Genomic DNA, 519,546 nt, shown 5'->3' on the forward strand with positions numbered 1-519,546 from the left:
TATCTTCTTTTGAGAAATGTCTATTCAGGTCCTGTGCACATTTTAAAATTAAATTATAAGTGTTGATTTCTTTTTTTTCTATTGAGTTATATGAGTTCTTTATATATTTTGGATATTAACCCCTTAGCAGATAGATGATTCACAGATATTTTCTCTCATTCTTTAGGTTGACTTTTTTATTCTATTGACTGTTTCATTTGTGAAGAGGCTCTTAAGTTGGATACAACCCCCCATGTCTATTTTTGCTTTTGTTGCCTGTGCTTTGGGGGTCATATCAAAAATACTATTCTTACCAATGTTAAGAAGTCTTCCCTACCCCTGTGCATAAACCCTTCTTTTACCCTCAAAATATCCTTTGTTGTTGCTAGAGCATCTGTTGCCTTCTTCAGTAACTGTCTTCCTCTCTCATGTCATTTTATAGTTACCATTTGTTGAGTATTACTAGGTACCAGCTACATCCCTTTAGAAAACAAAACCTTATAAAAAATTCAAAACAATTCTGGTTACTAAAGTTACTCCTGACTAGGTCAATTGCCAACGAATGAATGACACATTGGTTGCAAGCCTGCACCCAGCTGGATGGGAGAGTAAATTTCCATGCACTTGTGGTTTTCTGTGCTTGCAGCCAAAGTGAGTGCTGGCAGTGTGAGCCTGCCCCTGGAAGAAGAAATGCAGGTGCTAGCTTTGGGAGTAGAATTACACCACAGGCTGATGCAAGAAAATGGCTAAGTGAACCAAGCAGATACGTTGAGAGCACCATGTAGCTTCTGCTGCAATCATACATCTTTTCTGCTTAGGCTTCTCTTGGTTGTAATTTTGTGGGATTCCTTGGTTAGTGATGGTCCACATTTGTGAGTCATGAGCCCAGTGAGTGCAGAAAACTTGTGTATATCTATGAAACTTTATAGAATCCAGTATAAATGGCACTAACTTTCATTGAATAAATGATTAAATGCCTATTCCTAAATGAAGAAATTAAGGCTCAAATAAATGAAATGACATTGCTATTGACCAGATGGATTCTTTGGGGGAACTCAGGATATGAACTTGAGGTTCGTAGGGATGCAAACGCCTTGCTCTTAGTCAACGTAATAGGCTCTTTACGAATCCAGTGCCATTGTATGAAATGTCTGTGAGTCTTGGTTCACGTGCATAATTAGGAGAGTCAATAATTATTTCATGTCTTAAGATGCAGATAATTACAAAAATTCAGATTAATATGTGGAAAATACAAAGTATATCCCTTGCTCATAGCAGATGAGCATTGATGTCAGTTGTTATCATTATATCATCATTGCTTCTTTCTGTTCTGCCTACTTCTGTTGCTAGTCTTTGGGAACTCTAACATCTTAATACATTGTTATTCTTGGTTTAACAGACAAGTCCTAGGAAATTTTTCTGAAAATAAGAAAAACATTAAAACTTCATCAGATGATTCTTAAGGCAGATTTTAAAAAATATTTCATAAAATCCACAAGACATGAAAGAACAGTGTGTCCACAATTCTTTCCTCTAAGTATTTTTTCCTATTAAGCAGTAGGATAGAAAGAAGGGGATAATACCCAATTAGTTTTTCCTACCTTCTGCCCTCTCCAACCCTAGCCTTATCATGGATATTTTTCCCTCTTGGGATAGAGATGACTGCAAATACAGATGTTGCTGCTCCTGCCAAACTCTTAAAAGTAGGTCGAACAAGTCACGTGTAATGCCAATGGCAGAGCCCCATCACCGCGACTGTTTTCTGCAACCTGAGTTCAGAATCTTGAACTCTTGTCCGCAGAAACAGGCTTGCTCCTGTGAGGACCCTGTCATTGACATCACAACAACAATAGGTGTGAGCACAGATAGTCCTCATTGCAAGCATATTCTTTTTATTTAAACAGTTTTATTGAGATATAACTTACATACCATAAAATTCACCCATTGAGTGTCTAGTGGTTTTAGTATAAAGTTTGCAACATTCAATGTTATTCTTAATTCATGGTTCAAAGCAAAGTAAGCAATAGTTCAGTTCCCTGAAGATATTTGACTTTTGGAAAGGGAATGGGTCAGATAGTTTTAAAAATGGATAATTTCATAATGTCACCTTTTCCCTACACAGAGGGAGGATGATAGATTTCATAATGTCACCTTTTCCCTACACAGAGGGAGGATGATAGATTTCATAATGTCACCTTTTCCCTACACAGAGGGAGGATGACAATATTCTTGTGTTTTTTATGGTAGCAGAGCATTTTTTTGGGGGAAAGGGAACTTCAGATAATATCATATATATGAATTAAGAAATGTTTCTTACTAGGTTTTTATTTTAAACTCACTATTCATCAAACTTGTCCTTAAGCTCAACAAAAATATCTACCTGTCAGGCAAAAATCAATATTTTTATAATACAGCAAAAAGTATGCTTACCTAAAAATTGTCCCTTAATTGACCTAACTTTTAAATCTCTGAGTAATCTTAGGAAAGGCTCTAAGATATTTGGGTGTCATTTTCTATACCTGTGAAATGGGGGAGATAAATGAGCTCTAAATTCTCTTCCAGTTCTTCATTTCTATCAATTTTCAAGTGGACTCCTTTCTGCTTAATGCGATAATTTTGTGATATTATTATTTTGGAGGAGGTTAAAAACACTTTTGCATGATCCTGCTGTGCATATATGATATTCACAATTACAGACTGAAACAAGCATTTTAAAATGCTAACCGGATCAGTGTAAAAGTGAGGTTCTTTTTGTTTTTGTTTTTAATATTAGGACTATATGACCTTGTAACATTGCCTTCTGTATTTTTAAGTAAAGTCCATTTGGGTCAGGAACAAGATATTTTTCTGTGCTTGGAGCTCACATTGCAGTTGACACTCAATACATACTCGTCAAAAGAATAAATGCATTTTAGTTAGCAAAAATGCAAGAAAAATATTAGTTAAGGCAGACCAAACTATGAAAGGGTGACTCTGCATGTCAGAGGGACTTATAGCACTAAAACAAATATAACGTCTAAGAAAATGTGAAATGTCTATCTTCTCAGCAGGCCTAGCTGTGAGTAATAAAAGCCCTCACAATATGGGCATCATAACAAAGAAAGAAATTTGCTGAAAACAATAACAGTTATTTCTTTATTGGTTTCAGACTATGTGGATATATAAATAAACAACACGTTAATATTTAAATATCTGGAATCAATCTTAAAAAATACAAAGACTGTGAATTAATAAAATTAGCCATTAAACAGAAATCAGAGGCCAAGTAAAGCACAAACAATGAACCTAACTTCTTGAGCTGGGCCAAAAACATCATTCTAGTGGCTTTTCCCTATATAACTTTTTTTTTGTTATTTTTTTTGTTTTTTTGGTTTTCTGTTGTATAAAACCTGAAGTTACCATTTCATTTAGTCAAGGCAACCAATGCATTTCTCGCAATTTATAAGGATGTTGACAGTTGGCACCATCCATTAAAAAATGATTAATTCACCTCTTGGCACCTAATGACCAAGCAGGAAATAGGAGAGCAGCTGTCATTCTGTCTTGACTGCGCATTTCTCTGTAAACACTCACACATGAAGCCTTGGGAGTAGCTTGCGAAAGGCATATTCCAATGGGTATTTCTTCAGCTTTTCTATTATACACTCTTTTTTAAAAAAAGTATTTTTTTTTAAAGCACAGTAATCTAGCTCTTGCATGTGGGTGCTTTACTGAGAAAAATGGTCAATTGTTTTCAATGTTTCTGCTCCCCACCCTCCAAACCTGAGTGAGTGCAGGTGCTCCTGGCTTGCCTGAGAGTGAGAATAAACTAAGATCACCAACACGTGCGGTCTCTGCCTGTGAATTCTTATTTTGACCAACTAATAGTTTACTGGTGAAATGTACATGCAGGTGAAATATACATGCAGAAGTTGAGAGAGGCAAAGGGTCACTTGATTATTAGCTACATTTGGCCCAACCACTGCACAGCTGCATGGGATGGCATGCAACCACAGGCACTCCTTTGTCTAAGAAAACACATCCAAGCACTTCCTATTTTATTTTTTGGCCTCAGACCAGTGGTTCCAAACCTAGCTATTCTTGAGAAAAACTTGAGTGCCTTTTAAAATATAAATTCCCAGGCCCCACCCTCAGGCTTAATGAATTCTATTTCTTGAAAGGGACCTGGAAAGTTTTTGTATAAAATAACTTTAGGTGATAGTGATGCAGCTAGTTACTTAGAAACCATTGTCCTGCATTTTACTCTGCAGCCAGCTTGGCTTTCAAAAGGCATGGGGACAGGGGAGAGAAGACCTCCTTTCTAGGAAGAGGAGACTCTCAGCTGCTAGGATATGGAGAGTCTGCAGGAACTGAGGGACACACTGAAGAATAGTAGAGCTAGGCCTTCTGCCAAGTGGGTGCTGCCCGCTCCTTCCTGTAGTCCAGCCACATGAAAGAAGGGATAGGAAGAGACAAAGGGGGAACTGGGCCTGGGCCTTGTCTCCATGAGGAACAGCCCATGTCTCTGGTTCATCTTCAGAGATCATCTCCCCAAGTGCTGTGACTGTTAATGGACCACTCCTTGTACTGCACACCAGTTTTAAAAAGTCTATTTGCCATCAGAATGGAGGGTTGAGGAAGACCACATGGTTTGATCTAGAATAGCATTTTCCATTGTGTGGCATGGGCATTGCAGTGCAACAGGGTACAATGTCAAGCGATCTCCTAACCTGTATGGGGCAGAGATGGCCTAAATGGGGAGGCCAAGGCTGTGTGAAGAAGAGAAGAACAGGGGTTGAATGAAACAGGGGTGGGAAGAAGAGACATGCAGGATCTCCTTTTCCTAGATATTGGTGTCTCTTTTTAATCCCAATTATAATGTTGGGAACAATTTTTAAACCTAATTTGTTCATTAAACCAACCAACAATTATAAAAATGACTTTTTGTGATTGAATGAACTGATTACAAACTTGACTGTGTCCCTCATTAAACAAAGTTTAAGGAAGCCGAGCACAGTGGTTCATACCTGTAATACCAGAACTTTGAGAGACCAAGGCAGGCAGATAGCTTGACGCCAGGAGTTCGAGACTAGCCTGGCCAACATGGCGAAACCCTGTCTCTACTAAAAATAGAAAATTAGCTGGGCATGGTGGCATACGCCTGTTGTCCCAGCTACTTGGGAGGCTGAGGCAGGAGAATCTCTTGAGCCTGGGAGGCAGAGGTTGCAGTGAACCGAGATTGTGCCACTGCACCCCAGCCTGAATGACAGAGCAAGATTCTGACTCAAGAAAAAAAAAAATAGTATAAGGAAACACTTAGGACACTCTGCAAGTATCTCTTCATGACTTTCAAACAATATGGTGGTTGTAGATGAGTAAGGCACTATGCCACTGTGGAAACTAACAAATATCTGGGCAGATTCAGAGAAACACACTGTAGATATTGCTTTTGAAGTCTTTTCTACAAAAATTGGTTGAACAAATGTCGCTTACATCATGATCCTCAATGTCGAGCTCTATCAGCAAAGGCACAATTAAGTGGACATAATTTGCTTTTTCTCTGTGCAATTGTGAATTGGGATTCAAGATAATCTTACATAAAATCCCATCTTTATTCTAAACTTAGTGATATTAAACTGACTATTCTTGAGAAACTATGAACAGGTCACTTAGTGTCATTGAGGAATTCTTTTATTTTCAGAAGGGTTTTGTAAACCAGTTGTAGTGACTGTATTTTATTTTGTAATTAAAATTAACAAATGTAAATATTTGGCTTTTGCGGCTACCCTTTATGCCATGTTCTATCGATTCTATGTTTAAAGGAGTTATAAAACAGTTGATTTTAAAATAATTTCTTTTTTTTAGAGAAAATAAGTTTTTTTTTACTTTTTTTTTTTAATTATACTTTAAGCTCTCGGGTACACGTGCAAATCATGCAGTTTTGTTACATACACTTGCCATGGTTGTTTGCTGCACCCATCTACCCATCAACTACATTAGGTATTTCTGCTAATGTTATCCCTCCCCTAGCCACCCCCCGCCCCCTGACAGGCCCTGGTGTGTGATGCTCCCCTCCCTGTGTCCATGTGTTCTCATTGTGCAACTCCCACTTATGAGTGAGAACATGCAGTGTTTGGTATTCTGTTCTTGTGTTAGTTTGCTGAGAATGATGGTTTCCAGATGGAGTCTCACTCTATCCCCCGGGCTGGAGTGCAATGATGCGATCTCGGCTCACTGCAACCTCCGCCTCCTGGGTTCAAGTGATTCTCCTGCCTCAACATCCCGAGTATCTGGGACTACAGGTGCCACCACCAAGCCCGGCTGATTTTTGTATTGTTAGTAGAGACAGGGTTTCACCATGTTGGCCAGGCTGGTCTTGAATTCCTGACCTCAGGTGATCGGCCTGCCTCAGCCTCCCACAGTGCTGGGATTATAGGCATGAGCCGCCGTGCCTGGCTGAAATATTTTTTACAGCAAATCATATTTTTACTTAAATAGACTTAAAAGTTGGTAGAGGTGATACGTGCTTATGGGGAAAACTCATGATGATAGCAATTGAGTGACAACAGTTTGAGAATCACCTCTCAGGAGTCTGTGGTCCGCTCAGGAGGAAGAAGGTGTCAGTCACCCATATCCAGGGGTGACTGATGAAAACCATCTTAAGTGTTAACCCTCAGCACCAGTGGAGACCACAGAGGTATTCAAGGAATTAAGTTCTTAGGGGGAAGATAAGGTAAAACAGACAAAGCATGGAATCCTTATGCATATTTTTACATTTTCAAAGATAAAACCATGTAGCACATAATTAGATGACCTTTTACACATCACACTTAGCAATAATGGGTTCTGTGTTACAAATTTTCATAAACCATGTCTTATGTAATACATGCTGGTGTATTGTGAGGTATTGTGGTGTATTGGGCTATTGTGAGGATTAAATGAGATAACATATATAAATAGTTTATTATAATATCTGATTCCCATTAAACACTAATATGTGGTTGCTTCTTACCAAAAGGTATAAAGACAACTTTTTTTTTTTCTCCTGGTGTGGTATTGTCTTTCTACCATTAGCATATAGAACCCATGCCAAGAGAATTCTCGCTCATGCTTTCCCTCCATCTTAATGGACTTGGAGTTGCAGGCTCCAGATACTCTGGTGTGATTGCCCAGGAAATACTATCATCCCAGAGCAAAGCAATTATTACGGATAAAGACTTAGATATGCAACAAGTCTTTAAGTATACTTTGTTGAAAAAACTAGGTAAGGATTTATTACTTCTCAACCCCAGTTCCCCATCTGAAATTCCCAGCTCTGCCCGTAATTTATCATTGTTAAATCACTTATTGTCAAACTCCATTCACATGCATGTCAGGGGGCAAAAAGTAGAGTTCTAAGGCCTGCATGCCCTTCTTTTTCTTTCTCTATCCCAGGGTAACGCAGCACAGTGACGAGAACCCCAATGGATTTGGGTTTGAGTCCTGACCCCATCACTCAGTGACTGTGTACTAGGGCTAAATACGTAATGTCTCTGAATCCGAGTTGTCACCTGCCAACAAAGAATAATAGTATCTTCCTAAGTGGGCTATTGTTAGGATTAAATGAGATAACATATATAAATAGTTCAGTACAATATCTGATTCCCATTAAACACTAATATGTGGTTGCTTATTACCAAAAGGTATAAAGACAATTTTTTTTTCTGGGCGTGGCGGTGGGCACCTGTAATCCCAGCTACTTGGGAGGCTGAGGCAGGAAAATCGCTTGAACCCAGGAGGCGGAGGTTGCAGTGAGTTGAGATCGTATCATTGCACTCCAGCCTGGGCAACAAGAGTGAAACTCTGTCTCAAAAAAAGAACAAAATATCTTTTTTTCTGTCACCTATTTTATCTGCATCTATTCCATTTTCCATTCTTAATCATAATTTTTTGTTTGCTAAATAGCAATAATTTATATAAAAATTCTCTTAACTATAAAGATATGCATATGAACATATGTAGACACATATGTAATCAGAGATGCATGGAAAAATACAGTATTTTCAGATCAATTGGACATAACTTTGCCCAGTTCTTATTCTCCACTGGTTTAATGATTGAAAATTTCAAAAAGCCAAGAACAATTACTTTTTATTTTTTTCTTGTTTTCCTGCCCATCCTTCCCTTCCCCCTCTTTATTTTTACAAAAATATTTTACTAGAATGATTTTTAAATGTAAAAATACATTTACGGTAGTTTTATCTTAGATGATTTCCACAAATGTTTTCATGACAATTACAGGGGAACAAAATAGTGTGTCCTCAAGAGGGTAAATGTGTCATCTGTTTCATCCTAGCATTTCATACTTTGATTTCTTCAAAGGCAAAAAGAAAAATCACTAGTTGTTGAATAGCTTATCTATCTTTCCTCTTCTCAATGAAGTTACTCTGTAGATTTGTTGTTGTTGAGACAGAGTCTCTGTCTGTCACCCAGCGGGGAGTGGTGTGGCCCAATCTCCTCTCACTGCAGCCTCAGCCTCCCAAGTAGCTGGGACTACAGCTGTGTGCCACCACAGCTGGCTACTTTTTTTATATTTTCAACAGAGACAGGGTTTTGCCATGTTGGCCAGGCTGGTCTCGAACTTCTGGACTCAGGTGATCCGTCTGCCTTGGCCTCCCGAAGTGCTGGGATTACCGAGGTGAACCACTGCACCCAACCATTCTCTGAGAGTCCTGAGTGACATTTATACAGTTAAATTACCTTTGAAATTATGGACTTTTCACTAACTTATTCAAGAACTTAACAAGTGTCAAAGATAAAGAAATGGAATACTTTATTATAAAACTTATAAAATAATTAAATATTACACATATATTTTGACTTTTCTCTATAATCCATGGTTTTATTCAACATTTTTTCTCAAAATATTACTTAGAGAAGCAAGTGAGAACACATAATAGGCTATTAATTAATAAATTAATTTTCCATAAAATAATAAAATGATAATTATATAAAGAAATAACTTGCTGTTTTTCAGAAGGCAATGGGGTTGTAGTAGAGAAATTTTTTTTTTTTTCCTGTTGATAAAATGGCCACTCCTCCAGGCCAAGCCAAGCAGATTGAGAGAAGTTCCTAAGCATTATTTCTCTGGGATTCAAGAACTCATGATTTTAATTAGAATGGGAACGAAGTATGCTGCTAAATTTAACAAACCACTGTCTAGTTGATTATGCTGAGCTGGCTAATCCAGCTTGAATTGAGACTTTTTAAAGAAGTAAAATTGGGTTACATTCATCAAAGAAGTTGAGGAAAAAAGTAGAATTTATGTAAATATGCCCTTTATAACCACTTCTCGAAAAATTACAGGAGGACACAGTATTATAATTACTTTGGTTTTGGCAAAATAGTGTGATGTTTTTTCAATTGAGAACAATTTTAAACTCATTAATGCCTACCAACAGCTGGCTTCTGATGACTGAAAATTCTCTTCTTCAGTGAGGGTCTTGTCATATTATGATTTATTAATATTAACATAGCAAGAAGACAGATGGATTTTTTTATTACCACTGTTTCCTCCTTTCTTTCTCTCTCTCTCTTTTTTTTTTGCTGTTAGCTCAATCCTAGGGCAAATTTAAACATATCAGTTGGTAGGAAAAAGCCACAAGTGGCCTTTAATTTTCCAAGCAGCTCTGGTAGTATGTACAGAGCATTATAAATGATGGTCCCTTCTCCCTCAAAACACTGCTGTTTTGTCATTTAGCTCCTCCTAGATATTTTTTAAATACCAGAAATGGGTATGTTGCCAAGTCTCATTCCCAAAGAGCGGGCTGTAGCTTTTCATGGACTGATTCAGCAAGCACCAAAAGTTAAAAGTTACGAGGTGGATAATATGTGAAGGGCATCCATATTTATCTTTTCTATGAGTTGTTTCCTTGCATGAATTTCAATTACATGGAGATCTTAAACAGCCCATGTTGCCCTATTTTCATAATATTCCTTGGAATACTTTTCAAGTTGTCAATTTTAGTCTCAGAGACTCTCTATAAGCAGAATATAGTTTACACAAAATAATAAAGACACACTCACACCAAATAAACATAACATGAAGCTTGCCAGTCCAGCAGCAAGCACAATTGCGAGCACCATTTGGCTTCTCATAGAACTCCTGGCTTGGGTGTTCACAGGGTTAGTCAAACTGTGAACTCCACGCAACAGTTAGGCAAGGTATTCCATCCAGATTTGAAAGTTCTGAGTCTCAGTCTTTGACCTGAAGTCATAAAGGACCTTTTTAAAACAGATGTCTTTGCCCTTGAACCCTTTGAAGTTCAAAAGGGGGGTCTCTCCCCAATCGACATATCTCAGTGTGATTCACCACTTCTTGCATACAACAGTGCAAATCAAAGATTTTTTTTAAAGTCAGATTTGTCATCGCTTCCCATTTTCAAGTGCTTCAGAGTACCACGTGCTTCAGGGAATTGAGCTAGAAGCCTACTGGCAACCTGTCTGTTCCTCAGAGCAGGCTCCTTCATCACAGCGGCAGCTCACAAATGGTTCTCGGTGCTCAGCTCCGGGTCTCAAAGGCAGCTGGTCTCTCTAGAGGTTGAAAGGTAAGCCCCTGGCCCTAAGGTGTTGGGGAGGACACCAAGATCAGATCTTCCTTGTGCATGACTTGCAGCATTGTTTTCCATAAAACTTGTGGTTGCAGACACCATGCTGAGGAACTAGGTGACACCAGTTGAAGAAATCTACACAGGATGGATCCTCTAAAATAAGAAAATACATTTAGCATGTTGGCTAGGGTGTCTATCCTTTTTCTTTTTCTTTCTTTTTTTTTTTTTTTTTGAGATGGAGTCTCACTCTGTCACCTAGGCTGGAGTGCCGTGGTGTGATCTCGGCTCACTGCAATCTCTGCCGCCCAGGTTCAAGCTATTCTCCTGCCTAAGCTTCCCAAGTAGCGGGGACTATAGGCAAGTGCTACCAAGCCCAGCTAATTTTTGTATTTTTAGTAGAGAGAGAGATGGGGTTTTCCACCATGCTGGCCAGGCTGGTCTCGAATTCCTGAGCTCAAGTGATCTGCCTGCTTTGGCCTCCCAAAGTACTGGGATTACAGGTGTGATCCACCGGGCCCAGCCTTTGGTGATTTGCATATTATGATTTATTAATATTAACATAGCACCTTTTTCTTAAGGTGAGGGCCTACAGAACAAAGGTCTTGGGCCCACCTCCCTTGTGCCTCTATGTGGTTTTTCCCATTAAACATTGGGACTTTGGTAGGGGGGTGAGGTAGGGGCAGGATTTAGATGCCAAGAAAAGACTGTGACCATTAGCAAAATTAAATGATTTGTTTTTAAAAAATGTCACATCTAATCCAAGATCAATGTTTGATCCTCCGTATGTAGCCTGGGAGCTACCATGGAATTCAGTGTCCAGGGAAATACCCTAAAATGGTGCTTTAGGAATCCCCTAAGGAATTTTTTGTACCACTAGTACCGCTGGTTCTGATTCAGAAGGGCTGTCAGAGGGGAGCATTAAGGGAGGGTGTGCTGCTGGTCCATGAACTATAATTTTAGGAGCAAGAAGCCTGATGTATTGGGAGTCAAGCCACCTTATTTGCCTGCAAATGGGTTGAGATTAACTGAAAAAGCCGGGTCTCCAACAGTCTGTGTAGGTTTAAGTCAATCTCAACCAATTTGCAAGTAAATAAATTTAGGTCAACACCAGTCCTTTCTAATTTCTTTAGTTGTTCAATGAGCAGGACAGATGTGATTATTTCACTGTACATCAAGAATTCTTACTCAGATGGGCCTCAGGAGATAGGAAATGCATGTGAATGGGTATGTAAACATAAGTGCATGTTGTAGGAGCAAGGGCTCAGTCATTTCACTGTTTTGTTTGAGATGGAATTTTGCTCTTGTTGCCCAGGCTGGAGTGCAATGGTATAATCTCGGCTCACTGCATCCTCCGCCTCATGTGTTCAAATGGTTCTCCTGCCTAAGCCTCCTGGGTAGCTGGGATGACAGGCACCCACCACCACGCCCAGTTAATTTTTGTATTTTTAGTAGAGATGGGGTTTCACCATGTTGGTCACGCTGGTCTCAAACTCCTGACCTCAGCTGATCCGTCTGCCTCAGCCTCCCAAAGTGCTGGAATTACAGGTGTGAGGCACACCCCTGGCCCATTTTACTGTATTTTTAAGGCACAGTTTTGACTTTAAAAATATTTAGAGTCTACACTACACATAATTCAGAAATGCTTAGAGTTCCTTCTTCAAGCCTTGATTTTTCTGCCTAAAATTCCTTTTTATACACCCCCTTCATGTAAGTCAGGCAGCAGAAGTGAGATGTATTAATATTCTGTCAGTATAAGTGCTTTTTTGATTATAATTACTAACAGCTGGTTGTTTGAGCTTCTACTGTGAGTCAGGTATTTACACTATTGAAGATGACCTTGGAATCATTTCTTTGCTTCACGTTCTCCATGCAATCAGCAGATACTCTTGGCTCAATCTTTAAAATGCACCCAGCATCCAACCTCTTCAGTACTGCCACTGCTCTAGTGGAACCTCCTCCATCCACTTCCTGGCAGAGTTGACAAGTCCTTGTTCTACTCTAGACAACCTGCAACTCCTTTCACCTTAACTGCCAGTAATCTTCCTAAAGCTAGATCCTATTACTCTTCTGCTCAAAGTTCTCCATTGGCTTCCATCGTACTCAGCGTTAAATCTGAAATCCTTACACTGACTGACAAGGCCTCCAGTCCCACTTTTCATGTATTGCTTAACCACTCTTCACCTTGTTTCTTGTACTCCAAGCATCGTGCCATTCCTCAGTTAGATTAGTATACTCCTGCCTCGGGGACTTTGGGGGCTCTCTGCCAGGAACACTCTCCTAGATCCATACGTGGTTCACCTTCCTTGAGGTCTCTGTTTAAGTGGTAAATAATCAAGTGGTCGTGCCTGATCATTATAATCTGAAGGTGTTTTCCCATTTCCTCACCCCTTCACCCCTGCTACTTTACTTTCTGACAACTTTACTTTCTGACACTGTGTGCTAATTGGTTGATTTGTTGTCTGTTTCCATTTTGAAGCTAGCTTGTCATAAGGTGGGAGCCGTGCCTGTTTATTTTGTAATCAGACCGCAGAAGAGTTTCTGGTTCATAGTAAGCACTAAAGACATGTGTGAAAAATTGAATTACCTTCTTTAATACTCAAAACAATCTTTCGAAGTAAGCATTATTTCCCGGTTTTATGAATGCTCAGAAAGTTCAAAACTTGCTCAAGAAAGTTCAAAACTTGCTCAACGCTCCATAGCCTCTGAGTATCAAGTTAGTGTGGATTCAACTCTGTTTTTATGATTTTAGGGTCCTTGCTCCTTCCACCATACAATGCTGCCTGCCCCGATCTGAAGATGTGGGATTCCATGAGGAGCAGCTTATTAGTATTGAGTGCCTGCTCATCCTTAACTTAATATGACTAGTCTGCAGCCCAGTAAATTCCAGACACGTAAACAACCAGTTTCAATGCAGTGTGACACAAGTCTCTGGGTGGTATGACTGGTTTAGGGCCTTCTCTCTTTTCTGAAGAGAGAATTTTATGTATAATATGTACAGTGCAACCATAAGGATGGTTTCCCCAAGGTGGAGATCCAATCAAGATACCCAGATAAGGCATCACACACTGATGATGATATACAATGACTGCCCCTAGACTGGCACTCAGTATGGGCAGGGATCTGGGGGACAACAAAGCTGTTTGGTGACACTGGATGACAGGATGATGCCACCATGGGCAGAATGGTCTTCTCTAGTTTAAGTGACTACAATGGGTGGAAACTCCATAAGGGGAGGAAACTCTCACAGTGCCTAGCAGAGTACCTGGTCCACAGTGGGGGGCTCAGAGAAGAGGCAAAGAACGGAATCTTCTTCCATCACCATGCGCCTCCTTACTGCTCACTAATGTTTTCTGAAAACTCACAGCCAGAAAATACACTCATTCATAGTAGTCACCCTGCCAAGCATGTAATCATCCCTATACTTGGGATGGGAATGGGAGAAAATCCTCAACTTAGTAAACTGTAGGCCACATTTTTGGGTCAGAACAAACACTTGGGCTTGTATCCTTTATTCTTCCAAAAGCGACCTGACTCAGCCATGAGGCACAGAGAGAAGCTCCTCTTTTTGAGACGGGGTCTCAAAAAAAGCCCAGGTTGGAGTGCAGTGGTGCAATCTCGGGTCACTGCAACCTTCACCTCCTGGGTTCAACAGATCCTCCCACCTCCCCAGTAGCTAGGCCTACAGGCGCCTGCCACCACACCCAGCTAGTTTTTATATTCTTAGTAGAGACGGGGTTTCACCATGTTAACCAGGCTGGTCTCAAACTCCTGACCTCAGGTGATCCACCCGCCTCAGCCTCCCAAAGTGTTGGGATTACAGGTGTGAGCCACAGCACTCAGCCAAGCTCCTCTTTTAACTCAGCCAAGCTCCTCTTTTAATAAGCCATTTCTCATATGCACCCTATGACTCCCCTCATTCCAGCACCACAGGTAGAACTGACCATCACTGTAACACTGTGAATATTCCACCACTTATTTGTTGTTGTAGCTTTCTTTTAAGAACAGGACCCAGCTCTATTCTTTCATACTTCTTTCATACCTAGAAGAGTGCTGGAGGTATATAAGGTGCTTGGTGACTTGGCTTTGAACAAGATCGAGGACTTCACAGCACTTTTCACACGATCTTTCATGTAGCCATACACTCATGCATTTATTCATTTAAGACTTATTGAGTACCTGTTGCGTGCGCATTGTGGTATTAGGTGCTGGGTGAGCAAAAAATAACAAGACACATGGCCTCCTTGGGCCATACGTGCATGCTGACTCTCCCCATCCTGTCCAGGAGATACTGTTGGGCAATTTCATAATTGGTCATTGTCGTTGGGGGTGCTGGTGGCCTTCTAGGCTGAATCTTTGGTAATTAAGGGTGGAAATGAGAAATCACTGATAGTGAAGAAAGGAGGACAGAGTCTGGAAGAACATGACCGCTTGCTCATTTCTTCCCTATGTAGTATCCCAGCATGGACTAGGATGATCTGGCTCTGAGTAACTGCTACAGAGCTTTTTTTTTAGTCTTGTGCAAGATTCTTTAGCACAGGGCAAGCAGATTAGGCTGAAAGATATTTCCTGGCATTTGTCAGATTACTTTAAATAGTGAAGAATGGTACAGTTTACTCAGACTTTCCATTTTCCTATCAGTACTACTGCACTTCCTTTAAGAAAACATTTAGGTATAGTCCTAGGGCAATACATATTCACTGATGAATATATTAAAAATTCAGAAATCAAAAGTAATAGTCATCAGTTAAAATATGAGCTCCTTGAGGGCTATTCTTGTTCACCTTTATGTTCCCATTTTCAAATTAATAATGGTTAAAAAGCATTATTGTGGCAATTAAATATTCCCTTCAGACCCATGCAAACAAGATCACTAGGATAGGCTGGGCATGTGGCTTGTGACTATAAACCCAGAACTTGAGGCCAGGAGTTCAAGATCAGCCTGGCCAACATGGTGAAACCCTGTCTCTACTAAAAATTCAAAAATTAGCCAGGCGTGGTGGTGCTGGTGGTGCACACCTATAATCCCAGCTACTCAGGAGGCTGAGGCAGTAGAATCGCTTGAACCCGGGAGGCGGAGGTTACAGTGAGCTGTGTACTCCCGCCTGCGTGACAGAGTGAGATTGTCTGAAAAAGATCATTTGGACAGGAACTTCCCCAGAGTGGTGCCTTATACAACTCCAGGGAGCACTGTCACATAGACTTTGGGTGAATGGCTCACCCTAGAGTTGTACAATGTCACAGGCTGCACCACCAACACAGTAGGCTTTGAAAAAATTATCTAAAGACTAGTAAAGTTGACTGGAGCATGGTGCCTTTTTACCTCTCTTTTCAGGAGCTGGACAGAAGTTTGTATTACAGGCTCGTAGCACCGGAGGTTTCTGATGGAGCAGACAACTTGAGGAAGGCCGGCCTTGCTGAACACAGTGGACTGACCGGGTCTGGACCCCTCCCCCACAGGTGACTGTGCACTGCAGGAGAGAGAAGAGGAAGGAGTCAGAAACACTCTACTGAGGTCAGTGACATCAAACAGAAGGAATTCCCATGCTTCATGACATTACCAAGATGCCTGCTGATGAAACAGATTGGCTGGAGCCAGGCACATGTGCTTACAGTCCACAGCATCTATCCTAACAAGTGTGATCCCTTTGATCTGATTAGAAGGGTTTTAGGCAAATGCTATCTATCTAGCCCAAGAGTGTGTGTCTCCCAGTTAAGTGACTCACTCATAAAGAAGAGAAGCTCCAGAAATACAGAAGCTGCTCTAAGAATGCAGAAACAAATACAGACACATCTAGGGAGTTAATCACAGGATTTAAAGAATTCCAGACAATCTGTGCAGCTGCAGTAGTGGAGGACATAGTTCAAAACTGGGACAGAAAAAGAAATGGTCAGAGACAACTCTGGAATTAGGTCCTCAGTGCCCAGCCACATTCTGAGTTGGCATGATAGAGTTGGTGCTTCTTAGGAGTCGCTGATTTCAGTGTACAATTAAAAATTTCAAAAGTAGACAACTCAACTGTCTTTCTTCCAGATAGCCATATGAAAAGTTTATAAAGATACTTCATAACAAAAGGAAAACCAGGGAAAAATGTAGCCCTTTAAATGGATTTTTCTTATTTTAAAAAGTTACATTTAAGAAAAATGTACATATGCATTAATGTACATATGCATTATAATTGACTGTAGTTTCTGTCTCAATTAAAATTTAAGGGCAAGTCTTGTTATCAAATTATTTAAACTAGGAGTTTGTAAACCTTTTCCTTTAAAGGGCAAGATAGTAAATATTTCAGGCTGTATAGGCATACGGCCTCTATTGCAAGTACTCCTCACTGCCTTTGTAGCACTAAAGCAGCTGTGGTCAATATATTAAGCAAATGAACATGGCTACATTCCAGTTAAACTTTATAAAAACAGGCAGGTATTGGGGGAGCAGATTTGGCCAGGTGGCAACTATTTGCTGACCCCTTAATCTAAAAAAACTTATTAGAGTCAGTTTTAAAAAGAAATCCCCAGCAATATGTGTAACACCTAGCACAATGCCTGGCCAGAGAAAATCAGGCTAATTTCTAATTTCATGTGTTGGTTTCCAGATCCTCCCGAATAGATAATGTACGTACATATTTATACCTCTACCCGGACTCTGTGATTAATGGTGAGGTGGGGAGCACCCGAGTCCTCTGAACTGAACAGCTGTGCAGCAACATCTGCTGGGTGGAATGCTGGAAGGACCGCATCACACACCAATCCTAGCTAAAGTTTCACCCAAGTCTTCTGAAAAGAAGGGTGCCTCTAGCATCTGATAAAAGTTTAAAAGCAAAGTATCCTTGGCTGAATTGCCTGACATTCTGAGCTTTAGGGACCATACTACCCCTGAATAGGAGTACTTAGCACCGTGCATACTAATAGCTTGACAAATATTAGCTATTACATTGTTCAGAAACATGATGTAAGAACCAAATGAGTAAAGGCTGTGAGCAGCATTTCTAAAACAGAAAGACTAGAATGGTAGTTTCAGTAGCAACAGCAATGACCAACATTAGCAGTGTATAACTGGCCTGGTGCTAAGTGTTTTACATACATTTTCTGATGAACATCAACTCTGCCAGATAATGATTTTCCCAGATAATAATTTTCTAGATGTGAAAACTGAGGTTTATAGGTTGTTACCTGCCCAGGGCCACATGGGCAGAGATGGCCAAAGAAAAAAACCCATTCTGCCTCAGAACTTGAGCCCTTAGTTGTTTTTACTTAGACAACCACAACCATTAACAGACTAAGAGCAGCTGTTTGCAGAATGCCTCATTTTTTGACATCTCACTTGAATAGACACCTCCTCAATCGGCCTGTACCCACCTGCTGCCACGGCGATGAATACCATCCAGCTACCACGTTGTACACTGGATGCGCTGGGCAAGCCCGTCGGTTGCAGGTCTCTTCCAAGTCCAGGTTTGGTTTCTTAATATTACGGCATCTTCGCTCTGGGAAAGTTATCAGCTTTCCCTGGAAGCCCTTCTCGCTGCACTTCATCTCCCTCTTCCTCACACCCAAACCACAGGTTGCAGAACACTAGGAGCCAAGACAGGATGTGTAAAAGTGAAGACTGCCAGGATGACATCTTCTGAACAGAGGCAGTTTGACATAAGGTTGCACCATCCACATGAAATAGGAGGGATGGGATTACACAAGGTCAACCACACTCACTCAAGGATCTTAAAGATACAGCAGCCAAGTACCTCACGCTATAGGTAAGGAAACCAAAGTTCAGAGAACGGAACTGACTTTCCCAAAATCACACAGATCATTAGCCTCATAAAGCAAAAAAGGAAACTTGGGATGCCACATGGGTGTGAGATGGAGTCCAGGAGAAAGGCAAGATGGGCAAAAGAATTTCCAGGTTTAGGGTTACACACTGACAGGTCCAGGTCTACCTAAGGCCTGAGGAGTTAGGAATCTGAGTTGAAGAGGGTAAGGGCCAGAGAAAAGGATTCAGAGCTTAATGGGGAAAACCACTGTACAGCAAATAATTGCTCTTTAAATTTACCCAACGTCTCACACACAGGAGGTAACATGATGAGGGTCAAAAGTATCCTTTTAGGAAAAATATCCTTTTAGGCTGGGTGCAGTGGCTCAGGCTGGTAATCACAGCAGTTTGGAAGTCTGGGGCAGGTGGATCACTTGAGCCCAGGAGTTCAAGACCAGCCTCAGCAACATGGTGAAGCCTCACCAACATGGTGAAACCACATCTCTACAAAAATTAGCCAGGTGTAGTGGTGCATGCCTCCAGTCCGAGGTAGCAGATTACCTGAGCTAGGGAGGTGGAGGCTGCAGTGAGCTGAGATCGTGCCACTGCACTCTAGGGCAACAGAGCAAGACCCTGTCTCAAAAGTAAAAAATTTACTCCCCAGTATTTGTGAGAGATACTTCTAGTGTGTCACCCAAGGCCCTCATGATTTTTCCACCCCATCCCATGTCCCTTCTTTACTAAATGTGCAGTCCCCTGTCATCACTCCTGTGTAGAGGCTGCACCCTCTGTCTGGGACAACCTTGCCCCAAATCCCCTTTTGCTTTGATTCCTGCTCATCTTTCAGGCCATGCTCCCTAGAAAGTCTCTTCTGACAAGGGTTCTTCCCAAAGACCGGCTTGGGTGAAGCTTGAGCTGTCCCATAAAATGACAGACTTCTATCAAGGCACTTGACGTGTGCTTTCTCTGCGTGTGCTTTATGAAGTCTTGCGCTCCTACTGCCCAGACATAGGCTTGATCAATGTGGGGGTGCTTTAGCAATGTTTCGTGAAGAAATCAGGAGAGAACTGGGAAGTAGCAGGCATTTGGTATCAATGTGTGCAACACAAAGGAGTTTTGTGAGCCTAGATGCTAGCAGGTCAGCTGAGCATCTCAAGAAACCTCCAGCAGTGACTTTTTTTTTTTTGAGACAGAGTCTCACTCTGTCGCCCAGGCTGGAGTGCAGTGGCGCAATCTCAGCTCACTGCAAACTCCGCCTCCTGGGTTCACGCCATTCTCCTGCCTCAGCCTCCCCAGTAGATCAGACTACAGGCGCCTGCCACCTTGCCTGGCTAATTTTTTGTATTTTTAGTAGAGACAGGGTTTCACCGTGTTAGCCAGGATGGTCTCAATCTCCTGACCCAGCAGTGACTTCTAATCCATACCTCGCTCCACGAAGAAGCGACCCACTGTAGCCGGTTGTTCTTGGGGCATCGTCCAAGCACACAGCCCTCCTGCAGCTCAGGTCTGGGGAGACTGGTACACTGGCTCTCGGGGAGAGTTTCTGCGGCAGAGCCCTTGCAGAGGAGTTCACGCTTCCTCACCCCTCTTCCGCAGCTCTTGGAACACTTGAGAAGAAAAAAAAGTTCTATTTGCATTCCCATTAGGTTTCAGTAGCCACATAAAAAAAAAAAAAAAAAAAAAAAAACACTAAATATATTCCTGTGAAAGGTGGGATAAACTCCATGAACTAAAGCTCTTTTTATGAGTTCTACTTAACCACCCCCATTCCCATTACCCACCATATATATCTGGCTAAAACAATTATTTGAATTCTTTTTGTAACTTATATTGCTAACTGCAAAGAAAGAGACTAGACTCAACACCATGTACTACTTAGATTTACCCTCTGCTATAAAGGAATGTATTCTCTCATTTGAAAGAACCCCTAAACAAGCTCAAAAATATTCTCTCTCCCTCCTGACCCCTAATTCCCTAACATATCAGTCTCCAATTTCTTTGGCACCAGGGACGGCTTTTGCAGAACACTGTATTTCCATGGACGGGCAGGGTGGTGCTTTTGGGATAAAACTGTTCCGCCTCAGATCATCACGCATTAGATTCTCATAAGTAACATGCATCCTAGATCCCTCACCTGTGCAGTTCACAACAGGGTTCAAACTCCTCTGAGAATCTAACGCTGCCACTGATTTGACAGGAGGCGGAGTTTAGCCTGTGATGCTGGCCTGCTGCTCATCTCCTGCTGGGCAGCCCAGTTCCTTACAGACCACAAACAGGTACTTGTTCATGACCTGGGGGTTGGGGACACTTGTGCTAACAGATATGTCCTAACATTAAAAAATAAAGCCCTACTCTGACCTCTGGTAGGGGATATGGTAGTATATTGCTGAAATTAATCAGAAAGCAGCACCCTCCAGCATGTAATATACGCTAAAGGAAAACACAGCAGAACTGTCATCAGTGGCTGCTACCTGGCCTCATGGTTTAGGTGGTAAAACTCTTGCCGTTTTTTCATTCTTCCCCATAATTTGTTTGCCAGCAGTGGTCGAGCAGCGGTTGAGCTATCATCTGCAAGGGAGGCTCTAGGGAAGGGCTTCTTCCCTTCGACATTTTGGATCAGATAATTCTTTGTGGTGAGGAGCTGGCCTGGGCTGTGTAGGACATTCACCTCTACCCACTAGATGCCAGGAGCACTCATCTCCCCAAGTTGTGACATCAAAATGTCCCCTGGTAGGCAAACTTACCCACGGTTGAGAACCTTTGCTTTAGAGGGAATTCTGAGCTGTGAACGACAGGTAGCTCTCTGTCCCTTCTAACTTTAAAATTTTATGGCTTTCACTGGGAATTTGTGACCATAGCAAACTTTATGCCCTACTTTTCTCTGCATTCTTGTAACTTCACCTCTTTCCTATTGAAGCAAGAGTTAAGTATCTCTTTGATGCTTCATTCTTTGTATTTGCGTTTCCCATTTGCTTTGGAGAATTCAGTAGCCGGTCTTCTGACACTGGAATCCTTTCTAGCTGTGCTCACGAGTCTGGCCTAAATGGCCCCCACACTCCAATTTCTGTTCCTCTAAGGAGGATTCTAAGCTCTGGGAGAGGGGTGCCAAAACTTCAGATTTCCTAAAGAACATTAGTTAAAATGCAGATTCCCAGGCACATGAACTCAGGGTGATTTCCATGAACATGTAAACTGCCAACAGCCCAGTGGAGAGCAAAGACACCTGTACTTTTGCCTTCATGGGGACCGAGAATAGTAACTCCCAAGTTTTCTCCTGTTACCTGAGACCAGGGTCCAAGGCTCCATTCTGGAGGGCAGGCATGGCTGTTGCAGGCTTGGACCTGAGTGGGTGTACTCACTGGACAGAGAGAATGCAACACTGCTTCCTCCTTTTGGAAGGGCTTCTTTTGCACACACTGGATCTTTCGGCTCTGCTGGCCTCCAGCACAGGACTTGCTGCATGTACTCCATTCACCTGGCATCCAGCTTTCAGTGCAAAACAAACATTACCAATGAAGCCAAACTTTGTACGATAACTTCCAAAGCAGTTATTGTGAAAGGTAAACCACCTATGGAAGCCATGAATCAATTTCAGAACCAATAAGATAAGTTATTCTAATTGTTCTTTGATGGATCCAGAGGCTTATACTAATGTGATTGAGATATAAATAATCACATTTAATCATCCCACAGTTCTACAAATATACTCCTGCCTCTGCATGAGAAGAAATCCATGTCACTTTAAAATCTGCACAATTCATTGAGCCAAATTTGTTGGGATTTTAACTGTGTGTCAGGGACTCTCCTAAGCATTAGGATTAGAAAAATTAAGGCAGCAGCCTTCTTTCCGTTAAGGAGCCTATAACACAGTAAAGAGGTGGATATGTGAACAAATAAAGACAGTAGTTTCTGATAAGTGCTGCAATGGAAGTCAACATAGAATACAATGAGGAGGCTCATGGAAGAGTCATCAATGAGAGAGAAAGAGAGGGAGGTTTGTGCAGGAGAGAGGGGTACATTTAGAGAAGGTCTCACAGAGGATATTTTTAAGTGGGTACTTCCCCAAATTACTTTTCTGATTACACCTGAATTTAGTGATAGGTTAAATACCTACCCTCATTTTCTTTAAAATTTGCCAGACCAGTTTTTTTTTTAATAGCTATCTGTCTGAGACTTGGTATATATTTGAACGGTTATCAATTGAAACTTTTTTTGTTTTTGAGATGGAGCTCTTGTTGCCCAGGCTGGAGTGCAATGGCACGATCTCAGCTCACTGCAACCTCTGCCTCCCAGGCTCAAGTGATTCTCCTGCCTCAGCCTCAGATTATGACAAATGCACTTTTACAAGAAAAAAAAGTGTGTGTGTGTGTGTGTGTGTGTATATATATACACACACACACATATACACACATCTTTATATATAAAGACTGTGTAATACGATTGCATCACCACAAACCAAACACTACTTATGAAGATGATCTAAAACATTGGTGAATGCAACACTGCTTTAGAAGAAACTCCGTCCATTTTATATAAATATATTTGGCAGAAGATAAATCACATGAAAGAGACTCCCTTTAACTGGGAAGATTACTTAAAATTAGTCTTCAAACAATAGTGTGGCTAAAGTCAATCCAAGAACAAACTCACTGAGCCCCTCCAAGGCTGCCATCATCAGCGGTGGAGTTACCACTTGGCCTATACCCCATTCTTTTTATTTTGTGTCTTGCTACTGTGTAATTTTGCATTTGGGGTTTCATGGCCTGCATAATATTATGATTTTTAAATTCTTGGACCATTTACAAAAAAGTTAGGCACACAACCACACACAAATTGAACTAATTTAGGATTCTGTGTTATTTAAATATCTGTCTGATTCCATTCAGAGAAGAGGAATCCCTATGCAAAGGTTAAAAGAAAAAAGCACCTCATGCCTGTAATGCCAGAACTTTGGGATGCTGAAAACAGGCAGATCACTTGAGGCCAGCCTGGCCAACATGGCCAAACCACGTCTCTACTAAAAACACAACAATTAGCCAGGTGTGGTGACGTGCACCTGTAATCCCAGCTACTAAGGTGGTTGAGGCACAATAATTGCTTGAATCCAGTAGGCAGAGGTGGCAGTGAGCTATCATGAGGCCACTGTACTCCAGCCTGGGCAACAGAGTGAGACTCCTTGTTCCTCCTCCCCTCCAAAGAAAAAGATGCCTTCATATCCCAAGCAAGCTTGCTTTTAAATAGCCAGTAAATTTATTCCTGGCTATCAAGCCAAAGTCAAGTGAGTACCAAAAGTAAATTTGTATTTTTCAACTCAAATTTAAACTTCAACCATCTTTTTTAAAAAAATTTCTTTTAGAGACAAGATCTCACTCTTTCACCCAGGCTAATATGTAAGTGGCACAATCATGGCTCACTGGAGCCTGGAACTCCTGGGTTCAACTGATCTTCCCTCTTCAGCCTCCCAAGTAGCTGGGACCACACACGTGCCACCACGCCTAGCTCATCATCTTCTATTACTTTTTAAAGTATTGCGTCTACCTTTGAATCACTTTCCATTAGCAGTATTCACAGTGAGCTTTCATCATCTCATAACAACAATGAAGGCATACAAGTACAAAACTAAACAAAAAGACATTTCCAAATGACTTACTAAGCCGGGCAGGAGAAAGCGTTGCAGATTTTGGGTTCAGTTACTGGCTTGGTTTTTGCACTGCAGAATGAGGAATTGACTTGAGTATTTTGATCTCGCAAGCAAATGGCCTTTACATTTATGTAACCTGGTAAGACATCAGAAGTGACAAAGTGAAAATTACAGATTATTATTTCAATTTGGTTCTAAGTTTAGCTTCTGATTTACCAGCATTGTGATATTTTATTTCAGATATGGAATCCAAATATTTTGTGGAAGCACCTCCTTTTGATGAAATTTGCAACTAATTTGAATTCCATTCTCCTCCCCAAAATAATATATTTTATATTTTAATAATTGTAACATGTAGATTACTGGTTTTCAAGACTGATGTGGATACTAGAACCATAAAGTGATAAATACAACCTTTTGAAAACAGAATGACTATAAAGGGAAACATCCCAGGCAAACTTTATTATCAGATGAATGTTCTTCAAAAAAAAACCATTAGTGAATTATATATGGAAACCCTAAGATTTTGCCTTAACATGAAATATCTCATACTACCTAAGAGCATGGGGCACATAAAAGCAAAGAATAGAACTCACTAAATATGTATTAAAACCTATCAGCCAGGGCTCTGCTTTTGCTTTTTTTTTTTTTTTTTTTTTTTTTGAGATGGAGTCTCGTTCTGTCACCCAGGCTGGAGTGCAGTGGCATGATCTTGGCTCACTGCAACCTCTGCCTCCCGGGTTCAAGCGATTCTCCTGCCTCAGCCTCCCAGATAGCCGGGATTACAGATGTGTGACACCATACCCAGCTAATTTTTGTATTTTTAGCAGAGACGGCCATGTTAGTCAGGCTGGTCTTGAACTCCTGACCTCAGTGATTCACCGGCCTCAGCCTCCCAAAGTGCTGGTATTATAGTCATGAGCCACTGCACCCGGCCTCTGCTTTTGCTTCCTTAGTGGCATCCCACTGCCTTGCTTTCAGCATTAATTTCAGGACTTCTTATCAGGGGCATATATTTTTTAAAAAATGTGTGAATAATTGTATTTTTTGGTTCCCCAAATAGAGATGCTGCCTCCCCTTTGAATTGTGTTTTTTATTTACATTGGAACGTTGTCTTCAAATATAATCTGAGAAAGAATAAGTCACTCCTGCTATAATGATTAGCAGTTAGTCCAGCTCCTGGGGCTGAAGTAGGTTTGCTTTCAGGAGGCACTTATGAAAACCACATCCAGGCCGGGCACGGTGGCTCACACTGATAATCCCAGCACTTTGGGAGGTCAAGGAAGGCAGATTGCTTGAGGCCAGGAGTTTGAGACCAGCCTGGGCAACATGGTGAAACCCCATCTCTATAAAAAAGAAAAAAACGGGCCAGCCATAGTGGCAGGCACCTGCAGTCCAAGCTACTTGGGACGGTGAGGTAGGAGGATCGCTTGAGCCCCAGAGGTCGAGGCAGCAGTGAGCCATAATTGTGCCACTGCATTCCAGCCTGGATGACAGAGTAAGACTCTATCTCAAAAAAAACAAAAACAAAAACAAAAAATCAACATTCCTTGAAGTTAACCGTTGACTTTAATAGGACTTATTCATCTGAATTCTTTTTCTCTTGGACACAGGACACACCAGGGTCTGTGAGTCATGCGAAGGGGTTGCTAAGGCAGGGCAAGGCGAGAATTTCACAACTGGCTTCCTCTGCATCCTCCTCTTGGCTGGATTTAGTTTCTGTAAATGGAAAGCAAATCAAACTTCTCTCCTTCCCAAGGCACTGTGCTCTCCCTGGAATACCAGAAAGCTGTTGGAAATGTTCTCAAGAAACACTGGATATGAGAAAGACCTCATAATCTGTGACTAAATGAAACAGTGTGAAGAGATGTCTATAACATGATTTCAGTACAGAGGGATACAAAATGATACTCATGGTATGTGAGTCTGTCAAACACATGTTTGCTTACATGTGCATAGGGAAAAAAATGATATAGATCAAAATATTAACATTGGCTATTGCCTGTTTACAAATTATGGGGATTACCTTTCTTCTTAATAGCCCATTGCCTTTAAAATGTGTATTACTAGAAAATGTATTACCTTTTAATTATTTTATATATGTATCCTAAAAAAGTATTTTTTCATATTTTGTTAATTAGCATGGACCTACAGATAGGCCTTTCAGATATAAGAATTTCTTCATTTTCTGTATCTTTGCTCTGTCTCTGATTCTAAGCCTTATTATGTTTAGTGGGATGGAACCAGTAGCAAGTCTCACTGTCACCAGGTGCTCTGAATAATAGGAAATGAGAGACCAACATTCATGCTTTGATTTCAGGAACTTATTTTGGGGCACTTGTTCTTCCTCCCAAATGGGCAAGTGTGACAATTGTTTAACCCCCAAATATGTGACATTGTTCACATCTAAATAAAATGCCTTCCTTCTACTCATCGAGTAGATGATTGCTGTTGTTCCTTCCAAGGGTTGTCTCAGATTTAATCCATTCCTCTAGCGAGAGAACCTTTGCTGACCTTACCCCTGAGGGGATATCCATGTTTCAGATAGACATCTTAAGTTTGCCATGTATGCGTCCTCACTTGCCTTGACCCTAGCTTTTATAACTTCCAAATGGAAGGTTTATAATGACAGAAAAGCCAAGATTGGCGGAAACTAAAAGCTGAAAATTAAACATATATATATAATATAAATATGCTTCTATTTGTAAATAATTCAATATATTTTATATGTTTTTCCCATAAGTTTTAGATGTGTAACTTTTGAGCCTTGGTTGTGGTTGATTTGAGCTTTGTGAGAATTGATTCCTTACCACATAGGAAAACCCTTAACTAATGCCATAATATTTGCATTTATGGTGATGGTTCTCATAAAAGACAGTTCTTGGGTGGCTTATTTAAACCATATTATGTTAAAGACGCCTGGAGTGAAAGAACCTGTTTTAAGAGAGACAGACTTTGGAGACAGAATGGGAAAATCATCTACCTCCACCGCAGGAGACGGAGCACTCTGACTGCACGATACTCCAGGCATAGGCAGGTCTTTTTGTGGCTGGTGGAGTTCCATTCATGACCTTGGGAAGTGCATACTTCCAAGCTATCCCTGGATTTTTGCCTTGCATCAGAATCTGGACAGTGTAAGATAAAAATCAGAGATCAAGATACAGGTCAGACCCTGGAATTCCAGAAATCTTACTGAACATTTTAAAGATATTTACATGACATTTTGACCTTAACACTGGTATACTTCATTGTTCCCAAGTATGTTTTATGTTGACTTAAAGTTTTCCCAGGACACTTTAAAATGTGTACCTTCATGTTATCAAAACTGTGATTTAGGTAGATGCTAAAGAGCAAAACACGATTGACATTTGCCATAAGCCCATAACGTATACACAAACACATACATACACACACACACTCACACACACTCACACACGTATATGTATCATAATGAAGAAAGAAAGGTTATACTGTTGGGTCTAAACCCTAACTTAAAAACCTAGCATGGTGAACACACATAGTCGTACCCTACAGAAAATAGTTAAAACTGAATCTACATATATATATATTTTTATGATCTATCTTAGGTCACAATTTACAAGCTCTCTCCTGGGTGCTAGTGGAAGTTGAAACAAGGGAAACACTCCAAAACCCACAGAATACCCCACTTAGAGTTGCTATCATCAACTTCAGAATCCAAATGTGTTTCTAATATACTTTCCATAGAAAATTTTCCCAAAGAGAATTTGTTAACTGTGTGCTAGGATGAGCAGGTAAGAAGAAAAGAAACATGTTCAGAATCAGCAATTGGAATACATGCATTAGAATAGACTTAACCTCCAAAAAGGCAACAACTTAGGATAAATCTGATCCCATAAAGTCTGACTACTAAAATAAGAGCAATCACATATTGGGCACTTCCCAAGTGCCAAGCACTCTGCAGCCATTCTTAATGCATCATAAAACATTCTTCTAACAACTCTATAATGTAGCTGCCTATATTTTCATTGAAAAAAAAAACTGGAGAGAAACAACTTGTGCAAGATCACACAAGTGACTAGGGACTGAGCTTAAGTAAAGCCACCAACCAAAATGTGCCTACACAATGCAATGTATCACCTTGTTTTTGATGTAGGAAACATATCTGTCTGCCTTCTTAATGCCCTCTTAACTACTTCTCTTTCTTCTTTTTTCTTTTCCAAGCTGAAAGCATGAATATAAATAGCTGGTTCTTTCCCACTCCATGAATCTTGTGGAAAATTCTTTACCACTAGAACTGGGCATTCATGCCCAAGAGGCAAAGCTGACTGCCAGTTAAAAATAGGAACCCCTGACTCTATCTCCCTCTGGTGGGATCCCACCTCCATTAGAGTTTGGTGGGTGGCAGCTGTTCAAGGCCCTTCATTTCACCAGATCACTCTTTAGGATGGTACAAAATGACTTCTATTTTGCTACTGGCTTAAATGTCTCCAGGAGTATTATGACTGACTCTTAAGATCTTAAGATTCCATGGTGTACACATCAATTTGTAGAGCAACAAAACAAACCTTGATGCCTCCTAGAAATAATCAAATGTTAATAGATGGATCTGTGTTCCCCCATCCAAAACCAAATCAATACAAAACACAACAGGTAGTACCATTACATGAACAAATGCCCAATTATCAGTTGCCAATAAAAAAAATCTCGAAATCAAAGTCTTAGGAGTCTTTTAGTTTAGAAGATCTTTCTAGTCTTTGCTTTTTTTTTTTTTTTTTTAACTTTCGCAGATAAGTCATACAGCTGTTCTTGGAATCCTGTGTTCAACTTAACACAACATTTCACACATGTTGAATAAATACTATGCTTTCCTTATTTCCACAGTATTTTTGAATAAATAGTATGCTTTCCTGCAGTGTTTCTGTTAATGTTTTCATCTGATATTAAGTAAATACAGAAACTTTACAGTTTTATTCATGGTCAAACTAGAATTGTGAGAGCAGCTTTACATTCAGAAGATGATCCTGATGCTGGTTAATAATTCAATTTCATATTTGGTTAAAGCAGTATTTCAAATGTAGCACTTATTTTGCTTTTTTTTTTAATGCAACAAAAATGCAGAGACCTTGTACCAGAGAAAATTACGCACTGTACCGTATTTACTTGTGTGGCAATACAATGTGGGTGCAATGCATAAGAGTTATGGTGCGCTGAGGCCCACAAGGCAGAATGGTACTGCAGTACAAAGAGGTCGCATCACACACATACGCACATAGTAGGGGCAAGCTTAAGTATAAATGCTATACAGAAAGAAATTAACTTACTCAACTGCACTTTCTAGTATCACCCCATTCCTCCCATTCAAACTAGATCCTAATATTTTCTGCCATAGGGGAACAGATCCCCAATAAAAACGCAAAGAAAATATAAAAGAACATTAGTTCTTGCCTTTTGAGCTTCTAGGACTTAAGTTCTGCTGATTAAAAAAGTAGTTTGCAAATTTTCAACAGACATTTGAAATATATGCCCCTTTCACCTTTTAGACAGATTATACAGCCTAAGCCATACATGGCCTGTGGTTTCACTGCAAAACATTTTTAAATGTTGCTGTGAACAGCAGGATGTGTTCAAGAAAAAAAAATGTGTTTAGGAAAAAGACTGTGATGATAAAAGTGTCACCAGTATTAAGCAAAAACAACCACATGTCAAGCTTCCCCAGACCTTCACTCAAGCCAACCATAAAAAATTATCAATGCAGCCCACAAGAAGGGAACTCACACAATCTCCCATTGTCAAATGTTTCTCTGTGTCTGTATCCGTATCCTCCTCTTCCTCCCCTGCTGTCACTCAAGATGCCCTGTCCTGGCTCCAAGTCCAAGTTCTTTACTACACACTGATTCCATCTCCCCTCATCTCCACCAGGATGTGACCACCGTAGTTGCCCCACATATGGCTACTGAGCGCTTGAAATGCACTCGTGTGGTCGAAGTCAAAAGCCTTTTAATTTAAATTTAAATAACCACGTGTGACTAATGGCTACCATACTGGATGCATGGCTACAGATGACACCCCGCCTCTGACACCCATCTTCCATACTACATTGTCTACTTGGCATCTCCACTTGAATGCTTAAAAGTATATCAATGTCTAACTTTTTTCTGCCTCTCCCTGAAAGGCTGCTCATAGGCAATACCCTTCCAGTTGTTTAGGCCAAAATAAAAACTTGGAGCCATTTTAGTCTTCTCTTTTTCTGACACTCACATTTAATAGATCAGAAATGGTGTTATTTTAACTTTTACCCTCTCTCATATCTTACTACCTCATATGTTGTTGCTCCTGCCCTGATCTAAGCCACCATCATGTCTCTTGTGACCTCCACGGTCAAGACAATAAAAAAAAAATGACTTTCAAGAGGAGAAGAAGTGATATCCCCCAGTGGAGAAGATGAGACAGATTCATATATTAAAAAAACACAGTCACAGTTACTTGGGTTAAAAATCAAGTGCTAGGGCCGGACGCGGTGACTCACGCCTGTAATCCCAGTACTTTGGGAGGCCAAGGTGGGTGGATCACGAGGTTAGGAGATCGAGACCATCCTAACATGGTGAAACCCCATCTCTACTAAAAATATTAAAAAATAAGCCAGGCCTGGTGGTGGGCACCTGTAGTCCCACCTACTCGGGAGGCTGAGGCAGGAGAACGGCATGAACTCAGGAGGCGGAGCTTGCAGTGAGCCGAGATAGCCCAACTGCCCTCCAGCCTGGGCGACAGAGCAACACTCCATCTCAAAAAATCAAATGCTACAGATCCTATAAAAGGAATTCAAATGTTTTAGTAAATCTGAGGTGGGGGAGGAAATCACATTATCATCTAAAGAAGCTTTGTAGCTATCACTTATTAATAACAAATCTTGGTGATGATTACAGCAAAGAAGACACAAAGCAACAAAATTTGAGTTTCTGGCCAGGCACTTTGGGAAGCTGAGGCAGGAGGATCTTTTGAGCTCAGAAGTTCAATATCAGCCTGGGCAACACAGCAAGACCCCATTTCTAAAATAAAATTTTAAAAAACTAGCTAGGTGTTGTACTGTGTGCCTATAGTCCCAGCTACTTGGGAGGCTGAGGCAGGGGACTGCTTGAGCTCAGGAGTTGGAAGCTGCAGTGAGCTATAGTCACACCACTGCACTCCAGCCTGGGCCATAGAGTGAGACACTGTCTCAAAAACAAAAACAATCAAATACTTCTGTTTTCTTTGAAGATTTCTATTCCCCCTCTGAAAAAGACAAACTGTTACACTGTGTTTCCCACATCCCTTTTCCTAAACTTGAAAATGAGGATCTTCAGCAAAGTAAAATCCTTGAACTAAAGGTAAGACCAGCAATGATCAGAATATTAAACAGCAGTAAGGGAACAAATCCATTTCATAATATCATGGTAATACAAAACTCATGTATCTGGCCAAAGGAAAAAGAGAAATAACTTACACAATTTGCTGTACATGTTCTTAGGAATGTGCAGCTTTAAATTAACTCATAAAATACACAGTAGCTATTTGTATGCCTGTGTATGTGTGTTACTATTACAGTTTTATGGCCAGTAGCATATAGAGCATATTGTTTATAGTTTATTTCCTTAACATATTAATGCATTCAATGAATACATAAATGAAGGCCTCTTAACTTTACAAAAATCAAATGACTCAAGGTTTGCCTTTAATGTCTGTGTAGCTATAAATTCACATGCAGAGTTCAATGTGTTATCATGTAGACTGAAAGACAATATTTGTACAAACCAGCAGAAAGCTGATGTAAGAATTTACTTAACATCAGCTCATAAAGGCCTTGTAAAGGAAGTAAAAACTTAAACAAATAAGTACCAAGACCAAATATATAAAAGATAAGTATGTGCCAATTGTAGTATATTATTTGCTTCTCAATAAGTAAGATGCTCTTTGCCCCCATCTTTATCCTGTGTTGAGAAGAACAGTGACCAAGAGTATCCTAGAAATCCTCTTATCTCTTACTGTTTGATGCCTGCAAATACTTAAACCTTTGGAGATTATTGTCCACTTGTCTCATAGAATCTCTGTGGGAAAGTTTCTCTTTCACCCTGTTCTTAAAAAAACATCAGAATTTTCTTAAATCAAATCCACCCTCAAAAACTGCTACATAATTTATAAAGCCCAGTGCAAAATGAAAATTCAACAGTCATTGTTTGAAAAAATTAAGAATTTCAAGACAGTGACAGTGAAGCATTAAACCACAGGGCCCTTCTAAGCACAACGTCCTCTGCAGCTGGGCAGGTCCCATGCCCATGAAGCTAGCCCTGCCCAGCTAAATCCAGGTTTTCTCACCTGGATCAGTTTTAAGACACAATTTAAAAATTTTCAAATTCTAAATGACCCTGCAATCTGACAATGACTTCTCTCTCGTTTCATGGTTGGAGAATACAGCCCCAATTTGGTGGCCTTGATTATATCTCAGCACGTGCTTTAGTGTGTCCATCACCATCAACCAAACCACAGACAGCCTCTCCCACTGATGTGGGGAAACAGGACAACCCTGGAGAGGTGTGCATAGAACCACCTAAGATGCTAACTTCCTCTACGAATGCCAGGGAACACATCTTGGGCAATATGTAACTTGAAAATGATCATTCCCATTGTTCACATTTTAAAACACTTTCGGTGACCATGTCAAGAGTAGTCCATGCTTTTCTCAGCATTCCTGAAGAACACAAACACGCTCAGGGCACAGGAGCACCGCATCCCTCCCGTAATGGCACCACATCACAATAATGTCATTGCTTACAACCCCGTGCCGCATGTCGGAGTGTATAGCCAAGCTGTTAAATGCACAAATTTGGAAAGACCGCCAGTGATTCAATCTACTTAACTGGACTTAGTCCAGAGAATTTTCCAGCCAACTGGCATGGAGTCTCTAATTTACAGCTGGCAAGCAACCTCCTTAAATGCTTCCAGGTCCTCCATAGAGCTGTTTAATGTCTACCTTTAACACACAAACCACCTGACTTCAGACACAACACTCAGCAGCTCTAACCGCAGGGTGCAGAGTTATAAAATTTACAGCTTCTTAAGTTGGAAAACCACAGACAGGGGCTGGAATCTACCAACCACTCTCTGAAGGAAGGGGATGCAGTTTCTGTTTAGGGCACATAAAATTAAAACAAAGGATATCTTCAATAATCACAGGTAAATGATTCTCTTTCTTTAGTCCCCACTTTTAATTTTTAATGTTAAAACTTTTTAAAATTCCTTCAGTCAGCTTTGTATTTGTTTCATTATTTAAGGCCTCTTTTTTTCTTCTTCTTCAAGAAGTTGTCCTCATTTTACCATAAAGGTTATGGATAAATTTTAAAGACTAGCTTTTTATTTAATGCATGCTAGGAAACTCAATTCCTGTCCTCAATAATGTATTCGATTGCTTTAAAATTAACAATGCCTATTAAGTGCTTATTATGTGCCAGGCAAAGCATTGTACATGCATTATCTCATTTAAAATTGATAATGACATTAAGAAGAAGGCGCTATTAATTCCAATAGTGTAGACTAATAAACCAATACTCAAAGTCACATAGCTAATAAGTCACAGCAGTGGGACTCAAGTCTCTGGTCTTGTTTAACCCTAAAACCTCACATCTTCACTCCCACAACATTCCCTCTCAAGCTTTGAAACACCAAGCCGAGGATTCTAATTTAAAATTCTAAAAACTGTGTTAACCGTTGGAAAGACAACACTGGGCCTCCCTAGCGTGCTGTGACATTTACTTTGTGACAATGGGTTTGAACCTAAGAATTTTATTTCTTGAACATACTGGCATCTAATTTAAGAATATTGATCTCCTCAATCCATTTTCCCCTGGATATATTTATAATCATTGTTTTAACAACTGAAATATAATAGACTTTATTGGTTGGCCTTTTCTTGATAAAGCCCAAATTGCACCTTACACTCCTGTGTCTCATGGAAGGAATGGTTTTGTGGTGTGGATTCATGTTTTTGTAAGCTCATGTGATTTTTGGAAACTTTTGTGATGTTAGAATTCAGTCCGTTTTCTTCGACTTATTTGCTTCAAAGCTGGAAGAACATGACCAGGTATCATCATTGCTATTATGTGTGAGTGATTGAATTTGACAAGAGACAGTAATACAAAGAACCCTGATTGGGGATTTGGAAATGCATCTGTTAGGCAGCTTCAAAGGTGTGGGCTGACACATTGAACCTTGACTACAGTTCTAATTCAACTCATCAACATTCCTCAGAGTGTAGTGGGGAGAAATAAATAGTGTTCTCTAACCCGTCACAAAAGTATTTGCCATGAATTAACTGGAGGCCCCCACTTCAAATAGCAAATGGCAATCTCTAGACAAATGACGTGCCATCGCAAAAGTACCTCTGAATCGTCCTCTCGAGCCTGACTTTTCTATCATCTGTTCTGAATTAATTCTCCATTACTTCTCTGCTTCTTTTGTGTCTTGTGTCTTCACTCAGTCCATGCTACTTGGCTAATCTCCCTTCCCTTACACTGATTGTATCTTGAGGCACTTCCTTACTCATTTCAGCCCCTTTACCTTGGGGAGAATTCAGCAGGCAGGGTCACAAAGGAGCTGGATGACAAGGTAATACTTCGTCAGTGGTGCTCACACTGTCATCTCATTGATCAATGTGCCTGTCCACCTGGTCCCCACCACCCTGTCATCTCCTTTGGCCAAAGAGTGCAGGAAGTTGTTTATTATAGTAATTTTCTTTAGATGTCTCTTCCTGCCTTGAAACTAGGCTGTGGTTAACCTATTTCTCACTTACTGTCATGAGAAAGGCTGCTGTCGTTTTCAGCTTCAGGATTCTCCCTTATTACACTAGGAATGGGCTTTCAAAGAGTTAAACGCCCTCTTCTTCTGCTAAACATAGAGAAAAAAATTCCTAAGGTAAACGAGAGCTTTTCTATTTTTTAAAACTTTTTAAAAAAGGAATGCTGTAAAAACACAGGTGGTCATATTTCAGCCATACAATAGCAACCTGTATTATCATGTCATACTGAATCACTTTGTTTATCAGACAGGGATGAAGTTACTTCATAATGAAACACTCATGATGAATTTCCTCACCTCCACTCCAACTGCATGACAGCTTGATAGAGAATGTGACTCATTCATTGTTGTGTGTGTGTATGTGTGTGAGAGAGATACAGACAAAGAGACAGAGAAAGATTGAAATGGGGGAAAAGGAAGAGGAGAGAAAGGAGGAGCATGAACTAGTAAGATACCTCATCTCTAGTCACTTCTAGAGAATGTGTCATCTCTAAGTGGATACCTTAGCTAATCATGAAAAAAAAAAACTTGTGTACACTTTAATCCTTATTGCCAAGGTCTCCTAAAACTGTGTTTGAAACAGGCCTTTTCCATATTGCTTAAACAAAGGACAAAGTCAGTGACCTTAAATTACCTACACCTAAACCTCAAGATGGAAAAACATTGTTTTCAGGCATACTCAAAAAGCCCAGCGTATGTATGTATCTACTTCAGATGAACTGTCAACAAAGCCTTGTGTAAAGTTTCACTCTGATCTTCAGTTTTCACAATTCAATCACTTGAAAATTTAATTTCTTACAACACACACACTTAATTTAGATATTCAGGGGTGGAGAATTAAAATAGATTTAGTTTTTCTCAGTATTCCCAAACCCAATAAAATAAACATAATGCAGTCACTGATACATAATATCCTAAACTCTATTAAAATAAAAGCTAACTTTTAAATCTTCTGGATGACTAACAAGTACACTAGTTCAGTGAGAGATTCCTTAGTCTTTATGCCGGACTTATGTTGTAGAAAATAAGTTGAAATACATGGAAAGTATTTAGTTTTATATTAACTATATTCACAGTGATCTCAGAAACTATGTGACTGCCAAATCAATATTTATTTTTATGCTAACGTGTGCATGTAGCTGGCTAGTTTTTTTTTTCTGGGAAATACAGAAATATAACACATGCTCAAGAAAATTATCTCCTTTTCTCCAAGTCACTTATATGCATATATGTGTACGTATTTCAAGATCAAAAACTTGATTGATTTAAATAATGCCTAAAAAATTTAAGACCTAAGACAATCATACAAATCCTTGATTACCCTGAGGTATATCCCTTTGACACCAAGGAAATCAATGGGGCCAGCACTGTATAAATTGTCATCCACCTGTTGCACATGTTGAAACCATCTAGAACCAAGGACCCAAGGAGAACGGATGTCTGTAATACAGACTGCATTTTAAAATTGGACTGGCATGTGACTTAGTGATAAAAGTGAAGGTCTGTTTTCTATTTAGCTTAAATTTTTAGCTTCCCAGGAAGACATCCTATAAAGTTTTGACATATAAAAATAACCAGAAGCAGAAGACACTTTTATTTGGCATCAAACCATGCACTTATTTCTTGGGGTTAACTGACAGCAGTCAATTATTTCCAGGATCGCATTATCCTGCCTTGTACTACAAAACACCAAGAAATAAGTGGAATGATTGGCAAACTCAACACCTTGAAAGGGTAAATTGCTATTCATCTAGATTGAGGTAAGTCCACCGTGAACTAACTGGTCAGTGACTTCCTAGGTGTAAGTTATTCACTTCAGGAAAGCAAGTGTTTTAGGAAGCACATTGATTCCTCAAATGCATTTTAGGAGATCAAATTTCATTACTTTAAATGCTATTTGCTGTACTTAACTTTAAACCATGTGGTTGTCAAGGCCAGTCTCAAGAGATGATCAGATACAGTCGTTTTTAAAATGTGTATTACAGAAGACTCGGGATCTTCAGAGTATTTCAGTGCGGAAATGGGGTAAGGACAGGCTGGGTTCTGGTCCCTTCACTCCTGGCTTCAGTGAAAGAAGCTCTCCTTTTATGTTTTGCTTCCATGTAAAATTTTTCAATTTGAAAGAAGATTGCAACAAATGAATTTTATCACTGGATGTTGTTCACTCCATACATTTTCTTAAACATCCCACGATGTTCCAGACACTGTGCCAATTGTGGAAGCTACAAGTATAAATAAGTCTTTGTCTGATAACATAGGGTTTGGGGGTGCTCTAAAAGTACTTCAGGACAGTACTATAGACACAGTGGAAGACATTAGTTCAGTCTGGGGAAATCATTTCTGAAATGAGGAAACTGGGACCCTGATCATTTCAGTGATTTTTCCAAAGTCACATAGTTTGTAGCAGAGCAACCTATATCCCAACTATTTATGCAGATGCTTCTTGTCTAACCCATGTTGCTTCCCAAAAGAATGGAATCCACGTACCAACGCTTGTTTTTTACATTATTTAAAGACTTAAGGCTGTAAAGTTTTGGTGACAAGATTTATGTCTTAACCTTTTTTTCTTTTTTTTTGGAGACAGGGTCTCTGTTGCCCAGGCTGGAGTACAGTGGCACAATCACAGCTTACTGCAGTCTCAGCCTCCTGGGTTCAAGGGATCCTCCCTCCTCAGCCTCTGGAATAGCTGGGACTAGCAGCATGCACCACAACTCCCAGCTGATTTTTGTATTCTCATGGAGACGGGGGTTTTTTCATGTTTCCTAGGCTGGTCTCAAACACCCGTGCTCAAGCAATCCACCTGCCTCAGCCTTCCAAAGTGCTGGAATTTTTGCACCTGGCCTGATTGTGCATCTCCAATATCTAACACAGGGCTGGACACTGAATGTTTTTTAAACCAGACAATGAGAGGAAGTGAACAGAAGAAAATTATTTTGATGGTAATTACCTACATTGATACACATGAAGGCAGATGAAAATGAAATTTAGCTAAGATATGGGGAGAATATGATGTCATACATATGAAAGGAAAAAAAAGAGGAACATTACTCTCACAGTGCCATCCTCACGTGTTTTGGGAAACAGACACTTCTGCTGAATTTTACATCATCATAAGGACTTAGTGAATATACAATAATTTTAGGTGGCCAAAAGAGATGGTGTTTTCATTCACAGATTTATTCTTTCTGTGGATGGAACAGCATTTTTCATTTTAGTAGGTTCCCATAATGACTTTAGCATTTCACAAGATTATAAAATAGATTTAACATTTTTGTATTGGAGTCAATATATGTTCGGCTCCAAAAGTATTCATTTTGGCTCAATTCATAGCTGTTGTATGGAAAGGCCTATGAACTTTATTTAACTTCCTTTAAAGAATACAGCCATGGATCACTTGGATATCAATATACAGTCCACTTTTGGGAAAATATAATTTATTATTATAATTTTATGTTTTTAGAATATCTGTGTTGCATCCATTTTAGAGAGATACAAGCATGTGCTAAAAACTGACCAGCAATTTGATGATGTTCTCTAGAGAACAATAAAGTGTAATTTAAATACCAAAGGCATTAACCTAAATTATTTGAAAAGACATCATAGACAAAATACTAGATTACTGGAGGTTTTTTTTTTTTTGCTTCGAATATATTTGCAACTTTTGAATGAAACCATAACTCCTTTAAAAATACAAGCAAGGCACGTCCAATTAATCATACAAGTTTCCATTTAGATTGCTTTCAGATAGGTCAAATTCCTTGGACATTAAGTTTTTCTTGAATCTATTGGTAGAATGAGTGCATAAAGAAAGATTTTGGAAAACAATAGCCAGGCAAATATGACCTTATTCCACTGTGGTGAAACTACAATTTTGTATTACTGGAGATATTGCTGTAGTTCTTATTCTTTTACGTAGTAGTAAATAATTATTTTTAAAAACATATTATACATCTCCAACTGAACCTGGGGAAGACTTCGTTTTTATGATTTTATTTAGATCTACTCAACATTTGTCCTTACATCTTATTTTTGTTGTTGTTGTCACTCAAGGTGCTGTCCGTATTATTTACAAAGAGATAGATTGATGAACCGGATCAATTTGAGAGAACTCTATCACCAATGGAGGCCAATCTTCCATTCCTCAAAAAAAACTTTTCTTTTTTGTTTTTTTTGAGACGGAGTTTTGTTCTCATCGCCCAGGCTGGAGTGCAATGGCACAGTCTTGGCTCACCGCAACCTCTGCCTCCTGGGTTCAAGAAATTCTCCCTGCCTCAGCCTCCCCAGTACCTAGGATTATAGGCGCCCGCCACCATGCCCAGCTAATTTTTGTATTTTTAATAGAGACAAGGGTTCACCATGTTGGCTGGGCTGGTCTCGAACTCCTGACCTCAGGTAATCTACCCGCCTTGGCCTCCCAAAGTGCTGGGATTGCAGGCGTGAGCCACCGCACCCGGCCGTCTCAAAAAAAACTTCTAACTATCAGGAAAAATCTTACACCTGGTGAAAAATCTTAAAGTTTAGTTTTTGTCAGGGCTAAATCATGTTGATGAATGACATATAGAGCTGTGCATGGATTAAATAAAGTACGAATATGCAGCCAAATATGAAAAAATGCTCATCATCACTGGCCATCAGAGACATGCAAATCAAAACCACAGTAAGATACCATCTCACACCAGTTAGAATGGCGATCATTAAAAAGTCAGGAAACAACAGGTGCTGGGGAGGATGTGGAGAAATAGGAACACTTTTACACTGTTGGTGGGACTGTAAACTAGTTCAACCATTGTGGAAGTCAGTGTGGTGATTCCTCAGGGATCTTGAACTAGAAATACCATTTGACCCAGCAATCCCATTACTGGGTATATACCCAAAGGATTATAAATCATGATGCTATAAAGACACACACACACGTATGTTTATTGCGGCACTATTCACAATAGCAAAGACTCGGAACCAACCCAAATGTCCAAGAATGATGGACTGGATTAAGAAAATGTGGCACATATGCACCATGGAATACTATGCAGCCATAAAAAATGATGAGTTCATGTCCTTTGCAGGGACATGGATGGAGCTGGAAACCATCATTCTCAGCAAACTGTCACAAGGACAAAAAACCAAACACCACATGTTCTCACTCATAAGTGGGAATTGAACAATAAGAATACTTGGACACAGGAAGGGGAACATCACACACCGGGGCCTGTCGTGGGGTGGGGGCAGGGGGGAGGGATAGCATTAGGAGATATACCTAATGTAAATGACGAGTTAATGGGTACAGCACACCAACATGGCACATGTATACATATGTAACAAACCTGTACATTGTGCACATGTGCCCTAGAACTTAAAGTATAATAAAAATAAAATAAATAAATAAATAAATAAATAAATGACTGAAGGCTTAAAAAAAAAAAAGCTTAAATTACAAACAGATTGTGGAAGACTGCTGGAATGGTTCTGTGTTTATGACCAAAACTGGAGAGACGAACAACAGAAAAAATGGTTGCTTGTCATGAAGCGGTAAAAAACGCATTTCTCATCAGGAATGATTTGCACTTTGTTCTGATTGCACACGGCTGAGACTGTCAGATGCATATACCCACTTCCCTATTCAGGTTCACTTTCAGCCACAGAACTTGGTTTGTGTACATATGCTTTGAGGTGGATCGAAGGCCTCTTGGCAAAAATTAATGAAGTCCTGCTCTCTAAAACTGATACCTTCAAGCCGAAAAAGCCCCTCAAAAGAAAAAGAAGTCTGCTGCTCAGATGCTTAGTAGAAAAGAAATAGGTAACACAATGTATCTAAAAAAGGACTTAAAAAATCCAGAAATCTTTAATAAGAGAGTTCAACTCCTGTGCCTTAGGTTTAATTAAAGTATAATATCAGGGGCTGGATTCACTGTTGAGCTCCAAACTATCCTGGACATAGTCTATTCTGATTGGGAAATGCTAGTATCTTCCTCTCAAATAAAAATGCTGAGAGGGCTGGAGGAACATTTCCTAATAACAGCTTCTCTCGAGTAGGTGGTAAGAGATCTTTGAGGGACGTCCACCAAACAGATGGACTGATGGGACTGGGTATCTCCAGTTAGGAAGATGATGGGAGTTAACTCACGATCGAGGCTGCAAACTCAAGTATCTCCTGGGACTAGAGGTTTTCTTAAGAGTTTCAAAAATTCATATGTATAAGTCACCTGATATTAAAGCATTAATCTATTTTCTCCATTTTAATATTATACATGGCTGGGCGTGGTGCACACCAGTAATCCCAGCACTTTGGGAGGCCGAGGCGGGTGGATTACTTGAGGTCAGGAGTTCCAGACCAGCCTGACCAACATGGTGAAACCCCATCTCTACTAAAAAACGTATACAAAATTAGCTGGGCATGGTAGCGCACGCCTGTAATCCCAGCTACTTGGGAGGCTGAGGCAGAAGAATCGCTTGGACCCAGTAGGCGGAGGTTGCAGTGAGCCAAGATTGTGCCATTGCACTCCAGCCTGGGCAACAAGAGCAAAACTCTGTCTCAAAAAAAAAAAAAAAAAGTGTGTGTGTGTGCACGTGCATGTGTGTGTGTGTGTGTACATATATGTACATATATACATACGATTGATAATGTGAGCCTAAGGCTGAACTTGACTTGTGATCACCAGTTTGCTAAATATGGTCTCAGGTTTCATATATATATATAAAATATATGTGATATGCTCAGAAGGCAAAATAATGGCAATAGTAATTAACATTATGGGCTAAGTATTTTGTAGGCACTGAACTTATCTTCAGTTATCCTTATAATGGCCCTGATAAGTAGCTGGTATTGTTTGCCCGTTTTCCAAATATAGACATTAAGTGACACAGAGATTAAGAAACTTGCCCAAGTTATATAGCTAGTTAAGAGTCTGTACTCTCAGCCATTCTGTGTGTAGAACATCTTGGAATTTAAGGTTATGTGTTTTATTTTTAATTGTCTGCTACTGTTCTTCCTTAGTAAATATTTAAGGCTAGTGCTACTTAATCACTACTCTTGGAGACTAATCCTTCATTTTCTACCACCATGGCCTAAAAAAAATATTTCTCTATCATCTACTAATAGTCCTTTGACATTATGGAAAATGCTACACTTTTGAAATCTGAATAATAGACTGCATGGTCTTAAAACTATGAACCTGGCACTTAGTGGGTTTCTCTGATTGCCTCCACAGAGGGTCTCACATGTCATCAAGGGAATAAAGTAGCAAAGCCTATTGTAAACTGAATTTGCATAGCTCTTGCGTATGAGATTCAGACAGATTTTAAATACCTTAAAATCTGGATAGAAACATATAAGATTGGAGCAACAGCAGGAAGAACAGCTAGGATGCCATCCCTGTTGCCATGAATGAGGGCATCTCCACTCACGCCTGTGGGTGTGCAGGTGCAGGGCAAAAATACATGACAAGATGCCAGCGTGATGAGAGATTTGCATCTACATACAAATCCCATGACATCTTTGAAGATCCTGTTTCCAGCACAAGCACACCTCTCCATGACAGGTGCATGCTCCTCTTTCTTGGTGGTGTCAACCAAGGCTCAACATTTCTTCACAAGGCACATTCTGGATATTGCAATTATTTGGCTACTCCCAGGAGGCAGCTTATCAAAGAAAACTTGGATCCAAGTGCCCTGCTCAGTTAACAAATGATATACTACTATACTACTTTAGGTATTTTTAGGAACTGATTTGCATATTCATTCCAAGGCTTTTTTCATGCATTTTAAACACACACTCAACCGCCTACTTGACAACTACTCTTGAATATCTAAGATACATTGCAAATATATGGTGGCTAAAATGGAATTTTTCCCCATCCCTAAACCTGTTTCCAGTCATCCTCAAGACAATGATAGTGGTAAAACCATCCTCCAAATGCTCAGGGAAGAAACCTGAGACTCTCTCACATCTTTCTCCCTCAGAGTTCATTTCTTATACACGTCTAGTAACTTTTCTAGCTTCCAATTCTCTACCATAATACTCTGCAAACAGATCCACTTCCTGCCACCTTCACAGTCACCATCTGTTTCAGCGTCTATTACTCCTTACCCGGAATTCTAGAACCATTTTCCTATTTCCCCAGTTTACTTCTTGCCTCTCCAATCACTTATTTACATAGCAGCCTGGTTGAATTTTTTTTTTTTTTTTTTTTGAGACAGAGTCTCGCTGTGATGCCAGGCTGGAGTGCAGCAGTGCAATCTCGGCTCACTGCCACCTCTGCCTCCTGGGTTCAAGCGCTTCTTCTGCCTCAGCCTGTTGAGTAGCTGGGACTATAGGCATGCGCCACCATACCCAGCTAATTTTTGTATTTTTTAGTAGAGATGAGGTTTCATCATATTGGCCAGGATGGTGTAAACCACCCTCTTCCTTGACATCCTGATGTTGTTATTGGGATGAAATCCAAACTCCTTACCATGGTTTGTATTATGTGTGGGCCACCCCCTGACTATACCCATCTCACACCTCAATACTTTCTTTTCTGACTACGCTATAGCTAGATTCTCCTATTTTTTAGTTCTTCTAAAATATTAAGTTGATTCTCCACATCAGGTTTTATTTATTTATTTGGAGACAGTCTCACTCTGCCACCCAGGCTGGAGTGCAGTGGTGCGATCTCGGCTTATTGCAGCCTCTGCCTCCCAAGCTCAAATGATTCTCTTGCCTCATCCTCCCAAGTAGCTGGGACTACAGGCATGCACCACCACGCCTGGCTAATTTTTGTTTCAGTAGAAACAGGGCTTCACCATGTAGGCCAGTCTAGTCTCACACTCCTGGTCTCAAGCAATCCACCTACCTCAGCATCCCAAAGTGCTGGGATTACAGGGGTGAGCCACCATACCCAGCCCACATGGGGTTTTAAACTGTTGCTTCCTCTGCCTGAATTTCCTCTACTCTTTACCCGGTTGGGTCTTCTCATCCTTCAAGTTTCACCTCACATGGTAATTCTCCGATACTTCCTCACCAACTCTCTAATTCAAAAAGTCTAGTTTTTTTTCCTCATACTTTATTTTCACTCAAAGAACCTACCACAATCTATACATCTGCCTTCATTTATATATTCATTTGTGTAGTGCTGTACTGTACCCTCCAACTCTCTAAGTTTCATTATAGCAGGAGGATTTTCTTTTCTGTTTATCCACTACTATATACCCAGTTTACTGTCAATGTGAAACTCAAGAGCAGCTCAGTGCATGTGACACAGAGGAACGCAGTGATTTCTTTTGTTAGAGATGGAGTCTCACTCACTCTTTTGCCCAGGCTAGAGTGCAGTGATGCAATCTCGGCTCACTGCAACCTGTGCCTCCCAGGTTCAAGTGATTCTCCTGCCTCAGCCTCTCGACTAGCTGGGATTACAGGCATGCACCACCACACCCAGCTAATTTTTGTATTTTTAGTAGAGATGGGGTTCCGCCATGTTGGCCCAGCTGGTCTCGAACTCCTGGCCTCAAGTGATCCACCTGCCTCGGGTGATTTCTTAATGTGTGGACATGTTCACTATTCTGCTTTCTGAAGTTCTAGCAAATCTAAGAATCCATGAGGGAAATTTCAAGATGTCATCTAATTTCACCTACCATAACTCAACACACAGAACACAAACTCCCACACAGTGGGTAAGAGAAATTCATTTCTATTGCTTTCCCCATGAACCAGTGTGAGCTGCAGAAGGTCATTACCAATATCATGGTAGCACGGTATTTGTTCAAAGAATTATCCAGGCTCACTCTGCATGGAACTGAGAAAGATGATAAATTGAGTGCTTCAGTTTAGACAGAAGAAGTAGCTACCTCTGAAAAATTGCCTTATTCATCACTAATCTGACCAAAATACCCTGAGATGATTGAGGACACAGCATGCTGTCAGCCCAGAAAACAAGCACTATGTCGCTATCCTCAGCACCAAGAACACAGTAAGTGCCAATAGTCTTATGTGAATTAACATATATAAGATAGAGGAAAATAACTTATTTTAAGTAAAAATCATCAGACAAGTTTATGAACACAATCTTCCTAATAGTCAGTTTTCAGATCAACCCTCTAGTTACCACAGATCTATGTCAGTGTTGGTCAAAATACATGGGTATGTTCTCAGTGTTTCATGCATTCAAATCTGGATGACAGATGTCTCCAAAGAGCAAACTATCTATTTCCCACCTCTAGTAGGCTTTGTACCTCCCACAGAGGCAACCATTTCGCAATGAGAAAAACCATATAATGACAAGTAGCTGAGCCTTGCCAGTATTGGTGATATATTAAGATAATGGTGTGGGCAAGTGAGCCAGCAAGACTTATGTTCAAACCTCAGTCCTACCACTTACATGTAACACAGTCTGTTTAAGGCTCGGTTTTCTCATCTGTACAATGGGGATTAAGTAACAATACCTACCTTCCTAAGGTGGTTGTGGGCATTCAGGAAATGAATGCATGAAACTGATCACAGAATGCCTGAACCTACTCTATTACAGTCATGATAACAATGATAATAATAATAACAGTTACATTGATCCTGTGTTTATTTGAGAAGAGAACAGTAATCTGAGTGTTACATAGATCTCATACTCTTGGGTGGAAAAGACTTTGACTCCAGTTCAGCTCTGTTTTTTCCCTAGCTGTATGAGATAGGCAAGTCTTTTAATCTTTTTTCACACTTGATTCCTTATTTTTCTGGTTAGTGAAGTCCATTTTCTACCTTAGTTTCACAGGTAACAAACTGAAACTTAACATGACTCCTAAGAGTAGCTGGATATGCAAGTGCTCAGTATCATTTCTATACAAACTGAAGCAAATCGCTTGCCTGTAACAGCCAACAGTCAGCCCCATTTTACAAATGGAGAAAAAGCACTCAGAGACATCATGAAGACTAAAGAAAATGTTTCTATGATAACAGCCTTGCAGAGTCATATCCAGATACGTTGGTTCTTTTAATTATCATTTTTATTACCTTTTTTCCCTTTTCTTACCTATGGGGAAGCTACAAACTACAAAATCATGGTAGTTTAGTATGATGAAACTCTGCTGACACCCAGGCAAGCATTTTCTCTACTATTAATCCCTTCTCCTAGGCCAGTTGACCTATGTTATGAATAGCTACAATGGAGCATCCAAATGGCAGACACAGACAAACCAGCATAATATAAAAAGTATTCTTGCTACATTCTTTGGCGTTCTTGAAACCCAAGCATATTGGTGAAAGGTTGACCTCTAAACATGAAAACCAACCCATTCTCTTGGAGGCCATTTGGGTTCCTGTCCTCTTCCCCCAAATGGAATCACTGTCTTCTCCCCTTTACACTTTGAAATTTAGCCTATTAGGAAACACCTTTTGTTGTTGTTGTTGTTTTGAAACAGTCTTGCTCTGTTGCCCAGGCTGGAGTGCAGTGGCGCATGTTGGCTCACCGCAACTTCCGCCTCCTAGGTTCAAGCAATTCTCCCGCCTCAGCCCCCACTAATAGCTGGGATTACAGGCGCGTGCCACCACACCTGGCTAATTTTTGTATTTTTAATAGAGATGGGTTTTCACCACGTTGGCTAGGCTGGTCTCCAACTCCTGACCTCAGCTGATCCGCCCACCTCAGCCTCCCAAAGTGCTGGGATTACAGGCATGAGCCACCGTGCCCGGCCAGGAAACACCTTTGAACTAGAAGGATTGGAGTTCTGGCTCAAATTGCAGTCATCGATATAAATGTAGCAAGAAGCACTGAGAACTGAATACACAGAAGGGGCTTACTTCAAAGACCAGCGTCTCATTTGTGGGCCCTGGCGCGTACAGACGTTCCGGGCGGTTGAAAGAGCGCTGGTATTCAAACGTGGTCCCAGCGAAGGGGAACTCCCCGGGCCAGTCGATGCTCCAGCCCCCGGTGAGGTAATACTTTTGACTGAGGCTTCGAACTGCGAGGTAACTGGAGGAAACCTGCAGCTCCTGGACTTCGATGCTTCGGGCGCCAGCTGGAATGATGACCACCGGATAATATTCTAAATGGAAAGAAGAGAACATGTCTGAATTCCACCCCGTGCACTGCAGAAAAGGGACTAGAAATGGCCCGACATGTAGTGTTCAGTTTTATAGAGTGAGGTTTTTGAATCATTATCTAAATTCATTCTTACTCTATGAAGTAAACATGATCAATGATTTCATTGTCCAAATAGTAAGAACACTAGAGAAAATGTATGTGGCTTCTCAAAGCCTTCCAACTATGTTTTCTGTGGACAAGAAATACACTCTTCTCCTTCCCAGACCAAAAAAGGCCACAAAATTCAAGAAGACTTTTAAAAAATCTAAGACCAAAGTGGGCAGATCACCCAAGGTCAGGAGTTTGAGACCAGCCTGGCCAGTGTGGTGAAACCCTATCTTTACTAAAAATACAAAAATTAGCTGGACATGGTGGCAGGTGCCTGTAATCCCAGCTACTCAAGAGGGTGAGGTAGGAGAATTGCTTGAACCTGGGATGTGGAGGTTGCAGTGAGCTGAGATCACACTACTGCACTCCAGCCTGGGTGACAGAGCAAGACTCTGTCTCAAAAAAAAAAATCTGTCTGGAAGAAACTTAGAACCATGTATCTTCAGTGACGAAATTCAGAAAACAGGGATCAAAAGTTTAATTTCACTCAACATATTTAGATAACTGCTTCAAGTATTCATTTAGTGCTGTGAGTAGAGATCACATAAGTTTCACAATGTTTCTTTGCTTAACAAATGCACTTGGACATACATGGGGCCTGGTCGGCATACTAAAAATGCAAAGCAGAAAGGCATTTATTTAGCATGTTTCTACGAGGTAATGTATCGACGAAATTCCTCACAACTATCTCCCTTACTCTTGCACAAGTGAAAAATGCCACCATCACTAGTGTGTCCAGTGAACTAGTAAAAGGCTCAACCACATTTGGCATGACTCAAACTTGTTTGGTAGCAAAAGTTGTATCTCATTAACAATAACAAACAGCAGCATCTCTCACCATTTGCTTTATGCTGGTTGAGGTACAGGCCTTTATAAAACTTGCAAGTTGAATTATCACCTTTGCAAACACCACATGCATCTGAAACTGCTTTAGAGCCTAGTTCATGATCACATCCCACTAGCTGTGACAAAAACAAAAAACGTGAGAAAATAAAAGATCAGAGAAGCCAGAGGCTGGGAATAATTAAGAGGTATATGGTTCTCTGTATTTACAGAACATTAGGGAAGCAGTACAGCTTATGGTTAAAAATCACAGCCTCAATTGGACTCACTTGGGGTTCAAATCCCTCCCCTGACATTATTAGATGACTGGGCAAGTTGTATAACTCATCTAAGGCTTAGACTCTTCATCAATGAAACTGGAATAAAAAGTCACTATTGCTACTAATACCAGCTGAGATTATTCAGGCCAGCTGTGTAACTCAAATATGAAAATGCTGGACAATACACATGCATGCATGTGTACAAACACACACCCTTAAAAGATCAAAGGGCTCAAACTAAAATTAAAATGGAAGAGAAAATGAGCACTCAAAGTGAAAGGAAAAATAACTGGGGAAAAATAGTATTTCAAAATACATTTGTGAGATTCTAATCATATAGTAAAGGTACTTAGTACACATGCAATGAAAGTTTATTATTTACATTCTTATTTCATTCTTACAACTCCTATGCAAAGCAGGATATAGCATCATCTCCATTCTATATATGTGCAAGTAGAGTAAAAAATAAACTAAAATAATTGGACAAGGCTCATGCAACAAGTAAATGAGGAATGTAGATATGGTGCTCGGCCAGACGTGATGGCTCACGCCTATAATCCCAGCACTTTGGGAGGCTGAAGCGGGCAGATCACCTGAAGTCAGGAGTTCAAGACCAGTCTGGCCAACATGGTGAAATCCCGTCTCTACTAAAAATACAAAATTAACCAGGTGTGGTGGCATGCACCTGTAATCCCAGCTACTCAGGAGGCTGAGGCAGGAGAATCACTTGAACCCAGGAGGCAGAGGTTACAGTGAGCTGAGATCGCACCACTGCACTCCAGCCTGGGCGACAGAGTGAAATTTCATCTCAAAAAAAAAAAAAAAAGATATGGTGCTCGAATCCAGTGAAACACTTTGCCCTTTCCCTCTATGCCACCTGCTCTTCTCCAGACACACAATCTCTCACACCACTGTTCACCGTACACACGATATGATGAAACACAAGCATGCTCATACATTCCAAAGCAGAAACGTTCTCTTACTTCACAAACCCCGTCAATACAAACATCATTTTTGTTTGGGGAGCAGGGAGTTCCATCTTTCACTTTGCCGGACATTGCAAAAAAAAATTCAAAGTTCTCAGCCTTGCAGTACAGTTTGCATCGATCTTCCTCTAGAAACAAAGAGATCAAGATAGGAAATGGTCAAGAGGAAACTAAGGAAAAATGATACGATTGCCAAAAGAATGAATTAAATTTACTTAGCTATCATGATGAAAATGGAAAATGTGTGTGTTTGCACATATAAGCCCATATGATGTGGCTTTCGAAGCATGAGTCCCATGTAACAATCCATATAAAACTAATTTAAGAGTAATACGTAACAATTTTATTTTTCTCATCCTTAGGGATAGTCACCATACACATGATCGATGGGTTACTTTCCAGCCTCCCTGGATAGTAAACCTTTCAGGTTTCAAAGGCCTGATGGTCAGCCACTGACAATACAGAAATGAAGTAGTGTGGCTGTGTTCTAATAAAATCTGATGAAACAAATACACACCAGATTTGGCCAGCAGCCCATAGTTTGATGACCCTGATTTAGAGCATGGATTACTTTAGATATTTACTCAGTCTATTAAGAGAAAAGGTTTCAGGCACCAGGGAGAAAAGGCATATGGTTAGTCATGTTTGTAAAACATATAGAGAAAAAAAACCATGTCATAAAAATGAAGAGAAAGCAAATAAACTCGTCCTGAAGGCTACAAAAAGGTAACTTCTCTTGGCCCTTAAGTCCCTGAGACGTTTCTGATATCAAAGGCAAAAATTAAAGAAAATTATATTTATAGAGCTCTTGTTATCAGAAAGGAGTTCCTATGCCAATTTCTCAAATAGAAAGAGCTCTTCTTGGCCAGGAATTCCAGATAACGTTTCTCACAAGAGACCTTCTGTGGGCGATATTGAGCGATATCCCTAACAACAGTTTTACAAACGTGTAAACAGTTTGCAAATAGTTGTGCTTCATAAAACCTCTCAATAAAAGACAAACTAAAAACTCAAACGTGAAAGGAGTTAAATTATCACAGTCCAAATATGCAGATGTGTGGGTGGGTTAAAAGGTTCTCTCCCATCTATAATTTTTTTTAATAGCAGCTTTATTTAATGCCTAATTTTTGCACATGAGATTAGGGAGTTGGATGACATGTATGCCCTTTCTTTTCTCTATCATTTCCAGGAATTAACAAGTTTTAGAAAGTTCTTTTTTTTTAAAGCACAGATTCCTCGGTGAGTTTATGAGTCCATTAAAAACACAGAGGAAAGAAGGGAAAAAACCTCACTCCTGTAGCACAGAGATTGTCCACATTTATGAAAAAGTCTTCCCTTGTTCTTCTAAATTGCAGGAATGTCACAAGACGTTCAAGTCATGGTCAGTCTCCCCTGATATAAGTATCAAAAGGAGACAAGGAGAGACTAGAAAGCCTTAACGTTTCTGTCTCCCTCCACTGAGAGGTAAGATCCTAAGGCAGGGAGTCTATGTTTGATTCAGTGCATTCTCCTATGTATCTAGCAAAGTGTCTCCTACACAAAAAGAGCTCAGTAAACATCTGTTGCATGCATGAATGAAATTGCATGCTCCCTACTCAGTGGAAACTGCAATAAAATTAGTGAAAGAACTTTGAAACCAGCAAGCATTTTCTAAATTGCAAAATTTATTTGTTTAACTTTCTCCTTATATCTTCAACACAGAATTTCTTTAAGGGTGATAACAGGACTGATTTCATAAATACTATGTTTGAATGAAAGATGTAATGTGATAAAGGCCAAGGAATATCCACGAAGCCAAACCAAAAGCAAAGAACAGAAGAGGAAGTAAAAGCAGGGACAACAGAGTCATGGAGAAAGAACCACAGGTAGGAAGCATGGGACCTCAAGAGTATACAACCAACAGAAAGGAAATCTTCCAAGTTTGGAATAAGAAGCAACTGCAGCATCCGCTGGGACCTGCTGTGCAGCAAGCTTCCTACGAAATCACTCAGCTCCTGGTAGAATGCCTCTAGTGATGGGGACCTTGTTACTTACAGAGGGAGTATATTTTCATTTTGGACAGTTAATATTTATTTACTTATTCATTCATTTCAAAAGTTATAACCATTACATAAATATATACCAAGTGCTGTTCTTGGATGCTGGAGATATAAGCAAGCTCAAGATAGACAAAGGCTTAGTCCTTGTGGAACCTAAATTCTTGTGGGGAGGAAGATAACAAATAAATGACTATATAATACATCCATGCACTGAGAAGAGCTATGAAGAATAAAACGGGGTAAAGGGTTCAGAAAACAACATGAAGGAAGAATATGTTGACAGGCTGTTAAGGAAGGTCTCTCTGAGGAGACAATATCGCTAGAATGTTCTCAGCCCTTGAATTAATTCTGTTATCTAAAGCAATTTGAAATAAATCGAACATCCTTCCTATTCAACAGCTCTTTGAAGTTTTGAATGTAACTCGTTTCTCATGTACAGTAAACCTCTATAGGTCCCTCATTACTTCCTCCTAAGACACAGCTTTGGAATTGTCATGTCTGTCTCTACCTATACTTCCTGGACAAACAGTCATACCCAGAACCACATCAGTGCTCCTGAAATGGCTAGGCTGATACTGAGCAAAGCTGCACAATCCTCTCTTTCGATTTGGAGGCTCTACTTGTTATAGTGATGCCTGTAATTATATTAGCTTCCTTTATGATCACTGATTAATATAGGTTCATGTTGAGCTTTTGCACAGAACAGCCCATGAATTGTCATTAAACTTAGTCTCTTTCCATTCTACACATGGGCAGTTGGGATTCACATATAATCCTGTTTGAAGACAGCATAACAGTTTTGATAAATCTAATGGATGGAAGTAATGAAACAACTAGGATGATGACAGCTTATTCTACATAGGTAAGAGCAACTACATTAAACTCTTCTGCTGTAACTAATGTTTTATTATTCAGTCAAAATAAAGACATATTAATTTAAAAAGTAAAATATAAGCCATAACTTTAAGTATAGTAAGTACCCAGAACCTAGTATAATTTTTATTTATGATTCTGTGTGTGTGTCTGCGTGCATGCACACACTCTACACACAGGCCTTCCCATGCTTGTAATCAACTGACATGTCAGTTACTGTGTATGGTGCCTCTATGGGGTATATATGGTTTCATGAGTTTTTGGTCTGGACAGTTCATACCAATTTCAATCAAGATCCCTGGGAGACATAACTGCCAAAATGTCAAAGGTAAGTTGAGAAACATGAGTTCATTCCAAACATATGAAACCTTGGGTTTACAGATGTGGGAGACAAGAGGTATCTTATAGGGGGGAAAAAAAACAGTGGAAAAATAAACAAAACCCATGGAATGAAACACTGAGCCAGGATGGGTCTGGGGAGTGAAAGGTAAACATTCAAACTCTTTGATACAAGCAGCAATTTCTTCTGTATTGGTCAATCACATTATTATCCACATAGAGACTTATTTGAATGTCATAGAGACCAAATTACCTTCCACTTTTGTATAGGGTTTCCACTGGTAGAACCATCCACGGAAAGGTTTGCTGTTATATTCTGCACACTGTTGAGCCCGAAAATCCAAGCTATTTTCATTGCAAGGGTTAATGTTGCACAGCTGATAAATACGGCTAGAACCTGGACAGAATTTGCCACCATACTGAGGCCTGAAAATGAAATTAATGAACTTTAATGTTAGTAATCAAAGGGCTCATTATTAGTCACATGCAATAATATGAAGAGAGGCAATTAAGATGAGCATTGCCACAGTGTATGCAAAGGCACACAGTCTATTACAGGAATGGAAGTACATAGCATACAACTTAACACCTTCCTTCTTGAATCTAGGCTAGACATAACTAATCAATCAGGGGATTTTTTTCTAGTTCTTTTCATTACCACTGTTCACTCATTAAAATTGGCATGCTAAATCAAATTTATTTGCCATCACCAATCCAATATTTACATTCTGTTCATTTCCTTAAACACTGATGAAAGAAGTTTTACTTTTCATTTTATTATTATTTTTGAGGTAGGGTCTCACACTGTTGCCCAGTCTGGAATGCAGTGGCGTGATCTTGGCTCACTGCTGCCTCCACCTCTCTGGCTCAGGTTAGCCTCCTACCTCAGCCTCCCAAGTAGCTGGGACTGGAGGCATGCACCACTACATCTGGCTAATTTTTGTACTTTTTGTTGAGATGTGGTTTCGCCATGTTGCCCAGGCCAGTCTCAAACTCCTTGGTTCAAGTGATCCACCCCTATCAGGCTCCCAAAGTGTGGGGATTACAGGTGTGAACCAATGCACCCAGCCTGAAAGGATATTGTTTTGTTTTTAAATTTTTAAAATTTTTTAAAACTTTTATTTTAGGTTCAGGGGTACATGTAAAGGTTTGTTATACAGTTAAATTGTGTCTCGCAGGGGTTTGGTATACAGACTGTTTCATCGCCCAGGTAATAAGCATAATATCTGATATGTAGTTTTTCAATCCTCTTCCTCCTCCAACCCTCCACTCTCAATCTTTGGGTTCATATGTACTCAATGTTTAGCTCCCACTTATAAGGAAGAATATGTGACATTTGGTTTTCTGTTCCCGCCTTAGTTGGCTTACAAGAATGACCTCCAGCTCTATCCATCTGACAGCAAAGGACATGATCTCATTCTTTTGTTTTAGCTGCATAGTATTCCATGGTGTATATGTACCACATTTCTTTATCCAGTCTACTGTTGATGGGCATTCAGGTTGATCCCATGCCTTTGCTATCACGACTAGTGCTACAATGAACATATATGTGCATGTGTCTTTATGGTAGAACAATTTTTTAATTTTTGATTTTTTTATTTCAATAGGTTGTTTGGTTACATAAAAAAGTTCTTTAGTAGTCATTTCTGAGATTTTAGTACACCCCTCACCCGATCAGTGTACCCTGTACCCAATGTGTAGTCTTTTATCCCTTGCCACCCCCTACCCTTTCCCTTGAGTTCCCAGAGTCCAATGTATCATTCTTATGCCTTTGCGTCCTCATAGCTTAGCTCCCACAGATGAGTGAGAACATACAATGTTTGGTTTTCCATTCCTGAGTTTATGGCAGCACAATTTGCAATTGCAAAAATATGGAACCAGCCCAAATGCCCATCAATCAACGAGTAAAGAAAATGTGGTGTATATAGACCATGGACTACTACCCAGCCGTAAAAAAGTAATGAAATAATGACATTCACAGCAACCTGGATAAAACTGGAGACCGTTATTCTAACTGAAGGGATATTCTTGACCCTCATCATATTAGCCCCTGTGTTAAGGAAATCTGTAAACACACCTAAATGTTCTTTTACTGTATATGTGTGCTCGTGTGCTACATGCACATACCCTATCTCTTGGCATCAAAAGCTGTTCAGACATGGACCCAAGCTACCTCTCCAGCTTTCTCCCATTTCCTAATACTCTCAGTATCTTCCCACACTTTGCCATGTACCTGCTATTACATAGAACGTCAGCACATTGGGGAGAAGGAACAGAAAGCACCATTTGCTGCTCTCCCCAATCCAGCTGTCAGTCATTGAGATATTTTGAGTATAATATGACTGTTGTGTGTTTCTTCTGATTGATTCTGAAACCAGAGGGAAAACATTCTCTTGTTTTCATCAGCATAGTCACTTTTCAGCTTTGCAGGTGGCCTACTCCTTTCCTGCCAAGCACAATGGGAAATGGATTTCCAGAGTAGACAATTCCATTAGAACATAAATAATTATGATGTAAAGGCAAGCTCTTTAAGATCTTGGTAGGCAGATTCTAATCTGCAAAAACCAGAAAGCAAAACAAAGGAAAAAAGAGCACCACCACATTGAAAATTACGCATAACATCGTACCCAGCTTACTCCGTGCACAAAGATATGGCTTCTTGTCACTCCTCCCATTTTGAGGTTGTCTCTGAAGGCCAAAACTCAACTATGGATCATCTTGTATAACATGAAAGGCGGCTCCAGGTTAATAAATTTATGTGATTAAAATTCCTTGTCTCTTTAGGAGGCACAAGCACGCTCTAAAACAGCCCTGGAATTGCTTCAGCATAATTAATTTATCCCATCCTCCTATAACTGTAGGCTAAAATGGATTCAACAGAAACGGGAAATGTCACGCTGCCAGAATGAGATTTTTATGCTATTTTAAAACACTCTGGAGCAACTACTTAAACATGCTGCAGCCATTGTGATAAATCAAATCCCTGAAGACTTCTTAAATGATTATCTGAAAAGCACTTAGAAAAATCTTAAAGTGCTATATCATAGCCTCAATATTCCGGTCATCTTTACAAGGCATATTTAAAACTTATTTCTCAGTTTAAGACTTTCTGTGATTTAACGAATAAACCTCATTTGGGCTCTATGTAGTTAATGAAGTGAAAGAGGACTGCAAGGTGTTACTTTATCGACTTATAGAACTTGTAACGCGGAAAAGACCACCAAATTCATACAGCCATTGTCCTCCTTTCATAGATGAAGTGAGAACCAGCTGACAAGAGCTTATAAAACTTGTTGAAAGAGGGTCACACAGCTAGAAAGAAACAGAGACGAGCTCAAGCTCAGGCCTGTGGACTCAGTCCAGGATTTTTTTCGTACTTAACTATGCCTGCATTTAACTGAGTTCTTAGGCCATGGGGCCGGGCATGGAAAGAAAGAATAGACAGTAAGGTGCAATGTTCAGGGAGGTGGCCTTTTACAATGAGGGAGATTCTTTTTTTTTTTTTAATTTTGAGACGGAGTCTTGCTCTATCACCCAGGCTGGAGTGAACTGGCACAATCATGGCTCACTGCAGCCTCAAATTCCTGAACTCAAGTAATCCTCCTGCCTCAGCCTCCTGAGTAGTTAGGACTACAGGCATGTGCCACCATGCCTGGCAAATTTTTAAAATTTTTATAGAGATGAGGGGCTGTGTTGCCCAGGCTGGTCTCAAACTCCTGGCCTCAAGCAATACTTCTGCCTTGGCCTTCCCAAGTGCTGGAATTACAAGCATGATCCATCAAACCTGGCCAGACCCTGATTTAAATACAGTATTCTCTGCCTCCTCCCAGCTTAAATTTAGGTGATCTTATTTAACCTCCTCATTTGCAAAATAGGAACAGTTGTGACAATTAACTGATCCAACCTTTGTAAAGAATGTAGGGCAGTATCTAGGGCAGAGTCAGAATAAATAAATTATAACTATTTTTAAATGCCTTATGCTTTTGTATTGAGTACCCACCCTGTGCTGAGTATTATGTGATCTGATTTTTATATACTAATACATTTCATTTTTAATTATGGGATATGGTCAAAGTGATCAAAAGTAATTGCTAGCAAGCATTTGGCCATTTCCATAAAAATATAGGCAATATTTTTCTGCAGCTTTGAACATAAATGTTAGCCTAACAGACAATTCTATCATGATATGTCTTGGTGTAAGAAATTCTTTAATATTAAAAGGAAATATAGAAACAGAAAACAAAAACCTAGGCACATGATTTTGTCCTTTATATTAGACAACTATAAAGAGCATACCATCATTTGCTTCTGCATCATTTATCAAGTCCTGACTACAAATAGTTACAATGGTGTTGCTTGGAAGAGTATTAGAATCACTTGGAGAGCTCTGTTAAACTATATACATATACAGATTCCTGAGGACCTCCACCTACTTTCTCAATAAGAATATGAGATATGGAAGATTCAGAAATCAGTATTTTTAAAAACACACCTGGTGATTCTGATAACCAGCTGAGCCGTGATATTACTGGTGGGAAAATACACCACCAATTAGATTCAATTATTCTTCTGGGGCCATGATTTTCCTCCTAACTCCATGAGCTAAGTTGTGTTAGAGTTAGCAGACAATTCTTTCTCAAATAGACTCAGGTTTTAGAAAAGTTCTAGAACACCTTAGCATATCACTAAGAATTTTCTTGGAGAGTTTATAGGAATTTCACTAGGATCCCTTACGGGGTGATAGTTTAACAAACAAGGAACCAGAAAAAAATGAAAAATGTCAAAGGATTAAGACTATGGGAACTTATCTGACTCTGCCATTACCAGCATGGGGACTTGAGCAAGAGCTGCTACCGTGAATGGGGCCCTCTGCCTTCCCTGGTTACTCATCTGTGAAATAATTGGATTAGGCAGCAGGTTTCAACTCATGTGTCACTTCTAACCTGATTGAGAACAAATGCCTAAAGAAGGACATTGGGAAGGTCCCTGAGGCATAGGAGGGCTCAATGAAAAACAGGGCTTCCATCAGTTAAAACTATTTACCACTTACATGGGACAAAGGATGTCCCTGTGTGCCTGGCATTGGCCATTCCAGAGCCAGATAGCCGTCAACAAAAAAAAATTGGTAAATCTATGAATCAGCCAAGAATCATTCATTTTTTAAGAAATAAAGTCTGTTCTGGGAAAAACACCTTTATATGAAACAGAAACCTCACACTGCTTCTCGGATGAGACAATGAAAATGGCTACACTGAGTGATGTGAATAGAACCAAATGCTTAAACTGAAGCAAGAAAGAAATCCGTAACTTGAAATAGGGAGAAAAAACAGCATTACTGCAACAGAGTGAAATAAGAACAGAGACAGAACAATTAATTCAGTTGTCTTGGGAGAGCCTATCATCTACTTGTTTTATTTTTGGCTTCATGCAGAGTTAAAGTAAACAGTATCCTGATTTATTTTTCATCTTGTTTTAAATGATAAAACTGCACTGAATGAAAATACTTTAGTGATTATTCTATTAGGCATCTCTAAATTACAATATGTTGTTTCCATGAACAATGCCCTATTATAATGAGAGCTCTCAATCCTACAGATACCAGAGAGGTTTTAATTTAAATCTCAGGGGCATCATTCATGCACTTTACCAGCAGAGCTATTGAATTAGGTAATCTGTGTCTTTCTTGGGAAAACATCGAGATTGTAAAATGTTGAAATGTATGAAAACCAGATCCATGAACTATACTTCACAAATGTAAAGTAATATGATGATTTTAACAACTCAACTTAAGACATGGCTGCATTCAAAGTATCAGGAGGCTAAAAACTACCCTCCTGCTTAAACCAGGAGATACTAAAACAACATCATTAATTGTTTTAATATTGTTATTAAAACAATAACCTGGTATAAGTTGCAAATGCATCACCAGCCTCCTTATCATTATATTCAGTCACTGGGCCTGATTACATCTGTGAGTCCCAATCAGAGATTATTTTGTCCCATATAGGACATTTGGCAATGTCTGCAGACATTTTTGGTTGTCACAGTTTGGTGGGTGGTGGGAAGAAGAGTGGATCCTACTGGTACTAGTAGGTCAAGGGCAGGGATGCTGCTAGACATCTTACCATGTACAGGACAAACCTCCACAACAAAGAATTTTCCAGCCCATGTCAATAGTGCTGAAATTGAAAAGCTCTATTTTAGCCTGCGATATTCCAAGTAGCACCTAACACGTGATGGGCAAAGTGTCTCCAAACTCTGCTTTATATTTTGGGAAAAAAATAGAATTTTTATCGAACTCAGACTGCTGACTCAAATGAAGTACCATTCATCTTTTTAAAAATTTCCTTTTGCTCTAGTGTCATTATTTCTCAATTTACCAAATAGTTACGCAATGCTAACGACATGTCAGACCCTCTTCTAAAGCACTTCACAAACGTTAACTCAGTTGACATAGGTACTATCGTTATCCCGTTTTTATAAGTGAGGAATCTGGAGCAGGAAGACTAAGTTGTCTGTGGTCATAGATCAGAAGTGTTAGGGTCAGGATGCGGAAATGGTCTGTCAAACTTCAGCATCTATGTTCTCATCCTCTGCACTATGCTACCAACTTAAATTTTGTTGTAAATTAAATCTGTTTTCCAAGTTTCCATCACATTCTTCTCACTCCATCACATTCTTCAAAAGTCAGTTTTGTCAGTAAAGGCTCTGCCTCTCCACCCTGCTTCGGTGGGCTGACCCTCTGTGACCCCGTCCTCCTGGTGAGCTTGGGATGAGGATGATGAAAACCACACAGACCCCAGAACCTTTCGGTGAATGCCCACTGAATGTTCCCCAGTCTGTCAGGCATTCTAAAGATGCAATTTCTAATCCTCCTCCAACCTTCCAAGGTTATCTTCTACATTTTTTTATACATAAACCCAAGTCAAATGACTTTTACAAAGCCACAGAGTTTAGAAGCGGCAGACACAGGGTTTAGAGTCTTTCTATCTATCGCCAAAATCTGGGCTCTGTCTACATCATTCTGCCAACTGGAAAAGCTACATCTCACACATATTTCATGTGGGAGTTAGAGCATATAAAAGTAACATAAAACCACCTTCATGTGCACAGAGCACAAACTGCAGTTCAGACTCCAGTATGACCAGACCAAAGAGTGCCCACAGGTGACCACAGGCCAACTGCAATCCACAGCTGATTTGACTAGTTGTCACAGTGGGACTTTCTGTCTTTGAAGAAAATTGAATTTGCTGTCAATATTTTTAAAATTGGGAAATTTCACATGCAGCATTTTTCCGTATTTCTGGTTTCTCTTGAAAAGTCAGGCAGATCTGTCAACACGTGTTGATGTACATTCCTGCAAGGCAAATCAGCATACTTTCTGCAGTTCACCAGTTTGAGAGACACTCACAAGGTTTGCCGACCAAACTTTTCTGTTCTACAATAGCACAAGTATTTAATTATATGACTGTAGAAACCTAGTTTAGATGAAGAGAGTAGCTCAGAGTCTTACTGGATCATCACAGTCCCGTAGAGAATGACTCCTCTGCTGTGTTTTGGTTTCTGCCCACCATACCTTCCCTTGGTGCACATGGACTTTATATGCAAACAGTAAAACTCTGGTTGATTGTTACTAACCGGAGGGAAGAAAATGGCACTTTAAAACAGTGTTTTCTCACACTAGGGCCTGTCGCATGGTGGGGAGCAAGGGGAGGGAGAGCTTTACAACAAATACCTAACGCACGTGGGGCTTAAAGCTTAGATGATGGGTTGATAGGTGCAGCAAACCACCATGGCACTATATACCTATATAACAAACCTGCACATTCTGCACATGTATCCTGGAACTTAAAGTAAAATAATAACAAAAAAAGAAATACCAAAAAAATAAAAATAAAACAGTGTGTTCTGTTGGTGGGAATGTAAATCAGCACGGTGGTTCCTCAAAAAACTAAAAGCAATCCCAAAAAAATCCCAAAAGGAAGGAATACCCCAAAGAAGGGAAATCAGTGTATAGAGATATCTGTATTCCCATGATCATTGCAGCATTATTCACAATAACCAAGACATGGAAGTAACCTAAGAGTCCCTCAGTGGATGAATAAGTAAAGAAAATATGGCACATATACATAATTGAATAGTGTGCCATGTTTTCTTTATCCATTCATCCTACTAATGCTGCTAGATAGTATAGTATAGATACTATATATTAATAGTATATATTAATAGTATAATATAGTATACTATTATACTATGTTATATATAGTATATTAGTATAATATATTTATAGTATAATATATAGTGTCATATATACTAAATATAAATACTGTAATATATAGTGTCATATATACTATATATAATAGTGTCATATATGCTATATATAATATATAGTGCAACATATGCTATATAATATAGTGTTATATATGCTATATATAATAGTGTCATATATGCTATATATAATAGTGCTATATATTATATATAATATATAGTATATATGCTATATATAATATAAAGTATAAATGATACTACATATATTTTGCTATTATATATTATATAATACTACATATTTATATTATATATAGTATATATATTATATAGTATATATACTGTATATTATAGTATATATTATGTAGTATATATACTGGATATTATAGTATATATTATATAGTATATATACTGGATATTATAGTATATATTATATAGTAGTATATATACTATATATTATAGTATATATACTGTATATTATAGTATATAGTAGTATATATACTGTATATTAATAGTATATATACTGTATATTAATAGTATATATACTGTATATTAATAGTATATAGTAGTACATATACTATATATTAATAGTAATTATATATAATGTAGTATAATAGTATTATTTGAATTAATGGTATTCAGCCTATTATGATAGTATTAATCCTACTTAATACTATGAATCCTATTTAATACTATTCAGCCATTATAAAAATGAAATCCTGTTATTTGCAGCAACATGGATGGAACTCGAGGACATTATATTAAGTGAAATAAGCCAAATGGAGAAAGACAAATATTGTATCTTCTCCCATGTGAGAGCTAAAAAAAAAAAAAAAAAAAATTGAACTCACAGAGCTAGAGCTAGAGAGTGCATTGACAGAGCTGGGAAGGGTAGTGGGGAGGGAGAACGGTAATGTCAGCATGGTTAATGGGTACAAAAATATAGTTAGAATGAGTAAGATCTAGTATTCAGTAGCACAAATAGGGTGACTATAGTTAACAATTCATTGTATATCTTAAAATAACTAAAACAGTGGAATGGGCCTAATAAAGAAATGATATTGGAATTTTTTTTAATAAAGAAACAATAAAGGCTTGAAGTGATGGATACCTCATTATGCTGATTTGATCATTCCACATTGTATACCTGTATCAACACATCACATGTACCCCGTAAATATGTATAATCATTATGTAGCCATAATAATTAAAAATAAAAAAATAAACTTAAAGCATGAACAAGAAAAACCGGTGTGTTACAGGCTGAAGGTTAAGGCCTTGCAAAGACTAACTTTCTGCTGGAGGCTTACTTGGGGTTATTGCAGTGTCTCTCCTGGAACTTGACTCCTCCACCACATGTCCGGGAACATTCTGACCACTTCGACCAGGCGGACCACTGGCCGTGGATGGGCCGGGGCCCGAGCTCCCCAAACTTTACGCACTGGCCTTGCCGACACCACTGTGAAAAGAACGTGTAAGATAGTTCCTGTCAGAGACCACCTGGGAAAGCGCAGGGAGTTGCCAACACCTGCACAGTAACAGGAAAAACAGGTCTGTTGGGAGAAAAGGAAAATGCCTGATACCTTGATAAATTCCTTTGCTGTGCTCTAAAAACACTCAACTATTCTGCATTGACCACATACATTTTGAAAGGCTGACATCTAGAGAGAAGTGGCATTGCTCACCAACAGGCTGAGTATGATAGGCTTTGTGAGCTGTGGAGGTGACATGTTCAGATAAGATTCCACCTAACAGCCAAGGGAGCCAGTATAAAGTTACAAGGAAGCCTGCCTTGCCACTTAGAGACAACACTACTTAAAGAACAATTGGAATCACTCATTCAGGAAGAAACAGTTAAGATATTAACACAATTTATCATTCTGAAAGAACAACTGGGATCACTCATTCACGAAGTAACAGTTAAGATATTCACACGATTTATCATTCTGAATGATTATCTTATCATAAAATAGATACAATTACACATACATTATATTTTTGCTTATTCCAAACCCATCACTATAGAGCATTTCTTACAAAGCTGAACAACTCAGTCTGTACAAATTGTTCTCTTCGGATAGCATCCTTTTTCCTTTGTCTACATAAAAGGTGCCCACTTCAGATGCTCTGATGACTTTGAGCTCTTTCAGTGTCTTTGATGAATTAGCCCAGGGTCTTTCATTTGCCCATGATCTGTACAAGCTAGATGGAGGGGTTTTTTCTGTATTAACCTTTCCATTTTAGTTCTCCTTTGTAACAAATTCCCGGCTTTGCTGGTCATCTCTCCCTAGGGGATGCATTAGCCTCTGGTAGTGTTTCTTTTGTTTTTGTTTTATTTTTTGTTGTTGTTGCCTACCCCCCATCCCCGACCCCTGCAGTGCTTTGATTATGAGAAAGTTCTGCATGACTTAGCATAACTGCTCTTTTCTAAAAGCCTCTGCAATTAGATCCAAAGGGTTGGGGTTTGGACCATGCCAGGTTTTGCTGAGGAATTGGGGGATCGGTTACAGAATTATGGGAAGGTTGTTTGACTTTCAAATCTTCACTTATCCCCTGTGATACATTTGGCTTCATGACTGTTTATTGTGTGGCTTGGTTGCTAGCGCACTTTATCTAGGTTAAGATATTGCTTCCTTTCTTCAAATTCTTGCCATGTGCTGATTAATTCTTCTGTTTTTAATTTTTCTTTTCCCTGGATTAATTGCCATTTCAGAGTTTGCATGAAATCATATAACATTATTGAGAAGTTTTTGGGGAAGGCAATCGGTCATTTGAGGATTTTGCCTACCATAAGCATGCATCTTTTCTACCGGGAATCACGAGGACTCTATTGGACTGAGTTCAGTGGCTGAGACAAAATTACAATAGCCAATAACAGTAACAGCAGCAGCAGCCACAGGTTATCAAGCTGCTTCTATGTGCCAAAAATGGTGCAGAGAGCTTCACATGCAGTATCTCATCTAATCCTTGCAAAGCACTGAATTAAAAGCTGTTTTCCTCAGTAGGAGAAATTCAGCAAAGAAATACTAGCTAACTTGCTCAGAGTGACACAAACTACCCAAACAGATCTATTCAAATAACTATGCAAGTATAAGAGACTGGATTTAACTCAGTAGCCAGAACTCCTAAGCAGGACACTTCTACTTCTCATCTTGGAGGCAAATTACTGACCAATGTACCTTAATTCTAATCTAATTTCTTTTTGGAAAATGTGTTTTTTAGATCTCTTCCAGTCATTCAATTAACTTGATGTCCTATTACTTCAGTATTCATTCTAGTATTAGGTTAGGCTGCTATCACATTGTCTCCGTTTGGCCTTTTAATCAGTGTAGAAATCAGGAATATAAAGGAATGTACACACAGACCTGCACACATTCACATGTATAGATAAAATTCTACATAGAAAATGCAAATTTAGAATATATATACCTGTAATTTTATCCATCTTTTCTTTTCTTTTCTTTTCTTTTTTTTGAGACAAAGTTTCACTCTTGTTGCCCATGCTGGAGTGCAGTGGTGCGATCTCGGCTCACTGCAACCTCCGCCTCCCAGGTTCAAGCGATTCTCCTGCCTCAGCCTTCCAAGTAGCTAGGATTATAGGCGCCTGCCACTACGCCCAGCTAATTTTTTTATTTTTAGCAGAGACAGGTTTTCACCACCTTGGCCAGGCTGGCCTTGAACTCCTGACATCAGGCGATCCACCCACCTTGGCCTCCGAAAGTGCTGGGATTATAGGCGTGAGCCACCGCGCCTGGCTCCATCTTTTCATACATACATATTTTTCTTTGTTGTTGTTGTTGTTGTTTTTAGACAGGTTATCACTCTGTCACCCAGGCTGGAGTGCAGTGGCACGATCTTGGCACACTGCACCCTCCACCTCCCGGGTTTAATTAATTCTTGTGCCTCAGCTTCCTGAGTAGCTGGGATTACAGGCGTGCACCAGCATGTCCAGGTAATTTTTTGTATTTTTAGTAGAGATGGAATTTCACCATGTTGACCAGTGTAGTCTCGAACTCCTGGCCTAAAGTGATTTGCCCGCCAAGGCCCCCCAAAGTGCTGAGATTACAGGCATGAGCCACCACGTCCAGGCCCAGCATACATATTTCTGGCACTACATCTAATTTCCAATTGAATGGCCATGACTTAGGCCATTATCTTTTTATAGACAGCATGTACAAACCTTTCTTTCCGTGCACACATATTTCTAGATAAAAGTAAGTGGCTTGGCCGGGCGCGGTGGCTCAGGCCTGTAATCCCAGCACTTTGGGAGGCCAAGGCGGGTGGATCACGAGGTCAGGAGACCGAGAGCATCCTGGCTAACACGGTGAAACCTCGTCTCTAATCAAAAATAGAAAAAATTAGCCGGGCGTGGTGGCGGGCACCTGTAGTTCCAGCTACTCGGGAGGCTGAGGCAGGAGAATGACGTGAACCCGGGAGATGGAGCCTGCAGTGAGCCAAGATCATGCCACTGCACTCCAGCCTGGGCGACAGAGCAAGACTCCATCTCAAAAAAAAAAAAAAAAAAAAAAAAAAAGTAAGTGACTTTCATACTGCCTCATGTTGGCTGAGTATTCACAGTACAAATATCGCTGAAGGACAAGGGACTGGAGAAGAAAGAGGAAGGACAGAACTGGGTTCCAGTTACAGAGAAACAAATAAAACACTGAGTACCTGCTACTGTGTGTCAGACACTCCAGATGAAACGAGTAAAACCAGGGCACTGGCCCTCATGAAATTTACAGTCTAACAAGCAGCCAGTGATATCCCCTGGTGAAGGAAGAATCTGAGGAACCCGTATATGAATGTAATAATCATTACACTGGAGTGATGATGGATGGAACTTATTAAGATGCTTTCTGTTGAGGGTGACATTACACTTAAGGGCTTTTCACCAGTATGTAACTATAGCCTGGTGTTTTAAAATAACGTGGTGTGGCAGTTGTATCAAGATATTTGTTTTCTCACTTCTGATGTTATTTATCTTGTGTTCTGTTTACTGAAGCCTAACACAAGTATGTTTTATCCCCCTTGGAACTTAGATACCTGATGTGCTTATGTAATAAATCTTTAGACCTAGGTGATGTATCACTTATTTTTCTCATTCATTGTATAAATATTTTCCTGTGTATCCCTTATAGGTAACGCTGTTGCTTTTTCAATTAAAAAAAAAAAACAAAACACTAATCCTTAAGTCACAAGTTCTAAGTTGTGATGCCTCAAAAGTAAAAAGGACTTGAGCACTGTTTATATTTTAAATTATTCCACTAATTCATTGTTTTGTATCATCATGGCCCCAACACTTCTATTAACATTTTCAAGAACAGTCCTCATTGGGAATCCCTAAGACCACTATTGGATTAAAAATTGCACATAACTCCTCAATTTTTAAAATGTTCATTTTCTTTAAAATAAAGAGTTAAAAATTACAAGTCTTTTTAAGAGATAGTGAATAAACGTCCTAACAAATATTAGAAATCTGTGCCTTTGCCTCTGATGTTGGCCTCTCTCTGACAAGTCCTTTTTATCATCCAACTGAAGAACTTTAACCCACAACCCAACAACCATCTTGATGCGCATACTTGTTGTGGTTTATTCTAAGTGCATAGCTAATCTCAAGCAAGATTCAGCTCTCATTTCACCTGGGCCCCGAGAGCAACTACTGCTTAGAGAAGGCGTGTTTACAGAGAGAATTAGTTATTTGCTTCTGTATATGTTTCCCCTGCTAGACTGTAAATTTTTATATTTTTAATTTATTTTTGAGAGTCTTGCTCTGTCACCCAGGCTGGAATTCAGTGGCACAATCTCCACTTCCTGCAACCTCTGCCTCCAGGATGCAAGTGATTCTCATACCTCAGCCTCCCAAGTAGCTGGGATTTCAGGTGTGTGACACCACGCCCAGCAAATTTTTGTATTTTTAGTAGTCCCAAGGTCTCACCCCGTTGGCCAGGCTAGTCTTGAACTTCTGACCTCAAGGGATCCACCCACCTTGGCCTCTCAAAGTGATGGGATTACAGGCATGAGCCACTGTGCCCCGCCTGGACTGTAAATTTTTAAAGAAGTACAACTGTGGTTTATTTATCTCTACATCCCCAGAGTCTCCTGTTCCCCATATCTAGTAGTCAATAAATTATTGTGGAATGAAATAACTTTTTCTTTTTTAGAGACAGGGCCTAGCTCTGTGGCCCAGGATGGAGTGCAGTGGCATAATCACAGCACACTACAGCCTCAAACTCCTGGGTTGAAGCGATCCTCCTCCCTCAACCTCCCAAATTGCTGGGACTACAGGCACGCACCACAAGCCTGTTTAAGCTTTTGTAGAGATAGGGTCTCGCTGTGTTACCTGTTCTTGAACTCCTGGCTTCAAGCAATCCTCCCTGCTCAGCCTCCCAAAGTGTTGGGATTACAGGTATGAGCTATCACACCCAGCCTTGACATAACTTTAAAGGACCAATGACCATTTTTTTCTGTATAGGTCTATACTGCCTTGAGACAGAGTCAATAATTAAGATCAGCAAACCTGTAACATCTCATTATCTCTTGTCATTCATAGCTCCTCTTTGATTGGTCTTTCAAATGAACTTCCCAAATCTGGATCATTTACTAGTAGCCCAAATGCAACCTGCCCTCCCTCCAGACTCTATTGAGAAAGAGGAAGAAAAATAGAAATATATGAGAGTTCTTCATTAAAAATATTGATATCTCCTATAATCTTTCAAAATGGAGGTGGTTCTCTGCGTAGGAGATGCTCACCTTAGGTACACACTAGGTGGAGGCGTCTCTTACCCTTCAATAGGAAAGTCACTGTACATGATGGGAATCTATAGGGCATGTCAGAAGCTCAATGACAGGTCCTGTGAGTTGAGCTGAGTAGCTGAAGCCTTGGTCTGGAGGGACAGTCATTTCTTGACTAACAAGACATCTGATCCCTGAGACTTTTTAAATACCACAAGTTTAAAAGGAAAATGGTATGCAATGAAACCTGTAAGCTCATTGAAATAGAGATATTTTGAGCCAAGCCACCATCTAAAACAGGAAGACAAAAAAGAAAAAAAAAATCTTCTTAAACAATTGAGCTACCTGGGTTATATGAGCATTAAGCTTTGTAATTGCTGCTATATAATGTTGTTAATATGAAGAGAAGTCAGAGAATATAAACTACCAAAGCATTCATCCTAAGGTCACAATACAAACAGTTCGAATTCTATGCCTTATCAAATTTCTGGAGCTAAAAACTAACAAGTATGCAGTTTACCATACTCAAGCCACAAACGGTCCCTTCCGCTGCGGGCATAAACTTGGTCTCACACCTGTGGCCTACTCGGTGGCACCAAAGTGATTTGCAAATATCCTGAAATAAAAAAAAAGGGGGGTGCTATTAATGGTGATATACAATAAAAACAAAAATATTCAAAGATGTTGTATACAATATTATATTTTGGGGTAGCTGAAATCAGAGCAATTATTCAGAAAGTAGAGGCCAGTGAAGTTGGTAACACCAAAGTTAATATGTTTTAGCAACTATATAAGTGGGGGGTTTCTACAGTATCCAGATATTCATGTGTGTTTCTTAACAGCTGGTAGGTAGCAACAGTAATTTAGAGAACACTTGGCTTGGAAGTGATAGATCTGGTTTCTCATGATAGTGATGATAATAACTGTCGTAGCAGAATACATCAAGATTGGAATAAAGCAAGTCGGATTCAAGTCTTCATCCTGAAATGCCTGGTTTCATGCCCTATGGACAAGTTATGGAATCCCTTTCAGTTGCAGTTTTCTCACCAGTACAATAGCCATCAAATGAGCCCTTGACTCTATAGACTTATTCTCAAGGATAAATGAGGAACTACATGTAAAGTGATGGTTTTGCCTGGCACATGCAGTTCTCAAAAATACTGCCTATCATTACTACCTTTTTCATCTTTTTAAAAAATGTTCTACAGTTGCTTTTTCAAGGTCCTATATGTGCTTACCTGAAGCATTTTCTATGAGTGCTGTTCATAGTTTATTGACTGACTGACTGTAGAGACAGATTCTTGCTTTGTTGCCCAGGCTGATCTCAAACTCCTAACCTAAAGTGATCCTCCCACCTCAGTCTCCCAAACTGTTGGGATTACAAGCATAAGCCACCAGGCCTGGCCACCTTCTTCGTCTCTATTACAATTTTCAAATATGTAGACAATTTAACTCTCAAACCAGGCCTATGAAATAATTTCATTCTCATGCTAGACTGTGGTACACAGAATAATGGCCCCCAAAGATGTTCGCATCCTAATCCTGGGATCCTGTGAATATGTGAAGTTGTGTAGCAAAGGAGAATTAAAGTTACAGATGCAATTGAGGTCGTCATCAATTGAAATGGAGAGGCAGAGACTGTCCTAAATTTTCCAGGTGGGCCTAACATAGTCACAAGAGTCCTTATATGGGAAAGAGGAGCTTAGAAGAGACCCAGAGAGATGACAGCTTGAGAAAGACCTAGGAGAATGTTGCTGGCTTTGAAGATGAAGGAGGGGCCATGAGCCAAGGAATGCAGGCAGCTTCCAGAAGCTGAAAAAGGCATGAAAATGACTTCTCCCCTAAGGCCTTCAAAACCCTGCTAACGCACTGATTTTACACCTTACTTTCTTTTTTTTTTTTTTTTTGAGAGTGAGTTTCACTCTTGTCACCCAGGCTGGAGTGCAATGGCACCAACTCGGCTCACTGCAACCCCCGCCTCCTGGGTTCAAGCAATTATCCCTGCCTCAGCCTCCTGAGTAACTGGGATTACAAGCATGCACCACCATGTCAGGCCAGTTTTTGTATTTTTAGTAGAGATGGGGTTTCACCACATTGGCCAGGCTGGTCTCGAACTCCCAACCTCAGGTGATCTGCCCGCCTTGGCCTCCCAAAGTGCTGGGATTGCTCACAGGAGCCACCTTGCCTGGCCTGATTTTAGCCCCTTCAAATATCTACTTCCAGAAGTATAAGATAATAAATGTGTGTTGCCTTAAGTCACACTAAGTTTGTGGAAATTTATTTAGATAGGGAACTAATACTTTTACTACCATTTTAGTGGTGGAAACTGAACTAATTCTTCATCTAAACTCATTTAGCTGAAAAAACTGAGCAAGCTTCTGATGCTGTTGAAGTTTTAAAATCACACAGCTGGCCAGGAACAAACGCAGACCTCAAGCTGGCCTGACTTCTGAGTCTAGTAACAACCACTACACTGGGCCTGGATTTGCCACTGATGGATATTGGAAGGCTCTCAAATTCTCCAGGCCTCAGTTTTCTAGTCTATAAAGAAACGGAACCAGATTACTTTCCGTTCTAACAGTTAAAGTTGATATTTAGAATTATAGCACTAATGGAATGTTGTGAAACATTGTGAAAGGTCAAAGTCACTCCATTTTGGTGGCCACATTCTATTTCCGAAGATAAAAATGTGAAGATGGACATTTTGGAGAAAATATAAGCAACCAGAGAGGAGAAAAATAATTTTCGTCGTTACTTGTTGTAATCCTGAAAATTCAATGAACCAGGCACCTAATTCCCCAAACACTCCATTTCATGTAGATTTTACAGTTAGAAAATATGGCAAGAATATGCTTAGAAATATTTCACAAACACTCAAAAAAAAAAAATCTTTCCATGGGACTGAGAAAAGAAAACATAGGGAAACCAGATGTATATATATATATATATATGTATATATATGTATATATGTGTGTGTGTGTATATATATGTATATATACATACACATACATATATATGTATATATACGTACATACATACATATACATATATATACATACAGTAATTTTGGTCTTGTAGACCATAAAATTCTTCCCCTAAAAGGAGAATGGAAGAATATTGAGGACACTACTTAGAAACACCAACACCACCAGCTGCCCCAGATGTGGGGATGTGTACCATTCCCAAATCTCAAAACAGCTCCTAAGCTAGAATATATACATATTCCCATGAACCTGCCACTGACATTAGCAGAAAGCATGAGGCAGCCTCCCAGCAAACTGAATCAGGGTCATCATCGTTACGTGTTGTCGTATTGAGTCACCCTCAGTTTGAGGGAAATCAATCAATGTGGGTAAGAGAGCCGCCTATGTGAAATGGGAGGCATGAGAGATAGCACTGAAATGATTAAACCTACACTTAGAAAGCCTTTCAGAACTAAATTGTTTTTCTTCTTACAGCCAGGAAAAAGCCATAACCCACACCCAGTGCCTATGTGGCAGCCACCAAAATGGCCCTAGGGCAGACCAAAGAAAAGGAGGGCTAGCTGTCGTAGCCAATGCCAAGCCACAGAACCAAGAGAAGGGGCAGCTGGAGAGAACCAGGAAAACAAAGCAAAACAAAAAAACACAGGGATTCCAGAGTGAAGTAAGACAGGCTGCATGAACATGTTATTTCTTCTGCGGTGGAGTGCAGAAGTCAAGGGTAATTATAGCCAACTACATACTCTGACGACCATGAAAACCCCTTGAGAAGGCTCCCTTTCAAAGGAAACGCAAATCAGAGTTTGCACTTTTTTTGCTTGTACCTCCCCCCTCTTTTTACCAGCATATTCAAATAACTTTCCCTTATCTATAATTCCCTGGACTTAAGTCATAATTTAAGGGAAAAAAAGAAATAACCACAGAGACTCCAAGGTCTCATGCTGCCTGCATATGATTTTTTTGAACTAGGCAACATTTTAAAGGAAAGAGTCCCAATGCTATCCATTATTCTGTCCTGTCACTTGCTGTGTCCTCTAGTTGTATTCTATAGGCTGGATACCCCTTCAAGTAAAACCTGACATGCTGAAAATGTTAATGGATTTTGCAAACCAAATTTTACGAAGCATTACAAACTGAACACATCCAAAATAAAAGTTCTTCATCGGCTCCTCCAAACCTGTCCCATGTTTCACTGTCCCATCTCACTCTAAGACACCTCTATATTCCCAATGGTTCTGGTAAAAAAAGTCCTAGAGTCATCTTTGACTCTTCTGTTTCTTTCACATTCTATCAAGAAATCTCCCACCAGATCATGAAATCATATTGGCTTTGCCTTCAAAATATTTCCAGAATCTGAACAATTATGTCCTCCTTCCATTTCTACTACCCTGTTCCAAGCCACCCGACATGCAGCTCACTGCCAGATCCTCCTCACAAGCCTCAAAGGCTTTTACCCGCACCCTTGCCCAGTTTATTCTCAACACAGTGACTAGAGCTGTATTGTCCAATATGATAGTTACTTTCCACATGCGGCTTGTTAAACCTGAATTTACATTACTTAAAATCAAATTAAGAATTCACTTCCTCAGGCACACTGGTCACATTTCAGGTTCATGTGTAGTAAGTACCTACCATATTGGATAACAGAGAACATTTGCATCATTACAGAGCATTCTGCTGGATGGCACTCAGTTAGGGAGAGCCTTCCAAATCAACTCAGTGTCGGTCAGCTCATGGCACTTTTCTGCTCAAAACCCTGTTATGTCTTGTCAATTCATCACGACAAAAATCCAAAGTCCTAACTGTCATCCATGAAGTCATATGCACTCAAGCCCCCTGTATCTCCCTGACACTGTATCCTACCAGTTTAGGTCTTGCTCACTCTGGTTTAGCCACACTGGCTCCCTGATGCTCTGCAAACACTCAAATTTTGCTCCCAAAGTGGGTCTTTGGACTGGCTGTTCCACTTCTTCAACTATCTGCATCTCTCTTTTACCTCCTTCAAGTCTTTGCCTAAATTTCACCTCCTGTGACCTCCCTATTAACAAATTTAATCAGCCACCAACCAGTCAGTCTTCCAATTTTCCTTATCTTATTCCAAACTTACTTAGCACTTGTGGCTTCATTTACAACATCACTGACTTATTTATAACGTTTATTGTGTTTTGTTTTCTCCCCCACTAGACACGAGAGTACAGAACTGTGTTTTCTCTCTGATGTATCCCAAGCACCCAAAACAGTGCCTGGTACAAAGTAGGCTTCAGTAAATTTTTTTTTTAGTAAATCAATATATGAATAAAAATGACAGACTTTATATTTTAAAATAGTCTTCATTTGTAATAAAGACTCTGGAATTTTTAAAAGCTTTCAAGAATTAAAAAAAAATAATAACATGAAAGAACCTGGCAAACAGTATATGCTAAAAAACTGGATAATGAGTTTTGCATAAATTATTTCATTGTATCATCATTGTGGCCATATGACGAAAGTATGACTATCTCCTCAACATGCTCATGAGAAAATTGAGACTCAGAGAAGTTAAGAAACTTCTTCCAACTTCTTTTAGCAGTTAAGTCTCTAGTTGGCCTGGATTTAAGCCCATGTATGCCTGAGTTTATTGCCCAAGTTTTTAAGCCAAGCAATAATTTAAAAGTAACAAATAACAATTAACAAGTAGGAGTCACCAAGAATTGCCCCGATGCCATTTTAAAAATCAACTTTACCGAGGTATGATTTATACAATAATATGCATTCATTTTAAGTGTACTGTTCCATGCGTTTTGGCAGATATATACACCACTATAAACACCACCACATTCAAGGCAGAATATTTCCATCACTCCAAAAAGTTCCCCTGTCCCCTTTTGCAGTCAATTCCCTTCTTAGGGCAACCACTATTCTGATTTCGGTCACCAATAGGTGAGTGTTGCCTATTCTCTTAAATTTCATATAAATGGAACCATACAGAATGTACTCTTTTGTTCGGCATGTTTTTCAGTCATCCTTGTTTTTGTGTGTATCAATAGTTCATTCTTCTTTATTGATGAATGGAGTTCCATTGTATGAATACAGCAAAATCTAATCTGCTTGCACATTCACCTTTTGCAGGACGTTTAAGTAGTATCTAGTCTTTGGCTTCTATGAATCAAATAGTAGCTGAGAATGTTCTTGGACAAGCCTTTTTATGAACACAGGCCTTTATTTATTTCAGGTAAATACCATGGAGTACATTTGCTGGGTCAAAGGGTAAAGGTAGGTTTAACTTTCTACATTGAAACAACTCTGTCAAACCATTTCCAAAATGATTATACCACTTGACACACTCATCAGCAATATGCAGACTTCCAGTTGCTTCTGGTCTTCAGTATCATTTGGTATTGTCAATCTTTTTAATATTCTCCATTCCAGTCAGTGTGCAGTGGTGCCCCATTGTAATTTATTTCATATATTCCTGAGAGCAATTGATATTGAGTACCATTTCATGCATTTATTGACTATGTGTATGTCTCCTTCTGTGATATATTAATTTATTTGATATATTCCTGAGAGCAATTGATATTGAGTACCATTTCATGCATTTATTGACTATGTGTATGTCTCCTTCTGTGATATATTAATTTAGTATTTTGCTCCTCCCCTCCTTTTTTGGTAAGGGGATTGGCACTGGTACCATTTTATATTTTTTCTAGTTAGACAATATGAGAGGCAGTATAGTATAATGGTTAATAGAATGTGCTACCCAGATCCAATTTTAGTTCTGCCATTTGCTCATATAAAGCTTAGTAAAACATTTATTTTTATGTACTTTAGATTTCTTATCCAGAAAATGTTAATAATAGCACATGCCCCAAAGATATGGAAGCATTAATATGTATCGTGTGCTTAAAGTACTATTTGATACATAATAAGCACTGAATAAATATTAGTTATTATTATAGGATGGAAAGAGTATCTTACCCTCAATTTTCTATGAGTTCATTCACATATAGATGTCACTACAATTTTGACTCTAAAACCTGGGCCTTTTGTTTTCCTGTATACTAGCACTTTCTGCCTAATCTTGCTCAGATTATTTAACTTCAATTTCCTTTCTGCTGGATTCAGGGGGTCAATAAATAATGTTCCTGTCTCTTCCACCACTAGATAAAGAAGACAATGGAGTCCAAGAAACGGAAATCTAGATAATAACCTTATTACTGATAATCATGAATTGGGGAATGTGGCTGAGATCTGTGGCCAAATAGGTCTTCCAACACTATCTCCACTGCGTTAGACCAACTATCCCTTCACACTTGCAGGTAGAGGAGGCAAACACAAGTCTCTCATCCGAGGCAGGCAACCTCCAGGGTGGCAGAAGAGAAGTGTGCATCCTGCAGACAGGCAGCACAAGAGAGAAGATGCTGAGACGGTACCGTGGCAGTGGCATGCCTGCTCAGATATAGTCTTAAACTGGTCGATCAGGTAAGTCACTCCTGCTTCTTTGAGGAGGGATGAGAGAAGAGGCAGAGGGGACATCTTCCATTTTATGGAAGTGGGAGTGCTAAAACATGTGAGCTTTGGTTATCACTGTAAGCCCAATAAATAACACTGACTATCTGATATGACATCCAGCACATGCTAGGCATGGCAGATACTCTCTACCAACTGAGGCAAGAGATGTGTATACACTGTTACAATGTATCACAAGTTTTTAAAAGTGACACGTAAGCTGGAATTGGAGCCCAGAGAAAGAAAAGTTTAAATCTCCCTGAGGAAATAAGGAGGTAACACTTGAATTCAATCTTTAACAACAATAAAAAAATGATTAAGTGTCACTGGGTGGCCACACAGCATACTAGAATAACAAACATATACAAAGGCTTATAGACATGGAAAAGGAAATATTTGGAAAACACACAAGAACATCAACATCACTGGAGCATAAGTGCATGGGAGAAAGTTAATAGAAGTTAAAACGTGATGCAGTAAACTTGGTATGTTACAAAGTAATAGTATAATAGTATCAAATAGTATGATTCCATGCTAGGAAGTTTCTAGTTATTCTCCATTCATTAATCCTGATGTCAAATTCTTAAAGAAGTTTGAAAGGAAGTTAAATGTTGGAACCCCAAACTCATTAAGCCAAAGAGAAAAGTCAAGCTGGGAACTCAGTCACACAAACCTGTCTCCCCCTTTTGGTTCCTAAATAAGATGGCTACAAGATGAAAAACTACACGCCTCCCCCATATTTTGCCTACAAGGAGATTCCTAGTGAGCTGTTAAAATTTCACCATGGCAATGGAAATTGATAGCTTATCTTTACAGGTGCAGTCACCCCAGCCCACCAGACACAAATGCATATCTGATTGTTCCCCTGCCCCACTGTGTCTGTATTTATCTTATGTAAAATGCAGTTTCACTGCATTTTTCCTCTGCCCCATTTGTTTATGTCATCTTATGTAAAAAAAAAAAAAAAAAAAAAAAAAAAATGCCGGTTCACTGAGCCAAAGGCATGAATAACTATTGTTCCCTACCCTGCTCTTACATGAAAATCGTGTACTTCTCAATTTCCCGCCATTTCCCATTTAAAGTTGGAGCCCTCAAAATCATCTTCAGGGAAAGGCATAGACCTGTCTTCCAGGTGCATCCTTAACTTTGGCAGATAAATCTCCTAAAATTCTTAAGACTTGTCTCGTCATTTTTCTTGATTGACAGAAGAAATATACACCGATCCTGCTATCCTTCCAATACAATGCTCTCTAGAATGATGGGCCTGAGAACATTCACAAGAATTTAAATATCTTCCCCATGATTTCTACTCAGCTTCAAACTCTCAGTGGGTCTATGAATAAACATTAAAACTGAGCTCCTGCTATGTGACAGTAACTGTGCTGGCTACTGAGGTACAGGGTCAGCTAAAGAGGATGCATTTGTTCAGCTGCTCACTTCTAGCTTAGTAAAATAACCAGCACAGAAGCCTTGATCAGTCTGTGACAGCGCTTGGGACCCTCTGACAAACAGCATCAGCTCACTCATGGAGTCAGTAAGCATTTCTAAAGTGCAGAATAATCAAATGGGCGCTCTCTCCACTTGTTACAGAGGGAATCCTGCTTTGAGTCTTTCCAGATAACAGAACCATTAGAAAGATTCGTAACTCATTTTCTTGAACACTTTGGATGAGAATAGAGATCAAGTCTGGCATGCTGAAGACACAGAAAACTTGTGGTTGGGAAAGGAGGGGAGGATGGGGATGAGTGATCCAAAAGAGCCAGCCCCAGAGCCTTTACCAGGGCAGCCACTGGGGAAGAAGAGTCAAATGTGATGGTGGCGATGACGCTGAAGACATAAGGAAGAGAGTTAGAAGAAACCGTATTGTTTATCAAGTGATGCGACTGTACCAAGAGATGAATCCTCACCAATGAGCCACGGAGGAACTATTGTAATCTTCATCTTTCAAAGGTGAACTCTAAGGCTAAGGGAGGTTGAGTCATTTCCCCAAGCTTATAGGAAATCTCGGAACAAAATTTTAAAGCTAGGTCTTTGTGACTCCCAAATCCAGAGATTTGTGTGTGCAAATGTGTATGTGTGAACGTTCAAAATTGAAGACTGTCTAACTCAGCGACCCTCAATCTTGACTGAGCATCATGGTCATCTAGAGCTTTTGTTAGAATATGGGTTTCTGGGTCCTAGCCCCAAAATTTCTCATTCCTTAGGCCTGGGACGAGACATTTCTCACAAGTTTCAGGTCTTGCCGATACACTGCACCTGCTGGTCTGAGAGGACACTTTGAGAATTAGTTCCTTTTCGTTGTTGTTCTTCTAATCACTATGCAACTCTTTCACTATGCAATGCTTTCTAGGAGGCATGGAGGAAAAAAAAAAAGTAAAGTGAGGGGAAAAGATTAGAAAGTAATAATGGGACAATAAAAGCCCTGAAGACAAACTTCACCTCTTTCCTGCGTTGCCAGAGCGGGTCTAAACTGTTTCTACTAGACAGGATGAATAAGAGATTTTGTTGCTTTGGAAATCCCTCCTGGTTAGAGCCTGACAATATTTATGATCCTCAGAGGTATGGCCATGGGTTCAAGTTATAAGTAGGTTTAAAAATAATACCAAAAGCTAAGGTGTGGGGAAAACAAGCTTCAGAATCTATCAAACCACCCTACCTTCTCCATTAACCTCATCACCATCTTAAATCATTTCTCTCTTAAACAAGTCTTTCTCACCTTCCTGTCCTTGTTTGACTCAATCTTTTACTTTGGAATTTTCATTTCTCTTTGCTCTGCTTCCCATGAAAGACCATCAGAATGAGAAGCTGTCTTTTAAAAATATAGTGAGGTCCCAGAAAGCAATCTATAATGTAAAAAGGTTATTTAAACCCTGCACACTGCCTGACACAGACCAGGTACCCCACAAATACATGGTTCTGAAGGAATGATAGTAATTTTAGGAACCTCCTTTGTATTTCTAAAGAAAATCATACTTATTACCGACTGTGCTTTTGCTGCGTAGTATGTAATAAATTTGTGATTAATAAATAACATAAGGAATCCTTTAGAATGAAGTGAACAAGAGGCAAATTAGGATACAAACTTTTTCAACAAAGTGAATGGCTACTTAACTTCTGCCAAAACCATCAACTTAACAGGAAAATAGAACAGTCTGTTAATTTTTTTTTCTTAGAGATAGGGTCTCAGTCTGTTGCCTGACTGTACTGACTGGAGTACAGTAGTGCTATCACCCTTCACTTCAGCCTCAAACTCCTGGGCTCAAGTGATCCCCCTGCCTCAGCCTCCCTAGTAGTTGGAACTACAGGTACATGCCACTAGCCCAGCTAACTTTTTTATTTTTTGTAAAGAGGGGGTCTAACTTTGTTGCCCAGGTTGTTCTCAAACTGCTGGCCTCAAGTGATCCTCCCACCTTGGCCTCCCCAAATCTTGGAATTATAGGTATAAGCCACTACATCCAGCCAATTTGTTAGTTTTTACATATGGCTCACCAGCATTTCTGAAAGTAAGGTCCATGTGTCATGAAGGATACACCAAAAAAATGTGAATGACATCTGGAAAATTTTTTAATAGTTATGCATTGAAACTGTAATAGAAAAAAATGTAATCCCATCTCAAACCTATGATTTGATGAATATTATTTATTAGGACTGGAGTTATATTTTGAATGTGAATTGGTTTCTAGAAAAGCAATAAATGAATAATAATATGGAGATAACACAACTAAAGAAGGTAGTTATTAATGACTGAATATTAATGACTGAAGTTTAGGAAACACTAGTAATAGTGACTGGTACCAGTCACCGGTGAAGAAGAGGAAATTTCACATCAATGTGTGTGACTTGTTTTGTTAAATTCCACCATTTAAAAGTTTGTGGCTTTGGGCAAGTTGAAAATATTTTCTGAGCTCCAGGTCAAAAGAGGTAATAATTCTTCCTTGAAGGGTTTTTGTGAAGATTGAGGTAAAGTAAAATAAATCTTTAAGTAGAATGCCTTATGTGGGGCACAGGCTCACTTAGCAACTACTGGAGATGATAGTAAATGGTGATAGTGATGGTGATGGTGGTGGTGGTGGCAGAGAAGGAGGAACAGGGAGATAAAGAGGAGGAAGAAGAGGAACAGGAGCAGAGGGGGAAAGAGGAGCTATAAACCTCCACAATTTCCATGCATTTTTCAGTTACTTAGAACTTTCATATTTCTCTTTGGATATTGGGAATAAACCAACTTAAAAATGATTCTACTTTTTAGTATGGGCTGGGCGCGGTGGCTCATGCCCGTAATCCCAGCACTTTGGGAGGCCGAGGCGGGAGATCACGAGGTCAGGAGATCAAGACCACGGTGAAATCCCTTCTCTACTAAAAAAAACACAAAAAATTAGCCGAGCATGGTGGCGGTCACCTGTAGTCCCAGCTACTCAGGAGGCTGAGGCAGGAGAATGGCGTGAACCTGGGAGGCGGAGCTTGCAGTGAGCCAAGATCGTGCCACTGCCCTCCAGCCTGGGCAACACAGTGAGACTCCGTCTCAAAACAACAACAACAACAACAACAAATTTACTTTTTAGTAAAGTTGAGATTGTAATACTGTCAGTAAAATGTCATTCTTGACCAAGTGTAACAAGGTGTCTCTCATTTCTATAACCTGGACTTTTGTACTTTCCCAATTATCTTTTTTATAATTCTTTGAAGAAAAGATGACACAAAAATCTTATTAATATTACTAAAGATGTACCTTGAATTTATAGACAATATTAAAAAAGCTAGCTGCTAATAGTTTTCCCATATTATAAAAGGCATATAATGTATTTGGGTATGGTGATGATTTGAAACGTATTAAATTAACAGGGAATAGGATCATATAGAGAACAAAAGCAGTGATTAGCAGCAGGTACAAACTATTGTTCCCAGGTTTACTAGTAGGGATAAAGTCTTCATTTAAAGAGAAAGAATTTTCTACCAAGCAGTATTTAAACCAGGCATGGTCTATGTGGATAGGCCTGGATAATTCATTGACAGTAAAATTGCCACTTAATTATCATGCCAAACAACTGACATGGTAGAGATAACCCAGAACCTAACCCTTGGCCTTGGCAAACCAAATGTTTACACTTCTGTTAGGGACACAGACACATTGCAGAGTCTTAATGTAAGTTTGAAATCACAAGCAAACATACCTTCACAAAACCAAGGCTGCATAACTTGGCTTTTGCTCCAAATTGCCATTTACACTGTGTGTCAGCATCATAAATCTGTCCTGGTAGTTTGTCCGGATATTTATACTGTCCTGCTTGCTTGGGCTCATCCACTAGACACCCCGCCTGAGGTGTGCTGTAATGACAATACATGCTTCTTAATTATTCTGTTGATCTGTGATCTTTCCATTTACAACAACACACTTCTGAATGCATTCATGCAAAGAAAAATAGAACATGGTTCCAGAAACAGGTATATGTTGAAAGTTCAAATCTATGTTTATGCCAAAGAGTGAGTCCTGTCTAAGAGGATGGAATGTACACAGCCAGGAAGGGTTTTACAGGATGCTGAAAATTCTAGTCATCCAAGTGATTTGGCTTGGGATTTGACAGGAGACAGGAAAGGTTAATACATTTGAAAACTCCCATCAACAATCTTATTCAACAATATTTGACAATTTGTACTGAGTCCCTACTCTGTGGCAAACCTTAGACAAAGCACTGAAGGTACAAAATAAACCAGACAGACACAGTACCTGTCTTCATGGAGTTTTAAATCAAGTATTTTCTTTTTTTACACAGATAATGGAGCAGAGGTCAAAGATGTACTTTAACTCACAATAAGCCTTACAGACAAAAATAAATAACATTCCTAAAGAATCAAGAGGAATAATGAACTGAGGAATGAGGCAGAAAAATTTCCTTCAGATATGTTTGACTGTGACCTGTTGAGAGCAAAAATCAGTCCTGATGGCATGGATATTCTTAGTACCTTATCTCCACTTACTTAAATAATTAAAATGTGGTACCACCGAGAGGTTAATTATCGTGGTGGTTAAGCGTAATTTTGTAGTGAGACAGATGTGGGTCCTAATCAACCATGCAACCAAGACCAAGTTATGTAGCTCTTACACAGCTCATGAGTGACAATGACTCTCATAAAGGTTGTTACACAGTTCAAATGAGAAAATATAACATGCTTCATAAAGCATAATAAGCAAAGTTAGCTGCTGCTGTTATCATTATTATAACATTTAACTACAAAAGCATTTAACTACATACTAATGGAAATTCAACCTATGTTAAGTTGATCTTGATTTTAATACTTATTAATTGCATTCTTACATGAGTTGGAAAAAATAATTTTAGTCACCAAACCATGAATTTAAAACTAATAAGAAAATCTTCATGGCAAAGCTTACTAACAAAAAGTCTGTTGATTTTTTACCACCCTTTGGGCATATGTGGTTAGATATCTTCCCGTTTAATATGCTTTGTGTATAGATCTTACTAATTCTTTAAACGTTTGCAAATAATATACAGTGGTACAGGTTAAAAATAAAGTATCAAAAGTGTCAATTCCCAAAGAAATTTCACTAACATCTGTTCAAAGAGATATGGGATTAGCATCTAAGTGTCCTTGTGGGTCAACATAGATTAAAAAGGTAGGGGTGTGTGTGTGTGTGTGTGTGTGTGTGTGTGTGTGTATTTCAACTTTGGGTTAATTGTTTAATATGAATTAAATAGTACAACTTTCCTAACTCCTACTTTTACTAATGCAACTTAAGGTTTCTGTGTTATTAAAAGCATTTTATATAGCCACCATCTTCTTTGGCTATCATTTGGACATAAAGCTAGCTCCTGGCCATTTCAAACACAATAGTCAAACAAGAAAATGCTCTATTCATTAAAACACAAACACACACTCATACCATTTGAGCATTTTTAAAATACTCTATGACACATTGATCGATTAGATTGAAATAATTGTCACAGTAAAAAGACAATATACCTAGCAGCCTCTGGAAGTCACAGGGGAGAGATGGTTGAGTACAGATGCTAGAGTCAGAACAGATCTAAGTTTGAGTCTTCTGTCTGCAACTTACCAGCGATAGTACCTTATGCAACACAATTAACCTAAGACTTGATTTCTCAACTCTAGATTGAGGATAATAGTATTGCCGTGAGGATTGAAAGAGGAAATATGTGGAGAACATTTAGCACAGTATTAAGCTTCAATCTATTTTCTTCAACAATAATGTCATCATCATCATCATCATTATCATCATCATTTGTCTTTCTGTTTATTGAGAGATCAAAAGGTATTTCCACTGAGTATTTGTTTTCAGGTCTATGGAGCACAATTCTGTCATCACCCCAAACCTAGGAGCACCCCTGGATTTAACCTGTCATACCTGAGGAATTTCTTGAGATACTGGCGGCTGCAGGAAGACCATGAAAACACTCCATTGTTTCCGGTCAGTGTGGGAGACATGATATTGCCTTCAGCCTTTCTGCAGGGATTCCCTTCTCCGTCGTGAATCATACCAAAGCTGAAACAGAATGAAGAAAACAAAATCCTGCTTTGTGAACCCATTTTTCTGAAGGATAATCTGAGGAAGAAAAAAGATGTATTGATCAACAAAACCAAGTGAGAGACAGAGTTATTAAAACTGGAAAAGAGAAAGACAAATTACTATAGACTGTTATAAAATTCACGCAGAAAATTTTAAAAAGGCTGAGGGCTTTGTTATGTTATTTCCTGACCACAGAATCAAAGAATGGTCTAGCTGCTACATGTTTTATGGGCTGGAAAATTTTGGTCAAGTTAAAATTTAGGTATAAGCTAAGCCAAAGTGATGGAACAGCCAAATTATTTAGTTTCAAACAGTAAAATTCTTTTCTTGTCACCAACTATGGAACTATGGTAAAGAAGTTCAGAATGAGTAGGAAGTAAGTACAGAGAGATGATGATTATAAGTTGTTCATGAACTGTTCATATATAAGGCTAGCATGGTATAAAAACTTCTCTCCAACTATGATCAATTTATTAGCTGAAATCACAAACTCTAATTGTAATTAAACTCTCTTATAATAAACATTTTTTTAACATGCTTGAACCCCTTTATTGAAGGCTATTAAATCTTGACCATTACTGTTATCTTTCAGATGTATTATATGAGAAAACTTTAATTTGTTTCATCACAGAAGGGTCTAGTAATTATAGAAGAAAAACTTTAGGTGGTCTACTGTCTAGAAATCATGCATATTATACCTGAAGAATTCTCAAATTTCCTGACAGGAAGAATAAATGTGACATTAATGTGCATACCCACATAGGATACATACCATAAAGACAAAGCTTACTTCAGGCGATGTTAAAGTGGTAGAAGATGGGGAAATAAGAGTCTTTGATCTTCTCTAAAAAATTCAGCGCAGAGAAAAGTCTTTTCTGAATTTTTTTTTTTTTTTTAGGGATGCAGAGGACGGAAGGATATAAATATGAATTTCATCATTAATTTAAATTGTTCTTAATCTCATTATTTAAAAGAATAAAACTTGTTTCTTAGACCATATATTTATAAGGCAGATATGATTCCTATGTAAATAAATATGTTATCCTGATATAATTTCATTTATAGAGTTAGCCTTTGAAAGTAGTCTATACCAAATAAATATGTTACGATAAAAGATACGACGTTTTTGTGACCCATGTCTATAATATGGCCATTTTTCCAGCATTCCTTCCACTTTGTCAGGAAAATAGTAGCAGGGCAGCTGTATGCTATCCTATCAGTGACTTCCTTGGGTATTCAGAGGTGACCACTCAAAAAATAGGTATTGACTAACCTCAATGTATACTCAGGGAAAGCATTTTCTTATCCTCAGCTTTTCCCAGTTTAATTCTTCTTCTCACCTAACCAAGACATTAAGGGGATTTGTTTGGGAGACACCCTTTCTAAATATATTTGTGAAAGTAAAAAACAGAAAGAAACCTATAAATAAAGCACCAGAAGAAAGAGCAAGAATCCCAGAAACAGAGATGGGGTAGGAGAGATTGAAGCCATTACGCTAGAGGAAAAGAACTTACTTAGAACTTCAGTGGAATTTTATGTGCGTAAGAAAATCAAGTTGGAATTTAATTTTGAACTTAACAATCTTAAATTTAATTTAATAACATTTTAGAAGATGATAAGATATTTTCTTTAGCACATGCCAAATGCCATATAAATAGCTCAGGAATTGTCTGTTTCAGAACTTCTTAAGTCCATGTTATTTAGAACTTAGGTATGTATTTTATTTTACCATCTGTCCTTCCCCCAACCTCTGACTTCTCTCCCGAATCCTACCTGAGGAATATGCTCTGCTTTTCCTTATCTAAAATGTTGGATTTTGATTTTGGATAATTTTAACACATATGCAAAGATAATGACATTTTTCAATGACCAGTATTTTGAAAAGTGACACCTGTTCGGTTGGACTACATGCTGGTAAAACAAACTTAGACATACATTTGATATGCACACATATTTTGTTTCCTGCTTTGTATGAGAAGCATTGTTCTTAATGAGCATTTTTGCTTCTCCATTTACAATTTTAAAAATTGGCTTATTCATATCTAGGAAAGTGTGCGTGTGTGTCTAAATGTGTGTGTGTGTGTATAATAATGTTGGAAATTTGTTGGATAACAATAACAACAATGATCAAGATTTAAACTTCCTAAAGATAATAAATGTAGCTCATAGAAGATACTGGCACTGTCCGGGCATGGTGGCTCACACCTGTAATCTCAGCACTTTGGGAAACCGAGGTCGGCAGATCACCTGTAGTCAGCCTGACCAACATGGTGAAACCTCATCTCTACTAAAACTATAAAAATTAGCCAGGCATGGTAGTGGGCACTGGTAATCCCAGCTACTCAGGAGGCAGAGGCAGGAGAATCACTTGAACCCGGGAGGCGGAGGTTGCACCGAGCTGAGATCGTGCCACTGCACTCCAGCCGGGGCGACAGACGGAGACTCTGTCTCAAAAAAAGAAAAAAGATAGCAGCACCAACATATAAAAATACCAACTATGGTTACTGAATGATGTTTGCTTTTAAGTCAAAAATTAACTAGATGCTTTGAAAATATATGAGTTATTTCCTGTATGTTGAATAAAATATACACACAAGTACACACACACAAACATTCCTCAACTGGTATATCTGAAGAGTACTACACATTGAAATCATTATTTTGTAAAGTATTATACTTGCTCCAATGCAGCTGCTATTGCTCAAATGTTTGAAAATTCTCTATAGCGTTGTCTCCATCATAAAAGGAAGATTTAGTAACACCAATCAAAAGAATATTAAGTACATGCAATGTTGCCAACTAAAAGAATATTCAGTACATACAGCAAAAGTTTTTTTAAAAAGCAGCATGCCATTATACTCTGGGAATTTATTTTTCTCCATGATTACTTCCTGTGCATAAAGAATCAGCTAGAAGTGTCTTCATTGCTGCAAAACATGAACAAAAATAACAAATGCCTAGCAGCCCAGAGACTCCATCTGTGCACACGAAGGAGTACTGTGTGGCTATTAAGTGCTGCTGTTTAAAGAGGATGAAATCAACAACAGCTAGCCTTTATTGAGCCCTTTGTATAGTCAGAAACTATTCTAAGCTTTACACAAGACTGATCCTCTTTGTTCTGCCTAAGTCAACAACAACGGTTAGAGGAACGCCAATGAATCACCCAACTAGTTTTCACATAAAGTAGTGGGTCAAAGAGCCACTTACTTGTGCCCTGACTCATGAGCGATGGTGAAGGCAAGGCCAAGTCCTGTGTCCTCATTGATGGTACAACTTCGGTACTTAGAGCACATTCCACTGATGGGGGCAAACCCTATTGAAAGAGCAGTTTCAAATGTGAATCCAAAGGTTGCACACACAGATACATGATGATGATTTATGTCCTCAAAATGTTCTACACAGTTTTAGTTGAATAGATCAATGCATTCAATGTTTTTGCAAAAAAAAAAAAAAAAAAAAAGATCTATAGTTCTTTGTCCTGTGTAATGATAATGTATAAATGCAACATTTCCTATTTTCTTGCTTTTGTTACATATTGTTATCAATTGATCCTCGTAAGAGCCCTGTAAGGTCAGTATGAGTACTGTAATTCCCATTTTACATTTAGTTTAGTAAGTTACCAAATATTTATATGCCTCGTCTGAGTTTATCATTCAGGTCAGAGCAACGGATAGAATGATAGCAAAACCAATGCAAAATGCTCACTGAACAGTGGCATTAACGTCACAGCTCAGGGTGTATTTTCCAAGGAAAAACACATATCCTGGTCTTTTACTAGAGCATAAAACATGAAAATGTCTAAGCAATGTATGCAGGTTAAATTCATTTTTCTCTGGTTCTTTATAATGTGGTAAGTGCTTCTGTTCCCAAAGTTACCTCCCTCTAAGAGCCGTTATAAAAGCATCCCGGCCAGCCCTTAAGTCTATCTTCAAATACAATGCAGTGTGTGAGAACATCTTTCTTTCCAGTTTTGGGTCCTAATAATCAGTAGAACAAATCTATGTACCCATCTAATATTAAATGCATGCTTGTGAATGGATTGTACCCACTTCATTGTCAAGACGGAAGTGAGATCAGCTGGGAAATCTAATACAAAGGCACAAACAAGGGGTGGGATCATTATCATTACTGCCATCATCATCATCACTAAATAAATGGTTGCAAATTCACACACTGTGCTATATGTCTATTATATATCTGTGTGTGCATGTATTTATAGCTTAGGAAACCAAAGCTCAGAGAGGTGAATTAACTTGTTCAAGATCTCAGAGTCATAAATTCTACACTCAGGAATCAACCACAGACATATGGGAAGTCAAAGCCCATGCCCTTTGCATTAGGACACACTGCTTAAAGTAAGTGACCTTTTCCACAGTTGGTGGAATTTCTGGTGTTTTGTTTTTTCCAAGCTTTTTAGTACATTTTGGTCTCTGGATAACAGATAACACTGTCTGCTTCTCAGAATCTCTCTTGAAAACATCAACAATGCACTGGATTATCATATGTCACTTTGCACATTCCAAATTCAGAATATGAATGGATATATACCATCTTTCATTATAAAAACCCTTTCTATGGAACAATTCCCAAAATAGTTGTGTTTTTGAAGACTGTGACTAATGGTTAATTGTTAAAATAAACTTATTTATAGGACATAACAGAGAAACTGCACACAATTTAAGAAACATAAAAAAAATTTCTGCCCTGGCACAGTGGCTCATGCCTGTAATCCCAGCACTCTGGGAGGCTGAGGTGGGTGGATCATTTGAGGTCAGGAGTTCGAGACCAGCCTGGCCAACATGGTGAAACCCGTCTCTACTAAAAATACAAAAATTAGCCAGGTGTGGTGGTGGGTGCCTGTAAACCCAGCTATTCTGGAGGCTGAGGCAGGAGAGTCACTTGAACATGTGAGGCAGAGGTTGCAGTGAGCCGAAATCGCACCACTGCACTCCAGCCTGAGTGATAAGAACAAGACACCATCTCAAAAAAATTAAAAAAATTCATAAAGTTTTATTAAAACACATCTGGATTCACTTATTTACATATTACTTGTGGCTGCATTTGAACAATACAGCTGAAATGACTAGTTGCCACAGAGACCTGTGGCCTGCATAGCTTAACATATTAACTATCTGGCCCTTCACAGAGAAAGTTTGCTGACTCCTGATTTAGACAGCCATCCATCAACTTTTAAAAAATGTTGAATTCCTATTATGTGCAATGGAATATACTAGAATATAGTATAGATATAAAAGATGCAATTCTTGCTATCACTGTCTTGTACAAATATGGAAGAACTGAGTACTTCAAAGTCAAGTAACTTCTAAAAAAGGCACTGTTACCTAGTGGCACAGTTAGGTACCATGGAGCCCAGTAAAATCCTCTTCAGCTACCTGATTCTGTGGTCCTGATGCTTACGGAATAACCTACAAGTTTCTAGTTAAATAAAGTATCTCACACCTCAATGATCATCAGTAGGATCAATAAAGAAAAATACAAGCCAGGCGAGGTGGCTCATGCCTGTAGTCCCAGGAGTTTGGGAGACCAAGGCGGGCGGATCACATGAGGTCAGGAGTTCGAGACCAGCCTGGCCAACATGGTGGAAACCCGTCTCTACTAAAAATACAAAAATTAGCCAGGCATGGTGGCAGGTGCCTGTAATCCCAGCTACTTGGGAGGCTGAGGCAGAAGAATTGCTTGAACCCAGGAGGCGGAGGTTGTAGTGAACCGAGATTGTGCCATTACACTACAGCCTGGGCAACAAGAGTGAAACTCCATCTTATATTAAAAAAAAATACAAAATGAATAAACTAAGTGGGCTCCCCACATTCTAAGTTCAGTTAAAAGAACAATAGTCACCACAGGGTACATGAGGTTACTCCACAATTTAAACATTACGTCTCTTTATTAAGGAACATAAGGGCTATCCATCATCCATAGAAAGTTTGCATACTGTGTTTTCAGCTAACAGGTGTGTGTGAAGGATCTGTTCATACCATACCTAGAGTGTCACATGGTTCATTCTTCCAAGAACAAATATCAAATCCTGTTAGTAAGATGGCATGATCATGTCTCTTGCCATTCTTTCCAATGAGGGCAGACTGCCATTGACAAAAACTATTCAGAGACTGGTCTGCATGATGGTTGATCAATAATCCTCCCTATGGGAAACCCACACAAATCAAAGTGTGAATTTGTCACAGAGATGAGAATGCTGAATCATTCCATTTGTACAGGCAAACACAGAAACGTATTTCTAGGGGAAAAGATCAGTAAACACTTGAGCTAAGGTAGGAGACATGAAAATCTCTATTTTAGGTAAATGCTCACAATATTTAAAGCAACTACAAAGTTTCTGTAGTGTGGTTTATGACTGATTATAGTTCTACAAAAAATAACCTGGCATCAGTTAGAACACCTTTGTTCATCTCACCTAGTACTACCTTTATAACACCGTTACAACTTTTAAAACATGATAATAAATTAATGGTGATGAAGTTCAATGGCTTTTCCATAAAGCCTCATCATTATTTCCATAGATGTCAGAATTCCCAGCAAAGCATCTGGCACATCATAGATTACAATCAATCAATCAATATAATGAAAATTCACTGAATGAATAAACAAATGATGATATGATTCCAAAGGACAAGAGAGGACCTACCCTTAAAATAATCATTTGTCAAATGTTTGCTTGGTCAAAGCTGTTGACTTGGCCAAGTTGAAGGTTTTTAGACAAGATCTTTAATTATCAGTTAATTAGGATGTGGCTGGCTTCAATGTCCTTGGGCAACCTATTAGTAGGCTAAACACAAAAGAATCTCCTAACCAGCACATGTCTTTTCTATCTTTCTAAAATTCCAAAAACCATTTGACAAGCTGTTAACTTCTGTAGCTCTCCACACCTGGGCAATTAGATCAATTTTTGTCTTGTCTGTGTCTTCCTGCTTTTTATGTTTTTTATTGGCGTTACAGAAGAGGAAAAGCCTCAGGGGACTTAAAAAACAGCCATTTGAATGGTAATCGCTATCTCAGAGAAACAGAGTTTAAACATCAAAACACTACAAAGCAGTGAGTACCATGTAATTTAACACTTTATTACATGTTCTGGTTTTCATAATTTGCCCCATGTTTGTGTCTTGCATCTCACTGTGATCAATCCAAGGGCAGTTAAATATCCCTTGTTTATTCCCTGTATTACCTAAGATGGTAGTGGTGATACAGTAGGTTTACTACAACAATTTTCTGATGTCTTATTTTCAGTATATTTTTGAAATATCCCTCTGCATCTACCAGCAATTACTCAGCATATCAAACTTGCAAAATCTAGCTAATCCTTAAATCTATGACCAAATTCACCTGCTTTGCGAAGCCTACATACGATTTATTTTATGTAACATATTTATATTTCATATTTTTATTTATATTATCTATTTGTATATTATTTAATACTTACGTACCATTATTTATGTATACATATGCATATATAAATACATTTAAATATAAATATTTTTCTGGTGCTTTAGTTTAATTGTGTGATTACACAATCTTTTAAAATTGTACTTTGAGGAGAGTCAGCCTAGTTTCAAATTTGAGCAGCTAACGACTAGTACATGGATTAGTGAACACAGTAGGTGTTCAAGAAATGTATTCTGAATGGCAGACTGAATGAAGACATAAATGAAGTTTGCCACTTACAGGTTCTTGTTCCAGAAGAATTAGGCTCACCACAACCACGTTTATGTCACTTCCAATAGTCCCATCTTTAAATAGGCCAGAAACCTGTTGGAACAATGGAACTGAAACAAAATCTCAAAATTTTCAAAACCTTAGGGGGAATCAATCAGACATATTGACTGAAGTATGCAGGCTTCAATTTTACCAAATATATGTACATATAAAGACAATTTCCTCAAAACTCAACTTAAAAAAATAAAACCACATATGTAGCTATTAAAAGTAATGGCAGAAACTGCAATTACATTTGCACCAACCTAATACACCTGCTATTCAACCCATGCAAAAGAATTCCATGACATTTATCTTCTTTGGAGAGCCAGAAGGTTCGTGACACCCCCCCTTACCATGTTCATTACTGTGAGAATGTACGTGGTGACATTTCCCTGGCCATGCTTTTCCACCATTTTCTTGTCTGCCACCACGAGGGTTTCCACATTGAGGCCCTTTTGTGATTTTCCAGCTGATCTCCTGGGTCGCCCAGAGCTCCCATATTCATCAAACCTTAGATAGGTGTCCTCTGTGGGAGGCTTGGGAGCATCTACGATGAACAGAAGAGCATTTGGAAGGGATATTAGAGAATATCTGGATAAGACAGTTGAGAGAGAAACTGAAACAAGGTAAGAAGAGAAACTATGTAATCAACACTCCACCAATCCATTAACAAGTGATGCTATCAGTGCCTGCCCGGGTGCCTTGCATCTAGTATGTGGTCAAGAAGGGCCTACTCAATAAATGTTTGGATGCACAGATGGGTAGATGGATGCACTGGACAGGATAGATGGATGGATGAGTGGATGGATGGATGGTGGATGGATAAATGGGTAGGTGGGTAGAAATAAATGGATGATGGATGAACTTAGTAACTCAAAAATGCTCTAAAAGGAAAAAACAGAAAGAAAGAAAAGAAAAGAAAAAAGAAAAGGAAAGCAAAGGAAAGTAAAGAAAAGAAAAGAAAAGAAAAGAGCTCTAGGCCAGGCGTGGTGGCTCACGCCCGTAATCCCAGCAATTTGAGACGCAAAGATGGGTGGATCACTTGAGGTCAGGAGTTTGAGACCAGCCTGGCCAACATGGTGAAACCCCACCTCTACTAAAATTACAAAAATTAGTCAGGCATGGTGGTGCATGCTTGTAATCCTAGCTACTTGGGAGGCTGAGGCAGGAGGATCACTTGAACCCAGCAGGCAGAAGTTGCAGTGAGCCAAGATCACCCCACTGCACTCCACAAGCAAGTCTCTCCTTTACGTCCTCAAAAGAAACACCCAACCACACCTACGCATTTACCTTTAAGATAAAGTCTCTGGGTGACAGAGTGAGATTTCATCTCAAAAAACAACAACAACAAAAACAAAAACAAGCTATAATTCTAGTTAGTAGAATGGATCAACAAAAATCAATTTTGTGGGGAGAAACTTTGAAAGCAGAAAATGCTCATTTTACTACTCAAAAACTGCAGAAATAGTGTTAATCCTTTGGATCTAAATTTATTATTTATGAATTCATTAAATATACCACTTTATACATTATTTTCTAAATAAAATGTAAACAGCTCTAAAATACTGGGCATGTCTTAAACTCTCATTTCATCAACACAGACTTTAACATAGCACATAAGAAGCACTCAATAAGAACTCTTTGATGTGACACTGACTTAGTTATTAGGGAAACAGCATAGTTGGGGATGATATTAAAAACTGTATTAAACACTTTTCATAACTGGCAAAGTGTGGGCACCAAGTTAACAGAATGGATACTGGCCATAGCCATTGAGCAGAGACCTAGAAGTGCCTGCTCGGCCAGACATGATGCCTTTAGTTAATGGACAGCAACAACTATGAGCATTCCTGGGAAGAAAAATGGCACCTGGAAAGCTCAGGGAAGTAACCGTGTACTAACTAGTACAGAAATAGTTTAGTACTGCAACACTGGTCCAGCCATAATAGTGAAACTAGCTCCCTACAGAGTAAAATTAAAAGATAAAATTATTTAGAGTTAGATTTAAAAACTCAGGTTGGCCACTTATGAGCACAGTGACCTTGAGCCTCAGTTTCCTTATCTATGAAAACAGGTGACACTTGTTTATAAGGTTGTTGTGAAGATTTGCTTTGATGTCTCATATCAAACATGTCTTACCACTATAAACATCATTACTCTCATTAATACAGGCTAAATCATTACTCTATATATGCTAAATGGATGCCCCTTAATGAGGATATTTCAATAATACCAAAAACTCAAAAACCAGTTAAAATGGTAGAAACTCTTTCATTATTCCTCCTGATTAATATCTTAGTGATACCAGTTCCTCTTCTCCATGAGAATAAACTTCTTCTGGCTGTGCTATCCAACTTGGCGCACAATTTCGATGCGCAGCTACTGAGCCACAGAAGAATTTAAAAGTTTAAAAACCAATACTTGATTCAGGTATTGAAAATCTTTTGGCTGGGCACAGTGGCTCATGCCTTTAATGCTAACAATTGGGAGACCGAGGCAGGTGGATCACCCGAGGTCAGGAGTTTGAGACCAGCCTGGCCAACACAGGGAAACCCCATCTCTACTAAAAATACAAAAATTAGCTGGGCGTGGTGGCGTGCGCCTATAATTCCAGCTAATGGGGAGTCTGAGGCAGGAGAATTGCTTGAACCTGGGGGGTGGAGGTTGCAGTGAACAGAGATCGCACCACTTCACTCCAGCCTGGGTGAAAGAGTGAAACTGTCTCAAACAAAACAAAACAAAAACAAAAACAAAAAAAACAAGCAAAAAGAAAATGTTTTAAATGTTTTAAGTATGTCCCAAACAACTTGAGTATGTAAATCTACTTTTTTGACCTTAATTTTATGCAAGTTAAATGCAGATTAAGTATTTCCAATAAAAATTTATCATCTGAATCGACTGGTTTAAGTGCTGTAAGTTTAAAATAAACGCTGGATTTCCAAAACTTAATAGGAAAAAATAATGTAACTCTCTCACTAATAATTTGTTATCCTGATTACATGTTGAGATAATATTTTGTATATGTTGGGTTAAATAAAATGTTGTTAAAATTCATTTACCCTTTTTTTAACTTTTAAAACTTGTGGCTATTAGAAAATGTAAAATTGTATTTAAGGCTTGTGTTACATTTCTATTGGACATCGCTGGTCTGGAAACGGCCGAAGGTTGTACCTAAGTCACAAACCATGCTCAAGGATACCTGTGTTTCACAGCTACCTCCCTCACATGCTAATGTTCTTGTTTCTGGAAGTCTCTCCTTTGTGTCCTCAAAGGAGACATCCAACCACACCTAGACATTTACCTCTGATTTCTTTTGTCATTGGAAATCTAGGTACTTTTCTCGGAAGCACAGAAATCAAGACTGGGACCTATGGCATGAAAGTAGGAGATACTAAAAGAGTAAAAAAGAAACCTTATCTAAATCTTTCCTAGTTTAACCTAGAATAATTGATCATCCAGCATTTGCCTGAGAGAGATAATTACTGGTCCTACACCAAGACAGATGCTCAGGGTAGCCCCATTTTGACTTGCAAAGCTTGTACACCCAACAGCACTCAGGAAAACCTGTCGAGGCCCACATAAGAACAGAAAAAGAAAAAGTTTCCTTACATACATTTCTTGCGTCGTCCACAAAAATGCTGCTTTTGCAACCTTCGATGATGATACTCTGTCTCTCGACTCTGAGATGCATGGGGAATGTGACTTGGGGAGTAACCAGGATAATTCCGGCCGGAGCCGGGGTAGCCACGGTACCGCTGGATCTTCTCCTCTGCTGTCCTTTTGTACAGTACGTGAGGATGGTGACCCGCAGGGGAGCTGTAGTTGTGTTCCTGGGCCAGAAGCTGAGGTAATGGCGAGATGAGGAATTCATTTTTTCGTGTCCTTATTAAACCTGACTAAAAAGCCAAACACAAAGCAAACAGTCATGATTCCATGCATCCCTGTGCCAAGGGTTGGTTTTCAACAACTGCTTCTGACTAATTCCTGTATGTGGGCACAGGAGCTAAAAGCTTCACACATATTGCTTCATTTTTATTTGCACCATTACAACGAGTTGCTATTAATATTGAGACAGGTCTCACTTTAAAACCAAAGCTGGAGAGCAGTGGCGCAAACATGGCCCACTGCAGCCTTGACCTCCTGGGCTCAAGTGATCCTCCCAGCTCAGCCTCTGGAGTAGCTGAGACTACAGGCACATGCTACCATGGCCAGATCACTTTTACACTTTTTATAGAAACAGGGTCAATGTGGCCCAAGCTGGTTTTGAACTCTTGGCCTCCCAAAATGCTGGGACTACAGGCATGACTCACCGTACCTGGCTGGACAAGTTGCTATTATCACCACCCCCATTTACAAAGGAGAAAACTGAAGCTAAGAGAGTAAGTAGGAAAGCTAGCATGCGCACCCAGAGTTCTCTACTTTCAGAGGCAGGGCTCACAACCACTGGGCTGCCAGCCCTGATGTTTGTGCCTGAAGGGCTGAGCCATGGACATTCTGCTGCATTGCATTTATGACCTGGCAGATGCCATGTTCACCACTGGATAGAGTGATGAATATAAAAACACCCCCACTCATTCTCAAGTGGTTCACACTTGATTTTTCTTTTTTTTTTTTTTTTTTTGAGATTAGGTTTCATTCTGTCCCTTAGGTTGGAGTACAATAGCACTATCATGGCTCACTGTAGCCTTGACCTACTGGGCTCAAGCAATCCTCCTGCCTCAGCCTCCTGAATAGCTGGGACTACAGGTACACACCACTATGCTCAGAAATGCGGTCTATATTGCCCAGGCTTGTCTCAAACTCCTGGCTTCAAGTGATCCTCCTACCTCAGCCTCCTAAAGTGCTCGGATTACAGGTGTGAGCCACCACTTCTGGCCCATCTTGATTCACAGTTGCTAAATCAATTTTTTTAAAAAAAATTAGCAAGGATGGCAGAGAAAGGCATGAGTGATGTGATCTCTAAGTGGGGGTCTAGACAATCTGATGAGTGGTGCTATAATGAAGAGACATATTTACCAAATCAAGAAGAAAGGGGAGACCCTGGGAAGCCCATTTAATCACAATTTCATTTTCCAAGTTGATGGCACAGTATGGATATCTTCGTACCTGATTTCGCAGCCAAGATGCACCCTTGTCTTTCTTTCAGCAAATGCTGTACTCTATCTTCTCTAGATATCAGAGTTCCCTGATACCCAAGACCCTGCTGGGGAAAGTGTAGTCTGCAGACTAGTAGCTTCAGCCTCACCCAGGAACCTGTGGGATTCAGAATCGTGGGCCTCACCCCAAACCTGCTGGATCAAAGTCTGTGCTTTACTGATATCCTCACATGTTTATGGGATCCTTTTTATTTCTGTGGTATCAGTTATGTCACATTTTTTCATTTCTGACTTTATTTTAATCTTTTTTTCATAGTCTAAGCTAAAGGTTTGTCAATTTTATCTTTTTAAAAAACCAACTTTTTGTTTCATGAACTTTTACATTCTTTTTTCAGTCTAAATTTCATTTATTACTGCTTGGATCTTTATTATTTCTTTCCTTTAATTAATTTTGGGTTTAGTTTGTTGTTATTTTTCAAATTCCTTGAGGTGCAACATTAAGTTGGGTTATTTCTGGGATCTAATTTTGGATGTAGGTGGTTAACGCCAATGAATTTGAAAACTTAGAAAGAATAGAGAAATCCTGGACAAACACAGTCTACCAAAACTGAATCATGAAGAAACAGAAAATGTGAACAAACCAATAATGAGTTAAGGAGATTGAATCTGTAATAAAAAGTCTCCCATCAAAGAAAAGCCCAGGGCCAGATGGCTTCCCTGATGATTTCTACCAAATTTAAGGAAGAACTAATACCAATCCTTTGCAAACTATTGAAAACAAATTGAAGAGGGGGTAGTTTTCCAAACTCATTCTACATGGCCTGCATCACCCTGATACCCAAATCAGACAAGAACAAAAAGAAATCTACAGGTCAGTATACCTGATGAACACAGATGTGGAAATCCTCAACAAAATACTAGCAAACCAAATTCAACAGCACATTAAACAGATCATTCACCATGATCGAGTGGAATTCATCTCAGGGTTGCAATAGTTTAACATACATTAATCAACAAACATGATATATCACATTAACAGAATCAACAACAAAAAACATAATTTTAATAGATGCAAAAAAAATGCATTGGATAAAATTTAACATCTCTTCATGATAAAAACTCTCAACAAATTAGGTATAGAAAAAGTGCATCTCAACACAATAAAGTCCATATATGACAAACTCCCAGCTAACATCCTACAGAATGGGGAAAAGTTGAAAGAAAGCCTTTCCTCTAAGATCCAGAACAAGACAAAGATGCCCACTTTCACCACTTCTATTCTACATAGTACTGGAAGTCCTGGGTAGAGCAATTAGGCAAGAGAAAGAAATAAAGGGCATTCAACTTAGAAAGGAAGAAGCCAAATTGTCCCTGTTTTCAGATAACATGATCTTATAAAGAGAAAACTCTAAAGAAACCATCAAAAAACTATAAGAATAGAGGAACACAGTAGAGTTGTAGGACGCAAAAATCAACACAAAACACCAGTAGCATTTCTATATGCCAACAGTGAGCTATCTGAAAAAGAAATCAAGAAGGTGGCCAAGTGCAGTGGCTCACACCTGTAATCTCAGGACTTTGGGAGGCCGAGGTGGGTGGATCACTTGAGGTCAGGAGTCTGAGACCAGCTGGCCAACATGGTGAAACCATGTCTCTACTAAAAATACAAAAATTAGCCGGTCGTGATGGTGGGCATCTGTAGTCGCAAATACTCAGGAGGCTGAGGCAGGAGAATCGCTTGAACTCAGGAGGCAGAGGTTACAGTGAGCAGAGATCATGCCACTGCACTCCAGCGCGGGCATTAAGAGCAAAACTCTGTCTCAAAAAAAATCAAGAAAACAATCCCATTTATAATAGCTACCATATATATATATATATATATACACACACACACAAATAAATTTAACCAAGGAGGTGAAGATCTCTACAATGAAAACTATAAAACACTGATGAAACAAATTGAAGAGGATGCAAATAAATAAGAAGATATTCTGTGTTCATGGATTGAAAGAATATTTTTAAAATGTTTATACAAGGCTGGATGCAGTGGCTTATGCCTATAATCCCAGCACTTTGGGATTTGAGATCAGCCTGGGCAACATAGTGAAACCCTGTCTCTACAAAAACTACAAATATTAGCCAGGTGTGGTGGTGCATGCCTGTGGTACCAGCTTCTTGGAAGGGTGAGCTGGGAGGATTGCCTTAGTCTGAAAGGTGGAGGCTGCAGTGAGCCAAAATCATTCTATTGCACTCCAGCCTGGGTGACAGAGCAAGACCCTGACTCAATAAAAAAATAATAATAATAATAAAAATTTAAAAAAAACAGAAAAAAAGGAAAAAGAAAACACAATCCTAATATTCATATGGAACCACAACAAGACCCTGAAGAGCAAATGCAATCTTGAGCAAAAAGGAACACAGCTGGAAACATCACATTACTCAACTTCGAAATATACTAGAAAGCTACGGTAACCATAAAAACATGGCATAGGAATAAAATAGACACATAAAACAATGGAACAGAAGATAACCCTGAAATAAATCTACTCATCTACAGCCAATTAATTTTTAACAAAGGCACTAAAAACACAGTGGGGAAAGGACAGTTTCTTCAACAAATAATGCTGGGAAAACTGGATATTCATATACAGAAGAATGAAATTTGACTCTTACCTCTCACCATATGTCAAAATCAACTCAAAGTGGATTAAAGACTTAAGTAAGAGATCTGAAACTACTAGAAGAAAACACAGGGAAAATACTTCATGACATAGGTCTGCGCAAGGATTTTTTGGAGAAAAACTCAAAAGCACAGGCAACAAAAGCAAAAACAGAGAAATGGAAGTATATCAATCTAAAAAGCCTCTGTACAACAAAGGAAATAATCAACAGACTAAAGAGACAACCCACAGATGGAGAAAATATTTGTAAACTATGTATCCGATAAGAGTTAATATCCAGAATATGTAAGGAACTCAAACAACTCATCAGTAAAAGATAACAATAATAATCTGATTTTTAAGATGGCCAAAAAACCTAAATAAATACATCTCAAAAGACATATACATGGCCAACAGGGGTATATGAAAAAAATGCTCAACATCACTAATTTTCAGGGAAATGCAAATCAAAACCATATGAGATATTACCTCACCCCAATTAGAATGACTATTATCACAATGATAATAAATGCTAGCATGGATGTGGAGAAATGAGAACTGTTACACATTGTGGGCAGGAATGTAAATTAGTATAGCCATTATGGAAAATGGTATGAAGGATCCTTTAAAAATTAAATATAGTTCTACCATATGATCCAGCAATCCCACTACCGGGTATTTATTCAAAGGATATGAACTCAGTATGTTGAAGAAATATCTGCACTCCAGTGTTTATTGCAGTACTAGTCACAATAGCCAAGACACAGAATCAATCTAAGTGTCTGTCAACAAACAAATAAAAATGTGGTATATATACACAATGGAATACTATCCAGCCATTAAGATCATGAAATCTTGTAATTTGTGGTAACACAGGATAGTCATCTCAGGAGCTGTGGCATCGACATGATGTGTAGAGCTTGAAATCAAAGACGGAGTCTTCATTCACAAGCACATGCTGGGCACCTGAGTCCTGGTCCTGTTTCAGGCATTGCCATAAACAAGAGTGGTACACAAGTAAATGAAATGGTTCACATTCGTGGCCTTATGAAGATTATGGGACAAGAGAATCAATAGGCAAGATAAGTAAAATCTCACAACCCGAGAAATCCCAGCCATCATATCTTCAGGATATACCTCAGAGAAGCCCACCCTTCCAGATCTAGCACACATCATGCTGGTAGATGCTCGCGTCTCTTATTTGGACACTTTCTATTAACATCCCAAATCCCACCTGTCCTATCCAATAGGGTTTCCCTACATCAGCCAGAGTCCTTGTCCAGCACTAATCAACTTCTTCCATTCACTCTGGTATTAATCACAAATTCCTGACCCACTAATCTCTGCATAATCAACTCCCTGCAGAACCTGCCAGCTTTATCTGTCCTCTCTTCCTCTTCTCACACCATTCTAAACAGGACGCTCCTTTCACTTTTTGAACCTAGTAAGTTCTTCCATACTAAATGGCATTTTCACACATTTTTTTTTCTTTCCCCTACAGTCTTCTCCTACCAATTCACTTGGCTTTCTGGTGCTCATTGCTGATGTCTCAATTTTAACACCATCTTCTCAGAGAAGCCGTACTCATGACCCTATTGAAAATTATCCTCTCAGCCAGGTGCGGTGTTTCATGCCTGTAATCCCAGCACTTTGGGAGGCTGAGGTCAGGAATTGAGACCATCCTAGCTAACACAGTGAAACCCCGTCTCTACTAAAAATACAAAAACTAGCCAGGCATATAGCCCCAGCTACTCGGGAGGCTGAGGCAGGACAATCGCTTGAACACGGGAAGCGGAGGTTGCAGTGAGCTGAGATCGCACCACTGCACTCCAGCCTGGGCGGCGGGGCAAGACCCCGCCTCAAAAAAGAAAAAAAAAAAAAGAAAGAAATAAAAGAAAAGAAAAAGAAGTTATCCTCTCTCATGCAAAGGCTTAAGAACGATATAATGGATTATGAGGACTTGGGAGAAAGAGTAGGAGTAGAGATGAGGGACAAAAGTGTACAAATTGGGTGCAGTGTATACTGCTCAGGTGGTGATGGGTGCACCAAAATCTCACAAATCACCACTAAAGAACTTACTTATGTAACCAAACACCATCTGTCCCCCAAAAACCTATGGAAATAAAAAAATAACATAAAGAAAATTATCCTCTCTCACTTCCAAATAATCTCAGGTCACAGTTTACTGGCTTTATGTCTATCTTCAATAAGGAAACAAACAAAATGCAACCCTCTCCCCACCATCCCTCATATGCAGTTTTATTGCACACTCTCTGACAGCAGGGGCCACCTGAGTATCTCTGATGCATGCCACTTGTTATCAGCTAGTAAATATTTGTTTCTCCAGGCAGGGCGTGGTGGCTTACACCTGTAATCCCAGCACTTCAGGAGGCCAAGAAGTGCAGATCACGTGAGGTCAGGAGTTACAGACCAGCCTAGCCAACATGGTGAAACCTCATCTCTACTAAAAATATGAAAATTAGCCCGGCGTGGTGGCAGGCACCTGTAATCCCAGCTACTCAGGAGGCTGAGGCAGGAGAATCGCTTGACCCCAGGAGGAGCAGTTTGCAGTGCACTGAGATTGCACCACCACATTCCAACGTGGGCAACAGAGTGAGACTCCATCTCAAAAAAAAAAAAAAAAATTGTTTCTTCATCCTCAGACTTTTTTCAGAGTGGAGGTGATGCTGAAGGCATGCCAACATCAGAGAAGGAAACCAGACATAGGAAGTGACAATTTCAAGACTATAATGCACAAGAACTTGTCTATATTTCAGACATGAAGCCATAAGCATTCATTGCAATACCTTAACCTAACCTTAAAACTCCCTGGGAGGAAAACCCAGCAGGAAGCACAGGCAGAATTCAGGTCCCTCATTCTCTAAGAAGGACCCTCTCCATGCCCTCACCTCTTTCAAGCTGCATGCAGACCAAAAACACCATTTAAAGTCCCTCACAGAATAGAAGGAAAAAAAAAGTGAATTATCCCTGAAAGCCCTCCAGCCTTACTAACTTCCTTACTTGGCTCAACTAATATCAAATGCTTAAGCCACTTAAGTGCTTTAACTGGACTAACCGGTTTGGAAGCTTTCTATTTTCTCCCTGTTACTTGCAAACTGCAGACAACTCAAATGCATAGAGAAAACTTCCACACTGAGAAAGCAATTTAAAAAATAATAATAATGGGCATCCTATATTGAGACAAACACTTTGTCTCACATAGCCTGTCATCTTCCTATTCAGAGCGACAAAGACAAAAATCTAGAAGAATTCTTTATAACAAAACAAGAATTTTACAGTGCTAGATATTAAAAAAGTATTATTTTTCTGCTTTAGTTTGATAGAAAACCTTGGAATCTAACCAAATAAATACATTTTATTGCTTAAAAATATAAACCCAATACACCCAAAAGAAACCATCTGTTTATTTGTGGAGTGTGTAAAGCATTTTGAGATACCAAAAACAAGCAAAGTTCTGGCTGAGTAACAGTGAATGAGACAGATCTGTGGTCTCCCGTGGCCTCCAATTCAATGGGGGAAACAGGGGCTAAACCAGCAAATATCACAAATGGGAATGAAATATTATTCCTCTGTATAAAGTGTGAAGAAAAAGACGGGGTTTCACCACTTTGGTCAGGCTGATCCCGAACTCCTGATCTCAGGGGATCCGCCCACCTCAGCCTCCCGAAGTGCTGGAATTACAGGCATGAAAACCCGTCTTTACTAAAAATACAAAAGATCGCACCACCGCACTCTGGCTTGGGTGAAAGAGAGAGAGTCCGTCTCAAAAAAATAAGTATGAAGAAAAAGAGCAAAGTTCTATGAGAGAAAATAATACAAGGGGTGAGAGGAGCGGGGAAGCTAATTTTAGAGGGGAGGTAACGGAACACTTTTCTGAGGAGGCAATTCTTGTGACACCGGAAGTCCTCTCCTGGTCCATGATGGGGAAGTCTAGATGGAACTGAGAGACTGACGTCTCAGAGCTAAGGAGCGGAAGGGGTGGTGAGAACAGGAAGAAAACAGAGACCCAGTGGCCTGCTAAGAAGGAGATGGACTGGGGACACCCTTAGGCTCCTCCTACAATAAAGGACAGGAAAGGCCTGGATTCATCCGTTCTCTCATCGCTATAAAGAACTACCTGAGAATCGGGTATTTATAAAGAAAAGAGGTATAATTGGCTCATGTTTTCACAGGCTGTACAAGAAGCATGGCTGGAAGCCTCAGGAAACTTTCAAAACTTCCAATCATGGCAGAAGGCAAAGGGTTTTACGTCTTTTTTTTTTTTTTTTTTTTTTTTTGAGACGGAGTTTCGCTCTTGTTGCCCAGTTTGGAGTGCAATGGCACGATCTCGGCTCACTGCAACCGCCGCCTCCCGGGTTCAAGTGATTCTCCTGCCTCAGTCTCCTGAGTAGCTGAGATTACAGGCATGGGCCACCATGCCCGGCTAATTTTGTATTTTTAGTAAAGACGGGGTTTCTCCATGTTGATCGGGCTGGTCTTGAACTCCCGATCTCAGGTGATCCACCCGCCTCAGACTCCCAAAGTGCTGGGATTACAGGCATGAGCCACTGCACCCGGCCGCAGACACATCTTACATGGCTGGAGCAGGAGGAAGAGAGAGTGAAGGGGTATGTGCTACACACTTTTAAACAACCAGATCTCATGCAAACTCACTATCATGAGAATAGCAAGGGGGAAATCCACCCCCAAGATCCAATCACCTCCCACCCTTCTTCCAACACTGGGTATTACAAATCCACATGAGATTTGGGTGGGGACACAAAGCCAAACCATATCAGGCCCCAAGTCCACTTAGATGTGGCTGCCAAAGGTTGATGGTGGTGGAAGAGCTGTCCCCAACTCTCCACCCAGGGAACCAACCCCTTTCCCTCAAGAGACAAGAGTCAAGCCTACGGAAAGGACTGGGTTGCGCCCCCTACTGGACTCTGTGTGCTGCAGGGTCAACTCACATTGCTTCTTCCTGCATTGTGTTTTGTCTTTTCCAGAAGATACAGAAATTCTATTCTGTGACTTAGCTGCTAAAGCTTAAAAATTAAATTGATTCTGACCCAGAGTCAATATTCTATTTAAATAGTTTAATGTTTTATTCTTTAAAATAAGATAAAAACAAGTGTTTTATTTGTGAACAGGTGTTTTCTATTTTAGATTTCAAGGGCCTAAATCATTTTTTTACTTTTATTTTTATTTTTTTTTTGAGACAGGGTCTCCCTGCAACACCCAGGCTGGAGTTCAGTGGGGTGATCTCAGCTCACTGCAACCTCCGTCTCCCAGGTTCAAGCGATTCTTCTGCCTCAGCCTCCTGAGTAGCTGGGATTACAAGCTCCCACCACCACTATCGCCTAGGTTTTGTATTTTTAGTAGAGATGAGGTTTCATCACATTGGCCAGGCTGGTCTTGAACTCCTGACTTCAAGTGATCCATCTGCCTCAGCCTCCCAAAGATCTGGGATTACAGGCATGAGCCACCTCACCCGGCCTCAAGGGCCAAAATAATTCTTAAAGGACTCATGCCAGGTATAAATTACACTTTATGAATTTTCCCTAAAGTTTCCTTTAAAATATACTCTTCATTGGTCATATTTCAATCCGTCACAGGCTTTAGATTTAACAGAAAAAGGGAGACTGCAGCTTCCAGATGTAACTGACAAATTTAGTGTTAGGATGAGGGCACAATTAATTTTTAAATAGTTCAGTGTGAAGAGCTTTAAAGATCAAGGAAATTAGGAAGCTATAAATAAGCTTCCTGAAGGCAGGGACCATGTCTTAAGTGATTTGTATCCCACTATTTCTACCTATTAAATAATCAAAATTTAAAAGATCTAATGAACGAATCATGTTTGTAACAATAGAGCCAGAACTTCAAATAGAATGATATAAGCATACCTTAAAGAAGTATTTGAAATAATAATAAAAACAGCCCCATGGGCAGTATCATTATTCTGTTTTTATTTTTAGTAAAAACTAATTGACAGATAGAATAAAGTAGTCCCAGTACGCTGCCTGGAAAAATACTAGCAAAGACATATTTGTGGTCATCAATAATTAATTTGTTTTTCACTTTTTAATTTTGAATCTATCTGCAACAACTAAAAAATGCTCTTACCTCAGTCAAGATGTCACATTCTTTAAAAATTTTTTTAAATCTAAGCAAGAACACTAAACAGTAAGTCATTGATTTGTTGCCCAACATGTACGAGAATACCCCCAAATGAGAAATCTCAGTTCAGAATAAGGGAAAGACTTAAAGTATAATCAATATGAAATAGAAATTCATGGTCCAGGGGTTGGGGTGAGGAAGCAGAGAAAGAAACATCAGAAAAATTAAAGACTAAGTAAAGAAAATGCTGAGAAAGTCTTTGAGGAAAACCATTGGTATAAGGATGTTTAGGATTTTATTCAGCAGCAATGGGCCAGGTGTTATAGCACATGCCTGTAATCCCAGCACTTTGTGAGTCTAAGGCAGGAGGATCACTGGAGCCCAGGAGTTTATCAGCCTGGGAAACATCACAGGATCCATCTCTACTAAAATAAAATATTAGCCAGGTGTGTGTGGTGGCATGTGGTATAGTCCCAGCTACTCAGGAGGTTGAGGTAGGAGAATTGCATTAACCTAAGAGGTTGAGGCTGCAGTGAGCTATGATTGCACCACTGCTGTCCAGTGGGTGACAGAGTGAGGCCTTGTCTCCAAAAAAAAAACAAGCCCTTTACTCAGATGATTTTTTAGAGGATTAAATGAGTTAATACTTTTAAAGTGCTAAAAACAGGCTGGGCACAGTAGCTCACATCTGTAATCCCAGCATGTTGGGAGGCTGAGGCAGGTGGATCACTTGATGTCAGGAGTTTAAGACAAGCCTGGCTAAAATGGCGAAACCCTGACTCTACTGAAAATACAAAAATTACCCAAGCATGGCGGTGTGAGCCTGTAATCCCAGCTACTTGGGAGGCTGAGGCACAAGAATCACTTGAACCCAGGTGACGGAGGTTGCAGTGAGCCCAGATCACACCACTGCACTCCAGCCTGGGTGACAGAGTGAAACTGTGTCTCAAAAAAATAAAAATAAAAAAAGAAATAAAAGTGCTAAAAATAGTGCTCAGCACATATATAACACTCATTACATATTTATTATCATTATGATTATTACAGCTGACTATTTGAGGGAACAAGAAGTCAAGAAGTCTGGCCTTTTTCTAACAGTGTGTTTATATTATAACTTTCCCCTTCAATTGGACTTGAAATTCTGGGAAGTAGCATAAATATTCTTTCAGTTTATTGAGAAAAACAATGAAAGAACTAAGCAAGGTTTGAAGACCTGAAAAGACACATATTGATGAAATTCTTACAGAGGTAACTGAAGATATTTAAAGACAGAAGAGAAACCATAAATTTTTCTACCTTCGAGAGATGATCAATCCAAGGACTCTAGGTTTTAGTTTTGACTGGTTGGTGTGTTTTGGTGGGGATGGGAAAGAGAAGTGACCAATGGCAAGGAAATTATGAGGCTGCTTCTCTCATGAGACGCCTTCTTGGGCCTATTAACTTCACCACCATAAGGTTCACCAATTCAAATGTTTAACTCCAGCCTTCATCCATACTGAAGGCTCAATCTCTTATCCTCCTGCTCCACTGAAAAGCAGTAACAATCTCTTTTTGGTTTGGCTAGCATCATGCGGAGAAGAACGCCTGCTACTGGCCTTAAAGAGTAAATGAATGGCTACTGCTGGGAGAACTAAGCAAAGTGGACTTTATGGAGAATGTGGCAGAATAGACTGTGACCATGGACTAGAGTTGTCACCTTATATGCTGGCCATCTGTTTGTTTATTTTTGTTTTATTTATTTTTTGAGACAAAGTCTCACTCTGTCACCCAGGCTGGAGTACAGTGGAGCTATTTCAGCTCACTGCAACCTCCACCTCCCAGGTTCAAGCGATTCTCCCACCTCAGCCTCCTGAGTAGCTGGAACTACAGGTGCGTGCCACCACACCTGGCTAATATTTTGTATTTTTTGGTAGAAACTGGGTTTTAGCATGTTGGCCAGGGTGATCTCAAAGTCCTGACCTCAAGTAATCCACCCACCTCGGCCTCTCAAAGTACTGGCATTAAAGGTGTGAGCCACCTTGTCTGGCCCTATCTGTTTAAGATGAGACAGGTAAAGGCCCTCCCCTTCCCAGTGAACACCTGAGCACTTCAAGGTCACTCCACAGATGTTCACTGAGTCCTCTCTGCCTGTGGTTCACGCAGCTGCATCACTGGGCAAAGGTGATTTGTCCAAGCAATCCTGATCTCCAATCTTGGCAGGCAGTGTCTATGCACTCTCAGTCTCTGTGACTTTCTGAGTCATGCTGATAACGGTAGACTAGAAAAAAGGTTCCAAAAATCTTGCTGCCGAGGTCCTCAGAAATGCTTGGGTTTCTTCTCTTCCCTCACCTGGGATGTTCAGCTACTTCAAATACCCCAATAGGCTCAAAATGAATCATCCTTTCACTTTACTCACTAACCCATTGGGGCTCCAGAACAACATTAACTAACATGACTTTGACTATATGCAGTGGTTTATGCTCCTGACACAAAGATTAACAGATTCAGTCTCTGTCTTCAAAGCCCTTCAACTATAACCGTCTGTACGGATGTAAATGTCATCTAGCAGCTCTTAATAGATATTAATAACATATTGACGAAAATTGATTTAGCTAATTATAATTTCTACTGAAATAAACACTTAATGACTTCAACAGCTCAAATCCCATGAGACCAGAATACAGCGTCATGGCTGTATTCAAAACTCTGTATTGGTTTGGAAAGTATAAGCAGATTCTGTCCAAGTTATGCCTGTGCCCATTCTCAAAAGAGTATGTACCTCTAAGAAACTCTTTTTAAGCTCTATGTACTAATATCAAAATGGTTGATATTCTTAACATCTATTGCACACATTTTAATATTAAAAAATTAAATGTAAAAATGTTAAAATGCATATAGTTTATAAGCAGCCATAACCTATGCTTCAGCATTTATAAATTAATCTCAGTGGTTTAATCATAATCAACAGATGTTGGTATGGCCCCTTCCTTCTTATTCTCCCTGCCTTCCTTTAACATACCCATCTGGGGGTCAGTGTTTCCTATGCACCAGACACCGCACATAGCATTTTATCTGCAGAATTTCAACTGACTCTCACTGCAGCTCTATTTGTTATTTGTTGTTTTAATTTTATATTTTATTTTATTTATTGAGACAGGGTCTTGCTCTGTCACCCATGCTGGAGTACAGTGACACGATATCAGCTCACTGCAACCTCCACTTCCTAGGTTCAAGCAACCCTCCCTGCCTCAGCCTCCGGAGTAACTGGGATTACGAGTGCTGCCATCATGCCTGGTGAATTTTTGTATTTTTAGTAGAGACGGGGTTTCACTATGTTGGTCAGGCTGGTCTCAAACTCCTGAGCTCAGGTAATCCACCTGCCTTGGCCTCCAAAAGAGCTGGGATTAGAGGCGTGAGTCACCATGCCTGGCCTTGCAGCTCTACTTGATGGGTACTTTATTAACACTTCTGTATCAGGGGGCTGTCTGACTCCATGGCCTGCCCACACTCTTAAAAAACACACATTCTGTTCAGATTCAGGAAAGGTTCCAGAGAGGGTGGGGGTGGGGGACAGCTGAAATGCTGGACTCTGAAGGTATCACTCTTTAACAACAAACCAGTTTTGGGCTGGCATAATGGCAGAAGGTCCTAGCCTCCTGCCAACTACCTGCTGTTCCTTTCCCTGCTTCAAAAGGACCAGAAAAACAAAGAGATGCAAGTAAACTCAGGTCATTCTCAGAAGTGAGGGCTGAGGTTAAGTGGCATTAAAATCAGAGAGTCGGCTGGGTGGGGTGGCTCACGCCTGTAATCCCAGCACTTTGGGAGGCCGCGGCAGGTGGATCACGAGGTCAGAAGTTCGAGACCAGCCTGACCAACATGGTGAAACCTCGTCTCTACTAAAAATACAAAAATTAGCCAGCTGTAGTGGCGCACGCCTGTAATCCCAGCTACTCAGGAGGCTGAGGCAGGGGAATCACTTGAACCCAGGAGGCGGAGGTTGCGGTGAGCCGAGATCATGCCACTGCAGTCCACCCTGGGTGACAGAGCGAGACTCCGTCTCAAAAAAATAAATAATAAATAAATAAATCAGAGTCCTCTCAATTTTCACACCAAAAAGTATGAAAAAAGAAAGTCCTGTGTTTAGCGGAGACACTGAGAAAGCTTCCCCCATGGATCCAGACATACCTGGCTCAATTGTTCTCTGGAATGTGTCCTTACTGGTCATCACCAATCTAGTTCAGATTTCACCCTGCAATGCTCTTATTCTCTCTTTTGTGGGATATATTCTACGTACTTTCAGGGCAGAACTGGACTACTCTGCCTTGCAACAGCCGCGCCACATCCTGAATGCCAGAGATACTCCACATATATTTGGGAGAGACATATCCACAATAATAAAAGATACCATATCTTCCCAGCCCCTGAGATAGCCAAATACACACTAACAACCAGTTTTTGTTTTTGTTTTTTTTAAAGGTGATCTTTTAATCTTTTTTTTTTTTTTTTTTTTTTTTTGAGACAGAGTCTTGCTCTGTCACCCAGGCTGGAGTGCAGTGGCGCGATCTCGGCTCACTGCAAGCTCCGCTGCCCTGGTTCACGCCATTCTCCTGCCTCAGCCTCCTGAGTAGCTGGGACTACACCCCGCCACCACGCCTGGCTAATTTTTTGTATTATTAGTAGAGACGGGGTTTCACCGTGTTAGCCTGGATGGTCTCGATCTCCTGACCTCGTGATCTGCCCCCCTCGGCCTCCCAAAGTGCTGGGATTACAGGTGTGAGCCACCGCGCCTGGTCCCTAACAACCAGTTAAAAGGACAGATACTGAAGCTACATGACCTTTACAAGTGGTTTGGTCATGAAGACTTTCTCAATCTAGGGAAGACGAAGGAAAGCTGTTTGACACCCTTGTGCCTCATAATCCTCTTTCCTCCATGCTTATGAATGTGATCATTTCAAACGAAGCTTAAGGGTATCATTTGGAAAACACATGACTGCCACAAAGGCTGTTGGTGAACTGTGAATGACCAAGACGACAGCTAGCATGTCTCGATTTAATGGAAACCAGACTTTCCATGAAGTTCACATGGGAACATGCAGCCAACCTTCCCCCTGGATCATTCCAGGCTTTGCTGCTGGGTCTGCTAATAACACTCCTCTTCACACCTCAGCATCCTTGGAAAGCGGGGGCTTGAATGTCTGGGAGGAGAAGATCCTACCTCATATCCATGTAAGTTGTGTGTTTTAATGTGAATTTTGTGATCCAATTTTGTGTTCCCCTCCTCCAATCCTTCTTTGCTCCAAACTGACATCCTGTGGAATGCGGCATTATGCAGTTAAGAATACTGACAAATTGCAATGAACAACTAATCTCTTGAGCTCCTCTCTCTGTCCTTCCTGTGTTCTCATTCCAGTCTGGTCATGTATTGCCCCAAGCCTAGACTAAGCAGTGGTCTCCTATCTCCTCTCCCTGTTGACAATCTCTCTTCTCCCTTGCTCCAGAGTTGTTTTTTCCAAAGCATCGCTTTTAATGGGTCATTCACCATCATGCTCTATCACTACAAGATGAATTCTTGACCAAGAGAAATGGATTTCAAGCCACTTTGCAGCCCAGTCCAATCCAAATGCAGCATCTAGTAGCTTCTCTAGCATCTTCTACCCCTTATTTTTTCTTTTAACTGAATTCCAGCTACATTCACTCCATTGCTGTTCTATAAATAAAAAAGCCAAGTTCCCATCTCAGAATTTTTTCATTTGCTGTTTCTTGTGCCTAGAATGCTCTTCCCCTAGATATCCCACTTCATGTAGGTTTCTGTCCAAAGGCGACCTCTTTTTTGTTGTTGTTGTTGTTGGAGACAGAGTCTCCCTCTGTCACCCAGGCTGGATTGCAGTGACGCAATCTCAGCTCACTACAACCTCCACCTCCCAGGTTCAAGCAATTATCTGCCTCAGCCTCCCAAGTAGCTGGGATTACAGACACCCACCACCATGCCTGGCTAATTTTTGTGACTTTAGTAGAGATGGGGTTTCACCATCTTGGTCAGGCTGGTCTTGAACTCGTGACATCGTGATCCGCCCTCCTTGACCTCCCAAAGTGCTGGGATTATAGACGTGAGCCACCGTGCCTGGCCCAAAAAGCTGACTGAGGAAACAAGGTTGGCTTTGTTTCAATAGGATGCTTCAAAGGCCACCTGTTCAAAGCATCCTTTCAAACGAAACAAAGCCAACCTTGTCATTTTCTCAGTCAGCCTTTTTTCCCCCATAACAGCCTTTATCATGACATGAGAGTGCCACACGCAGCTGTTTCCTTCTGTGTTTATTGTTCATCCCTCCTATTAGCTCCTTAAAGGCTGGGACTTTGTGCCTGTTCTGCCGACTTCCCTATGTCCATTGTTTGGCAGCTGGTAGGAGCTCTGTAAATATTTTTGGTATTAATCAACTAAAAATAAAGCAATATGTATGGTGCTAAGGGAGACATAAAAACAAGCAAGACTTCAATGTCTACATTTAAGAAACTCCTCTACTTCTGGAGCTAAACACATCCAATTAATCAGAAACATTATATCCTTTTCCCATTTCATCATTCTGATTTACACAGCCCCCTCGTAGGCTTCCATACCATTCACAGCACAAATCAAGGAAACAATTATTTCTCTAGTTTCTCTCTCCTTCCCTGTAACAAAAATCCCTGGCAAAGCAGAGTTGATGTTGTATTTGATTTTGTGCCCTTAGAACTCAGAAGGTATTGGCGTGACACTCAAATCATACTGACTGAACAGGGGAATATGCAAAATTCTCTAAGAGTACAAAGTTAGGGCAGACCACCTCTGAGGACAGTGTTTGAACTTCTGTACATTGGGGAATGTCTGAAGGTTTTGAATGGAAAAGCCATAAAAACCAATGTACGTTATAGAAAACCCTGGCTAACACCCAACTTATGGGGCATTTCTACTGCCTGTAGCAGTGAAGATTGTACTAATTTAACACTTTATATTCTGCCTGGCATTACTGTGAAATATGACAAAAATTTAGACAAGAAGAGAAACGTACATAGTAAGCTACCTTATCTAACATCCAGTTCATCAGCTCTTCTTCTGATACCATTTTTGCTTCAGATTTTTTTTTTAAAATCTCAACATTTCATATATAGTTATTAAAATATTTAAATCTAACCTCCCCATAACAAATCAATTCACATAAGGTTTTTTTTGTTGTTGTTGTTTTGTTTTTTTTTTGTTTTTTTCTGAGACAGCGTCTTGTTCTGTTGCCCAAGCTGGAATGCAGTGGAATGATCTCAGCTCACTGCAACCTCCGCTTCCCAGGTTCAAGCCATTCTCCTGCCTCAGCCTCCCAAGTAGCTGGCATTACAGGCGTGCACCACCATGCCTGTCTAATTTTTGGATTTTCAGTAGAGACGGGGTTTCACCATGTTGACCAGGCTGGTCTCGAACTCCTGACCTTAAGTGATCCACTCACCTCAGCCTCCCAAAGTGTTGGAATTACAGGAGTGAGCCACCATACCTGGCCATAGATAAATATTTTGATATAAGATTAGTATCCCTTGTCATCGAAAGTCTAACTCCTTTGCTATTTAAATTATCATTATCCAAATGTATTTGGTTTCTAAGTTTGGATAGTAAGGAATTTATACTTGATTCTCAATGCATGTTTGCTGAAAATAGTGACTTTCTGAGAAGGAATAGTTGACTTGTATTCTGTAACTAAGCTGGTGCTGCATAAATAGCATCTACCACATTTGCAAGACAGGGATTCCAATTTTTGGAATAAGTGATGCTCTCCCTTCCCAAGGCTGCTGGCTGCTGATGCACACTATCAGAAAGACACGTGTTTTTACTTGTTTCTGTGGTGGTAATGGGTTATGTCAAGCTCTCCACCCAACCCTGCCCTGCCTCCCTTGGAACTGACAGCGTTTATTTTTTAAACAGACAGCTGGAGCTGGAAGTCTAGGAATCAGCTGTTAAGAGATGTGATTAAGTACGCTACGTGGCATCAACCCATTGGGCAGGTGCACAGTGGAGCTGGATGATTGACAGGACTTCCCAAGCTCTCCCAGGTGTAGGGTGGAAGAGCCAGACATGACCACCATGTTGCAAACAGCTGGTCCCAATTTTTTCTCAGTTATTTATCTTTTCCTGCCCCTCCTCACCCCCTGCCTTGAGGTAAAACAAAGAAAAATAATCATAGGATTAAGAGATGTTAGCAATTGTGCAGTCCATCCCCCTGATTTTACAGAGGAAGGAAATGGGATCTGGGGAGAACAAAGAACTGTCCAAAGTCTCAAAACTGATTAGTAGCAGAACATTTCTGGCTAGCATTTAGTTTTCCCATCTATTTGATGAAGTGATTGGACTTGGTAACTTAGGGGTTATTCCACATCTGAAATTCTATTTCTTTTTCACTTGGGATGTATGTAACTTGCCGTGATACAAAGTACAATTTCTGCGCAAGACAGCAAGCTCCCTGGATAGCCTCATGTACACTCAGCAGTAAAAGTGTTTTGATGCTGCTGCATATTGTCAGAGCCCAGTTAAGGGGCTCAGAGCTCATCATCAACCTGGCTGACCACCAGGCTTAAAGATGCAAATACCTGTACCCAACTTGGACTTCAGGATCAAAATTTCTAAGGTTTTAAAACCAATTTTATAAAATAGACTACAAACCTATACCTGCAGGCCCAACCTGGACTTTGACAGGTTTTGTTTGTTCCTCTGTGTGCTAACTTTTCCCTAAAGGAATTTGAGCCCAATATTGTCATTTCATCCAATTTTTCAAGAGAAGCCATAAATTCCATTTTGTGTGTACAACTGCTGGGCAGCAGCTAGAGAGTGGCCGCCCCATAAAGATGTGGCATAAGCTCTCCAGTTCATCAAAGCCCTACCCCTTCTGCATCCCTCATTATATTACTAGTCTGGTGCCTATGAACATTTGACTTTGTGACCCCTGCCCTAATTCAACCTTATACTTGAAGCATTTCTTATGCAAAAGTCATATCTTGCTAGCTAGGGCCTTTCTTTTTCCTTCTTTTATAGCTGTCAGATCACCTATCACAAAGCTAAGAAATCCATATATACCCAAAGATAGTTTTTCCTCAGTAATTACACTTGCATGTAACTTATTACATGCAAATATGAGAAAACATGAGGAAAGTTGGAATAGAAGCATAGTTTATTTAACTTTGAGAAATCTGTGAGTCTGCAAATTCTTGGTGCTGTCCTGCAGCAACAAACTACAGAAGCCTGCAAATGGGTAAACACTTCTGTTGGGTGAACTATGCTTGCCTTCTGTAGCATCCAAAATGTCACTCCAAACAGATGCTGGGGATGATAGCAGAGGGCTATTTGCATACTAATATCCCCCACCCAGATTCAGATGCAGAAGGACATAGATAAGATGTGTTAGGCAAATGCACATGCGGTTAACTCGCTAACATGTAACTGAGAGATAAATGGAACGTATGCAGTGATTTCCAAGTTTTTCCTCCTGCTGTCATCGATTTTCTTGGCTCACCTAACCGTCATGCAAATTCTCTTCCTGTTACAAGCACAGTGTGGCAGGAAGAAAAGTGGCTTTCTTGCCAAACTCTGGCTCATTTCCATCTCATGTCGGATAGTCATGGGTCATGGATCACTTTACAATGTTTTTCAAAATTTAAGATGGCTCAGGTCATCGCTGTCACGGGATAAATTATATTTCATAAACCAAATACATCTAGGCTTCCAGATTACCAATAAAAGCAGATAACCAGCTTCTTGGAAACAATCTCAAAATGCACTACTCAAGAGTACACACACAGAGGAAGCTCTATCCTAACTCTGACCATTCATACCTCCTTCACTGCAAATTACTCCATATCCCTTTTCATTTTAATGTAAAGCATTTGAATGCAAACTGCTTCCACTGCCATGTCTTTCTTGTAATGAGGCGATTACACGCTGCGTATCAGTGGCTTGCCATGATCACATTAAGAAAATCAGCAGCTGGATGTTGAGTTTTTTAACTTCTGCCAAAAAAATTTTAAAAAGTTTTGATTCTCCAACCATAGCTAAGATAACATGTGAACTGAGATGGCAGCCAATGTCTTACATTTGTCCATCGACAAGACTGTGAGTAAAGCAACCTTTTCTATCCAGGAGTTTATTTATTTAACTGATGACTGCTGCCCCCATTTGGGTGCTGCAGACTCATCCATGAAGCTGGAATGAGAAAGATGGTGCCTGCTCCTGTATTCTCTGTGGCGCTATCTCTCACCACTATACTTACTCCCAACCCCCATCCTTTACTGCTTCCTAGGATGGCAGAGCTTTCCACTGTTCTTTAAACCTGCTAAACCTGTTTCTGTCTTTCTCTGGTAGAAGCTGTAGGCACTACGCACTCTGCAAGGCTAGACTCACCTACTCAGAAAGCTTTTCTTCTTTTGAGATGCAGTCTTACTCTGTTGCCCAGGCTGGAGTGCAGTGGCACCATCTCAGCTCACTGCAACCTCCGCCTCCTGGGTTCAAGTGATTCTACTACCTCAGCCTCCTGAGTCGCTGAGATTATAGGTGCCTGCCACTGTGCCCAGCTAATTTTTGTATTTTTATTAGAGACGGGGTTTCACCATGTTGGCCAGACTAGGTCTGAACTCATGACCTCAAGTGATCCGCCTGCCTCAGCCTCCCAAAGTGCTGGGATTACAGGTATGAGCCACTGTGCCTGGCCAGAAAGCTCTTCTATGACCATCTCATCAAAAACACTTCTCTTTAAGTCATAATATCAAAAAACATCGTGATCACACCACAGACTGGAACCAAATGTGTGGGTTCAAATTCTGACTCTACTGCTTGTAAGGCGTATGAACTTGGATGAGTTACTGATTTTTGTGCCTCAGTTTATTGAACACAAAATGAGGATAAACGAAGGATACAGGCTTGCTCTGAGCACTGAAGGCATAAATATATATAAATCACTTACAGTAATGCCTGCCACACAGTGAGTGACTAGTGGGCCCATTTCATTTGCTGCTTCACTGTCTGAAAATACTGGGTTTCTTGAATGACTGGTTGTTTTCTTCCCCTCGGCAATGTTCAGGGAAGCAGAAAGGAGAAACCTTGTATATTCTGGTCCAGTTTTTTAATCCCCAGATTCCTGGTACCAGGAGTAGTATCTCATGCCTAACAGATTCTGAATAAGTGTTTGTCGATTTAATGACTAATGTCCGAATGGTACTTTTGTGTCAAGGTAGCAACTTCTAATGAAGCTGGCAGCAGTCAACTAAATGAAGAAGTCATTAGGTGGAGAATCAGTGATGTGATTAAGCAACAAATAAAAACAAGAGTAGGCTGGGCACAGTGGCTCACACGTGTAGTCCCAGCACTTTGGGAGGCCAAGGTTGGTGGATAGTTTCAGCTCAGGAGTCTGAGATCAGCCTGGGCAACATGGCGAAACCCCATCTCTACCAAAAATACAAAAAATTAGCGAGGCATGGTTGCACACACCTGTGGTCTCAGCTAGTCAAGAAGGAGGCTGAGGCAGGAGCATCACTTGAGCCTGGAAGGTCAAGTCTTCAGTAAGCCTTGATGGTGCCACTGCACTCCAGTCTAGGGGACAGAGTGAGACTTTATCTCAAAAAACAAAGAGTAGTCCAATCTTTACATGATCTAATTCCATGAAATGCATCTAAGATTATAGCTTAAGTGAGGGGGTAGGTTTTGTTTGTTACTGTTTTGTTTTGTGGGAGTGGCATGGTGTTACGGAAAATGCCTTTCATGACAGTGTGTGTCTGTCAGGTTAATTCGTTCAACAAACGTTTGTATTTATAATGGGCCAGGCACTGAAGTAGGCCCTGCGAACAAGGAATGGAGCAGGGCTGAATGAAGCCCTCAGGGTAGTCAGTTTCTTACCAGGAAGACCTCTAGCTGCACGGACATCACAAGATAGCCGTTTTCTGCCTACTTGGAAGACCACTCAAGCCACCTGATAAATTCTTTGAAAGGTCTCTTAGAAGAGGTGAATCTTTGCCTTCCTTAAAGAGGCTAACATTAGCCAAGTGAACAGAGAGAGAATGGGGGAAGGAACTCCAGGTGAGGGAGCAGAGGTGAAATAGAGACAGGAGCTCAGTTGCTTGCAGCTATTTGATTTTTTAAGCATAGAATTGATCTGTGCACTGGTATGCATAGGCTGTTAGGAGTAAAAAGTGGTAGATTGTTTTTAGAAGCCCTAAATATTAATAAGATAACGTGTGCCCACATGTGATTCAAAATAAAAATATTAGCAAAACTGATGTTCAGCCAACACTGAAATAGCCAGAATTCTACAACTTGGAATAAAATCTACAAAATCTACTATGCTCATTAATGCTAAGGACTTTGAGCTTTACCCTAAGAAAAATGCAGACTCCTCAGGGATTTTAAAGAGAAGAGTGGCTGTGGCTGCACTGTGGAGGATGGATTAAAAGAAAGACAAAAACTGAGACCAGGAAATCAATCAGAAGCTATTGCCTGGGTTTCTGCAAGAGATAACGGCAGTGGAAACCAAGCAATGATGGTAAAGATAAAGTAAACAAATTAAAAAATAATAATAAATGTAGATTTATCAAGGTTCAACTACTGGTAATATGTGGAGAAGAAAATTTAAGGAGGGTACTCAGATCTTTTTTGCAGGTAACTGTGTAGATCAGAGAAGAGCCATTGGTCTCATTTTTTATCACCTGCAAAGAATCACCCCGCCCTTGCCAGGTGAGATGGCTCACATCTGTAATCCCAGTACTTTCGGAGGCCGAGGCGGGCAGATCACAAGGTCAGAGTTTGAGACCAGCCTGACTGAAATGGTGAAATGCCGTCTCTACTAAAAACACAAAAATTAGCCGGGCATGGTGGCGTGTGCCTGTAATCCCAGCTACTCAGCAGGCTGAGGCAGGAGAATTGCTTGAACCCGGGAGATGGAGGTTGCAGTGAGTGGAGATCGCACCACTGCACTTCAGCCTGGGTGACAGAGCAAGACTCCATCTCAAAAAAAAAAAGAAAAAAAAAAAAAAGAACAATCACCCAGCCCTGATGGCTTCCTTTAGACACTCCCTTTACCCCATTGGGTATGCACTGTTCAGTACAGTAGTCACTACCCATATGTGGTTATTTAAATTTGATCCATTACAATGAAATAAAATGAGAAATTCAGTGCCTCAGTTATACTAGGCATATTTCAAGTGCCCAGTAGCCACGTGGTTGGCAGCTACCATACTAAACAGTCTGGAAAGTTCTATGGAACAGCATTGCAAATTATTGCCAAATATGTCAGTGATGCTGCCATTTCTCATGCCACCATCCTTCCATCGACTCTATCCAATCTCAATTGTGCGTGACTCCTTTCAACGTTTACATTTTGTTTTTCCTTTTCATCTAAAAGACATCAAGCCACTTCTGAAATCAGGAGTGTCTATCTACCTAAAGGCATAAGTTAAACGCACAAATAGTTTGGAAGAGAAATGTGCCAGATTAGAAACCAAACCTTTATAAGTCCTTTGTTTTATATAAGACTAAAAGACAGGCCAGGCATGGTGGCTCATGCCTGTAATCCCAGCACTTTGGGAGGCCAAAGCGGGCAGATCACCTGAGGTCAGGAGTTCGAGACCAAACTGGCCAACATGGTGAAACCCTGTCTCTACTAAAAATACCAAAATAAGGTGCATGCCTGTAGTCCCAGCTACTCGGGAGGCTGAAGCAGAAGAATCGCTTAAACCCGGGAGGTGGAAGTTGCAGTTAAGTCGAGATGACACCACTGCACTCCAGCCTGGCCAACAGCGCAAGACTCGGTCTCAAAAAAAAAAAGAGGCTTGGGACAAATGAGCTGGAACCTGTCAATGTCAAATAACAAGTACTTGTTTGAGTATTCCTAACAGAGTACCAATGGCCAGGAAGAGGGGGAAGAGTCATCCTAATGAGATTCAATTCATCTTCCTTTTAATAGTTGCAAAGAAATTTGTAAATAACCTATAATCTGCTGGGGTTAGAAATAGAATGACAATATCTGAAAATGACAACAAGAACTACAACTCTACTCGATTTCAAGTTAAACAGAAAGAAAAGGTATTGTTTTCTTAATGAAGGGGTCAGGCAAGGGGACCCAGGAATTCATTTTAGATCAAATGATACAGATATTTCACTTTCTGAGTTTCTAAAGAGCCTCACAAAGGGATCCATCCACGTCATGGAAAGAAGGTGGTTTGGTGAAACAGACAGAGGTGCTCTAACTTTAATAAATGTAATTGATACTGCCATTGAAAAAATGCATTTCATTGATTACCTATGTTCCCAGAAACTTTAGTATCAGAAAAACACTCTCTCCACATTGAAGATGCCCAGTCATTGTGCAGAAAAATTGAACAACACCAAGACAATCATGTAATCAATTGCTGACCACACAGATGTGCCAGGCACACCTGATAATGCTCTGGGACAGAAGACAGAATCGCGTGATACCATCCACTCCTCTGCTCCAAACCCTTGGCTGGCTCCTGTTCAGCTCGGAGTAAAGGCTGAAGCTCTCATCACGGTGTCACATTAATTTTGTGATTTGCATGACCTGAACTCACCCCTTCTTCTTTGACTTCATTTCCTAGTGCCCATCCCTCGTTAAATGAGTCCCAGCTACACTGGCCTGATGGCTAATCTTGGAATATGCCCAGTATGGTGCTCCAGTGTGGAGCATTTTAAAGTCCTGCTTATTCTGCCCTAAACACTTCTCCCCATTGGGTTCACACTCTCATTTCCTCCTACACGCGTCCACCTCAGAGAAAACTTCCCTGAACACCCTGTATGAAATCTCCACCCCATCACTTCCCATGCCTGCCCCCTGCTTCACTTTCCTTCATTACACTTTACCCCCAACAGATTCGATAGATTCTAAATGCCTTTGCCTACGGTCCATTTCTACACTAGAGGGCAGGCACCAGGGATACAGGCACTGCTGTATTCCCAGTGCCGAGCCCCGTTCCTAGCATAGGGTAGACGTCGTAAATATTGGTTGAATAAATGAGTGCCTCTGTCCTGATGGAATTTACATCCTAGATGGCAGATCTCTGTGCAAAAATATCAAGTGCTAAAATTACATCTTTCTGACGCTACAGGAATGTCTTTCATTTACTCTTCAGTTTAATCAGGCAATAAATGAGAAGGCGTAAATGGCATCTATTAAATCCTTTTCTATGCTGACTTGATGAGTGGGCTGGCAGAGGGAACTTTTAGACAGTATGGAGAGCTCATGGTATCTGAAAAAGCAGAAAAATGTAGGCAATAAAGAAAAAAAAGGACCCAGAATCAGGAATCGATGGGTGCCATCAAAGGGTTAATGCGCTGGTCATGATTTCACTGAAAGTCAGCTGCATTTTGATGAATCGTATTTAAAGCACTCTAAAACTGAAAGAGTACCCAGGGACCATCTGGTCACCATGGAGGTGAAAACGGATGTCCAGAGCAGAACATGACTTGTTCAAGGTCATGGAGTGGCCACGCTCTGCCTAGAACCCAATGTGCAGCCCTCCTGGGTACAACTGTAAGTTCAGGGCAGTCATTATTACGCCATAGCCCTAATACTGGGGTCTCAACATGAAAGGCTGACTGAGGGTTTGCATTCAACCAAAAGGGGAAGCAGGCAGGTTTGAGCCAGCAGGGGCTAGGCTGCTTACACTGTTACACATGAACGAATGGACAGGGTTCTAAACCCTGAGCTGACATACAGACTAGCTGCTATGATCTGAATGTTTGTATCACTCCAACATTCACGTGTTGAAACCCAATCACCAAGATGATGGTCTTAGGAGGTAGGATCTCCTGGGAAGTGATTAGATCCAAAAGGCAGATGGAAAGATCAGTGCCCTTATAAAAGAGGTCCCAGAGAGCTGCCTTGCTTCTTCCACCACGTGAAGACACAGCAAGAAGGTGACAATCTATAACCCAGAAGACGGCCCTCTCCAGAACTGGACCGTGCTAGCATCCTGCCCTCAGACGTCCAGTTTCCAGAACTGTGAGAAATACATTTCTGCTGTTTATAAGTTACCCTGTTATAGCAGCCCAAGTGGACTAAGACACCATCCGAACAAAACACCTCTGTGGGCTGGGCCCATTATGGTCCAAAGGCCCCTACTGTCGACTCTTGCTGTAGGTCCTTTCTTTCTTCAACTGTCCTTTGACAAACAGAAGCCAAGCATGAGGAACACATCCATCCAGTAGGATTTACTTAGCCGGGATGTACACCATATTCTGCTGGTCCTGGCTATGAACCATACATGTGGTCTAATGGGATTATTGCTGCTGAGATATTTGATTCAAGTTAACAGGGCATTACATGATTGACGATGATTTTGTTTGTTTTTCAAGACCATCAGCTTCATTATAAAGATTGATCCCCTGGAATCCATTAAACTTGATATCACTGCACATTAAAATGCATCCTTAGCAGCCATTTGCTGGGGTGGAAGTGGGGAGGATAATGATCCCATTTCCAAAGGGTTTTTAAATACAGTCTAGTCCATTTAAGTGTGTTTGTTTATGGACTATTCATTGCTTTGTGTCTGGAGACAGCTGGTGGTCATAGAACAGGTAAGAAATAAGACCCAGTTTTAATTTCTGGTTACTAGCTAGGTGACATTTTTCAGTTACATATCCTCTCTGAGCTTCAGGGATCTTATTTAAAAGATGAAAAAGACAGTAGCTTTATTTGGGGGCCGGCATGAGGATTAGTTATTTGTCTAGTACCTGGTACACAGAAAAATGTTAGTTATTAGTGTTAATGGAGAAGAAAGTTTTCAGGGAAAGCAAAAAAAAACTAAACTATTAGAAATTTGTGTGAAAAGGAAGTGATCAGTATTTAAAAATACCTTAATAAACAGAAAGAGGAGGGTGGAAATCTATTACAGATTAAGATAAACACTTAAGTGCATTTGAAATTACTTTTTGAATAAGAATAAAATAGCGTTCTCACCCAAAATTTGACTTACCAGGAAAATTTCAAGAAAGCATTTAGCATAAAAAGCAGGCAATTCTTATATTTTTGGAATTCTACAACCTGATAATAAACTATAACTGATTAACATTAATGTAGGATTGCCATCATTAATTCATCAGCCTTGAGATGGTCCTTTAGCATCCGTGTTTTTACAAGCTCCATGGGTGAGCCAACTCGGCCATCCTCACTCTTGAGTGCACAGCAAAACTGCAAGACAACATGACCATCTGCTGGTAAGTTACAAGTCCATGTTCCTTCCACCATTTCTATCTAGGCTCTCAACATGCAGAAAACCCTACGCACATGAAGCTGCATTTACCTGTGGCTAGTGGGACTATGGATGATCTTCCCTCAACAGCAGAGCTTCACAACAACTTTATTTCTGGTCCAAGGAGGTCTGAGGAAGGATACAGCAAGCTGCCGTACCAGAGGAGACCTGAGGAAGGCTGGTGAAATTCACATTTGGGGAAACTGGAAACTCTTCTTAGGTCTTTCCGAATCAATTAGCAGTTAGTAAATGTGACCTGAGATGGGGATGGAAGGTGGGTAGGGAGCGTTTGTAGGGGAGGCCAAAGTTCTCTGGAAAACCAGTAAGGTCCTTAAGACTGGCCTCTGAGTACCTCTGCAGCCTCTCAAGGACTCTGTTACTTGGCTTTCTACTCAGTGTGGCTCCATCATGGTAGCCTCATTGGTTCCCCAAGTCAGCCATACTTCTTCCTCCTACAGAGCATCTGCACAAGTCATTCCCTCCACTGGGGCTGCTGGTGAGGTTTCCTCTCTGCCTAGTTAAGGTATCTTCCTATCACCTCTCAACTGAATCACCTTTTCCCTCAGGGCTGCTTTCACTCTCCATAAAGCATAACTTCATAGCACTATGCTCCTTTCTTTTGAAGCACTTGCCCCAGTTTTAAAAGCATAGCTCCATGATTCTTTAATGGAAACACTCACCTTGACAGTGTTTTAAGCTATACATTCCAGAAGGGCAAAGATCACACCTTTTAAAAAGTCAATCATTTTATCTCTAGCGTCTGCCCTGACACTAAGAATTTTAAAAAAATAGTAATAATGAAAGGATGGAAATAGACAATGGCAGTAAGACCCTCAAGAAATTTGAATTGGAAAAGCCTTTTGGTATTTTTAGGTCTAGAGAAATGTGATGGATATGAGTTGGATATGATATTATTAATACCACTGCTACTCCGAGCTTCAATGATAGTCATGATATTTTCTAATGTTTTTGAAGCATTTACCACTATGAGTCAGGCAGGGTACCCAGCTACTCAATGTCATTTAGTATTCCTAACAGCACCCTAGGGTAGGGACAAGACCATTAATATTTTGTAGACGACAAAATCGATCCTCAAAAGAAGTTTAGCAACATGCCGAGGCCACCCAACTCTTTTGGGAAAGCCAGAATTTTCACCAGCCATTGACGACCAAGCTCTGTTACTAAATCATAATCTATAACTGCCTATCATACTCCACCCAAGTTTTACCTAGAATCAGAGAATTTTTAATCTCTAGACATTCCAGTTGGGTAAATACAACTATTGCCACTTGACTGCAAGGGAAGTCAAAAGGTTAATCAACTTACTGTGTTTGCCGTAAAGGGAAATTTGAAATATCAGCAGAAAGAAATTTATCAATATGACTTCAAACTGCTGTAAATTTAAAACAGATCACAGCCTTTCTACAAAAAATATGACTGCACTTCAGCATAAAGTCATTTAAAAATAACTATTTCCAGATACCATATGGGTTATGAACCAGTTTCACATGAGTAGTATAATTTTTGAAGGAAGTCGTTATTAGAAACACAAGGCTGAAAAATCATTTTAGACCAAAACTACAGGAAATATTTGAAGGTAGATATCTTAATCGAAAAACAAATGTTGAAGGTAAGATAGCTGGTCAAGAGAAAACCTGCAGAGAGGAAGTTCAAAATTCCAGCAGACAGGAGAAATCCAAATTCCAAGAAGGCATGTAAGATATGGAGATTGTTTTGTAAAACACAGAGACCAGGTGAATTCCAAAAACATTACTGTTGTCAGAGAGCTACACATTAAAGGCTATTCCAGCTTTGTTCACTAAACAGGTGCCAGTCTTCATTGCCTTTTTTTTTTTTTTTTTTAATTTTTTGAGACACAGTCTCACCCTGTCTCCCAGGCTGCAGTGCAGTGGCGCAATCTTGGCTCACTGCAACCTCTGTCCCCTGGATTCAAGTGATTCTCTTGCCTCAGCCTCCTGAGTGGCTGGGATTACAGGCGCCCGCCACCAAGCTGGGCTAATTTTTTGTATTTTTAGTAGAGATAGGGTTTCACCATGTTGGCCAGGCTGGTCTCGAACTCCTGACCTAAGGTGATCCACCTGCCTCAGCCTCCCAAAGTGCTGGAATTTTAGGCGTGAGCCACCACGGCCGGCCTGGATTGCTTTTTAGGAGACCCATACTGTCCCAAATCTAACACAATTATTTCTACATGTAGAGTAAAGAAAAAATAGCTTTAGAATCTAAGTTAGACATGGGAAAGAAGAAAAATCAACTGTGTAGAAAGGAGAAACTTTGTGTATTTATTCCTACATAAGTGAAATACACGGTATACAAAAGAAGGGCAGAGTCCTCATTTTTCCAAGTTTCCCAAGTACAAATATAAAGGATGTTAGACTTCCCACAGGCCATGGCTATAATGTTAAAATGCTATAATTAATATAACTTTTCCACTGCAAACATTTTCATTATCATTCAGCAGATGTTATATTCAAAGAAAGAAATAACTCCATGCTAAAGGGAATGCTCTTCTTTTTGACAAGTTTAATGGGTTCTTCTTAACTAGATAGATATGTAGGTCTCACAGAATTTGGACTCATTAACACAGTGATGTTAATCTATTCCAAGAACTGAGTAAAACTGCCCACTATACACAGCATGAGAAGAAAACAGGATTTATACAAAAAAAGAGAAAATGTTGATATTTAGGATGATTGCAAACTGGTATCAGACATGTGCTTTGTTTTGCCCATGCAGAGCTTACAAAAAATGTTGAGTAAGTTGCCCACATTAAACATTGGAAGATCTCACATCATATCCAGATGTTGGCTTGTCTGGAAAACTCAAAGCAGGCAACACTTGGACCTTGATCCTGAAAAACTGAAGACAGTAAGCACCTTCCCTACTGAGATGTAGCCTCCTGTCCCTGTCTGCCACAGGGTCCTCTGTGTTGTCCTTTGTACAGCAAAATTGCCTTACCTACTTGTGTATCCTCCTTGACCTTAGGATTTGAGTTTGGGACACCCAATATAAAGGATGATAAGGGTAAGAAATCAGGAAGAAGTAATCTAAAGAAGAGGAAGGGCTGGGCGTGGTGGCTCACACCTATAATCCCAGCACTTTGGGAGGCCAAGGCAGGCAGATCACCTGAGGTTAGGAGTTCAAGACCAGCCTGGCCAACAATGGTGAAATATCGTCTCTACTAAAAATACAAAAATTAGCCGGATGTGGTGATGCATCCCTGTAATCCCAGCTGCGTGGGAGCCTGAGGCAGAAGAATCACTTGAACCTGAGAGGCAGAAGTTGCAGTGAGCCAAGATCACGCCACTGCACTGCAGCCTGAGAAACAGAGAGACACACTGTCTCAAAAACAACAACAACAACAACAACAAAAATAAATAAATAAAGAGAGAGAGAGAAAGACAGAGAGAAGAGCAGGAACCCCAGGGAGTGGTATAACAATCACACACGACAGAGAAACGGAGGGCTTCCAGAAGGCAGTGATCAAAGTTGCCAGACACTTCAGAAAAGTCAGATAACCTAAAGCCTGAGAGCAACCCACCACCTTTGCAACGAGGAGGCTGTGATAACTTTGGTAACAACCATTTTAAGGCATTAGTCTAGATCATGGTTTCTCAGTCTCTGCACTGTTGACATTTTGGGTCAGGTAAGTCTTTGCTGTTGGGGTTTGGGGGCTGTCAGTGCATTCATTACAGGAAGTTTAGCAGCATCCCTGGCCTCTACCCACTTGATGACATTAGTACCCACCCCGAAATATGATAACCTAAAATAACTCTAGTCATTGCTGAATACCCCCTGGGGTACAAAATTCCCCTTGGTTGAGAGCTACTGTTGTAGGTAGAAAACAGATGAAACTGTGTTAAGAAGTGTAAGTTTAAGACCCAAAGAGAGAGAAGACTGAAAATGTGCACCTAGATGTTTGGGTGGGATGAGAAAAACTGTCATAGGGTAGCTGCTGCAGGGAGATGTTGAAAATACAAAAAATAATTTACTTATGTATGTAGAAATAGAACTGACATGATCCTGTTCAGTGGCCATCAGCATCCTGACCTGACTGGTATCTTTTCTTGCAGGCCAAAAGGAACATTCCTTTGTGGGAAATGCCTCCCACCCCACTTTCAGTCCATGTGATTCAGCTAGCAGCTAGACCCACTACCAGCTGTGGGGGCTTCCACTTTACTCAGGCTTAGAGATGAGGCTATCTCAATCCCAGCCAAGGCACCAGCGCTGTGCACATTGCGTCTTTGGTCTGAAACTGTTAACTGATAGGTAGTAAGGCTAGGTGCCACTTCAGGCAGTGAGGGATGGTGAGGATGAAGCAGACAAGGAGGAAAGTAGGCCAGAGAGATGGAGAGACACCAAGTCCTTCTGACATCACTTAGCACCTGAATCCCCCAGAGTTAGAACTAGACACTTCTTTTTCACTTAAATTCAGGTGAACAAAGTATTTATCTCTTGAAAGAAAGCCTCAAAGAAGCTAGAGGAGTTCTGACTTAAGTTTTTATGTTGTTGTTCCCCTACTCTAGAAGAAGATAAAACTAAGTGATGTCTTTTGTTTCTTTTCATTAAGAGACTCTACTACTACTTGCTAGTATTAGGGTTCTAGAAAGTTGCTTAATCACACTGACCTTTTGCTGTTTCAATCGAGAAATGGAGAAGAAAACACTATACACTTCATAGAGTTGCCTGGGGCTGCAAGTAATATGCTGCTGAGCACAAAGTAGTAAAATGCCTTGGTTACACTAAGCATTCAAAACATGTCAATAGCTACTATTCAGGAAGCAACCATGACTTATATTCAGGATGCAACCATGACTTGATTACCACTACTGCTGCTGCTACTACCACTCCTACTAATGATGATATTTACAACTATAACTGTAATGTCCCTAAGTAATAGTCTCTGGTATAAACTAATTACAGATAGCTTTGTCTGTACAATCTGGAATCCTATAGGAGTCTATCTTTAGGAAGAGAGTGGCTTATATGAACATCTTGCCAGGTATGGTCTCTTTAAAATAAGCAAAAAGGCTTTCAAGGATCAAGAAATCTATGGTGGCACTGGTTAATCAACGCCCCATAGCCAGATATCTCAAATAAGCTAATACAATTTAAAATGGAATCTCTGACCCTGCATACTTGAAAATCTACCCCCCAATTTGGGGTCTCATAGAAGACCTCCATGGTCTTATACCCATTCCCTATAGGCTCCTCACATCTCAGCTCCAGCTGCAGTAGACAGTTCAGGGTAAGCTCAGCCTTGCCTCCAGCAGACCACATCCCACCTAGAGCCAGCATTGCATATCTTCGCACCTGTTCCCCATGGTTTTGTTCTATCCCAGAGTCTGCTTAGCCTCCAGCCATCCTTTGGGGATGGAGTGAGTTAAGACCCCTGGGACAACCCCTGATTAATGGAGGATAGAACCCAGTGAACATCTTATTTCAGGGGGAAGTGTGTGTCTGTGTGTGTGTGTGTGTGTGTGTGTGTGTGTGTGTGTGTGTGTGTTTTGAGACGGAGTCTCGCTCTGTCGCCCAGGCTGGAGTGCAGTGGCGCAATCCCAGCTCACTGCAAGCTCCGCCTCCCGGGTTCACGCCATTCTCCTGCCTCAGCCTCCTAAGTAGCTGGGACTACAGGCTCCCATCACCGCACCCGGCTAATTTTTTGTATTTTTAGTAGAGACAGGGTTTCACCGTGGTCTCGATCTCCTGACCTCGTGATCCGCCTGCCTCGGCCTCCCAGAGTGCTGGGATTACAGGAGTGAGCCACCACGCCTGGCCTCTCTGTGGTTCTTAAGAGATTATGGCAGAATTTAACTCACAGTGCCCTCAGAAGAATCCTCTAGAAAGCATTCTCATACTGTTGTTGTTCCTTCCTTATCTCATTCTGTCTGCTCACTTCTGCTTCCTGGGATCACCTCCCAAATAAACTACCTGCACCCAAATTCTTATCTCAGGCTCTATTTTGAAAGAAACCAAATTGCCAGGCATGGTGGCTCAGGCCTGTAATTCTAGCACTTTGGGAGGCTGAGGTGGGTGGATCACCTGAGGTCAGGAGTTTGAGACCAGCCTGGCCAACATGGAGAAACCACGTCTCTACTAAAAATACAAAATTAGCCAGGCATGGTGGCGGGTGCCTATAATACCAGCTACTCAGGAGTCTGAGGCAGGAGAATCGCTTGAACCCAGGGGCAGAGGTTGCAGTGAGCCGAGATCACGCCACTTCACTCCAGCCTGGGCAAAACAGCTAAACTCCATCTGAAAACAACAACAATAACAACAACAACAAAAGAAAGAAACCAAATTGTAACATAAATCAAGCCATAATAATCCAAGATAATAGCAAATATGTTCACTGTGTACTAGATGCCATTTTCAGACCTTTACTGAAATTAATTCATCATTCCTTTGAAATGGATGATATTACTGATTCCATTTCAGAGATATAGAAAGGAAGGCACAGAACATTTAAATAATTTGCCCAAATCCCACAGTCACCAAATGGTGAAGCCAGGTTTGGAATTCTGGCTGCAGAGCCTCAGTCACTGTACTATGCTCACCATCTCTACACTAGAATTGACAAGTTCTGTGTGAAGATGAACTTTATGTATCAAATTGACTGGGCTAAGGGATTCTCAGATAGCTGGTAAATGTTATTTCTGGGTGTGTCTATGAGGGCATTTAAGGAAAGGAAAGCATGCGAATCAGTAGACAAAGAGGATTCACCCTCACTGACACAGAGAAGCATCATCTAATTTCTTGAGGGTCTAGATAGAACGAAAATGAAGAGGAAGGATGAATTCGATCTCTCTCTCGCTCTCTTTTCTTGAGCAAGGATATCCATCTTCTTCTGCCCTAGGACATCCGCACTCCAGGTTCTTGGACTTCTGTAGTTTAGGACTTACATCAGCAGCCCCCACATTCTCAGGCTGTCAGCCTTGGAGTAAGAGTTACACCTTTGGCTCCCTTGGGTTTCAGGTGTTCGGACTCAGGTCAAATCACATCACTATCTTTTCTGGTTCTCTAGTTTGCAGACAGCATATTGTGGAAATTTTCAGCTTCCATAATGGCACGAGCCAATCCCTATAATAAATTCCCTAGCCACCTACCTACCTAATTGTATGTCCTATTGGTTCTGTTTTTCTACGGAACGCTGACTAATACACTCGGTCTCCTTCTAGAACCGTTGCAAACACACAGGTATACAACGAACTTTAGTTATATAATGAGATACTCAATTTCCTAAGTTTCCTGCTGCAGCACAAAATATGACCCATCAGTTGCTTCCTGCCCAGTGAAAGGAATATTCCACTGGCAGATGTCCAGTCCCTCCACCTCTGAGCACTCCTGTCCTCTTCTGGAAGCAGGCCTAGGGGCCAGCAATGTCTATTATCCCGATAGTCCTGGAACACCCTTCTACGTGTGTTAGGTTCTAACATAGAGGGGGCTTTTCCAGGCTCCTGCAAATCCCTGGGTGTGGCCTGGAGCATTTGAGGTTGAGAAGGAAAAAACTGAATCTACTTGTAAGCGGTGGCCGAGATCACTAATGGGGATTTCAACTCTGACAGCAAATTTAAGTCCCACATTTAGGCAGAATGTAAATAACTTTTAAAAATAACTTTAAGTAGAAGATTTGTTTACGTGCCTTCCCTTCCCTCATTTGATCAACTTGAATAATTAAAGACTAACAACAGAAAATACATTTTCACAAAACAAAGTGAAGGCTGGATGAGCACTGTTGGCCTCCAAAAAGCAAAGTTTTGACTTCCAGTTCTCATCTTTACAAAATTATTCTAACTCTCTGCCTTTTTAAAAGGTACCTGGCTCAAGACCAAGAACTCCAGCCATGGTTGAATGCCCTGAATTTTTTACCTTTGTGTCCAGCTTCCTCATGGGAAATGCCCCAAATGTCATTGAAACACAACCTCTCTCAAATACACATGGAGCAACTGCCGGACAGCAATCACATGGTGATACATTATTAATAATTTTTCACCATTACCATAAATTACAACAAACAGTAGCCGCTATATTAACCACTTATTATGTGCCAAGTACTGTTTAAACATTTGTACTTGTGTTAATGCAATTTCATACTCACTATAACGATGTGACAGATAACAATGTCAACTTTGTAGTTAAGGCAACTGACGCACAAAGAGGTCAAATGACTTACCCAGGGTCATATAGATAAGTGGGAAAGAAAAGAATTTATTATTAACAAAGTGTTAGTACCATTAGTCCAGAAAGAATTTTTTTATCCTTAGGCTAATTGTTAATAATAACGACCAGCACTTATTGAGCATCCTTTAAGTCACCTCATTTAATCCACATAATGAAATTCAGAGGTAGGCAGTATGAAGAGTTAAGCAACTTTCTCAATGTCACAACAATTTCATCAAGTGGCAGAGCCAGTATTTGAACTCAAGATTATCTATCCTCAGACCCTGTGCTTCTAACTCACTACACGTCCCACTATGATATGACATGAAAAGATAGAAAATCAGAGAATGGGAGGAGGGAAGGTTTAGGGACCAATATAGTTAAAAGTCAATAGTAATAGTTCCCTGCCCTCTGAATATCTCTGCCCCTCTGCCTGGAATACAGCCTGTTGATGCCTCAGTCAGGTCCTCTGAACAACACCTAAATGACCTGTGTGTCTCAGCCAGTTTACTATCTGTTAGGGGAGACTGAGTCATTCATTCATTCAAAATAGATATGTTGAATATTCATATACATCAGATATGCTGGGAAAAATCAGACACAGCCCTCCTCACAGCACTTACAGTCTAGTGAGAGACAAATAACCAAGGAATCACACAATTTCAAATAAGTAACTTGAAAGGAAGGGATACGATGCCATGAAAGTACAAAACAAAGGGACTTGAGTGAATCTAGTTGGAGAAGAGGGTTGGCTGGGAAGGAAGGCTTTCCTAAGAGTGTGACCTTGGAGCAGAGATCTGAATGACAATTGGAGTTTTACACTGGAAGCAACCCACCCTTCCTCCCTCCCTCCCTACCGTCCTCCCTTCCTCCCTTCCTCCGCTTTCTGCAGAGTACAATATGAAAATTCTTCAGAAGGTAATTCTTGTGAAACAAAAAGCTTTGCCCTTTAAAGACAACTGTGTCTCCTGACAGGAGGAAGAGGAGGAGGTGGAGGAGCAAAAAAACGTGAATGAATAAATCAAGAGCTTGAACTGACTTCTGCATTTCTGCTGAAACAATTATCAAACTCCACAAGCCAATAGATGCCTATGACCAAAGGGAAGGTGGAATTTCTCAGGGAAACAAGCAAATAGATTTGGAGGATAACTTTTCAGGGTCACAAAAAACTAGATTTAGGGGGGAAACAGATTTTGAGTGCAAACTTCAATTCCACTGTACTAAATAATCATATACACCTAGGATTTCTCTATAAGTTCTCCTCTATAAGTCTGCAGAACCAATGGCCATAATAAAATTACAAGAAAGAAGAAAGGAAATCATAGAAAATTTACTATGGGGCTAAATGTCGTCTAAGAATCAACATTGGAAATAAAAGCAAACATAATTTGACTCTCAAATACATAGTAGATGGAGTAGTTAACAGTGCTGGACTGTTTTGTTTGCTCTGTTTGTGTAATGAAAGGATATAACTTCCCTAAACCCAAACCATGTCATTCTGTCCATCTTGTTTTCTAATGTATTTCTCACAGAGTCCACTCTGTGATCCTTTGCGTCTAAGGTGACTGATTCTATGCTAGGCTCTGAAGCTGCAAAGATGAGAATAATCACTCTCTATCCTCAAGAAGTTCCTTATCTAGTAGGAAGATGGCCAAGTAAACTGGTAACTGCAGTGCAGCATGATGACAAAGATAAGCCCCAAGAGCTCAAAGCATGAATCCTTAACACAGTCTGGGAGTATCACAGAAGAATTTTTGCTGAAAAGGATGTTTGAACAGTGTCTTAATGAACAAGGCCAGAGCCCCCCAGAGGGGGGGAATGTTTTTAGCACTGCTGTTAATTACCTTAGCCACTGGTGAGGAAAAAATTCAGAGTGATTCTGGTCAGATCAGCTCTGACTAAAGGTGACATTAAAATCCAGACAAAGGGAGCATTTGTCTTGAAGCAGCACTTGGCCACCCCTGGGCTGTGACTGGGAGAGAAAATCTGGACTCCTCAGACACATGTTGACAGCTAAGCGGATCCAAATTCATGTCCAGACAAGCAGCTCATGGTCAATTGCATTCAAAATTTTTCAATCCTGAATGAAAATCAAACTGAAACAGCAGAATCCTTTTCAATACCTCGAGCACCTTTCCATCCCACTTGGGAGAACAGCTTGCAATGTCCAATCCTGCATCCAGTGCAGCTCTCATTTTGATCATCAATAGGACAGATTTATTGTAATGCTTTGAATGAGCAGATGGCCTGTAGTCAAGTTTCAACTCAATTTGATGTTGAAGAAATAAACCTTAGGAAATGATCCCTTCCTGTGTGTTCTTAATCTCAACTTTTCCTAAGTGAGAAAGCAGTATTAAGCCTACAAAAGTTATTCCTCTGCTTTAATAGATGGGAGATCTTGAGTGATTAACCTCTTGTATTGTCTGCCAGGACTTTCCTAACAAAATACCATACACCATGTGGCTTATACAACAGAAAGTTATTTTCTTACAGTTCTGGAGGCTGAAAAGTCTAATATCAAAGTTCTGGCCACTATGGTTCCTGATGAGGGCTGACTTCCTAGGTTACAGATGGTCACCTTTTCACTGTGTCCTCACATGGTAGAGAAGGAGATCTCTGGTATCTCTCCCTCTTCTTATAAAGACACACTGGTCCTATCAGATTAGAGCCCCTTCTTTATGACCTCATTTAACCTTCACTACACTCTCACAAATCCTACTTCCAAATACATCAGGGGTTGAAGATGAAAAAGTGATGATCTAATAATCTATATAAGAAAATGAAAGAAATATTAAACCCAAAGCAAGCAGTAGAAAAAAAATCCACATTTTTCAATTCACTTTATGAAGGTAGTCTAACTTTGATACCCAAACCTGACAAGGGTACAACAGTAAAATTATATACCAAATTTTCTCACAAACATACAGATGTGAAATCTTAAAAATTTACAAATGAAATCTAGCAATGACTAAAAGTGACACTACATCATAAGCAAGTAAGTTTTATACCAGAAAGCCAAAGCTGGCTTAACATTTGGAAAACCAATCCATTTACTGAGGAAAAAAAGAGAAAAATCATATGGTCAAAATAGATGCTGAAAATATAACGTATAGGTATAAATTATTAGAGAATTACAAATAAAACATGTTATCATCAATCTGATAGAGGGTATCTCCAAAGAAACCCACAGTTAACATCATGTATAATAGTGAAATAAAACCTTGCCCTCCAAGATCACGATTGAAACAAAGACGCTTGCTTTTATCACTTGTAATTATCACCACACTTGAGGTCCTTGACACTACAATAAACAATAAATAAATAAACAAATAAATCCATGAAGATTGGGGGAAGGGGAGAACTGTCATTATTCATAGGAAAAATGATTGTATATTAAAAAAACTGAAAAGAATTTATAACATTACCAGGTATATACCCAAAGGAAAATAAATCATTCTACCAAAAAGACACACGCACTCATATGTTCATCACGGCACTATACACAATAGCAAAGATGCAGAATCAACCTAAAAGCCCATCAGTAGTGAACTGGACAAATAAAATTTTGTACATACACACACAGCCATAAAATAGAATATCATTTTTTTTGCAGCAACATGAATGCAATTGGACACAATTATCCTAAGCAAATTAACACAGAAACAGAAAACCAAATACTGCATGTTCTCACAAGGGGGAGCTAAACATTGGGTATATATGGATATAAAGCAGGAAAATTAGACACTGGGGATTACTAGAAGGGAGAGGGAGGGAGAAGAGAAAGGGCTGAAAAACTACCTATTGGGTACTCTGCTCACGACCTGGGTGACAGGATTATTCATACCCCAGACCTCAACATCATGCAAAACACTCATGTAACAAACCTGCACATACATACCTCCTGAATCTAAATAAAAATTGAAGAGAAAGGAATTTATAAGTAAACTTCTACAATTGATAAGTGAGAGAGTTCTTAATAAGAGTCTATATACAAAAATCAACTTTATTTATACCTATCTGTAGCAGAAAATTAGAAAATAAATACAATTATTTCATTTTAAATAGCATAAAAATATCAAACAGGCACAAATAACAATCTAAGAATGAGCAAGATCTCTATAATGAAAACTACAAAACACCACTGAAAAGAATTTAAGACTTAACCAAATTAGATATACCATGTTCATAGACGGAAAAGCAATAACATAAATATTAGCCAGTAAATTCAATGCAGTCCAAATAAATATCCCAGCATAATTTTCGTAGAAATTGGCAAACTAACGCTAAAATGCAAAGAACACAATATAGTCAGGACAATCCAAAAGTACAAAGATGATGGACTTATACTCCTAAATACGTGTAAGACATGTTACAAAGCTACCATAATTAATAAGGTGTGGTATTAGAATAAAGACTTTTTTAAAAAGTGAAATAAAATACAGAACTCAGAAACAAACCAACACATACACAATCACCTATGACAAGTATCAGCTAGTAATGTAGTGTGCCTATAGTGTCTTTCTGATAAAATGCTGTATCAGGTGAATATCCAACTGGGAGAAAATGGTAGCTAGACCTGCATTTCCTATCATCCAAAAACTCAATTCCAAGCAGATTACAAACTAAATGTAAAGGCAAATAAATATAACTTATAGAATTTTACATTGGAAAATATTTTCATGATCTTGGATGTAAGAAAGCATTTTAATACAGGAAGCCAGAGACTGATAAATTGTGAGAAATTAAAATTTAAAAAGTGATTCATTATTAAAAAGCCATTAAAAGGATAAAAAGGCATACCAGGATGTACAAGAAAATACTATAATCCAAAGAGATGCCATACCCAGAAAAATCTACTAGAAAAATGGCAAAAAACTTAGGGAGATATTTGACAAAAGAGGATATCTAAATGTCCAGTAAATGTGAAAAATTTGCTCAACTTCTTTAGTCATCAGAGAGACACAGATTCACAATATGATATACTAAGCATACTCTAGATTAAACTTTAAAAACACAAAAATACCAAGTACTGGCAAAGATGAGGAACATGTGGAACTTGTGTGGACAGTTTGTGGGAATGTAAATTGGTAGAACCACTTCAGAAAACTGACATTTTCTACCGAAGCTGAATTTGCACATGCTAGATGACCGAGAAATTCCATTTCTAGATAAATACAGCCAACAGAAATGAGTACATCTGAACCATAAGACCTGCAAAAAGAATAGTCACAACAGCATTATTTGTAATATCCCCAAGCCAGAAACAACTCAAATGTCTGTTAACAAAAAAACAGATAAATAGTGGTTTATTCATGAGATGAGATACTTTGAAGAAACGAGAATAAACTACAGCTACATATAACAATATGGATGGATATTATGAACATACTGTTGAGCAAAAGAAACTCGACAAATTAGAGAATTAGAGCACTCTATTGATTGCATGTACACAAAGTTCAAGAAAAGGCAAAACTAACCTTCAGTGACAGAAGTCATGGTAGCAATTATGTTTGTGGAGTGAGACAATTTGGAACTGAGAGAAGGTATGAGTGAAGGCTTTTGCAATGATGGTGACATGATATATTTTCATCTGGTTGGTGGTTAGAGGAGTGTGGCCACTTTCTGAAAATCAATTAGCTGTATACAACAGTTCCTCCTTAACCACATTTCACTTTCCATGGTTTCAGTTACTCAGAGTCAACCACAGTCTTAAAATAGATGAGTAATTATAAGATACATTGAGAGAAAGGCCATAGTCACATAACTTTTAATACAGTATATGTTACACTTGTTCTATTTTATTATTATTGATAATCTCTTACTGTGCCTAATTTATAAGTTAAACTTTATCATAAGTATGTGTATATATATACACACATATATATAAAAATAAAGAAAAAACAGTTTAATATTGGGTGCAGTACCTTCTGCAGTTTCAGGCATCCACCGGAGGTATTGGAACATATCCTCTGAGGATAATGGGAGGGCTACATACTCATCATTTGTGTACCTTTCTAAACATATATGCTATTTCCATTAATTATTTTTAAAGCAGAAACTGAAATATTCTTCAAAGGAGAGAAAGCAGTACGCAGGATTGCAGAAGCACCTTGTAAACGAAGTGGCCACATTTTAGTCAAAATCTTTAGACTAAAGCTACATTGCCTGAAGCCTTGTCCTACGAAACAGACACCGAAGAAAATAGAGATAAGAAACTGCATTAGTGTCAAAAGTAGCATTTAACTGGGGACTGGCTTATTCCACAGAGAATAACAAAAAACTGTTCTCCTAAGCTGATATGACAGGATAAATAGTATCACAGACATTCTGCTCGCAGTAGCTGACTCAACAGCCAAGGCTGACAGATTTACAATAGAGAACTGAATCCTGAGATCAAAAACCATGTGCTCTGTTTGGGGCTTGATGACCTACAGTATACACTGAAACCCTTAAATCAACAGGTTTATGGCATTTATGGTGAACCACTCTGACGGGTCTGCTTCATCAAACAAGCCTTGTCTTGAATCTGAGCTCAGCTAAAAGCTAGGCTATCAAAGGCAAGCATTTACTAACATGGGAGGAAAAATGCTCCATTTTGGTTCAAATGCTTAATAGAAATCTTTCTTGTGCTTTTGGAGTAAAGAAAAAAAAATGGCACCAATGTATAGAGATGTTTATAATCTTTAAGACCTATAGTGCTAGAAAAGACTTATTCAGTGATTCCATACCTCCTGCTAATATTACCGTACTAGAATTCTCAGAATTTGTCTGGGTGGGATCAAATTGACTCACCCGATACTACTTAACTGGGGGACAATTACATATAGGACTGTATAGATCTATTAAATTTTGATGCTCTATAATAGTGTCTCAAACTATTTTGACTAAAAGCCATGGCTAAGAATTACCACACACACCCACACACATTTTATAACATGGCTCAGTGCACAAACACACTACAAAGTTTTATGACATACCCATTCTTCCTAGATATTATACAATCAGATATAGTCTCTTCTATTTTATGTTACTCTATGATATTTTCTTTCTTATTAATGTTGGTCATAACCAACTGAATTGATTTATGACCCAAGAATTGGTTGCAACCCAAAATTTGAAAAAAAAAAATTCCTACAAAGAATCAAAAATGTTTAAATGTAGGACTAGGCCTAATCTTTTTTAAAAAATTTCACTGATTCTCAAAATTTGTTGAGTATGAGGATCCTCTAGTGTACTATTGAAAATACAGATTCAATAGATCTGGAATGGGGCCTAGGAATCTGAATTTTTATCAAGTACTCCAAATAAGGCCTATGGAGGTACACTAAAGATGGCAGTTTGAGAACTGCATCCCTAATCCTATCTTCAAATGAGTAAACTGAAGCCTAGAAAGGGGAAATAATTTGCACAAGAACACAATATTTGTTGAGTCTTGGGACTAAAACCAAGTCTCTCGACCCCCCTACCATCTTAGCAGGTAGCCAGAGACCGCCCTTGCTTGTTGTAATCCCTGCTGAGAAACCGATGGTATAAGAACAATAAAATTGAGCATTAGAAAGGAGACACTAATAACACTGGATGTCCCTTTTCAGAAATGAGCTGGACCCAAACCCAGGACTGAGTACAGGTAGCTGGGAACCCCTTTTAGCACCCAGCCAATACGGCAACAGAAATGCATTTAGTGTAACAAATCATTCTAAAACCTTCCTTTTTATCATCAAACTTCACAGTATGGCAAAAAATATAACATTCTGGCCTTTCAGATACTCCCTGTTTATTCACTAGTTTTGGAAGGCCATTACATCTTTTCCATTGGCTCATTTATTCCAACTGAAACCCTCATTTTTCTGCAAATGCCAATGAAACATGAATATCAACTGACTACCTGCTTTAGGTGATGAGTGGAACAGAGTAGTATGGCAGCAATGATTTATTGTGATGCTTGATGCTTATTGAGTATTTGGGTTCCTGGAGTATACCAGTCATTCCACCTTGCCACAGGGCATTCACACTCACTGCCATCCTGCTGGGGTGCTCTTCCTGATCATAGCCACATAGCTGGCTCCCTGACATATATATATCCCCCCGGTCTCTGTCAATTCATCAGCAAGACCTTTCCTGGCATTCTGTATGAAAGAACATGCTGGAGTCAGTCTCATGCCAACGCCTTTTTGCAGGACCACTAGGGCCATATTGCTTTCTGGATACTCTCTGGTTGGACCTGCTTGACACTTGAGACATATTTCATGAGTCAGTAGATGGACTTGGACTTTAAAAATATTTAATAATAGATCATTATTTTGGAGTTCATACACTCATGACACTAGCCATCTAGTACAGGAGACAGGCATTATTCAAATAAGCACATGACTAAATGTGAAAACACAATTGGAGTGTGTTATGAAGAGGTGCAAAGTCAACTTTACCAATGAATGGTGAAAAGGCCTTGTGATGGTTAATTTTATTTGTCAACTTGATGGGCCACAGAATATCCAGAATTTTTTTTTTTTTTTTTTTTTTTTTTTTGTTTGAGACAGAGTCTCGCACTGTCACCTGGGCTGGAGTGCAGTGGCGCAATCTTGGCTCACTGCAACCTCTGCCTCTCAGGCTCAAGCAATTCTCCTGTCTCAGCCTCCTGAGTAGCTGGGATTATAGGTGCCCACCACCAAGCCCAGCTAATTTTTTGGTATTTTTACTAGAGACGGGGTTTCACCATGTTGGCCAGGATGGTCTTGAACTCCTGACCTCGTGTTTCACCCACCTTAGCCTCCCAAAAGCACTGGGATTACAGGCAGGAGCCACCAAGCCCAGCCAGTGCCCAAAGATTTAAGCATCATTCTGGGTGTGTCTGTGAGGGTGTTTCCAGGTGAAACAGACATTTGAACCAGTAGACTGAGTAAAGCAGATGGCCCTCCCCAGTGGGTCTCATTCATCCACCAGGTGGGTCTCATTCATCCACTGAAGGCCTAAATAGAACAAAAAGACTGAGTAAGGAAGAATCCCTCTGTCTCTGAGCTGGGATATACATCTTCTGCTGCCTTCTAACTCAGACTGTAACTCGTACCATTGGCTTTCCTGGGTCTCCATCTTCTCAACGAGTCTTGGGACTTCTCAGTCTTTATAATGCATGAGTCAAATAATATTATAATAGTATAATAAATTTCTTTTTTTGAGACAGGTTCTCGCTGTAACCCAGGCTAGAGTACAGTGGCACTATCATACTCACGGCAGCCTGCAATTCATGGACTCAAGCGATCCTCCTGCCTCAGCCTACCAAGTAGCTAGTACTACAGAAGTATGCCACCATACCCAGCTAATTTATTTCTTTCATGTTTTATAGAGATGGGGTGTATTAGTCTGTTTTCATTTTGCTAATAAAGACATACCCAACACAGGGTAATTTATAAAAGAAAAGAAGTTTAAGGGGCTCACAGTTCAACATGGCTGAGAAGGTCTCACAATCATGGTGGAAGGTGAAACGCACGTCTTACATGGCAGCAGGCAAGAGAGAATGAGAACCAATGGAAAGGGAAAACCCCTTATGAAACCATCAGATCACATGAGACTTATTCACTACCACAAGAACAGTATGGGTGAAAATGCCCCCATGATTCAATTATCTCCCACCAGGTCCCTCCCACAACACATAGAAATTATGGGAGCTACAGTTCTAGGTGAGATTTGGGTGGGGATACAGCCAAACCATATCACAGGGTCTCACTATGTTGCACAGGCTGGTCTTGAACTCCTGGTTTCAAGCAATGCTCCCGCCTCCGTCTTTGAAAGCTCTGATTGCAAGCATGAGACACCATGCCTGGCCCTTATAATGCATTTCTTTACACACTCACACACACATATACATTTATATGTATAAAAAAAACCTTGTTGGTTCTGTTTCTATGCAGAATTCTGGCTAATATGCACCCATTCATGCTCATCCTAGCAACAAGAATAGACAGAGAAAGGAGTCACACCTGAAGAGCACCCACTGCTATTTCCCTAAACTGATAATTCTTTCTGTAGAATAAAGGCCACCTGACCTGCTCCTCATTTCAAGTATTCCTGAGAAAACCCTTCCCTACTTTTTGGGCCTAAGGAAACCAGGACTCAGCAAGGGAATAAAACATTAAAACTAAAGACAGGCTCTAACTCTCCAGCTATGGAAGAAACCACCTTTAGGGTAGAGTGTAGAAAAACCTTACTCCTGGGGTGACTTCTCCTGCCTTTCTGTGGAAATTATCTGCTTCAGTGCTAGCATTGCCACCAGCAAGGAAAATTTGTTCAAATCCATTTGAGTAGAAATAGAAGTTAACTAAAATTTCTGATACACTAAATGTGACCTCAAGTCAGATACAATTTATTTTTGAATGCCCACTGCTCTGAATTATTTTTGTCACTCAACCCCTCTATTAGGGAGGGAAATTTATAATAGTGGGACATTGGGTTTTAATTTCCTGACCATGGATATTTTTAAAACTATAATTGCTTTGCTTTCTACATATGTTATTTAGTATACTTAAATATGTTATTTAGTATACTTAAATATGTTATTTAGTATACTTAAATATGTTATTTAGTATAGCTATTTAGTATAACTAAGAAAGTTATTACAAAAACAAACCATAAGGCTGACACTTAATAAAGAGGTTTCCATTTGAAAAAAAAAAAAAGCAAAAGTTAATTAAACTAGCAAGTTTTAACCAAACATAATTAGAAGAAAATCAACATGTACATTCTGAAAATGTTCAGAACATGGCCTATTTCATTTATCTTCAAAAGAAACATTTAATTTAGTCTCTATTTTAAATTCAGTTTTTGCCATCAGAATTGTACAGCTTTCTATACAACTACATAGAAATATGATGACATAGAAATTTCTGCATAGAAACTATATGACCCATATAATGGGTGCATATTAGCCAGAATTCTGCAGAGAAACAGAACCAACGTAAGTATATAATGGCCAAGTGCCTCCAAACCAAAATATCAACCTGTCCACATCAGAGTATTCAGCTGAAAACTGCATATTCTATGAAACTACTGTTTGAAGGACAAACAATTTTAGCAAACCAGTCAATACAAAGGGACTATTACTCAACCTGTTTGCTTTCACTGTCTCTGTTAGGGAACTTCAGGGTAGGAGATGGCTATACCTATACTGCCCAAGACAGTAGCCCTTACTGGACACTTGAAATGTGGCTCGTCTGAACTGAAAGTGCATTAAGTATAAAATGCACACTGGACTCTGAAGACTCATGTGAAAAATAAAAGTATTTCATTAATTTTTGCAGATTAGTATTTTGAAATACCAGTTTTAAGGAATTGGATTAAAATATAATACCAACATAAATTTTCCCTATTTCTTTTTGCTTTATTTTTTCCTATGGCTACTAAAAACTTTAAAATTATATAGGTTGACTTGCATTATATTTCTACTGTACAGCGCTAGCCTGAAGCAAAGAGATGGTAGAGTTCCATACAACACAAAAAAGAAATAGGAGATTTCATGGGGGAATAAAACAAACTTCTGTTGTCATTATTTAAAAATAAAGATCTACTGCATACTAAAATTAGATTCATTCAAATAAACATCTTCAAAGACACAAATGAACTGCATATGAAGGTTCAGCAATGGTAATCCATCAATAAGAATTCTTGGTTTACATCATTACCCCACATGTCATCATCCAAACAAATAAAAGAAATCAATTAAAAATGGTTATAGAGTGTGAAGTCATCCTCTAAGCCAACCATGAAGCCTCTGTCTCCCTCCAACTGCTCAGACAGGCACATAATGTGCTCACTTGTATTTACTACTTTAAAAGCATCTGCAGTTATTGTTGGCAGACACAGAGAGGTGAGTAATAACAAGACAACTGACATAGAAAGTAGTGAATCAACAAGACCAATAATGTATCCAAGATGCACTGTGAGGAACAAATATTGACAATGCTAGATGCCATAATACTCTGTGCTGTGGGCACTGCACCCAATAAATGTTGATTCATGAAGTGTGTAGGCAAATTGCCCATTGCGTCTACCTGTCAGCCAGTATATGCTCAATGCGCTTATTGCACTATGCTTGCCTGCTTCCTCTACGAGACTAGGAGCTCTTTGCGGAAAGTGTCTATAACTCATTCATTTCTATCATAGTTTGGACTTTCATTTCAAAATGACAGAAACGAAAGTTAAACTAGATTAACAGAAAAGTGGAGAGGGGTTTATGCATAAGAGACCCATAGTACTTTAATTTCAGGCATAGCTGCATATCACGACTATGATGACCCTACTCTCAGGGGGCAAGATGGTTGCCAGCAACCCTGGGATTATCTTCCATCCTCTTTGCTAACCCCAGGTGTCCCAGAATTTGATTTTTATTGGCACTGATCTTGTTGCGTGTTTATTTCTGAACCAACTACTCTAGGTCAACGATATCTGATGTTCTGACTAGTCAGTATGTAAAACATGTCACCTTCCCACAGACTGCATGGACTTGAGGAAGAGGTGGGGAGGGTAGATCCTTAAGGAAAGCTTCAACGTTATCAGATGACTGGACTAATGAATGCTGGGCGGGCAAAAAAAAAAAAAAATCAGAGGTGGCCACTGTCATTTTTGAGTCCCCACATAAAAGACACGCCATTGATGTTTTTCCCAATGGATGAAAAAATCAGAAATATCCAATGTATGATGCATTTCAAACATAGAAATAATTTATCTATTTCTAAATTGCCAGGATAATTACATACATTCATGTAACAAATGTTTGAGCGCCTATTACCTGCCAAGGATGACTCCAGCCACTGGAAATACAGCAGTGAAGAGCAGAGATAAAGCCTCAGCCCTCATGGAGCTGATATTCAAGGCAGAAGGCAGAATACGCCAGGCGATAAACAAGTGAGTCAAGCACTGGGCAATAAATAATATAAAGAAAATTACACCAGAGAAGGGGGTTGGGGAGTGATGGGAGTGTCAGGGAAGACCATTCTGGAATGACAGTATTTGCATAGGGAACTGAGGGAAGAAATAATCAGACGGATACTTGGGGGAAGAGCATTCCAAGTGCAGTCACTGAGGTAGGACATCTGGGGATGTTGAAAGGCAGTGGAGCCCAGTGGAAGAGCTCAGTGGCATGCACAATAACGGAAGAGATAGGAAGTTAGGTCCAAGGGACTTTGTAGGCCATGGTAAGAAATCTGGATTATATACTGATATGGTTGGGCTATGTCCCTACCCAAATGTCACCTTGAATTGTAATAATCCCCACATGTCAAGGGCAGGGCTAGGTGGAGATAACTGAATCATGGGGGTGGTTTTCCCCATACTGTTCTCATGGTAGTGAGTAAGACTCAGGAGATCTGACAGTTTTATAAATGGGAGTTCCCCTGCACAAGCTCTCTTGCCTGCCACCATGTAAGATGTGCTTTTGCTTCTCCTTTGCCTTCAGCCATGATTTTGAGACCTCTCCAGGCATGTGGAACTGTGAATCCATTAAACCTCTTTCCTTTATAAATTACCCAGTCTTGGGTATGTCTATTAGCAGCATGAGAACAGACTGATACATATACTATGCTCAATGTAAAGCCATGAGCTGGTGGAAAAGAGGAAAATGAAGTCATCTCACCACTATGAGAAGAATAGACTAAAGGGACAGAAGAGATGAAAGAGTCATTAGAGAAGAAGCTGCTACAGGAATCCAGGTGAGAGATGAGAATGATTTAGAACAGTGATAGCAGCAGTGGTAAGAAGTGGTCAGAATTGTGCATGTTTTTAACTGACCTGTGAGCAATGAAGTTTACATGGCCTTGAGCATAAGATTACTCGGTATTTATATATCGTGAAGGGCAGAGGCAGTTGCTTACATTGCTTGCCCTTTAAAAATTAGTCTCATCACTTATTTGTGTTCCCAGGGTCCTTTGCACATACCTTAACTGTAATATTAATTTTGTTGCAGCATCCTTATGACATCATTACTGCTCACCCTCACATTGAAATGTCCAAGAATTTAGGAATCAAACTATCATTTTGGTATTCTTATAGTCTGTCATAATGTGAAGACATACAGTAGGCAGAGAAAAATGTTTTAGAAGTGTGAATGGGAGGATAGGTGGGTGGGTGGATAGGTGGGTGGGTGAGTGGGTGTGTGGGTGGATGGATGGGAGAATGGAAGAAGGCATAGAGGGAAAAGAAAAAGAAATGTCAAGTTGTTAGTTACTGGCAGCTAGAAACACAAGCCCAAAGTGACTTTGACTTTGCTTACCTTATATATTTATAAAGATATTGACAAATTTAGAACACGCTGCTAATTATATAAATGCCTGTGTACTACTCACTGTTAGCTGATGGGTCTATTCAACGAAGGGATGGCAGAGAGAGGTTAAATGATTAGGTCAGCTCGTGAGTCTATGCAGATGGAAGAATTAGGTTCCACATCTAACAATCCAATTGCAAAAGAGCTCTTTGCCTCTTCAAGTATGGCAACTACTTTTAAAAGAACTAAAGCATAAGTGGCATATGTATACATGTGCCATGCTGGTGTGCTGCACCCACTAACTCATCATCTAGCATTAGGCTAAAACTTAAAGTATAATAATAATAATAATAATAATAAAAAAAAGTGTAAGTGGCCCAACTACATACAATAGATAGAAAAACCTAGTACACCTTTCCAAGGTTCTCAGGCAAGGGCACACATTTGCAAAACACAGGAAACATCCCTTATTTCATTTTCAGAACAGCTCATCGCTCCTGTTCTTACAGGTTAAGAGAATATAGAGGACATTTAACTTTGGTCTTAGGTCAACTGCAAAAGCCCAGAAACAGAATCCACATTTCAAATCTACATCCACGTGGTTAGGCCCCTTTCCTCATAAAAATGCAAGGGTGAATTTTATTATAAATACATCTCTGTTTCTTTAGAGATCCAGTCATTTTCAGGAGTCTGGGTTGTCATGCTGTGAAATTCAAAAGCAAATACACATCTATTAAAACATTCCCAGATGGGTTTTCTGCTGCCATCCAATCGACTCCCAGCCCACACACACCATTCATACGTAGTCTCAGCAGCTAAGTTCCTCAAACATAGATTACCTGAAATCATTATTCATAATGACAATGAAATAAACAGCAGGTTACTCTGAAAAAAATAAACTCATATAAATGCACTGTGGTAAAGAATAGAGTTTGTGATTGTGCTCTATGAGTAGTTCTCAGCTAGGGACAACTGTGCCCCCAGGAAAGATACTAGGCTATGTCTGGAGACATTTTTGGCTGACATAACTGGGGGTTGCTACTGGAATCTAAAGGGTAGAGAGGCCTGGAATGCTGCTAAACCTCCTACAATGCACAGACATGCCCTGCACAAGAAAGAATTATCCATCCTAACAAACCAATATGTCTCCAGACAGCTTCCCCCTAGAAAGAATTATCCATTCTAACACATCACGAATGCCCGACTGAGAAACCCTGCGCTAAACATAACAATTTCCTAAGCAATTTTAAATAGTGAATATCTAAGAAAACTTGCTTCTTCTCTTTGGGCTTACTGTCTTACAAGTCATTGACAAGATAATTTAAGATGGCCATGAATCTGAAAAGGGGACTATTTGGTGAACACCTGCCACAGAGTGGGCACTATAGATATTTTCTGTATTTGTTTTCTATTGCTGCCTAACAAATTACCACAAATTCAGCAGCTTAAAAACACCCAATTATTCGCCGAGTGCAGCAGCTCACGCCTGTAATCCCAGCACTTTGGGAGGTCCAGGCAGGTGGATCACAACGTCAGGAGTTCGAGACCAAGCCTGGCCAACATGGTGAAACACCGTCTCTACTAAAAATACAAAAATTAGCTGGGCGCGGTGGCAGGAGCCTGTAATCCCAGCTACTCAGAAGGCTGAGACAGGAGAATTGCTTGAACCCAGGAGGCGGAGACTGCAGTGAGCCAAGATCATGCTACTGCACTCCAGCCTGGGTGACAGAGCTAGACTCCATCTCAGGGGAAAAAAAAATCAATTATTAACTCACAGTTGTGTAAGTCTGAAGTGTGGGTACGGTGTGACTGTGTTCCCTGCTTAGGGTCTTCAGGATGTCACCCAGGCTACATTCCTTTTTGGAGGCTCCAAGAAAGATTCCACTGCTAAGCTCACTCAGGCTGTTGGCAGAATTCACTTCCCTCTGGTTGTAGAACTGAAGCCCCTTTCCCTGCTGTCAGCTAGAGGTCACTCAGCTCTCTGACACCCCCTTCTCACCCCTAGAGCCCCATGTGCCTTGTGACATGGCCTCTTCCATCTCCAAAGTCCACAATGGAGAATTTCTCATATGCTAAACCCCTCTAGCTATGAACCTCTCTGACTTCTTCTCCTCTCTTTGACCTCTGGACCCAATCAAATTTAAAGAGATCATGTAATTAGGTCAGACCTACCTGGAAAATCTTCCTATCTTAAAGTTAACCAATTTGCAGTCATGGTTACATCTGCGAAAACTCCTTCCCAGAAATAGACTGAATACTTGGAGAAAGTGTCGGTTTACTGGGAGCCAGCAATTTTGGGGGTGTCTTAGAAGCTGACCTCGCCAGGTGCGGTGACTCATGCCTATAATCCCAGCACTTTGACAGGCAGGTGAATCATGAGGTCCGGAGTTCGAGACCAGCCTGGCCAACATGGTGAAACCCCGTCTCTACTAAAAATAGAAAAAATTAGCTGGGTATGGTGGCGGCGCCTGTAATCCCAGCTACTCGAGAGGCCGAGGCAGGAGAATTGCTTGAACCCAGGAGGCGGAGGTTGCAGTAAACCACATCACGCCACTGCACTCCAGGCCGGGCAACAGTGTGAGACTCTGTCACAGATTAAAAAAAAAAAAACAAAGACGTCGACCTCCTACATTTTAGACACATTATCTCAATTCTCACAACACCCCTTCAAAGCCTTTTTTTTTTCCATCTCCACTTTACAGACGAGCAAACTAGATTCTCAGACAATTTGATAATTTCCCAAAGGTGGGTGAAGGGTACGTGGAAACTCTCTGCATACATGCTGCAACTAGTAACTCAAATTATTTCAAAATAATATGTCTTCAAAAAGTCATTTCTCCAAGATCAAATAACTGGCATTTGAACATACCATCGTGCCATGTTAAACTGTGACACCACCATGTCTAAGATGATTGCATCTCTAAAGCCCATAACATTTACCTAGCCCAGGGTTTCTCAAACTCAACTGTGCATTAGGACTACCCTGGGGAGTCTTTAAAATAACACAGATGTTTGGGCCCCGTCCTCAGACATTCTGCTCTAATTGTTCTGGGGTGAGACCTGAGCATAAGCGTCTGTGTTTTTTAAAGCTCCATGCACTAAGAATCACTGTTCTAGACTTATGTGCTAGTCATACACACCGAGGTTAAATATGTAATACTAAACAGACATTAGTTGTTTCACACACAAAAGAAACTTTTTACAAGGATGGAATTCATCCTACTTCCATGCATTTTACTGGAAAACAATGACAAAATGAAAACCCTGTGACAAGATGTAGAGATATTCATTAGCATATTTAAAGAGTGAAAGTGTATTGTGGTAATATTTTTTTCCGTTACGTCTCTTCACAGCATAAAACAGACGTAGACTCAATAATTAAGGTGGGGGGAAGAAAAGACTGCATGCAGTATTTACCCACAGAAAATTAATTTTGAGTAACACTTCATTTACCTCCTAGAAGAGGCAAAGTTAAATAGAAAAAGGAGATGAGGAATTGTAAAATCACAGGGTGAACCCATAGACACTAAAAAGTACTCTGTTATAGCAGAACTCGGTAAATCAGCAGAAAGATAATCGCCTTTTACCAGCTTATCTCAATCCCTTTCAAGTGCCGTCTCTCAAATAAGGGTGTGCACATAGCTGACTTGTAGTAAATTAGTGATGTGCACTACATAATTTATATTAGAAAGCATGCCCCCTTGACTTGTAGTGGTAATAAGGGGCAGATAAAATATTCCCAAGCTCAGCAGCATGAAAAAGCAATCAAAGGAATTCAGCTGAAAACGAAATCCTTAGATACATCAAAAGCATCCCTTCAGGAGAGGTGAGCTTGCTGTCCAGACAGAACACTCTCACCAGACTTGCATTATGGTATTTGAGTGTATTTTGCCCTGTAATTGGATAGAAAACCGTGGGAACGGGCTTTCATGGGAAAAACTTGATGTGACTGAAGAGGAACTCCTGGGTTTGTTCACAGAGACGTGTACAAAGTCCAAGCAAATGTTTTTGGTCACGAAAGCCTTAGTGCTATCATTAGGCCTGTTTATATTTAGACTTCAGATATTTATCAGTACTACTTTCTCTTAAACTGTTTATTGCTGATGGTGGGAAACCACACAATTTCACCCACATTTAGGGTCTTCTGGAGAGAACTTTCTAAGACACTGCCCTAGGCTCTTGGAAAACAAGGATGAAATGAGTTCTCCATAACTTTGCATGTTATACAAGCCAGGTATTAATGATGGTGATACTGGGTGGCTAACGTCAGTGTTGGTAAGCCATATTTGGCTATAGCTGATGTCCCATATGTATTTGACATGTCAGCTTTTCACAAAGTAGGTCTCTCTCTCCCTACCCTCCTCATAAAATATACAATTGCATGCAACTAAGAAGTCTCATATATCTCCATGTTATTTTCAGCAGCATCACAAAAAAATCCTGGAAAGAAACATTAATCAGAAGAAAATAAATATGCAGTAATTAAAAGAATAAGATAGATCTATACAAAAAATAGATCTATGCAAAAAAACCCTCCAAAATATACATTGTTTTTAATTAATCCCTCTTCCCCCACCAAACAAGATGTTTGGCTAATGCAATTTATGTATGTTTTAACCACACACACAACTTCCAGAAATAATAAGCTCTGGTTTCATGAAGAGTGTCCAGCCAAAAACTGTGCAGCTCTCAGTTTGCTATGCATCATTCCAGACCTGCTTCTGTGCATTAATTCACAGACCAATCCATAAATAAAAATATGGTTTAGTCTTGTTTGGATACAGAGACAAATTTAATGTAGTCCACTGAGGCCTGCAGACAGGTGAGAGACCATATAAAGCTCTCAGCCCCACATACTTCTTCTCAGGTATTATATAGGGTCCACCTGTGGAGTTATTGCTGAATAAGTCACAGGAGACGCCAGGTACCCAAGGAAGTGTTGAAATCTTCATCTCAGGTGGCCACACATGCAGAAGGAAGCCAAGCAGAAGCAAGAAGAGCCAAGAGAAAGAGAACAGTGGTGACATCATTGGATAGCTTGGATCTAGCCTTGCTGAAAGCTAGCCAATCCTAGTACAAGGGAGGAAGGAAGAGATGCAGGGAGATGGGGAGGGAGGGAAGAAGAGAGGAGAGTGAAAAAAAAAAAGAGGAAGGAAGGGAGAAAGGAAGGAGGTAGGGAGGAAGGAAAAGAAGAAAGGAGAGAAAAAAGGAGGAAGAAGGGAAGAAAGGAAAGAAGAAAGAAAGGAGGGAGGGATAGAGGAAGGAAAGGATGAATTAGGAATATTATTCCAGAGCCAAAAAAATGCATATTTTTTTATGCTTAACATAGCCTGAGATGAAATTTTCTACTTACTACTGAAAGTCTTACAATATATAAACGAGAACAATCTCTACATTTTGATTCACACTAGCCACCCCACTTCCCTCCTTAGAATACCTACCAGGTAATGATAGGCTGTGCATTCACAATCACACTTATATGGTGTGATGCATTCCACAAAGCAAAAACAACTCTCCCAGAGAGGTTCAGGCAGTCTCGTTTCCACTGAAGGTCCTGTTCAGACACCTTGAGGACAATGACTCTGAGTCCCCCATAGGTGAAGCTTTTCTTTCCTTTATTAAACTAGAATCCCTAGGCTCTACCCAGGACCTACTGAATTTTCAGAGGTGGGACCTACACATATTTTTCTTTTCAAGTGCCCAGGTCCTTTTGAAGTGCCTTACTAAAAAATATCCTACATCTCAGACGTTAACTACTTATAATGCCAGCTTGCAGTTAAATATTCTAAAGGCCTCCCTGTGTGTTTTAGCTGAATCTCTTCTCAATGGCTCCAGTGTTAATAGCCAGAGTAGTTAATAAATATTAACTGTTATGTTTTTATCTAGGCTGAAACTCTTTTCTGCCTGTGGATTGTAAGAACTGTCAGCAGTCAATTTTGAAAACTCCTCTGCAGAGGAAGGTCTGCAATAATGATAATTAGTACTATATCATTATCACAACTGATATTATTACTATGTGCCAGGTAATGATACTGGTTTTGATAATGATATAGTAATAATATCATTCTAACTATGCACATAGAATAATTTTCTTTCAATTAAGCATCCATAGCCCCCATGAGAGAAGTACTATCATTATCCTCGACTTATCATTGAAGAAATAAATCATAGCCAGGATAAAGAGTTTTCCCTGTGTTACGTAGCTAGCAAAGACAAGCAAGAGATGGAACTTCAGAGTCTCAGTCCAAAGACATTACACTATGCTGCTTCATCATACATGAATTGATGCAAATCATTATCTATCTGTTGATACTCCTCTTTGATTCTTTTTCTCTCATTTTATGTCTTCAGTTTATAAAGTAGTGGTTACTTTCCACTCCCACAAGATCTCCAAACATTCCCGCAAGGAGAATTGCCAGTATCAAAGTGTTCATTTCCTGTTCTGACAGGGTTGAACTTTAAAAGGCCTTAAGGCAAGACAGGGGTGGCAGCTGGTAAAGAGAGAGAGAGAATATGTGTGTGTTGTGGGTGACTTCAATGGCCATTTCCTTCCCAGACCTTCTCCTAGTTCAAAGTCAAGACTAATCAAGCATGGAGCTTCCACCAAACACCAAGGTAAGCAATCATAAATCTTCACAATCTTATGAGAGAAAAAGAGGTACCGTTCCCACTTTACAGATGAGAAAACCAAGGCCCAGAGACATGAAGGAAGCCCAATACTTACAACACAGGACTTGGGGAGCCTGATGCCTTAGTGGTCATACCCAAAAAGGCAGGCAGGCCGGGCGCGGTGGCTCACGCCTGTAATCCCAGCACTTTGGGAGGCCAAGGCAGGCGGATCACCTAAGGTCGGGAGTTCAAGACCAGCCTGACCAACATGGAGAAACCCCATTTCAACTAAAAATACAAAATTAGCTGGACACGGCAGTGCATGCCTGTAATCCTAGCTACTCGGGAAGCTGAGGCAGGAGAATTGCTCGAACCCGTGAGGCAGAGGTTGCAGTGAGCCGAGATCATGCCATTGCACTCCAGCCTGGGCAACAAGAGTGAAACTCCATCTCAAAAAAAAAAGCAGGCAACATAGGCAGGAAGGACTGGCCTTTCAGCCTCCCATGTGAGACCCCTCAAACTGGCCTTAGTCACCTTGGGGTCCTGCTCTCTGGCAAGAACCTTGGCTCTTCTTTTTAAAAAGAAGTTTGATCTGGCATTTTGCTTCAAGTTTGTTATGAGCAAATAATTCTCTTCACAAATCATGTCTGAAGAGGAGAGAAGCCACAACAAAATAACAAAAAAAAACCTTTTTAACCTTTCTTGATGAAATGAGTAATAGCCTAAGAAAACATCACTGATTTCAGTTTGTCTGTCTCACAAAACACATAAATACAACCCAGTCTAATCCTTAACGTCACATGATCCTCTCAAGTGACCGAAAAGCTCCAAGGGGGTATATGTAATTCAACAAACCCCTACTAGCTAACAAGGCCCTCCAAAGCAGCTGAGCCTAGTTTCTTTCTGCCCGCCATGGACGAAGGTCATTCAACTTCAGCCCTTTTATGAATAGAAATCAGCTTTGTAAAGACTGTTTGGCAGGCAGTGACCAGCAACAGACAACTCAATGACTGAGCTTTCTGAGTCATAAAATACTTTTGAAAGGGGGAGATCAAAGCGTCCCTACCGCCTATTGAAATCCAATTGCTTCCAAAGTTCTGCAAGAACCCAGGCTCTCTGGAGAATGGGTCACTGCAGTCATAGTCTAAAAAAGGCCACCACTAAAAAAAAGATACAATGGGGACATTAGTGCAGCCAGCCATGGGGGAGAAACGCCACTTACGGTTTAATTGTTGGGGACAAAGAAAAGAGAAACGAGGGGAAACTGAGTGACAAAATTGGATGATGCATCAGGAATTGAGGCTGGAGGGAGTTCTCATGGCAGCCTTGATCACGGTACATACTCCACTCAGAGCATCAGATGCAGTGCTAAGGCTGGATGGTAATCAGACACCAGGCAGAAGATCCAAGAGAAACAGCAAAGCAGTCCACTACTCTTGCCAGCTGGGCCTTCACTGAAGTTATTCATCAATGGTAAACTCACCCATGTATTACAAAGCTGGGCAGAAATGCAATATGACTGACAGTTGTTGCATGCCTTTTCAATCAATCTTCACATGAAGAATGGAGCTTGGTTTAGAATTTCTTAAGCAAGGGGTGCATTTCCCCAACCGGAACACATGTCCAGGTACAAGTAAAGTACAAATAATCTCAGACTTAGGAATTGCTCTTTTAGCGTGAACCGCAGAACCCTGGTACAAGATGTTGATGGAAGTGTGGTTCAAAAAGAGGAGGACTGGGCCAGGCACGGTGGCTCACACCTGTAATTCCGGCACTTTGGGAGGCTGAGGTAGGCAGATCACCTGAGGTGAGGAGTTCAAGACCAGCCTGGCCAAAACGGTGAAACCCCATCTCTACTAAAAATACCAAAAAAATTAGCCAGGCGTGGTGGTGGATGCCTGTAATCCCAGCTTCTTGGGAGGCTGAGGCAGGAGAATCGCTTGAATCTGGGAGACAGAGGTTGCAGTGAGCCGAGATCGCTGCACTCCAGCCTGGGCAACACAGCGAGACTCCATATCAAACAAACAAACAAACAGAAACGGGGGGTTGATGGGGAGGAGTGGTCAAATTAGTATGGAAATCCTACCTCTTGGCACTTCACAATGCATATTAGTGTATTAAAAGGAATGAAATATGTTAAAGATGTTTGTTTAGCTTCCTTTAAACCTCTAAATTTTCCCTAACTTGTATGACCATAAAGCACTTATTCCTGGAGCATCTCTTAACAGTTAAAAATTAATACATAATATTATAGTATCTATTTTGGGTACCATTGTGTTGATGTTTTTCATGTCACCACCAAACTGTGAAGAGATGCTCCTTGGGAAAAAAAAATTTTCATTGGCCAAAGAAGTTAGGGAAACTCTAGGTATAAACAGAGTTAAACAGGTGTCTTTAATATAAGACATTTCTGACTTGTCAATATGCTAATATGCATTGTACAGCTCAGAGAGGTTGCATTTTGGCAATAACTTCACCAGCTCCCCACTTTTCTAAAACCATACTGTGTAAACTCCTTGTTTCAGGGTTGAGTCACAGCTTGGTTCACAATAAAAATAGCAGTTTCCGGGTCTAAAACTATTGCTCCATTCTCTTCCCTAGATTGTAAGCTCTACGACCTGGATCTAACATGCATCTTGTTGGTAAGCTTCATCTACCATGCTGTCAACAGTGCCTGACACACTAGAGGCTAATAGTTGTCGAATGAAAAAAGGATAGGGTGGGGTGTGGTGGCTCAAGCCTGGTAATCCCAGCACTTTGGGAGGCTGAGGCAGGAAGATTGCTTGAGCTCAGAAATTTGAGGCCAGCCTGGGCAACATGGCAAAACCTCGCCTCTACAAAAATTGGCCTGGTGTGGTGGTACTTGCCTGTAGTCCCAGCTACTTGGGGGGCTGAGTTGGGAGTATCGCTTAAGCCTGGGAAGTTGAGGCTCCAGTGAGCCATGATTATACCACTGTACTCAAGCCCAGATGACAGAGTAAGACCCTGTCTCTAAAAATGTAAGAACAATAAAAAACGATGAGTCAATGTGTCTTTCTAACAAGTTCCAAGCATTTTCACTAAGTGGTTCTCAGATATTTGTATGCATCAGAATCATCTGGAGAATTAAAAATACACATTCCTGTGTCCAGCTTCCCTGAGCTTCTGTTGTAGACAAAGGAATTCACATTTCCAGCCCTTCAAGTGAAGCTAATCATAGTTGATCACACTCTGATAATCACTGTCCTGACAAAAAGGATCACTAAGACAGACTATTTTTTGAGCAGTAAAATTTCTTAGATCTCTTAGTACATAGGAAGAAACATGCAAGTTTGTTCTGTTGGAAGACAAAATTAATAAATACAGGTAAAAATTTTAAGACTGTGGTTCAGCAGCAAGATGAAGAGTCTCCACCAATGTCATGGCTTGCTGGAGGTAATGACTTTCTCATCCCTGTGCTAGTCAGAGGGAGGCTGGATATAGTAGAAAGGACAGACATGGCAGATCACCATTAGATTAGGTTAATCTGTGCCTCTGAGATTCTGGGACAAAGGCTGCAAATCCTAGCACCTTCACAGATTATAAGGTCACCTGGTATAAAAGACAGGGGTGACCTTTTCTAGGTTACCCTATAAGAGCATTCAAAATTTTAAAACAATCATCTCTAAACATAACAGTAGGCAGTATTTACTCAGGGAAGTGTGCAACCCCTGTTTCATGAATGAATTATTCCAAGTAAGTAACAACTACCTCAATTCTGGAATAAAGTGAGACCTGTGAGTTGGCAGGGGAGGTGGGTGCATTTTAAGAAATTACTACAAACATTTAAAACAGGTTAATTCTGAATTATTAAGGCTAACACTCTGCTAGGAAAATTTTAGCTGGAGTATGTATGCATGCATGTCTGCTTATATGTATGTATGTACATATGTATTCACTATTATAACCATTCTACCATTTTCCACTTTCCTTGGGGACTTCTCTAGCAGACAAGATAATGGTAGATTCCTATTAGTACTTTGTCAAATCATTTAAAGGTGACATCGCTTTCCTAATATACACTGCATGCACACTAGAAAATTGATACCACATCCAAAAGGACCCTAAGGCCAGTGGTCTGGCCCCACTCAGAGAAACACTGATATATAAACTTCAGGTGAAGAAGTTTCATATCCCAGTCTCATTCATCTCTTCTCGGTCTCTGTATTAATAGAAGAAGGGTGGCTGTCTCTCCTGGCATGTTAACTCGATGAGTCTCTCCAACAAGCCTGTTAAAGGCTTGTTCCTTTTCTGAACTCTTGAATCATCTATGATTCTGAATCTATTACTATAGTTGCTAATTAACTTTAGAGGAGTTATGAACCCCTGATTAACCAAAGAAGCTGAGCAATGTCTAAGAAAATGTAAACAAAAAAGTGCCTTCAATTTCATTAACCATCAGAACAATGCAAACTACACCCATAATGTGGTACTACTTCACACCTATCAATCAGAACAGCTAAAATAGAAAAATAGGCAATATCAAGTCTTCAGGAGGATTTGGAGCAACTGGAACTCTCATACACTGGTGATGAGAGTTTAAATTAGTACAACCACTTTGAAAAGCTGCTTGTCAGTACTCATTAAAGCTGAACATATACAAGTTGAGTACCCCTAACCCAAAAATTTGAAATCTGAAATGCTCCAAAATCTGCAACTTTTGAGTACTGATATGACACTCAAAGAAAATCCTTATTGGAGCATTTCAGATTTTTGCATTAGAGATGCTCAACCAGAATATATTCTGCAAATATTCCAAAATCCTCCCCAAACTGAAAATCCACAACACTTCTGGTCCCAAACATTTCAGATAAGGAATAACTCAATTTATACATACTCTATGACTCAACAACTTTATTCTTAGGCAGGTATCCAACAGAATGTGTCCATACGTTCATCAAAATGCATATACAAGAATGTTCAGTCATAACAGCCCCAAACTGCTGGTGGGGGTGTAAATTAGTTCAACCATTGTGGACAGCAGTATGGCAATTTTTCAAAGAGCTAAAAGCAGAACTACCATTCAACCTAGCCAGTCCCAGTACTAGGTATGAGAAGAACATAAACCATTCTACCATAAAGACACATGCATGTGAATGTTTATTGCTGCGCTATTCACCATAGCAAGGACATGGAATCAACATAAATGCCCATCAATGACAGATTGGATGAAGAAAATGTGGTACATATACACCATGGAATACTATGCAACCATAAAAATAAACGAGATCAGGTCTTTTGCAGGAACATGGATGGAGAGCAAGGCGATTATCATTAGCAAACTTACGTAGGAAGAGAAATTCAAATCCCATGTTCTCACTTAAAAGTGGGAGCTAAATGATGAGAACTCAGGAACACAAAGAAGGGAACAACAGACACTGAGGTCTACTTGGGGGTGGAGGGTGGGAGAAGACAGAGGAACAGAAAAGATAACCATTGGGTACTGGGCTTAACATCTGGGTGATGAAATAATCTGTACAACAAACCCTTGTGACATGAGTTCACGCACGTGACAAACCTTCACTTGTACCCCTGAACCTAAAAGTTTTTTAAAAAAGGATAAAAACATTGTAAAATCTTCATACAGAAAAATTTTATGATTCTACTCATGTGAAATTTTGATAATATTAATCTATTACTATGAGATTATTAATTTGAGACAATTGATCAGATTTCCCATCACTCACACAGTGAAGTCCTGAGAGTGCTAAACATGAGGAGGCTAAATTTTGCTGAAAATAGAACAGCTATAGAGAAATTATTCCCTGCCAGGAACTGCTATGGCACTTTCCACATAAGAAATCATTGAATCCCCACTGCCCTGTGATGTAAACTCTTGCTATTCCCATCTTAGAAATAAAGAAACTAAAGCATAGTTAACTCTACTTAACATAGAGTTAAACAATTTGTCTAAGGTCCTATGAGTAAATGCTGGTCTGAGAATTAGAACCTGGGCAGACTGCTTTTAACTACTGGTATGTGGAATGGGATAGTTTAAGCCACTACGGTGGGTTGTGTAAATTCCTCCTTTAGGACACCGGAATAGACAGAAGAAAGAGAAATACAGAGGGGATACTAAGTAAAGAGAAGGAGATGTGCCACAACAAAACAAACAAACAAACAAACAAACAAGATATAGTCGTGTGTGCACACACAGGGGCATGTAACCATGTTATAATATATACGTCAATGGTGAGCCATATTCATCATTTTAAATAGACCAAAGAAAGAATACCATGATTGTGGTTGTAATGAAAGGTTTTAGCTAAATTTCAGGCCATAATAGGGGGAAAAAATTAAAAAGTAACTGAAAGTTTCAACTAACAAAGAATATGGGAGTCCGCATTCACCCGCACCCAAGCCACCCCTCTTCCTTTGTGCCATGATGTACCATGTACATTACTCACTACATCCTCACTTGGGCTTTCTCACATTTTCCTTCTTCTGGCCATGCCAGAGCACAATCGCCATGTGTCTCAACACACACAAACTCTTCTGTCAATTCAAGACACTTCTCAATCACAACACAGAATGAAATCAACCCAGAACAACATTTACCACCTCGTATATTTGATTGAATCCTGAGAAGAGCATCATTTACACTGATATTCTTGGCCTGGTGCTCAGCAGATGAGGATTACATAGGGAGGAAATAACACTGGTCCCAAATGCTTTTAAAAGGTTCTGCTTCCCTGGATGCCACATTTAATCCTGCCAGCCCAGGAACACAGCACACCACATTCTAAAAGGATGTCTTATGTGAGCAGGACACCAGCAACAGATTAGTTCAAAGAAGACAAAAGGCCTCCCTTCAGCAAAGTGAAGGTTGATCTTACCAGGGCTGATGAATGCAATTTCGCATTGAAATACAGTTTTCCCATTTCAAAGCCATGTAGACGCATGAAGCTTGTTAGATTTATAGAATGCCTGGTCTCCCGGGACATTACAAAGCGAATGGCATCCATCAAGTTAATTTCCTTGGGGATCATCTCAAACATGGAGAATGAAAAGTCCCAGACCATTAAACATCAAAAGATTGTTCTAAATGGTAATTAAAGTTCTATTATATTTTCTTTTTCTGGGAGCAGATTAGATTAATTCAATTGAGAATATTAGAAGTATCAAGGCTGACAGTGTGAATGTGTGGAGTTGGCTGGAAGAGCACTTATATTGCAGACATCTGTTCATTCAAGTTACACAAAACACGAAAGAGGGAGCTCAACTCAGACTTGGGTGTACTTACCAAGCCAGCACACGTAGACACAGCGACAGAGGAGGAGCTGTCATTTCTGATAAATCCCTGATAGAAGCATTGCTGCACCTCGGGTTTCTGAGTCTCTGAAGCACCATCTTTTCCAAGTACCTGGACAATAAAGTGACTGCTCAAAATCGCCGAGGGCTTAAGTTCTAAGTGCAGTTCCTGTCCAAATGCTGAAAATCGGTAGTGCAGGGAGCTTCTGGCATTCTGCGCCGATCGCTTTTTCCTGCCGTTGTGCAAAATGTCGTGTGAAATATATGACCCGGCTGAGTCTACTTCTACTGGCGTGACAAAGACGTAATCTGCAATGGGAAAAGTTCAGCTGTCAGCACCCAGAGCCCACAATTCCAAATGGTCTCTTTCCAGCAAGCTGGCAAAGAGCAACACAAAGCTCAAAGATATCTTTGTTCCTGTTGCCTTGCACCTAGATCAAATATAATTCAGAGCAGCACAGGCAGCAGAAGACCTGTCTCTACAACTAACTCTACCACAGTCATTTCTACAGGTGCCCGAAAGCCAAGCACAATTTTGATGAATTTCATGGACGTCTGTGGAAAAATGTAACACCTCTCATTGTCTGGAGAGAGATTTAGAACATTCTTTTGATGTTTAATGGTCTGGGCCTTTTATAATATTGGCCACAGAACCATTCATATATATAAAATTTAATTTTTTTGAAGATAAAGTTAATAAACATAAAACTACAAAATCGGGAAATTTCTTCAAGGAGGTTAATTTCTCTGTGCTTAAACTGAATCGGGAGCATTTTGGCAGAGGCAGAGTTTACATTTCAAGTCCTAACTCACAGTGTGGGGTAGCTTCAGATGATATTTCAGATCATTAGCAAGCAACAGCATTTTCATTTTTCCAATATTATTTACGTGTGATAAGAAAACTCCGGCACTTATATCACCCTTAGCATTTTACTGTGAGCTTTCACAGGGATGATCCCATTTAATTGGAAGCATAAAATACAGTGCATGCACAAAAATGCCTCAAAATTGTCAGAACCCTCCTATATAGTCTGATGTATAAAATTGCTCAGGCATGTTGGTGGGGGAGTGGCAGATCAGGGGACACCTGGAAAGGCATGTTTAAAAATACCTTCACCACTGCTCCCTAGAGCAGCACTAATTGCTGAATGTTCCAAAGAGGAGGAGCTAAAATACAATTTGCTATTTGAAAAGCAAAGCCAGCACACTGTTTTCTTTCACCAAACATTGAAGCTGAAAAGCATCATCCCACAAAATGATTTGGAATATGCCCTCTGTGCATTAAAAAACAGCCTGCATTTCCACTTTCAAGGCACAGAATGGGAAACTACTTTGGAAAGTGTTTAGAAAGCTGTTGAATAATGGCGAGGTATGTTTTAGTCACTTGGGTCCCCAGTTACTGGAGGAGGAAAAGGAAGAGAAATTTCTCTTTTCCCTAAACAGTCAACAACGTTCCCCTTCCTCCAATAAAAAAAAAAAAACCTAAGGAATAGCGGAGCCCCTGTAGCAAGCAAAGATCAATGAGCGATGGCCTAATTAGGCTCACATTAAAAAAGAATTCTCCCCAACAGACAATAATTTTCTTCTGTTTATGAACCATCTGTGACTTATTCCTTGGGCAGCTTTCATTTTTATATTCTTTATGTCCTCCCACTCCCATTTTTCTTCTTGACTCCCTCCTTTAACTAAAAATGCTGTATAATTGACATACATATTTTACAATAATGGGGGGAAAAGTTTTTCCCTTCTCTTAACCTTGAAAATCTGAGCCAGACATACAATATTTTTCTTCTCTTAAAAATCTGATACATTGCTTTAAAGGGATGTGGTTCTTGATTATGTGCAATTTCTTAGAGAAAGTCTACCTTCTCCTTCTGTCAAACTAAAACTTAACTATGAAAAAGATTCCTGACATACGCAGGAAGTCTGTGTCTCACCTTCTTCTCCCAAATCATCTGAAACTCTGCCTGCTCTTACTTGGAAGGCTCTGTAGGAACGTTATCCAGCCAGCCTTCTATGGAACCAGCCATCAAGAGGCCCCAGACACCTGCTACCAGCTTGTTTCCAAGGGGAGAATAACAGGCTATTGGTTACATCCAGTTCTTGATGGAGGAAGGGCAGTCAGTGTCCCCTGTAAAGAGTGATCTCTAATTGACCACTTCAGGAGCTGAGTAAGGGTGAGGTCCTTACAAGGTTGTGGCTGGGTCGGATGTGGCCTCCAGCCATCTGATCCTGATATAAGAATGAGGGGTGGTTTTAGAAACTGCAGCCTCTCTGTTTGGACAAAAGGTGAATCCCTTCTCCATGACTCCATCCTGCCCCACTCCCCATTCCCCTGACAAGAAAAGGAGATGACCTTGCAAAACTAAAAACTACAGAATTCTAAAGAATCCAGGTTGAGCTGTAAGGGTTTCCTAGACACCGTGCATCAGGAATCAGCTGTTCTCCTGTAGCTGATGGGAAACAATCAAAACAAGGATTATCCCTCTGGGCTCCACTGGGAAGTTAATAAATGACAGAAGTGAGGGATTTTCTGGAAGTTTGTGGCTGGGGAACGTCAGAAAAGATGATAAAGGACTCAGAGACCTCAAGTCACCTACTTTCCTCTCTCTAAAAGCAGCCTTAGGCATCCGTAAAACAAGGGAAGCAGAAATGAAAAAAAAAGAAGAGATAGAAAAGGAACAGAAGTCGAGAGAAAAATGAGGAAAGATGGAGAGAGGAAAGAAGCTCACATTCTTTCATCTCCCACTAAGAATTCGCTTCCCCCAACAAGAGTTAGGAAAGGGAGGAAATAAGTAATTCCTTAGTTAATGTCCACTTCCCTTCGAATTTCTCACTGCAGTTAAGATTTTTTTTTTTTTTCTTGTTCTTCTTAACAAGCCACCTGTGAAGGAGGGAGAGTATTTGCTTTTATGTGACTTGCAGCTCGGGGCGTTGATTCTTTTGATAAGTTCAGTCCTTGCCAACCTTCCCCCCTCTCCAAACAGGAACCATTTCCAAGACAGCGCACACCTGCCAGGTTAGGGGGTGCGCTTTTCCATCTTTTCTCTTTTTGGGGGAAGGAAGGGTCAAAGTGCTGCGAAAGGCCCTTCTTGGGGGTGGGGGTTAAATACGAACCATCATTTAATCCGCTGGCGCCGCTGCTGCTGTCACTGGCTAAGGCCGCGGCGACCGACGCACAGCAGAGGCAGCACAGCTGGAGCGCCTGCAAGAGAAAAGGTGACATCGCGCGTGAGGGGCGCGGCGGGGCTGGCGTCGGGCGCCCCCTGCCACCCGCTCTCGGAGCTCCGCTCGGCGGCACCTGCCTTGGCCACGCGCCCTAGTCCCGCCAGGCCCCTCGGCGGGCCCGAACCCGCAGCCGGGAGGGCATACACGAGCAGGAGGGCGCACTCCATGGTCAGGTGCGGACGCGGCGGCTGCGGGTGGCCAGACGCGGCAGTCGGAGCGCACGGGCGGCTCGCATTCTTTCCGCGGCCTCGGAGCTCGGCGCCCCAGGTGCGGCTCCAGGTGAGAGCCGCCGCCGTTCACATCGCAGCGCCGGCGCGCTGGGACCTCCCCTCCTCCGGCCGCCTGCGCGCCCTCCCTTCTCCCGGCGCGGGCCTGCCGAGCTGCAGTTTGCCGCACCCCAGAGGGTGCGGGGGGCTCCCTGGGCCGGGACTGGAGCGCAAACGGTTGGGAGACTGTCGGTGTCTGCCCGCCCGTCTGTGCGTCTGTCTGTGTCGGTGTGAGCGTCTGAGGCTACGGGGAAGACAGCGCCAGCTGGCTCCCCCAGCGCGCCGGAGCCGAGCGCCCGCCTCTCCACCGCGCGGTGATTGGCGACCAGCGGCTCCCGGGCTCGTCCGAGCCCCCGGGCTGGTGCAAGGGCGTGGGATTCCCGGCTCCAGCTCCGAGGGAGGGGGCGAAGGGGGCGGGGAGGCTGGGTGGGAGTGATAGGGAGGGAGGGACCGACCGCCGTGAGAAGGAGGGGAGCGCCCAGGGTCAGGCTTGGAAAACGTAATTTAAGCGCACTGGGAGATGAGTTCGGAAGAGGAAAGGCTCAGGTGAGTGGCGCGACTTTTTCGCTGCCTGTGCAGACTTCTCATTTTCAACTCTTCTGGCAAAGAGTCAAGATAGCGTCCTCAACACCTCCTAAGTGCTGGGAGCTATCCCCTGCTGTATCGCATTTGCCTCAGGCCCTACCTTTTCAGGTGGGAATTATTAATTCCTTGATAAAGATGAGGAAAAGGAGGCTCAGATGCGCACAAGCTAACCTAGCTTCCCAGAGTCAGCAAATCTGAGGCAGCCGGGAGGACCAGAACAATGAGCCTGTCACTGTCTGCAGCATGTAAAAACTCATGGCACGCGGGGGCCTCCCTCTTCTCCCGGATCTCTCTCTCTCTTCTCGACGTGACCGTGCTTCCCACTCTTCGAGATTGAATCTTGGCCCCAGATACCCAAACCCACAGAAATCAGTTATAACAAACAGCGCGCGCCATCACCAGGAATGTGCATCCAGTTTGCTGTGTGCCTGTTCATTTACTGAAGACATTTATTTGATCCTTTGATCCCTGTTTGCAGAGGTGAACAAAATACAGTCTCACGGGCCAGTGGAAACGAATCTGATTGGATAGCTCCACAACGGTAATAGAAGCAAAATAAACACAAATACTAAAAAGGAAAAGAATAGTCTCCTAAATTAGATGGCAGCAGAATCCAATTTAGATGGGGGGGATAAGATGTGTGTGTGTGTGTGTGTGTGTGTATACACACACACACGCATACATACACGTGCAAGGCATCTGTTAGGAGCCGACACTTAAAATAAGGCCAGAGAGAGTGGATCGGTTTTATAAGGGAAGAGGGGAGTAGGATCTTGCATGTTAGGACAGGGGGCACAGCATAAGTGAAGGTCTCAAGGTAGTTAAGTGATTGCCACGTGAAAAGTGTTACAGGCCAGAGGAAGAAGCAAACACAGCAGTTGCTGGGTCAGCTGGACCTTGTAAGCTGGGGCGAAGCATGTTGGAAACCATTAGATTTAAATGAATGTGGGTTTGTGTATGTGTAGGAGGCAACATCATGTCCAATAATAAAAAAATGTGAATCATTTTTTGAGCGAGTGTAGGGATTGGATGCGCTGAGGCAGGGTCAGAGAGAAACAAACCAGGCAGCTGTTGCTGGCATGAAGGGGCACAATGACAGTGTCTTGCTTGGACCAGGGTAGTGGTAGTGGAGGTAGATGTATTACTCTGCTCAGTCCTGTGGGTACTGAAGTAGTTAACATGAGGTCTATGTCAAGCCTCGGTTAAGTGATAGCTCAATACACATAGTCGGTTTTATGGAATGCAGCTGGGAAAAGGTAAACCCAGGCTGTAGCGGCAGAGAAGGTGATGTGTCTGCCTAAGGAACATGAAGCTAGGCCTCGCAGAACATCAGGGCTAAACAAATCATTTGGGTTTCCCTACTTAATCTGGTTAAGCTCTGTGGCCTCTGTTTTATAAACTGTAAAATAGGAATCAACATGCTACATCAAAAGGATAGCCTGAGGGGTAAGTGAATATATTTTTCAAAGCACATTGTAAGTGGACTTTAAGAAGTGATGGTGTATTTCTGTTATTTCATACATCCTGTGTCAAACTTGAATGTACGTCAAAATCACCTGTAATGCTAGCTTAAAAATGCAGATTTCCAGGCCGTGAAGCACTGTGATTCTGACTCCATGGATTTGGTGTAGGGCCCAAGCATGCATTTGTAGTAAGCACTTGTGGGTGATTCAGACACAAGTGACTTAAGTGCTTTATATGATTCCATGAAGAACTGGACACAAGAGGAAACTGGACATCAAAGACATGCAGTAAAACACTGCTGGAGGTCACATCACCAAGCAACGGACTGAATAAAACAGGAGACTGGGATTGACAGCACTGTCAGCGACATCATCAGGTGAACACCGACGGAACCTGGAGGGTGAAGGGCTTGTCCACACTCAGCTAAAAATAACCATGGCCGTGATTTGTATCTCTCCATTAAGATACATTTGCATGAAATTGTCCATATTTTTCTGGTCCTCCTCTTTTAGGGCTAACAATATAGGTTAACTTGCCATGGTCAGGGCTGAAGTCTCGGAGAACAACCCTTAACTATGCTCTATGCTCAATTGTGGAATTTCTCAATCTCAGCAGTACTGAGATTTGGGCTGGATAATCATTTGTGGTAGGGGCTATCATCCTGTACATTATAAACATAGGATGTTTAGCAGCATCTCTGGCCTCTACTTCACTAAATGCCAGTAGCAGCCCCCAAAATGCAACAAAATGTTGTGAGATTTCCAAATGTTTCCTGGTGGGTAAAATTCCCCTAGGTGAGAACCTGGATAAATAGTACAGATTCCCAGTCCTATTCTGTGACATTTTTTTGTTGAGTGCCCGTTTTTTTTGAGAGTCTAGAGGGCTCCTCTTGAACCTAATGTAAGTAGTTTATCCTTAATTGATTTTACAGCTCTTCTTCCATACCCCAGTCAATCTTTGCTCTCCACAGATTCAAGTCCTCCATGATTGGGCACAGAAACTGAGACTCATTTCTTGCATAGTTCTAGACCTGGAAGATAAAAACTTGCAGTTCCATTCATTTGTAGATGTCTAGTCTCTTTTTCAGGGCTGATAAATACTTGCAAAGCCATAACTTCTGGGATGATTTTATACGTAGTTTTCCAGGAACTGGCCCTGCAATATGTATAAATTGTCTCTAGATGGTGACAGAGAATCATGAGCCCATGCTCCAGTCTTGGGGTTGTAAACTGCAAAGTAGCTTTTAAGTTACTTGGGAATGTCAGTCTTACCTGATTTTAAAATGATAAATCTAGGACACTACAATGGCTATCTGAAGTTTGCAATAAACTAATGGGGATATGGGGGGCAGAGCTCATCGCTGATGTGTTGTATTCTGTCAGACGTAGCCCAGAATATGCCACGTAACAGACATTCATAAATGTTTGTAAGAGGAGCAGAGGGAGGGAGGGAGGGAGGGAGGGAAGAATGGGGGGGAAATTTGAGATAGAGAGATCACAGTGTTTCACTCTTAACCACGAAAAATATTCCTCCTTTCTCTTCCTTTAAAATCAGTGGTACAGTTCTAGGCATTGATTTTCTTTTTCTACTGACATAAGCTTTTTTTATTTTTTTATTTTTATTTTTATTTATTTATTTATTTATTTTTTTGCTAAATAACATTAAGATACTTGCCTCCTCCTACACAGATCAAAAAACAAATGGCAAACCACGTTGCTCACTCACTTTCCTTTGTCCCTGGATTCATGAAGATGCAAACATCCCTTCCGTGGAAAGTAAGAAACATTTACTGCCTCTTCCGGTGCGGTTGACTTTCTGAGCTATGACTGACTGACTCCTTATTTGCTCCTCTCCTTTTCCGTCAGCGAGTAGAGGGAAACTCTTCCTCCTCTAGCTGCTCAAAGCTGCATCAAACAGTGGGCTGGGTCTTACTGAACAGGTGTCTGGTACTTTCTTGTAGAAAACATTTTGATGTCCAAAGAGATAGATGTCCATAGTCACACATCTAAACCTAGAAGAGGGTAAAATAGAACACAAGGCTTAACTTATTTCAACACAGTAGCCAAAAGGAAAAGAGAGAGATGGAAATGGATTTACCTCCTTGAAGGCCTAAGACCTAAGGGCTACTTTCTGGTCAATGTCTCAGAAATGCAGTCCAGTTAGCAACCCAGACCTCAAAAACAATGGGGACGAGAGAGAGGAGGTGAAAGAGAACAGAGCAGCAGGTCCTAACTGTTTTCCCTCCAGAGATAACCATCCAGAAAGATAAAGAGTTTATTTTGCCACACAAAGAATGAAATTCAAATGAGGGACAGGCAACAAACTTCTGTTTACTTATTAGCAACAATACAGGAAGCAGAACCCCTTAGTTTAAATAGTTTAGTAAATAGATCCATCATCACACACAATTTAGCAATTACCAACTCTTCTCCTTCACCTGCTATTTATTCTTCTACTTAACTTTCTGAGGACGTTGGTATCCATTTCTTCCCTTTAAAACCTGTGCTTGTCTGACTTATCTATATGATAAGGTTCTCTCTGCTCATCTCATTTTCTCTGTTTCTTCGTACTCTGGCTGCATGGGCTTGCTTTCCTTGGTCTATTTTTAGTCGTTTCCCAAGCCCTACTATTAAAAGTAGCATGCTTGCCAGAGGCTGAAGAGGTAGAATTAGAACTAGACTACTAATTTCCACAAGTGAACTGGAGGCCAAGTTCTGACCTCTCTGCACAGTGAACAGTGGAATATATTCTTTGTAAAAGCTCTGGAAAATATCAGGCTGCCTAAGAAGGGCAAATAACTTTTGTTTACATGGAGTATTTTCTCCTTCTTTTCCACTATCACGAGCCCATCATGAACAAGCTCAGATGTCTGCCCCAATGATTCTCAAACTCTCATCTCTAACACCATCTTGGCCCCACTAAGCCTTTGTCCTGGAACAGCAAGGATTGGGTACTACTGCTAATCAAGAACACCCAGAACATGGTTAGAAATACACATTCTTGGGCATCCCTATAAGTATTTCCATTAAATGGGTCAGGATTTCTGATGTAACTAAATATTATCACAAACCAAGAATTATGACCCACAGTACTTGCTCTTGAATGCCAGCAACACCTCCTAGTCAATAGGACTTAAAGGTTTTGGATGCTTTTGACTCATTTCTTATTCATGGAGGAAGCAAAATATAGCAGAAAGAATAAAGGGATTTAAACCTGGAGTTGTTGGCTGTCCTCCTGAGCTGCAAAAAGAAAATACAGATAAAAGTAGAAAAGAAATAGGAAAATACACAAGTTCCAGTCTGAGGCCAATATTTCTGTCTCTTCTCCTTTGATTCTTGAAATCACCACCAGTTAAGCCAAGAAATCTTTCTCCAACCCTATTTCCCCCTTTATATTAGTCTGTTGCATTTCTATTTCTTTCAATGAAAGTTGTGAGTACTTTTACTATGTGATGTTAAACATGAAGTCTTAGCATGGCCATCTCTAACACAGGTGAGCAATCCCTACCTCACATCTATTTATTTTCATGAGGATTGAATAAGGCAACATACGTAAAGTGTCTAATGCAAATCCTCAACCACTACTGCTCAATGAATGGTAGTGTTCTTCCTCTTTCTTAACTTTCCTTTGATTCTTATTCCTGTAGCCAATCCCTTCCTAAGGCTGTGAACTCTTGTGTAGAGGTGAATACTTCAGTCTGAGCCCTGATATTGCCCATTTGATTCCAGAATTGCAATTCCCAGAAACAGTGACTGGGTGAGCATTAGAAAATGATGTTCCCTTTTGCATAGGCACAAAAAACGTGACCAAAAATTGGAAGCTATGCAAATTAGGAAAAGAGCAACCCTCTGCGCTAATAAAGTCTTGTGGGGACAGAATGAAGAAGCCTAAGACCTACTGGATTTCATTTTAGCTCACCTCAAGGCAGGATACAGCCATTCATCATGCCCAGCATGGGTTGCAATCTCCTTAGCCCTTTTCTTTTTTTATTTTTTGAGACAGAGTTTCAAAAACTCTGTCACCCAGGTTGGAGTGCAGTGGCACCATCTCAGCTCACTGCAACCTCTGCCTCCCAGGTTGGAGTGCAGTGGCACCATCTCAGCTCACTGCAACCTCTGCCTCCCAGGTTCAAGCAATTCTCATGCCTCAGCCTCCTGAGTAGCTGGGATTACAGGCACCCGCCACCAAGCCCAGCTGATTTTTTGCATTTTAGTAGAGACCAGGTTTCACCATTTTGCCCAGGCTGGTCTCAAACTTCTGAGCTCAGACAATATGCTCGTCTCAGCCTCCCAAAGTGCTAGGATTACAGGCATGAGTTACTGCACCCAGCCAGGCCTTTTCTCATCTTAGATTGGGGAACTAAACAGGAGCAAAGATTCATTCCACCTACTTCTATGAACTGCATTACAATTTCTAAGCTACCAATTCTGCTTTTTTCTTCCATTTACATGCATCCTTTCCATGTACTCACACTGTCTCCGGGGGCTCTTTCAAAAGGCTTGGCTGTGAAGGTGAAGATAAGTACATTATATCCTTTGTCAATTAACATTCATTCTCAACAACCTGCAATCTGGCTTCTGTCCCCAGTCACATGTTCTTCTAAATAAAAGTGCAATAAAGTTTATGAATAAATGAATAGAAATAGAGAGATGTAGACCTTTCTCCTTTCACTCAGAGAGAACCATTAAAAATGCTAGAGAAAGAGAAGCCATGCTAATCTTTAAATCGTTGTAGCGTTTGAAACTAATGACCACTGCCTCTTTTTTGAAACCCTCTTACCTCCATAGCTTCCAGGTCATTACTTTGTCATGTTTTTCTGAGTTCCCCCCACGCCTCTTTTTTTTTAATTTTTACTGATAAATTTTTTTGACCTTTTTGTCTCTTAAATATTGGGCTTCAGACTTTGGTCCTTATCCTTCATTTTTTCTCACAAGGTAATCTCCTCTTTTCCTGAGCAATCAGGGCCCATCTGATCTGCTGATGAGTCCCAGGTCTATTATTTCAGCCTAAATTTCTGTCCCAAGCTCTAGACACTTATTTCCTACCACTTACAGAGCATTTTTAACTAAATGAATTCGGAGGCACCTTAAACTTGATAAGGCACCAAGCATAGGTCATTGGCTATTCTCCATATGCCCAGAATCCCAAACTGGGAAGCTTGGGAGGCATCCTACGATATGGGGGGTGTACGGAGTCACCTAATCATGCTTTCTCAATGACTCTGTTCCTCTCCATACTCGTTGCAATTACCTTATTTCTGACCACTAGCATCTGCCACCCTTAAAGACTCAAAAAAGGAATTGTCTCATCCAGGCAGACTTCCCTGACCGCCCTGGCTGAGCTAGGCTGCATTAAGCACACCTCCAAGTGTCCCCATAATAACCCACCATTCCCCCATGGTCTCCGTCATAAAAATGAGACAGTACAATAGAGGCCATGACCACCAACCCAACTAATGCTGCTGTGTCAGCTGTTTAGAGCAGGGAGATGTCATTGTCATCTTTGTTTCTAATACCAAGGGCTAGCACATACATGCTTGATAGTATGTTAAATTGAAACCTCATTGCGCAGAAGGAAAACAATCCAGGCTGTTGAAACAGGCACTTTGAACCACCCCCTAAGCCAACGCCAACTATGGAATCTTACTACTATTCCTGCACCCCATAAGGGAGAACTTCCATGACCAAGTAGGTTCCATACCTGCCTGTCAGCTATGTCCAGAGATTTTATTTGTTTTTATTCCTTCCCTCATTCCCCAGTTTTTTCCACATTTTCATTCCATCTCTCACGCTCCAATACACAGTGGTTTCTTTTTCTCCTTCCCTTTTAAACTAAACTGTACATTATTGTTGTTGTTCAAATAAGTCGAAGTGCCTTGAGACTTACCCTCACCTATTTAGCCATACAATTCCCCACCTTAGCAGATCTTCTCAACCTTGGTGCTCATTGAGCAAGTCCTGCCCCCGGAGATACTGAGTTAATGGGTCTGAATGCACATTGGAATTCTTTTTAAAGCCCTCTGGCTCCAGGTGAATATAAGAGCCAGCCAAATGAGAACCAACCATCATCTAGCCTCTCTCTGATCAGCATGTAGTCCCCAGACCAGCAACAGCAGCGTCACCTGGGAGCACATTAGATATGCAAAGTCTCAGGTGACCTACTGCTTCCTGCATTGTAGCCAGACCCCCAGGTGACTGCGTGCACACATTAATGTCTGAGAAATGCTGTGGTAGAGTCACACAGAAACTTGACAGTAACACGATGCACTCGGAGAGTCCCCTGCCCTCAGTAACCTTCAGTTTCCCTGTCTACATGATGGTGAAAATAATAGTGCTGTCTCACATGGATGTGGGGATCATGATCATCAGGTGAAATGCCACATTAAGCATTTGTTAAGTAGTAGCCTTGTTACCATTCTCTCTGTCTCCTTTATCCCTCTGCCCGATGTGGTGGGGGTGGAGCAGAGCAAGTACACTGTTTACTCCTAGGATGCTGGGTATGGGATCCCATGAAGCACAGCTAATAGGAGGCTTGCAGATGCTGCATTCACATCCAAATTAAACATTTCCCATTATAAGCACACAAACAGGTTGCAGCTCCCTTGACTTTCTGCATCACCCGAAACACCCACCACGATCTGGCCTCTGGACACCCTGTCTACCCAGTTACGCAGTCACCATCCTGCTGAGAGTGCTGTGTGAGGCTGCACCCTATTACACAGGCAATTTGTTTCCAAGAGCTGCGTAGTGACTTGGCCCCCACCATGCGTGAGACTGGTGTTTCCACAAGACTGCAAAGCACAATTTCAAGAGGCAGATCATTTAAAACTAATTATTGGAACTCAACTGGCTTTTACAAGGAATTAATTTAAGGAATCCAAGGTGCCAGAGGGAGAATAGTAGAAGAGATGGAGTGGGGAGGGACATGTGTCTTATTTTTAAAGCAGTCTGGGATCTATTTAGAGAGGTTGCAAACATAAGGGTTGTGTCCAGAGAGCAACCTAGTACTTTATATTGCTCTCTTTCTGCAGGGTCCCACCGTCCCCTGTGATTGGATGGAGTGTCTCGCATTTTACATTGTCCCTGAGAGGAGAGGAGCCCTTTGGAAAAGTCTGAAAAGCTAACATTGAACTGGGACATAACAGCAGCCTTGGGACATCAGAGCCTGCTTGTGCCTGCTCTGCACTATTGGATGTTTTTATGTGTACTACATTAAGAGCTTCCATCTCTCTGGACAAAGGGGAGAAGCGCTTCCACGGTGGGTGGCCCCAATTAAACCCTGTGCCTAGTGAGTTTCCGCCCAGGCTGACTGGAAGTCAGCCAGGGCTGATTAGAGAGCAGGTACCTCAAATGGCCCAGCATGGCCGTAATGAAATAGCCCTGGAAAATTGCTAAATGACATAGAGGAAAATCATTACAATTGAAATGCCTCCCTCCCCCTTACCCTCTCTAACATAAAGAAACACTTCAGAATTGCCTAAATATTGCTTTGCCCAGTGAGTTAACTGTATAGTAAATGAAAGATCTCTCACAAACACACAGCTTTGAGCATACTGCTTTAATTATGAAATGTTTATTTTGTTTAGAAGCACATAAAGAAGACAAAAAGAGAATAAAGAGGAAACAAAAGCAACTTTCTCCTACTCCACCCCTAAAAACAAATAAATTGTCTCATACACTATCGAATCGACTAGTAGGCTTAATATAGAAGGATTTTAGATATTTCTTCACTTAAAATAGTAATAAATATTTGCTTTTTATGACAAAATCCATACAAGCTCTTCTTGAAAACATTGAAAAACACAGAAAAGTATGAGAGAATAAGAATGGCTCAGGTGCTGTGGCTCATGCCTGTAATCCTACCACTGTGGGAGGCCAAGGCAGGAGGATCCCTTGAGCCCAGGAGTTTGAGACCAGCCTGGGCAGCATAGTGAGAACCTGTCTCTTTTTTTAAATTGAGATGGAGTTTCACTCTTGTTGCCCAGGATGGAGTGCCATGGCGCAATCTTGGCTCAGTGCAACCTCCATCTCTCGGGTTCAAGCAATTCTCCTGCCTCAGTCTCCCGAGTATCTAGGATTACAGGCATGCACCACCATGCCCAGCTAATTTTGTATTTTTAGTAGAGACAGGATTTCTCCATGTTGGTCAGGCTGGTCTGGAACTCCTGACCTCAGGTGATCTGCCCGCCTCGGCCTCCTAAAGTGCTGGGATTATAGGAGTGAGCCACCGCCCCCAGCCTCTGTCTCTTAAAAAAAAAAAAAGTAACTCCGCAGCCATTCATCCACCCCTCAGAAATAACCAGAGTGAACATGATGTGGTATATCTTCCTTCTGTAAACATTGTTTTACATAGTTGAGAATGCATTGTGTATACTTTTGTGTTCTACCTTGACTAGTACTATATATGGAATATGTTGCAGATCTGAACAGTTATCATTAATGGCTGGGACATAATCCATTAAAGGAGTGTAACGTAATGCACTTAGCAAAAATTTGGATGTCCCTTTGTCATGGGGCTACTAAGCTATGATAAGCAGTAGCAACATCTGCACCATATAATGGGGAAAGGAAATGGGGACTCATGTTCCATAGGGTCCCCAATCCTTCAATCCTCCACCAACACCATAAGGGGGTTATTACTCATCCACTTTAATAGATAAGGAAACTGGGGCTCATTGATAGGTGAGATCACTGGCTGAGGTCACAGAGCAAGGAGGCAGAGCCAGGATGATGACCTAAGTCTGTCAGATTCTTTTTTCATCTTTATTCCTCATCCATGTGTAGACACAGAACAGTGAAGTCAAAAGAGCATGGTTTTGGAGTCCAGGTATGATTTGTCTTATACCTTGCAAATGTTAGGTGCCCGATAAATACCTGTTGCCTAAATGCTTTTTATTCTAATTAAAATTTTATGCATGCTATCCCTCACAAACCTGGTGATTCCACCTGCTATATGTTACATTTGGAAGGCCTTATCTTTTCACAAGCACTACAATTTAGAATTCAGCTTTACATATGAAGGGTATCTTAACTTTCATTGATAATGTAGAACCAGGAAAATAGAAGCAAGACAAGGCATGACTATATCTCAGAAAGTTCCATTGTAGGGGAGAGAGACCCTAGTTTGGTTTAGAAATGAAGAGTAGTGATAACGATTAAACGTACTCTCATTAATTGATTGCTTCCCTGGAATGGGGCCAAATTTTACATTACCATTTAAGGAAAATAAGCATCAAATTAGTTTTCTAATCTGGAAAATGAAAGCAAGACTGTCTAATGTGCAAAGAAGTAATTACCAGCTGACATAATTTGGATAAGAGGCAATGGTAGAATATGAAACTAGATCTGAGTCTGTTGTATTCTAGAAACACATGCTAGGTTCATCTCCCTGTTCTTTACTGGGTAGCCTGAGGCATTGGACCAGTGGGTGTGAACCACCCCCAGTCATGCCAGCAGTCATTTCAGGTTTCTAGGTGCTCTAATGTAGGAAGAGAAGCCCCTTGTACTCCAGGAAACTGCCAACAGATGTCTGTATAGACATCCCTGAAGGCTTGACCAGAAAACATCTCAGTGGAAATGGGTTTGGAAGTCATCCCTAATAGTTAGAATTACATGGAAAAAAGTACCTTCACAGTTCACATGGGCTATCCCCGTTGCCAGTCACAAGCCTGACCCAAAATGCCATGTATATGCTTAAATTCTAGGGAAAAGGAGTTAAAGGAAGCAGAAATCAAGACATGCCAGGGGGAGGAGAAAATTTACGAAGGAAAAAAAACCTTAGAGAGCAAAAATCAAAGCCAACAACCATCAAAGGGATGTAACACAATGTAAAATAAACCATTAATAGTATGTGAAAAGGTAGCATGGAGTAATATAAGTTGGTATGTATTAAATTGGAATAGCTAACTCCTTTGACCCTTACAACAGCCCTCTGAGACAGGTAATATAAATATGTAAATGATTGTTGATAAACTCCAGGCTAGAGCACAGAATGCAGTCTCCTTGAATCTCATGTTTTGTTTCTTTTTTTGTTTGTTTGTTTTTTAAGACAGGGTCCCACTCCAGTTGCCCAGGCTGGAGTGTGGTGATGCAATCTTGGCTCACTGTGGCCTGAACCTCCAAGGTTTAGACGATTCTCCCATCTCAGCTGAATCTTTTTTTTTTTTAACCCTTCTATATAAGCCAGATGACAGCTGAGTTCATCCTGTCCCTTGAAATGTGAACACCATCAATGTGATCCCCAATCCCATATAGTGTAGGAAGTCTAGCATCCTTGCCAGGACTTGAGTGACGTCCTAGGGATCTGCTTCCTCATGTTCACCCACCCTAACTTTCCACTGTTCTTTCCTCTGTCCTACATCAACCCAGACATAGAAGGTAGCTCCTTTAGTTTGTCCCAAACCACTCAAGGAAGGCATGCACGTATGTGTGTGCATGCACACATGTGTTTGGCTGTTGTTAAATTTTGAAAACTCACACTGGTTTTATTTTATTGTGGTAAAATACACATCACATAAAATTGACCATCTTAGCCATTTGAAAGTGTAGAATTCAGTGGCATTAAGTGCATTCATGATGTTGGGCAACCATCCCCATCATAGAATGAGGTTTACATCACACAGGTGGAAACCAACTTAAAATGAGTATTAGATATCCCGTTTCTTACAAGTCAACTGACCACCCACCATGTTTCCTGAGTCTCTGTATTCCCCAGAGACTCCCCTTCCTCTCCCTTTTCCCTATTTTATGTGCAGAACTATTTAGCCTCCATCCCATTCAGTTCCAGACCTATCTGAGCATATCAAATAACTTATTAATGTGCTCTGAAGAAATAAAACATTGTTAATTCCTTGGCTCATTCCTCAGTAGAACAGAATAACTGACAGAGGGCATCTCAGCCCCCCATTCTGCTTGCCCAGTTCCCCCAAGTGACCAGCAGCTGAGAAGAGATGAATTACTTCATGGCTATGAAGGGTGTCATTTCCCTGAGAAGGCAGAAACGTTAATCATCAGCTTCAGCTTAACACAAAAAATTGCTGTTGTTGTCAATTTCTAAAATGTGAAAGCTGGAATGCATTCTCTCCACCATGGAGCTGGAGTGAAACCAAGCCCAGTCTTCTCAAAATGGGTTCAGATTGACCCAGTGGGTCTATTTATAAATGTAACCAATGAAAGGTCAATTCTATAGGTCATAATTTGAGAAGCACTCAATTTGGCATCAGCCTGAGCTCAGATTTCTTCATGGGAAGCCTTCCAAACCATTCCTAACTTCTCCAGTATGGATTTATAAACCTTCCTTGTGCTCTTTGAACATCCATAGGGCTTTTCGAACTCTGTCATAGGACATAGAAAATTAAAGCAAAAATTAAAATAAAGTAGAATGACTTCTCTGCTGGACTTCAAGACTCTGAGATCCAGGAGCTATGAACACACTATCTTTAATGGTGGTTCTTTACTGGGGACATTCTCCACCCAGGGAACATATGGCAATGTCTGGAGACATTATTGATGATCACAACTAGGCTGGGGGTTGTTGTTGGGATATCGTGTGCAGAGGTCAAGGATGCTGCTCAACCTTCTGCACTTCACAGGACAGAACCCCCCCCCCCCACAAGAAAAAGTTATTTGGTCCAAAGTGTCAATTATGCCAATATTGAGAAACTTTAATACTTAAGGTTTTTCATTTCGCAAATATTAAGTACTATGTATGTGTCACATCTTGTGCTAAGGGATGGAAATACCTTGTGCCTGGTTTTTTTTTCCCCCTCTCCAAGACATTTGAGAATGTTCAACTCTTGCTGTGTTGCCCAGGCTGGAATGCAGTAGTGTGATCTCAGCTCACTGCAACCTCCACCTCCTGGGTGCAAGCAATTCTTGTGCCTCAGCCACCCAAGTAGCTGGGATTACAAGCATGCATCATAATACCCAGCTGATTTTTGTATTTTTGGTGGAGACAGGGTTTCACCATGTTGGCCATGCTGCTCTCAAACTCTGGCCTCAAGTGACTGGCCTGCCTCGGCCTCCCAAAGTGCTGTGATTACATGCATGAGCCACCATGCCCACCCATGTTTTCTTACTGTAATTATTTTTGTGATAATTATAGTAAATACCTGGTAAGCATTAAAGGATGTAGCCTCCTACATCAACTCCACATATACAGTATTAATTTATATAATCTTTACAGTCACCCTACAGTGTTACTGTCTACTTCTCCCCTCACTCTTCCTTTTTAAACAAATGGTAGAGAGTAAGCTCAGAATGATTGGGTAACTTTCCCAAGGCAACACAACATTTGATTTATGTTTCCTTGATTCATAACCACTATACACAATTGCCTGCCAGCTTAAAAGCAACTGGGAATCATACTATCTGTGTCATAGGGCTGTTAAAAAGATTATTTAAGCTATCTTGTTTGGTGTATTTAATGACCCCAACACTGTAGCTGATTTAGAGATGCCAGATTGTCACTTGAGGTGAGTGATAAGGAAGTTTAAAAAGCAGCCATGATCGCAGGGGATTTAGAAGCCAAATTATTCCCCAGAGATGATGAAACTTTCTTGAAGACCCTCTGCAGGAGAGTGAGCATGTGTATGTTGGACAGAGGCAAACTTGATGAATGGAAGAAAACAGAGCAAGAATCCTGGTAGATGATGTTGATGAGACCCTGGATCAATTGACAAAATAATTTCTTAGAATCTCTATCCACCTCTTTTCAGTAAATGTTTCTATATCTTCACACAAGTAAAGAATGTTCTGTGCCCTCTCATATTACCAGGATTAAACATGCAAGGATCTTAGGGAAAATGTCTACAAGAAGAAGTAGGGAAGGAGCTGGAAAGGCTGGGGAACTCGTCAGATCATAATGTGGGTGGTCATGACCCCAAGTGAAGGAGAGAGGGAAAAAATGGAAATGGGTACACTGAGCCATAGACTTAGACTCAACTTACACTTAGACTTCTAACTCAACTTAGACATCCGTGCAGTAGAAGGAAGGTTCTAGAAGCCACAGAAAAGGACCGAAGCCACAGTCAGCCATTAGAGGAGTCCCGTGTCTCCTAGAAATGTGTCTGCCTGGCTGGATGCAGTGGCTCATGCCTGTAATCCTAGCACTTTGGGAGGCAGGGGTGGGCAGATCACTTGAGGTCAGAAATTTGAGACCAGCCTGTCCAATGTGGTAAAACCCTGTCTCTACTAAAAATACAAAAAATTAGCTGAGCATGGTGACAGGCACCTGTAATCCCAGCTACTCAGGAAGCTGAGGCAGGAGAATCACTTGAACCCAGGAGGCAGAGGTTGCAGTGAGCCGAGATTGGATCACTGCACTCCAGCCTGGGCAACAGAATGAGAATCCATTTCAAAAAAAAAAGTAATAAGAAATGAGTCTGCCTTAGTAACTCTGCTACACACACTCACTGCTCACTGGCTAGGGGCCACCCACTAGAAGTGTGGCCTGTGCCCTTGGTCAATTACCCATCCCGTAGTTGAATGTTTATGAGGCACATCTTCATGGCCACCACACCAGGCACCTCTAAATGTTGGATAAAACAAGCACAAATCCTCTGCTTTCAATTCAACTAGACATGCATGGACTCAAACGCATGCCCTTTGGGCAAACAGCACATCACCTGCCTGCCCTCTGAGTTGCCCCTGAGGCCCACTTTGAAGAATTAGCTTAAAACCAGTGAGCTCATCAGCTTTAAGGACATGTTATAAATGCCCCTCTCTGTACAGTTGATCTTCTTCCATTCCACCCCACTTCCCCAACAAAAATGTCCTATTATTTTGTTTTGTTTAATATCAAAACCTGGATCTCACTGTTGATTGTCTGGCCCTCGTGTTTCTTTCTGCAGCCACTAGTCCTGAGATAATAAGCTATAAACACTGTAATCATGTGTAAACAATACCTCTCTGAGGTGAGCTGCAAGCAAACAAGGGAGTCCAATAGCTTTCTCATGTCCTGACGGTCCTGCCTGTCCTCCTTACAGCAGCACAGATGATGGAAGGAGCCAGCCTGAGCTGCTGGACCCTGGCCAGCCAGCTGGGAGTCCTCTGGCAGGACCTGAAATAGTGATCGAGCGGGCAGCTGGAGGTGAGGGGCTTTCAGGATCCTACCTGAGTGCTTCACAGGTGGCCACAGGGCACTTGACTCAGATCCAAGAGAGGCACCTGGCTCCGGGCTGGCACAGTGCCAGTTTCAGAGGGTAAAGCTTGCCCTGAATGATGGTGTCTGGACTCAGTTCATGTTTTATTGTTATGTGTCTCTTTAAAATTAATTCCTCAGTGAAAGACATTTGAAACCTAAGCCTCCTCATTTTCCCTCCCCATTTTATTTTCAGTTGCAGGCACTTATCCCTGCTGAAAATCAGGAGAATTACTGCTCGGCAAATTGCTGCTGGAAACTGGATTCCTGAGCAGTGCCAGGCACAATTGTTGAAATACTGAAGCTTCTCCTAGGTCTAGAAACTACCAAGGAAAGGGCAGGCCTGTCCATTTCCTGGAGCATCCAAGGCTGTGACTAGTGTGGTAATGAGGAAGTGGTGATTTCTCAAAAATGTTGGAACACAGAGATGTAGGGACTGACCTTTGAAACTCCATATGGACTAGTACAGTCGTTCTCAAAGTGTGGTTCCCAGACCAGCAGCATCAGCATCACCAGGAAACTCATTAAACATGCAGAGTTGTGATACATTCAGTCCACACCTTCTGAATCAGGAACTCTGGGGGTAGGACCCAGTGCTCTGTTTTAACAAGTTCAGCAGGAGGTTCTGATCACCACTAAAGTTTGAGAATCCCTGCTCTGAGACAAAGGTGGTGCTTCTTGTTGTTCACAAGTAAGTAGAACACAAAAGTTTGCTTAGTTATGGAATAATCCTATCATGCTGCTATAGTTTGGATGTTTGTCCCCCAAATCTCATGTTGAAAATTGATCCCCAGTATTGGAGATGGGGCTTACTGGGAGGTGTGTTGGTCATGGGGGTGGATCCCTGGTGAATGTCTTGGTGCCCTTCTCATGCTAATGAGTGAGTTCTTACTCTCTTAGTTCCTGCAAGAGCTGATTATTAGAAAGACTATCCCCTCACTCATCTTTGTCCCCTCTCTCTTCATGAGATCTCTGCACACACCAGTCCCCCTTCCCCTTCCACCATAAGTGGAAACAGGCTGAGGCTCTCACCAGAAGCAGATGCTGGTGCCATGCTGTTTGTACAGCCTGCGGAATCATGAGCCAAATGAACTTCTTTTCTTTATAAAGCAGCAGTTCCCAAACTTTTTGACACTAGGGACCGGTTTCATGAAAGACAATTTTTCTATAGATTAGGGGCAGGTTGAGGGTTTTGGGATGATTCAAGTGCATTACATTTGTTGTACACTTTATTTCTATTACGATTACATTGTAACATATAATGAAATAATTATACAGTTCGCCATAATGTAGGATCAATGGGAGCCCTGAGCTTCTTTTCCTGCAACTAGACTGTTCCATCTGGGGATGATAGGAGATGGTGACCAATCAGGCATTAGATTCTCTTAAGGAGTGTACAACCTATTTCCCTTACATGCACAGATCACAACATAGTTTGTGTTCCTATGAGAATCTAATACCGCTGCTTATCTGACAGGAGGCAGAGCTCAGGTGGTAATGAGAGTGATGGGGAGCGACTATAAATACAGATGAAGCTTCAGTCATCCACTGCTCACCTCCTGCTGTGCGGCCCAGTTCCTAACAGATCACAGACAGGTACTGATCCATGGCCCAGGGGTTAGGGACCCCTGTTATAAAGTACCCAGCCTTGGGTATTCCTTTATAGCAACACAAACAGACTAAGACACATGCTTTATCACAATGTATTTGCCTAAATACTTATTGAAATACTACTATGTACTAGGATCTACATTAGGCAGTGGAGGACGTAATGGTAAATAAAAACAGACATGGTTCTTGTTCTCACGAGCTTACCTTTTAGTCAAGAGAACTGATATTAAATAAACACACAAATAAGTACATAAGTACTAATTATTTAAGCTGCTTTGAATAAAATAAGGTTTATTTATTTATTTTTTCCTTTTTTAAGACAGAGTCTCACTCTGTTGCCCAAGTTAGAATGCAGTGGCACGATCTTGGCTCACTGCAACTTCTGCCTCCTAGGTTCAAGTGATTTTCATGCCTCAGCCTCCTGAGTAGCTGGGATTACAGGCATGCGCCATCTTGCACAGCTAATTTTTGTATTTTTAGTGGAGATGAGGTTTCACCATGTTGGCCAGGCTGGTCTTGAATACCTAACCTCAAGTGATCCACCTGCCTTGGCCTCCCAAAGTGCTGGGATTACAAGCATGAGCCACCGTGCCCAGCCTAAAATAAAGTTTCTTAAATAACAATACCAAAAGACCTGATCCAGTATGCAAGATTAAGGAAAACTTAAGTGTGGAAATTATACTTAAGTTGAGATATAAAGGAAGCATAGAAATTACATTGGTAAAATTTGGAATGGAGGTGGCTTTTTCAGGCAAAGGGAACAGCACATGCCAAGACCTTGCATCTGGGTGAAAATGTCTCACTCAACTGACAAGATCAGGGTGACCAGAGTACAGGAATCAAAGGGCATAGAATTATGAGACAGGATGATTAAAAGATACTTGGAGTCATGTTAAAAATGTTGATCTTTATTGTAAGATCAATAGGCAACCATTGAAGTTTTTTTTTTTTTTTTAGACAGTCTCACTCTGTCGCCCAGGCTGGAGTACAGTGGTGTGATCTTAGCTCACTGCAACCTCCCCCTCCTGGGTTCAAGCAATTCTCTTGCCTCAGCCTCCTGAGTAGCTGGGATTACAGGTGTGCACCACCATGACCAGCTAATTTTTGTATTTTTAGTAGAGACGGGGTTTCACCACGTTAGTCAGGCTGGTCTCGAACTCCTGACCTCATGATCCACCTGCCTCAGCCTCCCAAAGTGCTGGGATTACAGGTGTGAGCCACCATGCCTGGCCACCATTAGAGAGTTTGAAGATGGGTGAGGGGCAATGGGAGCAAATGGCATTTGGAAAAATCCCATTCTGGTTGATGCATGGAGAATGGATTGGAAGAGGACAGTTGGGAGGGCATTGCAGTTGTTCAGGCCAGAGATGAGATAGGGGAGACCAGCATAGTGGAGGGGGAGATTCAAGACATCGAAGGAATTACAAGGTCTTGGGAAGGGTCTATCACAGGTCCCAGGTGAGAGTGACAAAGGTGACAAGGATGGGTCTCATTTCTGGCTTGCATGCCTGGAGGAATGGGGAAACTATTCAATGAGGTAACATCTCTGAAAAGCGTCAGGTTTGGGACAGGGTGGGTGGTGAGACACACAGAGTTAAGTTTTTAAAATGTTGAGTTTTAGCGGCCCTTGAGATTTAAAGATGTAAGATTAGAATAGGATCTCAGAGAAAAGGTTTGGGCTGAAGATATCAAAACGTGGCATGACTCACACAGCTAAGTCTCAGGGTTGAAGCTTACAAAGAAAGTCTGAAGTGAGAAGACAACAGGTCTCAGGATCAGCCTGGAGGGACTCCAGTACCTGTGACTCGTGTAGCAGAAGCGCAATAAAATTTTTTTATAATAACATGAAGAAGAAAGAAGAGAAGGAGGGAAAAGGATGAAAAAATAAGAGTGAAGGAGACTGTATTGGATTCAAGGTCTGGCTCTGCCATCTCAACAAGTTTCTTATTCCTCCAAACCTCAGTTCCCTGTCTGTAAAATGGAAAGAAGGTGGTTCATATCTCATGTATATACTATGCGGATTAAATAATGTAATATTTGACACTTAGCAAATGCTCAGTGAACTTAGCAATTATTACTCTGTGGATGGCACAGGGCAGGCTCTTAATGTTATTTATGGGAGTCATGAATGAATAAATCATTGGTTGAATAAATGATATCTATCTCCTTTCTCATATAATTATTTTTTCTGAAATCCCATTTGTATTAAGAGTAATGGAGTCAGGGCGGAGTAGACGGCGTATGTGTGAGTTATGCATTTCATGCAGTAACCTGGAGCATGAATTTTAAGCCTCTATCTCATCGAAGAAATGGGAAATATTAAGGCATGATTTTTTTTTTAAAGACAGATTAGACAATCTGTGTTGTGTTCCTTTTCTCTAGGGAAGTAAAAGCAACCCTGTATTACCCTGTGTTACACATCTCAGGATGGATTTTGCAATTTCTCCACTGAACTTTTTCACCCTGCCTACACTTACCATTTTTAAAAGTCCATATTAGTTTGAGAGACCTCATCTCTCAGAGCTATCATCTCCCTATGCACTTTTACGACACAGTTAAGAAGGCAAAAAATATCAGAAGTTATAAGAGACACCAACATGACTGGACAAATGAGGTGTTTCTAGGAGGTTGGAAGTAACCTTGAACTCATACATTCTGGTTTATATGAACCCAGCAAAAGTAAGAGGGACCTCTCATTGCACACACTTGGGTCCATCAGCCTAACCAGCCTTCTCTTTATACTAACATTTTAATTAGCATCAGACATCTGCATGGATTAAAAAAGAAATAGTAATGAGAGTGACCTGAGAGCTATTGTCATTGTATTTTATTGAGTGCCTATCCATTTAATGGCTGAAATGTAACAATTTTAAAAACCAGGGTTGTTACTAGAAAACAAACATAAAGAACAATTGATGACACTATTGCATCTTTGGATAGAAATAAATATTTTCTTAGGATTGATTCAAGGAATTTCACTTTCTCTTTGCTTGACCCTCTAAGAACATGGGAGTGGAATGTCATAAATGTCATCTCTTAAACAATGACTTGAAGATTAATGCCAAGGTGTCCCCAGTCAACAGTCATGAGTTGGCTCTACTTTGGAGGAAGTCACGGAACCAAGGATATTGCCTGGAATCTCATAAATTAAAAAGGATAATACTAATGAATAATGCAATCTGGCAGTATTTATGTCTCCAAAATCTCAGTATAGAGATATCATGCACCATCATTCTGAAATATGCTTCTCTTCACATGTTAACCACTGTGAAAAAGAATGTATTGTGTGACTAATAGCATCTTAGAAACATGATGATAATGAGAAGAACAAACAATAACTAGAATTTATCGGGTGCTTACATTGTGTGCTGGGAACCATGCTAAGCCTTTTTTATGCAGTAGCCATTTAACCCTTACAGTAATTCTACAGGGAAGGTACTGTTGCTCTCCTCATTTTATGGAGAAAGACACTGAGGTACAAAAAGATCAGATAATCCAAGGCCGCTAACCCAAGGCCAGTAGATTAGTGAATGATGAAACTGAGATTAACAAAAAGGCTTATATGACTCCAGACTAAGCTCTCTCAACATGAACTGGGGGGCAGTTTTATAAGTCTCTCCCTCTAGCCAACAAATAACTCTTCCTCCTTGTTAAAAAAAAATAGTAATGGAAGATCATATAGTTAGATATATACACATTTTGTGAATTTGAAAGAAAATAGGAATAGCATTGAATCTATACATTGCTTTGGGCAGTATGGCCATTTTCATGATATTGATTCTTCCTATCCATGAGCATGGATTCTTTTTCCATCTGTTTGTGTCCTCTCTGATTTCCTTGAGCAGTGGTTTCCAGTTCTCTTTGAAGAGGTCCTTCACCTCCCTTGTTAGCTGTATTCCTAGGTATTTTGTTCTCTTTGTTGCAATTGTGAATGAGAGTTCATTCATGATTTGGCTCTCTGCTTGTCTGTTGTTGCTGTATAGGAATGCTTGTGATTTCTGCACATTGATTTTGAATCCTGAGACTTTGCTGAAGTTGCTTATCAGCTTAAGAAGCTTTTAACGTTAGGTATCATTACTATTGTTGTTGTTAAGAAATAAGAAAAACAATGGGAATTTTCAAAAAAGAAGAAAAAACTGGAATAGCAGAGATTTTGGAAACTGAGTCCAATGGCTTGTGTGCCGACCTCAGTTTTGTTTGTTTTGCCAAATACCACCTGAACTATTTACTTCTATTTATGTAACTTACATTACTTATATTTATGATTCACTTTACAAACTTTAAAATGATTTTATCTAATGTGACTATAAGAGCAGTCTAAAGTGTCAAACTATTACAGTTTTTAAAAATTCTGTGTGCCCCAAAGAACCTTCTGGAGCACCAGAAATGGATTGTATTCCCCACATTGGAGACTCTGGTGAGAATGACCATGGGGAATGCAGGAGAAAAGACAAAAGAAAGCAAACAATGGCTAGGAGACGTGGTGGCTCCAGACCTCTCAACTCCAACATCTTTTTTCAACTTCCCAAGGAATCCCCATAGGGCATGACTCGGTTGCCTGGGAAACTCCGGTCTGTATAACCTGACCACATGTCATCCTGTGACAGATGGGAGAGCCTGTTAGCCACACTGAGGACCTGTCATAGACATGTCACCCTAGGTCTGCACATTTTATGTACAATGAGCTCTGAATTTAAAATCAAACGGTTACTCATCAGGAAGGAAAGGCATCACAAAGTAAAACATGAAATGTTCTAAATTCAACAGTGGATTTAAGAGCATAGAACAACACTGTGGTCTCGTGTACACAGGCAAAAAATGCAGCAGCACCCAAATGTTTAGTTTCAAAAAAATGGAAACATCTAGTCAGTTCTACTCCTGTGTCTTCTCTGTGGTCCAATTAATCAAATCAGAATGAACTCAAAACTGGTAGCCACTTGCCAAGCCTGCAAAAAATGTCTTATTCTGATTATTAAATAAACAACTCCTAAAAAAGGAAGTATTTTGAAGAAAGACAAACATTTTCTTCCCTCTGAATTGCAGTGTATTGAACTCCTCCCACAAGTTGGTGGTAGGAAAAGACTAAACTAGCTAGAAGCTGAGAATTTATCAAATCATTCTTCATTCCAAACATAAGATACCAAAATGTCTAAATTGGCTCTTAAAAATTTAGTAGTGTTATTGCTTTGTCTTCCATTTTAAAGAAAATAATTATGACACATTTTTGGATGGTAAAAGGTTTGATTATATATTTTTTCACAGAGTTTTATAAGATTAGTTTTCTCTTAAATGTGGAAGCTTTAGTGGCCAATACTAATGAATTCAATTTTGATTTCATATATTCTTTTTTAATGATTTTTTAATGTCATCATTCAGAAGGCTAGTTTTCACAACCCCAAGGCAGCCTGGTGTTGAGGTAAGAATCCACTGATTTAGACAGCAAGGTCAGAGTTTCAACCCTGACTGCTACATACAGCCTATAGCAGCAGTATGCCACTCACTCTACCTTTATGATCTTTATATTCATCATAAGGAAAGTGGTAACCCTTCACATGATTGTTGGGGCTATAAGAGAAACAGTGAAGTGGGTACTCTTTGTGGTTGGACAGAACAAAAAAAATACATCTGCAAGGATACATATCAAATTCTCAACCACACTGTCCTTTAGGGTACTGAGGATCTGTGAAGGTGCATCTTGAGGAGGGGACCGAGTATATGGGGTGATGAAGAACTCCTATTTTATATTTTACACACTTCCAAACTATTTGAATGATATGTGAAAAGGAACATGCCTCATGTGTAAATATCAAAGATTAACAAGACATGTAAGAATAAAAATGGCAAGAAGACAAAAAGAAGGGGTTCATGGTTCTTAATTTGTTTGCTGAACTGAGTGAAACTAAGGGGATTTCCATGCCTTTGTTCCTTCTCTCCTCAGAACCATGGGGGCTCTTCCAGGGCTGTCTCAATTCTATTAGGGTCAGTTGTGCAGGAGAGTCATAGGAAAGGCAGCACCCCAGAAATCCTGGTCCACTCAAGGTCCAAACTGCCTCATTAAATAGCCTGAAATCCTTGAAGCATTAAAAAAAGAGAGCGAGAGAGAGAGAAGACAAAGAAAATGAAGATGTAAACCCCCAGCAAACTTATGTAGTCACTCTGTTTATCATAACTATAGTCCTAACACTATTACTATCAATAATTAACAGTTATTGTAATTTTGCTATGGTCTTGGGATTATGCTTAGTATTTTTAAATCAATGTTTCATTTAATGTTTGCACAATATTTGAAGACATTATTATCATCCCCATTTTGGACACGTGAAAACTCACGCTAGAGGGTTCAGGTAACTGAGCTGTAGTCACAGGTTACCAAGTTATGAAGCTGCAAACCAAATTCCAGCAACCTGGAATGCTACATGGGATTGAACAGCAGAAGCTTAACAGTACTAAAGCAGAGAAGTTGGCGAACTGGTTCTTTCTGAATACAGTTGAGTTTCTTGTGGCCTTGGATTACAGACTCAACATCATTAGTGTTATAAGGGATGGTGCAGGTGTTTGAGTTCGACCTCTCTGTCAATAAGAGAGAGTAAAGAATCTTTTCCACATATCCATGACAGATAATCTTCTATCTCTGTTTAAACAGCTCTAATAAAAGAAAATTCAAGATGTATGTGAACAAATCTTTGCACTGCTGAATAATTCCACTCATTATAACCTCTTCCTTAAATTAAGCAGAAATTGGTTGCCCTAAGAAATTGCACCAAAGACCTTGGTTCTCATATCTGGAGAGCCACATAGGTACGTGTTGCCTCTTCTGTAGAATAATGTGATAATGTTTGAAAGATATGAATGCAATGCTAAATTTGGGTGGTTTCTCTAAAAGAGAAAGTAGAGTCTGGGCTTAAGCAACCACAGTTCTAGACTCAAACCTCACTTTGGCTTTTTGCTAGCCATTAATCTTTGAGCAAGTTCCTTAAATTCTGAGTCTCTATCTATTTGAATCTACAAATTGAGGAATACAGTATCCATGCCATAGGATTTATGAGAACAAATATGAAGTTCCCAGTGCAGGATAGTGCCAGGCACAGAATAAGTATCTAGGATGTGTTCGTTTTGTCTTCTTTCACTCTTTTGTTTATCTTTCTGATTTCTCTCTAGTGTTTTTATGAACCTCTTGAAACATGAGACTCTCACATAGACACAGTCCTCCAGATGACTCTAATGCAAAGGAAGGTAAAGAAAAGTTGGACTGCAGATCTCATGACATAAACAGTGATTTTCTATTTAAATGTCTTCATTATTCCAAAGATACATATAGGCTAAAAATATGCGAAAAAATCAAATCCCTCTTCCCTGCTTCCTAACCAAATCTGACGTCTCCCGTATTACACTTACTGATTTTACTATTAGACCCAAAAGACTATCATTTCTCCCTATTGAATTCTGTTTTCTAGCTCTTAGTCCATTGTTCCTACCTGTTGATACTGTGTTTTGGTTCTGTCATCTATGCTATTAGCAATCTCTCCCCCACTTACTGTCAGCTGAAAATGTGATAAGCACACTTTCAACCCAAGGAACTGATTTAAAAAAGGACAAACAGGACAGGTCCCAGGAGTGCTCCCATGTCACATTGCTACAGACCTCCCACCAAGTTGACAAGAAGTCATTAATCAACCCTGGCTGGATGGAGCTCCTCCATCATTGGTGATTGTGTCCAGCGGTCCTACCATGTGGTTCCCATGTCATAATTCTATACGTGGCTATCAGGGAGACTTTATAAAATGCTTCTCTGAAACCAAGATACATTCAGCCCCTATACTATCAGCCTTCTAATAAAACCATCAACATAGGAAGTGGAGTTATTTTGGCACAAAATCACAAACTGCATTAGTCTCAATACTCATTTATATATTATATATGCTCACAATATTACCATTGACGCTAGGATCTTTTTTTTTTTTTTTTTTTTTTTTTTTTTGTAGACAAGAGTATTGCTCTGTTGCCAGGCTGGACTGCAGTGGCACAATCTCAGCTCACTGCAGCCTCCGCCTCACAGGTTCAAGAGATTCTCCTGCCTCAGCCTCCTGAGTAACTGGGACTACAGGTGCATGCCGCCATGCCAGGATGGTCTCGATTTCCTGACCTCGTGATCCACCCACCTCAGCCTCCCAAAGTTCTGGGATTACAGACGTGAGCCACCATGCCCAGCCAGATGCTAGGCTGTTTAGAAAATATTACTTTTCTTAAAAAGATGAAGTTACTTCTTCGGTTTCCAGAAGTGATTAACATGGATATCCTCCAGTTTAGAGAATCTGAGTGTTGCTAAGCTAGTGGAAACCTTCCTATTCTCTAATAAAATTCAAAAGTTACAGAAAATTACGCTAATGAATCTCTAGACCTTAGAACTGTTTTTACAATTCCCTGAAGGAAGGTATCTGCTTTTATGCACGTGATCATGATCTTCTTTCTTTCAGAGGATAACAGTTTCCACTTTTCAAGAATATGTTTGATCTTCTCTTAGCTGTTAGAAAATAGAGCCATGAAGCTTCAATTCAGATCAGAGGAGGAAGAAAAATGAACATCGTAAAAGCAGAACTTTATTATTTTACCAAACAAGACTTAGCTCTTATTCACGCATCTTCCTTACGTCATTTCCAGTTCATTTGTTATATTTTAAATTACGAAAATGGTTTAGAAAACTTTTTTTAATCTTATTTTAACAAGCTTCCTGAATACAGTCACCTCAGCACAAAATCTAAAAGATATTGGCTTTTGTTTATATGTATTCATATTTTACCTATTTGCAATCATATTTATTTGTATTTTTAAACTAGTAAAGAAACATGCCTTCGTTTTTACTGTTACACATTCTAGTGATAAGACTGAAGCCCAGTTTGGTATAGCAGCTGCCTGAGCTATAATATAGATCTTAAAACACTGAAAGCCTAAAAAATACATAATTTTTTAATTTAATTTTTATATAAATATTTTTTAATCCTATCTATATTAGTAAAGAATTGCCTTATCTATTTATTTATTTATTTATTTATTTATTTATTTATTTATTATTTAATTATTTATAGCACCGGGGTCTCACTGTCTTGCCCAGGATGGTCTCAAACTCCTGGGCTCAAGTGATCCTCCTGTGTTGGCCTCTCAAAGTTCTGGGCTTATGGGCGTGAGGCACCATTCCTGGCCTTGAATTATTTTCTTAATATTAATTCACCTGAGAGAAAGAATTGGATCAAAATGAATGAGTATGTTATTCCTTTTTTTCTTTTTCACTAAAGACATGTGATCCCTGCATTTTTATTCTTAATGTCTATTGCCATAGCCATTTACAATAATTCATAGTGCTACCACTCATGCATAGAAATTGCTTAAACTGTTAATTTTCTAAGCACTCTGTTTTAATGGAGACCTTTCCTTTTTGTATTTGTTCCACCCAGTGCTATGTTTGTGGCTTTTAGATATTAGGGAGTATATAAATTTGTTACATCAATTTTCTGTATGATAAATTATAAAGAAAATTATTCTATTTAGTTTTATTCATCTCCTCATGAAATAGTACAATTAGATTTTGGGATGTGACAACCTTACATCATTTTTTTTCTAAAATATCTAACTGGTATTTTTATCAGAGAGTTGGTTGTAATGCTAACATTATTACAGCTATGCATAAACCAACAATGGCCACTACAAGGCTTGTAAAAGCACATGTAAAATATGAGATGACTTTCAAAATTCACCAAATTTGTCTGCCATAGAAAAAAACTGTTGAGAACTCATTGGTGCCAAGTAGGTAGGTGCTATGGAAAAGCAAAGATGAATAAGACATAGCTGTTATATTGAGAGAGGTGTCATTGCTGAGCGATAATAAAGGAAATCTTGAAAAAATAAAACAAAAAGGCCCCACAGAAATAGAGGCAGAATGTGGAAAAGTCCCAAGTGGAATGAAATGTTATGGCATTTAGAGATTGGAGAAATGAATTTGGGGTTTAAAACTCCCTGTTTGGGGCAGGAAGGGGTGGTGGAATTTATGGTGATTAAGATTTATCAAAACCCAAAAAAAGACTTTTTTTTTTCTGTCTCTCAAGTTATAAAATAGTGCCAAATAAGGCTAATTCCTGGGGAATCAGAAATAAACTCTTCTCCCTAGAGAAGGGTCTTCTCTTAGTCTTTGTTTTTTAAAAACTGAGATTGTGCTGAGCAATGCAACTCTGGGAATTGTGCTGTGGGAGAATGCAGTGTGTTTGGGGTGTGTTTGCTTTTGGGTGGTGCTTTCCCAAGGAGTAGAGTTTGGTCTGGGGTCCAGAAAATCTCTGGAAAATGGGCTTGGCTTCCCATCGTCCTGCAAGAGTGGAATGTGCCTTGTACACTTAGCCACCAGCGTGGTTTGCCATCCAACACTAGGGACTGTAAAAGACAATCTGTCATTCCAATATTTGTCAGCAAGCCCACCAAAGACCAGACGTTTGTATCTTCTAGTTTTTCCTCTGCCACCGAGAAATCGCACTGTAGCTAGTCCTGGGTCTGGAGAATGGAATGTATGCGTTGCATTCCTTTCTAGGATAGCTGATCAGGGTTGTCTGCCGCCTTACCCTGTGAGAAAATTTGTTTATTGATCTTCAGTAAATCTGGGAGCCTACATTCCAGGACAGCTTGTCAAAATACTGGTCAAGTTAATATGTCATTTGATTAGTCCCTCATGGCTACCAAGGATCCCACAAATTTGATACATAAAGAAATATAAATCACATCCTTTTCCCTTTACCTTTTCTCCCACTACTGTTAAAATATTAAGTCATTCAACTTTGCTGATCAATCTTGAAATGCATACTACAATTCGTTTCAAAAGAAAGCTGGGAAGCATGGCTACAAAGCTTGGCTCTGCCACTGTGATCAAGTGGGCTGGATTTAAGTGTGTGGTTTCTCATGCAATGATAGTGAATATTCTCCCAAATCTTTTTTTTTTTTCATACTTTAAGTTTTAGGGCACATGTGCACAATGTGCAGGTTTGTTACATATGTATACATATGCCATATTGGTGTGCTGCACCCATTAACTCATCATTTAACATTAGGTATATCTCCTAATGCTATCCCTCCCCCCTCCCCCTACCCCACAACAGGCCCCAGTGTGTGATGATCCCCTTCCTGTGTCCATGTGTTCTCATTGTTCAATTCCCACCTATGAGTGAGAACATGCCGTGTTTGGTTTTTTGTCCTTGCGATAGTTTGCTGAGAATGATGGTTTCCAGCTTCATCCATGTCCCTACAAAGGACATGAACTCATCATTTTTTATGGCTGCATAGTATTCCATGGTACATATGTGCCACATTTTCTTAATCCAGTCTATCATTGTTGGACATTTGGGTTGGTTCCAAGTCTTTGCTATTGTGAATAGTGCCGCAATAAACATACGTGTGCATGTGTCTTTATAGCATCATGATTTATAATCCTTTGGGTATATGTCCAGTAATGGGATTGCTGGGTCAAGTGGTATTTCTAGTTCAAGATCCCTGAGGAATTGCCACACCGACTTCCACAATGGTTGAACTAGTTTACAGTCCCACCAACAGTGTAAAAGTGTTCACCGGCAAATCTTTAAATAACTGGCCCCTTCTCACCATTCAAGTGTCAGTTAATCTAGCAACACCTCAGGTAGGGCTTCCCTGACCAATTTAGGTACCTTCTCTTCCCCATTTCCCTATCGCTCGCCATCCCATTATATTCTGATATTGTATTATAATGATTTAATTTTGTGTTTATTTTATTTTCATCATAGAACTTGTCACTATCTAATGTTATCCCATTTATTAATATTATTGTTATTGTTATTATTTGTCTCCTTTAGCAAGAGGAATGTAAACTTCATGAGAGATAGGAGATTTTTCTGTCTTACCTTTTTTTTTTTTTTTTTTGAGACAGAGTCTTGCTCTGTCCCTCAGGCTGGAGTGCGGTGGTGCGATCTCGGTTCACTGCAGCCTCCACCTCCCTGGTGGAAGTGATTCTCATGCCTCAGCTGCCCAAGTAGCTGGGATTACAGGCACCTACCACCACACCCAGATAATTGCTTTCTTTTGTATTTTTAGTACAGATGGGGTTACACCATGTTGGCCAGGCTGTTCTCAAACTCCTGACCTCAAGTGATCCACTGCCTAGGCCTCCTAAAGTGTTGGGATTACAGGCATGAGCCACCGCACCTGGCCTATTTATCTGTAATGCCTGGCACATTTTCAGGCATAGAATAAACAGTCAATATGTGTTTGTTCAAAGCAAAGTTAAACGAATGGGATTTGTCAATGGATTCTTATGTATGACACCAAAAACAGAAGCAACAGCAACAACAAAAAATAGATAAATTGTACTTCATCAATACTAAAAACATTTGTCCACCAAAGGACCATATCGATAAAGTCAAGAGACAGCTTACAGGATCAAAGACACTATTTCAAATCATATATTTGTAAGGGTTCCATATCCAAAATGTACAAATAACTACAACTCAACAACAAAAGGACAACCAAGCCGATTCTTTAAAATGGGCAAAGGATTTGAATACACATTTCTCCCAATAAGATATACAAATGGCCAACAGGCACATGGAAAGGTGCTCACCACCACCCATCATAAGGAAAACGCAAATCAAAATGATAGTAAGATGCCATTTCATACCCACTAGGATAGCTGCACAAAAAAAAGACATGGAGAAGGCAGAACCTTTGTATGTTGCTGGTAGGAATGTAAGATGGTATAGCTAATGTGGAAAATAGTCTGGATGCTCCTGAAAAAGATAAACAGAATTACCACATGACCTAGCAATTCCACTTCTAGGTATATACCCAAGAGAGTTGGAAATAGGCACTAAAATATGCTTCTACACCAACTTTCACTGTAACTTTATTCATGGTAGCCAAAGGTGAAAACAACCTGTCTATCAACAGATGAATGGATAAACAAAATGTAGTATATCCGCAGAATGGCATATTATTCAGTCATAAGAAGCAAAGAAGTTCTGATTCATGCTACAACATAAATGAACTTTGAAAATATCATGCTAGGCCAGGCACGCTGGCTCACGCCTGTAATCCCAGCACTTTGGGAGACTGAGGAGGGCGTACCACGAGGTCAGGAGTTTGAGAGCAGCCTGGCCAACATAGTGAAACCCCGTCTCTACTAAAAATACAAAAATTAGCCAGGCGTGGTGGTGCACGCTGTATTCCCAGCTACTCGGGAGGCTGAGACAGGAGAATCGCTTGAACCCAGGAGGTGGAGGCTGTGGTGAGCCGAGTCCACACCACTGCACTCCAGCCTGGGCAACAGAGCGAGCCTCCATCTCAAAGAAAAACAAATCATGCTAAATGAAATAAGCCAACTCATAGTACAATATTGAAGATCCCACTAATATGAAACTTCTACAATAGGCAACTTCATAGAGACAGAAAGTATATTTAGAGGGGCTGGGGGCAGGGGAATAGAGTTATGGCTTGATGGTTACAGAGTTTCCGTTTGGGGTAATAAAAAGGCTTGGGAATTGATAGTGGTGATGATGGTAAAATATTCTGAATGTAATTAATACCACTGAATTTTACACTTAAAGATGGCTAAAATGGCAAATTGTATGTTATATATAACATGATGTTATATTTAAGCGCCTTTTTTTCCCAACTTGGATTGTATTCCTAATATGCTTTGGAGGGATATCAATATGATTTTTGTATAACATTTGTGTTGAATGAATGAATACATGACTTTTAAAAAAATTTAAGAAACTCAATCATTATATAAATCCAGCAGAGCATTTATCATTTAGTATCTGCCAGGACCAGGAGATACAAGGAGAGTAAAGTATAGAAAATTCATTGCTCCAAATGTTTTCTCCCTAGTAAGGAAAATCACGTATATCCCTGAAGAAACCTGTTGTGAAAATGAAAATGCCTTCAGGCTGAGAACTTTTTTTTTTTTTTTTTTTTTTTTGAGACAGGGTCTCACTCTGTTGCCCTGGCTGGAGTGCAATGACATGATCTCGACTCACTGCAACCTCTGCATCCCGAGTTAAGCGATTCTCCCACCTCAGACTCCCAAGTATCTAGGACTACAGGCACGTACCACCACACAGGGCTAATTTTTTGTAGTTTTTGGCAGAGATGGGTTTTCACCATGTTGGCCAGGCTGGTCTCGAACTCCTGATCTCAAGTGATCTGCCCACCTCGGTCTCCTAAAGTGCTAGGATTACAGGCGTGAACTACCGTGCCCGGCACAGGTTGGGAACTTTTGATGCTGTCTATGTTCTTCCCTGGAAGCGAGCTTTAAAATTATGTCTTCTGGGAAGCCTTCTCTCAAGCATGGGCTAGGTTAAGCTCCCTGTCAAAGGCTTGTGCCCAACACAGCTTAGGCTTTTTCGATAACGCTCCTTTGCATTGGTGTCCCTCACATGTGGCACACTGTCCCCAGTATGTGGCACACTGTAGATTCCCAATAAAAACATATTAAAGCCCGGCATGATGGCTCACTCCTGTAATCCCAGCACTTCAGGAGGCTGAGGCAGATGGATCACTTGAGTTCATGAGTTTGAGACCAGCCTAGGCAACGTGGTGAGACCTCCTCTCTGCTAAAAATACAAAAAAGTAGCCAGGTGTGGTGTCACACACCTGTGGTCCCAGCTACTTGGGAGGATGATGTGGGAGGATTACTTGAGCCTGGGAGGCAGAGGCTGCAGTGAGCCAAGATCGTGCCACTGCACTCCAGCCTGGGTGACAGTGAGACTTCATCTCAACAAACAAACAAATAAATGTGTTAAGGAATGCAAGTTGTAAATGTAGCCAGAGGTTCCTAATTCTTCTAGGGCATCATGACAAATTACAGAAATTTAACTTCATATAGAACATCAAACTCCCTAGCTAAATTGTCAAATTAGAGTGGGCATTCTTTTTTCCATCTTTAATAGACGTTCCCAGCCAAGTAGCTTTTTTAAGCTCAACATCTTCAAAGCAGCATGTATTTCTTTGAGTTACTGTGAGGAGAAAAATGCCCCATACAATTTATTCAAGGTTCCATTAAGAAATCCTATTAAACTCTTTCCCTCCAAACATATGTAGTCTTAGAGAGTATGGCTGTGTGTGTTTGTATGTCTATGTAAGATATACCTGTCTTTGAGACATATCATTTCCATCCTGAAATGCTCCAGTTGGATATTTCATGTTGCACAGGATGAAGGGCGTTTAGAGGGATGGGGGAGGCAGAATCATTCTGAAGGCTACAGGGACTGAAGATTTCAGAACGTCTGATGGAGTAAGCCTGGCTCTGACTATAGAGCCTCTTCCTCTTCAGATCCCAGGGGGCTCTTTCTCTGCAACTGTAGGCATCTTAATGTCTTTGAGCCTCAGAGTCTTTGTTGTAAAGGTAGAATCGTTTGACCTGAATAATCTGATCATAGTAAGGGTTAAAGGAGGTGATGAGTAAAGTCTCTCACGATTTCGGGTGGTTAATTAAGCCATTCTCACCACCACCACCAGCACCATTTTCTTTCTGATAAAGTAAATGAAGCAAGGCGTGTGATAATGAGGGCTAAAGGGCCTCTATAAACCAGGACCCCACCCCGGGCCCCACCATAGAGCCTAAGCTCTGTGATCTGCTGGATGCCTCAGATCTGAGAACAGCCACAGAAGAAAGAAATGTGATCCCTTTCTGAGGACCCAGGACCCTGAGTTACTGTATATATTCAGTTCATCAATTATCAACAGCATTTCCTGTCATATCCACACATTTAACAGTATCCTCCTTCTCAAGAGCCCATTGGCACACTCGATTTTAAAATTTTCTTGTAAAAAAGAACAACAGAGATTTTCTACCAGGCCCATCTGCCTTTTAATTTTATTTCTGTCCCTAGGTCCCTAGTGGTTTTTGTTTTGTCTGGTTCTACATTTACGTGGAATTGCTCAGGGATGTTTTTTATGGTTAGAAAGTGCCTGATTTCTGTAGCTATCTATGTGTGAACATAAACCTCACCAGTTTACAAGAAGCTTGGACGTTCCAAATGGTAGAGGAATGGTTTGTGCAATGCTTGGTACTAGTTCCTGAGGCTTCTGTTCTGTCACTTTCCGGAAAGAATTAGGTAGTACCAGAATTATTAGAGAATCATTTATTTTTATGTAGGGCATGTATAAAGCTTGCACCAAAACAAGCAGTGATAAAAGTACAGGGTTCTGCCTCTTGCAAGGAAATTTCTCAAATGGCCAGGATGGATTTCAGCCTATCAAGGATAAAACTGTTGAACCAGACCTTTGGCTAGGCATCAGAGAGTCTCCATTTCCCATTCTCTAAGGCAAAAAATATGAACCAGTTTCCACTGGCAGTACTGGAGGTGATTTTCATAAGTGCATGAACAAAATAACAATGAAATCTCAGGGACTGAATGTAATTGAAAAGGGACTCACTTTCTTATTTGCTGATTACATCAAGGGGAAGTTCTCTCTTGGCTCAGCCACAGCGTGTCTTTAATTCTTCTCTGTTAAAAAGGGAGATTAGCAAGCATTAATGAGAGAACAGGCTTCAGGCTAGAGCCTTTGGCAGGCGACAGCATCCATTTAGAAGGTAATGAAAAAAAAAACAGTGAAAATAATAGAATGTTTTAAAATTTTTATTGTGGCAAATGATATAAAGATTCCTTTTTATGTATTTCTATTTGGGAAAAAAGTGAGTTGGCTTAAGGAGAAATATTATGGGAATATTAATACACATGGTCTTTTGGATATCACCTGGAAGATTCCAATCCATCAGGGGTTCTGTCTATATCTATAACCTACATTTTGCCCCTTTACTTCCAGCCTGAGGGTAAAGAACAAACAAGGGAAATTTTGAATTTCTTGAAAATTCTACAGAAAATAGAATAGTGGCCCCTTAGCTATTTCCTTCATGTTTAGAGTTACAGCCTGCTTTAATTAGATAATCTCTAAGATTCCTTCAAGCTGTAGCTGCTCACTTTTTAGATGAGACTGTTGGGGCTCAAAAAGGTAATGGAATTTGCCCAAATTCACAGGACGAGGAACTGGCAGACCCAATACAAGGACCCATGGCTCCCTGTTCCCCATCTGCCGAGTGAAGCTGTCTAAGAAGGTTGGGGCAATATTCCTCTCTTCTCCTGTTCCATATGTGGTTTTATCCTGCCAAATCTAGCCTGTAGGTATTGGCCAACTGGGACAAGAGGGGCCTCAGCTTGCCAACTTCGAGGCCAAGACCATCTGGTGTGTGAGAAAGACATGTGTGATGATGACCTCAGGGATGAGATGACACCAGCCCCAAAGCCCCTGGAGACCCTGCAGTTCCGTTCTTCCAAAGAGTCCAGTGATGGTCTCTTCCTTCCTATGACATAGGAGACTACCCTGTGTTTATTGTTCCCACAGCCCAGTCCCAGGGTGGGCCTTCTGTGACTGCTTCTCAGCCCCACCCTGTCTAAACATGCAGCCCCTACTGAGCTCTCTTCAGCCATCCCAGCAGAACTTTGCTAAACCCTACTGCTGACAAAAGCCAAAAGCCATTTAACAAATGCCAGAGATGTCTCTGTCATTTTGTTTATTAGATTTGGTCTCCTTTACAGTTAGAGGTCTACTTATTTTTTAACAAAAATTTCTTTTTACTAAAAAATTGGCATAGGAAAATTATTTCCTAGACTCCTGTATGCAATAAGTCATCTGTCCATTTACAGTGTCATGCATAATACTACTGAGTCATGAATGGTGGATCCATTCAAAGACCAAAACCTACAAAGAATGCATTAGCCCAAATTTTTCCTCACAGGGCTTTTCTTTTTTTCATTTTGTAATCAGGACATCTGGGAATTCTATAAAATCAAGTGCTTTGATATGAAGAAAGGAAAAGCCTATTAGTTTGTTTTCATATACAAGCAAAACAGATTCACAGATTTATCAAGAGAATTCTGCTATAATGATACCTGAGCTGGGACAGTGAATCTTTTTGAAACTTATGTTAAGTGTATTCCCTTAAGCACCAGAATTTACCCTCAGCAGTCTAGATAGACAATCTCAAATGGAAAAAAAACAAATCATACGGATGAAAACTGGGAAGACAGATTTACAAAAGGATGGGGGAAATTGTGTTCCTCTTTCTCTCTTGCTCTGTCCTGAAATGTGGCTTCCACCTGCTCTTTTATTCTTCAGTGAGAACTCTAAATGAAAGTGCCTGTATAGAATGAAAAACCAAACTGTGCTATCAGCAACTAGTTGAAAATCTCTTCCTGAGCACATCTGGTGCTCAAGCAGAAGGGACTTGACATTTAAGCACAGGACAAGAACAGCAAAGTGGTCAAGAGCATTGCTGGGAGGTCAGACTGCCCTCATTTGAGAATCCTGGCTCCAACACTAACCAGTTCTGAGGATTCAGGCATGTGACTTCACCTCTTCAAGCCTCCATTCCCTTATCTTCTAAAGGGAGATTATAACAAGATCCTCCTCACAGGTTGTGGAAGGATCATGTAATACCTTTAGAATGTGCCTGGCACTAAGTTTTTATGGTTTTGATGTGCATGTGCCAACAATAATAAAAAATTGCTAGCAGCCTTTGTGCATGGTGGAGACTGCTCCCTCCAAGGTGAAAAAACAGGGTCCTAAATTCTCTCCCTTGCTTCCTGCTGTATTTAAAAGAGAATGAGTAGAATTCTCATTCCAGCTCACCTACCAACTGAAGGTCTTAATATCAGGTAAATTACTTCCTTTCTGTATTTATCGGGACTCTTTTGGTTCTATGTGTCATGAACCCTACTCACACCATTAGACACAGAATGCAATTTATTAGAACATGCAGTTGGGAAGTCCAGGTACCAGCTTCAGGTACTATTGGATACAGAGATTGTAAATGACTAAACTCTGTTGACCTCAGATACCAGCTTCAGGTACTATTGGATACAGAGATTGTAAATGACTAAACTCTGTTGACCTCAGATACCAGCTTCAGGTACTATTGGATACAGAGATTGTAAATGACTAAACTCTGTTGACCTCAGATACCAGCTTCAGGTACTATTGGATACAGAGATTGTAAATGACTAAACTCTGTTGATGTCTTGTTTTCTGATGCATTATCCTCCTCCTTAGCCTTCTCTAATTCATGGCTTTGTTTCTACTGGGTCTTGTCTTATTCTTATCTGTTGCACACAAGTTTCTTTTACATGTTTCAAGATATCCCTGATCATGTCTTCCAATTCTGTTTCCCAAAAGATAAAACCTCCTTTTCTTCAGCTCTACATGAGCAAAGTCCTGGAAAAGAATTAGAATGACCCAGCTTGGGACTTGGAAGTAAAAGCTGGGCTAATTGACACAATTGGAGAAAGGTGGTTATAATTGTCTGGGTCTGCATTATATACCCAACCATCTCTCAGTAGACCAACATTGAATGGAATATATGCACAGAAGAAAGAGGGGTGTTCAAAAAAATGAGAATAGTTGTACCCTCTGAGAGAATGAATTTCCCTATGTTGAAGGGTTTACATCAAGATATAAGTTGTTCTTGGTAAAGGAACATGCTGGAATCTCAAGAAAAAAAAATGGAACATATTACTTTTCACACTCTTCTGCATTTTCTCAATTCTATTGTGCTTTATAACCCAAGACTTTGATATCCTCCCCAGTGAAGACTTGGTTTGCTATTTGTTTTGCTTTTGACTTTGAGACCCACTGAAGCAGAAGATATTCAAAAATGCTTTCAATTTGACATAGTAAGATTGTTGTGAGGAAAGAAAACAATGACTCTTACTGGTGTGATTCCTGTATCTGGACCATAGGCTCAAATACCCACCCTTATTCAATTTTCACATCCCAAAGGAACAGGGAATTGGCCTCCAGAGAGTAGTTTGCTGTCTTATTTTCAACCCTAATCCCTTTCCATTCCCTGTCCTCCAGAGTAGTTTAAGTGAAGGAAATTCAGAGAAGAGGAAATCATATAGTCAGCTATTTCCAAGAGACAAACTTAAGATGAATTCTGGGATGTAACTCTTATAAGCTATTTGAGCTTAAAAGTCATGTTGCATATGTGAGCCTCACCTTCCTCTCCTGTAAAATGGCATAAGGTTAACTTTTGATAAGATTAAATGAAACATTGGGAAGGGTACCTTCTGCTTCCAGATAACATAAATTAACAAGGTTTACCCTGGTTAACCCTTGAAACACCTGAAACAAACCAACAAACAAAAAGAGAAAAAATACATAGAAAAATGGTTTTCAGAACTCTGTGCATCAAACCACAAAAGAGTGATCCCTGAAAGATGAGGAAAAGATGATGGTGATAGGACTGCAATGGCCCCTGCTTACATCTTTGAAAGGGCTTCATCAGTCTGTGGTGTAGGGAAGGGGATCTCATATGAAGCCTGGAAGACTCTGAGTTGAAGAGTTGAGTTGAGTAACCAGGGAAACCAAGGTGGCCAGAGTATGCTGGGCAGAATCTTGGAAAGGAAAGAGCTGCACTTAGAGAAAACTCCAAAGATCATGAGATGGTCCTGCTTGAATATTCAACGGAGTACTAATCAGCACAGGCGTCTTAAGAAACGATTCCAAATAAAGGAAAGAATCATCCAAAATATTAAAGGGAAGATTGTCTGGTACTCAATACAGGACCAGAAATAATGTCTTTTACCTCAGCTATAACCCATACTTCTTAGGGAATTGGGTAGAGCCCTCAGGAAGCTCTTGCCTCCACAGTAGGGAATAATAAACCCTAGACTAAACACTGCTCCAGACCTGCCTAGGAAATAAATATTAAATACGAAGACCAAAAAATGATCAAATTGTTTCCAAGCAACTCCATCACATCACAGAAAAATCTCAAGAATAGTTACAGGAATACAAAAATATCTATTATACAATAAAGTGAATTCACAATGACTAGCATACACACATGACCAGGCATGTAATGAAACCAGAAAACACAACCCAAATTGAGAATAATTAATACATTGAAAGTGACCCAAAACAGTCATGGATATTAGAATTAGCAGACAGTGACATCAAAATGGTAGTTATAACTGTACTCCAAATATTCATAAGTTTTGACAAGGTACTTTGACTCAAAAAGACAAAAGATATTTTTTTAAAAAAGATTCACATTCAACATCTAGAAATTAAATCTATAATGTCTAAAATGAAAAATACATTGGAGGAGATTATTTCCAGATTAGACATCCTAGAAGAAAAGATGTGTAAACTTGGAACTATGGCAATAAAAACTAATCAAAATAAAACTCAGAGAGAGAAAAAAAAGCCTGAGTGAACTAAAGGACAACTCGAGGCAGTAACTGGATTCTGTGAAGAAGAGGATGGGTAAAGGCAGAAACAGTATTTGAAGAAATTGTGGTCAATTGTTTTGAAACATTTAATGAAAGTTGTTGTATACTTACAGACCCAAGAAACCCTATGTCTCCCTGCTACAAGAGACACAAGGAAAACTATAGAAAGCTACCTCACAATCAAAATCAGCTCAAAAGTATCAAACTCACAAAAAACATCTGCTTAAAATCAGTGATAAAGAGAAAATTTTAAAAGCAGCCAGAGGGGTAAAAGACAAGTTATGTCCAGAAAAACTAAAATAAGGGTGAAGGAAGATTTCTTATCAGAAACAATGCAATTAAAAAAAGTGGAACAACAACTTTTAAAAACTGAAATAAAAATTAAAAGCTAGCAACCTAAAATATACTCAGTAAACTATCTTTCAAAAAGTCAAAGTTAAATAAATACATCTTCAGAAATACAAAAGCTGAAGATATTAATCACCAGCACACACAAAACCAATAAATGTTAAAGTAAATCCTTCAGGAAGAAAGAAAATGATATCAGATGAAACGGAGAGCACCAGAAATCATAGCTTAATGAGCACATGTATCATATTTTTAAATTATTTAAACTGTCCGGGCACAGTGGCTCACGACTGTAATCCCAGCACTTTGGGAGACTGAGGCGGGCAAATCACTTGAGGTCAGGAGTCCGAGACCAGCTTGGCCAACATGGTGAAACTCCATCTTTACTAAAATACAAAAATTAGCTGGGCGTGGTGGTGAGTGCCTGTAGTCCCAGCTACTTGGGAGGCTGAGGTGGGAGAATCGCTTGAGCCTGAGAGGCAGAGGTTGCAATGAGCCAAGATTGCACCACTGCACTCCAGCCTGGGCAACTGAGCAAGACTCTGTCTCAAAAAAAAAAAAAAAAAAAGAGGATAAAAGAAACAAAGAATAGAATACATCAAAAAGAAAAATGACAAGATGAAAAACTTTAAACCCAACAATATCAATAATCATATAAGTGTAAATTGTCTAAATGTTTCAATTAACAGTAGGAAATTTTCAGACTGAATCAAAACACAAGATTAACTACATGCTGCCTGCAGGAAAACATATTAAATGTAGACAGGTAAAATATAAATCATGCTAATACTAGTCAAAAGAAAGCTGGAATGGCTATGTTAATATCAAAGCAGATGTAGGACATGGAAAATTACTAGGGGGAGAAAAGATTGTTACATAATAAAAAGATAAATCCATCAAGAGGACACAATTCTAAATGTTTGTGCACCAAATAACAAAGTATCAGAATACATGAAACAAAAACTGATACAACTGTAAGGGAAAATGGACAAATCAAAAATTATTGTGGGATATTTCAATATCACTTTCAATAATTTATAAAACAAAAAGAATATCAGACTATGAAAGATTTGACAACACTATTAACAAATTTGTTCTGATTGATATGTATAGACTCTCCACGGCCAAACTCAGAACACACATTCCTTTCAAGAATACACAGAACGTTACCAATATAGGCTATATTGTGGGTGATAAAACAATTCTCAACATGTTTAAAATACTCAGGTCCTAAAAAGTATATTCCTTTCCTGCAGTTGAATCAAAATAAATAAAAACAAAGTATATTCCTTGCTCACAATGGAATTAAATTAGAAATTAAGTATATTATTTGATCACAATAAATTATAATCAATGACAGGAAGATATCTGGAAAAACCTCAAATATTTGAAAACTAAATAACATAATTTTAAATAACCCATTAGTCAACAAGGAAACTGCAACAGAAATTAGAAAGTATTTTGAACTTAATGAATATGAAAATCAACATTTAAAATTCTGTGGGATGCTGCTAAAGCAGCACTTAGGAAAAATTTTGTAGCACTAAGTACCTATATGATAAAATAAAAAAAAAGTCTGAACTCAATTACTCAGCTTCCACCGTAAGAAACTAGAAAAAAGAAGTGCAGTTAAAAAAAAAGAAAGGTAACTAGCATAAATGACATAATGAAGATCAAAGTAAGAAATAATGAAATAGAATAAAAAATGGAGAAAATAAATGAAATCAAAAGCTGGTTTTTTGAGATCAAGTTAGACTGGCCCTAAGAAACACAATCTTACACACACACACACACACACACACACACACATCCCATAATATCAGGTATGAGAGGGGTAACGTTAGTAGAGAATCCACAGATCTTAAGAGCATAATAAGAGGAAAATATGAACTACTTTATAACTATAAATTTGACAACTTTTAATAAAATTGACAGGTTTAAAAGATACAACCTATCAAATCTCACTCAAGAAGATATAGACAACCTGAATAGCCCTGTATCTCTTAAAGAAACCAAATTCTTAAATTTTTGCAAAAAATAAGGCTCCATCCCCATAATTCATAATTTCTCTGGTGAATTCTATCAAACATTTAAGGAATAAGGAATAATAATCCTACACAAATTGTTTCAGTAAATTGAAGAAGAGGAAATACTTCCCAGCTGAGGCCAGTGTTAACCTTTATATCAAAAAACAGACAAGGATAGTACAAGAAAATAAAATTACAGACAAACATTCTTCATATATATGGGTTTAATTTGTTAGCATCTTACTTCGAACTATTGTATCTAATGATATATGTAAAGGATAATACATCAAGTGGGGCTTATCCAAAAAATGCAATCCAAGGATGAAAACCCATTAGTATTATTCACCATACTAAAACTAAAAGAGGAAAACCATATGATCATCTCAACGGATACAGGAAAAGCATTTTTAAAAATAAAATATCCATTTTCTGAAAATAAAAACTCTCAAAAATTAGAAATAGAAGATAACTAGAAAGAAAAGATGACTTTTTCAACTTGATAAAGTGCATGTATGAAAAAACTTACAGTTAACACCAGATTTAATGGTGAAAGACCAGATAGCTTTCTCTTAGGATTAGAGACAGAACAAGATTCTGCTTTCCACCATTTGTATTAGCATTTTACTGGAGGTCCTGACCAGTGAAATCAGAGGCAAAACGAAACTAAACAAAACAGAAATAAAATGCATTTAGTTTAGAAAAGGAGAAGCACAATGTTTTAATTTGCAGATAACATAATTGTCTATGTAAAAATGCCAATGGAATCTACAAAAAAAAAAAAAAGCCAGTAGAAATAATGAGTTTAAAAAGTGCATAAGAAATAAAAATCTTTTCTAGGCATAACAGTTAAATGATTTAGCTGGGCAAACTGGAAAAAAGCAAAGTCTCAGCAGAGATTGTGACCAGTGAGGCTTTTATAGATCACATTACATGTCAGTTAATTGGAAATTAAACTTACCTTCCAAGATGAGAGCTAGTAAGTCATACTCAGCAAATAAAAACATAATTTCTAATTTTTCCCCTCACCAGAAACTACTGGTCTATTTGTGCTGTTATAACAACATATCATTACATAGCAATTTACAAAGGACAGAAATTTATTTCTCACAGTTTTGCAGGCTGGGAAGTCCAAGATAAGGCACCTGCCAGTTTGGTGTCTGGTGAGGGCTGCTCTCCACTTCCAAGATGGCACTTTTATGATGTATCCTCTGGAGGAAAGGAAGGCCATGTCTCACGTGGTGAAGGTGGAGGGGCAAGACAGCTGAACACTATGTGAATGAAGCTTCTTTTACAAGGTCCTAAGGTCCTTAATCCTATTCTCAAGGGAGGAGTCCTCATGGCCTAATAACCTCTTAAAGGCCCCACCTTTTTTATTTTTTATTTTTTTTTTTTGAGACGGAGTCTGGCTCTGTCGACCAGGCTGGAGTGCAGCCACACAATCTCAGCTCACGGCAAGCTCCGCCTCCCAGGTTCACACCATTCTCCTGCCTCAGCCTCCCCAGTAGCTGGGACTATAGGTGCCCACCACCACGCCTGGCTAATTTTTTTGTATTTTTAGTAGAGACGGGGTTTCACCGTGTTAGCCAGGATGGTCTCGATCTCCTGACCTCGTGATCTGCCCGCCCAGGCCTCCCAAAGTGCTGGGATTACAGGCGTGAGCCACCTCGCCCGGCCAAGGCCCCACCTTTTAACACCATTACATTAGCCTCCAAGATTCCGCACTTGAATTTTTTTTTTCTTTTGAGATGGAGTCCTGCTCTGTCACCCAGGAAGGAGTGCAATGGCACGATCTCAGCTCACTGCAACCTCCACCTCCCAGATTCAAGCGATTCTTGTGCCTCAGCCTCCCAAGTAGCTGAGATTACATGCATGTGCCCAACACACCTGGTTAATTTTTGTATTTTTAGTAAAGACAGAGTTTCACTATGTTGGCCAGGCTGTTCTCCAACTCCTGACCTCAGGTAATCCGCCCACCTCGGCCTCCCAAAGTGCTGGGATTACAGGTGTGAGCCACCGCTGCCGGCCGGCACCTGAATTTTAGAGGGGACACATGCAAACCTTCTCTCTCTCTCTCTCTCTCTTTCACCTCAGTTCATAGCTCCACCCTTTGCTCATTTGCCTAGGCTGGAAACTCAAAAGTCATTCTGATTTCTTTACTATCCTTACTTTCTCCCCACATCCAGTTCATCAACAGGTTTACTCCCCAAACCTACTCAAATCTGCCCACTCCACTCCACCTTCAAAGCCACCCTTGTCCTGGCTGGCACCATCTCTTACCCTGTTTCAACAGTCTCGTCATTTGTCTTGCTCTTTCCACACGTCCCCTTCATCATCGCCCCGACCCTCAAAGTTATCTAGGCACCAGCCAGAGTGATCTTTATAAAACTGAAATTGGATCCTATTTGAAGGGTAATAAGAAGCCTACCTTTCTTAACTCAACCTATACCAACGCATTGGTTAGCTACATGTTAGCTATATTGGCCTTCTAAAAGTTCCCTAGGTTATAAGCTCTTTCCCATCACAGGGCATTTGCAAATGTCACCCTCCTGCCTGGAATCACTCTTCTGTCACTCCCTATGGTAACATCTTCATCCTGTAGGTTTCCTTAAATCTCTCCTTCGTGACACCTCTCCTAACTCATTTCTTTAATGCAACTTCTTGCTTCTTGACTAAACAGGTATAACAAAGGTACCCAAAATTCAGAGGCTCACTCAGAATAGAAATATATTTCTTCCTCATGAAATGGTCCATAAGCAGCCAGGCAGTCTAAAGCAGTAACTAAGCCTTGCTGAAGCTCCTTCCGTTTCTTCTATTTTGATTCACTCCCATTGTCTTTGTTTGGGCAGCTATACCAAAGTACCATAGATGGGGTAGCTTATATCAGGTTATTGCTGTCAGTTTTGGGGGCTGCAAGTCTAAGACCAGCGTACTAGCAAATTCTGCATCTGATGAGGACATGCTTCCTGGTAGATAGGCGACTGTCTTTTGGCTGTGTCCTGACTAGTCCCATCCACGAGGGTTTGACCTTCATGACCTAATCACTTTCTAAAGGCCCCATATTCAAACACCATCACATTGGTGATTAGGTTCCAATATATGCATTTAGGGAGGACAGAAATATTCCTTCTACAGAACCTATCCATATGGTGTTAACCCCATTCACAAGGTTGAAGCTGGCTTCCCTGTGCATGGCAAGGGGAGAAAAGGAAAGCGCTTCCTCTAAAGGACATGGCTTAAAAAATATACCCATTTTCTCCGCTCACATGCCATTGGCCAGAACTGAGTCCCAGGGCCAAACCTGGCTGCAAGCACACCTCTAAGTATAGTTGCTAACCTCAGGGAAGATTACTGCTAAAGGAAAAATGAGCATGTATTTTGTGGAGTGATTATCAGTATCTGTCAAACTGCCCTACTCCTATTCATTCTCTATCCAAAACTCTCTGTTTATTGGACGAGTTAGCAAATATGTAGCTGCCCACAAGACTTTGAGCTCCAGAAGAAAAGAGAACAATTCAGTCTGGTATATCTCCACACTAAGACCTGGGGACTTTTGTTTGTTTGTTTCTGTTTTGCTTTTTATTTCTCTGTTAGTTTTATACTGTTTCTATACATTCTTTTTTAAATAGCTTTATTGATGTGCAATTCACAAAGCATACAATTTGCCTATTTAAATGTATAATTTGATGTTTTTAGTAGATTTGCAGGATATACCACTATTTCCACACTCTAATTTTAGAGTATTTTCTCCCCACAGAAGAAACTCCATACCTATTAGCTGTCATCATACATTCTCAAGGTAAAGCCTCCCCTGGAAGATTGTTCTAAATACATATTGCTACTCAGTGGATTTTATCACTTTGTCTTGGAGCCCAGAATAAACAAATAAATCCTACCATCTGGCAGGTAGTAATTATCTCATTTTGCATTGCCTCCACCATACACATCTGTGAAGGGTAGGATTATAGCTCCCATGTTACAGAAGAGAATACTCAAGTCTGGGTCCCTCCTCACTAGGTTGAGGATTTTGGGAAGTGTCAACCCACTTGCTCAATATGGATTTGTCTGAGTCCTCAGCTTCAGCTAAGCAAATAAAATGCATATCCACATCTCTTAGAAAATTGTCTTCATAGGGTTTCTTTTGGCCTGGGTGAGCAACCTGTTATATAAACAGTATTGATGTTGTTGTTGTTGTTGTTGTTTTGAGATGTCACCCAGGCTGGAGTGCAGTGGCACTCGATCTCAGCTCACTGCAAGCTCCGCCTCCTGGGTTCATGCCATTCTCCTGCCTCATCCTCCCGAGTAGCTGGGACTACAGGCACCTGCCACCACACCCAGCTAATTTTTTTTTTTTTTTTTTTTTTGTATTTTTAGTAGAGACGGAGTTTCACCATGTTAGCCAGGATGGTCTCGATCTCCTAACCTTCTGATCCACCCACCTCGGCCTCCCAAAGTGCTGGGATTATAGGAATGAGCCTCCGCGCCCAGCCAACAGTATTGGTTTTGAAAGTGAACCCTCACAACCTGCTGTCTGATCTGCCCGCCAACCACTTTCATATCAGACGTTCCGATTGTGCCATCATTTTCCCTAGTGACATAAATATCCACACCAACACTCAAAAGAACTGGACATCTTCACAGACAAGAATTTTTCTGTTTCTTAAACTATTCCCCAGCTTGCTCTCATGGTTGGCAAGGTGTCTCTGTTGAATCACTTGATATTCTGACTTGTCTTACGGTAAACTCTGCAAACAACCAGGAGGACAGATAATCTTTTCTAACTGTGTAGATTCTGGGTACATGGAAACTTGAGAACATTGAGGGTGCTGTTTTCTCAGAGAAAGCTCTCACAGTTTGCATCTACTTGCTTTATTTGAATATAGCCATTTAATATATCAAAATGAAAAATAAAATTGTCTACAGTAGCTACCTCACAGCTCCTGGTCCTCGCCACAAGCCACAAAGTTGCCAACTGTTGTTGTCTGCACTTTCTCTCTTTCCAAGGAGTTCCCTTTTGAAAGGAACAATGGTTTCTTTCCAGACACCTTGCAGGGAAAAATGGCCTAAGCCAGGTGAAGCTGGCAAAGGTAGGAGCTGCCACTAGAGGCTCAGGCTGAGAGGCAGCATGGTGAGGGAACCCAGGAGGAGGGTTGTGCAGCCTTGCTCCACTCCTGCAGACTTTGATGTTTTGAAGACATATGGAAGGCAGCCAGGGAAATTCAGATACACTTACCCAGTAATTGATTATTCAGCTGCATCTCAGAAAGACATAGCTTGGCCCAGGCTGACAGCTATTGTTTCCTTTTGCTGCCGTTCAGGGTGGGAGCCAAGGAAATTGGGGCAGAGATGCAGCCTTAGGGGGACCGGAGGTAAGAAGTCATCCAGCCCAGGAAGCCTATTGTTCAAATATTTGCCAACTTCTTTTGTACTTCTAGTCTGAGATGGGCAGTGGTGAGAAATAGAACCTGATAAAAAGAGCCATTGATGAATAGGTGGAAAAGAAGGGAAAATGAGTGCAGACTGCACGGACAAATAGAATTATTATAGGTTTAATGATTTTTCAATTCTTTGTGGGGTAAGTCATAGGAATACCCCATAGTTCAGTGTGTGCACAAACATTTTAAGATAATGAATATTAATCTGATCTACCATGCATTTGTCCCTCTGCATGTTGACTTTCATTTAATTTTTATATATACCACTGGAAGAGCTTATGAAATATTATACCTCTGTTCCTCTCAGCGCAATTTTCTTGTTATTTTTGACAGATGAACAAATGTCCATGCTAATTTTTGAGTAATTACTTCTGTTGGTTGTTTTTCATAAGCATAATGGGCTAATACTCAGGCTAGGAAAGGAACCTTAGAGACCTGTTAGGGCAGTGATTTGAACTTGGTGCATATGAGTATTGGGGGAAGGGTAGAATAAGAAGGTATGTATCAGATTTTCGCAGGGGAAATTCATGTGTACACTTTAAAAGTTTTTAAAATTATACTACTGCTTAGATTTAATGTGTTTTAAACAGTTGTATATATTTGGAAGATTCGAGGGAGTGAGCCAGCTTCTCTTTTACAGACAGGTAAACTGATGTCCAGAGTGATTTGCGCAGGGACACCCACTAGTGGAAGTGGCAGACTTGAGACTTGAAATCATTACTCATTCTAACCTCAGCCCCGTTTCCTGATATTCATATATTTGTGGCTGCAAGGACATGGTTTGGTGGCCGCAAGGACATGGTTTGGTGTCTGTTCTAATCATCTCTCTGCTAAAGAGAGGAAAACGAGGATCTTGTGAATGGCAGTTGATAAGTTCTAGACATAGTGTTTAATAAATGTTATTAGTTTTTGCAGATCATTGTGCTAAGCATTTTATGTGCATGATCTTATTTAAAACTCATCACTATGCTACAAGTTGAGTATTATAATTACCTCCATTTTGCAGTGAGAAAAGTGGTACTGGGAGAGGTTCAGTATCTTGCACAAAGTCACATAGTTAACATGTGGTTGATTCAGGATTGGAGCACACACAATCTGGCTATAGAACCCATACTCCTAAATGCTGGAACCTATAAATATCTAGCATCACAACTGTTTTTGCTCTCAAACAAGGCAGGCTCTGAGTTTAGTAGAGTTGGAGGAGAATTTGACCAGTGTTCTTTCTCAGGGTTCTAACAATATTATGGGTTGCCTTAGTGTAGAGTGAGCTGAACATCACAGAGGAGAATCAAACCAGTGTTGAATATCTACTGAGGAAAGATGTCTCCAATCTGGGGTGAGGCTATTGACCTTAGCGAACCTCAGGTCTTTTCTAATACTGGGAGTCTTTGACTCTCACAACCTGCATTCTGTGCCTTGCCTCTAGGCTTCAGGTCTGCTAATTTTGGCTTTCCCACTGGTCTCTCTCAGATTGTGGCACCTGTTGGAATTACAAAAGTATATACGGTCTTGACCATACTGTTAAACTGCCTTCACATAAGAATATGTGGGAATTCTTGAAAGAAGAATTTTTAAGAGTTTAGTGGTTTTGTTTTTTCTCATCCCAGTGAATCAGGCAATAAACAACGTCCAAAGAGCAGGCCTCTTACTTGAGTCCCAGCTGGTACAATGGTGTCTCCTGGGCTTATTGTAGGGTGTTGAAACCCTACAAAAGTGATGAATCTTTGCTTGAAAGCCACCTGCCACACAGCCACCTAGCAGGATTCTGGGAGCTCAGGATATTTGAGCAGGAAAGGATTTGATTACCAACTGAAAGGCATTTTCATTTTGACATATGAGGAAACCAGAGAGAGCAAGTAAGTTGATTTATGTCACACAGCAAGTTGGTGGTGAAGTGAGCACAAATTTGGGACAGCCCTGAGATCTTCCTGAGGAATTCTTCTATCCATTTTTTCATCCATCCAATAAACATCTGTCTGATCGAGAGACTGTGCTTAATTCCCAAAGTGATGACAACTAACTAGACAAAATGAAACACGTTAAGTGGCAGAACATGTGAAGGGAGAGGATCCACAAGTGTGGAATCATCTTCTAATAACCATCACCAGTGCAATCATTTACAATTGGAAAGGACAGGCTGCTGGAAGACACGGGGCTGTCCTGGCAAGGCAAGCACAACCCAGATCCCTGCCTTTCTCTGTCTTTGCCCATTTCTGCACTGCTTTGACAGTTTTGAGCTGATTCTGGTCATAGCCTGGAGGGAGAGAACATTCATGGCAGCCCCAAGAAGGACAATTAGCTTTCACATTAGTTTCTCTCATGACTTCATCATTGACTGTCTCTCTTTGTTGAAATATTTGAGAAAATAACCCCAGATAGAGTTCTGGAATACATGAGACTTGGAGATTTTTAAATAAAGGACATTCCACAGAGAACAAGCTTAAATATTGACTCATAAGAGGAAGCACATTCTCAAGGTAATGCCGATGGGTTCTGGAAGTTGAATCTGAGCTCCGCAAATTTAATCTGGGTGGACGTGGCTATGTGGCAGTTCCCCAAGTTTCTCCCCAGATCTCCAGTGTCTAGCTTAAATAAGGGTAGAAAACAACCATTAGTCAGCCCCACTTCTCCTAGTTTTCCTTTCCCTTGCTATGCTTGTTTTCTTTCTCCTTTTGCCTATCCTATTTGCTACCAATGTGACTGAGGAACTTTCACCCAGCCTTGATAAGAGCTAACCTTGACCATCCTTCTGCTTGGAAATAACCAACTCAGACTGCTGGAGGATGAGGCCATGGAAGCATCTTTGTATCTGGAGATAAGATTCAATTTTTCCAGTATTTCCATGCCCCCCACCCTCCTTCTGCATTAGCTTAGATAATCCAGTGCTGTCCAAATGATTGTCTCTCTGCCTCTCCACAGTGTGAACATTTATTTCCATCATCTCCCAGATTTTCCAGTTATGTGTTTGCATCTGATACGTGTCTCGGTGTTCTCCAGTGTTGATCCTGTTTTGTTTTTATTTCTCCCTTTGTACAGTCTTTAAGTACTCCCTGATGGTGTGTGTTGTGTGATTTCATATCACGAGAATGGCGTGGCCATGGCAGTGAGGCATTAGGTTGTATCATAAATCAACCACAGTTTGGGGATACGATGACAGGTGTGATTTATAGGCTATTTCAGCTCCGATTTCCATAGAGTTATTCTCTGATTCACAATTATTCCTTGGAGGAACAAAAAGTAAAAGAAAGTGCAGTGTGGGTGGTAGGCTGCCTCCCTAGATATTCACAATAGTCATCATATCCATATAGGAAAGCAGATATTTATGCTTTCTAATGGATGAATATTATCCATGGCAACTGGGAAACTGTCAGAGCTGGAAAAAGTGACTCGACTAAACATTATTTTCCCTTGACCTTGGTAAAACAAGACTAATTTTACATAGTGGTCAAGAGAATTAGACAGTTGCCAATAATTTATGGTAGAGTAAATCCCCAGAATGAACCTAAACTATCAATATGTAAGTTAAATGATAAATTTTGATGATCAACTTTTGTTTACATTAAGTAGAAGGATGAAATGTGATCAATTTTACCAAAAGATAATTCTTGTCACACGTATAGGACTTTTGAACCTTGTCTGCCCCAGCTAGGGTGGACCACACAATATTATCTTCCAAACTGGGATGTTTCTGAGAGTGAAAAGGAGTGCATTGAATTATTCCAGGTAATAGGGAGTACCAGGAAAACTGGATCGAACTGTGACTCTTATCACATTAATGATTTTTACTGTATCTTCTATGCTTTGTCACTAGATCCTTAAGAGCAAAGATCAAGATGACATGGTTACCTTTTTTGAGAGCTCATTTTATTATCTGCTAGGGGTTAAGAATACATTTGTATTGAATGATTGAAACATTGATGTTTGAAATAAACTCATCAATCTGCCTGGTATAAGTGTCCAGTAAATTATATTAATAAGTATAATTTAGATATAAAAATGAGCATAATTTATTATAGTTTAGATGGTCAATATTTTTTTGCAAATGCTCAATATTAGTGGTTTTCAGGATGCTTTAAAGTTTATCACTTTTTCACTGAATCTCTTTTAGTGCTTTACATATGTAATTTTACCCAGAGCCCTAATATATATACAACTTATGAAACTAAGCATGTATAGTTTGGCAGAAATCTTTTCAGCATTTGCAGTACTTGTAAAGCACATCTTCAGATCCAAATGCTTCATTTGGGGCAAAATTCAAACTCTATAACTCTAAGTAAACCTTGACTAAAGTGTTAACATATGAACTAAACATAATTTGGAGGAAAAAAGTCCCAATACTTTTAGCAAGTTCAGAAGTGCATTAAGGAAGAAATAAAAAAGATTTGGCATTCACTGTGTTTTTGGTTTTCTTTAAAGTTCAACACTTAATGATAATGCATGTTGAGTCCTTGGTGATCCATTCAGCTGAACTTTAGAGATAGAACAGAACAGAAAAAGAAAAAGACCACTGCTAATTGCATCATTTATCTTTACATTCTTGTAGACCCAAAAAACATTCAGTAGAAAAGAGATTTTCTGAGTGAGCTCTATGGTATTCCTTTTAAACCTCCTCTTCTCTCTGACCTGCTCAGTCCTTGCTTTGACTCTCTAGGCCGGTGTGGATAGTTGTTGTTCATTGTAATATTTGCTGAAATATAAGTAGATTCTTCCATGTCATTGTGATCCCAGAAGATTCCACAGAATGTTCCTATTAAGGATTGTGAGGGCTGGAGCAAATATTTGAATTCATTGACTGTTTTTAGGAGAAGCTTCTTTCCCATGTTCCAAAAAGCCAGAGTTGTTGATGATGAGTTTGTGCCAAGGTCTTAGCAGGGCCATGCCCAAAACTATCAGGCTCGAAGCTCTGGAAACAGTTGGCCAATGACTGGGCCACACTGGGGCTTCTCTCCCATCGTACATACTTGTTTTTTTTTTTTTTTGTTGTTGTTGTTGTTGTTTGTTTTTTGCCTCACTGGACCTTAGAACATCACTGTATTAGGTATCTGTTGCTGCATAACCAGTTGCCACAAACTTAGCAATTCAAAACAACATATATTAATTATCTCACAGTTTGTTTGTTTATTTATTTATTTTTGAGACAGAGTCTCTCTCTGATGCCCAGGCTGGAGTGCAATGGCATGATCTCGGCTCACTGCCACCTCTGTCTCCTGGGTTCAAGCGATTCTCCCACCTCAGCCTCCCAAGTAGCTGGGACTACAGGCACCCACCAACATACCCAGCTAATTTTTGTATTTTTAGTGGAGACGGGGTTTCACCATGTTGGCAAGGGTGGTCTGGAACTCGTGACCTCAAGTGATTCACGTGCCTCAGCCTCTCAAAGTGCTGGGATTATAGGCATGAGCTACTGTGCCCGGCCTATTATCTCACAGTTTCTATGGATAAGGAATCCAGCATAGCTTGGCTGGGCCCTTGGGTATAGGATCTCACAAGGTTTCAATCAAGGTGCCATGGTTGGGTTCTCATCTGAAAGTTTGACTGGAGAAGCACTGGTGTCCAAGCCATGTGGTTGTTTTTCAGAATTCAGTCCCTGGAGGATTATTGGACTGAGAGTCTCAGTTCTTAGCCAGCTGTTGACCAGAGATGGCCCTCAGTTCCTTGCTAGATGACCTCTCCATTAAGACAACTCACAATATGGCAGCTTGCTTCATCAGAGCATGAAAACAAGAAGAATCCAAGAAAGAGAAGAATTTCAAGACAGAAGTCACAATTTTTTTTTATTACTCATTTTTTTTTTTAAATTATACTTTAAGTTCTGGGAAACTTGTGCAGAATGCGCAGGTTTGTTACATAGTTATACATGTGCCATGGTGTTTTGCTGCACCCATCAACCCGTCATCTACATCTCCATTAGGTATTTCTCCTAATGCTATCCCTCCCCTTGCCCCCCATCCCCTGACAGGCCCTGGTGTGTGATATTCCCCTCCCTGTGCCCATATGTTCTCATTGTTCAATTCTCACTTATTAGTGAGAACATGCTGTGTTTGGTTTTCTGTTCCTGGGTTAGTTTGCTGAGAATGATGGTTTCCAGCTTCATCTATGTCCCTGCAAAGAACATGAACTCATTCTTTTTTATGGTTGCATAGTATTCCATGGTGTATATTTTATAACCCAATCTTGGAAGTGACATCTCATCATCTTTGCCATATTGTTTTGGATGGAAGGAGATCCCCAGTTCTGTTCACGCTTTCAGTGGGAGAGGATTGCAAAAGAGTGTGAGTACCAGAAGGTAGGATCATGGGGGCCACCTGTGAGTCCACCTGCCATAATCACTGTATGCTGTTGGAGACTCATGTGAAGTGGAGGAAAAACTAGAGGTCAACACTGGTCCATGCAAGGCATTCAAGTCCAGCATCTCTGAACTGCTGTGCAGCCTCCTCAAGTATCACCCCCTCCCTAAGGCTTTTCTGTCTTCTGTGAGCACACCATGTCTACTGAGTCTTATGGCCATTGTGTCTGCTCCTGTCACTACCCAGAAAGTTCTTCTCTCAGCTCCACCTACAAATGGCTCCTTCTGTTTATATGTCACCTCCTCTCAGAGACCACCTGAATACCGATTGAACACTTATTTACTAAGCTCCTACTATGTGTTAGGCACTGCCTGGGACCCTGAAACAAATAAGAGAAAATTTCCAAAATATGGAATCTCAAGGAATTCTCTATTTAGTAGAAGAGAGAAGGAAGTAACTAGCACTCAGTTCACCCTATAACAATTTACTATGGGAGAGGCAAGGGCAGGGTGCAGATGTAGTAAACTACAAACTCTCAGTGGGCTGGGAGAAATATACTAATTGGCCCATAAGTTGAAGTCACACTCCTCAGTCTAGCACAAAAACCGTTCACAACTGGTATCTCTTCAGCCCCCATGCTTCTCACCACATGATACCATCCCAAAGAAAAAAAGTTGGGTGGGGAGTCTGTGTTGTGTTTGTCCATGCGTTTTCCCTTCCATGTGCTGTTTCCTCTGCTAAAAATCTCTCTTCTTGCCTGTTGAACTCTTCCACATTCTTACAATGATCAAATCAAACCCCTTTTTTAGAGACTTGCCCAAATCCCTAGAAATTTAAGTGGCTACACACACTTTGCTTCCACAACCCTAGACACATAACTTGAATAGCATGTGCAACATGTATTGCAATTGTGAACGTGACTCTTTTACTAAACGGTGAGCTCCTTGGCGGCAGAATATTTCTTCATCACTGTCCCTACAGAGCAAGGCTGTCACTCAGGAGTTTCTCAGTAACACTGTGAAGAATGCATAAGAAAAAACAGTATAACACTCTTAAGCTATTCGTCACTTACCTTGATCTTTTTTTTCAGCTTGTGTAAACGCCCACTGAACTTCTGGCTGCCCGACTTTCAGCAGGAATGTTTTCAATACCTGGCCATCCTGTAGTTCATGAGAAGTTCCAACATGCCCACCCAGAAATTAGAAACCTGAACAACCCCTGACTCTAGCACGGTCTTTGAACCCCAGTCTGAATTGGATACATCTGTCTTCAAAAGAACTTAAGATCCAACATGAAAGTCATGGAGGAAAACATCGTCTTCACATTTAGAAGGTGGGGTTCTAAAGCGTGAATTTTTCTGTCTGGTCAGGATTGCTTTCTTATTTCTAGGACCCCCAGGTCAACTGATGCTTTCTCGCTTCATGTCTCTGTTCTTAAAAGAATTGCTTGACTGCCAAGGTTCCTTGTGATCTTTAAAGCACAAACTTACACTATGATAATATCTTATATGCAATCTCCAGTGTATTTCAACGTAGTGAAGACATGTCTTTTCTCAGGCTGTAAAATAAACTTTAACATGTTTTAGGAGGTCTCACTCTACAATTATTTCTGCCATTTTAACCTAGCCCCTAATATTGATGGTGATAATGAAAATAGTGATAACAATAACTACCACTTTGAGCATTTATCATGTGCCAAAAACTATACTACGTGCTTTCTGTACGGACATTTTTTTTTCCATTTTACTCTCTAAAGCCAACTGAGGTTGAGATTGCTAACACATTTTGCAAACGAGAAAATTTAGTTTCTAAGTATCTGAGGGCAGACAGAGAGACGTACCTTTCAGGGGAACTAGGAAGAGGCCTCAGTTCCTAGCTGACTGTTGGTTGGAGGTCATCCTCAGTTCTCCTACCCCAACCTGTCTCCTGACCTTCAATCCTTGGGAATAAAGCCTCTTGTTCCCCAACAAGAAATAAAATAAGTGCAGCTGAGGCTCCAGAATTAAGAGCTAATAATCACACAAAAATACAGTGACCAACAATTGCACCTTTTTTGAGGATAGGTTTCAATAAAAAAGGTTGGGGGAAGAATGAAAGATGGGTAGGAATTTGAATCAAGAACCCTAAATGACTAGAGAGGAAGGAAGGTATCACCTCTCTCTTATTAGAAAATTACCCAAATGATTAAGGCTAGTCGGACTGAAGATAAAACCAGATCAATAATTGTGACAAATTCTCCTAGATTTGGGTCTTATTTATTCCTTCCTTTTTTCTTTCAGCAAATAGGGTTGTATCTGTTCATCATACAGGATTAAATCAATGCCTAAACAAATACCATTCAACATCTCATATAATTTTCAAGAAATAATGTTTCAACGTTACCAGTGACTCATTTTGTTTCTGAATTTGTGGCTAAAAAATCTGTTTCTTGTGTTATTCAATACAAGAAGAATGAGCACATGTAAATAATTATTTCACAACTTTGCAGAGCCTCAGGTTAGACCCCTACAGGCCTCTAACCCTCATGCCCTTTCTGTCTGTGTAACAGAGTCCGCGTGAGCCCACCCCAGGATCTATGATCACTTCAGAGCCACTGTAAAGGGGATTTCAGGAGCCTTCAGTTCAATACTTAATGATCTGACTCTACTCAAAGACCCTGCTTAGAAAACGAGATTTCAGGCTTATCCTGTGACCCTGCAACCAGCACCCAGTACTGTTCCAATAAAGGCCTGACATCCTTCAGGCCTGCTGCTGTGCCCTCTGTTTTTCCTGCTCCCACTTCTGCAGTGGGTCCTCCCACCGGTTGCTGAGGCTGTCTGCTTCCCAGTGCCCGCTTATGTTTCTTGGCATTTCCTCTTCTTGTGAGAAAAGCTAGTAATGTGAAACCTATCGTAACGTCCCCTGCTTTCACTGACAAGAGAACGGGGAAATACCCTGGCCTTAAAACTACTTTGTATGCTTTCCTTAAACAAAAGTAGACTTTCTTCTTGAAGGAGAGGGGGAAAAAAACCTTCCAATTAATAAAAGTTTCAGAATAAGACTTCTAATATTATTCTGATATTGACATCCTAAATGGTCAATGAATAGTTGCCAGTGCTGATCAGAAAGCCATAGAACAGATATTACTTGTGAGGCAGAAGAGACCAGGATTTTCTATAAGTCGCAAACTAATTAATTCCCATAAAACTTTGGACTAGGCAGACTGTCCTCATCAAGAAAGAACACAACCAGAATATACAGACTTTCATCCTCAATGCTGCAGTTTCAATCTGTAAGATTTAGGTCATCTGAAATACGATGTCCAATATAGAGATAGATGATAGATTGGTAGATAGAGGAATGGATTGGGTGAACAGACAAGAAAAGTGATGATGATGATGATGATGATGATGATGATGATGATGATGATGATGATGATGATTTTTTTTTTTTTTGAGACAGAGTCTCACCCTGTCACTCAGGCTGAGTGCAGTGGCACAATCTCGGCTCACTGCAACCTCCGCCACCAGGGTTCAAGTGATTATTCTGCCTCAGCCTCCCGAGTAGCTCAAATTTCAGGCACATACCACCACATCCAGCTAAGTTTTGTATTTTTAGCAGAGATGGAGTTTCACCATGCTGGCCATGTTCTTTCTTGAACTCCTGATGTTAGGTGATCTGCCTGCTTCGGCCTCCCAAAGTGCCAGGATTACAGGCGTGAGCTGCTGTGCCCAGCCTAATTTTGTTTTAATGAACAGATTTTTTCTTTCTCCATCACTACCAGTATTCAAAAATCATCATAAAAAGGTATCTTACAGTACAGAAGAGCTACATCTCAGAAAAAGAGATTGTGACATGAGGAGCTGCCTCATTCTTTCCACATGCAGCCACCAGCCAGCAGGGCAATCAGGAATCTGGGGAAAGAGATGTTATACTCCAGGGGCAGGTCCACTCCTCATTGGAATGTGGGTAGAATCAGAGCCCTGATCTTTAGCAGCCCTCTAACCCTTCTGGACTATGGATCCCTCCAGAAGCCAAGGACTTTGTTTGTTTTCCCTGCCTGAGAAGTCCAAAACAATAAAAATTAGCAAAGCAGAAGTGAGGCCACTGGGAGGAATTCAGCTACCCAACTTCTTTGAGCCACACATGGAGGAAGAAGTTGGACTCCATGCCCCCAAATGCTCATTTGGCATAGAGGAAGACATAGACTTGCTGAGAAGGAAGGTGGAGGAGGTACTGATGGTGATCATGGTTTGCCTAAACAGTAAAGGCAGCAGCCAAGGAAGAAAATCTGAGACTAGGTCTTGGGGAGGCAAAGGTGATACAGGAAGTCATCCAGGGAGAAGCAGGGTGGAGTGTGGAAGGTGTCTTGCATTACATTAATAGAAGCCAGAATGGAAAACGCAAGGAATATGCACAGGTCATAAGATATGAGCTCTATCTAAAAGTCAAAAAATTTGCCTGACTTCAGGTCGAGGAGAAGTTGGCCTGTTCATAAACCACCCACTGGGCTGAGATACAACTTTTCCTTCTCAAGAAGCTCAGAGGGAAGCTTGGGGAAAGCAAGCTTCTATTTGTGCAACTATGATCAAAATATGTCACTCATCCTCTGCTGGCCTCTATCCTGGTACCTTCTATGCAGAGACAAAGGCACTCAAAATAATGTTTATGCTCCTCTTCTGATGGAGCCATGGCAAGAACATAATCACTTGCCAAAGCAGATTAGAAAATGTAGGCGTTATTCTTTTTAAGTGTCTGTAACATGCCAAACTTATCTTCATCCTCTGAGATAGGCATTCTTACCTCCATTTCGCAGACTAAAAAAAAAATTGAGCTGCAGAGATAGTAAGTCACTTGCCCATGGTTTCATAATGAAGCAGAAGCAGACCAAAGGTTTAGTGTCAGCAAACCCAGCTACACCCAGTTCCAAACTCTATATTTTTTCCACCATAGATTTTAAGGCTATGTAACAAACAGGCTTGGAAGGTAGAAATATTATCTCCCTCTGGAGCCATAGGCAGGCATGGTTGCTGTCCCATAGTAAAGATTCAGGTTCTCCCAGCCTGGGGTTCCTCATCTGTGACTCTCCCTACAGCTATGCATTGTCCTGTAGGAGACAGGTGAGGACAGCTGACACAAATGTGAAGTGCAGGCTACTTGCTGCACTGGGATTAATAAAGCCCTTTGTCACTGACGCAGGAGTCTCACATCTTCTGCCAACATCCATAAAAGCTTGGGAGACTCACTTGTTAGCTGGCAAGTAGGGTAAAATCTCAGACCCCACCAGAGGAAGCTTCCTGGATAAGCTGGAAATGGGCAGAGAGATCCAAATGAATATCTTCCTATGTATCTTCTGGCCCTAGAACAAAGTCTACATGCCCTCCTGTGGCACACGAGAGAGCTCTCGGGCACCATGCACATCCTTAGGCGACGAAACCTAGGAAATGTCTTGGATAGGTAGCAAGTCATTCTCACCAGGTCCTGGTCCTGAATCAACACCATCATTCCCTGGGCCGCCATGTATCTATACAATGAGGGCACCGAGCTAGAGTAATAACATCTGACTTAAGAATGACACACTTCTGAGAGTCTTATGTATTATTTCATTGCATATCAACAATAACTCTACAAATAAGGAATTATTGCTCTCAGAAAGGGAACCAGCTCATCCAGGTTACAGAGCTGGGGTACACGTCTATCCAAATCCTTGCTCATCATCACCATCCCCACGAGAGTCTATCTTCCTCCTGCCACTCAGAAATTCATCACTATCCTTGGAATATATTTCCTTTCGATTATTTAAAACATTTTTTTAGATAGAGAACTTTGTGCTAGTAAGAAAAGGTAATTGCCACTCAGGGTGAAAATAAAAAATTTAAAAAAGAACCAACACCCTTGTTTGGTTAATGAGGAACACTTGTTCAAGCAAAGAACCACTCTGGGGCAAATTAAACTTTATTTTTTTCTCTAATCATCTAAAGTCCATGTTGGGGTAATCCAAACCTCCCCACAGAGAGAGTGCAGTCTGCATAACCCCATTTTTTTTCTTTTTTGCAATTACAGGAGCTATGAGGACCTGGGAGTGACCCAGGTCCCTCATTCTTTTGGAACGAAGGAAGACAAGACGCCCATAAGTTTAGGAAGTGAGAATGCCTTTTGCTCAGCCAAGAGATATAACCAGTTCCTCAGTTCGTGCTGCAGTCACGATGGATGCCAGGCTGTAAATATGAGCCTGTCCATTCTTATGTAGCTGCTAGGACACTGGGACTGTCAATTTCCAAGGTATCTTGCCCTCTGACAAAGTCCATTTCAGAGAGGAATCTCTATGGACCCCTTCTGCGAGGGCGTATAGATTGTGATCAATTGAGAGAGATGTTATAACTAATGAGTGACTGTATTACTTTTCTAGGACTGCCCTAACAACTACAACAAACTGGCTGGCTTTAAACACAGAAATATATTCCCTCACATTTCTAGAGGCTAAAAGTCTAAAGTCTAAGGTGCTGGCAGAACCATCCTCTCTCTCCTAGCATCTCTTAGCAAAGAACACCAAAGGAAATCTTGCAGCTGCATAATTCCAGTCTCTGCCTCCTTCATCACATGGCTGTCTTCCCCGTATATCCCTGTCTTCACGTGGCATTCTCTTCTCCATGTGTGTCTATCAGATAGACACACAGATGTATTTCCTCTCTTTATATCAGGACGTAAGTCATATTGGATTCAGGGCCCACCCTACTCCAGTATGACCTCATCTTATCTTACATCTCAACTACATCTGCCAAGACCCTATTTCCAAATAAGTTCACATTCAGAAGTGCCAGGGGTTAGGGTTTGAGTACTACTCGAACAACATCAGTTATTATTAATAAAGTGTCCAAGTTTATCATTTCTTTCATGTAGCTGTCTTTCATCTATTACAATTAAAAAAAAAAACAGAGGCCGGGCGTGGTGGCTCACACCTATAATCCCAGCACTTTGGGAGGCCGAGGTGAGCAGATCACTTCAAGTCAGAGGTCAGGAATTTGAGACCAGTCTGACCAACATGGTGAAACCTCGTTTCTACTGAAAAAAAAAAAAAACGAAAATTAGCCGGATGTGGTGGTGGGCACTTGTAATTCCAGCTACTTGGGAGGCTGAGGCAGGAGAATCACGTGAACCTGGAAGGCAGAGGTTGCAGTGAGTCAAGATTGTGCCACTGCACTCCAGTCTGAATGACAGAGCAAGACTCTGACTCAAAAAGAAAAAAATCAAATAATGCCATCTTCACGCATCTGTACTCTCTCTTTTGCCCTCTACACTTCAGGCATACCAGGCCTTTCTGGCCTTAGGGCTTTTGCACACGTTGCTCCTGCAGCCTGGGACATACTTCCCAGGCTTTTGCACAACTGACTTCTCGTTCTTCAGGTTCATTTTAAAAATATTGTCTCCTCTGTGATGCCTCCCCCTAAATAGCTTTAATCTCTACCTGGGTAGCCCACTCATCTCCTTGGTAACACTCAATATTCATCTATTATAATTTGTTTATTTGTCTAAGGATCATCACCTCCCATCTCACTGTCATGTAAACTGTATGTGAGCAGGAGTTTTAGTCTGTTTTTTTTACTCTTATATGGACCAACACATCACCTGGAACATAGCAGAGGTTCAATAAATACCTGTCACATATGTGGATGAGGAGATATTTTTCATAAATCAAAAAAATTGGGATGTGCGTACAGCCAGCACTCTAGAATGACCCTTAACATCAACAGGTCCTGGTGCAGGCAGGACATTTCTTTTACTGTATGTTAGTATTTTGTCTTGGTTAAGAATGTGGGCTTTGGACCAGGTGCGGTGGCTCACGCCTGTAATCCCATCAGTTTGGGAGACCGAGACAGGCAGATCACTTGAGGTCAGGAGTTCCAGACCAGCCTGGCCAACATGGTGAAATCCTGTCTCTACCAAAAACTACAAAATTAAGCCAGGCATGATGGCGCATGCCTGTAATCCCAGCTACTTGGGATACTGAGGCAGGGGAATTGCTTGAAACTGGGAGGCAGAGGCTGCAGTGAGCCAAGATCGTGCCACTGCATGGAGAACCTGTCACACACACACACACACACACACACACACACACACACACACACACACACTGTGGGCTTTGAAATTAGACAACTGGTGTCCTATGGTGGTCTTCCCCACAGTTCCTGTGTGACTCTCAGCATGTTGCTTGGCTTCTCTGAGACTCTGTATCATAAGAATGTGTGATTCTTCTTTCGTAAGACTATTGCATTCATAAGACTATTAACAAATATTTGTTGAAGTCTTATTGAGCGCCATGATAAACTAAGGCATATAAAGTGCTTAGCAAAGGCTTTGGCATGTGAGAGGTGTTAGAAAAGTGGGATTTTGCTTAACTGAATACCTAATATGTGAAAGCAGAGCTAATTCAATGGAATACCTAATAGGCAAAACCAGAGCCTTGGAAGGGACCAAATGTCCTTAGTGTCCTTTCTCACTCAGGGAGTCTCCTGCTGCTTCATTGTGAGCAGTAACATTTCTACTCAGGAGCAGGAAGAAGGGCGGTGACAGGTGTAAGTGGGAAAATAACCTGAGGGATACTACCCGTGTGAGGCACCATTTGTCACCATTCTGTTGAGTAGTAGGGGTGGGAAGGTTGGCATTATGGACTTGAGAGGTAACAATTCTATCAGCCAGAAGTGAATGCTGGGAAGGTAGAAAGGGGAGGCAAAATAGCACAGGCTCTGCAGTCAACCCCTTGGGTTAAAAAAAGAAAAGTTTCTGCTACTTACATGCAGAGGATGAACAAACAACCACATTCCAAGAGGTTTCTTTAAAGGATAACATTGAATACCCAGGAGGTGCCACATCCTTCAATAAAATATCATACTACATGGCTTCACATAATCCTGACTCATTTCTTTGAGGCAGTCTTTAATATTCCCATTTTATAGATGTAAAAAATATATCTTGGGAGATCAGCTCCATTTCCCAAAGACAACCAGCTCCTAAGTGGAGCGAGGGTTGTGATATGGTTTGGATTTGTGTCCCCACCCAAATCTCATGTAAAACTGGAAGAGGGACCTGGTGGGAGGTGATTGGATCATAGGGGCTGATTTCCCCCTTGCTGCTCTCATAGTAGTGAATTTTCACAAGATCTGATAGTTTAAAAGTCCGTGGCACTTCCTCCTAGTGTGCTCTCTCTCTCCTGCTGCCGTGTGAAGAAGGTGCTTGCTTCCCCTTCCCCTTCTGCCATGATTGTAAGTTTCCTGAGGCCTCCCAGTCATGCTTCCTGTAGCACTGTGAGTCAATTAAACCTCTATTCGTCATAAATTACTCCATCTAAGGTAGTTATTTATAGCAGTGTGAGAACTCATCTTGGGTGTGACCTCTGCATTCTTTCTGCTCCCAACCCTCCATATTCCTCCCATTTCTAAGATTTGTGGTTGTGAAGTTATTGAAGCATGAGCAGGTCAAAGTTCTAAGTGGGTTGTTCAGGGCATAAATGTCTATGTGGCCATTTCTATCACTTTGTATAGGGAATTGAGTTATTTGAGTATGCTGGCACAAGGCTTTTCTGAAATGCCACTAGCCTCTTACATGACTCCATATCATCAAACCCACATTAATAGAATACTTTATCTTTAAGATGAAAAAGGGAAACTTTGAAGCAAAAATACTAGACCAGGTTTGTTCACCTCAGCATTATCAAAATTTGGGGCTGGCTATTTCTTTCCTGTAGGAATGCCCTGTACATAGTAGCATGTTTAGTGGCACCACTGGCCTCAACCCACATACTAATAGCACCCCATCACCCAGTTGGTAACAATGAAAAGTGTCTGCAGATATTTCCACAGTTCCCTTGGAGAGGGGTGGTAAAAAAACCACCCAGTTGTGACACAATAAGCTAAACAAACATAAACTCAAAGTCTTAGTCTGCAACTTTTGTAGCCTTGAGACAGTTGCACACTCTTCATGAGACTGTTTCCTTAGGTATACAATGAAGATGGCAGTTTCTATCTTGCAAGATAACTGTGAGAATTAATGAGATGATATATATAAAGCTCATCATTTGCAGGCCTCCAGTAGGTGCTCAAAAAGTGGAACTTATTTTTGTGACACCTTTGATTAGCTTTCATAATGTCCATATTTGAGGACTGTGTTTTCTTTATCTCTGTCAAGAGCAAGTTGCTCTCTTTAAAATTGCTGCTTCCCCTTCCATGTAAATAGGTCTTCAATATTTATGAATAACATCTATCAGGTATGTTTTGCCCATTATCTCCTTTCAAACTTTACGGCAGTCCTACAAATAAGGTGGCACTGTCGTCTTTAAAAATGAGAAAGCAGATTTAGAGACATTAAGTAATGTCCCAAAGATCACACAGCTAGAAAGCAGGGTTCAAACTCTGACTCAATATCCCAAGATATTTTCTAGACTCTTATCTTTCTTCTGCATGTATCCAACAAGTTCTTTCTGAAAACAGATTCTCTTTCATTCGGTTTACGAGGAAAAATAAACAATTGCCTTAAGAGTTATGAATACATTTTATAAAGGGGTAAAACCAAGGGGCTATGAAAGCACAGAGGAGGAATATTTATCCCCATCTGGAAGATTCTAAAAAGCTTGCCATGGCTGGGGGCGCACATGGCTGGGGGCGCAGTGGCTCACACCTGTAAACCCAGCACTTTGGGAGGCCAAGGTGGGTGGATCACTTGTGGTCAGGAGTTCAAGACCAGCCTGACCAACATGGTGAAACACCATCTCTACTAAAAATACAAAAATTAGCCAGGCGTGGTGGCATACACCTGTAATTCCAGCTATTTGGGAGACTGGGGCAGGAGAGTCACTTGAAGTTGGGAGGCGGAGGTTGCAGTGAGCCAAGATTATGCACCACTGCACTCCGGCCTGCATAACAGAGCGAGACCCTGTCTGGAAAGAAAGGGAACGGGAGGGGAGGGGAGAGGAGGGGAGGGGAGGGGAGCGGAAGGGAGGGAAGGGGAGGGAGAAAAGAAAGAAAGAAGGAGAGAGAGAGAGAGTGAGAGAGAGAGAGGGAGGGGGGGAGGAAGGAAGGATGGAAGGACGGACAGGCGGGCAGGCAGGCAGGCTTGCTAGCAGAAAAGATGCAAAGAGAATCATAAAGAACAACATGGAGGTAGCCAAGAGTATCCAGAAGACAAGATGTTCCAGACGGTGGTAACACAGGCATGAAATCCTAGCACTGAGAAAGAACATAGCAGGAGTAGTTCAAACAGGACAAAGCTGTGAGGGTAAGGAGAGGAGGAATGAGAGATGAGAGGGGAAGTCAGCCAGGGCCAGCCAGCCAAGGGGTGCCTGTCGCAGTGCTCAGAGCTCATCCCTTGCGTCAAGGGGCTTGGATGTTCCAACTCTCTTCTATGACCTACTTTGCACATCTACCCCTAGAATTACTCTCCAGTGCTTTGTTGGGATATAAAGGACTCTGTTTCTTTGTGAAGACTGCAGCTGTAGAGTTGACATTTCACACTTTGGCAAGTGGAAATGCTCTCATGGTAGCATTGATCCCTGTGTTAGCACATCCTTTGGCCAAGGACCTAATGAAGAGAAATTAACAAGTGAGCAGCATTTTATAGAGGACTCATAACAAGCCACATGCCACCAGGTTCTTTCCAGAACCCTGCATGAAAACAGACACCCAGCTCAGCCAACACAGCAGAGGCCAGGGCTCCTGACAGGCTGAGCAGGGACGGAAAATGGGCATGCAGTCGGGGAGGCAGGGGCAACGCTACTAGGATGACTCAAAGCCTGGATTTATGAGGCCAGATCTCTGCTGATCTTGGCACGCCCTCAGAGGCCATCACTTCCCGAGCAGGACGGCTCCTCCACGGTACCTCCCGCACATTACAGTTTCTCATCATGACCAGCAGGCAGGCAGGCTGCCCTTTCCCTCACATTTTAAACATTTCAAATAAGAAATGTTCATTACATTTCAGACTTGAGAAACCAAAATGATCCAGTCTGGCCGTTCTATTATAAAATGTGTATATAGAATGGCCACTGGGTTGAAGGGAAGACTTGTGGAGTTTTTCCTCCAACCCCTAGTGCTTTGTTCATCGTGGGTATTTGGCAAACAGTGGGAGAGAGGAAGTGAAATTGTATTCCCTACAGTAGCATAAAAAATGTTGTGTCTATCCCTTTTGTTCACAGCTCCAATCACCACGGATAAAAATATCAGGTGTCCAAAATACCTGTGGATTCATTATTAACCATGTAGAGGGCAAGTTGGGAAAAAGGTTGTCCTAGGGAAGGAGGTAATAACACACCTGGAAGTCAAGCCCATACGACAAACATACACACACACAGAGACACACACACAAACACACACTTACAGACTCACACAGAGACACACACAGAAACACATCAGACACACACCCATACATACACAGACATGCACACACAGATGCACACAGATACACACACACATAGACACACACGCACACAAGTTATATATTACTCAAGTATAAGGTTTTTAAGTTACCACAAAGATAACAAATCATTTGTAATATAGCAATGCCCTTGAAACACTCCCTTAACAAAGAAGAGAAGCAGGGGTAGGAATGGTTTTGTCATGCAGCCCTGGGGTGGTATCAGGGAGGCGGAGGGCTTGAAACTGACATGTCACTGGCTGTTAGGGACAAAGGTGCTGTGATAACAGGGAGGTCAGAAGGTTCTACTAGAATCCTCTCTTCTCTTCCAAGAAATGAATTTGAGTATTAGGAAAGCTAAATAAACTCAGATCCTTAAAGAAGGGCTAAAGAAGCTGCTAATTTACACAGCATTTCTCTGCCTTCTCCCTAGTTAAGCCAAGCTCTGCATATCAATAAATGGTTAACTTCTTTTCCCTTGAGAAATATTTGAGTTGTTCTGTGCCTCCTGATCCATAACCATACTGACAGATGAGAAGTAGCTGTGAAATTGAGTAATTTTATACTGATTTGATTTAATGCAGGAATTAAGAAATACTCAGATATCGTATGCTAATACCCAAGTATTTATATTAAGATGCAACATCAGCCTTCCTCCTCAAGTTCTAAGGCCAAAGTATTTGACCTAGACTTTGCACTTAAATCCACAAAGAAAAACTGGAAATTCAATGGCATTCCCTGAGTTCACCTTTTTTTTAAATTTATTTTATTTTAAGTTCCAGGATACATACGCAGGATGTGCATGTTTGTTGCATAGGTATACAGATGCCATGGTGGTTTGCTGCACCCATCAATCTGTCATCTAGGTTTTAAGCCCTGCATGCATTAGCTATTTGCCCTGATGCTCTCCCTCCCCACCTCCCTGACAGGCCCCAGTGTGCATTGTCCCCTCCCCCGTGTCCATGTGTTCTCATTGTTTGACTCCCACTTATGAGTGACAACATGCAGCATTTGGTTTTCAATACCTTTCTAAGCTTAGTCCTATTCTGGGATCCTGACTGATCAAGCTTCAGAGGAAAAGATGGATTGTTTGAGTTTCTACTGTGTGTTCTCAGTCTCTACCAACGACCACACACAATAAAGTGGGTGTAAGCCAGTCTAATTAAAAAAAGTCTAGAAGTTTCTCCAATTAAAAAAAAAAAAGATAGTCAAGGAGTCATTCCTTTGTTATCATGTAGGACACTCTTTAAGGGGAAGTTATGTTTGGCTGACTCTGGGGGCTCTAACATGTACCCAGCCCTCTCATTTGAAAACACACAGGAAGTTTTAAATTTCAGGGGGTCATAGACCCCTGGGAGACCATCCGTGGACATTCCTCTACAAACAAAGAGCTTCCTAAGCAAATTAACTGTGCATAGAAATCACTCTGAAGTAAGTAAAATTCTTACCTCTAAACAACTTCTACTAAATAGTTTTGTTTCTTATGGAGATGTTCCCATTTTGACAAAGTTACTTAGAAGGCTTGTGCAATTATGTCAACAAGATCACCTCTGGGATTTTCATTCCTCATTAATGTGTCAAAATGACTATGACTATAGGAGAAGCTTCAGGGGAACTGAAAGGTTACCCTGGGATTTTCCCTGGGTAAACTTGGACAAGACATTTCCCCTTCTCAAGCGGCAGTTTCTTCATCTGTGAAATGAAAGGATTATGCTATATAATCTCTAAAGCTCCTTCTAGCACATGAGATAACTAACACTTACATCTCTGACCCTTCAAGAATTTTGATAGGTCTTCCCTGGAAAGAATTCAATAGCTAAATGTAGATGTTTATGGGAACAGAAGAGCAAGAGTTTCTGCAGACAAAACAAGGATGAAGGAAGCCTGCGTTCCGACCAAGAACTGAAAATAAACCGGTGGCCTAATTTTGCCTCAGCCTCTGCTTTGAGAATTAAAAGACATTTTTGAGTGTAAAGAAATTCCTCAAAACTATCAACAGTGGTCAAAAATGAGCCATCAGAAACTGCAAAGATCTGTTGCAAAATACCAGAAGAGAAGGCAGGAGTAGGTCTCTGTTTTCCTTCTGATTCCTCTGCTGACTTCATCACACTTTCTATTGGCTATTTCTTTCCTTGTAACATGAAGCCTGGTCAAAATGGAATAGGAAAGGAAGAGGAAAAGGTGAATCCTCATTTGTTGGTGATTACTACAGACCAGGAGCTGTGCATATGTCGTTTCATTTCTCATAAGAACTCATTATGAATGAGGACACGGAGACTTGGTGGTGATAAAAATCATGCAAAAAATAATCCGAATAAACAGCATCATAACAGACACGTCTGCTGGCCCAGGGCCGTCTATTCTCAAACCCCAAATGGTTTTCAATAAATCAGGCTGCCTCCATGAAGTTCTGATATACACTCTCCACAAAGATATTTCTGCATTTGGAACCTAAAAGGATCTGACATTTATCACAAGACTTAGGTTTGTAAAACACACCACCACTGAAAGGGCTATAGATCATGACTACAAAGACTAAAATGAGGGATGATACTAAAAGGCACACTTTGCCAGGGATGAATAGTATTATTCCATAATAAAGCACCGTATTGAAGATGAGAATTCTGGGCTATCCTTTTTCACTAACCAGCTAAGAATCTTGAACAACCGCTTCACATACCTAGGCTTCTATTCCTTTGCGCTTAAAACACAGCTGGATGGTATCATTAGACACCTTCCTCATTAGGCCTTTGTGATAAACAAAATAGTATATGTTAAGATGCCTTTAAGAGAACAAGGTGATGCTTTATGAATGCAATGTTTGAGAAGTTTTAATGTATATTTTGAATTTTCCTTCCAGCCGTAGGTTCAGGTAACTAAAGCCCAAGCCAACTAACCAGACAATTACCTAACCTATAATTCACTTTTGATTGTGTTTGCATTCCTATGCCTACTAAAGAGTTAAATAAGAAATAAAAATAAAAGCAGATTTCAGATACTATTTCATTAGAAGAGCACATGTTCCCTGATTAAGTAGAGTCCCAAACAATAGTTTCTAGTTTTACCTAGGTGGTTGAAAACCTCTCTGTTTATCTCAGAGTGGGAACTTCCTTTAGTCTAGCCCATGTCTCTCTTCAGTGCCTTATTTCCAAACATCAGACTGTAGTAAGAATTTAAGGTTAGGAGCTCTCTGTCACATAGCTAACAAGTGGTATTATTATTCAAACTGAGGTCTGCGGGACTTAAAAGGTGACACTCTTTCCACAGATGCTACCCTGCCTTGTGTAGCAATAGAGACTAAACATGAGAAATAAAGCTTGAAATTCCACTTGTCTGATTAATACACAGTGCCTATCTGAAGATTTATGTTTGTTTTTCTACTAAATAAATGGTTACAGCATTTCCCCAGCCAATAATACACTGGACTAATTAATACCAGCTTTCTTTCAAAGTCTACTGTATAGACACAAATTCTATCCCTAGGGACCGATCCCTCACAAAGGCCATGGAAAGACTCTCTCAAGAGTCCTTCACCAAGAGACCCCTGAGAGCAACCACACATTGACACACTGTTGGCCGTTAAAACCTTAGCAAAGATTAGCAGCATTTAGTTGTCAAGCAGAAAATAATATAGAATTGTCAAGAAGAAAATAGTATAGACAGAATGGAAGAAGAAAGGAAAAGAGACAGAGAAGAGGGAGGAGGAAAGGAAAAAGTAACGCAAAAATAAGAAGGGAAGAACAAAACTGTTGAGAGACCATTATTTGGATAGGAAAGTATTTAAGGACCTGAAATATATATCTACATATACATATATATGATATAGATATAGATATAGATCACAAAAAAGGAATGAGAACCCTTTATATTACAGGCACTTGCTAAGTAACATACACATTGGTTCATTTAACAGCATAGAGTGTATTTTGTGTTCTACATTCACTATTTTTTCAAATGTTTAGATCAATTTTATGAGATATAATTACATATAATAAAAAGCAGAGGCTGGGGGCGGCAGCTCACGCCTGTTATCCCAGCACTTTGGAAGGCCAACGCAGGAGGATCACTTGAACCCAGGAGTTTGAGACAAGCCTAGGCAATATAGTGAGACCTCCTCTGTACAGAAAATTAGCTGGGTGTTATGGTGTGCACCTGTGGTCCCAGCTACTCAAGAGGCTGAAGTGGGAGGATCTCTGAGCCCGGGAGGTGGAGACTGCAGTGAGCCATCATTGCGCCACTGAACTCCAGCCTGGCTGACAAAGGGAGACCCTGCTCCAAAAAAAATAAAATAGAATAGAATAAATAAAGCAGAGTTTGATGAGTTATTCACGTAGGTCAGCATCACTATAATCATGATACAGAACATTTTTGTCACTCTAAAACCTTCCCTCATTCCCTTTTTATGTCACCTCTTAACCTCCAGCTTCAGGCCATCAACTAATTTGATTTCACTGTCTATAAATTTGGCTTTTTCTGTACACTTCACATAAATGAAATTGTACAATATGTAGCTATTTTCATCAGGCTTCTTCCACTTAGCACAATGTTTCTGAGCTCTGTTCCTGTTGTAACATTTCTCCGTATTTCATCCCTTTTTTTTCTCTGAATAGTATTCCATTGTATGAACTTATTCATTCTTCTGTTGATGAATTGTTTCCACTTTGGGGCCATTACAAATAAAGCTACTATGAGCATTAAGGTACAAGTCTTTGTGTGAACATTTGCTTTTATTTCTCTTGGGTAAGGATCTAGGAGTAGAACTACTGGGTTGTTTAAGTGCATGATTAACCTTTCAAGAAACTGCCAAACAGTTTTCAAAACTGGTTGTGGCATTTTATACTCCCTTCAGCAATGCATGAGTATTCCAGTGGCTTCACATCTTTGCCAACACTTCTTGTTGTCAGTCTTTTTAATATCACACATTCAGTGGGAGGGTTGTCACGTCTCATTTTGGTTTTAGTTCACATTTTCCTGATGACCAGTAACGTTGAGCAGCTTTTCATATGCTTATTAACCATTCACATATCTTCTCTTCTGAAGTGTTAGTTCATATATTTTGCCCTTTTTTAAAATTAGGTTATTCATCTTCTCATTGAGTTTTAAGAGTTTCTAAATATTCTAGTCTTTAGTTCTTTGACAGATACACACATTACGTTTTCCAAGTCTGTGGCTTAATGCATTTTGTTTTCTGAATGGTGCCTTTTAGAAAGAAAACATTTTAAATTCTGATAAAGTTCAATTAATCTTTTAAAGGATTTTATGGTTTCTGATTGTTATCCCATATGTAATAAATCTTAGCTTACACCCAGGTCACAGAGATTTTCTATGTTCTATCTTCTAGCTTGAGGTTTTACCTTTAAGTTTACTATTCTAATTAATTTTTGTATACCCTATGAGGTCAGGATCAAAGTTTTTAAAATCTCATTTTGATATATAACAAATGGTGTACTTTTCATTATATTTTTGAAAAGAATATCTTTTCTCCATTGAATTACCCTAGTTCCTTTGTGTAGGTCTATTTCTGGATTCAGCATTCTATTTAATTAATCTATATATGTCTATGCTTATGTTAATACCACATTGTCTTGATCACTATAGATAAAAATCTTAGTAGTTCTTAAAATTCTGTAATGCGTATCATCCAACTTTGTTCTTTTCTGAAATTGCTTTGACTGTTATGATTATTTTATATTTCTGTACCATAAAATTATAAAGTTGACTTGTCAATTTCTCCAAAAGAATTCCTGCTGGGAATCAAAACCAAAATGAGATACCATCTCACGCCACTCAGAATGGCGATTGATTATTAAAAAGTCAAGAAACAAAGCAATGGCAACAAAAGCCAAAATTGACAAATGGGATCTAATTAAACTAAAGAGCTTCTGCACAGCAAAAGAAACTACCATCAGAGTGAACAGGCAACCTACAGGATGGGAGAAAATTTTTGCAATCTACTCATCTGACAAAGGGCTAATATCCAGAATCTACAATGAACTCAAACAAATTTACAAGAAAAAAACAAACAACCCCATCAAAAAGTGGGCAAAGGATATGAACAGACATTCTCAAAAGAAGACATTTATGCGGCCAACAGACACATGAAAAAATGCTCATCATCACTGGCCGTCAGAGAAATGCAAATCAAAATCACAATGGGATACCATCTCACACCAGTTAGAATGCAGGAAACATCAGGTGCTGGAGAGGATGTGGAGAAACAGGAACACTTTTACACTGTTGGGACTGTAAACTACTTCAACCATTGTGGAAGTCAGTGTGGTGATTCCTCAAGGATCTAGAACTAGAAATACCATTTGACCCAGCAATCCCATTACTGGGTATATACCCAAAGGATTATAAATCATGCTGCTATAAAGACACATGCACATGTATGTTTATTGCGGCACTATTCACAATAGCAAAGACTTGGGACCAACCCAAATTTCCATCAATGATAGACTGGATTCAGAAAATGTGGTACATATACACCATGGAATACTATGCAGCCATAAAAAAGGATGAGTTCATGCCCTTTGTAGGGACATGGATGAAGTTGGAAACCATCATTCTCAGCAAACTATCGCAAGGACAAAAAACCAAACAACGCATGTTTTCACTCATAGGTGGGAATTGAACAATGAGAACACTTGGACACAGGAAGGGGAACATCACACACCAGGGCCTGTTGGGGGATGGGGGGAAGGGGAAGGGATAGCATTAGGAGATATACCTGATGTAAATGACAAGTTAATGGGTGCAGCACACCAACATGGCACATGTATACATATGTAACAAAGCTGCACATTGTGCACATGTACTCTAGAACTTAAAATAAAATAAAAAAATTTTAAAAAAGTCAAGAAACAACAGATGCAGGTGAGGTTGCTGAGAACTAGGAATACTTTTATACTGTTTGTGAGAATGTAAGTTAGTTCAACCATTGTGGAAGACAGTGTGGAGCTTCCTCAAAGACCTGGAACCAGAAATACCATTTGACTCAGCAATCCCATTACTGGGTACATACCCAAAGGAATATAAATCATTCTGTTATAAAGATACATGCACTCACATGTTCATTGCAACACTATTCGCAATAGCAAAGACATGGAATCTACCCAAATGCCCATCAACGATAGACTGGGTAAAGAAAATGTGGTACATATACTCCGTGGATTACTATGCAACCAAAAAAGGAAGGACATCATGTCCTTTGCAGGGACATGGATGGAGCTGGAAGCCATCATCCTCAGCAAACTAATGCAGGAACAGAAAACCAAACACTGCATGTTCTCACTTATAAGTGGGAGCTAAACAATGAGAACACATGGACATAGGGAGGGGAACAACAAACACTGGGACCTGTAGGGTGGAGGGAGAGCAGGGGGAGGGAGAGCATCAGGAAAAATAGCTAAAGCATGCTGGGCTCAATACCGAGGTGATGTGTTAATAGGTGCAGCAAGCCACCATGGGATATGTTTACCTATGTAACAAACCTGCAGCACATCCTGCACATGTATCCTGGGACTTAAAGAAAAAATTCCTGCCAGGATTTTGATTGCAATTGCATTGAATCTAGAGATCAATCTGGGGAGATCCAAATTGGGGAGATTCTCAATATTGAATTTTTGAGTCCATGAACACATTATATCTCTCCATTTATTTTATTCAATTATATTTTTAAGAATCTGGATGATATGCTGACTTAGGGTTAGGTCTGAAACATATCTAAGTGGTGACTAAACCCAAATCATTTATTTTATATGTAATAAATATTTTTTCATATAGGTGCCTAGTCTTTCTTTTCCATCCAACTAGCCAAAACGTTTTTGATTGTCAGTCTAGTATTCTTTTTCTTGCTCATTGAAGGTTAATTTGAGTTAAATAATAAAGTACTCAAAGGAAAGACATAAAAAAAAATTTTAAAAATGTTGAGTACGCTTAGGGTTGAGGCGGATTCTTCCCTATAGCACATGCATTCGTGTGTGGGCAAACACACACACAGTGCACACACAGACACCATCAAACCTCTGCTCAGAGAAAGATGCTAAAATATAGGACGAAAGTGACTGGAAAAAGAAGCAGGAGAACTAAATATAAATGTGGACTGCATATTTGAGTTCTCTTCAATGTCTTTCAGTCAATGCCAGTAATACCTGTGGGTGATAAACTGTGATTCCTGAAGGTGATGCTGCCACAAGACTGAACCATTTGGGTTTCTGGATTTGTAAAGATCCCATACAAATAAAGGAAGCATACACCCGGGAAAGGTCTAGCTTTACTTAACAGTAAGGCAGAATCAGATCTGAATCTGAGGCTGGCCTCATTCTGAGCAGAGAGTCCTATGTAGATGTCCCCAGGTGAATGGAGCTCTGGCCCTGCCCTTCATAAGCCCTACTGTATGGAGCTGTGTGTACACAGCACATATCATGTGATCCTGAAGCACCCAGGTAGCAGTATTTTCATGACCAGTTTACTTAGCATTAGCCTTACTAATGCTAAGAAGCATTAGTATGGCTGTCCTCCTATTTAACTATTTAAATACTTCCATATGTGATGGAAGCCAAATGTCATAATCAACAGCCATTTCTTCCAAGGACTTCCCCCCAGCCTATAAGGCCTCCAGATGCCCTAGATGTACCAAACAACATTGCCACATGATCCAGCAACCAAGGGTTAAAGGTTGGCACAGCTGGCCCCCATTCCCAAACCCAGGGGTATGGCTTTTATCCATGCTGACTGGTACCCATGTCATACTCATTGTTATATATTTTATATATCATCACTTTCTACAGAAATGTTTTAGAAGACATTTAATTTCACAATACCCATTTCCTAATATTTCCAGCCTATGCACTCCTTTTTATTCTCATAGTCCCTATCTCTGACCTAGAAGCTTATAAAAGTGAACATCTCATAGCTATAAAAAACATTAAGTCACTATCATTGATTAAGCACTTACTATATTCTAACTCTTTATGGTCACAATTTCATTTAATCCCCAAATAAACCTACAGAGCAGGCCCTTGCGTCCTCATTTAACAAATGAAGAGCCTGAGGCTCAGAGTGGTTGAATAACTTTCTCCACGCCAACATCTGGGCTCCTTTCAGTTTGAATCTTTCTATGATGCCTCATCACGTTTTCCGCTTTGTGTAATGAAAGAGATTTAAAAATAAAAGTTCCAATTAAAACTATGAGGATCATCCTCAAAGGTTCCAATTCACATTAAAATGCTAATCACTTTGTCATTTTTAATGTGTTTACCAACTCATACTTTTATATAAAAATATAAAAGTACCTAGATACGATTCTGGCAGTAGCCTGACTGCTTCTCACTACAGTGGGGACTGTCATCTCATGTGCTGGGAACGTGAAGTCACCTCCTTTACGCACTGCACTAATAAAATAATTCACTTTTGCACTCCAAATCTTACGCTTGTATTTATTTATATTCTCAACCATCATTTTTTTCATGCTTTTACACTCCCTTGTTATAAAATAATACATAGATTTAATAGAGATAGGCTTTGTCACAGTAAGAGGGCTGGATTTAGTGGTTTCTAGGGGGGTATTATTTGGGATAACTAACTGAAACCAAAGCACATTACCATTCCTTGCCTGCAACAATAAACACTGGGTCTTCAAAGGGTGACCAAGTTTCCAATGATTCCCAACAATAGCAGTTGTCATTTTCAAATGATGGTCCTTTTGAAACGCCAAGTGGAGTGAAGAAAAAGTGCGTGCTATTGCTGATTAGACAGGAATATGACTTGCAGCAGCCTATGGTACTCTCTTGTCTGCAAATTTTCTGCCCTGATTAATTACAAAGAGTGCCAGAGTGTGTTGACGTTAGTTAAAAGCATTTGCTCTTTCCAGCCTGTCGTTATACCCGAATTAAGGATTTCTGTGTCAAGGTGAGGTCAGGAGAGTTCAGATCTGTTTTCCACTGATAAATCTTGCTGTCCCATAAGGATTAAAGGAACTCAAGGCTTTCATATGTAAAACTAATACATGATCGCCTATGTGTTTATGTCCCCATGATCAAAGAGCTCTTGGCCAAGTGGGAATGCCTCAAAGAGATAAGTAATTTGTTCACTACAAACATTACAATTCTCTATTCCTCTACAAAGTACTGAAAATAAATTCTCTGATCAGAGTTAATTAGCATCCTTGTTGCTTTGGGTTGAGCTAACTAGTTCTCTTAAAGGCACACGAACATGAAAATTACAAGGCTTTTCTGAGCCAGCTTCTTAAATTCTATCAAAGATAGTTGGTGTATCCACCCATCAATTAGCTTCAACCCATTTACTTTAATCAAATTAATTGAATAAAATTTATTGCACTCCTTCTCTATATTCATGAACCCTTCCATGCTTCTATTTGTTGACTCTTTACTCTGTGCCAAGCGCCTTTTAGAGAGCCTAATGCCCTCAAATTCACAATACAGCATGAGGTGTCAGAGAGAGGAATTAGCACAAGCAGTCAGAGGCCAAGAGAGATGGAAATGACCTATCTTAGGTGATGTTCAAGACTGGCTTGGAAGAATGAGTAGGAATTTAGTAGGTTTATATGAGAAAGAAGGGCATTTCAAGAAACAAAACCAATAAAGGCATGTGAAATAATAACCATGGATTCACACTACTAGCCTTTCCTTCTTAGTAAGTTATCCATCAATTTTAAATGAACCTAGGAATGAAAAAAATCAAGGCTATTTCCCTTTAACTCTTTTAAAGGACAGGGGTAGAGACCAACAATGGAGTAAGAAGTCTCGGTATCAAGTCCCAGTTGTTCCTGCTAAATCCATGTTGCATGACATTTGGCTTCTCCAAGCATCTGTTCCCTAACTTAGCAAATGGAAGTAATATCTCTTCTATAGCTTTTCAAAAGCTGGCCATTACAATAAAAAATAACCCAAATCAAGTCATTAATGACTTTATCTATAAATGACCTAATGGAGGTCCACAAAGAGCTTACCAGAACTTTTGTGTCACATTGCTGGTGCACGTTCCAATTGTGGGAGCTCATCTGGGTGCAGACTCCTTACATGGACCTCTTCAGGTATTGCTAGAGTCATCAAATTCAGGCTTTGCCAATACTTTTTTCCCCCAATTTTCAAAATAGTCATCAAAGTTATGTGTTAACCAAGTCATATGCATGCACATCTACATGTTTGTTTCTGAGTTACAGTAAAGCTATAGGATAATTTGGGCATGAGAACAATTTCTACGTGACCTTGCCAGAATAGACGAGACATTGTGCAAAGTAATGAGTGTATTGTCGTCATCTAATTTGCTTAAACAATCTAACATTATATTGCTCAACAAGGAATCTTTGTACAACCTCTTAGAGTGTGCAAAATCCTTTCACTTGCATTATTTTATTTCATATTTACAGTAGACTATAAGGAAAATATATCAGAGGGCAGTGGTTATTATCTCTAGTTACAGAAAAGGAAATATAGTCTCAGAAAGGTCAAGAAAGCTGCTGGAGACTGTAATTAAAATATGATGACACCTACTCCAAAGACAGTACTGTTTCCACTATAGCACACTGCCTTCTCTGATCAGCAATTGCACAAGAAAGATCATTGACACGCAGACCCTAACCACAGAACTCCAACTTACCAGCAACCCTAACAAGTTCCTACTAACTCAAAATGGTGGAGAAAAACAAGAGCTTAGACTAGTCGTTCTCAACCAAGGGTGATTTTGGACCTGTGGGGGCATTTTTCAATGTCTGGGGACATTTTGATTGTCACAACTGGGGAGTGGGGTGCTATTGGCATCTAGTGGGTAGAGGTGAGGGATACCACTGAACATCCTACAATCACAGGACAGTCCCTTCAACAAAGAATGATCTGGCCCATAATGTCAACAGCGCTGTGGTTGAGAAACCCTAGCTTAGAATAACTGCCCTTAGGATGACAGGAGAAAGGAAGGAATATAGATTGCTTTTCCCATTGACACAAGATAATTTAGTACCATACAGGATGAGCCACTTCCAGCCTTATGGCATGCTCTGCCTATCAGGTCTGGGTGGTGGTGTGGGAAAGGGTGTCCTAATATTTTGCTAAGAGATATTCCTCATTTTATGTAGGGAATAAATAGAAAAATAAATGCCAACATATAGAAATTCAGATTCAGTTTACATCTAACTTTTTAATTCAGGATGTACTTATTCTTAATATCTTTGAATATCAGATGATAAATTACCCACTATGTGTAGGATTCATGATACACTAGGGAATATTTAGATTGCTCCCGTGATCTCATGAAGAGTACAGAAAAATTAACATAACTCAATTAATGACAAGAAACATCGAAGGGGAAAATCTGAAATGTCTACATAAGCTTTTTAAACTTTAAGATCAAAATATATTCTCAGAAATATTTATTATTATGTCTTATGAGAAGAGAAACAATAGACTCTCCATGCTTGAATAGTTTCTTTTTAACATAGTAAAGGAGTTATCAAAATATTTAAAATATTAGCAGCTTATTAATTCAATATTATAATTGTTATATAGGCAGTTTGTAATCCCTGAAACTCAAAGTAGGCTAAATATAAGCTTACGATGATTTTACACACACGTCTTTTTTCCAAAGTGCAACTGCCAAACAAATGGTAGCTGGGATGAGTGTTCCATTTTCACCACGAAACTGTAAATCCATCGTCTATGAGAGAACTATAAATTATGCATTCTGGGGAAATTCCTCTCATTTGGCCTGCTGGGGAAATCCAAGAAAAGCAGTAAGAGGGATGACTTACTACCTCTCAACACTGACCTGAAACTTGTACAGATACTTCATTGCTAGAGAGGAGAACCGGCAGAATGTGAGCGATTCAGCAGCAAAGCTCAAAATGAACTTCTAGGAGTGATGAAGAGGAGACAGAGGTAGAAAACAGACTCCAGTATTTTCATTTTTTCCCCCTAATCCAAGATACCTCTGGACAAACTGATTTGCATTCCTTGAAATACATTGATTTGACACATCGGGATATTATACACCACGGCATAGAAAGGAATCAGGTGTTACCTATGTCTTCCATATCTGGTTCTTGGCAAAAGGATATCTTTGCATATTAAGTGCCAAATGCATAAGATACAAAGTGCATGAAAAAAATTAATCAATCAACTCTGAGATGATTAGCCAAGGTCTTTTCATATGTTGTCCAGACAATAAATACAATGTTTAAGAAATGGGGATATGAGAAATTTTTTTTTTTGAGACATTCTCCTCTGTCGCCCTGGCTGAAGAGCAGTGGTGTGATGTCAGCTCACTACAACTGTTGCCTCCAGGTTCAAGCGATTATTGTGCCTCAGCCTCCCAAATAGCTGGGATTACAGACGAGACACCATGCCCAGCTAATTTTTGTATTTTTAGTAGAAACGGGGTTTTGCCATGTTGGCCAGGCTGCTCTTGAACTCCTGATCTCAAGTGATTCGCCTGCCTTTGCCTCCCAAAGTGATGTGCTGGGATTACAGTCGTGAGCCACCGTGCCCAGCCTAGAATGAATATTTGCTAATACACCAAGAATAGTCCGTCCCTTAGATTAAGTGAAGTTTGGGTCAAAAGAGCCACTGGTCATCTTTGACCAGGAATGGGATTACAGAAAGTAGTGTAAGTTATTTTTCTGCAACATGAAAGTATCAATACCTATTTCACAGGATAGCCAAATTTGTTAAACTAGACACTCTGTGTAAAGGGGTTACAGCATAGGCCTGTTTTATAAATGTTTCAGAATAAATGTGTCTCACCGTGTTCAGGCTGCTATAACAAAATACCATAAAGTAACTTATAAACACAGAAATTAATTTCCCACTGCTCTGGAGGCTGGGAAGTCCAAGATCAAGGCGCCAGCAGATTTAGTGTATAGTTAGGGCCTGTTTCCTGTTTCACAGACAGTGCCTTCTTGCTGTGTCCTCACATGGTGGAAGGGAATGGGGCAACCCTCTGGAGCCTCTTTTATAAGGGCACTACCCTTATGACCTAATTATCTCCCAAAAGGACCCAACACCTAAGACCATCACCTTGGGGATTGGGACTTCAACCTATGACTTTTGAGGAAACACAAACACAAACATCCAGACCATATCAGGATGCAAGTAGGAAAAGAGATGGATAGGTTTGCTCCATGTAGCTCCAGAGCAGAGATACAGGACTGATGTGAGAGCATGACAAGATGGGGAAGTCTGGCTCACATGGGAGAATATATAGGGGGAAGTTCGGCTCATGCGGGGGAATATAGTTAAGAGACTAGGCTCAGAAATCTAACCTTGTGTGACCTTGGGTAAGTACATTGATTTCAGTGAGCTTCTATTTCCTTCTCTGTAAAGTGGAAATACTATTAGTGCCTTTCTCAGTGTACAAATAATTTACACAAAGCAAAATGCTTAGGGAATTGGTCTGACAGATGTTTTAAAAAACCCACTCTATAAATGTTAGTTATTATTCTATTATTACTATAATCATTACTAGCAAAGACTAGCCCACACTATTCTCATTCAGAATGTTTTGAGACATAATGAGTTCTCATTATTGGTCATACTTAGCCAGAGCTGGGAAAATCACCATTTAAGAAAGCCATGCCTTGGCTAGAAGGTTGCTAAAACCCCAAGCATCTCATAATTTTCATCGTAACTAGAAGCCAAATTCGTACCTGCTGAAATATGCAGAACTTTCAGAAAGGCCCCCTGCTTTAAATTCTCAACAGAGCCAAGTCATAAAATTGCACTTATTTCTCTGGTCCATTTCTTGGCAGGCAGGCCCTTCAGCATCCTGTAGCAAACTCCCCAAACCTCAGCAATATCTTAGAGCATTTCCCATCACAGAGCCTCCTAATAAAGTGCAAGACAAATTGGTAGCCGGGGGAGAGAAGTGCCTTGTGTTACATTTTGTGTTCTTTTAACTACTCCATCTGTGATTTACAGCTCAACAGAGGGGTAGAGATATTATTCAGGGATGAGGGAGCTGGGTGAGTAAAATGTTGAGTATGAAAGGCGAAGTATCACGTAGTAGCTGCACACACGAAGACACTTGGCTATTTAGTTTGCAGGAAGCAGAAGCTAAGAGAACCAAGGTGATGGAACAGAGGACAGCATTTGAATGTGTGGCTGAATTTACATAAACAAACTTGGGAAAATTGCACAAGTGCATGACCAGTTTTGCCCGTTAGCTGTAAAATCATGATGAAGGTTATCTCAGGACCCCAAACAAAGCTTAGCTTGTTCATCTGTGAACTTAATTCTGATGAAGAAGAAAGAACTCAATAGACATTTTTGTGGGTCTTTCATATACACATCCCCTCAGATGTCAAGTTTATATACTTCTTTTCAAAACTGGAATCTCCCAGATCTGAAACTTCAGGAATAAGGGAGTGATTTTAATGCCTTTAACCAACATTTTGTCAAATGTCTTGTTTATTAATCATTATTCTAAAGGTACTCATGTATCTTCTTAGCTTTCTCTGTAAAGATTTAACTTTTTATATCAGAAGATCCAAGAACATAATTAGGTCTTAGCTAAGAAGTTGATATATTTGTAAATTAAGCTACAAATTGTTTGTACACATACATGGAAGTAAAAACATTCTTTAGTACATCTGATTTTACCTAATTACACTGAGGCATGTTGCATTTCAGATTTTTTTGAAAAAAAGCCAGAGCCCCAACAATTTAACGTAAAATTCTAGTTCGATGATTAAATATCTGCTTGATTGGATACACATAGAACACAATGGGATGGTGAAAGATCAGGGCCTACCTTTCTATGACACAGAAAAAACGTATTAAAAGGATCTCAGGGCCGGATATAATACACACCTAAGTCCATCTGTCATATGAGATCATTGTCAATTCACTCCTGGATGTATAGTTTCTGCCTCTGAACTCCATAAAGAACATTTTTGTGGTGGCCAAACTCCGTTTATTGATGGATCACTTTCTGTAGACGGGAATCAGAAAACAAATTTAAATCTCCAAATATGACCCATAGCCATACATTATCATGTCAAACAGAAATACATCTGTTCTAAGAATAATGTGGCCAGCTATACTATGTTAAGAAAGTTGGTATTGCTTCTTCATTTTACTCAATCATGATTTGAATTCAGCAAAATACAAAATTACTCAAACATTACTAAGATGACTTGGGTTGATAAATTCATTACCAGGGATGGAAACACAGGATGAAAAGCTTCCTCTTTATGGAAATTGCTGGAGTTCTGAACCTTCACTACTAAGATTTCATCTACACTGTTGTTTCTTCATTGAGCAAATAATTTTCAAATACTATGTTCTAGTTACTAAACTTCTTCAAACTTCAACATGCATTTTTCATTAGATACAATCTAGGGCCAGGCATGGTGGCTCAAACATGTAATCCCAACACTTTGGAGGCCAAGATGAAAGGACTGCTTGAGGCCAGGAGTTCAAAACCAGCCTGGGCAACATTTCAAGATTCCATCTCTACAAAAAATACAAAAATTAGCTGGATATGGTGGTGCATGCCTGTAGTCCCAGCTACTCAGGAGACTGAGGTAGGAGGATTGCTTGAGCCTGGGAAGTCAAGGCTGCAGTGAGCTGTGAGGGCACCACCTGCAACCCAGTCTTGGTGACAGAGCATGACCCTATATCAAGAAAAAAAGAAAAAGAAAAAAGACCAAAAGAAAAGACAAAATCCAGGTTCGAGGAATAGTGAAGAAAGTAATACAAATAACTAAGATAGAAACAAACAAATTATTCCTTTCACTCAAAAAGGAAAAGCAGGTGTGCTCAACGAGGGTTAGTCTTGGCATTCCAGTTGGATCCCGCACTTGATGAAGATGACCATAGGTCTTACTTCCCACCCCAACTGAGCCATATCCAAAGTGGAGCAGAATGACGGATAGCTCATCCAGAAGTGGGACTCTGAGAAGAGGAGCAAAGAGGCTGACTGGCCCAAGTAGCCATGAAGTAAAAGGAAGAGAGTAGTTAGGATATTTTGGAATAGTTTCTCTACTGACTATCGGGAAAAGACGGTCAGTGCTGAAATCCATGTCATGTGATGCATTTCCATTGAAGGGTGGGGTTGGGACCATTGAAGACAGTGCAGGAGCCATTCTTTCACCTGTCACAACAAAGATTCTGTAATAGAGGATAGGATCTGAACTTAAAATAAGGCCAGGCACTGTGGCTCAGGCTTGTAATTCCAGCACTTTGGGAGGCTGAGGCGGGCAGATCACATGAGGCCAGGAGTTCAAGACCAGCTTGGCAAACACAGAGAAAACATGTCTCTACTAAAAATACAAAAATAAATTAACTCAGTGTGGTGGCGGGCGTCTGTAATCCCAGCTACTTGGGAGTCTGAGGCATGAGAATCGCTTGAATCTGGGAGGCGGAGATAGCAGTGAACCAAGATTGCACCACTGCACTCTAGCCTGGGCAACAGAGTGAGACCCTGTCTCAAATAACAACAACAAAAACAAATGAACTTGAAATAAATGACTATATTATGCACTCTTTAGATGCTATATATGCACTTAACCAGGTAATATAAGGTTGTTTAATAGTGGAACAAAGAGGTAATTAAGTCCCTTCTTAAAGGAAAAACCTGAGACCTATTTATTTATTCATTCAATGAATCATGATTAGTTATGAAAAGCAGGAGAAATACCGGGAGCTTTGACTCTGACCCTTCCTGATCTTTCTTAAGCATTAAAAGTCTTCAATACAAGGAGGTTGGGGAAAGGAAAGAGTCAAAGCCCAACTCTGAGCCTTATTCCCTTCCCCAAAGTAGGAAGAAACCAGTAGAATAGAGTATTGGATGAGCCTAGACAACCTCACCCCAGTGAAATGTGGAATGAGAGAAGTCAGGAATTGGAAACAAAGATGCAGCACTTCTTCTGCCTCATTTAGTCATCCTCACTCTACACATGACCACCAGGAATGTCAAATGACAGTTTCCCTGAATATTTTTCATGTGACAATTGGCCTTGTAACAATAAACAAAGTGGCAAAAATAAAATAATTGGTTTTAAACTACTGCTTAATTGCGTTCATTTATTAGCTTGACTTGTCTTCTTTGTCTAGTCATCACACGGCCTCCAAATTTGTTAGAGTAATAATAACTTATGATTGAAAATGCTTACAATTTACAAAAGGCTTTTACAAAGAGACCATCCTCCCAATCCTCAGAACAACCCTGGAAATGAGGTATTACTGTTATTTTAACATGATAGGTCTGGAAACCTGAGGTTCAGAGAGGTTAGAAGATTTGTCCAAGGAAATACAGTGTTATGCATACATCATGCTTTATCATGTTTTTTTGTTTATTTGAGATGGAGTCTTGCTCTGTCGCCAGACTGGAGTGCAGCAGTGCAATCTCAGCTCACTGCAACCTCCACCTCCCTAGTTCAAGTAATTCTGCTGCCTCAGCCTCCCAAGTAGCTGGGACTACATGTGGTGCCACCACACCCAGATAATTTTTGTATTTTTAGTAGAGACGGGGTTTCTCCATGTTGGCCAGGATGGTCTCAATCTCCTGATCCTGTGATCTGTCTGCCTCGGCCTACCAAAGTGCTGGGATTACAGATGTGAGCCACTGCACATGACCCACATCATGCTTTTAAGCTGTGTGGTCTCCTTATTCCCATGTTGATTTGTTAACTGACTATAAAATTTTATGGAATCACATCACTAGCACCCGTCTTAGTATACTCAGTCATCCTGTGTTACACTCATGCAGCCTGACCTTCTGTGAAGAAATGAAATATGGGAGGGAGTGTTCAAAAAGAACCATAGACAGTAGTAGGTAGGAGCTAAACATGGGTGTCAAGTAGATCTAAAATCAAATTATGATTGTGACTCTATTTTTTTTTTTTTTGAGACAAGTCTCACTCTGTAGCCAGACTGGAGTGCAGTGGTACAATCTCAGCTCACTGGAACCACTGCCTCCCGGGTTCAAGTGATTCTCCTGCCTCAGCCTCCCAAGTAGCTGGGACTACAGGCGTGTGCCACCATGCCCAGCTAATTTTTGTATTTTTAGTAGAGATGGGGTTTCCCCATGTTGGCCAGGATGGTCTCAATCTCCTGACCTTGTGATCCACCTGCCTTGGCCTCCCAAAGTGCTAGGATTACAGTCTTGAGCCACCGTGCATGGCCCACATCACACTTTTAAGCTGTGTGGTCTACTTATTCCCATGTTGCTTTGTTAACTGAGTTTAAAATTTTATGGAATCACATCACCAGCGTCCGTCTTAGTATACTCAGTCCTCCTGTGTCACACTCATGCAGCCTGACCTTCTGCAAAAAAATGAAATATGGGAGGGAGTGTTCAAAAAGAACCATAGAGGGTAGTAGGTAGGAGCTAAGCATGGGTGTCCAGCAGATGTAAAATCAAATTATAATTGTAACTCTTGGCAGTAGACAAGTTAGTTTACATCTCTCAGCCTTAGGATTTTACCTATAAAATGGAGCAAAAACAGTGCCTGCTTCATGGCATTGTCATGAAGATAAATATGCTAAGCACAGAAACAACTGCATATGCTATTTACAAGATCTCCCAGGCAGGCACTGAATTGACAACATTACAGCAACTGGAAGTGGTAGCAAAACTATCAGCAGTAGCATCAGTAGTAGTAGTCCTAGTGACAACAGCAGCAACAATAATAGCAGCAGCATTAAGTAGTAATAATATAATAGTAGTAGTAGTCGTTTTGCAGCAGCAATAGTAATAGTAGTAATAGTAAAGTAGTAATAGGCATCATCGTCATAGTCATTCTCACAGTATTTATTAGTATTGGTAGCAATAATAGTAGTAGTAATAGAAGGTATCTTTGGCTAAGAGTTCATGATCTCTCAAGTGACATAGAAACAAAGAAGACGAATCTCCATTAAGAAACATTTGCAGGCCAAGTGTGGCAGCTCATGCCTGTAATCCCACCACTTTTGGAGGCTGAGGCAGGCAGATCACTGGAGACCAGGAGTTTGAGACCAGCCTGGCCAACATGGCAAAACCCCGTCTCTAGTAAATACACAAAAATTAGCTAGGCATGGTGGCATGCACCTGTAATTCCAGCTACTCGGGAGGCTGAGGCTGAAGAATCACTTGAAGCCAGGAGGCAGAGATTGCAGTGAGCGGAGACTGTGCCACTGTACTCCAGCACCTGGGTGACAGAGTGAGACTCCGTTTCAAAAAAAAAAAAAGAAAAAAGAAAAAAAAGAGAGAGAGAAACATTTGCAAAGGCCAAACAGAGTTAACAGTTTCTCTAGCTTTGATGGGTATAAAGTTACCTTTGAGGACACCTGATTAGAACAGATTTCAGTAGTAGAAAAACATATATTTTACTTCAATAATCAGAAGATACTAATGAACAAAGGAAGTGCCACACAATCACTGGCTTCTATTCCATGGCAGTTAGAACCAGCGGCAGTGAGAGACAATGGTACATTCCATGTCAGCTCCAGACACCTAGAAGTCTTCTCTGTACTGCTGATGGGAGTAGCAACCATACAATCATAACCAAGGTAGGTAAAAATCATTGCTTCAAACTCCATTTTTTCCTTTAGTTTCCTCTCGACTAATTTCTGAAAGCAAGTGGGGACAAATAAACTTTCTGTATAGAGAAGAAATGCAAAATGAATTTCAATTTCCTGAGTGCCTACGAAACATCTTACCCCATGCTGCGTTTGGTAACCTCATTTGATCATTGCTTATGACTGCGGAAGAAATAAGGGAACCAGGGCCCAAAGAAGTCAAGCAAGACAGACACCATGAGAAACTGGAAACAAGCCTGTCTGAGTTCATATCTTAATGTCTTTCTCACTAATCTATGCTGCTTTCTGAAACTACACTTCGGAAAGCCGTTTGCCATTAAAGATAAGGACATGTCTATTAAGTCACATTGTCTTAGTCAGCTTGGGCTACTATAATACCATAGACCAGGTGGCCTATAAGTGACAGAAACTTATTTTATACAATCCTGGAGGCTGAAAGCCCAAGATCAGAGGGCCAGCATTGGACAGGCTCTAGCGAAGGCCCTTTCCTGGGCTGCAGACCACTGACTTCTTGCTGTGTCCTCCCATGGTAGAAGCTGCAAACAAGCTCCCTTGAGCCTATTTAATAAGAAAGTTAATCTCATTCACAATAGTTCTGCCCTCATGACCTAATTATCTCCCAAAAGGCCCCACCTTCTATTAGTATCACATTGGTGATTAGATTGCAACATATGAATTTTGGGGGCATGCAAATATTCAGACCAGCATACACATGTAACTTCGAATTTAAATTGCAATCAGCATTGTAGCTATGAGTGCCCAGTCATATATTCTCATTGCTAAAGTGCTCACTGGGTTCTGCCTTAGGATTTTTTTTTGTTTTTTGTTTGTTTGTTTGTTTGTTTGTTTTGAGATGGGGTCCAGCTCTGTCCCCCAGGCTGTAGTGCAGTGGCACGATCTTGGCTCACTGCAACCTTCGCCTTCCTGGGTTCAAGCAATTCTCCTGCCTCAGCCTCCTGAGTAGCTGGGATTACAGGTGTGCGCCACCGTGCCTGGCTAATTTTTATATTTTTAGTAGAGAAGAGGTTTCACAATGTTGGCCAGGCTGGTCTTGAGCTCCTGATCTCCATTGATCCACCTGCCTCGGCCTCTCAAAGTGTTGGGATTACAGGCGTGAGCCACTGTGCCTGGTCTGCCTCAGGACCTTCTTCAGCTGCTGAAGCCCAATTTACCTGCCCACCTGTAAGTGCAGGAGGTCAGAAGTACAAGGAAACAAATCCCACTGGGAACATCCCCCAGCCAATGACTGACGAGAGTTAGTGAATAAATACCCTGACTTCCTCATTCACGGGAGAGACACATGGAGGTGTTTGTTCTACATTGGCCCTCAGAGTTCCCAAGCAAGACTAACATCCAGTGGTCACAGCAGTTACTGCCTTAAAAACGTGTCGGTTAGTAGCTGCCTTCCTTTTTCTATCTCACCTGCCCACACTTCTACTGGTATTTCTTTCCTCTCCCTAGTAAATTTCTCCTACTTAAATTCTTGCTTAGTGTCTGCTTCGAGGGGAGCCCAAACTAAAGCAAGTATCAGAGCAGCTTTGGTCTATGTGTGAACTGTGTTCTTAAATTCCATCCTACAACTGTAGGATCCCACCCATTTTTCTAAACCCTTCTGTATTTTTTTAATTAGCCAGAATCATGCCCAAGAAATTGCTGCTTAAACTTAAATATAACACATTATTGTCACAATTTCATTATTTTGAGAGAACACTGCAGACTCTATTTGGGTTTTTGCAGCTTCTAAAATTTCTATCAATTTTTCCATTGTTTCAAGTACAGGATTAATTATTACCAGCTTTCTAAAGAAAAAGACTACCTGACTTCAAACTATACTACAAGGCTACAGTAACCAAAACAGCATGGTACTGGTACCAAAACAGAGATATAGATCAATGAAACAGAACAGAGCCCTCAGAAATAACGCCGCATATCTACAACTATCTGATCTTTGACAAACCTGAGAAAAACAAGCAATGGGGAAAGGATTCCCTATTTAATAAATGGTGCTGGGAAAACTGGCTAGCCATATGTAGAAAGCTGAAACTGGATCCCTTCCTTACACCTTATACAAAAATCAATTCAAGATAGATTAAAGACTTAAACGTTAGGCCTAAAACCATAAAAACCCTAGAAGAAAACCTAGGCATTACCATTCAGGACATAGGCATGGGCAAGGACTTCAAGTCTAAAACACCAAAAGCAATGGCAACAAAAGCCAAAATTGACAAATGGGATCTAATTAAACTAAAGAGCTTCTGCACAGCAAAAGAAACTACCATCAGAGTGAACAGGCAACCTACAAAATGGGAGAAAATTTTCGCAACCTACTCGTCTGACAAAGGGCTAACATCCAGAATCTACAATGAACTCAAACAGATTTACAAGAAAAAAACAAACAACCCCATCAAAAAGTGGGCGAAGGACATGAACAGACACTTCTCAAAAGAAGACATTTATGCAGCCAAAAAACACACGAAAAAATGCTCACCATCACTGGCCATCAGAGAAATGCAAATCAAAACCACAATGAGATACCGTCTCACACCAGTTAGAATGGCAATCATTAAAAAGCCAGGAAACAACAGGTGCTGGAGAGGATGTGGAGAAATAGGAACACTTTTACACTGTTGGTGGGACTGTAAACTAGTTCAACCATTGTGGAAGTCAGTGTGGTGATTCCTCAGGGATCTAGAACTAGAAATACGATTTGACCCAGCCATCCCATTACTGGGTATATACCCAAAAGACTATAAATCATGCTGCTATAAAGACACATGCACAGGTATGTTTATTGCGGCATTATTCACAATAGCAAAGACTTGGAACCAACCCAAATGTCCAACAATGATAGACTGGATTAAGAAAATGTGGCACATATGTACCATGGAATACTATGCAGCCATAAAAAATGATGAGTTCATGTCCTTTGTAGGGACATGGATGAAATTGGAAATCATCATTCTCAGTAAACTATCGCAAGAACAAAAAACCAAACACCGCATATTCTCACTCATAGGTGGGAATTGAACAAGGAGAACACATGGACACAGGAAGGGGAACATCACACTCTGGGGACTGTTGTGGGGTGGGGGGAGGGGGGAGGGATAGCATTGGGAGATATAACTAATGCTAGATGACGAGTTAGTGGGTGCAGCGCACCAGCATGGCACAAGTATACATATGTAACTAACCTGCACATTGTGCACATGTACCCTAAAACTTAAAGTATAATAATAATAAATAAATAAATTTTTTCAAAAAAGAAAAAGAAAAAGAAAAAAATATGATCCATAACATTTCATATGTAGTACAAATCTGAGTTAAGGGAAAAAAAAGATCTCAGCCTTCCAACTATGTATCAGAGTGAAAACCAGCCATAAGAACAAGACAGAGGGGAAGATGAATGGGGCTGGTGGTGGTGGGGACAGGAGAGCACATTCACTCAAATTTTTGGATGGGTGGGGGAGGTGTATTCATAGCCCTTCAGGTGCAGGTAGGGTCTTTATGGACAATGGTCTTTGAGGAGAATGTTCTTAACAAAACTGAGAAATAAAAGGATGGAAAGAGAACATATATTGTGTTTTTACTTTTTAGGGATTAAAGGATCTTCCAGGTACTTTATGTATCCTATTATAGGAATTATGTATGTACTGTATTATAGCAATATTCTATTATAGCAATATTACTATTATACATAAGCCTTCTATAAGGACCATGATCACCATTTACATGGGCTAGAATAGCCTGAGAGAATATAATGTAGTTAATAAGACATTTAACAAGTGGCAAAGCTGGAGTTCAAAACCCAAATGTAATAGACTCTAAAGCCCATTAACATAAACAATAAACTACTGCCCCAGCAAAACTGCATGGAAATTACATCACATCACAGTTTGTGAAGAACTTTCATTAAGGCTGAGAAAGAGAAAGAGAGGTGTTGACAGCAAGGGACTGGTCTGGCTCTATTAGCCAAACCTTGGCATTGGTAAGAAGTGCCCAGTATGCATAGCTAGGTTGTGATACTTTCCTGTAAAATGATTTCACAGAACGCCAACATTAAGAAAGACCATGATGAGAAAACGACCATGAAAGAGCAAGACGAAGATAAGACCAGTCCACACTCATGCCTGAGAAAGATAAAAGTATATTCTCCAATAATAATAATAATTAATTTAAAAGACCAAACAACATCCTTTCCTGGCTAACACAAGTAATTACTAATGCTACGCTTTGTTCTACTTGCCTTCTAGATAGGAATTAATAAAATAACCAGTCATTCCAAGATGGCCAAGTAGGAATAGGTTTGGTCTGCAGCTCCTAGCGTGATTGACGCAGAAGATGGGTGATTTCTGCATTTCCCACTGAGGTACCTGGTTCATCTCATCAGGACTGGCTGGACAGTGGGTGCAGCCCATGAAGGGCGAGCTGAAGCAGGGTGGGGCGTCACCTCAGTCAGGAAGCACAAGGGGTCAGGGGATTTCCCTTTCCTACCCAAGGGAAGTCCTGACAGACTGCACCTGGAAAAACGGGACACTTCTAACCCAATACTGCACTTTTCCCAAGGTCTTAGCAACCAGCAGAGTAGGAGATCTTCCCGTGTACCTGGCTCGGCAGGTCCCACGCCCACGGAGCCTTGCTTACTGCTAGTAAGGCAGTCTGAGATGGACCTGCATGGCTGCAGCTGGCGGAGGGGAAGGGCGTCTGCTATTGCTGAGGCTTGAGTAGGTAAACAAAGCGGCCAGGAAGCTTGAACTGGGCAGAGTCCACCACAGTTCAGCAAGGCCTACTGCCTCTATAGACTCCACCTCTGTGAGCAGGGCATAACTGAACAAAAGGCAGCAGAAACTTCTGCAGACTTAAATGGCCCTGTCTGACAGCTCTGAAGAGAGCAGTGGTTCTCCCAGCATGGCATTTGAGCTCTGAGAATGGAGAGACTGCCTCCTCAAGTGGCCCTTGTAGCCTAACTGGGAGACACCTCCCAGTAGGGGCTGAGACACACATCATACACCCAGGTGCCCCTCTGGGACGAAGCTTCCAGAGGAAGGATCAGGCAGCAATATTGGCTGTTTTGCAATATTTCCTCTTCTGCAGCCTCCGCTGGTGATACCCAAACAAACAGGGTCTGGAGTGGACCTCCAGAAAACTCCAACAGACCTGCAGCTGAGGGACCTGACTGTTAGAAGGAAAACTAACAAACAGAAAGGAATAGCATCAACATCAACAAAAAGAACATCCACACCAAAATCTCATTTGTAGGGCACCAACATCAAAGACCAAAGGTAGATAAAACCATAAAGATGGGGAGAAACTAGAGCAGAAAAGCTGAAAATTCTAAAAACCAGAGCACCTCTTCACTTCCAAAGGATAGCAGCTCCTTGCCAGCAATGGAACAAAGCTGGATGGTGAATGACTTTGATGAGTTGACAGAAGTAGGCTTCAGAAGGTCGGTAATAACAAACTTCTCTGAGCTAAAGGATGTGTTCTAACCCATCACAAGGAAGCTAAAAACCTTGAAAAAAGATTAGACAAATGGCTAACTAGAATAAACAGTGTAGAGAAGTCCTTAAATGACCTCATAGAGCTGAAAACCATGGCACAAGAACTTTGTGATGCATGCACAAGCTTCAATAGCCAATTCAATCAAGTGGAAGAAAGGGTATCAGTGACTGAAGATCAAACTAATGAAATAAAGCAAGACAACAAGTTTAGAGAAAAAAGAGTAAACAGAAATGAACAAAGCCTCCAAGAAATATGGGACTATATGAAAAGACCAAATCTATGTTTGATTGGTGTACCTGAAAGTGACAGGGAGAATGGAACCCAGTTGGAAAACACTCTGCAGGATATTATCCAGGAGAACTTCCCCAACCTACTAAGGCAGGCCAACACTGGAATTCAGGAAACACAGAGAACACCACAAAGATACTATTCGAGAAGAACTACCCCGAGACACATAATTGTCAGATTCACCAAGGTTGCAATGAAGGAAAAAATGTTAAGGGCATCCAGAGAGAAAGGTCAGGTTACCCACAAAGGGAAGCCCATCAGACTAACACCGGATCTCTCAGCAGAAACACTGCAAGCCAGAAGACAGTGGGGGCCAATATTCAACATTCTTAAAGCAAAGAATTTTCTACCCAGAATTTCATATCCAGCCAAACTAGCTTCAAAATTGAAGGAGAAATAAAGTCCTTTACAGACAAACAAATGCTGAGAAATTTTGTCACCACCAGGCCTGCCTTACAAGAGCTCCTGAAGGAAGCACTAAACATGGAAAGGAACAACTGGTACCAGCCACTGCAAAAACATGCCAAATTGTAAAGACTGCCAATGCTAGGAAGAAACTGCATCAACTAATGGGCAAAATAACCAGCTAACATCATAATGACAGGATCAAATTCACACACAGCAATATTAATCTTAAATGTAAATGGGCTAAATGTACCAATTAAAATACACAGACTGGCAAATTGGATAAAGAGTCAAGACCCATCAGTGTACTGTATTCAGGAAACCCATCTCACATGCAGAGACACACATAGGCTCAAAATAAAGGGATGGAGGAAGATCTACCAAGCAAATGGAAAACAAAAAAAAGGAGAGGTTGCAATCCTAGTCTCTGATAAAACAAACTTTAAACCAACAAAGATCAAAAGAGACAAAGAAGGCCATTACATAATGGTAAAGGGATCAATTCAACAAGAAAAGCTAACTATCCTAAATATATATGCACCCAATACAGGAGCACCCAGATTCATAAAGCAAGTCCTTAGAGACCTACAAAAAGACTTAGACTCCCACACAATAATGATGGGAGACTTTAACACCCCACTGTCAATATTAGACCAATCAATGAGACAGAAGGTTAACAAGGATATCCAGCACTTGAACTCGGCTCTGCACCAGGCGGAACTAACAGACATCTACAGAACTCTCCACCCCAAATCAACAGAATATACATTCTTCTCAGCACCACATCACACTTATTCTAAAATTGACCACATAATTGGAAGTAAAGCACTCCTCAGTAAATGTAAAAGAACAGAAATCACAACAAACTGTCTCTCAGATCACAGGGCAATCAAACTGGAACTCAGGATTAAGAAACTCCTTCAAAACCACACAACTAAATGGAAACTGAACAACCTGCTCCTGAATGACTACTGGGTAAGTAACGAAATGAAGGCAGAAATAAAGATGTTCTTTGAAATCAATGAGAACAGAGACACAACATACCAGAAGCTCTGGGACACATTTAAAGCAGTGTGTAGAGGGAAATTTATAGCACTAAATGCCCACAAGAGAAAGCAGGAAAGATCTAAAGTCAGCACCCTGACATCACAATTAAAAGAACTAGAGAAGCAAGAGCAAACACATTCAAAAGCTAGCAGAAGGCAAGAAATAACTAAGTTCAGAGCAGAACTGAAGGAGATAGAGACACAAAAAAACCCTTCAAAAAAAATCAGTGAATCCAGGAGCTAGTTTTTTGAAAAGTTAAACAAAATCAATAGACCACGAGCAAGACTAAGAAAGAAGAAAATAGAGAAGAATCAAATAGACGCAATAAAAAAATGATAAAGGGGATATTATCACCGATCCCACAGAAATACAAACTACCATCAGAGAATACTATAAACACCTCTAGGCAAATAAACTAGAAAATCTAGAAGAAATGGATAAATTCCTGGACACATACACCCATCCAAGAATAAACCAGAAAGAAGTTGAATCTCTGAATAGACGAATAACAGGCTCTGAAATTGAGGTAATAATTAATAGCCTACCAACCAAAAAAAAGTCCAGGACCAAATGGATTCACAGCTGAATTCTACCAGAGGTACAAAGAGGAACTGGTACCATTCCTCCTGAAACTATTCCAATCAATAGAAAAAGAGGGAATCCTCCCTAACTCATTTTATGAGGCCAGCATCATCCTGATACCAAAGCCTGGCAGAGACACAACAAAAAAAGAGAATTTTAGACCAATATCCCTGATGAACATCGATGCAAAAATCCTCAATAAAATACTGGCAAACTGAATCCAGCAGCACATCAAAAAGCTTATCCACCATGATCAAGTTGGCTTCATCCCCAGCAAGGCTGGTTCAACATACGCAAATCAATAAATGTAATCCATCACATAAACAGAACCAACGACAAGAACCACATGATTATCTCAATAGATGCAGAAAAGGCCTTTGACAAAATTCAACAGCCTATCATGCTAAAAACTTTCAACAAGCTAGGTATTGATGGAACATATCTCAAAATAATAAGAGCTATTTATGACAAACCCACAGCCAATATCATACTGAATGGGCAAAAACTGGAAGCATTCCTTTTGAAAACTGGCACAAGATAGGGATGCCCTGTCTCACCACTCCTATTCAACATTGTGTTGGAAGTTCTGCCTGGGGCAATCAGGCAAGGGAAAGAAATAAAGGATATTCAATTAGGAAAAGAGGAAGTCAAATTATCCCTGTTTGTAGACGACATGATTGTATATTTAGAAAACCCCATCATCTCAGCCCAAAATCTCCTTAAGCTGATCCACAACTTCAGCAAAGTCTCAGGATACAAAATCAATGTGCAAAAATCACAAGCATTCCTATGCATCAATAATAGACAAACAGCCAAATCATGAGTGAACTCCCATTCACAATTGCTTCAAAGATAATAAATACCTAGGTATCCAACTTACAAGGGATGTTAAGGACCTCTTCAAGGAGAACTACAAACCACTGCTCCATGAAATAAAGGAGGTCACAAACAAATGGAAGAACATTCCATGTTCATGGATGGGAAGAATCAATATCGTGAAAATGGCCATACCGCCCAAGGTAATTTATAGATTCAATGCCATCCCCATCAAGCTACCAATGACTTTCTTCACAGAATTGGAAAAAACTACTTTAAAGATCTTATGGAACCAAAAAAGAGCCCACATTGCCAAGACAATTCTAAGCAAAAAGAACAAAGCTGGAGGCATCACGCTACCTGACTTCACACTATACTACAAGGCTACAGTAACTAAAACAGCATGGTACTGGTACCAAAACAGACATATAGACCAATGGAATAGAACAGAGGCCTCAGAAATAACACCGCACATCTACAACCATCTGATCTTTGATAAACCTGACAAAAACAAGAAATGGGAAAAGATTCCCTAGTTAATAAATAGTGTTGGGAAAACTGGCTAGGTATATGTAGAAAGCTGAAACTGGATCCCTTCCTTACACTTTATACAAAAATTAATTCAAAATGGATTAAGGACTTAAGTGTTAGACCTAAAGCCATAAAAACCCTAGAAGAAAACCTAGGCAATACCGTTCAGGACATAGGCATGGGCAAGGACTTCATGACTAAAATACCAAAAGAAATGGCAACAAAAGCCAAAATTGACGAATGGGATCTAATTAAACTAAATAGTTTCTGCATGGCAAAACAAACCACCATCAGAGTGAACAGGCAGCCTACAGAATGGGAGACAATTTTTGCAATCTACCCATCTGACAAAGGCCTAATATCCAGAATCTACAAGGAACTTAAATAAATTTACAAGACAAAAACAACCCCATCAAAAAGTGGGCAAAGGATATTAACAGACACTTCTCAAAAAAGACATTTATGCAGCAAACAGATACATGAAAAATTGCTCGTCATCACCGATCATGAGAGAAATGCAAATCAAAACCACAATGAGATACCATCTCATGCCAGTTAGAATGCTGATCATTAAAAAGTCAGGAAACAACAGATATTGGAGAGGATGTGGAGAAATAGGAACACTTTTACTCTGTCAGTGGGAGTGTAAATTAGTTCAACCATTGTGGAAGTCAGTGTGGCGATTCCTCAAGAATCTAGAACTAGAAATACCATTTGACCCAGCAAACCCATTACTGGGTATATACCCAAAGGATTACAAATCATGCTGCTATAAAGACACATGCACACATACGTTTATTGCAGCACTAATCACAATAGCAAAGACTTGGAACCAATCAAATGTCCATCAATGATAGACTGGATTAAGAAAATGTGGCACATATACTCTATGGAATACTATGCAGCCATAAAAAATGGATGAGTTCATGTCCTTTGCAGGGACATGGATGAAGTTGGAAACCATCATTCTCAGCAAACTATCACAACGACAGAAAACCAAACAGTGCATGTTCTCACTCACAGGTGGGAATTGAACAAACCTGCACGTTGTGCACATGTACCCTAGAACTTAAATTTTTTAAAAAAGGAAAAAAATCACTGAATAAAACCTTACTATGGATGAAAAAAATTAAAAAATAAAATAAAATAAAAACCAATTGTAGAATTACCTTCCATCCTGAGAGCATCCAATCCAGGGTAAAGACCACTTCCTTGAAGCCTCCCCCAAATCACCCAACACAAGCCTATAAGTCTTTTCAAGCAACTTCTGAGAAAACCCACAGTTTTGTATGATGTGCATTCACCGTCATCACAACAAGTTAGTAAACCCAACTTTGTCAATACAGCTATGTTTCCAACAGACTTTGGCTGAAAGACATTGAGAGTATATTGATTAATTCAACCAACATTTTCTGAGTCAAACAAAGTGAGTTATATATGTTTGTTTCCCCTACAGAAATGGACATAAATCCTGTATCTGTAATAGGTGAACAGTGACATATGTTCTAAACTCAAAAGCAATTTTTAAATGTACAAAGGAAATATTAATAGATTTAATAACATCTATATTCAAAACTCTTCTTGCTGAGTTTACAACAAAATCATAGTAAACATTGTTCCTAAATGTTTCCACAAAAAAAGAGAATGGGAGAGGAGTCCTCGGGAAAACATATGGAAACAAAGAAAAGAGAGGATAGAACAGTAATTATTGAGGTTTCCCCTGACAGTAAGGTTTGGGACAAGGACTTGAGGCAGTCGAAGTCTCAGGGAGCAGAAGTGAGCACCCAGGAAAAGTTGGGGGAAGAAGAAAGCCCATGTTAACAGTGTCATGAAAGTCATCAAGGTCGCCACTAAGGACACTTGAAATTCGATCTTACCCAGATCTTTTTTAGAATGGCATAGAATAAATTGCCTACTCAAGGATTGGCCAAGAGAAGTATCATTCCATTTACTCTCATCCCCCATTTGGTTGAGTCTGTCTGTGGTGACATTAATTCCCATGAATTCAAAAGCTTCTTGCCCTTAATCAGTAGCACCTGTTGCATCTGCAAACAATGAGAAACTCTGGGGGAAAAAAAAATGCAAGTCCCATTACTCATGCTAAAGGTGAGTCACCGTCAGTGTGAACTGAGTCCAAAACTACACAAACTGTCCACAGCCAACATCAGTGATGAGGCTGAATGGGTCTGAGTCTAGGGACCAGGGACATCTACTGTGCAGGGTGAAAGAAGCTATAGCTCAGATATGTGAATGGGGCACCTGCCTAAGAGGAAAGCTTTAGCCTAACAGAACCTTGTGCAGTCTTGGGACCTATAAATACCAGGTATCATTAAGAGCTGGAGGAATAAATAGGTTGAAAATGGAGGGACGGGTGATGGAAAAAGACCTTAATTAAAATTCTATGCACAGATGTCATCCTTCCCTACAGAAAACCTTATTTTTCTTCACTTTGTAGTATCTAGCACTCCCCAGTGTGATGGCTACTCACTGATTGATCACCTCACCCTGATACCCAGAACTTTAAATTGATATTAAATTTCAATCATTAGATAGTTGAGAAAAGGGTTCCATATTCTCAAAAATTAGAGAAGATAAATAAAATAAAAAAAGAAATGACCCTGGGGAAAACAGATAATGCAGAGAACAAAAGAGAATTTTAAAAGCAAATTCTTGTTTACATTTCTGTGAGATTTGAAACTTAGAATATTAATAAAACATGCACAAAATTTGTTTAAGTTCCTAATAGATGCTAGATATTAGACCTTTGTCAGATGCAGTTTGCAAAAATGTTCTCCCATTCTATATGTTGTCCATTTAATCTATTGGTAGTTTCTCTTGCTGTGCAGGTGCTCTTTACTTTAATTAGACCCCATTTGTCAATTTTTGCTTTTGTTTTAATTGCTTTCGGTGTCTTTGTCATGAAATTTTTGTATGTAACAGACCTGCACTTGTATCCCTGAATTTAAAAGTTAAAAGATAAGAATAAAAATCGGTTAAAAATGCACAAAAAAACAGAGAACAAAAAATGTCTTGAGAAATTAAAAAGTATGCCTGTCCATCCCCAGAAAAGTCTACAGTAAGGTTAAGGAAGTCTTCAAGAAAATAAACTGAAAAGACAAACAGGCACAAGGAAGGGAGATATATCTATTTCCTCAGACAAGTGACAGTATCAACACAGAAAATACGATATCTAACTTAGAGCATTTTCAAAAAGGTGACAAAGAGAGTATCTGTTTCTAAATTTCACCAAGATGCTCTTTGGCGTAGGTATTTTAAAATTCATTATGAAGGATCATTGGTCAATTTTCCTACCTGAAAACATGTTGAAATTAATGAATACAGCTATAGGTAAACTAGAAAATGTACTCATCAAAATTGATAACAAGAGCCTCAAAATCTCAAATTTTTTAGAAAATGAAAAATTGAAATGAGATTTTCTTTTTTACTTATCAAATAAACTAAGCTTTTAAAAGTTGAAATGGTCAGTTTGGGCAAAAGAAGACTGGAACAGATACGGTTATTCTCTTCTCATAAGAGAGCAAACTGATAGAAATTATCCAGAAAAAAAAATTTATAACATGCATAAAATCCTTCAGAAAAAAACTCATGTCCCTTGCTTTCCTCAAATCTATCTATCCTAAGAAAGTTAAATTTAAATCTTTTTGTAACAAAAATATTTACACAGACAAAGAAAGGGGAAAAAACTCAGACAGAGATATATGTAGAAAAATGTTTATTATTTTGGCATAAACATGGGAAAAAATCTAGACATCTAACAAGTAGAGCAATTGTTTAAACATTATGGTTCATCAGGTAGGCCATCCAAGAAGATATTTTAACAGACTATTTCATGAAATGGGAAATGGCTATTGATAAAAAGTTGGATGAAAAAATCAGGATTCAAACCAGCATACACAATAGGATACTGATTAAAATTGTACAATACACATGGAGAGAGAGAGAGAGAGAGAGTTGTGGGGGAGAGAAAGAGAAATTCTAGGGATTGGGAGAACACTTCACTCCCAACTGTTAGCAGTGAACGTTTCTGATTGGTTGGACTATGGTTAATTTTTGTTCTCTCTTTGAATTCTTTTTTTCCCCAAACACTTAAATGAGTTTTGGGGGGGAAAACGTATCATTTCTAAAATAAGAATAAATAAATATTTTATAATTTTATGTTTAATCATTTAATTCTAATAAATTTTATTTGGGAGATTTGAGAGTTTAATAAATGACCAACTAATGAAATTCACAGACAAAACTCATGAATCTGTTTGGCCGTGTCCATCCAGGCAGAGTAAAGGAGAAAGAGTAGAGAAATAGGCCAGGCGCGGTGGCTCACACCTGTAATCCCAGCACTTTGGGAGGCCGGGGTGGGTGGATCATCTGCGATCAGGAGTTCGAGACCAGCCTGGTCAACATGGTGAAACCCCGTCTCTACTAAAAGTACAAAAATTAGCCAGGTGTGTTGGCGGGTGCCTGTAATCCCAGCTACTCCGGAGGCTGAGGCAGGAGAAGCATGAACCTGGGAGGCAGAGGTTGCAGTAAGCCAAGATTGCGCCACTGCACTCTAGCCTGGGCAACAAGAGCTAGACTCCATCGAAAAAAAAAAAAAAAAGAGTAGAGAAATAAAGGACGTGGCAGTGGCGGTGGGTGTATGTTTTTGGGGAGGTGAGGGAATGAGGAAGGCAGGGAAACAGAGTTCTCTGCTTCCTTTGCAAGCCTGATGAATAGAAAGGTATCAACAGGGTAACAACTCAATGAAGTTATTGCTATGAGCTGCCTTGGTTTCCTCCCCCAGACACACGGAGCTAAATGGGACTTCAGTGGGAATCTGCAAGTTCTAATTGCTCTCCTGGCAGAAGCTCTCAGATCTGGCTCAAACACATCAAGAAGGACAATTTCCTAGAAATGGAACAGTCAGGTCTCAATTTCATGCAAGTTTATTCTTTTCAATAAGGCAGTTAAATCACATTTTACATCTGGTACTAAATTAATGTGTTGTATGTTGTTATGGACTTTTCATAGAACCATCCTCACAAGGATTACATATGCAAAGAGGTTAAAATCATAGACTTAGGAGTCAGTTCCAGTTTGAGCTGTGTTTCCTCAGGCAAGTTATTTCACCTCTCACATCTGTTTCCTCATCTGTAAAATGGAGACAATCAAAGAGCTTACTTCTTTGGCTTTCTTATGAAGATGACATGAGTTAAAATGCATCAGGTATTTAGAACAGTGCCTGAAAAAGAGAATATGCTACATTTTGCAATGTCTGTTCTATTAAATAAAAATAAGTTGGAAACATTTCTTGGTCAGACCGTATCTGACCATATCATGTTTGCATCAGGAGACATGATTTCTTCTCTGTTGTCTGTGGTCACTGTCATAAAACAAACAGGTTTGTTTGTTCATTCAAATGTGAATAAAAAGAAAAAACAAGCAATGGTCAGTATCTCTTTTGACTGCCCCAAGTCCCAAGAAAGGGCAGACAATGTGGTGTTTGTAGGAGCTCACCTAATAGAGTACACGAGGCTGCTACAAACAGGAAGCAGAGGGAGGGGGAAAGCTTGGAGAAGTAGTTGCTGACCTTGGGAGAGACAGGGTGCCCCAAACTTGGAAGGTGACAAAGGTTGGGAGGGCAGCGAGTCATGGAAAAAGAGCCTGCTTCTTGGAAGCATCTAGAGTCATTGATGGGACTTCAAATAGTATTGATGCAGTGAGGAAGAAATACATCATCCCTGGCCTTCAGGGCTGAGGTTCAGGCTGCAGGTGTGAAGAGGTGGGTGGAGGAACCTGTAAAGATGCCTCATCACAATAAGGAGGAGGAGCAGAAGGAGACAGCCATTTATGGAGCATCTCCTTTGTCCTGGGTGCTCTCCCAACTTACAAAGTAGGATCATCTTTCCCATTTCAAAGATGAGCAGATTAAGATAACTTCCCAAGGGTCATGTAGACCTGGATTCAAATTGCAAGTATTCAAATCCTTGATTTTCTATCTGTCCAGACTCTGCACCTCTCCTGGCCGCCCATTATCAGTAAATCTTGAAGCTGCAGGATAGTAAGTCAGTCAAGATGAGGCAAGGTTTGACCTGCCTACCTGCTCATTTGCAAACCTCCTGTGATTTAGCCAAAATCTCTACTTGGTCCTCCTGGGGGAGTATACAGAGGAATATACCATAGATTTCAGAATTTGCATGCTATTAGGGATCAAGGAAAGGAAAGGAAGGGTGAGAACAGGCTGGATAAAATCCTAATACATCAGCCTTCATCTCTGTAGAGGTCCTGTTGATTGCTGCAAAGAGTACAGGCTTTGGCATCAGAGAGTGTGCGGTTGAATCCCAGCTGGGATTATAAATTGTGTAATATAGGGTCAGTGAATCTCTCTATCTGAGCCTTATTCACTTTCTCTGTAGTATAAATTACTATCATTTCCATTTCATAATACCCTGTGCGGGATGAATAAGACAACAGAGTGTGAGGCTTAGCTTGGTGCTTAACTAATATTAAGGCCCTCCAGCTCTTCCCCAAATGTATATCCATCCAGGTTTTCTTCTTCCCACCAAGACCAGGAACCTGATCTTAAAGTGTATGCCTCATGCCCCTGAGAACTACACTGTGCTCAACATCCACACAGACATGTCTAAACCAGGTGGGCTCTTTAAAAACCTCCCTAACCCCTCACTGAAATTCCCAGTAATTATTTTAAATGACACAAAGAGAAGAACAAGATATGAAGACAAAGACTGTTAGTTTTTCTAATAGCTGAAAAAGAAAACAAAATGAAGAAAAATAGTCCCCACGAAATTCATATGGTAAAAAATACAAACCGTGTTGTCTTTAACTGGGGTCATATAGTAAGTTCAGACTGTACTCGGGACGTATATACCTTGTAATTGTTCAATAGCTTCAGCCTGGACAGACAGTGTTAATCAGTTTCTGCTGCTTGCTCTCAGCTGTGGCTTTGGCGAGTGAGAAAAGATAAATTCCCAGAGTTGAAAACTGAAAAGTAACACTGTGCAATCATGGGAATTAAGGGAAAAAAGACAGTCTTGGTTTGAGTTATTGTATATTCCTGGGGAAGCTGTGCAAGGACTTTCCAGCTGTGAGCTGCTAGGAGAGTCTGGGCCAAAATGTTCACAGGGGAGCTACATGGACTGCTGCAGTAGAAGGAACAGAGGCAATGGATAGACAAATGGTTCTCAGCCAGGGTCAATTCTGTTCCCTGGGAACACTCGACAATGTCTGGAGACAGTATTGATTGTCACGGGGGTTGGGGGATGTACTGCCGGCATCTAATGGGCAGAGGCCAAGGATGTTGCTAAATATACTATAATGCACAGGACAGCCTCCACCCCTGCAAACCCCTCCAAGAAAGAATTTATCCAGCCCCAAATATCCATAGTGCTGGACTTGAGAAATCTTGAGCAAAACATACAGACAAATGCAAGCTCATTACTGTGGGCAAGAGACAAGCTTTGACATTCAGACTTAGCATTTAAAACCAAATCTTGTTTCTTATAATGGCACTTCCCTCCTCAAAGCCCCATATGAATTTGTAGCCTCCAGTCTATGTTTCTTTCTTTTCTGTCCATGAGAGTGGAAACACATTATTTGTCGAGTCCTTAACATGCCACATACTTTTCTAAGTGCTTTACAACATTGTCTACTAACTCTAATTCTCATAATTCTGTGCAGGATTTATGATGATCATACCCATTTTACACACCAGGAAACTGAAGCTCAGAGGGATTATGTAAATTGTCTAACTATGTAGTAGCAAAACTAGGATTTAAATGCAGCCCTGTCTGATTCCAAAGTATCAACTCCTAACTCCTCAGCTCTTCTTGCAAAACTTAACCTTACAGCTTAGCCAAACCCAACAGGTCACTGAACATCCCTGACCTTTGTCCTCCTATGAAATGGAGATAATCATAGCTTCATAAGGTTGCCTTTTATAAAAGGGAAGAACCTAGCATGGTACGTGGCAATATCATCATCTAGGTTCCCTAAAAGGCTCAAGCAGACAATTCCCATATGATGACACCCAGGAATGTCCTACAGTTGCAAACAAGTTGGACTAGAGGTCCCCAGACCTTCTTCTAGTTCAAAGATTCCAGATTCTAGCCAAAACTTAACAAATCTTCAGCACTTGACTCAAACCCTCCTCTCCTCCCGTGGTTACCTGATACTTTGCTTGCCCTCTATAGCACAGGTGAACTCTTTCTATAAAACCAAAGTATCTTCCTTTTTGCACTGAGCTCCAGACAGTATTTCTTTTTAGGTCAGATTGTAGAATTTAACTTGAAAGCATTCCATCATAAGTGTCCTGAAATGTGAATTTCATCGCGTCCATTTTTGTTGTCATGCAGAACAGATTATATACCATTGTTGTAAGTGATTAATACATACATATGGATGATTTTACTCAGGTAAGCAGCAGAAGTAATAAAGCTTGATTGTGTGCTAAGTGATTTTGGACACTTGATCTCATTTGGTCCCCATGATAACCTGTACAGGGTCAAAACAGCATCACCTGTCCCTCCCATGCCTCTCTTCCCACCGCTTTGTGTTATTCTGAGGATACTTCAGTGGCTTTGTATTCCCTTCACCTACTGTATGGAGGGGAAATAACCTTTTTAGGATTCATTTTTTATCTCTGATAAATACAGAGGTTGAACTCAATCAATGGCTTCCAAATGTTGGTATTTATTTAAAGGATCCCTTCTTTAAAGTCTTATACAGCACCTTCAAATAATAAGCAGAAAGAAGCAGAGCTGCCCTGGTGGAAGAGGGGCAGGGTATAGGGGGTGCTAAGAAGACATGTTTGGAGCCTGCTCGTGATCCATTGTGATGGTTTCCAGCATCACTGCTGCTCCATCTGCTAGGTCACCCATGCTCCTGTTGGGCACTGCTCGTCTATAAGCAGTACAGCACAGCAAGACCCAACAGAAAGACTCCTCTCAGCAGACTTCTCTACTGACCTGAAGCCTAAAAGCAATCAAGGCTCCAAACGTAGTATCCAACCTCCATTGATGTAACAGTCTACATGTACCATCCAAGATCCATTCTCTTCCAGGGGCAGCCTTGATGGGAGGCACAAGCCTACCTTGCCTGTTCATCTTATCTTTCCTCTACTTCACTCCACCATTCTCTTTCCCACTTCTACCCCCCTCTGTTTCTTGAAGAACCTTCACATTCTTTCTTGCATTTAGGCATTCCCCTGTCCACCAACCCTTGGATAACCTCCTCTTCTTGGAAAAGCCAACTCTATAGCATTTATAAGCAAAGGCTTTCAAAAAAAAAAAAAAAAGTCCTGTTATGTCTCCCTATTAACTTTTCCAGATATGATGGTAAGGTTTGTGAGTAAGAACAGAAACATCATTCCCTTCTCACCTTCTCTGATGTGTAGGACGGGAAGGGGCAGAAAAGCACCCTTATCTTTTCATTCCGTCATTGTTTTAGTGATTAACCACAAAAAGTCCAATTTTCTTGCAACATTCATTTTTTATCTTCCTGGTTTCTCCATCATTCTCCCAGACTCTGCATTTCCAAGCCAGCCACCAGGAAAATGACAAAAAACATATAGTACACACAAAGGCAACTGCATCCCATCCATTTTCCCAAAGTGCATGATCGGGTCACATGTGGAGAGATTAATGTGATTCAGAGCTTGGAAATGTGCTGCTTTATGATTATTAACGAGGGTAGCTTGGAAGTGAGAGGACTTTGCAAACACATCAGTTGAAAAAATGTATTTTCTACCTTGTTTATGGGACACAAACATATATAATTCAGTTCAAGGGTTGAGATTTTCTGTTATTGTGTGCCAGGGATTATTTATCACAATTGTGAATAATTTCCCAGTACAAATCATCCTCATCTTATCATCCAAATGTACTTCCCTTCGACATCACTCATGTCATGCTGAAATCTAAGGCCATAAAGTCTAAACGATGAAATAAGTCTTCCTTCAGATGGCAGCATATGGTGTGTGTTGGTTGGGGTTTTTTAAAGCACAATGAAATTTACCACTGTCAAAGACTGGCCTCCCAGCTTTTTTCTCAGTTGGTGACTCTGGTGTCTGAAGCTGATAGAAAATTATGCACTTAATAAAATATGAGATTGCAAGGGAGAGATAAAGCCAAAGTAAGCAGTAGTCCAGCAGAGGAGAACCCACTTTCAACAACCAGTGCCTTCATGTCTATCATGCTGATTGAAGCCATCCAGAGGTAAAAACATAAGCTTGGAGCTATGCAAGACTTAAGGGCGAGAGCAAAGGCATCCTACTCGAAATATAAGATGAATGTCTACAAATGTGTGCTGGGCTGCTCTAAATATGTTGAAAACGTGGCATGTTGGAATATTTGTGTGAAAGGAATACGAACTCTGATTAGTGAATCTCTGCGAGGGGCATAGTGCATTTTTCTTTATTACCTAGGGTACTTTTTATTAACACCCATGAAGAACCAGCAGATACATAAGAAAATAAAATCAAAATATGAATTTTTGTGTTTTTATTGAGAAATAAAACCAGATTTCAGAAAACCTCAATTTTCAAAAAAACAAAAAATATTCCTCTTCAGCAAAGCCAACACACAAAAAAAAATGGGTCCAAGTCAAGTCCCATGACACAACGCAACTTTAGAAAATAGTAAGAAAATGAAGCAACACAAAAGCAAATAAAAACCATTTCAATTCCTAAAAAGAGGGAGTTAAAAGAATGCCATGCGTTTATCTTTAATAAGGATTCTATTTAGACTTAATCTGTCAAATATTTTGAGGTACATATCCATTGTTTTTGTTAAGGAAAGTGTTGAATGTTCTTTTTTTTTTTTCTACAATGGAACATATTTTTATGATCTCTCTAACTTGTTTTTCTGTTCCTTATCCACAAACAGGCTTTGGTTGCTAGGATGCATTGTCAAACTCCACCAGAGGCATGACCACAAGCTCGAGTATACAACCACCATATTTGTGGTCAGAGAGATGGAATAACTTGCTTGTGGTCACACAGCAGGTGATTAGAACAGAAAGCACTGGTCTGGAAGTAAACAGGACTCGAGATCCAGCCTGCAGTTGATAGGCTCAAGCTCTGCACCTTAAAATACAATCTCATTTTCTATCTTCATACATTTTCCATCTTCAGAAACAAACTTCTCATATCGCTCTTTATTCCTTTATGTGCCTGTCAATCCACAGAATCATCAGCTTTCCTGTGAACTCAGGCCACTCCTGTAGCATATTTACATCTGGAACCTCTTTCTTCCTGTCAACCACCAAGCCCCTTGTGTCTTTAAAGAGCCTTGCTAAATCTCTTCTCCTCCATCAAGGCCTCTGTGATGAGGTGTGAGCCAGGGCTCTGCTCTGCCGTCCCATTGCAAAGATTAGCACATGGGGTGCTGAACCAAAGAACACAAATGGAGAATCAGTTCTTCTGGGACCTGACTGGATATGCTAAGGAGGATTCCAGCTGCTTAACATCTGCTCAATTGTATCTTCTTCTGCATATGTCCTCACTGTCATTGCCTCAGTCTTTGGGATTCATTTGCATCTCTCTAAACAGCAATTGGCAGCCAGTGTGGGAGGTGGTACAAGGAGGAGGGCCCTCCATGATAAATCTCTTCATTCTATCTCAGCTAGAAATGTGGGACAACCAAGTAGATGGTTATCAACATCGTGGGCTTTAGGGTATCAGTAAGCTTTCCCGATCCAAGATTAGACCGTCAACATTCACCTAATTTTTCCATCATTCACTCCACTCCTTATGGGCCTCTGAGAGATGTGCACATTTAAATGGTATTTCGTTACCTACTGAGGATAAGATAGTCTGGGAGAAAGAGTTCTAGACTAAGAACACCTGGGTTTCAATCGCAGCGATAACATGTGCTGCAAATGTAAGCTTTGTGAAAGCACTACTGTCCAAGTATCATTTTCTTCTTCTCTATAATGAAATAAAAAATACTTGCCTTGTCAAATCTCCCAGGGTTGAAGTAGAAATTACATAAAGTCATGTACAGAAAAGCAATTTACAAAGTTTTTATGGACGTAAAACATACAAGTAGAGAGTGTGCCTTTAACAAGTGCACGGCTTGGTGAATTTCCCTGTACTGAATTTACACATGTAACCAGCAACTAGACCAAAAAGCAAAACATGAGCCTGAAGCTCCCTGTGTCCCCTTCCAATCTCTCGCTCCAGCAAAGGCAACCACTATCCAGAGGTGACTACCGAAAATTAGTTGCACTTCTTTCTTTACAGGAAACGGATCACGCAATATAATTTGTGTCCCCTTCCTTCACTCCCGTTTCTCAGATTCAACCAAATTGTTGTGAGTAGCTTTAATCAGTTGTTCTCATGGTTGTATAATATTCTATTGTATGAATATACTACATGTTTTAAATGCATCCTACGGTTGATGGAGATGTTAAATAGGGCTGCCAAACAATTTATACACTTTAAAGAAATATACAAATGTGAGATATTATTATTACTATAAGGCCAGACCAAATAGACATGGAGGCTTTGAGAGACAATTATTGAGCAATGAAATTGTAGTGGAAAAAAAAGGATGATTCAGGATGAGATGTGTTTTGCATCAAGAAAAAATATAAAATATAAGGTATGTCACAAATCTGAGATGTTGCCAAATGTTTTCAAATTCATTCACTTATGTCAGCCAATATCTGAGTTCCTATAATATGCCAAATGTTGTACACTATGTTATATAATTCTAATAAAAATCCTATAAGGTAGACAGTGTAGGTATTCTTATCCCCTTTTTATGAATAAAACTGGAGCCCAGAGAAGTGTGCATGAACCCTTTAATGATAGTGGCAGAGCTGGACTAGAGCAAATTCATTCATTACCCCTTTCATTCATTCATTTGGCAAGTTTTCATTGAGCTTCAGGATATGCTGAACACTGCGAGAGAAGTTGGAGATAAGCTATGCAAGGAGACACAAGCTCTCATGTCAATTACTATGTAGTTGAAGTTACACCCATTGATCAGTAATCACCCAGATGAATGGAAAATTAGAACAACACTAAGTGCTTAAAAAGGAGAGGAATGGCCGGGCGCGGTGGCTCACAACTGTAATCCCAGCACTTTGGGAGGCCGAGACGGGTGGATCACGAGGTCAGGAGATGGAGACCATCTTGGCGAACACAGTGAAACCCCGTCTCGACTAAAAATACAAAAAATTAGCCGGGCATGGTGGCGGGCGCCTGTGGTCCCAGCTACTCAGGAGGCTGAGGCAGGAGAACGGCGAGAACCTGGGAGGCGGAGCTTGCAGTGAGCAGAGATCTCACCACTGCACTCTAGCCCGGGCGACAGAGCGAGACTCCGTCTCAAAAAAAAAGAAAAGGGAGAGGAACATGGTATTCCTGGAGCGCAGTGTACGGATTTGACAGGGAGGAGAGGAGAGAATCCTGCAGAATTGATAATTGAGCTTAGATCTGAAGGATGCAAAGAGTTGACCAGGTGAAGAGAGAAAGAGGAGGATTCCAGGTAGAAGGAGCGGCACGTAGAGAAAGCCCTGTCTGTCGAAGGAGGAAGGCAGGTACAAGAGGTTAAAGGATGATCTGGAGAGGTGATGACTCAGAGGCCAGGGTAAGGAGATTTGCCTTTTTATACCACAAAGAGTAGAAAGTTATTTGCAGTTCTCCAGATGGCCCAGGATCATTTCCAAAATACCAGAAAGTTCAACAAGGAAACAGCATCCAACATGTATTTATTGTATATCAGCTATGTGAAGGGCATTTAAATCCGCAAAACTACACTTTTTAACATAAAATTCTATTGTGAATATGCTTAATGCATCTCACTTACGTGGCTAAACTAGAGGAACCCTTGCTCACTTGGCAAAGCTATCACTTTGCAAACGGAGTGGAGAGGTGGATTATCTGTCAGACATCTGCTAACTTCTTCCGGGAAGGGGACACTGGCTTACTTGTCCATGTGTACATTGACTGAGACAGATTTTTTTCTAAGGAGGCACTGAACAATGAAGGTGAAGAGGGCGTTTCTTACTCCATCGCTTTGAAAGAGGTCTGCCCACAGTGGCCCTCGTGACTGCTCTTCTGCGACCACCTGCATGATCTCAACATCACCTTGGGGACCATGATGTGAGGTTTGGGTCTTTCAACAGGATTTGAGGTTTCGCTGGCTGCCAAAGGACATTAAATGTGAGAGACATCTCCTTGCATGGAGGTCCCCAGAGAAAAAAGGCAGCGCTTGGATTATACCTAGTTCATTGCCATGACGTGAAATTTCTTCTCATTTGATAATAATGATATTTTTAAAGTCATACTAAGTATTGCAAGGGCCCTTTTCCAAGAGCATGAAAAAACCCTTATGTTTCCTATCAAAAGGAGAACAAAAATAAGGCTCTACAATTTCTCACATTAGAGCTGGTGTCATATACTTCTCTTTTGCAGTGTTTGGCAACCTTGGTGTATTTGCCTTTTTATTAGTTACATTCTCAAGCCCAGCAAAGATTTGGCTTCTCAGCGTGTTTTGAATTAGATTCATGAAAGCTATAAAAAAATAACTGGCCAGAATTAAGCTAATAAAATTCTAAAAGACTGAAGAAGCTGTTGTTGTGAGGGTCAACTACCTTTTTTTTTTTTTCTTTTTGGTCCTGTCTGAGAATTCTGGTACCTGGATTATTTTCATAGGATCTTAGGAATGGAGGAAAGACTACAGGTCTACCTGGTCCAATATCCCATCAGATGCTCTAATCCCTCTTACATTGCTCCAACTCAGTGTTTTTGTGTTCTCCCTGTTGATCAGACACCTCCAGTTACTTGTGTCCCATTTTGGATATCAACTCCTTGGCTCAATGTATGATAATCAAGGCATATTTTTCTGATTTTCTCAATGACTATCATATGCCTTTCTAAAACCCAGAGATAACTATAGCCTCAGCATTTCTCTCTCTCTCTCTCTCTCTTTCTCTCTCAGCCCTATTTTGAAAGAAGAAAGGCACAATTAATTAAACATGACTGACTCTGTGTGATGGTTAGTGATCACTGCTTCCTTTTCCCAGTTTCTTTTAAATAATTTACTAACAAATCTCTAAATATTAAGATAGTTGAATTCAAATTGCTAAACAGAAGGTAAAAATCTTCAAGTGCTGTAGCATGGAAAGTAATATTTGAAGACAAGGGAGGAAGCAAAGTTAAGGACCTCCTCAAATTTTCCTGGATGGAATAGTTAGAAAATAAAAGATGATATTCATTTTTAATATTTGCATATTGAGACTTTAAAAGTATTTATATATCTAGTGGAAGAAACATTTTATAAAAGGGCTTTCAAGTCCAGTGTAAGTTTATGTAATGAAAAAAAATCCAACCAACCAAAATATTAGTATTTAATCTTTATAAGAAATTAGATGGAAATGTGACAACAAATTTGTCTTAGCCTTTGGTTAAAGATATTTTAAAGCTGCTTCTGTGCTATGCCCTTGAGTCCAGACAGAAAGCATATTTCTAAAAGCAATAGAAATGATCAATTTTGTTACTTCTGGAATAAGGCAAGAGAGAGAGAGACAGACAGAAAGGCACACAGATATAAAGCTAGACAGGTAGATATGAAAGTTTTCAACTGAAGAAGGATTCAAGTATATTTACCAGAAAAAAATTTTCTCAGCCCTTTGTTCTGTTGAAAATAGATTTTAAATGTTTAAGTGTATTTTTCTAACCTGGTAAATAGAGTTAAGATAGATAAATCTCACCAGAATAGAACATTATCCAGAGGTTCCTTCTGATTTCTTGATATTTTAGAGTAATATCAATTAGTAATGTGCAGAACGACATTAAGATAATGCGAAGATATTTGGGGGACAAACAACCTTACGTTAGCACTGTCATGTGAATGAAGAACAGCAGGCAACGAAGAGCTATGTGCTCAAGGCTGTTGTGCTGGGTTGAGATGACAACTCATTCACTCATTTCCACCTCCAATCCTGCAGCCCAGGAAAACTTATTAAAAGGATGAAGCCCATTCTAGTTTGTGACCCAAGTAAGATTCACTAAGGAGACAGTCACACAAATGCTCAATGCAGACAACTGGTGTTCTGAGGTCAGGCACATGAGAAAACCAACATTGTTTGAGGGTCTACTATATGCCGAGCATGGTATACATTTTGTCTTATTTAACCTGACAACAACATTCTTTCCCCAGTTTTACACAGGAAAGTTGTTTAATCTTCCTGGGCCTCAGTTCCTCAAAGACGCTTGCATGATCATTGGAGGAGCCAGAAATGAAATTAAGCTTTACCTAGCCTAGAAATATGTTCAAGTTTATATTTGCTAAGTATTTGTCATGACACAGAGAAGTACAGTTTCTGGAAATGAATTTGAGTTCTGTCCTCAGGACCCTGCCCAGAGCCACCTTCGTGAGGTCCTATAATTAGAAGGGCTGTCAGAGGGTCTCTACTATAACTTCCACTCAGATAGCCATTTCCTCTACCTCTGCCTGGACACACCCAGTAATGGGCACCCATCATCCTCCCATAGCAAAAATCCATTCCTTATGAGGACCTGGAATCCACTTTCCTCTAACTAACTCCCACTGGACCCGTTCTGTCTTCTGGGGTCACACCCTGCACATCTGCTCTCTCCCCTAAGTGTCAGCAATGAACTGTCTGGACCCAGAGTACTTGTGTCCCCACCCTCTGGGGGTGGTCCAAGCTTCACATCTCAATTCCTTCCATAGTTCCACACCATTGTGTTATGGAAACCACAATGTGAGAAGGACCATCCCAGCCATTTTCCATGTGCCAGACTCATTCCTCATTGCAGTCTACATTTCAGATTCTGTGATACCTCTGAACAACAGAAACAGGAGGTTTTAATTTGTCAATAGCATCCTGGAACCTTAGAATGAAATACTATTAATGAAAATCATTGTTTCTTAATCTTTGCTTCCTCAAATTCTCCTCTGATCTTTTCTATCCCTTGCAGACTCTTTTCCCAATTCTTCTCTCCAAGACCATTACTTATCCTCTCTATACATTGGACTTCATCTTCTGGAGGAGATCTAATGAATGAAGTGTCACATTAAGGTATTACGACTGGTTATCATTCCCTGCCATACCTTCAAAGGATATTTGCTTATCAACTAAGGGAAAAGACTGGAAATGATCGAATATCTGCCTTTTCTGCGAAGTTCAGCATCTGGGAAAGAATGAAAGAGGTGCTATCAATTCACATAGCAAAGACATGAAATCAACCTAGGTGCCCTTCAACAGTGGACTGAATAAAGAAAATGTGGTATGTATGCATACACCATGGAATACTATGCAGCCATAAAAATGAACAAAATCATGTCTTTTGCAGTGACACAGATGCAGCTCAAGGCCATTGTCCTAAGCTAATTAACACAGAAACAGAAAGCCAAATATTACATGTTCTCACTTATAAGTGGGAGCTAAACATTGGGTACACATGGACATAAAGATGGGAACAATAGCCACCGGGAATAAAAGAAAGGGGAGAGAGAAAGAGTGAGGGATGGAGGGATGGAGGGATGGAGGGATGGAGGGACGGATGGAGGGAGACAGGGAGGGAGACAAGGCCTGAAAAACGAACTACTGGGTATTATGTTCACTACCTGGGTGACGGGATCATTTGTACCCCAAACCTCAGCAACACGCAACATATCCATGTAACAAAGCTGCACATGTACCCCCTCCAAATTCAAAATGAAAGTTGAAATTATTTTTTTAAAAAAAGAAAGAGGTGCTATGAGATAAGAAGCCCCGCCCCCCACCCTCACGGACAGGTCCACCTGCTCATTTAGAGAGTTATGTCTTACATCCCACTCTCTTTACAAGTGGGGTTTCCCCCTTTGTCAGAATCTGCCAACTTCTTGAATTATTCTATGGCATTATATTCTCACAGTTTGCCCCTAATCACTCACTACAAAGAGGGAACTGGCATGTCTTTATTATATATTCATTTATTTATACCATATTCAAGAAGAATTTGATAATCTTACAGTTACAAATGCAATTCATAAAAATAAAAAGGCAACTGAGAAAGCCCAGTGCTAGTGAGGAAAGCTGTGAATATTAATTTAAATACCAAGCCTAACACATTTACCATACATACTTTTTGAAATACCCATATTAATGTTTTCAAGACTCTTGAAAGTTGGAGAATGTCTTGGTTTAGAACAGAAATCAGTATTTTTCACCTCAGTACTGGAAGAGAAGACAGTCTGACACAGATACAACTGGAATAAGGAAAGAAATGTGAGGGAAATAATTATAGAAGAGAATTGGACATTTGGGAGAGAAAGAGAGGAAAGTTTTGGCAAAGCTGGACCAGACACTGCAAAATACTTGCAGGTCTTTAAACCTCAATCATTTGGCCAATAAATATGTGCTGAGCCCTGCCGGGGGTGTGTGTGAGAGAGGAACCATGTTAAACCTTAGGAATGCAGAAATGCAGGCCATGCGTAGCCCCCCAGGGACTCACAGCCCAATAGGTCACATGAATAAGTGTTGACAATGACAGGGCAGCAGGGATTAGTGCCAGGGTTGAGGTTAGCTCAGGGGGTATTGGGGATAATAGATATAGCACACAGCACAGGCGAGGTGGTAGAAGAGAGAAAGACAGAAAAATCTTCATAAGAAGAAGGAGTTGGCCGGGCTCAGTGCCTCATGCCTGTAATCCCGGCACTTTGGGAGGCCGAGGTGGGTGGATTGCTTGAGGTCAGTAGTTCGAGACCAGCCTGGGAAAAATGGCAAAACCCCATCTTTACTAAAAATACAAAAAAAAAGGAGGAAGGAGGAGTTGGGGGAGGGGAGGAGGAGTTGCTCAGAGAGGCAAGAGAATTGGGAAGAGAATTTCCTTTTAGGGTAGTCTTTGCAAAGCATAGCCTACATATAAAAATTGCAGATAGACCAGTGGTCTTTAAAAATTTTTATAGACTTCGTTTTTTAAAAGTGCTTTCAGATTCACAGCAAAATGGAACAGGAAGTAGAGATTTCCCATATACGTTCCCACACACACAAACTTCCTCACTATAAACATCCCCTACCACAGTGATACATCAGTTACAATTGATGAGTCTGCACTGACACATCATGATCACCCAAAGCCCACAGTTTACATCAGGTTTCCCTCTTCACGTTGTAGTCTATGTGTTTGGACAAATGGACAATACCATGTATTCGCTACTGTAGTATCATACAGAAGAGTTTTACTGCCTTTAAAATCCTCTGTGCTCCACCTAGTCATCCCTTCTCTCTAACTCCTGGCAACCACTGATTTTTTTTTTTTTTTTTTTTTGAGGGAGTCTTGCTCTGTCACCAGGCTGGAGTGCAGTGGTGCAATCTCGGCTAACTGCAACCTCCGCCTCCCGGGTTCAAGCGACTCTCCTGCCCCAGCCGCCCAAGTAGCTGGGACTAGAGGTGCATGCCACTACACCCGGCTAATTTCTGTATTTTTAGTAGAGACAGAGTTTCACCATGTTGGCCAGGATGGTTTCGATCTCTTGACCTCGTGATACACCCGCCTTGGTCTCCCAAAGTGCTGGGATTACAGGTGTGAGCCACCACACCCGGCAATATTTTTACTAACTCCACGGTTTTGGTTTTTCCAGAATAGTTGAAATCATACAGTATATGGCCTTTTCCAATTGGTTTGTTTCATTTAGTATATGTATTTAAGGTTTTCACTTATATTCTCATAGCTCGACAGCTGATTTCCTTTTAGTGCTGAATATTATTCCATTGTCTAGATGTACCAAAGCTTATGTATGCATTCATCTACTGAAGGACCTCTTGGTTGCTTCCAAGTTTGGGCAATTACAAATAACGCTATTACAAACGTTGGTTGTGTGCATGTACGTTTTCAACTCAGGTAAATACCAAGGAGCTGGATAGCTGGAGTGCATGGTGAGACAGCGTGTAGTTTTGTTAGAATCTGCCAAACTGTCTTCCACAGTGGCCATACCATTTTCATTTCTACCAGGGCCAGTGGCACTTTACTCATTTATTGATCCTTATTCCAAGAATAGTTACTGAGCATCTACAATAAGACCAGCCTATAGTGAACAAAAAAAAGTGGCCCTGCTCCCCTGGAGCTTGCAGTCTCATGGAGAGCTTGCTAGATGTGATGGAGGAGGATGTGACAAAGCAGGTTTGACTATTGGAGAATGCCGTGCCATTCCCCACGAAGGCTGCAAGCATTCACATTCTTTGTCCCCTGAGCTGTCTTTTGATATTAAGAAGATCACAGTCATTTCCTTTTTTTGTTGTTGAGACAGAGTCTCACTCTTGTCGCCCAGGCTGGAGTGCAGTGGCACAATCTCGGCTCGCTGCAACCTCTGCCTCCCAGGTTCAAGTGATTCTCCTGCCTCAGCCACCCGAGTAACTGAGATTACAGGACCTGCCACCATGCCTGGCTAATTTTTTTTGTATTTTTAGTAGAGACACAGTTTCACCTTGTTGGCCAGGCTGGTCTCAAACTCCTGACCTCAGGTGATCCATCTGCCTCAGCTCCCAAAGTGCTGGGATTATAGGCATGAGCCACTGTGCCTGGCTGATCACAGTCATTTCAAACTGAAATGAACTTAGGGATCTGTTCTCAAACATTTTCTACCACTAAAATCCTTATTCAGATGAAATCTTACTTCAAAAAACAAACAAACAAACAAACTCAATCTGTAAATCAAATACAGGCGAGTATACTTGCTTCCTATGGTAACAAATACTACAAACTTACTGGCTGACAACAACACAAATGTATTATTTGGAGGTCAGAAGTCCTAAAATCAAGGTGTCAGCAGGTCTGCGTTCCTTCTGGAGTCTCTAGAGAAGAATTCGTTTTCTTGCCTTTCCCAGCATCTAGAGGCCACTTGTATTCCTGGGCTCATGACCCTTTTTCCCACTTTCAAATATTTCACCCTGCTTCCTCAATCATGTCTCCTTCTCTCACCCTGACTCTCCCTCTCTATTATAAGGAACAATTACACCAAAAGCACCTGGATAACCTAGGCTTATCTCCCCATGTCAAAATTCTTAGCTGCATTTGCAAAGTCTCCTTTGCCACATAAAGTCTCATATTCAGCAGGTGCCAGGGGTTAGATGTGGATATCTGTTCACCATCTGATCATGGTAAAGTAGATCTGGGTGGGGTGCAGCTGGAGGGTAAAGAGCCCCCATATTTAGAAACCTCCCAATGTTGCACAGACCACAGTTTTAAGCAACTCACCTGAGGCCTTCCTCAGATCACAGATGAAGAAAGGAAGGTTCAAAAGCACTAAGTGATTTAAGACCCATAATAAGTTTATGGATAATCCAGACCTAGAATCAACTCCCAATCCAATATCCTTTCTTCTAACCCTCACACTTTAAAAGGTCTTTCCATGAATAAAACCAAGTACAAAAAAAAGAAGAAGTATCATTTGGATATGATACAAATCATGGTCAAAATTGCTAAGTAGTTTTGCAAAATGAAGACATAGATGGCTTTCTTGGGCCCTGAAAAGCTGACATTCTGTTATGACTTAGAAACATCTTAGTGAAGACAATTCCTGTTGCTGCACAACTAACCACTCATGATAACGCAGAAGTCTAGGCTGTCCTAATCAGAACTCAAGACCCCTGGCAGAGTCCTCAGAGACCAGAAGGCTTGTACATGGTCCAGCCGTGTGGTAGAGATTGGCCCCAAACCACTTGTCCTCACATTCTTGGCCTAGTGAGTAACCCATCTGCTCCTATAACACCCCCCTCTTTATTTCATGTCATTTACCACTTTTTTCCTTAGTCTCAAGTATGAGCCACAAGTTAAAGACTTTGCAAAAGACTAGACTCTCTGACATTTGGGGGATCTGGTGTTTATTAAGTTGGGAGATTTAAACTGATTTTGAGTTGTTCCTAATTTAGGATAGTGACAGACAAATCTGAGAGGGAGCGGGCGGGAGGAAGAGAGGGAGAGGGCGGGAGGAAGGGAGGGAGAGAGGGGAGAGAGAGGTTGCATTTGTATGATATCCAACATCCAGGCACATTTGGGGGAATAAAAAGTTTAAAAATCCAGGCAGCCACAAGTTGGAGGGAAAGAAAAATAAATGCACATTTGAAATCAATTATGCTACAAACTACATGGGGGCCATTGACCAACACACGAGGGTCTCCTGTACCGATGCCACCTCATTGTGGATGCTCTTCTGGAGACACCTGATACACTAAAGTGGCTTCCAAGAACAAATTAACAGGTCATTTCATTTTGCTCACCTCTGGAAAGTCACAGAGGCAGGCTTGGAGGAGACAGACAGATGAACCGTACCCCTACCCCTTGTCTTTTCTGGCCACGCTAGTAAGAATCATCTGGACTTCTCAATGCAATTGAAATCATATTTGTTGATCACCTACTATGTGCCAGGCCCTGCTAAGTACTTTAGAAAAATCTTTTAATCTTCACAACATGTGAATTGGGTACTATGCTATAGTTACATTTATTTTGCAGATTGAAGCAGTTACAACTCAGAAATACTAATTACCTAAGGCCCTTGCAAGTGGAATAGGTGGGATTTTTAAACACAGGTCTGACCTCAAATCTCTGTGTTCTTTCTACCACATCATAGTATTAACTCTGTCTTAGCCCCCATGCTAAATGCTGGGGGTAAAATAGACATAAATTCTGCCCACCAGGAGATCTGGCTCAGAAAGGAAACTATTTCATTCACTTATTCATCTTTTGGTTCAGCTCATATTCAAGGAGAACAACAGAAGATCCAAATGCACAGCAGATCAAGAAGTTCTCTGTCTTCATGGAGCTTACAACTATTGCATGGAGGGGGAGCCCAGATCATCAACGAATGAACAAATAAATAGTTGCGGATGCTGATACCTGTTAGAAAGGACACCACCGGGCTGCCACAGCAGAGAACAGCAGTTGATGCTGTCCCCCAAGGGAACGGAACACATCACCTTATAAGGTAGTGAGCTTCCCATGTTTGGAAGTATTTAATCAAAGGATAGGTGACTGGCAGATAGTCCTGCCACTATGAGAAGGCACTCCAGTTTGAGGGAAGCAGGCATTCATCAACCCGATTTCTTATAACATTCATTCCCACTGCAGGCAAGATGCAACATTCCCTGAACACAGAAGAGAGATTCTGAAAGAAAGGATTTGGGTGAATGATTAGTATTCATGAAAACTGGGTCTATGCCAGGAAAGTATCAAGTCATATATTATGGTTATTGTTGAAGGAGAAATAATAAAAGAGAAAGTATTCAAATGCTTGGTAGTGCGGAGGCTGGAGAAGGGGACACCAAAGTCATCCCAAGTAAGGGCGAGGAAGGCGGAAAGCGCCGGGTTCAGGCCAAGTTCAGGCTCCACTGAGATTGTTATCATGGACTCGTCACTCAGCTCTGCAGAGCCCGGCCCACAGGAGAACCACCACGTCTCATTATTCTGCTCACACATTGGGTTCCAGTGCCCCTTCAGAGCAGACAGGGGAGGAGACACATCCAGGCTGGGCTGGAAATTGTATAGGCACTTAAGGAACACTTCATCTTAAGAGGGGAACTGTTTTGCTTTTGTCAAACTGGTTAATTTGTCCCAAATGTTAAAAACCTCCCATGCTCTTGAAAGACCAGCCATCTACAGATTGTGTTCAAGCAGCCAGACCAGGGAAGAACTAAACCAAACACCTCCTCAGTCTCAACCCTGACTATGGGTCCAACCAGCAAGTTCACATTGAGAAGAAATGAATGATTTTCACTGCAGCCTGAAAAAAAGCTGAGACATGAGTGGTGTCTGCGCAGGTGGGTCACTAAAGCTGCCGTAGAGAGACTTTCACGAGCACCCCATAAGAGATGCTTTGGAAGCTGAAACCCATTCTCAGCCTATTTTGATTTTCTTTCAGAGTCTGATTTAATTTAATTCATTTAAATTTCTGTAGCTGTGTTCTATAGAACATCAGGTGTCAACAGTTAGCTGGTTCTAGGGTAAAATATATCTGATTCAGCTCAATTTCAGTGTCCACAACTTAACAATAACATTCTCAGTTCACTTCTGACCTGAAGAATTGCTACATTTTGAATAACCCTTTCTGCAAAAAGGAAGAAAAGGAGGAGTGTGTTTTTCAAAGCTTTAAAGTCTGACAAATCTTCAAGATTTATTAAACCACACACACATACAGACACGCACACACTTGCTCCCATGAGCAAGCACGCGTGCACACACACACACACAGCAGAGAGCCAAGAATTTTGCTACACTTTTGAGGTGTGCTTTCTCACGTAGTCCTAATGACAACTCAGTAGGGTAGGGACTTAGAATATTATCCTTCTCCATTTTATAGCTAAGAAAACCAAGGCTTTGGGGGTTAAACATGTTTCCCAAGTTCACACTGACAATCAGTAGTAGAGCCAGTAACTGAACCCATTCATCTTCCTTAAGAACAGCAGTTCTTAACCAGGACCAATTCTTCCACCAGGGAACATTTGGCAATGCCTAGACACATTTTTGGTTTTCACAACTGGGAAGGAGGTGTCCCTGGCATCTAGTGGATGGAGGCCAGGGATGCTGCTACACAACCTGCCATACTCAGGACAGCCCCCACCATAACACAGAAATATTGGACTCTAAATATCAATAGTGCAGAGGCCGAGGAACCCTGATTTAGAGCCTGTGCTGTTAACCATCACCACTCCTCCTAGCTTTTCCGTTTTCATCTAAATTTTGTTTTTCTTAGCACAAAAGCCTCAAGGATATATTTCAATTCCATGGTACTACGTGTGGTTGTATAAAGTCACATCAAAAGCTTGCTGTCACCTGATGAGAAAAGTGCAACATGACAGTATTATGATATTCTTTATCAGACAAGGTCTCACTCTGTTGCCCAGGCTGCAGTGCAGTGTCGTGATTATGGCTCACTGCAGCTTCGACGTCCTGGGTTCAAGCAATCCTCCCACCTCAGCCTCCCAGGTAGCTAGGACTACAGGCATGCACTACCATGCATAGCTAATTTTTTTTGTTTTGTGTAGACGGGTCTGCCTAGCTATTTTTTTTATTTTGTGCAGCGATGGGTCTTACTATGTTGCCCGGGCTGCTCTCAAACTCCAGGGCTCAAGCAATCCTTCCATCTCAGCCACCATTCCCAGCCTCATGACACTCTGACATGGACTTCTTTCTCCTATATGTTCAGAACTGTGAGATGCTCGATTTCTCAGGGATAGCAGGCTCCTCACTGTATTTTCTCTTATTATCCTAACAGCAACCATGTGAAGTGAGAAGCTACCCATTTTACAGCTGAGGCTTTGATTTGCTGAAGATTAACCAGCTAGAACATCCCAGAACTGACACTAGACAAGCCCTCTGATTCCAAGTCCTGCATACTTCCCTACAGCAGAAGTTCTCAAAGTTCAGTAAGAATTTGCATCAACCACAGAGCTTGTTTTTAAGCTCTGGCCCCACCCCCAGAGTTGTTTCAGAAGATCTGGAGTCTAGGAATTGACATTTTTGACAAGTTCCTCATGGAGTTTTGATGTAGTTGTCTCATGGGCCACATTTTGAGGAATCCTGCACTAAATAATGCTGGATATGAAATATATTTAATAACAAAAATATTTATAATATAAAAAAGTGTTTATTTAATAGTAAAAATGATCAATGAGAGATAAATGCATGCATGCCTATATACATAGAAAGGCAGCTTTTGAGGTCTCTAAAGAGTGCTGGAAAAAGTGGTGGCTTGAGCAGCATAGAAATCCAAGTTCCAACCCCAGCTTTGTCACCTTGAGCCTTGTGATCCCTCTTGAGCATCCTCCGTGGCCTCTCAAGCCGCTATCCTTTCATCGTTTGCTATTCATTATTCAAGTAGAACCAAAATTATCTGCTTTTTAGAATAGTGTCAGCATTAGCTATTCATGTATGGAATGTACTTAATACAGCACAAAGAACCACTAGACCATACTCAAAAAACACTCTGTTGTTGCTGTTTTCGGTTAATGTTTGAATCGAGTCCTTTCCGCAGTGCAGCCGTGTTTCCCCTCTGGCAGAGTGAAGTGCCCCCGTAATCCTGCAGTCCCATGAGACGGAAGGCCGCCCCCCTCACGCATTCCCCCTGAGCAATGAACCAGAATAAGCAGCATAGCAAAAGCATCTGAAATATTTTTAAATTTATAAACACGCCCAGAGCAAGAGCCTGTCTTCCCGGCTCTGGTGAGAACACCAGCAGCCTCCTTTGTCTTTGTTTCATTTTATCTGACTGGGCAACACATCTATGAAAGAACGGAAAGAAAGATGTCAAAAAGTGGTCAGATGATCGCAATTAGAGTTCTTGTTTATAATTATGTGATGATTTCTGTCTGTAATTCCTACTTGAGTCAAATGCATTCAGCCCCATTGGAGGATGAGAGTTCTTGTCACAGACTTTGCACAGGTCAGGCAGGCACAGTGTGGAATGCAGGGATGCGCCAGGCCTGGCTCCTGCTGCAGGGCCACTCAGGTTAGCAAGACAGGAATCACGTTTATCCCAGCACGTGTTCACTGAGCTCCTGTTCTGGGCCAGGCATGCGTGGAATGTGTGGTATGTAGTGGTGACAATGCAGATGTGGCCTTGTCCTCAAGAGGCAGAAGTCGGGTGCAGAGTCAAAATCACTTGGGGAGATGAGGACATCCTACAGGGTACCCAGTGTGTACTCCTTAAGACTGTCAAGGTCATAAAAAACAAGGAAAGACTGAGAAACTGTCACAGATCAAAGGAGACAAGAAAGGCATGATGACTTAATGCAATATGGCACTCTGGATTGGATCCTGGAATGGAAAGACAACACTAACAGGAAAACTAGTTAAGTCTGAAATTTAGTTAACAGTACCGTACCAATGCCAGTTTCTCCCTTTTGACAAATGTACCACTGTGAGTGTTTTAGTTTGCAGGAACTGATAGATACATTCAATGTTAGCTATGGGGGGAACAACGTGGAGTGTAAGGACACCCTCTAGCATCTTTGTAACTCTTCTGTAAATCTAAAACCATTCCAATAAAAAGTGTATTTTTAAAGTGGGCAAAGAATAGAAACAGACATTTCTCAAAAGACAACATACAAGCAGCCAACAAACATATGAAAAACTGTTCAACATCACTCATCATCAGATAAATGCATATTAAAACCACAATGAGATACCATCTCACCTCAGTCAAAATGGTGAATATTAAAAAGTCAAAAAACAACAGATGTTGATAAGGATGCAGAGGAGTAATTACCAAAAATAGGGAAGCAGGAGGAATTGCTGGTTTGGAGAATACGTCTTGAATCGGTGACTGGTCAAGGGAAGGAGTGAAATCTGCGACCTGGTTTGCTTCTGCCAGCTGCAGCCCTTCCTTCAAGAAATATTTTATCAAGAGCCTCTTTTAGAAATTGGGAGACAAAGTCCTTGCTCTTTTGGAGCGTAGACTCATGTAGGGAATCAAACATTATGCAAATAAATGAATATCTACTATAATGCCGGGCTGTTTCTAGAAAGAAAAAAAATAAATGTTGAATTGCAGAAGAGCAAGTTGGTAGCCAGGCAGAGAGATTTGCTGTCACAATGAACTTTTTCCTTTTGATTCAGGTCATCAAACTTTGCAAAATATAGGAGAAAGAAAATCTAATTACTTTGAAGATGCTCTGTGAATTAACTAGGGAGGGTTTGGACCATGAGAGGTTCATTTTCTGATGAGCAAGAACCATAGAGAGCAGCCTGGATGGCCGACTGGACAAAGAAAGACCCAGATTAGAGTCTCAGCAACTGTGCTGTGTGACCCTGTGCAACTTACTAAACTTCTCTGAGCCACAAGGGCTTTATCTGTAGAAAAGATATATTAATACATCTTTGAAAGTTTGTGCTGGAGATTGGAATACGTCAACAAAGTGTTAGCACAGGTCTTCATGTAGGTCATCATACAAATGTTCAAAAAAGGTAGAAATTTTTCTCCTGGGTAATGCATCTGAAAATTCAGACAGCATTGTCTACTCTTTCTCCTGACAATCTAGGTTGAATTGCATGGATAGAGATGATTCACATCAATAGTGTCATCCCAAAGAAGCTATTTCTTCTTGCTATCTCATCCCATAAAAAGCCCTGATTCCTGTCTTTGCTACTGTCTGATTGTCCCATGCTTCCTTCGATCCTACAAGCAAGACTACATGTTTCTACTAAATTTCTTTTTGCTAATTACTCAGAGAAGTAGCTTGCATCTAAAAATCTTTAACAGATTCAGTTAATATTGTTAACATTATAAGCAGTGTTTCTATCCCTAATTGCTATTATTAACATTATTATGTAATCTTTTTATACTTAGTGGTAGTAGTGTTAACATCTTTCTTAGTGCTGTAAAAGTCTTAACTGGGCCCTAAGTTTGGGGTTGATAGAGAATGGGATTGGGGCAGGCATGGTGGCTCACGTGTGTAACCCCAGTACTTTGGGAGGCCGAGGCAGGCGAATCACTTGAGGTCAGGAGTTCGAGATCAGCCTTGCACAGCAAATGCCCATCTCTACTAAAAATACAAAAATTAGCTGGGTGAGGTGGTGCACACCTGTAGTTCCAGGTATGTGGGAGAGTGAGCCATAAGAATCACTTGAACCCAGGAGGGAGAGGTTGCAGTGAGCCAAGATCATGCCACTGCACTCCAGCTTGGGCAACAAAGCAAGACTCTGTCTCAGAAAGATAATGGGATTGTACATGTATTAATAGATACTAGATTTTCTCACAAATTCTTGATAGTTGAGAAAATACCATATGCTTTGTGTGAAATGCACAAGACACTTCACCAAGATCTTGGCCTAGAGAAGGAGAGAAGCTTCAACTATTTTCTTAGCATGCACAACAGTTGCTAAGGTAATTCTGGACTTTGGATGCCCATCTTAGAAGGATATAAATGGGAACTCAAACCCCAGAGATGCAAGGGTGCTAAGCCTGGAAGGGGCTGTGGAGATCAATTAAATATCCCGTTTTCTGAAACAGGAGTTGCCACAGTCTCCACTCCATGCCAACATTTGATTACATTGCATCCTACTGCTGTGCAAAGTTTCTTGGAAGTTACTATAGTAGAATAAACACAAACATACATGGATTTTTGTGGTCTCTTGCTTATCCTTAAGAAATTTCCTTCTTAAAAACAGCTGGCTTGGGTCCCATCTCCTGTTGTTCAGAGTTGACTCCAATACATTTTACAGATGGGAACACTGAGGCACAGATAGCAGAGATTTTTGACCAGGCTCACATAGTGAGCAAGTGTCAGGGACAACCCTGGAATCAGGTCTCCCTCCTACTTTCTCAACACAGAGAAAGTAGAAAGAAAAGAAAAAGTTATGGTGGCTTTGGTTTTCTTTTGTTTTAAATGAAGTGTTATTTTCCCCCCATGGATATACTTTTGGGGTTTTTTGTTGTTGTTATTGTTGTTGTTCTTTTGGAGATGGAGTCTTGCTCTGTCGTCCAGGCTGGAGTGCACTGGTGCAATCTCAGATCACTGCAACCTCCACCTCCCAGGTTCAAATGATTCTCCTGCCTCAGCCTCCTGCGTAGCTGAGATCACTGGTGCACACCACCACGCCTCGCTAATTTTTAAAATATTTTTAGTAGAGACAGAGTTTCACCACATTGGCCAGGATGGTCTCTAACTCCTTACCTCAGGCGATCTGCCTGCCTCAGCCTCGCAAAGTGCCGGGATTACAGATGTGAGCCACCACACTCAGCTTATTCTTGGGTTTTGGGATCTGCAATTCTGAGAAGGTAGATTCATACTGTGAGTTTTGTTTTTCTCCAGAATGTGGCTCTCTCCAATCAAATCCCCACCCATGAATGAGGAAGGCATGGATGGGACAGGCCGAGCTTAATGCAAACTGAAACTACCTCCTGTTTATCTAGCCCTGATGGTTTGTTAGGCATATTCGAAGATTCTGTCACTTAGAAAAATCGTGAAATGAATTTTGGTAGTAGAAATCTACATATTTTTCTTTTAATTGTTAAACATTGAGAATAACTCCTGGTAGCACACTGATCTATTTCCTTTATGCTTTTTTATTTTTTATTTTTATTTTCCTCACCCCCCCACCCCACCCCACCGTGATAAAGAGTCTTGCCCTGTAGCCCAGGCTGAAGTGCAGTGGTGCGATCCCGGCTCACTGCAACCTCTACCTCCCAGGTTCAAGCAATTCTCCTGCCTAAGCCTCCTAAGTAGCTGGGATTACAGGGTCGTGCGCCACCACACCCCGCTGATTTTGTATGTTTTAGTAGAGATGGGTTTTTGCCATGTTGGCCAGGCTGGTCTCCAACTCCTGACCCCAGGTGATCCACATGCCTTGGCCTCCCAAAGTGCTGGGATTACAGGCATGAGCCACCGCACCTGACCCTTTATGCTTTATTATGTGCATTTGAAATCACTTTCATTGTATGCAAACATTTTCTCTTAAATTTTGCATTTAATAATTCCTAAGAACTTAGTAATGTTGTTATGAACTCTTCATATATGTCACTCAGGAGAGCTATGTAATTTTTGTCCACCAACAATCATTTAACTATCCCCTTGTTTTGGGTAATTTGGAACATTTTCCCATGTTTTGCTAGTTAATAGTAATATATCAATATGAGCATCTTTTTTGGTAACCCTTTAGCTAGCAGATGGATGAGCTGGCATATCAGACTCCCCATTATGTTTGAATGTGACTAGTTTATTCTTGTCAGGCTTTAGGGAATTTCATTGAAGGAAAAAATCTTTGTCAATATTATAAAACATATAGCTTACTTATGTTTACTTATGAAGTTGAATTTGGGTCCACGTTTTTCAACCAGTTATATTTCTTCTTTGGTGAAATACCTTTATATTCCTTATGCCCTTCCATTTTCCAAGGTCCTTCTTTAATCCTCCTTCTCCTATTAGGGATTTAACATTGTTTACTCCACATAAAGTAATCTCTCTCCTTTCCTACAGCCTTGAATTCTGTGAAGATCAAAGACACATGGCAATGATTATGTATGGCTATACCAAAGCACTTGGGAAAGAAAATTCTCTCTCCAGCTAGAGAGGAAGCACCATGCTTTGCTCTTCATACACCGTACAGGTTCCATCATTGTCGAAGGGACAGGAGGAGAGATGGACAGGCCCAGTTCCCTCTGTCATCTCACCATAACGTGGTTGGGAATCACAGCAGAAAACAGTGACAGGAGACCTTGGCCTTTCATCTGAGTACCTGCTCCCCACTCTATAATTCTGCCTCAATTGACTCAGCTCCTCGTTTTCTCTCTACCTCACAAGCCATCATGGCACCTACACCATTTCTCTACAAACTATAGACAGGACAAAGCCAACCTTTGCACAGTACAGCGAAGGCTTTGTGGAGGTAGGATTAAGTCATTGATAAAAATCTAAGATGTACTTTTTAGATCAGCTAACTTTTAAATGATGCCAGATTTCCAACATAAAGGGCTATCCCGTGGTAAACCGCAGTTAAGAAAATATCACACTTGAAACAAAGCCGGAAGCTCATAAACTGATAACTCCAGCTGCCAATATTTCCAACGACCTTGGGAGGTCTCAGGTACTGAAGAAATCCATGACTGAGGCTTTCTGCCACCATTTCTTTATGATACCTGACCAATAAGGAGAGGGTATTCTTACTTCCAAATTATGTTAATGAAAAAATGAGGATTAATACGCTAAGCTGCTCCTAGAATTAGATGTGGAAAGAGTAATGATTCCAGACAGTTGTTTTTAACTAATCTCTTGTGCTCTTGGCTTATCTGGTCCCAGAAAATGAAAGCCATGAATTTTACAATACGTGTGCCAGATCACATGTGTAATTCAGTGGAAAACCCCTACACAATAAAGAAGGAAGCTTTAAAATCAATAGTAGTTCCCTGGGTCCTAGGAAAACTTGAACGACATTTTGCAAGCTAAAGAATTCCTCCTTCTATAATCCACTTCACTCTGAAACATCAGAGTTTTTTGTTGTTTTTTTTTCTTTTTTTTTTTTTTGAGATGGAGTCTCACTCAGTCTCCCAGGCTGGAGTGCAGTGGCACAGTCTCGGCTCGCCGCAACCTCCACCTCCTGGGTTCAGGCGATTCTCCTGCCTCAGGCTCCCGAGTATCTGGGGTAACAGGCTCCCACCACCAGGCCTGGCTGATTTTTGTATTTTTAGTAGAGACAGGGCTTCACCATTTTGGCCAGGCTGGTCTTGAACTCACGACCTCAGGTAAACCGCCTGCCTCAGCTTCCCAAAGTGCTGAGATTACAGGCATGAGCCATCACACCCAGCCAGAGTGTATCTCACTGTTACTTGAAATTATCCAAAGTTGTAGATGATCAAAGGACTGGGGGTACAGGGTATGCTGAACCCGTTTGCTTTCAGAAGAGGTGTGTACATTAAGGAGAGTAAAACTTTATGTTTATGAGCCATCACTCCAAAGACCAGCACGTCGGGATTTATATCGAGTGTGTGCATGTGTGTGTGTGTGTGTGTGTCTCTGTTGGAGGTGAGGGAAATCAAGGACAGGAGCTTTGACTTACTTGGGTTCAATGTTAAACACAGTGGGAGAGACAATCACTATTCCACCATCTATTTCAATATTATCACAAAATTTACTCTAATGTGCTCTATGCAAGTCATTCTTTGCTTTTACTTTTTAAGATGGAGATATGTGTTTTGCCTTTATGTACAGAAAGATTAGAGCAGATGTGTGGTATGTATGTGTGCATGCACATATGTGTGTGTATGTAGAACTTAACATTCATTAAACACTAGTGCCCCCAAATCACACACTATAAACATCTCTTCATCAGAGGCTTATGTATTAGACGTAATCCTCATCTGTGAAGTGGAAATGATGATGTCAGCAATTAAAAATTAAGCAACTTTCCCAAGCAGTGGGAATACTAGGATGTGAACTCAACTTTTCCAGGATACCAGGATATGTGAGTCCACACCCTGCATCCAAAATTAATAATGATCCCTCTAATGTGTAGACAGTTTTAAGGGTTTATAATATGCTTTTCCATGTATTATCTCATACAGCATTCTCAGCAAAATTATGGACTTATTATCCTGTTTTAGAGAGGAAGAGATTGAGGCTCAGAAAAGTGACATTTTATTCAGGGAGGTAACTATGGGTAACCTAGAAGCAAACTTAGCAAAAGAGTAATCTGTAAGTATGGAAATCTAATCAAATCATGCTTCTCTTTAACACCTATGGTTCTTAGGATAACATTTCAACTTTTAGCCAGGTTCAGTGGCAAGTGTCTGCAATTCCAGCTACATGGGAGGAGGCAGGAGGATAGCTTGAGTCCAGGAGTTCAAGACTAGCCTGGGTAACATAGCAAGACACCATCTTAAAAGCAAACAAAACAAAACAACTCAACTTCTTAATGTAGCAGCTAAAGCCTGGGATAACCCAGACTCCCCACACACTCTTCCATCTTCTCAGCCTCAAGACTCCATTACAGCTCCTGGAGAACTCTTTAGTTTCTCTATATCATGATGATAGCTCTAAGCATTGGCCTTCCTACCTGCACTCTTTCTTTCTGGAACAAGCCTATTCCTACCACACCTCTTCCTATTTCCATTTGGATGATATCCATACTTCTTGGTTCTCTCAATGTATATGTCACTCCTTTCTCTGAAACACAACTGTGGGCTAGACGCCCCTCCTCTGTGCCCCTTTAGCCCTTGCTCTTTCCCAACCCAGCACTTTATGTGCTGTGTTATGATGAACTCAGCCTCTTTCAATACAAATTTTTATTTTTCAGGAAGACAGGAGCTATGATATCTCTCTAGCCATACAGGGTTGGTCCACAAGGAACATGTCACATTGATTTGACTACCTTGGAGTTTCTATTTCTTTCTCAGATAGGAAGATGGAAAGAAGGCCTGAGAAAGTTAAGCAGGACTTTTGCGGTGAGGTAAGGCTAGACTCTGATCATAAGTGGTGGGTTGAATTTGCAGAGGGAAGGGGAGAGGAAGACACCCCGAATTTGGGAAATAGCATCAGATCCTATTGAGCACGACACTTTAACAGAACAAAGAAGAACTTGGACAGGCTGAAGAGGAAGCTGTGCATTAGTAAGGAAGGACAGCAATAGCAAGACCTGGCATTTATTGAGCACTTACTGTGTGCCAGTCACTATTTCTACAACTGTGCATGTATTAACATCCCATAGCAACTCAATGGAAAGTAAACAACTCAAGATCCAACAGCTAGCTATATAGAGGCAGAGCTAGGATTCCAACTCAGTTCTTCCGTGTGTTAAAACCCATGATGTTTCTGGCCAGGTGTGGTGGTTCATGCCTGTAATCCCAGCAGTTTGGTGACTGAGGTGGGCAGATTACCTGAGGTCAGGAGTTTAAGACCAGCCTGGCCGAAGTGGGGAAACCCCATTTCTACTAAAAATAGAAAAAAAATTAGCCGGGCATGGCAGCACACGCCTGAAATCCCAGCTACTTGGGAGGCTGAGGCAGAAGAATTGCTTGAACCCAGGAGGTGGAGGCTGCAGTGAGCCGAGATCGCACCACTGTACTCCAGCCTGGGCAACAGATCGAGATTCTGTCTCCAAAAAACAAACAAACAAACAAAAGAAAAACCATGTTTCTTCCATGTAAATTCCCATATAATAAACACATTGGGTCTCTCAAGCAGGGAGAGGAGAGCAGGGTATTTAAAATCCCACTTCTAGTGAGAAATCAAAGACATGCCATCAACACAAGTACAATGCTATGGAAAAATTGTGAGCAGGAATCAGTAGGTATGATTGAAATTAATGCTTTTGGGATATTTCTCTGGTACCATCATGAAGGAAAGAAATAGACAGGAAGAGAATGGCAAGCTGGGGGTGGGGGAAATAATGAGCTTTTGAAGTGGTTCATAATGGAAAATAAAAGAAAAGCAATGGTTAAAGAGGAATTTGGAAGGAAAAAAAAAACATAGCAAAGCAGTCGAGTAATTCAGCTTGCTTTCCTGAAGAAACATCGTGGGAAGAGACGTGCTGGTAAATTTTTCATAACTGGCTCTAAATGGGAGACCTGCTCGGTAGGGTCATGGTGTAAATACTTTGTCTATGGCTGCTTGCCATGGTGTAAATATTCTCAGCATGACTGATTTCAAGTTAGTAACATGGCATCTTTGAGCTCAGAGCTGAGAAAAGAGTACAATGAATTCCTGAAAGCTAGTAGGAGCTGGTGCCAGGACACCAGTGGCCCTGAAACACAGAGGGCCCAAGTTGAAAGTTAAAACGTCCTGGGGACTGGAAATGCCCTGCTCAACCCTGATATGCAGCAATCTTTATCGGTCCACAGGAAGTGATGGACGGAGCTAAGATAGAGGATGACTAATCCATGTGGCAGCTTCCACTTAATCATGTGACTCCCATGACTGGGCACTGTGCTGGGCAGTGCAGACACAAGTATAGTCTCATTTAATCCTCAAACCACTCTGGGAGGTAGGTATTGGCTTTTCAAAGATGAGAAAACAGAGGCTTGGAAAGGTTAGTTTATGGGCTCAAGATCCCACAGCAAGTAGGTAAAATGGAGAAGAGATTAAACATAGGCGTACCTAACACCAAAACGCTGCACTCTACTTCTTCTCAATGACTCTTTCCATCAAACAAGAGACAAGGGCTGTGAGAGCCAAGCGGGAGGAGAAAATCAAAGATTGCCTCCCACAATATAAACCAAACCCACATGTACCGTATATGCTGCAAATTCCTAATTCATGCCAAACAGCAATGCTAGAGACCCTATCTCCACCTCCACACCAGATTTTTAATGTGATTTTCTTACAATCTTTTCCCTAGATTCCTGAAGAAAATGATAAAGCAATGTGAAAATGAACTATATCTATTTTGCAATAAATTAGCAGAATTCTGTATCTGCACATTGGACACATATCTAAGACAGAAATACAACTCCTGGCCCAAGTTCCCCACTTCTCAATCCTGCACGACTTATCCCTTAGTCACTTAATATTGCCTACACTGAATGTTCCTGGACCTAACAGCCTGAGGAGAGAATAAGGTTTCATGTTTAATATGGATAGCACCATCATTCTCAGCCAGCACACAAGCCACGATAAGATGACATTTAGAGTGATGATAAATTTGCAGAACCATCAAAAGACAGTGCCTTGTCCATGCCATTACTTCTTTTAGTAGTGAGGGAGAAAGCTATTTTCTGGTAAAGACCAACAGTTTCAGATTAACGTAGGCTAGGAGTTGAGATGTCTAATTTGGAAAGAGAAGAAAAGAACACCAAACTTACTATTGAAAAAATATTAATAGAAAGCCAAAATAAGGGGCAAACAGTTCAAAATCATGGGAACTGTTACAATTCAAACTGAGTCTTCCTTGGATAGTATGGAAGATACCAAGATACCCCGAAGCATCCCCAGCTCCTAGATTCATGCCTTGCTGTAGTTCCCTCCAACCATGAATAGGGCTGATCTGTGTGATCAATAGGACATTGCAGAAGTGACAGTATACACCTTCCAAGGTGAGGTCATACAAAGTGTCATAGCCTCTCTCCTGTCCTCTGTTAGGTCACTCCTTCTGGGGGGACGCAACTACCACTCCATGAAGAGACCCAAACCACCCAAGGGAAAGGTGCCCCTAGGGCAGGGAATCACAGTCTCTAGCCAACAGCCAGCACCAACTTACCAGACAAGAGTGAACCAATTTGGAAGCAGATCAACTAACCTCAGTCACACCCTTAGAGGACTGCAGCCCTGGCCGAGGTCTTGAATGCAATGTTATGAGATTCTAAGCTGCATCCAAAGTCCTGACTCCCCCCAAAATAAATGAAATAATAAATGTCTATCCTTTTTCATCTGCTAAGTTTCAGGGCAATTTGATACACCACAACCTAACTGACACAGATGGTGACTTACATTGGGTTCCCTTTAAACAGACCCGGAGAGTGGTATTCAAGCACATATCGTTTGAGGGAGTCTATTTCTGGAAGGATCTCTAAAAGGAGGAGTAAAGCAGGGAAGGGGAAGGGGCTGAACATGGATGCAGTCCCAGACAAGTTCTAGCCTTGCCCGGGTCCTTGGGAGCCTCTGGAGCATAAATTGCCCTGCTGAGTCATCCCCTGAGGAGATCAGGCATTGGTACTTCTGCATCCATCAGCATCAGAGGTGGGCTTTCCCCTTTGAGCATAATTTCCTGGGTGAGGCAGCTCTTACAAGTGGAAGGAAATTCTCCAGAGAAGGGGACAGAGAGAGCAATGAATGACAAACTATCACCAAGCTATGGGAAGGGTCCACTTATTTGATAAAGAGGCTTGTGCTGGGCTCTATGGCACTCCTGCCCATGGGAAACCTCCAGCGTCATCTCCATCCTATTGGGCTCACTGTTCTGCTTCCCAGCAGGCCGGCTCCATGGGATCTCATCTTCCAGGCAGCTTCCTCTGTCCTAGCAGGTTCTTCCTTCCTCTTGGAACTGGAGATGGATTAGGATTCCGGCGAGTTCAGGAGGGGTGAATATACATTTATATCCCAGGAAGAAAATAGAAGAATAGAAACAAAATGGCAAAGGCTTCATGCAATTTAACACTTGTAAGTCCAAGGCAACCCAGAAGCACTACAAGTTGAGAAACTTCCACCCTTGGGATGCTTTCCCAAGTGAACTTAGACACACATACACCATTTTTTATTTTTGCCTTTTTTTTTTTCTTTTGAGACAGAGCCTCACTTCATCCCTAAGGCTGGAGTGCAGTGGTGTGATCTCGGCTCACTGCAACCTCTGCCTCCCAGGTTCAAGCAATTCTCATGCTTCAGCCTCCCAAGTAGCTGGGATTATATGCACACACCAGCACAGCTGGCTAATTTTTTGTATTTTTAGTAGAGACGGAGTTTCACTGAGTTGGCCAGGCTGGTCTTGAACTCCTGACCTCATGTGATCCACCCATCTCAGCCTCCCAAAGTGCTAGGATTACAGGCATAACGTGAAAAATATTTTTCTCTTTTTCATTCACTGTTATATCCCTATTTTAGTCTTTAGTTTATCAAGTTTTACTGTTTATTTGTACTTAGCAGTCCTTTTTAACTAACTCCCTTACTGTACAAACCCTGAATATTGTAAGTGGCAGAGATAATATAGTTTGTTATAGGAGAAAAAAGAAAACAGACCAAGTCATAGTGTTGGTTAATCCATCCCACACAGAGAGTCCACGAGGCGTTGCAGAGAGTTCAGGCTCAAGGGGTTGATCACAGTGCTCAGGGAGTCACCTTCAGTGGAATATCGTGATGGGAGCCTCCACACTCTTGAACTCAGCCAACAGGCTGACACGGCACGGGATTCTCACTTAGCAGGTATGCGCTGGATGCAGCCCTAACTCATCTCACTGTCAAATGTCTATAAAACCACCAGACATTGCTGATAGAGTAGATCTTCGCATAACTCTAAGTCCAGCTAAGCTCAACACATCCATCTCTAATTTCTGCTTTGGTCACCTCTTCTCGTTCACTACTTTTGTCCTTGCCCAGACCCTGAAGTGGGGAAGGGGTACATGCTATAGCCCAGGAGGGAGACAAAGGAAAAGAGCAAAGACCAAAATATCCTGTCACACTTTTATTTATGGGTCACTGGCTCACGCATTTGTACATTACATCTGTACACATGTACTGTTGTCTCCAATTCAACTGGAAGCTTCTTTAAGTGTAGGGAGGTGGGTGCCTTGTTTCTTTTCTATCTTTGCCTCCAGAATATCTGTATCAGCTGTACCAAGGTTCACATTTGTATATACCAACATCTGTATTTTCTGATACCGTGTCTACTGTGGCAGGTTCCCAGTAACTACTGGTTACATCATTCATAATCTTCCCAATCTGATATTTTCCCCAATTGTATCATGACATGTAAGATTCTTAACATCCTCCATCCACAGCATCAGGCACAGAGCAGATATTGTTGAGCGAATCGACAACATATCAATAGCTTTCTTTTCGATGTGGCATTTTAGGAAGGCAGCCTGACCCCGCCCCACTGGACTCACCAGGCATGGTCCCAGCTCAGGGCTTGTACACTTGAGGTCCCCTCTACCAGATAAGCCATTCCCGTGAAGAGCCACACTCTGCTCACTTACTACAAGGCTTCATGTCACCCTGGCAATGAGATCATGTCTCGAATTGCAACGATGCTTCCCCCTTCCCTGTCTGCTCTGGTTTTATTCCTTAACACTTGAAAACATCAAAGCTATCAAGTAACTATTTATCTTAACTGTATATCTTGTGTATTGTCTTTCCTTACTAAGTTCCACAAACATGAGATTTTTCTCTTTTTTATTCACTGTTATATCTCTAGTACCTAAAATAGGTTGGCACAGAGTGTACACTCACTAAACATTTCTTGAATTAATAAAGGAGTGAATGGCTTAAATATGCATTCAAATCTAGGTTCAGCTATTTATTGGCAATCTGAGTCCCATTTCGGAGGACTTTTATACTATGTGATGTGGCACGTCATTTGATTTTTATGAGCCTCAATTAACTCAAATGTTAGTAGGCTGCCTATTTTCTTTACTTGTCACTTTTGAGAATCAACATCTCAGCTTTTCCCGAGAGAGGCAGAGCACCTCTGTTCAAAAGACAGCTTTTAACCAAAAAGCCTGGAGAGACAGCCTTGCTGAGTCTTTCTGTGGGAACCAAGTTGAATCTGAAATGCCCCTGGTTGCCTCAGCTGTCCCAATAACGTCTGCTTAAGCGCTAATGAATTATTTCCATCTTTATCATGCATTGGGGTCACCAGGGAGAATATTGTTCTTGGACAAGAACACACACATCCTCGGGAAACTCACACTTCGGGTAACCTCACCAGTAGGTCAGACTGTCTGTGTCTCTCTGGGGCAGACAGAACAAGAGCTTGAATTACAGTCTTTGGAAGTCCCTTTCTTTGTGAGCTTGAATTTAGACTTCCCTTAACCTCCAAAAGGGAGGGCAACTCAAGGTGTCAGTGAAAGAACTCAGGTACAAAAAATGTTACAGGATTCAACAACTACCAGGATTTAAATTAGAAATGTCTGCATGTATAAGTGTGTGTGTGTGTGTGTGTGTGTGTGTGTGTGTGTGTGTTGGGAGAGGAAGTAGCAAAAAACATTGGGGAAACACACTGAACAACTTCTTGAATAAGACTTGAATCTCGGCCGGGCCGGTGACTCATGCCTGTAATCCCAGCACTTTGGGAGGCCAAGGCAGGCGGATCACGTCAGGAGATCGAGACCATCCTGGCTAACATGGTGAAACCCCGTCTCTACTAAAAAATACAAAAAATAAGCCAGGCGTGGTGGCGGGCACCTGTCGTCCCAGCTACTCAAGAGGCTGAGGCAGGAGAATGGTGTGAACCTGCGAGGCCGGAAGTTGCACTCAAGCCTGGGCAACAGAGCGAGACTCCTTCTCAAAAAGAAAAGAAAAAGAGTCTTGAATCTCTGATTGAAAAGGTATTTTGCCCTTGCCTATAGAGGAAGAGAACAGAACTTACCATTATCTGCTATCTGCCATGACACGCTGCGACATCCAGTCACCATGAAAACAGTGTGATCAAATTGTAATTTTACAGGTTTTTAAGAATGCCATAAAATAAAAACAGTTTCTATTTGCTGAGGGTCCTTTTGTGTTAAAAGCTGGTCTTTTCATGTTATACCTTTTTCATCTTAATGTTGTGGCATAGGAAATACTTATATTCTTTTATTAAAGATGAAGTCCTCAGGGCTGAAAGAGCTCAAGTGACATCTACAGAAATGTCAAGAGACTCAAATTGGAGTCTGCCTAACTCCAAAGACTGCAGTAGTTTCTATTTGCTTGTATTAGCTGGGGGATGACAGGAAGGCTTAGCTGTTCTTTCCTACCTGGTCATTCACCTCTTTTCTCTTATATCCATTCTCCATCATTTTCTGCCTGCCTCTGTATTTCAGGAAGCTACATTTCCCATGTTCCATTGCTTTCTGGCTTTTGGATGGACTTGACAATGGGAGGCACTGGCAGAAGATTAAAACAGTAAAGTTAGAAGCCAAAGTATTCATTCTCTCTCTCTCTCTCTCTGCTTCCTGGAGAAGCTCCATCACAGCTCTGGCTGCTGCCCTGGCTTCCACACTCTGACGACTACACCTATTCCCATTATTTCTCCCGACGTAGGGATGGTAGAGCTGCTACTCAGCTCTGGGTTACCTCATCTCCTTTTTAGGTTCTCAGCTCTCCCATCATCCATGTGGCCATTTCCCAATATTGCAATGTCTCTGTTTGCAAGACCCAGATTGGTATATATTTTCCCAGCTATGCTCTGGCTGATACATATATCTTCTTTCAGAAGACAAACATTATTCAGAGCATTTAAAACCGATATTAAAACTACAGTTGGAATCAAAGCATAAAGAAGAGAGGGAGTAATCATCGGAATGATTTAAATTATGTGCATTTGGTATTATGCTAAGAACCAGTGTGCAATAACCACAGGCTTTGTCGTCAGAGCTAAAGCCTGTCACTGGTGTTTACTAGCTCTAGTGACTTAAGGAAAATGATTTCAGCCCCTCTGAGTCTCATTTTTATTAATAAAAAAACCCTGTTTTGCAGCATTGTTTCACAAATCAGAAATTGTGCATGTAAAATAGAAACACACAATTCCTGACACATAGAAGACAATCCATGAATGCTACTCATTGTTACTTCATTCCAATTAGCTTCAGGAATCTGAAAGATTTCAAAAGGGCTGAAAGTAAACATTTTTCAGTAATGGCAATAGAAATACATTGCTTTCATTTCAGGAAAAAATGATGAGTATGACATTTAAAATGAGGAGCTAAGAATGAAATATCATTACCTGAAATAACATTAAAACTGAAAGATTGGAATAGAAGGGGCAAAAAGAAGACAAACACTATAAAAATGTTTTTAAGAATTTTTTTTTTAATCACTCAGCCAGGAAGTATTTATTTAGCTTCTCCTAAATCCAGAGCTAGGTGAGAGACACCAAAATTAAGTGGCCTCACACTGGGAATGGAGATCTGGAATGACTATCAGGAAACCTGGGTACTGCTCCCAGCTCACTTCTCTCAGAGCCTCAGTTTCCCCATCTGCTAATTGCTAGGTCAGGGTCATGTGCTTCAGGATCACTCATACAACTTTTTCATTTAACTTTTACTTTAAGTTCAGAAGTGCATGGACAGGTTTGCTACCTAGGTAAACTTGTGTCTTGGGGGTTGTTGTACAGATTATTTCATCACCCATGTATGAAGCCTAGTACCCATTAGTTATTTTTCCCGATTCTCTCCCTCCTGTCACCCTCCACCCAGCCCCAGTGTGTGTTGTTTCCTATGTATCCATGTGTTCTTATCATTTAGTTCCCACTTGTACAACCTTTTTTTTGGTGGGGGGTAGGGGGACAATCTTGCTCACTGCAACCTCTGCCTCCCGGGTTCAAACCTCCGCCTCCCAGATTCTCCCACCACAGCCTCCCACGTAGCTGGGACTACAGGCGTGAGCCACCAAGCCCGGCTAGTTTTTGTGTTTTTAGTAGAGATGGGGTTTTGCCATGTTGGCCAGGCTGGTCTTGAACTCTTGAGCTCAAGTGCTCTATCCCCCTCAGCCTCCCCAAGTGCTGGGATTACAGGCATCAGCCACCACACCCGGCCCTCATACAACTTTTAAAGCACACACTTACCCAGGCCCTACTGTCAGAATCTGATTCAGTACATTCCCTGGAGGGGCCCCAGGGAAATTTATTCCCAAAGGCTGAAGACTCGGACATGCACTCCTGCGTAATCTCCTTGCCGATGACGCTGAAGTCCCCTCTGGCTTTAAGACTCTCAAGCCACAACTGTACATCCACTGGAGGGGAACAGAGAAAGAGTAAGCAGTGAAGACTGCAGGAGATGGAGGAAGCTCCAGGAGAAGAAATGCCTCCAACTTTGAAGGCTGATCAAGATTGAGATAGAACTAGGAGTGACGTCTTTCTAGGTAAGAGTAAACAAGGTGGAAAATGTCAATTTGTTAGTTAAAAATAATAATAACAATAAAATTAAAAAGGCTGGGCTTGGTGGCTCATGCCTGTAATCCCAACACTTTGGGAGGCCGAGGTGGGAGGACTGCTTGAGCCCGAGAGTTTGAGGCCAGCCTGGGCAACAGAGTGAAACCTCATCTCTACAAAAAATACAATAATTAGCCAGACATGGTGGTGTGCCCCTATAGTCCCAGCTACTCAGGAGGCTGAAGCAGGGGAACTGCTTGAGTCTGGGAGATGGAGGTTGCAGCGAGCCAGAATCTCTCCACTGCATTCCAGCCTGGGTGACAGAGCAAGACTCTTTCTCAAAAGCAAAATAAGAAAGAACAAGAGGTAGGCAGGGTCAGCAGGAGAACAAACTACTCACGGATTTACACCTAGTAGAGGGGCACACATTCATAACGAAAACTACTATCCTTTTTTGGTATTCCAAAGACTTTTCACTAATTCAAACTGCCCTTTCAAGTCATGCAAATAATTGAGATCCACAGCATCTTAAAAAGTCCTAATGTACAACAGAACAGGCTGAGAAGTTTGACTAAGTATGGATTTAAAATCCAGCTCCACGTCTCCATAACCTTGACTAAGCAAGTTTTACTTTCTCCAAGCTTTAGTTTCTTTGGTAAAAAGGGTACAATGATAGACTGTATAAAGAAAATGTGGCACATACACACCATGGAATACTGTGCAGCAATAAAAAAGAACGAGTTTATGTCTTTTGCAGGGACACCGATGAAGCTGGAAGCCATCATTCTCAGCAAACTAACACAGGAACAGAAAACCACACACCGCATGTTCTCATTCGTAAGTGTGAGCTGAACAATGAGAATACGTGGACACGGGGAAGGGAACATCACATACTGGGACCTGTGGGGGGCTGCGGGGCAAGGGGAGGGAGAGCATTAGGACAAATACTTAATGCATGCAGGGCTTAAAACCTAAATGACGGGTTGATAGGTGCAGCAAACCACCATGGCCCATGTATACCTATGCAACAAACACGCATGTTCTGCACAGGTATTCCAGAACTTAAAGTAAAATTTAAAAAAAAGAGAAGGAAAAACTTGTCAGAGACACTGGAACTGCTTCCTAAAGGGCATAGAAAATGTCTTATTTCAGCTTAAGGTTTATCCAAATTGAGTCAGTAAATGATTTGTCAACTCAGTGTGTTCCATGTGGAGGCAGGGAACTTGTTAAAAAAAAAAAAAAAGGTACAGTAATGGTACTGGTGTCATAGATTTGAGGGTTAACTAGAATAATGCATTATGTACTTCCAATAAAAAAGAGCTAATACTATGGCCATTATCATCACTATTGTTTCTACCATTTTCTATTAATTTCCCCTTGGATGGCTCACCCTGTCTTTAAACTCACTATGCCAGTGCCTCACACCACCATGGTAAACTGCCAGAATCAAGCAGGAATAAAATGCAGTCTGGGGTCTTGAAGAGAAACTAGGATAAATGGAGATAGAAATGGAGGGGATCAGGAAGGGTGATGTGGAAATTAGCAAGTTTTAGAGCAGGGCCTCTCAACCGCCGCACTATCTGTATTATGGGCTGGACAGTTCTTTGCTGGGGAGCCTACTAGTGTATCGTGGGAAGTTTACCATCCTCCCTGCCTCCACCCACTCAATGCCAGTTACACTCCCCAGTTTTAAGAACCAAAAATGAATCCAGGCATTGCCAAATTTCCCCTGGGGGGTCAAAACCATTCCAGTGAAGGACTTTTAATTTAAAGTAATGAAAATGGAGAGTCCTCAGGAGGAAGAGGTAGAAAGTGAAGACTAGAGGATTTAAAAGGCAAGTCCATTTTAATATGTGGAAAAAAACAAAGAGGGAGGTGTTTTTGTTTTTGGGTTTTTTGTTTGTTTGTTTGTTTTTTGGCAGGGGCTGAGGGGGTTGCTTGTCTGTTTGCCCATTTCAAAACCTTAGACCAGCCTAACAAAGAATTCCTGGATTTCCAAGGTGCTCAGGAGATGCAAGATGAAGAAATGAGCTAGTGAGGCTCCTTGACAATAACACAGTTTTCCCCAGATGGAAAGAGTGTCTAAGTCCAGATGACTAATGAAGAGTAAAGATCTTGGCTAATCACCAGAGGACTTTTTTCTCCCTTCAGTGGCCCTGGTTGCTGTGGAGATTTCAGAGTTTTCCACACAGCCCACGCCTGACCTCTCATCTCCCCACGGTGCTCAGACGGCCCAGGGAAATCCTGGAGGGGACCTGCCAAGGGCTGTGGCCGAGGAAGCAGATCTCCCTCCTTATCGGCAGAGCAGGTCAACTTCCCCCCATTCTTTCCAAGAGGAAAACGTACCAGGCAGCCAGCCTCATCAGAGCTGCCTGACAAAGGCCAACTGGTGAAGAGGTGAAGCAGAAATGGCCCAGCGGCCTGAGCATCAGCCACCCCTGACTCAGCTGCAGGGTTTTGCAGGCCAGGGCCAGAGAGGGGCAGGGAACAGCTGCTGGTTGTCCTCTAAGGCAACCTGCCTTTCCCCTACCACACAAGCCGTCATTACCCCCTTCCTTCCTCTCCCCATCACTCTGAAGTGCCCTCTGTTTTCCCAGTGTCACTTTGCTCTGGCAAAGTCAGGCGGGCCACACGAAAGGGGTTTCCTTAAGTTGAATATTAATTCAAATACTCCAAGTGAGCACTTAAAGGAGCTGGTACAGTGAAGTACTGTACATAACTCCTAGAACGTTCTTTGTCACCCTAACTTTATCATTGATCCTTTTGCTCTTATGCTGAGGCTTTCATCCACGTCATTTCCTGTGTGAAAGATGTTTTCTATTTACATTTTAAGCCACCCTTGAAGACAGGTAACAGAATGTACACATAGCACAGTATACATTCACTTATTTTTTAAATCCCCAACAACACATAACTTCATGTCAGGTACTGTGTAGGTGCTTGGTGAGGGCTTGTATGAATCGATAAATTGATCAAAAGTATCCGGCAATCAACAACTCCACTTCTTAGTTTTGTCTTGAATCTGAACATTCACTCACTCGCTAGCCCAGTGTCATTTGATCACTCAGTCTCTCATTTAACCACTGTGCAGTTATTTTCAGGGCACCTCCCACATGTCAGGCACCACACCAGGTGCTGGAGCCATAATGGTGGAAGAAAGACATTGTCCCCAAACTTATGATTATATGCCTAGCAGAGGGGTACACGTTCATAAAGAAAAAAAAAATTTTTTTTTTGTATTCCCAAGACTTTTCACTAATTCAAAGTGCCCTTTCAAGTCATGCAAATAATTGAGATTCACACTGTCTTAAAAAGCCCTAGAGCTCAACCATCTGCACCTTAAATAGAAAAATAAGTTTATGTTACATCACACTCAATTTAACTTACTTTCCTTCTTGGTCCATGCAAGATCTTTAGCTTCCCCCCACCGCTTCCTTTTATCTCTAATTTCTGCTCCCATTTTCTACCCCATAAACCCTACTATACAATTTTCAGTATGTATCCTTAAATATGCTTGTAATATTATAAATGATGTGCTTTATGTATATGTATGCGCATGTGTGTTAAATTTACTTTGAAGGTTTTGTGTTCAAAATCATATCCTGTTTCTTTTCTTTTTTCTATTTTATTTATTTATTTATTTATTTATTTATTTATTTGAGATGGTGTCTCGCTCTATTGCCCAGGCTGGAGTGCAGTGGCATGATCTCGGCTCATGGCAACCTCTGCCTCCTGGGCTCAAGCAATTTTCCTTGCCTCAGCCTCCCGAATAGCTGGGACTACAGGCGCCCACCACCAGGCCCAACTAATTTTTGTATTTCTTAGTAGAGATGGAATTTCACCATGTTAGCCAGGCTGGTCTTCAACTCCTGACCTCAGGGGATCACCTGTCTCAGTCTCCCAAAGTGCTGGGATTACAGGCCTGAGCCACCATGCCCAGCCTCTTAATTAGAATTTTTATACAATCTGTAGAGCCTGCTGTATCTTACGTGTTTAATGAATTAATACAGAATGCTGCATAGTATTTGCATCCATTTCTGATTGCTGCTGTAACAAATTGCCACAAACTTAGTAGCTTGCACAATACAAATGAATCATCTTCCAACTCTCCAGGTCAGAAGTCTGAAATGCATCTCACTAAATCAAAAGTTTCACTAAATGCATCTCACTAAGGGCCAAAGTAAAGACATTGGCAGAGCTTCATTTCTTCCTAGGAGAAAATCTTCTGTTTTGCAAACTCTATGGCTCTAGGGAAAAATCTATTTCTTTGCCCTTTCTTGCTTCTAGAGGCCTCCCACATTTCTTGGCTTGTGGCCCCTTCCTCCATCTTCAAAGCTAGGAATGGCAGGCCAAGTCTTTCTCATGCCACATCACTCTGACAGTAATTTTTCTGTCTCCTTCTTCCACATTTAAGGATCCTGGTTACATGGGCCTACAAGAATAATCCAGAATAATCTATTTTAAAATCAGCTTATTAGCAGCCTTACTTCCATCTAATCATCACCCTTTTTCCATGTAAGGTAACACATCCATAGGCTCCAGGACTTAGAATGTGGACATTGTGTGTGTGTGTATAATGGTGGGAAGAGACAAAGAATTATTCTGCCTATCACAGTATTCCATACTGTGTGTCCATTGTGTGTCTAATGAGTTTAACAGAGAATAATGCATTGCACTGGTGCCCATTACCTATTGCTGCTATAACAAACTGCCACAAATTTAGTGGCTTACACCATCCAAGTATATTATCTTCCAGTTCCAGAGGTCAGAACAAAAAAAACATATACGTAGGGTTTTTTGAGGTAGAGTCTTGTTATGTTGCTCAGGTTGGTCTCGAACTCTTGGGCCCAACTGATCCTCCTGACTCAGCCTAGTTTTCTGTCTCCAGGGAAATAAGAGACACCAATTCCTTGCTAAAACAAACAGGGTCTTGTTGTTCATTCTAGCAGATCTATGAGAGAATTTCTCTGGGATATATATATATACACACATATACATATACATATACACCTGGGGATGGGATTATTGAGTTTTAAATGGGATTTATAGTTATGATACTGCATGATTTCACAAAAAGAAATGTTCACTTTGACTCTCTAGCAGGCAGGCAGTATTTCTACGGAAAATACAAGAAGAAGACATTAGGCCAGGCACAGTGGCTCATGCCTGTAATCCCAACACTTTGGGAAGCTGAGGCTGGCAGGTCACTTGAGGTCAGGAGTTCAAGACCAGCCTGGCCAACATGGTAAAACTTCATCTCTACTAAAAATATAAAAATTAGCCAGGTGTGGTGGCATGCACCTGTAATACCAGCTCCTCTGGAGGCCAAAGTAGGAGAATCGCTTGAACCTGGGAGGTGGAGGTTGCAGTGAGCTGAGATTGTGCCACTGCACTCCAGCCTGAGTGACAGAGTAAAGACTCCATCTCAAACAAAAAAAAAAAAAAAGAAAAGAAAAGAAAGAAAAAGAATTCCACGACATTGCAGCTGTACACAAATTTTTCGTCTTTTTCCACTTTCCAGGCATATGATGGGATCACCCCACTCTGACCTTTTTGAAGATAGGCATGCAACTTGTTTTGGCCAATGAAATGTGATGGGAAGTGATAATGAGCCCTCCAGAGAGAAGCTGTAAGAGCCAGTGCACAGCTTTACTACCTGCCATGGAGATCATAGACACCTATGCTGATATGAAACCTTCATCAAACGCTGGGTCTCTAAATGACTGCAATGGACAGAGACCCCTGCCCCATCACCAATAATCTTGCCAACCAACTGGACGTTTAGAATCAGGAAAAAGAAAATCAAGTTTTTATTATGTAAAGCCACTGAATTGTGTGGCACTTGTTATTGTACCATTACATAGTCTATCCTGACCAACATGTCCTTAAAAACAGGAATAATCCAAATTTAAACATTTAGATGTCGAGAAATGTTATAAAGCACTTTCTTACCTATTATTTCTATGTTTATCACTTTATTCTTCCTTTATCCCTCAGGGTCATGGGCCGGTTTTCCTTTCCTTCCTATTCACCCTGTTGATGAAGATATATTCAAACTATCTCTTCATTATCTTGCTCACTGATTGGTGATACCTAGTGGTACCTCCAACTGACAGCGTGTTCCTTGAGTGCATGGGCCACATTTTCTCATCAAGTCCAGGCAAAATAGTTGCTATCTGTCACGTTTGTAGTGGTCAAATAGTGCTGACTTAGGAGATTATTCTCCTAATTGTAGATATACTAAGGGAGGCTCAGAGAGGACAGAAAACTGGCTAAGGTCACACAGCCAGGAAGAAGAGGTCAGGATAAGAACACCCAGGCCCCCCATGTAACATAATTCATTCTTGGCCAAATCCAGTCAGAAGCGTTCCACGGTACTATCCAGGACCTAACCCATCACTGCCTTGCCCACCCCACACAGATACAGACACTGAAGTTTACACACAAGAGGGGCTGCATGGATTCCTTAGGGACTGGATGGATTCCCTTCCTTGTTTTCGAAGAATGTGCAAATAATGGCTCTGAAATCTATTTCTGATGAAGTTCACATTTGGGCTAATTGCTTCTCAGCATCTTGGTTACACATTTACTAATCCTTCCTCTTTGCTCATTTGCAAAGGATGCCTCACAAACATGCCTCATCAGATGGGACATCATACAGCATGATGTAAGTCCAGTGTCTCCAGAGATGTAAACAACTCAAACTGGCAAGTGTTCTGGGAAGGAAATATAGACTGAAGGTATGGGGACATACATGGAACATCCAGTCCAGAAAAGAGGGCCCATGTTTGGTTTAAAATATAAATATAGAGCTTGAATGGGAGAAAAACCAAAATGTTCCATTTCCTCATATATTGTCATAAATGTGGTTAACGGTGATCACAAATGTACTCAGAGGCTTGGCTGTGAGCAGATGGTGCAGCTTCCTTATCAGTTCATCAGCTGGGCTAACATGACCCTGTAGAAATATATTTTTCTCCACTGCATCTGTGCAAATAAACACTGGCAATTTCTAATACCGAGCTGCTTGCCTGTAAAGTGATCTAAGTGATGTAAACTTAACAATTCACAAATGATGGCTTGCCTCCAGTTGGACCTAAAACATCAATTTGCTAATTCCTCTGATTTTCCCTTTTCTTCTTGCTCTTGACCCTGACAGATTATCACCTTGAATGTAGGTGAAAAGTTCCAACCTGGAGGTCCCATTGTTTCTAGGACTCAAACTTCCAGTTCTTTGAAAGGAAATGATAGTTGTGACCCCAGAGAGCAGGAGGTGATTGTTAACACTGCTATCCTCATGGTACTCTGAACCTGGAGCTCTGGCAACAGGGAGGCTGAAGGATTTGACCCCTGTGGAGTTACGAATGGCCCTGAGGGTGCTAATTGTGCATGATGTAAGGAAGCTTGAGCCTTGGCATCAATCTCTGGATGAGATGATCCAGCCGGCTGCTCAAGAGCTTAGGATTTGGACCTGGGTTTGAATCCTGCTCTGCCATGTAGTAGTTCCAGGCCCTTGCACTTAAAAAGTGTATTTAGGCAGGGCACGGTGGCTCACACCTGTAATCCCAGCACTTTGAGAGGCCGAGGTGGGCAGATCACGAGGTCAGGAAATTGAGACCATCCTGGCTAACACAGTGAAACCCCATCTCTACTAAAACCACAAAAAATTAGCTGGGCTTGGTGGCGGGTGCCTGTAGTCCCAGCTACTCGGGAGGCTGAGGCAGGAAAATGGCGTGAACCCGGGAGGCGGAGCTTGCAGTGAGCCGAGATCATGCCACTGCACTCCAGCCTGGGCAACAGAGCGAGACTCCATCTCAAAAAAAAAAAAAAAAAAGAAGTGTATTTAAACTTTCCCAGCATGTTCAACTGGAAAAGGAGTATAATACTCGACTCAGATAGTGTCATTGTGAGACTTGAGTAAAATTATTTATATAAATGCTTTACACAGTTCCTGTGTGAACTATTACATTAACAAAGAGAAGGATAGTAATCATAGACATTCCACTGCGGAATAAAGAGATATTTCTGCAGGAACAATACCCAGCCTGAAATAAGACTTCATGAACTAAGAAGGTCACCCAGGACACACAAATCTCTGGAGCCCAGAGGAGCAGGCTCTCCTAGAGGAGAAAAAAAGAGTTATCTAGATGGGCCAGAAGCATCCTCTTGGGATATGCTAACAGTGGTGAGGCTATGAGCATCATGGGCCATGGATCTGTCCAAGGAGATGGCTGGGGAGGAAAGGTCACCCCACTGGAGCATATGGGAGTCAAGATCACCCTCGCTTGAAGAGCCAGTTAGCTGCTGCCTGTGACAAAGAACCAACCCTCAAGGCAGACCCTCAAGGAGTGGTCAGTGCAGTGGCTTTGGCCATTGGAGGGCAACACCATGTGAGATCAGCAAAGGAAGGTTATTACTCTCTTGCTTAAAACCCTTCAATGGCTTCTCACTGCCATGGGAGGAAAACAAAACTCCTGTTCCATCGTAACAGGGCTACTCCTGTCTCGCTCTCCAGCATCGACTCCCCGCAAATTCTAAGCTCTGCTCTGCCACCCAACACAGCAAACTCTTTCTAAGTTCTCAGCCCTTGCAACATCACTCTCCCTTAGGTTCACCTACCTTCTCTGTGCCCAGTTCACTCCCATGAAGCTACACATTTCAGTTGCAGCATCATTTCTTCTTAGAAGCCTTTCAAAGGTATTCATAAGCACCCTCCCTATTGTGGCTGCAGCCCTCCAGGGTCCTACAGGTCTAGGAGTGAATGGCTTTCCACCATGAATGGTCCCTGAGTGTTTCAAGCCCTCTGTTAATTCCCCTAGCCTTTATTTAGTACTGCCTCCTTTAAAGACCCTTCAAAATCTCAAGTTTTACTAGAATCTTGGCTATCTCTTTCCCAAATCAGGAAAAAAATGTCAGAGACCTCAAGTTTACATACCACACTTGACTCTCTAATCATTCCATGAAGTTTACGGCTGCCTCCTCAGCTACCACAGCATCAGCTTATAAATTGGGGCAATCAGCATGTTTTCAGGCAGCCGAGTGAGAGCTGCTGAGTGGCCAGTCCAAGACGGGCTCAGAAAAAAGGACCAGGATGTTCCAGCACATGATTCTTCCCCAACTGTCTGCACATGTGCAGAGCTATCATCACACAGTGGGAGGTTCCTTGTAGCTTTAAACAATTTAAGACAAGTATAAGCCCTGAGCTGAGGGAGATGCTGAAATGAGAGCAAACGGGTGAAATCATCCTTCCTCAAGTGATGGTCCCAAGGGCATCAACGCCTCTGTGGTATCCCAGGGAATGTGAGTGCTTCCTACAGGGAATGCAGAGCTGATTGGGAAATTGGAAGAGCTGCCTCTGCATGGCATGTAAATACACTAAGGTCTGCTCTTCCCAGGTGTTTTGGGATCCCAACATCACCAGCAGCTGCCTTGGGAAGTTTCCACTCTGGAAGTTTATTTAAAATTATTTAAAGCCCATCCCGCCTCCATGATCTTCCTATTATTTTCTGAACCGTGGAAATGTATGCTTTTCAACACTATGATTGTGGTCAGGCTCCCCAGAAATGTGCTGCCAAACCTCACCCTGGCCAACACTGAAACACCCAAAGGGGTTTCTGAAAGGTAAAGATTGAAGCTTCTAATCCTAGAGGCCACTAGTGACTTGGAAAGTTGACATTCAGCTAGTGTCTCAGATCAAACTCCCCAGCTCATGCACCACCCCACAATGAGGTCTGGATTTGGCTCAAAGTGGGCCAAAGGGTCTCGTTTGCTTCGTATCTATGAACTTTAGTGGGAGTTTGTCATTATTGGCAGCTCACCATCCATTCTCCTTCCTTTTGGGCTTGATGGCTCTTGCATAGGGCAGGCATTGTCTGATGGCAAATCCAGATAACTCCAATCGTAGTTGGGCAGCTGAAGCCAGACAGGGAGAAAGCAGGCTAACTTCAGCAAATTAAGCAGTCCCTCCCGGGATTTTGAATCTTTAGCAAATCACTGCAGGTCAGAAAAGAAATGGGTTAGAATTCATTATATCAGGTATGATTGAGTGACTTGCTAAGTTACTCTAATAGCTGAAGTCTAGCTGCAAAATACTACAAATCACAGGCGTTAGTAAGGACTTAAAACCATCAACATAAAAGTTTCAGTGCCAAGGACCTACTACGTGTGGGGGCAGTGTTGATACCCCACCCAGATCCTCCGGAGTATCTTTGTGCTGCATGTGTACAGCCCTGGCTTCTGTGTGCTTTTACTTAAAACAGCCAGCAACAGGAGCTCTTAACAGATTCTGATCTCGGGCAAATGAAGCCAGCCTTGCTCACAAGCATGAGAAGCCACAAGTTCCTTGGAATGTATGTCCCTATGTCCTTCCCCTCCTCCTGGCTCTTAACAAATGACTGCAAGGTGCAGCAGGAGGAAATCCTCATCTCCCCCGCCCCACATTCTAAGGTGTAGCTTGCCCTCCTAAGTCTTCCTTATGGGATCAGGCTGAAGATCCCCCTGGAGGACTTTGCCCAAACTTGCTATCTCCCTTGGCATCTTCCCCCGTCCTGCCCTGCCTCCCCACTTCTTGCTCTTCCCTGGGAGTCTCTTCTTGCACCTGTATCCTCATTCCAGGGTCTGTTCCTGGGGTCATCTCGGTTTCATTAACTCCAATATTTCATTCACTGCTACAGCAGCATTTTCAAATGTGAAAGCGAGAAAGTGTAGATGGGATGTGTATGTGTGTGTGTGTGTGTGTGTGTGCCAATATCTATATTGAATATATAGATATAGGCACATATATATATACATGTGCCAATATCTCATCCTGCCACCCAGGCTGGACAGGCTGGAGTACAGTGCTGTGAGCCTGACAATATGACCTTGCTATATGCCAATATCTATATTGAATATAGATATATTCTATCTATATATGCCAATATAGACTCATTCCTAAAGAGTCAAGGAATAGCTCAAAAATTAGAGTCTTCCTTCACAAGCATTCCTTAGGGATATGACATCAATGCAAATATCTAAAGGATTTTGTGGCTATTTCTTCTTTTGGACCACTTCCTGGGAATAATGTATTCCACAATATAGATATTGGCATATATATATATGCACATATGCACCAATATCTCATCCTGTCACCCAGGCAGGACAGGCTTGAGTGCAGTGCTGTGACCTTGGCTCACTGCAGCCTCAATCTCCTGGGCTCAAACAATCCTTCTACTTCAGCCTCCTGAGTAGGTGGAACTACCATGCCTGGCTAATTTGTTGTTGTTGTTGTTGTTGTTAAGACATGGGGTCTTACTTTGTTGCCCAGGCTGGTCTTAAACTCCTGGGCTCAAGCAATCCTTCCATCATGGCCTCCCAGAGTGTTGGGATTACAGCCATCATGCCCAGCCAGGATAGCTAATTTTATGTGTCAATTTGATTGGGCTAGGGGATGCCTACATAGCTAGTAAAACATTATTTCTGATGGTCTATGAGGGCGTTTCTAGAAAATTAGCCTTTAAATCTGTAGACTGAATAAAAAAGAGCGGCTTTCACTTGGTGCAGTGGTTCAGGTCTGTAATCTCAGCTGCTGGAGAGGCTAAGGTGAGAGGATCACTTAAGTCCAGGAGTTTTGGCAATATAGCAAGACCCATCTCTAAAAAAATAAATTTAATAACTTAGCCAAATGTGGTGGTGTATGCCTGTAGTTCTAGCTACTCAGGAGGCTGAGGTGGGAGGATCACTTGAGCCCAGGAAATCAAGGCTGCAGTGAGCTATGATTGCACTGCTGCACTCCAGCTGAGTGACAGAGCAAGACCCTATCAGGAAAAAAAAAAAAAAAAAGAAAAGAAAAAAAAAAAGCTGCCTTTACCAATGGAGGCAGCCATTATCCAATCCTTTAAGGGCCTGAATGGAACAAAAATGCAGAGGAAAGGTGAATTTGCTCTCTGTGCTTGAGGCTGACCACCCATATATTCCTGCCGTCAGATATTGGCACTCCTGGTTCTTGAGCCTTCGGACTTGGACCGGGATGTATTCCATTAGCTCTTTGCTCTCAAGCCTTCTGAGCTTGGACTGGAACTACATCACTAGCTTTCTTTGGTCTCCAGCTTGTAGATGGCACATCCTGGGACTCTTCAGCCTCCAAAATTGCATAAGCTCTCCCCTCATCATAAATCTCTCCTATATAGCTAGAGATATCCTATTGGTTCTATTTCTTGGAGAACCCTGACTAATGCGGTAGATATATTTGCATAAGAAACAATTCAAAGAATTACCATTGGAACATAAAGGCCCCAAACAGGCTGTAAAGCATCTTAAACACATTCAAGATCCAGCTGTTAGTGAGCTCGCAGTCCAGTGGGAATGATTTCTAAATCGAATATGTGGTCTATTATATACCACATATCTATTTACTACAGTATATATATACATGCATATATATATATACACACATGCATGTGTATATATATTCACACATATATATGTATCACACACATATATGAATACATAGTATATAGACTAATAGATAAAATTAACCAGGAAAAATCAAATGCCTAAATGCTAAAGTTGCAGCCAATCTATTGCCGAAGCACCAGAGAGATATCCAATGATTCCTCTCTCTCAAAGGAAAGTTTACAGGAAAACAGGCTGGCCCCACTGGCATCATTATTAAAGAGTCAAGGAATAGCTCAAAAAATCAGTCTTCCTTCATAAGCATTCCTTAGGGATATGACATCAATGCAAATATCTAAAGGATTTTGTGGCTATTTCTTCTTTTGGACCACTTCTTGGGAATAATGTGTTCCACAAGTTTCCTGCAGTGAAACAGTGACCAGTGGAAAGACTGTAGGGGCAGATAACTATGGCTTTGTAATTTGCCTCTGCCATTGACTAGCTCTGTGGTATTAGAATTCCAATATTAAAATGTCTATCCAACTTCCTTTCTGTAACATGGGACACTCATCACGCCGCTGACAGTTCCTAGTGAGGACCACACATGCAAAGTGCCTATTCAATACCTAGCACACAGTAGGACTCAATGAAATTTATTTTCTGTTCTACATCTTACTCTCTTAAAGATATAGACCCAGGATTTACAGTGACTGACAGAGACAGGAGGCTGAGAAATAGTCTAATTCAAGAGACTGTTGAAACTCATTATTTGGTAAGCTCCTCGAAGGCAGAAGCTAAATCTTTTAAGTATTCAGTACAGTGCCAAGCGTGCTGGAGTTGCCCAATAAGCATTAAAATAACAATAGTTGCCTAAAGACTAGATTTTGGTCTCAGTTTCCTTGGAGAGGTTGCCACCTTGTGGACAGTGGTTGAAACAGCACACCTCTGGCGCCCGTGTTATTCCTAGAGTCTATTAAATGATAATAATTTTATTTGCTACCATGTATAGTCCCTGGGAGTCTGCACAAGCAATAATATATTTCCAAGAAGAACAAAGAGCAACTTAGAAGGAAACAATGCAACTTATTTGGTTACTAAAAAAGTCAGTCCTTTTCTTCTTTTTTCCTAAGAGACAGGGTCTCACCCTGTTTCACAGGCTGGAGTGCAGTGGCGCCATCATAGCTCACTGTCACCTACTCAGGCAATCCTCCTGCCTAGGCCTCCCAAAGAACTTGGATTACATGTGTGACCCACCATGCCTGGCACTAGTGAGTACATTTTCTTTGTCCTAATCCTTAGATTAGAGGCTTCATCTGGTCCATTTTCTGGCCCTAAGAAATAAGGGTAAACATTAGCATTATCTCAAAGCACATTAACCATCTACAAGAATTGTACTATAAGCTCAGCCAAGCGACAAAACCATATTGAGTTGTTCTCAGTCCACTGGTAGCTGGCGTGGTCAGTAGAAAACCCTATAGAAATGTCTAGTCTCTGCCACTCTGAAACATCAAGCACCCTCCAAGCTTCTGAGATCTAAGACATAAAGTCACCTTTTGGGGAAACACACATGCAACATACAACTGATTTTCCAAATGTTGGATATATTGACAAAACAGAGCAGAAAGGAAATTCTACACGAGGGTGGTAGGAGGGGGTAAACTCCTAGGATCGCATTCAATGATTGATGATAAAATGGAAAGAACACCGCTTTAAAGATCAGATGACTATATGTATGAATCTCTACTGTGTAATCTCGGACACATTTCCAGACTTCCTAAGTCTGAATTTCCTCACCTGTAAAATGGGTTGATAGAGTTTCCTGCATATAACCACCAAACAGCCACTTCTAGTTATGGTTCCCGGGCGTAACCCCCGGACCTGCCCATCATGAAGTGGAGAGTCTGAAGCAGTCCCAGCATTCGAGAAACCGCCACTGTGCAATGTGCAAGAGCTTGGGCCTCTGTGATTCACGTCATGGTGTCCTGTATTACTCAGCTCATCCTCCCATCTCACCAATCAGCTGTTTTCACAGTGAGTCCATGGAAGTCAGGGGTCAAAGCAGCACTTATTAACGAATGCCCACAATTTCCTGAACAGAGTTTTCAAGTAAAGCCAATAACGTAAGGAAAGCGCTACCCACTTCCATCAATTCATTTCTGCCCCTGCTTCCTGAAAGATCCCAATGAGTGATTGTGATCAGCTCCCCAAACCCTTTCAGCTAATTGGCCCAGGAAAAAAAAAAAGGTTCGGGAGTGGAATTCATGTGACGTGGTCCAGTCTTGGCTTTCGCCCTTACTAGCAGTTATTTCCTGCATCAAAAGGGGAAGCTGAAAGGATATTTATGTTGGTGACAAAAGGCCTCAGACTGGTGCTAGGTAAAAGTAAATTGGGGTGGAAGTGAGGATCATCAAGAGAGTTACTGTAAGGGACCTGCACTCTCATCCCAGAGCAGAACACATGCCAAGATCCCTTCACTTGTGGATCAGTCTAAGTGTCTTTGTTTCTAGAGAAGGTAAAAGATTCTAGCTGACTCATTTCCCACCTACTATGCTGTGCTGACTCATTTCCCACCTGGCATCGGTTTCTAAGATGAGATCCTCTTGTTGACATCTGATTGGATTTTCCTTGGCATTACCCTAGGAAAGAATCCTACACATTAATACTGAATAAGTGCCCAGGTTGGCGGTAGAAATCAAATATGGCAATTTACTGGTGAGGAGAGATCAGAGGTGAAAAGGCTCAATGCAGAGCGAAAAAACCTGGGGTGAGCCATAGAACGGGGAGCTATAGGCCAGTATCACCCTTGAGCAAGGGACTTAATGAGCCTCAGTTTCTTAATCTATAGAATGGGCTTAATATTCACACAGCAGAGCCCTGTGATGAAAAGTAAAATTATTCTCTTCCTTTGGAATTTTATAAGAATGCACATTGAAATCACCTATGAAAAGTACTTTCCACATACTTGACACTTAATGGGTACTCAGAAAATGGTATTTTATCTCTGTAATGATCCAGGGTGGCAAATATTGTTGAACCTGTTTTAGGAAGGCAGCTCAGTAAAACTTGTTAAAGGTCACACATCTAGTAAGTGTTTGGGTTTGAGGGGGCATGAAATTCAGTTCCAGATCTAAAGCTTATAGCCTTTCCAATGAGGGCAGAGATCCTAAAGCTTCTGTGGGTATCAGAATCTCTTGTGAGGCTTCTTAAAAGTGAACATTTTGGCCAGAAACAGGGGGGCTCATGCCCTACACTTTGGGAGGCTGAGGCTGGCAGATAGCTTGAGTCCAGGAGTTCGAGACCAACCTGAGGAACACGGTGAAACCTCATTTCTACAAAACATACAAAAAATTAGACAGGCATAGTGGCATGTGCCTGTAGTTTCAGCTACTGGGGCTGGACTGCTTGAACCAGGAGATTGAAGCTGCATCCAACCTGGATGTCTGAGTTTTAGGAATGGTGTCTTCCTCCCATGTAGGGAGACACCTCTATAGGGGCCAGTGACCCTGGTTCTGCACAGCTGTCATGTCTGGGGTCCTGGTTACCTAATTTGGCAAGTGCCCTCAGGTGGCCCTGACACAAAGCGCCTGTTAACCATGACAAACCTCGAGTCTGATAGTCTTGTTTCTCTGCCTTCTCCAGGCCTTGGGACCACAGTACAGCCTGTTCTCCTCCAGCACTTGGATCCTAAGGGATGCACTTCCCTTGCAAAGGAGCAAAGAAATCACTTCTGGGAGCCACTCCCATCACCAGCTCATCTGCCTCCCACACCCTGCAAGGAGCTCTTTAGTCATTTGTCCATAGTAATCCTCTGTGGAGGACAACTGTGCCCCCCAGCCCGCCACCCCAGGGGATCTGGCAATATGTGCAGACATTTTTGGCTATCACGAGTAAGAGGTGAGTGCTACTGACGGTGATCTATAGATCACAGCGAAGAACACTGCTAAACATCTTACGCTGCACTGGATGAGCCCTCCCCACTGCCCAACAAAGAATTATCTGATGTCAATTATCAGCAGTGACCAAGGTTATGAAACCCAGGATGAGAGATTCATCCAATCTTTAGTTCTTCTCCTACAAAGCCAATGTCTCCAAAAATATTTCCTCAAGAGGCAAGATAAGGAAGCATTCAAATATTTGTAAAACAAGGCAGAGGAAAGGAAAATGGCAGGTGTTCATTGATTCTGTATACACACGTTGTTGCATTTTACATGTGCATTTGGTTGCTTTTTTGGCTTTGTTTTCATTTACATCAGCCCCTGCAAGATGGGGACTTTTATTGCCTCCATAGTACAGAAGGGGAAATGGATACCCCTCTGGATAAAGCAACCTTTCAAAATCAAGAGCTGGGATTCAAACCCTGGGCTTCCTGACTCTGAACGTGGTGCCCCTTTCTGAATTCCATAAACCATCTTAGATCAGCCGGGGAGGAAATGGAACAGTCAAGTCTGATAATAGGAGGAGGCAGGGTCCTTCTATGCTTCCCCTTTCAGTGTCTTGCCTGGGAAATGTAAATAATTTAGAGCACAGGGGCCGGAGGGATAATTAGCCTGTCTGGTTTCAGAGGCCACCCAGATGGGTGTTAAGGACGAGCTGGAACTCACAACCCCCTCCCCACCACCCATACCCTACGCTCACCTCTCTCCCTCTAACCCTCGTGCTTTCAGACTCTTGCCGTTCCAGGGCTTAGAGCCCCCTCTCATTCACAAGTCCTGCCCTTTCACCAGGGAAAAGGCAAAAGGTCAAGATATTTGGCAACCAAGTCCCTCAAGTAAAGAAACAGCATTACAGGCTGAGTAAAATGGTATGAAGGCAACACTCAATCAACATGTGTGTTTTTGATGCCTACTGTATGCAAGTCTCTATGCCAAGAACAGTGAGGACTGGGAGGTTGAGATAGAGTATTCATCCCCCTCCCATTCACCACAAAAAGCCTTACCGAGCATGTAGATTATGCTCATCCCAGTGCTAGGCTCTGATGTACCAGGAGAAATAAAACAGGATCCCTGACCTCAAAAGGCCTGTGGTCTCATAAAAGTGCTAGTTAAGACACACACTGATAGCAGCATGGAGAATGCATAGTCAATGACCTGTGTGTTTGATGGATGGATGGATGGATGAATAAATGAAGTGGTATTAAACAAGGGATGAGTACCATTCCAAAAGTGCAGTTAAAGTGTTGGGGAAGGGTGCAGAAGTGAGTCAAATATGACCTGCAACCAGGAAAAATTTATGGGATGGATTGGCCTTTAGGCTTAACAAGATTTACACACGGGCATGAGAAGAGCTACATCCTGGAAGAGGAGAATTAGTCAAAATTTTGGGGGGTAAATACCTTTTCAGACTGGAGGGAGAAATTTTTCCAGAGGTCAAAGGTGTCTGGGAAGACAGAGATGGGACAGGTACTCTAACCCTTGTCCAGGTACTCAACACAGAGGAGACTGTATCTGGAGGCCTTCTTATATTATCTCACTAAGACTCATGAGAACCAGCAGGTACTTGCTCTTATGAAACGCATTTAACAGAGGAAGAAGCTGAAACTACCCACCTACAATTCCAGAAGGTAAGTGGTAGAGCCCAGGTAGGATCCCAGGGGCCCTTTGATTCAGTTTCTGGGGCAGGAGTCTGCACACTATGGCATGTGGGTCAAATCTGACGTGTCACCTCTTTATGTAAATACAGTTTTATTGGAGCACACACATACTCATTCATTTGCACATTGTCTATTGCTCCTTCCATGCTACAACAGCAGAGTTGAGTAGTTACAACAGAGACCACATGGTTTGCAAAACCTGAAGTATTTACAATCTGGCCCTTTACAGAAAAAGTCTGCAGACTGCTACCCTAGAGCTCACTCTCTCGGCTTGCATGGCCCAGCGACCTTTGGGCTGGCAGCACCAGCTGGAGCCGTCAACCTAGCAGACATTCCCTGCCCTTGGACACTGCCAGCCCTTCCTTCTTTGATGGGGCAGAGCCGGTGGGGAGGCAGAACTCAATGGTCTTCCCAGAACGTATTAAGTCCTGTAAGAAAGCACATCCCTTGAGAACTTGAATTCCTGTGGCATCTCTACTATTTATATTAAAAACACCACAAAAACTCATTTTTCATGCTATTTCAGCTGAAAACAGCCATGGCAGGACCACAATCCGGAGATCAAGACAGAGTGGGGAGAGCATGTTTGTGGAGTCAGGGCTTAGCGTGCCCCAGGTTGCCTGTCCCAGGTGCACTGGGCCCAGGCCAGGTTTCTTTCTGGGATAGTGGGCTTGAGGAAGAGGGTAAGTCGAGAGGAGAAAAGGCACCTCTCTGGAAACCTTGCCTCCTCTCATCTAGAAAAGCATGAAAACACAAGCTGGCGTTCACACGTCCACCTTGTTCGACAACCTAACATGGGTCATTAATTGAAATAAAATGAAACCAAATGGAATCCAGATGTTCGCATATATTCACTTGCACACAGTTCATAGGCAAATCACCAAATGAAAATGTGCAAAGATATTCACAGTAGTTATTTGAAGGGTATGGAGCTACCTGGTTGTCTCTACCTCAACTCTTAGTTTTGTTTTGTTTTACAGCACTTAAGCAAAGAACAGGAGAAAAAAAAGGCATAGATGTACAACTCAGAATTATTTTGTGTTTCACTGCCATAAGACTGTCAACTACACAACTCCACAACAGACTCTGTCTGTTGCTCATGGTTGTATCCCTGATGCCCAGAACACAGCCTGGAACACAGTAAGTATCCAATGAGTTGTTGTTTATTTAATAGACACATATTTTTATATATGCCAGGTGATTCACAAGCAACATACATTACTGTTACAGTAAAGAAAACACATTATTTAAAAGTATGTATCAATCAAGTAAAAAAAGAATGTCTTAGCTAATAAACATTCATTGACTACTTACTATGCGTTCACATTACTGTTTTTCTTTGCCTTCAGGAGACCTTGCACAGTACAGTATTCATAAGAAATATTCAATTAATGCCTCACAAACATTCCTGACCACACAAACTGTACAAATGCCACCACAATTACCACATACTTTGAGGATGATATATAAAAACAATAGAATAACTACTCATCTTTAAGAAATCAATTATTCCAATGAGCCTATCATACAATCCCCAAGAGTCTGGAGTGTATTTCCCGGGGAGATAATGAAACTGAATTGCAACCATGGTGCAGAGGAGAACCCAAAGTTGTTTTGCATAAGTTATCATGGGCCATTATGATGCTGGCAACTTCTATGAATAAACAAGTCAGCATTTGTGAAAGTTTCCAACACAATGCATGGCACCCAATATGCCCCATTTCGCTAACCTCCACTGAGCCCCAAGCTCTGAAGATCAAAGTCAAAGCATGAAATGAACGTGAGAGAGCTGGAAAGCTAACTACAAAGCCTCTAAAAGTTACGTAAGTTAATATGGGCTTTGTCCTAAGCATGCAATGCTGAGGCAGACTTTTAACTCACTTTTGTTTTCCTTTTTACAAACTTGTCAATGAAACCTTTATTTGAAAAACCACTCCTTAATGTTAAGTAGGAAAAGACACCAGAGAATAGCCAAGATTACAAAATAATGGCTGGCCTGGCTGCACCGCCCAAGACTGGCTCTCTGGTGGCCGGGCACAGGGGCTCACACCTGTAATCCCAGCATTTTGGGAGGCCGAGGCAGGCTGATCACCTGTGAAGTTCAAGACCAGCCTGGCCAACATGGAGAAACCGTCTCTACTAAAAGTACAAAAATTAGCCAGGTATGGTGGCAGGCACCTATAAACCCAGCTACTCACAAGGCTGAGGCAGGAGAATTGCTTGAACCCAGGAGGTGGAGGTTGCAGTGAGCTGAGATTGCACCACTGCACTCCAGCCTGGGCAACAAGAGAGACACTCCGTCTCAAAAAAAAAAAAAAAAAAAAGACTGGCTCTCTGGTAAAACCAGACTGGAGCTTGGATGTAATAATAAACCCCACAACGCTGATTGTTAACCTGCTCCCTGTGACCCTTCATTGTTAAAGATGCTGGTGACTGCTACAAGGTTATCCACTTCACATCTGCCAGCTGGGAAGTTGTGCAAACGGCATGTAGGGGGAAGTGAAGGGCAGCTGGGAAAATGAAAAACACCTTCAGAAAGTGAAATAAACTTTCTTAAGAAGATACCACCCTCCGCTAGCCATATACCAAACCGTAAAAAGAAAGAAAAATATTAGGCCTACGCCACATGGAACAACAAGACAATCCTTTTATCTCAAGGAGGGAAAAAAAGCCACACCAAAATAGCAGCCAGATGTCCCCAGTGCCACTCTCTTTAAGAAAGATTACCAAATGACGGACAATCAGACATTATCTATTCATTCTGCAAATAAATATTAATGACCTGCTCTATGGCAGGCCTAGGTGCTGGGAAAAAAAAAGACCAAATAGTCTCTACACTTAACAAGTATGAGTAGCTCCTTAACAACATGCTCAAATTCGCTAATGGCCTCCTATGAGCAAAGTTCATCGTGCTTTACAGATGTTATTGTCTACTCAATATATGTCTATTAAGCCCCAAGCATGCACACGGCACTGTGGCACTGTTGCAGGCACTAGGGTTACCAAAAACAGACAAAAGTCCCCTGTTATGCATCTCATTTTAAGCTCAATGTATCACCATGTAGCAGATATCATTATTCCCATTTTAGAGAGAGGAAAAGTGTGGTTAGCCCTAACCCACCCAGGTCAAACACTAGTGAAGGCCAGAGCCAGGACTTCGGCCCAGCCCCCCTTTAGGTCCTTGACCTTTCCCTGATCCAAGGGTCAGAAGCAAACACAAATGTCTGCAAGGGCTAAGATGACAAAAATTACAATGGGCCAGGTTTATCCCATCATAGCCACTTATGTTTTGTTTTGTTTTCTTATTAAACACACTATTAACTCACAGTTCTATTTTCCACTTCAGTCCCCAAACAATAATAATGCTTCCTCTCGTTTTTCTTGAAAACCAGCCCTTTCATGCTAACTTTTTGTTCCCTGAGACAGAGCCATAGGTAACAGGAAATACATCACTTTCTTATCTTTTCTTTCCTTTTTTTTTATTTTTTTTGGAGACAGGTCTCACTCTGTCACCCAAGCTGGAGTGCAGTGGTGCGATTTCAGCTCACTGCAACCTCCATCTCCTGGGTTCAAGTGAAACTTCTGCCTCAGCCTCCTGAGTAGCTGGGATTACAGGCATGCACCCCCATGCCTGGCTAGTTTTTATTTTTAGTAGAGATAGGGTTTCACCATGTTGGCCAGGCTGGTCTTGAACTCCTGGCCTCAAGTGACCTGCTCACCTCAGCCTCCCAAAGTGCTGGGACTACAGGTGTGAGCCACCATGCCCAGCCTTCACTTTCTTTTTAACGCTGTTGTGAGAAATAATTAGAATGAGAATGGTGATAAATGGGAAACTGACTCTCATCCACCCGAAGATTGAGGAGGCAATGGCAGTTGCTTCTTGGCCTCAGCTTACAGTTACCATGCAAAAAGTAGGCCAAACATTGCCTCTGAGTTTTCAAGTGAAGCCAGAAATTTAGAATGCTATGTTAGATCTTCCAGTACTTAGATACTGACAATCAATTAAAACTTTTGAAAAACTATGTATGCCAGTATTTTACTAGCTCAAAAATACGTATTTTGGTATTAAATCTGGCACCGATCTCCAATTTACAAGCTCCATATTATTCCTAGTATTCTTTTTAGCAAATATCATGCATATTGCACAGTACTTTTATTTATGTAGAATACCTATCGATGATCTTTCTGTATTTATAGATACGCCATGAGACCAATTACATACAGAAGAAAAATGTGTTTATATCAAACTACACTATATTCCAAGTATCAAATGTAAGATGGTGACAATAACTGAAGTGAAAATTGAAAGAGGGGAGAGGTTGCCTGATTCCTGAATAGCTGTCAAGGAGGAGAGGAGACTCCACCTTGGTTTATGGATGGGTCCAATTTGGACATACAGAAAAGTAGGTCAAGAAGAGATGAAGCATGAGAAAAACCTTAGAGATGAATGTGAGAATGTTTAGTTGCTCATTAATATTTAAGGAGGAGTAAATATAAGAATATTGGAAGATCACTTGAGGCCAGGAGTTTCAGACCAGCTGGGACAATACAGCATTTCTACAAAAGATAGTTTTAAAATTACCTGAGTGTGATGGCATGCACCTGTAGTCCCAGCTACTCAGGAGGATTGCTTGAGCCCAGGAGTTGGAGGCTGCAGTAGGCTATGATTGCACCCCTGCACAATAGCCTGGGCAACAGAGCAAGACTATCTGTTTAAAAACAAATAAACAAACAAACCAACCTGAAAAAAATAACATTGATAGAGTAAAAAATATGACAAGGAAGTTGTAGAAGGTGAGGATAGAAGGTTATGCTGTGGAAAATAATAGTGTATAAAATGTGGAAGGTATCTGGTCTACTTCATGACATCAGGTTAGAGTTCAGACTCAACTCTTGAGGGAGAAGTTGTGCTATACATCTTTTGATATCTCCTGCATCTAACACAGTGCTTAACATGTAGAAAGCTTCCAATAAAATATTAAAGATGGAATGAGGTCACATGCACAATGGCATTTTGACGAACACAAAGCATGCACGACATCATGCGATTATTAATATTGATGAGGAAAGAGTATTCAAAGGAAATTTCCATAGGATTCCTGAGAGATGAATAATAAATTGAGGGTCTCTGGCAATCGTTAACATTGTTGTCAAAGTTCAACAGGCATTTCCTTCTCAAAAACAATGAAGGGAAACCCATTCTACTGGTTCCTGCTACAACTGGGGATATTATGCCAAAAGGGCAAGAGGAATAGAGGTTCCTATGTGGCCCTTTTTGAATTTCAGAATTGAGACACACTGTACCCTTCCCCCCACCCAGTCTCCCCTAATTTAAAAAAAAATAGCAATAGCCTTTAATGTAAGCAAGCAGGAAGTTTTACATTCACCAAATGCTACAGTTCACCTTCCATTGCATGACAACTCAAGCTATGGAATCAGACAGACCCGGGTTCAGGTCCCAGCTCAGCAATTTATTAGCTCTGCCACTTTAGACAAGTTACTGAGCTTCTTTGAGCCTTTGTAAGAAGATGAGGCAGCAAAAGCAGCACCTATCTCATACAACTTACGAGGATGATGGAAGTGATGAATAGGAAACCTAATTACCCACATGTAAATACCAGCTTGGAGACAAAATGATCTCATTTCAAGGAGACATCAAAAGCCAATGAGACAATTTCTGTTGAGTTGAAAATCCCACAAAGATTTCATCCACATTGTAAATTGGTACTTGATATTAATCTATTTTTTGACTCCTCCTAAGTGCAGTGTTGCCTTCACACGTAGCTGCGTCTCTCAGCAGGGTAATCCATATCCACAGATTGCCCACAGCTGTCCCAACCACATGAAAGACCCAGACACTCCCCAGTGACCTACTGGCACAAGGTAGCCATTCATCAAATGCTAGAAGCTCAGCACCAGACACAGTGAAAGGTTAGCGCTCGGTTTTTATTGCGTTGGTATTAGCTTTCCCTGTCTGCAGCCATTTGATTGGTACAAAGCTTTACACTGTTTACAAATGTTTTAGAGTCCTGGCCTTTTCTTCTTATTGACTTTTACATACTGACATCATTAATCTTTAATTTTCATTGGAAACTTCATCCAGCAATCACAATGAAATGCTGCCTTCTGCCATGTGCCTCAAAAGTCCTGATGAATTGCACACCACTAAAGAGTCTAGGTAGAGTACAGTGTGTTGGGAGGAGAATTGCCATTATTCATTCTACGCAAAAGTTGAAACTGTTATTTTTGTGACATCGCATATGCACTTGATTCCAGCCACGTATTTTCTAGCATACAGTGAGCATTTCATACAGAGCAGTGGTTTTTATTGGCTATGGTTATCTCCATAACTGATATCCTTGAGAAAAACAATTGATATTTATCAAAGATAGGAAGTAACTTCTGAAGTAAATAACATTCTTTGACAGTGATAACTGTTACAGAAATAGCAGAGCAATGAAAGAAGTAGCAGTGTCACTGTATAATCCAAGCTTGAGAGTGCTGAACAAGGGTGTAATGCAATTTGCCATTTTGCTTACTGTTGTCACATGCAAATGGGGAAGACAAAGTGGCATACTTTTGAGAAAAAGCAATTGTTTTCAGATTTCTTTCAAATAATTTCCAAGATCAGCATTGTCAAGTGCAACAATCTGTAATGATGGAAAAGTTGCATAACATCAAAAAGCTGGCATGCATCTGTGTCATTAAAAACTCAGTACGATTTAACAAATTTTAGCTAAGATTTAAAAATACCGTGTTATATGATGTGGATATGCCAGACATTACTTAGTCACTCCCCTACTTTTTCTTATTATAGTTATTTTTCATTTTTTCTATTGTAAATATTTTCATATTGTCAATCAAAGAGTACTTTGAGATCCAATGATATATACTGAAACTTTGAGAAGCTAGTTATGCCATTAGGAATCCCAGTCTCTTAGAGTTTTGCTTACCATTTAAGACGAATCTGAAAGAAAGGGTCAATCAACATTGCATTAATCCATTAATGAATATAATTATATGGATGTAACTGAGACAGGATTTTCAATACACAAAACGTGTGCTGTTAAGAAATAGATAAAAAGGAAGCCTATAAAGATTTTACCCCAAGTTGCAATAGTTCCTTGCTATTAAATTTTTGGATTGGTTTATAAAACTTTATGTTCAATACTTCCTGTTTAATTCATGAAGCATATTCTGGCCAATATGGGTGAAACCACAGAGAAAGAAAAGCAAACAAGTATACTTAGTATAATTCATGGTAACTGCTCTTATGAAAGAGATTATGAATCATTTTATCTCTACAAATTTGATGCATTTCCAAGCATTCTGGTGTGGCACAAGAATATTAAAGATTCAATTCCTCAATTCCCAAGCATTTCCTGTTTCCCAAGCATTCTGATGTGGTACAAGAATATTAAAGACTCAATTCCTGATTTCGATAAAGTTACAGTGTGGCTGGGAGGCAAGACATGCACAAAGATACTAAACGTAAGTTTACATAAGTTATGTCAAAGTAAATGCTTTGAAAGAAAAGGTAAAATCTCCATGACTGGGATGTCAGGATAATGCCATAAGGGAGTGGATGAAAATTTGTCTTTGAGGAATGGGGTAAGCCTCATAAAATCATCATAAAGAAGAATGGAAAATAAAGACTCCTGGTGTGTCTGCGAAATAATTAGAGGACTAATCTGTGTAGAGGAAATACATTTATTGGAGGCAGGTGAGGTAAGGTAAAAGAAGGCAAAGACACTGGCTGCAGTCTGAATCTTCAGGGCTTTATTCTATACCCAATAGAGATGTCATTTAACAACGTAATGACTTACAAAGATTCTTGCTTTCAGATACTGGTCCGAGCATGATGTGATCAGGGGAAAGAATGTTGGGGACAGGAAGATCACTTTAGGGAGCTATCTTGCACATTTGGAATAAGAGGAGAATACAGGAGAATAAAATATGAACTCAATGACATCAGCCGAAATAAAAATTCTTTCAGAGGGATACTGAAGAAGCACGATTAACAGACTTTTGAGGTTATATGGATATTGTCAAAGAGGCAATGCATCATAAAAAACCACCCTAAAATTGTAAACTCGGTTGTTGGAAGAACTTCTGATATGACCACTGAGAAAAAGAGAAGTTAAAGAAAAGTATTAATTTAGGAATGGCAGAGAGCAGATGATATATGAGTCTGGTTTGAGACATGCTGAGTTGAATCTATTGATATATTACTAGATGGAGGGACTTAGAGGATGGTTAAACATATTTGGCTGAAGCTCAGGAAAGAGATTGGACACTGGGAGTCCCCTGATGGACAGCTGAAGCTATAACATTAGATGAGCTCACCAGGGGAGAGGTGTTATGCAAAGAAGATTGCAATCCTGGGACCAAGACTTAAGGAATGTCCGCACATAAAGACAGGAGACAAAGAAGTTGGTGTTAAAGAGAAAGAAACAACCAGAAAGATAGGATGGGAATTGATGTCTTGGAAAAGTATGGGATCCCGAGATAGTTACCTTTGAGGACTACTCAGAGTTCTGAAACATATTTTAGCCACAGGACCTTTTTGTCAAGTGAAAAATCTGCGAGAAAACTGAGAATAGCAGAACTGCTCCAGTACAAGATGGGTTGGAGACTTGAAGAACTGATGTTTCGGTAGGGCATGGTGGCTCACACCTGTAATCGCAGCACTCTGGGAGGCTGACACAGGAGGATCATTTGAGTCCAGGAGTTCAAGACCAGCCTGGGTGACATGGCAAAACCCCATCTCTACAAAAAAATACAAAAATTAGCTGGGTATGGCAGCACATGCCTGTTGTCCTAGCTACTCGGGAGGCTGAGGTAGAAGGAATGATTTAGCCCTGGGAGGTTGAAGCTTCAGTGAGCCATCATCAGGCTGACAGAGCAAGACCCTGTCTCAAAAGCAGATAAAAATCAAACTGTCATCTCAGCCCTCCCATCTCCAACCTCACCCCCACCCCAAGCATTCACCGCTACTAAGGGAGTGCTGGTTAACAAAGACTCCATAAAACAGAGCTTGAAAATCATTGTTGACTTTTGATTCTTCTTATTTTAAAGATGAGGAAACTGGAACACCGCGAGGAAAAGTGAAGAGATTATCAGTGACAGAATCATGAGTTTCATCCCCTGATTTCTGGTCTGTTAGTCTTTAATTACCAATGATGCTTCTTACAGTGCCCAGAAACCTGAGAGAGAAGAGAGTTTCAGGGAGGAAGGATGGTGGCCTGTGTACAGAGTACACAGGGGGATGAGGGAGTCCTAGAGGTGCTCCCAGCCCAACACAGACAGACAGCTGGTCGATCCTCCATCCCTATTCCAGGAATACACCTATCAGTCACTTTCTGCAGGTCGCAGGAGATAATTTATTTTCTATATACCACTTTATACTTTTTTTTTTGAGATGTATCTCACTCTGTTGCCCAGGTTGGAGTGCAGTGGCTTGATCTCGTCTCACTGCAACCTCTGCCTCCCAGGTTGAAGTGATTCTCCCGCCTCAGCCTCCTGAGTACCTGGGATTACAGGCACCTGTTACCACACCCAACAAATTTTTGTATTTTTAGTAGAGATGGCGTTTCACCACGCTGACCAGGCTGGTCACAAACTCCTGGCCTCAAATGATAGGCCCACCTCGGCCTCCCAAAGTGCTGGGATTACAGGTGTAAGCCACTGCACCCAGCCCACTTTATACTTTTCGAAGTATTGTCACATCCAACATCTTTTTTTATCATCACAATAATCATGGGTAGGGGACAAGTTGGGCAGGTAATACTACAGTATTCACAATGTACACAATGCCTCAGAGACATTAACTAACTTGACCAACTCACTCCAGCACCAGGATTAGAACTCCAGTGGCTCCCCACGAATAAAACAAGGCAGCTATTTGGGTTAAAGAATCAGCACAGGCCGGGCGCGGTGGCTCACGCCTGTAATCCCAGCACTTTGGGAGGCCGAGGTGGGCGGATCACGAGGTCAGGAGATCGAGACCACGGTGAAACCCCATCTCTACTAAAAATACAAAAAATTAGCCGGGCGCAGTGGCGGGCGCCTGTAGTCCCAGCTACTCGGGAGGCTGAGGCAGGAGAATGGCGTGAACCCGGGAGGCGGAGCTTGCAGTGAGCCGAGATTGCACCACTGCACTCCAGCCTGGGCGACAGAGCGAGACTCCGTCTCAAAAAAAAAAAAAAAAAAAAAAAAGAATCAGCACAAATAGCAGAAGGTTTTGTGTCTCACCTAAATCAATAACTAAGGATTTCTGTTTCCAGGTAACATGGAAGAAACACACTCGATTCTGCCTCTCCCATTGAATAGAGCAATAAAACATGGACACAACACACGAAGCAGCTATTTGAGGACTCTGAGAAGGAAATGGCAGCACACAGATTGGGGGAGAAGACCAGAATTTGAAACGCTGCCGAACCACAGGTGGGTTTTTCAATCTTCTTTCCTCTAGTATATCTTGGCCTGAACTTAAACACCAGACCTGGTAGTGGGCAACAGTGCAGAGACAGATGAGAAAACTGTAGGAGAAGCCATGAGGACCTGAGAAGGGAACTCCTACCTCCAAAAGAAACTATAGAAATCCCCATTTGGTTTTCTCTTTTTTCTATTTTTTAGCTGACACATAAAAAGCTGTACATTTCAGTGTAAACATCTTAATGAGTTTGGCGGAAGTATACACCCATGAAACCATCACCACCATCAAGGCCATCAACATATTTATGACCTCCTCAAATTTTCTACTCTCCCTTTGTTATTATTACTAAGATTGTTTTTTCATAAAATCAAATTTGCGAGGGTGGCAGAAGAGCTCCAATAACAGGCACTCACAGAAGCCAAAACTCTATGGGAGAGAAATTTCTGTTTTCTGGACTTGTGATCCCAAGAGATTGAGGGAAAACCTCCATTTTTCTCTCTGTATCCCCACCACTGGCAACCAACCCACCAGAGTGGGATAATCAATTTCTAGTTTTGTAATCAGAAGGCCAAAAAGAGGAACTTCCAGGAAACAGAAAATATTAAAGGCATGAAATAAAGTAGAACTCAAGAAAACAAACCCATAAATGTGTTTATGAACATTTGGGCTCATTCTCTTACAGTGCATGTACAGATCTGATCCTACTCAGCCTACTACATAGATACATTGCTCAATGAACAAACTACCTTCCAGGATTCAGACTGGCCACTAGATGGAGCACATGCAGGGCAGATCCAAATAGCACTGAAAAGTGTTTGAAAACTGGACAAATGTTGGAATCATAACCCATAGAATGTCAGGTAGAACTTGGGGCCTGGCCTCAGACAGCCCAACTGACTGCTAAAAGAAAAATATCAACATTCTTCACAGGATTTTAGAAAGACCCAGAGTCTATTATCACTACATTTAAAATATTCAGGATACTATCTAAAATTACTCCAACAAATGAAACATCAGGAAAGGCTAAACTCAAATGGTAAGAGATAATCAATGGACATCAACACAGATATAATACAAATGTTGAAATTATCTGAGAAAGCCTTTAAAATATAGTATAAAAATACAGTTGCTTGAGCAAGCAACTCTAAATGCTTTTGAAACCAAAGGAAAGAGAGAAAGTCTCAGCAAAGACATAGAGGATATACAGAAGAATCAAGTCAGTATCTTAGAACTGAAAAGCACAACTGCGATTTAAAAAAAAAAAAAAACCCCTCACTGAATGGGCTTAATAGAATGAAGATAACAGAAGAAAGAGTCAGTGAACTTGAAGATGGAGCAAAAGAACTTACCCAATCTAAAAAGAAAGAAAAAGATTGAAAAACTTTAATAGAGCCTCATGGATCTACGTGATAATAAATGTTTTAACATTCATGTGACTGAAATCCTGGAAATAGAAAGAATACAGTACTGAAAAAATATTTGAAGATTACAAGTTGAAAACTTCCCAAATTTGGTGAAAGACATAAACCTACAGATTCAAGAAGCTGAGTAATTCCCAAACAGGACAAACCAAAATAAATCCACACCAAGACACATCTTACTCAGTTAAAAACTAAGGAAAAAGAATAAAGTCATTATCCATAGAGACACAGCAATTGAAATTACTGCAGATTTCTCACGAGAAACTGATAGTTACAGGAGGCAGCTCAATGCCTAGGCAGAAAGGGGCAGATCCCTGTTGAAACCCCACCTCCAAGGCAAAGACAATTTAAAGCCTGAAAGCCAAGCTACAGGTTAAATCCTCAGATCAGATTGAGAACTTGTCTTCCCATTTGGCGTACTTTCCTCTGGTTGATCCCCACCCTTTACCTATTTTACATTTTCCTACCCTTTCCTAATTGGTTTTCTACACTGTTGTGCCCACCTTTGAGTGATGTCTTCGTTTTAATCTTTTGCATACAAACCAGTCAGCATGCACTCCCCATTCTGAGTCCATAAAAAGCCCTTGACCCAGCACTTTGGCAGGCCAAGGTGGGTGGATCACTTGAGGTCAGGAATTCAAGACCAGGTTGGCCAACATGGCAAAACCCCATCTCTACTAAAAATACAAAAATATTAGTCAGGCATGATGGTACACACCTGTAGTCCCAGCTGCTCCAGAGGCTGAGGCAGGAGAATTGCTTAAACCTGGGAGGCAGAGGTTGCTGTGAGCCAAGATGGCACCACTGTACTCCAGCCTGGATGACAGAGCAAGACTCTGTCGAAAAATAATAATAATAATAATAAGCCTCTGACCCAGAAACACAGAGAGGGAGGAATCACCTGACTGCAGGGGTGGGGAACAACCACCCCCCTCCCCCACAAACTCCTCTCTCTGATGAGAGCCGTTTCATTGCTCAATAAAATCTTACATTCTCATCACCTTTTAATCATCAACATGACCTCATTCTTCTTGGACTCTGGACAAGAGCTTGGGACACACTGAGCTCAGGTACTCTGAAAGGCTGTAGCACTGGCCCTTTGGCCTCGCTGGTGGAGGGCATCACCCCATATAACAGGACAAGGGGCTGACCGAGCTGCTAACACACTGCTGTCCATCAGGCTGTGGACAGTGGAACTAAAAGAGCTAATGAGCACACTAACGCTGCTGCTTTGGGGTCACCGGCACCTCTGCCTGGGCACCGCCATGTTCCCCTGGAGGTAACACATCTGGTCTGGCCGTGGGCTGACAAGGAGTTTGCTCCTGTGTTGGCACTCAGAGTGGCTGGATGAATCCTGTACTCATGAGCTCATGTGCTCCCTCCTGCAAGGGGCTGAGCGTGATGGGTCGAGTTGATGGGATGTCCCTGCTGTGAGCCCAACAAAGGGGCCGAGAAAAATCCTGTTTCAAAACTATGGGCCCAGAGGGTAGTTGCACACTATTCTTAAAGTGTTGAAATGAAAGAACTGTCAACACAAACTCTACATCCAGAAAAAATATCCTTCAGAAATAAAGTTGAAATAAGGACATGCTCAGATGAAGAAAAACTAAGAAAAATCGTTTACAACAGATCTGTCCTCACCAAATTGCTAAAGCAAGCTCCTCAAAAGGAAGGAAAATGATACCAGATAGAAATTTTAAACATCAGTAATAAAGAGCAAATGAAAGAGTAAATAGACCATTCTTTGCTTGAGAAAAAAGATGGAAAGCAAAAATTAAACGCCGTTTACTGGGGTTTTCAATATACATAGATGTACTGGATGAAAAATTATAACCTAAAGGGAAGTAAAGAGATGCTTATAGGAGTGTTGATATTCCACTGGAAATGGTAAAATGTTGAATTTCAGTAGACAGTTAAAAAGCTAAATATGTAATTATAAACCTCAGGGCAACTACTTAAAAACCAGACAAAAATATATGGTTAAAACACAGTAGATTTTTTTTAAATGTTTAAATAACCCAAAAGTAAACAGCAGAGAAGGAAATAGAGGATGGAAACAAGACGGGCATGGCCCCTACTTCCAAGACAATTTAAAAAGCTGATCAATATTTACATTTTAGGATAAAACTCCTGAAGGAAAATATGAAGCAGAGCAAGCACTGTTGTAACTGCCTGGCAGAGTCTTCCTGTCTGCTGCACAAATAAAGACCACAGTATTGCAGTAAAGAGTTTAATTGACGCAAGGCCAACCATGCCACATGGGAGATGGAGTTATTACTCAAATCAATTTCATCTAAGGCTCATAGTTTAGGGGTTTTACAAAGCAGTTTGTAGGAAGGGGTGGGGGTGTTCGGGTAATGGGTGCTTGCTGATGATCAGGTGGGGTAAAAATAAAATCACAGGGGGTTGAAGGTGTCTCCAGCAGAGAGTTGCTTCTGAGTGGGGCCACAAGAGGAGTGAGGGAAGGGTAGTTGGGTCCACTTAGAGCCATGGGTATCAGACATGCAAAAAACACCTGAAAAGATATCTTAAAAGGCCAATCATGTGTTTTACAATAGTGACATTATCTGCAGGACCTCCAGAATAATGGGTGGCAATTGTTTATGTCTACACCTTAGCAGAATTCAGGTTCCTGTCCTCCCTCTAGCCTGGTGGCATTTCATTAGCTTTACAAAGGTGGTTGTATTTTGGGGGAAGCCTATTATCATTTAAACTATAACCTAAATGTCTTCCAAAGTTAGCTTCATCTAAGCCCGGGAATAATTAAGACAGCTTGAAAGATAAAGGCAAGAGGGGTGTGAGTTAGATCAGATCTCTTTAATCATCATAATTTTCTCACTGATATAATTTTTGCAAAGGCAGTTTCACTGTGACATAGACTAACACTGCTGATCCAGAGTGATCAGGAATGCCTCGAGGAGGAGATGAGCTTTCAGTTGAGACAAAAAGCAAGTCCGGGGAAGGATATCTCAAGAAGATGGAAGATCTTGAGCAAAATCCCTACAACAGGAAGACTTGGAAGAACTGAAAGATCATTGCAGCTGGAGTAATGAGCAAGGAGCCTGCTAGGAAGGCAAAAGAGGAGGAAAAAGACTGCATAAGCCCTTGCAGACCATAGTTACAAGTCTGGAATTTGTTCTAAGTGCAGCGAGAAGCTGCTGAAGTTTTGCATTTGAAAAGAGTTACCCAGAAGAACCCTACCTACCTCCACCCAAAGTGGGAGATTCCCAGGCAGAGCATATAAGTTGCTCCCTCAGGGTTTGGTTGAGAATTACACAGCAGAACAAACAAGGAGGTCCCAGGCAAGAGCCAGCTCTCACATTTCTTTGACAACTGAATGGTTGGCTTCCCCGGGCAGAAATGTGTATAAATCTGGATTACATCTCACAGTCAGATTCCTTATCTAAAAGACGACAGCCAAAGTTTGATCTTTGGCCTAAGGGGAGAATTGAAAGGTGTTTATGTCTTAGAAATAATCAGAGTCAGACATCTCAAAATTAAAATTCTTTGTCAGCCTGTCAATATTTATGAACGTGTAAAATTTCCAACAGCCCCATTCCACAATTTCCATGCATTGAAGGTTGAGAGATGTTTGACCTTGAAGATAGCATCTCCTAGCCTGCACATTTTTCATTCTGCAAAGTTTATTTAAAACACTGACCCATCTTCTAGTTAAGTTACCTAAGTTCATCTTTCTCCTTGAAATCAGAGTGAGATTTTCTTACAATAGACCTTGCAGGATTAAAAAAGTAAGATACAGCTTCCCCACACCACCCCAAACAACATGAATTAGTAAACTACGAATACTGTATGCTACAGCGAAGCTAGTTTGGAACAAAGGTAAGATTTGATTTCAGAACAAAAGGTTTTTATTCATAGCTTTGACATTAACTTATTATGTGAACTTGGTCAAGTATTGTATTTACCTTCAGAGGCTTCTATTATCTGCAAAATAAAGAGATATTTAAAATAATTTTGTGAAATGCTAACACCACAAACAAGATTGATTGGAGGCTTACCATAAGCCAGGTTCTTTTGCAGAAGTCCTCTATGTTCTATTTGCTTTGATCCTCACAACCCCCATATGATGTAGCATGGCAGAGATGCCAGCTTTCCTGTTCTCTCTGAGATGTATGGTAAAATGTGGCCCAAAATCCCTTTCCATGAAGGGCTTGTTAGCTCAGTTACTGGTAGTACAGTCAGCAGAAGGCATCTGGCTGTCGGTCTCTTCAGGGGTCACCTCCACATCCAAAAGCAGCCTCACCCAAGGTCATGCCCCTTCCCAGGAGGCCTGTACCTAATGACCGATCAATGTAAGAACATTAAGGCCCGGCCTTCTTAGCTCCAGAGCAGCTTTAGGGGCCTGTTGAGGCTGCCATGGTCCCTGCATCACAGTTTTTCTCCCTCTGCCATCCCCTGCATCACTACTGATCCAATAAACATCACTTCCAGCTGAAAATTAAAAAGTCATTGTCTGTAAGTACACACATATGTACATGTATGTATGCATGTTCATGCATATGTACATGTATGTATGCATGTTCATGCATATGTACATACGTAAGGGTCAGGTTCCCTAGAAGCAGAACCTAAGACAAGGATTTAGAAGCATGTGATTAACTGAGGGAGCACTCTTTGAAACAAAGATTAGGGAGGGGCAAAGTGTTGAACACAGATACAGCATCTGGTGAAGTCTAGACTTGGCCTAGCTCATGAGAGCAAACCACCATTGCAAAATGTAACTGAGGCAGTGGAAGAGATCTGACCTAACCAACTCCATCTTTATTCTAACTTCCAAGCTGTCCTTGTTCACTCCTGGGTGTAGGCTGAACTAACTTTGGGAGGAACTTAGTTTATAGTTTGTTTTTTGAGATGGAGTCTTACTCTGTTATCCAGGCTGGAGTGCTGTGGCAGAATCTTGGTTTTTTCTGCACAAAGGAGCACATTCAAGGAGACCAAATGTCCAGTTCTCATGAAGGTCCCAATTTGTGTCACTGTCATCCTTTTTCATTGGGATTACCAGAGAAACACTGGCTCCTATCAAGCTCTGTACACTCTGTGAAAGCAGGAATTTTGTTCCATCCACAGAGATTTTCCTCGAGCCTAAGCAAAATAGTCCAGAAGTGATGGAATAAATATATGTTGATGAATGTGGTGGATTGAATGGTGTCCCCCACCCCCAAAGATACATTCATTTCCTGACCCCTGGAACTAGCGAATATATGACCTTATGAGAAAAAGGTCTTTTCAGATATCATTAAGGATCTCTCAATAAGATTGGCCTGGATTTAGGGTGGTGTCTAAATTCAATCACAGGCATACTTACAAGAAAAAGGCAGGCAAAGACTTATGACACAAAGGAAGAAAGGTGACTTGAAGACAGAGATAGAGATTGGAGTGGTGAGTCTACAAGCCAAGGAACATGGAGAAGAGCTTGCAGTCACCAGAAGCCAGGAGAGAGGCATGGGACAGATTCTCCCTCGGGGTTTGCAGAGGAGCTAACCCTGGCAACACCTTGATTTTGGGCCTCTGGCCTCCAGAACTGTTAGTTTTAAGCCATCGAGTTTGTGGTAGTTTGTTTTGGCTGCCCTAAGAAATCAATACAGAGAATGAATGAATTAGCAAATAAATCTGAATGTCTGGGAATGAGTAAGAAGAACCCAAGGTGAGAAAGGAAGTGTAGGGAGGAGTTTTTGAAAAGAAGTTTTGGGATCTGTCTTCACAACTCAACTCAAATAGAATCTCTGCTCCCGGGTTGGGCCCTGAGCCTGGGACTAATAAGGAGATGACTGCAGTTCTACGACAAAGGCAAGCATTGGGCTGCCTTCAAGTATCCAGGCTGTAAGGAGCCCAAGATGAGGTTTTGGTGAGTATGTGAGAGAGACACAGATGGGTATAAAATGGAAAAGCTGACTTGGGTTTCTGTACCTCAGGTCTGGAAGACACTCAGGTTGGGCTGTCTCATGGAATATGATGGGGGAATCCATATCCGGGCAGAGAACTCTAAGAAACTCCAATCTAGACGTGGGAATCTCTTGAATCTTCAGAAGGAACTCCTGAATGGAATGTAATTTTGGCTAAATTTGAGCAACAATATCCACATGGAGGGGAAAATACTACAGGATAAGCAAAGGGGAGGAAAAGGAAAGACATGAATACCTGAATCTCAGTTTGTTAAAAAATGAGAACAACACAAGAGCCCTGGAGAGCATCAGGGACCTGCATCACTGGCCTTTGCTCTGTACTCTGCACCACTTCTTTTCCCATGACCCCATCAGCTGAGGTTATGGGGTAAAAAATGGGCTGGGAAGGACAAGAATCAGTGAGCTAACACTCATGTACAACCTCAAACACTCACTTAAAAGATAAATGCACACTCATGGGCATACAGACACACCCTACCACGGTGTGGCTGAAGGAACAAGTTTATGGAGACACGTTCACAAGCATTGCAGTTTTGATGTGAAATTCTCGGTACTTTCTGAGGTTCATAGTGTTTCTGATAAGAACTTCTGCTGCTCTGCAGAGTGTCTCTTGTTATCGCTTTCCAGTCCTTAAAAAGGTCTTGGAATTCTCTGACTCCAGTTACCTTTCCCAAAAGGAACACTAAAAGGGATAAAGTAATAAAAAATGATTACGTGTTTCTACATCTTCAGTGATAAGGTGGCCGAAATGTGATAAGACGACCATAGATTTTCTCTCTGAAGATGACATTTCTAGATGTAGTGCCTTTCCTACCTGCCCTGTTTGAAATAGCAAGCTAATCACACTTCACCCAGATTTAATTTTCTCTCTGTGTTCATTAACTACCTAATATTATGTCTATTTGTTTATGGTCTGTCTCCCGACAAAATATAAACTCTACAAAAGCAAGGACCTTATCTATCTTGTTCATATCTCTTAAATAGTGCCTGGTACATAGTAGGTATTCATTAAATATCTGTTTAATGAAGAAGTTAACATTAATTTAGTTCCAGTTAACTAGATGACACTGATGTCATCCCTTGGTATCCTAGGGGGATTGGTTCCAGGATGCCCTCCCCAGCTACCAAAATCAGCAGATGCTCAAGTCCCTAATATAAAATGGCACGGTGTTATCATATAACCTACGCTCATTTTCCTTTATTTATTTATTTAGAGACAGTCTCACTCTATCGCCCAGGCTGGAGTGCAGTGGCCTGATCTCAGTCACTGCAACCTCTCCCTCCTGGGCTCAAGCAATTCTCCTGCCTCAGCATCCTAAGTAGCAGGGATTACAGGCGCCCACCAACACACCTGGCTTATTTTTGTATTTTCAGTAAAGACACTGTTTTGCCATATTGGCCAGGCTGGTCTCAAACTCCTGGCCTTAAATGATCCATCTGCCTTGGCCTCCCAGGGGGCTGGGATGACAGGAATGAGCCACTGCATCCAGCTCGCCAATAGTCTTTAAATCATCTCTAGATTACTTATAATACCTAATACAATGTAAATGGTATGTAAATAGTTGTTACACTGTATTATTTTATTTGTATTACTTTTTATTGTTGTATTGTTTTTTTTATTGGGTTTGTCCCCAACTATGTTTGATCAGTGTTGGCCGAATCCACGGATGCAGAACCCACAGGTACAGAGGGCCAACTTTATTTGCTTTGTGAAATTGTACTATGTAAAGGTGAGAAGTTACCCTCCGCAAGATTGCAATGTACATAAATAATGATAGTGCTCAGGGAAACTACAAGGCCATGTCGAGTTATAAACAAAGGACTATTGAGAGAGCACAGAAAAAAAATCATGAAGGCTTTATGAATTTGAGCTCTACCCATCAATAGAGACGAGACTCAGACAAAAAAACTCCAGCACACAGTGGACTTGCAGTGGCATGGGTCCTGTTTGAAACGCCCATCATCTGAGAAGCAGACTTCCTGACACCATGAAGTTGGATTAGTAAGTTGTATTTTGTGGAACTTGGCTTCTTCATCTGTAAATTAAACAACCTCTGCCTAGATGATCACGAAATCTCCTTTCCATGACAACACTGGGTGGGGAGAACTGTAAAAAATGGAGCAGGGTTTGGGTATCAATTCCTTCCAAAGTCTGAGGCATGAACAACAAGAGGACATTAAATCAGTAAGAGTTATATGACCCATAACCAAGCCATCTGCTCTCAACATCTAGCTACCAGGATGTTCTTCATAGAGTTAATTACAATAAAGAGAAAATGGAAAAGCAAACTAGAAGCTGTTTAGAGTTTATTTTGAACTAACTCCAGACTTAAAGAAAAATTACAAAAACTTGAGTTTCCTATCTCTCTCGCCCAGCTTATCCTAATATTTTAATAGTCTCTTTCTCTTTGGTGCTCTGAAATTTAACTGGGTTGTGTCTAGTCGTGGGTTTTTCTTTCACCTGCTTTGTACCTGGTATCTTAACTCGGCACTGAAAACTGTCCTCTATTATCTGATTATTTTCTCATTCCCATTGTCTCTTTTCTCTTGGAAGGACTCCTAGGAGTTGGAGATTGGGCCCAAGTATGTATATTAATACTCTGTCTTTCAAATGCTCTCCCATGTTTTCTCTACATCTTTGGCTTTCCATACTGAGAGACGTAATGTATCTCTTCTAAATGTTAAAGAACATTTCTTTCATTATGGAAATAATAGTTTTAATTTAGAGCAGGAGTTCTCAATCTTGGCAATATTGACATTTTAGGACACATAATTCTTTGTTTTGGGGGCTGTCCTGTGCATTGTAGGATGTTGAGCAGCATCCCTGGCGTCTGCCCACTATGCCATTTGCACCTCCAACCCCACTGGTCACAGCCAAAAGTGTCTTCTAGACATTGTTAAAAGTCCACTGGGGAACACAACTGCCTCCTGTTTAGAACCATTAATTAAAAGAACTCTATTTTTGAGTTCTTCTCTTTCATTGCAGCTTGTCCTTTTTAAAAAATGGCCAGAATCACTAATACAATTAGGCTTTGCTAAAATCCTCTTTCGTTCCTTGATTAATTTCTGTCTTCCAGAGTCAATGTTCTGTTTGTTCATCTTGGTCCTCCTTTAGAATTGATTTCCCTCACATGTTTGGTGGTCTGGACTGTCTGTATATATTCATAAATACATGTTTTAACAATTAACATAGGTCACTGAGGTAAGCTTCTGTTTCCTTTGAGTGGGCTCCATGCCCCTAACAAACTTCTTCCTTGAATAAGGGGATAGACCAGGAACTGAGTTTCTAGCTGGGGCCTATGAACAAGCTGGCTTCACTTTAGGGTGGACCAGTCCAGAGCAAGTGAACAGACTGACTGCTCCCCTCCCCAAATGTCTGATTATAGTGTGCTTCACCATGGGCTCCTGGCACCCCATACCATATCACACCCACACACAAAAAAGTCCTAGAGAGGTCTCCCAATACTCACCCTGATTCCTGCATCTCCTCCAACCCTCACCCTTTGTAATCTTCTGAACCAAAGGCAGATACATTCTGAGACTCTGGGAAAGAGTAATTCTCAAATTTAATCTTGTCATTGCTGCCTTGCCCTCAGAGTGTTCCCGGCCCCTTCCTCCAAATGTCTTTCAATAGGTGATTGATTAAACAAAACATTTTACATTTACGCCAAGGAATACTACACAGCAATAAAAAAGAGCAAATATTGATGTGCTTAAGGGTTAACAACTTGGATGGATTTCAAGGGAAATGTGTTGACTGAAAAAAGCTAATGGCAAAAGTTTACACACTGGATGATCCCATTGACATAACATTCTTGAAATGACAAACTCATAGGTGGAGAACAGATAAGTGGTTGCCAGGAGTTAGGGATGGGGGGTGACATAGGGTGTGTGTGACTGTAATGGGTAGCACAAGGGAGATCTTCATGGTGACGAAATATTAATAGTCCTGTGTCTCGATTGTGGTGGTGGTTATACAAATACACACGTACATGTAATAAAACCAAATGTCTACACACACATACCCAAGTGCACATATATCAGGTAAAACTGATGGCTGAAGCTCTGTGATGGTACCAACGTCAATTTCTTGCCTTTGATATTGTAGTAGAGTGATACAAGATGTGACCGTTGAAGAATGCTGGGTGAAAGGTGACTCCCTTCATGGAACCCGTATGGAATCTGTGTATATATTTTGGGTAATTTCCTATGACTCAGTAGTTATTTCAAAATAAAAATGTTTAAAAAGTGAAGTCACTGTGACTCCATCTTCAGTTTCACCTCCAGATATTCATGACCTCCACTGGCCCACTGGAAGTTCCCTCTCTCATTCTTAGACAAGTAAGCCTTCATTTCTTCTATAGCATTTCAACGGGATTTTTGGAGGTAGAGGAAGCAAATTCTTACATTCATGTGTGTACACTCAGCAGTCAACGCATACTTTTTTTTTTTTTTTTTTTGAGATGGAGTCTCACTCTGTCATTCAGGCTGGAGTACAGTGGTGTGATCTTGGCTCACTGCAACCTCTGCCTCCTGGGTTCAAGCAATTCTCCTGCCTCAGCCTCCCAAGTAGCTGGGATTACAGGTGCCCACTATCACACCTGGCTAATTTTTGTATTTTTAGTAGAGATGGAATTTCACCATGTTGGCCGGGCTGGTCTCAAACTCCTGACCTCAAGTGATCCGCCTGCCTCGGCCTCCCAAGGTGCGGGATTACAGGCATGAACCACCACACCCGACCCACACATCTCTTTCGAATTAAGAGAAGCATGAGGTCTTACATCACAGTTTCAATTAAAAGCCCAATTTATAAAGAACAAGATTTCTTTAAAAGTAATCTACATTTAGTGATATGTTATTCAAATATTATCTATTCCCTTATGAATTCTAAATACTTTCCTTGAAATAAAGTAGGAAGCATTGAACATGTATAGGCTTCTTGTATGTCAGTCTTACCTCAAAAAAGCAGTTAAAAAATATTAAATAATACCACCATTGAGTGAACACACACACACATACAAAGAGGGTATTATATCAGAAGTCTACATAGTAGGATCATGCTGACTAATCATACTGAAAATTTTTCCCATATTACTAAGCATGTCAGCACAAGTCAGATCTGTGCCCTTGACTTTTGCTGATAATCTTCTGAAGAAGCATTCACATTGCAATAGTTGCTGCATATGCTATGGACGTCTTTTAAAGGAATTTTCCCATAGATTACTCAATATCTCCTCCTCTGTGATATCACTTCATAAATTTCCTTTAGAGCAGTGGTTCTCAAATCATGGTCCATAGACCAGCAGCATCAGTATCACCAGGGAATGTGCCAGAAATACAAATTCCCAGGCTACAATGATTCAGACACTCTACGGATAGGACCTAGAAATCTGTTTTAATAGGTCCTCTAGGAGACTACCAGGCAAACTGGAGTTTGAAAACTACAACTTTAAGACATAGTCATGGGTTCTCTATTTTGGAAGTGGCTACAACAGAGAAACTTTTTTTTTTAATGACTTAAAATACAAGAAAAGAACGTGGTGGCTCACGCCTGTAATCCCAGCACTTTGGAAGGCTGAAGAGGGTGGACATTTGAGCTCAGAGACCAGCCTGGGAGTTCGAGACCAGCCTGGGAACGATGACAAAACCATGTCTCTAGAAAAAAAATACAAAAATTAGCCAGGCATGGTGGCATGCATCTGTAGTCCCAGTTACTCAGCAGGCTGAGGTGGGAGGCTTGAGCCCAAGAAGTGGAGGCTGCAGTGAGCCAAGATCTTGCCACTATACTCCAGCCTGGGTGACAGAGCGAGACTCTGTCTCAATTAAAAATAAGAAGAAAAAATATGTAGTGATGGGGGAAAATCCCTGATAAAAGTATTTTTATTCTAATTTTCTGCTACTGGGAGCTTTGTGAATTTTAAATTCTTTTTTGGGTCAGGGGAGGTAGGATGCTCAGAGCCAAATTGGAAGCTCAGTCACAGTAAATATATTAACCCAGAGAGTTAGCATATAGATTTCCTCCTCCTTTCCTTGCCCCCATTTCTTATTTTTATTTTATTGGATTTTGTTCCTTTGGGAAAAGTATAAAGTTATAAATATAGTCAATAAATTTTGAAACTGCTTAACAGTGGCAATGTGCTTTTGTATGCTGCCACATGTTCTGAGTATGAAATACAGATCATGATGACCATGCAGATGTTACCAGATATTAAATTGTTTCAAAAATAGATTACAGAGCATGAAAATCCAAATACTGCCTAGAGAAAATATTTTCACGTGTAATTCCCAGGGATATTCTTACAAAATAGAGTTGTTATTGCCTTTTTGTTTAAATGTAAGAGGAAAGATTTGGGCTTAGATTTATTATATTAGTATATTAACCACCACTATTGTTCTTTTGGCTTCTTGCCTTTGGGTGATGTTTTCTCGTGGAGAATTATTTTCTGTTTCCATCATCTTGAAACAATGTGTATTTCAATTGTCTTTTTCTTTTCCCTGAGCCAACAGACCAATAAAATTCCCATTTGAAAAGATTCTTCTAAAATATTATACATAACTAACAAAACACTAGGACTGCTGTTAAGTTTCACTATTCCCATGAATGTGTCAGATCTGGGGGGGTTTTTTCTGTGATACATTCTCATGTACCATTTAAAACAATATGGTCAAAAAATACTCTCTTAAAAATTAAATGAATAACCACAACCATCATCAATAATCAATAAATGTTTCTTGAGCAACGTTTCAGTTGTTTTCTTTTTTAAGTCTGAACTTTGGAGGACAGAAAAAGTGTGTATCACATCCACTGAAGACTAACTAGCATAGACTGATTATGTTTCCATTGGAACCTACTGTTGCAGACTCCTTCCAATCTGCCTGAATCATTCCTGGAGGCCTGATCTAATCATGCACTAGGGCTTGGTCGCAACCAGGCCTTTGACAACTTCTGGGTCCTGTTCTGAAACAGGCAACCACATCAAACCTTCAAGCTGTTGTCCACCTACTTCCAAGTATGATCACCTCTTAGAATTTGCTGCTGCTCCAATCCCCAATAAGACAGAGCCCCTGGGCATCAGTACAGGAACACTCCAGAGTTCTTACCCTTGGAACCCACGCTGTGTATTAGTTTCTCAGGGCTGCCATAACAAATCACCACAAACATAGTGGCTTAAAATAACACAAATTTATTGTAGTTCTGGAGTTCTAACATCAGACTCGCTGGACAAAAATCAAGGTACTGGTAGGGCTGCAATTCTTTTTGGAGGCCCTAAGGGAGGATCTGTTTCCTTACCTACTCTAGCTTTACAGGCTGCCCACATTCCTTAGCTCTTGACCGCCTGGCATCTGCGAGGCCAGCAATGGCTAGGGGAGAACTTCTAACATCACATCACCTGGACACTGACTCTTCTCCTGCTTCCACTTTTAAAGATTCTTGCGATTATATTGGCCCACTTGTATCATCCACTTATATTAAGTGTTACTGATTAGCAACCTTAATTCCATCTGCAGCCTTACTTTCTCCTTGCCATGTAACATGTTGATGGAGTAAAATATTAACATCTTTGGGAGGTAGACATTGTTCTGTCTACTGTAACCAGTCAGCCAGTGAGTGGATAAATGAGTAACTAACAAACTAGTGGACTGATGTGGTTTGGATGTATGTCTGCTCCAAATCTTATGTTGAAATGTGATTCCCAGCGTTGGAGGTGGGGCCTGGTGGGAGGTGATTGGATCATGGGGTCAGATCCCTCATGAATGGTTTAGCACCACCCGCTCGGTAATAATTGAGTTCTTGCTCAGTTAGTTTACCTGCGATCTGGTTGTTTAAAAGTCTTAGACCTTTCCCCACATGCTCTGTTGCTCCTGCTCTTACCATGTGACACGCTGGTTCCCCGTTGCCTTCTATCATGATTGTAAGCTTCCTGAGGGCTCACAGAAGCAGATGCTGGTGCCATGCTTCTTGTGCAGCCTGCAGAATTGTGAGCCAATTAAACCGCTTTTCTTCATAAATTACTCGGTCTCAGGTATTTCTTTATAGTAACTCAAGAATGACCTAATACATGGACTGACCAATGAGTGACTAGCTCTAGGTGATGAACGTTCAGTTCCTCTGAAACAGCCTGTTTACGGGACAGCCATGGCTAGGCAGAGTCAAAGCTCAGTCCTACCACTTACTCCTTCAACCCTCTGAGCTTCACCTGTCTTGTCTCTGGCATGACGATAGTAATTCATATTTCACTGGGTGACTATAAACCTTACATGAGAAAACATGCCAGTGTCTGGAAAATGACAAGTTAATCAAAAGTGTCAAAAGAATAAAAATATGAAAAACAAAAATATGAACCTATATGCCAAGGTACTAAGGACAGCGTCCTAGAGCTGAAAATATCTTAACAGTCATTAAATGGAAAATAAGGAGCTGAGGTTCAGAGAGGGTGTCTTAGTCCATTTATGTTACTACAAAGCAGTACTTGAGGTTGGGTGATTTTTTTATAAAAGAGGTTTTATTTGGCTCACGGCTATGTAGACTATACAAGAAGCATGAGACCAGCATCTGCTTCTGGTGAAGCCTCAAGCTACTTCCACTCATGATGGAAGGCAAGGGGTGCCAGCATCCCATGATGAGAGAGAAAGGAGGAGGAGGAGGAAGGTGCCAGGCTTGTTTTAATCATTGGTTATCACGGGAACTAACGGAACAAGAATTCACTCATCTTGAGGACAGCACAATACAACGTCATTCATGAGGGATCTGCCTTCATCACACAAATACTTCCCATTAGGACCCACCTTCAACATTGGAGGTCACATTTCAACATAAGATTTGGATGATGCAAACATCCAAATATAGCAGAGGCGAAACAGTGTCATTCAGTGTATGGCAGAAATAAAATTCAACATCAATGCTGGATGAGAAGCCATGAGACCTCTCTCCTTAATACCTACCACTCGGCCATTTATCAGGACAGGGATGCCAACCAACAGTGTCCAGTGTCTAGCAGATGACAGGTGTGTGCCAAATCCCAGAGCACCTCCTTAAGGACCTTTCTGTTTCTGACACGTGGGAGCCACTCTCCTTATGCAGACTTCCAACTATTTTTTAAAAATAGTATTTCAGCAAAGTTTCAGTGATATTGGAAATATATTCACCATGGATATGAGGCAAGATACAAAATTGTACATTCATGCTAGCAATAATTACATAGAAATAAACATTTCTGTTTGACTTGACATAAATGTAAACAATGTTAACAGTTCTTATTTTTATGTCATATATGAGTGCCTTTTATTTCCTTTTATATTTTCTAGATTTTCTAAGTGAGCAAAACTTCTATAATAAGGTAAAGTAAAAATGATTATTTTTAAAAAGAATGATAATGAGAAAGATGGCATTTTAATCAATGATTTTTTATGACCCCAGATTTCTAGAATCTGGATATTCAAAACTAGTATTTCCTTTGTAGTCTCAAAAATATTATTCCCAGCTATGCTTTTCCTATTTCTAGTGGATTGTTGCCTTATCCTACAAACTCTAGCATTAACTACCTCAGTAAGCATGTGTATGGACCACTTAAAACTGAAATGTCACCATCCACGAAAACAGTAAGTCAAGATGTGTGACTATGTACACATCTCATAGCAATTATCATCAGCATTATCTAACTAATGCTTGCCAGCTTTATATACTAATGTTTGCCAGCTTTATATACTACATTCATTATTCAGGCAATCTCCTTTGTAACATCATTTCATATCCAATGAAGAAATATGTTCAGAGGCTGTAACTCTAAGTAGGAACACAAGTCAAGTCTCTCCTAATCCATTTTTCCCCTCATTGCAATTAGTTTAACCTCTTTCTGAGCATGTTCTTAATATAGGCTTTTACCATAAGCCATTTTTCATGTGTCCTAGTTTTTCATCACTGAATTCTTGAGTAAGACCACAGACATTAAAATGATAACATATCATGTTTAAATTATGGTTAAGTTCAAGGGGGAAATAACATGCTCTGTCTCGAGTTAGAATGAAGGAAAATGATTGCAGATCACGACTATCATTTTCATAATATTTGGACTTGTTTCTGACTGTCACACATGGACTAATGGAGTTACATTTTGAAAGTCAGTCTTGAGCCTTCACAGGTCATGGTGTGCACACTCAGGGAAGGGGGAGAGCAAATTTTCTCAAAGCCAAGGCCTTAACAATTCACTAAGATGGCAAATCATGTCCCTGTTACAAAAAGATCTCAAAGCCCCTGAATAAAAATGGGAAGAAACAGTTTTACTTTAAAGTGACTATGAATTAAAAATCCATCTCATAAAAATAAAATTCATCCCTACCTGATTTCCAAAGGGATACTCCCAACAAATTAGACTTATGAGATGGTCAGGGTTTATTATTAATAATAGAACACTTCTAGGAGTCTCATAATTGATTCACCTGACCTTCTACATTATGTCTCTGAGATTCAGCAATTTCCCGGTACTGCCCCTGTCAGCCCAGCTTGTTTCCCTGAATCCTACATCAGTTGACTCTCTCAACTATACAGCACTGACCACTACCTCTTTATGTAGCTGCAGTGCCTAAAACATCCTGACACATAGAAAGATCATCAGCTGACAGGACTTAGAATTTGCTGATGTTACCAGTGCACTCATGACTTCTAAAATCTCTTGTCTCCACTTTGATAACAATTGTTTTATTAACAGATAACACTCATTGAATGCTTTCTATGTACCAGGTGTTTTTACTTGAATGATCTCGTTTAACTCCCATAACAACCATATGAGGTAGGTTTCAGTTATTAAACTCTCCGAGCCTCAGTATTCTCAACTGTAAAATGAGCATATGCAAAATTACAAAGTTCACACAGCAGGTAAATACAAGGTCTAGGAATCACACCTAGGAATTTTTAACCCCAGAGTGTATGCTCCTTAACACGGCCCTGTTTGCCTAACCTTGCTATCAAAATTCCCAAGGTCAACCTCATCCATTCATGCCATTCTTCAAGTTCATTGAAGAAGAACTTGTCTTCTTCAATAGTTCATCTTATTGCAAAGAAAGTGTGTGAGTGTGTGTGTGAGAATGTGTGTGTGTGTGTCTGTGTGTGTGTAATGTATGGGAATTACTTTAGAATTACTGAAGATTTACAAAAGTAGTAATAGAGATTCAATAGATCCTTTGTCCAACTTCCCTAACGACCACGCATTTTTAAAAATACTGTCTTCATTCTTCAGATCATCACTGTTGAGCTGAAATCAGTGAAAACACGGCATAACAAGGATACAGCCACAAAAACCCACTAATATTTGAACAGTGCTTTGCATGGATGACATGACCACTTCCTCAGTGGAGGAGGCTCTCAGGTGGCCATTTCACACATTATCTGTTATTATTCGTGAGTCCCTCTGTGCCTAGCACAGACACTGACTTTGCAGATCTGCACGTGTTTACATAATGGATCAGAGACTCTTAACTTTGTTGGGTCCTTGACCAATTTAAAGAAGTATCCTACTTCCTAGAAAATGCAGAGAAAAATAATCCTATATATTTTAGGTAGTTTGCAGACCTCAGGGTACCTCTTTAAGTTCAGCCTCATCTGTTTTATTTTTTTAAAGCTAACAATTACAGTCTGACCTGCTAACCTCACTATCTTTTCCCCCAATCTTCATAGAGCTCCTCCATATCACTAACTCTGGGGAGGCTGCCAAAGAATTGCAGAATCACTCCTTCTAAGACATGGCTTCAACCATTGAACTGTTGTTGGTTTGGGGCTGCAGAAATGGCCGTTTGCCAAAGAATACATGTAACTGCCACCAGGATAATCTCAGCAGGCAGTAAGGACAGTGAGTCTACTTCTCCCACCACGTGGAATGCATGACTTCAGGGATTTCCTGACAAACATGGGCAGCCCAGCTGGCTACTAAGCCACAGACTTGCTGAAGGTCAATCCACTTATCCATGCAGATCCCAGTGACTACTCACAAATTCGCATTTATGAGACTAATGTTCTGTCCAAGCTAAACATTCTAAATTAAATATTGCTGTCTTCTTTCTTGATAAACTGGAAGTCTGAACTTCTCAGGTCAATATTCTACTAGAGGATCAGGTGGTGATTATGGAAATTGCAACACCTAAAAATGGTCTTAAAAGAGAATCAAGGGACAGTTGGACTCTGAGTGCTGCCAGACCAAGCAAGTGAGCACTTTTTCAAAGAACACAAAACCAAAATGTTTATTGCATTTTCAAATATCAATGGGTTCAAAAATATATTGGGCAATTTCCAATGATACCCACATTTGAAAACAAAATTAGTCTATCCTCAGCATGATGAGGAGAACCCAGGTTTTAGAATTCAAAAAATAAACCTGAGTTTGGATGTGCCACTTACCCAGCTATATGACTTTGTTTGGCTAAATGGGGAAATAATACATACGAAAAAGGACTATTATGAGGATAAAATGTGGCAATGTGCACAAAGTTATTTGCACCAAGGACTAACTCAATAAATCTTAGTTCTCTCTCCATTAAAATTCTTTCCAGAACTTCCAGGTACCTACAGCAGAAAGAAGGTAGACGTTTCTACAACTTGAGAGACCTGAATCATATCAAACAGTAAGGAACCACTTTGGGAGGCCCAGGCAGCCAGATCACTTGAGGTCAGGAGTTCAAAACCCGCCTGGCCAAGATAGTGAAATGCTGTCTCTACTAAAAATACAAAAATTAGCCAGGCGTGGTGCCCATGTGCCTATAATCCCAGCTATTCCGGAGGCTGAGGTATAAGAATCACTGGAGTCTGGGAGGTGGAGGTTGCAGTGAGCCAAGATCACACCACTGCACTCCAGCCCGGGCGATGGAGTGAAACCCTCTCTCTCTCAAAAAAAAAAAAAAAAAAAAAAAAAAAAAAAAAGTAAGGGACTTAAGTAATTAAGGGTACAGATCCCTGTATGCCTGCCAGGGAATCATAAGCCAGGAATGAATATTTAAACTGATTGGGACCAATCTGGGGCAAGACAGAGTCAGTTTCTTTCACCCTGTCTCTCTCACTGAATGCAAATATAAACCCTAGACAGAAAGCATGGAGCAGTTATCTGAGGACTCCAAAAATAATGATAGTGGGTAGATTGGGAAAAGCAGAATTTGAAGAACCACCAAACTGGTGTTGTTTTCCACTTTTTCCTCTTCAATATCACTTAGCTTGGATTCATATTCAGCCCAAAACCCAGAAGTATACACTAGTGTAGCCAGAAAGGGCTTCATAAGACGACTTGACTTTTCAGGCCCAAAGACCAGGAAAGGGGGCTCAAAAGATCAGAGACAGTTTAGGAAGTCTCAATTTAAAACAAAAAAAATAAGTTTCTGTCCCAGCCCCCAGGCAATCCTGCCTCATTGCAGCAGAGGCTAGGCAGGTGTTAAAACTGGGGCAAGTGAATCCTTCTCCGACCTGAGGGCATGGTTGCCACAATCAAAGGCAAATGGCCACCACACTTTCCTTTCTGTCCTGGGCAAACATTAAACATAATAACCTCAAAGAAATTAATCCCCAGATTTATCATAATACAATTTGAAAACTAAAGACAAAGGAAAAATCTTGAAAGCAGCCAGAAGAAAAAGACACATAACATAAAGGGGAACAACAATTGCAATCACTGTGGATTTCTCCACAGAAACTAAGGCTACCAGAAGGAACAAGAACATTTTTAAATTTCTGCAAAAGAATCATCAACCCTGAATTCTATTTTTCAATAAAAATGTCCTTCAGAAATTAAGGTGAAATAAGGGGCAGGGGAGGAGACGAGGAACATCAAGAATTAAGGAAGAGCACAAGAAGTGATAAATATTGGGGTAAACATCATATTCTTCTCATTATTTTGCCAAATATGTATGATGGTTTAAAGCAATCATTTTAACACTGACTCATGGGATTTTCAATGTATATAGATATAATACATATAATAATTATAACATAAAGGAGGAAAGGTAAAAGTACCTATATTGTAGTTAGATTTCTCCAGTCTACTCAAAGTTGAAAATATTAAGTAGAAAGTAACAAGTATGTATATTATAATCCCTAGAGCAATAACTACTTAAAAACAAACAAACAAACAAAAAACAACGATATGGGCCAGGAGAGGTGGTTCACACCTGTAATCCTGGTACTTTGACAAGCTGAGGTGGGAGGATCACTGGAGCCCAGGAGTTCAAGCCTGTGATGAGCCATGATGGCTACTATACTCCAGCTTGGGCAACTGACTGAGACCTCATCTCTTAAAACATAAAAAAAAAAACCTATATAAAGCAATAGAGTAAAAAATCTCAACAGATAATTTACAGCATTAAAATCAAATAATCCAAAAATAAGTAGAAGAGTAAAAACAAAAAAATGAAAAACAGAAGAAACAAATTGAAAACGACAAAATGGTACCCCTAAACCCAAAAAAATCCACCACATAAACATGTAGTCTAATCACACTATTTAATAGATATTGTCAGAGAAAGTTTTTAAAAATAAAACCTAAGAATGTATTCTCTACAAGATATCTACCCACTTTAAATATAATGATATTTGTAGGTTATGGTAAAAGGATGAGAAAAATGTCATACAAATGCTAGTCAAAAAATACCTGAAGAGACTCTATTAAAATCAGAAAAAGATTTCAGAAAAAAATTACCAGAAATAAAAGGCAACATTATATGATTATAAAAAGGGTAAATGTACAGAATGTCTATACTGAAAATGTCAAAATATTGATGAAATAATCAAAGAACACCTATATAGAGAAATATACCCTATTCATAGACTGGAAGTTTTTGTATTTTTAAAATGTCAGTTCTATCCCCCTCCACAAAATTGATACATAGATTTAATGCACTTCTAACAAGAATACCAAAAAGAGATTTAGTAGATATGCACAAACTTAGTTTAAATTGTATATGATAAACAAAAACAAAGGGAACAGAACCATCAAAACTATTGTGAAGAATAAAGTTGGTGGAGTCACACTTTCTGATTTTAAGACTTATTACAAAATTTTAATGATCAAGACAATGTCAGAAATCAGACACTAATCAGAAAAGAGTTGGACATATAGAACAACGGAATTGTTTCTAAAGTCCAGAAACAGACCCACACAAATATGGCCAACTGATTTTTGACAAAGGTAAAAAACACATTGGAGAAAAAAATTTTTCCAACAAATAGTATTGGAACAAACGGACATCCATATGCAAAAAGTAAACCTTGACCTAAACTTCACATCTTATGCAAAAATTAACTCAAAATAGATCAGAGATCTCCTTTGCAAAACATAAAACTCTAAAACTTTTAGAAAAAAAAGAAGAAAAACTTTGTTACATGGGGTTATGCAAAAAGTTCTTAAACACAGTCGTTTCTGAAAAATTTAAACATACATTTATCATACGATCCAGCAATCCTACTTCTAGGTATTTATCTTTGCAAACTGAAAACTTGAAGTTCCCTCAATAACGCTGTACACAAATGTTTATAGAAGCTTTATCTGTGATAGCCAAAAACCTCAAACAACTTAAATATACTTAAATGGATAAATAGATCCATAGATTCATACCGTGGAATACTATTCGGCAACAGAAAAGAACAAACTATTGATACAGTGTAACAGCTTGAGTGAATCTCAAAGGCATTATGCTGATTGGGAAAAAAAAAAGTTTCCAAAAGGTTGCATAATGTAGGATTCTTTTATATAACATTCTGGAGCAAAGCAAAACTACAGTAATGGAGGACAGATCAGTGGTTTCCAGGGGTTAAGGATGGAGGGGAGATATTACTACAAAGCACCAGCATTAGATAATTTAAGGGGAACAAAGAACCGTTTCATATCCTGACTGTGGTCATGATTACATGCATCTACACATGTGTTAAAACTCACAGAAGTTTACACCAAAAAAAAGTCAATTTTAATGTTGATGTAAAAAATAAAATTTAAAAAAACTAGATTGGGGTAAAGGGAGATACTGTCACTCCCCCAAGAAATAAAACCCATAAGTTGGCAATAACAGCAAAAGAAATACTCAGAAATTCAAATCAGGACTTAAGACACTGGGTATATTTCCTTTCAAAGCAAAGTCATCCCCCTTTATTTTTTATGATTGATTCATTTCTAATTATTTCACTACCTTTAGGGGTACAAGGCATTTTTGGTTACACAGACGAATTGTATACCGGTGCTGGGCTTTTAGTGTACCTGTCACCTGAACAGTGCACATTGTACTCAATAGGTAGTTTTTCATCCCTTATTTCCCTCCCAACCTTCCCCTTTCTCAGTCTCCAATGTTCATTATACCCCTCTATATGCCGCTTAGCTCCCGCTTATAAGTGAGAATGCGTGGTATTTGGTTTTCTATTCCTCAGTTACTTCACTTCGGATAATGACCTCCCACCCAAGTTGCTGCACAAGACATTATTTCATTCTTTTTCTATGGCTGAGTAGTATTCCATGGTATATGCCACATTTTCTTTATCCACTCATTGGCTGATGGGCACTTAGGTTGATTCCACATCCTTGCAATAGTGAATTGGCCTGTGATAAACATGCGTGCACAGGTGTCTTTTTTCATATAATGACTTATTTTCTTTTGAGTAGACTCCCAGTAGTATGATCGCTGGATCAAATGGTAGATCTCCTTTTAGTTCTTTGTGAAATCTCTCTACTGTTTTCTATGGTGGTTGTACTAATTTACATTCCCACCAGCAATACATAAGGATTCCCTTCTTACCACATGTACACCAACATCTACTGTTTGTTTGTTTGTTTGTTTTACTTTTTAATAATTGCCATTCTGGCTGGGGTAAAGGTGGCATCATATTGTGGTTTTAATTTGCATTTCCCTGATTAGTGATGCTGAATATTTTTAATATGTTTATTGGCCATTTGTGTATCTTCTTTTGAGAAATGTCTGTACGTGTCATTTGTCCCCTTTTTAATGGGATTTTTTTTTTCTTGCTGATTTGAGTTTCCTGTAGATTCTGGGTATTAGCACTTTACTGAAGATACAGTCTGCAAATATTTTCTTATTCTTTAGGTTGGCTGTTTATTTCTTTTCGTGTGCAGAAGCTTTTTAGTTAGGTCTCATTTATTTTTGCCTTTTTTTTTTCTTCCCCCTGAGACAGAGCCTCGCTCTGTCGCCCAGGCTGGAGTGCAGTGGCGTGATCTCAGCTCACTGCAACCTACGCCTCCCGGGTTCAAGCGATTCTCCTGCCTCAGCCTCCCAAGTACCTGGGACTACAGGGCACCTGCCACCACGCCCGGCTAATTTTTATAGTTTTAGGAGAGACGGGGTTTCACCATATTCACCAGGATGGTCGCAAATCCCTGACCTTGTGATCTGCCCGCCTCGGCCTCCCAAAGTGCTGGGATTACAGGCGTGAGCCACCGCACCCAGCTCTATTTTTGCTTCTGTTACATTTGCTTTGCCATAAATTCTTTACCTAGGCCAATGTCCAGAAGACTGTTCCCTAGGTTTTATTCTAGAATTTTTACGGTGTCTTAGATTTAAGCTTTAATCTACGTTGTATTAATTTTTGTATGTGGTGAGAGATAAAGATCGTTTCATTCTTCTGCATGTGGCCAACCAATTTTCCCAGCACCATTTATCGAATAGGGTGTCCTCCCCAAGTGTATATTTTTGTCTGCCTTGTTGAAGATCAGTTAGTTGTAAGTAGGGTCAGCTCCCATTATATTTCAGTTTTGTCAATGGTTTCGTCACCAAAATGAAGACACTACAGGGAAGAGCCCTAGTGGCAGAGAAACTGTATTAGACAAAATGCTAAAGTCGTGAGGCGATGAACAGCAGGTGTCTTAAATCCAGGATTAACCTGTGGTAGAGATAAGAAAGCAAAGAGCCTTCTCTGGGCTTCTGTCTTCTTACCTGTATCACAGGCAGCTGCCGTACAAGGCTGGGAAGTGGTTAAGAAACTGAAAACAGTGTAGGTTAAAATTTCAGCTCTGCTTCTTACTAGTTGAAAGACTAGTCAAATGCTTTGACATCCGTATTATTATTTTGTCAGGATCTCACTGTCACCCAGTCTGGAGAGCAATGGCGCGACCTCGGCTCACTGCAACCTCAGCCTCCTGGGTTCAAGCGATACTCCTGCCTCAGCCTTCGAAGTAGCTGGGATTACAGGCCTGTGCCAGCATGCCTGGCTTATTTTTGTATTTTTAGTAGAGACGAGGTTTCAACCATGTTGGCCAGGCTGGTTTCGAGCTCCTGACCTCAGGTGATCTGCCCACCTCAACCTCCCAGAGTGCTGAGATTACAGGCATGAGCCACCGCAACCAGCCCAAATGCTTTGACTTCTTTATGTCTCTCTTTGCCTCTGTGCTGCATTGTCTCGTTCAAATGTAAAATTACACAAAAGCACCTATCCTTCAGGGTCATCAGGGGAATTGAGACAATCTTACTACTATACTTGAAAAGCAGTACCTGGTACATGAGAGACATACAACAAATGTTACTGATTTTTAAAACGATTATCTCTAAAACTGGAGAGACAGAGCAGTATCTCTCAAACTTATTGTCTTCCAAGTGAGTTTTTCTTTTACATTTTTTGCTAAGCATTCCTCCTCTCCATGAAATTTTAATGCCACAGATATGCTGTAGATCTTTTTAAGCGCCATAGCCCTTCGGAGAGCCACAAACCATTGTAATAGTTAAGATTTATTTTTTTTAGCCACTCCCAAGAACCAATTTTTACCCCCTTGCTAGCAGTATTACCCATGTTGAGAATGTCTATGATAAATCAGTTGATCTCTAATATTCTAAATCTGTATAGATCATATGGCCTTTAAGATTTCCTATTTAACTATATTACATAAGATACGAACTAAAATTACCAGTGGAACCAGGGCGTGATGGCTCACACCTATAATCCCAGTACTTTGGGAGGCCGAGGTGGGAGGATCACTTGAGGCCAGGAGTTCAAGACCAGCCTGGGCAACACAGTAAGACCCCACCCCCTACCCCCTACAACCTATATCTGAAAAAAAAAAACAAAAAAACAAAAACAAAAACAAAAAAACTAGCCAGGGCATTGGAAGCTATAATGACTTCCTTTTGGTAAATATAGCAGGACACTGAGAACTCTAGGAGGCCTGTATAACAGGCCAGGGAAAATGGGGCTGGAACTTGAGTAAAAAGCCATTCCCTTAGGCTGGGGGTGGTGCTTCAGCCTGTAATCTCAGCACCTCGGAAGGCCAAGGCAGGAGGTTAGAGCCAGGAGTCTGAGCCAGCCTGAGCAACATATTAAGACCCCATTAAAAAAAAAAAAAATTAGTTGGGCATGATGGCATGCACCTGTAATCTCAGCTACTCAGGAGGCAGGGCAGGAGGATTACTCGAACCCAGGAGTTCACCACTGCACTGAACTGCGATTATGCTGCTGTACTTTAGCTTGGGCAACAGATTGAGACCTTGTCTAAAACAACAATAAATTGTGAGTGGAACTGCTTATCTATGATAAATTATGCTGTTCAGCATTTAGGAGAAAAATGGGTTAAATCTAAGGATTTGGAAAAGGCTTCCCTGTCTAGTACACACAGGCAGCTGGCCAGAGACTCAGTCCCATTAGATAAATATCATTACACCCTAGAAATATGTTTATGTCAAAGTTACTGGTATACGCTCTGGGCCTGAAGATTTATGGGATTACAAAAATTATTTCTAGTCATGAAGAATATGAAAAGGTGAAATAGTTTTCTTATAGTCCTGAAGGCATATTGAAATGTTCTAATTTCTCGACATGCATCCCATCTCTCATCAGCATATAAGCGTGTCTGTAACTGCAACACCTGTCTAGTACTTATTTTCAATGATCAATGATCACATTAGAAAAAAGATCTCAGCCTCATCTTATCTTTAAAAGTGGAGAAAGAAGCCTGAACATTTACACTGGAGCCAAGAAGGCATGTATTTTCTCAGTCCCTAAATAATACACTGATGGTAAAAAAAGAAAAAAAAATTCAAGCAGCTCTTTGGAATACTCCAGGCTTCCATTCTTTATTCACCTTAGAGATACTCAGCTCACTCTTCATGAATTAGCAGAGTATCACTTATCTTAACATTGGCTTTTATTTTCCCTTGAAGTTTTCATGTGTTTCTTCTTTTGTTCTGGACACATGAGTTATTCCACATTGGTTCCATCTCTGATGCCATCCAGTTGATAATTATTGAAATCAGAAAGAACGAGTATAGTGATGTCAGAGGGGAAAGCTGACCAGTTTTCCAACAGAGAGCGTCTTCTGGGAAGATCACACTCAAGTTCAGATTTTAACATTAAGTCGTTTACATTATTAAGTAAGTTGACCATGATCTCTGGGACTGACTCAATTTAATCAGATTCCTAAAAAGTTGATATAAATTAAAATGTCTAGCTTTTGGTTTCAGGTTTAATTTACTCTAGAGGAATAAATGAGCAACTGAAACAATGGAGCCCTGTCTCTCAAGTCACACCTACACAAATAGCAAGGAATCTATGAAGAAAAAGTAGTAATCAGATTGTTAGATTAGAATGTAATGCCCCAAAAGGGAGAGGTGGGGTAGAAGTGACTAGAATAAGACAGACAAACATGTGGCTTGTGTTCCACCATTACCCCAAATCTCACCGTGAATTTTAATAATCTCCACGTGTCAAGGGCAGGGCCAGGTGGAGATAATTGAGTCACCAGAGCAGCTTCCCCCATACTGTTCTCATGGTAGTAAGTTTCACAAGATCTGATGGTTTTATAAAAGAGAGTTCCGCTGCACAAGCTCTCTTGCCTGCCGCCATGTAAGACATGTCTTCCTTCCCCTTTGCCTTCCACCATGATTGTGAGACCCCCCCCCCCAAGCATGTGCAACTGTGAGTCCATTAAACCTCTTTTATAAATTACCCAGTCTCAGCTATGTCTTTATGAGCAGCATTAGAAAAGTCTAATACACCCCTCTTGCACCCATGGCAGACAGTGTTAATCACTGCACATGTTTGATACTGAACCCTAATGCAGCCTCAGCACCCATTCCATACAGTGCTCTAAGCAGCCCCATCCAATCAGTATCATTATATAAGATGAACTCTTATATGCCATATCTGGCCGAGAGGGATGATTCATCCGAGCCATGGATTCTCTTTTTCTGCCATAAAACAAAACCCTTCACTAGTTATCAGAATTTGTATTTGTAGCAGATTTAGTAGCACTCTTGCACTAGCTTAACCAGACAATTATTGCCAGATTCTTCTCCTTTTGTCCTGGGGGAGCTTATCTTACAGATACAGTTAGAGATAGAGAGCAAAGTTGAACTTTGGGGAAAAAAAACTCTAGAGATGGTACCTGAGCAACTGTATTTTTAGAGATCTCCATGGAGCTTTTGGGGGTTTTCATTTGTTTGTTTGTTTTTGAGACAGAGTCTCACTCTGTAACCCAGGTTGGAGTGCAGTGGTGTGCTCCCAGCTCACCGCAATTTCCGCCTCCCGGGTTCAAATGATTCTCGTGCCTCAGCCTCCCAAGTAGGTGGGATTACAGGCACCCGCCACAATGCCTGACTAATTTTTGTACTTTTTGTAGAAGACAGGGTTTCACCATGCTGGCCAGGCTGGTGTTGAACTCCTGACCTCAAGTGATCCACCCGTCTCAGCCTCCCAAAGTGCTGGGATTACAGGCATAGCCACTACGCCTGGTTGAGACTGTTTAAAGTAGCGAAGTTGTGAACTGCTGGCCACTCTGGCAAAGAAACAACCTGGCCCCTACAGTTCAACTGTCTTGTCTCTACCACTACAAGTAACACTGAGCTATCACAGTCTTCTTTGATTAGTTGAGGACAGACCCAAAACCTCCCAAGAAGATGCCCTAGAAGGCACCTCCCAACCAATTAAATGTAGTATATTGTGGAATCATTAGAGTTGTTCAATTCTCTCTTCCTCCAAGCATAGTAGAATGACACTGAATTGACATTTGCCCAGCCACCTTAAGGCAAGTATGACTAGGTGACTTGATTTGGCCACAGTGTTGGAGTTGAAGGTATATGCCAAGCTTTAGGATACAGTATGTGATTCAACATACTCTCTTTCCTTCTGCCACAGTGACCTTCATCATTCTTCATGGTAGGTGAATGAATGCTCTGGACTCAGAATAATGTGAGACAGAACCCCCAACCTACCCATTATAGGCAGGTGGAGTGAGCAAGAAATAAACCTTTGCTCTTTGGTTCCATCAGGATGTGGTGGTTGTTTGTTCCTGCAGCACAACCTGGTCTATTCTAACTGGTACATCATTTAAGGGAAAGTCTTTATGCAATCCTTGTAAAATATTTGCAGAAGCTCTCAAGAGAAGAAACAAAACTGCTCTTGGTCTCATCACGGTCCATTCAATTTTGGCAAATTATAAACATATAAGCAGATAAAAAATAAACTATATTGGTATGGCGAGATTTTTTTAAGATGAAGTGTCTGAAAAGGACCAAAGAGCAGGTTTGAATACAATAGGAAAGTGAAGGAGGAAGAAATGGAGAAATGTATAGGGGAACAATTCACTGGTGTTCATGCAATCCTGTGCTGATCCCTGACTTTTGACTTCCCCAGCATGACCAGACAGGGACCCAAGCCAACCTGTTGGAATAAGACATATTGAACCACAGTGAGTGTATTGGTCCCAGGACTATCATCGAAAAAGCAAGACTGGAGCAGGATTAGTTAAATGTTACCAACCCTCACTTTCCAGGCAAACATTTAATTTTTTTACTGCTTATATGTCTCTTCTATGACAGGAAAAAATTCAAATAACTGATTGAAAGAGGGTTTGGTGCCAGAAAAGACAGTATTTTTTTTTCCTGTCTAGTTTTCACAATATATGGTATTTTTAAGCTATGAAATATTTTTCAACAATTTCAAAATTTAAGAGGTGCCATTCAAGAACTATAAGCTACAAATCCAATTTCTGAAAGTTCATACAATGTCAAATAATAAAATTGTTTATATAATAGAAAACAAATGTTTTCTTTGGTAAAGTAAGCTGTTATTTTTAATAAAGCCAAATATGATTAATTGCCAATCAGCTACACCAAAAGTACTTTCTTAGTGCCTGTTTTTTTCAAGGATACATTTGGGAAAAAGTTGAAAATAACATGTCAACTCACATAAAAATATTGTCCTTTCACAGTAAAATTTCCTTCAAAATTACATGTTCAATTATGGTTTTATAAAGTTATAAAGTCCTAGAAATATATTTTATAACCGTATGTGGCACTTAAAAGATTGACTTTTACAGGACATTCCAAATGAGACATTCAGTTATAGGACAGAGATTATTAACAGTGCATTTCCCCTTCAAATAAGATATTTAGTGTTGTTAGGACTGCTGTAGTTAATTCATTCATTTATTTTATCAGAAAATATTTGTAAGCACTTATCACCTGCCAGGCTCAGATCTGGATGATGACGCTACCACTGTCAACATAGCAAACAACAACCATTGACTCACAGACCTCACATGTACGTAGCACTAATATACATATATACACACATTAATAAACACCAATACGTGCATATATACATTAATGTAAGCACTAATATATAATGTATGCAAACACACATTTATGTCTGTTTCAGTTTGTGATCCTAATTGGACCACAGGCTCTGTGAGTCAATGGTTGTTATCTGCTATATTCACAGTGGTAGCTTCATCATCCAGAACTCAGTCTGGCAGGTGACAAGTGCTTACAAATATTTTCTGATAAAATAAACAAATGAATTAACTACACCAGTTTTTATCATACTGTGTATAAGTTCCACAGTCAGAGGATAGAGAATGATGGTCAGAGATGAACTTAGATAAAAGGATCGGCAAAAGCATTTTTGAGAAAGATGCATTTGGGAAAAATCCTTAATCAAGTGAGGAAGAGTATTCCAGATAAAGGACTAAGTGAAAAGGCCCTGAGGTAGCAAGAAACTTGAAAGATTTAATGAACAGATTTTGGAAATCACAAGAGCTAAGATACAACAGTGGGTGAAGATAGCAGACGTAGGTGAAGAAATTACATCACTGGAGACAAGGAGGTCAAAGACAGGGAAGCCGAAGTACCGGATGGCTCATGCAAGTGAATAATCTCATATCCTTCGGTTATTAATTTTGAATCTATTAATAAGATCAGTTTCAGTCAACACGCTGTTTTAGCCGATTCAAGTTTTTAACATGTAGTGTTTGTATTGTTATTTGGAATTCTGAGTATTTTCCAAATGCCATTAAAATTTTTTAGATGAGTAAGGGGCTGCTTGAATTAGTAAAATTATCAAACATGGTTTCTGGGGGGGTTTATTATTGACTTCTAAGATTAATGTATGGTGGACAAGATTAATGTATGGTGGTATGTATAGTACCAATTCGTTGATGTGTTCTGTGAGTTACTGTCACCTAGTGTATGATTTTTACAAATTTTCAATGTGTACTTTTTTAAAAAAGTGAGTATTTTTTAACTTCTGGAACATGGTCCCATAAGTACCCTGTATTGATCATATATTTTGTAGCCTCACTGATATTTGATTAATCTATTGGTATCCACAGGAGACACGTTTCAGTTTCCTACTATACTTCTATATTTGACCATTTCTCCTTGCAATTCTGTCCATTTTTGCTTTATATATTTTTGTGATTATCTTTTTATATATTCAGGGTCAAGTTTCCAGTATCTTTCTGGTTATTTCCTTCTGTTAGAATTCTATAAGTCCTAATAATATATTTTACCTTACAGTTTATTCTAACTGACATTAATATGACTATCAGTTTTACCTAATGTATATTTTCCATCTTTTAACTTTCAGTTTTTCAGCATATGAATTCAACTATCTCTTGTAAGTAAAACAGATTTTTTCCCAGTATGAGAATCACTGCCTTTTAATATGTAAATTAAATCAATTTATTTGATTTGCAATTACTGATATATTTTAATTCTTCCATCTTTATTTTTGGAGTAGTTTTTATATTAATTCCAGTGACATGAGAGTGAAAATTCAGATTAAACACACAAGTATGGCAAAAACTTCTTACTTTGTTCACTCCTAGGAAGGTTTTCCCCTTATCCAGAACAACAAATGGAGCCAAGCTCCTTGTTGGTTCTGTGACTAATGAGCATAGTTTTTCTAATTCCTCTTCAACATTGAGGCAGCATTTCCTGATTTTGTGCGAGGGTCTCAGTTCCAAATTCTCGCCTTGCAGGCAACAGTCTTCAAGAAAGAATTAAAACTCCAGTCATCTGCCATTTGAGCAATGCTTTCCGGGATGCAAAACATCAGTTCACACCCTCAAATTTTGCCTTTGAATTCCATCTTTATTTCTAATATATGGAGATCAACTCTTTCTTTTGATGTTGGCTGCGTATTTCATTTGGGTATACATGGTTATATTTTATCTAGAATGTCTATATATTTGACTTCATGTGAAACACTACATAGTTTGCTGGGGTTGCTGATATGGTTTGACTGTGTCCACACCCAAATCTCATCTTTAACTGTAGCTCCCACAATTCCCATGTGTGGTAGGAGGGACTCAGTGGGAGGTAATGGAATCACGGGGGCAGGTCTTTCCCGTGTTGTTCTGGTGATAGTGAGTAAGTCTCACGAGATCCTGATGGGTTTATAAAGAGGAATTGCCATGCACAAGCTCTCTCCCTTTGCCTGCCACCATCCATGTAAGACATGACTTGCCCCTCCTTTCCTTCTGCCACGATCGTGAGGCCTACCCAGTCACATGGCACTCTGAGTCCATTAAACCTCTTTGTTTCATAAATTGCCCAGTCTTCAGTTCGTCTTTATCAGCAGCATGAAAACAGACTAATACAGCTGCCATACAGAAACTTATTTTCTTACAATTCTGGAGGCTAGAAGTCAGAGATGAAGACGTCACTAGGACTGACTTCCTCTGAGGCCCTCCTCTTGGTTTGTCAATGGCTGTCTTCACCCTATGTCTTCACATGGTCTTCCCTCTGTGCATATCTCTGTCCAAATCTCCTCTGCTTTGAAGGATTCCAGTCTTACTGGATTACCGCCCACCCGAGTGACCTCATTTTAAATTAAATACTGTCTTCATCTGTTCAAGTGGCTGTAATAAAATAGCATAAGCTAGATAGCTTATAAACCACAGAAATTTATTTTTCACAGTTCTGGAGTTTGGGCAGTCCATGATCAAGGAACTAGCAGATTCAGTGTCTGGTGAGGCCCTGTTTTCTGGTTCCCAGATAGTACCTTCTATCTGTGAAAAGGCAGGGCACCTCTCTGGGGCCTGTTTTATAAGGGCACTAACCCCATTCATTAGGGATGCACCCTCATAATCTAATCACCTCCTAATATCACATTGGTGATCAGGTTTCAAAATATGAATTTGGGGGTGGGGGTACAAACGTTCAGACTATATCAAGTATTTATTTACTTTGAGACAGGGTCTTGCACTGTCACCCAGGCTGGAGTGCAGTGGAGCAATCTCCACTTACTGCAACCTCCGCTTCCCGGGTTCAAGCGATTCTCCTGCCTCAGCCTCCCATGTAGCTTGGACTACAGTTGTGTGCCACCACACCCAGCTAATTTTTTTTATTTTTAGTAGAGACAGGGTTTCACCATGTTGGCCAGACACATCTCAAACTCCTGACCTGAAGTGATCTGCCTGCCTCGGCCTCCCAAGTGTTGGGATACAGCCCTGAGCCATCATGCCCAGCTACAAATATGTATTTAAAGATCCCTTACTGTCTGTGAATGGTGGCTCACACCTATATTCCAAGCACTTTGGGAGGCTGACTTGGGAAGATCATTTGAGGCCAGGGGTTTGAGACCAGCCTGGGCAACATAGTAAGACTCTGTCTCAACAGAAAAATTAAAAAATAGCCAGGTGTAGTGGCACACACCTTTGGTCCCAGCTACGTGGGAGGCCAAGGCAGGAGGATCAGTTGAGCCTAGGAATTTGAGGCTGCAGTGAGCCAGCACCATGACACTATACTCTGGCCTGAGTGACAGAGTGAGGAGTGAGACTCTTTCTTTAAATAATAAATAAAATGAATCAATCAATCACCCTTTCCATTTTCCCCAAGTGCAGTCACATTTTGAGGTACTGGGGTTAGGACTTCAACATACAAATCAACATACAAGTTGGCAAGGAGGCACAATTCAGCCCTTAACAGGCACCCTTCCAATTCTATCTGTCAGAATGTCAGAAGCAGAGGTTCTATGTTGTCTTTTATGCCCTTCTCTGAGTCTAAATCAAGACCAAGTTTCAATGTCACCCTTCTTAGTTTTTCCTTTGTCTGTTACTCTCAAACGCTAAGTAAATGCTTCCTCATTCCAAGCATTTGGTATCTACTTCTCTTAGCATGTGATACAATCACTAGGTACATATATCCTGGGACAGGAGAATGATATGATGCTGTACCTGGCACAAAAACTCTGAGGTAGTTACTAATCACATTTTTAAAATAAAGAAGCAAAGTTATAGAAGGCTAAGTACCCTACCCAAGATCACAAAGCTAGGAAGTGATAAAGTCAGGATTTCAACACAGGTGTCCTCACCCCAGAATCTACACTCTTAAACCACTACTTATTTTTTAAAAATTAGCCAGGCATGGAGGCACACACCTGCAGTCCCAGCTACTTGGGAGGCTAAGGCAGGAGAATTGCTTGAACCCAGGAATCCAGGAGGTGGAGGTTGGAAAAAAAACAAAACAAAACAATACTTACTGACTTTGGAATCAAAGAGACTTGGTTTGAATTTCAGCTCTGCCACTGAATTCTCTGTGAGCCTCTGAGAATGTTGCTGTAAGCATACCCCATTTGCTACTCTAACAAAAGCCGAGGACTAACAGTTACACTGCTTAGCATGACAGGGGCAGGGGGTACATGGAGCAAAACCCAGTGAGGACTGTGTTCTCCTGGAGCCTACAGTTCAATGGGTGTGATGAACCTGGGTGGATGGAACGAGGTCGTGATTTCCTTGAGGATATATCATAAACCAACAAGAGTGCCCTGAAAGAGAGGAGCATGATTATCCAAGAGCTTGTAACATAGAAACCTGCTGGATAACTGAAACAGCCATTCTAAGTCCTGCTGGGACACACACCAGGAGGAGGAACTGGCATACTTGCATTAGCTAGGTGAGGGGTGTGGTCAAAGGATGCAGAGAAATTATTCCAGACCCAGAGGAGAGCACGTCCCAGTGTTCTGTGGAGGAAAAGGACAGGACAAAAAAAATCAAGGTATACAAAAAATAAGGTAAAAGTTGGTGCGAGACGATTCTGAAGAGGCGGGCAGGGAGGAAGAACCCAAGATCTCTCTAAAGATTTCCACCAAAAAGATGTTACCAGAATTCATCCGTAACCTGTGAATAATTTCTTCCCTGTGAAGCTGTACTCAGGATCCTATGAAAAAGCTATGTAATATGTCTGGGTTGTGGTCAGTGTTCAGACATTAGTCTTGCAGTTTTATCAACTGTTATTTATTTTAAGAAATGTCTAGTCAACAGTCTCATCCACTGGGGTTTTAGTCTTCCTTTAAATCGATGTCCGCATAAAATGTAGAACAATGTATCTCACTATGTAGCACACATTTTCAGCCTTTAATTTGCATGGAAATTGCTAGATCAAATAATGTTGTCCTGCATAAAAACCACAACTGTGAAATCAAACCCTGCAAAAGTGGTCAAACCAGGGGATCTGCCAGATGCCACCAGTACTAATTACAAGCCACAGTGATTTGGGACAGTATCTTTAAAAAAGAGTAAGTCCTTCTTTCAGAAAGTACCATTAAAACTCTCCTTTTATAGAGAGCACAGGGCAACGCATTTAACACTGTTCTTCCCAAACTTTATTTGGTACAACTGAGTACTTTTTGCCCATGAGGTGAGGAACTGCTATGTTTCATTGATTTCTCATCTTTACTTATGCATATTCCCTGACTTTTAGGAAACGGTGCTAAGAAATCCCCCTTTCTCTTCTTTACCAAGTATAAAATTGAGAACCTTCAAGTTCCCCACTTTTGATTCAGAAGGGGAGCTAGAAGGTACAGCTCTGACTCTGTCCCTAAGATGCACTTTCCTTGTAGCATTTCTGGTGCCACTGCCTCTTCGGCCTTGGGTAGTATTGGAGGGGTAATTACTCAAAATTTTTTCAAACTTTAGCCTAAGTGTGGATGAAAGAGTCTTTTCTTTATAACCCTAGCATGATGAAGACAATGCTAGAATGGTCCCATTCAGCTTTGCTAAATGGGATATCAACACCAAAATAAAGAGGACCGTGAATGTAGATAATCTGATTTACCAAGTATGACCCTATGCACTTCCTGCTGGTGGCTCCATGTGGCTGAAGATAATTCCTGATTTTTCATCGTTCTCTAACTCTCAATATCTAAGAGTCCATTCCTAGCTATACTAAATCTTATACACCCTAGTGGAAACACTGAGTCCAACAGAGAGACCCTCATCTTTATTGTTCACCTAAAACCCATCTCTTCCTTGGTTGACTGACAAGAATGAAATTCATATGAAACTCATCTCCTTTGCCTCCATAGGCTAAGGCTGTACTTTAATGGGCCCCAACAGTTTACTCTCTCTCAAAACCGATCTAGAAACACAAGCTCCATGCATATAACAGCAGAAGTCTCATTTCCTTACAAATATTTCATTCTCCAAATTCCAGCTTTCTCAATACATAGAAGGAAAAGAATTTTTCTAATCTTTCTCAGTACTCAGATTTGCGCTACAGAAGATGGCATTTGTATGTCTAACACCCAAAAACCTTCTCCCATCTTACAGTCTTTAAAATACAGATGTTGCTTTAATAGCCACAATCATATAACATTCCATTTCATAATTTCATAATCATTGTAAAGCTGTTTCACATCTCATTTCCCTAGGCTCCAAACAGCTTTATTTCACCCAGTTGGTGTAACAATAACTCTAATACAAGGCAGCATGTGCTGTATCCCATGTTCTTTAATGAACTATAAACTCTGGGAGGACCCAGGCTGTGTTTGAATTATGTTCTGTGCAGCTGTGAGTTTGCACCTGCTGGTTACTCTGCCTTTAATTGCTTATGGCAAACACTTTTCAACTTTGCTTTCCAGCATCTCAACTTTCTCCTATATTTGGAGAATTCTACCTGTATTCTACTACAGATGCTGAGAATGTCAGAATCTTGATTTCCCAGATTCCCTTGCAGCCAGGGTGTGAACACAGGACCCAGGTAGTCATTCAGACCCACCCACAATGGACTTTCAAACGGGACCCAGAGGGCCCAGGTGCAATGGCTCACACCTGTAATCCCTACACTTCGGGAGGCCAAGGAAGGAGGATCACTTGAGGCCAGGAGTTCGACACTAGCCTGGGCAACATAGTGAGACCCCATCTCTATAAATAATTTAAAAATTAGCCAGTTGTGGTGGTATGCATGCACCTGTGGTTCCAGCTACTTGGGAGGCTGAAGTGGGAAGATCCCTTTATCCTGGAAGGTTGAGGCTGCAGTGAGCCACGATCATGCCACTGAACTCCAGTCTGGGCAACACAGTGAGATCCCATCTCAAAAAAACAAAAACAGGAAAAAGAGGTGCCAGGAATCAGGGCTACCTCTGGCAGCAATTGAGGTTGCAGCAGACTATCTCTTTAACATTTTTTAAAACTGCAGGGCATCTTAGAGCCTTAGAGTACAAGTCAAAGTGTTCAGGCTTTGAATGTTTCCTCCCACTGCCCCAGACCAGTTCTAGGGTATGATTTTTATCTTTATTTCTGGCTGTATAAATCTGGGCCTGGTTTTCAGCTCTTTCAACAATACACTTTTTAATAAAACTTCTTCTGTGTTTAAATTAGCCAAAATCAGTGCCTGAAGTTTCCAGCTAAGAGTTCTCACCACATTTTCTTTATATGGAGCACTAGCTCCAAGTTCCCAAAAGCTGGTTGATGACCATAAATGTGAGGCAATCACTTGACTATTGTTGACCTGATTCCTGCAGATAAGCAGAAAAAATGGATTAGAAAAAAACCCAGAGTACTCTTTGGTTTGGGAGAATAGGGAAACAGCCTAGAATGCTGTTCTCCTCTCACTCAGAGTATAGATTCTCCTCCCAGATAACTACCCATCAATCTGATCACAGTATCATATATAATATCATATACATACACAAATATTCTTCTCAGTAATGATGGTGAAAATGCTTAAAATCACTTTCCACTTTTAAGAGATTGAACACCCATAACTAAAGAAGGATTTGTTTTTTTTTTCCAGGTGACTATTTCGGACCACATGTTTCTGTACACTTTTACTGAAAATTTTTTTATCATTTCATGTTTTAAGAACAGAAATAGACATTTCCAAATGAATCTGCATAATCTAATCCTTCATGCTGTCATGGGCTCAGGACCAAGTGAATTGTGCTTAAAGACAGAATTCCTTGCTCCTGGTGAGGAATAAGTCCTTTCCTGAAGTGGGAATAAGACTCTGTCACCCTTCTGGGCTGTTCTCCCTTCCTGCCTTTTTTGTTTGTCCCTAAAGCTTCTGTCTGGGGAATCTCTCGCCATGCCGAGGGTGGAAACACAAGGTGTCCTCCTAGCAAACTTAGAGACGCAACTCATCGTACTGTGAAAGATTTGAAGACGCAGCACTGAGCAATCATGTATAAACAGATACACAACTGGGTCCTTGTTTTAGGCTGCGGTTACTCATGTCAGCATGCTTTCAAGTGCATATCCCTTACCAGCAGGGTCGGCAACAGACCCTTAAATCACATAGCTGAGAGTATAGACAAAGCCTCCCAATCTTGGCTCTCAATCAGAACAAAAATTGTGCTGAGACATCCAGAGAACGCTGTACTGCTGGGAATGTTCATCTAGGGAAATCTAAAGATAGTGAGCTATTTTACTGTGGATGCCCAAGGGGACCTTAAGATAACACTTTGCTATAAGTGAGTTTCAGGCAAAATTAATCTGCTAAAATACCAGTAGAGAAATCCTACCTAGAATGCAGTAGGATAAATTGGACTTAAGCTCCTTGCTTGTCAATTTCTAACAACAGGTGACCGGAGATCTGCACTAAATCCTAATCACTGGCTTACTGGGAAAGAACACAAGATTGATTAGTTATGTCTACCATGGCAATGGAAGTGAAGAGGAGCAGTATAAGTGCCATGGATTTGCAGACCCTGTTATCTGGTGCCACCATGTCAATTAAGCATTGCCTGACTTCTTCAACTCTGTGTTAAATTCTCCATCCTTGGAAACTCCAAAGTTGTTGCCTTCTGCTTCTCTTATGACACTATTTTCTACTGTTTATCATTTACATGTTTCTGTTTCCCCCTTCTAGACCATTAATTCCTCAAGGCAGGCAACTACATTTTATTATTGCATTTCTCTCAGATCCTAGTATATATGCCCTTCTGTCTAGACTTTTACTTATTGCAGAATTCAGCAACCAATGTCAAACACTGCTATTGGTTGAATGTTGATGTCTCCAAAAAATCTGTTCATTGGAAACCAACATCTGACGTGATAGTAAGGGGTGGGGTCTTTAGGAAGATTGAGTCACGAGGGATCCACCCTTATTAATGGGATCAGTGTCCTCATAAAGAAGGCTCAAGGGAGCTCCCTTGCCCCTTCTGCCATGTGAGGACACAGAAGGTGCCATCTAAGATGAACAGGCCCTTACCATATACCAAGTTTGCTAGTGCCTTGATTTTAGACTTCCAAGCCTTCAGAACTGTGAGAAACAAATTTCTATTGTTTACAAATTACCCATTCTAAGGTATTTTGTTGTGGTAGCCCAAATGGACTAAGACAAACACTTTGTGTTGAGACTAGCTAGGCTCTGGAAGACAAGCATAAACAAAACCCTTACCATACCTTCAATTAACTCATGGTCTAGTAGACTATTGAATGAATAACACAAAAAACTATATTCTTGTTCCCTATGGGTGGGATCTATGATAATGATCATCCTTTACAGGAGCTTGGTCTTACATGGCTTCTGAAATAGGTTTCTGTACACATCCTATTCTAACATCATCCCAGTGAGGAAGGCAGAAAAGCAAACTGAGATCATGACATTCAAAGGTTAAAAGACTTGCCCACAGCCCCACTGTGGTGTGTTTTGACAAATAAATTGAGAAATGTTTCTGAAAGTAACCGTGAAGCAAATGAAGAAATCTTTTGCATAGCGCTGTGGCCTGAAGTCTGGCCTTTGAGAATCATCTGAGCTTTAAACACAGAGCATAAGTCTCAGTGTCTATGGCAGGCTGCATAACAGCCCCCACAGCAATGTCCACATTCTAATCCCTGCAAGCTGAAAATATGTGAGGTTTTATGGCAAAGGAGAAATAATGTTGCAGATGGCTTGCAAGTCGGCTGACCTTAAGATGGAACTGTAGCGTGGGTTTTTCAGGTGGATCCAGTATTATCACCAGAGCCCTTAAAAGGGGAGGGGGCAGGCAGAAAAGAATGAGAGATGACAGCATGAGAACTCAGCTGGACACTGCTGGCTTTGAAGATGGAAGAAGGGGCCACAGCTAAGGAATGCAGGCAGCCCCTAAAAACTGAAAACGCAAATAAATACATTCTCCCCTAGAGCCTCCAGGAGGAGGCAGCCCTGCCAACACCTTGATTTTCACCCTGTCAGTCTTATTTTGGACTTCTGACCCCCAAAATTGTAAAATAATAAATATATTTTGTTTTAAGCCACTAAATTTGTGGCAATTTATTACAACTGCAATCAATAGGAATCTAATACAGGGTCTTTGTGAGCAAATCAGTTTCAAAATATCCTTTTTCACAAAGTGCACGTATTAAGTAAGAGACTATGCACAGGGTCTCCCACCAATGCTAGCTACATTCTAACAGAGTAGCCACCAATGCTAGCTAACTTATCCCTTCCCTTGGAAATATCACATCCTGGGAGCCTTAAAAATAAAATCACAGTTTAAGTCACTTGTGGTCTGTCCTATTCTCTGACAACATTCAGAAACACTAAAAACAATAAACTGTCTTTTTGGGAGGAAGTCTCAAGCACAGATCTTATTTTAAAAGCTCCTCAGGTGGTCAGGAGATTGAGACCATCCTGGCTAACATGATGAAACCCCGTCTCTACTAAAAATACAAAAAAATTAGCCGGGCGCAGGTGGCGGGCACCTGTAGTCCCAGTTACTCAGGAGGCTGAGGCAGGAGAATGGTGTGAACATGGGAAGCAGAGCTTGCAGTGAGCCGAGACAGCACCACTGCACTCTAGCCTGGGCGACAGAGCGAAACTGTCTCAATAATAAAAACAAAAAAACACACCTCAGGTAATTCTAAGGTGTGATAAGGATTGGAAACACCCACAGGAAAGCTGCTAAGGAGTCCTTTGACAGCACAGGTGGGAATGCCAGAGTCCAGTCTCCCTTTCTTCTGACCCTACAGTTATCTCTATCAAGCCCACAACATGGCTTCCCAGGTCCTTCTCCTAGATACATTGGTTTTTTAATTTTGTTTGTCATTGCAGAAAGCTCTTATCAAAAGAAAGCGGGGTCAGAAGTCCAACAGATAAGAGATGAAAATGGGATTTGAAAGCCTAGAACCCGTCTGATGCATTCCACATCTCCTCTGAACCAAGTTAAAGAGTTGCAATTATTGACTCTGTCAACCAGAGAGCTGGGCTGGAGTTGAGTAACCTAATGTAGCTTGTCCCAAACCATATGCCACAAACCACCACATCCTCAAGACATTCACAGGTGTTGTCTGGAAAAACAACAAGAGCGAGGATCCCATGGTCAAATACACCATCCCTGCTCTCCCACTCTTGGCTAGAGGCTCTAAGATGCCCTGCAGTTTTAAAAAATGTTAAATATAATACTTCCTAAAGCTATTTGACCAAGTAAACTTTTTTTAATTTCAATGGGTTTTTGTGGAACAGGTGGTATTTGGTTACATGACTAAGTTATTTAGGGGTGATTTCTGAGATTCTGGTGAACCTATCACCCAAGCAGTATACACTGTACCGAATGTGTGGTCTTTTATCCTTCATCCCCTCCCGCCCTTTCCTTAAGTCCCCAAAGTCCATTATATCATTCTTAATCCTTTGCATCCTCATAGCTTAGCTCCCACTTATGAGGGAGAACATACAACATATTATTTTCCATTCCTGAGTTACTTTCCTTAGAATAATGGTCTCCAATTCTATCCAGGTTGCTGTGAATGCCGTTATTTCACCAACAAACAATTTTTGTAAGGAGCATCTGTCATTCAGGAGACCCAGTTTGGAAATTCCAATTCCTTCTTGTAAAAGATGAGAAATGAGGGTTTAGAGGGGACATAATTTGTCTACAAGCACTGAATCACAGTCTGCCAATGCCTCGTGCATCTCCTTGGCCCGTGGAAGCTCCCCAGGCCCTGATTGTCTCCAGCATGCTGGCAGCTTTCCCCTCCAATGCCTATATTTCCAGTCACTGTCAGAATTTCCTCGGCTCCCATGGATACTTGCTGTGGGAAAGGGGAACGATTAGAGTTGGTGCATAAACGCACTGGTTTTCCCATCCTCATGGTGGGTGTGCCCTACGTAGATTCTCAGAGGGTCTCCAGTGGGAGTGAGTCCTGGTTGTTCACTGCAGAAAGTCTGCTCATGAGTGCCTCACTGATTGGCTTTCCTCCTTTTCCTGCCCCTAACTCTACTTCCTCACCTGTTTTTCCTGGATCCACTTCCTAATAAATTAACCACACACGAGTCCTTGTCTCAAGGCCTGCTTTGGGAGGAAACCTAAACAAAGAGTTACTTACAATCCAAGTTAAGAACAGTGACCTAGATGTAAGGCCCTGTTCAGACACTAAATAAATGATTTGGTTTTTATAAATGAAATCAGATTCTTGCTTAAGATTCCAAGTTTTAAACAGCCATAGACATTTCCCCCTGAGACAAAGAGCTGAATTCTACTGTCAAAATCCAGAGGTTCAGCTTTTTCTTCCTTCTAACCCCTAAAAAAAACAAAGAAAGAAGGCTGTGTTAGAGACAAGACGTTTTGCCTTATCTTCAGAAGGTAAGAAGGGCTTCTCCACCCTTGTGCTCTTTGGTGAAAGGTCACAGTCAAAAACTGTCATGGCTTGGCGCGGTGGCTCTTGCCTGTAATCTCAGCACTTTGGGAGGCCGAGGTGGGTGGATCACTTGAGGTCAGGAGTTCAAGACCAGCCTGGCCAACATGGTGAAACCCTACCTCTACTAAAAATACAAAATGAGCTGGGCGAGGGGGCACGTGGCCCATGCTGTAATCCCAGTTACTAGGAAGGCTGAGGCAGGAGAATCACTTGAACATGGGAGGCAGAGGTTGCAGTGAGCCGAGATCACACCATTGCACTCCAGCCTGGGCAACAAGAGGAAAATTCTGTCTCAAAAAAAAAAAAAAACACTATGTCATGTTGCCAGAATTTTCTTTCAGACCTAAGAAGGAAACAGAAATGCTTAAGAAAGTTGAACCCAGGAATTTCTCAACAGGCTGCACATCTGAGGTGGCTCGGGCTGCCAATTTTTTTTAAAAAAAACAGTGAATAAATTTGCTCAAGAAATTAGCTGTCGATAGCAGGGTTATAAAAACCTAGCCAGAGATTTTTATGTTTGGCCGAGGATCTCAAACTGTTTTCCAGATAGTTGAGGATCAGTAAACTTAACACATTTTTCTCAGCAACTTTCCCCCCGCTTCAATTTCCGAACTCTGAAATTATAAAAAACAACTTTCATATGTCTGTTTTTCTTAAATTATTAGTTGATATCAAGCAGGCAGGTAAGCATTTTCTGGTTACTCTTTTCAGAAGGATTTTCAAGAAACCCTATTTTGGTATATTTGATTTTCCCTATATTTGAATTGTACACACTTCTGGCATGTGGATGGGGAGCATTTACGCTTGAAATCTTATGGGAGATGCCTCTGCTTTCACAGAGGCAGGTAGCCCAGTTGGGCGGGGGATGTCGGGCAGTGGTGGCAGGGATGGGGGGCGTCTAGGCAATCTGGCCTTAAAGAGCTGACAAGGAGAGAAAATACTTATCAAAGTGGGAAAAATACAGCTCCTTTCCTTTACCTCCAAGAAGACCGATAATGACCAAGAACAGTTGGTTAGCAGTCAGAACAGGCATTACCATCAGATAAGTTGTTAGAATCCATCTGCTCAGCTCTAAGTGTTTTAAGAACTGACTGGATCCACAGTTGTGTGCTTCAAAACACAACTCTATCTGACTGCTCTTCGTCAAAAGTTATGATCACCTGGGAATCGGTTCCTCAGAAGGATTGCTCTGGTGCCCCATGAGGGTGTGACCTGTCACTCACTCTTTCTTCGTCACCTGCTTGGTCCTCAGCTTTTGTCAGGCCTGTTGCCAGAAACTTCCCTCTATCCTGTTGTCTCACCCCAAACCCAGACAAATAACCAAACCATCTGACTCTCTCTTTGCTTGGCTTTGAAATCAAATTTACTTCTGAAAGGTAGGAGAAACCATCTGGAGGCATTGTTTCCATCTTCCTTGGCCTCCTACTTCCTTGGAAGTATAGAAAGTACCCAGTCAAAGATACTAGCTCTTTTCTACACTTCCACCTCTCATACCTTCAGCCAAGCCCCCTCCCCATAGACTTTCCACCAGCTCCATACAATATCCATAACGCTTCAGGTACAAAGCACCCCCTGAAGATTACATAGGAAATACGTGTATTGGTAAGCAGATTCTCCATAGAGCAGAACCAAGAAGACACAGGGAAATATATAGAAATATTTATTACAAGTGATTGGCTCATGTGTTTATGAAGTCTGAGAAGTCCCACAATCTGCACACTGCAAGCTGGAGGCCCAGGAACACTACTGATGTAGTCCTAGTCCAACCCCAAGGGCCTGAGAACCAGAGGAGCCCATGGTAAAAGTCCCAGTTCAAGTCCAAAGGCCCAAGAACCATGAGCACTGATGTCTGAGGGCAGGAAAAGATGGATGTCCCAGCTCAAGCAGGGAGTGAATCTGCCTTTCCTCAGCCTTTTTGTCCTATTTGGGCCCTTGATGAACTGGATGATGCCATCCCCATTGGCACAGGTGGCTCTTCACTCAGTCTACCAATTCAAATACTCATCTCTTCCAGAAACACCCTCAAAGACACACCCAGAAATAATGTTTTACCATCTATCTGGGCATCGCTTAACCCGGTCAAGTTGACACAAAATTAACCATCAGTCTCCCACAAACAATGCTTTAAGAAGGAGATACAAAACGTTCTCTTTAACCAAAAGTAACTCCCTCAGAAATTGGTCATGGGACCAAAAAGTCCATCACTCAACTCATTTCTCTGGATGAATTAAAAACTCAAAAGGCAACTGACTAGGGAGATCGCAAACATAGGAAGTTATTATCAGCCATAAGCCCTCCAGCTACAATGAACTTATCAGACTTGCTCTGTCCACCAGCAAGCTTGATGAAATGGGATCTTGGACACCAAATGCACGTTTGGGGATCTAAAAAGGAAAAATGCCTGGGGCCCAAGGTGCTGAGCAATCTAAGCGGTTTTCCTTAGTTATGAGACTAATGGGGAGGAGGCAATCACTACACAACACGGGTAATACATGCCCAGAGAAAGAACATAACCCAAAGGAGAAAACACATGCAGAGGTAGGAAAAGACGGTGATGATGATAATCAAATCAGTAGCCACAGCTACCATTCAGTGAGAAGGCACAATGTCAGGCACTTAGCATACATTAGCTTATTCAATTTTCATGATCCAAATGCTAAACAGATATTCTCATTTCCATTTTACAGATGAGTAAATTGAGGCTCATAGACAATTCATTTCTTACCTAGTCACACAATAAGTGGTAGGTTTAGGGTTCAAATCCAGATTCCTCTCCAATGGTTGTCATTATTCCATTTGACTATACTATCTTCCTAACAATGCCACAGTTATAGTTAGGGAGCACATGTGGTTTCTCATGGAAGAAGAAAAAATGTAGGGGGAAACCCCCACTAGATTTCTCTAAAGTCTTGGCCTAGAACAATGAAAATGCTAGGGAACTAAACTGATGATTGCTCCTTGGCCTCACACCCCACCATTTACCTAAGTCTATGGCTCCCAACTGAGGACTCAGTTGTTGCATGTGATCTGCGTGTACATATGCACACTAACCCCTGTCTGCAGACAAAATACATCATGCACATATCAAGATATTTCTGTAATTAGTCATATACCAGTTGATTCTAAAATGTTATTGAATTCGCAAGATATTTATCATTGTATATTTTCCAACCTAGGAATATTAAAAGTATAATTAGAATCATGTGGGATAGATGTATTTGTCATTAAAAGGGGATTTTCAATTCTACAATCCAGAAATTCCATTCCTAGATATTTACTCAACAGAAATGCATCAATCCGCTCATCAGTAATTGACATTGTGCAGGAACGGTCATGGCAGCATATTCACAATTTCCCCCAAAGTGGAAATGACCCAAGTGCCAACAAAAGTGGAATGGGTAAGAACATGGTGGAACAGTCACAAAGTACAATGCTGCATGGTAATAAAAGCAGACAGACTACAACTACACCCAACAACAGGGTGACTCACAATTGTGATACACAGCAAGGGAGCCAGACACATTTAAAAGCACTCACTGTGTAATCCCTTTTATATCATATTCAAAAACAAGCAAAATTCATCTATGCTGTTAGAAGTCAGGAGGAAGATTACCTTGAGGGATGGAGGGAGAGTGGGTGAGGGAATCTTCTAGAGACACTTATAACATTCAGTTTCTTGATCTGGGTGCTGGTTACATAGGTGTATACAGTTTGTGAAAATTCCATGAGCTGTGAATGTGATTTGTATTTTTTTAATTTATGCGATATCTTAATCAACATTCAAAAAACAGAGAGAGTTGTATGACAAAGATAACCCACTGCTCTGTAGCAAAGTTCTTCCCAGCCAGGCTGGGCACTTACCCTTTGCCAAACACGCAAATCTTTTTCATCCCTATTTTTGCTCAGGCCATATTCTCACCTTCAAATTACCCACCTCACCATCTCTGTCCACTAAAACACTTTCCATTTTTTGAAACCCAGCTCAAGGGCCCCACCTCCAAGGAACCTTTCTATTTCTGTAGCCAGAAGGGAATTCTTGCTGCCCCAAACCCTAGAGTGCTTTGATAGCATTTCTCGGACCACAACTCTGAGGTCTTTTGAGCCCCATATATAGCCTGGCAAGTGACAGGTCATTGAGATAGGTTTTCTGTTGTAAGAACATCTACCTTAACCTCATAATGCAGTGATCTGTGTTTGCTTTACTTCCTGCCTTCAAGAAGCTCTTGGGAGAAATAGGTCTACGTGTCTTTGTACTACTCACCACATCCAACCCATAACCATGCATATTGTAGATGCTCAGGTAATGTTTTTGAATAAAGATAAATGTCACCTGTGAAAAGAATTTGCAGTGAAAGAGATACCTTGAAGATCTCAGCAGATCTACTATGTGACTTTTGTTTTCTCTGCCACTCTGTGGCCCAGGCTGGAGTGCAGTGGCATGACCACAGCTCACTGCAGCCTTGGGCTCAAGTGACCTCCCACTTGACCTCCTGAGCTCAAGTGATCCTCCCATCTCAGCCTCCCAAGTAGCTGAGAGTACAAGAGAATGTTACCACACCCGACTAACTTTTTTTTTTTTTTTCTGTAGAGACCTGGTCTTGCTCTTTCGCCCAGGCTGGTCTCAAACTCCTGAGCTCAAGCAATCCTCCCACCTCAGCCTCCCAAAGTGCTGGGATTACAGGTGTGAGCCACCATATCCAGCCCTATTTCATGTCTTTATAAAAGAAAATATAGAAGACTTCAATATGAGGTCACCCTTTCTCCTCAGTGGCTGGTATTTTATTGGGTTTGTACTTAATTGAAAGCCCCCTTGTCAATATATATAGGTCAATATATATTAATAATATAATATAGGTCAAGTTATCTATACAGGCAAAAATGTGAGCTTTTCAATCAGAAAACTGAAGGCAGCTGAGATGTCTGGATCATAGTGATGAACAGGCTCAGCCCAATTCCAAGTTCCTTGGATCAACCTTGGCAGATGCTTCCACATACTAAGAAAAGGCATCCAACAATCAGATCAGCACAGCAATATGCAATGAAAAATGACAAGAGTGGCATCAACAGACAAGCCTTTAAGCCCACTCCAGCTTTGTCTCCCAGAAGAAGAACAGTATTTCTCAAGAGTCCCCGATGTGCCCTCAATCTGTAATTCTGCTCCCCCTTCCCTCTTTTCTTCCCTTTCCAATAAGCTGCACATTGTTCAAGACAAATTCACTGTGAAATGATATTTTTAATCATTAAGGCAAAATGAGCAGTGTTAGAGTGCTAAGATTCCTGAATTAATAAAATTGCTGCCATCCATGATTTTAACTTTCTCTTTTCTGTTGACAGAAGCCAAGACATTAGGAGATATTTTCCAGCACTACAGTCAAACTGTGCATTTTTAGATTTGTGGGCAGGCTGAGTGATCTCCAGCCAGAGTCTCAGCCCTCAGTTCTACATTCCTATGTCATTCTCTTACCACAGCATCATTTCTGGTCTCCTCCAAGTCATTGCTTTAGAGAAAATGAAGCACATTTTCAGAATATAAGAATAACCCAGGCAACCTAAGGCCAACTAACAAGGCAGTTGGTGAAGTCAGCAGAAGCAAGAGCTGATATTAGCAACCTACATGTGGGTAACACCTTCCATCATGAAGATCTGTATCGAGACATTTTATACCTGCACCAAGAATCTCATTGGTGGGTGCAGCTTACAGGTTCAAGCACCCTAAAGGGTCCACATCTTTTCCTGTTTTTATTAAAAGTACAAGGAAACATGGCACTTAAAATAGGTATGCCAGGACTAACCTACTTACATTCAGGTCTCAACTTGAATTTCCTTTCTCATGAAAGCCTGGCCCAGTCCCAGTTAGGAGCTGGACACTCTTAACATTCTTCCTCTATGTCACTTGCTGCAATTGTAATTTACTAATTACGTGTGTGATCATCTCTTCACAGAAATGTAAGTTCCATGCAGACAAGGATTGAATCTGTCTTGTCCATGGCTGATATGGTTTGGCTGTATCCCCACCCAAATCTCACCTTGAATTCCCACATGTTGTGGGAGGGACCCGATAGGATAACTGAATCATGGGGGCAGGTCTTTCCCGTCCTGTTCTCATGACAGTAAGTTTCATGAGATCTGACAATTTCAAAAACGGGAGTTTCCCTGCATAACCTCTCTCTCTTTGCCTGCCGCCATCCAGGTAAGACATAACATGCTCCTCCATGTCTTCCTCCGGGATCGTGAGGTCTCTGTCACCCAGGCTGGAGTGCAGTGGCACAATCTCGACTCACTGCAGCCTCTGCCTCCCAGGTTCAAGCGATTCTCCTGCCTCAGCCTCCTGAGTAGCTGAGATTACAGGCGTGCACCACTATGCCCAGCTAATTTTTTGTATTTTTAATAGAGACAGTGTTTCACCATGTTGGCCAGGCTGGTCTCAAACTCCTGACCTCAAGTGATCCACCTGCCTTTGCCTCCCAAAGTGCTGGGATCACAGATGTGAGCCACTGTGCCTGGCCAACCTTAGCTCTTTCTTTTAAGTAGGTCTCTTCATTTCCAGCTAGCAAGTAACTCTTGATGCTTTCAGATCACCCCCTACCAGAAAAAGCACTAGTGAATTCCTCATACCCATGTGAATAAAATGAAAGCTCCATAGCTTGGAATACTCCATGTGGTCCCCAACCTGTTTTCAATTCCCTTCCCACATGATCCCTCAACATTCCCCTTCATGCAGGAAGCCTTTCCTAATTATCGTCTACCTGAAGATGTAACCAAATACTCCCACCGCATTTTCTAGAACTTTGTAAATGTTTAGTTTTATAAATTAGAAAGCATATGCTACATTGTTCCTAGTAGTCTGGAAGGATCTTCCAGCCATAACCTAGATCATATTGGTCTTTGTTTACCCAAAAACGCCGAACACTCTGTTTGACACATAATAGCTTTTCAAAAACATTTCTTGAATTTAATCAAGTTAATTCTCTCATTTATTCTTTGAAACACCCAGTTTCTATTTACTAAGGACCACCCCACCCCAGGGATAAAAATGTAGAATTGTGTGACCTTAGGCACCAGCCTTAACTCTTCTAGACCTTGGTTTCTTTCTCTGTAAAATGATCTGTGCTATGAACCAGGTAAGATAATGCATGTAAAACACTTAGCCTAGTGTCTGGCACATAGTATATGCTCAATAAATGTTAACCTGGTATTACTATTATTGTCTCCCAAGGCAGTCTGTTCCATTGCCAGGCAGCTACAATACTAAAGCATTCTTCCCAGTTCCGAGTAAAAATATAGCTCCCAACGACATGAAGCTAAGATTCATTGATCTTAGCTTCCTTGCTTGTGAGCAAGAAGAATCAAGTGACTTCTAAGTAGGCTCAGATAATAATTCTAAAAACCTGATTCTCGGTACCAGGCCTGGACTGAAACGAGGAAACTGAGGTCAACTAGGGAGAGAGAGCTGGATTTCATTAATTCCATGGATTTCTAAGAAGAGCTAAGATTCTTTAAATGGGTTCCTTTTCTACCTTACAAGTTTCTCTCTGGGAGTCCAATATACTGCTTAAATTTCATTTATTTCCTCCAGCTGTAGTGTTTGGGTAAGCAAAATTCTGCAAAATGACTTCACCATTGGCAGTCATTTGCCCTTGGCCAAACTGACTTGCAATTATTCTCAGAGTGTCAGAAGTTTCCAAATTAGTTTAGTCCCTGTCTAGTGCTGAGTAGGCTCCCCAGGGTGGGTCATGTCCATGCCCTGGGCCTCGTGCAGGATGGATCCCATTGCCCCTGAAGAGTAGGTGCCCCATTGTCCATTTTCCCCCACAATTGATTCAGCTCCTGCTGGTAATTATGACATTGACATTTCTATTTTTTCAGCATCCTGCACCCACTTCCACTAGACTCTTCTGTCTCTGGTTTTATTTTTCTAAGTAAATGACCTCAAACTGACAGACGCTTCCCTTCTTGAAGAGACCAGGCTTTTCACTTTCTTCAATGCACTCTAAAACTGTTGTGCTGTGCTCTCAGGTTAGACAAGCCAAGCTGTAGAGAAGCTTCCACACCCACACACAGGTACTGGGCTTAATTTTCAGAATTCTGAAACGATTTCCAGAAAAGTTAAGAAGCTTCTGCAGCCCTTCAGGGGTTACAATTACTTATTTTCATGTTCACACAACTTTAGAATAATCCACAATTTTTCTTCAACTCAAGCACCCAAGAGAAAATAAACTGTGTAGTATTTTTTTTAACAAAGTTCACTAAGTATCTACTATATTCCACTGCAGACAGCACTAACCTCCCAACTGACCCTCTGTCTCTAATTTTGTCTTTAATCTATTCTCTACCAGATCAGAGGAATGTTTTAAAATATATAAATCAGAATATCTTACAGCCCTGCTTAGATGTGCTCAACAGCTTCAGTTCTACTCAGAAGGAAATCATGGACTTCAAAGCCCTATTCCTCTGGCTTCTGGCATTTCTCCACTCACACCATCTTCTCATTTGCTCACCACACACAAGCACACAGAACTTCTTACAGCTCCTCAAATATGTCATATCTTTCCTGGCAAAGGCTCACAGTTTTGCACTAACTCTTCCTTCCACCTGGATTACTGTTCCCTAAGGTCTAAATAGCTGGCTCGGTCTCATTCTTTTGCCTCCATCATAAATTTAACTTCATCTGAGAACTCTAGAGTAGAACCCTCTTCCTAACTATGCAAAGCTGCTCTTTCAATAATTTAGCGTATTTTCTTCACAGCCAGCCATACTCAGCGCCAGGCTTCTTAGAATTGCCATGATTTATGCAGATGATGGCACCAATTTCAAATAAATAAAAAGACTAATGAGAAGAGTCTTCAAACACAGAGTTGCTGCATTACTTCCTCTGGAAGGAGAAAAACAGTAACACAATAACAACCTTTAGTCATTAAACTTATGTGAATCGTATATAAAAGCTACCTCTGTAACAGCCCCAGAGACATTGCTAGGCAGCATGATTAAAAAGAAAATATTCTCCTTCCTTCTCTTGAGCAGTGCCTTGTTTGCATTTTAAGAAGGAAATCCTACCATGATGGAGCTTCTCTCTGTCACTGGAAGAGCCGAGTTTGATATAATTGCAACCATAGGTTTCCTCTTTAACATTCCAATGTCCTTCTAGGACTGAATTACCAACCCACTTCACACTCCTTAGATGATGCGAAAGCAATAAAATTAAGCAGAGACATTTCCTCTTGATCACTGTCCATTGTGCTCTTCAAAAGACAGACACTTGACATAGAAACTTCGGTCATCAGTGAACAAATAAGCCTATGGTTTATAAACCTAGCAAGAAGCAAGTCCTAATTTCACAAATTCTGGAAACTGAAGAAATTCAAAATCAAAATAGAATTTAAAAGTAGCAAACAGGCCAGGCGCGGTGGCTCATGCCTCTAATCCCAGCACTTTGAGGGTGCTGAGGAATGTGGATCGCTTAAGGTTAGGAGTTTTGAGACCAACCTGGCCAACATGGCGAAACCCCATCTCTACTAGAAATACAAAAATTAGCCAGGTGCAGTGGCGGGCACCTGTAATCCCAGCTACTCGGGAGGCTGAGGCAGGAGAATTGCTTGATCCCAGGAGACGGAGGTTGCAGTGAGCCGAGATCACGCCACTGCACTTCAGCCTGGGTGACCAAGCAAGACTCTGTCTTTAAAAAGTTGCAATGAGTAGATGCTAACACTTCATGAGTGCTTATTCTGTATGAGAGGTGGTTCCAAGCCTTTAACAGGTGTTATTTCATTTAAACCCCATTATCAATTGTTTGAAGATGTAGCTACTATCTCTGCATTTTACAGATGAGAAAACTGAGGCATAAAAATATTTAAATGCACGGCATCACCCCGAGATTAAGGAGTGTGTTAGGATTTGACCCCAGGAGTTCTGATTTCAACCACTTATTTTTCCACTGTGTGCCGGAAAGACTTGGGAGTAAATATATCATATTTAACAGACACACACAGTAACCAAGTACTAGGAGTCCCAAAGGAAAAAGGTTTCTGTAAGTGGTTATGCAAGGCTTCTGCTACCTTGCCAAAATCTTGAGACACCAATAAGTGTGGTTGTCCTACTCAACCTCATGTGATTCAATCTGACAAAAAGTTGTAGGGATTCATGCAACATCTCCCTTCTCTTGCAACTGGGGCAGATCTTTTGTACCTAACCCTTGTCTGTCTGAGCTGTTACACTAGAGCCCTACCACCAGTTTCTTCTTTCATCATGCAGTCAATTGTCATCCTAAATCTCTGTTCTAATCTCTTTGACGTCCTGCACCCATTACATATTAGACCAACTGAGTATGAATCCCAGCTTTTCCACTTACTATGTGGGGAACCTTGAATGTGTTACTTAACCAAGTCTTAGGTTAGGTGCCCTCATCTTAAGTGAGACTAGAGTGACTTGCCCACAATGTTCTTTTGAGGATCTCGTTTATAGTGACTCCTCAAAAAATGGTAGCTATGTTACAAAATAAAGCACTGAGAATGTAAGACTTACGTGTGTGTGGCTCTACTAGTATTTCCAGGTTTACACCACACAGACGCCCTTCAAGAATTTTTACCACTGAAGTCCGCCTTCTCTCCTGTAGACCAGCATTTCTCCAAGTGTGGTTCTTGGACCCTCTGGATCAGACTCATGGGCAGTGCTTTGAACATTCAGATTCCTAGGCCTTGTTCATTGGAACCTCTGGGAATGATCTTGACTATCTTCATTATTTATTATTTATTTTTAAACTTAATTTAAAGTTCCAGGATATGTATGCAGATGTTCAGGTTTGTTACATAGGCAAATATGTGCCATGGTGGTTTGCTGCACCTATCAACCCATCACCTAGGTATTAAGCCCCAGATGCATTAGCTTTCGTTTTTAAAGCCTCCTCTCCACTCCAGCAATATACACACACACCAATGACCAAGTCTTACTGCCCAGTCTATGATCAAGTTCTGAGACTCCTCCAGGTCTCCTGTCACTCAAATGTCATCATTTGAAGTCTGTCTGGAATTCCTCCTCATTCATAAAACCTTTCCAGATTCTACCCTCCAAAAATAACATGTTCTTGTTTTGAATTATCACAGCATTTATTTCTATACATGATGACTCTCCCTAATGTTTTCAAGCTCCTTCAAGTGAAAGTTAGTATGCAACTCATACTAGTATCTCCAAAGCTACCTGTCACAAGGCTTTGCCGGGAGTTAAGTGCTCAGTGAAAGTGAATTGAACAGACAGCATGGTGTCCAACCCAATGTTTTTAGATCATTTTGATAAACCACAGGTATGAGACTACTAACCTGACCCAGGGGAGGAAAAGGAGGGAAACTGACAAAACAGACCTTGATCTCTTTCTCTCCTCTCCATTTTCTGATTCCTGCTGCCATCACCATCCCAGGTTGCCTCTATTCCTTAGCTCAAGTCTTGGGAAGGATGCAATGAGTGGGAGCCCTTCCTTACTTCTCTTTAGCACAGTTGAGACTGGTGATGAAATTAGGTTATTTCTCTTTTAATTTAAAAACAAAAAAGTTTATCCATATAGCAAGCACAAACAATGTAAAATCGTCATGTTTCCCTATTAGAGGTTCCTGTATAGCCCCAGTGACTGGAACAGTTTCTCTGACATCTTGGCTGACTTCTGGCTGTGTGAGCCCTGCAGGTTGACTGCTGTGCTCACTGTAGCTTTGCTAAACAAAAACCAATCACTCAATCTGCTCCCTTCTTAAAGCACCCTACCATTTTTTGCTCCCACCCGCCCACAGTCTCTTTATAGCCTGGATTTTGCTGAGAGGGACATACCTCATCCCTAGGCAGTGACAAGCCAGATGGCACTAACTATTCCCGTGTAATTTCAGACCCAAGAGTATGATCACATTTCAATAGGATGAAAGTAATAATATTCATTTTCCATTCATTCTCATCTCACTATTCCATGTCACTCACCCTGTAGTTCTTCAAACACACCAAGCTCTTTCCCATCTTGAGCCTGTGTATAAGCAATTTCCTCTATGTACAATGCCCTTGTCCCCTATTCACATGAATATATGAATCCTTCCTTTAAGAATCATCTTTTCTTTTAAGCCTCAGTTTAAGTATTCAGTCCTCAAAAGAGGCTCCATGGCTGTATTTTTAAAGCTACCTTTCCCAATTCTTTTTCTACTTTAGTCCCTTTATTTCTTTCCTAGCACATACCATAGTCTATAATTCTTCTATTCATTGTTTTCATTGGCTTGCTTTTTGTCTGTATTTCCGAAAATGATAGAAATTGAACAAGGTCAAGAGTTGTACCCATCTTCTTCATTTCTGACATGTAGTAGCAGCTCAATAAACATGTGTTGAACGATGGAATAAAATACACAATATATAACCACAAGGAAGAAAAGGGAGTCACAATCAGATACATGAAATCTTTTATTCATATAGTGTACAATTTTACAACCAGGAAATAACTTTTAATTTTCTAACAGTTAAGATCTCCATGTTACCTATATACTTTGGATTATTTTGCTGTCAAAAGAAATAGATCCTTTTCCTTCTGCTAGGTTGTGACTTACCATAATATTTATTCTATAGTCCCGTAAGAATAAATCTCTTTTCTTCCCATTGAACCCAACTCCTAGAGATTACAACTTGACATCCTTATGAGACATCAACACAGGGAAGACAACTTGAAGAAGCAGATGTGGCTATTTTAGAAGAAAAAAGAATTTCCACATACTGTTTTAACTTTGCAAGTCTCAAAGAATTCTTTCATGACAATACACTGAGAACTACTTCGTGAAAATAAATAGCCACAGAGGAATATGGATTTAATTGCTTGAAATGCTGCATTAGCTAAAATAAAACAGCTGTGATCACATTCTGGGGTAAAAACCATTGTTCAACAAAGAGTTCTATTAAAGATCACCCCAGTGATGAGTCTTGTTCTCTCAAACTCAGGCATGCCACTTCCTGGACCACCAGGGTAACAGTGATTTCAATTTGGGGGGACATCTGAGTTGGAGAAATGTTGTCTACGCCATAGGGCACAGGACTGCTTAATAGATTTTTCTTTTTTCCCCCAAATACAGAGCTCAAGTTACTCAAAATTACTCAGCAAAACAAATTCCTTTCATATTTCTATAATCCCAGGACACAGGAAAGGTGCTGGGCTGGCAGCTTGGACTTTCAGAGTTCCAGTTTACTCAAAAATAAGACGAATGAACTAAAAGATGAAATGAGGAGCAGAGTTTGTCCAAGTTCTTCCTGAGCAATCTTAATGAAGAGACCTTGGTCCCCAAGAATACGTGTCCAAGGTGGTGGTATTTTATATTTCTCAGGGTCAGAAACCACCTTGAGATACTGACAGGGCCATAGATCCCTCCACCTAAAATTCTCATGTATGTATCAGCACATAGTTTGAAACCCAACTTCCAGAACGTCTATAAACATCTAAAATTATATACGGCTCACAGGCTCAAAACTCCCATTCTAAAAAAAAAACAGAAGTAGGGCTTGAGATGGGAAAAGCCAAGAATTCAAGTGTTTTTTTTCCACCAACCACTATCATGCATCCATTTTAAATGCCTCTACCACACACCAGTCTCACCCCTAAGCCCTTCGCTGACCATTTGCAAATTTGACGCACAACCAATAGATCAAAGAAAGCAGATAAGTAGAAAGTTGAAGGGAAGGGGAGCAGAGGAGCTTTTGAGCAGAAGCTCGAGTTGCAATATTCTGTAGAGTCCTACATTATTAATGTTATCCCCCTGACCTCACAAGCCAATGGTTCTCAAAGTTTAATATGCTTAAGAGTCAATCTGGGAAGGACAACTTAACATGCAGATTTCTAGGTCTCCCCTGGCGTCTGATTCAAAAGGATCTTATTAATATTTTATTACACAGTCAGCTGAAGCTAGTGGTCGATTTCCTTTCATCCCCTGCTAAGGGAAACTTCCAGGGAAGAGCTGTAGGGAGAGGTTGCTAGACGACTCAGCACCTGAAAATTGCCCAACTACTGATTATCAGCTAATCAGGAGCCTTAATTTCATCTGCAGGGTCCCTTTGCCATGTAAGATAACATATTCACGGGCGTGACGGCAGAAGGAGGAGGCCGTGGAGACTGAAATCTTTCCTTTTCCCACCTTTCCCACTCATTTCTCAAGACTCTCCTTCTCCACGATAACTCTCTAGTGATTTTGCCACTCAAAAATGACTCGTCCCTTTTTGAATTCCTATTATACCTCGTTTAGCTGTTTATTGTGAACAATAAACTGGAGATAATATCTTTCACTTGTTCTCTAATTAGTTCACGTTTCTTCTTACCCAATACCCGATTAATAATGCTTTGGGAGCAAAACATGCTTTCAATGTCTCTTCATCCCACACAACATATAACCAATCACAAGCACAGAGTGGGTGCAACCAGCACTTGTTGCTTTCACCTACCCAGCATCTACTCCCCTTTTCTCCTCATTCTTCCCTGGTAACAGCATCTCAGTTTCTTTTTGGAGAACTGCTTTCTTCCATCCCGCATCCATTTGTTTCAGATGGGGCTAATCCCACCGCCATTCCAGGGGAGGGCAGATGGTCTAGGTTGGGCCAATCAGCATAATCCATTTCCCTGGCTGCAGTGATTGGTTCATTATCATCACCTGACCTTTGCCTGCTAATGAGATTTCAGTCTCAGAACTTTCGCAAGTACCGCCAAGGAAGTTGCTGAGTCATCTCTTTCCCTGTAAGTTGCTGGGGTTAGTGAGCTTCTGTCAGCCATCTAGTTACCACTAGGGGAAGATCTGTTCAAGAATGGAGCAACACACATTTAATCAGGACTGAGAGATACAGAGCCAGGGACAGAATCCTACAAACCTGGAGTATTAAGTCCATTTTCACACTGCTATAAAGATTACCCAAGAGCGGGTAATGTATAAAGGAAAGAGGCTTGACTCACAGTTCCGTATGGCTGGGGAGGCCTCAAGAAGCTTACAATCATGGCAGAAGGCAAAGGGAAGACATACATCTCCCTCGCAAGGTGGCAGGAGAGGGAAGTGAAGAGCCACAGGGAAGAGCCCCTTATAAAGCTATCCGATCTCATGAAACTCACCCACTATCATGAGAACAGCCTGGAGGAAACCAACCCCATGATTCAATTACCTCCACCTGGCCTCTCCCGTTACACGTGGTGATTATGGGGATTACAATTCAAGATGAGATTTTGGGTGAGGACACAGCCAAACCATATCACCTGGTTTCTGGATTCAACCAGCGCAGGAGCTAACCCTACCTCCCGAACTTCTCAGTTCCACCCAGTGTCCACATTAATCTCATGCTTAATGAACATTGATTTGTTAATACCTATTTTTATGCCTGGGAAATATTGAACATATTTGGGTTCTGAAAGCCTACAAAATACCTCTTCACAAAATGTCAGTTGTTTACGTTGTTTGGTAAAGAAGACTCACATGGTGATAAATTATGACCTCTGGAACCACACAATTAAATTTGGATCCCAGCTCTGCCACTCACAATTTGCATGACTTTGAGCAAGTCACTCAGAAATCTTTAAGCAGAGGAAGACCAGAGTGAAAAATGTGATTGAAAGATCATTTTCTGTGGATGATGGACTAAAGGGTGGAGAGGTCAGAGAAGCATTATCATTATTATTATTTTTTGAGACGGAGTCTCGCTGTGTCACCCAGGCTGGAGTACAGTGGCACGATCTCAGCTCGCTGCAACTTCTGCCTCCCGGGTTCAAGTGATTCTCCTGCCTCAGCCTCCCAAGTAGCTGGGATTACAGGCGCATGCCACCACACCTGGCTAATTTTTGTATTTTTTGTAGAGACGGTGTTTCACCGTGTTGGTCAGGCTGGTCTCGAACTCCTGACCTCAGGTAATCCTCCTGCCTCAGCCTCCCAAAGTGCTGGGATTACAGGCATGAGCCACTGCACCTGGCCAGAAGCATTATTAATGTTCAGGCAACAGCAAATGATATTTTAGACTAATGGCAGCACCATTTAGGATGAAAACCAGGGAGCAGACTGCAAAAACTGCAAGGCTTTCTGGCAAACAGAATGTTGAGCGATGGGGGAGATGAAATGAGCAGACTTTGTCCAAATTCTTCCTAAGCAATCTTAGTGAACAGACCTTAGTTTGTTCACCCCAGAGGGTCAACAAAACTAGCTCAAATATCTTTATTTGGAGATGGTAAAACAAAGAGAGAAATACAGACTGCTAGCCAGGTAACAGGGTGCTTCTGAATTCTAGTTTATCTGTTACTTTTGACAACACAGTTTTGGGGTTAGATCTGCAGCTTCCTTCTTCTTGAAGGGCTTGAGCAGCTTCTCACCTCTGGGGCAGCAGAGGAAGAGCTTTCTGGCAGGTGATGCTTTCATCTCTTTGATTTAAAGCTGTGTTCACCCAAGTGTTAGAGGAGTTCCACTGGTGGTATGTTAGGTGTTTTTGGGTGGATCACAGGTTGGCTGGCTATGCAGACATTAAGTAACTCTGAATTACATAGAAAAAGCTGTGTGAAGTTGCCTGTCTTCCCTTTGCCTTCTGCCATGATTGTAAGTTTCTTGAGGCCTCCCCAGCCATACAGAACTGTGAGTCAAAACTCTTTCCTTTATACTTTACCCACTCTTGGGTATTCTTCCTTTCTTTCTTTCTCTTTCTTTCTTTCTTTCTTTCTCTTTCTTTCTTTCTCTTTCCTTTTTCTTTTTCTTTCTCTTTCTTTCTCTCTCTCTCTTCCTTCCTTCCTTCTTTTCTTTTCTTTTTTTTTGACAGCATCTTGCTCTGTTGCCTAGGCTGGCGTGCAGTTGTGCACTCTCAGCTCACTGCAACCTCCGCCTCCCGGGTTCAAGCGATTCTCCTGCCTGAGCCTCCTGAGCAGCTGAGATTACAGACACGCGCCACAATGACTGGCTAAGTTTTGTATTTTTAGTAAAGACAGGGTTTCTCGAGCTCCTGACCTCAGGTAATCCACCCGCCTGGACCTCCCAAAGTGTTGGGATTACAGGTGTGAGCCACCACGCCCAGCCGGGTATTCTTTATAGCAGTGTGAAAATGGACTAATACACTAAGTTAGTAGGACTCTGTCCCTGGCTCTGTATCCCTCAGCCTTTCAGGCATCTTGATTATTTTGTTGAAGGGGAAAAAAAGAAAAAAACTCATGTGGGAACTAAAACATCTTTTACACCTCTTTCTAGTACTTGCTAATTCCCTTGTTTACTAGGGAGCAGATCTCAGTTTCAAAACCTTGAGGAGGGCACAGTCTCTAGCTAGAGTTTAGTAATATGGTTGTGTCTTTGTTGAATTTATTTTTACACATGCTTTCTATTTATGGCAAATGGAACTTGTTTTCCCAATTATAATAGCTATATGCCTCTTTTGAAAATAACTTATTTTATCCTAAGTAAAATGACTCTGTTTAAAGGAAACTAAAGAAATATGGCACACGGCCATGGCAGAAATTGAGAAAAGTGTCTACAGATGATGGCTGTCTAGGGCCACTGCTTCCAAAACATTATTCCTTGATGGTTAAACCTCTGGCACTATGGCAAACATCATCTTAGGAGGTTTAGCACTGAGAACATCATTCCAATTATATATTGTAGCTAAAAGCCTACAGTGAGTAAAGGTGCCCTCTCTCTGGATAGCATATGCTTCTTGGCACACTTGTCCTACCCCAGGAAGAATCTCTCAGCACTGCCGGGTGTCTGCCCCTAACCTGTACGGAGAACAACCCTGCTGTGTATGCAGCATTCTTGTGGGAGCCTAGTGCAATCTCCTCAACAATGCCTAAACAATCCAGGAGTTTGTTTCACTCATTGTGAATAAACACGCGCAGCCGCGATGTTTGGAGATGCTCAGGCTCTTGCTCCCAGACGCCCACCCTTTGGCTGCCCATGGGATGGATGCATCAGCTCTTCCCAGACGCCCGCCACGCTTCTGCTGAACATTCATTCACACGTGCCTCAGGAAAATCTTCGGACACGCACATCAAGCCATCTGGCATGGGAGTGTTTAATTTTGAGAGTGATCTTTTGTTTATTGAGAAGCGGACTCTTCAAGGGGAAAAAAAAATCACTTCTGGCTGACGAGAAGAGTTCCAACGCTACTAAACTTCTCCCCCTAGTGGACTTCTCAATGAGGTTTGCAAATCACTCTGAACGAGGAGTCCAAAGACCATTGTCATCGGGGCTTGTAGCTTTTGAATTTTACAAAAACGGCATTAAAAAACAAAAAAATCATTAACCATGTGCATTCCCCTGCCATGTGTGTGTGTGTGTGTGTGTGTGTGTGTGTGTGTTTACTATATAACACCAACTACATGACATTCAGGAAAAGGCAAAACTATGGAGACAGTAAAAACAACAACAACAAAAATCAGTGATTGCCAGGGGCTGAGGGGGAGGGAGGGATGAATAGAGAATTTTTTTAAAAAGATAATTTTTTTGGCCGGGCGCGGTGGCTCACGCCTGTAATCCCAGCAATTTGGGAGGCCAAGGCAGGCAGATCACAAAGTCAGGAGATCGAGACCATCCTGGCTAACACGGTGAAACCCCGTCTCTACTAAAAATACACAAAAATTAGCCAGGCGTGGTGGCGGGCTCCTGTAGTCCCAGCTACTCTGGAGGCTGAGGCAGGAGAATGGCGTGAACCCGGGAAGCGGAGCTTGCAATGAGCCTAGATAGCACCACTGCACTCCAGCCTGCACGACAGAGCGAGATTCCGTCTCAAAAAATAAATAAATAAAAAATAATAAAATAAATAAATAATGATTTTTTTTACAGAAGTCTTAGGTTTACAGTACAATGGATACGGAGGTAGAGACATATCCATATACTTCTGACATACATATGGCCTCTCCCATTATCAATGTCCCACACTAGAATGGTATATTTGTTATAACTGATGAATCTACAATGGCACACCATTATCATCTAAAGTCACAGTTTACATCAGGGTTCACTCTTTATGTCCATTCTATGACTTTGGACAAATACATAATCACACGTGTCTATCACTTGCATCATACAGAGTAATTTCGCTTCCCTGAAAATCTTTTGTGCTCCACCTGTCCATCCTTCCCTCCCACTTAATCCCTGGTGATCCCTGATCTTTTTACTCTCTCCATAGTTTTGGCCTTTCCAGAATGTCATATAGTTGGAATTTTATAGGATCTAACCTTTTCAGATTGGCTTCTTTCACTTACTAATATGCATTTAAGTTTCTGCCATGTCTTTTCATGGCTTGATAGCTCATTTGTTTTCAGTGCTAAACAATATTCCATTGTCTGAATGTATACAGCTTATCCACAAACTATTCATATTTACCTTACTATATCCTATTAAAAGATATCTTGGTTGCTTCCAAGTTTGGGCGATTGTGAGTAAAGCTGCTATAAGTATATCTGTGTGCAGATTTTTGTATAGACATAGCCTTTCTGAGTGTGGTCTCAGGTCAGTAGCATCAGCATCACCTGGGAGCTTGTTATAAATGCAGAACCTCAGGCTCACCAGATCTGCTGATTTAGAATCTGCATTTTAACAAGGTGTGTGGGTGATTTATGTTAAAGGTTGAGATGTGCTAATGTAGAATACCTAGTTATGGAAAGTAAAAAGTTCTCTTCAAAGTTTCCATTCTTGTTAAAGAATAATAATAATAAATATTAGAAATAATAGTTTCTTTTAAAGACTTTCTTCAAAGCCTTCTTGCTTTTTGCTGATAACTCTTTGTTAAGCCTTATCCTATGCAGCTGTTAGACATAAGGGAATAAGTACATTCTATGTCCTTGTACTTTAACCAAGATACTTGTGGTAGACATGCTCACAGGCACGTAGTACATTCTGTGTCCTTGTACTTTAACCAATATATTTGTGCTAGGCATGTTCACAGGCAAGTTCCAGCTCACAGCCTATGCCCCTTCCTTATTTTGAAATGTTATTACTTTTCTAAGTCCTTTCGCAAGCAACTTCCTCTTTTCATTTTGTTCTCCATTGCCTCTACCGATTTAGAAAAGTTTTGAGTTATTAGCCAATCAGGTTTAGCTTAGACTGGGAGGTCCAGCTCCAACCAACAGAGATCAGACACAGCAGTAAGGACCCAATGCGTAAGGGATAAATATTCCTACCTTTTCTTTGTTCACTGTACTCTCGTGGCAAGATTGCTGATGAGCAGTACCCTTTCTGCAGAAAGTAAAGTTGGCTTGCTGAGAAAATTTTTTGTCTGAATGTTAATTTTTCCTTGTGGTAGCAAGGAACAAGCATTTTATTTATAACACTGGTCCCTATCCTCAACTTGATTTCAGCCCGTTAGAAAACTTGGGGAGAAAAATGTCTTTGGTGGAGTTATATGGGAAGAAAAGTAGCAATGTCCTTAACAATAACAAACTTCATGTATTGGGCCAGGTGTGGAGGCTCCTGCCTGTAATCCCAGCACTTTGGGAGACCGAGGCAGGTGAATCAACTAAGGCCAGGAGTTTGAGACCAGCCTGGCCAACATGGCAAAACCCCATCTCTTCTAAAAATACAAAAATTAGCCTTGCTTGGTGGCGCATACCTGTAATCCCAGCTCCTTGGGAGGCTGAGGCAGAAGAATTGCTTGAACCTGGGAGGCAGAGGTTGCAGTGAGCCAGGATCGCACCACTGCACTCCAGCCTGGGCAACAAAATGAAACTCTGTCAAAAAAAAAAAAAAAAGAACTTCATCCTTTTGATTTCACCTCTCAACTTCTTTACTCACAGCTTTTCCCAACTGAGATGTCTTTATATGTCTTTATCTCTCCTCCATGTGTCCAGTTCTTGCTAAGTATTTATTCACTAATTATCTCTGGGAACTTACCACATACCAGGCACAGTGTTACACACAAGGCATAGACCCCCCTTCAACAAACACACTTTTTTTGAGACAGAGTCTTGCTCTGTTGCCTAGGTTGAAGTGCAGTGGTATGATCATGGCTCACTGCTGCCTTGACCTCCCAGGCTCAAGAGATCCTCCCACCTCAGCCTCCAGGGTAGCTGGGACTACAGGCATGCACTACCATGCTCAGCTAAGGTTTTACTTTTTTGTAGAGAAGGGGTCTCCCTGTTTTGCCCAGGCTGGTCTCAAACTTCTAGGCCCAAGCTGTCCCCCTGCCTCAGCCTCCCAAAGTGCTGGCATTACAGGCGTGGACCACCACACCTAGCAACGGTTCTCTTAGGCATGCAAAAAGTTAACAAGACATTACAGTTTGTCTGTCTTCCCTATTAGATTAAATACTGTAATGGGAGTAAGCACATCAGCTATTCTGGAAGGTGTCCAGGAGAGGGTAAAGAACTGACACTTGTCCTGCTCCATCCAGTACCAGACACTCTAGTCGGGCCGCACATCTGTCACCTCCTGTCTGCAGAATTTCTGTTATATAATTCTGTGTCAGACAGCTGCCATGGTCCTTTAGGTCACAAGCCGCTGGGAATTTGAACAGTGATTGAGAGGGAATTTCATCTTCCACCAGATGGGCAGGGAAGGGGTTGAGTTAATCTCATCTAGTTCCTAAGGTGTGGGGGACCACCTTTTATTGTTGGATTGTACACTCTAAATGAAGCCCCTAATCCTGAGATGGAACATGGGTTTCTTCTCCCTTGTCAATCATGAATGTGTGTCAATGATTCCTGAAGCATTCTATTGAGGGATCCTAGAGAGCATGCAATAAGGGGGGAAAGTTATTTTTTAAAAAATGCAAATCCAATCACATTGGATTTGCTTAAAATCTTTCAATAATTTCTCAATCCTCTTAGGTCATGGTAGGGATTTGGGTCTTTAGTGCATAAGTTCCTGAATGGCCTAGACTTTATCAATCTCACTAGCATTATCTTTTCTACTCCTCTTTTTGTTTTTGTTTTTAATTCCAGCCACACTTGCTTTCCTTCTGTTCTCTCTTAAATTCCATGTTCCCTCGTACCACAGGGCCTTTGCACGAGCTCTTTCTTTTTTCTTTTTTTTTTTTTTTTTTTTTTTTTGAGATGGAGTCTGACTCTGTCGCCCAGGCTGGAGTGCAGTGGCATGATCTTGGCTCACTGCAACCTCTGCCTCCTGGCTTTGAGCAATTCTCCTGCCTCAGCCTCCCAAGTAGCTGGGATTATAGGCACGCACCACTATACCTGGCTAATTTTTTGTATATTTAGTAGAGACAGGGTTTCACCATGTTGGCCAGGGTGGTCTCGAACTCGTGGCCTCAAGTGATCCACACGCCTCGGCATCCCAAAGTGCTGGGACTGCAGGCGTAAGCCACCGCGCCTGGCCTGCACATGATCTTTCTCAACCTCCTTTATCTGAAAAATTCCTGGTCATCCTTTGGACGTTGGTCAAAATATCCCTTTTTCAAGGAAAGTGTCCTCATCTCCCAGGCCAGGCACTGATCCTCTGCTCATGCATTCTCGGTGCTGCTAATGGCTCCTTCAAAATCCTTACCACATTTTCACTGAACTATTATTTCTATGATTATTTACTGGTTACCGCCATCTCCAGACCTCTGCTGTTCATTCTGGTAGCGCCTGGTCACATGTGGCTGTTGAATATTTGAATTGTCACTAGTGCAACAACGGAAATCAATTTTTAATTTTATTTAATTCTAATAAATATAAAAGCTGATACTTGATTTCCTTTATGGAAATTTTAAAAGTATGGAACAACTGGAGTATGCAAGTCTACTTTTTCAGGTGTAAATTTTATGAAATCTAAAACAGACCAAGTATTTCCAATGGAAACTTAGCATCTAAATTAACATGTGCTGTATTCGTAAAATATAGACTAGATGAAGACTTAGTATGAACAGTAATGTAAAATACGTTATTAGTATTTTTCATATTGAGTTTATGTTGAAAAGATAACAGAGGTAATGGAAACAAAATACATTAACAAATTTGTTAAATTAACAGATTTATTGTACCTGTTTCCTTTTACATTCCCATGTGACTCCTAGGAAATCTCAGTTACGTCTGTGGCTCACATTGTATTTCTGCTGGACTGTGCTGCTTTACTGTAGATTGTAAGGAGAGTTCTTAAAACCAAAACCAAGCATCAATTTAAGTGTTCAGTACCTAGTAAAGTATTTGGAAAATAATAGATGCTGAATAAACTTTTTCTGACATTTAAATAAATGAATGAGTAGCCATCTCTGTAAAGGTGAAGAGAGGATATAGCAAGTTTGCCCTTTATTTTCTTTTTTGTTTTTTTTTTCTTTTCTTTCTTTATTTTTTTTGAGACAGAGTCTCGCTGTGTGGCCCAGGCTGGAGTGCAGTGGTGTGATCTCGGCTCACTGCAACCTCCACCTCCCTGGTTCAAGGATTCTCCTGCTTCACCCTTCTGCATAGCTGAGACTACAGGCGTGCTTTTGCCACCACACCTGGCTAATATTTTTTTGTTTTTGTTTTTGGTAGAGATAAAATTTCACCATGTTGTCCAGGCTGGTCTCGAACTCCTGAACTCAAGTAATCTGCCTGCCTTGGCCTCCCAAAGTGATGGCATTACAGGTGTGAACCACTGTACCGGGGCTGTCCTATATTTTCTAACTTTATGCTAATTTTTTCTTTGCGTAGCATAGTGCCTTGAAAACAATGACAATAACAACTACAACTGTCATTTTCAGTCACCTACTATGTGCAAAGGACTTTTAACCTTGTATAAATGTTGTATAAATTAGGGACAATGTATATGAAGTAACTTACCCAAAATGACATTATTAGAAGACAGCATCTAGTAAACAATTGCTTGTCAATAATTGACTAAATAAACAAACAACCCCACGAAGCCCAACAGGCCTCAATTATTATCGAGCTCACTCAATTATTGACAAACAACAGAGCTTTGTGGGGTTGTTTGTTTTTTCACACAATTATTGACAAGCAATTCAAGAATCATGATAAAATCTTTCAAGATTTCTGTTGTCTTGGATATGAATATGATTCCTTCGATTTTATCTGATCTGAGATTGCTTTCCCCAGTTTATAAAAGCTCATAAGAGATTTTTAAGTCTGAAATTCTGAAATAGAAACAAGAAAAAATTATCTGTTAACAAGAGAGTAAGTTTCTCCAGTTACAATAAATTAGGTTTGGAAACACCAAACACACATCTGCCCTCAGGAGCTTGAGAGAAGGTCCTGTTCAACCTGTAATTTGCCCAAAGATACTCTAAAAACACCACAAAACCTAATTAATTAGGAATAGGTGAACTTCAAAGTGCTAGAGCCATAGGGCATTTTAGGCTAATTATCCAGCCTTACAAGCACAAGGAAACACACTGTGTATTTGGCTATATGCTTTGCTCTCAACTTTTAAACCTGTATGTATATTTTAATGGCAATTTAATCCATATGGTTGAGATTATCTGCATTCAATTCATCAGAAAGCAATTTCTGAAAGAAACTCCAATCTAATAACTTCCTCAGTGTGCTGTGCCAGACGTGAGCTCCTTCTGTACAGATTTCTCTAGCAGAGCCGGCTGGGTGGTATTAACATTTATATTAACTAAAGGCAACATCGAGATTAAGTACAGGGACCCTTCAAGCCAAATAGCCTTGGTTCAAAAATCTGTATTTCACCACTTGGTGTGCGTGTGGCTTTGGACTTACTTTCCTGATAGAGTTTGGATCTGTGTCCCCATCCAAATCTCATGTTCAATTGTATTCCTCAGTGTTGGAGGTGGGGCCTGGTGGGAGGTCATTGAATCATGAGGGCGGATTCTTATGGTTTAACACCATCCCCCTTGGTGCTGTCACCACGATAGTGAGCTCTCATGAGATCTGGTGGTTTAAAGTGCTTGGCACCTACCCCACACCCCTCTTGCTCCCGCTCCAGCCATACAAGATGTGCCTGGTTCCCTTTCACCTTCTGCCATGATCGTGAGCATCTTCAGGCCCACCCGGAAGCCGAGCAGATGCCAGCCTCATGCTTCCTGTACAGGCTGTGAAACCATGAGTCAGTTAAACCTCTTTTCTTTATAAATTACCCAGTCTCAGGTATTTCTTTACAGCAATGCAAGAATGGATGAATACATTTCCTTATTCATAAAATGGGTAAAGTAACAATAACCCGTGTGGGTTATAGTAAAGATGAGCTGAGTCCATGTAAAGGCTTCCCTCTGTGAAGATTCTGTAAGCCAGACACTGTTCTAACCATTAGCTATCAGTGTTATTATTAGGCTCCATTGCAAGTGACAGAAAAATAACACTGGAATGGCTTGTACATGATGGTTTATTTCTTTTACACATAAACACAGGTAGTCCAGGGCTGGAATGATGACCCCATGCTCATCAAGAACCCAGATGCTTTGTATCTTGTTTCTCTACCAACATCAGCACAAATTTCTCACCTACTGATCCAAGGTGACAACCCCAGCTCTAGCCAATTTGCCCACATTCCAGCCAGAAGGAAGGAAGAAAGGCAGAAAGTCACATTTCCTTCCTTCAAGACTGCTTCCTAAGATTGCTTGGGGCTAGGAGTTCAAAAACAGTCTGGGCATCATAGTGAAACCTTGTCTCCATAAGAAAATAAATAAATAAACAATTAGCTGGGCATGGTGACATGTGCCTGTAGTCCCAGCTACTCGCTACCCAGGAGGCTTGAGACAGGAAGATCCCTTGAGCCCAGGAGTTCGAGTCTGCAGTGAGCCACAATTGTATCACTGCACTCCAACCTGAATGACAGAGTGAGAGCCCGCCTCTAATTTTTTTTTTTTTAAGAATGCTTTCTAGAGGTTACACATACCCCTTCTGCTTCTATCCCAGTGAATGGAACTTAATCTCATGGCCATGAGTAGTCTTAAAGGAGACTGAAGAATGTAGTTTTTTATTCTACAATTTATTCTATTATTATGACTGTAGAAGAAAGAGAGAGAACACATACTGAGAACAACCAGCTGTCTCTGTCACAGATTTGGAATAAAGGATGAAACACTCCATCCTTGACAACAAGCTGTGTGCAGATCTGGCATGCATACTAAATGGAGATCTTTGGAAAATAGAATGTGGTTGGAGAAAACTACATCTTTAACTCAGTACGCAGCAGTCTCCACATGCTGTTTGTTTATAAATCCCAAAAATATATGCTGCATAAGACACTAAATAAATGTTGATTCTAATTATTGTACAAAAGTGACCACAAATCTCCTCTTCTTTCCACTCTCACCAGAATTATATCCATGGAAGATCTTCAGATGCTTGTGGATTTAGAAAGAAAAGGAAGATCACAACTTCTCTTGCCATACTCCAAAGCCACCTTCTAACCCTTTTTCCTCTATCATAACTGAGAAAGTGATGATGCTCCAGCAAGCTCAGGGTGCCCCTCCAGAGACTGACCACAGATACTTGTGTTAGACAAGACACCTTCCAACCCTGTCTGCATCTTTACAAATAAAAGATGTTGACAACACACCCATAGATAATAGGAAACATATTTTTGGCCAGTGAGTGAGCTTTTTTGGTCAGGCTTGAGGACTGCAGCAGATATTTGTTGGGAGCGTTCCCAGCATCCCACTCCCCTTTCTCCTTCTGAACAACAAAACGGTATTTCCCAGCCTTGCAGTGAGGCTTTGAACAACAAAACGGTATTTCCCAGCCTTGCAGTGAGGCTTAGGATTGGCTTAAGCCAATCAAAATGTGTGCAACTCTGGGTCCACAACAATTATTTCAGAGTTGGGCATGTGATGGAATGAGATGTGAAGATGTGGGAGCCTTGGAGAAAGAAGTTTCAGTCGATGTTGCCATTCTCTTGGGATCACAGAGATATTTGGTTTCATTTGGGGTTTCTGTTAAGTAGTATTCTCATCAACACTGAGCCATGAAAGGAAATGCTGGCAATATTTAACAGGAGACAAACTGATCAGGAGGCCATAAGTGAACATTTATGATACTAAGTGTACCAAGATGGAAATGCTACTCTACCACTTTACCACTTGTGTTATTGGAAGGAAACACAGATGCAGTTTCTTAATCAGGAAACTGGGAATAACTATATTGATCTCACAGCATTGTGCATATAATGCCAGACAACATAAATGAAATTGCCCAGTGCCAAGCCTGTTTCCCAGACACAGAAATCAATAAGGACACAGATAAAAAGAAAAAGAAAAATTACGTTTGCTCAGTGGCTGGCTACTATAAAAACAAATTGTATATGAAGAGTCCCCATAAGGTACACCCAAGGAGGCAGAAGGGCAGAGCTAGGATGAGCAGCTTGGATCCCCAGACTTCACGTGACAGGACATGAACGACAGCAATCCCAGACACTCTGAGTAAAACTTACATACAGTAAACAGAAAATACGTTTTATGGCATAGTTCTGCAAGTTGACAAGCACATTCAGTTGTATAACCATCATCACACTCAAGATATGGAACAGTTCTACCATCCACCAAAATTCCCCCATACTGCTTTGACTCCTTTCTCCATCGCAATTCCTACCCCCAAAAGATCCACAAGCCACTGATCCATTTTCTATCCCTATAGTTTAACCTTTTCCAGAATGTCATATAAACAGAATCATCCACTTAGTGGTCTTTTGAGTCTGACTTCTTTTACATCATATAATGCATTTGAGAATCATCTAGGTTGGGGTGTAAACCAGTATTTTGTTTCCATTGCTTGCCATTTAACATTTGATTAAAGCCCATCTTTCTTCTTAACGGTGTAAGCCACATGGGATGACAGACTTGGGGGAAAGAGAGCTGAGTTCCAATGATCATTTTCAAACATATGCACACAAATACATATATTTGAAACTGTTGGAGGGAAAGAAGCATGTTGGAATGTGCTATAGACCAAATCGTGTCCCAGCAAAAATCCTGTGTTGAAGCCCCAGCCCCCACCGTGACTGTATTTGGAGACAGAATCTTTAGGAGGTACTTAAGGTTAAGTGAGGTCACCTGGGTGCAGTGGCTTACGCTTGTAATCCCAGCACTTTGGGAGGCCAAGGTGGGCAGACAGCTTGAGCTCAGGGCTTGAGACCAGCCTGGGTAACATAGTGAAACCCCGTCTCCACAAAAAATGCAAAAATTAGCTGGGCATGGTGGCACCCACCTGTGGTCCCAGCTACTTGGGAGGCTGAGGTGGGAGGATGGCTTGAGCCCAGAAGGAGAAGGTTGCAATGAGCCAAGATTGAGCCACTGTACTCTGGCGTGGACAACAGACCAAGACCTTGTCTCAAAAAAAAAAAAAAAAAAAAAGTTACATGAGGCCATAAGGGTGGGGCCTTAATCCAATAGGATTGGTGTCGTTATACGAGGAGGAAGAGAGGCCAGAGCTAGGCAGCACACTCTCTCTTTCTCCCCCAACCCCACCTCCCTAGCCACGTGAAGATAAAGCAAGAAGCCAAAAAGAGAGCCCTCACCAGAACCCAACTATGCTGGAGTTTCATTTGGGACTTGTAGCCTCCAGGATGCAAGAAAGTTAATTTCTGTTGTTTAAGCAACCCAATACCAATCTATAGTATTTTATTATGGCAGCTTAAGCAGACCAATACTGAGTGGCTCAGAAAACAGACCTGCAGCCGGGAGTCAGTGAGCTGGGTTTGATCCCAAAAGTGTTTCCTTTTTTATGGAACAGGGATGAAAACAACCTTCCATGCAGGCTCATCATGAAGACTAAACCACATAGGTGATATGTAAAATTTCTAGCCCATTTCTCGACACTAGGAAATGCCCAATATGGGGCACTTCATATTGGCCAGCTTTGTATCCATCCCTGCACCCAATATGAACCCTTATATATGCAGGGATGCTCTGCAAATATTTGCACAAAAAAATTGAAATGCAATTGGACATACTAAGGAACCTGTCTGTGTTTTGATTTTTTTAATTTGTAAAATGAAGTTGTTAATGCAAACTAATGTTTCTGAAACCCATCTAGTATGTTTAACACAATCTAAACAGGAAGTGATTTTATGGTAGTCATTTCCATGTTAGTATAAGCAGATTTCAGTTATCATTCCCACAATTAGATGTTTGCATGTTAAACTATTTACCAATAATTATGAAAAGGAAGCATGTGTAACTTTTTGAAGTACAATGTCTCTACAACCAGATGGAAAATATTTGGGAGAGGTAAAGAAGGACAGTGAGGTGCTTTTTTTTCGCCTGGAATGACAATTGGTTCTTCTCAAGGCTTTGACAGGAGCCTAAGGTAAAGAGGAATGAGAAAAGCAACTTATCTCTTGGCCTTCATCGCTCCCTTAGGGAAGGAAGAGGGGACAGGTGGCTGTTTTGTCTACTCATTGGTACCCACAGTGGTATGCTAGAGCTGGCTCTTTCCAGCTCTTCAGAGCCACTTGTGCACTTCCCTTCCCAGCTCCATGTTCAGGGATATCATGTTGGTGGCTTAAAATTGGCCATGCTGGGAATTTACACCGTGGAAGGTGTGATGGTCAATAACTGAGTGTCAACTTGATTGAATTAAAGGATGCAAAGTATTGTTCCTGGGTGTGTCTGTGATCACGAAGCTGGGGATAACTATCTTGATCTCACAGCATTGTGCATATAATACCCATGTGAAGGTGTTGCCAAAGGAGATTAACATTGGAGAGTCAGTGGACTGGGAGAGGCAGACCTACCCTCAGTCTGAGTGGGCACCATCTAAACAGCTGCCAGCACGGCTAGAGAAAAGCAGACAGGAGAAGATGGAACAGCAGACTTGCCGAGTCTTCCAGCCTTCATCTTTCTACCCTGCTGGAAGCTTCCCGCCCTGGAACATCATAATCCAAATTCTTCAGCTTTTGGACTCTTGGACTTACACCAGTGGTTTGCCAGGAGCTCCTGGGGCCTTTGACCACAGACTGAAGGCTGCACTGTGGGCTTCCCTACTTTTGAGGTTTTGGGACTCGGACTGATCCACCACTGGCTTCCCTGCTCCTCAACTTGCAGACGGCCTATTGTAGGACTTTACCTGGTGATCCTGTGAGTCAACAGTCCTTAATAAACTCCCTTTCATATGTACATATATCCCATTAGTTCTGTCCCTCTAGAGAACCCTGACTAATACAGAAGGCAAATGCTACACATGAGGGCATCCCTCACTTCTCTGGAGAGTCAGTTGTTAAACATTTACCAGGGCCATGGCCCAGAGTCACTACTAATTCCCAGGAAAGGAGAAAGAAGCAATGCGAACTGCCCTTCAGAAATCCCTAAGAAGGGTGGAAAATGGATAGCAGAGGTCTTGGGTAAATGCACCAAGAGAGTCAACAAGGTTAAAGAAGGCCAGAATTTGTATACATGTGCCATGTTGGTGTGCTGCACCCATTAACTCGTCATTTAGCATTAGGTATATCTCCTAATGCTATCCCTCCCCCCTCCCCCCACCCCACAAACCTGCACATTGTGCACATGTACCCTAAAACTTAAAATATAATAATAATAAAATTTAAAAAAAAGAAGGCCAGAATTCGGAGTCCATTTTTGTTTATTTTTTTGAGACAGAGTCTTACTCTGTTGCCCAGGCTGGAGTGCAATGGCAGGATATCGGCTCACTGCAACTCCCACCTCCTGGGTTCAAGCGATTCTCCTGCCTCAGCCTCTCGAGTAGCCGGGATTACAGGTGCGCACCACCACGCCTGGTTAATTTTTATACTTTTAGTAGAGACGGGGTTTCATCATTTTGTCCAGGCTGGTCTTGAACTCCTGATCTCAGGTGATCCTCCCACCTCGTCCTCCCAAAATGCTAGGATTATAGGCATTAGCCATCGCGCCCTGCTAGAATTTGGAGTTTAGACAGAAGATCTTTCTTTATCCCTCACCATTTTTGAGGTTCAATGTATATTTGAGATCTGATTCCGATAATTAAACCATGTGTGGTATTGAGAAAAGTATCTTCATGCATATCTTTTTACCCAGTAACTCCACTGCCAAAACACCTACCCCCAATAAAAGTATAAAGAATCCGTGCAAGGATTTAGGTCATCAGGTGGCTTCACACAATGTGATTGTCATAGAGTACAGCCTGGAACCATCTCACATCCTGCAACAAGGTTCTAGTTACCACTGTTATGGTGAACCCATGCAACCAGGTACTGTCGGTCTTTAAATATTCTTCTAAAACTTGATTTCTGATAGTGTGGGAGAGGAGTCATGACAAGTAAGAAAAGTTACAAGGCAGAATGATTTTAATAAGAGTTGTATAAAATGTAAAAATCCATAAAGGTTATAGAGTAGTTAACTTTGAGTGGTGGGGTTAATGGTAATTTTTTTTTTCCTTTGGTGCTTTTCTATATTTTCAAATTTCCCCATGGTGAGAATGCATTACTTTTTGAAATAAGAAAAAAAAAATGAAATACTGCTTTTGGTTTGTTTGTTTTTTTGTTTGTTTTGTTTTGTTTTTGAGATGGAGTCTCTGTCGCCCAGTCTAGAATGCAGTGGCTCCATCTCGGCTCACTGTGACTTCAGCCTCCTGGGTTCAAGTGGTTCTCTTGCCTCAGCCTCCCAAGTAGCTAGGATTACAGGCACGCACCATCATGCTCAGCTAATTTTGTATTTTTAGGTAATTTCTCCAACTAGACAATGTAGCAACTTAAAACCTAAAATGTGGTTTCTCTATATAAAAGGAGTTTGAGGCCGGGCGTGGTGGCTCACACCTGTAATCCCAGCACTTTGGGAGGCCGAGGCAGGCGGATCATGAGGTCAGGAACTCAAGACGGCCTGACCAACATGGTGAAACCCTGTTGCTACTAAAAATACAAATATTAGCCAGGTGTGGTGCCTGTAATCTCAGCTACTCAGGAGGCTAAAGCAGGAGAATCGCTTGAACCCGGGAGGTGGAAGTTGCAGTGAGCTGAGTTTGCACCACTGCACTCCAGCCTGGGCAACAGGGCGAGACTTGGTCTCAAAAAAAAAAAAAAAAGTAGTTTGAATTAATGAGATTTAACAACCATTATGCCTAATAGGTAATATAACAAGGGCAATGAAATCATCAATTGTATCTGAAAAAACAACCATAGCTGTTTCTTTCTCCTTCCTGTATCTTCCTCCCGCTTCTTTTACTGATAATATTTACGGATCATTTTCCACGTATAAGCCTTGGAGCCAAGTAAATTAAATAAATTAACTCGTTTATTTTTCAGAACAAAACTATGAAATAGATACTACTTGTATCTCCACGCAGAAACATACAGAAACAGAAGCTTAGCGTCAATAAATGGCTTGCCCAAATTCTCATTGCCAGTAAATGCAAAACTCTAACCCAAGTTAATAAAAGCACACATTTTGTATTAGTAAATAATCAAATTAAGCCTTGTTACTCACATGGTTGTCCCTTTAAGGAGTTGGTAGCCTCAATGCTCAGAAAGTTAAGCTCAAATATGTACTTTTAGTTCCATGGATTCCTTGTGTTGTGGTCACAGTCGAAGACTAAACAATTGCAACACGATGACCCACACTGCAGATATTTATCCAAAAACACAAAGGAACTTTTCACCTATCAGCTATCAACACGACTTTAGAGACAGTCAACAGGATTTTCTGTTGGTCAGGCAAGAACTAATCATTGAGCATCTCGTGTGTACATGACACTGTTACTAAATTCTGGGGCTACAGCAGCAAAATAAGGTGAATATGATCCCTGCCCTTATGCAGTCTGTAGCCTTGTAAGAAAGTCTAAGGAATTCAATAAGCAAGATAAACGCTGTGATGGAGAATTACAGGCTTCTTTGTGAAGCTGTCACCCTCTTGACATAATAATGGTTATACTCATAGCTACATTCAGTCCCGGTTTAACTTGATCATCTTTTATAAAACTGACTATGCTTGGCAAATTTTTTTGTCCGCAGGGTAGATTCATTGCATGCACTCTTCTGGGACTTGATAAACCAATTTCTAAATGTTCACAGACTTACAAAGTAGAATAGACCAGGACTCCTGCAAAACACCTCTTAGTAATACGGAAAGAGTTTGAGACTTAGTAAAAGAATGACAATTACACGGGTGGCTAAAGGAGTGGCCGCTTCCAATATTCCTCTTGAAAGAAACATTATCACCCCCCACTGCTCGGCCCCCGCTCCTTTAATAAAAGACTACGCTTTCCATCCTGGTACCAGAATTCCAAGAAATCCCTCACACACAACCCAAGGAACCCCAGGATTGCCATTTCTCCTTGCAGGGAGAATCTTTCAGTGTGACATCTGGCTGGCTTTATTGGCGGATTTCTCATGCGCTTCCCTTTGCTGCAATATGCAAACTCCCCAGCAGAGGGCAGGATTATACAACACATTCTCCCAGTTAGAACTAAACGAGAGGGAGGATGGCACAGACCCACCAGCATCAGAGGAGGTTAAAAAGCACAGGACACATTTTTGCCTGTGCGCTAAGAGATGACAGCATGAGAAATATTAAATACTTGGAGCGGGGACTCAATATGCCCGAGCCCTGGAGTCAGTCTGGTAGTCACTTCAACTGTGGATAGCAATTTTCCCAAATGGATGGTGAAAGTTTTCTATTAGGTTGCAAAAGTAATTGCAGTTTTCGCCATTAAAAGTAACGGCCCTCAAATCTGATTTCTCCTCTAAATTTCTATAATTCTACATTTTGGCGTATTTGATAAATAACCCTCAAATTTAATAAATGACCCTCAAATCTTATTTAATAAATGACCCTCAAATCTTATTTCTCCTCTAAATTTCTATAGTTCTACATTTTGGCTTATTCTGAAGTAACTCTCCTGAAGTTGTACTCTTTCTAGAATACAAATTGGACCATGTGTCTCCCTGGTTTAAAATCTGGGAGTAGGAATTTAGAATGTGAGATCATTCACACCTAAGGGATCCAAGTCTCTCTCCTTCAAGTCAAGAGCAAAATCTTCCTCCCCAGTTTGGGAGTCAGAGGTTGTGTTGGTTATAGGAGTAATAATAATAATAATAGGACATTATTCGTTGATGTACCAGGCAAGTGCCAAGTGCTTTACGTGAATTAATGCATGAATTCCTCTCACTCACCCAATGAAGTCAATACTCTTACTATCCCTATTTTTAGATGAGGACAAAGAGATCCCTATTGTTAGATGAGGACAAAGACAAGAGATGAAGTGCATTGCCCAAGAGCATGCTGATAAGAAATGGTGCAACTGGGTCTAAACTCCAGAGAATGGGCTCACAGCTACTCTTATATTGCCTTCAATGACTTTGGAGGTGGGAGAGGAGCTGGCCAAAGACAACTACAGGACTTTGAACTAAGACATGTTAATTCATTCACTCATTCACATACTCTCTCAAAGACATACCAAGTGCCTACTATGTCCCAGGTACTTCATTAAGCACTGGAATCCAAAACTTTGTAATGTAGCATCCTGCCTAGTCACATGGGTTTCTGCCATAAGGTTCAGAAGCCTGGGAGTAAGAATAGGGAAGGAAAATTCACTACTGACACAGTGTGAAGGTTTTGCTGGGTAGGCACAGTGAAAAGTAGGGTTCAGGGTATGAAAGGTGCTAGGGAGACAGTGGTTCAGGCAACCAACCATGAGGTCCAGCTAAAAACATGAGCACCCTCCTGATCTGCAGCCTGGCCAGTGTGTTATGAATCTGCCCCACTTCCCAGCTTTTTCCCAGCAAATCGCTCTATGTTGCTAACCGGGCTAAATGCCTCAGGCGAAGGACCAGAAATACTGGATTCCATCATAGCACAGATTATGCAACCTAGGGAAACCATTCACCATCTCTGAGCTTGCTTCTCTCATCTATAAAATGAAGCACCATTCAGCTCAATGAGTAGAAAAATATTTATAGAGGAACACAGTGTGACAGGCACAGTGCTTCATGCCAAGAACATAAGAAGATATTTCCTTCCTCAAATAGTTCACATCTGAACACATTCTAGATGTTTCTAAACTATAATTACAAAACAGTGCTTCTATCTCTGAAAGAAGATTCTACAGGACACTACAACTACCGTTACTAATAGCCTATGTTTTGTGATACCTAATTTGGGCCAAGCTCTCCATATAAATTATTTTTATAATCCTTCACGATAACCCAGTGGGGCCGGGTGCGGTGGCTCATGCCTGTAATCCCAGCACTTTGGGAGGCTGAGGCGGGCAGATCACCCGAGGTTAGAGTTCAAGACCAGCCTGGCCAACATGGTGAAACCCCATCACTACAAAAATACAAAAAACGTAGCCAGGCATGGCGGTGGGCGTCTGTAATCCCAGCTACTTGGGAGGCTGAGGCAAGAGAGTCCCTTGAACCCGGGAGCCGGAGGTTGCAGTGAGCTGAGACGGTGCCATCGCACTCTAACCTGGACAACAAGAACGAAATTCTGTCTCAAAAACAAACAAACAGAAGCAAAACAAAACCCTCTGGAACAGACATGATTCTTATGTTTTCTGACAGAAAATCTGAGGATTAAAAAATGTCAGGTACTCACTGTATTAGATTATTCTCACACTGCTAATAAAGACATACCCGAGACTGGGTAATTTATAAAGAAAGAGGCTTAATTGACTCACAGTTCAGCATGGCTGGGGAGGCCTCAGGAAGTCCACAATCATGGTGAAAGGGAATGCAAACACATCCTTCCTCACATGGCAGCAGCAAGGAGAAGTGCAGAGTGAGAAGGTGGGGAGAACCACTTATAAAACCATCAGATCTTGTGAGAACTCACTCAATAACATGAGAACAGCATGGAGGTAAGTGCCCCTATGATTCAATTACCTCCCACTGGGTCTCTCTCACGACACGTGGGGATTATAGGAACTACAGTTCAAGATGAGATTTGGGTGGGGACACAGCCAAACCATATCATTCACCAAAAGCTGCAATGATAGTAGGAGATACCAGGCACAGTGACTCATGCCTGTGATTCCAGCACTTTGGGAGGCCGAGGGGCAAGGATTGCTTGAACCCAGGAGTTCAAGGCCAGCCTGGGCAAGATAAAGAGACCCCATATCTACTAAAAATACAAAAAATATTAGCAATGCACCTATAGTCCCAGCTACTTGGGAGGCTGAGGCGGGACAATCACCTGAGCCCAGGACATCAAGGCTGTGGTGAGCTGTGATTGTGCCACTGCCACCCCAGCCTGGGAGACAGGAGTGAGACCCTGTACCAGAAAAAAAAAAAAAAAAGCCTGGCACAGGGGCTCACACCTGTAATCCCAATACTTTGGGAGGTGGAGGTGGGTGGATCACTTGAGGTCAGGAGTTCGAGACCACCCCTGGCTGACATGGTGAAACCCCATCTCTACTAAAAATACAAAAATTAGCTGGGCATGGTGGCATGCACCTGTAATGCCAGCTACTCAGGAGGCAGAGGCCGGAGAATCATTTAAAACTGGGAGGCGGAGGTTGCAGTGAGTTGAGATCACACCACTGCACTACAGCCTGGACGACAGAGCGAGATTTGGTCTCAAAAAACAAACAAACAAACAAAAGGCTAGTAACGTGGTAGAATCAGAACTCAAAACATAGGCGTGGTTGAGACTAGTGACTGTTCTTAATCACTGTGGAAGCCTGGAGCAGAAGACCCAGCTCTCCTAGGAGGTGAAAGGTTAAGTCTGAAATTTCATGCGATGCCTGCTTGGATTCTTGAGAATGATCTGTGCTGATCTTATAAATCTCTCTCCTAGACTTAAATTTCTCTACATACCTTTCAGTCCTTATCCAAGAAAAGTTGGCTTAATACATACAACTAGAATCGAGGCAAATTAGATTCCTTTAAATGCCTCCCATAATGTCTGCTTCATGGCTCTTCAAAAAAGACATGCGATGCTGTGAAATGCTAATTTGATACATAACCAAAGGAAAGTAACATGCTCTTGTCTTGGCTAATTCGTGGCTGCTAGTTGAGCAACACCGTTTATTTCCAGGGCTAGCCTTAGATATAGCACAATTATAGAAAAGGGCTGTCAGCACTAATTGCTCCATTGCATGCCCAAAAAGTTCTACAGAATCTGAAATGCTGACAAACAGTCCAGACCCACTGGAAAACATCTGCAAATCATAATCTTTTAATTTCAATGAACATGGTGGAAAGTTTTAGCTTCAATGACTTACTAAATCCCTGAGCCCTCTTAAAGTCTTGTGTTCTTTTCTTTCCTAAGCCAAAGAATAAAACAGCTTTGAAAGTTGTGTTTTTTAGACTGTGGAGCCAAAATGACTGCTGTAGTTGTTAATGTTTAAAATGACATTTCAGATATGCCATCTAACCTAAATGAAAATTTTAGGAGGCTATTGATCATTATAAAAATATTTTTAAAGATATAATTTATATACAGTACCATAAAATTCATTTGTTTTAAGTGTACAATTCAATGATTTTTGCAGTAAATTTTCAGTTATGCAACTAGTGCCATAATCCAGTTTTAGAACATTTCCGTTGGCCCAAGGAGGTCCCTTGTGTCAGTTTGAGGTTATATGCCTCATTTCCACCTCCAGTAACCCCTAATCCTCTGTTGCTAAAGTTCTGCTTTTCACGACATTTCATGTCAACGCCATCATAGAAACTGTGTTTGCATCTGGCTGCTTTCACTCAGCATATGTTTTTCAGATTCATCTACATTCTAGCATGTAACAGGGCTTTGTTCCTTTTTTATTCCTGATTAATATTCCTTTTATGGATGCAGTTCATTTTGTTTAAGCATTTACCATTCAGTGGATTTGTGATTGTTTACAGTTTTCAACCACTACAATTAATGTTGCTATGATAATTCATGTCCAAGTCTTCATGTGGACATGTGTTTTCCGTTCCTTTGTGTAGATACATTGTAATAGAATTGCTGGATTATATAGTACATTTATGTCTAATTTTTAATACTTTGAATTTTATTTATTTATTTATTTTGAGACAGTGTCTCACTTTGTTGCCTAGGCTGGAGTGCAGCAGCATGATCACTATTCACTGCAGCCTCACCTTCCAGGGTTCAAGCGATCCTCCCACCTCAGTCTCCAGAGTAACTGAGACTACAGGTGCATGCCACCTCACCCAGCTTTTTTGTTTTGTTTTGTTTAAAGAGATAAGGTTTCCCTATGTTGCCCAGGCTTCTCTCAACCCCCTGAGCTCAAGTAATACTCCTGCCTCAGCCTCCCAAAGTGTTGGTATTACAGATGTAAGCCTTTGTGCCAGGCCTGAACTTGTTTATGTGTAACTTTTTAACAAACTGCCAAACTGTTTTCCAACGTGGGTGCGCTATTTTACATTCCCAGGCTGGTCTTTCTTTCTTTCTTTCTTTCTTTCTTTCTTTCTTTCTTTCTTTCTTTCTTTCTTTCTTTCTTTCTTTATTTTTGCAGGAGCGTGGGTAATTTTTTGTAGAGACAGGGTCTTGCTAAGTTGCCCAGGCTGGTCTCAAACTCCTGGGCTCAAGCAATCCTTCCACCTCCGCCTTCCAAAGTGTTGGAATTACAGACGTGAGCCACCGTACCTGGCCTCTTATACTGGTCATTTTTGATAAGACAAATGATTTTCTTAAAAAAAAAAAAAAAGAAAGAAAAAGCTATAGTGTGAAGGAAAAAAAAAAAAAGATGCCCTGTAATTACCCCTGGGACAAAGGTGCTATAGAAAACAGAATGTTAGCAGGAGCATGAGTTTCCTGAGTTGTTTTAGGAACTCCAAAATGCTGGGAATTTCAACTATCTTTAATCCAAAGAGCCTTCTGGTTTTAAGCTGCTTCGAACCTTGTTCTTGCTCCATGGTTGGGGAGAAGTTGAAAGGGAAACAAATGCTAGGTCTCTTAGTAAGTAATCCAGTAATTATATATTCAGATTGTCACCCTACCCTACCCTTCCACATTTCCCAGCCATGCCCTGGCCCATGCCTCTTTACATTTACAACAGCTTTCTGACTTATCTTACTGGCTCTGTGCAACTACCTTGAACTCCACTCCCACTTCTAAACCTGAGTGAAGTATTCTTTTTCTTGGTTTTCCTAATACCCTGTGTATGCCTTTTATGATAAGATTTTCTAGCCTCTCTCAAGGAACTATACTTTACTTATTTTTATCTCTTCAGTACTCAGTATAGACTTTGCCTCATTGTGTATACTCAATCATATTGCATGGACCAATGAATGCATTGATTAATACAGAATAAGCCCTATCTATTAAATGCATCATGGTCTTAATCTCATTAACTGAAATATGTTACAAATAAGGATAGCTTTGAATATCTGTCTAGTTAACTTCTGATTTTCTACAAAAATAACTAGAAACTGAACCTAGAATTGGCTGTCAGCTCTATAAAAATGCTGCTGGTTCCATCTCTCATCAGCTTTGTGGCCGTGACCTCATTACTTAATTTTGCTAAGCATCAGTTTCTTCACCTGAAAGCATTGCTATAACGATTAAATGAGATAATCCATAAAAAGTCCTTGGTTATTATTTTATTACATCATCATTCTAACAATTATTGAATACTTACTATAATTTTTATGAATATGAGTACAGAGGTTGATGTGTCTTGCTCATAACTGTAATATTGTGGCCGTTATGGTGGCTCACACCTATAATCTCAGCACTTCGGGAGTCTGAGGTGGAAGGACTGCTTGAGCCCAGGAGTTCAAGACCAGTCTGGGCAACACAGTGAGACCCTGTCTCTAAAGAAAATTGAAAAACTAGCTGGGCATGGTTGTGCACACCCGGAGTCCCAGCTACTCAAAAGGCTGAAGCAGGAGGGTAGCTTGAGCCCAGGTGTTCAAAGCTATAGTGAGCCAAGATCACACCACTGAACACCAGCCTGGGTGAGAGAGTGAGACCCTGTCCAAAAAAAAAAAAAAAAAATCCATATTCTTTGCTACAGGGAATTGTGAAAAGTAATGATACATATCGCAGTTCTAGAAATTTTTGGCTTTCGTCTACATAACGGTCTCAGGTCATCCAACCTCCAAATTATAGTCATCTATTGAGAGGCTGTGTGAGAGACAAGATCCTAAAAGCCAAAGGTAATGAGTGATGATGACTATATTAATAATGCACACACACTCTCCTCCATTTCATTCATATCCCAGTGGAAACTTTAAATTTCAGAACTCCCATTCAGGGTGATTCTCACCTAATGGAGGCTGGTTTCAGCACAACACGCATCAGCCGATACTCCCGACTCCACACAGCCAGGCTTGCACACATTTATTATCAAGAGCTGCAGCTTGTCTCCGGTGGTTTGACTGGCTGCTACCCACCTCCTCTTCAGTGTTTCTCAGAGGAAGCAACAAACTCCACTGGAGCACTCTGTGGAATCCTCAGATGGAGAAAGGAAACCGCCACGGTGCAAGTGCGTTCACCACGTGTTACACACACTTTGAAGATGATGGGCTTGTTAGGCTGCAATACATCCTTGGTGTTGCATTAACTAGCATGATTCTTCATCCAGCTTCATGAAACTACCTAACCATGGCCCATGAGGTGCACCCCAGGTACATATATAAACACACATTCCTATAAAACCATTTTTGGAGGCAAATTTCTATTTGAATTCTCACCTATCCTTTTCTAGTCATGGGCAAGTTATCTAGCTTTTCTGAATCTCAGTTTCTTTATATGGAAATGGGGATAAAATGCATTGCTGGGCCATTATGATAATGATATGCAATAAACATGAAACTGTCCAGCAAAGTGCATGACAAGTCATAGTTGTTCAATAAATAATATTACTGTGATTACTAGTAGTATTACTATTCTACAATGTATATATGAATATGCTTACACACACATAAATAAGCCATTATGCTAAACCAATTATTCAGCAATATATTGTAAATAAGTATCCTGTAGCAAAAATCTCCCAAACGTAGAGATGGGAAAATAAAGGTAAGTTTTCCTTCAGACCCCCGTCTTTATTTAGTTTGCATAGTTTCTTTTGCATTGGTCCTCCTGTTAGCACTGACTGGTGACCACTGAGCTAGTGTTTTTTGTTTTTTACATGTATAGTCTGATTGCCTGTCATGGATGGTGATGTCACTGAGTCAAAGTAAATTACCTTGTTGATAATAGGAGACAGCCCTGACCCACTGATGCCTAGTTACCTCATGAGAAAATCAAAAAGTGGAGAGAAAGATGTCTGGGCTGTGGCTGCTGAGGCTTCCTTAGCCCCAAGTGTCCGAGTCAGGGATGTGGCTCCAAGATTCCATGTAGGAAAACATTCATTGAGCACTTAACACCCTCAGAAAACTGGCAGCTCCTCAACCCCACCCACCTCCTTCCAAGACCACTAAATTTCAGAACTCACTTCTCAATGAGGAAAGAAAATTGCCCAAAGAGGTTTGGAGTGTTTTTTTTTTAATTTTTCATTTCAAGCAGAATATATTCTCATCAGTGGGAGAGGATAGTCTGGCATCATGACTAATAAAAACTCTGTTGTGATTTTTGACACTACATTTTCCTAATTGCTTAAAATGTGTTCCACAGTGCTAAGTAACTGGCATTGAGATGTGCAGTTATGGGTGTACTCAACAGATGTCAGTTGCCCTCCATTTAAGCAACTTAGAAACAACCAAAAATAAATGAGGATTATTGAATGCTGGAGAGAAAGCGAAGATATTAAATATTTAATTCTCTGCACATAATGATGTAGTTGATTTTCTGTTCTTCTTAGCTGCCGTTTTGTCATTTTGCATCAGTGATCCTGAGAACACATTCATTATTCTGGAAGGCTCATTGGATGTTGCTATGGAGACCAGAGCTGCTCTGACATATTCCCCCAGGCCCTGTTTGCTGGCTTTTTCAGTAAACACTTAATTATGCGTTGCATTCTGCAATCAGTGTGGTTGGAGGAGACTTTCCTTAGCTGATTTCAAGCTAAATATGAGTTCTCCTTACAAGCGGATGCTTTCGTAGGTCTATTGAGTGTGATTTTAATAAATGGAGCAAAATCAAGAAACATCCAAGAGAAAAATCAAACAAAGAAGAAGGCAAGGAATCAGTCTAATTACCTTCAATAGCCTAGCGGTATAAAAGCTTTTCAAAGTCATATCAACAACCTTAACTCTACTAAAAACCTTGATGGTTCGGAGAAGGAGAAAGATTCTTCTATACCATATGACCCAAGCAGGCAAATCAAACAAATAAAAAATTTGTTTAGGAGCATTCTATCTAGGAAGAAGGTATTAATAAATTATAAGATCCTTTTTAGGTCAAGGATTCTCAATGCAGGAATGGGCTTCTGAGGTCTGTGACCAAGCTCCACTCCTTCCATAGGTACATGAAGAATATTGTTTGCATGCATATGTGCATCTTTGTAGAAAGAAAGTCCTTAACTTTCATTATAAACTGAAAAGCCATCAGATAAAACAAATGGATCACTGATCAATTGAATACTAGTGAAAAATACTCTATCTTTCTCTGAGGAAGCATATTAACTCTTTCTCACAATGTATGATTTACCAAAATAAAGAAAGCATTTTGCAGGAGGGAACCAACCCCCAGGGTATGCTTTATCCAACTGTGAATTTTGATAGATGCACTTGGAATTCTTCCTCATTTGAGAGAACAAGTGCCGGGTTAGAAGCCTGAAATAAACACAGAAGCTGACCCACACTCAGTATTCTAAGTCACGACAAAAGCTGTGCCAAATGGATCACCCAGTTTTACTAAACTGGTTTAATTCATTGAAGCCATTTATTTGGCAGATTCTCCGGAAATTGTATTTGATTTTCTCTTTAGTAGGTATTTACTAAGTACCCGGCACTTCCTTATACACTCTCAATTTTATGTTCTCTTTGTGATTTTGGTGTAGGTGAAACTAGAACTTGGAGGCAAGTGTTTAGAGCTAGGCAAAACTCAGAATTGAAGCAAATTTGAGAATGAAGGAGGTATGTGGGGACTGCCAGGAAGGAAGGATTCACAGCTCAATAGCATGAATGTGAGCATCCAGGCAGCTACTTTTGGTGCATAACACACCACACCAAAACTTGGGGGATTAAAATCACCCCTATTTCTTATTATGTCTCATGGTTCTGTGAGGTACAAAGGAGACCACTCATCTCTGCTGCACAACGTCTGAGTCTTCTGCTGCCTTGACCCAATGGCCTAGGTTTGGATGGTTGGAACTACCTGTAGGGTAAATGCCCTGATAGCAATAACAAGCATACCCTGAGAATGACCTTGTATGGCAGACTCTATGAGGAACATCTGAGCTCTCCCGGCCACTCCCCACTCCTTCCCTACCCTCCTGCTGTCACATCCCATGGAACATGGGCCATACAGGGGACTAAGTTCCTGGGTTTTGGGTTGGATGAAGTTGCCAGGTAGAGGTCATTAAAGGGAGGGTATTAAGTGAAAATCCTATTATATATAAACTGTATGCTGTTTGCAAGTGGTTGCAGTTTAGTATAACTACCCAGCCCACCACTGCTGGGCCATGCAGGGATGTTGTCCAGCTCACTGCCGCTGGACTGCAAGTTAGGTGGTTCTCCTGTCTAGCCCACCACAACTGGACTCTCTCTCTCATAGGTAAGCCCCTAATAAAACTCCATGTCTCTTTTTCTGGCTCACTTCCTCAGTTTCTTGAACCTGGTGCCATCCTACTGAGGTTAATAGGGTTCAGCACAACACTGCCCACCATCTCTCTCTATGCAGCCTCGGGCCTCTCTGTGTGCTTACACACGTGGTCTCCCCAGTATGACAGTCTCAGAGTTCAACAGTAAGTTTTCCAAAAAACCAAGGCAGAAGCTGCAAGACCCCTTACGATCTAGCCTTTTCAGTCCCAGAACATCATTCTACTGGTCAAGCAAGGCACTCGAGCCAGCTCAGATGGAAGGGGGAGGGAACTGGACTCTACCTCTCAATGGAAGGAGTAGCAGAGAATTTGGAATTCTGTTCAGCAACTCAAAAGGGAGGACAGATATTAGGTGACACTGTTAAGTCACTGTCCTAACTCTTATACATACACATTATTTCAATCAGCTCTGCAAATTAGCCCTGTCATCCCATTTCAGTCAGAGATAGAGGTCATTTCTTACTAACTTGTCCAGATGGTGGCAGAGCAGGAATTGAGCCCAGGACTCTCTGCAAATTCTGTGCCATTCACCACTACCCTTCCAGGTTCTACCACATTTGACTCAAGTTCTAGTCATCACAGCTCCACTTGATTTCTTCCTCCTTCCTCCTATTTGGATCTTACATGCAATATAATATAGTTACGCATCATATTTTTTGGCATACAGGTCCATCTCCCAACAGAGACCCCAGAATCACAAAGTAGGAGAGCTCTGGGTCCTTAGATAGAAAATCAAAGAGTATATATGGCCAATATCCTGCCTAGGAATACACAGATGTTTGCAGCAGAGAGCACTGGGCTGAGAGTGGAGTTGTTTCTGGTCCTACCCCTGGCATCATCTTTGTGTCTACAAAGCCACTGGGGGGAAAAAAATGTGTGGCAAAGCCAGTGATTACTGGTGATACTCCCTTCCTGTAGGTCTTGTCTAGAGCTGAACCTTGTCTAATGGAAGATAATTTGCTCTCTAATGAGAGTCCTTGAAGTACGTTTCTTTCATTTGCTTTGAAATTTCTGTCAATTTTTTCATATAGTTCTACTCTAATAGAGCCTAAATCCATTTTCAACTTATTACAGGAAATGATCCTAATGGGTAAATTAAGTCTGCCTCTCCCCCATGGTCTCTCCAACCAATATATTTTCCTCTTTTCCCCAAGGTTTACTTTTCACTCAAAGAGCTCATCACGGCTGGATACAGTGGCTCGCACCTGTAATCCCAGCACTTTGGGAAGCTGGGGTGGGTAGATTGCTTTGATCTCAGGAGTTCGAGACCAGCTTGGGCAACATGGCAAAACCCCATCTCTACAAAAATACAAAAATTAGCTAGGTGTGGTGGTGTGTGCCTGTAGTCCCAATTACTTGAAAGGCTGAGGTGGGAAGATTGCTTGAGCCCAGGAAGTGACGGATGCAGTCAGCCAAGATCACACCACTGCACTCCAGCCTGGGTGACAGAGCCAGACCCTGTCTCAAAAACAAAAAACCAACCAAACAAACAAACAAACAAAACACAAAAAAAGAGCTCATTGCTCCCAAATCCCTCCAAATCACTGGGCCATGTTAAAAGTTTCCAGAAGTCAGTCTGCCCTCAGGAAGGAGTAGTATCATCACCCACTGATTGTATGTCCAACAGCCTTGGAATTCACTAACTACAAATTGCTAATCATTGTAATTTCATGAAATTCTCCTTCTGGCTGTTTGAAAATAAAAGACAGTTCTCTACTTGCTTGGAGGCTACAAAGCCTGCCAAAAGCAGTGACAGAAAAAAAATTATTTGAAAAAATGTGAAAATGCCTATCTCATCCACAATGCTACTTCGCATTCCATCAGAAATGAGCTAAGGGAAGCACACAGTCCTCTGTGCTTGTGGTAATAATGCAGGGACTGGTGAAGCCCTAAGTGACAGGGAGAAAAAGTCTCTAGCAGAAAAGTCCAGCTGCAGAGAGAAAGATCAGCGCCTCAAATTCTACCTGCTGGCTGGTTAGCAGTATGATCCATCACATGGCCCAGGAGGTTAAAAAGAAAAAAAAAAATCACAGAAATGTTGATCCTTCTATGTTTTTAAGCACCCAACCAGTTTGTTCCAAACTAAATATGTTTGGCTTCTGCTCCCATTAGTCCTTAAAATAGTTAATGGTATGTCTGTAAAACAAATAGGCATAGAGTACCTGTCTCCCCTGGATAGAAATGCCTCACTGAGCCTTTCTACAACCCACTTCTCACAATTCCAGTCACCTAAACTGTCCTTCATCCCTCCCTGATTTTGGAGGTCTTCACAATTTTTTTTTTTTTTTTTTGAGATGGGGCTCTCACGCTGTCGCCCAGGTGGAGTGCAGTTTTGCTTTCTTGTTAGTCTGGAGTGATCAGAGCTTACTGCAGCTTTGACCTGGGCTCAAGTGATCCTCCCACTTCAACATCCCAAGTAACTGTCACTACAGATATGTACCACTGCACTTGGCTAATTTTTAAATTTTTTTTTTTTTTTTTTTTGCAGAGAGAGGATCTCCCTAGGTTGCCCAGGCTGGTCTCAAACTCCTGTAAGCTTCAAGTGATCCTCCCACCTCCACCTCCCAAAGTAATGGGATTACAGGCCTGAACCACCGCACCCGGCCTTCACTTCTGATTAAAGGTACCACTACTCCTTAAGATCAAACCAGAGTTTTATTTGCCAGTAAAACGCATCTCAATCCTCCAAATCTAAAGGCCAGTCTTATGTATCTTTTCAGCATTTTCAGAAAAGATGGGCATCTCTTGACCATCTCCATTGACTCCAAACTTAATGCTATTTTCTGCCACCTTTGTGTTCTGCTTCAGGTCATGGGACAAGCTTGTTCAAATCTCTATTCCGTGTTGAAAGCCCAACTCAGATGCTCTTCCTCACTAAAACCTTCCCTGAAACTCCCCCAGGCTCCTCACCTGCCAGCCACATGGATCTCAAGACTTCAGGCTCTGTAGCCAGTTGATGGTAAAATTTGAAGTTGGGGTTAGGGGATGAGAAAAGGGACCCCCAGCCTGCTTTTCTGGAACCCTGTGTGCACAGTGAGAAGCACCAGCTATCTGTGTAGTGGAACTTCATCTTCCAGGTGCAGTATAGTTCCCAGTGCATCCATCTCCCCAGTTCCTTTGAGGAAAACGGGAATTGGAGATGGTGTGTGTGAAGAGACTTAAGAGTCTCTTAGAATTTGAACATGGGCCACAGTGTTCAAACTCCCCAGTAAGAGGCTTCTATGTCAGCACCCCTTACCACTCTAGGATTGTTTTCTAGGAAGGGCAATGAGAGCATTCCTACAGATGCAAAGCCCTTCACCCCATCCCACCTCCCATGAGGCTTTTAACACAGCTCCCCAGCACTGAAATCTTCCCCCACCACCACAACCTCAGCTGCCTAAAAGAAATCTTAAAGTCAGGATTGAAAATCACGTTCCAATTCAATTGATCAGAGGCACCTAGAGAAACCTGTTGGGGAGGATTCTGAAAGTGAGTCTGACCTTAGTAGTTAGACATTCAAACATTTTAATTAACAAATATTATATGCCAGCAACTGTCTCAAATGCAGGAAATGTATCCGTGAATGAGGGAGGGTGGTTTCTGCCCTGCAGAGCTCACATTCTGCTAGAAAAAGCACTGTGCTCCATTAGTAGTGTTTGTGATGGACTCAGGAAGGATTGGTGATAACGGTGTCTGTGCTACATTTCTGCCAACTCAGAACATACCTCTCATAAACCCCTAACCAGGGAAAAACTCTAGAAAAATCAATATGTAGTTCATGGAAATGTGTTCCAGTAGCCAAACCAATTACGGAGTTTCCCACCTTCTCACTTCTTGCAGTTAGTCTCATTTTTGATCCTCTTACTGAGAAAAATATCCGCACTTATTTTAGGATTGAAACTACATGCAAAATTCATTTTGTCATTTTGTATTCCTCCTTTAAAACTATCGGGCTTCTGACTTGCAGCATTTAAATAGGTAGGTTCAGCTTGAGGACCTTTTTAAACTATATTCAAAATATATAATCTGCTTTCTTCATGAAGTGCATTACTTTTGCAGACATGACTTTGCTAGCTTGTAAAAATAAGCTATTAAATTTAGCACATTTAAGAGCAGAACCCAGGGGATTCTAGACACGGGGATTACATGAACAAAACCTTGATGTTGGGGAAGTAGAAGGTAAATTCAGGAGACACTGATAGGCCAATCTGGAGGCCAGAGGACAGCTCCCAAGTCGTGTGCTAGGCTGAGGTGCTGTGTTAGTCTGTTTTCTGATTGCTATAAAGAAATACCGGAGACTGGGTATTTATCATAAAGAAAAGAGGCTTAATTGGCTCACAGTTCTGCAGGCTATACAGGAAGCATAGCGGCTTCTGCCTTTAGGGAGGCCTCAGAAAGCTTCCAATCATGGCAGAAGGCAAGGTGGAGCAAGGAGTCTCATGTGGCGGGAGCAGGAGGAAGAGACAGCAGAGGGAGGTGCCACACACTTCTAAACAACCAGATCTCACGAGAACTCACTCACTATCACTACAGCAACACCGAGCAGATGGTGCTACGCCATTCATGAGAATCCGCCCTCATGATCCGTCACCTCCCACCGGCCCCACCTCCTACACTGGCGATTGCAATTCAACATGACATTTGGTAGGGATACAGATCCAAACCATATCAGGTGGGGAAGTTGGTTTTGAGTTCCAGACTCAGACATCTGGGCTTTTTTTTTTTTCTTTTTTTGTAAGAATTTTCTGTTGAACATAGGCATTTTCTGTCTAACAGCGCAGAGGGCTGATTTTGAGGCAGTGAGCCCTTTGGCTTTCAGAGGTGATCAAGCAGAGACTAATAACTGTCAGAAATGGTGCAAAATCAGATGGGAAGGTAAGCTAGTTCCGAGGTTATGATGTAGGGCCCATACATCATATGGGCCTTGCATATGATGTATGTTTGTTTGTGGCTTGCAGGTGTGTTTTGCTTGGGCCACAGAGCTTTCCCTTTTTGGAAAGGAGAGGAGATGAGAGGAGAAGAGAGGAGAGGAGAGGAAAAGGGAGACAATCAACAAAATTAGTGAGATGACACCAAAAAAAAGAAAAAAAAATCCCGATTTCCTTGAAAAAGAGAGAGATGTAAAGACACCAGGCCAATTTCGTTTGACATCATTGGAAGAGAGGCAGGCACTGCTGAGTCACTATTTGTCCCTTTAAATGGGTCAGGTGTTCTAGTTTGCCAATTCCACTTCGTTCTCATCAAGCCCCTGTTGAGCCCCTGGAGGCATCTGCCTATTTGACCCTGGAGCGAGATGCCATGTGAAGTGTTTTTCCTATATTTGACGAGGCAGGCAAACATGCCTTGAGCCCCATTCTGGCTTTCCATTATCCTGCTGGAAAGGGATTGGCAAGGTCTTGATGCAAGGCCTGGGTGGCCAGAATAGACCACCCAGGCTCCCTGTGTTTCCTGAACACTGGCAGGGAACAGGTCCCAGCTGATTTTATCACCATGGTCCTTCAGGAACTATAGTGTCTCCTCCAATATTTATTTCCACAGTAACATTCCCTTCTAGCACAAAGATGTCACCTCCCATCAAAAAGCCTGTTGAATCTTGAATACTACCAAAACACCGATGAGATGAGGCAGAATCCAAGAATCTCAGGGCAGAGGGGAGGAGGGGAGAGAGCACTGATATCTCTAACACCACAAAATCAGAGGTTTGCGATACTGTGACATCCCCCCGTGCTACTGCAGACACAGTAGAAGGTACCTCATTTGTATAATTATTTGAACTTTGCAGATAATGAATGGAATGCACTTTGAAAATCTAATTTCCTTTCCGCTCCACTCTTCACGCTGTCACTTGAGCGATGCTTCTCAGACACAGGTGTGATATATCATACACTCACTTCTAACCCTCCATCTCTTCTCTTCACCTGCAGCTTTATTAATAGCGTGAGATACTATGTGGGTGAGGCACTATAGGGAGTTTGCAGATGAGCTTTTTACGTTTCAGAAGTCATGTATTTAACATGTAACATGTAAAAACTCACCAAGCACACGAAACTCATAATTCAGTTGAAATGTAAAGTTTCTTTAAAATACTATGTTTAAAAATTTCCTTCCTATGTACATTAAACAAAATAAAGAAAAAACAATTTTATAATATTGGTATTATGTATGTAATTATAACTGGTCTTATATAATGAAAAATGATACTTGAATGACTGAAACTGGGTTTTAGAAACATGGACCTGGCCGGGCGTAGTGGCTCATGCCTGTAATCCCAGCACTTTGGGAGGCTGAGGAGGGCAGATCACAAGGTCAGGAGTTCAAGACCAGTCTGGCCAATATGGTGAAACCCCATCTGTACTAAAAATACAAAAATTAGCTGGACGTGGTGGCGGGCACCTGTAGTCCCAGCTACTCGGGAGGCTGAGGCAGGAGAATCACTTGAACCTGGGAGGTGGAGGTTGCAGTGAGCCGAGATCACACCACTACACTCCAGTCTGGGCAACAGAGCAAGACCCTGTCTCAAAAAAAAAAAAAAAAAAAAAAAAAAAAAAAAAAAAAAAAAACTGACCTGTAGGTGAGTGTCCAAATTGCTTAGAATGTCCTGGATTCCCATAATAGCTTACCCACTATCAGCTGTCCAGTCCCATCTGATGCTGCTTATCACCATGTACCTTTAAGATGCCTCGGCTTTCTGGAGACCTGCATACTTCTTTCTGCCTCAGGGCCTTTGCACAGACTACTTCATTATGGCTGAAGTCCCTTCACTCCCCTTTTCCACCTGGTGAACCAATGCTCAGACTTGTCAACCCAGCCTCTATCTCACTTCCCCTGAGAAATCTCTTCAGTCTCAACAGGCAGCATTAACTCCTGACTTTGTGGCCCCATCATTTTTTAGTACACATTATATTCAAACCTATAATCCACTGACATTATTTACTTGTGTCTCTGACTTTACAACTAGGCTCAGACTCGATAGGTCAAAAGCTGCCCTACACAAAAGCACTTAATAAATGCTTACTGAGTGGGCAGTTTTTCCAGGGAATTTCAAAGCACAAACACTTTTTCATTTTATTCCCTTCCTCCACCAACACCATGGTTTTAATGTGAAAGAACCCTTCAAAGGAGGCTATGGGAAGCCATGTGATATTCCCTTAAGAATATGAAAGCCAAGGGTGATATTTTAACAAGCCTCCTTCTCTTACAGATATTAACAAGAATTGAGTACCCAAAAGCAGCTTAGTTTATATCTCACAGCACTATAGAAAAGGATCTAGCAGATGTCATCATCCCCCAAAGCTCCAGGAAGAGATATCATCATGAGTTAGTAAAATTTCTTAAATACTGGCCAGGCACGGTGGCTCACGTCTGTAATCTCAGCACTTTGGGGGGCCGAGGCGGGCAGATCACCTGAGGTCAGGAGTTCGAGACCATCTTGGCCAACATGGTGAAACCCCATCTCTACTAAAAATACAAAAATTAGCTGGGTGTGGTGGTGTGTGCCTGTAATCCCAGCTACTCAGGAGGCTGAGGCAGGAGAATCACTTGAACCTGGTAGGTGGAGGTTGCAGTGAGCTGAGATCATGCCACTGCACTCCGGCCTGGGAAACAGAGCGAAACTCTGCCCCAAAAATTAATAAATAAATAAATAAATCTTAAATACTACTATAGCAAGTGTAGTCACATGGAGATGGGACTGAGTAAAATGTTCCTCAAATCTGCCCTCCTGTCTTCAATCATCAGCCATACCCTGGGGCAGGGCACCCTGGGCTCTTACCTGAACAGGTGTGACCATTCACAATTGTCCCACCCATCTCATCTCTGCTACCTCCCTCTGCACCTTCAGAGTCTTCACAGGTGGTCTTCAGGGCTCAGTCATCAGGTCCCTGGGGTCCTCTCCTCCTCTTCAATATGCCTCACGCTACTCCCCCACTGCTAGTGAGTTCTAGCACCTTCCCACCTGGGCGCTCCCTCTGCCCGCAGGTTTCTTCCCGAGCTCTTTTCAAGACTTATTGTTCAGCTCCTGGCTTACATATGATGTCCTCAGAATCCTTTTCTGGCCATCCTATAGGAAACAAGCACCTCTTCCTTTCCTCATCACCACATTCTGCTTATCTTCTTTATCATTTTCATAAGTATCTATGTGGGGTCATTTTTAAGGCATTTGCTTCCTTTAAAAAAAAATACAGACAATTCGGTCAAGATTCTGTGTTCTTTGTTCTCTGCTCTATTCCCGGAATCTAATTCAGTATCTGGAACACAGTAATGACGTAATGTGCATTTGAAGAGAGGGAGGAGGAGAGAGAGAACATACTCATAATTTCCAAGAATCATTGCTTTCTGTCACCTATGTCCATTCATTTTGTTAGAGCAGAAATGTGTTTTGGAAGTTGAGAATTAACAGAAAATATGTAAGATCAGTTGGGATAGAGGAGGAAGACAAGCTGTAGGGAAGCCTTTTTTATTTCCATGGGGCACTGGTACCAAAGTTGTTGAACTACACAGATGAAATAATTTTGCTGGTGAACATGGTTGTGTTTGTAAATTGTTTTATCCAAGTGTCCATTACGCACCCCCCTCCCTCATCACTGCCTTTCCTCTGAGGAAGGAATGAAGAGGGTTAAATTGTATCTGTCTACACAGTTCACTGGCCCTTCAGGGCGCACCATTCAGTGGTGTATGTGTCTTCGCTAACCATATTATACCGTTTTTAAATGACCAATCAGTCTGAGAGGAAGAAAGAATTCTTTACCAAAATGTCATAAATACATTCTGAGAACCATTAAAGAGAACTATACAACTATCACTCTTAGACAGATCCTAAACTCTAACACATCTAATAAAGGCATGTTAAATCACTTTGTCTCGATAAAGTAATACTGATTTGGTTCCTCCCAGGCCCAAGTCGGAGGTGAAGTCAGTTAGGAGCCCTTCCCCGAGTCAGAGTCTGCTGCATGGCCTCCCTGACTCCTCCTCTCTTCTCCCCTGTGACTGACCCTCTCCTTTTTCCTCCAGCTGCTTCTTCCTATGCTATCCCATTTGCTGACTCCTCCTTTTCTTTTTAGGGGGTGGGTGGGCGGGGAATGGAGTCTCACTCCGTTGCCCAGGCTGGAGTGCAGTGGCACAATCTTGGCTCGCTGCAACCTCTGCCTCCAAGGCTCAAGCTATTCTATTGCCTCATCCTCCCCAGTAGCTGGGACTACAGGCATGGGCTACCACACCTGGCTAATTTTTGTATTTTTAATAGAGACGGGTTTTTGCCATTTTGGCCAGGTTGATCTTGAACTACTGACCTCAAGTGATCCACCCACCTCGGCCTCCCAAAGTGCTGGGATTACAGGTGTGAACCACTGCACCCAGCCCTCCTTTTCTTTTCTTTTCTTTTCTTTTCTTTTCTTTTTTTTTTTTTTTTTTTTTTTTTGAGATGGAGTCTCGCTCTGTCGCCCAGGCTGGAGTGCGGTGGCACGATCTCGGCTCACTGCAAGCTCCGCCTCCCGGGTTCACACCATTCTCTTGCCTCAGCCTCCCGAGTAGCTGGGATTATAGGCGCCCGCCACCACGCCCAGCTAATTTTTTGTATTTTTAGTAGAGGCGGGGTTTCACCGTGTTAGCCAGGATGGTCTCGATCTCCTGACCTCGTGATCCACCCGCCTCAGCCTCCCAAAGTGCTGGGATTACAGGTGTGAGCCACCGCGCCCAGCCCCTCCTTTTCTATGTAATCTTTAATTTTGGCGTTTTCCAGGGTTCACTCCCACATCCCCCCACTTCTCAAAATAAGTAACACGGGGAATATGACAACTGCAAATAATACGATCCAGATACTCTAAGCTATTTTCTCAAGATTTCTCATTTATCTCGCCGAAAGGAATGAAGGGCCAGCCCCTACTATTGCCTCTTTCCACAGAGGAGGAAACCAAGACACACAGAAGCTCAATAACGTACCCACCGTGGGTCTTGCAGCTAGACAGGGACAGAGCCAGCCTCAGAACCTACGTAGCAGAGGACCACAGAGCTCATCTCAGAACCAATACTCTATGCCAGTGATTCTTAGCTGGGGGCAATTTTACTTTCCAAGGGACAGCTGGAAATAGCTGGAGGCATTTTGGTTGTCATGAAACTGGGGTGTACTACTGGCATGTAGTGTGTAGAGGTCAGGGATGCTGCTAACATCCTGCAATGCCCAGGACAAAGGGATTTCCCAACACAGAACGGCAATCCCTGATCTCCTCCATGTTGATAACCTCTAGCTAGGTGAGCTTATCCATGCTCACAGCTTTAAGTTCAATCTACACACTGAAAACACCAGAATTATATTCTTAGTCCTGACTTCTTTTGCCTCTATAACTTTCCTGCATATGGATATACAACTTAGCCTCTCCATTAGATAGCACAGTTAATATATCCAAAACTGAACTCGAACTTTCCGCCACCACTCAGTCTTCTCAAGGTGCCCTGTCTTAGCAAATGATACCACCATCCAGCCTACTGCACAACTTGGAAACCTGGGAGACTTCTAGGCAACTCCTCTCCATTTCTATCCAACACGAGTGCTCCTAAGACTCTGCCTCCTAAGTATCTCTGGAGCCCATCCATTTCTCTCTACCTTAACCAATGTCACCCTCCAAGTCTGAATTTTTCTTCAGCAATTTCCAGCTCGGGCGATGGCATTCATCTCCTTGGCTCTCTATCATCCCCTCAAACCAACCAGGGTAGCCCACATGTATTTTGATTCCTCGGAAGACACCATTTATAATTGGCTATGATAACGTAGTTTCCTAAAAAACCCACAATGTTCAAAAGATTGGGTATATATTTTACCCAGCTGTAACATCCTTCTCTAAGGGGGTTTCCTGGTTTGACCCTTGGCAGAGCCCTGACCCAGTCCAAGAAAGGATTCTAGCCTAGTTTATCTGTTAGTGTCCCAACAGCAAACAGATGGCACATTCGAGTCAGGATGGTTAGAGAAACTATGCGACAAAGGTGTGGGTGGGTGTGGGGCAGAAGGTAGTGAAAAAACCTGCAGCTCGTAGCAACCAAGCTCCAAGCCAGAGGGAACAGGGCAAAGGGAATCGTTTCCAGAAACGAGGGGGAAAAGAGCCATGTGGAATTGGCTACTTTGAAAGGAATGGTAACTATAGTTAAAGGTCAATGACTGTCTAGGGTGATCTTGCAGCAAAGGAGACAGGAAATAGATAACCTGATGTTTAAAGGAGGGTGATGACCACCAAGGGGCTGTGGGAGGGGTTGTGGGGTGCTGTTAATTTCTATTTACTGATTTGGAATGCCAGTTGCACATGTGTTCAGTATAAAAATTCATTCACTATTACACGTATGCTAGACATCAATTTTAAAAATTAAAAATAAGTAGCCTCACTGCTCTCCCTTCACTCCTTCCCCTTTCCCTACCATCCTCTATAAGAGCTTCCTGTTGTCCGAACCAGCTGGTGGTGGCCAGAGTCCTACTGATGTATTTCCTTATGATGACATCATCCTACATGGGGTTAGAGAGCTACATGGCACAGGGTGGAGAGTGGACCCAGAGTATATACAGCCCACCTGGAATATAAAGGGTATGAGACAAATGCCCCATCTGCCATCAGGCTGTTTGGAGAAAGTGGCAGAGAACTTAGCTTTCTGTCTCCAGGCTGCAGACTCAGCAATCAGAAAGTTTCCCCAGTATTTCTCACTCACTTAGGACATCCTCCTGTAAATCCATACTTTCCAGGTCAAGAAACCAGGAATTTATCAAGAGCATCAGGAAACTCCCAAAGAGAAGGAGCTGGATCCTGAATTCCAGAGCTGGAACTTGACAATACATGCAACATCCCCATCATCCCTAAAAGCTGGGGAGGAGTTTGTGTCTATGCCACTCCTTCTCCTTCCTTCTTCATCCTTTGGGTAAATGTTGAGCCACCACAGGAACAGAAAACATGTTTACCAAGCATCAGCCACACTGCTAAGAACTTTGCAAATGTCATCTCACTTAATGTCACAACCACCATATACAATGTCCCACTTTTTAGATAGAGTTTGAGGGCTGGGTCATTTAAGTAACCTCCTGAAGACACATAGTGAATTGACACATACTCTTTGCAAGATCTGGGCTATACTTAGCTCCAGGGCCAGGAAGCTAAGCTCTTACAAACAAATGCATTAGCAGGGCATATGAGGTCCTGGACAATCTGGTGCCACCTTTCCTTTACCAAGCAGTGGAGGTCAGCTTTGGGGCATTTCATTGTCTATGGATAAGCTCACATCTGCCAGGCTACTAGATATGAGAAACTCACACCTGGGTTCTATGGAGGTGTTGATCTTGAGACATTCATTTATATATTCTCACATATCTTCAACACAGGGAAGTCTAGGTTAGTGATAGCAGCATGGACTTGAGAATGAGGCTGACCTCTCAGTCCTGCTACCTACTTGCTATGTGACCTTAGTGATCCTTCTTAACCTCCCAAGCCTCCTTTTTCTTGGCTTTAAAATAAAGATGGTAATTATATCTACCTTGCAGAATTCTTGTGAATGTGTATGTGTGCACTTTTTCTTAGTCTTAAGAATGTGCTTAACACACAGTAATCCCATAATAAGTTAAAAATAAAAAAATACCTGAGATATATATTGAGCACTTGCTAAGTACCAGGTCCTATGCCAAGGTTGGGATTGCATGAGTGAAAAAACTAGACATTATCCTGGATCTGGAGACCCTACAGTGAAGGCCTTTCCTGATTGTGAGCCAAACATCTTCACAATTAAACTATTCCAATAGGGAGGATTTTCCCACCTGGGTCCCACCAGCGTTACACCATTTATTTCCTGAGAACAGTAGCACTAGGTCCGCTTCTTTACCTTAATTCTTGCATGAATTCCTCTTGCCCATTCTTCTTGATAATCTTCATTTTTGTGTTTACCCCTCTAGGACTGAATGCCTAGCCAGAGATGACATGCAGGATATGAAAAAATAAAAAATAAAAATTAATAAATCAACACATTGTTGCTCTCAGTGTCCTCAAAGGGAGTTATTCTTTCTCCATCGATTCATTGGACCACATTAAAGCCCTAAATCAAAATACTAATGAATACTTGCCATTGTCATGGATTTTATCAGGCTAAAGAGCTATTTTGTAAGTTGTCTACTATAATAAAATTCTGCAGCCTGCAAGAGCACCTGGTTACAGACGACTGAAATTATTTCACTTGGATAAATCTAGTATACGATGCTCCAAAGAGTAAGTGATTTATGGCTTAATGGCTTTTCAAACACCATAGGTTCTAAGACAGATTATCTGCAGGGAATGATACGGTAGGGTTGAGTATGGAGGAAAGTTATGTTGAGGATTCTTAGTGCCTGTTCTTGTTGCCTGAAATTATATGATTGTTAAGCACTTAAATATCACCGAAGAGATTCTTGAATTTTTGGCACTTGATTGAAGAATGTCTCCAGTATTCATATTTCCCTACATGTAATTTAAATGTAAGGGGATTGCTTGCTTTCAGTGCAAAGTCAAAATGTCTTGAAATAATGAAATTAATGGAACAGCATGGCGGAGTAGGAGTAGGTATAAATTGAAGTCAGAAGACCAGGCTTCAATCTCCCGTCTCTTCCACTTACTGTCCAAGTATACAGAAGTCACTTTGCTCCTTGGCAACCTGACCTGTAAAATGAGGTAGCTGGACTAGATTCGAAATCACCAACTGGCCTCCCCCTGGCAGAATCTGGCTTGCAGATGTGTTTTTTTAATACATACAGTATTAAAAACAAAAAACTGGGCCGGGCGCTGTGGCTCACGCCTGTAATGCCAGCACTTTGGGAGGCCGAGAAGGGAGGATCACGAGGTCAAGAGATCGAGACCATCCTGGCTAGCACGGTGAAACCCCGTCTCTACTAAAAATACCAAAAAAAATTTAGCTGGGCGTGGTGGCGGGTGCCTGTAGTCCCAGCTACTAGGGAGGCTGAGGCAGGAGAATGGCGTGAACCTGGGAGGCGGAGCTTGCAGTGAGCCGAGATGGCATCACTGCACTCCAGCCTCGGCAACAGTGCGAGACTCCGTCTCAAAAAATAAATAAATAAATAAAAATAAATAAAAAATAAAAACCCAACATAGCCAAGATTTTTAAATCAAGAGATTTCCAGTCAAATTCCAGATTTTTAGCTTTTCCTGAAAAAATTGGGAAGTTTAGCCACATACAGCTGCATCCCCTAAAGACACAACAGTTAGAGCTGTGTAGCTGCTATCCAGAAGGGCCCCTAACAACCTCACTTGTCACAATTTCTATACTCCTCAGATTGGTCCCTGATGTTGAGGCAGAAGTTATTTTTCATTTATATTTACATTACTCTGTTATTCTCCTATAGTAGAAAACCACTGAATTCTCCAACTAGTGATAGAAAAAAGAACATATGAACAGGAGCAGAGAGACAAGGGGAATTCAATAAAAGTGGCAAAGAGAACATATTCTTGTGGAACTGAGGACAATTTCTGTCTTATGCAAACAGAGCATGTCCTTGTCGACACAATGCAACCACTTAGTCTCATTCTTTGCTGTTGCCACCTACAATGTAGGTTTTAGAGTTTACATCTCTCAGATGAGACTATATCAAGGGTCCCTTCCAGTTATAAAAACCTCATCGGTTAAAAATGTATCTTCTGGCATTAGAAAAGCCATTGATTCATCTTTTAGCAGCAAGGGGGATTATGGCTTCAGGTGACTCGATATCTACTTACGAAATCCAAAGGGCTGGGCCTTCCACCATAAAAGTCCTTTGAGTTTTAAGTCTGCCATCAGCTCATACACTTGGTGGGAATCAGCATGGTTCCAGCTCTTATTTGGCAGAATCCTGAGACAACATCAAATCAACAAGAGAGGCAGAGGGAGAAGAAATAATAGGAAACCTAAGATCTCATCCCAGTTCTTCCACTTTCTAGCTCGGACTTTCAGCAGGCCATTTATTCTCTCCGAGTCTTAGATTCTTAATCTGTTGCATGGACACAGTACCTACTAAGTAGGGAAGCTGTCCATTTCAAAATGAAACAATGAATGTAGATGCTCCCTGAAGGTCATAAAACCATGCATTTGTACACGACAACTTTGAAAGGGCATAGCATTATTTCTCCTGAATCTCATCTGTGATTCCACAATTGACTTTTTAAAAAAAAAAAACTTTAATTGACAAATTAGAATTATATTAACTTGGTGCAAAAGTAATAGCAGTTTTGCCATTAAAAGTAATGGCAAAACTGTAATAACTTTTGCACCAATTAATATATATACTTATGGTATACAGGTTTTGATATATGTATACATTATGGGATGGATAAATCAAGCTATTTAACATATGAATTTCCTCACATATTTTTATGGTGAGATCACTCCAAATCTACTCTCTCAGCAATTTTCAAGTATACAATAAATACATTGTTACTAACTATAGTCATCATGTTGCCTTCAACAAAAAGTAATGAAGAAAAGACTAAGGTTTCCAAACACAGAATTTGTTGTCTCTCTTTCCTTTTTTCCTCTCCCTTACTCTCTCTCTTTCCTTTTTAAGACTAATTCACATACTAAGCAAATTGATGTCTTTGGAAAAGAGGATCTTACTACATTCAATGAAAAAGTATAACTTGAAAAAATGCAACCCTGCCTATGCTTGGAACACACACAAGTCCACTCATATATACACTGTCTCTATGGCTAAAAACTACCTATACTCTTTAGCAGAGGCAAAATAGAATTGCAGGATGGTGGGTGGCATACTGATAAATTGAATATAGAAACACATCTCATATCTATATATGTAGATCAACATCCATCATCCACAGAAGGAATTCTTTTTTCCTTTTTTTTTTTTGAGACAGAGTCTTTGTCTGTTGTCCAGGCTGGAGAGAAGTGGTGCGATCTCAGCTCACTGCAGCCTATGCCTCCCGGGTTCTAGCGATTCTCCTTCTTCAGCCTGCCAAGTAGCTGTAGCTGGGATTACAGGCATGCACCACCACGCCCAGCTAATTTTTGTATTTTTAGTAGAGACAGGGTTTCACCATGTTGGCCAGGCTGCTTTCGAACTCCTGACCTCAAGTGATCATTCCACCTCGGCCTCCAAAATTGCTAGGATTACAGGCGTGAGCCATCGTGCCTAGCCGAGAGAAGGAATTCTTAATCTGGAGTCTGTGGATCCAATAACCTCCTACAGTGAAACGAGTTTGTGAGGATTTCTGAAATGCCTTGGGAAAAATGCACATTTTTGCATGTCAATGCTTGTGTGCGTTTTTCTGAAATGAGATAGCTTCAGTCAAATTCTCAAAAGGCCATGACACACCCACACATGGGTTAAGAACTGCTGAGATACACAGTGTGTCAGTTAGGCAAACCAAATGTTTACGCGTTGTTGATGGGGCATAATTACAATCACTGTATTTTTGTAAAATCCAAACATTGAAGTGTAGGTTTGACCATATAGCTGGACACTACGACAGGATATTGAAATGAGGATTGTTCTAGAAGATCTAAGACATCCAGTCATCTTAGAAATAGGTAATCAGGATGCAATGGGGAGCTGAAAAAATGTGGTTTGCCAGGGATTATTACAAACAAGTTAGAACAAAAAGGTACCCTGAAGACCACAGCATCACAGGCAAAATCAGGACTAGAATCACGATTTTTAAAAAGTATATATTATTATTTAAAAACTTGTGTGGGTGCCTAGTAGGTGTACATTTTTATGGGGTACATGAGATGTTTTGATTCAGGAACACAATATGAAATAAGCACATCATGGAGAATGGGGCATCCATCCCCTCAAGCATTATCCGTTGAGTTACAATCTAATGACATTCTGTAAGTTATTTTAAAATACACAATTATTACTGACTATAGTCACCCCGTTATGCTATCAAATAGTAGGTCTTATTCATTCTTTCAAATTTTTTTGTACCCATTAACAATCGCAAGCCCCCGCCAAACCCCTACTACCTTCCCAGAATCAGGGTCTTTCAGCATGCTTTGAGAAGGCATTTCCATAACTCCACCCCCTGGGAACGGCCCCTCCCCTGACAAAACACCTCCCTCCAGCTATGGCCTCCAGCCTCTTGCTCTTCTCCTAGGCCAAGATCGTATGTTTCCATAGTGATTATATATCCTGGGTTGGATTTTGTTTGTTTGTTTGAGACAGAGTCTTGCTCTGTCACCCAGACTGGAGTGCAGTGGCGCGATGTTGGTTTAACGCAACCTGCACCTCCCAGGTCCAAGCGATTATTCTGTCTCAGCCTCCCGAGTAGCTGGGATTACAGGCGTGGTCACCACATCCGGCAAATTTTTGCATTTTTAGTAGAGATGGGGTTTTGCCATGTTGGCCAGGCTGGGCTCGAACTCCTGGCCTCAAGTGATCTGCCTGCCTGGGCCTTCCAAAGTGCTGGGATTACGGCTGTGAGCCACCATGCCTGGCCCTGGTTTTTTGTTTTGTTTTGTTTTGAATTTTGTTTGTGGGTCTTTTTTATTTAAATTTATGTATTTATTGCAGCATCTATGATTTTAAAGATTCTTTTGATGTTAGGCCTTGATTCAAACCTCCCAACCCAAATTTTGGTCCATCAGTGTGTCTGTATCATGTATCAAAACAGAAATAAAACGTAAAAAAGGAAATGAAAACCTCTCGGACTATAAGTTCTTGTCAGTCAAAAGCTTGTGCAACATTCTTCACCCCCTTATTAGTAAACAAAACTAAAACGTTGCTACTTGAAGCATGGATGCAGAAACAGTAGCATTGGCATCACCTGGAAACTGGCCGGAAACGCAGAGTCACAGTCCTTTCCTCAGGCTCAGAGAATGAGAATCTGCTTTGAACAGGACACGAGGAGACTCCGAAGCACTTTAGCGTGAAAAGCTCTGTATTAAAGGCATGAACCTATCTGATAGTTAGAGTGCCCCCACTGGCCAAAATTGTCATTGCAGCCATCTTAACCTAATCATAGAAACCAGAAAAGAATTTTTAAAAATGTGCAAAGGGTGAGCTTGCCATATAGATCATAGGGATGTCCCTTTTTACCATTTGTAAAGAGTCTAAAATTGTTCTTTTCCAGTATACCTATTTTTGTTTGTTTGTTTGTTTTGAGACGGAGTCTCGCTCTGTCGCTTGGCTGGAGTGCAATGGCCTGTTTTCAACTCACTGCAAACTCCGCCTCCTGGGTTCAAGCGATTCTCCTGCCTCAGCCTCCTGAGTAGCTGGGATTACAGGCGCCCACCACCATGCCCAGCTAATTTTTGTATTTTTAGTAGAGACAGGGTTTCACCATGTTGGCCAGGATGGTCTCGATCTCTTGACCTCGTGATCCGCCCACCTCAGCCTCCCAAAGTGCTGGGATTACAGGCATGAGCCACCGCACCCAGCCTCTCCCGTATATCTAATGAAGCATTATGGAAGAACAAAAAGACCACTATTCTAAACGTCCAAAACCTGGCTTTCCATTGCAGCCTGGCTGTTTACCTTCAGATCACTTTATTTCTCTAAGGCTCAGTTTCCTCTGATACAAAACAGAATATTACTTGTCTTAGTTCATTCAAGCTGCTATAATGAAATACCTTCGACTGGGTAATTACCAAATGACAGAAATTTATCACTCACAGTTCTGGAGGCTGGTAAGTCCAAGAGCAAGACATGAGTGGATTCAGTGTCTGGTGAGAGCCTGTTCCTCATAGACATCACATTCTACGTGTCTGCACATGGTAGAGGGTGAAACTTCCTGGCTCCCCTGGGCCTCTTTTATAAGGTCACTAATCCGATTCATGAGAGCTTCACCCTCATGACCTAATCACCTCATTAAGGCCCCACCTCTTCATTGGTATCACAATGGGGATTAGGTTTCAACATAGGAATTTTGGGGAAATACTGACATTCAGACCATAATGTAACTTTCCTGCCCACAGGGCAGTGTTTCTGTGGCTATCAGATGGAAGGGAGCACAGTGTCATGGTAAAGAAAACGGCCTCTGGAATTAAGCAGACCCAATTACAAAGTCTACATCTAGCATGTCTTAGCTGAGTAACCTCAGGTAAGTAGCTTGCCTCCTTGGTAATAATAGTACCTCTCCCATAAGGTTGTTGTGAAGATTAAATGTTATAACATTTTAAAAAGCAAATGGCACTCTGTAGGCACATAATAAGCAATCAATAAGCACTATCGCCTCTCTGAAAGGATGCTGTAAACTGAAGAAATCTACAGATGTGGGAGTTTATTCCCATTGGCAGACAAGCATGACAGGCTATTAGCCCTAGATGAGAATTAATGATGTCGTCCATAGCTCAGTAAGGAATTTCCCCGACCTCTGTCCTAGTTGCCCTAAAACACACACAAAGGTACCTGGACCTTGTTTACTTTTAGAGTAATTCAAGGCATCACCACTATGCTTACATAGCAAAGCCAAGGAGTCAGAGCTCTTTGTAAAAACCCATGAACTGGTGCTTAATTGTGAATGTTTGCATTCATTTTATGCTTACAAATGTTAACTGCTAGAATTGCTGTTATTTTATGTAGAGTTTCATAGAGAACTATCTTATGATAGATTCTTTTTTTTTTTTTTTGAGATGGAGTCTAGCTCTGTTATCCAGCCTGGAGTGCAGTGGTGCTATCTTGTCTCACTGAAACCTCCACCTCCCGGGTTCAAGTGATTCTCCTGCCTCAGCCTCCTGAGTAGCTGGGATTACAGGTGTACACCACCACGCCCAACTAATTTTTAGTAGAGACAGGGTTTCACCACATTGGCCAGGCTGGTCTCAAACTCCTGACCTCAAGTGATCCTCTCGCGTTGGCCTCCCAAAGCACTGGGATTACAGGCTTGAGCCACTGTGCCTCTTACGATAGAGTCTAACAAACACAGTAGGTAGAGAGGCAAAGTGTTAACAGATAGAATTTCTTTACAATTTTACAAAACTCAATTTGTGCAAATTGAAAATGGTCCACCATTCTGTGAAACCTCTTTGTTTTCAATGCTTTAAGTGTAGAATCACATTTGCTCCACACAGTAACCTCATGGGTTAAATATCAGTAACATCCTCATCTTACACAAAGGGAAACTGAGGCCTGCGGAGATAAGGAGATTTTCCCACGGTCACACAACTGGGAGCAGGTGAAGTGAGGACTCTGGCAGGTGAGATTCCAAAGCTGTTGCTCTTTCCTCTCATGAGGCAGTCTCAGTCTATTGTTTGGTTTCAGCCAAGGTCCAGTTCACTGAATATCTGAGAGAAAAGAGTGTGAGAACCACCAGGGAGATGAGCCTGTTGCATAGCAACCCTGTGCTTGAGCCTGGTGCAGGGAGATAGGCTCCTTAAGTTTTCAAAGCACTGCCACTAAAAATAGCCCAAGAGATGACAGATAAATGTGAGGTCTCACCCAGGAAGAAAAAATCATCTTGCACAACTGACTATCTTTACTGTGTTGTCTTTGGGGAAAACAAGATTATGGGATGCTGGATGTCTGCAACTTTTCTCAGTAGACACATTACTACTTCATCCCACTTATAGGTGAGGGTGGCACCATTCATATGGTCCTCATGAAATATCTACTTCTATATTTTTTCCACTCCATTGCTGGAATTCAATTCGGATCGAAGCAAATGCTCTCTACTTGATTGCAAAACATGGCCTTCAGCTTCCCTGTATTTATCTCCCAGAAATTAATCATCTTGGTTAGAATTACCTTACGTGCAAACATTTATAATGCCAATTACAGTGAGAGACCATGCCAATTACAGTGGCACCATCTATAAATCTCATGCCTTCCAAAGAATATTAGATATTTAATTAGATCTTGAAATCCCTCTTCACCTAGTACCTTAAGGGTCTCCAGGTTCTCTTCTGAAGCTGGTAATTAAAGGAAGAACTTATCCTTGAGTCCCCTGTACCTCTGTGAGAATCAGGAAGGGCCCAGAGTAATTACAAAGCCTGAATATCGACTTAGCTTGAGCAAGCACAAAAGCCAACAAAAAGACATGTAAATACAGCCATTTGTCCACAAAGAACTTCCAAACTACTTGGCCATTGGTTTATTCAAATATTCTATAAATATTTATTAAGGTAGAATAATGGTCCCCCAAGATGTCCATCTCCTAATCCCCAGAACTTGTGCATGTTTAATTACATGGCAAAGGGTAATTCAGGTTGCAGATGGCATTAAGAACACTAATCCGCTGGTTTTAAACTAGGAAGATTATCCTGGATTATCTAGGTGGGCCCATTGTAATCACAAGGCTCTCAAAAGTGGAGGTTGGAGGCAGAAGAGTCCAAGGGATATGGGACTATGAAAGAAAGGCACAGAGAGATGGAGAAAGGAGACCACCAGCCAAGGAGCAAGAGCAGCCTCCAAAATACAAAAAGACCAAAAGAACAGATTGCCCTGCCTAGAACATCCAGAGCCTCCAGCCCTGTCAACACCTTGATTCTAGCCCAGTGAAGCCCCTTTTGGGCTTCTGACCTCCTGAACTGTTAAGATAAAAAATTGGCATTCTTTTAAGCCACAACGTTTGCGGCAATTTGTTGCAGCAGCAATGAGAAACTAGTATCAGCACCTGCTTAGTGCTTAACGAACAGCTTCATGCTCAGTACTGGGAACACAACAGTGAAAAAGACAATCACTCTCCCTGCCCTCCTGCAGCTTACACTCTAGGGATACAGACAAGAGAAGGAAACAAATAATCAGAAGCTGTAACACAGGCAATGAACATAAACAAAAGAGTGATCGACAGAGACTAACAGAACGTCATTTATTTAGGTGGGGAGGATGGCAGGTATCTCTACAAAGGCGACATCTCAGCCTAAAGGAAGAGAAGGGGTTTGGGGAAAAGAATTCTCGATGGAGGGGACTGCATATGCAAAGGCCCGGAGGTGGGAAAGAGCTTGGCAAATGCCAGGTACAGAGGGAAAACCAACGTGGTTGGAGCATGGCAGGCCACAAGTGGAAAAGCATGAGACGACATTGATGAGCAAGGAAAGAGCTGGTCATGCTGGGCCGCAAAGGCCTGGAGACCAGTTTGGATTATCCACTAAGAGTTCTGGGTGTGCAGGATTTTTAGTAAATACTGACACAATGCAATTCAAACTTAAGAAGATCTCTCATGCTGCTGTGTGAGGGGATGGATTGACATAGAGGGAAGCAGAAACATCCGTAAACAGGCTTTTGCATTACTGCATATGGAGATGACAATGCCTTAGACTTGGCTGGTAGCAACAGAGATGGTCAGGTTCAAGACATTTTCAAAAGAGAACTTACAGCCTTGCTGACAGCCTGCATGTGAGAAGTGAAAGGTAAGTTTAGCATCTCTTTGTGGTTTATGTTGGTCTTCATTGCCACTGTCTTGCTTTTCTTAAGCAAGAGGGCGATAAGAGACAGGATTCTATCTTTATATTGTACACCAGTCAACTCTTGCATAATTATTCATTCATTCAACAAGTATTGTTGAGTAAAGACTAGAACCGGGCACTGTTTTAGCTACTGGGGATATAGTAGTAAACTCAATATAAGCTCTCCACCTACAGTGTTTGTATTCTAGTGGGTTAGACAATGAACAAATGCATGTAAAATGTATAATGAAATTTCAGGTAGTCATAGGCTATGAAGAAAAATAAAGCAGGGAATTGCTACTTTACATAGGATAGAAATCCTAGCTAGTTTATGGAAACCATGAGTTCATTATCTAGCCTATTATCAATAAGAACTGCAAACAAGAGTTGTCATGAGCCCCAAAGTAGCTCCTTCCCTCTTTTTCTATCAAAAAGTGTTCCATGGAGAATCTTGAATTGGGCCATGGAGCTTTACTTTATGTTTAATAAGAGGTGAGGAGTAGAGAGAAGAGTAAGAATAAAGGGCTGGAGGTGAGAGAGAGGGAAATGATGAGAAAGTTGCTGCCAGGCCTCAGTTAGCACCAACTTTTCCAACCTGCTTGTTGTGACTGGGTCATGGCACTGTTACTCAGTGACACTTCGGTGCTCATTTTCCTTTATTTCTGCAAGACAAAGGAAGAAGCTTGTAGCAAATCCAATTAGGCTAACAAATTTACAATCACACCTGGACTGCATGATTTGTATATAATATTTAATTTCAGAATTCACTTACAAGTAAACTTCCTTTTTATTCGGTTATTACTAAAATTGGTAAAACCAAAAAAACACTGTTCTCCAAACTAGAGCCTTACCAGCCAAAAACCATAAAAATAATCAGGTAGGCAAAGTCTTTGACAGGTCTGTGTTAAAACTAGAAGACTAACAAACTACTGAGCACATTCTAAACACAAAAACATAGTATACTTTTGGCTTTTTGATGGGGCAGTGGCTGACAAAGCATTCAGTTCAGGCCTTGCACATCATAGGTGTACATAATGATGTGATAAAATAAGTTGGTATAATTGAGCAATAAATTTGTAAAATAAGTGTGTGACTGTGAACTATTGCATACGAAATTGTTCTGTGTGTTATAGCAATGACTGGAGTATACTCCTTGGAGTAAAAAATGCTTGTCTATTTGTAGAGCAGGAAAAAGACAAAATAATTAACAAATATTTATGAAGCAAATTTAACTAAGGGTAGAACACTATGCCAGATGAGGAAAAGACAAGATATACATCCCAATAAAACTTTTGCTTCTTGAAGGGTTATCATACTGAAGAGTGACAGAAAAGCTAGAAGTAAAAAATGAAAATGATGATGATGATGATGATGATGATAAGGAGAAGAAAGAGCGGAAGGAGAATATCTAACATTTGTAAATATTCACCATTCTTACTTTAGAATTCATCTAAATTGCTTGATATTTATTGCCACATTTAATCCATACAACACCCCTATAAGAAAATCACTGTTTTATTCACATTTTATAGATGAGGAAACTAAGGAACAGAGAGATTAAGTAGCTTGCCCAAAGTCACACGGCCTACAAATGGTGGAGCTGGGATTCAAACCCCTGAAGCCCATGCTGGAAAATCCTGTTCTATGTTGCCTCCCTGCCAATCAAGGAATGAGGGAGCACTTGGTCCACAGAGAGAACATCAGTGAGAGTAAATTTCCTCATTCTCCTCATATTCATACTAAATACCTGAAAAATGAGCAAGTAGTCACCTTACAAAGACTGCTACTCTGTGGCTGAAAGATAAAAAGGTAATTCTTTAGAAGTTATATTTAATATCATTTTCATCATCGTGTAGAGAGATAATAATTTTAATGACATATTTCCAGCCTCCACTGGTAAAACAAGAACCAACTCCAATTCATCAAAAATGCAAATTTTAACTACCAAATTTCAAATAATTTTTGAAAAAAACGGTCTGGAGAAGAGTTTATGATATAACATGTTTAGTGATAAAAGCAGGAAACAAAACTGTTTGTATTATAGAATACTCCAATTTTTCATAAGAAAAAAACTTTTTAAGTATACAAGCTGCAATATGTTTCTTAAAGTTACAGAAAAATATAAATAATGTAGTTACTTCTGTGTGATGGTATTTAGGATTATTTTAATTCTCTCTTTTAATTAGCCTCAGTTTTCTAAGTCTTCTAGAAAGATTTATAGTATTTCTTTAATTTGAAAAGTTTAATCTCAAAATCTACACACCTATGTATATACATCTACACATATGCTATTGAAAATCAAATACAAATTATATTAATGTTATTTATAGATTTCTAAATTTATAGAAATCTTTATGATATATTGACTAAGAAACAGCAACAATATTTATTTTTGATTAAGCCCAATCTATAACTTTATTAATGAGATCAAAAGGCTATTTTCCTAGTTCCAGGAGAGTGTGAAATAGGCTTTTCTCCCTGAGATAAATGACCTTTACCTGGAATCAAAGACTCAAACATAATGAGAAAAAGCATAAACATGCCTTAAAGATGTCTCATTTCTCTGGAAATCCAGTGTGGAAGCAAAGACAGAGATCCTTGCATAAAGGGGAAATAAGAGCTATAATTTCTTACCCCTCTAGCTAGAGGTGGACACATGCTATGGGGAATAGGGTTGAGTTTTGTGGCTGTTGCTCCAACTTCCAAACACCTGCAAAAACAGAATCCTCTCTCCTCTGCTTGGAGGAGGGCAGGAACTTCTATTTTTCATCCAGCAGACTTAACAGCCACAACTTGGACAGGTGCATGTGCTATTACTTCTGCCATTCCTAGAAAGTCCACTTTGGGGATCTCTTTCTGATTAGCCTGGTTGTGTGCAGTTCAGACTCTTTCAGGAGTGGCTTAACAAGCAGGGAAAAGGAAATCCAATCACAGGGAAGATAAAGATGTTGAGGGTTTGGCTTCCCAAGCACATCAGAAATGGCCTAATATGCCACGACTAGAACATTGCAAGCAAAAATGACTTTTTACTCATTTTAAGAGTCATAGGTAGATGCTCTGTGACCATACGCATTCTATCATAGTGCCCAAAAGTGCCACCTTTTGTATACACCTGTGTAATCTTCTCCCCCTGAGTGTGAGTGAAATGAGTGAATACAGTGGGTTACTATGATGAACATGATTTAGATGATGAGATCTTGGACCTCAAATTGGTGTTATAATGGCATGAGACCCTTGGAAGTGAGTTAATTGTTGGGGGCCAGAAGACAGACTATGACAGGTAAGGTTTTAAGATGTCTGCCCCCTCTCCCCAAGTCAGCGTATGTCCCCTCCCCTTGAGCATGGGACATGGACATCTCACTTATGATTAGCTTACCAATTGGTTAACTTTGAGTTCATCAAAAGGGCGATTATCCCAGGTATGTCTGACCTAATCAGACTTTACAAGAAGGTGAAGCATCAGAGATGTGATCTTGCTGTCCTGAAGAAAACAAACCGCTTTGTGGTGAGAGGCAGGCTTCCAAGAGCTGAGACTAACCCTGTTGACAGCTACTGAAAAAATGCAGGCCTTCGGCCTTAAGGAACTAAATTCCTCCAGCACCTGGAATAAGCTTGGAAAAGCACCCCAAGCTCCAGTTGAGAACGGCAATGTTGCCAACACCTTGACTGCAGCCTTGTGGGTCTCTGAGCAGTGTTCCAACTAAGCCATGCCCAGACTCCTGACCTTCAGAAACTATGAGATAATAACAAGTGTCATGGCCAGGAGCAGTGGCTCATGCCTGTAATCCCAACACCTCCAGAGGCTGAGGCGGGAGGATCACCTGAGGTCAGGAGTTCGAGACCAATCTGGTCAACATGGCGAAACCCCATCTCTACTAAAAATACAAAAATTAGCCAGGCGTGGTGGTGCATGCCTGTAGTCCCAGCTACTCAGGAGGCTAAGCCGGGAGGATCACCTGAGGTTAGGAGTTCAAGACCAGTCTGGCCAACATGGTGAAACCCCATCTCTACTAAAAATACAAACATTAGCCAGGCGTGGTGGTGCATGCCTGTAGTCCCAGTCACTCAGGAGGCTGAGGCGGGAGGGTCACTTGAACCCAGGAGGCAGAGGTTGCAGTGAGCCAAGATTCCGCTACTATACTCCAGCTTGGGCAACAGAGTGAGACTCTCTGTCTCAAACAAAACAAAACAAAACAAAACAAACAAAAATTTAAAAATGTTATTTTAAGCCACTAAGCTTGTGGTCATTTTTTATGCAGCAAAAGAAAATGAATAGATACTCTCAACATTTCAAACACAACACTGATACCTGGGATTCCACTGCTGTGTTACAATCAAGTCACATCTTTCAGTTTTATATCTCCAGCTCCCTTGACACTAAGGATCATCTAGTGACAATAAGTAAATAGGAAGTGTTTCTCCCAAGTGGGATTTTCTCTAGAAGTCCTACCTTTCCCAAGAAAAGGATTATCCCAGAGACTCCTTGCAAAATGATAATGATCAATGCTGTCTATGGTTCAGAACAAAGACACTCCTAAATCTAACCTAACACATGACATTTATTTTGTTCCCAGCTTATTGCTAAGAGGGCACTCAAATGTATAGCCCAGATTGTAAATATAAGACAAAGTAATTGTCTGGTTTTTCAAAAAATTTATTTTATTTATTTACTCATTTATATTGAGATAGAGTCTTGCTCTATCGCCCAGGCTAGAGTGCAGTGGCGTGATCTCACTGCAACCTCCACCTTCCAGATTCAAGCAATTCTCTTGCCTCAGCCTCCCTTGTAGCTGGGACCACAAGCTTGCACCACCATACCCAGCTAATTTTTGTATTTTTAGTAGAGATGGGGTTTCACCATGTTGGCCAGACTGGTTTCAACTCCTGACCTCAAGTGATCCACCCACCTTGGCCTCCCAAAGTGCTGGGATTACAGGCATGAGCCACGGTGCCCGGCCCAAAAAATTTAGATCAGCCAGTTTTAACTCTTGGTAGAAGCAGAATATCTTGGCCAAACTTAAGAGGGCTTCAGCCATGTCTGACATAAAAAATTATTGAAAAATCTGATGAGATTCAGAGCATAATTAACTACTCAGCATTTTTACAGAGTCATAAAGGGGCTAGAATCACACATGCCACAAGCAGAGGGAACAGTTGGACTCTGGTTAGATGATCTAACAGGATAACTCCCTTAGCCAGAGGGGTCAGGCAGATCACCCCTGGCTGCGTCCTAGTGGAGCAAAATGGATTACAGCCTCACGATTCATTGCCTTTCATACACTTAAAGAGAATTGTCTTTCAAGAAAAATGGGAGGGAGTATATGTGGAAGTAAAGATGATTTATATTTTTCCCCCAAGTAAGTTTGAGATGTGGGTAAATAAAAATATTTTACACTCATCTGTATCCATTCACTTGTGCTGATGTTTGTCGTAGGGTCAATGGCAAGGGATGCTCTGCTTCAATGTCTAGGGGACAACAGGGAATAGTGCAGACTGCGGTGAACTAAAGGGGCAGCCCGCAGCCATCTCCAGCTTACTGGGGCCACATTCTAGTCTCAACACTTACTTTGCAACAGAATTACCTGGAAATCCTAAAATTAAGGTTCTCAAATTTCAAAACCAAAGATGCTATTTACTTCTTCTGGAGTGGGGTTCTGGAAACTGCATTTTACTAAATCCCTTACATCAGCACTATTCAGTAAAAATGTAAATGTAATATGCCATATAACTGCAGGCCACATATGTGACTTTAAATTTTCTAGCAGCCACATGTAGAAGAAAAAAAAAACCAGAAGAAATCTTAATATATTTAGTTTCATCTCATGTATTATTTTAACATGTAATTAATTATTAACAATTTCTATCTTCAAAATTTGGTATGCATTTTATATTTAAAGCATGCCTGAATTCATACTAGCCATATTTCTAGTGCACAGTTTTTATTATTGCATGAGATTTCTCTTTCTTGTTCAGTTTTGTGAAAGTTGTGTTTGCCTTGACTTCCATTGCTTAAGTTTAAACAGCTCAAAGCCCAACAGTGTATTCTCATTTGCTCAAACTTCCCTCTCCAGGCTTGGAACAGGAGATCTAAGTCCCAATCCCAATTCTGTCTATGAAACTTTGTGAACTTGGACATGCTGCCATTTCATTGTCAATGTCCCAATTTCCCCATCAGAAGGTGAGTTACTTATACTAGATGTCTGAAGATCATTCTTTACTCCCCTGATGCTAATAAATTGTCTGACTTTTTGTTTCAAGAAAAAGGGTATTTTTTTTCCTTTTATTGTCTTGTGATGCTTCTGAGAGAGGTGAAGTTGATGCATGGAGGACTTACTCAGCATTTCCCATTCCCTAGCCCTCTGCCCACCCAAATATCTTTGAAAATTCCTAGCCTCTGAATTTTCAGGGAGGTTGATTTGAGTAATAAACTCCCATCTTCCATGTGGCTAACCCTGCATTAATTAAACTCTTTCTCTGCTGCAATACCTCTGTCTCAGTGAATTGGTTTTATCTGTGCAGCAGGCAAGAAGAACCTCTGGGTAATCACAAGAAGGCAGCCATTTCAAATAAAAGGGAAAAAAAGTTTTCACAGGTTAAGTGGTTTTGCCAAAGTCATGCAAGGTTAGTGGCTTCCAAAACCAAGATTAGAGCCCACATTTATCAGGGCTCTTAGCAGAGACCATCACCATAACCTCTTGTAACAGATACTTGGTTCTCGTGGGTGATGGAAAGCATGGTCTCAGCTCTGGAAGGATTTCTGAAATGGGAAAAGGAAGTGTTTTTCTCAGCAATCCATTAGTGAGATACATTCTTCAACGATGTAGGAAGTTGTTGGAACAACTTAAAGAAGGAGCTCATTGCCATTATTTCCTTTGGCCTTTATAAAGGGCTCACCAAGGTATTACTGGTTCTGGGGGATGTCTGGGTTAAAGGGCTTTTGTTCTAATACATCTGATGGTACAGCTTAAACGCAAAAGGAAAGCAAAATGGAGCTGCTTCAGAATTTAAGCAATAACCCAGAGTTAAAACTAGCAGGAAAGCACCAAGCTCTTATGTGTTCAGGTAACATCACTAGGTGCCATTTCCCTCCTGAAAAAAATCTCGAGAAGCTTCCCAAACGTGCAACATGAGAAAGGTTATTAAAGCATTTATTCTAAGATGACTTTTTAATTGCAAAATGATAACATCCCGGCATCTCTGCCTCACTGAGTTGAGGGAAATATTTAGAAACTGTTTGTGTGCCCTAAGAGAAAGGCTGGTACATAATTGCAAATTATTACCACTTCTGCAGGTCATGCTGACAAGATTATCTCTCAGCAGGCTGACAATCAGAAACCTGCTTCTAGTCAGGTGGTTTTTCACAGCTGGTAACCTTTTTCTTTTTTCCTGGATGGAACAGAAATTAACATTGTATTTCTACTCCTTTCACTTTAATGGGCCATTTATCATATTAAAACCCATTGGTCTAGGTACCAGCCTCACCAACTTAGGTAAACAGAGTTCTAGGAGGAACCGACAGATGTTAGCAAGACAAGTAATCACAGAACAACAAAGCTTCATTGCCACAGCTGTTACATAAACAATATTCAAAAACATGGCAACTAGGAGGCAATTTAAGGAGAGAATCTTCAGGGGATGCTTACAATGCTGGTAATGCTTAGAATGCAATGGAGGCTTAAATCTCCAATATCGTAATATGACTGAAAAGGCCCAGCGTGATCTGGCCCTTCGGCTGCCTGCAGCCACCTGATGTCCCTTTGGGTCCTCCAATGCTCTGAGCTCCTTTGCACCTTGGGACTTCACGTGTACTTCTCTCCTTCATTTAACGGAACTCCATTTAAATTCTACTTTCTTAGAATCTACTCCTTCTCAATTAGCCCCCTCCCTTTATACTCTTAGAGGTTTCTGTATTTTCTCCCCTTCTTGATACCTATTGAAAGTTATTTCACATTACTGTTTTTTTGTTGTTGTTTTTTTTTTGACTCAGGGTCTTGCTCTGTCACCCAGGCTTGAGTGCGGTGGCGCAGTCACAGCTTACTACAGCCTCGAACTCCGCGACTCCACTGAGCCTTTTGCCTCAGCCTCCCCAGTAGCTGGCACTACAGGATAATTTTTTTTTTAATTTTTTTGTGAAGAGAGGGGTCTCGGCCAGGTGCTGTGGCTCACGCCTGTAATCCCAGCACTTTGGGAGGCCGAGGCGGGTGGATCATGGGGTCAGGATTCAAGACCAACCTGGCCTAGATGGTGAAACCCCATCTCTACTAAAAATGAAAAATTAGCTGGGTGTGGTGGCGTGTGCCTGTAATCCCAGCTACTCGGGAGGCTGAGGCAGAGAATTGCTTGAACCCGGGAGGCGGAGTTTGCCATGAGCCGAGATCCACACCACTGCATTCCAGCCTGGACGACAGAGTGAGACTCCAACTCGAAGAAAAAAAGAGAGAGAGAGAGAGACGGGGTGTCTCACTATGCTGCCCAGGCTGGCCCCAAACTCTTGGGCTCAAGTGATTCTCCCACCTTGGTCACTTCGTGCTGGGATTACAGGCATGAGCTACCATGCCCAACCCCTACTAAAATGTAAAGTTATATATTTATTTCCTTGATTATCAGTTTATGTGTCTGTGTCATTAGAACATAAGCCATGTGGTGGAAGAGATCAGGTCTGCTTGATCATTCTATCTCCAGTGTCCCGTATGTAGTTTGCACTATTACTTGTTGAATGAATATGAATATAGAGAGTTGTCCATTTTATGGATGATTCCAATTATTTCTCACCATACCTCTCGAGTCCCTTGACATAGGTATCGTCACCCCATTTTACAAAAAAGGAAATGGATTGGTGGTGACACAATTTGCCCAAGATCATGTAGCCAGTGCATAGTGGGGTGAATTGCAAATTCAAGTAGAACATGAAAACCTGTGGTTTTCCTTCGTAGCATCTTCTAAATACTTGTTTGGCCTATAATATCAGAACTTTGGGAGGCTGAGGTGGGAGAATCAGTTGAGGACAGGAGTTCAAGAGCAGCCTGGGCAACATAGTGAGACCTTGTTTCCACAAAAAATTTTAAAAAGTTAATGGGGTGCAGTGGCGCACATCTGTAGTCACAGCTACTCGGGAGGCTGAGGCAGGAGAATCACCTGAGCCCAGGATTTTGAGACTGCAGTGAGCTATGGTTATACCACTGCACTCCAGCCTGGGTGACAGAGTGTGACTCCATCTCTAAGTAAATGAACATATATACATACTTTTTTTGGTATTAGAACCAGAGCTAAATACATTTGTTGCATTATTTTATTTAATCCTCAAAACAACCCATTGAGATAGGTAGCATAGGTACTGTGTTCATTTTCCAGAAGAGGAAATTGCAACTCAGAGAGGTTAAGTGATCTGCCTAGGGTCACACAGCTAGAAAGGGGAAGAACTCCCTGAATCCAAACATCACACTATTCTGCGTTGCCCCAGTCTCATGTGTCACCCTACCATGGGCTGCTGTTGTCATATTCTCTAATCTGGTCTTCAGGTTTCTCTCTGGAGAGTGGCCATAAGCCAAGGTAGCCACTTTCTAGGAGAGCCCTCAACAGGAAAAGAGTTAGGTTCAGGTGTGACGGGCAGGTGAGACACAATGAGAAGGTGAAACCATGATGCATGAAACAAAAATTGTATTATTTACAGATCCAGAGAGGTCAGAGTTGCCAACAGGAGGCTACAGGAAGTCTGGAGGCCACAAGGAGCTCAACCAATGGGCAGAGAGCAAGAGAGGGAGGGCCTGGGGGAGCAGGACTTTATTAAGGTCCAGGGGCATCATCCCTTAGATTTTCCCAGGGGCCTATGGATTGGCTAGTTTAAGGAAAACATGTTTGAGAGGGGGGAAATTTATTTACATGAATCTGGTGTTGACCATTGTGTTTTATCATGATCAGCAGTCATTGGTGTGTTGGGCTTAGGGTCAGTGGGATGAGGAACAAGCGGGCTATATTGCAAACAGGGACAGGAGGAGAGGAAGTTTTAACTAGGCCAAAGGTGATGAGGTACAACTGGTTTTCAGACCACCTATGTCAGGCCTAACAGTGGACGCGGAGGCAGCAAGTGTGTTACACAAATTTATGACAGTCACACACTGTGCCTGGGTCTGAGGATGGTTAAAGAAAAAATTATTGTCACACATGTTGGAATGGTTAGTAAGACTTTGCGCAGGTCTATCGCAACAGGTGTCAAGACTATCATAATCATCTTAGGAGAGATTAGGCTCAACTTAGAATATAGCACAGACACCTGAGGATTGATCACCAGTGAGAAGACTGAGGGGGGTCAATCGAAAGAAAATTACTAAGAGGAGACATATAGAATAGGGAGATTCTTACTAGAGACAGGTCAAGGACTTATATACCAAAAGTTGTGGGGGAGGAAATTGATCAGGTACGGAGGGTGATCAGATATCAAGGGTATGGAGGTTCTTGCTAAACTGACATAGTAACATTCAAGCTAAAACTGGGACAGGCAGGCCAAAGACAGCACTTTAGTTTTATCCAAAGTCAAAGCCTAGTCAAGAAGAGGAGCCTTACTAAAGTTTACCCAAGGAGAGTCTTTGTCAGGTACTAGAGTGAACAATGTAGTCAGTTTCTTGAGCCCAGAGTTAGACAAAGTGACAGTCTAACAGCCTATGACGTCTTGGCAGCTTATTGTGGGCTATGACCCTCCTTTGGGTTTTATTTTCTTGTATCAATATTTGAGCAAGATAACACAAGGTGGAGGTAGTGGTAGTGGAGAAGGGAAGGTGTGGGAAAAGATGTGGCAACCTGCGTGGCAAGTGAGTTTCAAGACCTGCTAAGCATAATTCATTCACCTGGGAGAGAGCGTGAGGCAGCCAGCCCAGGGCTGGGTTTTGGTCTCAGCTCCCCACCTCCCTGGGTATCTGGCCTTCTCTCCTGGACTGTCCTTTCCTGGGTGTGTCTTCTAACCCTACTGTGCCACTGAGATTCACAGTGCCTTGGTTTTGCCTCTCTGTGACAAAGAATCAGCCTTCAAGAGTGGGGAAACCGGGAAAACAAGTTGCTGCTTGATTATATTGGACCTTTCTCAGTCTTGAATTTGTGTGTGTTCCTGAAAGCCCCACTTCCCAGCCTTATAGGTACAGTGAGAACACACACAATGTACACACATACTTGCGGGTTCATTCATTCAGACAACATCTACTGAGCATCTTACTGTGTGCTAAGTGCTATCAAGATATAGAGATGGATGAAACACTTATCCACAAGCTCAGACATCCGTACAATCACAGTGTGTGTTTGGGCATGTAGATAAGAACTCATGATAGAAGCTTAGACTTGAAAAGCTTCATGGGAGAGAGAACATAGTAATGACTATCATTTAAGAAACACTATATGTCCAACATTGTTCCAGAATTTCATGCACATTAACAATCTGCAACAATCCTATAAGGTAGATCCGACAATTAAGCTCCTTTACAAGGAGGCTTAAGGAGACTACCTTGTCAAAGACACAAAGCAATGCGGTAGTGAAGCTGGGATTGAAACTCAGAACTGGTACACACCACATTGTACAACACACTGTGGAGGTATCATAGCCCCTACTACAGTATCGTGCAAATCGGTAACTTACAATGGGCATTCAGAGCTGGGAAGTTTACTTCCACTTGGGGATCAGAGGAGCATGAAAACCTATTCAATATGATCACAAAACAGAAAGGGACTGTGGCAGAACTTGGTAGACACTAGGGAAGCTGAACCACTACTAGTAGCAGCTGGGTTCTCAAAAGCTCATATTGTGCTGGAAAGCACTTCTCTTTCTTGCAATGTGATGTGTCTCAGACCTCTCTGTGAACACAGCTTATCTGGGAATCATGGTAAAACTCAGGCTCCAATTCAGCAGGTCTGGGTGGGACCTGGGACTCTGCATGCCTACCAAGCTCCCAGCTCGTGCCAATGCTGTTAATCCGTAGAATACGCTTGGACAAGCAAAGCTCTGGGGCAGCGGTTCTCAAAGTGACGTTATGAGAACCAGGTAGCAGCAGCAGCATCACCCAGAAGCTTGCTAGAAATGCAAATTCCAAGGCCCCACTCCAGAACAAATGAATCAGGAACTCCAGGATGGAGCCCAGGAATCTGCACTTTCACAAATTCTTCAGGTATGCTGACGCACACTGAAGTTTGAGAACCACTGTTCTAGACAGCAGTGTATTCTCCTTCTCTGCTCTCCTTCATTTATAATGTTTTTTTTTTTTCTGTTAGATGCTCTGATTCACTTCTAAATGAGGCAGGAAGTCCTGATATACTTGCTACCTGCTTGGGAGACCAACGCAGAACTCTTCCTGAAAAAGCCTCTCTAAACTTCTCAAAGATGGCAGACTGTGCGTAGTTAAGTGGCAAAACCCGGGGCCAGACTCCAGACTCATCTTTATCCAGATTCACCTTTAGTCTGTGCTATACATGATAGTTAATATTTGACATACATGTATGTCTACACACACATTTGCATATGTAGGCTCTGTACCACCTCATAGATTTGTTGTAAGGCACACACGTATCTACAAGGAACATTTCCAAGATCCAAATGTAACAGCAACAACATAATAGAAATAAAAACGCTGAACATGTATTATTTCAGAGAAATACCTCATTCTTTGATTAACATGATCTCGGTGTTTGTTAGCTGGAAGGTTCTAATTTCTCAGTAATAGAGCATTCAAGGCTATTAGCATAATTTTATGACCCCTAACTATAATTCAATGAAAATTGAGATGTTTGTTTCCACTGCATCAAATTTGCCTCTGCTGGATACTGGAAATCCATTGACTGAAGTGCTGTACCAGTTAAGCTAGAATGGGGTAAGCAGTAAATAAATAAACACAAATTTTCGGTGGCTTATTTTTATTACATGCCATGCTCACATTATAGGTCCAACATGGTATGTGTGTATATAATAGCAAGAGTAGGGGAATGGGTGGAGGAGAGCCCTCCTCCAGTCACCCAAGACCCAGGCTTACAGAGCTCTAGCATCTTGGGACACAGTTCCCTCAATGTGTGGCTCCAAGGATACAGTTGCAAGGCAGAAACAGGATACTCCTGCAGTGGTTTTTTCACTGTCTTAGCCGTAAGAGGCACACATCACTTTCACTCACATGTCATTAGCCAGAACAAGTCTCATGACTCTGCCTAGTTGTGAGGGAAGAGGAGTCTCCTATATGTCCAAGAAGAAAGGGAGAACTAGAAATCGGTGAGCAACAGTATTATCTTCACACTCAGCTGAAACATGTTACACTTGAATGCTTATAAGCATAATAAGATAAAAAGATGAGCAACAATCAGCTCAAAAAGATCTCTGTAAATCAGCACGCGTGACATTGCCATTGAGGGAGCATTTATTATGTACCAAGAACTGACTATCCTATTTCATGTACATAATTTCAACCGGTGCTAAAACAGCCCTAATGGGGTGGCCCCTTTATCTAACCTACCAGTTTAAAACTGCAGGCAAGATCTGAGGCCGGATTTGAATCCAGTTTCAACTGTCTCTGTAGTACCCGGACTTAATCCACATGTGATACCCCTCAGTAACGATGTCGGCTCCTCCCCTTCAAAACTCTTTGATTACTCATTGCCTTTCTGTGGACTTCGTAGTTATTAAAATCCTATTCTACCAGGGACGAACCACAATCTCTGCAGGCCCTTCTGCAGTGTACTGGACTGGGTCCAGGGTTGCAACCAGTGTGGACTTTGTAAGGTCAGTTCCCAAAAAACGTCATTAGTAAAACACACAGAGGATGCCCCACCCCTCAGAAGTAAGGGCAGGTTTAAGACTTAGTTGCTGATCTACTCTCACTTTCTCTTGTATCCTACTGAGAGGGGTAAGAACCCTGGTCCTCCCCAGCAGCTACAGGGGCCCATCATCTGTGGACACACTACAAGGAAAATACAAGGTAGAAACATTTAACAGGACACAGACATGGAATGAAAAAGAGAGAATTGTTCTTGTTTTCTTCCCTTGGCTACCTGGAAATTCAAAGATAAATTTAAATGCTTTGAACATCTTAGCACCTTATCCTTGGCTTCTGGTAAAATTACTGCCTCCGCCCCCGCCCCCCTCCCCAATTACCACTTGTACAGTTCACGTTCCCCACTTAGCTTCTGCGTTAATATCAGTTCAATCACCTTAAACCATTTTTTTAACAGGCAGGATATACAGGCACAACTTGTTTCATTGCACTGCAGTTTATTATCCTTTGCAGATACTGGGTCTTTTAAAAATTGAAGGTTTGTGGCAACCCCACATCAAGCAAGTCTATCAGTGTCATTTTTCCAATACCACGTGTGATCTTTCTGCTACTATCACAGTGGGTGCACACCTTGTGATATTATGCATGATATCCTCGCGATCTTTCTGCTACTATCACCGTGGGTGTACACCCAGTAATATTATACATGATATCTTCACGATCTTTCTGCTATCACAGTGGGTGTACACCCTCTGATATTACACATGATATCTTCACGATCTTTCTGCTACCATCACAGTGGGTTTATACCCTGTGATATTATGCATGATATCCTCGAGATTTTCCAGCTGATATCACAGCGCATGTACCCCATGTGTGTGCACCCTGTGACGTTATGTAGGATATCCTCGCAATCGTTTTGCTAATATCAATCGCAGTCACTTTACATCCTGTGTGTACACCTTGTGATGTTATGCAGGATATCCTCGCGATCTTCCCGCTAATATCAATCAATCACAGTGCCTGTAAATCCTGGGTGTATACCCTGTGATGTTATGCAATATATCCTCGTGATCTTTCCGCTAATGTCAATCACAGTGGCTGTACACCATGTGTGTACACCCTGTGATGTTACGCAGGATATCCTAGAGATCTTTCTGCTAATATCAATCCGTCACAGTGGCTGTACACCCTGTGTGTACACCCTGTGATGTTACTCATGATATTCTCGCGATCTTTCCGCTAATAGCAGTCAATCACAGTGGCTGTACATTCTGTGTGTACACTCTGTGATGTTACGCAGGATACTCTCGCAATCTTTTTACTAATATCTATCAATCACAATGGCTGCACACCCTGTGTGTACACCCTGCGTGTATATTCTGTGATATTATGCATATTTATGCATAGTATCCTCGCGATCTTTTTGCTAATATCACAGTAAGTGTACACCTGCGATATTAACCATGGCATCCTGGCGACCTTTCTGTTAATATCACAGTGGGTGTACACCCTGTATGCACACGCTGCGATATTATTCATGACATCGTTGCGACCTTTCCGCTAATATCACAGTGGGTGTATGCCCTGGGTGCGCACCCTACAATACTATGCATGATATTCTCCCGATCTTTCTGCTAATATCACAGTGGCTTTACACCATGTGATATTATACATGATATTTTCGCGATCTTTCTGCTAATATCACAGTGGCTGTACACCATGTGATATTATACATGATATTCTCGCGATCTTTCTGCTAATATCACAGTGGCTTTACACCATGTGATATTATACATGATATTCTCCCAATCTTTCTGCTAATATCACAGTGGTTGTACACCATGTGATATTATACATGATATTCTCGCGATCTTTCCACTAATATCACAGTGGCTTTACACCATGTGATATTATACATGATATTCTCCCGATCTTTCTGCTAATATCACAGTGGCTTTACACCATGTGATATTATACATGATATTTTCGCGATCTTTCTGCTAATATCACAGTGGCTGTACACCATGTGATATTATACATGATATTCTCGCGATCTTTCTGCTAATATCACAGTGGCTTTACACCATGTGATATTATACATGATATTCTCCCAATCTTTCTGCTAATATCACAGTGGCTGTACACCATGTGATATTATACATGATATTCTCGCGATCTTTCTGCTAATATCACAGTGGCTTTACACCATGTGATATTATACATGATATTCTCCCAATCTTTCTGCTAATATCACAGTGGCTGTACACCATGTGATGTTATACATGATATTCTCGCGATCTTTCTGCTAATATCACAGTGGCTGTACAGCCTGTGATATTATATGCTTGATATCCTCGCGATCTTTCTGCTAATATCACAGGGAATGTACACCCTGTGTTCACATCCTGCGATATTATGCATGACATTTTCCCTACCTTTCTACTGATATCACAGTAGGTGTGCACCCTGTTTGCACACCCTGCGATACTATTCATGACATCCTCGTGACCTTCCTGCTAATATCACAGTGAGTGTACACCCTATGTGCGCACCTTGCGATGCTATGCATGACATTCTCGCGACCTTTCCGCCAACATCACAGTAGGTGTACACCCCAGGTGCACACCTTGCGATACTATGCATGATATCCTCGCTATCTTTCTGCTACTATCACAGTGGGTGTTCACCCTATGATATTATGCATGATATCCTGGCGATCTTTCTGTTAATATCATAGCGGGTGTACACCCTCTGTGTATATTCTGTGATATTATGCATGATATTTTTGCGATCTTTCCGCTAATATCAATCACAGTGGGTGTACATCCTGTGTTTACACCCTGTGATATTAAGCATGATATTCTCGCTATCTTTCTGCTAGTATCACCGTGGGTTTACACCCTGTGTGGACACCCTGTGATATTATGCATGATTTTCTCATGATCTTTCCGCTAATATCCATCACAGTGGGTGTACATTGATATTACGCATGTACACTCTGTGATATTACACATGATATCCTCGCGATCTTTCTGCTGATATCACAGTGGGTGTACAGCCTGTGATATTATGCATAATATTTTCGAGATATTTCTCAAAATACTGTGAGTGTGCTAGTGTCACAGTAGGTGTACACCCTGTGAGATTATGAATAATATCCTCGAGATATTTTTGCTACTTTCACAGTGGTTGTACACCCTTGGTGTACACCTTGTAAATTTATGCACAGTATATTCGAGATACTTTTGCTACTGTCACAGTTGGTACACCCTGAGTGTACACCTTGTGAGATTATGCATAATATCCTAGAGATATTTCTGCTACTGTCACAGTGGGTGTACACTCTGGGTGTACACCCTGTTATATTGTGCACAATATCCTTGAGACATTACTGCTTGTATCACATAGTGGGTGTACACCCTGTGATATTATGCCTAATATCTTGAGGGATTACTGTGAATATCACAGCGTGGGTACACCTTGTTTGTACTCCCCTCTGATATCATGCCTAATATCTTCTTCGAGAGATTACTGCTAATATTACAGGGGGTGTATCCCCCGTGTGTACCTTTCCTGAGATATTATGCCTAACATCTTCTTAGAGAAATCCTACTAATAGCACAGGGGTGGTTCACCCTGTGTGTCCACCCTGTGATATTATGTTTAATATCTTCTTCGAGAGGTTACTCCCAATATCACAGTGGGCGTACTCACTGTGTGTACACCCTGTGATGTTATTCATAATATTTTCAATATTACAGCTAATATTGCAGTGGATGTACACCTTGTGTGTAAACACTGTTAAAATATTCATAATGTCTTTGATATTGCCGCTAAAATCACAGTGGGTGTACACCCTGTGTGCATACTCCGTGATATTATTCATAATATTTTTGATATTACAGCTAATATCATAGTGGATGTACACCCTGAGTGTACACACTGTGAAAATATTCATAATATCTTCGATATTGCCGCTAATATCGCAGTGGGTGTACACTCTGTGTGTATACTCCGTGATATTATTCATAACATTTTTATATTACCGCTAATATCACAGTAGGTGTACACCCTGTGATATTATTCATAATATATTCAATATTACCGCTAATATCAGAGTTGGTGTACACCCTGTGATATTATTCATTATACCTTCAATATTACCGCCACCATCACAGTGAGTGTACACCCTGTGATATTATTAACATATTCGATATTACTGCTAATATCACAATGGGTGTATACCGTGTGATGTTATTTATATCTTTTATATTACTGCTAATATCACAGTACTGCTATCACAGTTGGTGTACATCCTGTGATGTTATTCCTAATATTTTAGATTTTACTGCTGATATCCCAATGGGTGTACACCCTGGTTGTACATCCACTGTGATATTATTTATAATATCTTTGATATAATGGCTAATATCACAGTGGGTGTACACCCTGTGATATTATTCATAATAACATGGAAGCTGTGCGTAAACATTGAATATTATAAATATCAGAGTGATATTTCATTAATATCACAGTGTGTAAACATTGTGTTAACACAGTATGTTATAAATATGAGAGCAATATTTCATTAATATCATGGTTTGTAATCACTGAGTGTAAATACTGGATATTATAAGTATTAGAGTGATATTTCATTAATATAACAGTGTGTAAACAGTGTGTGCAAACACTGGATATTATAAATATCGGAGCGATATTTTATAAATATCACAGTGTGTAAACACTGGATATTTTAAATATGAGAGGAATATTTCATTACTATTACAGTGTGTAAACACTTGATGTTATAAATATCAGAATCATATTTCATTATCAACGTGTTTAAACACTGTGTGTAAACACTGATATTACAAATATCAGAGTGACATTTCTTTAATATCACCGTGTGTAAACACTGAATACTATAAATATCAGAGCGATATTTCATTTATATTTTAGTGTATAAGCACTGAATGTTATAATTATCAGAGCGATATTTCATTAACATCACAGTGTGTACACCATTGCCATTATAAATATCATGGCGATATTTTATTACTATCACAGTGTGTAAACACTGGATATTATAAATATCAGAGCTATATATCATTAGTATCACAGTGTGTGAATACTGCATATTATACACCTCAGAGCAATATTTCATTAATATCACAATGTGTAAACACTGGATATTATAAATATCAGAGCCATATTTCATTAATATCACAGTGTGTAAACACCGGATATTATAAATATCAGAGCGATGTTTCACTCACTGAATATTATAAACATCATCAGAGAGATATTTCATTAATATCACTGTGTGTAAACCCTGAATATTATAAATACCATCAGAGCACTATTTCATTAATATCACAGCGTGTAAACAGTGGATATTGTAAATATCATCATCACAGGGATATTTCATATATATCACAGTGTGTAAACACTGGATATTACAAGTATCATCAGAGCGATATTTTGTTAATATCACAGTGTGTCAATACCGGATATTACAAGTATCATCAGAGCGATATTTCATGAATACTACAGTGTGTAAACACTGGATATTACAATTATTATCATCAGAGCGATACTTCATTAATATCACAGCATGTAAACCCTGGATATTACAGGTATCCTCGTCAGAGCAATATTCATTAATATCACAGTTTGTAAACCCTGGATACTATAAATATCAGAGCGAAATTTCCCTAAAATCACAGTGTGTACATCCTGGATACTATAAATATCAGTGCAAAATTTCCCTAGTATCACAATGTGTAAATCCTGGATACTCTAAATATGAGACTGAAAATTCCCCGGTATCACAGTGTGTAAACCCTGGATTTTATAAATATCAGAGCTAAATTTCCCCAGTATCACAGTGTGTAAACCCTGGATACTATAAATATCACAACAAAATTTTCCTTGTATCACAGTGTGTAAGCCCTGAATACTATAAGTATCAGAGTCAAATTTTCCTAGTATCACAGTGTGTAAACACTTTGTAAACACTGGAAATTATATGTATCAGACTGATATTTCACTAGTGTCACAGTGTGTAAACCCTGTGTGTAAACTCTGGATATTATAAATATCAGAGCGATATTTCACTAATGTTACAGTGTGTAAACGCTGTATATTATAAATATCAGGGTGAAATTTCACTAATGTCTTAGTATGTAAATACTGGATATTAGTAATATCAGAGAGAACTTTTACTAATGTCGCAGTGTATAAACACTAGATATTACAAATATCAGAGCGAAATTTCCCTTGTATCACAGTGTGTAAAAAGTGGACACTACAAATATCAGACCGAAATTTCCCTAGTATTACTGTGTGTAAACACTGGATACTATAAATATCAGAGCGGTATTTCACTAGTATCACAGCGTGTAAACACTTTGTGTAAACACTGGATATTATAAATATCAGAATGATATTTCACCAGTATTACAGTGTGTAACCACTGGAGATGATAATTATCAGGGTGATATTTCACTAGTATCACAGTGTGTAACCACCGGATATTATAAATATTAGAGCGATATTTCTTTAGTATCACAGCGTGTAAGCCCTGTGTGTAAACACTGGATATTATAAATATCACAGCGATATTTCGCTGATATCACAGTGTGTAACCACTGGGTATTGTAAATATCACAGTGATGTTTCACCAATATCACAATGTGTAACTAGTGGATATTGGAAATATCACAGCGATGTTTTGCCAATATCACAGTGTGTAACCACTGGAAATTGTAAATATCACAGTGATATTTCTCCGATATCACAGTGTGTAACCAGTGTGTAATCACAGGATATTGTAAATATCAGAGCAATATTTTGCTGGTATCACAGTGTGTAAACTGGATACTGTAAATATCACAGCAATATTTCACTGATATCACAGTGTGTAAACACTGGATATTGTAAATATCACAGCGATATTTCACTGATATCACAGTGTATAAACTCTGGATGTTGTAAATATCACAGCGATATTTCACTAATATCAGAGTGTGTAAACACAGGATATCGTAAATATCACAGCAATATTTCAGTGATGTCACAGTGTGTAAGCACTGTGTGTAAACACTGGATATTATGAATATCACAGCGATATTTCATTAGTATCACGGTGTGTAAACACTGTGAGTAAACAATGGATATTATAAATATAACACCGATATTTCCTTAATATCATGATGTGTAAACACTAGATATTATAAATATTGCATCGATATTTCATTAATATCACGGCGTGTAAACACTATGTGTGAACACTGGATATTATAAACATCACAACAATATTTCATTAATATCACGGTGTGCAAACACTGTGTGTAAACAATGGATATTATGAAAATCACAGCGATATTTCATTAATGTCACAGTGTGTAAGCACTGTGTGCAAACACTGGATATTATGAATATCATAGCGATATTTTATTAATATCGCAGTGTGTAAGCACTGTGTGGAAACACTGGATATTATGAATATCACAGCGATATTTCGTTAATGTCACAGTGCGTAAGCACTGTGTGTAAATACTGGATATTATGAATATCACAGTGATATTTCATTAACGTAACAGCGTGTAAGCACTGTGTAAATACTGGATATTATGAGTGTCACAGTGATATTTCATTAATTTCACACGGGATATTATAAAAATCACAGCGATATTTAACATCATAGTGTGTAAACACTTTGTGTAAACATTGGGTATTATAAATATCACAGCGATGTTTCATCAGTATCACAGTTTGTAAACCTTGGATATTATAAATATCACAGCGATATTTCATTTATATCACGATGTGTAAACACTGGATATTATAAATATCACAGCGATGTTTGCTTAATATCACGGTGTGTAAACACTGGATATTATAAATATCACATTGATATTTCACTCAGGTCATGGTGTGTAAACACTGGATGTTGTAAATATCTGTGATATTTCATTGATGTCATGGTGCATAAACACTTGATATTACAAACATCACAGGGACATTTCATTGATATCACAGTGTGGAAACACTGGATATTATAAATATCACAGCGATATTTTATTAATATCACGGTGTGTAAACATTGTATATTACAAATATCACAGCCATATTTTATTAATATCACAGTGTGTAAACACTGGATATTATAAATATCACTTCGATATTTCATTGATGTCACGGTGTGTAAACACTGGATGTTGTAAATATCACAGCGATATTTCATTAATATTTCATTTCATTAATAATTTCACAAACTGCCCCACTGACCTAGGGCCAGCCACAATATTACTTTCATGGGCCCTAGCTACTTTGTTTTTGTGCACCCCTTCTTCCATAAAATAATTTTAAAATGAATATTTTATGACTGCATTCATAAAATGACTGTCATCCAAGCTGGATTCATTATTATATGTTGCTTTTATTACATTCCTTTTCTTCTTCTAATTTAAAAAGAAATTACAATTAAAGCATTTTTACAGGTCCCTAAAATTACTGTGTGTGTCCTCTGCCTGTAAGGGAGAAGTCAGCCCTACACTGACCCCTGGATTCTCAGCTCGCACCAGGCTCCCTCACACACACTGTTCTCCAGCCCCTTTCTGCTGTCTTTGCACAAACTTTGCCCTCTTCCTTGAACACTCTCCCTTGCCTTTTTCCTCATTTATGTCCTCTATCCCGCACAGAGCATCAGAATCCCCTTACAGCACAGATCACTGGGCCTGACACCTGGCTTCTGATTCAGCAGTTGTGGCATGGGCCCCAAAGTCCACCTTTTCTTTTCTTTTCGTCTTTTTTCTTTCCTTTTCTTTTCTCTTTCCTTTCTTTCTTTCTTGGTTTTTTGTTTGTTTGTTTGTTTGTTTGTTTGTTTGTTTGTTTGTTTTTTGAGACAGAGTTTTGCTTTTTTTGCCCAGGCTGGAGTGCAATGGCGCGATCTCGGCGCACTGCAAACTCCGCCTCCCAGGTTCAAGCGATTCTCCTGCCTTAGCCTCCTAGTAGCTGGGATTACAGGCGCCCGCCACTGGCTAATTTTTGTTTTTTTAGTAGAGATGGGGTTTCACCATGTTGGCCAGGCTGGTCTCAAACTCCTGACCTTAGGTGATCCACCCGACTTGGCCTCCCAAAGTGCTGGGATTACAGGTGTGAGCCACCGCGCCTGGCCCAGAGTCCACATTTTTAACAGGACCAAAGTGATCCTGATTCTGCTGGTCTGAGGACCACACTTTGAGAACTACTGCTTTCAAGATGAGCTGCACTTCTATTTCCTCTACCAAGCCTCTTCTGTCTCCTAATTGGGTCACATCTCTCCTTCACACGCTCTAGAAGGACCAAAGGCCGCTGCTTTATCACTGTGATTTTTTTTTTTTTTTGCATTAAAAACTTTTTATCTTCTTCTTATTATTTTTGAGACGGTCTACCTCTGTCAGGCTGGAGTGCAGTGGTGCTATCACGGCTCACTGCAGCTTCGACCTCCTGGGCTCAAGCGATCCTCCCACCTCAGCCTCTTGAGTAGCTGGGACCAACTAATTTTTTATTTTTATTTTGTAGAGATGGGGTTTCGCCATGTTGCCCAGGCTGGGCTCGAACTCCTGGATTCAAGTGATCCTCCCCTCTTGGCCTCCCGAAGTGTTGGAATTACAAGCATATGCCACTGCATCCAGCCCTGTGTGATTAATTTATGTTTCTACCATTTGACTGTGAGCTCCACGTGTCTTTTCGCTAGCTGTGGGATCTGCACCCAGTGCATACAGGTGGTCGGTAAACAGGTGCTGACAGCAGTTCAAAAAAGTTGAATGAATCACCTTAACCTTCCAGCAACAGCGGATGCGAGTGTAAAATATTATCACCTCACCAGCACTGTATTTTTTTTTTTTTTTTTTAACTCTTCCAGCTCTAAATTCCACAACTCCTCCTATACCTCTTGCTTCCATAGAAGCCCAAGGAGCCCGGCAGAAACTGCTTTGCGCAACCAGGAACACCCGGCCCTAAGCCCCGCCCCGCGCCTCTCCCCACCTCAAGTCCCGCCTCTGGCTATAAGCCCCGCCCCGCCCCGCCCCCATCCCGGCCTCCGATCCCAGATCTCGCACCGCCCCGCCCCCTGTCTCCGCCCCAGACACCACCCCGCCTCGTTCTCTAAGCCCCGCCCCTCTCTCTGGCTTTAGGCCGCTCCCAAGCCCAGAGCTGCTCTGCGCAAGCGCGACCGACCGAGCAGCTCCGAGGAGTCCGCCCGGAAACAAACATTCCCCAGGGCAATGTCACGACTTGGTCTTCCCCAGGAGCCAGTCAGGTAAAGGCTTTCCGGGCCCTGGCACCCCGAGCTTGGTCAGGCCCGGCCTTGATCGTAGCGGAGGCCACCGGGGCCTTTTGGCCGGGACTGATTTTGCAGCTCCCGCCAGTCCACCTGCGAGCGCCGGATGGGGGAGCACTCGCCTCCAGCAACCCGCAGGGTCCCCGAACCTTTGCACTGCTCTGGCCAGGAACAGAGCCGGCTTAAGCCACTATGGTTTACATACACGCTGCTCCCCTTCCCAGCCGGCTTGGCTGTTCTGCAATCCGCGTCTCCAGAGTTGGACCCCAGGACCCCCGACGGTGGCACAGACCCGCACCAGGCAGCCCCGGATTCAAGTCCCCCGGTGGCTACTTTCAGTTGTGACCTTGGGTCTGTCAGTTTCGTAAACTCTCTGAGCCTGGAGGTGACCCTGTGATCACTTGCCGGGCTGTTGTGAGGATAAAATGAGAAACGTCAAAAGTGAGACCATGCGCAGAACGGGGTGGCTGCTACTGCTGTTGATACCTTGGTGATTATTCCAGCGGCCAGCCCCTAAAGTGGACAGATAACGTTTTTGCAGCCTTTTACTTTGGCTGGTTTGTCTGGTCAGTTCTGTGGTTTCCGGGTGGTTAAAAGCCACCAGCCCACAGTTTCCTTTTCTGGAGGCGGGCCTGCGTGCATCAGATGCACTGTGCAATCCCTGTGCCAGCATTCACTGATTTTTTTCAGGCCATTTGGTCTTTGAAATACACTGCCGTTACCCAACCACATCTGGTGAGCACCCTGCCATCTATAAAGAGGCAAAAAATAGCAAGTACCTCCTGCAAACAACTGCTTATCTAATGATGGGGAGATTTATGACAGTGGTTACCATTCCCTGAGAACCAGCTGTGTGCCAGCCACAGTATATGAACTGCATCATTTAATGTTCTTAAAAATCCTCAAGCCTGACACAAATGAAGATGAAACTCAGAGAAGTCATTTGTATACACTTTTTTTTTTTTTTTTTTTTGAGACAGAGTCTCACTCTGCCGCCCTGGCTACAGTGCAGTAGGCAATCTCGGCTCACTGCAGCCTCTGCCTCCTGGGTTCAAGCGATGCTCCTGCCTCAACCTTCTGAGAAGCTGGGATTACAGGCATGTGCCACAATGCCCGGCTAATTTTTGTATGTTTAGTAGAGGCGGGGTTTTACCATGTTGGCCAGGCTGGTCTCGAACTCCTGACTTGAAGTGATTCACTTTCCTCTGTCTCCCAAAGTGCCGGGATTACAGGCATGAGCCACTGTACCAGGCCTCCTATATACATTTGATGCCAATTCTGGGTATCTTAAATAGCTGATTCTGCCCACTATGCAAAGCTGCCTTCCCACAGAAAAAGTAAAATCAACTGTTCCTTTTCTAGGGCTGCCATAACACAGTACCACACACTGGGTGGTTTAAAACAATAGAAATGGTCTCTCATGGCTATGAAGCCTGGAAGTCCAAAATCAAGGTATCGGCAGGGCCACACTCCCTTAGAAGGCTCTGGGGGTGACCTTTCCTTGCCTCTTCCAGTTTCTGGTGGTTTCTGGCATTCCTTGGCTCACAGCAGCATCACTTCAACCTCTGCTGCCATCTTCACATGGTCTTCTTCCCTGTGTGCATCTCTCCATGTTTTTTCTTCTTCTTTTATTTTCGAGTCGGGTCTCACTCTGTCACCCAGGCCGGAGTGTAGTGGTGCAATCATGGCTCACTGCAGCCTTGAACTCTGGGGCTCAAGTGATCCTCCCACTTCCGCCTTCCAAGTAGCTGGGAATACAGTTGCATGCCCCATGCCTAAGCTAATTTATGCTTTATTTTTTTTTTCTTTTGTAGAGACAGGGTCTTGCTATGTTGACCAGGCTGGTTTCAAACTCCTGGGCCCAAGCAATTCTCCCGCCTCAACCTCCCAGTGTTGGAATTACAGGCGTGAGCCACTGCACTCGGCTCGTTTCTGCTTCTTATCAGGACAACAGTCATTGGATTTAGAGCTCACTTTAATTACATCTAAAAAGATCCTATTTCTGAATAAAGTCACACTCTGAAGTTTGGGGTAGACATGAATTTCAGGGGTGAGGGGATACTGTTCAACCCACTATACAAACTAGCAGCAGAACACACCTGTCAAAAGGACTAAAACAAGTCCACATAGGAAGGGCACCATTTGTGGTTTTAAATCCAAATGCTTGCATATTATTGGGAAATTGTTCTCAAAATGTGTTCCCCTGTCCACAGCGTCAGTAACGCTGTCATGAGGGAGTTTGATACAAATGCTAATTCTCAGGCCCTACACCAGAGTTACTGAGTCACAGTCTGGGACTGAACCTAGCAGTCTATGTGATAGCCAGCCCTCCAGGTGATTCTGTTGCTGCTAAAGCTTGGGAACCACTATTATAAGCAGTTGAAGATATAAGAGTTTGAGAACATAAGGGCCAGCTTAACAGAAGGTAGTCTTCTAACCTTCTAACCTTAACAATGACTTTTTCATCAAACCTGTCTTCTCTGAATATAATTATGGGTTTCAAAATTCAACTGCTGCATTATTGAAAAAACATTTTACCATACTTTATGTTTCAAAGAGTACCTGTGTACTAAACTGCGTGCTTAGAAGGTTTTTCTGTCATTTTCATCTTGCGAACAACCATGCAATTTAGATAGTATCATTTCTGTCGTGTTATTGAAAAATACACAGAGAGTCGGAAGTGGCAGACTCCTAAATACACAACAAAGCAGAAACAGAGGCAGGACTATAAGCTTTTTACCATAACTCTGCTTGCTAAAATGTCTGTCTGGTTTGTTTTTATTTTAGAAACAGTTTGCTAGATGATGCTAAGGCCCGCTTAAGAAAGTATGATATTGGAGGCAAATATTCTCACTTGCCGTATAACAAATACTCCGTCCTTTTGCCATTGGTGGCTAAAGAAGGAAAACTCCATTTGTTGTTCACCGTCCGGTCAGAGAAGGTAGGTGGACAAAAAATTTCCTGCCCTTAAACCTCAGGACATCAGAAGACCTCACGAGATGTTGTCACTTGCACACACTTTGATGCCAAAATTCTCAAAAGGGCTTTCAAAATTGTGATGTCAGAGGCATACAACCACAAGCCACAGGATAACATGGTGTTTCTTGGAGAAGGTTTAACAAGAAAATGAAGGAATTTAGCTAGCAAGCAGTTTAAAACGCTTTCACACTAGGGTTACCTAACCTTGGTGCTATTGGCATTTGGGGCTGAATAATTCTTTGGTGTGGAGGCTGTCCTGTATAATGTGGTGTGTTTACCATCATCCTTGGCCTCTACCCACCAGATGCCAGTAGCACACACAAACACAAGCTCACACACACCTTTGTCCCTTTGTCCAGTACGCCAGTAGCACACACACCACAAATGTCTTCAGAATTGCCTACTATCCTGGCAGGATTGGGGGTGCCAAATTGCCCCCCACCAAGGGCCACTGTTTTAGACTATCCCACCCCCAGTATAATGTGAAAATACTACAGCATAGAAGTTAACGGCCTAGGCTCTAAAGCTAGCTGTCCATGTTGAATCCAGGCTCTCTTCTTGCCAGCTGTGACTTTGGCCTAGTTACTTACCCTCTCTGTACTTCAGTCTTTTCACTTGTAAAATGAGGACAAAATATTAGTAACTGCTTCATACAGCTGCTATGAACATTTCACAGGGTAACAAATGTAAAGCACCTATGTAACCCAGGTACTTGGAAAGGAAGAATTCAGTAAGTTTTAGCTGTCATCGTTAGTGTCAAGTGACCTGTCAGACATGACCTGAAGTTTTAAGATAAATGATGTCACTTTGAAGAAATAATGGGCTGGGAATGGAGTTTCTGGCTCACCCCTTGTATTGGTCCATTCTTGCATTGCTATAACGAAATACCTGAGGCCGGGTGTGGTGGCTCACGCCTGTAATTGCAGCACTTTGAGAGGCCAAGGTGGGAGGATCACGAGGTCAGCAGTTCAGTTCGTGACAAGCCTGACCAACGTAGTGAAACCCCATCTCTACTAAAAATACAAAAGAATTAGCCAGGCATGGTGGCACACACCTGTAATCCCAGCTACTCAGGAGGCTGAGGCGGGAGAAACACTTGAAACTAGGAGGCGGAGGTTGCAGTGAGCCGAGACTGTGCCACTGTGCTCCAGCCTGAGGAACAGCGAGACTCCATCTCAAAAAAAGAAAGAAAGATAGAAAGAAAAAGAAATATCTGAGACTGGGTAATTTATAAAGAAAAGAGGTTTCATCGACTCATGGTTCTGCAGGCTGTACAGGAAGCATGACACAGGCATCTGCTCAGTTTCTGGAAAGCCCTCAGGGAGTTTACCGTCATGGCAGACGGCAGACGGGGAGCAGGAGCAAGAGAGAGAGCAGGGAAATACCACACACTTTTAAATGGCCCCGGATCTCATGAGAACTCACTCACTATCATGGGGACAGTGCCAAGATGATGGTGCTAAACCATGCGTGAGAAATCTGCCCCCGTGATCCAGTCACCTCCTACCAGACCCCACCTCCAACACTGGGGACTCCAGTTCAACATGAGATTTGGGCAAGGACAAATATCGAAACTCTATCACCCCCGCACCCGTGAGCACAGTCACTTTCCCTTGCTTTGGGGAACTTCCAAGGAAAAGCTGGTGAAGCAGTCATTTTAAGGTTATCCAAGTACAAAAAGAAAATAAGCCATATTAACAGGCTTTTTAAGCAGAATAATGAAAAGTATTTTGTTTAAAAAAAAAATGCCAAGGAATCAGCTGGAGTTTTGTGGACGTGGAAGTAGACTTGTGTGGATTGTGTTCGGTCTGAGCCAGGCAGAAATGCCATGAACTCAGGACATGATAGAAATCCAGGTTCCAAGGGGAAATACTTAAATGGAAACCAGGGGACCAGTGTCTGTTCCCACCTCTGCCAATAAGCACAGGAGAAGCACTTACATATATTTTTAAAAATTATCAGATATGGCCGTGTGCGGTGGCTCATGCCTGTAATCCCAGCACTTTGGGAGGCTGAGGTGGGTGGATCACCTGAGATCAGGAGTTCTAGACCACTCTGGCCAACATGGCGAAACCCTGTCTCTACTAAAAATACAAAAAATTAGCCAGGCGTGGTGGTGGGTGCCTGTAATCCCAGCTACTGGGGAGGCTGAGGCAGGGAGAATCACTTGAACCTGAGAGGTGGAGGTTGCATTGAGCTGAGATCGTGTCACTGCGCTCCAGCCTGGGCAACAGAGCAAGACTCCATCTCAGTAATGAATAAACAAATAAAAATAAATAAATAAAAGAGAATTGTCTAACAAACAATAATATAGGAAATCTAGACAATACTACAAACTCAACCAACGGGGTCTCTAGTTTCTTTTGTTTCACCCAGAGCCACTTTTGCCTGTTGATTATTAAGGTCACTTTTTAAAAACTATTTAAATTTAATTCAATCTGATTGTAAACACTATCTGGCTGTAGGGGTGAGAAATTCCCTCTGGAGCTCTACTGGAGCTCTGCCCCTCACACAAGCAGGGGGCTGGTAGGAGATTTCCCCCCAGTGGATGGGGAGAGCAGGGCAAGAAGTGGGTTAACCCTTCTCAAATATGCAATCTCCCACTAGCTCTGGAACCTCGAACAAGTTTCTTTTTTTTGAGAAGGATTCTCGCTCTGTCACCCAGGCTGGAGTGCAGTGGCGTGATCTCAGCTCACTGCAACCTCCGCCTCTTGGGTTCAAGCAATTCTCCCACCTCAGCCTCCCAGTTAGCTGGGATTACAGGTGCACGCCACCACGCCTGGCTAATTTTTGTATTTTTAGTAGAGAGGGAGTTTGACCATGTTGGTTGGCCAGGCTGATCTTGAACTCCTGATCTCAGGTGATCTGCCCATCTTGGCCTCCCAAAGTGCTGAGATGACAAGCATGTGCCACCACGCCCAGCCTGCAAAGTTCTTAAATCTCTTAATCACCTCAGTTTTCTCATCCCTAAAATGGGCCTGAAAACAGCGCCTCATGTGCAAGGTTGTTCTGAGCCTGAAAGAGATCTGTAAAACGCCCAGCACGGCTGCTGGCATGCCATAGTGCTGCATGCTGTTGGATGCTACCTATGTTTTCGTTATCTCCTTGTCCGGGTCCACCTTGGATAAGGGACTCCTCTCAGAACCCTAGATCCCTGGTGCCCAGCAAAGAGCTGGCAAACCCCTTTCTCCATTGCACACCTGGGCACAGCCCTTCAGGCCTTCAAAGCCACCCACTTTATAGTTTTCAGGAATTAGCTGCTCTGCATTATCGGTCCTGCTCTTCTCCCCCACACCCTTGACCTCGCATCCCTCCTCTGTCCCCTCTTCTACCCTCCTCCACCCTCCTCCCTGCACCCCATTCTCTGGGACTGGAAGTAGGCAAGAGAAAATTCAGGAACAAAGCAAAGATTGAAGTCTTAGGAAATTAGGCTGCAGCTTTACTTGGCCTCTGAGTAGCATTTCAGGAGGTTTTATTGAATAAAAAATGTATACTATTTATCAAAAAAATAACTGACAGCTTTTGTGCTTAGAGCCCTTTGCAGTGCTAATAGTTTTTGATTAGTCAGTTTTAGAAATGTGCCTATTTTCTTCAAAACAGCGTAATATTTTCTTTTTTAAAAACAAAATTAAATAGATTTATCTTTTTAGATTTAAATAGATTTAACTTGTAGAGATTTATCCTGTACAATATGATGTTTTGAAGTATATATTCACTGTGGAATGACTAAATCTAGCTAATTAATGTACTACCTCACATCATAGTAACATACTACTTCACATAGTAACATATCACCACACACAATACCTCACATAGTAACATATTACTATACATATTACCTCACATAGTAACATATTACTATACATATTACCTCACATAGTAACATATCACCATATACATCATATAGTAACATGTCACCGTACATATTTTCTTCAAAATAGCATATTTTCTTTAAAAAAAAAAATTTAGGCCAGGCATGGTGGCTCACACCTGTAATCCCAGCATTTTGAGAGGCCAAGGTGTGGGGATCACCTGAGGTCAGGAGTTTGAGACCAGCCTGGCCAACATGGTGAAACCCTGTCTCTACTAAAAATGCAAAATTAGCTGGGTGTGGTGGTGCACGCCTGTAGTTCCAGCTACTTGGGAGGCTGAGGCAGGAGAATCGCTTGAACCTAGAAGGCAGAGGTTGCAGTGAACCGAGATTATCCCACTGCACTCCAGTCTGGGCGACAGAGCGAGACTCTATCTCAATAAATAAATAAATAAATAAAATTTAAATCAACAGATAAAATTGTATAGATTTATCCTGTACAACATGATGTTTTGAAGCATATATTCACTACGGAATGACTAAATCTAGATAATCAATGTACTAACTCACATAGTAACATATTACCACACACATTACCTCACATAGTAACATATTAACACATATACTACCTCATATGGCAACATATCACCACACACATTACCTCACATAGTAACATTAACACATATACTACCTCATATGGTAACATATCACCACACACATTACCTCACATAGTAACATATTAACACACATACTACCTCATATGGTAACATATCACCACATATAACATACTATCTCACATAGTCATCATCTTTGCACTAAGAACACTTTATATCCATTCAGCAATTTTCAAGAATACAGTATGTTAACTATAGTTACCATAGTATAGAATACATCTCTTGAATTTATTCCTCCTGACTGGCTGAAACTTTTTATCTTTTGACCAACATCTCCCCAGCCTCCCCCCAAACCACCTCAGCAGCTAGTAGCCGCCATTCTACTCTCTACTTCTCTGAGACTGACTTTTTAGTATTCCACATATGAATGAGATCATGTGGCATCTGTGACTGGCTTATTTTACCTAACATAATTTCCTCCAGGTTCATCCATGTTGTCACAAATGACAGGATTTCCTTCTTTTTTATGAGTGAATAATATTCCTCTCTATATATACATTTTCTTCATTCACTTGTTGATGGATACTCAGGTTGATTCCATGTCTTGGCCATTGTGAACAATGCTGCAGTGAACATGGGTGTGCAGATACCTCTTGGATATACTGATTTCATTTCCTTTGGATATATAACCAGTAGTGGCATTGCTGGATCATATGGCAATTCTGTTTTTAATTTTTTGAGAAACCTCCATACTGTTTTCCACAATGATTGTACTAATTTACATTCCCACCAAGAGTGTGTGATAGTTCCCTTTTTTCCATATCCTCAACAACACTTACGTTTTGTTTTTTAGATAATGGCCATTCTAAAAGGTGTGAGGTAATGTCTCTCTGTGGTTGTAATTTGAATTTTCCTGGTGATTAGTGATGTTAAGCATTTTTTTCATATACCTTTTGAGAAATGTCTATTTAGGTCCTTTGTCCATTTTTTAATTTTTTTTTATTATTGATATTGAGTTGAGTTTCTTATATATTTTGGATACTAGCCCCTTTTCAGATGTATGGTTTGCAAATATTTTCTCCCATTCCACAGATTGTCTTTTCATTCTGTTGAGTGTTTCCTTAGCTGTGCAAAAGCTTTTTAGTTGATGTAACCCCATGTTTTATTTTTGCTTTCATTGCCTGTGCTTTTGGGGTCATATTTTAAAAACCATTGCCCAGACCAAGGATAACATTTTCTTGAGAGCAATGTTCTCACTAATCCAAAATGATCTTTTCCAATTCCTATTACCTGTTAATTGGAATAGGTGTACAAGGCAAATTGAATAAAATTGGTATGCTATGAGATATTTTTGAAACCTTTCAAAATACAGTCATGTGCTGCAAAACTGTTTTTCCATCAATGATGGACCATATATACAATGGTGGCCCCAAAAGATGATAATGGAGCTGAAAATTCCTATCACCAACTGACATCATAGCAGTCATAATGTCATAGCACAATACATTACTCACATGTTTGTGGTGATGCTGGTGTAAACAAACCTACTGTGTTGCCAGTGGTCTAAAAGTGTAGCACATACAATTATGCACAATATATAACACTTGATAATGATAAAAAATGACATTTCTGGTTTATGAAATTTACTACACTATTCTTTTAAATCATTATTTTAGAGTGTTCTTCTTCTACTTATTTTTAAAAAATAACTATAAAGCAGCCTCAGTAAGGTCCTTCAGGAGGTATTCCAAAAAACACAGGCATTGTTATTGTAGGAGATGAGAGCTCCATGTATGTTATTGTTGCCCCTGAAGACCTTCCAGTGGGACAAGAGGTAGAGGTAGAAGACAGTGATATTGATTATTCCGTGTGTTGTATCTTAGTTTTTAGCAAGAAAGTTTAAAAAGAAAAAAAAAAATCCTTAAAAACAGAAAAAAGCTTCTAGAATAAGGATATAATGAAAATATTTTGTATAGCTGTGCAATGTATTTGTGTTTTAAGCTAAGTGTTATTACAAAAGAGTCAAAACATTAAAAATTAAAAGGTTTAGAAAGTAAGAAGTAATAGTAAGCTATAGTTAATTTATTATTTAAAAAAGAAAAAGGCCGGGGGGGGGTGGCTCATACCTGTAATCCCAGCACTTTGGGAGGCCAAGATGGAGGGAACGATCTGAGGTCAGGAGTTCGAGACCAGCCTGGCCAACATGGCCAAACCTCGTCTCTACTAAAAATACAAAAATTAGCCAGGCATGCTGGCGGGTGCCTGTAATTCCAGCTACTTGGGAGTCTGAGGCAGGAGAATCACTTGAACTTAGGAGGCAGAGGCTGCAGTGAGCTGAGATCCCATCACTGCACTCCAGCCTGGTCGACAGATGAGAACACGTCTCAAAAAAAAAAAAAAAAGAAAAAGAAAAATATTTTTATAAACATACTATAGCCTAAGTGTCTAGTGTTTATGAAGTCTAGAGCAGTGTTTAATGTCCTAGGCCTTCACATCCACTCACCACCCACTCATTCACTGACTCACGCAGAGCAGCTTTCAGTCCTGCAAGCTCCATTTATGGTAAATGCCCCATACTAGTGAACCATTTTTGATCTTTTATACCATATTTTTACTGTACCTTTTCCGTGTTTAGATGCACAAATACTTACCGTTATGTTACTATTGCCTGCAATATCCAGGACAGTAAAATGGTCTACAGGTTCTAGCCGAGAAGCAGTAGCTACACCATATAGCCTAGGTTTGTAGTAGTCTATATTATCCAGGTTTGTTCAAGTGCACCCTGTGTTATTTACACGATGATGAAATCGCGTAATGCATTTTTCAGAACTTGTCCCTGTTGTTGAGTAACACATGACTGTACATTTAAAACAGGCATCATATCAGGTCTGTATTTCTGTCAAGCCTGATGACTGCTTGGAGGTGCGTCTGTCCCTGGCTGCCTTGGAGTTGAACGTTCTAACAATAAAGCACTTTTTCAGAGTTGCCGTAACATTAGGTGTATTTCTTATGCATTTGGTGAGACATATTTGCAGTCGGTGGTGAGTGTTCAAGACCGTAGAAATATGTCCATCAGCCTTCTTTTCACCTGTTCTCACAAATGTAATTGATGTGAAGATGTCTAAGGATTTAGCTGTGGCAGCAATTTCTGCAGTGTTCCTGATTTATCAGCACAGAAGGACTTAAAAAAAAATTTTTAAGGCTTGCCCAAATGAGGCTGAAAACTATAAAATGTCAAAAAGTTTATCATGGCATTGTCTTAGTCCTCTCAAGCTGCTATAACAAAACACCTTAGACTGGGTGGCTTATAAACAACAGGTATTAATTCTCACAGTTCTGGAGGCTGGGAAGTCCAAGATCAAGCAGCCAGAAGATTTGGTGTCTGGTGAGGGCCCTGTTTCAGTTCATAGATAGTCATCCTTTCAGTGTCCTTACAGGGAAAGGGGCAAAGGGTCTGTCTCTGGCCTCTTTTATAAGGGCATTCATCTCATTGATGAGGGCTCTGCCCCCATGACCTAAACACCTCCCAAAGATCCCACCTCCTAATACCATCACCTTAGGGGTGAGGATTTCAACATATGGATTCGTGGGAGAATAAACATTCAGGCCATTGCAGGCATCTAGTTTATCCTTACATATATATATGGCCTAGGTGCTAAAAATGGCAACATGATCTCTTGATTGAGCTTCTCAATGTCCAGGACTGACCTTACAAGTTCTCATTATTAAATATTTAATGTGGCCAGGCACCATTCCCGTGCATCTGCTCCATCCTCATGGAACAATCTTCACAGCTCTGTGAGGAGCACACTGTCATTACCCCATTGCACACAGTTGGAAAGAGGCAGACCCAGCACTCTTGCTGAGCCTGAGGGCTCCTTGACAATTCAGGAGAGAAAGGATAGTGGGTACTAGGCACGAGTGGGCATAAAAGAAATTGAGGTCACTCTGCTGAGGTATTTGGCCCTGCAGAAGAGAGAACAGTGGAGGGTTTGTGCCTCTCCACTTCTGCCCAAGATATGAGAGAAATAATTTTAAAGACAGAGATAAGAAAGGGGGTAATTTTAGGATGCTATAAATAGAGACACTGTCAGTTCTCCTAAAGGCAGGAAGGAATGGAATCAAGGAAGGGGGCAATGCGGGGAAAGAGGAGACCTCTTTTCCTTTACCAACACACGCAAAGATAAACATAGATGCCAACACAATGCTAATAGCTCCAGGGCGTATATTTTTTGTGTCTTACTAAACTTTTGATAAATGTATGTTGTACTGATTAAAAACACAGGCTCATAAATTAAACACTGGTTTATATTCCAGCTCACTGAGTGAACTTGGTCAGGTTATTTAACCTCTGTGAGCCTAAGTTCCCTTGTCTGAAAGTGGAAATAATAATAGTATATGAGTAGCTTATGGCTGGGTGCGGTGGCTCACGCCTGTAATGCCAGCACTTTGGGAGGCCGAGGAGGGCAGATCACGAGGTCAGGAGATCGAGACCAGTCTGGCTAACATGGTGAAACCCCGTCTCTACTAAAAATACAAAAAATTAGCCGGGCATGGTGGTGGGCACCTGTAGTCCCAGCTACTCAGGAAGCTGAGGCAGGAGAATGGCGTGTACCCAGTGGAGCGCACACTGCACTCCAGCCTGGGACACAGAGCGAGACTCCATGTCAAAAAAGAAAAGAAAAGAGTAGCTTACCTGCCCATCAATGCATGAATGGATAAACAAACTGTGATCTATACACACAATAGAATACTATTCAGCCATAAAAAAGGAAGTACCAATACATGTAGAACATGAAGAACCTCAAAAACATATGTGAAGGGAAAAATGCCAGACACAAAAGTCGAGACTAGGTAAATCCACAGAGACAGAAAGCAGGGACAGAGGGAGAGGGGAATGACAATCAACTGTTGTATGGGGTTTCCTTCTGGGATGATGAAAATATTCTGGAATGAGATAGTAGGGATGATTGTACAACACAGTAAATGTATTAAATGTCTCTGCTTTTTTTCACTTTAAAATGGTTACTTTTATGTGAATTTCACCTCATTCAAAAATTAGTAGCTTATAGGACTGTTCTGAGGACCCAGTGGGAAAAATCTTTATGAAACAACATGCCCAGAACATAATAAGCAGCCAGTAAAGGACTCAACAAAATTATCTGTTGATAATATTGCTCCTTATATTATTCTTTCAGCTTTTTCCCCCTAGCAGTGTCAATCTGTGTGTGTGTGATATGGTTTGGATCCTGTCCCCACCCAAATCTCATGTTCAGTTGTAATCCCCAATATTGGACCTGGGGCCTGGTGGGAGGTGATTTGATCATGCGGGTGGATTTCCCCCTTGGTACTGTCATCACAATAGTGAGTGAGTTCGCACGAGATAAGGTTGTTTAAAAGTGTGTAGCACCTCCCCTCCCTCTCTCTGTCTCCTGCTCCAGCCATGTGAAGTGCTTGCTCCTCCTTTACCTTCCGCCATGATTGTAAGTTTCCTGAGGTCTCCCCAGAAGCCAAGCAGATGCCAGCATCATGCTCCCTCTATGGCCTGCGAGACTGTGAGCCAACCAAACCTCTTTTCTTTATAAACTACCCAGTCTCAGTTATTTATTTATAGCAGTGCAAGAACAGATTAATACAGTGTGTGGTATCTTTTGGGGACAAATAGAATAAAAGTTAGCAGTGAGAAAAATTTTCAAGATTCATTTCTTAAAAAGGATTCAAGAAAACACATTTTTGGGCAATAGGGGTCTTGATACCACCACCTGGGTAAGAATGGTCTCTGGTACAAAATACAAGTTCAGTAAGTATTTGTTGAATGCGTAAATAGTTCCAAAATTAGAATCCCACATTGTAGCGCTGTTCTTTCTATATCCAGCTAAGAAGGGCCCCTGGAGAAGTTTGCTTCCCTGGAGGTAAGCGTGACCCTACAGACATGGATGATGCAGCCACAGCTCTCCGGGAAGCCCAGGAGGAAGTGGGTCTCCATCCTCATCAAGTGGAAGTTGTCTGCTGCCTGGTGCCATGTCTTATTGATGTAAGGGTTTCCTCAGACACTCATGAGCACCGTCCCCACCCCCAGGTGGATCTACTGTTCTCAGGATTCCACATTTTCCAAACATAACCCCAAAGAGTACTGTACATAAAGTCAAGAGAACAGGTTCTCCTACAGACATTGCCCCTCATGAGTCAAGTGGCTGTGGGCAACGCCTTTTGCCTCTCCGGGCCCCTCTTTCCCCACCCAGAAATAAAAGGTTTGAACTCCCATCAGTGGATTTCAAACTGGATGCCATAGAACCCTAGAGAGATGCTTCAGAATTATTAACATTCAGTTCACATTTATTTTTCTCCAGTATACATTGGTTTTGAGAGTTCAGTTGAAAAAATAACAGACACTCCAATGTGCTAGATACCAAATTTTAGCCCCTTGGAGACCATCAATGCATTACTTCTGCCGTAAGGATATTCATTTTTCTACATACTATAGAATAAAGCCTCTCTGTAATACATTAATTGAATAGAACCATGAAATCACTAGGCAAGCTATTTAAAAACTATTACTATTCATAACTGCATTTGTGTTGGATCAGGATTTCCTTGATAGTATAATATACATCAAAACATATTTAAAATATTTTTAAAAATGAATTTTGGAGCTGATATGATGTGAAATAACCACATCTTATTTTCTTTTTTATTTTATTTTTTATAGAGATGGGGGTCTCGCTATGTTGATGAGGCTGGTCTCGAGCTCCTGGCCTCAAGTGATTCTCCCACCTCAGCCTCCCAAAGTGCTGGGATTACAGGTGTGAACCACTGTGCTCAGCTTCTGATCTTACTTTCTATCGGTTCACCACAACAACCTCATTGTTTTACTAACTGACTTTAGAAGGGGTAAATATTGTATTAAGAAGTATGATCTTGGATAACAGCATGATATTACCATACAAATGTTTTAATAAAACCTTTAATTTTAATTTCAGAATAGCTGTAGACTGATGGAAAAGTCATGAAGATAGTACAGAGAGTTCTTATGTAGACCTAGTTTCCATATGACCACATGGAAACCATAGGAAACTAGACCATAGGAAACTAGACCATAGACCTAGTTTCCCCTGTGGTTGACATCTTACATCACTGTGTACATTTGTCACAACAAAGAAACCAGTGTCAGCATGTTACTGTTAACTGAACTCCATGCTCTGTTTGCTTTTTACTAGTTTTTCTACTAATGTCCTTTCTGTCCTGGATCTCATCTAAGATACCATATTGTATTTTGTGGTCATGTCTCCTTAGTCCTCTGGTCTGTGATAGTTTCTCAGACTTTCTTCTTCTCGTGACCCTGACAGTTTTGAGATGTAGTGGTCAGGTATTTTGTAGAATGTTCCCCAATTTTGGTTTGTCTGATATTTTTCTCATCGTTAAGCTGGGGTCATAATTTGGGAACACCACAGAGGTGAAGTGCTCTCATCACACAGTATCAGAGGTAGGTATAAACTTTTCATGGTTTTTTGTTGTTGTTGTTGTTGTTGTTTTCTGAGACGAGTCTCGCTCTGTCGCCCAGGCTGGAGTGCAGTGGTGCAAACTCGGCTCACTGCAAGCTCCGCTTCCCGGGTTCATGCCATTCTCCTGCCTCAGCCTCCCCAGTAGCTGGGACTACAGGCGCCCATCACCGCGCCCGGCTAATTTTTTGTATTTTTAGTAGAGATGGGGTTTCACCGTGTTAGTCAGGATGGTCTCAATCTCCTGACCTCGTGATCCGCCTGCCTCGGCCTCCCAAAGTGCTGGGATTATAGACGTGAGCCACCACACCCAGCCTTAATGTTTTATATATTGGGCTTTCGGGTAAGTTTTTATTTCAAAAGAACAGTCCCACTGTTGCCTAACACTTAGAAAAACAGTGGGTTAGATGATCCCTTATGTTCCACTTGACTGAAGTCTTGGTGGGGCAGTGTTTTGAAGATCTGTGATGCTGAGACAATGTCTGTCTTAATTGGGTCCTTTTTAAAAATAGAAAGGTCAGCACCCAAGGGTGGTTTTGTTTGCAAGAAGCTAGTGGCCATCAATAAATGTTTTCTAAGTGTGTGTGTATGAAAGTGAGATAGACACATGGGATTACACACGAAATGTGTCAATTACTTTTCCATTTGGTTTTCTAATGGGAACTCTTTACAGTTGATTTCCGCAAATCCACCAGCATTTGGAGGATTTACTTTAGAAATCAATTAACTAATTTAGCTATACTGATTAAAAGTTTCCAAAATGAGACTAACTCTGCTCCCAAGGTCCCCAGGTGCTACTGAGTTCTGCATGTGGGTGGATAGAATTCAGCAGCATTAACAGGAAAGTGTCTCCGGGAGATTCCTGGGGGCCAGATACTCCTGGAACAGGAGATTTCTAAAATGGCGTGATTGAGAGATTAAACAAAGGCTTTAAAAAAAGGTCTGCTTTGTTTGGAAGCGCAAGGGAGGGTTGCTTTGTTTTTTGGCCCATGCTAATTTTTAAAATGTATCACAAAAATGCCATTTATTGAAAATTATAAGCATAATCTAATCTACATGGCTCTTAACCTGGAGTGATTTTTCAACCCTGGGGAATTTGGTAATGTCTGGAGATCATAGCTGGGAGGGGGAGGGTGCTATTGGCTTTTCTCAAGTGATCTCCAGTCCCAGTGATCTCGGCTCAATGCAACCTCCACCTCCCGAGTTCAAGCAATTCTCCTGCCTCAGCCTCCAGAGTAGCTACCTATGTATGTATGCACCTATGTATGTACCCGCTACATAAACCTTCCAGGCAGGCTGTGACACCACAACCCCCACCCCAGTTTTCCCTTTTGTCAGACATTTATGTACTACTTTTTGCAAAGGTCTCTGAAACATACCCAGGAGTATGAGCAACACGTCTGTGGTTGAATCCAGTTTCTGCCAAGTATCAGCAGAATATGCCCTTGGGCAAGTTTCTTCACGTCTCTAATTGTAGTTTTAAGGCTTCTTCGAGATCAGATTGTTGTAAGGAATCAGAGGGTGTTGGGAACTAGACTAGGTGCCCGTAAGTTGTGGTCACTAATGGTAGCAGCAACCGCGAATATTTACTGAGCATACATTGTTGGGGCTCTGTCCTGGCCCCTTCATATTCCTCTTACAACCCCAGGGCTTCTGATAACTCACTGTTAACCAGATAGGGGGCCTGATCCAGACCCTAAGAGAGGGTTCTAGGATCTCACAGGGTGAGTCCATAAAGTGAAAGCAAGTTTATTAGAGAAGTAAAGAAAAAAAAGAATGGCTATTCCATAACAGAGCAACAGCATGTGCTGCTGGTTGGCCATTTTTATGGTTATTTCTTGACCATATGCTAAACAAGGGGCGGGTTATTCATGAGTTTTCCAGGAAAGGGATGGGCAATTCCCAGAGGTGAGGGTTCCTCCCATTTTTAGACCATATAGGGTAACTTCCTGACAATGCCGTGGCATTTGTAATCTGTCATGGCACTGGTGGGAGTATCTTTTAACATTCTAATGCATTCTAATTATCGTATAATGAGCAGTGAGGATGACCAGAGGTTACTTTCATTGCCATCTTGGTTTTGGTGGGTTTTGATGGCCTTCTTTACTGCCAGGTCTTTATGACTTGTATCTCAGTCTCATCTGGTGACTAAGCATGCCCTAACCTCCTGGGAATGCAGCCCAGTAGCTCCAAGCCTTATCTTACCCAGCCCCTATTCAAGATGGAGTTGCTCTGGTTCAAACGCCTCTGACAACACTTGGCAGCTTTCTTCTGAATACTGGTACCCTTGATACTGGAGCCACCTTGCCATGTGTCCTGCACAGAGAGCTGGGAGTGCCTGTGAATTCACCTCCGGCAAGGTAGTCCTTAACCAGTGACTGACTGGGGCTGGGGAGCATGAAATCCAGCTCCCTTGTCTCCATGTGGGACAAACTGCATATTAATTTACCCTCCAGAACACCCCATGGTGCCCTTGCCAGCCTTCTTCCCTTATGAGTATTGCTCCCCTCTTCCCCTTACCTGTTTCCCCTGGGAGCACTTTCTTAAAAAATCACTTGCATCTGAGTCCTTATCTCAGAGTCCACCTGGAAAACTCCATATTCAGAGACTAAGCATTTCCCCAATGCCAGGCGTGGTGTTACGTGCTGGTAGAATGTTGCCTCTGCCCTCGGGTAACTTAATGACCCCAAATTTCCTGCCCCAAGGACATACGAAGTCTATGTTCCTCTTGTCTCCTCCTGGTCCAAATGTTGACTTTCACTATTATTTTGGTTAATGGTCCGAGTTGTCTCTGTTCCTAAATTTGGTTTCCTGTCTTTGGCTGTCCCTCAGAACATTCTGCAGGCCGGATAGGTCCCAGCCTCACCATGTGTCTACCTCTCTGGCTTTTTCCACCCACTTTCTCTTGGGATGCTCCAGGAATTCCAATTCTTCTCACTTTCTAATACAAAGTCAGGCAGCTCTTACCAGTTCCCACATCCTCACTCAGCCCCAGGCCTCCCTCTCAGGGTTTCCAGTATAACAAAACAGTCTTTCATTTGACAGCACTCATGTTCATTTGCTTTTTTATTTTTATATATTTATTTTTATTTTTGAGACTGGGCCTCTCTCTGTCACCCAGGCTGGAGTGCAGTGACATGATCTCGGCTCACTGCAATCTCCGCCTCCCAAGTTCAAGAAATTCTCCTGCCTCAGCCTCCTGAGTAGCTGGGATTACAGGCACGCACCACCACACCCGGCTAATTTGTGTATTTTTAGTAGAGACGGGATTTCATCATGTTGGCTAGGCTGGTCTCAAACTCCTGACCTCAGGTGGTCCGCCAACCTCCCAAAGTGCTGGGATTACAGGCGTGAGCCACCGCACCCGGCCACTCATGTTCATTTGCAAGCAGTTGTGGTTGTAAATAGAAATCCCTCTCCCATGTAATATATGCGTGTGTTATATAAAGTACTTCACATATAGTTATATATAAGACACATAATTATATATATGTGTATGTACTATGAAATTTTTCCATAAATGGGAATATGTCATAACTAGTATTATATCACTTTACTTTTCTGTTCGTAAGTATAGCACATTTTTTTCTTTACTGAGAAGGAAAGATGTCTATCCCATTCTTTTTAAAGGCTACATAGTATCCTCTTTTATGGATATAACCCTAATTTATATAACCTAAATGCCTATAAATTGAAGAGTGATAACTTTAGAATTTTGGGCTGTTGTTGAAACTAATTCTTCAGGTTTATACTTGTGTCTTTTCTTACTGGTAGGAATTTATCATACAGATACACAAATGCAATTCCCAGGTCAAAGCGAACACATTTTTATGATACTGCCAAATTGCCATTCCAAAAGATTGTACTACTTTATGTTCATACAAGAAATCGTTTTCAGAGTCATCTCATAGATGTCGCCTCAGGTAGAGTAGGATGACTCCCATTTTAGGGGGAACATAAATTTATTTCCAGAGTAAGCTTTCTTCCCCTTCTCCCAGGTTCGGTGTATTTTCTTAGCTCACCTAGAAGTGGCATGATTTTAGGATTTGAAGCAATATCACTTCACTTCTTAATTTGTCTATTTTGTTTTCTGCTTTTAGACAGATACGTTGATAACTCCATTTGTGGGTTTAATAGACCACAACTTCCAGGCCCAGCCAAATCCTGCTGAAGTTAAGGATGTATTCCTGGTGCCTCTGGCCTATTTCCTGCATCCACAGGTCCATGACCAGCATTACATCACACGTCTTGGTCACCGTTTTATTAATCATGTCTTTGAGTACACAAACCCTGAAGATGGTGTCACTTACCAGATCAAGGGAATGACGGCAAACCTTGCAGTGTTGGTGGCCTTTATCATTTTGGAAAAAAAACCCACCTTTGAGGTTCAATTTAATCTTAATGATGTATTATCATCCTCTGAAGAGTTTTTCCTGAAGGTTCATAAAAAAGCTACAAGCAGGTTATGATTTACGAGAGCAAGAGACAAAGAACTCTTCACGAGGATTCTGTGTGTGCTTATTCATAGAACAACAACAATGCCAGCTGTTGGAATTTGACAGGTGTGAACATTTTTTCTGCAGTATGTAGTTAGAATCCTTGCCTCTTTTCCAGTTGCCTTCTATTGTCTGAAAAAGTAAAAGCCATTCAAAAATGAAAACTATGTTCATAGTGTTGCATATTTTCACCCACAATATGTTAATAATATTTTTCTTACACATATAAGAAAGAATATCTGGCACATAGTAGGCCCTTAATAAAGATTTTTTGAATATATAACCATGTGGCATTTACCTTATTTGCAGAAGGCAATATATATACACATATATAATATACACACACATATATACACATACACACATATATTTATAATATATATATATAATTTTTTTTTTTTGGAGAGAGACTCTTGCTCTGTCACCCAGGCTGGAGTGCAGTGGCACAATCTTGGCTCAGCTCACTGCAACCTCCACCTCCTGGGTTCAAGCGATTCTCCTGCCTCAGCCTCCCAAGTAACTGGTATTACAGGCGCCTGCCACTAAACCTGGCTAATTTTTGTATTTTTAGTAGAGATGGGTTTTTGCCATGTTGGCCAGGCTGGTCTCGAACTCCTGACCTCAGGTGATCCACTCGCCTTGGACTCCCAAAGTTCTGGGATTACAGGCATGAGCCACCACACCCAGCTGGCAATATATATATTTTTAATCTGTTGTTACATGTAACAGAAACTTCTGGTCATCCATCAGAATCTATCTTCCCTGTCTTCTATGGCAGTAGAGTTTAAGCTGGGTCCACAGCACTCCAGGTATAAACAGCATTACTCTGGATCCCTTGCCATTCAAGTTGACTCTGGGACTTACTTTAGGCCAATGGGTTATGGGTGAAAGTTGACTTTCCAGGTCATCTCCAATTTAAGACATAAGCCAGTCTCCTTGAGTCCCTTTGGTTCTTTTTTTCCATGAGCTGCAACATGGACTTGTCTGCAACCCAGCCTTGGCCATACAAATGAGGACATTCCCTGGGGGAATGGCAGAACCGAGAGATGTCAGAGCTTGAATCGATGAATGACTCTGTGGAGCAAAGTAACCTTCCAACCTGGGCTCTTCACTTGGTACTGTCACATCAGAAAAGAATAAAATTCTGTATCATCTGTCTGCCACTGTAATTCAGAGTCACTTTTCTATAGCAGAGCTAACCAATATGCTCCAGCACCTGAAAATAGCCAGAATATTCATCTGAACTTGAAGTGCTGCAAGCAGTTAGAAATGGGGATGATCTGACACTTTATTTATTTTATTTTATTTTTTTGGGACAGAGCCTCGCTCCTTCACCCAGGCTGGAGTGCAGTGGCGTGATCTCGGCTCACCGCAGCCTTCACCTCCACGGTTCAAGCGATTCTCCTGCCTCAGCCTCCCAAGTAGCTGGGATTACAGGTGCCCACCACCACGCCCAGCTGTTTTTTTTGTATTTTTAGTAGAGATGGGGTTTCACTATGTTGGTCAGGCCAGTCTCGAACTCTTGACCTCAGGTAATCTACCCATTTCGGCCTCCCAAAGTGCTGGGATTACAGGCATGAGCCACCGAGCCTGGCCAATCTGACACCTTACATGTGGGTTCTGGGGAACACATAGGATGCCCTCCCTGGATGGGAGGTGCGGTTCAGCAATCATCCAAAACAGCTGAAATTGAGGAATATAAGGGGCTTATATGCCTGCCAATTGGGAGGGATAATGATGTATGTTTCGAGATGATGAGGGCAGCAAAATAGTGATTTAAAGCATAAGCCCCAAATCAAAAGACAAAAAGACAGACATTCTGTAATGCACCCTTGAGATCTTCTACTTCTTATGTGGGTATCTGCCTATATCATGCTTTAGAGTTAGCATGGATTTTTTTCGTTTAATTATATTCATCATCCTTCATGAGGCCAGAAAGGCAAGTGAGTCAAGCAACCTAACCACAATTCCGTGATGGCGATTTCACATCTTATTGTTGTTATTAGCTTTTTAGAGAGCCAAACCATGTTTAATAAGACTTTGTTATAGTTGAAAATGTGACGCCCACACCAAACCTATCAATCAGCCATGCGACTGTCCATTGCTGCTGAGTTTTTCTTTTCTGAGAGTTGGCAAAGGCAAATACCTGATAGGCTGCTTTATACCCATATATGTTTAAATGGCAGAGATCTGGCTACAACCATGAAAGCAGATGTTGGGTACGTTACCCCATTAACATTCTGTAACCAGCCCTGCATGAACAGGCCTGAAATATTTCCGAACAATTACAGAAGCATTTGCAAATGTGTATTTACAATCTGACAGCAGTATAATTGCCGGGTAGATGGATGACCTCTCCAACAGTGCAGAAAGCCTCCCTTCCAAACTGTTTGTTTATGTGAACTCTCCCAGAGCTGCCTGGTCCAGCTGAAGTCAATCTGAGCACACTCATGGCCACACAATTTATGGGGCTGGATGCTTAGCAAAGGAGGTATTGCCCCCTTCCTTCTTAGTGGTGTATTTTATAGTCTCTATGTTCAGAGTCTTAGTTAAATATATCTGGCTCAAATAAAATAAGTTATTGGCAAGGTACGGATCTCAGGGACTCTCTGAAGCCACTGAATAAATCAGCTTCAAGAAGGACAGTGGGGCGCAGTGGCTCATGCCTGTAATCCCACCATTCGGGGAGGCTGAGGCGGGTGGATCACTTGAAGTCAGGAGCTCAAGACCAGCCTGGCCAGAATGGTGAAATCCATCTCTACCAAAAATACAAAATTAGCCAGGTGTGGTGGTGCACACCTGTAATCCCAGCTATTTGGGAGGCTGAGGCAGAATTGCTTGAACCTGGGAGGCAGAGGTTGCAGTGAGCCGAGATTGTACCACTGTACTCCAGTCTACTCGACAGAGTGAGACTGTGTCAAAGAAAAAAAAAAAGGCAGTAAGAAACAAAGACAGCTAACTACCTCAAAGCCAGAAGGATGTGAACCTTCTCTTTTGTATCCTGTCATTATTGCTACAAGAAACATCTTGAATTGATTGACACAGACATAGATAAACAACAGACACTCAGTGCCTCAGTCCCCATTTCTATCTGGCCTAACATGGGTCACCTGGAAGGTTTCCAGGAACCCAAAAATATGTTCAAAGGCAAGGGCTAAGTGGGGACTAGATGGACATCCCAAAACATCTAATCTCTCCAGTCCCTAGATTTTATAAATGCTCTAGATTCTGCCATCCAGACAGCTCAACTCTGTCTTCTTTGCAACCCTGCAATCTTGGTAAAGAAGTGGTTAAGATGGCCAGGTGCGGTGGCTCACACATGTAATCCCAGCACTTTGGGAGGCCTAAGCCGGTGGATCATGAGGTCAAGAGATGGAGACCATCCTGGCCAACATGGTGAAATCCCATCTCTACTAAAAATACAAAATCTAGCCAGGCGTGGAGGCACGCACCTGTAGTCCCAGCTACTTGGGAGGCTGAGGCAGGAGAAATACTTGAACCCGGGAGGCAGAGGTTGCAGTGAGCCAAGATCACGCCACTGCGCTCCAGCCTGGTGATAGAGCGAGACACCGTCTCAAAATAAATAAATAAATAAAAATAAAAAATAAAAAAAAAGCGGTTAAGAGTGCTGAGTCTGGATGCCTAGCTTTGAATCTCAGCTCCAGTGTCAGCCTATTCTGTGACCTTGGGCAAGTTATTCCTTCTCTGTAGATCTCAGTTTCCTCTTCTGTAATGTAGGAGAAATAAATTCTGTTTTAGTGCTGTCAGGGATTAAATGAGTTAACACATGTGACCTCTTTACTTAAAGCATACCAAAGTGCTCAGAACAGTGCCTGGGAAATAAGTGCCCAGTTACCTGTTGGCTACTAATTATGGTACTATTATAACTGTAACATTATATCATAACAATAACAATAATCATTATTTCTCTAGTTCAGAGTTAGACTAACATTTATCTATTATGTACCCAGTCTTTCATTTTATTTCATTGACCCTCACATCAACTCTTTGTAGTGAGTACATGCTATTATTATTCCTATTTTTAGATAGGAGACCTTGAAGATCAGACATGCTAAATATTTCCTCATTGTCACACAGTTCATAAATGGCAAAGCCAACATCCAAACCCACCTGCCTGAGTTTCATAGCCCATACTCTTTCTGCTATAACCACATACTTGAAGATGAGGCAAGAATAGAAGGTTAAATTTACGTCTCCCTTGAGCCACCACATATGAAAGGGAAAACAATTCCAAGTTAATAAACTAGAGAGAGTACAGCATTTATTTTTTCCTTCATCATGTCCTCCAGCTTATTCAGCTGGTGCTGCACACGGTGAAATGAGTAATTAGCCAGGATGATTTTAATTAAAATGGAACATACCAATTAATAAATGAAAGTGCTGGCATACTTGCTAATTTAACAACTTGTTCATGGTGCCAGCTTTCCAGTTAAAGGACTGAGAAGGGAAAACGTTCCTCCACCTCTTAGACAAGATGATTAGATATTATTCAACTGTTCATTCTTGTTAACAGTTGCTTTCTTATTTGAGAATAGCATGAAGTTTTGTTAAAATTGCTAGAGTGATCATCTCCCAGTCCAGTTGTCTCAGATGTGACATACTTGGTGTGGTTCCTAATGGGACCTGTGTGTATACTCAATTAAGATTTTTTTTAAATTATTTATTTATTTATTTATTTGAGATGGAGCTTGCTCTGTTGCCCAGGCTGGAGTGCAGTGGCTTGATGCTGGGACACTCCAACTTCCACCTCCTGGGTTCAAGCAATTCTCCTGTCTCAGCCTCCTGAGTAGCTGGGATTACAGGTGCGTGCCATGATGCCTGGCTAATTTTTGTATTTTTAGTAGAGACGGGGTTTCACCATGCTGGCCAGGCTGGCCTCAAACTCCTGACCTCAAGTGATCCTACCATCTCGGCCTCCCAAAGTACTGGGATTACAGGAGTGAGCCACTGCACCCGGCCTCAGTTAAGAATTTTTCATTGCCCTCCCATCCCCACTCAGCCACCTCCCTGGGCCATGCCACACTGAACACAACTCAGAATTTATGAGCCAATTTCTCCATGCACACTTCTTCAACTACCCCTTACTTTATATTAATAGCATGGACACCACTTAATTGCATTCCTTTGCATATCTGTATAATACATGTGTATCTCTGTGTTTATTCCAGACCTAACCCTGGAAGGGACAGATCCATGTACCATAAGACCCCTCACTCTGAGTTCCCCTATCCTCAAATGAATGGACCAAGGATCAATGGCCAACCCATAGGTGACCCCTAATTCAATGGCCTATGACTTGTATGATCTGCTTAAATACCGGATCTAAAGTCCATTCGATTTTCAAAAAACTTTGAGCAATGCCAGAAGGTAACATATGCTTGGGAAATATTTTGGCCCATGTACATACTGATGAGTGAGCCCAAGAAGTCAGAGTTTAAAGTTAGTTGGCCAATAATTGGTAGAAATATGTCTTTGCTCTAAGCAGTAGTTGTCGTGTCAGGGATTTCATCAGATACAACTGGAAGAAGAAGAAATATTTCCTGAAGCAATTTATCCTTCTTTAAGATCTCATACTCAAGCCCATAAATTTTTATTTTATAGGTGTAGACTTGGTTTAATATTTCCTCAACTATAACTTTCCTCATTTTTCATTTTATATCTTCAAGCCCTTACTCTCTACTTCATCATGGATGTCAATGACATCTCTGTGTCAATTTTTTTCTCTTTTTCATTTATCATTTATGTGAAACTTGAAGTTTTCCTTCCAATTATTTTCTTCTCCTCACTTTCTTCACGTGTTTCTTCACTCTAGTCTCATTTCATCTTCTTCCATCAGCCTTCAGTTTCAGCTATATTTCACGGATCCCAAACAGCATTCTGAAAATTTGCCTACATTATTTTTTCTAACTATAAATCTGTATGGTCTAACATCAGGCTAAATGATAAACTGAAGATAGTGGAAACATTTTGCTAGAACTCTCAACCTGTTACAAACATATATTAACCCATCTTAGCCCCCTGTAGTGAATTGAATAGTGGTCCCGAAAAGATATGTCCAAATCCTAACTCCAATGCCTGTGAATGTGAGCTTATTTGGAAATAAAATCTTTGCAGAGGTAGTTAAGTTAAAGACCTTGAAATGAGATCATCCTAGATTTAGGGTAATCCCTAAATCCAATGACTTGTGTCTTTATAAATAAAAAAAGAGGGAAATTTGAGACACACAGTTGCAAGAGACACAGGGAAGAAGCCATGTGAACACAGAGGCAGAGATTAAAGTTATGTTGCCACGAGCCAAGGAACACCAGGAGCCACCGGAAGCTGGAAGAGTAAAGGAAGGGTCCTCCTCACAGCCTTTGGAGGGAGGGTGATGCTGCCAACGCCTTGATTTCAGATTTCTGGCCTTCAGAACCGTGAGATAACAAATTTCGGTTGTTTTAAGCTACCAAGTTTGTGGCAAATTGTTAGGACAACCCTAGGAAACTACACAGCCCCCTTCTGAAACATCTCTTCATTTTGAGAAATAGCTCTGCCCTCTGTCTTGGGATTACCATGCAAACAGGACATTGCGGACCTCCCAGCATAAACTCAGTTAATCAGATTTAGTTCCTCAGTAATTCCCTTGGGATTAGTACCAAGCAACACCAGAGTCTGTCTGCCTGCCCTCCGGAAGAGAGCACATGTGGGTGTTTGTGTTCCACCATTTGCCCTGGGAAGCAGAGAAAGCTTGTCTGCAACAAGAGAGGAGAACAAAGTCAATGACCAGAATGGAAGAGCAATGAAAGTCAGTCGTGTGTTGTGAAGGCATTGGAATCCCTGGATGTTTGTTCTTGAGACCCGGATGTTTCCATGGTTTCCATGAAATGCTCCCACCCTTCGTAGTTAAATTCCCTAATGTGCTTGAGCAAGCTTAGAAAGAGTTCTATAACTTTCACTGGAAAATGTCCTAACATATCACAAACACACATCTTTATATCCTTCTCTTTTCTCTTTTCTCACACCCTTTTACACTATGGAGACCTTAGGTTCTATTCTTTCTTAACTTAGAATGGACCTATCCACATGTAGAGTCTTCTGGAAGTGCAATATGGTATGGTAGGAAAGACTGAAGACAGAAAACCCAGTCTGCTCTCATCACGAGCTATATGAACCATTGGACAGATTAAGCCCATATGCTAATTGCAAGAAAAATTAGGAAAATAGGCATCTGACATTTTCTCCTCCACTGTGAGAGGCAGACCCAGCTAACAAGGAAGAGGAGGGTGATGGGAAACTCATTGTCTGCCACATCATGTTTATTATATTTTATTTTATAAATAGAAACAAGGTCCTGCTATGTTGCCAAGGCTGGTCTCAAACTCCTGGCTCCAAGCAATCCTCCCACCTGAGCCTTCCAAAGTGCTAGTATTACAAGCATAAGCCACCATGCCTGGCCTGCCTGCCACATATAGAAGTGAAACTGCTCTGACAGTTAAGTGTGTGAGGGAGACAGATTACTGCTTGCTTGGCTCTTCTCACCTCTCCCCCACCACAGTTGCCCCCATGACTCCTCTATAGACTGCCTTTAGGTTCTATAAGGAACAAAGAGGGACAATGGAGACCCAAGTCAACTCACTTATGTCTTTGATAACATATGTGTCCTTTGCACCTCTTCTTTGTTGGTTCAGTAAACAGAAGCTAAAGCAAATATATCAAAGTCTCAATCAACATTCCTGGAGAAGCCTTTGGGTCTGGGCTAGCCCATGAGATAACTGTGAAGCTGTCACAAGACACCTCTGGCTACAGAGCACCTGTAATGTGGCTAGTCCAAATTGAGATGCTGTAGGAGTCAAATACACACTGGATTTCAAAGACTTAGTATTGGCTACATGGTGAAATGATAATGTTTTAGAGATATTGGGTTAAATATAGGGTGAAAATTAATTTATCCTGTTTCTTAGTACTTTTTTGAATGTGGCTACTAGAAAATTTAAATTTACTTACATGGCTTACAGTATATTTCTATTGGACAGAGTGGCTCTAGATGACTCATATGTGGCCAGGACACTAGGACACTGGAGAAGTAAAGATCACCCCATGTACAGATACAGTCTGTGTCCTACCCACATCCTTAGGACCCTACCATTGCAGTGAGCTCCAGATCACTTCCAACAGCCAACATTTGCATCTGTGTTCCTGCAGGCTTTTTCCAAAGCCACAGCAGGCCAGCTGGAAGTGTCAGGGAATTAATGTCCCCCACATTAACCCTCAACCAATGACTGATGGGATTTTGCATATCATTAGCTCAGGTTCTTTGCCCCTTGGGTGGGATAATTCTGAGACAGGTGTTCTGTACTTGCTCCCAAACTGAACTAAACTCTGGGTGCCCGCTGTGGTAGCAAGTTTCACACCTCTTTTCATTGGCTTCCTTCCCTTCTTTGTCTCATTTCTCCACTCCCATAACAATGTGCCCTGTAGATTCCAAATAAACAAATTGAATCTTTGTCTTTAGGTTTCTAGGTAAACCAAATTAAGACACTCCTATATCTAATCCGTCGCCAAATCGTACTGAATTTATCTTCTGAATATCTATCAAATCTAGTTCTTCTCATCTTTACCGACATCAGCTTAGTTAAAGCTGTCATAAACGTCTGAAAACTTTTGCATCTATCTGGTAACTATTACCTTGCACCATCTCTCTTCTATAGCCAGAGTTATTTTTCAATATAAATATCATCATATTTTCTTGAGGCACTCAAATGGCTTCCCATTGTTTTTTATGAAAAAGATGGATGGCTCTTACAAGGCCGTGTCCTGGCTCCTGTCTACCTATCTGGTTATGTGTAGTACCATGAGCCCCCTCCCTGCTCATCCACTCCTACAGCACTGGCCTGTAGAGGCTCAGTTTCAGTCCATGGGTGCCTCAGGACTCTTGCACAAGCTGATCCCTCAATCATTTCCCTTTGCCTGGTTACCTCATACTTATTGTTGAAGGATGCCTTCTCTGACACCTTAGCTAGGTTAGTTCTCCTTGTTATAAGCTCTCTTGGTGCCATGTACCTCTACTTCATAACTGCTGTCATAGTTACAATATGATATCCCCTTGATTCTTTGATTGATGTCCCCTCATCCTCTGGACTTCAAGTTCCATAATGGCACAGTCATGTCTCAATTTTGGTCCATACACAAGAGTACTCTTAGCACTTGGCACAACACTGGGTAAAGAGTAGATGCTTAATGGATATTTGTTAAATAAAAAAGTACAATTAAATGAGAAGTAGCTATTTCTACTCAAATAGCTAATTCAGTGGGCTAAGGAAAATTCAGTCTCTTCCCAACAGACTGCTTGACAAAGGTCAACCTAAGGTGATCTAGCATTGTTGTAAATCACCCCCTCCTGCATTTACTATATAAGGTATATAAAGTGCTCTACCAGAGTGGACATGAGTGAGTGGCTCCTATCTTTAACCAGTTTTTGCCTTGTAACTTAGTTATTTCCATACCTAGCTGTCTTGATGTACTATGAACTACCAGAGGAGCAGAATTAGGTCTTCTTTACCCTTCTAGCCTCAATGCTAGCCATATGTTTAGGACCCATGCCCCTTCATATCTACAAAAACTTGCCTTAAATCCCCATTGTAATTCCAGTGGAAAGCTCGATATTCTCCCCAAGATTTATTCAAATCCTTCAGAGAGTACCTTTCTTCTAATCACCTTAGGTTCAGTTTCCAGCTTCAGTGAATGTTAGTCCTGCATTCTGCATCTTGAGGTATTTTTCCTTAGTGCTAACCCAAATCCAGGACAGAGACTGCTTCTCCTTGTTTTTCCTAAAGTAACTTGTATATAAATCATTGAGTGGCTTTAGTTGGAGACACAGGGATATCAGCCAGGTAAACTTTGATTGCAACATAAGAGAGCCAAACTCAAATTTGAATATTATGTTTTTCTTGTTCTTTAAAAGTCCTGTCCATTCTACCAAGTTGGGTATCAGGCTGATGCTGTATTCCTCCACATGCTTGTTCTTCCTTTTCCTTTTCTATTTGCTCCCACCACCAAAGTGACATTCATTTCCTTTTCAGAAGATGGTGTCTATTTGGCTCCATGCATCTCATGCCCACTAGGACCCACGTTCCACATTCAATAAGCTTAGAAGTGAATTTTCCTAAACAAGAAGAGTTTATTTGTGGTACATTGGTTTCAATTACACTTTTTTCTCACTCCACTGGATATTTTTTAATGAAATGACAAGGGTCAAATGAGGACAGCCTTCTAGCAAAAGCCATGGGCACTGAATTGAAAAAAACATGCTGTGCAAAACACATTTGGTGGGTGAATTCATTGATCCAGTAACGAGCTTGATGAGCCTGAGCCTGAGTTGCAGTGAGGGGGATGAATGAGAAGATCAGGAGTGGGACTTGGAGGAATAAGCTGCATTTAGGAAATGAGCAGAAGAAACGTAGAGCTAAGGCCATGAGGGCCAGAAGGGACGACTGGGGAGCAAAGGACGTAGGTGAGGGAGGAGGAAATGAAGAATTTATACTGAAGGAACAACAAGGATGACTTTTAGGAGGAGGGTGGTGAAAGGAAGAACCCTGAGACAAAGGAAGACATCACCAGCCAGGGAAGGTAGGCATTGCCCCTAGTACTGTCCATAAATATGCTCTGTAACCTTGCAGACATAAATCACAATCTTGCTGAACCTCAGGTTCCTTATGTATAAAGCAGATTGGAACTAGTTAATCTCTAATTCCTTTTGCTTTTGAAATCTCCAATTCTGGGTTTTCCCCAGCCTCATTTAAGCATATCCAGGTAATGAAGCCATTCTGCTTAATGTTTCACAAAGGAAATATCTGACTGAGGAAAAGAAAAGGATCACTTTTTGTCTACTATTCGAAGCTAGCAGCATGCATAGAGTTTATTGTGTGAAAATGCCATTTGGGGAGGTTAATTAAAAGTTCTGACATTCAGATCAGGGATTTGGGGCAGGATTGTACAAGTCCAGGGCTCTGGGTAGAATTAGACAGGCATCTAAACGTTGAACCTTATTAGGTATATAGTTAGGCCTTAGGAGGGGGACATTTGGAAGCTAATATTCCAAACCCAAGCCTAGTTGGCTTTGTGCATTTTGTTTGAATTATGACATATTTAATAGGATTAGCTGCAGAGCCTGTGCTTAACAATCTGTTTCCTTGGCAATGCAATCCTCAAACGGGCAAAGGCCATATGGAAAACATGGGTTATTTGGTAATTTAATAAGTGAGATGAGAGGAATAGTATTTAATTCAACGTACATATTTTTATCCCCTCTATGTTCAATAAGAAAAAAAGATCAGCATTAAGTACATAGCGTGTACTTAATAAATGGAAGGTACAATTATTATTATCAGAAACAATTTTTGTACTATGCTTTATATTATAATAGGTGCCCAAACATGTTATGCTATTTGTCCAAAAACACTCACCAGACAAAATAATTCTTCTTAGTAGTCCCAGAGGCGTTATGCTTCCGTTTGTTTTTCTCCCTCTTTGCTCCCTGCACTTCATCAGCAAGTTTGTTCATTCTGCTTCTGATTCACACTCTAAATGCATCCTGTCCCCCTTTCCACCTGTAGCACCTGGTCCCAGCCTCATCATCTCCCTCAACCCCTTACCTCCCCTGCACCTATTCTTGCTCCTTACATGCTCTTCTTCACCCAACATCCAGAGTGATCTTTTGAAGTCATGAATAAAGTCATGCCATTTCTTGGCCTAAAACTTTCTAGTGTCGTCCAACTGTGACTGACTTTATTTTTTTCTTTCTTTATTTTTCATTTCTGGTAGAGACAAGGTCTTGCTATGTTGCCCAGGCTGCCCTCAAATGATCCTCTCTCATGTGGCTCCCAAAGTGCTGGGATTGCAGGCGTGGGCTAGTGCGCCCACCCACCTGTGCCTGTAATAAAGTTCAACCTTTGTCTTTGGCTGACAAAACTGGCACATTGTGGAGTCTGCCTACCTCTGACCCTTCTTGATCTTGGCCAATGAACTTCCTTCAGCTTGTGCTTCTTTCTCCTGTTGGAAACGCTATGCTTGCCCCCACCATAGTGCTCTTGCACTAGATGCCCCTCTCCCAGCAATTGTCTTCACCCTGGTTTTTGCATGGATGGCACTTGTTTTATCATCAGTTCTCAGTACACCTGTCATTTCCTGGAAGAGTCTAACCCTGATGTCATTCTCTCTCATGCACCCATATTTTACTCTACTTCCATATCTGGTATTTTTTGTGTACATACTTGTTTTTTTTTTCCTATCTCTCACACTAGAACACAAGCTCTGTGAGTGTGGGGACTTTTAATTATATTTTATTCTCCATTAGGAATTCAATAAATAAGTACTGAGTAGACGAATGAATTAATTTGGCTGAAAACTAGAAGGTCAAGGTCATTTTATTGCCAAGAAGTAGGTCAATACAAGAATGAAATCACAGTAATGATTAGGTAAAAATAAAATTCCCAAGCACTGCTACTTTAATTTGTATTATTTTTTAATACTGATGATTTGTTTCATCATGGGCTAATTTTAGTACTATTCATGCATATTTAATTATGTTTTAGAATTATTCATTTTTTTCTATTTTAAAGATTGTCTAATTTATTCTCAGCTAATTAGTCCAGCTTTATGTTTGTATACATTAGGAAAAATTGAAGGCAACCTAGACACCAAACAAGTAGTGAACGGTTTAAATAAATTATGGTAAATTATAGAAAGATATATATGATTTCATTTTTGTCAGTTTTATCCATACTTCTCTATTTGTAAGGATATTCATAGAGGTGTTAAAAATTGTCTTCTCAGGGAGGAGGTTAGGATTATAATTATCACTTACATTCTTTGTTTTTTGGTAGTTTTTATTTTTGGGGGGCTTTTTTCCTAATTTTTCTACAATGTGTACACACTGCTTTAATAATCCATAAAAGTAATTTTAAAAACAAAGTTTTGAAAGGATATAAAATATAAGGACTTGGAATGTCTGAGTATGAGGAGTTTTTTTTTTTAACTTAAAAACACAAAATCCCCTCAAAACAAAAAACCTAATCCCTAAATTAAAAAAGATAGAAAGCAAAAATTCAAATTCTGAAACTAGAATTTTCAGGGACTGAATTCAGCTAAGGTGATCAGAGGGAGGCCATCGTTGGCACATCTTTGGAGTACATCAGTTTAGCTGCCCAGGCCACACTTTAGTAGAATATTCACGGCTGCGAGACCATCTTCCTTCCCTTTCGTTCTCCCTCCAAGTCCATTGCTTGCGTGCGCCATAACATCACCCCTCTAACCCCAGTTTACTATATTCACACCTGCAGTAAAAAATGGCCACATATAAAACACTCGGAGAAGTTTGAGAAAGTTTTCTAAATGTAAGGAAGACATGTGAGGCTGTGGCTGCTCCCTCTCTTGGGTATCTATTTTCATTAACCGATTCACATGGGGGCTGAGCCATGTACCAGGAAGAACATTGCAACTTGCCAGCATTGGAGTCCAGCCATGCGCAGGCATGTTGGAGCTTTGTAGGGTATCCCGCTATAAACAAGATGCCAGAAGCACAAGTCCCCTTGGGTAAAATCAACCCGAAAGGAATAAAGCCTGGGATAACAAGCTGAGTCTGGGCAGAAGAACCTGAGACTGAAAGGGAAATCATGATATAAGATAGACTGCGGTGGCTGGTATTTCTTGTACTGCTTTAGCAGTTCCTATGTGCAGCCTCAGGGGAGAAAACAGGTATCTTCATACAGATAAACGTAGGAAGCCTCTGTCGGGCTATGAGGTTCTAAACACGTGCTTGTATTAAACAATTTTGATGTATCTCCCCAGACCATCCCCTATGACTTGCTTATCAAGACAGGAAAAAAATCGTTCATCATTGTGCAAAATTTCAAGTCCACTAAACGATCACAAGCATCCTGACCTGAAAATATGGATTTAAATTACAGCCAAATATGAGAAATTATTTGGGAAAATATTATAACTAAGAAATAGTCTGAGCCATCATATGCAGAAGACATGTGTCTCTCATTCTGCAGATTTTCAGTACAACACTAAGAGTGCGTCGTTTCATGGGACTTGTCAATTTTGAAAACCTTCATTCTCTGCCCACATTGAGTAGGCAACTATTTCTCCATGGCTTCCTCTTCCACCCACTTCTACTAGGAACAGTTGGGTCTAAAAAGGACCCAAAGAACAAATGAAATGGACAATTACATACATTCATAGAGTTCTGTCACTTGGCTTCTTGTTTACTTGTCCTTATAATCCTATGTGCCAGACTAGAATGGCAAGCTCTGTTGTACAGTGAAAGGAGATTTGGTGAATTTCAATGCTTGCCCAAGAACACAAGGCTACTTAAGTGAGGATTGCTATTACAGAACCTATATTCCAGCCCCACTAATGTTACATTTCCCATGAAAGTCCAAAAGAAGAGAAATCAGATGTGTTAAGGGCTTGGTGGTAGCTGTGTTTTTCATCTATACAGCATGTTTTCATATTGCCTTTGGCTATTGATCATCAGTGAATTTCCAAGTTATGTGTGTGGATAACATGATTTGCTAAGCATGTCTGAATTGGATCTCTGTTTCTTGCAACCAAAGGAACCCCAATATCAAATACATTTACAGCAGTGGAGAAATATAATGCAATTTATCCATTGTGCCCTGAGATTTCCAGGCCATACTAAGTTCAGAAGACCCCTATGAGTGACATTTATTTAAAAAAAAAAAAAAAGGTCGGGCACGTGGCTCATGCCTGTAATCCCAGCACTTTGGGAGGCCGAGGCAGGTGGATCACGAGGTCAGGAGATCCAGACCATCCTGACTAACACGGCGAAACCCTGTCTCTACTAAACATACAAAAAATTAGCCAGGCGTGGTGGCGGGCACCTGTAGTCCCAGCTACTCGGGAGGCTGAGGCAGGAGAATGGCGTGAACCTGGGAGTCAGAGCTTGCAGTGAGCCCAGATTGCACCACTGCACTTCAGAGCCTGGGCAACAGAGCAAGACTCCTCAAAAAAAAAAAAAAAAAAAAAAAGAAAAGAAAAGAAAACAACAACAACAAAAAACTAAGCAGATGATAGAATAGAAATCGACTGCTGAAGAATTCTATCGTTCCCTATCACTACTCGAGGCAATCTGACAAAATTCATTAATTTTAGCTTCCAGTTAATAATAACACACATCAGGAGAGAAGCTCACTAATGAACTTTTTCACTTGGAACATGAGGCCATCGATGTTTGTAGGGCATGTAGCACTCTTAAATTGGCACTTATGTTCAGCTAGTAGTGGGAAAATAAAGTTGTGTTTCTTGGACTAAACTCATCAGATAAATTATCTTGGCTGTAAGTATTTAGACCTCAGGGTTAGCTAAAACTAAGCAATCAGATTATCTTGAGATACTCACATTTTTCAGATAATTGTTCCCATATAAAATTTCCCTCGTCCTCCTCTGCAGTTGATCTTGGATGAGCTAATGAGAAATGAACCATGCAATATGTTATTAATTTATTGGGTTATCCTCCATTACCCTAAAGTTGATCAATAAAAATTAAATCATTAAGGGGCCAAAGTATTTTTAGAAACAATACCCAAAACACCTGGATTATAGAATTCTGTTCACAAGTTTAAAGTCCAAAGGAAAGAATGCATCCCATCCCTACAAGCACTTCCATAAAAACAATCCTCCAGCAGGGCGCGGTGGCTCACGCCTATAATCCCAGCACTTTGGGAGGCCAAGGTGGGCAGATCACAAGGTTAGGAGATCGAGACCATCCTGGCTAACATGGTGAAACCCCATCTCTACTAAAAATACAAAAAATTAGCCGGGCGTGGTGGCAGGTGCCTGTAGTCCCAGCTACTCGGGAGGCTGAGGCAGGAGAATGGCGTGAACCCAGGAGTTGGAGGTTGCAGTGACCCGAGACCGCACCACTGCACTCCAGCCTGGGCAACAGAGCGAGACTGTGTCTCAAAAAAAAAAAAAAAAGATTAAAACTTGCTACCCAAAGTTTACTTTTCCTTTCTCCTCCTAACCTCTGATGATCTTCAATAATTTAGAAAAAATGCAAAGATTTCTCTATATCTTCTATGCCATAAAACTATAACCCAAACAATACCAAGAAAAAGCTTGCTAATATAGGGCTTGTTCATTCAGAAGCTGCAGGAACTCTGTGGCAAACTCGTATGTCAGGTCACCTTGTTCCATCTGGGACCATAAGTCCACTAACTCATAAAGAACAATAGCAGACACTGTGATTCTAAGAGAATTGGTCATTTTCATCACAGCTTAGAATGACCGAAGCTTTGTGTAGATTCGTTCCATTCCTCACCGCCACTCAGCATCAGTGTAACCATTCCCAGGCAGCAGATGAAGACACCTGCCAAGGCTGCAGAGCTGGCGATGGATAAAGGATGTGGCTCCCTTTGTGGCTGATGTTTGGCTCTTGATACCATTGCTGTCCCTCTGTAGTTATAGATCTGTATCTAGTCTCTGGATCTAGATCTAGTCCTGGATTTGGAGCTAGTCTCTGGATCTGAATCTAGTCCTAGTTCTGGATCTAGTCTCTGGATCTGGATCTAGTCTTGCTTCTAGATCTAGTCCTGGTTCTGGATCTAGTCCTGGATCTGGATCTAGTCCTGGATCTGGATCTAGTCTCTGGATCTAGATCTAGTCCTGGATTTCGATCTAGTCCTGGTTCTCGATCTAGTTCTGGTTCTCTATCTAGTCCTGGTTCTGAATCTAGTGCTGGATCTGGACCTAGTCCTGGTTCTGGATCTAGTCCTCATCTGGATCTAGTCTCTGGATCTGGATCTAGTCCCCATTCTGGACCTAGTCCCCGTTCTGGATCCAGTCCTGGATTTGGATCTAGTCCTGGCATTGGATCTAGTCTCTGGTTTTGGATCTAGTCCTGGATCTGGAACTAGTCTTAATTTCTCCTCCTATTTTTGCCTTTTCCTTGCTCCTTGGATTTGCTGACTGCCCTTAGCTTCTCTGATCTGACCCTGTGGGGTGTCTTACAGGGCTGATTCATCCTCATGCACCTTCCTCTACATCCTCTCTACCACCAACAGGGAGGCAAGGCCTTTCCTTCTCCACCCTCTCAGCCCTCTTGTCTGTGCAGGGCTCACTCTGCCTTCTGAGCGTTTGGGCTGTCACTTTCCCTAAGAAGATGCCCTGATAAAAACTCTGGTTCCTTCTCAGCCTAGGTTTGGCAAGTCCAATTTCTGTCCCTGGTAATACGAGCATGTTTCATTGGAGGATGAAAATCTCCATTTAGCTGGGATCACTAATCTTTCTGCAAAGCCCCATAGCACACGTATATTATCCATGATTTCGAAAACGTAGTAAAGTTAAAAAAAAAAAAAAAGTAACCCACATATGTTGGAGTTACACAATTCTAGTCCCATGTGGGTGTGGCCAAAGCCATTAATCCTCTAGGCCTCCATGTCCTTATCTGTCAAACAAGCATTAGGATGCCTACTCTGCAGTGTTGCTGGGAATAATGGACATAATAAAAGTGAGAAGCCTCTGGACACCTGACCAGGAGAGGCACTGAGTCATCGGTGGTATGAACATACGTCCATCCTGGGCACATCACTCATGCCCATCTGATTTGTGTCCTTAAAACTCTGTGCACACTGAAAATCAACAAAGAAAACAGTAGAGTTAAACTACACACTCCATCTAGTAGGCCTAACTGACATTTACAGAACATTTTACTCAAATGCTGCAGAATACACATTCTTTTCACCTGTACATGGAACATTCTCTAGAATAGACCATATCTTAGGCCACAAAACAAGTGTGTACAAATTTAAAAAAACAAAAACAGAAATTATATCAAGAATCACAGCTGCCTCTCCACAACTCTTTGTTTTGATCTGTCTCATCTACATTTAGCCATTGCTATTTTATTGCTACTCAAAGTGATGTCCCCGGACAAGTAGCAACGTCCTCACCCGGGAGCTTGCAAGGAAATGCGGAGCTTCAGATTATTCCCTGGACCTAGTGACTCAGCATCTGACTTTCACCAGAACCCCAGTGATTCCTGTGCATACTGAAGTTCGAGAAGCACTGCTCTATTTCACACTTCCTCTACAATTACCATCTGTCATTCCTGTCCTATTATATCTGTTATCTGATGTATTAGGCTCCTATTGCTGCTGTAACAGATTTCTGCAAACTTAGCAGCTTAAAACAATACAAATGTATTCTCCTGAACTTCTGGCAGCCAGAAATCTGAAATCAGTTTCTTGGGCTGAACCCAAAGTGTTCGCAGGACCGTGCTCCCTCCGGAGGCTCTGGGGGAGAATTTGTTCCTCTGCCTTCCAGCTTCTAGAGCTTCATTTCTTGGCTCATGCCTCCTTTCCCCATCTCCAAGCCAGCAGTATAGCACCTTGCTTCAGTATTCACACTGCCATGTGGTCCCTCCTCTTACCATCCATTAAAAGGACAGTTGTGATTACACTTAGGGCCCACCTGCATATTCCAAGATAATCTTCCTATCTGAAGATCCTTAACTTAATCACATCTGCAGTGTTCCTTTTAAGGAAACATTCACAGGTTCTAGGGGTTACAATGTAGGTGTTTTGGGGGGCTATTATACAGCCCGTTATACCTGGGTCTCTAATTTGTCACTTAGTAGGTCTTGAATAAAAGTTGAAATTTGTATTCATTTAGCGGCTGTCACAATTAGTATATGCTCACCTGGAGATGCCTTCATGGAGAAAGACAAGTAAATAAATTGACTATAACCTATCGTAATCCAGTATGAATGAATGTATCCCTTAGGTTTATATGTTTCCAATAGCAGGAAGTAGTTAATCTCAAAGGCTTTACAAAAGTGGTGAGCTAAGTCCTGAAAAATGATTAGAAATGCAGTAGGTGACCAAGACAGGGAGAGACATTCCAAACAGCAGAAACAGCATTTGAAAGTGCATAAAAGAAGACATGAAACAGCAAAGCCCATCCAGGGAGCTGTAGCGATTAGGTAAACTAGAGTGTATGTATGAAGCCAGAGAGATCAGAAGATAAAGCAAAGAAGTCAGTAAGAATCACATTAGGAAATGCTTTGAATGACTCACCAAGGACACTAATGTTCATCTTGTAGACAGGAGGCTACCATTAAAGGGTTAAAATCAGGTCATTGACAAGGTCAGAGGTAATTGAAGAAAGGTCATTCTGGTAACGGTATGGAGGCTATTTCAAAAGCTCAGAGCAACTAAATTAACTTTTCAGTTTATGGTAGGTGTTTGAATAAATATCTGCTCAATATCTCTCACATGCACCATCACGCTTGAACTGCTGGAGAAAAAGGCACCCAGAATAACAAAATGTTCTGTTCCAAGCAGATGCCTCTCTGATCTGAGCTGAGGGTGCAGCTGTTTGGTGATAATCAACATGCCAGTTGCTGTTTCAATCCTTTGTAACTGGAGAGGGGACACCAGGTATTAAGTGGCAAGAGAGCTCTTAGGGCAGCAAGCCTGGAAGGCACCTGGATTCCTTCAAGATAAGCTCAGCCTGCTGCCTGCTCGGTGTTTCTCAGATTCAGGTTTGTGTTGGTCTTGGTTGTTTTCACCTCTTGGCCATTGTGAATAATGCTGCAATTAACATGAGGATACTAATATCTCTTCGAGATCTTGATTACAATTCTTTTGGGTAAATACCTCGAAGTAGAATTGCTGGATCATTTGGGAGTTCTATTTTTTTTTTTTTTTTTTTTTTTGAGATGAAATGTCACTCTTGTTACCCAGGCTGGAGTGCAATGGCACTATCTTGGCTCACTGCAACCTCCACCTACTGGGTTCAAGCGATACTCTTGCTTCAGCCTCCCGAGTAGCTGGGATTACAGGCATGTGCCACCACGCCCAGCTAATTTTTTGTATTTTTAGTAGAGATAGGGTTTCACTAGGTTGGCCAGGCTGGTCTCAAACTCCTGACCTCGTGATCCGCCTGCCTGGGCCTCCCAAAGTGACAGGATTACAGGCGAGAGCCACCGCGCCCAGCCTGGTAGATCTATTTTTAAATTTATGAGTAACCTCCATATTCTTTTCCATGGTGGCTTCACCATTTTTCATTTCGACCAGTAGTGTACAAGGACTCCGATTTCTCCATATCCTTGTCAACACTTGTTGTCTTGTGTAGCTAACACTTTTTAAACCCTTATTACATTTGAAATGTGCTAAGTGGAAGTGTAATGTGCTACCAAATTTAAATGATGGAGAAATAGCACCTGAGAGATACCATCACACAATGACACATGTACTGAACCAAGCACTGAAGTTTCGCATTTGCTGGATTTTCATCCCTGATTTCTACAAACCAATTCCAGCCTCAGTTTAGTCAACTGTCTGTAGAGATCAATGACTCTTTGGACACTAACACCCATTTTTCCCAATAGTTATATTAAGGATCAAAAGTGCTAAAGCCCTTTGCAAACTGGACAGATATCAGTTACTTACTTGTTTACAATTCTGGAAAGGCACACTTTGCAAAGAGGTTGGAAAAACGCAAAGCTCTCAGCTTTGTTCTTTCATCAAAGAATGCAAATATGAAAGTCATCATGTTTCTTGCTTCAGAAAAAAGGACCTGACCCAACAAGGCTTTGTGCCAAAAAACAAATTAACTTCTTTCTTTCCAAAGAAGCCAATGTATGTAGCTGTCTCGCCACCTAAGAGACATGCATCTTTAAGCAGAGGTTTGTCCCCACCAGAGACGCTTTAGACATCAGTGCCAAGCCTGAGAAGCCCATTACTACAACCACCTACCCAAGAGAGATAAGGATGTTTGATATAAAGTGCTCTTGGCTGAGAAAGTTTGAGTCTCTATTCATGCCAGTTCTGCCTGCTCTTAGCTTTCCTGGCAAATCCTTGGCTCATGAAAACTTAAGGACAAAATGGTAGAAGATTCATGTGGCTGGTGCCTATGAGTGAGAAGTCTGGAGTCGAATATCAGAAGGAAGACCTCTACAGAATGGAGCCCAATGAACACGCATCAGAAACTTTACCTACAGAGACAGCCAATATGGGCATGCACCAAAGATGCAGACAATCTAGATAATTCTTCAGTTGTGTCCCCACATTGTCCTTACCTCCAATCTTTATTCACACTGTCCCTTCCCGGTTAATGTCCAGCCCATATGACCATCTCATCAAATCCAGGCCATCCTTCAACGCTGCCTTCTGTATAAACTCCTATGATGCCAACCTGCCATCTTTCTTTTTCCTTCCTCCTTCCCTCTCCTACCCCAATTTTGGTCCCACAGCACTTTTATGGTACTTCAACCCAATTCAATAGAAATGTGGATTCCAAGATTACAACACAATAAATCCCTTGAGATGCATAATTATATAGAGGAAAGTGCATGGACTCAAATCCTGCTTTGCTTCTCACCAGCTGTGTGAGCAAATTCCTTAACCACATGCCATGCAGAATCTGACATAAAGAGGCTGGGATTTGGGGCTGCAGTGCTAGGTTTTAATCCTGGCTCTAATACATAGCATCTGTGTGATTTTGGACACGTCACTAACCTCTCTAAGCCTCCACATCCATACCTGTAAGTTGAGGCAATAACAGTGTCTTCTGGCCAGGCGCAGTGGCTCAAGCCTGTAATCCCAGCACTTTGGGAGGCCGAGGCGGGCGGATCACGAGGTCAGGAGATCGAGACCATCCTGGCACGGTGAAACCCCATCTCCACTAAAAAAAAAAAAAAAAAAAAAAAAAAATACAAAAAAATGTAGCCGAGCCTGGTGGCAGGCCCCTGTAGTCCCAGCTACTCGGGAGGCTGAGGCAGGAGAATGGTGTGAACCTGGGAGGCGGAACTTGCAGTGAGCCGAGATTGTGCCACTGCACTCCAGCCTGGGCGACAGAGCAAGACTCCATCTCAAAACAATAATAATAATAATAACAGTGTCTTCTTTCAGGAGCAGCTGTAAGGATGAGTGAGTTAACAGGATGGGCACACTGGATGGTAACACCACTGGTATCCGAGGTGCAGTTTCCCCATCTCAGGACTGTCATGAGGACCGAGGGAAAGGCTGTGTGTGAGGTTTCTAGGACTGTCCATGGCAGCATGAGTGGCTCCATAAATGTGATTCTTCTCCTTGACTAGAGAACACATTTATGGATCCTCAATCCTTCTTGCTCATTCTTGGGCACCATCTCTGTGCTTTGCACATAGTAGATTCTTAGATCAGGTCAGAACACCACTTCAGAAGCAGGTGAACCAACATTCCAGAGAGCTGAGGGGCCCAGGCCAGACTAATTTCCTGAAGTGGGAAATTTCTCCAAGAAGGGCAGAAGATGCCACACGAAGTCAACTTGCACCTGGTGGGGAGTATACAGGAGGCATGGGGATAGGGCACTGCAGCCGGGTTTGGCAGGTTGAGATTTACCTCACACCTCCCTGAATTTATTTATTTATCCATTCATTCATTCACTAGTGAAGCAAGACCTCTTCTTTTCTTCTCTGAGCTTACTAAGCCCAATGAAAAATTTTTGTCTTCAACAACTACCTCTGAAACACCAACTTGGCAAGACTCAGACGCCTTGACTCTAGCCTCCCACAACACCACGTCACGGGGACTGACCACTCTCTCCAGACAGGCTGCAGGGCAAGGAGCAGGGCCAGCTGACGTGGAAGTTCCCTGGCACACCAGGCAACGGGGCCTGTAGTCTTATGGAAAAACACTGGGTTCAGGGCCAAGTTCCTGCACTCCAGCCTCAGTCCTCACATTTGCTGTGTGTCCTTGGGTGAAACACTCTACTGTTTGGGGTGGGTGATGGTATGTGTATGTGTGTGTGTGTGTGTGTGTGTGTGTGTGCAAGCATTTACTTAAATACGGCCCTGCTATGATCCCAGTCCCAACACCCTACTGAGGGCCTTGCATTCAGGATCTCCTTCCATCTTTGCAACAGCCCTGTGTGATGGAGCTGGGATTTGAACCAGTGTCAGTTGGCCTCCAGAGGTCATGGTTTTTGTCTCTGAGTATTTCTCAAAGGAAGTCCACGTGTAAACCTTCTCTATGAATTTTGAAATAGTTATGTTCTATCTCTACTGTTATTTTCAAACTTTTTTTTTTTTAAGAGGGAGTCTTTCTCTGTCATCCAGGCTGAAGTGCAGTGTTACAATCTCTGCTTACTGCAGCCTCTGCCTCCTGGGCTCAAGGAATTCTCCTGCCTCAGCCTCCTGAGTAGCTGGGATTGCAGGCGCACACCACCATGCCCAGCTAATTTTTTTTTTATTTTTAGTAGAGACAGGGTTCCGCCATATTGACCAGCCTGGTCTCAAACTCCTGGCCTCAAGTGATCCACCTGCCTCGGCCTCCCAAAGTGCTGGGATTATAGGCATGAGCCACCATGCCCAGCCAATTATTTTTAAAAGAAAATATATTTCACTACCATGAAAGGAAAACAAATATCACTTGCCATAAAGAGAAGGTAAACTAAAAATGAGAAACAAAACAACATTAGAAAATTCTAGCCAGATACAGTATTGATGCCGACTAATAGAAGTGTGACGAGTCTGGGGCACATCACAAAATAGATGACATCATCAAATGGGGAATTGGAGGAGAGTTTAATGGAGAAACTATTAACAATGATGTGGGCAAAGTTAAGGAAAATAAAAAAAAAGAGCTGGTAACATTAGACGGCAATTATCCACGAGGCCAGGTTTACCAGATTTAGTAAATAAAGACACAGGATGTCCAGTGACATTTGAATTTCAGAAAACAATAAAGTTTTTTTTAGTATAATTATGTCTCTTGCAATGTATGGTACCTATTTATACCAAAAGTGATTTGTCATTGATCTAAAATTCAAATTTTACCGGATGTTCTGTATTTTTCTGGCAACACTACCCTAGGCATGAGAGTATAGGAATGAGGGTGGTTATTGGAACACACAGGGTCGGTGATATTTGGAAAGGAAGGGCGGCCTAGTGGGAGTTACAACCTGCCATACAGGAACAAAGCCAAATGGGACAGGGAATGAGCTGGAGAAATAAGGATTCTGAGCTTGCTCTCCTCTTCCTGTCTTCCAATTGTCTGCTGGTATCTCTGATTATTAGGACAATCCAGAAACTAGAGGCCAGATCAGCCTGTTGACCTGCTCCAATGGTTTCCATGGAGATAGGTCTTCCAGGGCATTGAGGAGGGCGTGGAAAAAGGAAGAGCATGGATCTAGAAGGCAAACAGAAAGATACCTAGGACTCCTCCTGGGGATTTGAGCCTGAAGTCCAATCCTTACTGTTCAAAGAGTAGATTAGCAAATGTCAGAAAAGTGTCAGAATATTTGCTAGCACTCGAGACTTTTTCACTTGGTGCAAAGGTGAAAAAGAATGGGGAAAGAAAAAGGAAAAATAACTTTCTCATGAAGTGCCCCGTGTTATGTAACATCACGGCAAGGTAGCACCTAAAATTATGTGTGAACTTCTAATTTTATGTGTCCCACACTTTGGGAAACCTGCTAAGATAAAAGGCTCAAGGGGCAAGAGTAAGGTCAGGAGAGTGAGGCACTCACCTCAGATGCAAAATTTCAGGGGGCATCAAAAACCTTAGTAATCAAGATAAGTAATGGTCTAAATGCGTTATTTCTAAAAAATCAAAATTGATGCAAAAAATCCATGATAAATGAAATATCAATATTTTCAATCAAGATAGGCCCTGTCCCTGCATTGCACAACTCAGCCTCACTTGTCTTCTGAATCTGGGTTCTGCTACTGTAGGTGTTTCTGGCGCTTGGTGGCTTTGTCAGTAACAAACTTGTCACATATGGTGGGTACGCCTTAATTCCCAAGATATTATTAGCAGCTATTTACCTTATTTGAAGTTCCCAACAACACACGAGGGAGTCAGGAATAGGAAAGTAACTCCTGTCATACAGTCCTAGTGTGTCCCAACCATTCATGTACCCGTGACCCTTTCTCAGTCTTGGGAAATGTTCTCAACACCCAACCATGAACTGAATGCTTCTAGCGTAATGGTTTTAAGTCAGAGACAGCTGGGTTCAAACCCTGTTTCTGCTTCTTAGAAAAGCACGACCTTGGGCAATTTGCAAATGTACCCTCCCTGAACTTCCAGGCCTCTATCTGCCCCCACTGCCTCCTGAACTCCCCTCCATTGAAGAGCCAGCTCTGCACCCACCGAAAGGTCATTTAGAACTTGGGAGGAGAAAGTCTCTTTTAGATTCTTCATTTTCTACTAAGCTCATTTGTGCTCATTCATGATGGTTGACTTATTTCCTTTCTTGTCCATGAAAGAAGCCAAGAGGAGACATGCTGAAGGCCAAAATAATACTTTTCCAACACATGCACAGAGAAGCAAAGAAAAAAGGGAAGAGAAAAGCAAATTTTCGGAGACAAGCAAAGACAAAACACTGCATTGTCCCAGAGAGACTGAAAAAATGGCAGTCTGGGTTTCAGACGTCTTCCCTGTCCTGCTCTCCTGTCTGCCCTTGGCTTCCTTCCAAACACCACCTCACTTTTCCCTTAAGCTCATTGTGAAAGGTTTTCTTTTACTTTTAATCAAAGACAGTAATAAAAAAGAGGTTGGGCACAGTGGCTCATGCCTATAATCCCAGAACTTCGGGAGGCCGAGGCGCATAGAATACTTGAGGTGAGGAGTTCAAGACCAGCCTGGCCAACATGATGAAACCCATCTCTACCAAAAATACAAAAATACAAGAATTAGCCAGGTGTGTTGGTGGGTGCCTGTAATCCCAGCTACTCAGGAGGCTGATGCAAGAGAATTGCTTGAACCCAGGAGGTGGAGGTTGCAGTGAGCCGAGATCCTGCCACTGCACTCCAGCCTGGGTGAGAGAGAAAGACTGTCTCAAAAAAAAAAAAAAGAAATAAAGAAAGAAAGAAAGAAAGAAAGAAAGAAAGAAAGAAAGAAAGAAAGAAAGAAAGAAAGAAAGAAAGAAAGAAAAAGCTACTTTGATAGTCAATTGAATTGATTTACCTTATATCTCTTCTTGAAGTTCTCATTGCTGCTTCTCCTATTTAGAGTGAATTTCCCCCTCTACCAAGCAAAAAGTGAAATTGAATCGTGTCATTCACAAAACATGACAAATAAATATCCATGACTGCTTCATCCGATTGTTCAAAAATACTCCTGGACACTTGCAGATTTCCTTATATAGACTTTAAAGCACATAATACTTTGTACTTCTGTGTACTTCCTGAGTTTCCTGAGTTTGAATGGAAGGAACAAAACATGCCAGAGTATATTTTTTAACACTCTGAAGGAGTGTGATTTCTGTGACCATGAACTCATTACGGGTTCCATTACTTTGAGAAGTGCTACTCTTTGGAAAAGACGAACTGGGGACTTTGGAGTCGGACATAGGGTACAAACTCCAGTGCTGCCATTTATATGTTGTGTGGTCTTGGACGAGAAGCTTAGTCTCTGAGGATCTTAGAGTCAAAACTTATAAAGTTGGAATAATATCTTCTCAGCAGTAGTTTTGTAAGAATCAAATAAGATAGTACATAGGAAGGAGGAATGAATCTAACTTCAATACACAGGATACAAGAAATGTCGCATTTGTTTCCCTGAATAAAATTTAATCTGCTAACAGTCTTCTGCATCTCAGCTATAAACAAATACACAAATATATAAAGGAATAGTCTATGCTGATCTTCCCAATTCCATTGGGATGGCAGGAAATACAATAATGGATCTCCCTCCAACTTGTGAAGGCACTAGAAGTCTTCCCAAGAGCAGAACTTCTGTTCAGGAGGCTCTTGGTTCTTACTCATGTGCTCCTTGAAGGAGGATTTCTCTGTTGTTTCCACGCACAGCTTGAGTGCAGGTGCTTTGTGAGGCTGAGGGTCCTGGTGCCTGGGGCTCTGCCTCCTTATGAGCGTCCTCCCCACAGCCACTTTCCTCTGGTATCTGTCTCCTCCCTGGTGCACTGTGAAACAGTGAGAAGTGTGTCCCAACCATTCATGTACCCATGACCCTTTCTCAGTCTTGGGAAATGTTCTCAACACCCAACCAGGAACTGGTTGCTTCTACATCCCAATATCCCAACCCCAGAGCCCTCTCCTTCCCTTGGGGACATGTTCAACTCTATGCAAATGTGCAGGCTGGCGATGATAATCTCACAGGCCATCGATGTGTTTTATTCTATTTTTTAAAAAGAATTTTTAATAGTTGTCAAGAGTTAAAAACTGGGTGGAAATAAACATCAGTACATACACACAATGGATTACTAGGCAGCTGTTAAAGAAATAAAGAAGACTTGGCCAGGTGCGGTGGCTCACGGCTGTAGTCCCAGCACTTTGAGAGGCCGAGGCAGGTGGATCATCTGAGGTCAGGGGTTTGAGACCAGCCTGGCCAACATGGTGAAACCCCATCTCTACTAAAAATACAAAAATTAGCTGGGTATGGTGGTGGGTGCCTGTAATCCCAGCCACACGGGAAACTGAGGCAGGAGAATCACTTGAACCCAGGAGGCGGAGCTTGGAGTGAGCCGAAATCGCGCCACTGCACTCCAGCCTGGGTGACAAGAGCAAGACTCTGTCTAAAAAAAAAAAAAAAAGAAAAGAAAAGAAAAAGGAAAAAAGAAAGAAATAAGGAGGATTTGTATAAAATGATTATAGAGTGATTTCTAGGAGATAGTGTCAGGTTAAAAATAAAGCAAAGTGCAAAAAGGAATATATAGAATCTATCTTTTGTGTTAGAAGACGAAAAAAAGACAAAATGCATATACATTCACTCATCTTTCCAAAAAGAAACACAAAGGAAAAGCCAGAAAACTATGAAGTTGGCTACCTTCAAGAGCTGGCTAGGAGGAACAAGATGGAGTGGGTACAGAAGGGAGGAATACTTCTCGGAGTATATCCTTTATATAGTTTTGACTTCTGGAAGCATGTTAATGCTCCACCTGTTCAGAAAATAAAATAAAATAAACCAGGATGAGAAGAGATGAGTGGTAAAATCTATTGGTAACTTAGCATCAGTCAGTCACTTACACACTGGGGATCAATGTGAAACAAGACTCAACATGTGTCAAACAATCCTATACTTTGGGTTTGAGATGTACATTCCAACTCAGACCCAGCCCAGAGCCAATGGCTCCCCTATTTCTTTGGTCTCTCCCAGCAACTGAATAGAGATAGGCCCTTTCATCTAAGTGTTTAACGTTATGCCTTAGTATTGCCTATTTTGCAGTTAGAAAGTTAAAAGCTATTTTCTCCCTTTGGACATTCTCTCTACTCCCTCCTCCATTGCCCTTGGTACCTTTAATCCTTTAGATTACCCCACTCTTGGAGGAAGGTTGACCCACTTCTCATTTGTTAATTCATTGAATTTCTTCTGGGTGGGCCACTGGGAATGGGGATGCAGGTTCACCTTGGACCCTGCCAGTGAAGCATTTACAAGGCGGCCAGATTCTCCAGTGCCAAGTATAACGCTCCCTCTGTGCTGTCCCAGAAGAGCCTGCCTCTTTCTTCACCCTGTGTCCTATTACTAGATGCTATTATCCTAGGCTCAGTACCCTCTCTGTTCTAGGAAGAGGAGCAAGGGCAGAAATAATCCTTCTCCAAAGGTTAATATTTGTTGGGTATTCAAAATAAGATAGACTATAAACTCTTGTGGGTTTTTTCCCCCTAAAAGGCAGCCTTGGCCTCTCAAAGCCAATGTGAGGCAAGAACTCTGGGAAATCAAAAGCAGGGGTAAAGGGGCTTCTCTGGAAGATCATTTGGGAACTGGGTGACAGCTGGTGTGGTGAAAATAATACCGGTTTTGGAACCAGCCCACCTGGGTTGAATTCAGCTTTTCTATTCTCAAGCTGTATATAATCCCTTTACCTCTCAGCTTCTTATAAATAAGGGTAAAATTAAGATAAAAGGATTTTATACTTCACAGGATATTGTGTCCATTCATGAGATGTATATTAAACATCGCAAACCACACAGCTATTCACTTATTAAAAATTATGTCTTGCTTTTCCCATCGATAAAGCTGGAAAGGAAGAACTATGCTGGATATTTTTCCCCTTAAAATATGGTCATTAAAAAATGTCTGATTATAAAAGCCATGTATGTTAACTGTAGAAAAATTAGAAAATACAGCAATGCAAAAATAAAATAAAAATTTCAGGACACCCATAAAAACATCAACCAGAGATGATCACCATGAAGACATTGATCTTTCCAAATCTTAATACTCAATACATATGCATATGTACATACCTCAAAGGTAAGATATATTATTTTACTTATATTATTTTTATCATATTATTTGGGGTGCTTTTTAAACCTGATCAAAATAGGCTTCTATGAATAATATTTTCAAAGATCCCACAGTTTTCAATTGTATGGATATAAAAAATAAATCTGTTATCTTGACTCCCGTTATCAGAAGTTTAGATTTCCAGGTTTGGAGTATTTTAATTACTGCTGCAATGGAAATACTTAGAGCTGAAATATTTGCACATATATTTAATTGTTTACTAAGAATAACTTTACTAAAAAGGGTCCAAAGTTTTATCTTGTTAAGGCTTTTGTCTCATATACCCAAATCACTCTCTCACATGTTTGTACCACTTTACACTTCCAAAAATACTCCACGCAGGTCCCTTACCCCATAGGTAGAACCAAACTGAATTGTAGCATTCAAAGACACACAAACACACTCTCACACAATTTTGCAATCTGCTGGCAACAGCAGAAAGGTCAGCACTTAAAGTTTCATTTATTGAAGTTTATTTTTTCAGATACTTCTTGCTCACCAACTGGAACATTCTTAAATTGCTGCCCTGTCTTGGGCCTTTTCTAGGAATGATGATGGTCTTCTCAACTGAGCTGTGTCTATCTCAAAATGACTTTCACTTCTGAGCATATGCCTTCCCATGAAATCCCCAGTTAATACCCAGATGCCCAAAAATACAGATGGGAAAAAATTTCAAGTAGATTATGCAGTCCATCTGTTCCAATATTCTTCTTATGGGAATAATTTCATTTTGTGTATAATCAGAGAGAAGTTGGTAAGATAAATTTACCTGGGACCCCATAGTTTTTTATTAAAAATAATAAAATCTTCATCTCCCCCCAAGAAGCTCTAGTGTGTTAACCAAGGTCAGGAAGAGCAGCTGCTCAGGAGGTCATGGTTAACTTCCTTTGAGTTTTATTTCCAGAGCAAGTGTCGTAGAAAACCAGATTGTCTTTGAATATTCCCTTAGTACCTTTTCTTCTGTAGAATCTTTGGTATTCTTTTAAATACCTTGGTCTTTCTTAGTTTTATATCCATGTGTTCTTTCTTCATAGCAGAAGTTCCCAGGGCTTCAATATACCTTTTATTGATTTCCTTTCTCCTACCAAGTAGAATTATTTTCTGTTCTATTCCAAAATTTGCTTTCTCTTCTGGTTCCTATTAACTCAGTGCCCCCAATCTATTCATGTTTGGGAGTTGAAGACTCAATATAAACTCTTTCCTTCCCTGTCTTGCCAGCTCATTCCCCTTCTTTACACATACACATTCAAGACCTATTCTTATCCATTAAGCAATCTGTAGGCATAGGCTGGGCAAGGTGCTCACGCCTGTAATCCCAGTACTTTGAGAGGCCAAAGAGGGAGGATTGCTTGAGACCAGCCTGGGCAACATAGTGAGACCCTGTCTCTACATTTTTTTTTTTTTTTTTGAGAAGGAGTCGCTCTGTCGCCCAGGCTAGAGTGCAGTGGCACAATCTCGGCTCACTGCAAGCTCCGCCTCACAGGTTCACGCCATTTTCCTGCCTCAGCCTCCTAAGCAGCTGGGACTACAGGCACCCACCACCACACCTGCCTATTTTTTTTAAATATATATATATATTTTTTATTCTACTTTAAGTTCTAGGGTACATGTGCACAACCACACACACGTATGTTTATCGTGGCACTACTCACAATAGCAAAGACTTGGAACCAACCCAAATGTCCAACAATGATAGACTGGATTAAGAAAATGTGGCACGTATACACCATGGAATACTATGCAGCCATAAAAAATGATGAGTTCATGTTCTTTTTTTTTTTTTTTTTTTTGTATTTTTAGTAGAGACAGGGTTTCACCATGTTAGCCAGGATGGTCTCGATCTCCTGACCTTGTGATCTGCCTGCCTCGGCCTCCCAAAGTTCTGGGATTACAGGCATGAACCACTGCGCCTGGCCAATTTTTTTTTTTTTTAATTAGCCAGGTGTGATTGTGTATGCCTGTAGTCCTAGCTCCTCAGGAGGCTGAGGTGGGAGGATCACTTGAGCCTGGGAGATCCAGGCTCCAGTGAGCTGAGATCACACCACTGCACTCCATCCTAGGTGACAGAGCAAGACCCTGTCTCTAAAGAAAAAAAAAATGTATAGACATAACTTCTGCCTTCTAGGACAAGACATGGTCACAGGCACACAGAGACAAGATTCTACTGTCCTTATGTACTTAGCACTTCTCATTTCCCTATATTTGAACTGTTAAATTTTTTTTATTTGAACATTTCAGTAATCTTTTAGGACCTGTCCACCAAGCTTTTCCTTTGCCTCTTTAATTGTGCACACTAACAAGAAAGACACTTTAGAAGACATTAGTCACATTTTTTGGCTGCCTAGCAACGGAACCTCTTTACTATGTCTGGGGTATGCTGCACCTTGAGTCCCAGAGGTAGGAAGGCCCACATCCCATTCTAATATGGATGACATGAGACATTGGCTTTGCCAGCCTCTCCCAAGTTTGGATACAGGCTTATGGTTCAAGTTCTACTGCAGATTCACACCCAACTTCATGGTTGAGATTTTAGTAGCAACGTGGCAATGAAGCAGCAATGGTACCCCATGTTTGGTGGTGGCGGTGGTTGCACAAACAAAAGTGTCTCCTGTTAGCAGAAATGGTGAAAGCAACGTCCTTACCAGACAGGCATGATTTCAGCTGGGGTCCTAGCTGTTTCTCAACCTCCATTGTTCCAGCAGGCATCCAAAGCAGACTTCCCAGTCATCTGTGAGCTACCCAACATTCTTTCAATTGATCCCTTTCCTCAATATGTTAAATCAGTTTCAAGTAAGAACCTTCACTGGTACAAAAAAAAAAAAATTAATACCAAAGGAAGCACTTATGTCAAGTGAAGACCAAATGAGCTCCAGGATTGACTTTTTGCAGCAGCTGAAAGATAGAAAAGTGGGAGGGAGTGTAGTTATTACAGAATATTACAGGCAGGGTAGATTCTACAGAACCTGCCCCCTAGTAGTCGGTACCATACTTGTGTTGCAAACCTTGATTTTGTTTGACCAAACACCACCATGCCTCACATTGCGTTATTGTTATTTTCACCCGTATTGCTTTTTACTGCTTTACAAATGTAGTGTGTAAGCATGCCTTGCTTTTTAAGAGTTATTTATAAGAGTCATAAGCATGAGGATATTACAGATGGCTTACACTCATACAAGTTGTATGATGATAATTACAGTTTAAATCAATGCATTACAAACAGCAGGTGCCATCACTTCTCCACCCATAGCCCCGTCTCTCAACTCTCTACTGCTAAAGACGCTCACTGTGAATATCTGCTACTTCTTGCCTGAGGGCTTTTGCTATGGGAGCCTGGTTGGCCTGAAAGTAGAGCAAGCCAGAGGTTCTGAAAAGTTAATTCCTGTGAAAGCAGCCCTCAACCCATGAAAGAAGGGGAATTATTGGTGCATAAATATCCCAGCTTCACCAGTGGCTATGTAGAATAACTCAAAATACACATTTTCCCGCCATCTTCCAGAATTCCCCAGTGGGGATGAGCCCCAGATGCCTACTTGCTTGAAAATGCACCCTTTTCCTGTTTCTTTTCATTCCTTGTCTAACTTTTTTACTCCACTACCAGTGCCTCCTGGGATCCTCTCCTACTTGGCCTCAAATCCGAGTTGCAGGGTTCCTAATCTTGGTTTATCCTAAACTAAGACACCTGCACATCAGGCATCATTGCACCTTCACTGGTAAAGTGAATCTTTACATGTTGCATTGCAAGTATGTTAGGGGATTGGCAGAATTGCCTGAATTTGCTCTCACACCTACCATACAAGTGAATTGATTTCCCAGCCTAATAAACTAAGGGTATAAGAGCAATTGCTACCCAGAAAAGGGGCGTATATAGCATGGTTTGGTGCAGTTCCTCTGGGCCCCAAAGCCCCTAACAGGAGCATAGATGCAGATGGCACTCTCCACACAGGGTTTCATTTTTCTGCAGCTGTTACATCCTCAAGCTTGTATCATGATCCCAGAAGAACTTACCATAACAATTGACACGCTGCTATTAAAGTAAATGTTGCAAACACCTTGTTTCATGGTTATTGAATGAAATGCAGCATCATTAAAGGCCATATCTCCTCTTGGAGAGGGATAGGGGGATAGGGTCAGCACCCAAAAATCACTAAACAACATTCTGTCTCTACCTCTCCAGGATCACAGAAAGCAAGCCCTTTCGCCCTGGAAATGTACCTGCTTGAGAAGCTCTGCAGTGTGTTGAGGAAAGAAGCAATGATACCATGTGAGGGAAGCGCAATAGACTAGAAGTTGTGTCCCCCTCTCCAAATTTATATGAAATCTTCATCCCCAAGGTGACGGTATCAGGAGGTGGTGCCTTTGGGAGATGATTAGGTCAAGAGGGCAGAGCTCTCTTGAGTGGGATTAGTGCCCTTATAAAAGAGACCTGAAGGCCGGGCGTGGTGGCTCATGCCTGTAATCTCAGCACTCTGGGAGGCCAAGGCAGACGGATCATCTGAGGTCGGGAGTTCGAGACCAGCCTGGCCAACATGGTGAAAACCCATCTCTACTAAAAATACAAAAATTAGCTGGGCGTGGTGTCATGCGCCTGTAATCCCAGCTACTCAGGAGGCTGACGCAGGAGAATCGCTTCAATCCCAGAGGCAGAGGTTTCACTGAGCCTAGATCGCACCACTGCATTCCAACCTGGGTGACAGAGTGATACTCCGTCTCAAAAAACTAAACTAAAATAAATAAATAAATAAAAGAGGCCTGAGGGAGACCTCCTCGCCCCTTCCACCATGTAAGGACACAGCTGGAAGGCACCATTCTATGAACCAGGTAACAGATCCTCACCAGACATCAAAACTGTTGGTACCTGGATCTTGGACTTCAGCCTCCAGAACTGTGAGAAATAAATCTCTGTTGTTCATAAGCCACTCTGTTCATGGTGTTTTGTGATAGCAGCCCACACGGAGTGAGCGAGCAGCCTGGGTGACTCACACTGCCTGGGGATGGGCATTAGCAGTAACGTCCTGGGTGTATGTATTGGAGACTCTAGTCTTTAGTACCTGCATGTACAGGTAGTCTGTGTCCCCCCCATCACTGATTCTCCTGATCCAAGTGTCACTCCGTCCCCCCATGCACCTCATCTTCCTGTCTGCTCAGTTCCACTGTGGAAATGATTGAGTTAAATCTTTAAGATAAAAAATAAACTTTGCTCACAATGACCAACTAGATAAACAGGCACATGCAATGCCAAAACTCAAAATCAATATCTGGGAGACTGTCTCTATTTGGAAAAGGAGAGGTGTATTAAATTAAAGTGTGTCCTTTGATTTTTCCCTCAACAAAATATGGCAGTCTCTAAAACAAAATTGCCCAGAATGATTTAGTAGCCTTCTAACATCAGCTTCAAATGTATTCAAGTGTCTGCAGTGAGACCTGCATGAAACAGACCTCTGAGCTCATCCAAAGGACAAACAGTATTCCAGGTTGGGAACATTCCCCTGGTGTGTATTGTCACATCAATAGCTATCATTTCCGATCAATGTCGTTTCTGCAAAGAAAGCCCTTGTGTGCCAGGGCACTGCCAATAGAGAGGACTAATGTGACCTCAGCCTCTGGGCTGGAAAGTTCCTTGAGCATCAATTAGTCCAAGGACCTTCTTTTACCAACCAAAACAAGGACATTTCCAAAGTCACACAGGCAGCAAGTCAAAACCACAGGCTACCTTGCTCCCAGAAACCAAAGATCCATGGCTTACAACAGGGTGGTTCAGGCCGGGTGCAGTGGCTCATGCCTGTAATCCCAGCTCTTTGGGAGGCTGAGACGGGTGGATCATTTCAGGTCAGGAGTTTGAAACAGGCCTGGCCAACATGGTGAAACCCCGTCTCTACTAAAAATACAAAAATTAGCCAGGCGTGGTGGTGGACGCCTGTAATCCCAGCTACTTGGGAGAATGAGGCAGGAGAATTGCTTGAGCCCAGAAGGTGGAGATTGCAATGAGAAGAGATAGCGCCACTGCACTCCAGCCTGGGCAACAGAGCAAGACTCCATCTCAAAAAAATAAATAAATAAAAATTAAAAAATTAAATAAATTATAAAAAAAGACCGGGCACGGTGGCTCACACCTGTAATCCCAGCACTTTGGGAGGCTGAGGTGGGCAGATAATGAGGTCAGGAGTTGGAGACCAGCCTGGCCAATATAGTGAAACCCCGTCTTTACCACACCTGTAGTCCCAGCTACTCAGGAGGCTGATTTAGGAGAATCATTTGAACTTGGGAAGTGGAGGCTGCAGTGAGTCAAGATTCTGCCACTGCACCGCAGCCTGGGGTGACAGAGCCAGACTCCATCTCAAAAAGAAGAGGGAGGGGGAGGGGGAGGGGGAGGAGGTGAAGAAGAAGAAGGAGGAGGAGCAGGACGAGGAGGAGGAGGAGAAATGGAAGAGGAAGAAGAAGAAAAGAAGAAGAGAAAAAAATCATACAGCATCACACTAGGGGGAGGACCCTAGATAATATTCAAGGGGAGGGGTACAAGAAATCACTCAGAAATTATCTTTCACCGTGAGTGAGATTTCAAAAACAAACTACATGATTTAAATTCCTTAGTCCTATGTTGTATATTTTCCTCTTTACTTGACCAACCATGTTTACCAAATGATACTAAACAATTGATAAGATCATCTCCACATGGATAACAGCTGCTTATGGAGATGAGTAAGGGCAGGTGAAATGTTTCTAATTCTATTCATACATGAGCAGATTAATAGAGAGCTAAAATGGTGTTCAGGGTCTTATGAGTAGCACTTTTGGTTAGGATTTTCCTGTTAACATCCACTATAAAATTGCAGCTGGATCCCTATGGAGAGAAAACTCCAACAGGGTGAAAATGTATCTTACAGAGGAGTTGTGAGAGGGAAGCATTGAATCCCAGGGACTGGGATTCTTGGGTAATGTTTTATTGTAGGGAGGCCATGGGGACTCCTCAATACTCCACAGACTATCATTCATTTATTTAAAGCCCTTCAGTGGCATCTGTGGAAGATACTGCTACACCTCCTAATGCTATCTGTCCCTTTCCTCATTAATTGTAGAACCTTAGCTTTTACTTGGACATTGTTACTTAGCTAAGAAAAAACTAGGTTTCCCAGCATTCTTTGCAGTGGGATGTGGCCATGTGACTAGGCTCTGGCTAATATGAGGTAAGTACATGTATTATGGTGGAGTCCTGAAGTGCCCTTAAGATGAAAGCTGTGGGTCTTTCTTCCCCTCTCACGCATCTCTGTCCTGTCACCCAGCACATAAATGTGATGCCTATCTCTTAAACTATGAGAATGGAGGCCAGTGATTCATGACCTGGAATACAGAGCAGGAAGGAACACTGATCCTTGATGATAATGTACAGCCTCCATCCCATCCTAATGTATTTTATATTCTTTAAGCCAATTTTTATCTTATTATTGTATTTTGTTGTCTGTAGCTGAACCTAATACATTACCATCGCTTTCATAGAGAAGCTTTTACTGACCATGCAGATAGCCCCTTATATTTCCCCTTTACAGCACTTATTGAACTGGTAAATGACTAATTACTTACATGATTTTTTTTTTGGTTTAATATATGTAGCAGAGATGGTCAGTGCCCAACCTACCCCCTCTTGGATCTCATCATTGCTATGCACAACGACCCCATGGCTTCCAAGAACAAACACCTGCAACTCTTTCAGGACAGCTTTGTCTGGCTGCCTATTCCCAAACAGCCCATGTGCATGGTAGGCTAGAAGTGGCAGATGGCTAGTGCCCCACAGAAACAGTCCTCAACTCAGGACTAACAGGAGCTGGTGGATTCTCCATTTTCTTTGCCTCTTGATGGGGATACATCTGAGATGTGCTCTACGCTGTCTCCTAGAGGTCCCCGGCAGGATTTAAGCAGGTTATAGCAGTGATAATCTGCTAAGTAATACACATCATATTGGCTTCTTTCCTACCCTGTCTCACCTTCACAGACAGACCTCTTCCAGTGCTTCCTGGGATCAGTTCTCAAGCCGTTTGTATGCAAATCTTCAAATTAACAAAGGTTTGCTCCTGGGCAACCCAACATATACCTCCTCAACAGGGCTGATAACTCCATTAGGACTGAGAATATATTTGTCTTATTCACCATGTTATCTCCAGCATTTAGCAACAGCACAAGGTCACCACTCAAAAGGTGATAAGTATCAGTGCACTTTTTTTCCCCTCAGACACAACTAGAGTTTACCATGCAAGACCGGTCCTACAAAGTGTAGACAGGAAGTGTATACTGCCACCATCAGGATGGGCTGCACACTTCTCTAGCACTTCTCTGAAAAATAATCTTGTGCTCATTGGCAATTAACCACAAACTATAAGAAATTATGGCACAAATCCTCTAATATAACTCCCTGGATTTTGTTAGGATATTTCAACGGCCAGAATCTTTTACCTCTCTCCATTACTGACCTCCTAAATTTGTCTCCTTTTTCTTAACCTATTTGATGGCATTCTTGTGAGTAAAAGAGCAACAAATAAAACCATAAGCATTGAAGTGTGGTGGTTAAGAACATGCATTTCAAAGTCAAATAGCTCCCATTTCAAATCTCAACTCTGCAATTTGTTTAGGAAGTAATTCTGGGAAAGTTACTCAGTTTATATTAAATTTTCTCCTCTGTAAAGTAGGGATAATAGTCCTATAGCATAGGATTATTTTAAAGATGAAATATGTACAACAAATGATTCTAATTGTATTGAAGAGAATACAATGCAACAAATATTATTAAAGCATATAGTTAAAGACATTGACCCTCTTCCTTAAATAACATTTCTCTGGGAAGTTACTGAACCATTCCAAATAATTTAGAAAACGATTTCTAAAAGTGTACTGTGTCCAGAATTGGTGGGTTCTTGGTCTCACTGACTTCAAGAATGAAGCCGCGGAGCCTTGCGGTCAGTGTTACAGCTCTTAGGGTGACGCGTCTAGAGTTTGTTCCTTCTGATGTTCGGATGTGTTCGGAGTTTCTTTCTTCTGGTGGGTTCGTGGTCTCACTGGCTCAGAAGTGAACCTGTGAACCTTCGCGGTAAGTGTTACAGCTCTTAAGGCAGTGCGTCTGGAGTTGTTCGTTCCTCCCGGTGAGTTCGTGGTCTTGCTGGCTTCAAGAGTGAAGCTGCAGACCTTTGCGGCGAGTGTTACAGCTCATAAAGGCAGTGTGGACCCAAAGAGTGAGCAGCGGCAGGATTTCTTGCAAAGAATTAAAGAACAATACTTCTACAGTGTGGAAGGTGACCCCAGCGGGTTGCCACTGCTGGCTCGGGCAGCCTGCTTTTATTGTCTTATCTGGCCCCACCCACATCCTGCTGATTGGTAGAGCCCAGTGGTCTATTTTGACAGGGCGCTGATTGGTGCGTTTACAATCCCTGAGCTAGACACAAAGGTTCTCCACCTCCCCACTAGGTTAGCTAGATACAGAGTGTCCACACAAAGGTTCTCCAAGTCCCCACCAGAGTAGCTAGATACAGAGTGTCCACTGGTGCATTCACAAACCTTGAGCTAGACACAGGGTGCTGATTGGTGTGTTTACCAACCTTGAGCTAGATACAGAGTGCTGATTGGTGTATTTACAATCCCTGAGCTAGACATAAAGGTTCTCCAAGTCCCCACCAGACTCAGGAGCCCAGCTGGCTTCACCCGGTGGATCCCGCACTGGGGCTGCAGGTGGAGCTGCCTGCCAGTCCCGTGCCGTGCGCCCGCACTCCTCAGCCCTTGGGTGGTCAATGGGACTGGGCGCCTTGGAGCAGGGGGTGGCGCTCGTCGGGGTGGCTCGGGCTGCACACGAGCCCACGGAGTGGCGAGGGGAGGCTCAGGCATGGCCGGCTGCAGGTCCCAAGCCCTGCCCCGCGGGAAGGCAGCTAAGGCCCCGGGAGGGCAGCGACAGTGGGCCGGCAGTGCTGGGGGACCCAGCACACCCTCCGCAGCCGCTGGCCCGGGTGCTAAGCTCCTCATTGCCGGGGGCCGACAGGGCCGGCCAGCCGGCTGCTCCGAGTGAGGGCCCGCCAAGCCCACGCCCACCAGGAACTCCAGCTGGCCCGCAAGCACTGCACGCAGCCCCGGTTGCGGCTCGGGCCTCTCCCTCCTCATCTCCCCGCAAGCTGAGGGAGCCGGCTCCGGCCTCGGCCAGCCCAGGAAGGGGCTCCCACAGTGCAGCAGC

The 519,546-nt window shown here is 41.0% G+C and overlaps 2 protein-coding genes and 3 long non-coding RNA genes across 9 annotated transcripts; 2 read left to right on the plus strand and 3 right to left on the minus strand.

Annotated features, from left to right (window-relative positions):
- Nucleotides 1–8,746: 8,746 nt before the first annotated feature.
- ADAMTS18 (ADAM metallopeptidase with thrombospondin type 1 motif 18) lies at nt 8,747–161,116 on the minus strand. 2 transcript variants are annotated; one of them, XM_019011598.4, is made up of 23 exons: nt 160,688–161,116; nt 160,500–160,587; nt 157,375–157,691; nt 93,578–93,860; nt 90,318–90,511; nt 89,932–90,015; nt 88,235–88,394; nt 85,441–85,546; nt 82,072–82,209; nt 79,859–80,012; nt 67,742–67,837; nt 61,800–61,948; nt 52,478–52,650; nt 48,971–49,101; nt 47,723–47,846; nt 46,494–46,738; nt 26,913–27,054; nt 23,939–24,065; nt 21,570–21,774; nt 19,713–19,895; nt 17,901–18,113; nt 15,868–16,015; nt 8,747–10,700 (listed from the first exon to the last, which is right to left on the minus strand). In XM_019011598.4, the coding sequence occupies exons 1-23, from the start codon at nt 160,775–160,777 to the stop codon at nt 10,585–10,587; spliced, it is 3,666 nt and encodes a 1,221-aa protein (XP_018867143.4). In that variant the 5' UTR covers nt 160,778–161,116; the 3' UTR covers nt 8,747–10,584. The 2 variants fall into 2 exon arrangements, with proteins under 2 accessions (XP_018867143.4, XP_018867144.4); XM_019011599.4 differs by lacking the exons at nt 160,500–160,587; nt 160,688–161,116 and having other exon boundaries at nt 8,839–10,700; nt 93,574–93,860; nt 157,375–157,464.
- Nucleotides 161,117–164,608: 3,492 nt separating this feature from the next.
- LOC129527745 (uncharacterized) lies at nt 164,609–309,061 on the minus strand. The gene is made up of 3 exons (XR_008672813.2): nt 308,912–309,061; nt 195,116–195,186; nt 164,609–164,936 (listed from the first exon to the last, which is right to left on the minus strand). It is a non-coding gene; the product is annotated as an uncharacterized lncRNA (long non-coding RNA).
- Nucleotides 309,062–318,842: 9,781 nt separating this feature from the next.
- On the plus strand, nt 318,843–339,088 carry LOC134757466 (uncharacterized). Its single transcript, XR_010131460.1, has 3 exons — nt 318,843–318,878; nt 327,342–327,501; nt 338,947–339,088. It is a non-coding gene; the product is annotated as an uncharacterized lncRNA (long non-coding RNA).
- A 121,444-nt stretch (nt 339,089–460,532) lies between these two features.
- NUDT7 (nudix hydrolase 7) lies at nt 460,533–481,232 on the plus strand. 4 transcript variants are annotated; one of them, XM_004058027.5, is made up of 5 exons: nt 460,553–460,670; nt 463,479–463,632; nt 473,971–474,129; nt 474,805–474,898; nt 479,695–479,765. In XM_004058027.5, exons 1-5 carry the CDS (start codon nt 460,636–460,638, stop codon nt 479,763–479,765), a joined length of 513 nt encoding a protein of 170 aa, XP_004058075.3. In that variant the 5' UTR covers nt 460,553–460,635. The 4 variants fall into 4 exon arrangements, with proteins under 4 accessions (XP_004058076.3, XP_004058075.3, XP_055222594.2 ...); XM_004058028.5 differs by lacking the exon at nt 474,805–474,898 and having other exon boundaries at nt 460,533–460,670; nt 479,695–481,232; XM_055366619.2 differs by lacking the exons at nt 473,971–474,129; nt 474,805–474,898 and adding an exon at nt 473,537–473,650 and having other exon boundaries at nt 479,695–481,232.
- LOC129527746 (uncharacterized) lies at nt 479,968–512,119 on the minus strand. The gene is made up of 3 exons (XR_008672814.2): nt 511,988–512,119; nt 495,514–495,579; nt 479,968–480,222 (listed from the first exon to the last, which is right to left on the minus strand). It is a non-coding gene; the product is annotated as an uncharacterized lncRNA (long non-coding RNA).
- Nucleotides 512,120–519,546: the final 7,427 nt, after the last annotated feature.

The sequence above is a fragment of the Gorilla gorilla genome, chromosome 18 (assembly GCF_029281585.2).
Source record: "Gorilla gorilla gorilla isolate KB3781 chromosome 18, NHGRI_mGorGor1-v2.1_pri, whole genome shotgun sequence".
Taxonomy (NCBI): domain Eukaryota; kingdom Metazoa; phylum Chordata; class Mammalia; order Primates; family Hominidae; genus Gorilla; species Gorilla gorilla.

Excerpts from the sequence above, each read along its gene's own strand:
- ADAMTS18 (XM_019011598.4), bottom strand. The coding sequence starts at position 160,777 with ATGGAGTGCGCCCTCCTGCTCGTGTATGCCCTCCCGGCTGCGGGTTCG. Across the intron at positions 160,588-160,687 it reads GACTAGGGCGCGTGGCCAAG|GCGCTCCAGCTGTGCTGCCT; the intron begins GCAGGTGCCGCC and ends TTTCTCTTGCAG. Across the intron at positions 90,016-90,317 it reads TTCTCACAGTAATGAACATG|GTTTCTGGCCTATTTAAAGA; the intron begins GTAAGGGGGGGT and ends TTGTTCCAACAG.
- NUDT7 (XM_004058028.5), top strand. The coding sequence starts at position 460,636 with ATGTCACGACTTGGTCTTCCCCAGGAGCCAGTCAG. Across the intron at positions 463,633-473,970 it reads TCACCGTCCGGTCAGAGAAG|CTAAGAAGGGCCCCTGGAGA; the intron begins GTAGGTGGACAA and ends TTCTATATCCAG. Across the intron at positions 474,130-479,694 it reads TGGTGCCATGTCTTATTGAT|ACAGATACGTTGATAACTCC; the intron begins GTAAGGGTTTCC and ends TTCTGCTTTTAG.